We start from the raw sequence: 487587 nt of genomic DNA, 5'->3' as shown, positions 1-487587 counted from the left end.
CTGCCCAGCCCATAATGACTCCTTATCCCTTGCGTGGAAAAGGGAGCTTGCGGTCTAACAGTTAGCTGTGCTGGGTGAACCTCCTCCTAAGTTGAGCAAGTCAGAGTGTCACTCCTAGACATTCCAACCCGGGTCTGAGAGCTGGCCGCAGTCTGGCTGGCCACTTGGGGTGGCTACACAAAGCCAAGCGCACCTCTTAGTTGGGGCCTTAGAGCCCACATTCCATGAAGAAATAAAGAAACAAGGTTACAAAAACGACGGTATATTTTTAATGTTTATATTGAACAAATTAATGCTTTTAACACCGAAAAACACAGTGCCACAAAAATGTTCTGTTCACAAGATAATTACAGGATTTATTAAAAATACTAATTCATGGTGCACTACAGGCAGTGTGCTGCAGAGCCAAGGGGCTGTGCCAACCTCCTCCCCTCCCGCCACAGGCCCCCGAGGCTGGGGCGAGCAGGCTGAGGAAACTTAAGTGCAGCTGACAGCAGCCAAACGTGGGGTGTTGCTGCTTCTGAGGATTCCTGGGGAGTCCATCTTCCAGGGTTTGGTACCCGGTCCTTCTAAGCCGACTGCCCCTGCCCTGCAACATACCTGATATACTTCCAACGAGGTCCCTCCTTCACTAATTCCACTTGACGTGGATTTCTACCATGGCAAGCAAAAGAACTTTGCCTGAAAGAACCTGCAGTCATCCCAGATTCTTTTTTTATGGAGACGAAGTCTTGTTCTGTCGCCCAGGCTGGAATGCAGTGGTGCGATTTCGGCTCACTGAAACCTCCGCCTCCTGAGTTCAAGCGATTCTCCTGCCTCAGCCTCCTGAGTAGCTGGGATTACAGGCATGTGCCACCACGCCTGGCTAAGTTTTGTATTTTTGGTAGAGATGGGGTTTCACCATGTTGGCTAAGCTAGTCCTAACTCCTGACCTCAGGTGATCTGCCCGCCTCGGCCTCCCAAAGTGCTGGGATTACAGGTGTGAGCCACCGCGCCTGGCCCCAGATTCTTATTTTTCAGGGGAGGTCGGTTTTTCCCTTTGTGACCAATTCCCCTCCCAGGGAGAAAGACAATTTTCAGCTTCCGTGGTCCCAGACTGCAGTGAGTTCATGCATATTCTCCCCAGGTGGAGGAGGATTGTTTAAAAGATGCTGAGTGGCAGGGAGAAGAATGTCACCTAAACATCCCTCTGCCACAGAAGGAGAGGTTTGGCTGAGCCTCAAGGACATAGGTTCAGACAAGTGCAGTCCCGGCTGCCTTACCGCGAGATGGAGTCATCTTCCTGGAGCTGGAGGATGTCACGGAGCTTTGGGGTCCTCCTTCATCCTTCAAAGTGTCTCCTAGGGTGGGTTTGTCTTAACACTAGCTTCAGAGGTGAGGGAAAGAAGGTGAGATGAGGAATTTGTCCCCTAAGTGGTTTCTTGGCTGACTCTGCTCCCTGGAAAACTGGAACAGTAGTAGCTGGTTATGCTTATGATCTCATTTCTCTGTGGCTCCCAAGGTGCCTAGAGTGAGCCTTAAATAAAGTAGAATGCTGGCCGGGAGCAGTGGCTCACTCCTGTAATCCCAGCACTTTGGGAGGCCGAGGTGGTCAGATCACGAGGTCGGGAGATTGAGACCAGCCTGGCCAACGTGGTGAAACCCTGTCTCTACTAAAAATACAAAAATTAGCTGGGCGTGGTGGTGCGTGCTTGTAATCTCAGCTACTAAGGAGGCCGAGGCAGGAGAATCGCTTGAAACCAGGAGGTGGAGGTTGCAGTGAGCCAAAATCACGCCACTGCACTCCAGCCTGGAGACAGAGCAAGACTCCATCTCAAAAAATAAAAATAAAATAAATAAAGTAGATGCCCATTAAACCTTTTGTGGTCCCCCTTGCTGCCGGCAAGACAAGGCCTTTGCCTCTTTGCTCAGGCAGCTCCAGAGGATTGCTCTGGGGCCCTCTTATCCTCCCATTCCTGAATTCATTCATTTCGTCAACAAATACTTCCTGAGCACCTATTTTGTGCTAGGCTCAGTGTAGGTGCTGGGACTACAGGGGTGATAAATAAGATGGACATGACCCTTTCTTTCTTGGAACTTATATCTTTCTATCCACTTTTCACCCCTTCCCCCAAAATATATATCAAATAAAAACACAGAAACTTAAGAGAGAATTTCTCCTGCCACATGACAGAATACCAAGCACATCGTTTCAGAGAGAGAGAAAGAGAGAAAAGGAGAGAGAAACTAGAAAGAAAACTCCCAGCTGTATGGGAGTCTCCCAGAACAAGGGTCCCATTTTTGTTACTCCTTGTTCAAAAATCTCATGTCCCCCACTCAGTGCACACACACACATACATATAATACATATGTTACTTGCACCGTTTACATTCATAACATGTACAGCTGGAGAGCAGCGAAGTCTGCCTCCCACATTTTACAGAACGGATTGGCAGCTGGGACTGAAGGCGATAGAAATAAGCTATTGATCAAGGGTTAAGAAAGTACTGCCACTGGGATCCTGTGATGCTTGCAAGCTGAGGGCAGCAGTAAAGTGCTACACAAATGCAATAACATTTATAACCCGAGGGCAAGTGCTTTGTACATGAAAATAAAAAGCTGATCCTCTGTCTAATTCTTTCCCCCTCCTTGGGCTGGGCTGGCCTTTGACAAGTGCATGAACAGGAGCCTAAGCGGGGTCACCTGGATGGGCTGATTTCTGACTCTCTGGGCTAGTGACTGGATCTGTTTTTCCCATGTTGGTGCCTTCTGGTGGTCTGGGGAGTTACCTGCACATTTAAAGCTTCTCTGGGAGAAGCAGGGAAGCAGCCACGTTCCACCACCCTGAGAAACCACTTAATGCCTTGGCCCCATGGGTCTTGCTTGGTTTGCTTTGCGGACGTTGTCTGCTCCTCTTGGGAGCTGAACTTTTCACTTGTATGGATGCTGGAAATCACTCTTTAGAGCTTCCTTCTGTGACATTTGTAAAGAGGAGAAATCCTATTTTTGGGAGAAATAGAAAAGAGAGACAATTCTGGAGGTACAACAAAACAGTAAATGGACCATGATGACTGGACCCGAGTAAGCCAGCTTTTTCCTCCAAAAGTCACCAGATCAGTGCTTCCTGACACGTGCCCCCAGAAACACCGGTCCTGTAAGAGACACCATTAAAATGGGTCAAAATAAATTGAGACTCAAAATAAATTGAGAAAAAGCTTCCTCTTGGAGATTCCTATTGCATCTTTGCAATTTAAAGGCTCTGAGAAGCCCTGCAGTAAAGGAGTTTAACTTTGCTTAATAGTATCTCCCAGATTTACTTGACTGCCAAACTATCCCCGCCCTTAAAACTTCTTTCATCCTTTCTCTTTTTATTACCTAATGCCTATTAACAACATACTTTAGGAAAGCACTTACAGAAGGATTTGATATTTTGCCTGCCATGTACTGTATGCCTTCATGTGCCTTCAAGACACTTTGCACGAATTATTTCTACCCACCAAAATAGCTCTGCCAATATTATTATCCTATTCTCATTTCACATCCTATCCCATCCTATTTCCTAGATAAGACATATGAGGCTAAGAGTGGATAAGTCACCTGTCCAAGGCCCCTCAACTAAGTAGTAACTTAGTGAAGATTCTTTTTTTTTTTTTGAGATGGAGTCTCGCTCTGTTGCCCAGTCTGGAGTGCACTGGCATGATCTTGGCTCATTGCAACCTCCACCTCCCATGTTCAAGCAATTCTCCTGCCTCAGCCTCCCAAGCAGCTGGGATTACAGGCATCCACCACCATGCCCAGCTACTTTTTTTGTATTTTTAGTAGAGTGGGGTTTCACCATGTTGGCCAGGCTGGTCTCAAACTCCTGATCTTAAGTGATCTGCCCGCCTCAGCCTCCCAAAGTGCTGGGATTATAGACATGAGCCACCGAGCCTGATCAAACTTAGTGAAGATTCTAACCCAGGCCTTTCCAACTCCAAAACTCACATTTTCCATCATACCACACATCTTGTTATATAGGATGAAGACTGACTTCTTTTTTTGCCAAAGAGAAAATGAGTTGCTCTTCTTTGGAGACATTTGTCTCAGGATCCATCCATTCTCCTCAAGGCCTTGCCTGGTTCATCTCAACCTAGTGCTACCCCACACTTCCTTCCTTGTGGCTCATGGGAATTCCCATTAGAAAGCAGAAGCTGAATCTAAGTAGCTGTGGGCAGGCATCCCAGTTTTGCCATGTACTATTTATGTGACCTTAGGCAATTTACTTAACCCCTCGGTGCCTCAGTTTTCTTATCTATAAAATTTTAAATATGTACAAAACATCTGGCCCAGAATGCTTAGTAAATGGCAGTTGTTATTTTTACCGTTAATAATTAACAATAAGCCATCATGAGAAAAAAAATTATTAGGAAAATGTTAGGGATTCCTACTTCAAATCAACTATCCTGGTGTGATAAGATACAGATATTTTAAGATGAAAAAATGGAAGCCTGTTAAGTCAGTGACTTTTTCAAGTGCACAAGTAGCTAATAGCAGAACTGGGACCTGGATTCCCAGAGCACGGAAATTTAAGACACCCTGATGTGTCAAAAAGCTAAATGCACCTGAGAAAACAGAGAAACTTAAATTTATAGCTTTGGGAGCTATTTCCATGAAATCCAATCAGCAATGAAGATCCAATTTCCCTGAAATTATATGTTTGGTAAAATAAAAAATAAAAACTTTAATGGAAAATATTAGATCTGAACACAACTTCATTTGTTTTCTTTTTTTTTTTTTTTTTTTGAGACAGAGTTTCGCTCTTATTGCCCAGGCTGGAGTGCAATGGCACAATCTCGGCTCACCGCAACCTCTGCCTCCCAGGTTCAAGCGATTCTCCTGCCTCAGCTTCCCGAGTAGCTGGGACTACAGGCTTGCGCCACTACGCCTGGCTAATTTTGTATTTTTTAGTAGAGACGGGGTTTCTCATGTTGGTCAGGCTGGTCTCGAACTCCCGATCGCAGGTGATCCACCCGCCTCGGCCTCCCAAAGTGCTGGGATTACAGGCATGAGCCACCATGTCCAGCCCACCTTCATTTCAAGAGTTCATTTTTAAAAACTGGAAACAGGGCCCACTTGTATTGGCTACTGTCATATTTTATTTGTTTGATTTTTCTGGTTATTCATAATTACTCAGGACAAAACACGTTTCTTTAAAACAACATTTTCGTAAATTGAATTAGGTTCCAATAACATGTGAACATAAAATTTCTGTGTTAATGTTGTCATACTCTCCGTTGGTTTTGCTCTGTGATCTTTTTGGTTTTGCCTAAGCTGCTGAGGCGAGGACACTCCAGTATGAAATGAGCTGTCTTTAGGCACAGTTAGTCACAAAGCTTAGGTCTGAGCATTTCCACTTGAAATGAATCCGTTCCCATCAACCCACTGACGTTTATCAAAGGAAATATAATATTCATCCAGATTGGAATTGGAATGAGTTTTTCTTTTCTATTAGATGAACAGTGACAACTCAATGTACTTGGAAAAATAATGTTTATACTTATGCTAATTGAGGAACTAGTATTAAAATAAAGTGTTTGTGGCTCTGAAACTCATAATACCTGTACCTTCAGGGAGTCAAAACTCCCCAAGTGGCTATTGGAATATGCTTCTTGTTTTTAAATTCTGACTCTCACTAGGTTAGAACATAATGTTTCAGGTCCCTTCTTCTCTGTGTCATCTCCATATCCACCAATGCAATTCTTAGCCCGAAGCCCCCAACCTACTATTACCTCTAGTTTTGTCCACCAACCCAGATGCTGAGATGGCTGAAGTAGTGTCATTTTAAATTTAATCCATTCCTCTTTCTTTCACTCACAGCACCCATTTTCAGTAAACTTGGTCATCTGCAACTTCCATCTCATCAGTTCTCTGTAAGCAAGGAGAGGGAAATGAACGGTATGGCATGTCCATTTTACAGGCAGGAACAATGTGGACTGTACCCCTCCCATCTCATCAACATTATACTGCTGAAGAAATGTGGGGTTTTTTTTTGCATAATGAAGTGTAAAACACAAATTATCAACCTCTGTTTAGCGCTAGGATACTAAGTCTTTCATCAAAGAAGGATACAGCTACAGAAATGATGCTTTTTGTCTTAAGGTTTTGAATTCCGAGAACCTTGAAGACATTAAAAAAATTTTTTTTATTTTTTTACTTTTTTGAGACAGAGTCGCTCTCTGCCGCCCAGGCTGGAATACAGTGGTGCAATCTCAGCTCACTGCAATGTCCGACTCCTGGGTTCAAGTGATTCTCCTGCCTCAGCCTCCTGTGTAGCTGGGATTACAGGCACATGCCACCATGCCCAGCTAATATTTTGTATTTTTAGTAGAGATGGGGTTTCGCCATGTTGGCCAGGTTGGTCTCGAACTCCTAGTCTCAATTGATCTGCCCACCTCGGCCTTTCAAAGTGTTGGGATTACAGGCGTGACCCACCGCGCCCGGCCCATTTATTATTTAAATTGTTCTCCTAACATTGCTGCTTACGAGGAAATAAAATCCTATTTTAGAGAGAAAGAAAATGGGGCTAAAAAGAAAGTAATTGGCTGGACTTAAAATGAGAGAATAAAATCTAAGCCCTCTGCTTCTCCATTCCCACTGCTTTGGGGTGCGGTTCTCCATGTGTTCTAGCTTGAATGCTCACAGCTGGTTGGCTTAACACAAATGGGTGTCAGGTTCATTCAAAGAGCACGACCTCAGTATGTAAATTATTCAGCAATGAGGTTGATGTGACTATTTATAGGTCATAAATCAGTTATAAACTCAGAAATGTGAGAACAGTTCCCTAAATAGGCAATTGTTACCTATCCAGGGCTTAATTTAAATATGCAGGGCTGAAGCTGGGCATAATTTCCTATCTGACACCCTTTACATTGGGCTTGGGAGAAGTGGATAGGAAAGGTGCATTAATTATAGCAAGACATCAGGGCTGAGTCCAGGTATGCCAAAATAGATTTGTATCTTGGGCAAGCTCCAAACAGTTGCTAATGGCTGCCTGATGCACTGTGTTGAGAAGGAGTCTGAGGTCAAGTTTAGGCCCTGGGAAACCCACAGATTAGCCATCCCCGGTTTGCTTAGTTCCTATCCTTTACCCATCAGCAAGAGAAGTTTCATGAAAGTAAGAACACTGGGTCACATTTTTTCACCATAATTGTCCTCCTGGATTGTGTATGCTGATAGATCTCCTGCAACCAATCAAGGAATGAGAAACTAAATCGCCTCCTTTCAAAGATGAGAAGCCATTTACAGGATTGAGACAGTCAAAAAGAAATAAGAGAGACCCAAAGGTCCAGCTGTAACAAATCAGGTTACTGGCTGGATTTGGGGGAACTCCCTGTTGCCATCATCCAAAGGGGGAGACTCCTCTGTCAGGTCTCGGTTCCGAGACCCAGTCTGCCCCATTCTTTTCCCCTTCGGTACTGTAGTATCTCTTTCTCTCATTCAGTATTCAGGTTGACTCAAATGCGCACTTACATCTTATCGCAGTGTGAGGGAATGCCGGGCCTAAAGATACACATTTGAGGTCATTCATAAGCTATAAGGTGCTCCAGTCACTTGGCCTTGGGTAAAGCCCTAAACGAGTCCTCCTCCTTTAGTGCACAGGCCTTTCAAGACTCTGACCTCTGGGATTATGATTCCTGTGGCTGCAGTTTCTCTCGTTCCTCTCTATAGACCCACATCAAACAAGCAATCACTCTTAGACCTTACTCTGGTCTCTAAAAAAAAAAATCAGGTCATGTCCTGTTTGGATGCTAGGCATACTCCTGTGGCTTTCTGTTCAGAACCGAGCTATCTTCACAGCTTTTTGGTTCATCACCCTGCCTGCTGCCCCCAGATACCCCGCTTTCTCTCATTCTGTAGGCTTTCCCACAGACATACCCTCCTTGCTGGTGTGAGTCCTGGGGCTCTGTGGCAGCATCCCTTAGCTATTCTGATGCAGCTCCCTTGCTGTGCAAAATTTCCTTTTTTTTTTCCCTAAAATAATTCTTGAGATGTCCATAACTTCTTTTCTCTCATCCCTTGGGGCATCATACTATATGGAAAATGATTTACTTCTATTGAGAGCTTATGTGCCAGACTCACCCAAACCTTTACACATGTTATTTTGCTTAATCCAAACAACAATCCTATTATTCTCCCCATTTGACAAATGAGAAGACTGAGGCACTTGAAGTAAATTGTCCAAGATCATATATCAAGTGGCAAATGGTGATATAACTTTTGCATTGGCAATCTGATTCCAATTTATCATTTTGCAATATCTCAATTTGATAATTCAAAATCACATTTGCATATCAAAGGCAATTACTATCTTGTCTGGGAAATCTCCACTGTGTTCTTTCAGATTCATGATGCCCCTTTCTATCCCCATGCCCCAATGATAAAACACGTTTATTACAGAGTTCTCTAAACTTCGAAAACACCTCTGTATAGGTGTGTTAACTTTGGGAAAATTTACGAAAATGTACAACTTGTGATTTGTTCACTTCTCTTTATGAATGTTATACTTCAATTAAAGAGTTTATGTAAAAGATACTGTCAGATCCCTGAGTATCTCACCACCTGCACTCAGTTTTAGGACTGCAATGCAATTTGCCAGTGCTTTGGGGAAAGGTGAATTTTGGGATAACACCTAGTCATATTTAAATGTTTATGACTGGACAAACTGCTAGCTGGGCATGCTACGTCTGACCCCATGTGCTTTATGTAATACAGAGGTTGTAAAAAACTTATTAGAACATTATTTCAATGAGGGGAGAACCTTATGTTATTGTAAGAAACGTGTGCCCTAACTGATTTCACTTGGAAGACAGAAGGTTTTATATACTACAGTTTAAAGCTGCTTTCACTTGGTTGGAATTTGGGATGTAATATATTTCAAACAGGGTTTCACTCATATGGGTATACTAATTAGTTTTTCAGGTTTCCAGGTTTCAATGCTCACAGAAAAGAAATAATAAAAATAAAATACGTAATTTTGCAATGTAATACAAATTACCAATGAACCAAAGTAATATTTATCAAGCACCTATGACACACATTATCTCATTTAACCTCCATAACAACTCTATAAAGTAATATGATTATTTCTGCATTTTGCACATAAGGAAACTGCAGCTTACAATAGCACATCACTTGTCCAAGGTCAACCCGGGACTGTTTGATTCCAGTTTTACTAATTCCTCAAGAATAAGCCCTGCTAACTTCCCGTTAACTGCTTGGACCCTCCAAACAATCCAGTGAGGCTGAGTGCAGTGGCTCACGCCTGTAATCCCAGCACTTTGGGAGGCCGAGGTGGGCAGATCACCTAAGGTCAGGAGTTCCAGACCAGCCTGGCCAACATGGTGAAACACTGTCTCTACTAAAAACACAAAAAATTAGCCAGGCATGGTGGCGGGCGGCTGTAGTCTCAGCTACTAGGGAGTCTGAGGCAGGAGAATCGCTTGAGCCTGGGTGGAAGAGGTTGCAGTGAGCCGAGATTGCGCCATTGTACTCCAACCTGGGCAACAAGAGCGAAACTCCGTGTCAAAAAAACAAAAACAAAACAATCCAGTTGATTAAGTATTATTATTTTCCCCATTTTGGGGGAGGAAATAGGTCCAGAAAGATAAAGTGTTTAGTTGGATATTTGCAGAACCCAGACTCACTCGCAGTTTCTCAGCCTCCAAATCTGGTAACACCTTACACTAGATAACACCATTGCTCAGGCCCACAATGTAATTTATTTATGTTGATAATAGATATCAAAGACTAGACATTGAAGGTGGAAATAACAAGATGATAAAATTCTTTCAAATCCCTGGTCTTGGAAGAATATCCCTGTGATACATTTAGCAGTTCAGCAGCTTTAAGGCAGACATTTCTACAGCTCTAATTGCAGCCATTTTAGTTCCTAACAAACAGGTCCAGCCCAGGCCCCCAATCTGCATCAGTTACTTCTGGAAAAGGAATCAGGATCTGCTTCTTGGAGGGTAGAGTCACACACATACAAATGCACACGTGAATCTCTCCATGGCGTTTAGTCTAGTTCTGTGGTTCTCAACCATCCCCTCCCAACAAACCCAACCCCAGTGCAGTTTTACACTCCTCCCACTGGACTCCACCCTCACCCTGTACACACCGGATATTTGGCAATGCCTGGAGATACTTTTGGTTGTCACAACTGTTGGGGAGCTGCTACTGGCCTCTAGAGGCCAAGGATGCTGCTAAAAGTCCTACAATGCCCCCTACAACAAAAAAAATTATGTGGCCCAAAATGTCAATAGTGCTGAGGTTGAGGAGCCTTGGTCTAGTGAATGCTGTTAAACACACACACAACTGAAATTACTTAGGATTGAATTGACCTTGGAGATTATGGCAAAGTAATGAAATTGAAGGTATTCTCTAGAGTGGACTGTTTATCTACCAATATACATTTACAAATTATATCTGACCCATTTCCAATTATGATTTTGGCCTACCACAAATGCATACACAAGACAGTTACAGTGAAGATTTTTCAAAAAGATCAGAAACCATCGAGACAGTGGGGAGAAAGAAAGTACATTCAACTTCTGCTAGTCACTGGGGATTTTCTGTCATAATTCTTTAAAAATCACATTGATATGTCTTCTCTACTTATTTAAGCACTTTGTTGGTACAAGCCAGGTTTTCATTTATTCCAGCCCAATAAGAATTAGAAAAAGAAGACTTGATGAATTCTAATATTTACCTTCCTGCCTCAGTGAAGAAATAGAACTCCTAGGTTTTCAGACAGAGTTCAAATCTTCTTTGGGCTGACCTTTTAAGAGATAATGAGGTTACTTTTCAGCCTGGAGCAGAAAACAGGACAGTGGTTGAGTGAAGTGGGAAGGGGGGCCGGGTTGGATGAGAAAGCCATCAATTAGTCCTTTCCAGGGGGGGTTTCATTGCTTTATTTGAAATACTGTCAAGTTGCAGAACATCAGAGACAATCATATACATGTACAAAAATACCTTAATATCCACGGGTGTGGTTATGTGCTGTGCTAGTATAAAACTGTAAAATAAGAAAAATTCATTCTCTATTATAGTATATAAGGACTCTTTATAATAATATGTAATGCCTATTATCTTTTTTCTATATTTACAGTGTATCTGCATTAGACTAATAGTGCAAATAGGAAGGAAGCTATTTTACTATTTTGAGTGGCATTTTACATTGTCCCATAGAACCCCAATATTAATATTAATTAAATCCTTTTTTTTTTTTTTTGGAGATGGAGTCTCGCTCTGTTGCCCAGGCTGTAGTGCAGTGGCGCGATCTCAGCTCACTGCAACTTCTGCCTCCTGGGTTCCAGCGATTTTCTTGCCTCAGCCTCCCGAGTAGTTGGGACCACAGGTGCCTGCTGCTACACCCGACTAATTTTTTGTATTTTAGTAGAGATGGGGTTTCACCACGTTGCCCAGGCTGGTCTGGAACTCCCAAGCTCAGGCAATTTGCCCGCCTCAGCCTCCAAGTGCTAGGATTACAGGCGTGAGCCACCGCGCCCGGCCTAATTAAATACTTTTTATTGAACAAAAGTTATTTAGATTCCTACCTCATATCTCGCACCAAAAAAAATTTTAAAGATAAATGTAGCAAAGTAAATGGAAAAAATAGAAACCATAAAAATACAAGAAGAAAATTGTAAGTAGTTTTCTAATCTTGGAGTTTGGATAACTTCTTGAAGCATAGAACAGGAGGCAGGAATATGTAAGAAAATACTAATTTGAGTACTTTTACAAAAATTTAAAACTGCACATTTGATATTTAATAACATTCAAGATTTGAGTTTTAACCTTTGTTCAGCAGTTTTTGTTTCTTCGTTTTGAGACAGGGTCTCGTTCCGTTGTCCAGGCTGGAGTGCAGTGGTCCAATTGTGGCTCACTGCATTAGCCTTTAACACTTTGGTTCAAGTGATCCTTCCACCTCAGCTCCCCACTAGTAGCCTTGGATGGGGTCTTGCTATGTTGCCCAGACTGGTGTTGAATTCCTGACCTCAGGTGATCTTCCTGCCTCTGTCTCCCAAAGTACTAGGATTATAGGCCTGAGCCACTGTGCCTGGACTGCTCAACAGGGTTTTGATGGCAATTAAATGGGTTGGAAGGGTAACTAGGTGGCAGGAGAGCAAATTTTAAGTTATTGTGCACCTGCTATGATTATGTCATTCATGTCTAAAAGTTGAATGTCTCAAAGCAGCTTTTGATAGTAAACTTTCAATTTCTAGCTTATTTCTGGAATTTCCGCTAACATACTAATTGTTATCTTTTTTCCTTTAACACTTAAGCCATTTAGCCCTTACAACAATCTCACAAGGTATTATCTTTATGTTTAAGGAACACCAGGGTTCAGAAAGCCTAGGTATTTTGTATAAGGCCACAGAGCTAGTGTGTGCCCACAGAGTGCCTGTGTCAAGCACACAGAGATGCTGAGAGCTTGAGAAAGACCCACCAAAGCTTATAATGCCAACCTCACAATCTTCAATCAACACGAGAGTCCCTGAATCCCACATGCACATCTGCACCATCAAAATACTGGGATGCCACCTGTTCACCTTCTTGAGTTATGTTAACTAAGAAAATGAATTTAAGGGCACAGTGAAAATGCATTATACAGTTCTATCTGCCAGGACTGTGCTAAGCACGTTACATGAATTATTTTATTCAGTCTTCTCGAGAGCCCTACTTAGTAGGGTTTTTGTTGTTGTTTTTGAGACAGGGCCTCACTCTGTCACCCAGCTGGAGTGCAGTGGAGCAATCTTAGCTTACTGCAGCCTCAACCCCTTGGGCTCAAGTGATCCTCCCACATCAGTCTCCAGAGTAGCAGGGACTACAGGTGCGTGGCACCATGCCCAGCTAATTTTTGCACATTTTGTAGAGATAGGGTTTCACCATGTTGACCAGGCTGGTCTTGAACACCTGAGCTCAAGGGATCCGCCAGCCTCGGTCTCCCGAAGTGCTGGGATTACAGGCATGCAACACCTTGCCCGGGGCTGGAAGTAGGTTTTCTAAGCTGCAATTTACAAGATAGGAAAACTGAGGCTGTTAACAGAGATTAAGCAACCTGCTCCAAAGTGCCTTAGTTGAAGGAGCAATACTTCCAGAGTATTTTTTTTCCATTAAGTTTGGTAGTTACAGGAGTGTTAGACACTCTTATATTCAGCTAAAAATATTTTAATTAAATATCTAGACAATGACTTTGCATAACATTGATTTTTGGTTGCTACCACACATCTTAATAACCAAGCACCCTTTGGTACAAGTTCAGTGGCTAGTCCACCTTAAGTCTTTTTTTATAGCAGGGATTGGTAAATGACAGCCCGTGGGCCCCATTCAGCTCACTGCCTGGTTTTGTGAAGTCCCCAAACTGGGAATGTGGTGCTTTTTAAAAAATTTTTTTTAATGACTGAAAAAAATCAAAAGAATATTTCAAGACATGTTTAAAGTACATTAAATCCAAATGTCAAGGCCTATAAATACAAATTTTATTAGAACATAGCCAGACTCATTCATTTACATGTTGTCGTATAGATGCTTTTGGGTTATAACAGCATAGAGTGGAGAAGTTGTGACAGGGACTGTATGGGGTGCAAAATCTACGATATTTACTATCTGGGCTTTTACAGAAAAAGTTTGCTAACCCCAGTTCTATAGCATGATACAATTTGAGGTTCTGGATTTTTTTCTATGAAATTCCAAAAAAAATTTTACCTTCTTTTTCCAGAAAGAACACCAAAGCAGTCTTCCTATGAAAAAAGGTTGACAGCCTGGGATGATTTGAAATCACACCATTAGGTTATAGTTCCAGTAACTGGCCAGTGGGTCCAGCTTGAAAGACCCCCTCCCTCATTTAAAATACATGACAGTTAGCTCTAGATGGTAAAGCTGGGTCTTACTACCCAACCTGTCCTCCCGTTATTCATCTTGACTGCGTTATGGGTTTAGTTTCACAACATTATGAGTTCATCTAGGCTTCTTGAATCATTTATAGGAATTTTCATTTTCACTCTCAAACTCTTACACTTTCGCTGCTGTGAATTTTTTTTAACATAAAGCTCAGACTACTAAATGGCCTACACATGTACCATAAAGTCCATATTTTATTTTTTAAGAAATCAGAATTTTTAAAAATTGCTTTTTCTTGAGGAACTAAACTTAATTTTGCAGGTCACGAAAGTAAAAAAATACCTTCATATCCAATGATCTCAAAGCACCTCTTCTGAAAATACATAACAAGGTAATAGAAATATTATTTAATGGAAAAGATGTGACTAGTAAAGTCCAAGGCTATTTCTGGTTCTGCGAATGAGTCACTTTGACTTTGGGCAAATCATCTCACCACTGTTGCTCTTTATCTGCAAAAACTGGACTTCATGCCTATGGGAGTTGCATGGCTAATCAATGCCTGGAAAATGCGTAGTGGCAGATGCTACAAAAGTGCTGAGCTTTAAAAACAAACCCCCCCCCCATTTGTATTCAGTTGAGGTTGGGGTTTATTGTTATTTAACATTCGAAGGCCAACACTATGTTAAGTCCAGAGTGCTGCACAGAACAGATAATATCACTGTCCAGTAGGGATTTTTTTTTTAATCTAAGATTTTTTACTTTAAAAAAATTTATTGTGGTTGGGGGTTTAGAATCCGGTAATACATCCATACAAAAACGTTAAGCTTCAAGTTGAAAACTATCGAATCTAAATAAACCCCCTCCAAAAAAAAAAAAAAAAAAAAAAAAAAGGCCCTCCCCCGCCCCGCCAAGAAATCTCTCAAAACAAGAATTCTTCTGATGTTTTTCTCCTCCCTGCAGTTCTCCATGTTACAGTCCTTGGAGGTAGAATAGGCATAAAATACTTTCACTAATAAAATATGACAAACCGCCGGATTATACGTGGCCGATTCCCAGTGATTGCCCTGCTACACAAAGCAGAAAAGTAAATGCCATCATCCCCCTTAGAACAAAAGAACTTAGGAATAAAAAACATGGAGGGGGGGTTGAAAGCAGCAATAAATAAAGGTGAGCGAAGGCCCCCGTCCCCCGCCCCTCCCGGGAGCGAGTGCTGGACTAAGTACTGCTAATAAAGTGGTTCAAGGGTAGTTATTTGGAAAGGGGGCGGGGTGGCGAGGGGAGGGAGCGGGCGAGCGGCGGCCGGGGATTGCATGTTGCATTCGACTTGAGGTTGCATCTTTCTCCTGTTGCCTGGACCACGCTCCCCCATTGCAGTGCTTCCCCATCACTTCTCCTCGCTCCTGCCCCTCACGGCTTCCCCCCCCCCTTCAAACTGCTGTTGCACTGGAGGGAGTTGGGGCCGCTCTGGAGCCCCTTTGCAGCTCCCGCCGGCGGGAGGGGGGAGTTGGGCTCGGGCCGCGGAGTTGGGGGGGCCGCCGCGGGCTCCGGCCTCGCCTCGGCTGCGGCTGCACGGGAGCCGAGCTGCGGCGCTGCACGGGCCCGGGATTGCGGCGGCCCCGGAGTTTGGCTGCCTTCGCCGCCGCTCGGTGCTCGGCCCCATCACCACCACCACCACCACCACCGCCGCCGCCGCCGCCGCCGCCGCCGCCGCCGCCGCTGCACTGGAGTTTGGCTGCCGCTGCCCTACTTCACTCTAGTTTAGTTTCACTCACTTTACATCCGGGTTTTTTCCCTAGGCAATGGGCGCCGTAGCACACCCCGTTCCTTAGGCAAAGTGAAATAAATTCGCCGCACCAACACGTCAAGTAGTCCGCCCGCCCGAGCGCCGCCGCGGGCCCCCGTCGCCCCCCCCCGCCGCCGCCCCACCGCCCCCGGTGGGGGGACCCGAGCGTCCCGGGAGCCGCTGGCCGAGGCGCGGGGGCCCGGGCCGGCCGCCGTACCACTCCGCCCGGCGGCCCCCTCCCTCCCCGCCGCGGCCCGCTCTCCCCCGGCGCCTCCTCTCCCCTCGCCCTCGTCCCCGCTTTCCCAGCCCCAGTCCCTCTCGCCCGGCTCTCGGGAGCGGCGGGGGCGCGCACGGCGGCGGCGGCGGCGGGCCGGCGGGGCCGCGCGGCGGGCTCCCGCGCGGGCGAGTGTGTCTGGGCCTGGGCGGAGGGATCCCCGGGCTGAGGCGGCGGAGGTGCTGCGGCCCGGGGCCGGGTGGTGAATGGGCTGGTGGTGCTCGCTGCTGCTGCTGAGAGGAGGAGGAGGATGAAGAGTTGGGCTTGTTTGTCTCCTACAGTTTCTCTCCTGCTGCTCTGATTCCCCCCTCCCGATTCCGGCCCGGGGCCTGTGTGTGTCCCTCCTGGAGGAGGAGGAGGATCCAGTTCCTCCCCCCAACCCCCTCCTCCCCACCCCCCCTTGCCTGGGGAAGAGGAGGAAAGAAACAGCCCAGAGAGAGAGAGAGAGAGAGAGAGTGAGTGAGAGAGAGGAGAGGAGAGGAGGAGGAGGAGGAGGAGGGAGAAGGGAACAACCTACCATCTTAACACACTAATATCTAAAAAGTGCGAGAGGCCCAGAGCAGCAGCAGAAGCAGCAGCAGCAGCTCCAGCTTCTTCCCTCCCTCCCCATGAAGAAGAGTTCCCTCCTCCTCCTCCTCCTGCTTCTCCTGCTCAGAGTTCCTGCCTCCAGCTGCCAGGGGGGACAGCCAGCCAGCAGCAGGAGGGTGCAGTATCCCAGCTTTTCCATTCTCTCTTCTCCTCACTCTCCTCTCTCTCTTTTTTTCTGGAGTAGCTCTATTTCCCCTCCCTCCCCCTTCCCCCTCTGCCTCTCTCCTCTCTCCCTCTGTCTTGTCGCTGGTGTTTGTCTCTGGGAGGATCAGGGGCTGCCTGCTTGGAGTTTGTTGTGGGGGGAGGTAGGGGGAGGGGAGGGGTGTGTGGGAGGGAGGAGGGAAAGGGGGGTGTTCTCGTCAGGACCCCTCAGTCAACTTGAGATTTGAGCAATAACTTCCCCTTCGGGGCGCCCCCCTGCGTGCCCTTCCCATACCTCCCCCCCCGAAAAAAAAGACAATGGGAAAACCTTGGCTCCCCCCCCTCCCCTCTGCCCTCCACCCCTCCCCAGGATAAATTGGAAGTAAGTTTATGAGCAGCCTCGGAAGCCTGGGCGCAGAGTGCAGGGCCGGAGCGGGTGACAGAGGCGGCGTGCCGGGGGCGGCGGGGAGGGGGCGTCACATTGTCCCGGCGGGGGGCCGGCCGGGGGCTGCGGGCGGGGGCGGGGGGCACGGAGCCTCGCCCGCCCCCCCTCGGCTGTCCCTCGGCCCGGGGAGGGTAGCTGGGGCTCCTCCATCCCCCCCACCCCACCCCGGGATGCTGTCGGGGGGAAGTTTTTATTATGATTATTTATTTAATTAAAAAAAATTTTTTTTGGAAAACCATCTTGTTTGGTGACTGAGGGATCTGGTTTAAAAAAAAAAAAAAGCTGCGGCTGCTGACGCTGCCGGGCCCGAGTGTGTGTGTTTGTGTATGTGTGTGTGTGTGAGTGTGAGTGTGTTGGTGCATTTGTCTTGGGTGGCCGGAGCAGCGTTGGGGAAATTCCGCTTATTCTTCTTCTTCTGCAACTTGTTATTCCGGAGAGTCTGCCTGCACCCCTCACCCCGGGGCCAGCCCTCCCGCATTCGCCCCCGCCGCCGGCGGCCGCGGGGCGCCCCCGGGACCCCGAGCGGGCCGGGGCGGACAGGCAGCTCCGAGAGGGGCCGCGGCCGCCCCTCCCCCGCCCGCGCCCCCGCCGGGGGGGAGGGGCGCGCGGAGTGGGACTCTTTCCGTTTGGTCCAGCCCCGTCGTGCACGCAGTTCCCAACACTTCTCGTCATCCTCTCTTTGGTCTCTTTATTCTGCTGAGCGGTGCTGTTAGGATTTCTTTTTTTTTTTTCTCCTGACCACGTTCGCGATGGTGGGTAGCAGCAAGGTGGCCCTGGTAGGGGAGGGGTTGGTATCGAGATTGGGCACCGCAGGAGAACGCCTTCTTTCAACTTTGTCTGTGGCTTGCACCCCGGGAGAAGGCCACAGGCCGGTTGTCGGGTGCAGATGTGCCGAGAGTGATTTCTAAGTAGTTGAGTTGTTGTGATGAGGGTACGACTGCTAATAGTCGGCAGGTTTTGTTTTCATTGGTGAATCTGGTGTCATCATATTCCGGTCATATGTTGAAATATTCTTTGTTTAGGTCTGGAAGTAGAGGATCTCACTCTGCACGTCCACATTGTGTTGTTTTTAAAATGATGTCTCTGGGAGTATGGATTTCTAGAATTTCAAATCTGAGTGAAGGTCCGGGCATGTGTGGGCCTCATCACCTGGCCTTGACAGTGAACTTTGTGGCTGTGTTTCGGATTTCAAAGATTTGCCCCATAGCTGGGGAAGGAGTTGTGCATTTTTGCTAATAGTCGGTGTCAGGAATGTAGATGCTCGAGCTGGGAAAGTTAGAGAGGGAAGAACATTTATATATAAATAATGGATAGTTGAATATTAGAATCAGATTAATTTGGGCTGATGAAAGTTTTTTTTTTTTTTAAAGCAGTTGTGCACTCTGGGAAGGAAGTCTTTTCACAGGTTCACTTGATAGGGATTCTTTAAGGCGAGGGGCTGGAATTATCTCCTTTTTGAGCGAGTTCTCACCAACATCTGTAGCTTTATTGAGGGCCTGGTAAGGGTACTGAAATTGAGGCTAAACCATGTAAGCATACTTTTCAGTGTTTATGATATTTGTTTACATCTGGTGTTCACTCTAAGCAATAGAAATAAATAGGTCAGCTTTGCTTTTGGTCTTTGAAGACTGGCCCCCTCCTTCCTTTTTTAAGTTTCACAATTTATTTGGTTTACAGCATTGTTGGAAACTGTTACTACATTTTTACTGGAAATACTATTATTCATTTTAATTTTGGTAAGTTCCTTCTTATTCTCTTCTTCTGTCTTTACTTGTTTATGGAATCGGTGTTGTGGGCTTAAAACTAATTTATTTTAGGGGGTCATTAAAAATGTCTGAAAAATACATTTTCAAATCCCAGGACCTATCTTTTCATGGCAAAGAGGAAATTTTGTGTACAGTTATGCTAATGTTTATAAAAAAATTTCTGTACTTAAAACGTTTGTAGATGTACAACTATCCTTAAGTGAAGAGCATAGTAATAGTGCACAAAGTTCTCAAAACACAAACATCTGGCTAACATGTTACGAATATTCCAGGGGCTTTTTTTTTTTTTTTACATCAGACTTTTGCTTTTGGTAACATAATAGTATTTGCAGTTTGACTGACATTGCTTGGCTGCCCATAATAAAGTGTTTTGCTTGGGTGCTATTGAATGCTTTTTAACTTAGTTTTTAGACAATTTTGCAGGCTCTATTTAAGCATGTTGTATTTTGGACTGAGGCAAGTCTTTGTGGAACTGGAGTAGTAATAGATGAAAAAGACACCTACCTGGGCTAAATTGTATTTTTAGAAGGTGTAAGTGATGGATGGGGCCTGTTTCTTATAGCTTTGAAGGGTCCATCCTTTTTCCTATTCAGTCGTCTGGAAGGAGCTGCCTCTGAAATACTCTTCTTCTGCTTACATGAAGATCTCTAAATGCTATCCAGCAGGAGGTGCTACAGCAAGATAAAGGAAATTTTTGAATTTTGAGGGTCTTGCTACTTATTACAGCTCTACTTAGCTTCAGCTAAGCAACAGGATTAACACCTTAAAGTTCCAGAAAGATTTTGAGTAAGTCCATTTAAAAATTCCATTCATAAATAATGTTTGCTACTTGAAAGTGAAGTCTTTGACTATACAAAGTAGATGTGCGATTGCGGATAGTATAAGGATTCTGGCCCTTGGTACAGAGCACTGTTTAGAATTATTTTATTTGGAAGGGGAATTAGTCTTGTGTTGATGAGTGGGATGTTGAGCACGTATTTTAAAAAATTATTTGTAATTGTTATAAACAAAAGTAGTTGGTATGATTTAGGGTTTTAAGCCTTGTTATCATCCCTATAATATTAATACAAATAGGATATAGGGTAGTTGAGATTTTGGAAAGGGGTATAGTGTGTTGAAAAAATTTTAGACTTCTTGTAGTTTTTTCCCCTCGGATTTACAGACTATGATTCTAATATAGATCAATTTTTAGGCACTCAGCTTTATAAATACATATGGTCGACGTACTTAAGTTAGCCTGCAAAGACTGAGATTCTTGAACTGTAAGTCAAGTTGTATCAGTGGTAGGTCATTGTTGATGTAACAGTAACTGCATAAAGATGAATATAGCTACTTTAACAGTTTCATAGCATTTATAGCACATGGTCCTTTGAAACTCTGTTAGTGTTAGGTGAATTGATTATCACTGAAAATATCATGCCACTGTGGTTGCTTGTAAAGTTTTGTGTCAAAGTTTTAAAAATTTGGGGATGCTAGAAAGTTTGATAAATCTGCTTTGAATTTTGTCTATTTTGTAGGCAAAATACTGTTTTCTCAGTAAGACCAAATGAGATAATACATATAAAAGTTCTTCATAAATGGTAAGAAAGCATGCAGATATTAAGTTGTTGAGATAGGTAACTAATTAATACATGGACAGAAGCTTCTGTCTTAAAATGCTAACTTTTTCCATATCAGTTGAGAAAGTAATACATTTAAAGTGCACCCTGGACACTATAGTTTTTTTATTTTTTTATTTTTTGAGACGGAGTCTCGCTCTGTTGCCCAGGCTGGAGTGCAACGGCGTGATCTCGGCTCACTGCAACCTCTGCCTCCCAGGTTCAAGCGATTCTCCTGCCTCTCAGCCTCCTGAGTAGCTGTGATTATAGAGGTGTCCGGCACTACGCCCGGCTAAGTTTTGTATTTTGAGTAGAGACGGGGGATCACCATGTTGGTCAGGCTGGTCTTGAACTCCTGACCTCAGGTGATCCACCTGCCTCGGCCTCCCAAAGTGCTGGGATTATAGGCGTGAGCCACCACGCCCGGCCTAAATTTTTGTTTTTTAAATACTGCTGTGGTTACCAAAAATGTCTTTGTTATAGTTTTGAAGCTGCTTTTGAAAAAATGCTGCCTAGTCAGTTTCTCATAATTAAAAAAAAAAAAATCATTTTCCCTTTTGAAGATCCTGTGAATTGTATGTCCCCTATTACAGTTTTTCTTCATTTCTCCATTGATGTGATGTGATAGTAGTTGATTTTAGTGAGTATGTAAGTTCCCTGATTCTTCTATAGACTCTTATTGACACAGAGTAACAGATGTCATGGTTCAAGTTTTGAATGTTTTGACTGACTCTGCTAACTTTCTGAAAAATTCTTACTGCCTAAAGCTTTCAAGCTTGTTTCACAGTGAAAAAGATGTATATCTGTATGTGTTAGTATTAGGTATATATGGATATATCATTTTTGTTTTTCTATTTTAGAAGGATGCACAAGGAAATGACTACTCAAATCTAGAGGAGTGCACTGAAATATTTTTGTGTAAAAATAACCCAAAAGTTTAAAGCCTTGAGTTTCAGCTTTTTTATAAACTCTGCTCACAAATTTGGAATAGAAACATTTTAAAGTAAAATATAGATAATTAGGAACCCTGTGTTTATGAGCCTATCAAAAGGTATAGTATCTTAAATTTTAGAAGTGACTATTCTTTTGAAATTGCCCCCTTTAGAAAGTAAATATAGAAACTTGCTTCTGTGAACGGTGAGAAAAACACTTAACTGTTTAGATAAAAATGAAACCTCTCAGGGTGTTATTAACTTTTTCATCCTACAGACAGTGAATAGTAAAGCTTTCTGTGAAGACATACTGAAGTTAAGATTATATGAATGTGCTTTTAAATTTTGTATCCTTAGTATTTTATTGCTGAAGGCTTTTGTATTTAATTACTGTTCAAACAGAGAAGGGAAGGAATTAAAGTTTTAGGTCTCTGACCTTTAATGGAATTCTTTTATATCTATATCTAGAACTGATTTCTTGAAACATGTTTGAATTTTCATATTATTTTGTGCTGGGAAATGTTAATGATTTATGTTGACTTCTCAGGAGCTTTTGTACATGGGCTTTTTTTATAGGCCTAAGAATTCTTTAACGTTTTGATCACATTAATTTTCTCAGGTGTATGTTTTTGCTGCTTTGCGATTTTTTTAAAAAGAGATAATATGTTAACATTGCATTGAATTTATTGTAGATAATTATTTCTTAAATAGCTTATGTTTTCTACTTTGTATGTTTGTGTGTATATGTGGCCATACTATTTTGTAGGCTTTCGTATAATTCTTATATGTGTGTTAAATTTTTGAATAGTTATCTTTTGTGAAAATGTTGAAGTAGACTTTTATGAATAACTTTTCTATTACTTGTCCCTCAATTCAGTCTTAAAATTATGGTGAACTCTTCCAGAGCTTTTAGAAATTATATGTGAGGTTCAGCCATCCTTTGGACTCTTCTAAAGCAACTTTCTCACACTAGACTTGTGTGGCAATTTGAATACTCCTCCACTTCTCCCTTTTAGTACCCTGCAAGTCTCTCCCCTCTCCCTGCCTTAAAAAATAAATAAATAAAAAAGACTTTGGTGAAAATATCTCAGTTGAAGGCAACTATTCTTTTCTATACTTTGGAATCAGTTACAGAAATGTTTTCTGCCTTTTCTAAGTAGTCAAGAAAGTGAACCAGTATGGAGGGGATAGGAAGGGGATGAGGCCTAACAGGTTGATGATCTAGGCTTTATTTTGACTCTGTTTGTGGGCCTAGGGGAAAAAATAACTTAAACACAGAAGCCAAAAAGATGGGTTTTGTTTTATTGTTTTGGCTGCATTGAGAATACAAACTGTCAGTACTTGAGGAGAAGGAGCAGCAGAAAGGAATTGATTTTTTTTCTGCTGCAGATCCAAGTATTGTTAACCATGTGCATCTCCAAAGCGACATACTTACAAATCAAACAGTAGTTGATTATTTCACTCAATTAACAGTCAGAACCCTAAATTGTGTGTGTTTTTTTAAAATTTTAAATAAGTACCCAAAACTTTGGGGTAATGACAGTAATTTCCTGATAAAAGTGGGTATAGTAACCATGGCAACTGCTATCTCTGGCCTTATGGACAGTATGTTGTATTGATGAAGCTTCAAATCCTTTATAGTAGCCCGTCACTTTTATGGTGAAATGTAGTAGCATGTGTTGCAGATGATTTTTAGCTGGATTGCGTTAAATTTGTGTGCCAGCTTATCTTTCCTTGTTAGGAATTTCTTGGACTATATTCCAAAACATGTTTGTGAAGGTGCTGTTGCCTGAAAATAACCCACCACCTGTGTTAGGCCTCCTGATGCAGATTGCACTTAGTTCTTTCCCAGCCTCCTTCCACAGACTTGCAGAAAATAGGAGGGTGTGTAGCAACTGTATATATGTAAATTCTAGCTCAAACTTATCAGCTTGTGTTTGGACGTGTTACTGATAGCTTAAAAAATCTTTGGTGTTTTCAGAAGAGGTCAGTGGATGAGAGAAGTGGGCTTGTAGTTGGAATACTGTTTTTCTAAGTGTTCTTTGTAGAAGCGTGTGTGTGTGGGGATGTGTGCATGTGTGTGTGTGTGTAGGGAATTAGAGGTGAGGAATGGAGGGCATAAATATTGAGTAAGGACTTGACAAAAGCAGAACTTCAGTATTTTTTGTTTGTTTTTGTGATGGGGTGTGTGCGTATTACTATAAAAATTATTTCCTGGTGGGCAATATTAGAATATGGGGAATGTTTGCTTCTGAGAATTTTCTTCAAGAAAAATTATTTATAAAATACATCTTGAATAATTGTTAAAAAGCAACCTGTTAAAACAATTAAACTTTTTTTTTTTTTTTTTTTTTTGAGAATGAATCTCACACTGTCACCAGGCTGGAGTGCAGTGGTGCGATATTAGCTCACTGCAGCCTCCACCTCCCAGGTTCAAGCAATTCTCCTGTCTCAGCCTCCTGAGTAGCTGGGACTACAGGCGTGCGCCACCACGCCCAGCTAATTTTTGTATTTTTAGTAGAGACGGTTTCACCATGTTGGCCAGGATGGTCTCGATCTCTTGATCTCGTAATCCACCCGCCTCAGCCTCCTAAAGTGTTGGGATTACAGGCGTGAGCCACCGCGCCCGGCCAAAACAATTAAACTTTTTTGTAGGGGAGGATTAGAGAATGTTGAAATGGATCCATTCAAACTTTAAAAAACTATTTCAAAAATTATATTTTTTATTACATCAAGTTTTTTTGCTTTTTCAGCATTTTTTTCTGTGCTTCTCCTACGTAAGATTTTTCTAATGTGAAAATGTTGGTCTAAATATTGATACTTTTTCCAGTATGTGCTAGAGAAACTGTGTGCCACATCAGAGAACATACAAATTTGATTTAAATTTGATTAGCCTCTGATAATAAGATATAGTCAAATTGTGCTAGATCAGACTTTCTTGAAACTTGCTGTGATAACGTGGTTTACTTACTACAAGTCCCAGTACGCATTGCAGTTTTTGCTTACCTTCAGATTAGAGCACTGCATGCTGGGACCTGTAGTTGATTTGAACAGTACGGAAAACCCTTCCTTCTTGTCTGCTCCATTTTATACACAGCTTCCCAGGCCTCTAAGAACTTTCTGCTAAGTAGTTTGATTACTAATATTATGATTATTATGCTGCTCAAATTCTAAAGTGAGTCTTCAGAAACAACCTAGTGTTTTAGTTTACCTTAGATTAGTTTATTGTATTTTTTATCAGCTACTATAAGGTTTACACACAAAATAATATATTGAAAACTTGACTTAGCAGATGTAAATTATTTTTATGCATGTGGCGATACAGGTCTCTTTATAATTATGGCATCATTGATTGCTAGTGTGGGCATGAGAAGCCTCTTATTATCAAGCCTGATATATATGCTGTTCCTTTTTTTTTTTTAAATGGGGATAGTTGTTCCGTAAGGTTGGATGGAAGGTTTTCTGTGCCAGTATTTAATTTCAGAGTTCTGTGATTCTTCTGTAATAATTGTCAACATCTTGAATATCTGTACGCTTTAACTGGAATTCCTGAAAATAAATATGGTTTTAGTGTAAATTTAATATTTGAAAATGTAGTCTGAGGCAGAGAAAGAGGTGAAATGTCTTTAATAATTTATTTATATTTTTATTTGGAAAGTTTAAATTTTTTTGGTGAGGATTCTACTTTAATTTTATTAACTAATATCAGAGGGTTGTTGCAGGGATTAATTGTTAAAATCTATGACCGTGCCTAGCACAGTGCTTGGCACATAATAAGGGCTCAGTAAACGTTTAGAATTAGCAGCAGCAGCAGTAGTAGTAGTTACTGTTATTTTAAAAAATAGCACGCTTCACATTTTTTTCCTCTCTTTTTACAATATAATTTGATCAGAAGCTCAGGCTGTTCTAAGACCTTGAGATTTTTGGCTTATGGTAATGATGTGACAAATTCCTGAGAATGTTTTTGCTGTGTGTAAAATGTCCTTGCACCTCAGTTTCTTCCTAAGTCATGTATGCCCCCAAAAGGACTATCACACCAGTAACTGAATATTTTGACTAGTATTCAGCTCTGCCTGTCTAGTACTCATTGCATCTATACCACAAGCCTTTGGTTGACTTCAGAAAGTTCAAAAGATAATGAAAATTTATTGTTTACAGTGTTTGCACTGGTAGAATATCCAAACTAGTTGATTAAGGAAAATAAGATGCTGCAAAATGCCCCTTTTGTTACAGTGTATGTAACCTTGGAAAAATTCTGTTGTGTTTAGAAGCATGTACCAATCTATCACTGTAGTTCACAGTGTTACAGGATTGATGTATTGGATGCCAGTAAACAGCCCCAGAAAGAAAGTGTAGTTTCAAAAAATCTTAATTCTTTACATTAATTTTCTCTTTTAGGACACTGACTTCTTTTAGGCTCTTGAACTTGTATTTTTATTTGCATGGCTGGTCCCCTTTGGCTGTTTGAGAAGGGAAAGGGATGCCTGGGGATATTGGAAAATGTAAGCATAAGCTGCAATGTACATGTCTTAGTTTGAATGTATGCAGAAGCAGGGCAGTGCCTTTCTTACTTGCTTAGCCAGTATCTTATTCCAGCTTTTTCTCTTGCGAGGAGTTCTTACAATATTGTTGCTGAGGGCTACCGTGTTTATTTAAGAAAACTCTGCCTTTAGTTTTATTTATTTATTTATTTATTTATTTATTTATTTATTTATTTATTTGAGACAGAGTCTTGCCATGTTGCCCAGGCTGGATATGGAGTGCAGTGGCGCAATATCGGCTCACTGCAACCTCTGCCTCCCAGGATCCAGCAGTTCTCATGCCTCAGCCTCTCGAGCAGCTGGAATTACAGGCATGCACCTCCATGCCTGGCTAATTGTTATATTTTTAGTAGAGATGGGGTTTCACCATGTTGGCCAGGCTGGTCTCTAACTCTTGGCCTCAAGTGATCTGCCCACCTCGGCCTCCCAAAGTGCTGGGATTACAGGCGTGAGCCACCACGCCTGGCCCAAGAAATATTTTTTAAAGTACTTGTTTATATAGCAAACCAATCTGCTGTAATAATACTAGCCTCCCCCCCACATAGTTGTGATTTAAAATTTGTTAATATGGCCAGGCGCGGTGGCTCACGCCTGTAATCCCAGCTCTTTGGTAGGCTGAGGCAGGTGGATCACCTGAGGTCAAGAGTTCGAGACCAGCCTGGCCAACATGGCAAAACCTCATCTCTACTGAAAATAGAAAATTAGCTGGGCGTGGTGGCAGGTGCCTGTAATCCCAGCTACTCGGGAGGCTGAGGCAGGAGAATCGCTTGAACCCAGAAGGCGGAGGTTGCAGTGAGCTGAGGTTGTGCCATTGCACTCCAGCCTGGGAGACAGAGCAAGACTCTGTCTCAAAAAAAAAAAAAAAAAATTGTTAATATGTAGATTAGACATTAAATAGATTCCTTAGATGTGTCCAAAATGTATGGAATCTGGTCTGATATGCTTCTACTTTATAAGCTGTTTTATTTATATGACATCAATTTGTCTTTTCAAGACCGAATATTAAAATGAAATAAATTCAGCAGTTACAAAGGAGTTAATACAAAGGGCTAAATGTAAGGAGAAAAATAGTCCCTGGTGTTAATGGGCCAATATAGAAAATATCAGGTTTGTAGGAATTCTCATTCCATATTTTTATCATTATATGTACCCATGTGATTACTGAAATACTAAAGTTGGAAATCAGGAGAGGAAATAAGGAGAGTAAAACTGGGCAGCCATGTAGATTCAGTGTAGAGACCGTTGACACACCTAAATTATTGAACACAGTTTTCCTTTTTAGTGAAATGCCCCAGGCCAGTATAAAGGAAACAGTTGTGATGATGTCAGAAGACTTGGTCTCAAGTGTACTCCTGTCACGTAGCTGTACACTCTTGGGAAGTTCATCCTTGCTGGGCTTTAGTTTACCCAGTGGTAAAATGGGGATAATAATAAGGGCCTGCTTCACTATGATATTAAAAGGATTAGATAAGATAATACTCATGAATGTACTTTATATTACTAAAGTTGTGTATGTAAATTGAATTTTTAATCAGCAATAAGGGGCTGGGTTTTAAGATATTTATCTGTATCATGTTAATAATATTAATATTATACAATTTTAAATAATGAGTTAGAACCAAAAAATTAGTGATCCACCCTGCTCCCAATAGACCAGTCCTTTTTTTTTTTTTTTTTTGACACGGAGTCTTGCCCTGTTGCCCAGGCTGGAGTGCAGGGGGGCCATCTCAGCTCACTGCAACCACTACCTCCTAGGTTCAAGTGATTCTCCTTCCTCAGCCTTCCCGAGTAGTTGGGACTACAGGCATGTGCCACCACACCCGGCTAATTTTTGTATTTTCAGTAGAGACAGGGTTTCACCATGTTGGGTAGACTGGTCTCTAACTCCTGATCTCAAGTGATCCACCTGCCTCACCTTCCCAAAGTGCTGGGATTACAGGCCTAAACCACCACGCCTGGCCCAATAGACAAATTCTTGACATGTGTTTACGTGTGTGTTTATGGTGTAGTTCTTAACAATATACACATTGGTACATTTGTGTGTATATTATAAATATAAATGTACTGGTGTGTTGTCATGGGAATGAAAAATTTTAATTATGAGCTTTTGTGTTTTAAAAATTTTATTTTACTAACTATACAAATTTTATTTTTATGTGTTAATATACAAACTTACATAAATATATATATTTGTGTTTGGAGAAGTGACATACACACATTTTGGAGAAATGACATAGATTTTAAATGTTTGACAAGTTGTGAACGGTTTTTGTACCTTAGGTTTATCTGTTGTCATCAATAATAAAGAGTGTTTATTATGTATAGTGCTAAGCCTTTTTACACATAGGATCTTATTTAGTTTTAATCCTCACAGCAATATTCTGAGGATTTACTATTATTATCCTACCTCCATTTTACAAATGAGGAAGTAGAGGTTTCCCTCGGATCACATAGGTAACAAATGATACAACCTGGATTCAAGCCCAGGTTTGATTCCTGAGCCCTTGCTCTTAAATGTCCAAAATGCTATACTAAACTATGTAATTCCCATAGATACCTAGAAATGAATTACTAAAGAAGTTTTCAATTTACTGAAATGGCCACAGCTACAGTGTATCATTTTGAGGCTGTTTCATGTTGATTTTGGTTGGGTTAGGTTGAGTAGTTTGAAAATAGTAAACATTGGAATGGGATGGAAATGAAGACATTTGGGACAGTGCCTGCTTTGTTTATCCTTGTATATCCATTGCCAAGCATAGTGTGTAGCATGGGGTGGGGTCTAATAGCTATTTCTTAAAGTTTGGAAGTTGGGCACTTTATAAAGCACAGTGTAAGTTAGTTTAATACTTTTTTTAGTAGGTGCAAATGGTTTACATTCACTATTTCAGTCAGTCCTTATATAACGATCAACGTTTTAGAGTGTTAGATAAGTGTCCTTTCAAGAAATATTACAAAAGCTGTGCATCTAAGTTAGAAAGTCATTCTAGCAATATAGATACGTATAAAGTAGGAAATTAGTCATTCCGTTCCCATCCTACTTTTAAACTTTTCCTATGCATTTACATATGTATTATATATATATATACACACACACACACACACACACACATTTTTAAAGAAGTTTAATTATACCATAATACTCTCAAAGTTTACTTTTTTCCAGGTGACTATTTAAAAAACTTGTTTATTTTTGAAAATAGGGCTCATGTGGGAAGTGGGAGTAAGGTTGGAGGAAGAGAGGTGGGTAAGATTTATACATTAAGATTCCAAACCTAATGCCCTAGATTGATTGTACCTCATGCTTTAGGAAATGGTCACTGTTATTTTTAAAACTTAAAAAAAAATCAGTTTAAAATGACAACATTGTTTTCTGTCCTATATAAGTAATTTAGGAGGCATCATTTCTGAATTAAATGATTCTAGTTTATTCTAGTAGCTACTTATAAAGAGAGTAATTGTGTTTTCAGATAACATTTAAAAAAACTGGTAATCTCTATTCTTGGTTGTTAGGACACATTTATTTCACATTTACAAAGTAAAGTAGGCAAGAATTGGGGCAAACCTGTAAAAAAGAAAAAATTAAAAAAAAGTAGGATTTTAAAACCAAGATAATACATGTAATATTTTAATTAATAGAAACTCAAAGTAGTACTGCTTAATCAGCATAAAGATACCCTGCATAGGAATTAGTCCTGGTCTTCACAACTTCATGTGAGTAGTGTGGGCTGAACTCATCCCCATCACCTATCCCTACTCACTCAACCACTACCAAATGCTATGCTGATAACTCAGTATTTTTTAACGCAGTTAAAAAAAAAAAAGTAAGTTATTTGAGTGCTGTTCATTTTTTCTGGCATTATATTTAGAAAGACATGCTAAAGACCTTATAATCTACATTAAATAGAACTCTTGATTCCAGCTTTGAGAGTTTTAACTTGTTGCTGAGATTATTAGTCATAATTCACTGTTGTAATTTTTAAATTAAAAAATTTTATTACACAGGTAATAAAAAGTCTTCGTTATAGAAGTTTTTAAAAAAGCCTTTCTAATCCTAGAATATACTCCTTGCATCTAAGGTGCTTTATGCTTCTTTAGATCCATGAAGTGCTAAAGCCTTGCCTTAAAATTCTAAGAATTGGACCTGGTAGAATGTAGCAGTTTATTTAAACTATAGAGTAGTCAACGTTTTTTACCAGCCAAGTTTAGTTTTTCTCATTGGTAGCATTCATAAATATGCTTTTCCTTTTGAGTGGCTCAGACCATGTCCTACAGAGTATTTTATTCTTGTTCATTCTAGTCTAATAGTATACAGAGGGCTCAATTAATGTTATGGATGGTGAAACTGAGAGACAAGAATTTGACTAAGTTAGTGGTAGAGCCTAGTTTTCCTTTTTTATTCTAGACTCAGTCATCTTGACCAGTACTCTCTACACTTTTAAAAATTATGGTTACCAGTTAAATGTATGATAGTCTAGTGTTTTATGCATCTTGTCAAACATATAGGAAATTTGAAATTTTTAAAAGGATGAGATTTTAAAATATAAGTTGTAATAATTTCTTCCCAGTGGCTCCCTTCCTCAGGGTACCCACACCCACTTGGAGACGAGTGCTCAAGATAGGCCATTCTTCCTGCAGAAGAGGCAGCCGTGGGGACAGCTGGAGGACAGTTGGTAAAAGGTGTGGGACTTTTAAGTTGGAGTGATCTTTTGCAGCTTTTTAATTTTAAAGAAACAGCCTTTCTTTCTGTGAAAGGCTGAAGGATTGAAAGTATAGGCCTGGAGAAAGGTGAGCTTTAAAAGACAGAAATATAAACCTTACTTGTTTTCCTCAGAGTTGACCAAAAGGGAAAGGGCTGCCTGCCCTGATAGCTTCTACTCCCATTGAGATGGCAGTGCCTTTTTCTGTTGTTAGGCAGTTTATAGAACGCAGGATAGCTTGGTAAGCGTCTTCTCTGTGCCTGATGTGACGTAACATTGTGGAGTATGCAGCATGCATGTTAAGTACAAGTGGTTGTATTTGGCTTGTTGCTGCAGCATTTTTGAAGATGTCTTAAAAAGCAATTATCAGTGGATGGAGTTGGATATGTGCAAATTATTGAAATCATCATATCTCGAAGACCAAACTTTGTAACTTGAATTATTCTATTTAGTATTTGTTTACTTCCCCCAACCCCCAACACCTCAGAGCAGAATTCTTTTTCTGAAAGGAACAGATGCTGTTAACTTATCAGGACTTGATACTAAAAAGCCTACAAAAATCTTTGTGCTGTTTATTTTCTTTATTTAATCTATATGCAAAACATATTGTAATTATTGCTGTTAGAGAGTTTTAAGCTGATGGTTCCCCCCCACCCTTTTGTGCTCAGGGGAGATAGATTAGGAATGCCAAATTGACAACTTGGTATAAAGAAATAATGACCATTGAAATAAAACAGGAGTTCAAATAAAAAGCAAATCAGATACAAATGTAGAATGAAAATATCTTTTAGTAAAATGTTAGCATGCTGTACTTGGAACAGATGCCACATTAATTCAAAAGAGAGCCCAGAAAATGTGGCAACTTTACGATGTCAATGGAGGGAGCTGCAATAGTTCCTGTTTTCATTGTGTCAGGTTCTCAGTACCTTTAGGTCCAGTCCTGTTCCTTGTATTTATTTTCTGTATATTACATGTTAATATACAAATATTAAATCCGTGCCTAATACTTATATTTGTGTAATTAAATACATTGTCATGCTATTAGATATTAGTATAAAAAGCCCAATAACTTATACTGCAATAGTCATGTTTTTTGTTTTAAATACACCTATCAAGATATTCAGAATCTGAAGCAAAAATTCTCTGCATTCTTCAAGGCACATTTATGATAAGAAGGTAGTCTAAGAATTGAGTCTTTCAAAGAGGTCTAGTGCTTTTTAAATGTAAAATTTGGACAAGTTACAAAATTATGAGAATTTTGCTTTTTTCTCATTTAAATTTGTAGTTATCATTGGACATTTGTTATGATTTTTAAGTAGCTTAGACTCATTCATTCCTTTTGTGTTTTTTTTATGGTGTTTGGGAAGAAGAAGGGGTGATGGAAGGGTACTGTACACACTGGGATATTTTCAGAGTGACATTCATTTTATAGAAGATTGCACAGGGACGTCTCTGAATTGCCCATTTCTTGCAGTTCCTGGTTAGTGTGGGTCTGAGTGTGGAGAAAGGTGGGCTGGGGACTCTTAACCAGATTTACAGTGTGCTACTTCCTGAGTCGTGCAGTGATCTAATCATCAGGGGCATGTCCTGTGTGCCTGTAAAGACGTCTGGCACACATGCTTGGAAAGCACTACTAGTTTTCTCTCAGTGAAGCTTACAATTTAGTAATTTGGTAAAAAGGTTAAAAGTTTTGTTTTCATGTAATTCGAGTGAAGGGGAGTTTATAGCATGTCAGTAGAACACAGAGGTTAAGAATGTTAGTGCAGGAGCCACTTTGCATGGGCCCAAATCCTAGCTTTGCCACGTATTAGCTCTGACTGTGGCCAAATGACTTCCTGCTCTGCCTCTGCCTCAGTTTCTTCACCTGTAAAATTTGAATAAAATGAAGTGGTTATGAGGAATAAGTGAGTTAATGTGTAAACTAGTAGAAGTGCCTGACACATAGTAAGTACTAAATAAATGGTACTGAAGCTTAGTTTTCTGCTCCTTTCTTCTCTTCTCAAGGATTGAGACAAGTATTAGTATAAGAGCCTGAGCTTTGGCATCTGACTCCAGTATTTGAATCTCAGTATAACCACTTAAAGTTTAATGTGTGACCTTGGACTAATTATTTAAGCTCACTCCAATAAAGATTTATCACATACATGCTGCATACCACTGTGCTGGTCACTGGGACTTCAGTTTCTTCATCTGTGATACAGAGATGGTAATACCAGCCTCCTAGGGTTCATGTGACAATAAAATGAGGAAATCTTGAGACACTCAATCATGATAGCTGCTCTTATCATTGTTATTGTTATTATTACAGTCCCACTAAAAGTTCATGGGAAAAGAGTAAATTTGGAACAATTTAGCTGGAGAGGTTTTTTTCTCCCTTGAAATGTGTGGTGAGAAAGAGTATAGATGATAAAAGTGTTATCTAATGAGTTCTTATTTGTGAATACCTCTGGGAAAAATAGAAAATACATGGGAATATGTCAGTTTTAACAGAGCCTGCTAAATATTTTAGGGGATTTAATGTTTATTAAAACCCATAGTGATATAAGCTTTTCTTTTTTTTTCTCAACAGCTGGTGAGACCAGCACCAAGATATTGGTGCAGTTTATAGTAGGTCTCTTAGAATCAAGTCAGTAGTAGACTAGGCATTGTAACTCTCAAGTCTTAAATACTCATCAGCTGGTCAGTCCATTGGGTCTGGCAAATTATGTGTATTTAACCCTTGAGAACTCATGCTTGGGTGTAACAACTAGTGGAAGCAATTGTAGAACCCCAGAGATATAAAAGTGGCATACAAATGCTTTCTAATAATGATGGGCACAGTTTATTTGCTTTCTGATTTTGGGCATTTTGCCTTTGTGAAATTTCCTCTCATTTGGTGCCTGATGTTTTCTTATGGTAATTGTTATTTTCTTTCTATATTTAATTGTCATAAGCTACCTATATTGAGCCTAGAAACTGACCCTGAGAACAAGTTGATTATGAGAAAAGGTACAATGATCTCCTCAGATTTGAGGGGTTTTGGGGTAAATAATTGAGTTAATATTATCCATTAGAATGTATATATGTATCTGTCTTACGAATCTCTCTATCTTATAAGTGAAACCAGTAAATGAGTAAGGGGAAAGATCATTAAGTGTAAAATATAATTAACTTTGTTCATTCACTACTGATCAGGATCTGAACGTTTTCGGTCTTTGATCCTTGATACGTTTTTTTCTGTGATTCAACAAATGTATTTGTAATAGCTTACCATAACATTCTGAATATGGTATATGTTACCCTTAGCAAGAATTTAAGTTAAAGTAGCATAATGGCTCCTATTAACTTTTTGTTCTCACTAACCCAGCTGTACCATTTGATAAAGGTCTAGTAGGTGAATAGGTGTGTTTACTATAGGTGAATTGGTGTATATTTTATTTTGTCCCTGTTCCTAAAACATTGTATCTCGTTTCTGAGGAGAAATTCCAATGAGTTTTTTAAAAAATAAAGTGTTGTACTTTGGCTCGACAAATATTTTTAAAACTCAGCAATTTTATAATGGGTTGTATAGTTATCTTTCAATTAAATAATTGTAATCTTACTTTGCAATAGAGTGACCAGTAGGTAAAGCATTATAGTTTTAAAATTAGCATAGCAAATATATAGTATTAAGTTTTCTTTACCTTAGCTCTTTGCAGAATCTGTAAAAGTTGTTTCAGTTGGTTGAATGGAATTGTGGAAACTTTAGAAGTATATTTCATTTTGATAAATATATGTTAGAAAGAGATTCTACAAGCGTTTGGGGGTTGAGTTAAAGAATTATACAATTTTGAAAATCAGTTTGTCCCTGCTTAATTTGTAAAAAGTGGTGCTGTATGTGACGGGGGTGCAGTCCCATTTCAGCTCTGCAGGACCCTGTCCAGCCGGTGGTGCTCCTGTGTAGAGATGCCGCCGGTGATTGCCCAGACTCCCTCTGTTGCCTTTCCTCTCCTGCTTCTCTGCTTACTCTCTTGATGGTCTCTTTCCGTCCCCTGCCTGTTATTCATCCTTCCCTTCAAGCCACCACTGTTTTATTTCTATTTCTCTTAAAAACAAAACACCATTGTAATTATTAGTTTTTAAACAGGGAGATACTGAGCTATTATCAAAACCTTAAGCTTTAACAGTTTGTGGGGATACCCCCTACTTTGGGCCCTCAGCTGGAATTTGGAGAATGGATAGCTTAAAATCACTTGCACAGTAACTGAATATTTGTAAAATACTTTATATCTGGACTAAGGGAGAGAATAGAAAAATACCTTTTTACCTCAGAAATTGCTGTATTTTCTGGTTGGGGTGAGATAGAGGCAAAGTTGAGGAAGAGGCAGGCATGTTACTTAACTAAAATAAGCATTAATTTATTAGACTGCTCTCTAGTCTCATGGACCTAATTGGAAAATTAAAAAATGGAAATTTTGGTGTTGTGAATTGCTAAAATATTTTGATTTATTAATTGAGAAGACTAGGCTTTCTTTCCTTGATTTGTAAATACAGAATACCACTGATGCCTTATTATATATTGATCTTTTACATGTCGTTGGTTGATAGTTGCAAAGTAGCAGACCCTTTCCTTTTTAGGTTTCTCCTAGTGGTTTTAAATTGTTAACATAATTGTTTGGTAAGAAAAATAAAACTTGGAAATTAATTATGGTTACATGTTGAGTTAATGTCTCTGCTGGATTTAAAATCAGTAGCTCCTGGTTAGGTGTAGTGGCTCATGCCTGTAATCCCAGCACTGTGGGAGGCCGAGGCTGGTGTATCACTTGAGCTCAGGAGTTTGAGACCAGCACAGGGACGGGCGTGGTGGCTCGCGCCTGTAATCCCAGCACTTTGGGAGGCCGAGGCGGGTGGATCACAAGGTCAGGAGTTTGAGACCATCCTGGCCAACATCATGAAACCCCGTCTCTACTAAAAATACAAAAATTAGCTGGGCGTGGTGGCACATGCCTGTAATCCCCGCTACTCAGGAGGCTGAGGCAGGAGAATCGCTTGAACACAGGAGTCAGAGGTTGTAGTGAGCCGAGATTGCGCCACTGCTTCCAGCCTGGCGACAGAGCGAGACTCCGTATTTAAAAAAAAAAAAAAAAGAGGGAGACCAGCACGGGCAACATGGCGAAACCCTGTTTCTACAAAAAATACAAAAATTAGCCAAGTGTGGTGGCATGTGCCTGTAGTCCCAGCTATTAGGGAGGCTGAGTTGGGTGGATTGATTGAGCCTGGTAGGTCGAGGCTGTGAGGCTGTGATTGTGCCATGTCACTGCACCCCAGCCTGGGCAACAAAGCGAGACACTGTCTCAATCAGTCAATCAGTGCAGTAGCTTCTAAGATCTATACCAGGCATTTCATCTATTATTTAATTATACATAGAGAAAAACATTTGAGACAAGAGCCTTTATAGGATTTTAAATAACTTCTTCTTATGGAAATTTAAAAACATTTATAAAAATAGAGTGAATAATATAACCCCACGTACCTATTCCCTAACTAACAATTACCAGCATTTTGCCAATCTTTATTTATAGTGTGTAAAACATAACAGGAAAGTAACTTTGTGTTTTCAAAACATGCACTACAGTTAGATACATTGGTATACTCAAAGGAAAAATGTGTATGAGAATGTTCTTTTCATACATTGTTAGTTTAATACTGGTAATCCCTTTTAGGATAATATTTTCATTTGTCTTTTAACTTACTGAAGATGTCTGAGCCACCACTAACTTAATGAAGAACGATGCCTGCTGGACAGATTTTAGCTTTTCTTACTCCTTCTGCTTTTAGAAGTTCTGAGATTATTAGTTTTGAGCTTGTGTTCTTAGGAGTTGCATTTTATTTTATGTACACTTTCCTATCTGTGACGGTTGTATGGACCACCATTTCTTAGCATAAGCAGGACAATATATAAGTCAGCTTAAAGTTGCAGGTCACAAGTCTTGTTCCGCACTTCCTTCTTGTGCATATTCTATTTCTATTTAACCCGAATGTATGTATTGGTTAAGGAATGCTTGTTTCACTTATAAAATGGTTTGTCGAGGAGGGACTTTTGACTACCTGCTATCTTTAGACGTGGTAACAGTGGTTAGAAACTTGTTACGTGCTCCCTTGTTTGCTCTTCTTTGCACTGTAAGTTGTACATATGTCTGCAGTTGTGGGGCGTGTTCATTAGGAGTCACTACAAGGTAATGGTAGCCTTATTTCTGAATTTATTTGGTTGCATTAGTTTAAATTAGACCCACAGGTGTAATTATTCCATCCCAATGCATGGGGAAGCATAGTCAGTGAAAGTTGTGCATGTAAACCCCTGTGCATTGAAAATGTGTCTTTAATGTTATGATGTTATTTGGCATCTATCATTTACTGCAAGGAGTATACTTACTTAACAGGACCTTTAATAAGTTCCCTCTACACCAAAGATATATTTTTAAAAATTATACTTAAGAAGACTTTGTAGTATTCCCCAGAAGAGTTCGCCTATAGCAGCAAAACCTTTCTAAAATAAAACTTATTCTTTTAACCAGTATTCATTTAAGTGGGTTTCTCTCTACTTGGTTTCCATGGAAATAGCAAATAGCTAACGTTATTTATAAGGTGGAAGTAAAATAGGGTGCCTAATGGGACCCCATGCTGCTCTGATGAAGAGACTTAGGAAAAAAATCCATGCTCATGGGATTTTTTTTTTTTTTAAACAAGGTTAATGGAAGCCCTGATTTCAGTCTTCTGTAACATAACATATTTTTGGTCTTAAAGGCTAGCATTAATATCAAGCAAACAACTTCTTTTTGAGGTCTGTATTGCTTTCACTTTCAAGTTTTAGGACTACTTACTTATCAGCGTGATTGAGGCATGTTTCAGACTCCTGTTTCTTTGTGGTTTTTGTTTCAAAAGTTAAAATTCCCAGTGTATTGTAGCTGTTTCCGCTTCTCATTGACATTTCAAAGTACTGATAAAAAGATAAATGTTCATTAAGGATAGTAGTGGTGAGAAAGGATCAATATGTTGGACTACAAAGATTTTTTTAAAAATGTAAATTGTATGGAACCATTTTTAGTTTTTAGGCCTAAAGTCAGGGTTCTTTTTTATTTGTGTTGTGGAGCTAAACCTGTATAGTCAGAGAGAAGAGATTCTAATTTTCTTTCAGGCTGGAAACAGGGAAAATCTTAATTTCTCTTTCCTTTTTAAAAAATGGATTGTTGCCAAAACCTTTTAACTGAAATAAACGTTAATTCTTTTAGTGCTTGAAATGTGGATTTGGAATAAACCTTGGCTTTTTTCTCACTTCTTCGGTAAGGCCTACTCTGAGTTTTCTAGGCCTGCAGCAAAGTCTTGCATTTTTTAAGCCCCTTCAAGTGAAAGAGTATCATTCCCTTTGTGTTTGTGTTTGTGTTTAGGGTGTGTGTGTGTGTGTGTGTGTGTGTGTGTGTGTGTGTCTAATTTTTCTATAGCCTGAAAGGCACCTGCTCATTTTCCAGCCTAGTGAGTACAGCAGTGCTATATTGAGAAGTGAGGCAGGATGGAACACAATAAGGTGCTATAATTTTTATTTAGTTAGTTTTGCTCGTCCTCGGCAGCTTGTGATCACTGTCCATTTATCTGTAAGTACTCTGATTATTCTTGGCTATCAATGCAGCAGGAGTTTTCTTCTGTGTTTAAAGCAAGGACTGTAGTATACTGAGGGCTCCATCAGGGAGGAGTTGAGTTTTGTTTTGTGTGCATGTGTTTCTCTGGATAAGCTTCTGGCTATAGTTGGGTTTACTGTGCTTTAATTTTTTAAAATTTGGTTGTTTTAATCTTGTTGAATTTATTTTTGTGTGAGATATTTTTCTCTAGCAATTCACTAATTTCTTCTGTGTATGTTGATGCTGTTTTATAAAATTTTCTTAATGTGTTAATTGTTCTTTTAGTTTAACTTTTTCTTGTTTATTTTTAAAATCTGGTATCTAGCATTGACCTTTCTTAGTGACTTTTATTTGAATTATCTTGTGCTTTAGAGACATAGGAATTTGGGTCTATTATTCCATTTCTGAGCGAACAACTCCCAGTAGTTACAGTTAGTGCAATAGAAAGGGTTCTCACAGATGCAGTGCTGGGCGTTGATCCTCCTCCTTGGTGCTTATGGTTTACACCCAGAACTCCCATTAGTGTTAATAGGAGGCACTTCCTTAAATCCCTGTACACCAAAATAAGCTCAAACTCTTTTATAATGCCTTATAGATACCTGAGTTGTTTTTTTGTTGTTAATGACAAGAGTTTTAGTCCTGAGGTTAACTGATTATTAAGATAGAGTTTGAGTTGTCTTGGGATAAGGAGTGATTTACTAAGTCTGATCTATAATTAAGAAGTTTTCGTTATGATCATTAGACTCAGAAAACAGCTTTGTGAGAGCTATGGAAGCTTGTGATAAGAATTTTTGTACTTTATAGAGTGAGGAAGCAAGATTTCTTCTTTCTATTTATTTCTGCTATTTCTTCTCAACCATAAAAAATGGTTCTAACAGTTTTTGTTTATATTGTAAGAAGACTTAGAAAAATTGTTTTGTTTTTTATTTTACTTAAAAGCCTTCCTGTAATTACCCTCTGGCCTCAAAGTCTTTTATTAGCTAGTGTGGCTCACATTTTTCAAGCATATAGAAGTTAATATGCACTGTTTTAGAACTTAGACACTACAACCACTGGTCAAGTAATAGATAATCAGTGTTTACTACACCCATCTGTGAATTGTGGATTTTTATTACTTCCATTTATTTATGTACAGTCTAAATCTTTGTTGATTTTAGCTAGTCATCTGGACTTCTTGGACCTCTGTTCCTCCATGAAATGAAGGTATGGATCTGCCCTCTGAGGTGTCCATTCTAGTTTTAGGCTGTTTGAAGGCCTACTTTCCTAGGTACTGAAGGAAAAAGAGTACTGTAAGGCAGGCAGTGGTTTCTAATCCTGGCTCCCTATTAGAATCTTTTGGGGGAACTTAAATACAGATCTATGGGTTCTAAATAAGACATAATATATTCAATATCTTTAAGGGTAGGGCCTGTGAACCTGTATTTTTTGAAGTTTTATGTGTTATCCTGATCTAGGATTGAGAACTACTTGTACAAGTTATTCTATTCTTTTGTGTATGTGTGTGTGTGTGTTCTAGTTAGGGAGATGTCATATAGGTCAGATTAAAATGTGAGGCAGTGTGTGGTTAAACTTGAAAATGAATGAGAAAGAGGATAAACACTTTAGGAGTTTAAACAAAGGAAGAATTGGGAATTAGGATGGTTTGAGCAGATCTCTGTTAATCAGTGAGTCTTTATCTGGACCCTAGTGTGTGGGTGAGATTTGGATAGTTAGAGAGAGGGTAAAAAGGTATCATTCTTGTTATAAGGAAGAGCATAAGTAAAAGTTGGGGAGCGGAACAATTCTGATTATAGTTTTAGTCTTTATTTTAGTATTCTCTTGCTCCTGAAACTGCTGTAGATTTCCTCAATAATGTGAGGGAGTGAGCCATGAAGATATTTGGAGGAAAAGAGTATTCCAGAGCCCCAAGAAGGGAACTTGCCTGGAGGGTCTGAAGTACGGAAAAGAGGCCAGTGTTGCTGGAACGGATTGAGCGATAGGGAGATGGGACGGCTTCGAGTGGCAGAGGCCCAAATCACTCAGTGCCTGTGGGCCGTTGAAAGGAACTTCATCTTTTCTCGGAGTATGATAGGAAGCCACTGGAGGGTTTTGAGCAGAGGAGTAACAAGATCTGTCTTGGATTTTGAAAAGCTTACTCTGGCTTGCGAGAGAATATACCTTAGCGGGGCTAGGGTAGAATTGGGGAGGCCAGTTTGGAGGCTGTTGCAATTATCTAGGTGAAAGGTGAAGGTGACTTGGACCAGGGAGGTGGTAGGAGAGTTGAGACAAGGGGTCATGGTGGATATATTTTGAAGGTAGAGGCACATGGTTGGCTGTCGGAGTAGATGTGGAGTGTGGTAAAAGAAGAGCCTTAAGATGACTTTTAGGATTTTTTCTTCTGAGGGGGTGGAGTTACCATTTACTGAGATGGGAATGACTCTGAGGAGGAAGTTAGGGGAGAGGTAGTCAGGAGTTTAGTTTTGGATGTGTTGAGCTTGAGATACCTATTTGACCAGTGTTGAGTGGGCAGTTGGGTATATGAGTTTGGAATTCAGGGGAAGGATATGTGCTAGAGATAAACATTGGGAATTGCCAGTGTGTAGATCCTTCTATAGCCATGAGACTGTGTGAGATCACCTAAGGGGAAGAGTTCCAAGAACTGAGTCCTGGGACAGTTCCACATTTTAAGGTGTTGGAGGCAAGGAGGAACCAGCAAAAGAAACCAAGGAGAGTAGCCAGAGAGTTGGGAAAGAAAATCAAGAGAGGATGGTCTCCTGGAAGTCAAGAGAAAAAATATTTTGAGGAGGAAGAAATGAGCAGTGGGTCAAAAGATACTGGTCAAGGAAGTGAAGACTATTTTCTGTTGGATTTAACAACTGTTAAATCATTGGTGATCTTCACAAGAATGGAGGGAGGCAAAGGCCCTAATGGGTTGTGTTCAATAGAGAATGGGAGGAGAGGAATTAGAGGGAGTATGGTTACCTCTTTCAGGGAGTTTTGCTATAAATGTGAGCCTAGACGGGGACAATAACTAGAGAAGGATATGGAGTCAAGAGGGTTTTTTTTTTAATTATTATTTTTTAAGATAGAAGGAACAAAATGATCCAGTAATGATGAGGGGAAAATTGGTGCTCCATGAGAATAAAAGGAAAAGAGCTAGAGGAATGTCCAGGAGAGGGTAAGAGAGGTGGGTACAAGAGGGATGGTTATTAAGATGTTGGGGCCCCAAGGACTAAACCTATCAAGCGGGATTCTGCTTTTTCTTCTAACCACTTATCTGCATTTAAATCTATTTCAAACTTACTTGCTTTCTGTTGAAAGTTAGGAAGGGTAGATAAAAAGCAGTAAAGCCAGTGGTGTATAAAACTCAGTTTGGGGGCCTCTATCAGCTTGGTATAGTAAGGGGAAGAGAAGAGATTGAATCTTCTGGGTAAGGTGACATTTTAAAGTGTCTTTGAATGACAGTTATCTGTGCTATTCTAGTCCCTTATCAAAATTTATGATTGAGCACAGGCTATAAACTTAATCATTTGAAATTTGTAGTAGGGTGAATTAAATTTTAGCCTAATTTAAAACATGATCTAGTATTAAACTTTTTCTCTGCAAGTTTTGTTTAATACAGATTCTTCATATCGCAAGGGTTTCAGATATTTTACAAAAGGTATTTAAATAATTATTAATTGCTTTAGATTTACTTATAATATTTAAAATATTATAACCATATTAGAAATCTGGATGATTTGTTTCTTTACCAGCTCTAATTAGAGCAGTTACCTGTGAAGTTCTGGAGAGGTGAACAATCTTCCGTTTGCAAAAAATTGTGTGACATTATATTAGCAAGATAGTATAACACCTCTAAAAGCAAAAATAATTTCATTTACTCTAACTTAGGTGTTTTGGATATATTTTTCAAGAACAAATCTATCTTTTAAAAATTTAAGCAAATATGGTTAAAATTTTGAAGTACCTTAGTTAGAAGTGTGAAATGTATGTGAGAAACAAACTAAGTGGCTTTTAACCAGCTTAACATGAAGAAATCAAACTTCCATTTCAGACTTAAATATGTTTTACATATGGATAGTGTAAAAAGCACAAACGTGTGTATAGATCTTGCTTTTTGCTGCTCAGTTTTCTTAAATTAAAGAAATAAAATATTTGCTTTTTTTTTTTGTCAATTTCCAAATGGTAGTCAATTAATATTCAATCTTCAGAAGAAACACTTTGGGATTTCTGACGTGCACAGTGTTTAAGAATCATTAGTCTAAAAATAATTTCCTCTTTTTGGGTATGTGAACCTCATTGTGAAACCAATTAAAGCCGTGGACCCTCTTCCAAGAAAGGTGTACCTATGCTGATATGTATAGAATTTAGCATATAGTAGGAAGCAGTTGACAGACCCCTCTGAAGCCCATTCATGGGGATCCCTTAGGTTTAAAGGATTTCATGATTTGTCTTTTTTTGGGACGGAGACTCACTCTGTCGCCAGGCTGGAGTGTAGTGGCGCGATCTCAGTTCACTGCAATCTCTGCCTCCCGGGTTCAAGTGATTCTCCTGCCACAGCCTCCCGAGTAGCTGAGATTACAGGTGCACACCACCATACCCAGCTAATTTTTTTTTGTATTTTTAGTAGAGACTTCTACGAAATAATTATTATTCACCATGTTGGCCAGGACGGTCTCGATCTCCTGACCTCGTGATCCACCCACTTTGGCCTCCCAAAGTGCAGGCATGAGCCACTGTGCACGGCCAGGATTTCATGTTTTAAGATGGCTTATGTGATTTTTCTTTAAAACTTTATGTGCAGACTTTTCCAAAAATATTTCGCTAGTGTTTATTGTAGTTGGTTTTTTAGAAGAGTAACTCCTGCAGCGGGTTAAGAGAAAGTGAGGTCTAGTGGAAAATGAGCTCAGCCAAGGAATCTCGGGCCCATAAGCTCTTCTCCAGCTTCACTATCAGCTAGCTGAGTGACCTTTGGGGAAATCACTTAACTTCTCCGGCTTTGATTTTCTATGCGATTTCTGCAGTCCCTACAAATAGTCTTATGAACAGTTTCATGACATCATGATTTCAGGATATCATGGCAAAATTCTTTATCATTTCAGGATTGGCCCTGCTCCTCATTTTTGGAGAAAATGCCTTGGAGATAAGATATATGTACATTGTGCTGCCTTTTGTTGAATATGACTTTTCAGCAGCATTTATTAATACTTTCTCAAATGCTGTATAAGTTAAAATCCCAGTCCCATCCTCATCACTTTGAATTTCAACATATTTTATATATTGTGGGTATAAGCCTGTGTTGATTATACGTAATACGATTATCACCTCCGATTCTGTGGTTTACCTTTTCACTTTCTTAATGGTGTTTTTTTGATGAACAGAAGTTCTTAATTTTAATTTTGTCCAATTTATCAGTCTTTTCCTTTTTACTATATTTTAAAATGGTAATATTTTACTTCCTAATCAACATCTTGGATGAAAACAGTTCCAGAAAGTCATTCATTTAACAAATAATGCTGCTGGAAATCGATGCATAAGAAATTATCCCCAGCCTAAAAGAGCTAACATGAAAGCCCTAATAGGGAAGATAAGCCCTCAACAGACAGCTTAAGTGTCTGTTTAGTCAATTCATTGACTTAACAAACATTTATTGAGCATTTACTATGTGCCTGGTACTGTTTGAGGCAACCTTTTGAGTGGCACAGAGTCCTGTAGATATCAGTAGTGTTAAGAATCCACTTTTTAATAACTGCATTGTTCTACAGATTGTTGCATGATTTCTCTTTTGGTTGAGAGTCATCCTAACCTTGGTGATTAAAATTGTTATTTGCATGGGCCTGAGAACTTTAAAAAGGACAGCTGCTAAAGAAAAGGCAGAATAGAATAGCACATTGACTTTCTTTGGAAATGAGTGCTAACTGCATGAACTGGGGCCCTTTTAAATAATTTTATCGTATGTTTGGTATAACTGTACATGGTTAAACAAAGATTTACGATCTGGGAGACATGAAGCTCTTTTGAAATATTCCCTGAGGCAATGAGACACTATTGGAGTAATATCAGTCAACAAACACCATATTTAAGGCAAAAGGAAGACATGTAGTTTTAGAGCATAGCATAGTGGAGTTTAAATAATTTAATACTAAAATATTAAGGGAAAAGTTTTAATTTTTGTTTCCTAATATTGGATTGGGATCCCAAAACCTAAATTTTCTTTCTGGCTTCATCACTGATTAGATATGTGGCATAGAAACAAATAGCTTTTGTGTATGTGGTTTACAATCTAAAGTGGTAAGATGTGGCCAGGCACAGTGGCTCACACCTGTAATCCCAGCACTTTGGGAGGTTGAGGCAGGGAGGATTGCTTGAGCCCAGGGGTTTGATACCAGCTTGGGCAACACAGTGAGGCCTGACTCTACAAAAAAATAAAGTAATAGCCAGGCATGGTGGCACACTTGAAGTCCTAGCTATTCAGGAGGCTGAGGTGGGAGGATTGCTTGAGCCTGGGAGGTTGAGGCTGCAGTGAGCTGTGATTGTGCCACTGCACTTGAGCCTGGACAACAGAGTAAGACATTGTTTCAAAAAAAAAAAAAAAAAGGTGAGACACATCTAAGAATGTGAAAAAAAGTTTAATTAAAATTCTGACTATACATTATTATAAAATGCTGTGATTTTAAAGCCTTATATAAGGCAAATACATTTCAAGATTAATTGAAAAAAATGCCTTTTATGAGGACCAAACTAAGAACTAGTGATGTTACCTTAATTTGTTAATGTAAAACAACTGACAGTAGAGGTCACTTGTTGGGGATGGAGGAGTAGTTGTATGTTATTTAAATGAGGTGCATTTCATTTCTATGTGTCTCTTAGGAAAGGAAAATTATCAACTACTTACTTTTGCTTGTCTTGAAAAACTATGGAAAAGTAGCAATTTAACTGCTCTTGAGTTCTTTTCTTTGCTGTAAAAATTACCTATTGCTTCTTTTTTTCTTTTGGGTTTTAAAACTTCGGAAACTTTTGTGTGTTTTGTTTTTTCTTCTTAAAATCAGTAATCTTTGAGTCTTCAGCTTTTAACGACATGTCATAAATATGTGTGTGTTGTCTAATTCCATTTTCCCGTTCTTCTGTTATAGGGGGCTAGAGAGCTGAAGGAGAGCCAGTTTCCCCAAAATTGGTAAGTACTTTGACTAGGTAGACATCGTATGCCTGATCCTGATGCTAGCTGGATAGTTATTCAAATATTGTGATTTTTTTTTTTTTTTTTTTTGCAAATAGGCTCTCTCTCAGAAATGGGGCTTTGCTATTTGCACTAAGTGGAAATGAATTGTCTAATTTCACGTAGCTATACTTCAAATGCATTTGTGTTTCTGCTAATACAGCTAGGCCTGCATGTTCCACCATTCGATAACCTGTTAAAATGTAAAAGTCCCGTTTTCCAAAAATGTCCTTAATGCAATGGTTCTGGTTGAGAATTCAAACGTCAAGAAATTCAAAAGTTCAGATTCCCAGCCAGGCCCAGTGGTGTGTGCCTATAGCTCCAGTTACTTAGGAAGCTGAGGCAGGAGGATGGCTTGAGCCAATTCAAGTCGTCCAGCTTGAAGCTGGCAACAAAACGAGACCCTCATCTCTTAAAAAAGATTAAGATTCCTATAGTGTTTTGTGTTACTTAATATGCTGTTCTATTTGATGGCCTTAGTATATGTGCAGAATGGCTTAGGTTAATTTAACTGTGGAAACTTGACTTTGAAATTTGGGACTCGTGTTTATTTACATTCTTAAAATTAATATTGGATTAGTTAGCTTCATGTCTGATAGCACATTTTTAGCATGTGTTGTTTTATATAATTCTTCAAAAGGAAAAAGAGAAAGAGAGAGAGAAATGTAATTGTGGGGCATACAGGCAAACATTTTTTCCTAGTATCTACTTTGAGAGATTTTTTTAATGGCTCTTCATCATTCCTAAACATTTCTTTGAATGCACAGGGCAATCTAGTGACTAGCCATCAAACAAATATTAACTTTATTAGGAGAGTGTGTATTATGAAAAAAATTACACTCAAATAAGATAGCTGGAATAGGGTAGTCGCCTAGTGCAAGACTACTCCTTTTTAAAAAAAATTTTAAATCCTCTCTCAAATAGTAATTAACTTGGTGGGTGGAATAGATATAGTAGATATTTGGCCAAGGTTTCCTTTTGATAGTTTATGGTGCTTGTGGTGTCTCTCTTCCTTTTGGGGACTGGGATTTGAACATGTTTAATGGAGGCACTTGAACTAGTTAATCCTTGCATTTACTACCTTTTTATTCTACTTGCCTTTCTCTCATTAAACCTTTTAAAATAAATAATCAAGATCCTATAGCTCTTTACTTTGACATGGGATAGAATCTTAGAGAAGCGACCTTAACCCATTTATACCAGAGGTTGCAAATTTTTTTTGTGAAAAATCAGACTTTGGCAAAGAACTTGAGCAGTAGGATATAAATAACTCCCACAAACTTAGTGTTCCAATAATGGAACACTAGGTATAAATGGGTTAAGGGCCTTCTCCTCCAGTATTTTACCTTGTGTGGCAGTTTCTTCTAGATCCCTGACAGGTTGTTATTCAGGTACATATTGTGTACCACATTTAAAAAAAATGTAGCTCATTTTCTATAATGTATTCTGAGGAATTCTACTTCCACAAAAAATAAGTATTATTGAGGTGGGGTGGGGGTGGGAAAAGGCTTCTGTGGTCAAGTAATTTGGGAAATGCTGCATTAAACAAAGTTAAACAGGTTTCTTTACTGCAGGACTTCTCAGAACCTTTAATATGCTAATGTGCATTGTGAATCTCCAAGAGGGGGATATGATATGCAGCATTCTTGAATACTTCTAATGACAGGGAGCCCACTACCTCATAAGGTAACCCATTCCTTTTTTGTACGACTCTTATCCTTAGTTCTTCCTTTTCCTTATATTGATCTGAAATCTATCTCCCATAACTTCCACCTCTATTAAGTATTTATTGGTTATGCTGAGACTACCACACCCACTTGCATTATCCTTTGTGTGGTATATATTTGTAAGATTCTGGCCAGGCTTGTCTGGACAGTTTTTTTAAAAATAGTCATTAAATATTAATAACATTCTGGTAAATGTGACAACTAGTTCTAAAACCTTGGCCTCATTGTCACTATGCTCTCATACCTTACTCCCCAACCTCCTCCATTTTCAATTTCTGTGTATTTTAAAATTTACTCAGTTTTCCTTTTGTTGGATGTGGTTGGGATAATTTAGTAGACATGCCTTATTTTTGTAAAGAAAGTTAGGAAATAGAAGAATGTGTGTATTCAGACAGCCTGGACCCCAGGAAGCAGAGGTAGAAACTGTATATTGGGCTGAGCACTGATGATGGTAGGGAGGGGTCCAGGACACTACACAGACTTGTGAAGGAGGGTGCTATGGGGAACCCTGGCCTGGCCCAAGGCACCATAATAGCCTGCACGTTGCAGTGGAGGTATGACCTGCGTAGAGATTCCTTTTTTAAAAAATGAGGACCTGCCCCCCACCCCCTCCAAAACAAATAGAGATTAGAAAGATATTTTATACTCACATACATTCAGACATTTAGATATCATAAATGTAATGATATGTATGCATATTTTTTTATTTAATAGGAAACAACATTATTAAATATAATTTAATAGTATAGAAACATCCAACTAGCTAAGGAGGTCAACAGCTGTCACACCAGAATTTTAACATAGCAACCTTACCAGATTCAGAGGGTTCGCCTCTAAAATCAGGGTTGCCAAGCTCTTTGTGCAGTAGTATTTTCTGTTCACCTGTGGAGTGTCATAAAAGGAACACTGTGATGAAAATAAATCAAGATGTGTTGAAAATTTGCTAAATGATAAGAAAATAGACATTACATTATGTTTTTTAATGTTGTCATTTGTATTGATTCATGTTAATAAATGTTAAAGTTTTTAATAAATAGTATTAAAAGAATTTTATTATTTTTAGCATTCATGGTAATTTTAGCACTACTGCTAATAAAGATATTATTTTATCTACCTACATATTAGATACATAGTAGGAAGTATTTTGTACAAATTGAAACCTGATATTCAAATATTAAGCATGGTACAAGAAGTAAAGATACGTAGATGACTGTCGAGACCTACTTTTTCCTATTTAAAAAAATGAATTAAACCTACTTTAAACATTGTGTCTGAGAATATAGATAAAAAGCAGAGGAGTTTCACACCAAATAAATGCGTGGTATAGAGAACATGGAGTTGTCCTTTTTAGGGACAGTTTGGGGGCACACTGTGTCATGGACTTATCGTTAGTTAAAGAAATGTTGGTTGATGAGTCAAGTTTTGATTGGAAAAAGGTTTCTGTCAACTCAGTAACAGCAAAATATTTCTTAGCAGTAAAATTGGAGTTATAGCTTTCCTACGAGTTATTAGAATCGTAATGAAAGACCTGCAGGTCACATATCGTCAAGCAGAAGTATACCCAGAGAAATAGTTAGAAGAACCTCCATAGAGAATTTGAGAACAGAAAAGCCTACAGTCTTCTAGATATATACTATGTAGAGAAGTTCTATTAAGTCTGTATAGAGAAAAGAATTAAGTGTATTAAAACTATCATAAAACTTTACAGTTTGCAAAGGGCTTTTCATATAATTTTGCCTTATTTAAACCACAACAGTCTTATGAAGTAGGTGATATTGTTTCCATTTTCCTGATTTACAAGCAAACAAACAAATGAACCCTGGGGATGAGAGTAGTCACACAGTGAGTAAGTAGAATTAGCATTTTTTGTTTTTTGGGATGGTGAATGTGCTTTCCAGATACCATGGCTGACCTTTTTAGTGGGATTTTATTATTGTTTTTGTGTGTTTGGTTTGTGTGTTTGGTTTTTATGTTTTGTTGTTGTTGTTGTTATTAGAAAGTTAGAGGCCATTAGATATCAGAATGGTTTGACGTGTACAGTTTGGAAGATTGCAAATGCTAATATTTTGGGCTAGGCAAGTGGCCTTGCTGATAGTGACTTGTAGAGCTGTTGGATGGTGAGAGTCACTCATTATGGTGGAATGCAGTGTGTTACTGTCTTGTGAGTCTGATGGTATTCACTTTGCAGCAACTGATTTGTTATTTATAACTTGTTAGAATTGGTCAAAATATGTTAAATCATCTTTTACAAATGTAGCCAATAATTCTTTTGATGCTATAAACTGCCTCCCAGTGGTATTCAGATGATGACTGCATGAGATGTCCAAGACCTCAAAATATTTTTTCAGCTGGGTGCAGTGGCTCACACCTGTAATCCCACACTTTGGGAGGCTGAAGGTGGATGGGTCACTTTAGCCTAGGAGCTCAAGACCAGCCTAGGCAACATGGCGAAACCCTGTCACTACAAAAAAATACAAAAATTAGCCAGGTATGGTGGGGCACACCTGTAGTCACAGCTACTCAAGAGGCTGAGGCAGGAGAATCACTTGAGCCCAGCAAGTTGAGGCTGCAGTGAGCCGTGATCGCACCACTGCACTTTAGCCTGGGTGACACAGTGAGACCCTGTCTCAGGAAAAAAAATTTTTCAAAATATTCAGCATATATTCGTGACCAGCCTGGGCAACATATGAGACCCCTTCTCTACAAGAAAAAATAAAATTAAAAAAACAAGATTCAACATGTACCTGCCTTGTTTTTGTAAACTATAAATACATGTCTATAATTTGTTTCTTTCTGCACAGACCAGTCTCTTAAAATTACTATCCAGAAAGAGATCTTTCTGAAGAAAAGAAAAAGAATTTCAAATGAATCTTCTAATCCTTCATATGTTTTTCTACAACTAGTCCTAACTTTTTTAACCCTTTCAGTTTTATTTTGAAATAAAATGAGTAATTGGCATTTAGAGTCCTTGCTGAATAAAACTTCATGCCTTTGTGTATCTCTGAGAAGCAGACAACAATCTGTTGGAGAAAGTAAAAGCCATCGGCTCCTCATTAACTTGAGTTGCAGGCTTATTATTGTGCGAGGCACTCTTTGACATTTACAGTCTTCAAGTTAAACCCTGGTTTTAACTTTTTCTTTTCCTGAGCATTTTGTTTGATAGTATAATGTTTTCTGATGCTTTATCTACAAATCCTTGGTTAATGTCTTCTTGTTTAAAAAGATGTGCATATTTTTTATGGAAAATTTTGAAAATATCAATACCCCAAAAAGAAGAAAGTAAATAACTGACAGTGCTACTACCTAGAGATAACCATCAGCAAATTGCGAAGTGGCACCTGACACAAATTCTAGACAGCTCAGAGTATTATTATTTTATAGGTCTTCAGTTTGATAGACAAAGCATATAATCTTAGTTATATTTCTGTGTCTTAAAAGATGGAAGTTTTTCATGTTTGTTGGTCATTCTTATTTCTTCTGTAAATTGTTTTTTCATAGATTTTTGTTATCAATTTTTGAGGGCCCTAAATATATAAACTGTATTAGCCCTTTCTTATGTATAATGTTAAGTTCTTTGTGTTTTAACCTGCCGTTCATTTCCAGAGTTTATGTGAATTGAGTTGAACTATGGTTTTATGTTACTGTCAGTAGAATGAAGTACGAATATTTGAAAAATACACCTTCAACTTCAAAGTGATTCTTGACAAAAATTATAAGGAATCATTTTGGACACATTTTCTGGTAGAGCCTTGTAAAAATTAAAACCAAGTGTTGTTTTCAAGAAGAACTGTAATACATAATCAGGAATTTGAGTAGGGAGATTATTTTGTTATTTAAAATTAAAGTGGCTGTGTAGTTTTAACTTTAGTATTGCAGGTAGAGTAAGCTTACATGATAACAAAAATCTTGGTCTTAGTGACTTAATTATTCTGATATTTATTGATTGATTGGTTATCATTCCAAATATTTTAAAAGATAGTAGCTGGCTGGGTGCGGTGGCTCATGCCTGTAATCCCAGCACTTTGGGAGGCCAAGACGGGCGGATCACGAGGTCAGGAGATCAAGACCATCCTGGCTAACACGGTGAAACCCCGTCTCTACTAAAAATACAAAAAAATTAGCCGGGTGTAGTGGCAGGCGCCTGTAGTCCCAGCTACTCAGGAGGCTGAGGCAGGAGAATGGCATGAACCTGGGAGGCGGAGCTTGCAGTGAGCTGAGATCTTGCCACTGCACTCCAGCCTGGGCGACAGGGCGAGACTCTTTCTCAAAAAAAAAAAAAAAAAAAAAAAAAAAAAGATAGTAGCTAAAACTACCCAGATTTGTTCACCATAGTATGTCTCCCTTTCTAAATTGTTAATAACTCCCTTAAATATACTGCCTTTTAAAATGTTTTAACATTATCATTATACAGTAAACTTTTCCTATCCTTTGCAAATGTGAATTTAAAGGAATTTTGCACTTTTGGAATTTATTCTTTTTTAGGTTTGAGTATTTTGATGTTATATAATCTAGTGTATAAGCCCTGAGAGAGAGATTTCTGCTGATGTTTTATGCCTAATGAGAATAAGCAAATATATTGAAAACTCATTCACAAGAATATATTCCCTAGTTAATGATTCCATTATAACTCTGTTAAACCAGTTTTCAAAGGACTCTTAGAAAACTTAGGTTGAATATAGACTGTACCCATAGGTAAATAATATTTAGAAATATGAAGATCATGAATCTTATTGTATTGGTTTAAGGAGTAGTGGTTTCTCTAACTTTCTGATTGTTCCATTCCCCAATTTATATGAATGCTAAAAAGCTGCTCTAGCTACAAGCTTTATAGGTGCAAAGAAGAAAAGAAATTTGAAGTAAAATTTAAATTTATTCAGGCAAAAACAGACTTTTGCTTTGACAGAGTACCTAAAATCATGTCTAAGGCCACCTTCAAGAAAAGAAAACAACAATAAAGGATAAATTAGCCATCGAAATAATTTAAATTAGAGCAGTAATGATTGAGGGAGATAGGAAGGTCAAGCTGGGTGTCATATTAACAGATTTAGACTTTTGACATTATCTCCACATGCCATTATATGTATAGTCAAAGAGATGACTGGCAAGCTTGAAAGAAGATGATTTTCATTGTAAAGCTGGACATGTGTTCCATTACTAGACCACCTCATATTACACACGATAGATACATTTTAAAATGTCCACATCATAACTTTGTGGATAGTACAGTTATATTGCATTGTATTTGTCTGTTTTGAGTATTAATTTGTTAAATGTAAATGTTTAAGTTATACCAGAATTTCCCCATTTTGAGTTTCTCTGTTTTTTATATAGAGTAAGAACCCATCCAAATAAAACTACCCTGGCATTCGTTAACCTCCGAGAAACCCTGAACTCTCCAGTCCACTCTGTGTGAAGTTTAAAAATGTATGATTTTGGCTCAGCGCAGTGGCTCACGCCTGTAATCCCAGCACTTTGGGAGGCTGAGATGGGCGGATCACGAGGTCAGGAGATCAAGACCATCCTGGCTAACACGGTGAAACCCCGTCTCTATTAAAAATATAAAAAAATGAGCCGGGCGTAGTGGCAGGCGCCTGTAGTCCCAGCTACTCTGGAGGCTGTGGCAGGAGAATGGCGTGAACCTGGGAGGCAGAGCTTGCAGTGAGCTGAGATTGCACCACTGCGCTCCAGCCTGGGCGACAGAGTGAGACTCCGTCTCAAAAAAAAAAAAAAAGTATGATTCTGTTGTTATATGTCTCTTTCTGAGGACAGTGTGTCCTGGATGGTTATAGTCTCATTGAAGGCAGAAGTGGTCTTACTCAGCTCTGTATCCTCAGTATGTAGTGATTAACACAGTGCTGAACATGTAGTGGGTGCTTAGATGTTTCCATGACCAGATTAAACCCTTTTTTTGGTTTTTCATTTCTCAGTTATTTGAAGTGTTCTTTAGAGGAATACTTGAAGAATTGTTTTGAGGGAAAAAAAATCTCTTTGGGAAATTTCTTGCCCTGCGTTAGAGAATCAGATATTCTTTTACTAACATAATTTATTTAACATAAATATTATATTTATTCCAAATGTAATGATCCAAAACATTTTATGATCTTTACAGCTGCAGTGAGAAGAGGAGTTTGTTACTTTAAACAGAGGCTGAAGAAACTATAGAATTAGCAGAGAAAGTGGAGAAGGTAGAGGATGGAGTTGCAGACTCTACAGGAGGCTCTTAAAGTGGAAATTCAGGTTCACCAGGTACGTTGTATTGTTGGCTTCTCCCACATTGTTGTTAAGTAATGGCTAAGATTAGTAAACAAGTCCATCTCTGGTGTTTAGTATAGTTTTTAATAATCTTTAAGACAATTTTGTCCAAGAGTCATGTCGTTTGCCTTTTATCACTACTCGACAAAGTCATAGATACTGCTTTTAAGAACTTAAAGTATTCCTGACTTCCTTTCTAGAGAAAAGAACTGAAAAGATTTTTTTCATATACCAAAGGTGTTAACAAAAAAGAAAGAAATCTTTTTTCTGCTTTTTGGTTCATCTGAAGGACTTTATTCATGTGATTTAACTTGCATGTTTTAAATAACAACATGTCTAACTCAACTACCATATGTACTAAAGTTTTTACAGATCATATGACTCAGCTTTATGCGTTGATTCCAATCTTAAAGAAAATGTGATTATCTTCACAGATGTTTAAATTTCAGATTTCACAATCCTTATATTTTACAAAAAGCTATCTTTATATAATTACATAATTAAAATTTGTTATGTAAACAGAGTACCACTGTTTTATATCTTTCTAGACTTTAGCTGGACATCAGGCCGAAGACACACATACACATGCATGTATCTAATCCTTGGTACTCAAAAGTGATAAAGGATGATGCATTGACTACTTTTGAATTTGTAACAATTGGGGATATGGGAGCGGAGAGAAGGATAAGTAAAACTACTTTCTAAAGATGTTTGTTCTTAGGTATAGTTTCCTTTGTTTATCTGAGTAGTCTGAGGTAACATTAACTTTTGAAATCGTTGGGAGAATATCTTGGGCCTTTGGTAACCACTAGATTTGCACATTGCTCAGAATTAGTGTAGGTGAGAACTTAAAGGAAGCTTCAAAAGCACCTGTTCAGAAATCCCTGCTGCTGCTCCGGATCTCGTTAAACTCTTGTTCCGCTGCAGAGTTGGCCCTATGCACGTGGGCTTCTTTAAGTAGGTAATAAGCTGTGTACTTTTTTTTTTTTTTAACTTTGCTTCTGTTACTAATTGAGGAGAGCAGAAATTTGTTACAAAAACAAGCTCGTCTTTTTCTGAGTGAAATTAGTTTAACATAGAGGTGTGTTGAATACCCAGTTTGGCTGAATGGCAAGTGATAAAAATTAAATTCACATTTTATTCAAAGCTGACATCATCATAGAATGAATTTTGGGAGTACAGTAATCAATCTGAAATTTGTGTGGATCAAGGATAATTTTATGATGTTGTGTGTGATTTTTGGAGTTTTTCCTCCTCTGAAGAAGTATTGAGATGGCAAAGTTAACATTCTGCTTTAGTTCCTCTTCACAAGATATGAGCAAGTCCCAAATAATCCTTTCTTGAAAGGCTCATGACCTAAATTAATTGAAGTTAATTACTAAATATTTTGTTTCATATTCTGAATTCAAGCATACCAATTTTATAAACATCACAATTATGAAAATACTTAATATTTATTATTCTATTTTAAATCTAATTAAAATTTTAAATTTACATTTGTTGACTCAAAAGGGATATAGTTCTTAAAGTTATTCTAAACACTCTCTTACTATTCATATTAACTGTCAGCTTTGAGCATAAAATTAATAGCTTTTATATTCATCCTTTATACAACATTTTGCTTGTGTGATTATAAACATTTATTTACATGTCAATAATATTTTAACAGAGAAAGCATATATTTCACTCCAGTTATATCTGTAATACTTTACTATTTTTGAAAAAATAATTTATATGGTGTCACCTACACGATCGTTGATCATGACAAATTGAGGCATGCCAGAAATGACATCAAGGTAGGGGTGTTGGTTACTAGGCTGAGACCAAAGCCAGAACATACATTTGACGAAATAATGGGACAAAAGCCACCCTTTGTTGCATTTCCAGTTAGGGAATGAGATTAGGGCTGAAATTGAGCTTACTGGATAGAAAATGCGTTCTGAAACTATCTGGTATTGTGGAGTGAAAACATATTTTTGTTCTTTGTGTTTTCTTTATGAATGGTGAGATAGTTATGAAAGTAGCAATGTACACATAGTTGATGTTCAGTAAATATTTAAATAATAATGTCCTGTGATGGACATCTCATCTTTTTGGGGAAATTGCCTTTTTTCCTCCTCCCTTTTTTGATCTTATTTAGATTTGATGGAAGTCACATTTAAATTTTCAGGGTATTTACTCCATATGGAATGGAGAATAGTATAAAGCAGAGGTTAGCAAATTTTTTTGTAAAGGGACACACAGTAAAATATTTCTGGCTTTGTGGGTAATTTATGGTTTCTGTCACAACTACTCTGCTCTGCTGTTGCACAGACAAAACAGCCACGAACAATATATAAATGAATGAGTATGGCTTTTTTCCATAAAACTTTATTTGCAAAAACAGGTGGTGGGCCAGATTTGGCCTATGGGTTGTTTTGCTTACCTTTGGCGTGAAGTATATCCTCAAGAAATATTGCCGCATTCTGGCGGAAAGTAACCTAACTTTGTTAACACAATGTCAGCTTAAAGTTACTAGGGATTTGGATGGTCCAGTAAGTTGGCCAGCTCGTCCTGTCCTACCCCTTGATTGTCTGAAATGCAGTTTAACTGCTTACAGATAGAAAAATTGGCTTATTTATTTCCTCTAGAGGTGAAGACTTCATGTGGTTATCAGTGAATTTTTAAATTCCAGTGTCTGGAAGAAAACCTTTTTCAGCTTCTAAAATGTAACAGCGTAGTAGCCAACCCTCTGGTAACCAAATCAAAAAGGAAAATCAAGAGCTTTTTTCATTGAAGACTGTGGCTAGCATTAATGTAAAAATGTATGTGTATAAAACCTTGTGTTTCAGTCCCCTTAAACTCTTGGAATATGTATTGTTTCTATTTTGTAGGTTAAGACTAGGATATAGAAGAGCTACTACCATTAAATATGAAGTCATATAGTGACACATACCTTGTGTATTTGGAGGTCCCATGGTTGGCAACTTCAGTTATCTAAAATGTGTCTTAGCATCAGGGAGAAAGACTTTCGATCAATTAGAATAAATGTCTGAAGTGATACACCAAAGATTATACATTTTACTAAAGGAGGGTTTCTTAGATTATTACAACCTATTCACTCGTCTTTTTAAAATTAGTCCAGTGAGTGTACCACACAGCAGGTCTGAAACAGCAAATTTGAGCTGGGTTTCAGGGTTGTTAGAATAGTAGCAAGAGCTGCGCATGGTGGCTTACGCCTGTAATCTCAGCTACTCTGGAGGCTGAGATGGGAGGATTGCTTGAGGTCAGGATTTTGAGATCAGCCTGGATAACATAGTGAGACCTCATCTCTTAAAAAAAAAAAATGCTGGATATGGTGGTGTGCACCTGTAGTCCCAACTACTTAGGAGGCTAAGGTGGCAAGATTGCTGAAGCCCAGGAGTTGGAGGCTGCAGTGAGCTATGATTGTGCCACTGCACTCCAGCCTGGGTGACAGAACAAGACCCCATCTTTAAAAAACAAAAAACAAAAAAAGAATAGTAGCAAAATGTGCTGGCTGACTACTTGACGTTAAGGAGTGGGCTGGAAAACTACAATGTGGATTTAAGAACTTTAAAACATAGTAGTTTGGGATCTTTTTTGTAAGGAACCTATTGTTTATAGTTTAGTATATTAATATAATCATTCCTCTAAGTATCAATAAAAGCTTGATTTTTAAATTTTTTTTCTTCTTTTTAAGAAGTTAGGGCGGGTGGCTCACACCTTAATCTCAGCACTTTGGGAGGCTGAGGCGGGAGGATTCCTTGAGCCTAGGAGTTCAAGACCAGCCTGGGCAACATAACAAGACCCTGTCTCTACAAAAAATTAAAAAATTAACCGGGTGTGCTGGTGTGCACCTGGGGTCCTAGCCACTCAGGAGGCTGAGGTGGAAGGATAACTTAAGCCCAGGAGGTTAAGGCTGCAGTGAGCCATGATCACACCACTGTACTCCAGCCTAGGTGACAGAACAAGACCCTGTCTCAAAAAAAAAGTAGTAGTTAGATAAATATATAGTATATTTTATAAAGGTTTTATTTTACAACTAAACAATTTAAAAGTGCCTTGTCACCAAAAGAGAGTGACAAATTTTTCCATTAGATGAAAAATTGACTTGGGTAATAGCTTATTCCCAGATACTTTAGGACTTCTGATGCTCCTTTATCCTTCATATTCTTCTGTCTATGGTTATTGTTAACTTTGGGCAGTGATGTTTTTAGAAGTTGGGTTAGGTCAAAAGACATTCATTTTTCTTCCTTTCCTTTCCTTTCCTTTCCTTTCCTCTTTCCTTTCCTTTCCTATTTCCTTTCCTTTCCCCTTTCCTTTCCTTTCCTTTCCTTTCCTTTCCTTTCCTTTCCTTTCCTTTCCATTTGTTTGGGCTTCTCTTTTCCCTAGTAAAGATCTTTTCCATTCAGTATTGGGTAGCACTCTTTCCCAGAGGAATCGAGTTAGATAGAGTTTTGTATTGTTCCTGCACTTCCTTGTTCTCAAAAACTGAGCATCACTGCCCCACTGAACTTATCCTCCCCTGCACCGAACTCCTTCTTGAGAGAAGACAATGGCAAAGTCACATGGGACACTAAGCTCCTCCTGTGGTAAGAAACAAACCAATAGACCTGCCAAATCTGTACTTTGCTCTGTGTATGAACAGGCCGGTTTTGTGTGGGGCCAGCTTCTTTCCAGGCCTTGTTTGGGACTCTAGACATTGACAACATTTGAAAGGGATGCTTGGCTTTTGGAGCATCCAGCTTGTTTAAATTCCTTTCGGACGCCACTGTCACCCATCTCTGTCCAGATTTAAAAATCAGGCACTTTTTCATTTCAAATATAAAGTGGTGGTTTGATTTTTTTATTAAAGGAAGTGTCTCCTGAGCCTATTACATGGATCACAGAAGGTTTTAGTCTGTTCTGATTGTGGTGTTGCTCTTTTTTTGTGTTAACTTAAAATCCTAGATTTTTTGGTCCAAACCTGATTAGCCATAGGGAGTTAATATGTAAGACTGATGGCTCTTTTTCTCTCTTTATTACCAGAAACTGGTTGCTCAAATGAAGCAGGATCCACAGGTAAAACTACTATTGTTATTCATTTAATTGTTAAATTTAAAAATAATTTAAAATAAAATCACCATAAAATACTTAAATACAGATGGTACTTAACTTTTAAGAATTATTTCATTTCTAATAGCAATTATTTTTAATACATTGATCTTCAGGTTATAAGGGTTTAGAAAAATTCATTCTATTTTAATATAGCTATTATTTCATCTTTGTTACTATTATTTTGGTGTTATATTAATTGGTTTGAGTATTTTGGAGAAAAATATTGAGTTAATACTTGTCATATAGCTTAAATTCATTTCCATGAACCCACTTATTCAAAATCAGAGTTTTTGAGGCTTTCTGTCATCCCAATATGAAAAGAGACCCCAAACCATTTTTATTTACTTGGAGTTTATATTATAGAACATTTGAATAGTACTGAATTTTCTATGTTCAGGGTAAGAATTTTAGAGTATTTTTTAAAAGAAGCATTTTAGAAAATTTTATTTTTGAAAGAACCCTTAAAGGAGGGTTAAAAAGTACCTTATGTTACTTTCTAACAGAAAAGTTAACAGAGAATGTTAACTTTTCTTTAAATTCTCATAGGCATTTTTCACTTAGGCATTTTATTCTCTATTTCTGAAGAGATGTTTTCCTAAAAACTTACCTTGTCTTCTGATAATTATATTTATTATTGGGCATTGTCTCTTTTGTAACCATTAGATACTAGGTCATAAGTATGGAGAGTGTTTATCAAATATCAAATATATCTTTATCTATATCTGTATCTATATCTGGGTTGATAAACAGTACATACAGGCTTCACTGTAAAGTAAAATCAAGTTTTTGATTGAAGAATGGTACTGAGGCACATTGATTTTTGGAAGTAAAAAAATAACACTTATCTCTACAAATTGAGAACTCAGGTCTAACTATTGTGTTTTGACTCTGAGAGCTGGCATTGGTAGCCCATACTTATTCCTGTTGAATGATCCTACTTCCGTGAGAAACTTCTCCTTTTTTTTCTTCTTTTTTTTGGTATATTCACAATTTAAATTGGATTTAGATACAAAAATTAGCCAGGCATGGTGACGGGTGCCTGTAAGGCCAGCTACTCAGGAGGCTGAGGCAGGAGAATCACTTGAACCTGGGAGGCAGAGGTTGCAGTGAGCCAAGATCTTGTCACTGCACTCCAGCCTGGACGACAGAGTGAGACTGCATCTCAAAATAAATAAATAAATAATAAATTGGATTTAGGGAACCAAGAGGTGGTAGACTTTAGATTAACAGGTCCTTTCCTATTTAATGTGGTAAACTACATTATCAGCAACTGTGAAATGTTACTAGAAACTATCATTTCTGTTATAGTTGGTGATCATGTAACAGAATTGTCTTAACCTGAAGAATCTGAGGTGGGCAGGACAGTAACTTGTTGGACAACAGGTGTGGGTGATCTCATTGGAGAAGCCTTATGTCAAATACACTAATAAAAAAGTCCACACGGAGTAAACCAAATTCAATAGACGGGGAAGATGTGTTCCCTAACCCTGACAGAAGACCAAGCAGGGTAAATTGAAAGAATTGTATGTGAGACAAATCAAGTAAAAGCAGTCTCTCATTAGGGTGGTGTTCAGTCTGCTAGTAGGCTGTCCTGCTACATTAAGCATTTGAAAACTTTAATTTTGGAATTTTTTGCCTACTTTAGTAAAAGGCAATCATGCTCTGTGTATCTCATCTAAAATAGTATTCTTTTTTTGATTCCTAGAATTTTAGAACTGAGAAAATGCCCTGGTAGTCAGTGTGTTAATTTGAATGATGTAGTGTTAAGGCAGTTGCAGTACTGACAGCTTTTCAGATCTAGGCTAAAATAACAAATGTACTTTGCTAAATAAGGGAGAGGGCAAGTGGAGAAAACCTCTTATCTTTGTTGATAATGCTGTGAAGCATGTAGTGTGTGCATACTTATAACCTCCATTTTCCTACTTTTGTGTGATTAGTGGAGCTTTGGGTTTTCTGTCAATGGATACTTTCTATAAAGAATAAGAATATTTTAGTGGACAGGTACTCTTACCGTACAAGATGCTCAAATATAAAACTTCGTGTAATTTAAAACAGTTGCAGAGGAGCTGCTCCTGTTTTGGTGCGAGGAGCCTGTATTTAGGATCTGTGCATTAGGTGATGGTATTATGGCCACAGTGTAATGCATGACAGATTTGATTGGCTAAATGCTTCGGGTTGCCTCATCATTTGTAATGCAGTATGCATAGTCTTCCTGCTACTATTCTGTTAACAAATGAAATATCTTTCTCACAGATATTTTTTCTTTCCAATCAGAATGCTGACTTAAAGAAACAGCTTCATGAACTCCAAGCCAAAATCACAGCTTTGAGTGAGAAACAGGTAGGGGAAAAGGGGAGGGGGGCATATTTTTAACGTTGTGTTCTAAAGATATGTCTGCTCGAGGCTTCTAAGAGAACTGCTATTTTTCCTCATGTGTGAAAATAAGTGTGGGCAGCCAGACTTGGTTTTAATTTTGTTTGAGCTCTGTTTATCTATTTTTATTTTTGGTTGAAATCAGTCTCTAGAGTATCCCATGGTTAGATGTTACTGGCAAATACCTAAAAGCAATGTGGCAGGCTGCCGTTAACTGTGTTAATTAAACTCTATAGTTTACCTATAGGGGATGGGGTAAAGGCAGTTAGTGAGAATAGGTGATAGAGAATCTTGTAGGTGCTGCATGTACCTTGTTACCTGTCTTAAAGCCTTGAGCTGACATTAAACTTACTGTGGAGAGAATCTTCTTGTAAGTAGATTGCTCTAAATGTAGGTCTCCCATTCTAAGTATGGTCATGCCTTTATGTTAATCTCTATTAGATATTGACCTACTATTACGTGAAAAAACTTCGGTGAAATCTTATTAGACTTATTCTATATAGGGCAGGAGAAGAACATCTTGCTTTTTTCCAAGGACACCTGGAAAATATTCTTTGGAATTTTTTGTATGATGACCTCCACTTTACCAATTAAGGCAGTGCCTGCCACCAGGTGGAGTGTGGCAATTGATAGAGCTATAAGTAAATGTTTATGGTAATCCCACAAAGCATTTGTTTTCTTGTTTCTTCCCCACCACTCTCCCTCTGGTTAGAAAGAGTGGTTTTCTGTCTTGGAGTAGGTGAATATATTAATCAAAAGAATAAGGTGATTTGCAGTTGATACTTCATTCCAGTGACATTTTATTGAGGATTTTTGACTAAATAGTTCTCAATAACTGATTTTTATGTTGTTATTTAATGTTATTTAGTGAAATAATAACAATGAGAATAATTCATTTCTGGAGATTTTTTATTGTGTTTCTATTGTGTTTTCATTTAACTGAGGGGAGAAATAAACTTTGAGAATTATGTGGAAGAGATATGAATCATTAATGTTTCAGAATAGAATCATCTTCCAAGCTGAGTGAACAACTGCTTTATATTCTTCCCTCCTATTCTTATGCGTCCCCATCTTGTCTTCTCCACAGACAGGAGGTATTTTAGATTAGGGAATTGCCAAACTAAAATTGGGAGGAGGTGGGATGGTGGAGAACAATTTGTAAGAAAAAATATAAACAGAGTCGGTTAGTATGTATTTGGCTCTGAATGTGATTCAGTTCTCTAAAGTCAACATGATGTGTGTTAGTGAAAGTGTTCTAGCTTTAGAATTCTGTTAGCGCTGAGCCTCCTTATAGTTTCAGGGTTAGTTTGACAAGACGCCAATGAATGAGTCACATTTGCTGAAAAATTCACGTGTTCCAGCAGGGGAAGAAGGTGAGAACTGATTAGTGGAGTAGGGGTTGGGGGATGCTGTTGGAAAGTTAAGATAACTTAAGACTACATTTGGGGAAAGTGGGACAATTTTTGGAAATTTACATCTACTCGAAATTTTTGTTTGTGAGAACTAACGTAGATTTGGTTTATTTGTAACTTTTTATTCTTTAATCTTTTTTCTGTTAGGGACCTTATTGAATAGAAAATTGCAACTATCTATGTTAAGACATTTCATCAAGTGGCAAGCTCTAATTGTTCTCTGAACTAAGTTTGCATTTCAGAAACTGGAATTTTAAAAAATGTCTAACATCAGGAAAACTTTAGGTATACAAAGTAAGTAAAACTAGAGTTAGAAACTGAAATCCAGTCCTGCAATTTTTATATTTCCTTAACTGTTAAAACAACCTTCTTGATGGAACAGAAAAATATCATTTTTAGGTAGGCTAATACTTGAAGGAAGCACAGCTGTAAAGTTCAAAAGCTCATCCCTCCTCAGACTTATTTTCAACATGTGATATTACTCTTTAGTTTAGAATAGTTTTATTGGCCAGGCGTGGTGGCTCACGCCTGTAATCCCAGCACTTTGGGAGGCTAAGGTGGGTGGATCACCTGAGGTCAGGGGTTCGAGACTAGCCTGGCCAACGTGGCAAAACCCCGTCTCTACTAAAAATACAAAAATTAACCGGGTGTAGTGGCACATGCCAGTAGTCCCAGCTACTTGGGAGGCTGAGGCAGGAGAATTGCTTGAACCCAGGAGGTGGAGGTTGCAGTGAGCCAAGACCATGCCACTGCACTCCAGCCTGGGCGACAGAGCAAGACTCCATCTCAAAAAAATAAAATAGTTTTATTTTAGAACAGTTTCCTAATGCTATATGCCTTTTTCCCCCCCCCTCAAAAGAGCCACTTATCCTCTGGCAGAACCTAACCAATTTTCCTTCCACTTTAATAACTAAAATCTGAATTACCTTATCCGTATGACTAATATTTTAAGTTAACATTAATTTTTTGTTAGAAAAATTTAAAATACAGAAAAGTTTGAAGAATAATGTCATATTTCACACTTAACCCTTTGTCATATTTGCTTCTGTTCTTTTTCTTTGTGCATTTTTCTGTAATCATTTTTTTAATATTTATTAGAAAACTTTAATTATACAAATAATGGACTCATATATTCTCTTCTTTTGTTTTATTAAAAAAAGTTGCATCTGACAACTTTTTTTTTTTTGCATCTGACAAAACCATTGCAGATAGTCACTATTTCTTGCGGTAGACACTAGTTCTTATTCACTGTTGCCACTTCAATCTTTGATACTTACTCAGTTTCTCCCTTAAAACTATGTAATCGTATGCTCCATTTGGGAAAATACAGCCTTTAGTGAGCATCCTTCATGACTAAAACTCAGTGAATTTCACTGAATTCTTGGTTGGAAGGGTCTAGTGCTTTTAAAGTGTAACTTGAGATTTCTGAAAGAAACTCTGGCAGATTTCAAAGTCAGCTTCTTGACCTGCAGGGCTTCAATTTGTGGCTGACAGTTTTAACTCAGAAAATCCCTGACTTGATTGGCTAAATAAATTATATGTTATATAGCCATTAAGATCATGGTTTTGGAAAGTATTTTAATGATACAGGAATGTGCTCTGAAATAATAAGTGAGAGTATACACAACTTTATGTGCATTACAGTCCCATTTTTATGTTTATTTTGTGTATATATGTATGTGGGCGTGTAAACGTATGCAAAAACAGTGTCAGTATAAAATATTGGAAGGTGGTTAAGTTTACAGGTGGTTTATTTTTTCTGTATACTCTTATGTATATTTTCTAAATGCTCCACAATAAATACGTTTCGCTTTTAGGATCAGAAATAGACAAGAAATATGATTTAAAAAATTTTTTTAACATCAAGCTCTTGTCTGTTTCAGGCATAGTTCACATTTAAAAATCTAATGACATTCTTCTCATGGTATTAAATATATGAACCACTCTAATCAGAGAATCCAACCTTTTTTTTTTTTTTTTTGAGACACGGTCTTGCTTTGTTGCCCAGGCTGGAGTGCAGTGGCGCTGTCTTGGCTCACTGCAAGCTCCGCCTCCCGGGTTCACGCCATTCTCCCACCTCAGCCTCCCAAGTAGCTGGGACTACAGGCGCCCACCACCATGCCTGGCCAATTTTTTGTATTTTTAGTAGAGACTGGGTTTCATCATGTTAGCCAGGATGGTCTAGATCTCCTGACCTTGTGATCCTCCCACCTCGGCCTCCCAAAGTGCTGGGTTTACAGGCGTGATGTAATGCTGAAGTGTGGAAGCAACTATTAATTTCTTTAACAGGATTCACTCTCATTCTCACTCCCCACACCCTGATTTTTTGATGGGCATATGTGGTCTTTTATGGAGATATTCTGATATGGAGCCAAAGCACTTAGTTGCTCTAGTTCTCTGCTTTCATTTTGCTTTCTTGTAGAGGCAATCTTAACATCCCAAAGTTTGTTGCTTGTTACTGTGGTGCTTCAGGGTTAAGCCATCGTGGTTGCAGCTTTGGTTTCCCCAGCCTGAACAGTTTGCTGCCCTATCTCCCTTTACCTGGTGGCCTCCTGGTGAGGTTTCATGTCATAGCTTAAATGTCACTTCCTCAGAGGAGCTATCCCTGACACTCCTTCCACTAGTCAAAATCAACTGTTTCTATTATTATCTCACATTGAACCATACTTTTCCTTCATAGTTATTCCATTTAGACATTCAGTTGTGAATGACTGAAAACCCAAAATGAAAGTGATGTAAACAGGGAAAACTTAATTTCTGTCTTATCTAAAAGTTCTATAGGTCCCCCTAGGGCTAGGGCTGCTGAGAGTGGTTCCACGGTGTCAGGGAACCCAGGTTCCTCCTATTCTGTTGCTCTGCCATTCTCGGCATGCAGCTTTCACATCATAGTCCAAAATAGCTGCTCCATCTGGTAAGAAGGGGGAGAAGCAACAAAGAGCAAGCCCTTTATTTTTTAAGGATGTTTACTAGAAGTTGCATGCACCACTTCCAGTTAGATCCCATGGGCCTGAACTTAGTCATGTGGCCCCTGCTAGGAGCAAGAAGTCTGGAAAATGTAGGTAGTTTATTGCTGGTCGTCATGGCCAGATAAAATTCAAGGACTATTACTGAGTAAGAATTGGGAAATAAATACTGGGAATAATTAGCATTTTCTATTACAGTAGCATATCTGTATCTGTAGGATTACTATTTTTTAAATATCTGTCTTCCTTATTAGATTGTTAGTTTCAGGAAGGCAGGGAATGTGTTTGTTTTATTTGCTTTTTTATTCCTAGTATAATATTTAGTATAATATTTAACATAGAATATTAACACAGAAGAGGCACTTATATTCTTTAAATGAATTATTTTATCCACCCGATCTTTTGCTCTGCTTATATTGTAATTTTTTTATAGAACGGTGTGTCTTGCTTTTTATGCTTTTTAAACCTAACTTACTATGAAAATCTTCTTAGATTTTTGAGTGTTCTTTGAGAACATGATTTTTAACAGCTTTAAATATTAGCGTAATTGGCTATATCATGATTTTTTAAAACTATTCTCTTGATGATAGGGTGTTTCCAGTTTTTTTTTTTGCTATTATCAATATTGCTTTGATAGATATACCCTTCTATATGAATGCGTGTTTCTCTCTGATTGTCTTAGGAGAAATTCCTAGATGTGTGATGACTGGATGTGTTGGTCACCTATTACCCTAACAATTCTGCATCAGAAACTAGTGTTTTATTGAGTGGCTTTCAACACTGCCAGTACTTATACCTAACTGGTCAAAGATTTGATTATCTCTTTAAGAAAAATAAGCTTGATGAAGTAACTTACACTTTAATAATGTGCCATATTATTATAGGGCATTTTACCTAAGTGTTTATTTTCACACTAGGTCTGTAGGTCATCTGGGGTTCTCCTAATCTAGGCTGTACTTGGCCAGGCACCTCTGCTTCAGTTTGTGGGCTGGCTGAACTTGCCTTTCAGGCTGCAGGTTTGGTTAGGTCTACTCTAAATGTGTTTATTCTGAGGCCTTGCATGAAGGGACAGCAGCTACCTGGGGCGTATTCATTTTGTAGTTTACCTAAGAGCACAAGAAGCAGGCCAAACTACTAAAATACATTTTAAGACTCTGCTGGCATCAGGTTTGTTAACATCTCATTAGCCAAAAGAAGCCACATGGCCAAGCCTTGCAAAGTTATATGACAAAGGGTGTGAATGTATAATTTTAAAACAGAGAGGATATGGAAATTGAAAACAATAATTCATCTACCGCACTTAGTCTAAAGGTATAAAAAAAACTTTTGCTACATCAAAAAAAATTTTTAACCATGTATCTCCAAATAACCCCCAGAAAAGGCTATATCACATTAATAGCATATATTGATAATAAGTGATTTTCCCCATGAGATACCCTGTCACAGGGGAAAAAAGCACTCTGCTAATTTGGAAGATGTATTGATATGCATTTGATGCTTATCAGGAAGTATATTTTTCAAAGAATTTGCCATTTGTCCATGGCACAAATCTATTGTAGTATTCCATAGAATTATCTTTTGGTTTTAAATTTTGTTATTCTTTCACACCTTCTTCTATTTCTTTTTACTCCTTTTTAGAGAGATAGACCCTTCTGTAGTCTTTGATCTTTTCTACAAGTTTCCTTCTCTGACTCTGTTTAAAAATTATAGTCACCAGGCTGGGTGCGGTGGCTCACGGCTGTAATCCCAGCATTTTGGTAGGCCAAGGTAGGCAGATCACCTGAGATCAGGAGTTCAAGACCAGCCTGGCCAACATGGCGAAACCCTGTCTCTACTAAAAATACAAAAATTAGCTGGGTGTGGTGGCGGGCACCTGTAGTCCCAGCTGCTCAGGAGGCTGAGGCAGGAGAATTGCTTGAACCCTGGAGGCAGAGGCTGCAGGGAGCCAAGATGGTGCCACTGCACTCCAGCCTGGGCAACAGAGTGAGACTCGTCTCAAAAAAAAAAAAAATTATAGTCACCATTTCTTACAGATCTTTTCAATATAATATTAGATGAAATACTTTTCTGGGTTTAGTAAGTTCATCTTGCTGTTTATGGAATCATTCTCAATTTTAAATTTGAATATATTTTAATACAAGATTCTGAAGCTTTTGGGAAAGAAGTTTCTGTCCCTCCTATAACTAGTTATGTTTCTGATCTATAGGACAACATAATTTAAGCTAATTAGGTAACTGAAACAAAGGACTGGGTACGGATGGGGGAACCAGAAGTTTGATTCTATTCCTGACTCTGTAATAGACTTGTTGATAGATTTTAATTATTGAATAACTTAATAAGTCTTTTTCCATATTCGTGGAATATTTGGATTATGCATTGAGGAGTTAATGCACGTGTATCCATTGAGTGCATGGAGTTCTTTTGTAGGTGAGTTCTGTTTAAAAGGAAATTGTTGGCTGTAGTCATGGTGGTTAACTTCATCTCATATGTAACACTTTCATCTTACGTGTAAAGTACTACTTTTCTAAGAAGCTTAGAACATTTCACATTTAACTCAATCACAGGTGCGTCATTGTGATACATAAACTGAGATGTGGACTTTGTGACTTAACCATTATTGTATAATTTATCAGTATGAGATTCAATACTAGAATCCAGATTGCTGTACTCTTCATTCAGTTTTATTTAGTAACTCTGTAGACCTTTATCTATCAAATATTTTTTGAAATAGGACATTAGGCAAAATAATTACATTGCCTTTAGGCTTCATTACCTTGGAGTCAAATAAGTAAGTTAGATCCTATAGTCCTTGTGTTGGTTACCTGATATATGACTATCTCCAGCCTCTAATACCAGTTACCGTAAAATGTTACCCTCCGTGGTTCACAGCCAAACTAGTGTGATTGGCACATCACATTGGAATTTAAAATTGTTGTCTTAGAAATCTTCTCATTGTGATGGAAACCTGACTTTATCCAGAGCTTAGGAATTTCCTAAGATTAGTCTAGTTCATCCCTCCTGTGTAATATTTATGTAAAGCCATTGGTCCAATTGTTTGTTGAGTTTATTGCCACTTGTGTACATCAGAGGACATCAGCTCCTCGTTTTCATCAAATACAGGAAATGCAATATTTCAAATTTCTCCTGGTGAAATCCTATTGGCTTATATTCAGCCAAGATGAGATGAAGGAAAGGCTCAGAAATAACTGGCTGCAAGTATGAAAGTTCTGAAGATCGAGAGGTTGTATATATGTAGTGTGACTGTGGTTCCCAGTGCTGTATTATCTGCTCTCCTTTTTACCTGTCTTCTTGGAGTGTGATTGTGTCTGTTGCTGCTAGTTGTACCTAAGTGGTCAAAGATTTGACTATCTCTTTGAGAAAGAGATGCTTGATTGAGTAACTTATACTTTAATAACGTGCCACATTATTATAGGGCATTTTACCTAGTATGGCAGAGGAAATCAAGTCAGTTGGTGACTTGTACCAGATGCATCAGTTTGCTGAGTTAAGGCAGAGCAATCCTCTTGTAAGTTTATCCTAATAACGTATTTTTGGTGCTGGCAAATGGAATGACTTTTAAAATTCAAATTGAATTTCTTAGCCCTTGTCATCAGGTGTTATATATGTTGACACTGGGCTACTAGAATCTACTGACTGGAATCTACTGTAATTTTTTTTTTCCACTTTGCTCATCTATTGCTTAGCTGAGAGCAGTTGCTTCAAGCTATGAATATCAAATCAAAGGCCAAGTTTGTGGAATGTTTTTCAAGCCTGTGGTATCTGTCTTTTTTCTTTGCATAGAACATATCTGTATTTCAGAATGTTTAGGGACTCTTCCACTCTTTGGAGAACGTTAATTTTTGAGTGATAGGCAGTGTGAATAACGAATGCTTTTTAGGAGCCAATATAACTGACACCACCTCTCTACTATATCATGTGCTTTCAAATAATGTGCATATATTATATATATGTATGCTTTCAAAAAATCCATTCCCATTTATTCCCTTTTCTCTAGGATCTGTGCTTTTCAGACTTGTTTATCATTCGGAGTCTGATTCATCTGTTTTATTCCACATATATTTATTGAGAGTTTACTCTGGTGAAAGGCATGATACTAGGCCCACGGAGGATGCAGAGAATGAAAATCTTGGCAGTGTTACTTCCATGTGACTGGTTATGACCTACAAGGCATTCAAGCTCATTAGCACTGATACCTTTAACAACTCATTCTCATACATACCCCATAAATTCTCTGCTGTCACCTTTACTCCCTGGGCTCTCTCAAGACTGTGCCTTCTTCACACATCCTCTTCTCTACACCTGGAATTTTCTTACCTTTTTACCTGATTAATTCCTATGTATCCTTTGAAGACTCAGCTTAAGCAAGGTCTTCTATAAGCTTTTCTTGACTTCTTTCTACCTTCCAAGCAGAGTTAGACACTCCTCTTCTGTGTACTCATGGTACTTGGTACTTGTGCCTACTTTATTTGGCGCTCATTGTGGTACTTATTTGCACTCATCAAGTTGTATTGTAATTATTTGTAAGATCCTCACAGGCAAGGACTGTGTCTTGCTCACATTTGTACCCCTCAAGTCTAGAATGGTAGATGAGCAGCAAGTGTTTTTGAATGTTATTAATTCATTATGCCCTCAGAAAGCTGGTAAGGTGACCAAGGATGTCCCTACCAAGGGTTCACCATCAAAAGAAAATTCCCATTTAAATGATTCAATTCAGTTTTTTTTTTTTGTGGGGGGTGGAATATTCTTATTATTATTTCCTACTTCAGTGTTTTAGGAGAGTTCAGTGCCATTATTAACTCTATTCCAATTTAGAGCAGCTTTATCTTAGTTTCAGAAAAGGACAGTTTTTATTAAGTGAAGTTGTATAAACTAGTAAATGAGTCTGGGGCCACCAGTTTGAAAACTTGATACATCTAGAAACAAGTCTCTTCTGCAATGTTGCTACGTCACTTACCTCAGAAAACCCTTCATTTTCTCACTCATGCCCGCCTCCCCATTGAACTCATACATACCTTACCCTCTAGACTTTTCAGATACTTGTTATGCTGTGTCGTTTCTTCAACCTGGGATGTTTTTACCTGTCTTCTTTGCATAGTGCAAACCTAGGGTCACCTTATACCTTTCTTCCGGCAGACCCCCTTACAGGACAACATAGTACAGAAATCCCCACAAAAGAAAATTTGAAAACAAATGTGATTGAATCAAGGTGCATTAGTAAGTAATACATAAGTAAGTAATACATAAGGTGCATTAGTAAAGAATACATTAGCTATATATGCATATTATGGAATAACATGTAGCTGTTAAAAAATAATGAGGTGCTTAACTGAATGGAAAGATGAATAGAAAGTTAAAAAAGCAAATTGTAAAACAGACATACAGTATAATTGAATATTAGTTTAAAATGCAAAATACTAAAAAACTGTGTTTGTATTTATGCATTCATGGTCATTTATACTTGAAAATGCATGGGAAAAAGTCTAGATTATCTAGAATTGTTTACACAGAACCATTCACAGTGATTGCCTCTAAGAAGTGAGGTTCAAGAGAGCTAGCACGTTTAACTTTATATATGCTTTTGTTATTTAAATTTATTTATTTTTATTTTGTTTGTTTATTATTTTTAGAGGCAAGGTCTTGCTCTGTCGCCCAAGCTGGTGTGCGGTGGTACAATCATAGCTCACTGGAGTCTTGAACTCCTGGGCTCAAGTAATCCTACCACCTGAGCCTCCCAAGTGGCTGGGGCTACAGGCATGCACTGTCACGCCTGGCTAATTTATTTTTATTTTTTTAGAAACAGGTTCTCATTTTGTTGCCCAGGCTGGTCTTGAATTCCTGGCAAGTGATCCTTCTGACTCAGCCTTCCAGGTAACTGGGATTATAGGTTCAAACCACAATGGCTGGCTGAATTTATTTTTTATAAGGAACACATATTAATTTTTAAAAACTGTTGAGGTATAACATGCAGATAAATATCTAATATATATTTATATGTATGTACATATGGCTCAAATATATTATTACACACTGAAACCACTAGGTAACTAATACCTATATCAGTAATCAGAATATCACTGTCACAACATAAATCCCTTCGTCCTTCCCCAGTTCACTACCTCCTCTACCAGAGAAACTACCTTTGTTACCTCTAACAGCATAGACTGACGTTGCCTATGTATCAAATAAAATAGAGCCTACTTTTTTCTGTCTGGCTTATTTTGTTCAACATGTTTATGAGACTATATCCCTTTCTTTTGAAGTAGTAAAAAACTTTTTACTTGGAAATAATTACAGATTCACAGGAAGCTGTCTTTTGAAATTTTAAATCACTAAAGAAAAAAAGTTTGTCATCTCTTGGATGTGCCCGCCCTAACATCTCATGGCATAGTCAGGTGGTTTCTCTTCTGTGAGCCGGTAGCTCCTTGCTCTGTGACTTTTGTGTAGCTCTTACCACATATCTTCTAACTATTTGTTTGTGTGTCATTTCTTCCTCTCTAGATTGTGAGCCTCTGTGAACTGTGATCCCTTCACCCTTATACACCCGCTTTATACCCTAGTGCTTCACACACAGTGGCGCTTAAACAACTTTTGTTAAAGAAAAGGAGTAAATTCTAGTCCTGGCTGTGCTAGTCACTGACAGGCTTTGTGTCCATTGAATTTCTCTGAGCTGGTTTCCTCAACTGTAATATAGATGTTATAATTGTATCAGTACAGATGCTGTAGTTTAGTTGTAGTTAGAAAGTCCAACTAAAAGCGGCTAAGATAGTAAGTGAATTTATTGATTCAAATAAGGAGAATTTGCTAGAATTGCTCAGTTCAGCAGCTCAGCAACACTATCAGGACCCATATTCTGGTCATCTTTCAGCACTGCCATGCTCAGCATGTCGGCAACCACTGCTGTTGTCATGGGATGGCTGCTGTGGCGCCAGGCTTTACATCTTCACACGTCAACATCCTGGGGCAAAAAAGGACAATTTCTTATTAAATATCTCTTTTTATGATTATGGAAAACTTTAATTAGAAGCCTTTCAACAGACTTTGCATCTCATTGACCACAGTTCTGTCATATGCCAATGCCTAGTTCCTGGCAAGAAGGAGGAGTCCAAGACTGATTTGTGTCCTGGAGCTGGAGATTTTCTCCTTGAGCATTTGGAAGCTAGATACCTAAACAAAACTGTTTTTTGTTATCAGGGAAGAGAAAGGGTGGAGAAGAATGGATATTCAAGAAAGTTAACAATGTCTGTCTCTATAACACTTTCCTCTACTAAAGTAAATTAAGGATAATGTATATCTAAAGGTATATGCATGCTGAAATACCATGAAGTTATAATACATCATTAGTGCTTGTTACTGGCTCTGTGGATTATTTTAGAAAAGTCTCCCTTTGCCACCCTAGCTAGCAGCCTGCTTTAGGGCTAGGAGTACAAAAATAATTTTACTCTTTGCCAAAGCAATACATTATTAGAAGGGTAAATCTATTACAGAAAATAATGTAATTTATTTCAAATGTGAATTATAAATTATTTTTTAATTTTTTGGTATTTAAAAATTGTCTATAAACTATCATTATCGTTGTTGATATTAATATGGTGTTTCGGATTTCTCCTTTTTAAAATGTTGGATATGTTAAATGACAGGCCAAATCGTATATTCCTTCACTTCTTTTTTTCCCCAACAGATTAGGGTATAAGAACCAGACAGGAAAAAGAAGTTTACTCTTTAACTAGTATCTTTTTATGGTAGCTGGTTAGATGGGAGGCTGTCCTGCAAAATTATGTTTTCAGAAGATATGTTTCCCAAAGTTGATTTACTCCAAGTTTAGGAAGCAAATGTTTGTGTGAATCAGCAGGGTTTGGCTAACCTCTCTCATCCTAGCTCTATCTGAAAAGGAGAGAGGGATTCTTAGTTTCTCTCAGTGAAGCACCAAACATTCCTTTGCTCTGAGAAATGAGGCCCTACAAGTTTTCAACTAATCTGGTCAGTTGTCACCTTTTCTCCTGCTCCCACCTCCATCGCCTTTTAAAAAACCCTCCCACTTTGCCCAAACAAATTGTATCATTTTGACCAAGAAGAATATTAAAGATAGAGATCAGTTCTGAACTTAATTTTCCCTATGAACAGTGAATGATTATTACTCATCTGCTTTTATCTAGTGCTTCTGTCATCTAATATAGGAATTGGGGAAAAAATTAACAACTCATTTCCTGTGGAGTCAAGAAGCACAAATGAACTTACCCTGAAAAGTTCTGTTACCTGAAGGAAAATAATCAAGTGAAATTGGGGGAGGGTGTTAATCGACAGAACTTGAAATTTGTTTTTCTGAGTATGTGATTTTATTTATTAGAGATTCTAGAAGTTTGTCTTGAAGTTGAGACAAATTCACATAAGATTTTGAGTTAATCCACCAGTGCCTTTTAATTATAACATTTATAAACATCTGTCATAAAAACTGATTTCTGCTTATCCTATGATGTGGGTTCATCAGATGAAACAGTATTTGCAGGTTATCAAAAGTGCTGCCCCTAAGCCTCATCAGTTCCTGCTAATAGCTGATAAAATTATATATAACTCTTTAAATTTCTAGTATTCCTTTTTATAGCTTCCCTTCCCCTAGCTCTTATTTGCTTAATTATATACTTTATGGGTAAAGTGGTTTTAGCCATTACTTCAGGGTATCCTTCTGAAGAGAAATTGATTAGTTCTCCAAAAATGGAAAGACTAGTATGATTCTCTAGGGCAGGGATTGGTAAAACTATGGCTTGAACCTGGGCCAAATCTGTCCTGCCACCTGTTTTTGTAAAATTATTAGAACACAATCACACTCTTTACATTTACATATTCTCTATGACTGACTGCTTTTGTGCCACAATGGCAGAGTTAAGTAGTCGTGACAAGTCAGTATGGCCTTACAGTAGTTACTATCTGGTTATTTTTAGAAAGTTTGCCAATCTTACTCTAGAGAAATTTAACCAGAGAGGCACTCAACTCAGAGATACTAGGCATCATGTAACAGCCTTGGGCAGGAGTGAGTGCTACACTGTATATAGACTGTATGTACACTGAAAACAGGGTATATGGTGTATACAGAATAGTAAGAGCTCCTTCTCTTATAAACATGCCAGCCCCCCCGGAGAATTCATTTTAAACACCTCATTTTTTTAGCCACTTTTATTTTTTATTCTCTTCGTCTCTATTCCTCTCCCCACTTCTCTCTTATAGGTTTATTGAGTCATAATTAATGTAAAATAAATGATACACCTTGAAAGAGTCTAATTTTTGATGGTGTGAAACCGTCATCACGATCAAGATGAGCATATGCATCACCTCTGAAGTGTTCTTGGTCATCTCGCTCATCCTTCTGTCAATCCAGTCCCCAGGCAAACACTGGTCTGCTTTTTGTAACCCAGTTTTTAGCTGTTACAAATAACATTAATTTGAACATTCATGTCCAAGTCTTTGTGTGGAGATCTGCTTTCATTTCTCTTCAGTAAATGCCTTAGTATGTCTGGGTTGTATAGTAGGTGTGTTTTTAACTTTTTAAGAAACTGCCAAAATGTTTTCCAAAGTGGTTGTACTATTTTACATTCCTTTCAGTAGTGTATGAGAGTTCTAGCTGCTCCACATTCTTAGTGCTTCAATCTTAAATATGAACATAGCCAAGAATCACTAGATATTTAAGGGAAGCTGCTAATGTGCAAGTCAGAACAGGCCAAGAGAATTGGAAGGGACCATTCAAACTAACTATAAATTTAGATCCCTAGATCAGTAAAAGAAGATATTGCATTAGTGAAACAAGGAGAGGATGCTAGAAATAAAGGAACAATTAGAAAACAGAAACAATTCTTGATTTAAAAAAAAAAGGTTGGAAAACAAAATTGGAGCTGTTTCTCAATAAATAGATGGAAGAGACAAAGGGGGATAGACAGTAGAATAGAGAAAAATTTTAAGAGGGTCACCCAGAAAGTCTCATGCCTGGCTAATAAAAGTTCTGAGACAAGGGAACAGAGAAAATGGAGAAGAGAAAACCAGCCAATAACTAATAAAAGGAAATGTCCCACAACCGAAGGGCATATAATTCCATATTAATAGAATCCACTGAGTGCCTAAAACTGTGAATGAAAAAAACCCCACACCCTCATACCAAGGCACAACGTGGTGAAACTTTAGCAAAACAAGAATAAAAGATCCTAAAAGCTTCCTTAGAGGAAAAAAAACAAACAAAACAAAAAACAGTTGCAAACAGGGATTGGGAATCAGATGTCATCAGACTTCTCAGCAGCAACAAAGAAAGCTAGCAGTCATTGGAATGATGCTTTACAAATTCTGAAAAGCAGTGATTTCCCGTATAGAATTCTATACCCAACCCATCTCTTGATCAAATCCGGGGATAGAATAGAGACATTTTAAGACATGCAAGGTCACAAAACTTACCTCCCATACATCTTTTTTGAGGAAGCTATTGGAGGAGGTTCTCCATCAAACGAGAAAGTGAACCAGTAAAGATGAAGGCATTGGTTCCGAAAACAGGGAATTCAGTATCAAAGAAAATCCCATTTGATGAAGGGAAAAACTTAGATAATTGTTGTACAACAGGTTTAGAAAACAGCCAGTTTAGGTTGGACAGGAGGATGGAGGACTTAGGAGAAACAAAGCTAAGAAAGTGGACCAATATATCATACAATGTGTTTTGAGCCATTATTGAGAGACATTTTATAGTTTCTTTGGAAAGTATGGGAAAGAATTAATTGTAGGAATATAGAAAACCAAGCAAATGACAAAGCAAGTCAATTTTAAGTTCCAGGAATAGCAAAATGTTGTACAAGAAGTATAGTTGTCTCACCAATTGATTAATGTTATTTATATAATAATACAAGCCTTAAATATGGGTTTAATCATTAAAATGGCAATAACATCCAAAGGAATTTACAGATTCAATGCTATTCCTATTAAACGACCATTGAGGTTCTTCACAGAACTAGAGAAAACTATTTTAAGATTCATATGGGATCAAAACAGAGCCTGAATAGCCAAGGCAATTCTAAGCAAAAAGAACAAAGCTGGTGGAGGCATCATGCTAACCGACTTCAAACTATACTACAGGGTCACAGTGACCAAAACAGCATGGTACTGGTACAAAAACAGCAGAGACTAATAGAACAGAATACAGAACCCAGAAATAAGACCACACACCTACAGCTACCTGATCTTCAACAAACCTGACGAAAACAAGCAATGGGGAAGGGATTCCCTATTCAATAAGTGGTGCTGAGATAACTGGCTAGCCATATGCAGAAAATTAAAACTGTAGCCCTTCCTTACACCATATACAAAAATGAACTCTAGTTGGATTAGACTTAAATGTAAAACCCAAAACTATAAAAACCCTGGTAGATAACCTCAGCAATACCATTCAGGACATAAGCATGGGCACAGATTTCACAATGAAGGTGCAAAAGCAATTGAGCAAAAATTGACAAATGGGATCCAAATAAACTAAAGAGCTTCTGCACAGCAAATGAAACTATCAACAGAGTAAACAGACAGCCTACAGAATGGGAGAAAATGTTTGCAAACTGTGCATCTGACAAAGGTCTAATATCCAGCATCTATATGGAACTTAAACAAATTTACAAGAAAAAAACAGTCCCATTACAAAGTGGGCAAAGGACATGAACAGACACTTTTCAAAAGAAGACACACATGTGGCCAACAATCATATGCAAAAAAGCTCAACATCACTGATCTTTAGAGAAATGCACATCAGAACCACAATGAGTGGTTAGAATTTACTTAGAAATAGTCTCTTTTAATATCAATGAATTCTTAAGTAAAAAATATTATTTTATATAGTATAACATAATTTTATATGAGTATGTGCTAAGATTACAACTTGTTTCTTGTGTTTTTTTCTTTCTTAGAGCTGTAGGAGGAGACTAGAATATTGGCATTAGGAGTTGAAGTCCATCATTTCTTTAAACATTTGTTTTTCAAAAGTTTATAAAAGTAATTCATGGTTGGGGTGTAGTGGCTTATGCCTGTAATCTCAGCATTTTGGTAGGCTGAGATGGGAGGATTGCTTGAGGCCAGGAGTTTGAGACCAGCCAGGCCAACGTAGCAAGACCCCATCCATGTTTTGAAAAAGTCATGCATGTTTATTTGGCAAATTCAGCAAAGAGAGAAATCAAATTTAGCTGTGATCCTACTTCCATGTTTTAGATCCTTTGAGTCTTTTTTTCTGTTCCATAAATTTATATTAAAAAATAAAATGGGCTGGGTGCAGTGGCTCACGCCTGTAATCCCAGTGCTTTGGGAGGCCGAGGTGGGTGGATCACCTGAGGTCAGGAGTTTGAGACCAGGCTGGCCAACATCGGCGAAACCCCATCTGTACTAAAAATCCCCCCAAAATAAATAAATAAATAAAATTAGCTGGGCGTGGTGGTGGGTGCCTGTAATCCCAGCTACTTGGGAGGCTGAGGCAGGAGAATTGCTTGAATCTGGGAGGCAGAAGTTGCAGTGAGTCGAGATTGAGCCACTGCACTCCAGCCTGGGCAACAGAGTGAGACTCTGTCTCAAATAAATAAATACTAAAATGGAGGCCAGGTACAATGGCTTATGCCTGTCATCCTAGCACTTTGGGAGGCTGAGGCAGAAGGATCCTTTGAGGCCAGTTTGAGACCAACCTAGGCACCATGGCAACATCCCACCTCTACACAAAATTTAAAAAGTTAGCCAGGTGTGGTGGCATGTGTGTGGTCCCAGCTACTTGGGAAGCTGAGTCAGGAGGATTGCTTGAACCCAGGAATTCGAGGTTACAGTGAGCTATGATCATACCACTGCACTCCCGTCTGGGCGACAGTGGGACCCTGTCTTTTAAAAATAAATAAATAAATAAAATTGAGATTGGTATTGTACTTATTATTTTAGAAATACTTATTTTGTCTATATCTTGAGCATTTCTTTACATTCTTAATTATTCTTCAGGAATAATCGTTTTTAGTGGCTTGATAGTATCCTATCATTTGGGTAGGGTATTATATCATACAGGGTTTATTTAATCAGTTCACTATTTTTAGACGTTTAAATTATTCCCAGTTTTTTACTGTTGTATGCCTAGCTCTGCAGTGTACATCCTTGGACGTAAATATTTGTACGTAATTTTGATTATTTCCTAGAAGTAAAAAAAAATCAGATAAGGAATACATAAATAGATGCTTCTTCATAACTTTGTGAAGACTTCTTTGGTATGTATAGTAGAATCTAACTCCAACTAGCTTAATCATGAAGAGGAATTATTGGAACTGTATTAGGGCATCTTGGGTGACCCTGGGGCAGTTTTAGGGGCTGGAACTGGAGTCTCCGTCTCTTGTGTCTCTTCATCTTTCTTTGCTTCTGCTTCATTTCCGCTGTCTAGAGATTGACTTTCTCAGCTTCTTCTGTACTCGTAGCAGGCAAAAGGCTCTGGTCCCTGCGAAGTTCCCATGTTTGTGTCTTCTCCATTCTAGATACTGTCCCAGACCCACTGGCTTGTTCTCATTCCAGATTTTGTAAAGAGAATGTAATAAGCCTGCTTTGAGCCAGGGGACCATATTACTAGTACAGACATGGCTAGATCAGAGAGCCCCTGTCAGAGAAAAGAGTTCTGAGGTAGGCAGATAGCCTAACAAGTTTCTGAAGCCTTTTATGTTACCTAATTGCTCTCTAGAAAGACTGTCCATGTTTAGGGTCAGTCATTTTATTAAAGGAGAATTATTTAACATGCTAGATGGAATTTTTACCTTGAATCTAATGAAAAGTTTTAAACCTCAATTCATTTGGCAAATAATTATCAGGCACTTCCTATGTGTCAGGTACCTTTCTAGATGCTGAGAATATATCAGTCCTACAAGACTAAGTTCCTGCCTGCCCTTTTTAGTCAGCTGTTAGAAGGTGAGTTTCCTTTGAACTGCCCTTCAAAATATCCTTTCAAAGTCTTAATCAGATTTCGTTTTACCAACAGTATGACACAGTTAAGCCTAGTGTAAAAAGGAAACATCTGTAATGTTTCCTCTGTTGGACACCATTCATTTTTTTCTACGTAAATGATTGGAAGTTGTGAGGTTATAATACTTGACATCTAAGAATATTAGCAGTTTAACCTTTCTCCTCCTCTTACCCCCATGGTAAGGCAGCAGTAGAATGTAGGGAGGTGTTCAGGTTATGACTTTCTAGTTTCCGTTTTCTGCAGGTTTAAGTGAGATCCTTCACATTTAACAAGGCTTTGTTAAAAGTTGAGATGTTAGGGGACTAGAGTTCTCCAGGTTGGAAACTTAACTGATGGAAAAATGTTTGCAAAGTAGGAAAACAGGTATGTTTTGAATTTCCACCAGAAACAAATTAGACTTTTTTTCTTGATTTGTGCCTGTCAAGTTGGTAGTTAAGTCACCCAGTGACAAAGTTGAAAATAGTGTGTGTGAGAGTGGAGTTTTAGAGGAAAATTCCCTTAAGCACCATATTTTTACACTTGGCACCTCTGAGTCGGCTCTCATCTAGAAAATTTATGATGCATTTATGCCAAGGTTAGTGTGGAGTGCCTTCTCATGAGACCCGATCTCAGTTTCACAGGTCCTCCTTCAAGTGAGCTAGGGTAAGTTCTAGAACAGCCTAGTACCTTTTGCACTTGTGAGACCTCTTGTTGCTGGAGTTAGGGTTTTAGGTGATTTTACTTATTTCAGCTTGAGTCATATTATAGATGACATTTTAAAAGAGATACCAACTCTCTTTCTTTTTTCCTCTATTTGAAAAGCAAAACATGGAGAACAGAAAGTACAGTTTTTCCCTTTATAAGTCAAGACATTTCATTCTGTTTTGTAGTTTCTAAACCAGCCTGGGTTCATTGGGAAAATTAAGCCCTAATGCTCTGGGCATCTGTTATATGTATTGAATTAACACTCCTGTGCATCTAGATTGATAATTAAGAAAATAGTCACTGAAATATTTGTGTTTTTTGGTTTAAATGAGGAATCCTGGCTGAGGAAGGCTGATGGGAAACCCTCTCCCATAAAACTTATAGACATGCAAAGATTATAGCTGAGTTGAGTGTACATTGATAGGGCAACTGCTTATGTAGTTCCAAGATGGAAAATAAACAAGTCTTAAGCATTACTAGCCCACTGGACATGACCCAGTAAAAACTGTTCTGCTCTTAGTTTCCTTAGGCACAAAATGAACTTGGGGAAAAAAACCTCTCAATTGTAGTTTTTATATAAACCAAAACAGATTAATGTCAATAATATTTTTTGTGTGCTAACATTTTAATTTTTTCAGCACTTACTATAACCATCTTGACTTTTTTTTTTACTATATTTAAAGCAAATAAAATCAGTTATCTTTAAGCTGAGGTACTTGATTAGTTTTAAAAATAGATAAGCAAAAAGCACCTCAGCCCACTGTTTGTGCTTGTAAATAATGTAATTGTTTTATGGAACTGAGTCCTGGGGAGGAGGACAGCATGAGGATTGTTGACTAGAAGTGTCAGGGTTTTCAGGAAGCACAAGGATTCTATAGCTAATCTTAAAGTTTCCCTCTCTGAGGGTCTTTTAAGCAGCAGCAAATGTGAAATAAATCTACGTTGTATTTCTGCCGCTAAATCCTGATTCATTGATTGGGAGAGCCATTATTGGTGAAGTAAACGTACAGGTGAAACAGTGTTTCATGGGTAATAAAAATGACATTGTCTATCTTGAACGAGTTTAGATTTCTTGATATTAACAGAAGCTGTTAATTTCTTCTGTCTCCATTCTCCCCCTTTTAGAAAGACGTTTACAAGGACCTATTTTTTAAAAGCCCAATTTCTTGTTTTAAAATCTTGACTGTGATACTAGCTTATACTAATTTGAGAACTATCAGGATTTACAGGTTCTTAAAGTAAAAGTTTTCCTTTTGTCATCACCTCCATATTTAACCCAGACATAATTGGAGTTATCTTTGTCATAGAAACTGACCCACACAGCCCAAGCCAGTGAAAATGTAAAGTCTGTTTTACTCTCTGAATCCCCTGCCAGGTGTCCCATGGGGTAAGATTGGAATTATTGACTCTCTTGAGAAAGACTTAATGAAAACAAAATTACTAAATTGCTATCTAACTTAAAAAAATTTAAATAGTTCTGTTTTCTCCTTATAAGATGAAATTCAAAACCGGAGGCATTAAATTACATAAAGGGTATTTTGTTACTTTAAGATAGGAAACAGAGAAGCAATAACTTTATTTAAAAAAAACAGGTTACATGGAAAACTTGTCATTGAGAAAGTATTGCATGAGCTATAAAGAAGCAAAAATATTTTAAATTTCAAGACTTTCAATAAAAGGTACATTAAGGAACCTCCTGGTGGCAGCAGTTCTTTGTCACCAGTGTCCTCATTTGAGACACCTGCCAAATGGGAACTGATTCTGAATTAGCAAAACAAAACTATTCAATTTGCCATATCCTTTTAACTCCAAGTAAAATAATATGTTGAGCGTTTAAAAATTCTGATTTTAGGCTTAGATCGTATTATATTTTCAATGAATCCCCTGCTATGTAACTTATAAATGCCTTAAAGGTAAATCAGGGAGTCTGGATGTAAATTGTTGGGGCATTTATGTGAAGAGATTCCATGACTCCTGCTGCCTCTGTGCCTGACATTCCTTTGATGATGTAATGTATAGACTTGGTAATTTTGTTGGATCTCAGTTCAGATGACCTACTAGTAAAGGGATGAATTGACTGCTCTAGGGAATTGGAAAGGTCAATGGAAAGAAACCTGTGGCTAGCATTTGTATAACCGTAAAAGCTCTGTGGAGAGCAAAGTCTCAACTGACTCACTGGTTTAATTGTCACTCCTCATTCTGAATGCCAGTTCTAGTGGGTTACTGTGTACTCTACACTTTTCCCATCAGTTGTAGAACAGTTATCAAGAGTGAGTTGTGTTTGTTTCCAAACTTGTTTCTGCCATTTGTTCTTGTTACTGTAATTTAATTAACTATTGTTAAACCAATGAGTTTTAAAAAACCAAGTTGTTTTCATGAAATCTATAATTTAATGCTTTGGAAATGATAAAAAAAATTACTAAAAATTTGCTGCTTAGTTATATTTGGGTAAGAGATCTATAACAGAATGGGATAAATTATTAATGTCCAGAAGGATTCTACATTCAGATTGCTTCAAAGTATCTTAAGTTCTCACCATAATTTAAAAGTCCAAAATGGAAATGGTAGAGGATGCATTATAATTATGGTTTATGAAAGAAAGACATTTTGGCGCTCTAACCTGTAGATCCATATAAACAGAAAGCCTGGTCCTGTATTACAAGATTAGCAAATGAAGGTTCATTTAAACTAAAATAAAATGCTTAGGTATGCTTATCAAATTTTCATGATTTCCTGCTTTGTATGACTTTTTTTCCTTATCTGATCAACTGCTGGTCCTAATCGTTACTGGTTAAAAGAGCTTCTACTGTATTGCTTCAAGGTGTAGAGCTGAAAAGGTAATCTTTCAACATTTAATTAATTCAGTCACAAATATTTATGGAGTATCTATTATTTGGAGGCATTCCACTCAGCCTCAGTGATGAACAAGGCTGAAAAAGCTTCTCTTCTTAAGGAACTTACCTTCTAGTGGCATATTAGTGAGAGTATAGTGATTTGAATAGTAATGATTTTTCTCAACAGTTGTAGAGTAATAAGATCTAGTCTTTGATTTGAAGGCCAGTGCCACATCTACGTGTAAACTGCTGGTTCTCAACCCTAGCTGGTACCCTAATAAAATGAAAAGCTTTTGAAAAATCCTGCATACAGGGCTGCACCTTAGACCAGTTGAATCAGAATCTTCGAGAATGGCGCCCAGGCATAAAAAGATGTGTAGGAGTAGGTAAGTGGATTTTAAAGTTGTTTGATATTGCCCAAACTAAATTGGATAACCCCAAGCCAATTTGACATAGCATTTTTATTCCTGAATCATCTGGGGACAAATCTGTATGTTGTTAGTTTGTCAGAGTTAATGATTTGTTTGAATCTTGCTAGAGAAGAAACTTTATGTGATATAATTTTCAAGGGTTACTATCATATTAATACTCTGACTTTCAGCTTTTCCTTTCAGAAAAAAATTTTTTTAAACGAGTTGGTTGAAATTCTTCTCTGACTATAGTTAGAGGAATACAACTTTTACCAGTGTATTTTAGTTTTCAGAAACATTTTGGTGGGTGAGAAGCCTCAAGAAAAGCATCACATATTTTATTTGCTTAAAATGTTAATGTTCAACTTTCTTCCTCCACTGCCACGACGTTGCTTGTGAAAAAGCTTGTGGCGAAGTGGGGGCAAAAGAAGAAAGGTCCAAATGGAATCGTGGATGCTGCCAATTTTTAGCAGGTTCTCCAAAAGAAAGTGAATGGAAAAGCTTGGAATCTCATTGGAGGGGTTGTAATCATCACATGCAGCAGAGCAAGGTCATAGTAACTTTTGAGGTGCCTTTTTCCAAAAGGTTTTTGAAATATATCACAAAAAAATACTTGAAGAAGAATAATTTATGTGATTGATTGTACATAGTTGCTAACAGCAAAGGGAGTTACAAATTATGTTACTGCCAAATTAACCAGGAAGAAGAACGGGAGGAAGATGAGGATTGAAACTCATTTATCTGGAATATTTTGTATGAGTTATTGAATAAGATGAGAAACAAAAAAAAATTAATGTTCAGCCTGTATGAAACACTGATTAAGGTTAGAACCCCACGCTGAGCCATGGGGTTCTTTTTACCAGTCATGGTATACATATAATTATATATATAATGAAGAAAGACTAATTGATGTCAAAGATGTTGATAACATCTTAAAATAAAATATCCTCTTAAGAATGATTTCATTTATACTTAATATTTAGGCCCAGCAACTTTGGAGGTTGAAAGTATAGCACATTTATGATTTTTCTTCCTAGCTCTTGCAAAATATTAGTTGTGCATTTCTTGCTTTTATTTATACACTTATATCAAAAGAGGACTAGAAGTTAGTACTCTTTACTTTTAGGTATTTGTTTCACTAATAATTCTTTCATATTGATATTTTGTAAATCAGTTACATATATTATAAAAAGTGTTTTATTCTGCTATCCATGAGAGATGTGATCTAGTGTTCTGTGAAACCAAACATTTATCAGGACACTAAATCAACTTCTGAAATACACATTACATTTAATTACAAATTTTGAATTGAAAATGTAATCCTAATAGTTCAGTTCTGCCTTTAGAATAATAATGCTTTGGGAGGGGGCACATTACTCGAGGCCCTTAGATTTTCACCTTGTTGTGTAGAGGTAGCTTCTTTTCATCCCTGATTTGCCTTCATGTGAGAATTATTCTTCTACTTCATCTTGTAGCACATGTGTATCTGCATGGGCACTCACACACACACATGCCCCTTGAAGATGGAACTGTTAATTTTCCTTTTCTGTGATGCCTTTGCTTATTCATCATGGTAAGCCTGGTAAGATGGCTTGGTCAGAGATGTCCAAGAAGGTGGAAAAGCCTTGTTAACTGGAAGTAAAAGGGAAAATATTTAAAGACTTACTAGGTGATTAACTGCTTTGATAAAGATTTCAGAGGCTCCACCAGGGCACATGGTGAAAAACTGGTAGAAATAGAATGTTTTCTTATCAGCACTAGCAGCTAGGAGCAATTTAGCTCCATGAATATCTTTCTTCTTCTATCCCTACCTTCTGTTTTAGTTAAAATATTGTTAGCTCCTGTGTAGTACTTAGCAGTTTTCAATTCTGTAAAGTAAACATGGTTTTTTTTTTTTTTCTTCTCAGAGTTCAGAAAACTGATAGGCAGTGAGGTTGAATGGCTAGTGCAGAGGTATTCAGTAGGTATATGAGTGAAGACTCTTCTGCTTTCCAGTGATAGAAACTCAATTCAATGTTGTTGAAGGAAAAGAGATTTATTGGTATATATAAGTAGTAAGTTCAGGGATATAGCTGCTTTCAGGCATGGATGGATTTAGGAGCTTCAGGAAACTTTCTCCCTCTTTTGACTTCATTTGCTTACAGGCTGTCCTGTACGGGCAGAGGTTGCCTCTGGCAGCTCCAGGTTTACAACCTGCCATTTAATCAACTCCATTGAAGAGGGAAAGTTTTTTTTATTTGTTTGTTTTTTCCTGGAAGTACCAGCATAGAGCATGGGCACGATTTTTAGGTCCATTCTCGAATCAGTCATCCTTTTGTGGCCAGGGAACTGGAGTCCCCTCATTAGGCCTGGGTCATATGCTACTCCTGGATCATCTCAACCTTGACTATTGACTATTCCTTTGACTGTTTTCATAGGAGTAAACTTTGGGAGGCTACCTTATATTTGGAATTCTACTAGTAGTTTGAAACACATATGGGGGAAAGAAGCCTTGATAGAAAAGCTATTTTTGGATATTTTAACTGTTCCAACCATTGCAAGAGGCTCCTGGTTTCTGTACAGAAGAATTTTTGTCCCAGTTTACCTTTTCTTCTTCTGCATGTTTCCCCACCCCCATCGCCTTTGTTTCTGCTTCTTAGCTTAAGTCCATTCCTTCATCCAATCCTTTGTCTTCCTCTAATATCTTCCTTCATGGTAGCAGAGACCAGTGTCCTCACCCCCTTGAGTTGAGGCATGATGACCACTCTCTTCCTTCAAGGAAAGTACTACAGAATGGAATTGCACATTGGCATGCTTAAAAACAGCTGGTTAATGAGAACTCAGTTTTCCTTGTGTAGACAAGAAGCTTTGTGTTTCTGAAGACCAAAGTTAGAGTACTCTGTTTCAGGTTTCCTTAGGCAATTTCAACCCATTTATCTCTCGAGGCCCCAGAAGGAGTCTGGACACTGGAAATGAAGGCCGAGTAAACTCTTTTGTGCCCAAGATGGTATGAGAATGGAGGTGGGAGGTAATGCTAAATGCTCTGGTTTTCATTCCGGCTGTCACAAGAATAAAAATGACCTAACTGTATTTTGGGCCCCCAGGCAGCACTGAAATGACATGCCACCTGCTGACCTAATCCATTTCATTTCTGGTACTAGGATAGCCAAAGCAATTTGCCCAATTTGCAATTGACTATTTACTCTTTAAAGCAGCAATGATTAGATCTAGTATAAGAAACCACATACTTTATTTATCAAGAATTAAAACTTGAAAGGTGGAAAGTTATCCTTTTTGGAAGGAGCCATTTAAATGTGGTGTATTTTACCTCAGAGAGACTAACTATGCTTTTAGAAAGCTACTTTTTGCTGCTGTTTCCCAGGAAGGAGTACAATCTGCTGATGAAATTTAAGATAACAGAAGTGTTTCTCAGCAGCAGCTGAATGGGACAGAGAACTCGGAGACTGCTATATTTATCTTTAGGTAAATTTTTGCAATTTACTAGAAAAAAATCTGTGTAGCATACAAGCAGATTAACTCATGTTAATCCAGCAGCTGCCTCTCTGGCAAATAGTAGAGAGGGGTGTATGCCATAGCTGTAGTCCTGCACACATACTCAGTTGCTGGACATACTTCCTTTGTCTCGAACAATGCCAAGAGCCACATAGGCTGATGTGTTCCTGTTTCCTCAATTTTAATTTTTAAAAATCTTATTAATTCCCATTCTTTCTCTTCTCCATCAAATTGAAGTAATTAAAAATTGTAAATTATAGTTTCAGGATCTTGGACTATGCTTTTGAACATTGTGCTTAATAGTTTTATGTATAGTACTGCAATTGATGAATTAAAATTATAGAAGTACCTACTTCATTCCCCTCCCAGAGATGCTTATATCAGTAAGTAACATGCTGGCAGAATTAAGGTGTCTGCTTCCAGTTCAGCCCTCTTTTATTTCTTGTTGCTTTCTGTGATTCGGCAGCTATGGAATTTGCCTCCCTGCATGGGCCTCTCAAAAGCCAGCTCTCCTGCTCTCCCCAACATGCTCACAGTCAGCAGAACAGGGAAATCACACTGATCAGCACACCACTCAGTTGATCAAAGTAAGCCGGCCACTTTTCTTCAACAAGACCCAGTGGTATTAGTCCCTATGCCTTTCTCCTGCCGTGAGCAAGGCCACTGGAATGCTGCTGGCAACATTAGTCTGTGTGTAAAAAAGCTGCTTATGTTCCCTTTACTGTAGCTTTGGCCTAGGCCAAGTTAAGGGGGGAAAAAAGGAGGCAAATGTCCCAACAGCTAGTATCTCTTCTTTCTAAAACTTGGCGTGAAGCATTTCCTTTCAGTGGCAATCCCTAGTGGCAATCGCTAACTCTGCTGGGGAAAGACTTGCTAATTTTCTTTTAATTGCATAAGAGCAGAGCCCTACAGCAAATTGAACATGTGGTGACTACATGAAATATATGATAGAATATGGTCCTACTTTGATTGAGTTAATCACAGGTCTGACAAATATACAAAATTAAAATAAGCCACATTTTTTAGTACTTAATCTCTTGATTCTGTTGCTTTTTACTGTTTGCTGGATAGTCTTACGTTGTTTTTAGGAACCTATGGTTCTCAGTGCTAATTTGTTGGATATAGACAGCAGTTTGCTATTCGTGACTCTAATGGGTGTGTAATTCCCTTTCTTGTATGCAATTGGCATTTCAGTACAGTTTACAATATGGAACGTGGAGGGGACCCCCTGAGTAGGACAGTGGCTGCTCTTTGTCACTTGCAGCTGTGTTTGCAAGGGAGCATGCTGGCAACCAGCAAGGAGAGTGCTGTGACAGGTGGGAAGAGCAAAACCAGAAATATGCTTCTCCTTTCTCCTATCCTCTTTCTATCCCTCCTTCCCCCGCCACACCCTCTTCTACCTGACCTTCTGTTTTTCTTCTCTTCCCCTTTTAGAAGCCATCTGTTTCCCTCTACCAGTTCTATTTGGCTTGCAGATGCCACTGTACAGGAATACACTGTGTTGAAGCTAGCCTATGCTTGACCTACTGAACGTATGTATTTGGGCCGGGTTCAACCTAATGGATCAAAAGGAATGGTGAGGGCATAAGAAATTTCATAACTTTTATACAGCAATTATGGAGACTCAGAAGGACAACATACCTTACTATTAGGATTTGAGAAATGATAGAGGACTTTTTAAAGCCTGGCTCTGACAGTTCTGTATTACTTTCTCTTAGAGATGGGAACAACGTTAGTTTGTGTGTAAAAAGCTGTTTATATTGCCTTGGCCTGGACCAGGCCTAGGCAAGTGGGGAGAAAAGGAGGAAAATGCCCCAACAACGATAATCTCTCCTTTCTAAAACTTGGTGTGAAGCATTGTCATCCCTGTTGTCAGTAACACAAGCTGTCATTCTGCAGAGCTAGTTTAGCTATTCCCTAACAGACAGCTAGTTAATAGTCTCCCTTCTATGGTCTAGCTTCAATTATCTATTCCTCAGACATTGCTGGTGGGAATGTAAAATGGTACAGCCACTTGAAAAACAGTCTGATAGTTTCTCAAAATATTAAACATAGACTTACCATGTGACTGAGCAGTTATTCCTAGGTATATATATTTCCAGGTATAGATCCTAAAGAAATGAAAGCATACGTTCAAACAAAAAAAAAAATTTTTTTTTTTTTTTGAGATGGAGTCTTGCTCTGTCGCCCAAGCTGGAGTGCAGTGGCGCCATCTTGACTCCCTGCAGCCTCTGCCTCCCGGGTTCAAGCAATTCTCCTGCCTCAGCCTCCCGAGTAGCTGGGATTACAGGTGTATGCCACCATGCCTGGCTAATTTTTGTATTTTTAGTAGAGATGGGGTTTCACCATGTTGGCCAGGCTGGTCTCAAACTCCTGACCTCAGGTGACCTGCCTGCCTCGGCCTCCCAAATTGCTGGGATTACAGGTATGAGCCACCACTCCCAGCCCTCAAACAAAAATTTCTACATGGATGTTCATAGCATTATTCATGGTACCTAAAAAGTGGAAACAACCCATAAACTGATGGATAGTTAAATAAAGTGTGGTATATCCATACAGTAGAATATTATTTGACAATAAAAAGGAATGAAGTACTACATATAGAATGATACATGCTACAACATGGATGAATCTTAAAAGCATGCTAAGTAAAAGAAGCCAATGACAAAAGGCCTTATACTGTATGATTCTGTTTATAAAAAATGTTTAGAATATGCACCTCCCTGGAGACAGAAAGTCAATTAATGGTTGCCCAAGGCTGGGGGAATTGTGGATATGTGTGGGTAGTTGGGGAATGGGGAGTGACTACTAATGTCACAGAGTTCCTTTTTGGGGCAGTGGCAATGTTCTGGAATTAATTCTGGAGTTGTGCAACTGTGAATATGTTAAAAGCCATTGAATTCTACACTTCAGATAGATGAATTGTGTGATATATGAATTGTATCTCAATAAATCTGTTTAAAAAAGTATTACATATTTCATTTGGTCTCAGGGCACTGAATTGTCTTTTAATTCAAAGTTGTACTGGCTAGGAGAACCCATATTTTCAATAAGAATACCAGCCTAATAATGGTAATAACTTATTTGCATAGTGTGCCATTGTTTACCCAGAGTTTTCACATGCTTTATGTAATTTGATCCCCACTGGACCTCACCATGCAGATGAAATTGACACAAAGAAAAAGTGACTTCTCTTAAGCTTACACAACCAAGAAATGGTAGAGCAAGTATTTAATCTCAGGCTTTCTGGTTGTTAGTCACTGCCTTCTTGTCAGAACAATGTCAGAACATTGCAAAGAAAAAATAATATCTTTCAGACTCTTAATTATGCTTTAACCCTTTCAGTTCTTGAATGTGACTAGAAAAGTCATTCACCTTCTCTGTCTTGCTTTCCTTACCTGAAAAATGGAGATAATAATGCTTCCTAACTAAAAGTCATTTACCTTTTTGTCTCGGTTTCTTTATCCAGAAGAACAAGCCAGGAATATTTCCTATCTCTTGGGCATATAACAAGGACTAACTAATAAAAAAAAATTATAAAATACCTTACCAGCCTATAAAAATGCTTCATGATAAACCATCAAGGAGTATTGTTTTTCCCTTTCTTTCATGTTTTCAACTCCAGCAGTGTATAATAGTAACCACTTATGTCACTTTTCACTAAGGAGTTCAAAGCACTTTACAGACATTCTCAAATTAATCCTCCCTACACCCCTGTGAGTTACATAGGGAACTGGTATCAAAAGAGCTAGAGCAAAGTAACCTGCCTGAAGCCTTTATCTCAGGCTGGGTCCATACTCTACCAATTGCTCATTAATTTGTCCCTAGTGATATTTATTTGGTCAACTACATTTATTTTCTAAAAGTTTGTTACTTGTTAAACATGAGAAAAATGTTTGAATAGACTTCCTGAATCACTTTAAATTAGCTTAAACTTTATCAGAGGTAAAGCTGTTTATTTTGACCTGCCTATGTCATCCTCAATCTAGACTAGCAAACAAACAGCTCAGACTTCTGAATATACACTTTTGACTCAAACTTTCATCATGGGGAGCAGTGCCAACTGGTGTCTTACTGTGTGGATGGGAGAAATCCTTGATCAGTGTTTGGAAACTACTCTCGTTTGTCCAGACACTCTTCACAGAGTGAAGGCAGGCTTCCTTCTATGTTGTTGGGTTTTATAGTGTGTTTACATGTAGAAAGCTCATTTGCCATCTGCATTACCACCTAGATCTTCACCGCTGCCATCATCATTTAATATTATTTTTGTCTTGTGGCATAATACCATTACCAACCCTTTTGACAGAGAAGATATATGAGGGAAATATATGCACAAAATGATTAGAAAGGCCTCTGTGAGATTGCCTTAGAATGGCTTCTAATAACCATTAAAAAAGCAGAGTGAAGCCTGACCCAAACAATGGAAAACATTAAATCCTGGCTTTTCTCTTGCCCTGTGTGACGAGCTCTGGTTTCTTGTTGAGGCTGTCATGGCAAGGTTTTTTGGTTTGGGTTTGGTTTGTTTTAGTTTTTGGTTTCTCTTTTGCCATATTGATCTCTCATTTTGCTTGATGGGGAAATACTTTTTTTGCCTCCAGAAGTGGGTTTCCCTTGCATATTAGCCTTGTTGGTGTGCTGCCCCATAGGAGGATGGCCCCAGTGCTATTGCCACTGTCCTGTGTACAGTTAATTAAACCTCCTGCTGTGGACCTGGATTTCTGCTGCTGCTGTTCACTGATGTGTGTGAATTGAGTGAAGCACATGTGCATAAGCTCAGGGACACTCATGAAAACAAACCCTGAAAATAGCAAAAGATGGAGTCAGGGCAGAGCCTTCAGCTTTCAAATAAGTTTGGTAATCTGGCTAGCTGAATGCCAGAGCTCACAAAGCTGAGAATTGCATTTCTGAAGATAAGACAGACTCTTTTTGTGTTTTTATCTTTTCTTCCCAAAATGTATTGAGTTTTAATACGGTACTTTATCTCTGTAAGCAAGAAAACGGAGCCAGTTGTGAACTCTTGGGCTATTGAGTACAACCCAGTGAGGAGATTATCCTCATTTTTCTGGTGACCACATCTCAAGGTAAACCATGACTAAGACATCTGCCTGCTGTGGTCTCATAAAGGGGTCTTGGAGCAGAAAGGGGTTAAGAAACTCACAGAAGGCAAGAGTAGGGCTTCCAAAAAGTCTAGTAACCTATGTGTTTTAGAGAACAGATAGTGATTTCCTTTGAAGTTAGGCCCCTTCTCTTTTTCATTTAACTAAATATTCAGAGAGAGAAACTTGATTTCTAACCATTCTTTTTTTGAATACGTTGTAGTGCTTTGAGTCCTTGTGATTCTGTTTACTAGGACATAAAATGCTAATTTTAGAAGCTCTAAATAAATTTTTTCCAATTCCTAGCTTGCTTACTTGGCTAAAATATAGCAAGTAATTAGACTGGAGTAATAGTAGTGTCCTAAAAACATATCAGCCACTGGATCAGACAACCTCTCTGTTCTTTCTCTACCTTTCCCAACTCCCCTCAGCAAGTTTTGACTATGTATTTTTATATGAAATTAATCAGCCAGGAAGTATATTTTCAGCCTCTCCTTTGTGTTAGTACCTGGTATAATAATGTGTGCTAATGCTTATGATCTTTCATAGGGAAAAAGAAATAAACACACATGGTAGACCAGGGCAGTACATAGTGAAGAGTTAGCATGTGGTATAGATAATGAGAAGAGAGAAAGCAAGAACAGCTTGGGAACCCAATTGGGACTTTGCTCCAGAAACAGAAAGAATGGAGGCATTCTAAGTCAGGGGAATCACACAAGCTAAGGCAGGGATATAGGAATGAACACAAAATAAAGATAAGAACTTTGCTGTATGTTTAACACTTTTCATAAAAAGTGTTGGGCCACAATCAAAAATAGGATTAAGTAGTTATGACAGGACCTGGTACTAGAAGGCCTTAAATGACCATACTATCCTTGCCTAGAACTAGACTTGCTTTGAAAGCTTTGATCAGTTCCTATCTTTTGAATGGAATACTTCAGCATTTGAAGGGTAAAATGAATTTATATTGGAGGAAATAAGGTTTCATTGGCCTGTCTCCTTTTTGTATATGTTTGTTTTGCTAAGGCAATATATTCAGAGAATTGAATCAGTTCTTTATCTTGTAGAAGGAAGTCAGGCATATAGTTAAGAAAGCAGATTTTTTTTTCCTTAAAAGGAATTTTATTTCCTAATTGTGAAATTGTGGCCTGTTTGCTTAGAAATGAGAATGTTTATGAGTGAAAGCACAGGTTTAATGTTTAAAAGAGTTTGGATAACCGTTGCAGAAGCAAAATGGATTTCTAACATTGCTTCCTAATCTGGGTTGCCCGAAAGAGTAAGAGAAGTCCTGCATATCCCTGTGTGAAGGTTACACAGGTTGTTACTTGAAATGCTGCTTGTTTGGAAAATAAGATATGAAATCCAAATGGGGGTGGAAAGGGGAGGGGGAAAAAGTAGTACCTGGGTCACTGGAAGTGTAAAGATTGGGAATTTCTGTTGTAAGTTTTCACTATAGATTTGAGTAGGTCAGCTGACCCTCAAATTTCTAATTACTTCTTTTACCTTGCATGAATTTTCTTTTTTTTTTCCTGCTCATTTAAGGTACATTTGGTTTAATAATGTATTCTCAATAAAGCCAAAAGGTACCTCTAGCTGTACTACAGGACAGCTTTTGAATAGTAGTTTCATTTATTTTCCAGTTTGTTTTCCTGTGTCTTGTGTTAATAGTTGCTATTATTTATCTCATTTAAACAGTAGTGCTTAGGTTGAAACTTGATTCTAGTCAGTTTTATTATGATGAGTTTACCATCTTCTCAAATGTAGTACTCCTCTAATGCATTGTTACTCTATGAAGGTAAAAACAAATTTACAGCTGTTAACCACAATCTTAACCTTTCCTCAGTTTGTTTGATTTACTACAAATTAAATTCTACTATGCTTGATATAAATCATTAAGTATATAATTTAAAGCAGTTGCTGCGATCCATCTTTTACTGTTTTCTGCACTCACATCCAAATGTGGAACTTCAAGTCTGAAAAACAGTGAAATGATTAGAAAACTGCCCTTCTGGAGTCCAAAGTGAGCATTCATTTCAATGTGGGTATATGACAGCGGGGTCCTCTCATCTCTGAGTGGGAGATGCAGACATTGCATTCAGGATGGAATGTTTGCTTCTTGACTTGTCTGCCTGATTTAAATATTCATACTTCACCAGAAGGAAAAAGCTGCTGACTTCTAAAAGTGGGTCAGTTTTTTTTTTTTAATGGCCCTTTTGGCACTTTGTAACGTGTTAGTACTGCCTTAGAGATGGAGAACAGTTTGGCAGAGCTCGTCTTTATCACTTCAGGGGCCAAAGCTTCACTAGGCCAGTGGAAGGAGAGGCATTGCAGATATTAATAACTAATAGACTGTGATATGGGCTTTACTTGCCATTCTGTTTGCTTTTCTAGATATAGAAGGTAGTATGTTAACCAGAAAGGATTAATTTGAGGAAAACCTTGTATTGATAAAGGTGATGATGTGGGTAAACAGAAGTAACCTGTGTCTTCAGATGCATGGTGTTTCTGAACAAATTCCACAATTGCATAAATCTGTTTTGTTTTTCTATTTGGACATGATAACTTTCGAAAGAAGTCCTTGGATAGAATAGGATCATTGATAGGTTGTCAGTCTTATTCCCACATCATTTATTTCTGCTTAATTATTATTTAAAGTGTACTTTACATTGATTGAATTTCTTACCTCTAAAGGACCCAAATGGCATTTAAACATGAATGCCATCTTTTTATCCTCACAAAATTAAAATTTCAGGTATCTTTTATGGAAAGGAGGGGTAGGACAGTAGGATGAGAAAGGAAGGAGAGTTAGAGTAATAATAGGAATTCTAGATGGAGAGAGATCTGGAGATCCTGATTACCGCATGTATTAGTTCATTCAGGCTGCTATAACAAAATACCTCAGACTGGATCATTTATAAATAACAGAAATTCATTGCTTACAACTCTGGAGGCTGGGATGTCCACGTTCAAGGCATCAGCAGGTTTTGTGAGGACCTACTGTCTGCTTCATAGATAGCACCTTCTTGCTGTGAGGACATAGCAAGAAGGTGCTATCTATGGCAGAAGGGGAAAAACAAGCTTTCATAGGCCTCTTTTATAAGGACACTAATCTCATTCACGAAGGAGGGCCCTCGTGACCTAATGGCTTCTCAAAGACCTCACCTCGTAATACAGTTGCACTGGGGATTAGATTTCAACATATGTATTTTGAGTGGACACAAACATTCAGATCTAGCACCATGTCCTAGTCATAAGACATAGATGAGATTGAGAGAGTTCAGGTTGCTTGTTTAGGAGACATGCTATACATTTCACCAATCTCTTTCTTCGGTTTTCTAGGATTTATAAAAACCATTCAGTGATTTTAGTCCAGTCTTATAACGTGTCCCTGGCCTGTCCTGTACCTCAGCGTAGACCAGCTCAAGTGGTGATGAACTTTCCGGAGTTGCACTATCACACATACTAATATGGCTGCTTCTAGGATCTTCTGGTTTACCGTCAAATTCTAGCTCCCAGTTTAAAATGGCCAAATACCTGTCCAGCAATCTTAAAGTTTGGTTCAAGTATTCGTAAAAATATGGAGTATGCCTTATTGAGGAATATGTTTTGTCATGTGGCTTTCGCACAGGCCCCAAGATGTGCTTGCTTTTTATAAAAAATATTTATTATATTAAGTTGCCTGGCACCCTAAAAAATAACCAGGATAATATTGAACTAGTGCTTCTAGGGAATTATTTATTCAGCTTCCTATAGACAATGGTTGTGTTCCAGAAAATGTTTTGTGAATCTCAAATCATATTAAGTATAGTAGGAAAATTGCCATTTTTAACACTTAAACAGACATACAGGATTTTAAAAATAGAAGATACGAATCCTGTCCCCAGGATCTCATAGTGTAAAATTTTGAGGAATTCTGGGCTCTGTCTTTACTATAAGACACAAGATCCTTTTGTAATAGAAATGGCTACTAGTGTATTTAAGGGTTAAATGTAATAATGTCATCTGGCGTACTTTCAGATGGTTCATGGGAGAAGAAAGATGTGTGATAGTTCAGGGAGCGTGGAAGGGTATATAGGTATCTGATTTATCAAAGGGATCACTATACTATGAACTTTTATGTATGTTTGAAATTTTACAAAATAAAAAGTCTTAAAAATAAATGTTTTCTTTGTTTTAAATCTGGGTCTTCATGTATGGAGTATGGTTATAAAGCAACAAATTGGGTAGGACCTGTACCTTTGGAATCCTGACATACATACATCACTTAATAAATCACATTACCCCAGAAAGAAGCAGGTTATTTTGGCCTGGCTATAATTGAAACCAAGATGAAGAGACTTCTGACTTTCAGATTACCCCTTAGTTTCCCAATATACATTTGACTCAGATGACTAAAAAATCATCAGTTTTCATTGTCTTTAGTAGTGTGCAACAAAAAATGTTATTGCTCGAAAGAAGTACGCACAGTGCCCAAATCATGGTTGACATAGTAATTTCCTTGAACATCCTAAATATTTATAAGATCTCATTTGTTAATGACTTATCTTTTCCACCCTCCTTACTTTTTATCTTTTCTAGCGACATATTACTATATATTCTAAAAAGCATTTGTGTGTATTGAGAAAATTCAGTTACAAAAAAAGGTGACTATTTCCGCTTCTGTATTTGAAACTGTGGTGGTGGGCTATGGGGAAGGAGAGAATAAGAAGGTGGATTTTTATACATGTTTAAAAAAAGAGAAGTCCATGCATCTAGTGCTTGCCTTATTATATTCACCATGAAAAGTCAGTGAGGGCGACCTATTTACTGTAGAGGCATGTTCAAATCTAGTGCATTGACAAAGGATGGGGCCAACCTGGGAAATTCTTACTGTGGCTAGATCAAGAACCTTAATTGTGCGTGTGTGTGTGTGTGTGTGTGTGTGTGTGTGTGTGTGTGTCTTCCTGTCAGTGTAGTTCTAAGGGTGAAATAGATTTATATTTAACCAAAGAGGAAAGGGGGAGCTATTCCTGGGCTTTTGCTATTTAAATAATCAATTCATGAGAAAGAATCAGTGTTATAACAAAAAATTGCAGTGGTATTTAAATTCGAACATATACAGAATCCTTTGCTCTCCAACATAGTATGCAGTTTCATGTAAGATGCTTCAGGATAGAATTGTGAGCAAGGGTTTGTTACCAGCAGGACCTTTTAATACAGTCCTTCAGCACATACTGTTATTTTTAGTGCACTAGATTGTATTAGTTGCTAAACCCTAATTTTCTAATGTACCGCAGTAATGAGTAATCCACTCTTTTACTCTCAGAGTCATTTTACATTGTACAAGGGCTACAGAGCCCCAAGCCGTCACCCCTCCCCACTTTTTAAATATCACTATTCAGACATTTTCTCTTCTACTTATAATTAGATTGCTAAGTTATTTTGGAATTAAAGAATGCTAAAAAAAAACTTTTATTGTCTCTGCCAAATAGTATTTTTCTTTGTTTATAACTACCAGTAGTGTCATCACTGTAGTGCAGGTATTTCCTTCCAGCACCTCCCCACCCTGCCTCCATCCTTCCTCTCTTTTCCACTGAGGTGGGACCATTATGTTTAATGAAACTCTGTTTCCTATGTGACTTGTATTATGTTCTACCCACTAAAGTATAATAGTAGAGTGAAAAGTCACTTGGGATTACTGCCAGAGGTTGTTCAGAAGAAACCACATCTAGTAACCCTGTTATATCTGGCACAGTTCATACTCAGAAGCCAGCACAAAAAGACTTGGAAGGTTGCATTCTTCTACTGGAACATTTTCAGTTACATGTGCTTTAGGCTTATAAAAGGCCTAATCTCTTTTTCCCAAAAAATGCTGTTTGTATCAAATAAGAATAAACTCATTTGAGGGTTTTTAAAAATAGATGTATTACTTGGAAGTCTTGGGAAGATGCAGAAAGCTAAACAGATTGATAAGTACTCAGTATTTTTCATTCATGCAGATATTTTTAATCTTAGGGAAATTTAAAAATTATTTCCTCTGACTTTAGTCAAGGACTCTAGAAAGCTGCAGATTGTGCAGTTTTGACTGAGATCCTGATAGTGATCTGTAATTTTAGTTTGCTCTTTATAATATTGACCTTTTGTCTTTACTACTGAGAAGGGTGGAGTGCAATATCAAACTTAATTCAGCCTTCATAGATCTAAAATTGAGCCTATGCCTCTCCTGCTGTTTAAGATATTATTGATTCATAGGAGGAATATGACTGTTATGGTATAGAACTCCAGGTTTAAGATAGAATTCTCCATGCTGACACCTGCAAGCTTCCTGAGAATTAATATTATTATAAAGATCATGGTGAGCTACTTCCTTCAAGGTGGGCCCTGTACTTACCTGACTATTCTCAGGCTTCCCCATATATCCACTATGCCTGGGACAAAGACTTGGACTTTTTACAGCCACGCATATATTGATTTAGCTAAACCTTTATTTGTAACTATAAGCAGACAAGAAAAAATTACCAGTTCTATGAAGAGAATCAGCAGATTGAAAGTGGGGAATGAAGCTGAGTAATTGAAACAAATTCTCCACCCTACCTATACTAAAACAGCAAATGCACGAAAACAGGAGATAACTTTTTAAACGTTTCATTAGTATTCTCAGTAAGATTTGAGAGCATATTATTTCATCAGTAAAACAAAAATAGGCTATTTTCATTACCTTCAGAATAAAAGTCAAGTCTTTAGAGTTGTCTGTCAGACCCCACAACCCATCCTTCTTCCCTACTTTTATTCAGCCCACTCACTCTGCTCCAGTAATTTTGGGCTCCTTGCTGTTCTCTGTTCATGTCAAACTTGTGCCCACCTTAGGTCTTTATAACACTGTTTTCTCTGCTTGGAAAGCTCTTTGATAGTGCTGTGGTTTGAATGTGTCCCCCAAGTTTCATGCGTTGGAAACTTAATCCCCAATGTGGCAGCACTGAAAGATGGGGCCTTTAAGAGGTGATTGGATCATAAGGGCTCTCTCCTCAGGAACGGATTAATCAATCCACAGATTCATGGGTTGTCATGGGAGTGGAACTAGTGATTTTATAAGAAAAGGAAGAGAAACCTGAGCAAGTATGCTAGCATGCTTAGCCACCTCGCCATGTGATACCCTGTGCTGCCTTGGGACTTTGCAGAGAGTCCTCATGAGCAAAAAAGCTCTCACCAGATATGGCCCCTCCACCTTGGACTTCTCAGCCTCCATACCTGTAAGAAATAAATTCCTTTTCTTTATAAATTACCTAGTTTCAGGTATTATATCATAAACAACAGTAAACTAATAAAGATAATCACACAACTGACTCCTTTACCTCCTTCAAGAACCTAGAATAGTATGTAGCACATGGAGGTGCTCAATAAATAGTTATTGAAAGAATGAAATGGGCCGGGCGCAGTGGCACACACCTGTAATTCCAGCACTTTGGGAGGCTGAGGCGGGTGGATCACTTGAGGTCAGGAGTTCAAAACCAGCCTGGCCAACATGGTGAAACCCCGTATCTACTAAAAATACAAAAATTAGCCGGGTGTGGTGGCACATGCCTTATAATCTCAGCTACTCAGGAGGCTGAGGCAGGAGAATCGCTTGAAACTGGGAGGCAGAGGTTGCAGTGAGCTGAGATTGTGCCACTGCACTCCAGCCTGAGTGACAAAAAAAAAGCAAAACTCCATTTAAAAAAAAAAGAGAGAGAGAGAAATAGTATACAAGTAAACTCAATACAGGGAGGCAGATAACAAAATGGGCTCTGCAAGAAGGTGAATTAGTAAATTAGAAGAAACTTAAGAAATTCTATAATAAAGCAAGTGTCAAAGAGATGGAAATTTGGTAGAGAAAATAAACATGGAGACTAGATTTAAGATATTTAAAATTTTATAGTAGGAGCTTCAAAAGAAAAGTGATCCTAAAAGGAATTTCAGAAGAAAAAATTTCTGAGCTGAAAAGGCCTCAGATCTTGAGATAAAGCTCTTAGTAAGCATCAAGCAAGAAAATTTGGAGGAAAAAAAAGATTCATACTGTTGCTAAAATTTTCAAGTATTGTTCAAGTTCTCAAGTAAAGAGAAAAATCCCACAAACTTCTCAATAATAAACAGCAACCACCAAAAAAGTTACTTATAAAAGGATAAGAATCAGATAAGCACCCTCTTTTTTTTTGAGATGACGTTTCACTCTTGTCCAGGCTGGAGTGCGCTGGCACGATCTCGGCTCACCGCAACAGAGGCGGCTCCCGGATTCAAGCGATTGTCCTGCCTCAGCCTCCCAAGTAGCTGGGATTACAGGCATGCGCCATCATGCCCGGCTAATTTTTTATTTTTAGTAGAGACGGGGTTTCTCCATGTTGACCAGGCTGGTCTTGAACTCCTGACCTCAGGTGATCTGCCTACCTTGGCCTCCCAAAGTGCTGGGATCACAGGCATGAGCCACCGCGCCAGGCCGAGCACTCCATTTTTTATCAATAGGCCTGAATGCTAGAAGATAATGGAATTTCATAGAATTCTGAGGGTACAGGATTGTGACACTAGAATTTTATACTTAGGAAAGGCAAAGAAAGATATATTTGGACTCACAAAATATACTACAAACATAGCCTTTCTGAAAGTTTTTCGGTAGGGATGTGCACCGAATTAGTCAGAATTAAAGAATCAGTAAAATAAACAAAACCAAAAAATGAGTCTTTGAGAAGATCAACAAAATAAACTGTTAGCTATACTGACCAAGGGAAAAAAGATTATTATTCTGGATATTCTAGCTAGTACAATAACATAGGGCAAGAAAATGAAAAATACTGGCCAGGTGCAGTGGCTTTTGCCTATAATCCCAACACTTTGGGAAGCTGAGGTGAGAGGATTGCCTGAGGCCAGGAGTTCAAGACTAGCCTGGACAACATAACAAGACCCTCATCTCTACAAAAAAAATTTTTTTAAACATAAAAAATGATATTTAAACAACAGATGTATATCATTATTTGCAGATGACCTGATTATCTACCTAGAGAAACCAGGAAAATCAATGACTTATTACAAATAATAATAGTAAGATGTCCATATACCAGGTAAAATCAAAACCAAGAACTTTGCTTTATGTCAGCAGTACTCTGTGAGGAAATAACAGTGGAAAAAATGGTCGAGTCAGAAAAGCAAGAAACCTTTTAAAAGCTAGAAATAAACTTCACAAGAAATGTATACCTGTACCTTTACTTTTACTTAGGGACATAAAAGAGTTTAAATAAATGAAGATCATTCATACCTTCTTTCTAGGTGGGGAGATTGAACGTTTTAAGGAAGACAATTATCCTGAAATCTATAAATTTACTATAATTCTCTTCAAAATTCCAGTGAATATTTTGGGGAATTTGACAGATTGAGTCTAAAGTTCACCCAGATGTAGCCAAGGAAACTTTGAAAAAGAATTAAGGAGAATGTTACATTTCTAGCCCAGCTGCCCACTGAACAACTTCACTTCAGTGTCGTACTGGCATCTTAGACTCAGGATGTCCTGAACTGTACTCATTATTTTCTCTCCGGTGTTTCCAGTTATGTTCCTTATGACTGTAAATTTTATCACAGTCTACCACAATAAAAAAGCCAGAATCTTAAACATCATTGTTGACTCTGAAAGGCTTCCTTGATTCTTCCCTTTCACTCATCTCCGAAATTCAGTCATCATGTTCTGCCAGTCTTCTTCTTAGATATCTTTTTAAATCTATCTTCTTTCCATAAGCACTACTTTAGCCCATGCCATTATTATCTCTTGCCTGGCTTATTTAAAGAGTTTCTTTTTGAATCTTCTTGCTTCCAGCCTTCTTCCCTTCTCTTTACTGTAGCTAGAGTGAATCTTCAAAAATGCAAATTTAAATGGTTGCTTAAAACCTCTCTGTGTCTTCTCTTTGCTCTTAGGACCAAGTCCAAAATCTTAACATGGCTCGCAAATTTGTGTGATACATACCTACTTTCTCCAACCTCTCTTTTCTCTCTCTCTTTCTTCAAACTCTAACTTCTCTCACAACTAAATGGACCCTAGTCTTTCTGCGTCTTTGAACTTACTGGTCTCCCTTCTGAGACACTGTTCTCCTCCCCACCTTGGTGAGCTCATACACATCCTTCAAGTCTCAGTGTAAAACTACTTCTTCCTAGAGGCCTTCTCTGACCTATAGATTAGGTTAGGTCCACCTGTTGGATGTTTACCCTAGTGTACCTTATTCCCTTTATCCTAACACTCATTATATTTTATCATAATGATTTGTCTCTCTTTGCTTCTAGGTTTTAAACTCAATGAGAGTCAGGACTCCACCTGCTTATTCAAGGGAATATTCTCTGGCTAACACAATGTAGTGTACTGAATATGTACATTAAGTGAATGAAGTAACCAACAGAGTCAAAACATACTAGAAGGTTTAGTCAGTGAACGATATGATGCTGGCAAGGAACAAACAGATTAGCAGAGCAAAACAACTTAAAAATAAAACATTCATATGAATTGGAATTTAATATAATAGAGATAATAGTTCAGATCAGTAGAGAAAGATGGATTTTTTTCAGGAAATGGTATAAGAACAATTGGCTGTCCACTTCAGGAAAAAATATCAAGTGAGTCTCCTAGTCCGGACTGTCTTGATTGCAAATTACACATTCAGCTCAAACTAGCTGAAGCCAAAAAGAGAGCGGACATATTGGGAGGATGTTAAGGTATCACAGAAAGGAGGGAATAGGTGAACAGTATTCCCTCAGGAATGCAAGAAGGAGCAAACCTCTTCAGTCCTCATAGACCAGTTACTCTTTCATTTATATCATATGTTCTCCACTTCATTTTTACCTACGGTAGGCTAACTCTGTGTGGCAGAGAATGTAGCCTTTAGCAGCTTCCAGGTTTTGTCACCTTTTGAAGAAAAGTGTTCTCTGGCATGTTGAAAATACTTGAGGAAGTACTTTGATTTGTGTGGCCAGGGTCACATGCCCACTATCCCCTTGTAGGGCTCAGACCAATCACTATATCCCGGGAAACTGGGTCATGTAAGACTTCTTACACATATGACATGTTGGTTTCTGCAGGTGCGTGTGTCTCAGTGTGTGGATTCGGGGAAGGATGAACGTGAAAAGAAAGCCTCCCCAGGAAAGGAGGCGAGTAGCACAGCCATAGATAGCCACTGGGAGACCTGTCATGAGCTGGATAGTCACCGTAATTTTTGTCTGCTGTTATCTCTGTTTTACATCATACTAAAAAACAAATTTAAAGTGGATTAGAGATTTAATATATAACATTATAAAAATACTAAAAGAAAACAGTTTTTTTGTTCTTTTTATCTTGGAGTGTGGAAGACCTTCCTTAGTATGATAAGACCAGAAACCATACAGGAAAGGACCTAATAACATAAGAGGATAAAAGAAAGAAGAGAAACCTTATTTAAGGCAAAGGCAATAAAAACAAAATTGCAAAAACAGCAATAAAAAATTCAAGACAGATATTTTTAACACATGTGTGACAAAGGGTTATTAGTCTTACATATAAAGAGTTCTTATGAATCTCTAAGAAAAGTATGAGCCTCCCAAGGGAAAAGTATGCAATGGGGGGGTGGGGGCACTAATATTAAGGCAACTCACAGAAGAAGTAAAAATACTAGTATATGTTACAGAGAAGGAAGCATCAGTGGACAGTAAATATGTGAAAGATGATTAGTTTTATTAGTAATGAGGAAAATGAGATTTAAAACCACAGTGAGATATCATTTTACTTCTGACAGATTGGCAAAAATTAAAATATCCAACAACAATCATTGGCAAGGATAAAGCAGCAAGAAACCTTATACACTGCTGAATGGAATATAAAATTGTTCAACAACTTTGGAAAACAATTTTTGATTTTCTAGCACATTTGAAGATGTGTATACTTTATGACCCACCAGTTCTCCTCCTAGATATATACTCTAGAGCAGCACTGTCCAATAGAAATAGAACAGAAAACACATATGTAATTAAAAGATTTCTAGCAGCCACCTACAAAAAAGTAAACAGTTGAAATCAATTTTAAGTCTTTGAAATCTGGTGTTTATATTTTACACTTGCAGCACATCTCAGCTTGAGGTAGCCATATTTTAAGTGCTCAATAGCCATATATGGCTAGTGGATAGATAGCATATTGGACAATGCAGCTTTAAAGACACTCTTACAGACATACAGAAGGACTTGCATGAGAATATTTATAGCAGCCTTGTTAATAATAACAGAAAATGGGCTAAGCACGGTGGCTCACGCCTGTAATCCCAACACTTTGGGAGGCTGAGGCCGGTGGATTGCTTGAGCCCAGGAGTTCAAGACCAGCCTGGGCAACATGGCGAAACCTATCTCTACCAAAAATACAAAAATTAGCCAGATGTGGTGGTGCACACCTGTGGTCCCAGCTGTTTGGGAGGCTGAGGTGGAAGGATCTCTCGAGCCTAGGAGGCAGAGGCTGCAGTGAGCCATGATTGCACCACTGCAACTCCAATCTAGGCAACAGAGTGAGACTGTGCCTCAACAACAACAACAATAATACTAACAACAACAGAAAATGGAATCAGTCCAAATATCCTGTGATAGGATAAGAAAATTATGGGACACTCCTATGGTGGAATACCATACTATAGTTTTTAAAAAATGAATGAACTGCAGGTATATGTATCAACATGGAGAATTTCATGAGACTTGGGAAAAAATACAAGTCACAGAATACATAAAAACTAATAAAACATTATATATGGATAATTATATAAGTGGTAAAGTTAGAAAGAAAAAATTCAGAATAGTAACTACCTTTTGGGCAGAAGGAGAGGGATGCAATTAGAGAGAGGCTCTTAGGGATTCAGAGGTACCAAAACTAGCCTGTTTATTAGAGATTATATGTACATGTGTGTATACATACTTATACATTCATATGTACATTCACACATGCACTTATACTCTTGTATGAATCATTAAACATATTAAAATCATTAATGGCCAATAAATATGAAGCGATGCTGAGTTTCATTAATCGGAATTATAAGTTAGAACAATAATGAAATTTTTTCGCTCATGAAACTGATAAATTTTAAGGGTATCAAGTCTGTGTACTTGTAAGAGATAGACAAACAGGCAGTCCTTACTCTATTGATGAAAGTATATATAGCCTTTTCGGACAACAGTTTTGGAATAGGAATCTACATTTTAAATTAGGCTACCCTTTAACCCAGCAGCATGATTTCTAAGAATTTATTCTCAGGAAGGATTCAGATAAGTGAATAAAGATACATTTATAAGGATGTTCATTACAGTTTTTTAAAATAATAGTGGAGAATTGAAAAAAACATTTGGTGTATTTGTGAGTGCACTTGTTAAGAAAAGGAAGTAGATGATACTGATTTTCACATGGAAATGTATTCATGACATATTATTAAATAAACGAAGGACATGGTAGCACACTATGCAGTATATGATCCCAGATTGTTATATAAAATCAGAAAAATATTAGAAACAAATAACGGAGCTTATTTCTGGGGTTGAGAGGGATTACATGATATTTTAATTTCTTGAAAAAAATTAAATGAAATTATATTACATTTATAAATAGGAAAATATAATGGTATTTTTGCTTTTTGTGAGATTAGCATCATTTTGTGTAGCAGGGTGATCCTAACTAAGGACACAGGACATTGCTCTAGGCTATCTAAATCAAACTCTGGTGTGTCTCCTTTTGAGAAATTTGTAGGGATTCAAACAGTTTTCTTTTTAAAGCAGCACTTAAGAGTTGGGCTTTGACTGTGGTTTAAATTATCAGCTAATAAAGCTGTGGTTTTCATGTTAGTGTGGAAGAGAACAAAAAGATGTGCATTGGGGAAAATTGGGTAACTGTGTGACCCAATCCAATCCAGTTCCTTGTACCTGATAATGCTTCTGCTAACTTTAATCAAGCATTTATGTCTCACCCCATTTCCATAGTCTCTTGAGTGAATGTCACCCCTGAGTACTTACAGATTCTTCCAGCTTTTGCGTATAGTGTTAGTAACGTCTCTGGAAAAAAATTATTGCATTCTTTTCCAGACACTATTAGACCTAACAGACAAAGCCAGAGGAAAAAAGAGTCTCAGCCAAACCTTTTTGATTTGACCTGCCTCGGAGTGCCTATTAATCTAAAGAGAAAAGAATCCACTAACTAAACAATGTAAATTACATAACTGCCTAATTATGCATGTTTATTACCAACTTTTAAGAAAAAGAATGAATTCGTACCGGCTGCATGAACTACTAGGTTAAATCCTGCCAGACCCTCACCTCATGGGTCCTGTGTACTATCTTTGGGTTCCTGTTGCCAGGCTCCAGCTCCCATTACCTTCCCTTCCTACTCTGGGCCCCTCCAACAGTAATAGTCTGTGATTCTTTGTTGTTGTTTATCCAAGGAAGTGACATAATCAATCTGAGCTACATTTTCTTGCTATTAATCTGGCAGTGCTATATGGAAAGGAAGAAATGGGGTGTGGGAGTATAGTTAGAATTATATTATTGTGGCTTAAGGCTAAGGAAACAATTTCTGACACTGGTAAGGGACAAAAAGTATGGAAAGAGGTTGGAAGGGACATTATTGCAGAACAATCAACAAGATTAGGCATTATTGGCAACTGGGCCACAAGGTAGAGGAAGAAAGAATGAGAAGTGACTCTGAGGCTTTGAGCTTGGGTGGCTAAAAATGTATAGCACTGGAACACAGCTTTTACTACGTGATCGCTTGTCATACATGAATTTCCTGTAAAAGTTCACTCACTGGTATAGGCTCTAGCTCCTTATGGATGGCTCTGCATTATTTGCATTTTAGGACATTTATTTATTTGTGAGCAAATATTGATAGATGCTACTGTTTTAAAATCAGCAATTTGTCTGGTCAGTCTCCTCCACTTCCCCCAAAAAGTAGAAATTGCTACTGGAAACACACACACACAGAGACGCACGCACACACACACACACACACTATGTGGTTTAGAAGAAATGATCGTCACCTTCTTAAAGTTACAAATTAAAAAAACTGAAGTAAATATAGTTGAATGGGAACATAAAATATTTGAATGCAAATGTGAGATTTAGTGAAAATTGGTTTTATTATGTTTATGATGCAGTTGTTTAAAAGATACAAATATGTGTTTTAGGATTAAAGAATCTTTTTGAATTTTGTGTTCAAGGTGATATGAAAGTTAAATTTTAGTAACATTCAGAGAACAGACTAATGAAAAGTAGCTTATTTATACACTTGAGACTGAAAAAGAATACTTTCCTTGTTGTCTCTTTTTGGATCTTTTTTAAATGCTGGTATTGAAATCTGATATTAGCCCCCATTGGTTCAAAGAATAATCTCTTGATCATAATATTAGAAGACAAATGATGAAAACCTGGGCAAATCATTTGGTAAGAATAAAAGATCGTGCAGGATCGTCTTGTTATGAAAGAAGCATTCTTGATTGGAGCAAGAGAACTTATGGAGAGAAAAAATAATTTTATATTGTCTTGACACCCTTTTAAAGAAATCAGAATAGAAACTAAAAATGTACCTTGGTCTTATTCTCTGGATAAGCTCTTTTCAGAGGCTGGGATTCTAAACCTGCAGTAGCTTTTAATGTGTTAGCAAGATATTCTCCAGATAGAGTCAGCAGTTTGCTCTATTGTTTAGCGTTGATTCTTTGTCCAAAGACTGTAATGAATAACAACCTACTGTATTAGTTGTATATATCAGGGCTCTCTTCTTGTACAGAGCGTAATACACTTAGTTTTGAAAATAAATTTGAGTGAGGAGGATATTTATCAAATCAAGTTATAAAGACTATCCAAATTATGTCTTAAATTTTAAAACACTTTCGTAAGTATAAAAGTATTTTACCTACCAATTAGGGATTCACATTCTTATCTTCTTCTATGCCTTTGTTATTATTTTTACTGTATAACTGCAGGTGGAGTAAAGTTGAAATACTTTTAACTAAAAGCACTCTAACGGACATTTGTTATTTTTAAGCTAGGTGCACTATTGGAAATGACATGAAATTTATTGCTAGGTTTTTAGGTTGTACATATTTAAGGAAATATGGTTTATGAAGACAGTTTTTTTTTTTTTTTTTTTGAGACGGAGGCTGTAGTGCAGTGGCACGATCTTGGCTCACTGCAACCTTTGCCTCCTGGGTTCAAGTGATTCTCCTGCCTCAGCTTCCCAAGTAGCTGGGATTACAGACATGCGCTACCACGCCCAGCTAATTTTTGTATTTTTAGTAGAGACAGGGTTTCACCATGTTGCCCAGGCTGGTCTTGAACTCCTGATCTCAAGTGATCTGCCTGCCTTGGCCTCCCCGCGTATTAGGATTACAGGCGTGAGCCACTGCGCCCAGCCAGTGAAGAATTTTTTAATCCTTAAACTCAAAGGGAATATAGAATAAAAACAAGTCTGTTTTCAGAACAGTTATTTAGCTGGGCCTCTAGAAAAAAATAAAATATTGTTTTGGGAACCTATTATGTGAGGAAAAATTCAACAAGTATTTGTTAGACTTTGTGAAAGTCAGTATCAAGTAGAATTAATCAGTGAAAGAGCATTTCCACAACATTAAATGCAAAAAAATTGACCAAAGATTATGAGACAAGAAGTTATCGTTGACTTCTTGAGTTAAGCCCTTAATTTCCACAAGGTTTAGCTTATCATGACAGATACCACTCTTTTGCAAGCTACATTTTGTTTTGAAAAGGTAATGGTCAGATTAATAAACCATGATTGCGTCAATATTAGACTTGTGGTACAATTTGTAGATCCAATAGAAATGAAAGAGGATCTAACAGTCTGTAGTCAACTTGTTCATATAGTCCTTTGGGGCATAGTAATACACATTGAAGCAAATAAAAAATTAGAAATGCCTTAAAAGGCAAGCTTTTGCTGGGCGTGGTGGCTCACGCCTGTAATCCCAGCACTTTTGGGAGGCCGAGGCGAGTGGACGATGAGGTCAGGAGTTCGAAACTAGCCTGACCAACATGGTGAAACCCCATCTCTACTAAAAATACAGAAATTAGCTGGGTATGGTGGCGGGCGCCTACCCAGCTACTCAGGAGGCTGAGGCAGGAGAATCACTTCAACTTGGGAGGCGGAGGTTGCAGTGAGCCGAGATCATGCCACTGCACTCCAGCCTGGGCGACAGAGCGAGACTCTGTCTCAAAAAAAAAAAAAAAAAAAAAAAAAAAAAAAAAAAAGGCAAGCTTTTAAAGTATAAAGTAATATTTTAGCATGTAAACTTAAAAGTGAGAATTACAACAGAATCAGGAAGTCTTAGAGTTTCAGGAGGGAAAAACTTTTTTTCCTCAAAATGCAGTAGATTGTATAATTATTATTCTAATTATGAAAGTAATATGTTTTGATCATAAAACCTTCAGCCAGTTCAGCAAAGTGAGAATTGCCTGTAAGCTTAACACTCAACTATTAACATTTTGATGTATAGTATTATTATTTTTATAGAAATTAATATGAGATTGTTTCAAAAGAACCATGACTTTAAAAGTTCAGGGACAGTCCTGAGTACATGTACTTGAAAATTGAAATAATTTTGCATCCTGACACCAAACTCTTTGGAATGTTGAAATTTTTGGGATAGGAATACAAATGCAGTTTTTGCACAACTTTTTCAATTCTTTTTTTGTTGTATCCCCTCAAGCCCATCCTTCAAAAAAAAAAATTGTCCCCAGAGATTTCCAACTCAAGAATTTAGAGAATTAGCTACTAGCCTATTAAATTTCAACTGTAGCAAATGTTACCCTGTTTGTATTATTAGGCTGTAGTGAAATGAATTCCTTACTGACAAATAAAATGGTAGGTGCCGGCTGCTTCCCTTTGGCATGAGATAGGCTATGTCATGGATAGGGACTGACAGTTCTGAGATGTTCAAATAAGAATTTTCTATGTACTTACTACAAATAAAGTAAAATATTGGCTTAAGTATTTTTCCAGTGTGAATTATATGCTGAAAACAGGATAAAAAGAAGATATAAATCATTGTTTAACAGGTATCCCCTGAATACTGATTCCTGGGACAGTAGCTTTTCCATATGGGAACAATAGGCGTCTTCTCATAGCTCAGTGTGTTAGTCTTCATGTGATGGAAGGTGAATAAGGAGAATGTCTTTAGCACTTGGGTATTTTAAAGATCTTAAGCAGTGCATTTCGTTGATTGGCTTGCTTCATTCTTGAAAGAGTTGTGTGCATTAAAGACTGAATCAAATTGCATTGTATTTTGTGTGTTTCCTGTGCAGGCATCTGCATTCAGGTGTAGGTAGTACTGTTTTCCCATCCCAGAAAGGGCAGGGTGCTCAGTTGCCTTTATAAAGGCAATTTCTTGGTTGACTGCGATTGAGTGCAGAATTATAATACTGAGGACTTAATTTATAACAGAAAAATGCAGGAGTGCAAACCTGTTAAACCCCTTATACATGTATAAATAAGGTAAACAATGGCAGATTAGCATGGAATATTGTTTGATGTGAATAATCTTAAAAACAAATTTCCTTGGCCTGTTCATGTTGTACCTGTTAGCATGGAGAAAACTTGTAGAAATCAGTGCATCATCTTTGAAATATAATAAAATCAGGGAGAAAAAGCAGAGTGATGTGAGACAGCTGCTGCTTGGATTGGCAGCCTATTTATAATCTGGGAGGCTCGTTGCTAGATTGCTGTGCTGTGTGCTATGCTCTCACACATCAGATAGGAATGATGATTTGCGTGCATGTGTGCGTGTGTGTTCTTGCTCTCAGACTTTTAATTTTTCAGAAAAGGATTCCTTTTCCTACATAAAAATGGAGAATGCTAGCAAAAGCAGATTTTCTGTGTTCCAAACACTCAACAGTCTCTCCAGTGGACCTCTGGGCATTTTTCAATGCTGGGAGAAGACCTTTGGTGGGCCAGGCATTTAAAGATGTAAGGCCTTCTCAGCATTCTTCGTGATGCTGGCTCTGCTGAGTGAGTGAGTCATGTGGGACAGAATGTCGCATTTCAGTACCTTTTGGCTATCTGTGCACGTTAGACAATAACGATTGCCAAGCCAACGTGTCTCAGGTTTTTTAATTACGGATTTAAAAGCCCACAGGAGCTCTGCTCATATGTTAATTCCACTGCTTGACTTTAAAGGATTTTTTTTTTGCATTTTCTAATTCAGATTATAAAAGACAGTCAGCCATTCAATATGGAAACAGTTTACCACATAAACTTGTTTGAGGGGCGAACAGGGTAGAGAAGAGGTAGCTAAAGCTTTCCACAAGAGAAAAAGCCTCAATGCTCTCCCTTAGGTTTATTTTAAAGGGCCAAAAAGAGGTATATTAATAAAAATAACCTTGACACCTGTTTATGCAAAGGATCATGAAGCATTGGAATGATATTCTAAGTCCTATTCATTGTCAGCTTTCATGTACCTTGTGCATGATATCTACATCATGGATTGTCTGCACCTCAATATTCCACCTCGGGCAGTTTCCCCCTAAGGCACATTTTACTACAAAACATATCCCATGCCACTGAGCTGGGGTGGAATTTTAATTTTAAAACTTAGTCAAAACATAATTTTATAGATATATCTATCCCCAAAGGACTGAAAATTTTAAAGCCAAATATAACGAAGTTTTGGATATTTTGGTATTTTGGTTTAACCTTAGCCCAGGTCTCTCACCTAAGTACGAATAGTCAGAAATCCAACTTCCTCTGATGCCAGGATATATTTAGATAACTTGGCATGATCTGAGACTCTCTTTTACTTAAAGGACATTCTTGGGACATTGTCAAAATCTGCATAAAGTCTGGAGATAATAGTATTGTATCAGTGTTGATTTTCTGATTTTTCCCCTCAACATTTTATTTTGAAATGTCTTCGCCTACAATAAAAGTTGAAAACACTTTACAATGGGCTATGAGCAGTCACAGCCCATCACCTATACTTGCTCCATCACATATCTGCCGATGACTCTGTCTTATGAAAAGCCATATTATGCCTATGACTTGCAAATAATTCCAGAGAAAAATTATGTGTTTGTGGAGAGAGAGCAAGAGAGGAGAATAAAAAAAATGTGGTAAAGATAACATTTTTGGGGAATTTGGGTGAAAGGTATATAGGAATTTTCTGTGCCATTACAACTTCTCTGTAACCCTGAAATTGTGTCAAAGTGAAATCTTTTTTAAATGAGATTATAAGAGCATAATCAAATTGGAATTTTCTTAGGATACCAGAGAATCATTTTCTTCTCAGGTAAAGGAATTTTTCTTTTGTAGTCCAGAGCTATACATGATTAAGAAAATGTTCAGACCAGGAAGATGACATCTCTGCTAACCTAATCGATTATCATGGAAGGTCTAGAATTGGTGCTAAAGCAGGAAGAAAGGGGGTATCTACTTCATCAGAAAGTATTTGAATTTGACCTAAAAACCAACTAAAATGTTCACTTTCCTATTGGTCATATTGTGTGAAAGGGACATAGTAAGTTTGAGAAAAGAAGAAATTCAATGGGGATAAGACAGAAGAAGACTCCACCTCTTTGTATCTGTGGTATGAAATCATACTCTGTTGGGAGATGGAGAAAAGTTGTTTTTTTTTTAATCTGTATACATATGCCCCAGAGAAAATTATTTTCCTTCAACATATTCCTGTCACTGTTATCTCTTTCAGAGAAAGCTCCTTGTGGATAGGCAGTGTGTGTTTATTTTCATAAAGTTTCTAGAACACCATTACTCAGCTGGCTAATAGTGTTAATGACAAGATTAAGAAGCAAGGTGGAACAGCATAGCATAATGCTGATCTTGAGTAGCTTCCTGTGAGAAATTATTTATTGGAAGGGATGTTCAATAATAAGGGATGATGGCTTTATAGGCTAGTCTAGAACTAGGAGTCACTATGGTATAGAAAAGGGAAATTAAGGGATCATCAGGATGGCAGGTTTATTCTTAAAGAAGTCCCTAAGTCTTTCTTTCTTTCTTTCTTTCTTTTTGAGATGGAGTCTCACTTGGTCACCCAGGCTGGAGTGCAGTGGCACAATCTTGGCTCACTGCAACCTTCACCTCCTGGGTTCTAGCTATTCTCCTGCCTCAGCCTCCTGAGTACTGGGATTATAGGCATGTGCCACCACACCTGGCTAATTTTTTGTATTTTTAGTAGAGATGGGGTTTCACCATTTTGGTCAGGCTGGTCTTGAACTCCTGACCTCAAGTGATCCACCTGCCTCGGCCTCCCAAAGTCCTGGAATTACAGGCATGAGCCACCATGCCAGGCCCAAAAGTCCCTAAGTCTTAATTAAAGTATAGAGGAAAAAATAGAAGAGAATCTAAACTAGGTGGCTACATCAGAGAGAAGCTTAATATTACATAAAAAGCAATTAAAAGCATTGTTTTAATGGAAGAAAAGTGATGTTGCTTAATAACAAGCAGAAAGCACTTTCATGGGAGAAAGGAGGCTACAAGAAAAAGAGGAGGACAGAAGAAAGAGATATAGGGAGAGAGGGAGGGAAAGTTTTGATAGCCTAGACATGTAAGTGGGAGAAATAGGAAAGTCAGAGAAGATAATAATTTAATGGAAGGTAGATTTATGCCTGGATCAGGTCGTGATGGGAAGGAGGAGAAAGAAAGAGGACCAGCAACTCAGTTAGCCCAGTATATAAAATCATTAAGCTGGGAGATATCCCCAGACACCACCTTGCCCTTTCCTTGCTTTCATAATCAATTGCAACTAATCCAGTATTTCCCAAACTGTGTTCCTTAGAACATCAGTGTTCCCACATGTTACAGGTTGCTACATGCTCTATGCCATTCAGTGATTCTTTTTGTTTGTTTGTTTTTGAGATGGTGTCTTGCCGTGTCGCCCAGGATGGAGTGCAGTGGCACGATCTTGGCTCACTGCAACCTCCGCCTCCCGGGTTCAAGCAATTTTCCTGCCTTAGCCTCCTGAGTAGCTGGGATTATAGGCACCCGCCACCACACCTGGCTAATTTTTGTATTTTTAGTAGAAACAGAGTTTCACCATGTTGGCGAGGCTGGTCTCGAACTCCTGACCTCAGGCAATCCGCCCACCTCTGTCTCCAAAAGTGTTGGGATTACAGGCGTGAGCCACTGCACCTGGCCTCCATTCAGTGATTCTTAACACACATTAGCAACTGAGGATAAAGAATCCTTTAGTAAAAATCTATTTAAGTGTGTTTAACTTGGTATTTGGTAAACTTACTAACCTCTTTTTCAGGAACACACCTTTTCATATCTGAGGGGATACCAGTATTCCATATGACACAATTTAGGAATGCTGACCTAACCCTTTCTAGAAAGAGAGCAGTCTTCTTTCTTAATTTCTTTACCTGGTTTTGGAAATGGGTTTTGGCACTTCCCAAATGGTAGTCTGGTTCCGAAATGTTACCTAAATCCCTTCTGCTCATGACTTCTTACTCTGGGCAAAATAGCCCTGTGCAAGACAGACTCACAAAATGTTCAAAATAGAAGGGGCCTCAGTAATTAGCCATCAGCTGTCTCTCTGCCAGATCCCGGCCTGCCTTATGGAAGGCTAAGAAACCATTGCTTACACTTAAACTGCATCCTTTCATAAGTCCCTGGCTTCTTTCACAGACCAAATAATACAAATTCCTTTAACTTTTCCTCTCTTTTTTTCTAATTGTTTTTGTTCCTTTTCCAGATTGTCCACATATCACTCAAGGTCTGAGACCTTAGCCTAAATATACTATAATAGAAAATAACAAGGCCGGGCGCGGTGGCTCATGCCCATAATCTCAGCGCTTTGGGAGGCCAAGGCAGACAGATCACCTGAGATCAGGAGTTCGAGACCAGCCTGGCCAAGATGGCGAAACCTTATCTCTACTAAAAATACAAAAATTACCCAAGTGTGGTGGTGCACACTTGTAATCCCAGCTACTCAGGAGGTGGAGGTTGCAGTGAGCCAAGATCTCACCACTGCACTCCAGCCTGGGTGATAGACCGAGACTCTGTCTCAAAAAAAAAGAAAGGAAACTAACAGTATGTGAGCCGGGCACAGTGGATCATGCCTGTAATCCCTACTGCTTAACTACTTGGGAGGCTGAGGCAGGAGAATCGCTTCAGCCCAGGGGTTAGAGACCAGCCTGGGTAACATAGTGAGACCTTGTCTCTAAAAAAAAATATTAAACTACACTGGCATGGTGGCATGTGCCTGTAGTCCCAGCTGCTTGGGAGACTGAGGCTGGAGGATTGCTTGAGCCCAGGAGTTTGAGGCTGCAGTTAGCCATGATCATGCCACTGCAACCTAGCCTAGGTGACAAAGGGAGACCCTGTCTTTTTGTTTCTTTTTCTTTTTTTTTTTAAGAGACAGGGTCTCACTTTGTTGCCCAGGCTGGAGTGCAGTGATGGGATCACAGCTCACTGCAGCCTCAATCTCCTGGGCTACAGGTGTGAGCCACCATACCTGGCTAATTTTTAAACTTTTTTGTAGAAATGGGGGTCTTGCTATGTTGCCCACACTGGTCTTGAACTCATGATCTCAAGTGATCCTCCCACCTTGGCCTCCCAAAGTGCTGGAATTACAGGGATGAGCCACCACAACCAGCTCCTGTCTCTTAAATAAAAAAGAAAGAAACAAACAGTACATGGTTTTGTTCTATAATAGAAAAATAACCATATGATTAATTTTTAGTTCTTTTATGTCATTCTCTTGTTCCTCTCCTTACAGCATTTGTGTCTCTTTAAAGAAAATATTGCTTAGTTATCTCTGCTTCACTGGAACACTGCACACACACAGATCTTTTCCTTTCCTACTAGTGCAATGCCTGTATTTTCTGTTCCCATGATGGTTTTTTCCTTTCCAAAATGAATTATTCTGCCCCTCCTCAGGAATTCCTGAAATGTGAATTCAAAGAAGATAAGTGGCCAGGCATGGTGGCTCATGCCTATAATAATCTCAGCACTTTGGGATGCTGAGGTGGAAGGTTTGCTTAAAGCCAGGAGTTCAAGACCAGCCTGGGCAACAAAGTGGGATCTCATCTCTACAAAAAAATAAAATAACATAAAAATTAGCTGGGCATAGTGGTGTGTGCCTATAGTCCCAGAGACTTGAGAGGCTGAGGCAGGAGGATCGCTTGAGCCCAAGAGTTCAAGGCAGTGAGCTATGATCATGCCACTGCACTCCAGACTGGATGACAGGGTGAGACCCTGTCTCTGAACACACACACACACATGCACACACGCATGCACGCACACACATGTGCGATAAGGGTCTCTTTGATTGCTTTCTGTGGCACCCTTGGTGATGCTTGGGCCCAGGATGAATACTGTTTCTAGACTGACAATACTGATGGAGGTATGGTGTATACTTGTTAATAGTTTAAAATGTGGTGAGGTTATTTTAAAAGTCTGTCTAATGGCCAGGCACAGTGGCTTATCCCTGTAATCCCAGCACTTTGGAAGGCCAAGGCAGGAGGATCGCTTGAGACCACGAGTTCAAGACCAGCCTGGGCAACAGAGTGAGACCCCCATCTCTACAAAAAATAATAAAAAATTAGCCAGGCATAGTGGCTTGCACCTGTAGTTCCAGCTTCTCTGGAAGCTGAGGTGGGAAGATCACTTGAGCTCAGAAGGTCAAGGCTGCAGTGAGCTATGATCCTGCCACTGCACTCCCACCTGAGTGGTAGAGTAAGACCTTGTCTCTCTCTTTTTTTTTTTTTAAAGAATCTATCTAATGGTCCCTTCCATATTCAGATACTCCTCAGTGTATGATGGAGTTATGGTCCAATAAACCCATCATACATTGAAACTATCGTAAGTGGAAAATGCACTTTTGACTTAGAATATTTTCAGTTTACAATGGATTTTTCAGATGGAATTATCGGGACATAATGCCATCATAAGTTAATTGAGAAGCTTACTGAATGCATATCGCTTTGGTACCACTGTAAATCAAACTATTGTAAGTTGGGGACTGTCTGTATTTGAAATGCTTAGTTTAAGAATAATGTTTTTCAACCATAACTATCATGGCTTTATAGGACATCAGCATTCAAAACAGGTTGTTTTTGAACTTGGAGTCGGTACAGTTGGTGCAGGCCCCAAAAGATAACTTAAAATATAGAGAACTCTGGGTCATGTTCATATTCGAGAAATTGCATAACTTATAGAGCTAAATAGGACCGAAGAGGATAGTATTTTATATTCTAGATCATCAGATGGTGTTAGACGCAAGGGAAGCAGAAAAAGTGAAAGTGGGAGCTAGTTGTATCCAGGGCCTGCTTTAAAAGATACAGCAGTAATCCGCAAGCCTGGTAAGCACTTCCATCCGCTGCGTATGTACACAGTGCTTCCCTCCTGCTGCTGCGCAAAGACCCATCGAACAGTGTCAGAGCAGGCGCTTCTGGTTCTTGGTGGCAGTTCTAATGAAAAATTGGTTTGCTGCAGGATACTAGCAGCCACTTCAGGGAATTCTAGTGTTGTCCCCAAACATGTCATAGGATCTTACTCTGCAGATGTGTGAATGAAATGCCATGTCTGAGAATGTCAATAGGGAACAAAAGAAGGCATTAGGAAATGACACCACTGATGCCACAAAGTAGGGATCAAATCCAAGAAAAAGTAATCATATTCCCAGCCTGATTACTTTTGAGTGGCAGAGTTGCCCATTTACTGGTGGTCATTAACCAGGATAAATAAAATGGAGTGGTGAGAAACCTGCCTTCACAATAGTATCTTTGTTTTAGTATCATCATTCAGGTCTCTTCATAATGATGGCTAAAAAAAAAAAGAGTCAAAATGAAGAAAATAGCAAAATGCCCTTAAAAGAACACAATTTGAAATGAGATAACATGATGATTAAGATTATTTGGAACCCTGAAAGTTAAGCATATGGGCTTTCCTGCTTCTTATGGTTGTGTGGTCCTTTTCTACCTAGGAGATGTAACTCACAGATGTAATATTTCTTACTTGCTTCTGTGTTGCAATGTTGTGTTATCATTTTTAGAGCAGAGCTACTGTTTAACTGTCAAGCAGAAATATAAAAACAAAGGAACCAGTTAAATCTAACCGGAGACTAATACGACTAAATTTCATTGCTAAGATTGGAATGCCGTCTGATTGCTTAAGTTAATATAAAAGTAAAGCATTTGGATCTTGGAAAAATTGGTCACAGGTGAATAGAGTGCAATTTATAGCATCAGAAAGAACATAGTACTCCATAATATCTACTCCAGAACTTGTTCAGGGGTATGGTAGAGTATGTTTAACTAAATTCCTCTGATCCCTGCTTTTAGCCAGCTTTGCCTGGATTGGCCATATCTTAGGGCTGTGTGGACCTGGTTCATTCCCACTTAGTTTATAAAAGCCCATCTTGTTTTTTGGCATGGTGTACATGCTTACCAATGAAAGTTAGCTTCTGGATTAGTTCTCAAGTGAAAAAAATTAAGATGATTCATTTGCCATGATACTTAATTTTGATGTGACTTTATTTGGAACTCAGATCCCAAGCTAATCAAAACGTACCATTAAAAGCGACATTCTTTTCCCCTATCTTCTAGAAAGCATTAAAAAGCAGTTTCTTCTTTTCCTCTTTAGAGAAGATAAAGCGAAAAACCAATAACTGAGAAATTAACAGCCACAAAAGTTTGCAAATGGAGTCTGTGAGTTTCAAAGGCTCCAAATTAAAAAAAAAAAAATTAGATTAGGCTTCCAGAATGAGAAAGGCTTATTTTCTTCCCCCTTTCTTTTTCTTGCCTTATTTTGACCAAATGAGTTTGTCTTTAAACACAGTTTTAGCTTCTTACATGATGTGTGTGTTCTTGCTGCTTACGGTATGATACATTGATTTTGTCATAAAAAGTCTTGCATTGGATTGCATTACTCTGAGATGTTATTTTAGAAATTGGTGATGTGCATCTGTGAGAGCGTGTCATGGTATGCAGTAAGCAGTGCCATTAAGTGAGTTATCACCATCTGCTCCTACCTACAGTTATTCTTGGTACAGCATCATCATTTTTTCTACAACTATCAAGTGCTGTCTCTGTTTTCTTGACTTTAAAAAAAAAATGTGTTGTCCATATCAGGATTTTGTTCATGTTTACCAAATTATCTTTTGCCAAGTCATGTGACATGTGTACCTGTATGGAATCTCTTCCATATGAAATTGAGTCAAATAGGTTAGTGGGATTTAAAAGGCATTTAAATGGACACATAAATTATGCACAGACGGCTATTTCAGGATAGCTGTTTTCTCTGAATTGATGAGAGATGAAGTCTTTAGACAAATTTCTTTCAGTTTTAAGGAGATTCTTTTGTTTTTCCCCTATAGATTTTTCCCAACTAGCCAAATACACCAGAGGCTAAGTGTTAATACTATACTGTACATTCTCCTGAAAATGGTGCTGAGCTTGAGCCCAGACCTTCATGATGCGCAGCTAACAGATCATTGGGCATTCTGGGGAGGTACATTTTGATGCTTTTATAAGAAAGCTTTTGAAGCATAGGACACATTTTTTAACCCCTACAGCTAGTTAGAGTAATGAATTTAACCAAAATAATAAATTTTCATTTTGTGTTCCAATTGAGATTACAGAGTTGAAAAGGCAAAGTAATAAGAGCAATTTGGGTGGCTATTTACACTGTGCTTTGCTGTTTGATAGCCTTTTCTGTGGAACCTTGGTTTATTTCTAGGGGAAAGATTAGTTTTTCCTATCAATCTACATATTTATCAAGAACAGTTTTTAGGGGCAAAATCATTTGCATTTGATTTATGTAATCTTTGTTAATTTTGTAGAAATTTGGAAGAAAATATTATAGTGAGTAAAGATAATGACTTCTTTTCCAGTTTGGTTTTTTTGAGGAGATGAGGGAGGTGTTTTTTTTTTTTCCCCCTTAAGGGCAAATCCTGAACTGTAACTTATAAATATGGAGCTCTTCCTTGTCAGGAGTTTCAGCTTACAAATAGCTTCCTACCACCACAGGGAGACAGAGTGTTATCAGTCCACACACCCAAAGCAAGAAAAGAACACATCCAAGTAGTATTTGCAAAGAGTAGTTTACAGTCTTGTTAGCTTTCAATATACTTTAATATCTCCTACTTCTTTAGTCGTTCTGAGTGCTAAAAAAACAAATCTGATTTTTTCCTTTGCTAGAACTATGAGAAGATAGCAAATATGCCTGTTAAAAATTAATAGATGTAGGCCGGGCGTGGTGGCTCACGCCTGTAATCCCAGCACTCTGGGAGGCTGAGGCGAGCGGATCACCTGAGGTCGGGAGTTTGAGACCAGACTGACCAATGTGGAGAAACCCCGTCTCTGCTAAAAATACAAAAATTAGCTGGGTGTGGTGGCACATGCCTGTAATCCCAGCAACTCAGGAGGCTGAGGCAGGAGAATCGCTGGAACCTGGGAGGCAGAGGTTTCAGTGAGCCAAAATCATGCCACTGCACTTCAGCCTGGGCGACAGAGTGAGATTCCATCTCAACTAAAAAAAAAAAAATCCAGGTTAAACATTTTTAGTAAGAACACTACCTTGTGACTTCATCACATCAGGGCACATCATGTTGATTTGCCCCAGAATTGCTGATACAAATTTTGATCATTAGTTGAGGTCGTGTCTGTTTAATTTTTAAGTGCTATAGGTCTGCATTCTAGATGATAGAATCATGTAATGATTCAGTTCAGTTTACCAAACATTTCTGAGGGCTGCCAAGCTCCAGGTAGTGGGCTATAAAATCAGCAAGACCTAGTCTCCCCATGTTCTCAAGGTGCTGGCAGTATAGTAGAGGAGAAAAACATAAGCTACAAATTGCAGTGTAAAATAGATTATGTCATGTGCCATTTTAAAGTTGTACACGGGTGCTCTTTGAATATAGAGAAGGGAGATATTAATCCTGAGTAGGGGATTAGGGAAGGGTTTATGTAAGAAAAGGTGTTTGATCTAGGTCTTCTAGAATGGGTAAGGTTTGGACAGGTAGGAAAGGTGTTGCATGAGAGAGGGAATAATTTAAGCAAAGGTACAGAGGCAGGAAAAAGCATTTTGAGTTCTGGAAATAGCAGATAATTCAGAGTGGTTGAAGGAATGGATATAATGGGAGGCGAAGTATAGTTGTTAAGGGCCTTAAATGCCTTACCTAAGAGTTTAGGGAGAAGACTCTGGGAAATTTTAAGTCATGAAATGACATGGTGATATCCCTTTTTGAGAAAGATTGTTCTGCTAGCAAAAGGATCTACAGTCACACAAAGACATTTAGGTCAACAACAGACCACATATATGATGGTGGTCCCATAAGATGATAGTGGAGCTAAAAATTTTCTGTTGCCTAGTAGCTATCATAACTACTTGGTAGCGTAATACATTACTCATGTTTGTGGTGATGCTGGTGTAAACAAACCTACTGTGCTGCCAGTCATATAAAACTATAGCACATACAATTATGTACAGTACATATTTGATAATAATAAATGACTGTGTTATCGGTTTATGTGTTTACTTTTTATCACTACTTTAAAATATACTCCTTCTGCATAGATAGATAGATAGATAGATAGATAGATAGATAGATAGATAGATGACTGTAAAACAGCAATAGCCTCGGGCAGGTCCTTCAGGAGGTATTTCAGAAGAAGGCATTGTTACCATAGAAGATGGCAGCTCCATGGATGTTGTTGTCTGTGAAGACCTTCCAGTGGGATAAGGTATAGAGATAAAAGACAGTAATATTGATGATTGTGACCCTGTGTAGGCCTAGGCTAATGTGTGTGTTTGTGTCTTTGTTTTTAATTAAAATGCTTAAAAAGTTACAAAAAATTTAAATATTTAAAAATAGAAAACTTAAAACATAAGGATAAAAAAGTATTTTTATACAACTGTACAATGTGTTTTAAGCTGTTATTACAAAGAGTCAAAAAGTTAAAAAATTAAACTTTATAAAGCAAAAAAATTACACTAAGCTAAGGTTAATTTATTATTGAAGAAATAAATTTTTAAAATCTCAAACTATAAGAATCCTAGAAGAAAACCTTGGAAATACTTTTCTGGAAATTGGCCTAGGCAAAGAATTTATGGCTAAGTCCTCAAAAGTAATTGTAACAAAAACAAAAATTGACATTTGGGACCTAATTAAACTAAAGAGCTTCTGCATAGCAAAAGAAACTATCAGAGCAAACAGACAACCTACAGAATGGGAGAAAATATTTGCAGTCTATGTAGCCAACAAAAGATTAATATCCAGAATCTGTAAGGAACTTAAATCAACAACAACAACAAAATAAATAACCCCATTAAAAAGTGGGCAAACAACATGAACAGACACTTTTGAAGGGAGACATACAAGCAGTCAACAAACATATGAAAAAATGCTCAACATTGCTAATCATCAAAGAAATGCAAATCAAAAGCACAGTGATACCACTTTACACCAGTCAGAATAACTATTATTAAAAAGTCAAAAATAACAGATGTCGGAGAGGCTATGGAAAAAAGGGAACACATATACTGTTGGTGGGAATGTAAATTAGTTCAGCCTCGGCCATTTGGAGATTTCTGAAAGAATAAAAGTAAAACTACCATTTGACCCAGCAATCCCATTACTGGGTATATACCCAAAGGAAAATACCTCAGTCTACCAAAAAGTACACTTGCACTTGTATGTTCATTGCCACACTATTCACAGTAGCAAAGACATGGAATCAACCTAGGTGTCCATCAACAGTGGATTGGATAAAGAAAATGTGGTGCATATACACTGGAATATTACACAGCCATAAAAAAGAACAACATAATATCCTTTGCAGCAACATGGCTGCAGCTGGAGGCCATTATCCTAAGGGAATTAACGCAGAAACAGAAAACTGAATATTATATGTTCTCATTTATAAGTGGGAGTTAAACATTGGGTACACTTGGACATAAAGATGGGAACAGTAAACACTAGGGACTCCACAAGTGAGTAGGGAAGGATGGGAGCAAGGGTTGAAAAACTTCCTGTTGGGTACTATGTTCACCATGTGGATGACAGGATCAATAGAAGCCCAAACCTCAGCATTATGAAATATGCTGTTATAAGAAACCTGCACATGTACCCCTTGAATCTAAAATAAATAAATATAATTATAATGTTTTTCAAAGAAATTAAAATTAGCGTAGCCTAAGTATACAGTATTATAAAGTCTAGAGTAGTGTATAGTAACGTGTTAGGCTTTCACGTTTACTAACCACTCATTCACTGACTCACCCAGTACAACTACCAGTCCTGCAAGCTGGTTTACCGTTTTTCATCTTTCATAGTGTATTTTTACTGTAGTTTTTCCATTTTTAGATATATTTAGATACACAAATACTTACCATTGTTACCTATGGTATTCAGTACAGTAACCTGCTCCTAGGTTTAGCCCATAAGCAATAGGCTATTACCATATAGCCTAGGTGTGTAGTAGGCTGTACCATCTAAGTTTGTTTAAGTACATTGTATGACGTTCGCACAGCAATGAAATGACCTAAGGATGCATTTCTCAGGACATATCCCTGTTATTAAGCAACACATGACTGTATCTACTTTAGATGGGGAGAGATCAGTTAGGAAGACATTACACAGTACTCCCCCACTTACCTGCAGTTTCCATTTCTGTGGCTTTAGTTACTCACGGTCAGCTGAGGCCCAAAAATATTACATCACTACTCTTTTGCTTTGGGGCCATTATTAAGTAAAATAAGGGTTACTTGAACACAGCACTGTGATACTGCCACAGTTGATCTGATAACCGAGATAGCTACTAAGTGACCAATGGCAGTCTGGGTAGGAAGGGGTGGGACAGGGAGAGATTTCATCAGGCTACTCTAAGCGTGCAGTTTAAAACTTATGGATTATTTTTTCTGGACTTTTCTATTCACAGTGCCTATGCCACTCATCTCACATTATTATAGTATATAATATTGTGTTATTATGAGGTATTGTTAATCTCTTACCCATCAATCCCATTACTGGGTATATACTAATACCCAGTTTAACTGGGTTTAAATAAGTTTAACTTACAGATTAAACTTTATCATAGGTGTGAATATATAGGAAAAAACATAGTATATATAGGGTTCAGTACTGTCTGCGGTTTCAAGCATCCACTGGGGGACTCGGAACATACTCCCCAAGGATAAGGGGGACTGATGGTAAATTTTCCCCTATGAGGACTGAAGTACAGCAGCAGGACAGAAGTACAAGACAGTGCAAAGACTAATTAGATGTAAAGAGTTGGGGGGATGCGATGAAGTAAACATGCTTAGAAATCCCAGCATGAGCTCTTAGGGTATCATTAAGATGAGAAACTGCAAGAGAGGGAAGACAATGAGTTTGGCCTTAAGCAGGCCAGATTTGAGTTGTTGGTGGGATATTAAGATAGAATTAGAAATGTGGGTGTAGGGTTGCAGGAGAGGCCAGCACTAGAGATATAGATTTACTTACCTCTACTATGTTCTAGGCACTGTGCTAGGTACTTTATATTGATATATGTTACCTCATTTAATCTTCACAGCCCTTTGAGGTAGCTACTTTTATCTCCATTTAAGAGGTGAATAAACAGAGACTGTCGTGAGTTAACTTGAGTAAGACCAAATAGCTAGTGATGAGGGCCAGAATTCTGTCCAAGGTGTGTGGTCCTTCACTGTTTGTGAAGGAGATAATTGCTTCATTGAGACTGAATGTTGTTATCCAGGGAATGACTATAGGGAGGAAACAAAGAAGGCCTGGACAGAAACTTGAAAAGCATCTGAATATAGAAGGGTCTAAGAAGGAGCTTTCTGGGCCAAGAGAAAGAGAATTAAGCAGATGGTGACAGGAAAGCAGAGAGGCCCAAGAAGAGCATGGTCAGTAATAGTGCAGCTGCACAAAGAGGTCAGGAAAGACAAAGATTTGAATACTTTCTGAGGGAAATGGATAGATGATCACACATGGATGATTAGAAGGTTAGGGTAAAGATGGCATGAACTTCAGGCAGAGCCTTTGGCCTGGTTGAAGGATTCTTTCCGGTAGTAACGAACAGCTCAGGACTAGGGATTATGAAGGTCAAAAGGAAAAGGGGTCTAGTGTGAGGGAGAACATAGTAGAAGTGGTTTATCATGGGTCCCAGGATGGACAGGAAGTAAAGAAGGTGATAGTCATCTGGAAATCTAGATAGAGTGAAGGACCTAGAGTGTGCAGGTTGCTTCTAATATTTGTGCCTAATGTTTTAAAATTAATGTTACACTAAAGAAGTTTTTGCTCTTTTTGTTTTGTTGTGTTGCATAGACAGAATAAAAAGAAGGTAAGAGTTAAGAGTGATTTTTTTATCTTTGCAATCAAGCAGTAAATAAAAACTCGTAAAATTCCCCTCTGCCAAGCTCATGGACATCCACTATTTTGCTTTAGGGAACTTTTGTTAGCTAAATACATTGCTTGAAAGAACATCTGTATTCTGCAGGAGTCAGAAAAGAGAAAGGACCTAAACCAAAACTGTTTCTTGAATTTAGAAATGAAAAGCAGTGCTTAGTACCACCAAGTGGGACATGTCTTGAAATCCTAGATTTCCAGAGTGAGAAAGTATCTTAGAAATTGCCAATCTTCTTACTTCAACAATTGGTTCATTGAACACTTTTTTTTTTTTTTGAGACTGAATCTTGCACTGTCGCTCAGGCTGGAGTGCAGTGGCACCATCTCCGCTCACTGCTGCAACCTCCGCCTACTGGGCTCAGACGATTCTCCTGCCTCAGCCTCCTAAGTACCTGGGATTACAGGCATGCACCACCACACCCAGCTAATTTTTGTATTTTTAGTAGAGACAGGGTTTTACCATGTTGGGCAGATTGGCCTTGAACTCCTGACCTCAGGTGATCTGCCCTCCTCCGCCTCCCAAAGTGCTGGGGTTACAGGTGTGAGCCACCATGCCCAACCTCATTGAACACTTTTATACACCCTACCACTAGCCAGGCTAAAAAGTGAAGTTACAAATTAAAACGGTTAATTCTTTCCCTCAAGGAGTTCACGATCTAGTGGCAAGATCAAAGAGTCCAGTAACTCCTTTAAGAAGTTTTGTGATAAAGGGGAAAGGGAACTATAATAAAGCAGATGCCTGTTTTCTGTTGATCACTTTTTTGAGAGGGGTGTGTGTGTGTGAGAGAGAGAGAGAAAGAAAGAGAAAGTTTTTTATACAGAGGAGACTTGATCATGCTTATTTATTATAGTAGGAGAGAAAGGAGCTGGTATGATGCTGTTCACTGCCTGGTTACTTTAATTGCCCCCAACAATTCAGACTTATGAATGAACTGATCATTATTATCCTCAGTCCACTGGGTAGGGGTGTAGAGTTAGTCAGGGAGAGACACAGTGAATTTCCAAGATAAGGGGAAAAGAGAGGCACAGAAATACATATATCTTTTTCCTTGTTCTTCTCTAACTTCTGTGGGTCAAGGCTTTGCACGCTGGCTTAGAAAACCTGTTATTTCTTCCACAGCCAAGATTGTTTTGTTTTGTGATTGTTGACTTGCAGTATTATGAATTACCAAAAGATGAGACCCCAAAAAGCATACTCTGATGCCAAATATAATTTAATTTTGAGTTATTCATACCACTATTCCCAAACAATGTTGTAAAGCAGAAAGAAATTCAGGCATTAGAGTCAGGAAACAAAGATTTGGTTTCTGGCTTTGCCACTTAACTGTATAATTTTAGACAAATTACTAAATCTCCTTGAGTTTCATGTTATTCTTCTGTAAAGTATCTTCACAAGATTGTTGCGAGGTATAAGTAACATAATGTATTTAAGAGAAAAGCCTTTGTTAACTGTAATGTCAGTTATATTTACAAAATGCTGACATTTAAAAAATAGTTGTGTATTTTGGACTGTTCCTGGTCCCAGGTGACTTAATCATTGAATTATTAAATCTCCATTATTAATTTTCTTTAGAAATGCCCAGGAGACTGCTTCATGAGTGTATATCAGGAGAGAGCTTTAGTTTTTGTCTTTAAATGATTGTTCTCATTCCTGCAGTGACTCTCAAACTTGGCATATTTTTCTCCCCTTTCTTTTAGTATGATATGGTTAAGCAACTAAATGAATGTTCCTCAGACTTCCCCAAAATTTTTGATTCTGGGATAGAAGCAGGAATAATCTTTTGTTAGAAGCTGAACAAATTAGGATACTTATTTAATGAAAATACTGTAAAGTGACTGACGGCCCCTTTATCTGTTTCAAGGAAACACTTAGCACCTAATTGTGTAAGCCAGAAAAATGCAAGGTGATGGAAGAGTTATACCAGATGAAATGACTGTTATCCTGAGTAACCACACATTCTGGACCAAAAGACAAAGCAGAACACATAAAACAATGAACGAGCAGAATTATATTAATTGTATTGTGCAGTGACTAAGTGGATGGGCTCTGTAGCCAAACTGCCCAAGTTGGAAGTCTGCTCTGGCTCTGCTATTTGCTACTTTTGGAATGTTGGAAAGTTACTTTTCTGTGCTTTAGTTTCTCCATCTGTAAAATAGCATACTATATAGTACATATCTCCTAGGATTGCTTTGAAGATTAAATTATGTAATACATAGTGTGCTTAGAACTGTGCTTGCCTTATAGTAAGTACTATAATAAATGTGTGCAGCTGCTATTATCGTTACATGTTTAGATGTTAAATTGTATGGTTCAGACACTTGGTATAATAGGGTTTCACAGATCATTCTAGGCAGGTAGAGTCAAGAAAAGTTTTATAAAGGAAATGGAATGTGTCAGAACCCTCAAAGGTAGATGGATAAACAGAATTGGGCGAAAGATAAAAGGTACTCCAGGACCAGGGAACATCATCAACAGAAGGTTAGAAATGTGAACTAATGGCCAGGCGAAGTGGCTCACCCCTGTAATCCCAGCACTTTGGGAGACCAAGGCGGGCAGATTACCTGAGGTCGGGAGTTGGAGATCAGCCTGGCTATCATGGTGAAACCCTGTCTCTACTAAATACAGAAAATTAGCTGGGCATGATGATGCACACCTGTAACCCCAGCTACTCAGGAGGCTGAGGCAGGAGAATCGCTTGAACCCAGGGGGCGGAGGTTGCAGTGAGCCGGGATCACGCCACTGCACTCCAGCGTGAGCGACAGTGAGACTCCGTCTCCAAAAAAAAAAAAAAAAAAAAAAAAGTGAAATGTGAACCAATTTGTTGAGTTCACTGAGCAGGGAAGAGTCCAGTCTGATTGAAGGATCTGATTAAGATGGAGGGTGAACACTGGTCAAATAAGTAGTGGAATGGGAGTGGATAGGGTTGACAAGATTATTTTGTAGTTGCATTCACATTTTACAGTTGCAAACATAGCATTTTGCAGTTGAATTTACATTTATTTACTTAAATCTAACACAAATTATATTCAGATTTATTTATATGAGATATGTAAACATATATTATTATTTTCATTTTATTTTATAAATGAATATACTGGAACTCAGAGAGTGTGACTTGTCCAGCAGCACCAGGTTTTCATACACAAAACCGAGTCACATTTCCACCATATCTTGCCATTTCTCTTCCTTTGCTAGATATACAGGTAAATTTGACAGCCAATCAAAGCAGACTCTTTTCTCGTCTTCTACCTTTGACCCATGGAGTAGCTTTCAAGACATTGGCACTTCTCTACTGAAGCAAATCTGGGTCAAGATGAGATGTATGCTGCCCATTTCCTGAGTCCTCCAGGAAAGCAAGAGAGGAATTTTGATTAAGTTTAGCTCATCTTTTCAGAACCCAGGCCATATGTGGTCCATAGTGTCCCGGATATGCTTCACAGTGTGGAACTCTGCTCTGTATTTTCTTTAATAAGGACACACACACAGGAAAATTTCAATTGAAGACCTCACAAATGTTTTGAGATTTTATTGAGTTATCATCTGAACATTATGGATTAGTCTAGGATTTCACATGATGGAGTGTATGGGCGTATGTGAGTAAACAAATACACATTGTAGGGGAAGGTGCTGAAATGTTAAAGTTAACATTCCCAAATAGAAAATGGGATAGTTTGCAGGTTACTTTCTGAACTTCACTTCGTGTTAATTTTCACCTACCAGTTGGTGGGTAGAACAACATTAAACACATTTTACTTTAGTACCCTTCTGTTCTTATCTGGAGCATGGTAATCCCAAGTACAAACAGAAAAAGAAGAAGCAGATATGTGATTAAAAATGAAAATAACATAATAACACGGATTATTGTGATAGATCCTGTACCTTTTTAAAGACTCTGACATTCCACTTAGGAGTAAGATGGAAAAGTCCCTTGTTCTAAAATTTGAAAATGATAAAAATAAGTCATATTAATGGAAATTAAAGGAAGAATATGTCCATTGTTAGGTTATGTAAAGGGTACACATCTCACTTCTTTCACATCGTTTTTTGATTTAAATTAATGTAACTAAATTTTAAAATGACGGATTTAATATTCATGCTAGCAGTTTATTTTTAATGTGAATAAAATTAACAGTAAAACTATCATAAAAGATAGATGGGGCCGGGCACGGTGGCTCACACCTGTAATACCCAGCACTTTGGGAGGCCACAGCAGGCGAATCACCTGAGGTCAGGAGTTCGAGACCAGCCTGGGCAACAGGGTGAAACCCCATCTCTACTAAAAACACAAAAATAAGCTGGACATGGTCGTGGGCACCTGTAAACCCAGCTACTCAGGAGGCTGAGACAGGAGAATCACTTGAACTTGGGAGGTGGAGGTTGCAGTGAGCCAAGATCACACCATTGCACTCCAGCCTGGACAAGAGTGAAACTCCATCTCAAAAAAAAAAAAAAAAAAGAAGAAGAAGAAAAAAGGTAGATGGAAGTATCTTCTGTAAAGTGCCACAGATTCCTGGCTTCAGCGCTACCTGGATTCCTTGAAAAGACAGGGGGCCCTTTTCTCATCTCTTAGAACCTCACTATCACTTTGCATGTTTTTGAACACATGGTAGGTATGCAGTGAGCTAGTGTTGATAGATGTCTCATCACGTTATGGTTGGTTGGAGGGAAGAAAGATCACTTTTTAAGTTAGTCACTCTATATTAAAGTGTTTTTGTAATGGGAAATCACCTGTAAAACGAGCTTGCAGGAACGCTCTAAAGATTAAAACTGTGAAGTGTGTGGCATATGCTAGGCACTTAATAAGTAAATAATAGCTCTTGTTATTGTTATCTTTAAATTTTACTGACTGTTGTTCTGACTTTGACTTTGCATTTTCTGAGATCTTTGAAAATACATATTGTTAGTACCTGTTGATTTGTATTTTGTGCCTTTGAAGGAAAGAATAGAAATATTATTCCAAGGGAGGGTTGTTGGTCTTAAAATATTTTTGTGCAATTTTTATTGTAGGCAAGTATATCACATTCTAATAGGCGTTTAAGACAGTTCAATACTTAATACAAGTGTATCTTTTTAAATAAGACATTTGACCAGCTGAATAGATTGTAGTAACCTGTTGTAAACTAGTTTCAGCTGAAATCTCACTGATCCCACTAGATGGCGTTAATTCATTAAGGCATAACTTCATCCTCTAGCTCAGGCAGACAGCTGCCTGTGTAGATGAACTGATTTTAGTATCTTTAGAGAGTGAATGTGGCAGTAAACTTTTAGACTCCTTGTTATTTATATAGCGTGATTTGTGGAGGTTATTCAGAAAGTTTAGGAAGATAGAACACTGAGGGCAGATTTATTCAAACTAAAGAACTATAACAAGTTGCAATATTTCGTTAGGTGCTTATTAATTCTGGATTTGACTTAGCCTTTGCCCTAATTGTATATACAACCGAAAGATTAAGAATTTACTGATTTCTCATGGTTTTTTGTCCTATTAAAATAATTCTTGTTTGGGCTTCTGGAAGCATTGGAAAACAAATGAAAATTGGGAGCACACATTTTTTAAAGCATGAAGTTTATAACATTTAATTTTAAAATCATTTGGCTCTTATTTATAGGAACTATGTCAACAGTGATCTACTTGTCAGTTAATCTGGTTCTTTAATCGTAAATGTAAAATAACAGTGAACATCCTAATTCTTTAATTCTCTCTTGTCTGAATTTGAATTATTTTTTATCTACAAAGACTGTTTTATATTAGACCAGCCCATTTTCAAAGTTTAAAATTGTGCTTTTCCACAGGCATTTGTAGGCTCCAAATAAACTTTTAAAATTGTATGTTTTATTTTTCTTACTGTTCTTAAGAGTTCTGAAGTTGAAGTTTTTTAAAGAAATGAATACGATTCACATGCAAAAAAAGCATTTCCACATTTCATTAGAAGTGTTTCTTTTTTCTTTATGATCAGATTCATACAGCTAGAGTAAATTGTTTCAGAATTGGTGGGATGATCCGTCTTGAGCTATGGAAGCTTAATTGTGCTACAAATATTATTCTTTTATTCATTGCTCATAGGGAGTAAGTAGTTGGTGCTGATGGTTCCCCTAATGTTTATTTAACTATTCCAGTATAAGGCAGTTCACATTTCTTAGTAAAAGGATCGTTGATAGTTTCATTTACCTAGTATGTAATAAAAAGCTGAGAATAATCAGGGGCATTTGCTAATGGAGTCAAAATAACCTGTTTTATAAGTCAGAACAGGAAGGTCTGAACATTTGGTGCCCATTAATTAAGTTAATATTGCAAATGAGGTTTTTGCTTTTCTTGTTATCTTGAAACCTTCAACCAGAAAAAGCAACTGCCTAAGATTATTTGGTATATACAAGGCGTTAATATGTAGTGCAAATATTCCATAGTCTGAAAAATCTCAAAATCTGAAACACTTCTGGTCCCAAGCATAAATTTGTATAAATTTTATACAATATTTTACATCATTTTGTACATGAAACAAAGTTTTGACTGCATGTTGACTATGATCTATCACTTGAGGTCAGGTGTGAAGTTTTCCAGTTGTGGCATCACGTCAGTGCTCAAAAAGTTTTGGATTTTGGAGCATTTTGGATTTCAGATTTTTCAGATTAAAGATGCTCAACCTGAATTTTTGGACTGCGGTTGCTCTTGGTAACTGAGCCTGCAGAAAGTGAAATTACTGATGTGGGGGACTGCTGTATTAGTTGGGTGTATACATGCATGTGTTAAAATTTAACTGCATAATCTCATTTTCCATATTCAGAGACATTTGCAGTAAGAGACAAATATTATTGTAAAGGGAAAAAGTAAACTTTGTTGTGTAGTGCTTATCTGTTTCCCTGTATTTTTTCTTGAGGGTAGCCATGATAAAGAAGGGGAATAAATTTCGAACACATGTAAGTATGTGTGTAGTGAATGGGAGAGAGGGAGAGATGGTATTTTCAGGAGGCATAAACTGTATTTTACAAAGACATCTTTTAGATGATGAGTCCTTTAGTCTTGAGGAGACAGTTCAATGGAAGGCATTCTAGGCCTGGCAGATACAGCCCTCATCCACAGTAAAATTTAAGTGCTATGAAAAAGTAATAGTCTGTGCTATGCAAACCAATATGAAGAAAAATGAGTTTTTGTTTGATAAGAGGTCAAATGAGCACAGTTCTTTAAAACTTTTATGTTGAAGAAAAGAATAGAGAATATTCTGTCATAGCTGCTGATAAAATATTTCAGTTTATGAAATATTGTCACTTACATGTTTTAAGTAGCTTTTAATATAATCTTAGAACAAGGACTTCCTTCTCTACCCCTTCCCCACTCCCCAGTGTCTCTTATTTCTTATCTATTAAAAGTGAAATCCATTTCCTTTGGTCAAAAGTACAAGTTTTTTACAGTGTCCAAGACATCTCAAATTGATTCACTTTGTTATATAGAAAACACCATCTGTGATGTCAGACAATTTCTTAGAAAATTGACTGTTAAGAGCTCTTTTGCATTGAGTTATTTGGTTTTTGTGAAGATGAACATTGGATGAAATTTCTTACCAGTATGCATAATTCAATGATTTTAAGAATCTATGGAAAATAAATTTAAACATTTTTAAATGAAATGGGATAAGAAAAAGGGGAGACAGGATTTTATTCATTGGTATATCTTTTTAATTTTCTACTTTGTGACTCCATTTAAAAAAACCAACTCTGTAATTTTGAAGCAGAGATTCTGAAATTACCACTTTTCTAAAAATATCACTTACAGCTGAAACTTAATATATTGAAGCATTTTTGTTCTGAGGATGATACATATTTTCATAAAGATGTATTTCCAAATGGAAACAGCACTGAAGCTTCTGAAATAGGGAACCTTTCCAAAATAGGCTGTGGTTGCCTGGGTGAAGAATATTAGGTTGCAACACTCAAAAAGGAAATCCTGGCATAGGAAGCAATTGATGAAGGGCAAATGTCTGCAGAGTGTAATGAAGCTTTTAAAAGCACTTGTGTGGGCCTGCATGCAAGGCCTTGCCAGTACTTTTCAAATTAAAATTCATGTGCTCTGTAGTGTGCTGAGCCATACTCATACTTCCATCTTTACTTCTCTTCTACATAATATATCATTCTTATTTTTAATCTTCTATAAGTACTAGTCATCATCCTAGTGAGAATTGTAGCGTTTTCTCACTCTGCCCTTCGTGAAAATGTCATCATCGTTATGGGCAGCAGGGCAGCTTTATAAAAGTGTTTTAAAAATCAAGTTCATCAGCATTTTTAAGCTATCAATTTCTTGTTTTAGTGTCATTATTAGTACTATGAATATTGAATATTTTATAACTCTTTAGTTTTATAAAATATTTTTTTCTTTTAGCAGTGGGGGAGAGGATAGGTATTATCCTCATTTTGTAACAGTATTAACACCGAAGAGAGTCTGAGTGATGACTAGACACATAGATGGTGTGAAAAGAAAACTTGGCATTTTTTTTTTTTTTGAATGTTAGCCTTTAACCCAAGCTCTTTCCTCCATACAGTATATGCACAAAGTTTTTAGGACTTTTTTTAGTGGCACTCTCATATACAGATTTTCTTTTCAAAGCAAGAAATAATCTGAGCTTTAAAAAGATTCTATTGAGGAAATTATTCTACTCCTGTTTTTATAGTCTCAGAATGTCTCAAGATAATTTTAAATGGGTTTGTGCTATTTGGGGGAGAAGAGAAAGTCACAGAAACTTACCTGATTTTGCAAATCCAAAATAGTTAGAAATCATAGTATTCAATCTTTAGAAAAATTTCTGTAGCAGATATTTATCCAATTAATTCATTTTATTTGAATTCATTTAATTTGAGCTGTGTTTTAAGTAAAAAGGTACCAATGATCTACTTAATGTTAAATACATTGGGTGTTTTTTTGTTTTGCTTTGTTCTAGAGACTTTTTTTTTCATTACAAATTTCGGCCTTGGGGAAGAAGGGACTTTTGAATAAAGATAAAACTAGTTCTGTGGAGGGGTTTGAGGGGGGTGCCTCTAAATTCCCTGAAATGTGTGCAAAATTGTTTTATATGTTTGCACACATAGGACATTTTACGGGGACAGAGTCCAAAGTTCTTCATTATATCCCTTAAAGGTGTATATGACATCCCCTTTGTCTAATGGTAATATCTGTGACGTAAATAAGTTCCCTTATGAAGTTTGAATATACAGCACTTTCTGCCCTTAAATGAAAAAGGCCGTGTGTGAATTCCTTTTTTTTCCCCCCAAATAGTGCTTTCAAAAGCTTAGAAGTATTTGCTGAGGGTGGTTCTCAAATAAATCATCATTTATAAATGGAAAGAGATATGGTAGGTTATTATTGGAAAGTTAATAAATTTTACAAATTGTAGTAAAGTTACAAATTAGTTTATTTCTGAAGCATTAGCCATTCCACAAATATTTTGAGGACTATGCATTCTAGTTATGAAGGCCAAATATAGTAACAAATGGTGAGGATGGAGCAAAAGAAAAAGTTGCCCAAAGGAGCTCAACCCACCATTAAAACTTAGCCCAGTGTGCCAGATTGTAATGATGTAAATCACTAATGAATATCATGTTATTTGTAAGGGAGTGTTTAAAAACATTAAGTGAAGTAGTAATTTTTCAGTAGTCTAAATTTTAATGAAAGCATTTACTTATGTAAATTGGAGCTTTATTTTTATATATTAGTTTTACTGTTTTGTTTTCACTAAAAATAGTCACTCTTTTCTTTATATTTTCTCATGAAATCCTTCCGAACCACTTCTAGAAATGGCATCGTCTTGCCATAAGTATTTTGTTTTCTCCCCATCTAGTTTTTATGAAGTAGTGCTAACTCTGCCTTAATTTGATTTGGCATCCCTGCAATTGAACATTTGTAAGTATCTTGTATTATGGCCCATCTGGGTTGTCATAGAAACCAAAGACCTCCATCCTCTTCCCTCTAGTTAAAAATGGAATGCAAACAGGGCTTCAAAGTGACGTTTTTCTAGTACGAGTGACAGCCCTGTGAAGTGCAGAACAGAAAGGTTTCTTATTGGTTTTATTCTCCCATGGCCTATCATACCAGTTAACTCTGATGCACACAGCCTTTCTCTTGAAAATCTGGCAAGATACTAATGGAATTTTAAAAATGTAAGCATGGGGGAAAAGAATGTAGTTAATCCTTTTCCTGTTCTTTTCTTATACAAAAATGCAGTGTTAGCTAGCAGTGTTTTTGTTTTCCTCCCTATGTTATTAGGTGGTCTGTTGATGCTGTGGTGCATGTGACGGAGACACCAACTGGAGCTTCTATTGTTAGTCTTGTTATTTATTTCCTAGGTTATATCAATGTGGGCTTATCTCATTAGAATCTACAGGTGCATTGGCTAAGTACATGGCAATACTTTATCGGAATAGAAATTTGTTGATACAGTGATATCTAGTGTGCTGTCAATGGACCTGGTGACAGAACATCTTAGAGCCCCATTTCCAGCCCCCCTGGTGGTCACAGAACCTTTGACTTAACCTTGATGGTTTTTCAGTTTCCACATTCCCTTCAGATTCTCTACCAGAACCATACATGGCTTTAAGTTTTTCTTCTTAGACTTCTGTGATGTTTCTGCTTCTGAAGCAGCTATGTTAGTAAGTTCCAGTGAATTATTTCAGTTGTGTTAGCAAAATGTCTGATTTTATGGTTAAGATATGTTGAGCTATTGCTGTAGCATTACTTAGAGTTTAGAGTGTCACATTCTTATTTTAACATAGGTTTTGAATATAGAAGATGACACAGTGACCTCTGAACGTGAAACAATGAAAAACTGACATATAAATTTATTTATTTATTTATTTTTTGAGACGGAGTTTCACTTTTGTTGCCCAGGCTGGAGTGCAATGATGCGATCTTGGCTCACTGCAGCCTCCATCTCCTGGGTTCAAGCGATCCTCCTGCCTCAGCCTCCCAAGTAGCTGGGATTACAGGCACCCACCACCACACCTGGCTAATTTTTGTATTTTTAGTAGAGATGGGGTTTCACCCTATTGGCCAGGCTGGTCTCTAACTCCAAACCTCAGGTGATCTGCCTGCCTCAGCCTCCCAAAGTACTGGGATTACAGACGTGAGACACCATGCCCAGCCATAAATTTATATCTTAATAGGAATGTTTCAGAGGGGTTGGATTAAAATCATTAGACAATTGAATTTGACAGATCATTGGTCAATTTTAAGTGTCTTTACAACTTTTCAAAAGAAAAACATTATAGAGTCTTTAAAGCTGCTTAAAATTATTCACCATTTGACTGTTACCTAGTTTCTGGTAATTGTGTACTTGTCTTTAGTCCCATTATCGCAGCTAATGGTCATTTTCAGCAGTGAATTCAGAAGTGCTATGAGTACTATCATATCTTGATGAGAGAGATCCTGCAACTCTCAGTAGAGTATGAAGAAGTAGTGCTTAGCTTCTGTTACAGCTAGAGGTGAGAGAATATATTTTCTAAATAACACTGTATTCCTTGGCATATAGTGTAGAAGTGAATAATTTGTTTGCATAGCATAGTGAGGGAAATAGTGTAGCAGTTTCTTCGTGCTAAATATGTTGGTTTCTTCTCTATAGTTTGCTGCCTTCACTAACAATTTGACTGGTACTATTGTGTTGTCTTATTTTGCTTACAACTATCAAGCAGTTAAAAGGGCTAATGTACTGTCCTCAGCTCTCTAGTCAATTGAAAAATTAGAATCTCCCCTAGATCATTATTTTTACTAATCAATGTTGTTTAAAAAGACTAGAGATGTTGCTGGTTGTTTAGTAAATGTCATGTTGCAGCCTTGCAGAATATTGCGACTTTCTCTTAGCACAGAGGATAAGACAAGCCTTCCTGTTCACCACTGCTATGCCTCATCCTCTAGAGAAAAGTTACGATGTTTCTATATACTGGAGGCAGTAGGTGCTTGAACAAAATGAAACATGACGAATTTCTCACCCACTGGGATACATAAATTCTCATGTAGGTATCAGTCCCTTATCTCTGTGCTTTGTCATCACTAAATAAGTAACATAATATTTGGTCCTTTCAAATCTGTGTTTTTAGATGTATTTCTGCATGTTATCGACATTGTTCTTCCTCTTCTAACCCACTAATCCATTAAATATTCAGCTCCTCCTAAATTATACATTTTTTGTCCTCTGTAGATATATTTTTAAATTTCCCTCCTCAAAATAAGCTTGCATTTTGAAGTACATTTGTTAGAAACGAGGTAGGTTAATTCTACTTTCTAGTCTCAAGGAACAGTCTTCTAAATGTAAAGAATAGAACCTGGTGGAAATATATACTATGTGCCATTTCACTGGGTACATATTAGTTTATCTGTTTAGAGACCTATAATCAACCACTAGCAGGGAAACTTGCCTTACTCCATTTCTGCAAAGTAATAATTTTTAATTATTATTGATAGACCAAGTTTTATTTTTAATCTCAAAAAAGTTTCCTTGAGTTAGCATTGCACAAAATATATACTCTCCCAGGTTTGATCTTGACCTCTGTTTGTGGTCCTGTTTTCTCTATTTACTGCTCTCTTCTCTGTTTACATAGTTTTTAAATTTTCTAATAATTTTCTTTGTTGATACTCTATAAGAAATGGTGGGTTCTGGCTGGGCACAGTGGCTCACGCCTGTAATCCCAGCACTTTGGGAGGCTGAGGCGGGCAGATCACTTGAGCTCAGGAGTTTGAGACCAGCCTGGCCAACATGGTGAAACCCTGTCTGTGCAAAAAGTATAAAAATTAGCCAGGCGTGGTGGCAGGTGCCTGTAATCCCAGCTATTCGGGAGGGAGGCTGAGGGAGGAGAATTGCTTGAACCCAAGAGGCAGAGGCCGCAGTGAGCTGAGATCACACCACTGCACTCCAGCCTGGGCAACAGAGTGAGACTGTCTCAAGAAAAACAAAAACAAAAACAAAAACAAAAAAAGGCCGGGTGTGGTGGCTCATGCCTGTAATCCCAGCATCCCAGCACTTTGGGAAGCCGAGGTAGGTGGATGACTTGAGGTCCGAAGTTCGAGACCAGCCTGACCAACATGGAGAAACCCCGTCTCTACTAAAAATACAAAATTAGCTGGGCATGGTGGCGCATACCTGTAATCCCAGCTACTCGGGAGGCTGAGGCAGGAGAATCACTTGAACCTGGGAGGTGGAGGTTGCTCCGAGCCAAGATCACGCAATTGCACTCCAGCCTGGGCAACAAGAGCAAAACTCTGTTTAAAAAAAAAAAGAAAAAGAAATGGTAGAGTTATTTTGCATGTACATCTTCTGTTTCCTAAAATAGATGTAGAAACTTCTTAAATAATTTAACTTGTTAATATACTACATCTATTATAATACTATATACTCAGTAGGCATATTCATTTAATATTGTCTTCAAACCTTATACTGCCTACCACTCTATCCATGGCCCTAACATCCTTTCACATCTAAGATGAGAGAGTGATTAGCACAGTGCTTGCAAAGCAGCAGGCAAATTGATATTTGTGGATGACTCAAAGGATGTTCCGAGAACCTTTTCTAAACTGCTTTAAATTTGTGTGCTAATAACACAGATGGAAACCTAGCTGTGAGTAAGTTACCAATCTTTAAAACAAAGACGACTAGAACGGTTTGTATTTGTAGTTCATATTCTTGTCCTCTGGGATTCAGTAATCTTTTTAGCCTCTCTCCACAGTGGTACATGTATATTCCTGGGTAGCAGGCTGATTGCTACTGATGGTACTAAAATGTTTTGATAGGAGCAAAACTGTGCTGCCATCCTCCTTACGAGCCCAGTGTTCAGAGGTGACCTGTTTGTACATGGGCCTGTGGTGTATCACTTTTTTATACAAGAGCAGTAGAATAAGGTCTGACTCGAGTTGATTGAAGTGGTAGTTTTAGGTTCTGATAAGAGGACCTATTGCTGGTGAGGGAGGTTGAAATTGCAGAATGAGTTTGCAGCATGAGGCAGGTCTGCCCAGCAGCAGGTTGATTTGCACCGTGAGACAAGCAGCACACATAAACAGATGGCCCAACAATGAGTCAGAACAACAGATCCTGAACAGGTAGATTGGCTTTTGTCTGATTCTTAACGTGGTTATAGAGAGTGGAATTTTAATTTGTCTGCCACTCTTAAGGCTGCAAAACAAGCATTTAGTGAAAGAAATTGTATTCATTGGGAAATGAAAAATGTTATTAGGCAGAGGAGAAATCTGATTGTCACTGGATCTAGACATTGAGAAACCAACATTTTTGGGAGCTGTTTCACGTAGGCATGGGCTGGCTTCATCTTTTGGCATACAGTTATTCAACATCATTTTGCTGAATCCTCTAGTATGTAACGTGCAGCAAGAAAATAGTAAAATGATGTCCTTTATATTTGGATTTTAAGAAGTATAGTCCTGTTATTTGCAAGTACACATCTGATATTTGGGTTAAGAAAAGCATTTTTAAAAAGGATACACTAGTGATAAGTGTCATAAAAACATACAGCAATGTAAGTTTGTAATGGTATTAAGCAAAGGAAAAACATTCATGGAAAAAAATCCCTCTGTTTCATACATCAAGCATAGGAAAAAGGAAGAGTGTAGTAGAATTCCTAGATCTAATCATCCATCTTCAAAATGTAAATGTAAACAAACATTTCTCTGCCACTTTCAGAAATACTAAGCGTCTTATTAATTTTCAAAACCAAGATTTTGTGATAGTTTTATATCTCTAGAAAAGTGTTTTAAATATGGCATTTGGTGAATAAATTGGTGTACCACTTGAGTTCCTATACTTTAATTTTGTGATTATCACATTCACTGTACCATAGACTAACATTTACAATGGATACATTTGTGCCCAAAGAAAGTAAGTTAGTAGTGAGCAGTATTGTTAGGATAACTATTGACCTTTTTTAGGTTACTGTGGTTAGGGACATACTCAGAAACACAAACTGCTATGATGGAAACTTTATTCTGAGTTGCTGTGAAGGCTGTTATGCCATTAGTTAAGGCAGAGTTATAAATATAGCTACCTTTTGTTTCCCAAATAATTGGGATCCTATTCAAGATGAATTGTGCCAACACCTACTTTCAAAATTGCCTTTCATTTTATCTGCTCAAGCATGTACACCTAGCCTTTGCTCAGGGTAGAAAAAGCACTAATCTACCTTTGTGCGTATGGAAAGTAGCATTCCTGGCACTGCATTAAAAACTCCAGGAGAATGCATTATTAATGGAATACGTTTCTCTCTCTCTCTCTGTCTCTCAAAAAGGGAAATCATTTCTGTGGCCACTGTCAAGGATGATAGGGACAGACTTAGTGCTAGTTCTTAACCAGCGTATTTTTTAAGTGAGTTACTGAGCAATACATAAAGAGAAATGCTTTAGCAAGTAAATACCACATGTAGCTTGTAGACACCAATGTGATCTAATTGTAATATAGATCACTCTATAATGTGTCAACCTGTAAGCTTTAGTACCTTGAGTACTAGATCCTATGTTTTTAATAGGATGCCACATTATCAAAGGTTAGAAAAACAATAATGGCTAGGCATGGTGGCTCACTTTGGAAGGCCGAGCCAGGAGGGTGACTTGAAGCTGGGGGTTTCTGACCAGCCTGGGCAATTCAGTGAGACCTCATCTCTACAGAAAACTTAAAAATTGGCTGGATTTGGTGGTGTATGCCTGTAGCTCTAGCTACTTGGGAGGCTGAGGTGGGAGGATCACTTGAGCCGGGGAGTTTGAGGTTATAATGAGCTATGATCACACCACTGCACTCCAGCCTGGGTGACAGTGGAGACCCTGTGTCTAAATAAATAAATAAAAATTATTTTTTTAAAAAAGCCATACACTGAAAATAATAATGAATTTGGGGTTTGAATATTATGAAGATTACCAGAAGGTTTTTGAATCACTTTTGATTTAAATAAGCTCCCATCATTTGTTTACTGGTTTCCAGCTTTATGTTTTTGGTTTGTTTTTGTCTACACATGTATAATTGAGCTGAATATGTGTGCCAATAAGTAACAGAGCTGCGTTCAGCTTCTGCTTAAGTCTGCAGTATTAAAGTCTTCCTTTTGTTACATGTGCTGGTCTTGCAGACTCTGTAGAGCCTTATCAAATGCAGCCAGTTGGTGCTGCTGGTATGAAAGCACAGGGGAGCTCTCATGTGGAAGGTTAATGGAGTGTAATTATAAAGAAAAATGAACTGCTCAACCACTCTATCTCACTCTACCTGCACCAAGAGTGACAAGTGCTCTGATCTTTTATAAACCCTGGAGTAGAGGTTTAACCATCTAAAATTATGACAGTATAACTGTCACACAAACAAACATGCTGTGAAGTATAGGTATGCACCCCTGTGTAAGAATGATTCCTTCCTGTTAGGGGAGTCTCTGTTAGGACAGGAGCACCTTCAGCCACCAAGAGCAGCTGCTTGTTAAACATTGCACGTTTGTGTCACTTCTTTTCCACTCAATTTGTTCCATTTTCTTTTCCTAAAAGTGCTTTCTCCCCTATGATTAGTGGCAAAAGTGGATAGCCTGCTGATGAGTGGGTTCGTTCCACTGTATCCCATCAGACAACAAATATCCATGCTTTCTCCAAGCAAGCCTATCACACTTGCCTTAGCAGCCAACCTGAAATCAGCTGTATTCTTATAAAGGGGATGGAAATAATTGTCTCTTCTCATTCTCAACATCTAAGCAGAGTAGACTCTAGGACGCTTAGGTACAGTCTGACAATTAGGTCTTTCTCCCAGGTCTGCATATAGCACAGAGATTATACACATTTCTGTGGGCTCAAGATGGAGTTAGATTCTTATGTCCTTTGGTTGAAAATATTATCAGAAATATTTAGTAAGGAAAATGCAGCACAGAGGGACAAGGACAGAGAAATACCAGGGAGACATTCAAAGCGTGTGATGACTAGACAAACTGTTACTAGTGTGTCACGTTGCCAGTGAATATTGCAAAGTCGTCCTACTACTGGAACATCTGAAGGGTAAGCTAAGCGAGCTGGGTTGCAGAGCCGGGTTGATTTAGAGCTTTTGCCAGCTCAGCACAGAGTTGAAATAAGGTGTTGCAGAATGATGCAACAGCAAAACCCCTGACATCTTGTTCTTACAAAGCCTAAAACATAACCACTCTTGGTGAGGCTGTGCTGCCTACTGAGATAAGTAAATTCAGCATCACATACATTAGGCCTGTGGAGACTAAGCAGAAGTGATGGCTGCGTCACTTACACAGCAGTCTTACTGACTGAGCCCTGGTCTTGCCTGATACGTGGAGGAGGGGCAGCCAGGATTCCTAGTAGCAGCTCTGAAAGCAGGGAGGCTGGTTTTAAAACCTCTCTGTGTGGTTTGTAATGGTATTTCCGCAGCCCGTTTGCATATGGGTTTTGATTATCTGAGCTCTATTTCAAAAGACAAATAGCTACATAATTTTTATGGCAGTAAGATAAATCTGTTAGTGAATCAAATTTTTAAATCCAGCTTTAGTGGATGGTAAGTAAAGTTTGCTATGATTTACTTTAAAAACCCACCAGAGCCCAACACTTTACCCAGTCTAAATGTTGCCAGTGTCCATTCCATTTTTAAAATTGAAGTCATTATTCCAGAATTGAAGTTTTTGGCTTGAGGCTGTAAGGTTAGCAACAGAATCTTAAAATTGTCCATCATACTATGTAGACGAGGAAGTATATCATTCTTGTTGGGTTGGCTCCAGCATTTATCCCTGCTCAGCTGCCCTGCCAAAGAGACTGTCTTGGATGACAGAAGTACAGTCTCCCTGGCACTTTGAAGCAAGTTATCTAGCCCTGCCCAGTCCCTTTAGGAACGTTCCCAGCCTTTCCAAGTACTTAGAGCAGTTTCTAGGAAATTCATCTCAGATAGGCACTGTCGGTGTAACAGGCTCCAGAGCTATCTCGCCAGCTGCCCGAGCCTCATCTCTGACCGTCCCGTTTCCCAGCATCACTGCATCCACTGGCTCCTCTCCTGCTTGGCCCTTTCAGTTTATTGTATAGGTTACTCTACTTCCTTGGATCTCAACAGCCTGACTCTGTTTCCTGGCAGTTGACTGTATCTAGAGAATATGACCAGAAAGGGACATCTCTCCCTGTTGGCCCAGCTCCCCATACTAGTGTACTCTGCATTCAGTCAGTCTGCTTGGATGCCACCCAACCTCCTGTCAGCCCCAGAAAAGTTGGCTCAGAAAAATGAGCTCCAGCTTTTTGTTAGTGAACAGAGCTTCATTCAAACTAGTTTTCCAGAGGGTAGGGATTCCATATTCTAGTCCCAGTTTTACTATCACAGAACTGTGTAACTTTTGATTGGTCACCCATCACCATGTGCCTCACTCTCCCCATCTGAATCAATGACAGTTAACATAATTAGCCCTGCACAGTTCTGAGAGTCTTATTTGATAAGAGGGTTTCAAAATTTACAGTCGTAAAGTGCTGTGTAAATATGTGATTACTTACACACACAAGCACACAGAAAAATCACATCATTAGGGAAATATTTGTGGAAAATAGTACCATCATTTTTCATTTAGGGTCTACTCAGAAAGTAAGATTCTTGAAAAATTATTAAATAGTCGTATGTTTATAACATGAATTGTTTTTTCTTAATCATGTAAATTAAATGATTTTGAAAAATCAGAGTACTCAGAAATGAGAACCAGTTAAATGTAAAAGATGTTAGTTTCAGTGTTCTGGTTGGATTCCAAGTGAGATTATTACATTTTGCTTACTGTAATTCCCTAGATAGCTTCAGCAAGGTAGTTTTCAGTTTTCTGACCTCTACTCTACAGCTCTTTAAACAACTGCTTTCTCCACCACTTGAGGTAGCTGCGGTTCAGTGGTAGAGGAACGGATTTCAGTTTATCCTTGTGTCAGTCTTATGTGACAGGGGTTAAATTATATGTAAGGTACTTTAAGCTGTTTTGATAAAGTAGGCACCATTATGAAACATATTACTACCATTTTCATTTCCACTGTTATATTTTGTATATAGTTGTGTGTTTCCCTGTGTCTTCAGATATTTTATCTTACCATATTCTCAGAACTCATTCATAACTTGACTTTTGTCTATGCATTTTCCCACTAAAGTCACATCCCAGCTCTTCCATTATGATAAAATTTTGATTAGTCAGAAGGCCATTTGAATTTTCTGGTTATCTAAAATCATTTTTGGTTCACCTTGTGATGTCAAAAAATTTTCTTTTTTGAGATGGAGTCTCGCTCTGTCACCCAGCGCTCAGGCTGGAGTGCAGTGGCGCGATCTCAGCTCACTGCAAGCTCTGCCTCCTGGGTTCACGCCATTCTCCTGCCTCAGCCTCCCGAGTAGCTGGGACTACAGGCGCCCGCCACCATGCCTGGCTAATTTTTTTTTTTTTTGTATTTTTAGTATAGATGGGGTTTCACCATGTTAGCCAGGATGGTCTTGATCTCCTGACCTCATGATCTGCCCGCCTCGGCCTCCCAAAGTGCTAGGATTACAGGCATGAGCCACCGTGCCGGGCCGAAAAATTTTCTAAGTAATGTCTAATTCCACTTTCCTAGTAGTTACAGTTCAGTGAGTGTAATTACCGTCTGAGAGTTGAAAACTGGTGGCCCATGGGCTTTATCTATCAGCAAAGATACTTTGTTTGACTCACAATATTAAAAGCAGTTCATTGATTAGTGTTATTAGGGCACTGCCTCTCCAGTTGATGTCAGTCCCTATCATGCCTAGTATCTTACACCTGGCCTGCTTCATTCTCTTGTATTAATATTACTTGCCTGGCAATAGGTAATCATCCTATTACATGTTCTTGCAAAATGTAATCATCAGTTTACATGTTCACGTGAGTGAGATTTCAACCCCTGAATGAAACTGTTCCTTAATGATTTAGCTTCTTTGGGTGTGTCAGGATCATCTTTGTGAGCATTTTTCTCTGTGCAGTGCTATAGAGGTAAAGATATACATCAGGAAGTTGTATTCTTGCCATTCAGAGATTCATAAAATTTTAATAGAAGATAATTTAGAGATTGAGTGCAGAAGCTGAGACCAAGATTGGGTAAATAACTGACCAAAGGTCACAAACCTTGTTTAGTGACAGAACCTAGGTTTCTCGACCTAGTGTATTATTTTTACAGCACAATACTGCCTCTCTACTTATTTTTTCTAAAAGCAGAGCGGAGAGGAAAAAGTGCACGCGTGCACGTGTGTGTGTGTGTATATATATATATAATTTTAAGGTTTTAACTATATATTTTTGTGGCTTACTGCAGCTGTATTACAGGTGTGAGGGCTCCAGATCCTTACCAGCAAGCCAGATACTGGTGTTGGGGGTTTGAGGTGGGAATATGGAATTAGTTATCAGGAGTTGGAACTCTTTAAGTCTGACTCTATCCCTGATTTGTGACCTAGGTTTAGTCACTTAATTACTCAGAGCCTCATTGTTCTACCTGGCAAGTAATATCCATCTGATATTATTACTTCGTTTTTATGTAACAGTTATAGAATTCACTAGCTACTACATTAGACCATATGGAAAAAATCAAGGTACTACTGTGATACATTCAGACAATGCAATATTATTGAGAGCTAAAAAGAAATGAACTATCAAACCATGAAAAACATAGAAGAACCTTACATGCTGATTACTGAGTGAAAGAAACCAATTTGGACAGGCTGCATACTGTATGACTCCAACTCTGTGACATTCTGGAAAGGGTAGAACTATGGAGGCAGTAAAAAGAGGAGTGGTTGCCAGAGGGTGAGGGAAGGTTGTGCTGAGTAGACAGGCATAGAGGAATTTCAGGGCAGTGAAACTATTCTGTGTGATAGTATAATGGTGGCTGTATGTCATTATATGTTTGTCTAAATCCATGGAATGTACAGCATCAGGAGTGAACACTAGTTTAAACTGTGGACTTCGACAGTATTGAGGTGTTGGTATAGGTTCGATTGTAACAAATGTTCTGCTATGTGTAGCTTGTTGATAGTGGGGAGATGTGGGGTGGGGAGGCCAGGAGTATGTGGGAACTCTACTTTCTGTTCAGTTTTGTTCTGAACCTAAAACTGCTCTAAAAATAAAGTCTTCTTTAAAAAAAAAAAAAACAAATCAAGGGACTGCCTTTATGTTCATTGTAGTGTCCTCTTTTGACCGTGCATGTCAATACTTTTGCTGTATGTAGAAACTGGAGAACAATATAGTAAAAGCATGAATCACAGCTTCAGTACTTAGGAGTATACTGGAAGAAGATGAAAATGGGCTAGGTGCAGTGGCACACACCTGTAATCCCAGCACTTTGGGAGGCTGAGGCGGGTGGATCGCTTGAGTCCAGGAGTTTGAGACCAGCCTAGGCAACATGGCGAAACCATGTCTCTACTAAAAATACAAAAAATTAGCCGGGCGTGGTGGTGCATTCGTGTAGTCCCAGCTCCTTGGGGAGCTGAGGTGGGAGGATCACTTGAGGCCAGGAAGTCAAGGCTGCAGTGAGCCCAGATCATGCCACTGCACTCCAGCCTGGGCGACAGAGTGAGATCCTGTCTGGGAAAAAAAAAAAAAAAAAAAAAGGAAGATGAAAATGTTATATAAATGATTTTTACTGTGGCCATTACATCCTTTCTAAAATGTGAGAGGGGTGTGTGTATGTTTGTGTTAGTGGGTGCATACATGTGTATGTTCAGGTGTGAAGACTGTAAATATTTGTGTAGAAATTTGTGGATTCGATTTTGTAATTAGATTTTGTAATTTTCATCACCTGTGAAAAATGTTTTTCTTCAGGCTTAAGATTTAAAAAATTCTCTTTCTTTTAATTTTATTTATTTATTTTTTGAGTCAGGGTCTCACTCTGTTGCCCAGGCTGAAGTGCAGTGGCACGATCATGGCTTACTGCAGCCTCAACCTCCTGGGCTCAAGCCAGCCTCAGCCTCCTGAGTAGCTGATACTGCCGGTGTATACCACCATCCCTGGCTAATTTTTGTATTTTTTGTAGAGACAGGGTCTCACTTTGTTGCCCAGGCTGGTCTCGAACTCCTGGGCCCAAGCAGTCCTCCTGCATTGGCCTCCCAAAGTGCTGGAATTATAAGCATGAGCCACTGTGCCCAGCTAAATTTTTTATTTTTTTATTTTTATTTTTATTTATTTATTTATTTATTTATTTATTTATTTATTTATTTTGAGACAGTTTCACTCTGTCACCCAGGCTGGAGTGCAGTGGCATGCTATCGGCTCACTGCAACCTCCACCTCCTGGGTCCAAGAGATGCTCCTGCCTCAGCCTCCCGAGTAGCTGGAACTACAGGTGCGTGACATCAGGCCCAGCTAATTTTTTTTTTTTTTTTTTTTTTAGTAGAGATGGGGTTTCTGAGATTAAAAGGCAACAGGTAGCATTCGCTTTGATATTGTACTTTCTTTTTGGCAGTTGTCATTAAAAAAAAAATAGCCAAACATAGATTGAACTAGCATTAAAATGATTAGATGTTAAAAATCAAGTGATTGAAATATAATTGACATTGGAAATAAAAGTCACATTTAATTAGCTGTTGCTCTGAGTTAAAAATTCATACTAGACAAATTGTGTCATTCATTAGTTACTATCCCTTTTTTTCACATTGCCCCTGACAGTTTCCTAAGCATTCCCCACCATTAATTAATTTGATTCCCAATATTTTTCTGAAGGAAGGAGGGCGGTATAGTTTAGTGCTTCAAAGAAATGTAGAAAACTTGAATGTAAGCCATCTGGACTTTTAGGTCTTTTATCACACATAAATATATTACAACTACCATTCCTAGTATGCATTGTTCGATTGTAGTTTATGTGTTTATACTTTTTTGCCGCAGCATCGTCGTATGTTACATATTAGAATCTGTAATTCTCTAGGGGTCACATCTCTCTTGAGTACAACAGCCACACTCTTTCTTGTTTGACACAAATTAAAGGCAGTCCCAGGTTTTTAGAAGGGTCTCTAAATTTAGGCAAAGTCTGACTATATCAATATTAGTCTTTTATAGTCATACATATCAAGTTAGGGGGAAGATGGGGTTGAGTTTACCTATTAGAGCATGAGTGAATTAAATAAGAAAACTGCATTTCAATCAGGCTAGCAAATAAAAGGTCTAAAGTCTAAATTTTTAGAGAGATGGACTGTAAATCCTAATGATATTAATAAAGGGTCTCATCTCCTATGGAGATGAGATGTAAAATCCATTGATGTAAATACCTCTGTGTGTGTGTGTGTGTGTTTTGAAGGAAGAATAAGCCCCAAAGAATACTTTTTAATTAAAAAAGTAAGCCGAAGTCTAATCAATACCATGATATATGCATTCTTTGCCATCTGTTAAACATCCATGCAGAGAATTTTAAACTTTACTGAAAAAAATCTGTGATAATTACAGTTGCTGCTGTTGTCAATTTGTTTATTTGTACTATATAAATTCCATGACAACTTGAGAACTATAAAATAATTATGTCCCCAAATCTCAAAACCAGGAAAGAGACCTTCTTTTGTAGACATTGTGTCCAGTTCACTGTGTAAGATGAGGTTGTAGATGCTGTTTCTGTCAAACAGGTGGTATTTTAAAAGGATATGTACTTTTTAAAAGAGGTTAAAAAGGGAAATAAACTATTTGTCTAATTCTTTGTGAATCTCAGAGAGTCTGGGGAAAACTTTCTAGTATCTTACAAAATGAAGAAAGTGCAATTATTTTAGCTAAGTATATTTTTATAGCTTCTGCCACCAGTATTCCTCCCTGTCTTCCTCTGTTAGAATTCTATCCTGTGTCTTGCCTGGACTATCCCCTCCAATAACTCCAGTGCAGATTCTCTTATTGAATTTTACTTGCATTAAGGAGGGAGTTTATCTTGAGTTTCTCTTCTGTGTGTTTGTCCATAAAATGGCATTCTGTGTTTTTGTTCATAAAATGGTGAAATCTTCACTTAGTTTCTGTTTCCATTAAACAATACATACATTTTACTCTAGATTGTAATTTTGTCTCTAATGTTACGACAGTAACACATCCCCTCTTCTTTAGAGGATAATTTTGTGGCACATTCTGAAGACTGCCCTGTCTCCTTCCTGCATCCTCAGCGTTGATGAATATTGGTGTGACTTATCAATGCAGTGGCTGAGTTTTAGTTAGACGGTAGAAAGTCTTTTTTTTCCTCTTTGAGTAAGTTCTGATCTCATCAACAAATAAACATTTCTCCAGGTTAGTTTTTCCATACGCGTAAAATTTAGTATCCTTGGTTTCATTTTGAGCAATTGGTGTGTCTGAAGACCCAGAAAGATTTTGAGTAAGATTTGATAACTTTCTGCATTTGTGAAAAGTTACAAGTCTCTATCAGCCTCTGGTATAAAGAGTGAAGGTTGTATTTTTAGATTGCATGTTGATTCATGGAAGGAATAAAAGGATGCATCTTTAAGGCAATACTGTGTAAGAAGATGTCTTGAGTGGGTGTGGCCCTCTAATAATTGATACGCAACAGATACTGCCATGTAGAGCACAAACCAGTGGAGTGACTGAATGTGTGAAAAAGCAGAGACTTGCAGCACTGACATCCAGTTGTGGAGGGCAGAGTCTTGGAGTTTCTTTTGAGAGAAGCTTTCTAAAATTTGTGGGAGCAATTTTTGATAGGAATAAACTGGTGGGTTGATTGGGGGGTGGGGGCAATCCTTCCGTCTCTTCGTCTCCCTTCTCTGTTGACAAAAGCCATGGAACGTGACTTAAACGGTGGAAAAACGAACCTGATTTTCTGTTGTATTAGACCTATAAAATTCCGTATTTTTCTTCAGGATCTGTCTTGCTGTCGTGTGAACACGTTGATAGTATCGCTGAATGTCACAATATTGATCACCGTGACTACCTGTCTTGGAAACTGTGACTTGAAGTGTCAGAGGCTCTGTGAACTCTTCTGCCTGAACAAGCCCTGATGAAACCCAGTGATGCGAATGTCAAGGGAATCTAAGGCTCCGTGTTACATGCTGGGTTTATGGAGCAGTTCTTGACAGATGGATTGAAGGGGGTGGTACTAGCAGTTCTGGAGGCCTGGCATGTTGGCTTATTGTTTATAGAAATATATTAAGAAGAAAAGATGATAAGTTATTAATTTTTTCTCCCTCTCTCCCTTCCGTCTTTGTTCTTTCCAGCTTTCTTTTTTCATTTCCCTGATTTTTTCCCTCTCTTTTAACTCTCATTAACTTATCAGTGAATGATGAATGGCCAGTTTGTGAAATTTAGCCCTTTCTCAAAGCTTCAGGATAATGTTCCAATATAGTTAGCTACATTTAAAGATCTCCATTATATGTGAATACCTTTGAAAATATCAAATCATGTATGCCAGTATAACCTTCGTCAGTGACCAGCAGCAGTCATGACGTCTTCATTTAAAACACATAGTAGTACAAATATAGGCTCATCTCCTGTGGAGATGAGAGGATATCCTTTATATAGGGAGCAGTGAGAACCTTGGATGATACCACACAGCTAGGGTTTTTGAGATATTTTCGCCGTATTCTCTTGCTGCCACCCAGAAGTGGTACTGACCTAAATCCGGGGTCCCTCTGAAGTCATTTGAGTGCTGTGTTTGCCAGAGCTGCAAGACTGAACTAGAACGAGACTGGATTGTGAGACTTAGAAGAGCCAGCTAATATGCACAGCAACTCTCCTTTACTCCCAGTCCTTGGAAGAGCCTGCAGGGCCTCCACACCTAAGGAGCACCTCTGCTGCAGAGCTCACCTGGCTTTCAGTTACTGGTTTCTAAGTGCAGTCATCTATATTTAAGTGACAGAGGGCATCAGTGCTTCCTCAAAATCTTGATTTAAAAAAATTTTTTTTTCACAGATAGCAACAGACATGTATAACCACACACGCAGTATTCTAATCTGGTGAACACAGCAAGGAGTAAGGGACAATTCATTTCTGAGTGGCAGTTTGACATACCAACGCTATCTTTTAAAGAAAGCTTTACCCAGCTCATATGATCTGACCTGTAATGCAGAGCTCTCTTTCTTTTTCCTTTTTTTTTTCCCTCCTCTCAAGGACTGATGTAAGTTTGCAAGTATTTTGATCACGTCCCCCCACCAGCCCCCACCCCAAGCTTCCAAGGCTTTGTTTCAGGTCCTGGGGGAGGAGCAGTTGTGAATGCAGTGTGACTCACTTGACTCCCACGCTCCTGATTCTGGTTCTGATTGGTCGTCACCTTGCTCTAGCCATATGGCTGAAGAGTAGTACTCTAGCCCGCATCCCTTGCTCCTGCTTTCCCTACTGTTCCTTTCTGTTGTACATGACATTGGAAACGGGTTCTGGGCTTTGTTTCTTGCTTCTAGTGTACTTTAGCTAGGCAGTGAGTAGGAGAGCACATTGTGTTTCCTAAGGATGGCTGTAGAGGAGAAAAAAACACCCTTTCCTTTTGTGACTGGTATAGTAATTAGTTTCCTGTGCTGTTTTTGTCCAAAGTTTATTTTTTGGCAGGTGTCATGTTTATGTTGTATTATTTCCTCCTGATTTATCTCCTTCCTCTGATTTGATCTGTTTTGGGTTTTTCGTTGTTGTTTTTGTTTTGTAAGAGCTCTTAGGGTTCCTTTCTCTGGCTGCTGATGCTGCACGTTAGCTAGTTCGTTAATATGTTTGATGTCTGATGGGGAGGAGGACTGAAGCAACTCTAAATAATTACTTAATTTTTAAACGTCTAAATGTTCTAGCAGTCACCAAGCAATAAAATTTACACGAGATTCTCAACATTATCTGCAGCACCACTGCTATTACTTTGCCTTCTCCTAAACTACAGCAGTTTAATTATTCTGCCTTTTATATTGGAGAAATAGAATTTTGAAGACTTGAAAGTTAACTTTATAAGCATTTGATATTTTATTAATTTGCATTTTTATTATTCTGCAGATAGTTTCTGCAAAGACTTTAAACTCTGCATCATTTAAAAAAAAATTTACTCAGAGAGGCAGTGCTAGCAGAATATAATGCATAGCAGAATTTTTCCCCCCAAAATTGGCCTTTATATGATATTTTAGTTGTCTGAAAAGAATCAGTAATAAAAATATTTTTCTAAAAACCTCTCAGCCGGGCGTGGTGGCTTATGCCTATAATCCCAGCACTTTGGGAGGCCAAGGTGGGCAGATTGCATGAGCTCAGGAGTTTGAGACCAGCCTGGGCAACATGGCGAAACCCCATCTCTACAAAAAATAAAAAAATTAGCTGGGCATGGTAGCACGCTCTTGTAGTCCCAGCTACTTGGTAGGTTGAGGTGACAGGATCGCTTGAGCCTGGGGCGTGGAAATGGCAATGAGCCAAGATTGTGCTGCCGCACTCCAGCCTGGGTGACAGAGCCAGACCCTGTTTCAAAAAAACCAAAAAAAAAAAAAAGAAAAACAAAAAGAGAGAAACAAACCAAAAAATAAACATAAACAACTCTCAAGAGAACTTTTTTTTTTTACTTAAAGATTTTAGAAATTCATTTTATACATATTTTAATGTTCAAATATGTTAAATGAGTAATCCACAGATTTGGATTCTTCAGAGAATATGGGGGATGAAGTTGGTTAGAGCCATAAGCAGGCATTTGAGAATTAACCTGGCTCTTATGGTTTCATCTAACTATTTAAAGCTCTTCATTCACTTCTTTTTCTTCATTCATAATCTATATTAGAAAATCACAATCTATTTTTATCAGAAATAGCACACCTCCGCTAATGAACTAACTTGAAAGTGTATGAGATATGAGAGGAATGCTGCTTATACCTTCCTCCTCCTATTAGGGCAGGAGAGTCAGAGCCCAAATATGGCCCCAAATAGTTATTATTTGCTTTATGAGCCATTTGTTGGTCTTTGGTCCCACCACTTTACACATCAGGTAAAGAGAACAAGGACATTTACTGAGCAATATAGTTTTTTTTTTTTTTTTTTTTGAGACAGGGTTTCACTCTGTCACCCAGGCTGGAGTGCAGAGTGCAATGGCATGATCTCGGCTCACTGCAACCTCCATCTCCTAGGTTCAAGCAATTCTCCTGCCTCAGCCTGCTGAGTAGCTGGGATTACAGGTGTGTGCCACCATGCTCGGCTAATTTTTGTATTTTTAGCGGAGATGGGGTTTCACCATGTTGGCCAGGCTGGTCTTGAACTCCTGACCTCAAGTGATCCACCCACCTTGGCCTCCTAAAGTGCTGGGAATACAGGCATGAGCCACCGTGTTGGGCCAGCAATATAGTTATAAGTGCAGAGTATAGTTGTGAACCAAATAAGCCCCTGCACTCATGGGGCTTACATGCTGTTGAAGTGTATTATAATAATGAAGGTATCCAGAAACACATTTCTCTTGGATTTGAGCAAGGCCTAGAAAGTTTGAAGAACTTTGACATTAATTTTTCACTCCACGCAGTTAAATCCCTACTCTGCCTAAACAAACGTGTGTACCTCCACAGAACCTGTCCCAGCAAAGAAGTCCTGCTCATGAGTTACACATTTCAGTAATTTAGAATGTGTTGTTTATATGGCATATTACTGGGATCAAGGTTTCTTTGTTTAACAGCCTGTTTAATGTTTTCAACTGGGACAGATACATGATGTTTGCTTAATAAAAATTACTATGGCTAGTATCTGTGTTATCATATGCAAAAAATAATAAGCTGGGCCCAGTGGTGTGTGCTTGTAGTTCCAGCTACTTGGGATGCTGAAGTGAGAAGATTGCTTGATGCCAGGAGTTCAAGGCTGTAGTGCATGCACTATGACTACACCTGTGAATAGCTACTGTACTCCAACCTGGGCAGTATAGAGAGACACTATCTCTAATAATAATAATAATGATCAACAATGTGCCAATCACAGTTCTTAGTACTTTCCATATAACAAGTCATTTGGTGCTCATAAGAACCTCAAGGGTACTGTTAACCACCTCATTTTAAAGAGCAAGACAGTGAGGCACAGGTAGGTTCATAAACTTACCCAACATCTTAGAGCTGTGAGTAGCAAAACTGAAATTGGAGTTGAAGTAGGATGGCTCCAGAGTCCTGCTTTTTACTGCTACGTTGTATACTGCTCTCAGCATGCTAAGTTAATAATAGGACATCTGAGCTCTGCTGTGTGATCTCCTTCAGATTTTTCATTTGTGTGCCTCAGTTGCCCTTTATATATAAAACATTGCTTACACCATCAGTTTCATATTACCAATAATGTATATTAAATGCTTTAAGCTCTTCATATGTAGAACCTGTGTAAATTTAGATGTAATAAGTTTTAGATGAAGCTATTTATAGAAAAGATGTCAGAGCATATTTCTGTGCAGCTGATAGAGCAGTATTCTAATATCTTTTATTTCTTTTTGTCTTCATTTGGTAGAAAAGAGTAGTTGAACAGCTACGGAAGAACCTGATAGTAAAGCAAGAACAACCGGACAAGTTCCAAATACAGCCATTGCCACAATCTGAAAACAAACTACAAACAGCACAGCAGCAACCACTACAGCAACTACAACAACAGCAGCAGTACCACCACCACCACGCCCAGCAGTCAGCTGCAGCCTCTCCCAACCTGACTGCTTCACAGGTAAACGTGTGGATGGAACACTGCAGGCTGCAGATTGTAGACTGATTTGTTATTGGTCATATAGAACTGGGTCCTGTCTCAGACTATACTAAGCTCAGCTAGAACTAAACAAAACTTATTTTGATTGCTTTTTTACAGTATAACCCAGATAAGTATCACTTGTAATCATTGGCAGAAGGAAATAACATTACTAAGAAGCAAAAATTAAATGATTTCCCACCTGTCTGAAGAAGGGGAGAAAGGTAGTCAATAACAAAAATCAATTATCTGCTTTACAGCAGAATTAAAATCTTATTTTGAATTTTTGGAGGTATTTATTTACACTTGTTCTAAAAGTTTGTGACTTGACCTCTTCTGGAATTCTTAGCAACTAGGCATAGAGCTATTCCAGGATCAGTGCTCTTGGGACCAGATAGAAAGAAGCATTTGGAAGGGTGCTGTGGCTGGGCTCAGTACCTCATGCCTGTAATCCCAGCACTTTGGGAGGCTGAGGTGGGCAGATCACTTGAGGTCAGGAGTTTGAGACCAGCCTGGCCAACATGGTGAAACTTCATTTCTACTAAAAATACAAAAAAATTAGCCAGGCCTGGTAGCAGGCGCCTGCAATCCCAGCTACTCGGCAGGCTGAGGCAGGAGAATCACTTGAACCCAGGAGGCAGAGGCTGCAGTGGGCTGAGATCACACCACTGCACTCCAGCCTGGGCAACAGAGCAAAACTCCGTCTCAAAAAAAAAAAAAAAAAGAAGAGTGCTATATTTGCACTATTCATAGAAACACTCATTTTTAAGCCCATATTTATGAGAAAATGTATTTGTTCTAATACACTGATGGGAATCTGAAATGAAAGCTACAGGTCAAAACTAAAGAAATGGGAGCTTAATAAAATTCTAACTTGGTGTAGCTGTGCAAATGTTTTTACCAAAAAGGGCATTTAAACAAGCATACAATTTAAGAATCGTGAGGCAATCAAGATACACAAAAGGGCGTATTTGGAAATGATATTCCAAATGATACTTGGATCCTTGAAGGTCACAGATCCCTTTATGACTCTGTTGAAAGCTATAGATCCCTCTCCAGAAGAATATACATTCACACTTAATACACTCATTTTTGCACACTTCAAGGACTTTGGGATCCTCTGAAACCTAAGCGTGGATACCTCTTACAACCAACACCAGGTCTTTGCTGTGTCTTTATATAGAGAGAAAAAGAGTATAGTTCAGTTGGCTGTTCACTGTTTATGGACATTGGACTGGTTCATGTGCAACATTTTGCAAGTAAAGAATGAATTTTTTATAAGAACACTAAAGATAAGTTAACATTTAATAGAGGTTACTGTATACTGGCAGTCTCCTAAGTGTTTTACATAATGGACATACTCCTCACCCTAATCCTAAGAGGAAGTTATTATTATTACCATCTCTGTTTTTTTGTTTGTTTGTTTTTTTGTTATTGTTTTTTTGAGACGGAGTCTCACTGTGTCACCCAGGCTGGAGTGCAGTGGCGCAGTCTCGGCTCACTGCAACCTCCGCCGTCTTGGGTTCAAACAATTCTTCTGCCTCAGCCTCCTGAGTAGCTGGGACTACAGGCGCGTGCCACCATGCCCGGCTAATTTTTGTATTTTTAGTAGAGACAAGGTTTTACCATATTGGCCAGGCTGGTCTCGAACTCCTGACCTCATGGTCTGCCTGCCTCGGCCTCCCAAAGTGCTGGGATTACAGGTGTGAGCCACCGCAACCGGCCCACCATCTCTGTTTTTTAGAAGAGAAAACTAAGGCACAGAGAGGTTACATAATTTACCTAAGATCATGGAGGGTGGTATGTGGTGGAGCTAAGATTTGAACCTAGATGTTCTGGCTGAAAAATAGGTCCATTCAACTACTCTTCTGTACTGCCATTCAATACCAAAAAAAAAAAAAAAAAAAAAGAAGAAGAAAAAAAAGAAAAAAGCAATACCAATACTGTATAAAACCAAAGAAGGAAAAAGAAAAATCCCTGTTGTAAATCAGATAGCTAGGACAGCCTACATAAATTTTTACCCTAATCACCACCCCAAGGCTATTTGGAAATTAGGCATTCAAAACTGACTTTAAAAATCTCCTTACCAGCACTTGTATTAGTTCTGAAAGAATGTTTAGAGGATAATTTTTGTTTAAGTTTTAAACAGAATTGGGTTAGGTTGTTCTCTTTCCAAAGTACAGGTTGATCAGAAAATGTTTATCTGAAAGGAGTGTGGTAGAATTCATTGTTTCCTGTTACATAGGAGTTTTCTGTCTTAACCCATGGAAACATCCTGTTCAAGTAACATTTTATGTTATAAAAATCAAAGGAGGCTAGGCACAGTGGCACACGCCTGTAATCCCAACACTTTGGGAGGCCGAGGTGGGTGGATCACTTTAGGTCAGGAGTTTGAGACCAGCCTGGCCAACATGGCAAAACTCCATCTCTACTAAAAATACAAAAATTAGCCATGCGTGGTAACATATACCTGTAATCCCAGCTCCTCAGGAGGCTGAGGCATGAGAATCACTTGAACCCGGGCAACAGAGGTTCCAGTGAGCCGAGATCGTACTGCACTGCATGCTGGGCGACAGAGCAAGACTCTATCTCAAAAAAAAAAAAAAAAAAAAAAAATCAAAGGAAGCATTTCCAAAATATAATAGCTTTTCCTTTCCCTGGTAGTCTGTGTTGCTTTGGGATGGTGAATGGTAAGAGGCCCAGGGCTACCTCCAAAACAGTGTTGTATAGCACCTCTCCATCCAGTAGCCCACCTGACATATTTAATTGATTTTGCCAACCTTTTTTAAATACTGTTTTATTTAATGCAAATGTTTAATGTTAAAAACCAAAAGGATCCTCTGAGTTTTTGGTTTTTGAGTTTACAGGTAAACTACAAATCTGGTTTTTGGTGTTTGTTTGTTTGTTTTTTAGACAGGATCTGGCTCTTTGACCCAGGCTGGAGTGCAGTGGCACAGTCTCAGCTCACTGAAACCCCTGCCCCAAGCCATCCTCCCACCTCAGCCTCCCGGGTAGCTGGGACTACAGGCACAGGCCACCATGCCCAGCTAATTTTTGTATTTTTTGTAGAAACAGGGTTTCACCATGTTTGCCAGGCTGGTCTCAAACTCCGGAGCTCAAGTGATCCACCCATCTCGGTTTCCCACAGTGTTGGGATTACAGACATGAGCCACTGCGCTTGGCACTACTAACCTATTTATTGGTACTACCAATCTATGTGGTAGATTCTGGTATACAAAGAGCAGTGGTCCCTGCCAAAAGTCTGGTATATCATTATTAATAATTTTTATTCATTCTGTAAATATTTGTGGAGTTCCTACTGTGTGCAAGCACTGTTCTAGGTAATGTGGAGACTAAATTCACAAATCAGAGAGTTTCTATTTTCAAGAATTAAAAAAATTTAAGATGTAGAGAAATTTTGAGGACAGAGTAATTTTGACTAGAGGGATCAGAAAGTACTGTCAAGGAGGGTTGCATCTGAGCAGGGCCCTGTCAGATGAATGGGATTTTAGTGATAGAGCAAAGGGGAAAGAGCTTCACAAGTATAGAGAGTAGTATGAACAAAAGGATGGAGTCAAAATAGTAAATGTATGCCCTGGGAATCGTAAGTAGGCTGGTGTGGTTGGAGTGTGTGATCCACAAAACGATGGAGAGGAGATAAGGCCAAGCCCTCCAAAGCATGCCAAAGCTTCTGGGTTTTTTAACAGTCATAGGGAAGTCTAAGGCAAGGACAAATGGGAGGTTATATATGGCATATATTAAATACATATATTTAATGTATGAGGGCAAGGACGAATGGGAGGTTATATATGGCATATATTAAATATACAACTTCAGAAAGAATTAAATATTAAGTAGCAATCAGGGGGCCAGGAGGAGATGCTAAGAGGAGAAAGTTTTTTATTCTAAGTCGGGTGATTGGCATATACCAAGGCGTAGAGAAACAATGAGGAATTCTTTTTGGGAGAGGGAATGGGAACAGTTTGCTTTACTTAGTTAACGTCAACTCATGCTTATAGGTGTATTTTAAAAGTTTTCCAGTCTACAGAAAAAGTGAAAGAATAGAACAGTTAAATACAGGTATACTCTCCAACCTATATTCACAGCCCTCTAATTTTTAATGGCATAATGCAAATGTAAAGAAGAAAGCAGTTAATAAAACCAAATGGAAAACAAACCTTTGGAGACAAAAAAGGGAAAAGTTTCTATTTGTGGTTGTTTGAGTATACATCATGACTGCATTCAAAATTAAACCAGCAAAATAATATAAAATAGATGTGGAGGTTAGATCCCATAGTAATAATCCCTTAAATTCTGATTTGTATATTGGAGTTCATCTGTTTTATTTTATTTTGTTTTGTTTTGTTTTATTTTATTTTATTTTATTTTGTTTTCTGTGAGACAGGGTCTCACTGTATCACCTAGGCTGGAGTGCAATGGTGCAATTACGGTTCACCTCAGCCTTGACCTCCCAGGCTTAGGTGATCCTTCCACCTCAGCCTCTCAAGTAGTTGGGACTACAGGTGTGTGTCACCATGCCCAACTAATTTTTGTATTTTTTGTAGAGGCGGAGTTTCACTATGTTGCCAAGGCTGGTCTCAAACTCCTAGGCTTAAGTGATCCGCCCACCTTAGCCTCCCAAAGTGCTGGGATTATAGGCATAACCCACTGTGTCCAGCCTGAGTCCATCTGTTTTAAATCAATACTTCATATTTGGCAGGCAGACAACAATGACTTAGCAAATAAATAAATAAATAAAAAGGATTTTGCTATTGGCAGTATTTGCCATGCCATGTATTTCTGCATTAACTTCTAGCTCATGCAATTTGGGTTTTGTCAAAATAAAGGACCCCATCATGAAACTATGGAGAAACAGCTACCTTCTCTTAAAGGTGATCATACTTAGACACTGTTAACTAGCTAAAAACAAATCACAGCTTTCATATAAATAAATCTCTTGGTTGGGTGTGGTGGCTCATGCCTGTAATCCCAACACTTTGGGAGGCCGATGTGGGAGGATTACGTGAGAGCAGGAGTTCTAGACCAGCCTGGGCAACATAGCAAGATCACGTCTCTACTAAAAATTAAAAAAATTAGCCAGGTGTGGTAGCACCTGCCTTTAGTCCAAGGTACTCAGGAGAATGAGGTGGGAGGATTACTTGAGCCCAGGAGGTCAAGGCTGCAGTGAGCTGTGATTACGCCACTGCACTCTAGCCTGGGTGACAGAGCAAGACCCTGTCTCAAAAATAAATAAACAGCAACAATAATAATAATAATAATAATAATAATAATAATTTGTCGTTGGACACCTTTCTTCTCTATGTCTCTTCTTCCTCCTTCCAGAACAGTTCAGACATTTTAATTAGACTTGGATTTCAAAGTTCTAAATTCCTTTTGTCATCTAAACCCAGGAGTTTGGTTTGTGTTCCCTAATACTTGGGAAAGAAGAAGCACCAGAGTAGGGGTAAAGATCTAAGCACTACCTGGGTCTTGGTGTCAATAAATAGTAAATATATTCTTCAAAAAGTTTTCACTGAAGCATACAGTACTAGGTCTTGTGCCTGTATACTAGACAAACAGGTATGTAGATGCTAGAAATCATGTAGTGAAATCAGCCATAACCATAGTTGTAAAATAAAAGAAAACTGCTAACCTAAGATGTGAACAAACTTGTTAGGTTTCAGTGTTTTTAAAGTGTTGGGTTAATGGTAAGTATATAATTCAGGTGAGTTTGAGGCTTTAGTCAGTATTTTGTAGAATCATCAGTTTAGAGTTATTCAAAATATTGATGATTTACTTGAAACAAAAGTACATTGACTTCTCTTAAAGCAGTAACAACATGCGTTTCTTTAAAATCCATGTCAGTGAGTTCTGACTAGAGCTTTACTCCCACAATCCACGATAGCACTGGATTGAACGCCATCTGGTGTGACTGGATCACCACTTCAGAAGTTCTTTAAATCGACATGTTTTAAATGGAAAACAAGGGCTAATACACTGTGGTAAAAACACTTACTACAAATTGCTGATAATGCAGTCAGTCCTTGCTGTTACACTACTATTAATATACCATTTCTAATAATAAATAGCATTTGGCTTTTATTTGGTTTTCATCACTGATCGAAGATAGGTGATCCACTGCACCCCAAAATAAATATCAGTGTTCCGCGTTTACTCTCATTTCACATTTAAGGAGGCAATGGCAAAGAGAATAAGCCACTTAGCGAAGAGGAAACAAAGATTTGGATGATGATCTTAAAAGATTAGATAATATGTGTATATGCGCATAAAGCAGAAAAATAGAGATAAGTAATTCCCTAGAAGCAAACAACTTAATACCCCTAAGTAGAAAAGCATAGACACTGAAATAGAAATTCATAAGGGAAGTTGTCCAGATGTGTTTCTGAGAGAATGGAGGTACTTTTCACTGGTATTGCACAGTGATAGAACTTTCTGTGATGTTGGAAATACCGTCTATCTCCACTGTCCAGTTTGGTCACCACTAACCACATGTGACTTTTGACATTTGAAATGTGGCTAGTGCAACTGAGGAGCTGATGTTTTAATTTTGTTTTTGTTTTAATTAATTACATTTAATTAATTTAGTTTTTATTTTTATTTATTTATTTATTTTTTTTGAGACGAAGTCTCACTCTTGTCGCCCAGGCTGGAGTGCAATGGTGTGATCTCGGCTCACTGCAGCCTCTGCCTCACGGGTTCAAGTGATTCCCCTGCCTCAGCCTCCCGAGTAGCTGGGATTACAGGCACCTGCCACCACACCTGGCTAATTTTTTTTTTTTCTTTTTGAGACGGAGACTCGCTCTCTCGCCAGGCTGAGTGCAGTGGCACGATTTCTGCTCACTGCAACCTCCGCCTCCCGGGTTCAAGCAATTCTTTTGCCTCAGCCTCCCGAGTAGCTGGGATTACAGGTGCCTGCCACCAGGCCTGGCTGATTTTTGTATTTTTAGTAGAGATGGGGTTTCACCATGTTGGCCAGGCTGGTCTCGAACTCCTGACCTCAGGCGATCCGCCCGCATCGGCCTCCCAAAGTGCTGGGATTACAGGCACGAGCCACCGCACCTCGTCTACTTTTTATATTCTTAGTAGAGACGGGCTTTCGCCATGTTGACCAGGCTAGTCTCGAACTCCTGACCTCAGATGATCCACCTGCCTCGGTTTCCCAAAGTGCTGGGATTACATGTGTGAGCCACTGCGCCTGGCCAATTAATTTCCTTTTAAATAGCAGCTTGTGGCTAGTGGCTGCCAAATCAGACTGCAAATATACAGTAAAGGTGGAGTAGTATCAAAATCAGAATCAATGAGTTTGACCAGATAAATTTTCATGTTCCTGAAATGTCGATCTATCTCCAGATAGATGTTTAGGCCATATAATGAGTTGGTTTATATTTTTTTGTTTGTTTTGTAACTGATTCCTTTAATTATTCTAGTAAAAAGTCTAGAAAAGTACAGCTTCAAAGCTGCAATAGCACTTAAGGAGCATCAGTCAAGTCCTCTCACCTCAGTTCATCTTCTGATCTCTCAGGCTTTTAAAACTCAGATGTTTGTTTTCACCTTGTCATGTTTCATTGCATCTTTGATCACTTCTGCAGCAGTTCTCCAGAGAAAAGATTATAGGTAGTAACTCATAATATCCCTTTAGTATCAAGAACTGGTATTTACTATATACTCATTGGCTAACATGTTTCATTATCTGGAGCTTTGGGACTCATTGCCTCCAGGGTAACTACCTCAGAGGCGACATGCTAATCCTTATGTGAGTTTCCCTTCCTTCTCTCCAGGGTGACACCATAAAAAAAAAAAAAAAAGAAAGAAAGAAAGAAAGAAAAAGACACTGTCCTTTTACCCCAGCCTTTGTGTCTCAGGAAGCAGATATCCAGAACTGTATGGTAGCTTTCTTCATATTGGTGAGCTTGTAGCAGTTAGGATAGAAATGACATGTACCTCATTGATTTGCAACTAGTACAAAGTTTAAATTAATTGACAGCAAGCAAAGAACTAGAAAAACTAAAAGAATTAAGTATACTCACATTCTGTATCTGTATACCTACCCCATTTGTTGTTGAAAACCCTGTGCCTGAATTAGTCTGCAGTTATTACTATGAACTTACCCATTTACAAGTGACACCAATATGAGAACTCTTGAAAACTAGAGATTGCCTTTCTCTGTAGTAAGGAGTGTGCTGTATGTACACAAAAGAAATGTTGTTCTACAGAGAAACTTGATTATGAGAATTATTGTTTTGTTTTCTTCCAAGGTTAAGCAGCATATTGTTTAGTGGGATTTAGTTTATTATTTAGTTTAGATTTAGTGTCCTAATATCTGTTTTCCCTGTCTCCTAGAAGACTGTAACTACAGCTTCTATGATTACCACAAAGACACTACCTCTCGTCTTGAAAGCAGCAACTGCGACCATGCCTGCCTCTGTGGTGGGCCAGAGACCTACCATTGCTATGGTGACCGCCATCAACAGTCAGAAGGCTGTGCTCAGCACTGATGTGCAGAACACACCAGTCAACCTCCAGACGTCTAGTAAGGTCACTGGGCCTGGGGCAGAGGCTGTCCAAATTGTGGCAAAAAACACAGTCACTCTGGTAAGCCAGCAGCTGCTCCTCATGTGTGATCACATGAGAAGGTTAGGATACGCATTTGTATAGTATATCCCTTCTAGGCTCCTGCTGGATTTCTCAGTTTCCATCATTCTTCTAGCATACCAAATTCCCCTTTGGGGCTGACAAGGGAATATGGCATTTCTGTTATCTGCTCAAATCACTACAGAAGCGTCCTGACACCAAGGACTAAATTCAGTGCATTATCTGAGGTCAAAGTATGACTTGATTTTAGGGGGAAGGTCTCCTTCACAGAGGCATACACACTGTTTCATTTATGTCTCCCTGTCCCTTCACTCTCTCTACAGTGTTTTCCTGTGAAACTTGAGTGCTTAAACTCTCTTGTGCTGTATTACTGCCTTGGTGAAAACTCCCTGATAATTCTTTTAGTTTTAATATCTCTTTAAATTGATTGTACCCAGAAAGAACTGGAGTTAGTTGAGGCACTTTAAAAATATTCAAGAAACTCACAAATTAACCGTGTCAGTGCCCAAGTTTTGTTCAGGAAAAAAAAAAAAAATCCCTTTAAGGAGGAAGTACTTGAACAAGAATTTTCATGAGAGTTCTAGGATCGAGCCATTTAGAAAACTGATATTCTCAGAAGCTTGGGAGAAATATATCTAAATTTTGATGTAAAATTCCCTTAAAATGGCACCTAAGAGCTCTCGGTGGCTTTTGAATACCAGTGGTGAGTGAAACTAGAGAGCAATAAAGTGAAGGTTCACCGCTTACCCAGGAATCCTTAGAGAAGCAACGAGGTCACTCAACCAGATACTGAGAGTTAGAAAATTTTCTATAGGAATAAAGCCATTCACTGTTAGCTTATATCAGGAAAAAGCCTATCTGGCTAAGCAGCAAGTTTGATTTTACTTTGGATCCAGTCTTGACTTTTAAAATACGTTAATGCAAAAGTTCTTGAGTGTCAGAGAAAATTGTCTAAGATTTACTGAGCCTGCTATGTTCTCCATTAGGTGTAGGAGGAAACAGAAGTGTGGTTGGTTCATTTTATAGGGTAAAGCACGCAGGTGGGAGAGTTAAAAAGTTTCCTAATGCAGTGTTAATTCAGATGATTAACTTACGATGAAAGCTTGTAGAAAATATTGTCTGATCCAAAGAATAGTGATGCTAAAAATACTAGCTTTGATATTGAAGAGTAATTGTTCTCTCTGGTTTATTTATCTTCCTCATTTTTTAGCAGGTTCAGGCAACACCTCCTCAGCCCATCAAAGTACCACAGTTTATCCCCCCTCCTAGACTCACTCCACGTCCAAACTTTCTTCCACAGGTGAGTAAACCAATGACAAGCTCAATGATAGGTTAGATGGGACAAAAATCCTCATGGGCTCTTTCTAAGTAGCCTGTAATGGGGCTTGTCAGCCCAGCTGTCTATCCCGCTTAGCTAAACATTCTGACCGTTGATTTCTGTACTATGAAGAAGTTTATTTTGTCATCATGGTTTATTAGCAATGACCAAAGGCAGTAGCAGGGGGAAGTAAAGGAAAGGGAACATTTTCTAAATTTAAAATAATTAAAACCATTATAAACCTTAAACTTACTAGAAGAATTTAGCCAAAGTCTGCCTGGCAGTGGGGAAAGAATGCAATTAACACTTCTTATTTCTTTCCTACATGCCAAAAAGAGTAGGGAAGGAAACAACAGCTAAACCAACTAGTAGAAACTATTCTTCAGTTCTACCCTGGAAAGTGATGGTTTTAAGAATCATGCTTAAAGGCAAAGCCTTTAAGCTAGGAGTCTGTACAGAGGACTTTCTCCCTAGGCCCAAGCAGCTCTGCATGACCATACTCTCCTGAGAGTGTTCTTCCAGCAATTAGGCTAACTTTCACCATTCCCAGTGCAAAATGTCAAGATTTCCCCATTCTGGACCTTGAGGAGTGTTGACTTCCTTGGTAGGAAGGCTGAGAGTTCCTATCTGAGGCCCTAGTTTTCAGACAAAGGGAGAAGAAGAAGGAGTTTTGTGGTCAGTAGTGTAAATGATTTCCAAATAGCCTCTGGGGAGAAGGATGGGCAGTGCTAATATGAGATAAGATGATATCATTTGTTTATCAGATAAATCCCTAATAAATACCTCAGAGGGTAGTCTGAGAGCACATGGGAGGGATACCTGCCTATTTTTTTTTTTTTTTTTTGCAATGGAGTCTCGCTCCCATCGCACAGGCTGGAGTGCAGTGGCACGATCTAGGCTCACTGCAACCTCCACCCACCAGGTTCAAGCGATTCTCCTTCCTCAGCCTTCCAAGTAGTTGGGGATTACATGCATGTGCCACCACGCCCGGCTAATTTTTGTATTTTTAGTAGAGACGGGGTTTTGTCATGTTGGTCAGGAATGTCTCAAACTCCTGACCTCAGGGTGATCCACCTGCCTCGGCCTCCCAAAGTGCTGGGATTACAGGCCTGAGCCACCGCGCCCGGCCTGCCTGCCTATTTTTAAGAGTATTAGAGAAGATTCCTTCAAGCTTTCTTTGATGAGTTGACATTCAGTCTGACCTAAAATCCTAGCTGAGTTAGCCTGATAAAACTTTGAAAGAAGAATAAAAATGTCCCAGGCAGAGGACAGAACATGTATGTAGTTCCAGGGTGGAGAAATGTGTTAAGTTTAAAGAACCAAAGGAGGTTTGCTGTGGCTGAGCACAGAGGGCCATGTGGCTCATGCAGGCTAGAGTTAGTTAGAGTTGAGGTTGGAGAAGTCCACTAGGGCCAGAGCTGGTGGAACCTTGTAGGCTATGCAAGAACCTGGGCCTTATCCTAGGAGCAGCAGGCATTCATTAAAGCATTTTCAAGCAAGCACTTGATGTGGTCAGATTTATGTTTTAGAAAATTCCTTCTTGCCTCTGTGCAGAGAATAAATTGGGGATGGTCAAGACTGTGGGCAGGAAGAACAGTTAAGACATTGTCAATAATGGTAATAACCAATGTTGAGAGAATCTTGCTACATACTAGGTACTATGCTAGGCACTTTACATGGAGTATCCATTTTAATTGTTACAACAACCCTATGCAAATAGGTATTACTCTTTTTAGGGTAAGGAATCTAAGGTTTAGTCCATGTTTTTCAAACAGTGGATCATGACCCACTTGTTGTGAAAGCAGTTTAGTGGATTGTAACCAGAGTGTTTAAATAAAATGAATAGAATAGAATAGAATAGAATATGAACTATTAAGAGTACATAGCACATACTGTGTTCTCTATTTCAGAAAGTTTTTGTTTTAGAGATACATGTCTATAGGCACATGCTGATTACAGAGTAAAATATATTTCTTACTGTTAAGTCAGTAGCACCCACCACAGGGTCGTTTTAAGTTCAGTCAGACATTCATACCGACAAGACTTTCATGGGCCACACTTGGCACCAGTCTACTTGGAATGATACAGGACAGAAACCACAGCTTGTGAGCAAGATAGCATCAGACATTTGTCTTCAATGAGTCCATACAGCAGTCCCTACAGCTGTCCAAGGATAGCTCAGGTGTAAGGAAATAAGCTCCTTATCTAAGACAGTGGGAAAGCCACCTTGGCATAGAAGCCTTATGCCCACAGGAGCCAATGTATCTTATAAAAACTACATAGGCATGGCTTCAAGGTCCCCACAATGGATGTGCCCAAGTTATGAGAGTCACCCCACTTAGGGAAGCCCAAATCATGGGGTCCCCTCAAGCCCATCCAGATTTGATTTAGCAATAAGGGATTTTTTTTTTTTTTTTTTTAAGACAGGGTCTCACTCTATCACCCAGGCTGGAGTGCAGTGGCACTATCTCAGCTCACTGCAACCTCCACGTCCCAGGTTCAAGCAATCCTTATGTCTCAGCCTCTCAAGTAGCTGGGATTACAAGTGTGTGCCACCATGCCTGGCTAATGTTTGTATTTTTAGTAGAGATGGGTTTCACTATGTTGGCCAGGCCGGTCTCAAACTCCTGGCCTCAAGTGATCCACCAGCCTCAGCCTCCCGAAGTGTTGGGATTACAGGTGTGAGCCACTGTGCCCGGCCAGGAAAGGGTCATTTTTATCATAAGCAGTGTTGCCTGGTAATATAGTTGACATTCTTATTTCCAGGAGAGCAGAGCTAAAGAGTTAATTGAAGGTCAAGCTTCATGCATAAGGGGAAAGCGTTTTGCCCACAGGGTCACAGTTTTAAAAGTTTGAAAAATACTGGCTTATGGCTGGGTGCAGTGGCTCACATCTGTAATCCCAGCACTCTGGGAGGCCAAGGTGGGTGGATCCCGAGGTCAGAAGATTGATACCATCCTGGCCAACATGATGAAACCCTGTCTGTACTAAAAATACAAAATTAGCTGGGCGTGCTGGCATGTGCCTGTAGCCCCAGCTACTCAGGAGGCTGGGGCAGGAGAATCACTTGAACCTGGGAGGCGGAGGCTGCTGTGAGCCGAGATCGCGCCACTGCACTCCAGCCTGGCAACAGAGCGAGACTCCATCTCAAACAACAACAACAACAAACAAAAAAACAAAAACTGGCTATTAAAAATCAAGTATGTTACCTCAGGTTACACAGCTAGTGAGTGGTAGAACCAGGATTTGAACCCAAGCAAGGCTGACCTCATGTTTTTAACTGTAACTTTTTTTCACTGTTTTTAGTGAGCCAAACATAAGCTAGGATAGTAGATAGTGGAGTGAGGATAGAAGTAGACAGATTTGAGAAGTATTTAGAGAGTAGAGGGTGGGGTAGGAATCATCAAGAGTGATTCCAAAATTTGTCAAGAAAAGGGCACTTACTGAGGCAATTATCAGAGGAAGAGAAGATTGGAAGAAGAAATTGATGAGTCTTAGACATGTTGATTTTGAACTTTTGAGATATTCAAGTATTGTATAATTCTGAAGTTCAGGAAGTGTCTCAGGTTCTGAGGTAAAAGTGTGAAAGTCTTCAGTACATAGATGGTAATTGAAGCCATGAGATGGGCAAAAGCTCCTAGGAATAATGAGAACATTGGGAAGAAAAGGAGTGCCAGGGAAAAAAATCCTAAGAAATACTCACATTTAGGATGAGGCAGAGGAAGAGTAAGCCCACAAAGGAGACTGAGAGGAGGAGTGGCCAAGAACAGGGAGTTAGAGGGCCAGAAATGGGGGTGCACTGAAGCTGTGGATATGAAGAAATTTCAAATGTGAGTTAAGGCTATTGGCAACATTATGACTATACTGTGCACAAGTTCTGGGTGGGACCAGTCTCTGGATTAGGCCTTTGACCTCAGCTAGAAGAGGTGGCATGGTGTAGAAGAGGGAGCTCAGGGTTTAGAATCAAAAGCTATGTTCTAGGGTGAGGTTTGGGCCTCAAGAGCTGATGAGTCTTGTATAAGATTATATGCTCTGAGGTCTATAGAATTAATATACCAAAATGAACATTAATAAGTGTATTAAACACCATTTCATACATAGAGTGTGGAAGATTTGCTTTTATAGGACTTGAGCAGCTTAAGTAATACAATAATTATTCTCTCTTTCCCCTATAGGTTCGACCCAAGCCTGTGGCCCAGAATAACATTCCTATTGCCCCAGCACCACCTCCCATGCTCGCAGCTCCTCAGCTTATCCAGAGGCCTGTCATGCTGACCAAGTTCACCCCCACAACCCTTCCCACATCCCAGAATTCCATCCACCCCGTCCGTGTCGTCAATGGGCAGACTGCAACCATAGCCAAAACGTTCCCCATGGCCCAGCTCACCAGCATTGTGATAGCTACTCCAGGGACCAGACTCGCTGGACCTCAAACTGTACAGCTTAGCAAGCCAAGTCTTGAAAAACAGGTACAGGCAGAGTATGTACCTGCTCTGGGCAGTAGCTTTGTCGTTGAGGCATATGGCTGCTGGGCTTTCTCTAAATACATTTTCTCAAGGGCTCTTCATCTCACCACCATTGTCAGTAAGCTGTCGCTTATGTGCGATAATTCATCCACGTGCAGAAGGGTCATTCTTACTGAAGAAAGTTGGTTTGCTTTCCCCACCATCCCCTCGTAGATGGGCTGGGATTCCTGTGTGAGTGAGCTCCCCCTGGTGGTTCTGATGTGGAAATTCACAGACAGGCTCTGCTGCCCTCCGTCAGTAAGCACAGATGAGGTAGTAAACAGAAAACGCCATGTTAGTTTCGGCCCAATAAGAATCCAGATGAAGATAGGACTGTGAAAGTCAGGAAGAATAAACAAAACAGGGAAAGGGATTTCATTTCAAAGACTTTTCTTTGATTGTTACAGATAATGGGGAGCCAAACAAAAAAAATTAAAATTTCCAAAAAGCATTCTTTAACTTTAGAGGATGCAGATATTTTAGCTCAAATATTGAAACATTTCATTTATATTTCCTGAAGTCAGATTTTATCTTAAAAAACGAGGCTAGAGACATACAAGTAACCTGCAAAAATACTTGAAGGTTCTGTAGCAGAAAGACCTCTGAAAACAACAAGAAGGATTTATAGGCAGTCACCTTATCCTATTTGAAAAACGACTAGTGATGAGAAAGAAGAATTTGGCAAAGAAAAGCATTCTGTCTCAAGAAAGTTGCTTTAAAAAGTCATCGACCTATTTCTAATTGTTCAGTCTTGACTTCTCATTTATCTGAAAATAGTCTGTGGTGATCCTGAATCTTCTGCTTCTGGATGGACCATGATTCAGAGAGGCTGTTCAGATGCTGCCTGCTGCCTTAGTCTTCTTGAGCAGAGGAACCTATGCATAGGGTACTAGACCTTAAACCCAGGCAGCTCACAAATGCGGCAGACTTTGCACTCAAGAAGCTAGTTATCAAAATCTGTGCTTAGGAAACACAAGAACACATCTCAATTCCTGGGGAACCTATTCAAACCCCAGGAAGTGCTTTGAGAAACATTCAGAAATAAATTATTATTATTATTATTATTATTTTGAGATGGAGTTTCACTCTTGTTGCCCAGGCTGGAGTGCAATGGCACGATCTCGGCTCACTGCAACCTCCGCCTCCCAGGTTCAGGTGATTCTCCCTGCCTCAGCCTCCTGAGTAGCTGGGATTACAGACGTCAGCCACCATGCCTGGCTAATTTTGTATTTTTAGTAGAGACGGGGTTTCTCCATGTTGGTCAGCTGATCTCAAACTCCCAACCTCAAGTGACCTGCCTGCCTCAGCCTCCCAAAGTGGTGGGATTACAGGCATGAGCCACCACGCCTAGCCCAGAAATAAATTATTTACACATATTTTAACACAGAAAATTTCAAACTTATTGACAGCAGAACTTTGGTATTAAACTACTGAGAGTCAGATGCTCAAGCTTAGGAGTTTGGGTGGGGACCTGTTGTTTTGCACTGGCTCTCAAAGAACCTCTGAGGAGCCTCAGTGTTCCACAGAACCTCGTTTCACAACACTATTTTAGGTTATTAAATATTATTTCTCTTTACCTCTTTTTTTGATAAAGATATTTTTAGGAGACAAATTGTTTTGGTTTCATTTTATTTTTACATTTCTTTTCTGATTACAAAGATAGTACAAGTTCATTTTTAAAACAGATTCAAACATTACAAAAATATAAATTGTAGAAAGTGCTTTTCCCCGTAATCTAAAGAGAGAGTAAACTTTTATCATAATTTTACCCCCAGGAGTTAATTACTATAACAGTTTAGATTATATTCTTACAGATTTTTTTTTTCTTTTCTTTTTTTTTTTTTTTTTTTGACACAGAGTTTTACTCTTGTCACCCAGGCTGGAGTGCAATGGTGGGATCTCAGCTCACTGCAACCTCCACCTCCCGGATTCAAACAATTCTCCTGCCTCAGCCTCCCAAGTAGCTGAGATTACAGGTGCCCGCCATCTCACCTGGCTAATTTTTGTATTTTTAGTAGAGACAGAGTTTCACCATGTTGGCCAGGCTGGTCTCAGACTCCTGACCTCAGGCGACCCACCTGCCTTGGCCTCCCAAAGTGGTGGGATTACAGGTGTGAGCCACCACACCCGGCCCCCAGATATTTTCTATGTACGTGTAAAACATTTTTAAAGCAAAAACCAAAATCAAACTTATGTATTTTGTAATTTGGTTTTTTCCCTACTTTAATAGATCTTAAGCATCTTTTCCTGTCGTGGCCTTCACGTTGATAGAGCTTTTTATTTTAATTATAATATTATAAAAAGATATCCTTGAAATCTTAAGAATTAAAATAATTTCTTTTGTAGCAGTAAATTTCATGTTCTCTCTTCTCTTTTTTGAGACAGAGTCTCGCTCTGTCGCCCAGGCTGGAGTGCAGTGGCGCGATCCCGGCTCACTGCAAGCTCCGCCTCCCGGGTTCATGCCATTCTCCTGCCTCAACCTCCCAAGTAGCTGGGACTACATGTGCCTGCCACCATGCCTGGCTAATTTTTTGTATTTTTAGTAGAGATGGGGTTTCACCGTGTTAGCCAGGATGGTCTCGATCTCCTGACCTCGTGATCCTCCTGCCTCGGCCTCCCAAAGTGCTGGGATTACAGGCATGAGCCACCACGCCCGGCCAATGTTCTCTCTTCTTTTTGGTCTAATAAAGGAATTCAGTCATTGTTATTTTAGTTTGCTGGGCAGCCTGGCATAATAGTCTTAGAGGTTACCAAGCCTGATCAGCAGAGACTCTCTTTAGACTAGATTGCATTCTCAGGATTCTCTTACTTCGTATCTTTCAACTATCCTTGTTTTCTATTTATATTTCATTTCCAGTATCACATTTATAGCCAGTAAGAGATCTCATAGATCATAGAGCTAAAGGTAAAACAATGTAATGTATGTAGCCATGGAAGAACCTGTTCACACCTGTTCACAGAGTTACCAAACCCATATCCAACGTTCTCTCTATGACCAGGCTAAATAGGTTCCCTTTTGCTTTCTGCTATTCCCTTTAGATGATAACATCATTCATTTAATAAAAATGTGTTAAGTACCAGTTGCTATGCTGCATGTGATGTCTATATATAAGGTGGATAAACTAAAGCCCGTACCCTCACGGAACTCAGTTTCTAGTGTGTTTGGAGCAGGCATTGAGGCTGTGTCTCCAGGGAAGGAAGCATGGCCTCCCACATTGGCATAGGAATGGGAGAAGGCAATGCCAGTTATAACAGCAGTGGTCTCACGTGTCCTTCCCCTGTCAGACATAACCAACTTCCTTATCTACCCCAAATAAGAGATCTTATCCCTTATTAGAAACCACATTACACTGTGGCTCTGAGAAAACAAGTGATAGGGTTTAAAAATCTTTGAAGCTGAAGACTCGTTTTAGACAGAAAAGTAGATGAAGCCAGAAGACTTACGATATAGCCTTCACATCACCTCCCCTGTCCTTGTCCTCTCCAGCGCTCTAAAATGGGGCTAACACCTGTTGGTGATGAAATGAAGTCAGGTATTTAATGTTTATTAGACTATGCCTGATGGAGTTCTCAGGAATTATGTTTCTTCTCCACCCCACTGCCACCCTGCAACAAAGACTTCTATGTATGTCGTCAATTCAGAGCTACTGAAAAAAATCCCAAGGTTCTGTGGGGAAAAAAATTGCCACGTTACCATAAATATTTTTCATAGGAATCTGCACAGTATCTTCTAAAGAGAAGTACTTACAAGATAATAATATTATCCAATGTATTATCTTCAAATTTCTGTTTTCCCTGTTAGTCAACCAGAGCTGATGCCTCCCCTTACCCCATTTTAATACTGGTGCTATAGTAGAGAAAATAGTTCCAAGTGACCAAACCATGGATTTTGCTTTGCCTTCAATCCCAATCTATTTAACCTTGACTAACGAAATTATTTGGACATTTATTTGCACCTGCCTACCTTTGATTTTTCATGCAGACAAGTATATAAAGTATACTTGATTAACTTCATTCTAGGTTTGTGCAGAGTTTTTGGATTCTTTTATTATACCAAAAAGAACAGGAGTTGCAAATTCCAGCAACCGTGGGTTCGAAGAGGAGATGTAAGTGAGTGAAACAGGCTAGGAGTAAACAACTGGACTTTTTATTTATTTTTCCACTTTCAGTGGGAACATGAGTATAAGAGATACCCCGCTTTTATTCTTAATTCCCCTTTAAAATAATAAGTAAGACAAGCATGATAATAATTGACAATAGAAAATGGAAGAAACTGTGGCAAACTGCACAGTAATATGCTTCATCTCAAGGAAGCAGCTGCTTCTTGGCAATAACAAACTTTTATCACATGGAGACTTCTCCAAGAAAAGCCTGAAATCCAGATGTTTTTAAAAGTTGCCAAGTTGTTAAAATACTGGTAACTGTTTAAACACCATATATGCAGAAAATAACATCTGCAAGACAATTTCAAGTCTGCATGATGGTTTATAATCTCAGATAGAGACCAAACTTTAGATTCATCGAAGGGATATCCATGAATTCTTTTTTGTTTTCTAAATCCAATTTTTTTTTAATTGAGGTGAAATCACAGAAAATTAATCATTTTAAAATAACAGTTCAGTGGCATTTAGTATATTCACAGTATTGTGCAACCATCACTTCTATTAAGTTACACAACATTTTCATTACCCCAAAATAAAACCCAGTATCCATTAAGCAATTATTTAACTTTTGCCCTCTGCCGCTGGCAATCACCAGTCTGCTTTCTGTCTCCATAGATGTACCTGTTCTGGATATTTCATATACATAGAATCATACAATATGTGATCTCTTATGGCTGCTTTCACTTAGCATGTTTTTGAGAGTCATCAATATGGTAATACATATCAGTGCCCCCTTCTATTTTAAATGGCTGAATAATATTCCATGACATGTATATACCACAATGTGTTTATTCATTCATCTCTTGGTAGACCTAGGAAATCATAAGACATTGGTTGGTTCCACTTTTTGGCTATTGTGCATAGTTCTGCTGTGAACATTCATGTGCAAGCATTTGTATGACTACTTGTTTTCAGTTCTTTGGGGTATATACCTAGGAGTAGAAATTGCTGGGTCATACAGTAATTCTGCTCAACTATTTGAAGAACTGCCAAACTGTTTTCCACAGCAGCTGAATCATTTTCCATTCCCAACGGCAGTACATGAGCATTCCATTGTCTCCGCATCCTTACCACACCTATTACTTTCCTTTTTGTTTTATTTATAGCCATTTCAGTGGGTGCAAAGTAGTGTTGATGTGCATTTCCCTAATGACTAATGATGCTGAGCATCTTTTCATGTGCTTGTTGGCCATTTGTACATCCATGGAAAAAGGTCTATTCAAATCCTTTGCCAATTTTTAAATTGGGTTATTTTTCTGTTGTTGAGTTGTAAGAGTTCTTTATATAATCTGGATACTAGACCCTTACCAGTTACATGATTTGCAAATATTTTCTCCTGTTCCAGTTTGCCTTTTTGCTTTCTTAATACAGTCCTTAGATAGACAGCTGATTTTTGTCTTGATCTTGTACCCTACAACTTTGCTGAATTTGTTTATTAGCTCTAGTATTTGTTTTATGGATTCTTTGAGTTTTTTTCTCTGTAAGATCATGTCATCTGCAAATAGAGATTTACATCTTCCTTTCCAATTTGGGTGCCTTTTCTTTTTCTTGCCTAATTGCTCTGGCCTAAACTTCCAGTACAATATCAAATAGCAATGGTGAAAACAAACATTCTTGTCTTGTTGTTGATCTCAAGTGGAAAGCTTTCACCATTGAGTATGATGTTAGCTGTGTTTTCATAAATTTTTTTATAAAGTCTAGGAAATTCCCTTTTATTCCAAGCTTTCTGAGTGTTTTTATGAATAGATAACTGGAATTTTAAAAATAAAAACTGTATATGTATAAGGTATACAATATGATGGTTTGATATACATATACATAGTGAAATGATTACTATAATCAAGCTAATTAATATATCTATCTCCTCACATAGTTAACCTTTTTTGTGTGTGTAGTGGGGTGCTAGATTTTGACAAATGCTTTTTCTACACCAGTTGAGATACCATGTTTTTTTTTCCCCCTTGGTTCTGTTAATGTGGTATATTATATTGATTTTCTTACATTGAACCACCCTTCCACTCTTGGGATAAATCTGGCTTTGTCATAGTGTATCATCCTTTTAATATGCTCTTGGATTCAGTTTGCTGGTATTTTGTTGAGGAATTTTTGTTGTTGTTGAGGGTTTTTGCATCTATATTCATAAGGGATATTGGTCTGTAATTTTCTATTCTTTTGGTTTTTGTTTTTTTGGAGGCAGGGTCTTGCTGTGTTACCCAGACTGGAATGTAGTGGTACAATTGCAGCTCACTGCAGCCTCAACCTCCCAGGCTCAAGTGATCCTCCCATTTCAGCCTCCCAAGTAACTAGGACTATAGGCATGCACCACCATCCCTGGCTAATTTTGTTAAATTTTATGTAGAGATGGGGTCTCACTTTCTTGCCCAGGCTGGTCTCGAACTCATGGACTCAAGTGATCCCCCGACCTTGGCTTCCCAAAGTGTTGGGATTATAGGCATGAGCACCAAGCCTGATCTATAATTTAATTTTTTTCGTTATTTTTTGGAGACAGGGCAGAATCTTGCTCTGTCACCCAGGCTGGAGTACAGTGGCATGATTTCGGCTCAAGTGATCCTGCCGCCTCAGCTTCCCAAGTAGCTGGGACTACAGTTGCGCACCACCATGCCTGGCTAACATATATGTGTGTGTGTGTGTGTATATATATATATATATATATATATAATTTTTTTTTTTTTTTGAGACCAGGTTTTGTCATGTTGCTCAGGCTGGTCTTGAACCCCTGAGCTCAAGCTATCTGCCTGCCTTGGCCTCTCAAAGTGAGCCACCACGCCCAGCCCATTTTCTATTCTTTGGTGTCTTTGGCTTTGGTATCAGAGTAGTGCTGGCCTCATAGAATGATTTAAGAGTGTATTTTCTGGAATTTGAGACAGATTGGTGCTAATTCTTTAAATGTTTGGTAGAATTCACTAATAAAACCATCTGATCCTATACTTTTTCTTTTCGGGGAGAATTTTGATTACTGTTTCAATCACTAGTTGTTACAGGTCTGTTGAGATTTTCTTTATCTTGAGTCAATTTTGGTAATGTGTGTGTTTTTAGGAGTTTTCCATTGCATCTATGTTGTCTAGTTTGTTGGTGTACAGTTTTTCAATATATTCTCCTATAATCCTTTTGAATTCTATGAGATGTAATGTCCTCAGTTTCATTTTTGGTTTTAGTTATTTGTATCTTCTTATTTTCTTAGTCTAAGCCAGAGGTTTGTCAATTTTGTTATTCTTTTCGAAGATTCACCTTTTGGTTTTGTTGAGTCTGTTGTTCTTCTCTATTTCATTTATCTTCATCCTAGACTTTATTTTCTTTTTTCTTTTTTTTTTTTTTTTTGCTTTGAATTTAGTTCTTTTTCTGTTTCTTAAGGTGTAAAGTTAGGTTATTGATTTGAGCTCTTTCTTCTTTTTTAATATAGACTGTTAGCAGCTATAAGTTTCCCTCTGAGTACTGCTTTCACAGCATCGCATAAGTTTTGGTATGTTGTGGCCTTGTTTTCATTTCTCTCAAAGTATTTTCTAATTTCCCTAGTGATTTCTTCTTTTACCCATTGCTTGTTTAAGAATGTGTTGTTTAATTTCCATACACTTGTGAGTTTTCTAGTTTTTCTGCTGTCATTAATTTCTAGTTTTTTTCCATTGTGGCTGGTGAAGAGATTTTATGTGGTTCTAGTCTTTCTAAATTTATTAATATTTGTTTTGTGGCCTAACATATAATCTGTCCTGGAGAATGTTTCATGTACACTTGATAAAAGTATGCATGCTGCTCATGTGGAGTGGAGTATTCTTTGTATGCCTGACAGGTCTAATTGGTGTATAGTGTTGTTCAAGTTCCCTGTGTCCTTTTTAATCTCTGCACAAGTTTTATCCATTACTTAAAGAGGGATATTGAAGTCTCCATTTATTATTGTAGAACTGTTTATTTCTGTCCTCAATCCTTTCAATAGTTTCTTCATATATTTTGGGGCTCTGTTGTCTGGTACATATATGATTATAACTGTTATATCATCTTTTTGAATCGACCCTTTTGTCAGTATGTTATATAATGAGGTTCTTTGTCTCTCGTAACAGTTGTTGACTTTAAGTCACTTTTGTCTAATAGTACTATAGCCATTCATTATAAACATCCTTTCACTTTCAACCTTTTTGTGTCTTTTTCTCTAAAAGGAGTCTCTCTTACAGCATATCATTAGATCATGTGTTTTGTTCATTCTGCCAGTCTGTCTTTTAATTGGTGAGTTTAATCCAGTTACATTTAAGTGATTACTGGTAAGGAAGGACTTATGCCATTTTGCTATTTGTTTTCTGTATATCTTACGTTTTTTGTTCTTCATTTCCTCTAATACTGCCTTTTTTGTTTGATTTTTTTTTCTTAGTGTGTCATTTTCATGCTTTCCTCATTTCTGTTTCTGTATATAATTATTTTCTTAGTGGTTACCTTGGGGATTACAGTAAACATTCATACATTTTTAACAATCTAGTTTGAATTAACCCCAGCTTAGATTTTTAAAACCCCGCTTGTATGGTTTCAGTTGAAGCCCCAATCTCAGCGTCATGCAATATATCCATGTAACAAACCTGCACTGTACCCTCAAATCTAAAATAAAAATAAATAAATAAATAAATAATAAAAGCTTTGCCAGTGACAATGAAGGAAAAAGAAGCTCTGCTCCTATACAGCTCTGCCCCTCCTTTATGTTGTTACTGTCACAAATTATATCTTATACATTGTGTGCCCACTAATATAGATATATAATTACTTTGTGCATTTGTCTTTTAAGTCATATAGGAAACAAAAAGAGAAGTTAAAAATAAAAAAATAATAACACTGGCTTTTATATTTATTCATCTAGTTAAGTTTATTGGAGTTCTTGTTTCTTTATATGGCTTCGAGTTACTGTCTAGTGTCCTTTCATTTCAGCCTGAAGGGACTCCCTTTAACATATCTTTTAGAACTGGTATACTAGCAGTGAATGTCCTCTGGTTTTGTTTATCTGGGAATGTCTTAATTTCTCCATTTTTGAAGAATAGTTTTGCAGGATATAGAATTCTTGGTTGATAGGGGTTTTTTTGCTCAGCACTTTAAATATATTAACCCATTTCCTTCTGGTCTGCAACTTAGTTCTGGCTGATAGTCCTTCACAAGTTTACAGTCAAACTAGTTGGCTAGAGCTGCAGTAATTTTAAGGCTGTGCTACAGCTTAATAATCCACATCTGAGCTCATCACATGGTTGTTGGCAGACCTCACTTCTTCACTGGCTGTTGGCTGGAGGTTCCGTTCCTCACATCTGGGCCTCTCCATAGTGCTGCTCACAACGTGGCAGCTGGCTTCCCCCAGAGCAAGAGATCCACGAAGGAAAGACACCCTCCACCACCACCAATGTTTTGATTGTTTTATTTGTATTTTTGTTTTTGGATCCTTTTGGTATTATTTATATAACACTGAGATAATTGTACTTTTTCTTGCATGAGAGAGAGAAATTTGAACCATGGGTAATTTTTTAGTGGAAAGGAATTGATTTGCCCTTCCTTAAAAGCACTGCTGCTAATTGCTTTACTCAGCCTTAGAAATGGAAGTAAGAGACTCCAAGAGACTTCACACAACCTTGGAATGGAACAGCACACCCTTATAGTTGACCTTCTTTTCTCCCTCCTCCATCATACTTCTCTCCTTCCTATTCAAAGAGACATGAAAATAAGATTTCTGGGCATCCAGGACTTTAAAATGTCACTGTAAACTACTTTCCCACTGGTGTTTTGTTTTATGGAGGAAATGTGTCCTTTTTGATTAAAAAGTGTGTGTGTGTGTGTGTGTGTGAGAGAGAGAGAGAGAGAAAGACTTGAGTGATTCTCGCTTAGATCATACTCTTCACCCAGAAGCCCAATCAACTCTTTACTATACACCCGCTCTGCATGAAGTACCATAATAGGCACAAAGGGATGCAAAAACAAGAGGTGCATAAAACAATTCCCACTCTTACATAGCGTTTAGTATAAAGGGGGAAATATGAGAGAACTCCAGTGGGGGAAAAATACAAAGCCGCATTTGGGCCCCAGAGCACTGGTTGCCACAGTATTGATAAGGCAGATGCTTACGCTTTCTTTATGTAATCATATAAAAGCAGAAGGAAAATATGGAAGTGGCCAGGAAAGAAAATCGAAGATCTGTGTGCTTGTGTTTTTCAGATCTAGTAAAATATTTCCAGCATAATGATTTTTGAGAGCTTTAGATGTCTTGTTTGTAGGACCAAAGTCTCATGTAGCCCCTGCCCATCAATAATCAGTTTTATTCTCACTTATTTAATTGTTGACATATGAAAGGAGCATTACTTCCACATTTTTTCTAATTTTGAAAAAGTAAATTAAGTTTGTGTTTATAGTTTGATATTTTCTGTTTTAAAATTATTTCAGTATTTACGGAGAGCTTCATAAAATGAGTTTGCCATTGGTCATGGTAAGAATAGTGATGCAAGCCCAGTCTACCAGTATGCTAGCTACCTTTTGTGTTTGAAGATGGTAATCAACTGGTGTTTCTTCTGCTTGAGAAGAAGCTTCTGGAAGAAGAGGCTTGGAAAAATTAGGAAGTCAGCCTCTTGCAAGATGGCCCACTCTTAGCAATTGCATCTCTCCTCTGATGGATTATATAGACAGATTTTTAATATTCCATGTAAGGGTGGTTCTGCAGTCTCTCTGAGATTATGACTGGAATTGTTCCGAAATAGGAGACTGTGTATGTGAGATGTTTTTAACATCATTCTGATCTTAAGCAGGTTGTGGGCTGGAGCTTGACCTATAATATAAAAACAGTGAGCTGGGCATGGTGGCTCACGCCTGTAATCCCAGCACTTTGGGAGGCTGAGGTGGGTGGATCACCTGAGGTCAGGAGTTCAAGACCAGCCTGACCAACATGGTGAAACCCCGTCTCTACTACAAATACAAAAATTAGCTGGGTGTGGTAGTGGGTGCCTGTAATCCCAGGTACTAGGGAGGCTGAGGCAGGAGAATTGCTTGAACCCAGGAGGCAGAGGTTGCAGTGAACTGAGATCATGCCATTGCACTCCAGCCTGGGCAACGAGAGCAAAACTCCATCTCAAAACAACAACAACAACAACAACAACAACAACAACAACAAAAAATAGCAGGCTTCCTTCTGGGCAACTATCCCCACATTCTAAAATACATGGAAATCAGAAAGGACAACCTGTACCGTATTTCTATACTTAGGAATTAAACCATACTTTTCTTTTCATATACCTTATTTAGACTCGTATTTATAGATTCATATTTACTCTAGCCATGCAATTTAATAACTTCAACTGGGGCTTTACATTTTAGTTTCCCCTCCCCCAATGAAATCTATAATACTAACCTTTTTATTAATATGTTCCACATTTGAATATGTTGTCTTCTTTCTTCTTGACTACTACTATTAAACTTCTGATTGCTTCATCCTTTTAATAAAAAACGAATTCTGAATTTTTATTTAATTTTTCTCTCCTAGACAGTTAAATCTCACACAGAAACAGATGAGAAACAAACAGAGAGCCGCACCATCACCCCACCTGCTGCACCCAAACCAAAACGGGAGGAGAACCCTCAGGTAGGCCTATGTTTCCAAAGGCAGGTCTCAGTCTATGGTGTATGGTGTATTCTCATGTACCAGGAGGGGCACCTGCTCTCTGAATGATGAAATGAACTCGATGTTCATTTTCTTATGCACTTTTATTATTCAGCAATGTTATTGCCAAGTCAGATTGGTCTAGAGTGGAATTCTTAGACTGTAGTCTTGAGGGTCCATGCACTAGTACATAGGCATTTTGATTGTATCAAAGGAAAAGTTTTTTAAAATGTTATTCTTCATATGCATGTTACAAATTTGAAATGTTAAGATGAGCGATGATTTTCCCAGCTGTCCCATTACATTCCTAATCATTACTGTGTTCTGTTTGTCTCAGCCAACATTTATAAGATATCTAGTTCACTCAGCTAATGTGTATTTATATTATCAATTGCAGTTATTAAGTGTGCGTTTTTGTTACAACCATTGTATTACATTAGAACCCCAAACCCCAAATGAATCAGTAGCTCAGAAGTAATCCATTGAAGCATAAAAGTAGGGATGAAAATAGTAACATCTATACTATAATTTAGGATAGAATTATAAACATAAATAGCAAAGAAGACCCTGATAAAAATGTAGAATGTGAATCTGTATGTCCTTAGACAAGCAAATTTTTTCAGTTTGATGTTTTTGCATAAGCAGCTATAAATGGAAAATGTAGACAGGTAATATGATGATGAATATCTGACAGTTAGATTTCATTTGGCCAGTAATTCTCTTGCCCCTATCCTTAGTGCTTTCTTCATAATGAAACCATGTGAAATAGTGGCATAAAGCCATCAAAGCTTCATGCCATTTTTTTAAAGCAGTGATTTATTGAGCCAGTTCAGGTTTCCTAAAACAAGTAGGAAATGTAATTCTTTCTGATATGAAATGAATGAATTTTTAATTTTATCTTGAAAAAGAGGACCAAAACTTGAGCCAAAAAGAAGTACTAGTCACAAAAATTGCTGAGGAACTTGTGAAATCATCCACAGAATTAATGACAAGTATTATGCTCTGAGAAGGAAAAATTGAGCAAAATTTCCCTATCAAAGGAAACTGAAGGATCCAGCCCGGGCAAACATAGTGAGACCTTGTTTCTGCAAAAAATAAACAAAATTAGCCAGGTGTGGCAGCACATGTCTGTAGTCCCAGCTACCCAGGAGGCTGAGGTGGGAGGATCACTTGAGCCCGGGAGGTCTAGGCTGCAGCGAGCTGAGATGGTGCCACTGCACTCCAGCCTAGGTGATGGAGCTAGACCCAGTGTGGGCAAGCAAGTACCATCATGTGTAGTAGCATATAGTTCACCTTCTAGTTGGACAGAATCACTGCCATAAACAAAGTTAATTGCTCTTGGCATATGTGGGATACATATATGAGGTAAAAGTTTTTGACAGCTTTTTATTCTATCATCAAAAATTTAGGCTGGGCGCGGTGGCTCACGCCTGTAATCCCACCACTTTGGGAGGCTGAGGCGGGCGGATCACCTGAGGTCAGGAGTTTGAGACCAGCCCGGCCAATGGTGAAACTCTGTCTCTACTAAAAATACAAAAATTAGCTGGATGCAGTGGCGCGTGCCTATAGTCCCAGGTACTCGGGAGGCTGAGGCTGGAGAATCGCTTGAACCCAGGAGGCAGAGGTTGCAGTGAGCCAAGATTGTGCCACTGCATTGCAGCCTGGGTGACAGAGTGAGACTCCGTCTCAAAAAAAAAAAAAAAAAAAAAATTATTCCACAAGAGAGGAAATTTTTTTTCACTTAATTATTTTATGAGCTTGATCTAAACTGGCAAAGATGATTTGGGTGTGAGTGGCCAATAAGGGTGCTGTTACTTGCTTAAAAGAGGGTGCATCTGAATATCAGTCCACACACTGCTTCATCAAAAGAACAACAGTTAGGGGAAAGCCTCTTGATCTTGATTATATTTCTAAGGAATAGTGAAAATTAGGAATGTAGTTAGTTGGCAACCACAAAGTGTATGTCATTTCAACATACAGTTTAGAAAACAGGAAAGTCCAAGACTGCTTTTTCTTACCAGACTAATCTGGCTGTCAAGGGGATAGGTGCCCATCTCAGTTTTTGAAATAAGAAATAATATAAAAACATTTCTTCAGGACTCTGAAGTTACCAGTAAATGACATTTCTATGTTCTCAAGTGGCTTGCTGAAGAAGTTTATTTTCAAATAGGCTGAACCTATCACTTCAGGCCAAAGTAGCATAATATCGAGGATAAGATGTCAGGACTTTTAAAGATCAAATTGTGGTATAAATAACTGTACAGGAGTATGTCTTTTACAATTGAAGATGTTCTTTATTCATCAGAGAAATAAATTGATAATGTATTATTTGGCATATTTAGAAACTGCATGCAGTAGTACAACAGAAAATGAAGACACACTTTTCAGACCACATGCAAGCAAAGAAAAGAATAGAAATCAATTTGTTTCCCTCTCTGGCTTGAAGAGTCTTAACGTTCCATCTTCAGGGCCCAGTATTTTGACCAGCTTAGTTTCTGATGGAGCCCTAAGAGTGGTCTTCAGAGAGAAATTGCTCCATAATTTTTAGGTTCATGTGTGATTGAAAAATCATAGTATTCAGCAGAAACACCTGCTGTCATTCCTGAAAATCATTTAGCTGTGAGTTAGCATTGTGGCAGTATAAATGTGAGAAACTGACCTAGTCGTGACAAGTGAAACACTCAGGATTTGGAGCTTGTTAAATGGGAGGCTCTTTAAAACTCTCTGCATGTTTTGTGAGTATGAAATCCTCTTCTTTTTAAGAGGATTTTTCTGTGGGGCGGGTCACTCGGATCACACAAGATACTGATTTCTGTCATTGAGAAAGAAGATGTAGACCCCAGTCCTTCTCTTTTGTCCCTGTTAGACCAGAGAGCCTCTAGAGCAAACTTTCTAACCTGTGGCCCAGGATGGCTTTGAATGCGGCCCCACACAAATTCGTAAACTTCCTTAAAACATCATGAGTTTTTTTTGCGATTTTTTTTTTGAAGCTCATCAGCTATCATTAGTGTTAGTGTATTTTATGTGTGGCTCGAGACAATTCTTCTTCTTCCAATGTGGCCCACATTGAAGGAAGCCAAGAGCTTGGACACCCCTGCTGTAGAGGATCTCCATGGCTGCTTAGAGAATGCCTGCTCTTGTGTATTCATGAGACCCGCCCATTGGGCTGGCTTTCCCTAATGTCCTACTAGGAACTGGCAATTGGCCTTGTGAGAACCCAGACTGAAGCATATTCTTCTTTTGTTTCTCTGGCACAGAAACTTGCCTTCATGGTGTCTCTAGGGTTGGTAACACATGACCATCTAGAAGGTAAGAGAAGATATTCTTGGCACTGCCTTTTTTTCTGGCCCACAGCTTTGTTCCTGAAAATGATGTTTGATTGAATTCCTGGAATAGAAAATTGGAACACAAATAGAGTATGATTCAGCCAGTGTGGACTTTATTTCCTTTAGTGGGAAAATTGCCTTCCCTCTGTCTAATGTTCCTATCATTATCCACACTACTGTCCTGGGAAAACCTCCCCAGTTGCCTAAATTCAGGTGACTTCTGTTCATTTAGGGGAGCTCTTCTTTTTCTGAACAGCACAGCGAAGTGCTCTTCTGATAAGCCTTTATATTTTCTGGTCACTCCAGGTTATCAGAATGTTGACAACAGTTACAAAGCTATACCTGTCCTGATTATTTAATTCAAGAATGATGAACTTTGGTTACTCAGTTTAAGTCTTATGGATAAAGCTCATCCAGACCTATATATACAGCAGTCTAAAAATCAGGACAACTTGTTTACAAGTGTTGTCTATTGTTAAACTCTCAACAGAGAACCACGTGTAGGACAGCGTGGTCTTGCAGGTGAGAGTAGATGGTCCTACATATTTGCTTCCAGTAGTGTGCTTGCCTCTGCTGAGGCTTCAGTGAAACAGAGACTTGTCCCTGATTCTGATTTCTTATGGGAAAACCAATAGATAAAACAATGAAGTTAAGTTTTTTAGGTTCTCCATGCCTCTCTGCTAATCAAAACCTTTTCTTCTCTCAAGAAATCCAAAGCAAGAGGCAAGAGCGAAAAAGAAGAACAACAGCAAATCCGGTCTACAGTGGAGCAGTCTTTGAGCCAGAGGTATTACTGGTCAGCATCTGGCCCTTCCCTCATGTTCCAGTTTTATTTATGAGCTGTTCAGTGCCTCCCCTCTGAAAACCTGCTGAAGAGCAGCACCCTGATTGTACTTGGCCAGTTCTGTGAAGTGGTAGATTTTTTTTGACTTATCATTTTTATTAGTCACTGCTTACCCCTTAGGTTTTTCTCCTAAGTTTCAGCAGATACATGCCTACCTTAAAATTTTAATTCATCCTGACTTCAATACAGCTGTCATCGGCAACAGAGGCAGACTTCTCTGAGAGAGTCTCTGAGAGCCAAGTACATACAATAAAACCCTTGAGCACTGAGACCTTAGGATGATTAGCACTAACTAGTCGGCATGTTGACAGTCATGCCATGCTTGGTCTTTAGCTTGTGCCGGTATTAGTAATAACCACACTACTCAACAGTCACCTTTCCTCCTTCAATCCTCAAAGCGTAAGAAGAGTGCAGTGACATACCTAAACAGCACAATGCACCCTGGGACCCGGAAGAGAGGTGAGGACCTTTTTGTATCTCTCCCTTGCTGCTGTTGCTTTTGCTTTCTGTGTGTGTTTCTTCCCCTTCCCTCCTCCCATCATTATAGGACCTAACTCCTCTATCCTTTGAAAATAGTTTTGTTGTTGTTCTCTGAGAATGGGAGAGAAAAGAGAATGAGATTTCTTATTAGAGTTCTGTATGCTGAATCAAAAGCTGACTTTACTAGGATTCTGGCAAAGCTGACTCAGGGGAATGGCTTAATGTAGCATTTCTGCCCCAAGCCTGCCAGGCCATCCATGAATAGCACAGTGAACAGAACCCCATGTAAAAGGAAGCATTTGAGAGTCATTAAGCAGAACAGAGCACTGCCGTTGCCAAGGTGTTCCTAATAGCGTCTTGGTTGTCCTGCTGCCGGCAAGGCCAGAGTGTGACGCTGAGTTTCTTGGAGCTGCAGACTTTCCAGGAAGGAAAGAGGTAGCCACACTTGAGAACTTAGAATCTTTGAGAAGAGGGCATCTCCAACTAAGGAAGAAAAGGTCACTCTCAAAACAGGCTCCCTAAAGAACAGATTCCTAAAGAGCTCCAATCCCATATTTCAGACCTTCCCATGGACATTCCAGAATCTTACTCTTAGGCAGAGCAGAAAAAACAGCAGTAGCAGCAGCAGTGTCTCTCACCATGCAGGTCTAAATAGGTCTTAACAGCTCAGGGTTTGAGCTCATAAACAAGGTACTGAAATTTTTCTTTGATGTCAGTAATACATCCCAAGGTCCTTTTCTCCACATGGTAATGTGTCCCTGAATTATAGTTGCAGGCTAGAAAGGTTGCAGAGTGAGCGGAGTAGCATACTAATTTTTGCATGTGCACACACAGTCTCAGAGCTACTGGAAGCTCAGGAGGTAATCCTGACCCTTTGTCTGCCTTAGGCAGGACTACACTATTACCATTCCCTCTCCACAAAAGAGATATACCCACCCTTAGTAACCCATTCTAATGTTTCATCAGTCCTGTCCTTCAAGTACTCAAAAATATTTAGATGGGAAACCCTAAGTCATGGCTTTATATTGATTCCTGGGCCACAGTAACCAGTACTCTAAGTTATTTTTGTTTTGTTTTGTTTTGTGCTTGGTGATTTTTTTAGTGACCCCTGATGCCGTTCTCGGAAAGGAGCCCCCCCAGCCAGAAGCCACAATAATTGGCCTGATAGTGGGCAGTATCTGCTAAGAGGACAGGGGTTAAATGAGCCAGAAGGACCTTGGCATCTCTTGCTAAGGTCAGAGGATAAAAGCCTGCATCCACAGTGCCTAGGATATGCCTTTTGTGGGTAAACAAGAGAGCATTCATCTTGTTCTTCCCCTTCCAGCAGCACTGAACTCCCTAGAAAAGATAAACCAGTACGATCTGTCTTTGTACTATAGGCATCACCAATTTAACACAGAGAGGTAATATTTTTGTAACATCTGACAGAATCATGACTCTTGTGCATAATCCTAATATAAATGATAACTGTTGGCAAAGTCATGATCCTACATACCATTTACCAGTGCTTATAGGCAGTTTCGTACCTCTCTGGCCCTTTTTTTTCCTTTGGTGTGTTGGGCATATACTTTTGATCACTCATAGCTTAGAAGCAATGACCTTGCCCCTAGAAGACAAGGGCCCTGACTTAGATATGTGGTAAGGCAAGAGTGGCTGACCTAGACTTTCTGTACCCACAGGGCTCATTTAAGTTCCTTTGTAGCCTTGAAGTTTGAGTCAAAATGCTCTTACACAAATCAGGTCTCTCAGTTAGGAGTGCTGATGGGAGGGCCTTTCCTGAGACTTTTAAACAGCCCCAATTTTTAGAGATGTAGTTTATCAGGATGTTTGTCATGTAAAGTGGGGGAGACAGCTGCCAGTCAACTGGGGAGGGTATCCAGGGACAGAAATACTTAAACATTAATTGCTAAGCCCAGAGCATCTTTTAAGCTCTTAGGTTTCAGCTACTCCCAGAACATGCCTCTCAATAGCTCTAAAAGCAAGGGATAAGAATAGTTAACTTGAATTTTGCCTCCTTGCTTTGCCGGTCTCCACCCTCATAAAATGCAGACAGAATAGAGAAGGAAAAGCAGAAATCCTAAATAAATCAGTTTGTGGGAACTGAGAATCATTAATAGTATTGTGAGAATGCTGATTGCAGAGAAACCTTAGAGAACAGTATGCAAGATATGAAAAAATAATAAATTCGGCCGGGTGCGGTGGCTCACACCTGTAATCCCAGCACTTTGGGAGGCCAAGATGGGCGGATCATGAGGTCAGGAGATCGAGACCATCCTGGCTAACACGATGAAACCCCGTCCCTGCTAAAAATACAAAAAATTAGCTGGGCACACGCCTGTTGTCCCAGCTACGTGGGAGGCTGAGGCAGGAGAATGGCTTGAACCCGGGAGGCGGAGGTTGCAGTGAGCCGAGATCGTGCCACAGCACTCCAGCCTGGGTGACAGAGCGAGATTCCGTCTCAAAAAATAAATAAATAAAATAAACTCATTCCTGGCCCTGGCTCCCACTGGGCTTTGACATCTTGGTTCTTGCACTAGAAATCTCAAATTGCAATAGTCCAGGAACTTCACCACAATCTGCCCAAGGTGAGGTCTTTCTACATAAGCCAGCACCTTCTGTCATTCTCCAGAGCTCTCTTATCCTCCCTTCTCTTGAGAGTCATATAGTTGTTTCTAATGACATTTAAATCTTTGCTTCTCTTCCTTCCTTTGGGACTGTTGAATTAACCTTCTGTCTGCTACCTCACTTCCTTTTCCATGCTAGCCAATGAGGAACACTGGCCAAAGGTATGTAAGATCATTTTCCCCCTCTCTTTCCCTCCCCCTTTTTCCCTTTTGTTCCCTTCTCTTGGTATATAGGTCGTCCTCCAAAATACAATGCAGTGCTGGGGTTTGGAGCCCTTACCCCAACATCCCCCCAATCCAGTCATCCTGACTCCCCTGAAAATGAAAAGACAGAGACCACATTCACTTTCCCTGCACCTGTTCAGCCTGTGTCCCTGCCCAGCCCCACCTCCACAGACGTAAGTAACTTGGGAAAAGCACACTGTCTTTCTGAGAGCTTAAATTGGGAAAAGCGTTATCATATGTTGTCTCCTTATCGACTTGCACCTTCTTGACTAACCCTGGAACAGCAATTAAACACTATAGAATGCTTTTTATGCCATGTAAGGCAGCTTTCTTCTGAGTTTCCAGGCCTTCCATGTCCTTGAGAAACATGTTAAATATAACCTCATGGAACTCAGCCAGCCTTCAGAGTCTGAATTTGATCTACTGTGAATGAGTTCTCAGAAAACAGATGGGGTGGGGAGATCAGCTCATACAGTTGAGAGGTGTGCAGGTTTCTATCATCAGTGTTTTGGGAGTGGGGAAAATGAACAAGACATACAGTCCCCCAGCAGCCCTTGTTTGCTGCTTCAAATACAATTCCAAAAGTGGAAAGTTTTCTTTAGAGCAACTGTTGATCAGAAACTGTTGAGCAGAAACTCTGCTCTTTAGAGCAGAGTTGATCAGAAACAGGTTCCGGAAAAACTGTCAAATACTTAGTAGCCCTTCACCCACAAACTGCAGGAATGTGAACTAGTGCTCTAAATGTTTAAATGAACCTCAACAAAGCTCAGAATTCACTCAGCAGATACTCACTGAGCGCTACTCTGCTGAGCAAGTGCTATTCTTGAGGCTGGGGATACAGCAGGGAACAAAACCAACTCCCTGTCCTCAAGGAGCTCATCTGAAGAGGCAGATAATAAGAAAGTGAATATATAATGTCAGGTAATGATAAGTGCTATGAAGAAAAATGGGGCCGGGCATGGTGGCTTATGCCTGTAATCCCAACACTTTGGGAGGCCGAGGCAGGCAGATCATCTGAGTCAGGAGTTCAAGACCAGCCTGGCCAACATGGCGAAACCTGGTCTCTACAAAAACACAAAAATTAGCTGGGCATGGCGTGCTCCTGTAATCCCAGTTACTCTGGAGGCTGAGGCAGGAGAATCCCTGGAACCCAGGAGGCGGAGGTTGCAGTGAGCAGAGATTGTGCCACTGCACTCCAGCCTGGGTGACAAGAGTGAGACTCCATCTCTAAAAAGAAATCAAAAATGGAATGGATTTAAGGGCATATAGCATACTGGCAGGAGGCTGATGTTTATGAAGAGTGGTGAAGCCTCGGGAGGATCTGGGGGAAGAGCCTGCCAGGCAGAGGGAACAGCAGTGCAAAGCCCTGAGGTGGGAGTGTACATGGCATCTTGAAAGAAAAGCAAGAGGGCCAGGATAGCGGGGGCAGAGCAAGCTGGCCAGGGTGGTGGGAAATGAGGCCTCAGAAGTGGCTGGGCCAGTTGCGCAGGGCTTTGTGGCTTTCGTTCTCAGTAAAATGGGAGACCATTACAGGGTTTTGGGCAGAGGAGTGACATAATTTTTCAGTATTTATTTTGAAAATTTTCAAACCTACAGAAAAGTTACAATAATGGTACAAAGAACCAATGTATATCCTTCACATTGATTCATCAGTTGTTAACATTTTGCCTATGCTTCTCACCTACCATACACACTTATTTTAGGGGAACAAGGTAACAAGAAGTTGCAGACTTCATGAATCTTCACCCTAAAATATTTTGCTATATATCTCATAAGAGCAAAGATACTCTCTTATGTAGGTACAATGCATTTATCAAATTGAGGAAATTTAACACTAATAAAATATTACTATATAAAATATACAGTCCAATTCAGATTGCTCCATTTGTCCCTTACTTACTTTTGTGACACTTTGTTTTTCCTGCTTCAGGGTCCAATTCAAGATTACTCTTGACATTTATTGTCATGATATTGTCTGTTTGGTAATCCTTTATTTTGGAAGAGTTTCTCAGTCTTTGTCTTTCATAACATTGACGTTTTTAAAAAGATAGCCAGTTCTTCTGTAGAATGCCTCTCCATTTGGATTGTCTGATTTTTTTTCTCAGCAGTAGATTCAGGGTATGCATTTTTGCAGGAGCACTAATAAGTGACGATGGGTCATTATCAGGGCATCATAGCAGGGGGCACGTGTTGTCAGTCTCTTCTGTTGTTGGTGATGTTAACTTTCATCTCCTAAGATAGTTTCTATCAGATTTTTCCACCTGTAAATGTGCCTTTTTCCTGTGGTGGAGATAGCTTTGAGTCTGTATGAATATCCAGTTTCCCAACAAACTGTTATCTAATGATAGCATCCTTTAATGATTATTGCTTGCACTTATTATTTTTAAGATGTATGCGAAATCAACTTGGATTTTAAAAAGGATCACTGTGTCTAAAATATGCAGAAGAAAAGGGCCTATAGGGAAAATAGGATGGAAGCAGGAAGACCAGTTAGGAGGCTTTTGCAGTTGTCCAGGCAAGAGATGATGATGGGCAGGCACAGTGGCTCACGCCTGTAAATCCCAACACTTTGGGAGGCTGAGGTGGGCGGATTGCTTGAGCCCAGGAGTTCAAGACCAGCCTGGACAACATGGCAAGACCCCTGTCTCTACAAAACATTAAAAAATTAGCCAGGTGTGATGGCAACATAGTGAAACCCCGTCTCTACTAAATATACAAAAATTAGCCGGGCATACTGGTGTGCCCCTTTAGTCACAGCTGCTTGCAAGGCTGAGGTGGGAGGATCACTTGAGCATGGGAGGCTGAGGCTGCAGTGAGCCATGATTGCGCCACTGCACTCCGGCCTGGGTGACAGAACAAGACCCTGTCTCAAAAAAAAAAAAGGAAAGAAAGATGATGATGATAGCTTGGAAGAAGCAGAGATGGAGAAAAGTGATCACATCTGCATATATTTTGAAGAGCCATCAGGATTGAATATAGGTTATGAGAAAAAGAATGGTCAAGGAGAAAACCAAAGTTTTTGGCCTAAATGACTAGAAAGATGAAGCTTCCATTTACTAAAGATTAAGAGAGGAGCAGATCTGAGGAGGGAAATAAAGAGTTTCATTTCACACATGTTCCAGTTATTTGGTGAATTACAGAGCTTGTCATTGACCATCCTAAGATAAAATGTCCCTTGAACTTGAAGGTTCTCAGAACCTACTAGTGGCACACCCCTCTCCAAGGAGCAGCAGAATACCATATGAATATTCTGAGTTAAAATTCCAGAGGTAACAAAGAAAGTGTTAGCTTTGGAGGACTAGGGTCATAGAAGAATTCTGTTCTCTTGACAGGTTTCCTTGTTTCCTTCCTTAGACGTCGCTGGTGGTTACAGATTCATCATTCTCTAAAGATTCAGCATTTTGTCTCGCTTTCCTGACTTTTGGCATTAATAATTGACACAGGTTTCCTAACTCTCCTGTTAATGAGCAGCAGGGTCTCTCTCAGAAATCTTGTTTGCTAGCGCCAAAGATTATCCCAGCTTTTTCTCAGTTGAAGTATTGCCAAAGGATCACCAGCTCATTGGCCTCTTGGTAGAGCTCTCCCTCTAGGGTGGTACACAAATGCTAGGGGACAGATGATTTTGTGGTTCTGCATGTGAGTCTCTCTCCTAAACAGTGTTGTTTTTGTTGTATTTTTTGGGTCAATTGGGATTATGGTTTTCTTTGAAAGATTGAACCCAAAGGATCCACTCATCAACTCACAAACTAAGAGCTTCTGCCAGGTTTTTTTTTTAAATTGAAACATTCTTTTTCTTTTCAGAAATCTACAGGTAAAAGAAAGCTTTTCTAAAGAACTCCCTAAGTTAAACTCAGCAGAAGGTATTTTTAAGATAATTTTGACTTCTCCTTTTACAGTATCCCAGTAGTGGCAGTGATTAAAATCAACACACAGGTCTCTGTATGTTTGCTGCTGGGTAGCATAAGTTCCAACAACATTAATTAAACAATAACACTTGAGAGGCAGGCATTTCTAGGGATCAATAACCATTTTGAGGGACTTGGTATAATACAAAACCTACCAGACACTAATCCTCTGGATGTACCGTGTTGCCACTATCATCATTTTTATGAGAAGGGAAGATATGTTAACATAATTATAAAAATTGTTTAGCACATGATGAAATTGCAGTTGGTATTGCCAGAGTGCTTCCTAAAAACATACGTCCTCAGCGCCTAGCAAAGCATCATGGGCCAGCTGTTTTTCAACTTACCTACTGTCTGGTTTATAGTAATAATTTGGTCAGTCATCAAAGCCTAAGCATTTTGACCTGGCATGGTGCCTCCGTAGGACTTCCTCTGCTCTTTTTAGGCAAAGAGCTGGTTCTGTATGGGTAAAATGTTTTGGCATTTTATATTCATTTCTATGGGCAGCAGTTCTCAAAGTGTAGTCTGGGAGTCCCCGAGACTCTTTCAGGGAGTCATAAAATCAAAACTATTTTCATAATGATACTAAACCATCATTTGCCATTTTCATTCTCATTCTCTCAAGACCGAACAGTGGGGTTTACCAGATATTGCATGATGTGTGATGATGTCACTCTGGCAGCTAATTGAATGTGTACCTCTGTGTTTTGGAGTTTAAAAATGTTTGAATATGCTTTGTTTGTAATTTTTCATGGTTCTGTAATTCAGAATTGAAAGTTTTTACCAGGCTGGGTAATAAAGGGAGACCCCCATCTCTACAAAAAATAAAAAAATTAGCCGGGCATGGTGGTATGCACTTGTAGTCCCAGCTACTTGGGAGGCTGAGGTGGGAGGATTACCTGAGCCTGGGAGGTCGAGGCTGCAGTAAGCCAAGATCACAGCACTGCACTCCAGCCTGGGTGACAGAGCCAGACCCGGCCTCAAAAAAAATTGTTTTTTAACTGCTATTAACAGTAAATATTAATAGATATAACTCATATAAAAGCTCTCTGGGATCCTCAGTAACTTTAAGAGTGAAAAGGGATCTTAACACCAAAAATTATAGGGTATATACACCAGATAGGAAGTTTCCTTTGGGAACTTAAATAAATTATTTAATTTTTATTTTCTGTCTTTCTGCCTTCTGTTTCTTGATGTGCTCCTTGCTCAGGAGCAAAGGAAAGTGAACGCCTCTTCGTTTATCCCAAGTCCCTCTGAATAAGATGCCCAGTTTGTCTCATTCACTCCATCACTGATAATTTTTTCTGTAGTTCACATAAAACAGTCTCTAAAATCACACATTTTAAATAAACTTTCTAAAGACGCAGACTCACCACTTAGGGATAAGGTTCAAGAAAGGCTGACCCTCTAGAGGAAAAGAGTAGCCCTCAGCCTGATTTTAATAATGAAGGAAGAAAATCATAGTTAATCTAGGGATGAAACCTTACCTCTTTTGGTGCCTAGAAGTTAAACTATTAGGCTACATTCACATGTAATATTTTAGAACATATGTTATCTTTTTTACTGTCCAGTGGTCATATTTTCCTACTAAGAAACATTAAAATCTGCCAGGCGCAGTGGCTCACACCTGTAATCCCAGCACTTTGGGAGGCCGAGGTGGGCAGATCATGAGGTCAGGAGTTCGAGACCAGCCTGACCAACATGGTGAAACCCTGTTTCTACTAAAAATATAAAAGTTAGTCAGGCGTGGTGGTGGACGCCTGTAATCCCAGCTACTCAGGAGTCTGAGGCAGGAGAATCGCTTGAATCCAGGAGGCAGAGGTTGCAGTGAGCCGAGATCACGCCACTGCCCTCCAGCCTGGGCAACAGAGCAAGAGACTCCGTCTAAAAAAAAAAAAAAGAAAAAGATTAAAATCCATCCACACTATGATGTATCTTAAAACTTGTGTAGCCTCTTTTCTGGGCTGCCAGATACCCTAGTGGATTACAGAGCAGGTTTCCCTTGGAGTGAAATTGTAGGTCCATGACGATGTGTTCCTTCACTGGTGGTGGTGGAGGGATTACATCATAGAAAGGAAGGATTCACATTCCTCTCTATTATTGCTTCCTGTGCACAATTTCTGTATTAGACCTTCTGGCAGAATAGCCAGGAAATCCACAGCAGCACATTGGCTTGACTTGCTGGGTCACCTCTAGCACTTCCCTTCAGTCTTCCCTTCCCTGGTGTTCTTATCAGTGGATTTAATCCCATCCAGAGAATGAGCTAGGCATTGACTCTCTGGAAAAGACCTCTTTAATAGCTCTTTTTTTTTTTTTTTTTTTGGGCTATGTTCTCCTCTTCCAATTTTAAGTAGATCTGCTTTATTCTGATGGTGCCTTCTGTTCAGAGGCTCCAGCAGACTTACCTGAGTCCTAACACTATCACGGTGATGGGGGTGGTAGAGAGACAGGACCAGCAGAACAGACTGGGGCTGCTCGTCTTTTTCCAGCTGGTGAAGTTTTTATAGGGATAAAGCCTCCCAGAATAGAATGGCCCATTGAACAGCAAACACAAAATACTGGTTTTAGGAGAACATTGTCAGCTGTTGCTTTGGCTTTTTAAATTCTTCATTTTAGAAAGAACTCGCATATGAATTTAATTTGTTTCTGACTTAATATTTTCCCATTTGAACTTTCACTGTATTTTTTTCTTCTTGAGCAAGCAAATTCAGGAAAACTCCAATATTTGTCTGTCTTCTTTCCCAGTCCTTCTAAACTCCCCCTAGAATTGATAGGTGATGAGAATTGTTTGTATCATGTTGTGAAACACTTTGATGAATGGATTTCCGTACCTGTAAGATTTATGATATGTAGGTTGTCCTCTACCAAAACATAATAAAACTCTTAGGTATCGCCTATAATGTTAATTTTGGCCTAGGCGACTATAGACCTCTCCTGTAAACTTTAAGAATACAGTAGTCCCGGCCGGGTGCAGTGGCTCACGCCTGTAATCCCAGCACTTTGGGAGGCTGAGGCAGGCAGATAGCCAGGTCAGGAGATCGAGACCATCCTGGCTAACACGTGAAACCCCGTCTCTACTAAAAATACAAAAAATTAGTCGGGGGTGGTGGCAGGCGCCTGTGGTCCCAGCTACTCTGGAGGCTGAGGCAGGAGAATGGCGTGAACCTGGGAGGCGGAGCTTGCAGTGAGCCGAGATCGCGCCACTGCACTCCAGCCTGGGTGACAGAGCGAGACTGTGTCTCAAAAAAAAAAAAAAAGAATACACTAGTCTCCCCCTTATCTGAAGTTTCACTTCTTATTGTTTCAGTTACGCATAGTCAACTGCAGTCTGAAAATATTAAGATGTTTTGAGAAAGAAAAAAGAAGATAGACCTCATTCCCATCTTTTATTACAGTATATCGTTATAATTGTTCTGTTTTCTTAGTCACTGTTGTTAATCTCTTATTGTGCCTAATTTATAAATTAAACTTTATTGTGGGTCTGCGTGTATAGAAAAACATATATATAGGGTTCAGTACGGAGGTTTCAGGCATCCACTAGGGGTCTTGGAACATATTCCCCAAGGATAAGGGGGGACTATTGTACTGTCCCCACCCAGGGAGCCTTAGCTATGTGGAGTGAGTAGGGGCATGTGCTATTGGTGATTCCTGCTTCTCTTGAGTACTCCTGGAACGAGGCAGCTGATTGTCCTAAAACATTTATATGCATCTAGAATGTGCATGTTAACATTAAAATTTTACCTTTTTTGTCCTTTTTCTTACCTTTCCTCTCAACTTTATAGGGTGATATTCATGAGGATTTTTGCAGCGTTTGCAGAAAAAGTGGCCAGTTACTGATGTGCGACACATGTTCCCGTGTATATCATTTGGACTGCTTAGACCCCCCTCTGAAAACAATTCCCAAGGGCATGTGGATCTGTCCCAGATGTCAGGACCAGGTACTGTGGGTGGGTCCAACAGGGGAGGGGCCGAGGAGGACAAAGACACGGCCATCAGGAGGAATTCCTTTCCCGGGGAAATGGCAGTCTCTTCTCTCTCCCAGTCCGTCTCCGGGCTGCATCTTCCCTGTTTATGACACAGCACGCAGGCGCATGGCCTTCATTCCCTCAGAAGCCCTCTGCCATATTACTGAGCTGGATAGATGCTTCCTTGTATTTGAAATGACTTGTCTTCTCTTTAAAAGTCAAGACCCTTTAAAGTCCAGTGTGCCTCATTCTCTAGGAATGGTCCAGACCAAGTATATGGTTTTAAAACTCTTCTTTGGGAATAAAATTAAGGGAAATTGCCCAGTTAATTAATTAAAATAACACCCTGGGCCAGGCGTGGTGACTCAGGCCTGTAATCTCAGCACTTTGGGAGGCCAAGGCGGGCAGGTCACCTAAGGTCAGGAGTTCAAGACCAGCCTGGCCAACATGGCGAAACCCCATCTCTACTAAAAATATAAAAATTAGCTGGGCATGGTGGCAGGCACCTGTAATCCCAGCTACTTGGGAAGCTGAGGCAGGAGAATCGCTTGAACCCAGGAGGTGGAGGCTGCAGTGAGCGGAGGTCACACCACTGCACTCCAGCCTGGGTGACAAGAGCAAGACTCTGTCTCAAAAAAATAATACTACTAATAAAACAACACCCATTTCACTTTTAACCTATTTTGTTATATCAGGCTCAGAGAACTAAGTGTAAAGTGCTGTCGATATTTTATAGACTTAAAAGGCAAACATATTAGTAACTGTCCTAGCCTCCCTCCTTCTCTCTTTGGTTTCTGGTTGCCTTTTCTCAACTATGCATGTATATTTATGTCTTTATGATTTTATTATAAGCTGTCTCAAGTCTTTTTTAGAGGTAGGCAAAGTATAAATAATAAATAAGCAAGCCCAATAGCTCAGCAAGTACTGGGATTCTGCTCAGTTCCTTGGAATCCTGCTTTGAACAAATTCTGGTTTTCCCTTGTAATATTGTCCTCATCCTGCAGCCTGTGGTGCAGCGGAACACTTCTCTCACTGTCCTCCTCCTGATGCTGCTTTGTGACCTTCTGACGATTTTTGACATAGGGTCTAGATTATACTTTAGTATTTGGAACTAATATTTAATTTTCTTGGTCAGGCTGTCTTTGAGGGACATCGAAATCTAAAATTGAGACAGGCAGCCCATGTCAGGTCAAGGACGAAACTGCCAGTGGCTGCTGCCGTCATCCTGATGTGCAGCTTTTGTGTTGGTGGTTCTAGCTGTCGGGAGTGGTTGGGCGTCATGTGGCGTGTGTGAAAAGATAGGAGTGCTCAGCCAAGTCCCAGCTCCTTCTAAGCCTGGGCTCAAGTGTCCTGGCTCTTCCTGCCTTGAACTTGATTCTCCTAAGCTGATATTTGGAACTTTTTAGTCCAGAAACTATAGACCAGGGTTTTGCAACACTGCTACCATAAATCCTTCCTGGATTTTATCTGCCAGTAGCCACAGATACCACTGCTAGCTGTTACATAGAGGATGATGTGTGTTTAAACCTCCTTCTCAAGGTAAAATTCTAAAAATCTTTTCAGATGCTGAAGAAGGAAGAAGCAATTCCATGGCCTGGAACTTTAGCAATTGTTCATTCCTATATTGCCTACAAAGCAGGTAAGGAGTTATCCATACCCACTTTTTTGTAAGCTTCCCCTTGTTTGAAAAAAATACTGGCAGTATTTGTTTTATTCTCAAAAGGGAATTTAAATTTAAAAATGAAAACCTTTTGCCCTTAACTATTGGAGGAAACAAAGCAAATGAAAACTTTTTATTGGATAAAGTGGAAAACTTCTGTAGCATTTATTATTATTATTATTCATTTATTTTTTGAGACAAGGTCTCACTGTATCAACCCAGGCTCGGGTGTTGTGGCATGATCACAGCTTCCTCCTCCTGGGCCCAGTCGATCCTCCTACCTCAGCCTCCCAAATAGCTGAGACTATAGGTGTGTACTACCATGACCAGTTAACTTTAGTATTTTTTGGTGGAGACAGGTTTCGCCATGTCACCCAGGCTGGTCTCGAACTCCTGGGCTCAAGTGATTCACCTGCCTTGGCCTCCCAAAGTCCTAGGAGTACAGGCATGAGCCATCATGCCTGGCCTGTAGCACTTCTTGGGGGAAGAAAATGAGATGTGGTATCTCATTTATGTAAAGCCAGACCCAAGCCACCGACAGTTTTAGCATACTGTACACAGAAAAAGGAAAAGTCCAGGTGGGCAGATTCTCTGCACTGGGTTGTAGGACTCATGGGAGCTCTGGGGAAAATACCTTCTTTGGCAGGCATTCTGAGCACAGAGGACATTTCAAAGAATTAATTGTCAAAAACTGTTCCTTTTTTTTTTTTTTTTTAGCAAAAGAAGAGGAGAAACAGAAGTTACTTAAATGGAGTTCAGATTTAAAACAAGAACGAGAACAACTAGAGCAAAAGGTGAAACAGCTCAGCAATTCCATAAGTGTAAGTAAACCTCATGCCTTCAGCAGTCGATACATAGGTGCAGAGACCTAGGCCTTTCCAATATACGTAACAGTACGTGTGGGCCCCAGGCTGTTTCGGGTCCTTCTGTTTATTAACGTGATTAACTTGGGCAAATGCAGTTTGCCATCCAGTTAGAGTTCAGACCTCAGGTACAGGCGGCCAGTTGGTAGGTGGTGCCTTACCCAAGCTCTGTAACATCCTCTTGGCTTTAATCAGAGAGAGGATTTTCAGTCTTCAGGCTGAATAAGTAACAGCTACAACAGTGTAGCCACAGCCCTGCGTATTCCTGACAGTGTGTGGGGGGAGCGTAGCGCCTCACCTGACACTGAGCAGACACAGACCAGGTCCCCTCGTGTGATTCTTCCTAGTCACCTGAGCGAGTGGGCCCATCCATACGGCCCTCCCTCGCTCTTTCTTCCACACCATGCTGATTGCATTTCCCGGTTTTCCTGACCAGTGTGAGGAAGCGGGCTTTCTAGAGACAAGTATTGGAAGTAAGTACTGCCCAGCCCGGCCTGTCCAAGTGGGAAAGAGGGTTGTATTTGCAGCAGGGGGACAGAGGCTTCTCCCAGGCAAGGAGCCAGTCTTCTTTTCCATTGAGTAGGTCACCCTTGTTGGAGTGAAGTGACCTCAGCCCTCATGGATACCAGGTGGTGCCTTGTACTTGGTGGCAGTTGAACTGTCCTGCTTACCTGCTTTCTCCTCCTCACCATACCTACCCATGGCATGCAGATTTAACACCTCTTTCCTCTCTTTCCCTGCCTAAAATAGAAGCCAGCAGGTGTGGGAAGCTGAGGGCAAAAGGGCAAAAGACTCCAAGTCCCCGGCTGAGCAGAAGGTGTACTGGCTGCAGGCCTTTGTCCTTGGGGCTTCGATCCTCCTAAATGCTGCTGGCCTGTCGTCTCACTTCCTGCTGCCCTCAGATGGAATCCAGATAGCACTGCGTGTTTTCCACCCTGGAGAGCTCAGTCCAGTCCTGAAGGCTCCCCAGTTAGCATGACAGAAGCATATCAAAACCTGCCTAAACAGGCTGCAGGACAGCTGTGGGAACTTTTTTTTTTTTTAAACAACCTTTGTTTGGAAGTCTGATGGCGGCTCTGCCGGTTTGTTTTTAAGCGTTAGTACTCCTGTGTGTTGGTGCCCGCATGCTCTTTCTCCCTCTGTTGCCTCTGGGACCTGGGACCCCCCAGCCTACCCACTCCACCCGCCCTGTTCCTTAGGTGGTAGCCGCCCACTCCACTGAGGAACACAGCAAGGCCCAGGGGCTGCCCAGCAGCCAGCAGAGCTTCTTCTCCCTGGGCAGAGAGAAGGCGCTCTGCTCTTAGGGGCTGCCAGGCCTGTTAGAAACCAGGCGGCTCAGTGCCACTGCCCTTGTCATTTGCTGCAGAAATGCATGGAAATGAAGAACACCATCCTGGCCCGGCAGAAGGAGATGCACAGCTCCCTGGAGAAGGTAAAACAGCTGATTCGCCTCATCCACGGCATCGACCTCTCCAAACCTGTAGACTCTGAGGCCACTGTGGGGGCCATCTCCAATGGCCCGGACTGCACCCCCCCTGCCAATGCCGCCACCTCCACGCCGGCCCCTTCCCCCTCCTCCCAGAGCTGCACAGCGAACTGTAACCAGGGGGAAGAGACTAAATAACAGAGCCCCTCTAGGAGAAGCCACGGGATCCCGGCGGCAAGGAGAACAGAACACTGAAGACTCTAGAAAAGCAAAGCCGGATTTCTGGAAAGTGCAGAATTCTTTTGGTTCTTTGGTTCCAGAGAGAGAGAAGATGCTTGTGCCAGGTGGCACCAGAGTTTGCCAATTGATCCTTCTTATTCTGTGTGTACATGCAAAGATTGGACCATGTTACATGAAATAGTGCCAGCTGGAGGTTCTTTGCCAGCACCATGCCAAGTGAAATAATATATTTACTCTCTCTATTATACACCAGTGTGTGCCTGCAGCAGCCTCCACAGCCACGATGGGTTTGTTTCTGTTTTCTTGGGTGGGGAGCAGGGACGGGCGGAGGGAGGAGAGCAGGTTTCAGATCCTTACTTGCCGAGCCGTTTGTTTAGGTAGAGAAGACAAGTCCAAAGAGTGTGTGGGCTTTCCTGTTTCTAAACTTTCGCTACTATAAAACCAAAAAAAGGAATTGAGATTTCACCAACCCCAGTGCCCAGAAGAGGGAAGGGGAGTGGCTGGAGGGAGCAGGGGGTGGGACAGTGTATCAAATAAGCAGTATTTAATCACCTCTGGCGGGGGCCTCGTGCAAGGGGAGACTGACACCAAGAACAGCCAGTAGGTTCTTCTCCCCTGCACTCTGCTCCCTGCGCGGTAACCCCACCACTCCTGAAGGCTGCCCAGTCTCCTTCCTTCCCTGCTTGGTGAATCGCGCATCTCCGTGGTTATCCCGCTGTCTCCTCTCCAAGAACAAGCAGAGCCCGGGCCACTGGCCCTTGCCCAAGGCAGGGAAGAAGGATGTGTGTGTCCAGGAAGGAAAAAAAGGTGGATCAGTGATTTTACTTGAAAACAAGCTCCATCCCTTTTCTATATTTATAAGAAGAGAAGATCTTGAGTGAAGCAGCACGCGACCCAGGTGTGTGTGAATTGAATGGAGACGTTTCTTTTCTCTTTCTTTAATTTTTGTTTTTGTTCTTTTTTTCTTTAAGGAAAGTTTTATTTTACTGTTCATTTTACTTTCTTGGTAACAAAAACTAAAATAAGGAATAGAAAAGCTGTTTTTCAGGCTGACAGTCCAATTAAGGGTAGCCGAGACCTTGCATGGTAGAGTAGGAATCATAGTGTCAGTGAGGTCCCGTGAGTCTTTGTGAGTCCTTGTGTCATCGTTCGGGCACTGTTTTTTTATGCAAGGGCAAAAATCTTTGTATCTGGGGAAAAAAAACTTTTTTTTAAATTAAAAAGGAAAATAAAAGATATTGAGGTCTTCCTAGTGTTACTTAAATTAAGATCAAGGTAAGAAACATTGTAAAAAAAAATTACAAAAGTGCTATTTGTTTCCTAAAAACAGTGATTTCTATTAAAAAGGTGTCAGAACTGGAGAAAATGCCGTGTAGTTATAATTTTTTAGCACAGACCCTGCTGATCACGATGACATTTTGCCGTGTGTGTGTCTCTAGACTGGTGGGCCAGTCTCCTTGAAGGACAGAGGCGGAGCTCCCCACCCTTCTCTCTCCTCAGAAAAGACCGTGCTCTCTTCTTGGTGCAGGGATCTTGTCTCCTGTTGTGAAGCCCAAATGGAAGTGTGGATGGTATCAGGGCCCTACCCGTGGTCTTCTCAGATTCTGCTAGAGCAAAAGGCTGGTGCCTAAATAAGATCCCTTCCTTTGGTGCTGCTTTTGGTCTTTCAGCCACCAGCATTATGAGTGCCTGGGGGACACCTCCGAGGGAACTGGCCAGCGGAGCTCTGTGGTGCGCACGCACCCTGGCCGTGACAGGAGGGTGCGGGAGTACAGGCTGGCTGCATCAGCCCTTGGTGCTTAGAACAGAGGAGGAGTGACATGTTTTGAGGGTACGTCTCTGAGACAGAGCCCCAGCGTAGCCTTCGCTCTGTCTTGCCTTTGGGGAGAGGTCTGAAGCTCCCACTCCTTTCTCTGCCTGTTGGCTCCAGGCACCAGAAATTTACTCCACTCCACCCACCCACAAGCCTCCTGGGTGACCCTGGGCTAGAATTGCTGCGCTTGCCTCGGCTTGGCCGGTTGTGGCCTCTCCTTGAGAAAACCAGGGTTGTGAAAGACTCAGACCATTCTCTCATCTTGCCTTGTCAGAAGTAAATTGTGTCAGATTTGTGCTCTCGCTGGAGACCTTTGCCCCTTGCGTGCCCCTGGCCGATGGGAGGGCGGTGGAGGCTCTGTACCCTGGCCCTGCTGGAGCATCTCCCCCAAGCCCACTCCAGGCCCTGGGAATGGCCAGAGTCTAGGAGAGGTAGAAACGATTCTATCAGCTTCTCTCCCACCCAATTAGGCCCAGAGAGACAAAGACAGATCTGAAAGCAAATGCAACAGAGAAGAGACACTTCTTAGAGTAAAATGTGTCTCATCTCTATCAGCCATCGCCTTTCATCTTCCCAAGGGCCTCAGAAGAAGGAATTAAGTTTGGCTGAACAGGCCTCAGAGTTAGGCCCTGGCTGCTTGATTGGCTGAGGGGGAAAGAGTTCCCTTTTCTCATTCAGAAACCAAGGTGCTGTGTCTAGTCAGGGAGCCTTGGAGATGCCTGGACTAGTTGGAGGAATCGTTGGCAGAGGATCAGAGACCAGCAGCAGGCTGTCTGCCCCGTCTAGAGCTCTTCCCCTCAACTTGTCTGGGCCCATCTGGGGGTTGCTACACAACACCTAACTTACCTTTTCCTGAAAGAAGTTGGGAAACCATCATCACTAGAGGCCGTTGCTCAGAGAGGAGCTGCCTGAGGAGTCTTGGGTCGGAGGACGGGGCTAGGAATTGACCAGGGCTTTGCCTGCCGCCCTCAGCAGTGTCGGGTACATTCTGACCTCGCCTGCAGCTGGGCTGTGGATTCTTCCTGACATTCAGATGTGAGCTGTTTTGGGAGTCAGCTAGTATGGAGTACGAGATGCAACCCAGCCCCCAAACCTACATTCTGCACTCAAATTCCAAAACACTGCTTTACTGTAAAGAAGAGGCCCCTGGCACCCAATCTCCCTGTCCTTCACTGTCCCCTCAGACCTGGGCGGGGAGGCGGGGGGGCCTGTGACCACCTGAGACATACACTCGTGACACTGCCCCACCCCAGCCACCTCCACTTGCTTCCTCCTCCTTCCCTCCGCTGCTCTTTCCCCACGGCCCAGAATTTAGCTGCTCTGACAGCCACTTTTGAGACCAGCTGGCTTTGCAGTCACTTCAGAGAGCTGGAGCGGCTGCCCACTGGGCCCTGACTGGGAGTCCCCTGCCAGCTCCTGATCAGGCGCTGCGCCCTGGTGGCAGTGATGACTGGGAGTCCCCTGCCAGCTCCTGTCCAGGCGCTGCATCCTGGTAACAGTGAGGCCATGTTGCTGTCACTCCACCTCTGCATTCTTGCTGCCTGTGGGTCCTTTTTCTTTCATGGAGCCTGCTGGGTCTTGTCTCACCTGTGCTGAGCTCATCTGGGGTTTTGATTTCTTCCTTCCTTATCAGGCCCTTTGGGGTAAGCCTGCTGGTTGTACCTGACATAGGGAGGCAGTTAGGAGCAGTCCCTGGTGGGGCCGCCCTGGCAGCCTCCAGCTGGCACCATCGTGTGCCTGGTTTCCCTGCAACACCTGCCTCTCTGTCCCTGCTGCTGCTTGGCTCAGGCCCAACAGGCAGCGTGCATGGAGGTGGTTGCACACAGCTGTTTCCGTGAGGGTGACCGTGTCTGCAGCACGCTTCCGTCTCCGCATGCACGGCTGCCTCTCCAGCCACCTCTGATACTTCTCTCTTGGGGCCATCAGAGCCTCCCTTGGGCTGTCACCTCCCAGCTCACACACACTCTTCAGTGGTTTCCTCTCTTCATTCTCTTATAGGGCGTGGTCCTTCTTATTTATCTAAAGGGCTGAATTTAGGAGACTTTTTACCCAGGGGCAAAAGGCTCTTAGGGTAATGAGATGGATGGTGGCCCAGGTGCATTTTCCAGGGCCTGGGTTCTCCAGATCCTGTGGCTTCTGTTGAGTGGAGGCAACTTTGCTCTGTGTGAACCTCGCCCCTGTCCCTCTGCCGGGCACCCCTGGCAGGAAGCAGGACTCCCATCCTCACCCTGACTTAGGCTGTCCTCTGAGTCAGCTCCTCTCCAAGATAGGAGTGGGCAGCCCTGGGCAGTCTTCTGGCCCCTTGCTAAAGTGAGGGGCAGGAAGCTGGGGCTGCCCTCCAGAAAGCCGGGGTAGGAACTCTGAAAAATAGCTCCTCTAAACGGAAGCAGGGCTCTCCAGTTCCACTTGGCGCCCCCTCCCACAAGGCCCTTCCTCCCTGAGGACCCCACCCCCCTACCCCTTCCCCAGCAGCCTTTGGACCCTCACCTCTCTCCGGTGTCCGTGGGTCCTCAGCCCAGGGTGAGCTGCAGTCAGGCGGGATGGGACGGGCAGGCCAGAGGTCAGCCAGCTCCTAGCAGAGAAGAGCCAGCCAGACCCCAACCCTGTCTCTTGTCCATGCCCTTTGTGATTTCAGTCTTGGTAGACTTGTATTTGGAGTTTTGTGCTTCAAAGTTTTTGTTTTTGTTTGTTTGGTTTTTGTTTTGAGGGGGTGGGGGGGATACAGAGCAGCTGATCAATTTGTATTTATTTATTTTAACATTTTACTAAATAAAGCCAAATAAAGCCTCTCAGCCTCATGGTGTTGGGTTTGGGGCAGGGGAGGGTGGGCAGGACACATTCCAGTCCCAGCCTCTGCCCTCCCTGACTGGCTGTCTGGGGGTGGGGGGCGGGGGGGTGCTTGCCCTTAAGGGCCCAGGCCCTCCTGTGACCCCAGCTGGATGTAGCACCTCCCTTGTGCACTGACGCCCTAGCCCCAGAGTGCCCTTGCTCCCCCAAACCAGGAACACAAAAAAGATGTTTTAAAACTTTAATTATGAAAAAGGGATAAACAATTCAAGATGGGGGAACCAGCCCCAAACTGGCTGAGGCAGAGAGAGACCAGTCCCCAGCCATACAATAGCAGCAAGGGGAAGACCCCACCCCACAGATGCTCTGCCCCAGCCCTTCCCAGAGACCTTAAATAATTTAAATAGCAGGGATGGCGGAGGGCAGGTTGCCCTGGTGTCTGCCCAATGCTAAGATGAGGGGCAGCGCCGGCCCAGCCTCAGCCTCGGGCAGGGCTCTGGGGCTGCTGCAGGGCTGGGAGGTATTTGAGGGCAGCAGCCCCATGGTGGCGGGACAAGTCCTGGTGGAATTCGTCCTTGAGGGCCTGGAGGCAGTCACGATAGGTGGGGCTGGAGCGGAAGCGGGAGATGTCCAGGCTTGGAGCGTGGGGCAGATGGATGGTGAAGGCCTCGGGCAGCACCAGGAGCTCATATTCCTGCAGGGTGGGGCAGAGGAGCAGTGGCTGCCTGGCTTGCCTGGCCTGCGGGGAAGGTGCAGCTCCAGAGAACAGGCTTGCCCCGTAGCCCCTGAGAGCTAAAGCAAGGGCCAAAGGGCAGATGATTTTAATTCCACAGACGGGGGACATTTCTAACAGTGTTGCCTAGTGGTGTGGTCCCCCATGCAGGTGTCGTGAGTTCCCTGGACCTGGAGGTGCTCGAATCAAAGGTGGAGGCAGCAAGGTGCCCTCCTCACCTGGGCATCCAGCTCCACAATGTGGGCCACTTTGTTCCAGCCGAAGCCCACAAAGCGAGGATCATAGCGGGGACAGTCTCGTGGCACCACCACGTAGGGTTCATAGTCGGCTGCCCATTGCACACGGTACGGGGCCTGAGCCTCCCGCCAGCGGGCATAGTCTGTGGGTGCGTGGCCCCGGGGCCACTCGTGGTACCTGTGCAGCAGGGTCGGGTGGGAGCCAGGCTGAGGCTAGGTGCTCGTGGGTAGTGGGGGCCAGTGTAGGCAAGTGAGTGGAGTGGGCAGAGAAGTAGCCTCTCCTACCTGAAGGTGTAGAGAGTGCCCGCATCCAGCAAGGCCAACAGCTCCACCTTGGAATGGGGGAAGCTGAAGCGGTAGCGCAGGGTCTCGAATGCCGGCACCACCAGTGCTGCCTTGCGCCAGCTGCCCAGCCCCAGCTGCTCAATGGAGGCCCTGAGGAGGAGCACCCATGAGCAGGGGAGAAGAGCGGGGCATCTAGGACTGGGCCAGTGACACTCATCAGGGCATTAGCCACAGGACTAGACCACCATGGGCCATCTTGCCTGATGCGACGGGTGGGCACAACCACAGGTGGAGCTGCTGTTGAAGCAGGCCCTGGCCTCCCTGTTGACAGCCCAGAGAAACAGCCTAATACAAACCCCACTTGACAGAGGCCACTGAGGCCCAGAAAGGAGCAGGGACATGGAAGCCTGGGGTCCCACGCGTGCCCCGTCCACGTCCACCCCATATATTGTTCCCCTCCCTGCCTGCAGGCCCACCTGAGGTAGTCGTAGAGAGAATAGGCAGGCAGGAAGTCAATGTCACTGAGGAAGACGTAAGGCGTGAGGGCCTGGGCCAAGGCCACGTTGCGAAGCTGGTTGACGGGGTATAGGGGCCCCTCACGGTACACCACATGGTAGGCCACGTCCTGCCGGGCAGCAAGCACTGGTGAGGCCTCGACGAAATGCAGGAACTGCTGAGCTTCTGCGTCTGTCAGGTACAAGGCCAGGCTCATGGGGCCAGGCCAGTGCCTGCACAGGGCTTCCAACATCTGCAGCCTATGGGGAGAGGGAGGTCAGCACAGCTCTGCCCCTCTTGCACAGGAGCTCAGGGAGGCCTGGAAAACCTCCCCAGTTAGCTGCTGCTGCCACCTCCTCAGGTGACTTACTGAGCACCCTTCAAATACTTTTAGAGCCAGTCTGATTGAATCTTCACAACTACCCCCACCAGGCGGGTACTTTCTCATTTGAGAGAGAAAACTAGGGGCCAGAGATATGAAGACTTGCCCATGGTCCCACAGCGACCGAGGGGCAGCTCCGGGCATCTGAATGACTCCAGAGCCCAAGCTCTTTCCACCATATCCAATGTCTCCAACTTCTGGAACTCCCTGAGGGACAGGTAGCTCACTACCACAGCATCAGGCTGCCAGATGGAACCTCCTCTCAGAAGTGTCCAACCCCAGCCCATGCCATACCCCCTGGGCTGCCCTCTGCACCCTCACCGGTCCATGGACAGCTGGGCCACAAGGGTGACATCGTGAGGCCGGGGGGGTGGCGGTTCATGGGGCAGGAAAGTGACATGCACACGGTGCACAGTGAGCTGCTGCTGCCGGAACTCAAAGCAGGGGTCTTCCTCGTCCAGTTGTGCCAGGGCCTGCTGCAACTGAGGGGGCAAGCGGTGAGAAGGACCGGGGATAGGGCAGAACAACACATCCCCCAGACAAGGCTGGGTCCCACCAAAGCAGAGAGGGGCAGGGGAAGGTGACTCCTTCTCACCTGCTCAGCACCAGGTGGGGGCTGGCTGGGGCACACAAAGAGCTCTCTCCGCAGCAAGTTCCCATCGTACTCCAGGAAGGTCAGGTAGAAATTGCGGAAGAATTCCACGTGCTTGTTCTTCACCCGAAGCTTCTTTGGTGAGTTCCAGTGGATCACCTGGGACCCGGGAGGGTGTTGGGGCCATGGGAGCAGGGAGCAGGAGTCCCCATCCATGGCCCCCAACCATCACGCAGCCTCTTGTCCCACTCACCTTGAGGTCAGACGCCTCAGAGTAGCAGCGCTCGGCCAGTGTGTGATCTGACAGCTGCACATTCCAGACACAAGGCAGACGCTGCACTAGCCCCGGGTGCTCCTTGATCACAGCGTTGAAGATGTCCTGAGCAGAGACACCCATCACATCCCAGCCCCCAGCCTGCCACACCCCACCCGGCAAGGCTTCCTCAGACCTGGTCAGCCAGTGAGGTGGCAGGCAGGCTAAGGAGCTCCCGCCTGGCTGTCAGCCTCCACATCTGCTCCCAGCCAGCCTGCCGGAGCCGGTCCAGCCGCAGCAGGATCACACCTGCCAATGAAGAGATGCTGTCATGCCCACCTGGGACGACCAGCTCCTGGGGGACATGGGGGTCATGAAGGTGTCCTTTGTTTTTTGACATTAGTATTTTCTGACTGTTCAGACATGATCATGGACTACTTGTTTTTTGTTGTTGTTTGTTTTGTTTTGTTTTTTAGAGACAGGGTCTTGCTTTGTCACCCAGGCTGGAGTGGTGCAGTGGCACAATCATGGCTCACTGCAGCCTCGACTTCCCAGGCTCAAGCAAACCTCCCACCTCAGCACCCCACCACAACCCCCACTGAGTAGCTGGGACTGCAGGCATGCCACCACACCTATCCTTTTTATTTACTTATTTTTTATTTATTTACTTATTTATGTATGAGATAGAGTCTCACTCTATTGCCAAGGCTGGAGTACAGTGGTGTGAACTCGGCTCACTGCAACCTCTGCTTCCTGGGTTCAAGTGATTCTCCCTCCTCAGCCTCCCAAGTAGCTGGGATTACAGGTACGTGATACCACCCCTGGCTAATTTTTGTATTTTTAGTGTAGACGGGGTTTTACCATGTTGGCCAGGTTGGTCTCGAACTCCTGACCTCAAGTAATCTGCCTGCCTCAGCCTCCCAAAGTGCTGGGATTACAGGTGTGAGCCACTGCGACTGGTCAATTTTTTAATGTTTGTAGAGACAAGGGTCTCACTATGTTGCCAAGGCTGTTCTCGAACTCCTGGGCTCAAGTGATTCTCCCACCTTAGCCTCCCAAAGTGCTGGAATTACAAGCCTGAGCCATTGCACCCAGCTTGCTCGTAGACTACTTTTGTCAATAGTCAATCCTCGGGGGTGAAGAGGCGCTGTCCAGCTTACAGAGCACATCCATGGCCTTCTCACACTTGGTGATCCCAGGGCTGTTAAAATTATCCCCCATTTAATGGATGAGAAAACTGAGGCTCAGAGGGAGCACAAGAGCTGGCCAAAGTCATCCAGCACACACAGGACTGTTGGAACTGCTGTCTGTCTCTTCATCCAGGGTTCTTTTCATAGCAATGTTCTTCCTGGGGGACTTCCTAGCATTCTTTGTCCCACCCAGCCCCAGGGGCCCAAGGACCAGCAGACCACCCGGCCTGCCTCCCCTCACCACTGTCCCCACCTGTGTTAAATCCCCGGCCCAAGGCAGGCCAGGGCCTGTGGTTCTTCCAGAGGTTGCCCAGGTACCAGTCACTCTGGTTCTCCACAAGACCGATCGCCTGCGTGTCTGGGAGGGGAGGGCATAAGGGAGCTGTCTGAAGCTGCCACAGGACCTGGGCTCAGGGCTGGATGCAGGGATCCTGGGCAGGCCAGGCAGGCTCCCAGGCCTCTCACCAGAAAAGTGAGCAAAGAGTGCCCAGAGCTCCGAGATGTCAGAGGCGAAGGTGACATCCGTGTCCAGGACAATGACGCGGGCCAGCTCAGCGGGCAAGGCACTGGGCAGCACCAGCTTCATTAGCCCATAGAGGCCGGAGTAGTGCTTGTTGGGGATCCAGGAGACCTGGGGCTGTGTGGGGCAAAGGCAGGAGATGAGATGGCAGAGAGGGGCCTATGAGCACCAGAACACATGCTTGCAGTGACACAGAGGAGAGGGGGTAAACCCCCAAAAGAGAGGGGTTTGCGCTTCAGTAGGTGGAGGGGGGACTGATGATTCTCTTCTCCAACCCCACCAGGTCTTGGAGAGAGGAGAGCGGTGGACACAGCTGAGGGGAGAGGGGAAGGGCTGGGCCCCTGCCTTGAGCTGGTCGGCATGATAAAAGCTGACACGGACAGCAGGCACCATCCATGTGTGGAAGAGCGTCTCCAGGATGTTTCTGGCCACGGCGTCAGTCACCAAGTGGAGGTGCAGTGGATTTTTCCTTTTGGGTGGGCAGAGAGGAAGCCTGAGAGGCCCCAGCAGGAGCAACATGGGACAGCCCCCACCCCGAGGGGCGCAGAGATGTAAGCGCCATCTGCAAAGAGCTTTTCCACGCCCGGCTCAGGATGTTCTTACAACTGCCCTTCTAAGGGAGGAAGGGGACACTGTCCCCGCGTCACAGATGAGGAAGCTGAAGCTCTGAGACCAGCAGCCTGTCCCGGGCTTTGTCCCTTCCCCACTCCTGACCCTCCTCCACGGACACCTGGCTGTACCTGTAGAAAAGCATGGACTTCACCAGGGTGATGACGTCTCGGCTGGAGTTATGCCCCGCACACACGATGGCCACATGCAAGAGCTGGGGAGGGACGCCCAGGTCGGCAGCAGGCCCCCCTTCTCCGCTAGGCGGTGAGGACCCATGTTGAGCTGCCCCACCCCGCAGCAGAGCCCGGAACAGTGTGCGGAGGGGGCAGCAGGAGCCAACCCTTCATTTCAAATGGGGAAATGAGGTCGGGAGCAGAGGAGCTGCACGTTCGAGGTGCGCCCCAGCCGGCTGGCCAGTGCTGGACAGACGCCAGGTGCTGTGATTCCCGCAGATGTCCAAGAGGCCGGGCTCGAGGGCGGCGCCCCCAGGACTCCCGCCGCCAGGGCCGCGCGCACCTACCTCGCACTTGGGCGGCGGCGGCGGCTGAGGGCCGCAGTCGGAGCGGTTGTGGTCCCCGGGGCCGGCCCCCGGGTCTCCGTCGAGGGCGGCGGCTCTCCGCAGCCTCCCGTCTGGGGGGACACGTGGCATGAGCGGGCCGGGGAAGCATCCCGGGGCCCCCGCTCGCCCGCCAGGCTCGCGGCGCTCACACCCCAGGTCCCCACCGAACAGGAGGAATCCGAGCAGCAGCAGCAGCAGCAACAGCGCGGCGGCCCCCAGCGCCCGGGGGCGCCCTCGGGGCAGCATGGCCGCCGACGGGGGCGCTCAGGGAGGGGCGCGACCCGGGGCTGCAGGCTCCATCGCAGGCCCTGCGGACCGAGGGGCGAGATGGGAGACTCAGCCCTGGGCGGCGGGGCCCGACGGCCGGGTTGTGCGGCTCGCGCCGAGCCGCCTCCCTCACCTGCTCCAGCGGCTCCCGGGCTGGGCCCTGCGCTCGCAGCCGCCGGCCAGGGTGCGGGAACCAGGGGAGAGGCGCGGACCGGTCCCGCCCCCGACCTGGGCTCAGGTTTCACCTCAGCGGGGCTGAGCGCGAAGGGGCGGGGTGACCCGCCCGGGGTCCTGACCCCGCCCCCTGCGCCGGCATCCGACGGTTCCCCAGCCCGCGAGGAGCCCCCGAAGCCCCCTTCTGGGCTGAGTTTCCCACCAGGACGCGGGGAGGGCTGGGGGAGCGGGAGCAGCCACCCGCGAAGGCCCGGGCCCCGCTACCTGCCCTGACCCCCTGCCCTGCCCCCACTCTGGGGCCGCGTCTCCTCCCCTCACTCCCCAAGGGGAGGGGCCAGTGTCCCCGGGCCCGGGATCAAAGACACTGCCGGAGCTCGACACGAGGGAGGAGGAGGGGGCCGGAATGCAGGCCGCAGGGGTCTGGGACACCTGCTCTGGGGACAGGGGCGGAGCCGGCCGACACCTGCCCCAGAGCCGCGGAGCACCTGAAGCCTTCGCCTCACTCCCCCACTCTCAGTCCAGGTGGCCCGGCCGGGCCCTGCCGGCGCCGCCAGGACAAAGCGCCCTTGTGAAGGCCGCCTCCCGCCCGGGAGCTGGCGAGGGGCCCCAGACGCGGGCGGCCTAGGCTGCCTGGGCAGGGACGGGGATCCCCACTCTTGTCCAGATCGTCGTGATTGTGCCCGGGCGCACCGGCCTGGAGCTCGTCTTTCCTCCCTCTCCCCCGCGCACCCCATAGCAGGCCAGGGAATGGGTGGGGGGCGCTCTGGACCCCAAACCAGAACAGCGTGCCAGGCCCTGTGCTAAGGGTTTAATCACCCTCGATTAATCCCATGATGCGGGCTAATTCTCCCCCGGAGAGTTTAAGTGACCTGTTAGACGGGAACACCCTCCGGCCCCTCCCGTCTCAAGCGGCCCCACTCCGTTCCCCAGGCTCTGCGCTGCAGAAGCAGCTTTCTTGCTCCTCCTCCGGAAGGGTCTCCCGCCCCAGGACTTGCCCTTGACGTTCCTTCTGGCAGCGGAGCCTCCCAGGGCTGGCTAGCACTCATGGAAAGTTGAAGTTGTTTGCTTGTTTATTGCAGGTCTCCCTCCCAGAATGTAAGCTGCTCACCGGACTGGAACCTTGTCTGTCCAGTCCCCAGTGCCCAACCAGGGCCTGCACATACCAAGTGCTCAATACCTGTTGAAAGTGGATTGGAATGAGAATCTCCCCTCCCATGACCTGGAAAGGGGGCTCAGGCTGTGTCCTTTGCCCAACTTCTGGCTGCAAAAAGTGAGGCAAACTCAAAAGAAGCTGTGGAAAGCAGCCCAACCTGAGACCCCCTTTCTCTGGGAGATGGGGAAGGTCAGGCTTTGGGTCTCTGGAGGGCAGGGATAATGGTTGCTATGGAGACTGATGGTGGCTCCTTGTACACCCAGAAATTGAGAAGGGCCATGCACTGGCCACTCAGGCGTCTGGAGCTTGAGCCTCCAGCCTCCCTGATCTTCATCTGTAGCCTAAAGCTGGGGTGGGGGAATGTGATTCCCTCTCCAGGACCCTCAACAGAGACGGTTTGTGGGGGTTAAACATGTGAGACCAGGCCAGAACAGTGGCTTATGCCTGTAATCCCAGCACTTTGGAAGGCCAAGGCAGGTGGATTGCTTGAGCCCAGGAATTTGAGACTAGCCTGCTCAATGCGGCCAAACTGTATGTCTGCAAAAAATACAAAAATTGCTGGGCGTGGTGGCATGTGCCTAGTACTTGGGAGGCTGAGGTAGGAGGACTACCTGAACCCAGGAGGTCAAGGCTGCTGTGAGTTGTAATCACACCACTGCACTCCAGCCTGGGTGACAGAGTGAGACCTTGTCTCTAAAAACAAACAAACACCATGTGGGATCCATAGTTGGGTGCTGGCCCAGGATGAGTCTTCAATAAAGGGGCTGGGGGAGTCAGTGCAGGAAGCTGGGTCTGCAGATCTCACTGTGGTCACTCACAATGTTGGCCTTTCTTCTGGCTCAACCTCACCACTCAGGGAAACTGAAGTGCTGAGATACCTGCTAGGCCCCCAAGGGGTTGTTCTGGGGGCGTGGAGGGAGAAAGAGGGACACGTATGGGCATATAAACAGGTGCTGTTCCTCTTGGCCTAAGACCCATTTTGACCCAGCTCTGCCCAGGACTTTGCTGTGTGACCCTATTAGACGAGTGAGGCTCCCTCTCTGGGCCTCTGGTACTCTTGTAGGTAAATGTTGGACTGGTCTACCTCTCTTCCCCTGTGACTTGGGGCAAACTGAAGGAGAGAGGATACAGCTCAATCTGCCCAAAGGTCCTTCCAGCCCAACAAAGACAGCCAAGCCCAGGCAGGGGGCCAGGGAGCAGGGGAGGGGCCTCCTGCACACACCGCAACTCTTTGTCTCTGGGGCCTAATCAGGCCTGGGATCTAGAGAGGAAATTCAGGCAGCCCTGCTGCTGCCAACCTGGCTAGACCCATGCTCCCCTTCCCAGTTCTGCAGGGAGGGAGGAGAAACTGGTTCCAGCCCAAGCCCCTTCCTATTCTGTCCTGGGGAGTCTGCCCCTCTCCCCTCCACACCTTGCTCTCAGAAACAGGACCTCCAGCCCAAGGAGTGCTGAAGAACCTCAAATTCTCTCTCTGCACCCTCTCCACAGCTGCAGAGGGAGGGCTGGAGGAGTGGCCAAACTGGAGGTTTGAGGAACAAGTTCACTAAGGTGTTGGTGCACAGCAGGGCCCTGCAGGGCTCAGTGGCTCACACCTATAATCCCAGCACTTTAGGAGGCTGAAGTAAGCGGATCACCTGAGGTCAGGAGCTCGAGACCAGCCTGGCCAACATGGCGAAACCTCGTCTCTACTAAAAATACAAAAATTAGTCAGGCGTGGTGGCGGGCACCTGTAGGCCCAGCTAATCGGGAGGCTGAGGCAGGAGAATTGCTTGAACCTGGGAGGCAAAGTTTGTAGTGGGCTGAGATTGCACCATTGCACCCAGCCTGGGCGACAGTGAGACTCCGTCTCAAAAACAAACAAACAAACAAACAAACAAAAAACAAGGTGGGGCAGAGGAAGGGAGAAGGAGCCTCACCTTGAGGGCCCTGAGCCTAGGTCCTAATCCCAGTTGCTAACTGGCCTTATGACCAAGGAGCCTCAACATGTCACAGCTTTTGTGGGCTGTGGGCAGTAGGAGAGAGGGCACTGCCACTGGAGACCTGCGCTGTGGCCTCTTTGGCCAGTGCCTTGCTGTGCCATGTGGGACAAATCCTTTCCCCTCCTTATTGGGCCCTAATTTCCCATCTGTGAACAGTTCATAGCAACTTGGGGCTGCTGGGAGGAGGGCAAGCAAGCCTGGAACCCAGAGCGTGGCCAGAAATGATGTCGACGATGCCCATGACCACCTCCTCTGTTCTCCAAGACCTTTGCCTCTCCTCAGGCCCCTGGTCACCTTTCCCTGGGTCTTCGTTCTTTGATGTGAGAAGAGGGCAGCTTTAATCCCCCACCTGATAGAGAAGAAAACTAAGCTGTGGAGTAGGGTGGAGTGAGGGAGTGGAAGGAAGGTTGTGGTTTCCTGGTGAGGTGTGATGCTTAGACCTGGTCTCTAAAAATAAAATTAAAGTTAAGAAAAAACGAATTAAAAAAAACCGCCTAGTCTCTGAGGTCAGAAAAGACCAACACTCCAATTTTGGCTGGGCGTTCTTAAAAGGATGCTTTCTTCTTCTGGAGATATCTGGTGGAGAGGATTAGGTAAAATAATGTATTACTATTCTCAGGGTACCATAAATCCGCTGGCCCGCTCCCTCAGGGCACTGGCCCACGGCTCCACCCATGTCACGCCCCTTTCCCCGCAGCCAATCAGCGCTACCTCCCCAGAGCGCCCGTTCCCTCCACCACTCGCCGCAGATCTCCCGGTGCCACCCGTTCCAGGGAGGCTGCTTGGTTTGGGAAGATACTCCCCAGGGGTCTCCCCTTCCCTTGGGGGCGCAGCTGAGGACTGCGAGGTGCGTCCGAGGGCCAGAAAGCTGAGATCGATTCTGAGTTCAAGGATCAAGTCTGCCCTCAAACCATTTTACAGATCGGGAAATCCGAGACCCAGAGAAGGGATACTCCCGCCCAAGGGCCACCGAGCCGAGAGAAGCCCGGGCCAAGGCTTTCTTCGCGTATGTGGGAATGCAGGCGCGAGCCCCTGGGGGGCACAGTCCAAACGGCAGCTGAGGCCGAAGCCGGAGCACTAACTGTGCTGTCTAGGGGATCGAGACGGCACTAGAGGGCTGGACTCCTTACTGCCTCAGTTTCCCCAGCACTACCTTTGTTGAGGAAACGGAGATGGGGATACTGGCCGAACGCGCGCCTGCTGAGACACAGTCCGACTGTATTTAGACGCCCCGCACCTCCCCAAATCTGATCGAGGCTCCTTTTTTCAAGCACCCGCTATCTCTCAGCCCTTTAAAATCCGGCCCTGCCGTTCGAGTCTCTCGGCGTTCTATTGGAAAGACTCGGGGCTCCAGCTCCCTTCTCTAGAATGAACTGCTCTGACTGCCGCCCGGCTTTACCGGAGCTTTAACTGCGCAGGCGCAAGGGCAGCCAACCCGGTAAACGGAAGAGCTGGGTGCTGACGGCGCTGGGCGGGTCAGGGGCGGAGAGCGTGCTAACCAATGACTTGAGGGAGTGGGGGGCCGGGTTTGGGCCCTCAGTTGCTAAGGGCTACCCGAGTGGGAAGCGGTTCAAGAGATGGGGTGAAGGGTGGTTCACCGGTTCTTCAAGTCCTCAGCCTTCTGGCCCGCGGAAGTTAAGCAACCAAGAGGCGGGCCTAAGACCGGAAGCAGGAAGGAGGGCGCAGGAAGCAGGGCGCCGCAGCCTGTCGTACGGTCCTTCTGTGGGTCTGTCAGTGCCGAGGGCAGGATGGAGAAGCTGCGGCTCCTGGGCCTCCGCTACCAGGAGTACGTGACTCGTCACCCGGCCGCCACGGCCCAGCTGGAGACAGCAGTGCGGGGCTTCAGTTACCTGCTGGCAGGTGCCACCCTGACCTTTGATCAGTTCCTTCTGGGCCCTGACCTATGACCCCAGTGCCCCCCTTCCCTGCGGAGTCAGGGTAGTGATCGCTGTGCTTGAGAAGACCCGTCCAGGTTCCCAAAGGGCGTAGGGAGGGGATTTCCGGGACCCGAAGACGAAATGTGAGGCAGATGCTCACTCACACCTCCTTCTGTACCCTCTCCCCAGGTCGATTCGCCGATTCGCACGAGCTGTCAGAGCTGGGTGAGCCGGGCTCTGGGGGTGGGGGATGGGGGATCGGCTGCCTGGCCCCTGGTGAGTTCCCCAGAGAGGGTGAGCACCCCAGCCCGAGGACCTGGGCTGCCCGTTAGACACCTTGTGCTATGACTGAATTGGCACAAGGTCTGTTGTTCATTGTCCTGGGCCCTCCATGTCCCTAAGTCAAGAGACACTTCTGGGGACCTTATCTGAGTATTCACTACTGGCCAGGTGCTGGACTAAGTGCCTTTCTTACCTTTACTTGTTAATCCTCCCTACAGTCATATTAAGTGGTACTTATTGTCATCACTGTCCATTTAAGGAAGAAGCTCAGTGAGGTTAGAGAACAGTCACTGATGGTCCCAGAACCAAGATTCAAGTCTAGATCTCCCAGATTCCAGGATTCCCAGATTGTAACTACCTCAAGAGTGTTTGCCCAGTGACTGCTGTCACAGTCCTGAAAGAATGCACTGGGTTTTGAAAAGCAGAGGTGAGGCCAGGTGCAGTGGCTCACACTTGTAATCCCAGCACTTTGGGAGGCAGAGGCAGGTGGATCACGTGAGGTCAGGAGTTCGAGACCAGCCTGGCCAACATGGTGAAACCCCATCTCTACTAAAAATACAAAAATTAGCTGGGCATGGTAGCAGGTGCCTGTAGTCCCAGCTACTTGAGAGGCTGAGGCAGGAGAATTGCTTGAACCTGGGAGGCAGAGGTTGCAGTGAGCCGAGATTGTGCCATTGCACTCCAGCCTGGGCAACAAGAGTGAAACTCCGACTCAGAAAAAAGAAAAGTGGAGGTGGAATAGACCCTCAGGAACAGGCTGCCAAGAGAGAAAGGGCCAGGAGGTGGGACCGTGTATCTGTGGCAGTTCAGAGAGCGATGGGCAGTTGTGGGCAGCTGGATGACCAGTGCCATCCAGCAGGGCAGTAACTGGCTTGTCACTGAGATTGACCCATCCTTTCTTGGTCCAGCCACCCTTGTGAGATCATGTTGGGGAGAGGGGAGTGCTGAGGAAGTGGGTGGAGAAGAAGGTTGGTTTCCACATAGTCTGTGGGTGTCTGAGCAGAGCATGTGACAGGTGATCCCTGCAGCTCTGGGGAGAAGGTGAGAGGGATGGAGGCTGCAGAGCCAGCCTCTCAAGGCCACTCTCTACCCCTCAGTGTACTCTGCCTCTAACCTGCTTGTGCTGCTCAATGACGGGATCCTACGGAAGGAGCTTCGGAAAAAGTTGCCTGTGGTGAGAATTCTGCCAAGAACAGGGTGGGAAGCATGGGGACTCAGGAATGAAATAGTAGCAGCTAGCCCATGCGTGCAGCACATGTCTCATGGAGTATGAGACAGGCCTATGTCCATCTGAGCCTCAAACCATCTCATTAGGTGACCTGTAAAGTGTGAGTATTCCCATCTTAGATGAAGAGACTGTCTCAGGTGAAGAGAGGTAGAGTCAGCTGTTTCAGGTCCCCCAGCCTGTTAATGGTGGAGTTGGTGTTTGAACTCACACCTGCACAGTTAGGCTTGGAAAGGGGAAGGTCCACATCTCTTGTCAGAGAAGCTCCCTCCTAGGAGAAGGGCCTGGGACTACAGGGAGTCCCAGGCCCCCTGACTTCTTGGCCTGGGGTTCTTGCAGTCGCTGTCCCAGCAGAAGCTGCTGACATGGCTGAGCGTGCTGGAGTGCGTGGAGGTGTTCATGGAGATGGGAGCTGCCAAGGTGTGGGGTGAAGTGGGCCGCTGGCTTGTCATCGCCCTCATCCAGCTGGCCAAGTAGGTTGGGATTGTGGAGAGGGTCCTGGGTGGGGGTGACGCAGGCCAGCTACACAGATGGTGCTCAGCAGAGCATCCCTGGCCTCCCGCCGGCTAGCCACCTCCCCACAACCCTGACATACTCCCTGACTCAGGGCTGTACTGCGGATGCTCCTGCTGCTCTGGTTCAAGGCTGGCCTCCAGACTTCACCCCCCATCGTTCCACTGGACAGAGAGACCCAGGCACAGCCCCCGGGTGAGCTACTTCCCCAAGCCCTGGAGCGGAATGGGCCATGGGACTAACTTGAGGATTTAGATCCAACCAGCATGAATACAGTAGTATCTGTTTATGGAGCACGCCTGTCCCTATCAACTATGTGTTCTCATTGCCCTGTATTCGACAGAGAAGACAATGATGCGGCTAGGGACAAAATCAGAACATGAACCCAGTACTTGTGATGGCCAGAGTCATTCATTTTTGTAGCCTGCAGGAAGAGGGAACAGATGGGATGCCGCCAACCTCGCCTCTGAGCCTGGTTCTGTGTCCAGAACCATAGCCTCTAGAGGCAGGAGGCAGGGCACGCACCACATCTGTCCCTTCAGGGCTTTGGGCCCATCCCGTCAGCTTCTGGGCCTCACTCTCTGGACATTGAGTTGGGGCCATTCATTGCCTCTCATCATGATTGTTTTGAAGGCAAAGGATTGAGAGGAGACGGCCCCTCTGGTGCTGTGGTCTCCATAGATGTGGTCAGGCTGGGCCTTCCCTGCCTTGCCTGTCCATGGGTTCCGGGAGGCTGGCTCTGGCCACAGCTATGCTGAGCTTTCCCCAGGCCAGGGAGGGCTGCAGAGTGCTTTCCTCTGTGGACGGGTCTTGTGCTGAGCCGCCACCCTGCTTGTAGTTCCCTTGACTCAGCTGTTGCCATAGTACAAGCTCATCTGTTCTCCCCTTAGCTCCTGAGCATTCACTGCACACATGTTCTTTGCAGGCTCCGCTGGAAGCATGTCCCTCTGACTGTATGGCCTTCTGTCTATCCCTGCTAGATGGTGACCACAGCCCTGGCGGCCATGAGCAGTCCTACGTGGGGAAGCGGTCAAACCGGGTGGTGCGAACCCTCCAGAACAGTAAGTGGAGGATGTGGCTGGCCTGGGCACCTAGGTGCTGTCTGGGCTTGAGGGACTGGCTTTGGTCAGCAGCCACCTTCCCCTGCCCCAGCCTGGGCCTGGCTCGCTCATCTGCTGCCCTTGTGTTCTAGCGCCGTCCCTGCACTCCAGGCACTGGGGAGCTCCCCAGCAGCGGGAGGGACGGCAGCAGCAGCATCACGAGGAGCTGAGTGCGACCCCCACCCCCCTGGGGCTGCAGGAGACCATCGCAGAGTTTTTGTACATTGCCCGGCCGCTGCTGCACTGTATCCTTAGCGCGGGGCAGGATAGGGCTGGCACTGTGGGCTGGGGGATTGAGTGGGGAGTGTGCTGAGCAAGGCCCCTGTGCTGGAGACATCCTTGACGCCTTGGCCGTCAGTGCTTAGCCTGGGCCTGTGGGGTCAGAGGTCGTGGAAACCCTGGCTCTTGGCTGGTGTTGTGGACGTGACCAGGTGAGCCTGGGCCTGCCTGGGGCTTCACTCTCCACTGGGCTTTCTGCTATAATCCTGGCCTCACATAGGCGGGGTGGCAGCGGCCCCTGCTCCTCCTGTTGCTGCCCCTCTGGACACCCAGCCCATGGCTCCTCCCCTTCCGTGGGCCTAGATCATGCCCCTGGCCCTGAGCATGTCCTCCCTGCCTCCCAGCCTGAGCCTCCTGAGTGACAGAAAGGGCCTGACCCGGAGGGAGCGGCGGGAGCTGCGGCGCCGGACCATCCTGCTGCTCTACTACCTGCTGCGCTCTCCTTTCTACGACCGCTTCTCCGAGTAAGCACCCAGGACACCCTGAGCCAGGGAGAGGGCTGGCAAGTGGGCACTGGTGCTCCGGTCCCTGCTGGCGCCTTCCCTTCCCCACGCCTTATCCAGGGTTCACCAAGCACTGTGTGTTGTCCGGGTGGCAGTCACCAGATGCCAGCCCAGTCCCGCCCGCAGAGCTCTCTGGGCCATCAGGCCACTTGAGCAGGAACTTAAACATTGGTTGGCAGGAGAGGCACTGAGGGCAGGGCTGAGGGCATTGCCAGGTGGCCCACAGGGATGGCGACAGGGTGGGCGCCCATGGCCTCTAGCTCATTTCCACTTCTTCCTGCCAAATAGTTTGGCTTATCCTCACTTCTCAGAGGAGGACCTGGAGGTTCAAGGAGGTTGGGCAACTTAAAGACACCCAGCTAGCCAGTGGTAGAGCTAGATCCCAAACCCAGGATCTCCCCTGGCCTTCCCTGCCTGGCCCAGCCCCCACTCAGTCACCTGCGAGGGTCCAGAGCTCCCAGCCTCAGAGAGGCCAGCTGGGTTGAGCAGGGGGCAGCTTGGGACCAGTTCTTCCACAGGCCTGCCACTATGACTGCTTGAGGTTAGACCACAGTCTGACAGGGGGAAACCCTGTGCAGTGGCTGGGACTGTGAGGCAGACAAGGCTCCCGGGACCCCCTTTGTCTAGGACCTAATAATAGCTTAAAAACTGGCATAGGCTGGGCAGCAGTGGCTCACACCTATAATCCTAGCACTTTAGGAGGCCAAGGCAGGAGGTTGGCTTGAGGCCAGGAGTTCGAGACCAGCCTGGGCAACCCAATTCTACAAAAAAAAAAAATAATAATAATAATTAGCCAGACATGGGGGTGTGCGCCTGTAAGTCCCAGCTACTCAGGAAGCTGAGGCATGAGGATCAGGCCAGGAGGCTGAGGCTGCAGTGAGTTATGATCACTCCATCCCACTCTAGCCTGGGTGACAGAGTAAGTCCCTGTCTCAAAAAAACAAAACAGAAAAAAAAAAAAACTGGCATAGTTTAGCCAGGCATGATGCCTCACACCTGTAATCCCAACACTTTGGGAGGCCGAGGCGGGCGGATCACAAGGTCGGGAGGTAGAGACCATCCTGGCTAACATGGTGAAACCCTGTCTTTACTAAAAATACAAAAATTAGCCAGATGTGATGGCACACGCCTGTAGTCCCAGCTATTCAGGAGGCTGAGGCAGGAGAATCGCTTGAACCCAGGAGGCAGAGGTTGCAGTGAGTCGAGATCGCGCGACTGCACTCCAGTCTGGGTGACAGAGCGAGACACTGTCTTTTTTTTTTTTTTTTTTTTTTTTTTTTGAGACGGAGTCTGGCTCTGTTGCCTAGGCTGGAGTGTAGTGGTGCAATCTTGGCTCACTGCAAGCTCTGCCTCCCGGGTTCATGCCATTCTCCTGTCTCAACTCCCGAGTAGCTGGGACTATAGGCGCCCATTACCATGCCTGGCTAATTTTCGATTTTTTAGTACAGATGGGGTTTCACCGTGTTAGCCAGGATGGTCTCGATCTCCTGACCTCGTGATCCGCCTGCCTTGGCCTCCCAAAGTTCTGGGATTACAGGCGTGAGCCACCGTGCCTGGCCTGACACCATCTTTTTTTTGAAACAGAAAAAAGAGTAAAGCTGCTCCTTCTGGACCACACCCTGGCACCTCTCTGGACCCTGCTCCCTGTCCTTTAGGGAAACAAAGGCCCGCCTTGGCCTCCTAAAGTGCTGGGATTATAGGTGGAGCTACTGCACCCAGCCAGCCTTCTTCTTTTCTTTTCTTTTGTTTTTTGGGACGGAGTTTCACTCATGTTGCCCAGGCTGGAGTGCAATGGCGTGATCTCGGCTCACCGCAACCTCTGCCTCCCGGGTTCAAGCAATTCTCCTGCCTCAGCTTCCCAAGTAGCTGGGATTACAGGTGCGCGCCACCACGCCCGGCTAATTTTGTATTTTTTAGTAGAGATGGGGTTTCTCCATGTTGGTCAGGCTCGTCTCGAACTCCTGACCACAATTGATCTGCCCGCCTTGGCCTCCCAAAGCGCTGGGATTATAGGCATGAGCCACCGCACCCGGCCCCCAGGCTTCCTCTTTTCTTGCTGCTCAGACAGACATATAAGGAGTCACGCCGCCTTCCAGATGTGTGGCCTTGGGCAAGTTATTTGATGCGCCTGTGCCTCATTTCCTCACCTGTAAGATGGGGATGATGACAGTACCCACTTTGTAGGGGTTCAGTGACTAACGCGTACAGCAGTGCATGGGGTGTAGTAAGCACGTAGCGCTATGTATTGTCATCAGCATCCTCATTTCACCCGAGTTCCCCTGTGGAAAACCCTCCCGTCTTAAAAATCAGGGCCTTGGGCCTTGCCCCTTCCCCTGAACCAAAATGTGCCCTCTTCAGTACTGTGTCCCCTACCAAGGTCCTGACTACTCTCATTGGTGGCTTGTGAGGTTTCCATGCAGCCCAGCACTTCTGCCAGACTGGGGGGCTTCCCGAGGGCAGGGTGGGGTTGTCCTCCCTGGACCCTCCACCATACTGCCAGGGCGCTGCTCCACATGCGACCCTCTAGAGGCCTTCAGTGTTGGATGTCGGTGGAAGGGGAAAGAGGAATGGGAGGAGGTGTTGTGGGTCAGCGGCCACCCCGAAGCTGAGCTGGTGGAGGGTGGAGGCCAGAGCCAACCCCAGAGGTCTTGCCCTTGTGTACTGGGCTTTGTCCTAGCTCCCAAGAAAGTCACCTTTGTTTTCTGGAATGCGCTGCATTCGGCACGGTGGTCAGTGAAGGCCTCTGGGCCTCCTGGTTTGCAGGGACCCACCCCCACCCCACTCAGCTTGCTCCCCATTTATTGCCTCCCCCAGGGCCAGGATCCTCTTCCTGCTCCAGTTGCTGGCCGACCACGTCCCTGGCGTTGGCCTGGTCACAAGTAAGCAGGGATGGGGACGCGATGACTGTAGTGCTGGAAGGCGCATGCGTGCAAGCACCTCCCTGACTCCTCTGTCTCCTTGCAATTTGATTCTTGGCACAGTCAGGAGAGGAAGTCGGGAAGTCAGGATTGGGTGGGACTGCCCCTGGGCATAGGCCAGGGTGGCCTGAGGAGCCAGGGATGGCTGGAAGGAGGGTGTCCAGTGGTGGGGGGACTATTAGACCACATCAGCTGCCAGCTTTTTTCTGGTCACAGTATCCTGGAGCGATATGGGACCATCTCATCTTGGGGGGATTCAATGGCAGAGAAGGGGTCCACCGGGCTGCTGAGATCCTCCCTCAGCAGAGGCCCACTGGGCTTGGGTTGGGTGACTGGACCTGACTCAGGCCCCTCAGTGCCTACCCTGGCTGAGCTTCTCTGGGCCTGAGGGTCTTTGTAAATGGTGCCAGAGTCCCCTGCAGTGCTGCCTCCTAGGGGCAGGGCAAGACAGCCAGCTGGGCTGGCTCCTGGGCCGCAGGGGTGAGGTGCTGTATGTGGCGCCACAGCGCAGATTGGGGTCTGGCCTGCCCTGATGTGTCCCTCTCCCACTGCAGGGCCGCTCATGGATTACTTGCCCACCTGGCAGAAAATCTACTTCTACAGTTGGGGCTGACAGACCTCCCGGAAGGAGGGTGTGGGGAGGGGTGGGGCAGGGAGCCCCTCTTCCCTAATAAAACTGACTCCGGCAGCGTCCCAGCGTGCGGCCTCTCCGTGCCTACCGGCCAGGCCCCACACACAGCCCTGGTCACCACCAGCGTTCCTCCCAGGACCCCCTTGACTGCGCTCTTCTGTGACGATGCCACTGCAGCCCGCACCTTGTCACTGCTGGGCCAAGAAGCCTTCACTAGGAGTGGGATCCAGGCTCCTCTCCCACAGAAAGCGGTGACTTCACCTCATGGAGCCCGGGAAGCTGCTCGCCTCGGCAGCCATAGGAGCGAACACTGCTGCTCTCTCGCTCGCCCCTGGTGAGGACAGGAAGCCTGAACCCGGGTGATGGCTGAACGCTGCCCAGCGTGTCTTCTGGCTGGGGCCCTCCGTCTGCCCCTTCTCCGCAGGGCCCTGTGGCTCTGGCAGCCCCAGGCCATGGCGTTGCCAGCCTCCCTGTGACAGAGCCTGGTGAACAGTGAGCCTGGCTCCCACGCAAGTGGCACTTTAAGCCCTGCATCCTCAGTTGAGAGTAAAAGGCTTTTCTCCCTTAGAAAAAGGACATCAGGCACTGGCCAGCACTGGGGAGGGAGTGGGAGCTGGACAGGCTCGGGGAGGAAGCTGGGGCCAGTTCAGGGGGTATGAGCTCGGGTTTCCCCATGCTTGCCCTGTAGGCTCCAGAGGCCGGGTCCACCTGGAGCCATGCAAGCTGCTATGGGGGAGGGCCTGGACAGGGTGGGCCGCAGGCTGGTCTTCTTCTCCCTGAACTTAGCCTGTCCTCAGCCACTGGCCCTGTGAAGAGCCAGCCTCTCATGCTAGAGTTTCAAACCCACAGAGAGGGCTCCATCTATACCTTGGTCCTCCATGCCTCAGCTCCTCCAAGACACACTGCTTTCCCCAGGGCCCTCTGAGGAGCGCCCCCCAGGTCCTCACCCACAGGCAGGGGAAGGGGCTGCCTGGGCTCCCATGGTCTCCAGCTTAGTGGAACAGGCGTTTCTGGGCACATGCCTGGCCATCAGAAACCAGCAGTGAAGCACAGTCCCCTGCCCTCCGCCTCTCACCAACGGAGGAAACAGCCATGTGGATGCAGGCACCACACTGGGGACTTGGCAGGAGGTGGCATGTCCAGAGCGGGGTCTAGCTTGGGGGTGCCCCCGTAATGGCAACTGCCTACCTGCAGTGGTGACAGAGGTGAAGGGTTTCATTGGGCTCCATTGGCCAAGCCTTGACTCAGGCAGGCTTGAAACCGGTAGAACTGTCCGGTTTTTCGGTAGACAGCCTGCAAGGGGCCGCTGTGTGCCCAGGGTCACAGCTCTGTGGAGCCATGGGAGGTGGGAGCTGGACGCTGGAGGGGAAGGTCAGGGCCAAACTGAACATAGCATCACATATCCAGGGGAGAAACTTGGACCTGGTCTATGGTAGGCGGGGAGGGGTCTGTGTTTGTAAATATTCCAGCAGCCTGGTGGAGGATGCTTTGGTGGGCAGAGGTGGAAGAATGGGGGCCGTGACATTGGAGGCAGTGGTCTGTAGCAGTGGGAGGGGCAATGGCAGTGGCAGCAGACATAGGGAGATTAAGGGTAACCCCAGCTAGTCTTGGGGACTGGCGTGGAGGAAGAGGGTGGTGTCTAGGAGACGAGGAGCAAGAAGGACGAGGGGCTTTGGGGTTAGACAGAGTGGACAGAACTCCAGGTTCCTGGCAGGGCAAGCCTTGGTGGGCACAGGATGCTGAGGCAGGCTCGTGGAGATGTTGTTGTCTCCAGGACTTATAAAGGGAGGTGGCCACTGGGAAGTGAGTGCGGGAACAACATGCAGGGGGTGACGGGTCTGAAGGAACCGCCAGAACTTGTCAGCCTCGGGTACTCAGGACCAGGAGCATGAATGAGGCCACTGGAGGAGCCAGGGTTGGAAACAAGGGACTTCCCTCCCTGGGCCCCTCAGCTGTCAGAGGACAGCGGCTGGGCCAGCCGGCAGGTTGGCCATCTCAAGCAACTGGATTACCAAAGCTCCAGAGCCCTGGGCTCGGCCCTCAGGTTCTGATACTACAGATCTGGGGTGGGGCCAGGGATTTTGTTTTGAAGGCTTGCCATGGTTCTGGTGAGCCAGGTTCGCACTGCAGGTATAAATGGGCTGAGCCTGGCTGCTGAGTGGAGAACCAGGAGCCAGCCAGAGGCCTTCTGGTGGCACCTGCAGCTGAGCCCAGGCCTGCGAGGGGACGGTGTCCAGTGCAGGGCCGAGCTGTACAGGCTCACTGGGCGCCTACCAGGGGTCCAGGGCTGCAGATTCCAGTGAACAAAGCCCTCCCTGCCCTCCTGAAGCCTGCACTTGAGGGGCAGGTCCAGAGCTCTGCCACCATATGTCTGGAAGCCCTCCATCCAGCCTCAGGCCGCTGTAAGCTGCAGGGAGCGGAGAGGGAAAGGCCCTGAGCTGGGGACACAGGGAGCCTGCACACTCCCTCTCACGTAGACCCTGAGACAGGCAGGGCTGAGAGAGCCACTCTGGGCTCCTCAGCTGGCGGGACCTGCTCGGACCTCCTGCCATGCCAGTGGCGGGGGGGGGGGGGGGGTGCTGTAGGAATGGCTGGGGCTCTGGGTGGTGAGGATCCCCTGCCCTCTTCGGAGGGCCTATGTCTGTAGGGTGTGTAATGGACTACATCACAGATGAGGAAACTCCGGCACACAGAGATGAAGTGACTTGTCCGGCTAGTAAGAGGCAAGGTCAGGACCTCAACTGAGATCTGACTCCACAGTGTGTGCTCTTATTCCTTGGGCAGCAACACTAGAACAAGATCGGGTTTGGCACCTATTAGCCAACAGCATCAATAAGAACAAAAACAAGCCTCGGGGAAGATTGCTGGCCCTGCCCCAGGGCAAGTGCTGACGCAGGCTTGGAATGAAGGCCCTTTGTGAGGTGGCCCTGGGAGCCGGCAACGGTTCCGTCCTGCCAGCATAGGGACGACAGGAGCCAGGACCCGTGTAGGAGATGGTTCTCGCCATGCTGGGGGCTCTGCACCCCCGGGCTGGGCTCAGCCTCTTCCTCCACCTCATCCTGGCAGTGGCACTGCTTCGCTCCCAGCCTCTGAGGTGACTCCTGGGGCACAGAGGGCAGGGCACTTGGGCTGGATGGTGGAGGTGCTGCCCCTCCCCTCTCTGGAGTGGGGCTGGCCCTGGTACCCTGGGCGTTCGAGGGCTTGCCAAGTGCCCCCACACTGAGCCATCCCCCCATTCACAAGGAGGTGGCGGTGGCCTTCTGGGCCAGGGCTGAGCACCCCGACATCTCCCACAGGTCTCAGCGGTCTGTTCCTGAGGCATTTTCCGCCCCTCTGGAACTCTCGCAGCCACTTTCCGGCCTGGTGGATGGTAGTATCTCTCTTGTCCCCTTCCCCTACCCATCCCTGACAGTGGAGACACCCCTAAGAGGTGCCCCAAGTCCAGCCTTCAGGGGCTTGTCATCCCAAACCACATCTGTTCAACGGTGACTTCAGTTCCATCAGAGCCAGCTGCCCCCTACCACCCATGCCCTCTTTTCTCTCTTTAGACTATGGCATCCTCCCCAAGCACCCAAGGCCGCAAGGGCCTCGACCCCTCCTGTCTAGGGCCCAGCAGCGCAAGCGGGACGGGCCCGACCTTGCCGAGTATTACTATGATGCACACCTATGACCCAAGGCCCTCATAAAGATACCATGTGTGACAAAGGCTTGGCTTTCCTGGGCTGGGAGCGAGACGGGGACGGGAGGGGTCCACGCAGATACATCCACTGCAGTCCAGACAGGAAATGGCACTTTAATAGTTGGGGCCAGGGTGACAGGACCAAGATGGGGCTGGCCTGTGTCAGTCAGGAAGCCTCCCTCTTCTGCTGGGACAGGGCCTTACGGCAGCTCCTCCTCCCCGCCTGAGGTCCTAGGCCTGCCACAGGCCAGCATGCCGATGAGGTCAGTGGCAGGAGCCACCCAGAAGCCCCGCAGATGACGGAGCTGAGAACAGGGACTTCACCTCCACGTGTTGCCATTTCCTCACTGGAAAGTCCTTGGGAGGTGGCTGGGCTCAGCCTGAGCTCAGGGCTCTTCGGTGGGGGTTGGGGCAGGGGCAGGGCGGGCACTTGCAGGTGGCACAGGCTTCATCAAGGCAGGACACGGGCTTCATGAAGGCAGGAGCCACAGCGCCCGAGCCCTGGCAGGGAAGGTAAGGCCCAGGATGGGGCAGGGCCGTGTGCTCCTGGAACGGACATCCTTCTCTGCCAGAGACCTGCTCCCCAAGCCCTGTCCCTCCCAATCCCCAGGCAGCCCACTCTGCCCTCCATAGATGAATCTAATCCCATATATTACAATAAACTGCATTTGCCTCTCCCCATTGCCCCACCCTCCCCTACCCTGGGCCAGCGGCCCCCACTTCCTTGTCCTCTGGCGGTGGCAGGTGCCCCTCCTCAAGCAGTGCCACATCCTGTCAGCAGCCAGCTGTCCTGGCACTGGCCTGAGGGCTGGGGGACGCAGAGGGCGGGGCTGCACAGCTACTCCAGGTAGATATCTTCTGTGGGGCAGGTGTACTCCACAAACTGCTTGTAGAACTGCTGGAATGCTCTCCTAGAAGCCAGGGGACACACAGATGGCTCAGATCGCCACTGGCAAGGGAGGAACAGGATCCCGACCCAGGGTTTTCCCACTGGAGCCTTGGGGCCCATGTGCAGCTCTGGTTCCTCTGGCTGGGGCCACTTGGCTCTGTTCTGTACAGAATTGCCATCGTGTTTCCCAGTAAGATGTCAGTTGAAGACATGGCCCAACAGCTGCCAAGCTTGGAAGCTGCTCCTCAGGCTCACCCTGCCGCGCCACCCTCCCTCCAGGCCACCTGCACTGGGGTCCGGAGATAGTTCTCCAGAGCTGCGGGGGAAACCGAGGGGCAAAGCTGAGCACCAGGAAGCAGCCCCAGGGCCTGGGATTGGGCGTGCTCCCTCGGGCTGGGTGCTCAGCAGGATGTACACGTACCCCACGGACTCTGCCAGGGCTTTGGTGGAGTCTTCAGACACAAAGACGTGGCAGGCAAACCGGTGGTCGGCAGGGTGCTTGGTGATGAACCCAAAGTACCTGCAGGGACAGGTCTGTCTGTGCTGGGACGGGGGCTCGGCCCACACCCACCCACCTCAAGGCTGCAGACCACCCGTGCCTCCTCCACTGCCATCCCACCCCCACTTACTTGTTGTTCTTTGGATGATATCCGCAGAAAGAGATGTTTTTTAACTGGAAAAAGTGGCTACATTTATTCCCCTACAGGAGGGAGAAAAGAAGCAAGAGGGCGGTCACCTGGCCTGCAGTGAGGGTGACAGGAGATGGCCTCTTCATCGCAAGTCTTGGGGGAGAGCTTGGGGCCATGGAAGGAAGGGGCTGGGTTGGAAGAAGTCACCTTGGCCTCCTGGGAGTCATCGGCCTTCACGCCTATCTTCACACCCCGCACGCTGATCTCCAGGACACAGCTGGAGGGCGGGTTAAAGTGCACGGTGAGCCGGCGGGTGGTGGCAATCTACAGGTGACGAATGGAGCCACGTCAGCTGCTGTCTGTTCCTCTGCTGATCCCTCCTGTCCCAGGGCCTGAGCCCTTTACTGCCTCTAGACACCTGCGTCCCTCTGCCCCAGGGACCCATCCAAGGGAGGAGAAGGGAGAGGGCTCAGGTACCTTTTGCATAGCAGCACAGAGGACGTCATTGCCCTTGTGATAGGGAACCTGGACTGAGCCCAGGAACTTCACCCGGAACTGGTCCACCCAGTCACTGTTTTTGGCCAGGGCTGGAAAGCAAGCGTGAATTGAGGAGGGGCAGAAAGAGCAGGAGGGAGCTGAGCAGCCAAGTGAAGGAGGGCGGGTGAGGCACGGGGAATGGCAGAGCCCACAGAGGCTGCCACAATCCCTGGCTGCCCAACTTGGCCGGGCCTCACTTTGCTTGATCGTGAAAAGGACCTAAAATCACTTCCACTCAGCCCCCCACCTGGCTGGCTGAGATCTGGAGTACACGTTCACCCAGCAGCAAGTTGGGGCAGACAGATGTGGTGGCTGGGGGCACAGGCCAGGGAGGGAACACTACCTGCCATGTGCTCGGGCTCCTTGGTGACCTCGATGGCGTAATAGGCAGGAAAGACACCCCGGGCACCAGTGCGCATGTTGTAGGCCTCGTACCAGTAGTCTTCAGCCTGGAGCTCCACTAGCAGAGGGTCATCCACTTCCAGCTCAAGTTCGTCTTCGTGTCGAGGCACAAACCTGTCCCCAGCAAGGACAGGTGAGAAATTCGGCACCAAGCCCTGTCCAGCCAGGCCTACTCTGGGGTCTGGGAGCCACAGCAGCATCATTATTTCAGTAAACATTTGCAAAAGCATCCTGTGTGCCTGTTGCAGTACTAACCCCAGGGGAGAGCAAGGTCAAGCAGACATGCATCTGCCATTGAGGAAACACAGGCCAAGGGAGGGTGTGGGCAGGGCCCCCTCTAAAATGGAGAGGCTGTGGGAAGCGCAGGCTTTTGTCTAGAGAAGGGTCAGGTGGGGTGTGGGCAGGCATCCTCCTGGTCACCCTCCTGGGTGCCCTGCCCCTGGCCAGACTAGGTGCACAGTTCTGGGATCCCTCACTGTAGCCATCCTCTTTGTCACCATACTCTTGAGTCCCTAGAGAGTGGACACTGTCCTCCCAGGGCTGAGTGGATAAATGAATGCTGATGGCAGGGGTTAGGCTGAGGCCATGTAGGGGTGACAAGTAGAGGGTGGTGTGTGGCCCAAACTGCTGCCTGGCTAGGCCCAGCCAGCCCATGGCTCTCACCTGAATATGGCCCGGTGGGTCTGCTCCTGCTCCTCCCCGTTGATGATGCAGGAGAACAGCCCGAAGGACTCAGCACCTGCAGGTGAGGGGGTGTGGCTGGATGGGGGGTCGCAGCTCTGATCCAGGTTTAGCGGGGCAGGTAGAAGCCTCAGTCCTAACCAGATGGGGCCTGGGGTCGCCTCCCAGAACACTTCGCATTTTGGCTCTGTCCCCGCTAGGGACCCCCCCCACCCCACTGCTTCCCCTTGCTGACTCACTGGAGGAGCGGGAGCGGCCACTCATGAAGACGTTCAGGAATTTCTTGGAGAAATGGACGTCGGGTTCATCAGGCGTGGAGTCCTCGGAGAGGCAGGCAGGGGGCTGGGGCCGGGGGGCCTCCTCATATTCCTCTCCGATGGCCGACTCATAGGGCGAGGAGACGGAGGCACAGTTGTCGTAGACGGTGGCAGAGTCACTCTCGTCACTGTAGTCTCCGAAGCACGGCCGCAGGCTCACCAGCTCCAGCTGTGCATGCTCATCTACCACCAGCGTGTACTTGACAGAGTCGTAGGACAGGGCGCTGGTGTCCGAGCTCAGAGAGGCCCGTGGAGGTGGCGGCGGCTCCCCCAGGCTCCCCCGCCACCCTCCGCCTGGGGGCTCAGCCCGCTCTGGGGACGACAGGCAGTCGAAGCCCTCTTCCTCTTCACTGATGGAGGGGTGCGGCCGCCCTGCCGTGGAGGGGTAGGCGGCAGGGTCTGGATCGGAGCTGACCGACATCCGGCTCTCAGTGGGCGGCAGGAAGGCGGAGGTGGGCTCTGCAGGGTCTGGGGGCCTCTGCACTGGGGTCAGGTAGATCTCCTCAGTGGCCTCTAGTCGCACATCGGCCTGGTAGTGGATTCGGTCTCGATGCGAGTGGCCCCGACCCCCAGGCGGGGCAGCAGGGGGACCACCCGGAGGTGCCATCTGGGTGGCTGTGCTGCGGCGGCAAGGGCTGTCGGTGGAGGTGCCTCGATCTGTGGTGGGGGCGGGGCTGCTCTGGGGGGGCAGCTCATCGCTCAGGCAGATGTGTTCATGCGGTGGTGTCTGCTCCCCTGGAGAGCAGGCAGGTCATGAAGGCAGGGGCTCTCTCCCAACTCCCAGCTACCTGCACCTGCCACTCTCAGCTTGGTGACACAGAAACCAAGACAAAGCCTCCCTGGGCAACAGGCCCTTCGCAGGCTCTGGGGCCAGTCAACTCACTCATGTCACCACTGATCTCAGCCCCTGGATGGGCTCGTGCAGGGATGTGGGTGGGCAGTTCACCTCTACTCAGCCCTTTGGAGACTGTAGGGTTTGCTCTCTGTAGTGGGGACTGAGTCAGGGCAGGTGGAGGTCCAGGTAAGGAAGAGGGTCCTGACTTACCTGTCTTCAGGGGTGAGGATGATCGAGACACCCGATCCTGCCAACTGTGCTTTTTGCCCAGAGAATTATTATTCAGTGTGTCCTGTGCAGGGAACAAAAGGCTCTTGTGATGGAAGTGGTCAACAGTGCCCGGCACAGGGAGGCCCCAGCCCTGCCCCCTCAGGCCATCCCTAGGGCCATTTGCTGTGTCCACCCCGCCTCCACTGTCAAAGGCCTCACTCGTAACTCTCCTCTGGAGCAGGCAGGAAGGGTGGCAAGTCACAGCCAGGCTTGCCGGCTCTGGATGGCCCTCCGCCTTGCTCAGGGAAGCTGGCCAACCCTCAGGGAGATGCTCTTATCAGCCTTAACAAAGGTGGTGATGGCCAATGTGTGTGGTGGCAAGAGGGGGAGGAGGCAGGGGAGAAGAGAAGCAGGAGCTCTCTGGAGACACAGTCAGACCCCCAGTCCCAGGTACTGAGGGTTACTTGGAAAATGCTCAAATCCAGCCCAAGTCAGAGACAGGTGACTCTCTGCTCTGGAGCTTGGGAAGTTATGGCCTAGAAGGGGTGAGGACCTTCTGGTAGAGCCTGGAAAAAGCACAAGGAAGGGTCTCCCTAGCAGCTGGCCTGGGGGACCAGGATGAATCATCCCAGTGACAAATCCATAACAGAGTTTTCCTGCACCCCCCACCACAGTGGCATGAGACTGAGGAGTGACAGATGCAGTTGTCAGCAGCCCTCCTTCCTGGATCTCCTGGGCTGCCCATTCTACATTCTCAGCCCTGGGACCCCTCCCCACAATGCCCACACGGGGCTCCCTCCACTCCACGGAGGCTCCCTCCCCTGGGAGCTCTCTCCCAAGCCCTCACGTTCCTGAGCCGGGCTGCCAAAAGCCATTCACAGGATCCTGGGAAAGGGACCAAGCCTTTCCCCGCAGCCCCAGCCGCCCCACCTCCCAGGAGCTCCTTGCCTGCACCGCTCCCGATGGGCCTGGAAGACAAAGGGCCACAGCCAGCTCCCCCAACCCTATTCAACTCTCCTTGGCATCCAGCCACCCTCCCAGGGGCCCTAGGTCCCCAACTTAGCCAAGCAGCTCCATCTCCCATTTCTCTCCCCTGCCTTCTGGGAATTCGCAGCTGCCCAGATCTTAAACTGGCTGTGGCCCCTGAGCTTCCCATCCCCACCTCGCCACGATCTCCCATGGCCTCCCCCACGATGACCATTTCAGATGCCCTTTTCTCCAGGCCCTGCTCCTGCTCCACTTTCACCAGGAGCCCCATATCCTAAAGGAGAAACCCTGTCACAGCCTGAAGTCCCAGGCTTCAAACCCTTCGAACCCCTCAAAGCCTCATTCTCTTAATTCCCTACTCCTCTCCTAACCCCAGTCCTTCCCTCCTTCAATCCCGCCTCAAGGCTCCAAGCCCGGCCAGCTGGACTCAGCCCCCTCTTCGTAAGGATGGTTCTGCCCGCTCCTCGGATCCCAACACCGGGAGCGAGCCACCGCGGCCCCTATGCAGGCGCTGTCCCCAGGCACTGGACCCGTGGGTGCCCCTTCCCGCTGCAGCCCCTCTGCGCTCCCCCTCACATCTCCGCGGCGGCCCAGGGCGCCGCCCCCCACGTTGGCGCCTCACCTGAGACCGCGGCACCTGCGGAAAGAGGTTGAGCGTGGTGGGCCGCTTGGGCCGGTACGTGTCCCCGCTGCCTGGGCCCTGGCTCTGGCCTTGGCTCTGGCCCTGGCCGCGGGACGCCGGCTCCTGGCCGGACTCGGCCTTGGGCGGCCCCGCTCCCGGTCGCCGGGCCGCGCGCTCCTCGTCGTCGTCCTCCTCGTCGTCCTCGGCCCCGGGAGTGTCCCCCGTCGCGTCGATCAGGTCCATCTGCAGCATCTCGGCCTGCAACCGGCTCCCCGCGCCGCCGCCGCCCGCAGAGAGCAGCCCGGCGCGCGGGGGCTGCACAGCGCACGGAGGGGCGTCAGGGGGCGGGGCCGGGGCGGGGCCGAGGCCGCTTGCACCGCCCCCCGCCCGGGCGAGTCCATTCTGCGGCGCGAAGGGGGCACGAGGGGAGCCGAGCAGGGGCCGCCGGAGACTGGGGCGCTCTCGCCCGTCCGCCGCGAGGAAGGGCGAGGCCGCCGCCTCCCCGATCCAGCCGTGCCTCTGACGGCCAGCACCTCCCCACAGTCCCCACCCCGGACTCCTTGCGCCCTCCCGTTCCCCTGGCAACGGCCGGTGACCTCACCGGGGTTGTAAGCCGAGCCCAGAGTGAAGTCACCGCTGTTGCTATGGGGACTCAGTGGTCGCCAAGGAGTTCGGGGTGGGGTGGGCAAGGGATGGGGGTTGGGGAAATAGTATTTGAAGGGGTCTTGAGGAAAACTGGAAAAACTGAGGCTCAGCGAAGCAAGGAACGGCGGAGACCTGAGAGGGATGGGAAGGAGACGCCGAGGGGGAGGGGCGAGCGGGGGCCGGGAACCAAGGCGGTGGCAGCCGCGCCCTAAGCCAGCCGGCCCGGGGCCCCTCCAGCCCTAGATCGGTCCTCCACGAGCCTGCCTTGAGGATGCAGAGCCCCATCTAACTCCAGTTCTGCCGCCAACTCCCTGGCACCTTGGACAGATCCCCTGATCCTTCAGGCCCCCTCATCAGTTGAGTGGGGATAACACTACTGCCTCCCAGCCTCCGAGAGAGCTGAGTATTCACTGGAACGTGTGTGAAGCCCGCTGGAGCTTGTCTGAGGCCCCTTAGGGGCACACCTCTGGCCAGTAGTGCCTGGGGCCCCTGCCTAGCTCGGAGGCAACCCTCTCCAAGGCTCTGCTCGTGCAGTTGGGGGAGAGGGCAGGGTGAGAGTCCAGAACAGGTGCCTGACCTCTGAGAAGCTAAGTCAGGGCCCTGAGACCATTCCCCAAATCTAGAGGCCTCTGCCTCTTCCTGGCCTGGCCAGAGAGTGGAAGGTTGGGGTACTGGGGACTAGGGGATTATCCTCACCCCTTGGTTTCCTCTTGCAGAGCTTACTGAGTCTCTGGGAGTAGCAGGAGGTCAACACAGAGACAGGCACTCCCTCCCCAAGGCACACCTCACGCTCCTATGGTAACCACTCTCCTGACACCGTATCTGGCTACCCGCCCTCTTGGGGGCTCAGAGGAGCTCTGGGCTCTAAAACCTAGCCCTGTGCTCTGTCCTCCATTTCCTGGCAAGCCGGCCCCTTCTTCCTGTTCTGAAAAGACATAGTTGGGATCCCCATCTGACCCCAGTTACCCAGGTGCTGGGGACCTCCTGGCAGCATTCAGATCTTTAGGGACAGGAGAGAGCCATCTTCCCTATGACAAAGCCAAGGGGCCCAAACCAGCAGCAATGCTGGGCAAACCCCTCAGTGGGGGCCTTTAGGACTATGGGCCAGAGAGGGTCTGGGAGGCCGCGTGGTGCCATCTGTCTGGTGTAATAGCAGCCAGCAGCCACAGGAGCTATTCCAGGGGTGCCTTGGCTGTTTCTTCCTGCCCTAAAGCACTGCAGATTCCACCAGACTCCACCCTGTCTGCCTCAGGCCCTCTGCCAGGGCTGCTCCCAAAAGGATTCAGGGGTAGCCCTGAGTCTCCCTTAAGTCTGGTCCTAATTGTTACTGCCCTAGGTCTCAAGACTTCCTGGCCTCTCCCATCTTGTGGGCAGTTGAAGGAGCTACTTCCTGTCTTAGTCCCCGACAGCAGTAATAATAATAATAATACAAAATAAAATTCTGATTGTACACTCAAGACGTGCCAAGCAGTATACCTATGTTTCTTGCACATCATTTCATTTCATGAGGGTGCCAGCACAGACCTGAAACCCCCTTTGTCACTATGGGGATACCCTTACCCCTGTCCCTAGCCTTCCTGCCACCCCACTCAGGAGCTCCTGGGAGCTTGCCCTTACCCGTAAGGACAGGGTGTCTTTGCACTGTAAGCTGATGCCACACTCATCAGTGATCTCCGAGAGGTCTTCATCCTCAAACTCCTCCAGGCTGATGTCGTGGGTGAGCCTGGTGGGGACAGGAAGCCAAAGTTACAACTCAGGGGCACTGCTGTGCCTGCTCACATCTCCCTGTTACCTCTACCAGGGTGCAGCCTCTTGAAGGCCAAACACAGCCCCCAGAGGACAGGATTTGGGGTTCATCTGTATCAATGCAGGGGGTGGTCAGCAGGCAGGGAAAGAGCGAGGGGCTTGTGCCAAAAGGCAGTCCTCCTAGGGTGGCAGTGGAAGAGGAGGCTCCAGGTCACTCTGGCTCCTCCCTGGGAGCTGTCATTCTGTTGCCAACCAGCAGGCAGTGCTTAGAAGGCCCAACTGGTCAGAGCCTCCTCCCAGGGTCAAGGCAGGTGCCAAGGCCAGTTCACCATGGAGAATGTGGACTTGAGAAGAGCAGCCTGGAGTAGGGGAGCTCCCAGTGCAATCCCTGCAGTAGCAAGACCCGAGGCGCCGGCAGCAGCCTCAGAGGAGTGCCCCACGCCCCAGCTCAGGAAGACTCATATCCCTTGAGCCCAGGGAACAAGCGAAGGAAAATCTGGTGTCAGTGTGGGTAGTTTCAGCCTATTCCAGAAAGGACTCCAGCCTCATGCTGTGCACTTGGTGGTCTCATCTCTTCAACCACAACATCATCTCCTTACCCAGTGTAAGGACCCTGAACAGAAGGCTGCACAGATGGGGTCAGGAGAAGCCCCAGGTGGGACCAGAGGTGTTACAACCTCGGGAGACAGCTCAGAGCACCAGGGCACCAGAATACTAACCAACTCCACTAGAAGACCCCTCTCCCTAGGCCAGCCCTGAGTCCCCACCTCAGAATGCAGGGCTGGGCCAGCCACTGCAAGGCAGCCTGTCTCTTGCTCACCTCTAGTCCTGGGCACTCTGCCTGGCTTGCTGGGGGGGTGGTGGGGGGGTAGAACATTTGGGAAGTTGGGGAGAATGTATGAGCCTTTTCCCAAATAAGTCCAAGAAATTGAGGCACAGAGCAAGGGAAACCCACTAGTTCAAGGTCACCCAGGAGAGATGGTGGCTTAGCCCCCAGGGGAACCTAGGAGGCCCAGACTCCCTGCCACTCGCCTCATTCAGACCAGAGACCCTGAGCTCGATGGAGCTCACCCCAACTCGGTCTCCACTCCCGCCAGCCCCGGTAGCCCCTACCAGCGCTCCCATTGATCCTCCAACCAGCTGTCATTGTCTGGGCTCGAATCCATCTTCAGCACCAGCTGCATGGAGAGCCCTGCCCGGCCGGGGGGCTGCGGGGCCCCAGGGCTGCCCTCTCATGCCCAGAAGGGTGGGGGGGCCAGGGCTCAAGGCAGGGCTGGGGGCCTCTGGCCTCCACCGCTTGGGCCTGTCTTTCTGCGTCCTGCCTGCTGCAGAAGCCTGGGGAGCTCATTAAAAACAGACAGGCCGGGAGAGGAGGCTGCAGCTGCCGACCCGGGTCCCAGCCCCAGCTCTTCCCAGCGCAGCCCTCAGCTGCAGGCACCTTCCTCCCGGCTGGCCTGGCCCTTGCGCTGCTGCTGCTGTGGCCGCCTCCCTCACGGGATCAGGTTACTGCAATCAATGCCACTGGCTCCACCTGCCCTTCCAATGCCCCTGTCGGGGGCTGAGTGGCCCCCCCTCCCTGGCCCAGGCTTGTAAGTAGATGGCAGAAATCTAGGATGTTTCCCCCCAAAAGCCAGCCCTTGGTTGGCTTTAAAGGGCCAGTGCCCCAGTCAGGGTGCCAGGTGGGAGATGAAGGGGGGGCTTCCCCCCAAACACCCCAAGAATGAACACTCGGTTTGCACTGCCATAGGCTCAGCCCCCCGACCTCATCAGAGAGGCTTCTGTGGGCCCAGGCTGCATCCAAACTGGGTTTGATCTGGGCTGCCTCCTTCTGCAGCCAGGGCTTGAGCCTTCAGGACCCAGGAAGGCAGGGCCTATGGAAGCAGGAGGCACCAGAGCCACAGCTAAGGGCAGGCCGGTGTTTGGGCCCTTAGAGCAGAGCTGGAAGGGCTGCTGTGTGGTAATGAGCTTCCTCTCCCTTTGGAGTGACATAAACAGAACCTGGAGGCCCCTGGAGGGCACTGCACAGAGGGGTGGGGAATGGGGGCTGGATGGACAAGGTGCCCTGTAGGGTCACGTCTGACCTGCAGCCCAAGGGTGGTGGTTCCCCAGGCCATGGGGAGGGTGTGGCTGGCCAGCTGGGGTGGAAGTGGGGAGGAGGGCCTGGCCCAGAAGCCAGAGCAGCCCTCCTCCGTCCGGCCAGGGCAGGGTGGCATCTCTGGCTCAGGGACAAGAACCCAGTGGCCAGCATCAAGTAAGTGTTCAATTCACACTGGTTGCCCAGATGGTCACCGAGAAGGCCAGTGGTGCAAAAGGGAGCCCCTGGGACTCAGATGGCATGGGAGAGCTGCAGGACCGCTGACCCAGAGGTGCCCTGAAATGCCCCTGCTCTGCCAGTGACCTCTGCACATATATATATATATATATTTTTTTTTTTTTTTCTTTTTGAGACGGCCTTTCGCTCTGTCACCCAGGCTGGAGAGCAATGACATGATCTTGGCTCACCGCAGCCTCTGTCACCTGGGTTCAAGTGATTCTCCTGCCTCAGCCTCTTGAGTAGCTGGGATTGCAGGTGTGCATCACCACGCCTGGTTAATTTTTGTATTTTTAGTAGAGACAGGGTTTCACCATGTTGGCCAGGCTAGTCTTGAACTCCTGACCTCAGGTGATCTGCTCGCCTCGGCTTCCCAAAGTGCTGGGATTGCAGGCGTGAGCCATGGTGCCCAGCCCCCCTGCACACATCTGTGTCTCCTCACACATGGCTCCGCTTCCTCACTGCCAAGCCCTAGTCCAGCTCCTGCCTCTGCCCTCCCAGATGTCCCCACTGGCCTGTCAGCCTCAGTCTCCCTATGCCTGCACCATCCCACTCCACCTGCCACTATCAGGCAAAACTGCCAGAAATGCCATCATCCCTCCCGCCCCACTTGGAACCCTCAGGGCTCTCCACTAGCAGCAGGTTCCTGTGCCTGCAGGCAAGGCCTCCAGCTCCATGCGTAGTCCGCGTGGGCACTGTGTCTCCCCAGTGCCAAACCCAGTGCTCAGAGGGAGCACGTGGCAGACTCTCAAACCATGCTTGCTGGAAGAGTGCTCAGTTAAGCTCATTCCTCCAGGAAGCCCTCCCAGCCCTTGCATGTGGCTGATGTCACCATCTGCCTGGATGTACAGTAGTGTGTGCAGCAGACAGGGCCAGCCGTCCCTCAGAAACACTCACTTCCCACCCCCTGGCTGCTCCAAAGGTGGATGGGGCCTGTATCCAGCACCCTGATTGATGACCCTATACTGTACCCAGCAGGTGATCAAGACCCCTTCCTCCCCTTGCTCCTGGAGGGCAGAGCTGGCGAGTTCATCCTGCATACACTGAGTCCTCAGCATGAGCCTGCTAGATGTCTGTCACAGGACAGCCTCTGCCTCCACCTGCTCCTCTCGAACTGCAGGGTGGAGCAGGGCCTGCAGGGTCTGGCTTAGACCTGGGTTAGAGGCTTCTCAGTTCACTTCTACACCCTCAACATCACCTGATATTCCCACTTCCTTGGACAATAGGTCTGGGTGGGGCAAGGACAGCAGCATTCTTCCTGTACAGCTGAGGGCACTGGGCTTTAATTGGGCAATGCTAGAAAGAATACTGGGCTGGGGGTCAGAGAGCCTATGCCTGATCCCTGGCTCTACTGGGGTGGGTTAAGGGGGATGCTTTGTCTGACTTTTTAGGTGCCTCTCATAAGTAAGGCAGGATGGAAGAATGATCACCATATCAGGCTTGGAAGCAGGAGGCCTGAAATAAATCCTGACTCTTTCACGTTGAAGCTGCCCCATCCTGGCCCCAACATTTATGCCATGCATCTCTCTGAATCCTCATTGCAACAACCTTGGGAGAGGGTTTGTTCCATTTTTCCCATTTTACAGATGAGGAACACTAAGGCTTAGACATAAAGGTGCCTTATGCTTCAGTTTCCCACATACAGGATGAAGCCACCAATCCCTGCCCACCCACCTCAGAGGGCTGGTGAGGGTTAGCAGAATGGAGTTTGTGTGAGTAGGAGGTCACTACCAAGGATCAAGGGGGACTGATTGGTCAAAGAGTACCCTGTGCAAGTCACCCCCCATCCAAGACTCTGCCCTTTCCTCTTTTCCAGGCACCAGATGTTCTGGCCTCCCAGCTAAAACCCTGGGGGGTCCCTTTATGGAGAGAAGGCTAAACAGACACTTGGTCCCTGAAGGCTCATGGAAGGTCAATGTGGGGAAGGAAGGAGGGAAAGGAGGAGGGAGGAAAAGATGGAGGGGAGAAGGGAGGGGAAGAAGGGGAAAAGAGGGCAGTTCCCTCCTGTCCCGCCTGATCCACCCTGCTCATGGCAGCCTTAGCACCAGGAGGCCTCCAAACTGAATCCTACGGCCCTCCGCAGGCCGGCCTCCCTCACCTCTGGGTCTGGAAGTTTCAGCAGTCTCCTGTAGAAGCAGCCCCTGCCCACCCATCAGACCTGCTTGTCTATCCTGGATGCTGTGATCCTTGAGACGTCATCCATATTAACGTTTGGTGGCTCTGAGCTGTGAGTTTGGTCTCTGGAGACCGCCCTGACCTTTCTACCTGAGGCCCTGTTCCTGCATTCACCTGATCCCTCCTACTCTGCTGCCTCAGTCCTTGCTTTTGGCCCTGCCAGCTCCTCACTGTTCTGGCCATACCAGCTCCTGCTCCCACCCCACCCTGAGCTGCACTTTTCTAAATGGCCCTGAACAAACATGCCTTTTGTGTTCTGATGTTGATTTCAGGCCCTTTTCCCCTGCCTTGCCGGGTCACATTTCCACCAACTGCAGTCCTGCCCTTTCTAACGGACTATTTCAGCTCCGTAGTAGGCTGAGTTAGAAGTGTATGTAAAGCAAAGGTTAAGTGGTAAAGTGCTGAGGCTTTTGCTGAGCAAGGCCGAATCTGAGCCAGGCATTGGCTGTTCGGATGTCATTCTTGGGCCTTTGTGTTCCTGGCTGTGCTGTGGTGAGGAGGTAAGGATGCCAGCTGATTGACCTTGGGTCCTGGCCACAATGCCCCACAAGCCTCTCTTGTGACAGAGGGCACGTGTGGTCCAGGGATCCAGCCTGCCTCTTTGCAGCCCTCTAAGTGCTGAGAACGAAGCTGGCTCCCAGTGAGTTCTCAGGACACCTGTTGACTGGCTGCTCAACCCTAAGTGGGTTCCCCATTTCCCTCTGGTTCCTCTACCAGCCACTCTCCACCAGGTAATGACAGCAAAGCTGACCTCTGAATTACAAATCTGGTCTGGTCACTCTTCCCAGCTCAAAGCCCTTTAATAGCTTCCCCTGGTCCTTAGGGGAAGGGGCCCAAATTCTCATCTGTGGCCTGAAGGCTCTGTAAAGCCTCCTTTCCCTCCAACCAGTATCATTTCCCCTCATTCCCCCCACCTCCCACCTTTATCTCCTCCTTCAATAGCGCAGCTCCCAAAGCAGTAGCATGGTCTCCTCTGCAAGCCTTCTCTGACCTCTGGGACCAAGCCAAACCGCCCTGCTATGGGCTCTCGGAGTCCCTCCTGGCTGTGGTCCCGTATCACTGTAATTTTACCTTTGGGTTATGCGGCCCGCGGTGGCCTCCCCTTGGAGTCAGTTAATCCATATGGGTGGGATCATATCTGTTTTGATCAACATGTGTGGTGCCTAATAGGTACTTAACAAATGCTGAATGAATTAACCACAGGTGTCCCAGGGCTCTCTGGATTTTTGCCTTGGAAATCTCTAAGTTAGTCCACTTTTCCAATCAACTTCCTGTGTCCCCACCTACACCAGAGTCTAGGCTAGGATGTCAGGTCCTCTGGGAAGATGGTGCTGGCTGAAACGGTGGGGTGGGGATGAGCCAGACCCAGCATCCCTCTCAGGCCCTCGCTCTACCCCCACCACCCAGCTCTGGGTGAACATAGGGTTGGGCTGGGTTTGTTCTTTGGGTCAGAATTCCCTTCCTGACCACCTCCATACGGGGGTCATTTCCAACGAAAACTGAATCCAACCAAAGAAATGAGCCCCGAGGGACAACCCCACTTGCGGTTATAACATGTTTGATCTGTTTAAACATCTTCATGCTGATACATTGCAAGAACTCTGGGATCCAGTTGTTCGACTTTTGGGAAACTGCTTCGAGGAAACAATCCCACATTGTTTGGAGAAGAACTGTTACACACAGGATGTTCATTCCTCATCACAGCAAACAACTGAAAACACCTGCGTCACCCAGCACCAGGGGGCTGGTTCCATTGTGGCCATCAGCAGATGAAATGTGATGCAGTCTTTTGGAATCAACATTATAAAGTCTGTGTATTAAGGTGACAACTAATAAAATGAGCAAAAAGACAGCATATATGATCCAGTGGTCTCCCCAGGATGATATCGCACACAGGAAGAAACACTCACGTGGACACAGAGTTGTGAGATGGGGTAGAATCTGGGGCGCTCTTTTCTCCTTTGCTGTCCTTCACAGACTTTCATCTTGGGTCATGCCAGCCTAGCATGGGCTCCCCGTCTGCTGCTGGGCTGCCTGCCCTCCCCAGAGCTGCAAGTTTCCTGAGGGCAGGGTCATCATACTCACCTGGGCACTGACTCCCCACCTTTGCTCCAATCTATGCACAAAGCCCAAAACCCTGCACACCATAGGTGCTAAATCAGTGCCTATTAAAGAGGCACTGCAAGCAACATGACAGCAGGAGCCATGAGCTCTCCACTGGCATCTCCAGTGGCGGAACAAGGCAAAGCACCCAGAGACGCTCCTGCTATTTTGGAATGAATACAAGAGTGGGGCCAGGGAACAAAGATGGCATCATAGAATGATTAAGAACTACGTGTGGATGGTGGCTGTGACCCAATTTGTGGGAACCATGGGGGCCCCAAGCTAGAAGTGTGTTGTGGCCCATTTCCAGCAATCCAGAGACGAACTTTAAAGCTCTGCCATCAGCGAGCTGGGGTTGAAATTCTGCCCTGGCCACTGCCGGGCTGTGTGAGGCAAGTCAACACTCTCTGCCTCCACATCCAAGGTCCATGAGGAGCCAGGCCAAGGCGGTCCTGGGCATGAGGCAGCTCCAGCAGCACCTCCCCACCTCCACCGAAACATGGTTGGCTGAACAGGCCACCGGCCAGCCATCTTCCTGCCCTCTGCTCAGTCTCCCTGGGCAGTGATGTCCTCTCTGAGGCTTCAGTGGCCATCCCTCCAGACTCCCAGGGTCTTTGGCCCCAGCCCTATCCTCTCCTCTGAGCTCCAGACCCAAAACCGACTGACTGTATGAATCCTCCAATTGGGTCCTCCAATGATCCCCAGTCTCAAATTCAGCAGGTCCCCCCACATGATTTTCACACCCTGCCCACCGCCCTCTGATCTCCCACTGGACACCCCACCCACCAAGGAGCCCCAGCATCATCCTAGACTCCTGCCTCCCCACTCCCTATTCTGTAGCCCTCACCAAGCAGGCTAATCTGCCCCCTAACTCTTCCTCACACCCTGAACCTGTCCCTCCTTCTTACCAGCAGGATGGCTAGTCCCCTGGCCGCTCTCTACCCAGCAGCCAGGTGATCCTCCTAGAGCAAGCTTGTCTAACCCATGGCCCATGGGTGCGTGAGCCCCAGGACGGCTCTGAATGTGGCCCAACACAAATTCATAAACTTTTTTGAAACATTATGAGATGTTTTTGTGTTTTAGCTCATCAGCTATCGTTAGTGTTAGTGTATTTTACGTGTGGCCCAAGATAATTTTTCTTCCATGTGGCCCAGGGAAGCCAAAAGATTGGACACCCCTGTCCTAGAGGATCTGTCTGACCCTGTCATTCCTTTCCTAACCCCCTGCCAGCTCCTCTGGCTGTTGGTGAAGAGGTCGGCATCCTCACATGGCCTACAAGTTCCTGCACATCCTGCTCTCCACCCTCCTGCCAGACTGGGCACCAGGCACCCTGCCCACCCGCTCTGGTCTCCGCCCTTCACTCCAGTGACACCCTTGGGTGATATTTTTATGCGTCCACCAGGCCTAAGCTGAAATGTCCCTGCCTCTGGGGGGCCTGTCCAGACCCGCTGAGCCTGGGTCCCTTGACCTGAGCCATCATCACACCGACCAGCCCATCTGTAAAGCCGTCTGTCTGTCTGTCTCCCCTCTACAACAGCAACAGCATGATGGCCAGGCCCACGTCTGGGCCTTTGCAGTGTTTCCCTGGTGACCTAGGCAAAGTGCAAACGTTTGTTGAGTGAATGAAGGAAGAAGCCTCTCGGTGGCCCCATCTCTCATCCCTGAGGCAGGGTGCTGGGGCAGATGGCAACCATCCAGGCAGCCATGGCCTGGCTCTATCCCAGCTTTGCCACTAATTTGCTGTGTGCTCTTGGGGGAGCCACTCGCCCTCTCTTGTTTCCTCATAAGGGGAGGGAGCTGGTTGGATGAGCTGGTCTCTAAGGTCTCTCAGATCCACGATTCCCCTTCTACACACCCCAGACAGGCCGCTCGCTCCCTTCTTGCCCATGAAACCCCCTTTGTCTCTGCTGTTCCTCCCACGTGAACTGTCCTTCTGCCCCTCCTCTTTGTCCCACCTACCCAGCGCCAATGTCTCCACTGTGTAAATTTCTAAATTCTCTTTTCTAGAGTTTTCTTTATAATGAACATGTATCACTTTAATTTTGAATTTTCTTTTATTATTTTGTAAGACACAGAAGTAACCTATACTCATTATAAAATAAGAAGTCAAATACAGGTGAGCAGCCCTAATCCAAAAACCTGAAATCTGAAATGCTCCAAAATCCTAAATGTTTGAGCACCAACATAACAGCACAGGCTGTAAATTCCACACCTGACTCCACATGACAGGTTGTAATCAAAACTTTGTTTCATGCACACAATTATTTAAACTATTGTATAAAATTACCTTTAGGCTATATGTATAAGATATATAAGAAAAAATCAATTTCATTTTTAGACTTGGGTTCCCATCCCCAAGCTATTTCGTTATGCATATGCAAATATTCCAAAATCCAAAAAAATTAGAAATCTGAAACACTTCTGGTCCAAAGCATGTCAGATAAGGCATACTCAACCTGTAATATAAAAGTATGACACTGGGCGTGGTGGCTCGAGCCTGTAATTTCTGCACTTTGGGAGGCTGAGATGGGTGGATCACCTGAGGTCAGGAGTTCAAGACCAGCCTGGCCAACATGTTGAAACCCCGTCTCTACTAAAAATACAAAAATTAGCCGGGCGTGGTGGTGGGCACCTGTAATCCCAGCTACTTGGGAAGCTGAGGCAGGAGAACCGCTTGAACCCAGAATACAGAGGTTGCAGTGAGCTTAGATCATGCCACTGCACTCCAACCTCCAGCCTGGGCGACAGAGTGAGACTCTGTCTCAAAAAAAAAAAGTATGTAAAATAAGAAGTAAAAATCCCTCACCCCATACCATACCCAAAGGTAACCAACCACTATAAACAGCTGGAGCTATAATCAGAACAAAAATTAACACGTATTTAACCTACTACAAACAAACGAATGCTCCCACCCCTTCAGGTCAGGTCCACATGCTCGCCCCCTCCGCACATGCTCTTCCAATACTCTAGGGCTCTTTCTTTTTGGGGTGGCTCTGACATCAGACTGCCTGCCACTTACAAGCTCTGCCACTTACCTAACCTCCCTCTGCCTCAGTTTCTTCATGCAAGTGTGGATAATAACAACGCTCTGTTGATACAGTTATTGGGAGGAGTAAATACTCTTGCACATAGGAAACTCTTAGAATGGTGCCTGGGCGAACTGAGTGCCTTCCAAATGTCAGCGCTTACCACTGTTATTGAGTAACTATCCCGTGCTGAGCAATGGGGATACCAAACTTTGGGTACAGACCCCCTTTATTTTCTGGGAGCTGACAGTGGCACTGGGGGTCAAGGCGCCTGTGTGTGTGTGCACACACACAGCCCTGCCTACAGGCGGCTCTCCTCAGCCCTTGAAACACTCAACACGTGTTATCTCATCTGATTCTTAGGACCATCCTGAGCAGGGGCCAGTGCTGGCATCTCAGAGGCTCAGAGGGCTTAAGTGCCCAGTGTCAGGGCACACAGGTAAGAAGGGCCAGCCAGGATTCAAACCCAGGCCAGTTGGATCTATGACTCCACCAAAGAGCCACAAGAAAGCACTATCTACCCACCCAGGGTTAAGTGGAGCCTGGCCAAGCACAGTGAGAGGCGGGCCAGGAGAAAGGGCAGCGGGGGCTTTGGGAGCAGCGGGGCAGGCCGGCAGGGCCTGAGACACTGACGCTTATTATTCCCACGCACTGGCCTTGTCTCCGCAGCCAGGCCACCATGTTCTGGAGTGCTGGCCCACACCTCAACCTCATGGCCTACTGCCACCCTTGTCCCACATGCTGCAGAGCTGGCCACACATTCACTGGCTGGTGTCTGCTTCCTCAGCAACTCTCATTAAAGCATCTATGACACCTGAGGAAGCAGGTCGAGGAAGAAAAGCTGCCCACTGGGCCAGAGGCAGGGCTGGGACGTAGAGTGGACTGAACACGCACAGACCTGGGTCCCAGTGTAGCCTTAGCCTCTGACTATTTTGTAGTCCCCAGATGAGCCACCCTGCCTTTGTTAATCTCAATCACCTCATCTATAAAATGGGCAGGTCACTACCCTCTCTTGGGGCAGTTATGAGGGTTAAAGGAGGGGCCTTGGGAAGACACTCTGGACAGCAGCAAGCCGTAGTGTTGTCTGCTAGTGTGGGGGCTGACACTTGTTGAACACTGACCTGATGTGCTTTTTCTCCTTTCCAGGCAAGAATCAATATTAATTAGCCCACTTAACAGATGGCACCCAGAGAGGACAAAAACCTGCCTGGGTCATGCAGTTAGAAAGTAGTGGAGCTAAGATTTGAACCCAGGTCTCTCTAAGCCCCATGTGCTTCCACTGCAGAGGCCTCCAGGTGGGGAGGCAGTATTTGCATGGAGGCCTCATGCACCATGCCAGGTGGAGTCTCAGACCTCAGTCTAAGGCATTATCAGAGAGCTGCAGCCCTGGAGCCTTCAGGCCTGGCCTCCTCCATCTGGCCCCCTCTGGTCCTCCCAGCTCAGCTCAGGGCCTCGGGGAAGGTTTCTGAGTTTGATGATGCCATTAGAGATCCCCAGGGGTCTCTGCCCACCTGAGGACCTGGGAGCCAGTGACCCCTTGCTCCCAGGAGGGGCTGGCACCACAGCCCAGCTGGAGCCTGGCTGGGGTGGTGCCCCAGGAGACGGGAAGGCGCCAGTTCTCGAGATGGGGAAACAATGGGGTATGTCTAAGCCTCCCTCTCTAGGCCGGGAGCAGTGACTTCGGCCTCTTCCTCCCCACCAACTAGGGTTCAGAATTATGGGGGAGGTACATCTATTCCTCCTCCACACAACACTCACCCCTCACTTCTCTGAAATGCATCGGGCCTAACACCAGATTGGGGGGTGGGGGTGGTGGAATAGGAGCTCAGGTCAGGGTTCTGGGTATTTACCCCAGCAGGGATCCCCCTCGACACCCCCGCTGGCCCTGGCTACTCCCGAGCCGAGCCGACTTCCCTTCCCGCAGCCGGGCCTAGGATTCCCCTGGTTGAGGCTGAGCCTTCAGCGCCTGCCCTGAGAGACACACCTGCCTAGGTCGGTGCTGCCCAATCCAGAAAGGGGCCCGGCCACGCCAGGCCTGGCAGGTAGGCCCATCTGGCCAGGCAGGGCTCGGGGAGGGGCTCAAACATCCTCCTCCCAGCACCAACAATGTCGTTGCCCCAGGAAACTGCGACCCGCGCCCCTCCAGGCTGTTCCCAGCTCTATTCAGAAATCTTCGGACTGGGCACAGGCTAAGATGCAGCCTGCCTGCCCGCTCCGGGATCGCAACCCCGACCCCAGACCCTGCCGCAGCCCGGAGGTTGGGGAGAAGGAGGCCTCCAAGCCCCCTCCTCCAATTCCAGCGCAGACCTCCCAGCCTAGGACCAGGAATGGCGGAGGGAACAGCCTCGTGAACATGCAACGGCTACCAGTCCGGACTTGAGGCTGGCGGGGCTTCTGAGGGGGGCTCTGTCCCGGGAAGAGACCCCACTCCCACGCAGCCCTTTCGTTCCCGGGTTCCCGAGGTTCTGGGGTGGGGGGCGGGCAGGGCAGCCAATGCGGATCAGTCCCCGCTGAAGGGCGAGGCGCGCGGCGGCCGGGGACTCTCACCTGAAATTGGGAGGCGAAGCGATGTGCAGCCCCAGGAACGGGGAGGCGGCGGGCGGGGACGCGGCCCCCCCGCCCAGGCCGCCGCTTTCTCGCTCCGCCATTCTCGGGCACAGCCCTGGCCATCCGGGCGGAGCGCGGCGCGGAGGAGGCGGCGGCTGCGAAGGAGGCGGAGGCGCGGCGAGAGGGCAGCCGCCGCCGCGGAGTTCGGGCTAGGCGGGCGCACCTGTGTCTGGCAGGGCGCGGCACAGCACCGCGCACGGCCCGCGGGACTGGCGAGAGCGCCCCGCGCGCGCCCCCGGGACCCGGCCGGGGGCTCGCGCGCCCCGCCCAGGCCCCGCCCCCACCCCGCCAGCCCCGCCCCCGGAGATGGCGCTCTCCGCGGTGCTGAAGCCACGGCCCCCGCGGCCCTGGGCTTGGTTCAGCCCCGCCCTAAATCCGACATCGACTCTCCTCCACCCCGTGGCCAGTGTGGGTTTTGTCCCTCCGGTTGGGCTTAGTGCCCGGGTATCAGATGACTAATGGCAGGACACTGGACCCCAAGGTCCAGGTTGGCCCCCCGCAGCAGAGACCAAGAAGGCAGGCGGAAAAGGAGGGTCGTGGAGGAAGGCAGAGAAAGGAGAAGATGTCAGTGGGCTCTTAAAGCGTACAGGTTTGGAGTCAGGTGGTGTGAATTCACTGGCTCCACAAGTGACTGGGCAGTGGGGCCTTGCATTAGTGACTTCAGAGCACTAAGGTTTGGTCTTCTTATCTGTGAAATGGGACAATAGCGGTCCCTCTCATGGTTGTTGTGAGAATGTAACGTAACACAAATGTGTTGCCTGAGACCCAGAAACACTCCGCCTCCTGCGCTGAGATCCAGCCCTCACCCCAGTCCTGTCCCTTTACCTTGAGGGGACCCTCCCAAAGACTCTCCCTAGAGGCTGTCTTCTCTAAAGATTGACCCAAATCTCTCTTCAGCCCCAAACAGCTACTCGTGGTGAATTGAGCCCTCCAGGCTTCTCGGTCTCTCGCCAGGACCTTCCCAGCACTCTCCTTCTTAGCGCCTCAACTGCATTTCCTGCAGAGCACCCCTCTTCTGCACCCACAGACACACATTCTAAGACTTGGCACCTTTCCCTCTGCTCCCACTGTTGACTTTTTGGGATCATTTTGGTTGTTTCTGTTCCCTCTGGCACCTCCATCCCTGCTAGGCTTTGGCCATGGCTTCTTCCTCATTGTCTCTCCCTCGAGAGGGTGTTATTCCTGGGCTTCCAGGCCTTCAAGTCCCTGAGTTTTCCGATTGAGTTATTTCAGAGTACGGACTGCCAAGGCTAGGGCCTTAGCTTTGCTGGGTCGTAGAGCCTCTGGTCAAACCTCATTGGCTTCTCTGGTCTCTCGAGAGAACCCTAGAGACCCTGTCCACAGGGCAGAAAACGTGCAGAGCAAACTGTGCCACAACTCGTGGAGTCCTATTTGCAAATCCGGACTGCCGACCAGTCATGCTGGCCCCTTTCCTTCAGTGCGGCACCTAGCAAGGAGCTGGAGGCACCTTCCGTGCAGAAGGCAACCTCCGACCACCAGCCCTGAGAATATCCCAATACCTAGAGCCAAAGGTCATGGCTGCTTCTCTTTTCCCTGTCCCTGGGGCCCAGAGGGGTGGCCACTACTTTCTCAGCTTTCGTGATCAGGCCCCTTTCACTGGGCCCTCACGGTAATCATCTGCTGCCATGGTGCCTGGCTTTTCCTCTCAGGAAAGCAGTCTTGCCATCATGGCTACTAATCGTTCCTTAGAATGTAGACTTGCCTCAGCTAGGGAACATCCTTAGCAGGTCAGGGGTGGATGTAAAGGACAACTCCCTCTTCCAGAACCTTTTGCTCAAGAGCAAAGGTATCTTAGCTCCAAAGACCAACCCAAAGCCATTATTAGAGAGAAGCCAGAAGGGCAAGAAGGAAAGGCAGGCCCAGGTCTTGGTATGAGGGAGGCCAGCAGGAGCTTCAGAGCAGAGCCAAGAATGAGACAAGTCCCCAAGGCAGGTTCCTCCCCTTTTCTCCTTCTTCACTCTGTGCAGGCCAGACTGTGATATTCTTGGGCCTTGCCTGGGCCCCTTCCCACAAAGTTGGGGTGTGAGCTAATAAAGCTTTCAGTCCAAGGCTAGCATCCCCTAGCATGGAAGCAGGGCACACTGCACAGAGAGGGGCCATTCTCTGGCCAGGAGACAAAGCCAGCATCCAGGTGCCCTAGGCTTGGCTGTGGGCAGATCTCAACCACCTAGTCACAGCCAGAGAGCCTGCATCCCCTCCTCACCACAGGCTGCAGCTTAAGTGGCTGCATTGAATTAAAGGATGGATTGAGGGCGTGGAGCAGGCCCTGCACTGACTGACCCCCAGCCTGGGAGGGGGTTTAAGTGGGCTGCAAGGCTGGGTGGCACTGCAGGATGGCACTTAGGACCCTCACTCTGGGCCAGAGTGCTCTGTACTATTTTGGCCAATTGACCCCCAACTCTTGACCAAGCTCTGGACCAGCTCTTGACCAAGCTGCTCCAGTCTGCTCTGGCTGCTCCCCCTTCCTAAGGAGGAATAGGAGGCTCCTGACTCCCACAGAACCAAGATGGGGTGGCCGACAGCTTCATTCAGGCTCAGGCTTACCAAAACCCTGGTTCCCAGGCCTCCCACAAGATTGACGACAGCACAAACTTACTCAAGACAGGTCAGACATTTATAAAACAAGTGAATATTCACAAACAAATTGTGGGAGAAACACACCTTCCCAGCAATAGAAAATCTCTATAAAGTGCATTTTGCCTGCAACCATCTCTTCCCCATGCTGGCCCTTGGGTCAGGATTTGGGGCACTGTTCCGAGGGAGCCCTCAGGGCCACCTGAGCTGGGAGAAGGGAGGCATGAAGCCACCATGGAGCTCCAGGCTACCAGACATACCCTCTCTACCCTGCCCTTCCCTCTTGGCTCCAGGAGTGCACTGCCTGACTCCACTGGCAGGTTGATCTGGGAACGGGCTGGCATGCTAGGGATGGTGAAGAAGTAGGCGGAGGTGGTCCTGCCAACCTGTACCTTAGGGAAGAGAGCCAGCAGCAGACAGGCAGGAAAAGGAATCATCCTGCTACCCGAAGGCGCTGCTAGTGAATACTAAATCTGGGCCTCGGCCTTTGGCCTTCCCACGGTCTCAGATTTGCCCTTCCAGGTTTGCTTGACTCTCTTTCTGGCAGTGGCCCCTGATTCTCTTTCCTCTCGGCTGGGGCTGAGGGAACAGGGAAGCCCCCAACCCAATGCTCTGAATGCACACCATCCCCTGTGCCCTGCTCCCCTCCCACGATGATGGGACATTTCTAGTGAGGGTGACATACGTACAACAGTTGGACTCTAAAGGCAGCTCTCTGGCTGAGAAAACCTGAGGATATCTCAGGAAGAAGCCTGTCAGTGTGATGGACAGCTACAGGAGATGGGTCTGACCCCAGGGTTCTGGTTCAAGGACAGAGGACAGTGAGGGACAGGGCTGGGGCCAAAAGAATTAACAGATCTGAGGCTAGGAAAGGTCACAGGGGAGGTAGAAAGGAAAAGGCCCAAAGGCCAGCTTAATGATACATGTGAGGACAAAAATCCAAACAGGAATCAGCCTCATAGCCACACACACACACACGTACCACACACACACACACACACACACACACACACACACACACACACTTTGTGGCTCAAGCGCAGGCCACAGGGTGGAAGGAAGACTTGCTTTAGTTGGCCACCGTTGTCCTTTTGCATGACTTCTTTCTCAACACAGGCCTTTGGCAGTGGGAAGGAAGAGGTGGGAGGCACAGGCCACTCCTGGAATGCAAGGCTTGGCTTCTCTGGGTCAAACCTCCCACCTACTGCTCCTGGAAGGAATGGTGTGCTGGGTGTAATCTCTACTTGGACTTTTGCCAACTGCCCCTGGCAGTCCCCATCCCTGAGTCCCTCTGCCTGAGTCCTTGGAGCTCAGCTACTGGGATAGCTGACATGGCAGTCTGGATGCTGACAAGTCCAGGGCAGGCCCTGGAAGCCAACAGAATAAAGACTAGAATGGTTTCCCTGGCTGGGTGTCAGCTGTCCTCACTGGCAGCACTGTGGTGCCTTGGAGTGTGGCCAGAGAAACCAGGGGGCCTTACGCCACTGCAACCTGGTCTCCTCCTGGTAGAGTGAGTCAGTTTGACCCTTGCCCCTTCACAGCTCCTGGGTAGGCTCTGAGGCTGGCTCTTAGCTTCTGGGGAAGGAACAATGACAGCTGGGATTCTCTTTCTAATTTTAGGTTCTAAATCCTGAAAAGGTAGGTGTGCTGTCTTAGGCTCCTATTACAGTACCAGGCATACCCCACACCAGTCAGGTATCTGTGTGTACTTCTGTAGGGTGGTGGAAACTTTTTAGATCTGTCTATGGCCTCATGCTCAGTCCCAGAAGCCCAAGGAAGGGCCTGGGACTGAGCCCAGTAGCAGAGAATTTTAAAATAAGAAACAGAGGCCAGGTGGCTACGTCTGGACAGCATCCATACACTCCGGCCTGCTCAGCCTCCAGGTTAGAAAGCAGGAACTCAGCAGGGCTCTGGCTGCCTCCAGAATCCCATGCTTTGGACAACAGCCAGAACTGCTGTGCTCCTGCTCCACAGCCTGACGTGAGGAGGGAGGGAAGGAGGTCTAGGGAGGCAGATGCCAGAATCCCAGCTAGGGTCCTACCACTACGTTCTGTTCAGACAAGGCAGCTGGCTTGCAGGAACAGGTCTCAGCTGAAAGTCACTGCCATAACCTCGAGCCTTGTGTCTGGAGGCCGGGAAACAGCACTGGCGTGCTACAGGTACTCCCCCAGCCCAGGCAACATTCAGAATCATGAGTGTCAACAGATGCATGCACACACAAACAGGCACACTACTCCCTCCTCTGCACACGCGCACACACACACACATGCTCGCTCTTTCTCTGCCCGGTGATCAGCTTCTCTGCAGGTTGTACTCTGCTGCTGCGGTGGCTGCTTGGGCACCCAGGCTTTGCTCACGGAGCAAGGGCTCTGCAGCTGGAAGAGAAAAACAAGTGCAAAAGGAGCATTCAGGAGGCTGCTCAGTTGCCCAGGGACACAAGCTCCTCTGGCTGCTTCTCTGGGGACATTCAGAGCGAGACCTGAGAAGAGCTGAAAGAGTGAGCTGAAAGGGCCACGGTACCTGGGGACAGGTTGTTGCTGGGATGCCACTGGGATGAGGGAATACTGCCCCTCTGAGGTGCTGATGCAGGACAAGCTCCCCACTGCAGGCCCTCCACCCAGGGCTGCGGACAGCAGAGGAGGAGGAGGACAAGGCTATGTGAGAGTCACGTGAAGCCCTGGGGGATACTTGCTCAGATATGACAAGGGCAGCTTCTGAATCAAGGCACAGCAGCTGCTGCCAGAGATGGAGAATCAGGAAAAAATGGCTGGAAGAGAAGCCCGCTGGGACCAGTAATTTTGAAGAGTAAGGCAATGACTGAGTTTACAATCAGCAGGTGAGCACATTTCCACATATAGATGAAAGCACCCTGGCACAGTGCTGGAAGATTGTGGGGGCAGGAGGGAGAGAGGAGACACAAGGATGACTCATTTTAAAGATTTATGACATCCGGAATCTGGGGCAAAGAGAAGAAACAGCTTCATCCCTGATAATAAAGGAAGGACAGAGTGCGCCTGTCACAATGCTGAGTTGTCTGTTTAAATAGGTTTAGTGTGTCTGAGGGTCTACAGAGACACACAGCGTCCCATTAAAAGTTTGTGCAGTTTAAATGTGGGTGAGGTAGACAATAAGTAGGCTTACTAAGCCTGCCGTGGGTCAGGTACTATACACTTGTGCTGTGGCTGAATTCTGTCCCCCACAAAATTCTTATGTTGAAGTCCTAACCCCCAGTACCCCAGAAGGTGACTGTATTTGGAGACAGGGTCTTTAAAGAGGTAATTAAGTTAAATGAGGTCATCAGTGTGGGCCCTAATCCAATATGACTGGTGTCCTTAAAGGAAGAGGAAATTTAGACCCAGACAGTACAGAGGGAAGACCATGTGAAGACATAGGGAGAAGATGGCTGTTTATAAGCCACAGAGAGGTGCCTCAGAAGAAAAGAAGCCAACCCTGGCAACATTTTGATCTTAGACTTCCAGCCTCCAGAACAGTGAGAGGACACATTTCTCTTCATTAAGCCACCCAGTCTGTGGTACTTTGTCATGGCAGCCTGAGCAGACTAACACAACTTGAGATCCCAGTAACCTTGAAGCTTGCCCTCCATTTTTGTAGATGAGAAAACAGAAACCAGAGAGGAGAAGGAACTTGCCCAGGACAACAGCATTCATAAGTGGCAGAGCCAAAAAAGGAAATCCACATCTGTCTGATTCTCAAATCTGTCTTTTTACTAGCAAGTAATCTCTATACGATAGTATTGCTCATTAAGACTTTTAGAGAAGAAGACTTTTAGAAGAAATTCAACATGGCAGCATGAAGACTAATATCCAACAGACATACATGTGAATTAAGCTGTTATTAGAAAAGGGAAAATGCTCTTAAAGTCAAAGACATTGGAGACAAGGATTCAGTATCATGCGATGCTTTTAAGGCCGCATGGTAAATCTGAAGCAGATTTTATCTGATGATAATTTATCTGGAAGCTGGGCAAAATAAAGAGCAGACATAAGAGTGGGTGCCTGTATAGGTCAGTACTGTGTGTCTTATTCTTTTTTTTTTGAGACAGAGTTTCACTCTTATTGCCCAGGCTGGAGTGCAATGGAGTGATCTTGGCTCACTGCAACCTCTGCCTCCTAGGTTCAAGCGATTCTCCTGCCTCAGCCTCCTGAGTAGCTGGGATTACAGGCATGTGCCACCACACCTGGCTAATTTTGTATTTTTAGTAGAGATGGGGTTTCTCCATGTTGGTCAGGCTGGTCTCTAACTCCTGACCTCAGGTGATCCACCCACTTCGGCCTCCCAAAGTGCTGGGATTACAGGAGTGAGCCACCGAGCCCGACTTTTTTTTTTTTTTTAATAGATGGCGTCTTGTTCTGTTGCCCAGGCTAGAGTGCAGTGGCGCGATCTTGGCTCACTGCAACTTCTGCCTCCTGGGTTCAAGCAATTCTCCTGCCTTGGCCTCCCAAGTGGCTGGGATTACAGACACCTGCCACCACAACTAATTTTTGTACTTTTAGTAGAGATGGGGTTTCACCATGTTGCCCAGGCTGGTCTTGAACTCCTGATCTCAGGTGATCCGCCCCCCTCAGCCTCCCAAAGTACTGGGATTACAGGCGTGAGCCACCGCACCTGGCTGTGTGTTTTATTCTTTAAAATGTGTGTTATTTTCAATAATTTTTCCCTTTAAGCTTGTATTATAATAACCTAGCCATTTTTTTGCTACAAATGTATGTATTATTAAGGTGTACATGTATTTATTGAAATATGCTGATTCTGAGTATATACTCCACACACAGGGCTCTCTCTGGCCCCTGTTGTTAAACTAAAGAGATGGCTATTCTTCTGAAATAGAAAACTTTCAGGATTGCAGGATATACCACAAAAGGTCCTCCTTGCCCAACACCTCCATTTTGTGTGTGTGTGTTTTATCCATTTTCAGGGATGGGGGAAGATAAAGAGTGCATGAAGATTCCTTAGAATAACTGCTGTTAATCTGGGGTTCCTGGGCCTTAAGGAGCCCAAGGATAGGCTTTGGGGCAGTCCATGGAGCCTCTGGAGTGATGTGCACATTCCTCTCTGTGTGTGAACATATGCAGTTTTCTGGGTATGGGTTCCATCCTCCATCGACTTTCCAAAGTGGGGAGTAACCCAAACAGGGTTTAAGAACCAATGCTTAAGCTTAGAAGATAAGAGGGTGAGGTACAGTCAGGTGGATATAATGATAACAATTCAGACATATGTTGACTTCGGCACCAGTTAGTTTTGGGCAGGCTCATGAAGGGAGGGGGCAGTGTCCTGGACTCAGATAAGCCCTAGTCACCCAAGTCCCTCTATGATGGTTTCAAAGCTACCAATGCAGAAAACCAAGGTTTAGAAGAACCAACTTGGCCTCGCCTACAAAGCTAGCCAAAGGCCTGTTCAACTAGTTACTCAAGCTGCTTGATCAGCAGATAACTAGTTGGTGCCATGCTCTTGTCCTCAAGCTAGGGCATGCGTCTGTAGAAAAAGGGGTCTGGGGAAATCAAATGAGGTCTTGCAAAAAAATGATGACAGCAGGACTAAAGGGAAGGGAAGAACAGCCAAGGGGAGGCACCAAGGGAAAATCAACTCATAAAACATTCACTGAAAAATCAATCTCTTAGTTGTCCAACTCTTTCAACCTGTCATTGATACAAGAAACACAGCGGCGGCTAGAACAAAAAGCGTAACGACTGTCTCCCTCTGCAACCCAATGTTAGTTAGCATGGCCTCCTGGGTACCTTTACCCTCACACCCCTTCCCATCCATTAGATGCTATCAAGAACCCAAGTGTATAAGTCTGCCCGTCCCTATGCTCCTCGCCCTGGAGGGGTGGATGCACGTGTGCAGGCATGAGTTTATGCTGGCAGAGGGTCCACAACAGCTGATGGTTTGGAGGAAACTTTGTTTGCAGACTGTCACAGAGTCTCAATGTTTCCCTCTCCCCATCATATTGGGCAAGGCACAGTGCCCAAGAGCTTGAGAAAGGCAGAGGGTTCGCTACCTGCTTCCAAGTGAGGGTCAGGGAAGTACAGCTGGGCCTGGATGGGGGAGACAGCTGAAGCTCTGAGCTCAATCTCATTCCTCAGGTCAACCACACCTTTACCCTTCCCACAGCATGCAGATCATGCAAGAAAGTGGAAGGGACAGCCATCAGTCAATGCCTACTTATGAAGTGCCAGGGAAAGCGCTAGGGGATATGAGTCTAAACTTCTGATTTTAAAGGCAGGAACTGAGAATCCTGCCTCTGATTTTAAAGGCAGGAACAGAGAGGTGAGACTATTTGGGTGGAGTCTCACAAGAGGCAAGTGGCAGGTCTGGGACACAGACACTAGTTTGAGTGTAGTGCTGGCAGGTCTGGGATGCAGACACTAGTCTGAGTATAACGCAGGGCTCTCTGGCCAATGCCACACTGCCTTCACTTCCACTATTTAGCATTTTACCAATTGCTAGTGCCTTTCACCTTACAAGGACAGAGTATACAACTAAACTAGTGTCAAAAAGACATCAAGGAGAATCCAGAAGTCAGGTTTTACTCGATGATCTACCCAGTCAGGCTTACTGCAGAGCTAACAAAAGCCGGCGGGGGAGGGGAAGAGGTGATCCTTGGCCGGGAACCTTTTGTATTCAGTGGGGCTTCTCTCCACAGATCAGTCTGTACCAGCAGAAGGGCAAATGGAACACGTGAGCTGTTCTCCCCATGGCAAAATAATTGGACCAATGAGAGAAATCTGTACACAATTCAAGGCTAATGGAATCCGGAGCAGTCAGCAGCTTTGGGGATTATGGGGAACCATTTGAAACAATAGCTATTTGGGGGCTGGCTTGTTTTTCAGTTTAGTGAATGCTGTAAAATAAAACTTAATGCAGAACAGATAGCTGGTGTGGATCTGAGGTAAGTGTAGAACCTACTGATTGGAGGCCATGCTTTCCTACCAGATCAGTTTAAATTTTAAGTGACTGTCCACCCTGTACACTGCCACAGGCCTGAGGCATTAGAAAAACAGAATCCAGAACTATAGAGCTCAGAGCTAAAGGAGACCTCAAAAGGCCCAGGATGTAGCCTTCTGGCTGATGAAGAATGACTATTCACATCTTACACCTAAAGCATGGCAGAAAGGCTATGGATCCAGCCCAAAGTCACACAATTAAAAATGACAGAGGAAATGGAGGAAAGAGGGACAAGTCTCCCTGCCACTCCCCTCCCCCGACCCAATATAATATGATACCAATTTGGGCTACATAGCCACAGCTCTGTGGTCCATTCAGCTTAGGGTGCTGGCTCTGACTGAAGTAACACCAACATAATCAAAGACACCCAGAGAAGAAAGTGCAAGATGATAATGTGATTCCATTTGCATAGTGCATTTTACATATTCAAAGACTTTTTCGATGGGTAGGGCAGGTGACAAGATGCTATTATCACCATTTTACAGCTGAGGATGCTAAGCATCTTTAGGCCCGGGTGCCTCTGCCAGCACATGGTGAGACATGGTGTACTCTTCTTCTCTCAGGATTTCCAAAGAACACAGCTGTTCCTCCCTAGTCTGTCTTGGAGGGAAGTCTGTACCACCCCAGATCCTCTGACCTCTGCACCCCCAACCTTCACAGTCTAGCCTGGCCTAACTCCCCACTGAGCCACCAGTGGAGGGCAGAGTAAACCTCAAGAATCAGTCCTTAAAATCCCAGTAGGCTGACAATCTTCTGGACTCCAGGGCAAGAGACGGGCACTTACCTCTGCATCCTTGTCATGTCTTCCCTTGGAATCACTGTCAAGCCTCTCAGCTGACTTTCTCTCCCCAACCTGTTCCTCTGCAGGTCCCAGCCCAATGCCTAATTCATCCTCCCAAAATGCCAATTTGATCATTCCTGTTCCAAAATGTTTCTTCACTCCCAAAGAGTACATAGCAGACTCATGTGCCTGCCATTTACAACCCTCCATAATCAGACCCAACTGTAACCTTGTGTCCTCTACAATAATAACAATACCTACAATAATAACTACTGCTTACCAAGCACTCATGACCCACACACTTGAGTAAGTGTCTTGCCTATAAAGCAGTCACCATTAGCTGTCTACCAGCATCCACACTTCCTGGTTAACAGAATCTAAAATGTGTTCAGGAGGCAATGGGCTTCGCCCAGAAAATGGATTATGATTGGTCTAAGTCAGTGATTCTCCAAGTATGGTCCCTGGACCAGCAACCCTTATAATACAGAACTGCAGCCTCTTCTGTGCCCCGACCTTACTTTCTTACTCAACTTTATTTTATTGTTTTCATAGCACTGATGGCCTCCTGAAATTTTTTTTTGTGAGACTGAGTCTAGCTCTGTCACCCAGACTGGAGTGCAGTGGTACGATCTTGGCTCACTGCAACCTCTGCCTCCCGGGTTCAAGTGATTCTCCTGCCTCAGCCTCCGAAGTAGCTGGGACTACAGGCACCTGCCACCACGCCTGGCTAATTTTTGTATTTTTAGTAAAGACAGCATTTCACCATGTTGGCCAGGCTGGTCTCGAACTCCTGACCTCGTGATCCACCTGCCTCAGCCTCCCAAAGTGCTGGGATTACAAGTGTGAGCCACCACGCCCGGCTGGCCTCTTGAAATTTTAAATATTTATTTGTTTACTGTCTGTCTCCTTCCACTAATATGCACCCAAGGGGGAAGTGATATTGCCAGTCTTGTATACAACCATACCCTCAATGCCTGGAATGGTGTCTGGCCAAACATGAGCTCTTGATATGTGTACGGAAGGAGTGCAGCTGCCCTTGCTGTCCCTTCTCTTTCCTCTTTGATCAAGAATTGATGGCTGAAGCTGGGGCTGCCACCCAAGCCCAGACCAGCAACACTATCTCTGGGCCCCTTGTTAGGTAAGAAAAATAAGCCCCTATTTGTTTTAGCCACAGTAATTGAGCTATTATTAATAGACCCCCACATTTCTAGCTGACACATACAGATTTAATCTTTTTTTTTTTTTAGACAGAGTTTTGCTCTTGTCACCCAGGCTGGAGTGCAATGGCACAATCTCGGCTCACTGCAACCTCTGCCTCCCGGGTTCAAGTGATTCTCTTGCCCCAGCCTCCCGAGTAGCTGGAATTACAGGCATACGTCACCATGCCAGCTAATTTTGTATTTTTAGTAGAGACGGGGTTTCTCCAAGCTGATGAGGCTGATCTCGAACCCCCAACCTCAGGTGATCCGCCCACCTCGGCCTCCCAAAGTGCTGGGATTATAGGCATGAGCCACTGCGCCCGGCCCAGATTTAATCATTTACTTCTTGCAACAGCAACCTAATTTATAGGTGAGGAAACTGAGTCCCATAGCAGTTAAGTCATTTGTACAAGATCACATAAACCTTCAGCTGTTTTTCTTGTCCTAAGCGCCCTGCTCACTGCCTGAATCCAATTCACTTTTCAGGCCCCCTAGCGCAAACTTCTGTGATATGTTCCCTGATTGTTCCAGACCACACCAGCTCCCTTCTGCTAAGCTTGTATAGTCTGTACCATTTGTCCAGGAATTCTAGGTTATTGTTCCTTTTTATCTAAGCAGACTGTTCAATCCTTATGGATGGACAGCACATCACGTTTTATATGTTTAATGCTCCCCCTTCTTCACCCACCTGCTGGCAACAATTTCATGTCGAATTGGACACCATTAGCTTACCGAGCAACCTTGACCCAGACATTTAACCTCTCTGTTCTTTGGTCTTCTCATCCGAAAATCAGAGTGTCAGCCTGGCAAGTTCCAAATTTGTAATACAGGATGAACTTTGCTTAGTATCACAGAGCTAAGAGATAACTGAGAGAGTAGTAGGTTGCTGGTACTCCCAGGAACAAGATAGCACACATCTGTCCATCAGCAATGTCTACGTCAAAGAGCCCAGGAAAGGTGAAGGGTGCAGGCATCAAATGCCCATCTCAGTGAGCACACAAATCCAGACACTCAAACCAGATGGCCGCGGCCTGGCCCTGAAGTAAGAGGGATCTGATAGAAAGAACCTATCAGCTCCATGGAGAAAAATCACCCTCCAATCTAATGACGAAGACATGGTGCATAAGGAACAGCTTGAGATGATGACTCAGAGGGGACAGGAATTTACATTTCCCCAAGAGTGGCATAAAAGGCCCTTCCTCCCTTGGGAAAGGAGAAGCCAGTGTTTTGATGACATTCAGGAGGCTTCCAAGATGAGCGCTGCCAGGGAGGTGCAGAGCTGAGGCCACAGGATGGGTGAGAAGGGAGGAGAGGCCGCAAAAGGCAAAGATGATGACAGACTGGGTCTACTGGTCCTCAGGCAGGGCTGGGCCAAGTAAGACACAGCACAGCCCTCTGTCCAGGCTTCGCAAGGTCAGTGCTGCCCTCCACTGGCTGGCCTATAGAACACAGCCTGTCGGAGAGCAGGGGGCCTGGAGCAGCCTCAGACCCTGCAATGGGCCTTTTCCCCGCTGCTTCACACACAGGTCTCAGCTTTCTTTCTCTTGAGTGTGACTCATTTTAATAGGTAGAAAGTGCCACCCCTCAGCCCCCATGCCTCCCTTTTTCCCTTAGCTGGCAAAAAAATAGAAAAGGGCTTGACTTTTAAATCTCTGATAAAAGTCAGAATGGTGGGATTTTTGAGCTGAAATCCTAAAAGTCATGCAGTCCCACCAGATTATTATTATTATTATTATGTTTTTAGAGATGGAGTCTCACTATGTTGGTTTGGCCAGGTTGGTCTTGTACTCCTGGCCTCAAGCGATCCTCCCACCTTGGCCTCCCAAAGTGCTGGGATTACATACATGAGCCACCATAGCCGGCCCAGTGGTAAAGGTCACACAGATATCAACCAGGAAGTACTCATTCCCTAAGCCAGGATGGAACCCGGCTGCCGCTGTAAAATGGTAAAGCTTTAGTGGCTGAGCATTGGGTGGTCCCACCAGATTTTCATCTAGTTTGCTATGTTTCAACCTGCAGCTGGCAGGGCAGTAGGCCCCCCCACTCCCAACTTCCTTCCTGAGGTTGAATCTAGGCTTCTGTCACTCACTCTCAGGCATCCTTGCTCGGCAGCTCTGGGGTTGGCAACTCTGCCACCCGGGCCCGTTTGCTGAGTTCTTCACCAGGTGGTTCCTCGGCTGCTTCCAGCTTGCGTTTGGGGGATGCTGGGCCACTGGGTAGTGGTCTTGGGCCTGTAGGGAAGCATGTCAAAGGGTCACACAGACTGTGCATGCAGCCAAAATGATCCCACACTATGCAGCAGCAGCTCTTTAGGGGACAGGGAGCACACTTATCAATGGAATGCCAGCATGCTGCTCCTCAGACCTGCCCCTCGGCCTTGCTTTCAGCAGTGACTTTGCCTGGAAATGTCCAAGGAGGACATGACCAAGCAGGCCTGCTGGTAGCAGGACCAGCTTTTGGGCCCCAAATGGCATGGGCTGTGGCCAGAGACTGATTTGGCCTGCCTGCTGTCCTGCTTTGAAGGTGAGGCATTCCCTCTGCAACCCTGAATCAGCCTCCCCAAGCAGCAAAGAGCAGGGCCCCTGTGGAGGAGTCATGCTGCCCATGGAGGCAGCCTAGCTGGGCCAACTAGAAAAACCCGTGTTCTTCCCATCTCATGTTACTCATCTTCATCCCCAAGAAGGGAGGAGGCTCCGAATGCAGCGAATCTGTCCAGTCTTTCTCCTTGCGGCCACCACCCTGTCTGTGCTGCCTCCTCTCTGGCCTCCCTGTGCCCGCTCCGGCCTACACTGTCCAATCTCCACCCAGCAGGCCAGGGAGCTTTTTCAGACCTAAGTCCAATCGTGCCCTGCCCTACTGACCATCCTTCAGTGCACTGAAGGCTGAATCCTAGTCCTCGTCTCGGACGTCAGGCCTGCCACATGCTGCTCATGCTGTATCTTGTCCTCATCTCATTCCAGCTCCTCACTGGGACATGCCGCTACACTGACCTCCCTTCGGTTCCTTGAATGGACTAAGCTCGGTACTGTTTGTGAGCTTTTTCTTGCTACTCCCTTTGTCTGGAATGTTATTTTCTCAGTGTGTGGCAGGGCTGGCTCCTGCTCATGACGTGGGTCTCTGCTTACAGAGGTGTTCCCTGACTGCTCCAATCTCAAGTGACACAGAAGAAATCCTTCTTTCCCAGTCCCTCTGTCAAGACACTCAACTTTCTTTTCCTCCAAAGCACTTGTTATCTGAAATGATCCAACTTGGTTTCTTTACTATCTGACTGCCCCAGGTGGAATATAAGCTCCACTGGGCAAGGCCTCCTTCTGGTCTCAGTCCTGAATGACTGAAGTGGTGGCACAGGCCACAGGAGGCCACAGGAGGTTGGCTGCTGCTGCTCACCTGCACTGCTCATGCTGCCAGCCTGGCTCGAGCTGGGCTCTGCCACAGGGTGACTGAGGTCTTCCACACAGGAAGGGACAGATGCCAGTAGACCTGGGAGAGAGGCGAGGAGTAATCAGAGTGCCGTCTCGCAGGATTGCAGAGGGCTACAGGGTAGGATGAAGCAAGTGGGGGTGGGGAGGGTAGGAGCAAGACACTGAGGTTCCATTTCCTCCCACAGCCCCATAACTACTCAGGAAGGCCCAGTTCATCCCAGCCTGCAGTGTCCCATACCCCGGGAAGGTGTCAACCTGAAAGACAGCACTCAGCCTCCCTTTGCAAGTATCTGGACATCCCCATCTGGCCCCCTGAGCCTGTAGGTGCTGTCCTTCCCTTCAGTGAGCTAGGTGTTTGTCTCCTTACAGAGTCCCCGGTAGCGCGAAAGCTGCTGGTAAATCTGCTTCATCCGTTCAATGTTAAGCCGGCTGGTCTCGGCATGGTTGACGATGGGCCGTGGGTAGTCCACACCAATGATGCACTTGGCTGCCTTCTGAATTGACTCTGGGGCATTCCAGGGCTCATAGATGTATCGAGAGGGGAACGCTTTCAATTTGGGCAGGTATCGCCTGAAATAAGATACACCAGATGACCCGTCAGCATACCTAGACCCTCCTTCAAAAGGCCCAGGGTATCCCATCCTAGTAGGAGGCCACAGTGGTCAGAGGCCAGAGAGCCTGGTCTGTATCCTCACCTGATGTAGTCTCCACTGGGGTCCGTGCGACGGCCAAAGCCCACAGGGCAGTAGCAGTGGAAGAACTGCTGGAAGAAAGCACTGCAGGACAGCCACATCCAGCTGCCTGCGTTCACGCTGAAATCTGCATCCAGGAGCAGCTCATCAAATACCTAGATAGGGGAGGGGATGATCAGCCTCCTTGGGGACATGCAGCCATGTTTTTTCCCAAGTCACCACAGTGCCCCCAGGAGCCAAAACCCTTCCACTGAAGGCAAGCCACAGAGGATCTGGAGGGGATCTCCTGGACCCAGAAATCCCACCTCATCCCTCAGCCCAGAAGGGGGCTGCCCTTTGACGGGCCTGACCAGAGGGTACAGGCCAGCTTTTCGTTGAGAGAGCACTCACCCGGACCCCGCTCTCCCAGCTGACCCAGAGGTCCCCGCGGGTCAGGAAGCAGGCCACGGCATGCCGGGCCAGGTGGTGGATCCAGCCCTCCTGCCTCAGTTGGGTCATGATGGCATCAATCCAAGGGAAGCCTGTCTTGCCCTCAGCCCACTTGGCCAGGGCCTCAGGATTGCGGTCCCAGGGGATCTGGATGCAGATGGGGTTCCCCTCCATGCGGTCAAACCTGGGGTTGTTGGTAGCTGCCGTGTAGAAGAACTCTCGCCACAGGAGTTGCCCAAATAGGGAGAGGGGAGGTGTGCTGTTCCGCTTCACCTGAGAGGTAGGGGTGGCACATGGATACAAACACTCGCCCAGCTCTTAGCATGGTGCCTCTCAGGTCTCTTCTACAAAGGAATCTGGGCCCTCCAAAGACCTAGTGGCTCAGCTGCCAGATGTGGAGGGACTATCCCCTAGAAGTGGCACAGCATGCCTGCATGTGAAACACCCAGGCCCTGCCTGCACTGTGCCACTGCTCTGAGCAAGAAGAAAGCTACAGAGGGCCAGGCAGTGGGAAGGGGCCTCACCACAGGACTCTGCACTAGGATTCAAACTTCCCAAGACTGGTCATGTTCCTTGTCCTCAAGAGTTCCCTGTTTGGCTCCACCTTCTAGAAAGTCAAAAGGAATTTTCCTATCAGCACACGTGAAATATGCTCAGTCTAGATTTTGGTTGAATAAATTATACACACAGCCTGGATCTGGGGCCATAAGGTAATTAAGAAGTCAGACCTCCAAGCAAATAATGACTTCCCTAAAGTCACAAGATTACTCACCAAACCGGCAAAGCTATCCCATGCCACAAAATCTCAATAATGGCAAGGATGAGGAGATAACATTTAAAAACCTAGATACAGCCAGGTGTGGTGGCTCGCATCTGTCACTTTGAGAGGCTGAGGTGGGTGGATGGCCTGAGCCCAGGAGTTTGAGATCAGCCTGGGCAACAAGGCAAAACCCAGTTTCTACAAAAAATACAAAAAATTAGCCAGGTGTAGTGGCATGCACCTATAGTCCCAACTGCTGGGGAGGCTGAGATAGGAGGATCACCTGAGCCTGAAAGGTTGTGGCTGCAGTGAGCTGTGATCATACCACTGTACTCCAGCCTGGGTGACAGAATGAGATCCTGTCTCAAAAACAAACAAAAAAACAAACGTAGACACAACGGCTAGGCATGGTGGCTCACGGCTGTAATCCCAGCACTGTGGGAGGCCAAGGCAGGACAATTGCTTGTGCCCAGGAGTTCGAGACCAGCCTGGGCAACATAGCAAGACCCTATCTCTACAAAGAATGTAAAAAATTAGCTCTACTTGAGAGGCTGAGGCAGAGGGATTGCTCGAGCCCAGGAGTCTGAGGTTTCAGTGAGCTGTGATCAGGCCACACTACACTCTAGCCTGGGTAACACAGCTAGACTTTGTCTCTTAAATAAACAACAGAAACAAAAAACATAGGCACAAGATGAGGTGATCCCTCTGAATGCTGACTGTGTTGCCCTCTCTCCTTCTGGGGACAGTTAACACAGGCTTATTTGCTTCTTGTCTGTATAGCACAGCCCTGTGTGCAGCCCCTCCAGACCACTCCCTCCATCACTGATGGGCAACTGCTGTTCCTGGACTCCCCTTTTGAATGCTGTGGACACAGCCCCAGAGCAGGCAGCTATGCTCTTCCACTTCAGACTGGCTCCAGCCTCACCCTCTCCATGCCTCTCACCCTGGGGACCTCGCCCCTGTCCACCAGCTGCCAGAGGATATGCCACCTCTAGGGTCACACCTGAGGCCTGCTTTTCTGCCTGTCCTTCTGCTCTACATGATGGTCTGGGCTTCATTCTGGTGGGCAGTTCACTCTGTGCTTGGCTCTGCCCTCTTGGATACTGAGTCTTCTCTCCTCCTCTGGACTATCTGCACACACTTAGGCCCTTCCAGGGGCCATAGCCCAACCCCCACCCACCAGTGCCTTTTTTAGGGTGACTGACAAGCCCAAAAGGCCTGGCTGCAGGCCTTAGGTGCAATGTGGGCAGGTATGTCCCCCTTACCTTTTTATACAGGTCCCACAGGCGGTAGTAGAAGAGGCGGCAGGAGAGACAACCAAAGCGCAGGTAGGGGCTGAGGCCTGTGGGGCTGGCCAGGAGGGAGTTGGCGTTCATTCGGGGTCTCTCATAGTTGGCAACCCAGGCCTACAGCAGAAAGAGAAGGTGGCAAAAGGAAAGGCTTGGATGTAACAGAGGAAAAAATGGAGGCATTGGGTGGTTAAGGAATCTGCCTACGGTCACAGAACAGCCAGCCATGGAGCCATGGAACACTGTGCTCGTCCAGCCGATTTTGAGACGGAACCACCATCAGACCAAACAACGAGTCTATGTCATTCTCTGACTTGCTCTTTAATTTGTGGGGTGACTGTGAACACATTGTTACTTCCCTCAGCTACGTATCTATTAAATAAGAACAAAATTTCCAATCTTCTGTGGATTAAAATGAGATATGAAAGACTTCTGAAAGCACTGAATGAACTCTCTAATTATATAGCAGGAAACAAGGCTTCTATGTTACAGAAAAGAATATCTCAGTCCCTTCTCTAGTCACTAGCGGCCCTGAGGTTGTATCACAGACACCAGGAACTTCGCATTATTGTTCAACAGCAGCTGGGGAAGGAGGAAACTTCCAATCCATTCCTGGGGACCAATGGAATCATTCATTTCTGGGGCCATGTGTCATATAACATTACTGGTCATGTTTTTATCATCACTGGTTGCTGGCATAGGACTTTACTTTCCTGACTTGCTGTTCCATGCAGTCTCTCACGACTTTTTTTATTTATTTATTTTTCTTTTTTGAGACAGAGTTTTGCTCTTGTCGCCCAGGCTGGAGTGCAGTGGCGTGATCTCGGCTCACCGCAACCTCCACCTCCCGGGTTCAAGGGATTCTCCTGATCGCCCACCTTGGCCTCCCAAAGTGCTGGGATTATAGGTGTGAGCCACTGTGCCCGGCCTATTTTCACTTTCTTAACTCCCAACATCCTCTCCTCTTCTCCATGATACTGTTTCACAACCTTGACTCTCTTCAGCCTCCCGAGTAGCTGGGATTATAGGCACCTGCCACCACACCTGGCTAATTTTTGTATTTTTAGTAGACATGGGGTTTCGCCATGTTGGCCAGGCTGGTCTCTAACTCCAAACCTCAGGTGACCACAAGGCTGGTTCCCACAAGAGTCTCCTGTGACTTCTGTGCCACTGAGTCCAGCAGGCACTTTCTGACCTTGTATTTTGGGATCTCTCAGCAGCGCTATACCTGCCAGCTGTGCTATCTTATCCTCTTGATTCCTTGGCCTCTGTGACTCCACATCTCCTGGTATCTCCCAGCTGCCTGGCGCTCTTGGTCTTTCACCAGCTCCACCTCCTCTGCCTCTCCCTTAAATGTGGGTACCCAGGGCTCAGCTCTAGGTTCTCTACTCAACTGTGTGCCTCAGCAAGCTCATCCAGGCCCATGGCTCCCAGTTCCACCCCTTTGCAGACAACCACCACATCCATAGCTCTAGCCCAGATTGCTCCACCCAGCTGCCTGCTAGAAACCTCTACTTGGCTGCCTCTCAGGCAGCTCAAGGGAGATGTGCCCTTTTCTTTTAACCCACCCTTCCATTGGCCTCCCTACCTCAGATAATACACTGCTAGCTACCTAGCTGCCCAAGGCACAATCCTAGCCATCACCTTTGTCCCCTCACCAAGTCCTGTCAATTCTACTGCCTAAATATTTCCCAAATCTGTCCTTTTCTTTCCATTCCCTGCTGCCACCAACCTGGTTCAGGCTAAGGTCATATCTAGACTGGACAACTGTGGCAGCCTCCTGACTGGCCTCCCTGCGTCCACTCCCATCCCCCGCTAACTCATTCTCCACGCTGGGACCAGAGTGATGTAATGCCTGTTGCTCGGGATAATGTACACAGTGGGCTTCCTGTTGCTCTGAGGACAGAGCCCAAATCTTCATGAAAGCTTCTGTGGCTCCCCAGCACCCAGGCCTTTCCAGCTCTGTCTCTTGCCCCTTTTTTTTGAGACAGGGTCAGGGTGGAGTGCAGTGGTGTGATCTCGGCTCACTGTACCCTCCGCCTCCTGCTGCCCCTCTTCTTTACGCATCTGCTCTCACTGGCCTTTGCCTCTGCACAAGCAGCTGCCTCTGGACCACTGTCTTCCTTTCCCTCACCTTCACCTGGTTAACTGAGACTCTTCCTTCAAGTCGCAACCTCAAGGCTTCCTCCTCTGCAGGTAACCCCTGTGGTATCAGGTTAAGCACTTCTAACAGACACTAGGTATTTTTGCGTGTACACACCCTTGCTAGCCCCCAGCTTTTAAAATATTTTTATTTTAAATGAAACTTGGATACAGAAAATCACACACATGTGTGACTTAATGAATTATTCTAAGGCGAACATCCACGCAATAGCCACCAAGGTTTGGGAAACAGAGCTTTGACAGCCACCCCAAGAGTCTATGTGCTCATCCCAGGAATAGTTCCCTCCTGCCCCCCAGTATATGCAACCCCTACCTCAGCTTTTATAATAAACACGTTCTGCATTTCTGAAATGTTTACATTTTTCTATTTTGGCAAAACGTTTGAAAGGAAGGACTTTATCTTTTCACAGTTATTCTTTGTGTTTAAGTAGCTTTTTTTTTTTTTTACCCAAATGTGCATTCCTAGGTATTACAATTTAGTCTTGACCATTTAAAAAACTTTATTTCTGCCCGGGTGTGGTGGCTCATGCCTGTAATTCCAGCACTTTGGGAGGCTGAGGCAGGAGGATCACTTGCGGTCAGGAGTTTGAGACCAGTCAGGCCAACAGGGTGAAACCCTGTCTCTACTAAAAGGACAACAATTAGCCAGGCATGATTGTGGGAGCCTGTAATCCCAGCTACTCAGTTTTCTTTTTTTTTTGAGACAGAGTCTCATTCTGTCAACCAGGCTGGAGTGCAGTGGCATGATCTCGTCTCACTGCAACCTCCGCCTCCCAGGTTCAAGCGATTCTCGTGCCTCAACCTCCCAAGTAGCTGGGATTACAGGCACTCGCCACCATGCCTAACTAGTTTTTGTATTTTTAGTAGAGATGAGGTTTCACTATGTTGGCCAGGCTGGTCTCGAACTCCTGACTTCAAGTGCTCCACCTGCCTCGGCCTCCCAAAGTGCTGGGATTCTTTTTCTTTTATTTCTGAGACCCCACTCTCTGTCACCCAGGCAGGAGTGCAGTGGCATGACTTCCTGGGCTTAAGTGATTCTCCCACCTCAGCCTCCCAAGTAGTTGGCACTACAGGCACATGCTGCCACACCCGGCTAATTTGTTTTTATTTAGAGATGAAGGCTTGTCATTTTGCCCAGGCTGGTTTTGAACTCCTAGGTTCAAGAGATCCTTGGCCTTGGCCTCCCAAAGTGCTGAGATTACAGGTGTGAGTCACTGTGCCTGGCCTTAAAAAAAACTTTAATATGTTATTTAATTTTCTTTTAATCTGCACATTTTCTGCCATTTTTTTCTTTTCCTTTCCATTGTTCTGGGAAAGAACCCAGGCTATCTGACTTGCCAAGATTCCCACAGTCTGGATTTTGCTGACTGTACACTCATGGTGCAGTTCAACAAGTGCTGTGTCCTGTGTATCACCTGCACATTGGTGGCTGGTACCAGAAACTGGACTGAACTCAGGTTTGATCCCTTTGACAAGACTACAGGGGGCACATAATGCTTGCCTCCTTCTATGGTGTCAGCAGTCACCAATACATAATGCATCATTATTGAGGGTTACAAAATGGTGGTATTCAAATTCCACCATTCCTTTTTAATTTAATAATCAGAATACTTTTATAGAGAGATGCTTGCCCTCATCTACTATTGAGTAACCCAGTGGTAAAGATCATGTAGCTTCCTCTGCTTTTCAGTAACAGCATCTCATATTCCTGTGGAGAATCAGCCTTCCCTGATCCTAGTCCGAGTGGATAAAGCAGAGCTAAACCTACCTTCCAGTTCTGGGAGCGGACTCATGATGCAAGTCTGGCCAGGGAAAGCACCACCTCCTATACCTGGCCACAGTCATTGAGTCAGGGACAGTCACATGACCCAAACCAGGACAATGAAAACATGCCTTGGGACTTTTCCTGGTGCTTTCGGAAAAGAGGCACATACCTTCTTCTATCTAGTATTGCTAAACTGGCATGAGTAGGTGCTCCCTTCAGATTTGGAGAACTGAAGGAAGCTAAAATAAACATCCTGAAATCAGGTTCAACTCCTGTATCTCTAGCACCATTTGTTCTCCCAGATGTGCAGGACACAGTATTTCCTCTGGGCACCACTGAGTCTGAATGTGTCCATGGCGTAAGGGCCCTTGAGAGAAGGGGCCCGCCCGCTGGGGGTATGTGGAAAAGGAGCTCCTGTCGGTGACCTAAGGGACATCCTTCTACAAAATGTTCTCCAGCTGATAAAAACTAACCATAGATGATAGCTCTTTACAGGTTTAAGCCTTATTCTACTCCTGCAATCCCATTTGTCATCTCCACCCTTCTGCCCCTTGGCCCAACCTTTGTCTTTAAACTGGGCCCAAGAATCTCTAGGTGAACCTTTTGATGTGGACAGAGATAGCTAGTCTCATCCTTTAAGTCTGTGGGGCTTGCTTTCGTCCCAGGCTGAAGGAAACAACCAGGTAGAAACATCGAGGCTGTGGGCCTTCACTGTTGACTGGACACCTCCAGGGCTGGAGAACATTCTTCCCAAGTAGATTTGCCTTGGCCTCCTTGTTCTATTATCGTCATCATCTGGCTGCTAGGCAAAATACCTAGCCATCTTAGCAGGCATAGAAAAAGCTGAGATTTTATAAACCAGCTGCAGGGGGCAGGAAACTAGGAGCTGACTGTTCTCGGACATGAGAACTTTCTCTGCTCCTCTAGCTGCAGGGGAGTGAGGACTTTGTGACACTGTGCCTCTGAGGCCTGGGCTTCTTTCCTCCCCAGTTCTCACTGCACTGGGAGGTGGGCCATTTGCTCTGTGTCCAAGCATATGGAAATCAACACGCTGAAAGAGTTCCAGCAAAAAGGTGCGGAGACACATCAACACAAAATAATCTTATAGATTTTACTAACCAGATATCCTCTTAGTAGGGGGAACCTGCCCACAGATCAAAGAAAAGCAATCCGACATAGCTTTAGAATAACATAGAACAAGGTCTTACTGTGTTATAAGGTGAGCATTCCTAATTCAAGAATCTAAAATCTGAAACACTTTTGGTCCCAAGCACTTTGGATAAGGGATACTCAACCTGTAATTACTAACTTTGTGACCTCAGGCAGGTTACTTAACCTCTCTAAGCCTCAATTTTGTAATCTGTAGAATGAACAGCTTAGTACCTACCTTGCAGGGCTGTTGGAAAGATTAAAAGAAATGCCAGCAGGTGCTTAACCCAGAAATGCTGAGCCTAGTGACCAGCACATGGTAAGTACTCTCTAAATGGTAGTTGCTGTTAGTGTTGCTGTTGTTATGGCCATCAGAAGGATAGGAGGATTTTTCATTTTCCAAACAATGTGAGCTAAGAGGGACTAAAGGACATGGACATGACCTGTATCTCCTGCTGTGTGGATATCAGTATCTGCAGCTCTGTGTCTCAGAAACGGCCCATACCTTCCGTTCCAAGTGCTTATCCAGGCGGGCCAGAGCTTCTGTCTCTCCTCCCTGCCAGACAGCTGGACCAAGTCCTTCAGTGGGGAACCCTGAAGAGAAGGAAAGGTCACAAGACAGGAGGTTTGACCATTTCAGTGATAGCCCGGCACGGCTGTTCTGTTATTTGAACTTTATGAGAATTAAACCACAGTGTCTCGGTGCTACTGGGGGTTAGATAATCCTTAAAGTTTTAGCGTTTTCTAGGTCAACTTGGTTCTCTTCCCATAGTCACTATTTTCTCTGCTTTCCCCTGCACCCTTATCGCTCCAGGTAGATGACAACAATCCCGGACCTCCTGCCTTTTCAGATTAGCTGGCAACAACTGTGGTTTTCAGGTGAAAAAGGCTAATAGCTTTGTTCAGATCAAAAGACTGGAGGTGTGGCTCACGTCTGTAATCCCAGCACTTTGGGAGGCCGATGTGGGTGGATCACTTGAGGTCACCAGTTCAAGACCAGCCTGGCCAACATGGTGAAACCCCGTCTCTACTAAAAATACAAATATTGGCTGGGCGTGATGGCAGGCGCCTGTAGTCCCAGCTACTCAGGAGGCTGGGGCAGCAGAAATGCTTGAACCCGGGAGGTGGAGGTTGCAGTGAGCCAAGACTGTGCCACTGCACTCCAGACTGGGCAACAGAGCCAGACTCCGTCTCAAAAAGAAAAAAAAAAGGTAAGAAAGAGGGAGGGGTGAAAGAGTGTAGTTAGTAATCTGAGAGGCTGACAGATTCCCTGCTTTCAACAGAAGCAATACTAGCTATCTTGTTACTGAGAAGCCCATGGACACCAGCACCAGGCAGTGCCTGTATTGTCTGCGAGAGGTTAGTACAAAAATAGAGGCATGATCTAGAACCAGAAACAGAAGATTACATGTATGAGTATGAACAGAACAAATACTAGAAGGACATAGTTTAAAATTAATTGTGGTTACCTCTGGGTGGTGGAGTAATAGTGACTGCCATTTCCATTTTTGTTTTCCTGTGCTTTCTAACCTTTCTATAATGACATGCATTACTTTCACAAAGAATTTCTTTACACAAAAGCAGGCACCAGCACAAGCGGCTCTGGGCAGGAAGTACGCACCCAGCTCCTCCAGGGAGGGCACACCGTAGGTCTCGTCATGGTTCTCCTGGATCTCGGCCCTGCAGCTCTCCATCTGCTGGCTGGTCACCGAGCCCACTGGCTTCTTGGGCAGCTCCATGCGGCTGATGATGGCCTGAAAGCGCTTGTATGTAAGGGGTGGCTTCTGCCCATTCAGCTCAATGATCCTGGGGAGCCCAAAGCACAGCTAGTGTTACCCACATGGCCCTGTGATGTGGGTCCCTGCCCACCCAAAAAAGAACCCAGACTCTGAAGGCTTTGAGGGTGGCTTTCCTCATCCACTCACAGGTCCCATGCCTGAGTGGAAAGGAGGGGGCAAGGGAGGCCGCATCTCCATTTTACCGAGAGGGAAAATAAAGCCCAGAGAGCTGAAGCAGGTGCCTCAGTAATGGAGCAAGGCAGGGCCAGAGCTGGGACTCAATTCCGGGCTCCCTGGTGTTGACGCAGAGCCGCCTAAAGACAGAGACTGACAAAATCTCTAATCACAGAAAAATCCCTACTAGCCTGCTTGGCACTTGGCCTATCTGTCCAAGCTAAGGGAATCCCCATAGGCCTCTACCACCCATGTAAGCCCTGGAGAAAGTTCTTTGAAAAGAGCCGAAGACATGTTTTTTTTTTTTTTTTTTTTTTTTTTTTTTAACTCTAACATCATAAGGAATAGCAGACATGTTCCTTTCTTGGAAAATCATCCCCTTCTTAGCCTCCATTTATTAGAACATTGAACAGAGAGGTGGAAGACAGCTTATCCTCCCAAATTCAGAGACTGGAGCTAGAGTTCATAGCCACAACTGATACTTAAAGAGAGTCTTGTAGTTTACAAAGTATTTTTCATGACCAGGGAAAACATAACTGCACTCATGCAAGAAGGAAGGAGTATCAGAGGGCGAAGAAGAGAACGGAGGCTGTTTATATAAGGATGAATTGGGATGGTATGGAGCCACATTCCCGGGGCTCTTCTTGGCCAAGAAGTAGCTTACGCAAGGCCCATCTGGCTGGGTGAGTTCATTTCTCAGTTTGCTCTCCCCACGTTAGTGGAGATATATGGTCGGCTGCTGCCTCTGCTATGCCTCCCCCTCCTCTGGCACGCAGCAGGAGGAGGATCTCCACACCCAGCCTCTCCTCCTGAGGGCCCGGCTCACGTGCACAGCTATGTGACCTGGCTTCTTGGCAGCCAGCACTGGGTTGGGAAGTGGGGGTGGGGAGCGGCGGCGGCTGCTGGCTTGGCAGCAGCAGCAACAGCAGCAGCAGCAGCAGCAGCAGGAGGGTGACAGCTCTGGCATGGCAGGGAAGGGGAGGAGAGGATTTCCTCCTAGAATCTCTGAAAGCACAGAGGCTGTCACCAGGGGAGGAGGCTCCTCTGTAGTTAGCAGCTCCCTGCAGGGATCTCTTAGAGCCCTCCCCGCCACCAAGCAACATGGCCTGGAAACCCAGATAGTCATAGAACCTGGGAACTCTTTTTTTTTTTTTTTGACACAGGATCTTGCTCTGTCACCCAGGCTGGAGTGACGTGGCATGATCACAGCTCATGGCAGCCTCAAGCCCCTGGGCTCAAGTGATCCTCCAACCTCAGCCTCTTCAGTAACTGGGACTACATGCATGTCCCACCATGCATGGCTAATATATTTATTTTTAGTAGAGACGGGGGTCTCACTATGTTGCCCAGGCTGATCTTGAACTCATGGACTCATGCGATCCTCTCACTTTGGCCTCTCAAAGTGCTGGGATTACAGGCATGAGCCAGCATGCCCAGCCTAGGAACTCATCTTAGGTACAAAAACTGGACCTGTGTGAACAGAGGTCTGTTGGAGGGGTAACAGACAGGGTCCACTGAGGTCAGAGGGCAGCTGTTGAGCAGGATGGAAGTGGGAGTATGAGGCACAGGTGGGACTCGGGCATACTAGGAGCAGATTTGTAAATACCCTGAGTGTGGGTCCTCACTGCTTCCATGCCTTGGGCCTAACAAGCCTCTCTGCCACCTCAATGGGGTAAAGCTCTTTGTGACCTGTTCTACAGGTCCTGACTCTGGCCTATTCTCCTCCAGCTTCTAGAAGATGCCATGCCTCCTGGGTCAGGTGGCCCTAATGCTGAACCTCTCTGAGTTCCGCTCAGCAGGGGCCCAAATTACTAACTCTCACAATTGGTAACCTGATCCCTGGGCCCCATCTCTTACCTGTCCAGGTCATAGAGGGTATGAGAATTCTCCGTCACTACTTCCACACCAGCCTCCTTGGCCATCTTCATGATGGCTGCATCCCGTTCTTTCCCAAAGGGTTCAGAGTCATATTCAAAGGTCAAGCGGGTCACTCCCCATTCCTGTGGGGAGAGGATCTGTTATGCTCAACACTGTGTTTGGGGAGGAGGGGGAAGCTGGACTCTCAGTTCCTTCCTGGGAGAGAACAGAGCTAGTCTAGAGACCTGTCTGATGGGCAGCAGAAAAAACTAGGAACAGGGATTTGATCTGGAAAGCAAACAAGCTGAGGTTCAGAAAGTTTGAGGAGGGCAGGCAGTGTGGCGAAGCCAACAGCACGGCAACAGTGGAGTTGGGAGAGAGGCAGGCAGCCTTGTGCACTTGCTGTGTCCTTGAGGTAGGAGAATGCGGCAGGAGGCCATAAATACAACGCTCCTGGGAAACCCCCAGTCCCAGAGAGTGGCACTGACTCACAGGTGGGACAGGACCACAGCCTTCTGCCTGCTCAGCAAGCTTTTCCCAGAGCTTCTCACAGCCCTGCAGACTTGTGGCCTAGTTTTCTTGGCAGAGTTGTGCTATGTGAAGTGTCTTAATTGTTTCCACAGCAACACTCCTGAGGCCAATAGCAAACAGAGCTAATAGGTTCCAGCCCTGAGAGAGTCAGGAAAGGGGAAGCGATCCTTAGTCTGGAGGTCAGAGGAAACTGACCGGAGGGGCTACATGTTGAAAAGGAGGAAGTTCTTTCCTAAGCCTTTAGTCATTTCTGGTAGGAATTTCTAGATCTCATAGCAAGCTGGCCCAGTGAATGGTTGTACAGTCAACCCACAGAAAGCCCTAGAGCATGCAACTTGCAAGAAGAAAAACACATTCTCCAAAGTCTCTGGTCATAGTCTCTGAAAGCTCTGAACCACAGGGGCAAATGTCCTAGCCATGCACAGGCTGGTCTGGTCCTGACTCAGCCCTGCCCGGGGACTGGGTCCTTAGCAGGGCCAGTTATCATTCATTCGAGGATATCAGCATTAAACATTGATTGAGCCCTTGCTATATGCCAGGTACCATGCTTATAGTTCATATAGGTTACATCACTGAATACTCATTGTAACCTGTGAATGATAACAATATTATTAAATGACATTTTCTCCAAGAAGCCTTCTTGACTTCCTCCTTCAATATAATTCTTCTGCACCTTGTCTTTTCTCCACTGCAGCATGTATTATATGACAATGATACACTTGCCTGTTTCCCCTATTAGTGTGAACTCTCAGAGCAGAAACCATGTTGTCTCACTCATCATCATTACCCTTATACCTAGTATGGGGCCTAGTACCTAGCAGAAGCTCAATAAAAATACATTACATGACTGAATGGATGACCTAGCTATATCTCTGGGATATAAGTGGGTTGGCCTCTGAGTTGCTGGGGGAGAAAAAGGGCAATGTCGAGGGGAGAAGGGAGGCAAACGTATTTATATGGTATGGTGGGTAAGGATACAGCTCTAGAGTCAGAATCCAAGATCGTCACTTATTAACTTCACAACCAATGACTGTTTCCTCTCCTGTAAATCGGGATAGCAGTAGCCACCTCTTAGGCCTGCTGTGAGGAAGAACTCAGTTGATGTAAACAAGCACTGGGAACAGCGCTTGACTCATAGGCAGCGCTCAATGAATGTGGGCAATTACTAGCACTGTGTGATTTGTACATGTATGCACAATTATGTGTGGGGGTACGGGGAGGGGAATTGGAGGATGATGTATTCACTAAGCTGTTTGCCTTGACATGACTTTTCCTTTTGTCTCGGAGTTAGGGTGGGGAGGGGCATGACAATCATTGTGTGCTGCTGAGGGTGATGGCAGTCTATGAGTTCCTGTGCCTCTATGTGGGCCTTAGAATATACTTTTTAAAGGGATTGAGGGAAAAGTGGACTGGCCCCCTGTTACTGCAAACAGAAACCTATGTGGCACCAAAATGAAGATTTCTATCAATCATTTACCCCATGGGAAACAAGAAAGCTTCCTCAGAAAGGCTGACCTTTTTTTTTTTTTTTTTGAGACGGAGTCTTGCTCTGTTGCCCAGGCTGGAGTGCAGTGGCACAATCTCGGCTCACTGCAAGCTCCGCCTCCCGGGTTCACGCCATTCTCCTGCCTCAGCCTCTCGAGTAGCTGGGACTACAGGCACCAGCCAACATGCCCAGCTAATTTTTTGTATTTTTAGTAGAGACGGGGTTTCACCATGTTAGCCAGGATGGCCTGGATCTCCTGACCTCGTGATCCGCCTGCCTCGGCCTCCCAAAGTGCTGGGATTACAGGCGTGAGCCACCTCGCCCGGCAGAAAAGGCTGACTTTTCCCAATAAGCAGAGCAAAGCAAGATGGGAAATGTACCTTGCTAGACATGAAACCCCACCCTCAAAGTCTTGGCCTAGAAGGAACCCTAATAAATCTGGCTGGCTTGAGCCAAGAAAACATTGAAGGAAGCCAGTGGCATCCAGAGTGGAATGACTTACCACATCCTATGTCTAGACTGAGCTGAGAGCTTTCCAACAAGACACTGGTTTCCCAGAATTTTTTTCCTTAACACAGTTTCCATTCCAAGAGCAAGCTAACTGGCTGCCTTTGCTCCCAACTTCTCTAGCAGCAACAGCCAGACCAGCCCTGATGTTTCCATTCCCTCAGTCGGAATATCATATCACTCAGGCTGTGGGGAAACCCTCAGGGACAGAATCTCACTGTCTTCTCTGGGGCTCTGCACGCTTACCTTGAACAGCCTTGGGAACACGTCGGCTGGCTGTCCCCGGACTACAAACAGGCGGGAGTTCAGTTTCCTTAAACTTGTGTCCAAATCTTCCAGAGACTGAAGTAGGAACCTGCGGAGTCCACACAGGCCTTGTTAGTGATAACATCATGAAGAGTGGCTCTCTTTCCTAACAAAGCAGGGAGAAACTGGTTCGCTGTTTATGCCCAACAGGCAGCCTCATGATCACTAGGGCTGGAGAGGCCTGGGTTCCAGCCCAGGAGGGATGTGGTAGTGGATCAGCGCTGCTCTGCTTCAAACCCTGGCCTTGCCACTTACTAGCTGTGTGACTTTAGGCAATAACCTAACCTCTTTGCCTGTTTTCTCGCCGGTAATGTGAAGCTGATGTTAGTACCCATCTCATAAAATTGCTAAGAAAAGAAAATCGAATAATGTGTGAAAAACATTTAGCACTGTGCCTGGCACACAGACATCATGAGATAAATGTGAGCTGTTCCTAGTGTGGTGTTTCTGTGTGATCAGAGGCAAGTCACTTACTCCCTCGCAGTATCTGGGGCTAGATATAAGTATCTGCCCAGCATGAGGTTGTTGTGAGACTCACATGGGAGCCATCTGAAAAGCCAGTGCAATACTGTGCTATGAAGCATTAAGGTCCTCTTAGCAGAGGACCAGACTGCCATAGCTGGGAAAATCCTCCTTACTCTGGTGGAAAAGACTCCTTGACTTTCTGCATGCATGCTCTGGGCCATGCGTATTTCTGCTGCCACAGCCTCACAGCCTGCAATGGGTCCCTAGTTCCCAGAGCTTTGTTTGGCAGGTGGCTCACTCTCCAGGCCTCTCCAGGGCTCTGGTGATCAGGTTCTCATCCCAAGAGGGAGAAGGCCTTAAAAGGTACTTCTCAATAGCTATCTTCACATTTTTGTGGGGGTGGGGGTGGGGAAGACCGCAGCTAGGCAAGAACTTCAGCAGGAGACCTGGATCACCAGGGGAAAGGGAAAGGACATTAACATTTGCTGAGTGCCTTCAGCGTTTTATTTTTAAATTAAATTAACATTATAACCAGATAAACTATTCATGTGGCTCAAAATTCCAGTGACAAAGCGGTACATAGTAAAAAGGGTTTTCCCCTCCCTCACTCCCCAGAGGCAACCAAGGTTATCAATGGGATTTTGGTTCTGTCATACTTTTTAAGTGCATTTCTGCATTTAATTCTCTCAACTATTTTGAAGGAAATAGTACCATCCTTATTTTATAGATGAGGAAACTGAGACACTCAGAGGTGAATTAATTTGCCTAAGACCATAGCTGTTAAGTGACAAAGCTGGGGATTCAGGAACCTAGGGTGGTCACTCTGAAACCCACATTTTCCTCTCTGTGCCCTTTTTTATTTATTTATTTACTTTTTGAGACAGAGTCTCGCTCTGTCGCCCAGGCTGGAGTGCAGTGGCGTGATCTCGGCTCACTGCAACCTCCCCAACCCAGGTTCAAGCGATTCTCCTGCCTCAGCTTTCCGAGTAGCTGGGGTTATAGGTATGTGCACCACACCCAATTAATTTTTTAAACAATATTTTTAGTAGAGATGGGGTTTCACCATGTTGGCCAGGTTGGTCTTGAACTCCTGACCTCAAGTGATCCGCCCTCCTCAGCCATCCAAAGTGCTGGGATTACAGGCGTGAGCCACCGTGAGGACTCTGTGCCCCATTTCTAAAGATTTCTAGTTGCACACCAACTCTGTTCCAGGGGCTGAGATTCTGCAGGCCCTCAGGAGTTTGGAATCCTTTTCTCTAATAGCAATGTGACTACAGGTAATCCACTGGCATTCTTATCTTCTTCTTCAAGAACCCACAGGTCAATCTGCATATGTCACAGATACCTCTGAGGCACCTGCTATCTACCCCTTGGGTCTCCACCCATCCCCAGCATTCTTCTCTGTCAACAATAGGAATGGCACATCACAGTCACATTCCCTGACTACTGGAGGCTTACAGAAGCAGTGACTATTCCCAGGCTGCCAACTAGAACCAGCCCCCACTGCTGCCTCTGACGTACACAACTTGACACACTCCTACGGCCAATGCCACCGACCCACATTCTAGCATGGGCTGAGCCCTGGGCTCGGCTCAAAGCATCATGTTTGCAAAAGAGCATGAGGAAGACTCTCTGAGAGGTTGGGATGGAAGACAAACAGGTTGAATGCTGCTTTATGCAAACCAAAAGCTCCACCTCTGTGAATTTCTGTTTTTGAAAAATTGACACCTCCAGAAAAGGAACAGGGAGCTGCAAGTGCGTCACTTGTGTTGGCCTCCCCCAAGCCTCACCACTCTTCTGGAAGGAAAAGAAGAGAAATCCATGCAAATGGTCTTATGCCATCTGAAACCTGGACCCTGCCAGGTAGAATGCCTAGGGCTAGGAGCAGTGATTTAAATTTCATAACCCCAGGACACAGGGTCCTCCATCTGCAGCTCCCAGGAGTGTCCTTGCCATGCGCCTTGGGGGTCTTTTCCTTCACAGTCCACCAGGCTGCATAGGACTTTGATTTGAAGCTATAAATAAGGTTGGAATGCACATGAAATCTAGGTTCCAGAACATGTAGCAATCTGCCTTCTATAGAACTTTATTTTTAGACCTCATTTACTAAAAGGAGAGATTCCTCGTAGCATCTCTAAAGTACAGCTAATCCTATGAGAGCCCTTTTCTTCTTTCACAAAAGATGCTTATAGCAGGAAGCAGAGATGTGAGGCTGGTAGAAGGCCCAACTCTGAACCCAGCAACTAAATAAAAATAATGATAATAATGGCAATGACTAACATTTAATAAGCATTTACAATGACAGGCACTATTCTACTTGTTTCACATACATTACCTCATTTAATTCTCAAACAGCCCAATCAAGTAGGTAATATTATTATTCCCATTTTATAGATGAGGGAACTGAGGCATAGAGAGATTATGAAACTTGCCCAACATCATATACCTAGTAAGTGGCCAGAATTCAAACCCAGGCAATCTGTCAGGCTTGACATGTTCGTTTTTAGCCAGCCACTGCCTCTCAACAAACAGAGCGCTGAGGCTGTGCTGCCCTGGGCTCAGCCATTAGGGAGCACCACAGGCCAACTCAAAGGCCAGCAACACCTCTGCTGCCAGATCTTTCCTCCTCTGAGTGTGGTCTGACAATCAGCAGCATTGGCTGTGAAACACCCAGGAGTCTGTTGAAATGCAGAATCTCAGGCTCTAACCCAGACCTCCAAAATTAGAATCTGTATTTTAGCAAGATCCCCTGGTGATTCATTTGCATATTAAAGTTTCACAAGCACTACTCTAGAAAACTGAACTTTACTTCTAGTCTCTGTTACAAGTTGCCTTTCTTTGCTTCTAGTTTGTTTGTACTAAACTTTCTCTCTTTAGCATCCATATTTCTGCCTCCCCTTTGGCCTGCTAGAAATGCTCTGCTTCTTCCAACTTCCCTCCCGAGTCAACCCGGGAAGGGAGGGCTCAGGACAGCCACCACACGGAGGCAATAGGCAGAGATGTGAGGAGGGTCCCCAGTATCTCCAGACTCCAGGCAGCCAGAGAATGCAGAGAATGAGAAGCCACCACTAGGGTACTACCTTTGAGGCCTGCCAGGTGACAGCTGTCCCTCACATTTGGAGTAGTGCTGCGACTGGGCAAAGGCTCAGTGGGCAGGTATATGCATTCTTTCACCAGAGAGAACCTTGGGCCTTCTGTGGTCCCTTAGAACCCTCCTCTTTACTCCAATTTCTCTTTACTCCAATGAGGGGACTCTGAAGGAAACTGGCCTGGGCATTGGAGATGGTGGTGTTGGGGGCTGGCACTTCACCCTTGGCAGCTCTTAGCTGAGCTCACATGGCCAAAATTCAGAGCACATGGTCCTGGGAGAGCAAAGCTTACCCTTTGGATTAGACAACATGTGCAACTGAATTACATTATTATGTAAGTGCTCTAGAGCCAGAGGCAGGCAGAACTGGAGAAAACCAGACTGGGATTTCCAAAAATATAGAGAGGACACTATAACTCAGGGACTCTACAAGGCTAGCCTTTTAGAATAAAACAAGCAGATCCTTTGATTAAGTACTCATATTTAGGGAAGGCCTTCTCTAGGAATGGCTGATCCTGTGTTGAGGAATATTTTATTTATTTGTTGTTAATGGGGGGAGGGAGGATAACAGTGAATTCTTTTGGGTCCAGGCTGTCCTTGACCAAGTTCCTCTGCTTCAAGGCAAGGTTATCTAACAACGATGATGATACCATTGGCTGGCACAGATTGGCTACATAGGATATTAATAGAAATTAATTTTTCCTAAGTAATTAAGAGAGCTTAAGCCCCATGGAAAAGGATAACCTAAACTCACAATCTCTGGCAGGGATTTATTTCTAAGTATCTGAGTGATATTTAGAAATACTTAAATATTAAATTCTTATTATTTTAAAAATATATTTATTCTTTCCTAATTTCAAAGAGAAAGATGAAGGTTTTTATCCCCTTTGGGCAAACAGAAACATTTCCTTGGCAGCAGAACGGTAAAGTGCCTCTCTCAGGTACCAATGTGAATAACTCAGAGAAGCTCCTGTTTCCCTGCCAGTAGACTAGAGTTCTCAATCCACTTCCCAACAGTCCAACAGTGTTCAGCTCTCAGCATCTGGGAAGAGAGACACACTTGTTCTCATGGGGCATCCTGGGAAGTTCCCAGTTTACCTCATTTACCAATTCTGAGAGAAATGGGCTGAGAGGGAACATATTTTATTTCTACAAATTCCCTCTGTCCCAGAAGCTCCTGAAAGAGGCGCAGCACAGAGCCAGGGACAAAATGATTTAAATAAAGTGGAAGAGGAACTGTTGCTAACACCTATCCAAGTTGCAGTGGGGAGAGAAAGGTAATGAAAAACCACAGAGGCCATTTTAAAATCTAGGAACTGCTCACATCTTCCTTTAGTTTATCTTCTTGCTGCAGTACCTCCTTCTAGATGTAGCAAATCTGGGGAAGGTGAGGCTGGGGAAAATGCGAAAGGGCTTTGCCAAGTAGCACTTGGAAAAAAAAAAAAAGTCCTGAGGCTCATATAGCTACAATTAGCCCATAAACTTCCCACCATCACCAAGGCAAGAAATATGCTAGGCTTCTTCTTGCTAATCAATATGTGTATTTCTTAGTTGCATTTCTCTGTCCGTTTTTACTCTTAGTGCCATTCATAGTTATTTTAATCTGATTTCCTCTGCAGAAAAACATTGTGTGGGAGTCAGTGTAGAAGGAGCAGGAGGGAAACAGAGTCACAGATTTTGGGTCCTCCCCTCCTTGCAGATGGTCCCTTGCCCTTCCCAGGGAGGCTTCTCAGAGACAACTTAAGCAGTTGCAGAGCTAGGACATCATGCTGCAGCACAATTCTCTTAGACCACTCTTGGAATCCAGAAACAACCACGGGACGATTACACATACTACAGTCATGTCAAGATATGGCTGGCTCCAGCCCTCCCCTCTATCCCCAACTTTGTGCACAAAAGAGAATGCAGCTCTGCCTTCAACTGATCCAGGAAGCAAGCAGAATGGTGGAGGTGGTAGGAGTGTGTCTGTTTCCAGGCCCAGGAGCAGTTATTATATTCAATCTGTTTGTGTTACTTCATCTCTTTCTTCTGAATGCCAACATTAATTAGACTTCCTGCCAATGCACTGCAACATACTTCCTAGGTTGCCCGTCTCAGGACTGAGGTTCTCTAGTCCAGTGCTTCTTAAGCTTTGCTGCAATAAGAGCTTTAAAAACCTTAATGCCCAAGGCCGGGCACAGTGGCTCATACTTGCAATCACAGCACTTTGGGAGGTTGACGCAGGTGATTGCTTAAGCCCATGAGTTCAAGACCAGCCTGGAGAACATGGTGAAACCCCATCTCTACAAAAAATACAAAAATTAGCCAGGCATGGTGGTGCACGCCTGCAGTCCCAGCTACTTGGGAGGCTAAGGCAGGAGGATCGCTGAGCCCAGGAGGTCAAGGCTGCAGTGAGCTATGATCATGCCACTGCATTTCAGCTTGGCTTGTCCCTTGAGCAGGACCCCGTCTCAAAAAAAAAACAAAAAACAAAAAACAAAACAAAACAAAAAAACCCCAAACCTTAATGCCCAGGCCATAACCCAGAACAATTCTAACAGAACTGGGGGAAAGGGGCTGGGCACAGTGGCTCATGCCCTGTAATCCCAGCAGTTTGGGAGACCAAGGCGGGCAGATCACCTGAGGTCAGGAGTTTGAGACCAGCCTAGCCAACATGGTGAAACCCTGTCTGTACTAAAAATACAAAAAAATTAGCCAGGTGTGGCGATGGCCGCCTGTAATCCTGGCTACTTGGGAGACTGAGGCAGGAGAATTGCTTGAACCCGGGAGGCGGAGGTTGCAGTGAGTCCAGACTGCGCCATTGTACTCTAGCCTGGGCAACAAGAACAAAACTCCGTCTCAAAAAAAAAAAAAAAAAAAAATAGAATTGGGGGAAAGGGGCCCAGGTATCTTTTAAAGACCCTTATGGGATTCCAATGCACAGCAGCCAAGATTGAGAACCACTGCTCTAGTCTGTCCCCTTATCTTATGTTTCTCATGGCACTTCGTTTCACTAAATTATGGTTGTTTGTTGGTAAAATGTAGGCTCTAGGAGTTCTGGAGCACAGACACATCTGCTTATTCACTGCTGTATCCCTAGCAATATCTAGAGCAGTACCTGGCAGATATTAGGCACTCATTAAGTGATCAATTAATATCTGCATTCTTACACAGCCTCTGACTTCAGGATTTGACTCAGGTATCTGAGCCACATTCTTTTTCTTCTTCACTAGATTGATAGCACGATCACAAAACGATGACCCACAAAAATCCATAAACACCTGGTTCCTAGCAAACTGGAGTTTAATCAACAGGAATTTTATTGTTGATTTTTAATCTTCCCTATCAAAAAAGAGTAGGCAGTACTATGCAATGTCCCCCAAAACCCAATAAAAGAAGAAACTCTGTGACAATGTAACAAGAAGGTAGTCGGATTCCATTTGCCTGGCTCCGACTGGTGCAGGGCAAAGTCTGAGGCTTGGCTTAATGTGCACACTAGGGATGGTCATTTGATGATGCTTGTCAAACCCAACCTCCTATCTGTAGAAAACTGGAGCAGAGACAGAGCAATAAGGCAGCCTGAAAACTGTGGGCAGGCTCTCCACAGGACTCCTTAGTTGTTCCTTCTGGGCAGGAGGGGACACTGAACAGGCCCACTGCTAGCAGCACTCACTCTCTTAGCAGGGCACACACCTTGGAGAGAAAAGAATGGTGTGCCGAGAGCCACGGTATCCTGGAAATAACCCTGTCCATCGATGCAACAAGGCCACAAGCAAACATTCCCCAGAACAATGCAAACAAACCGAGCGACTGCCACTAGGTGTTCTGAAGAGCGATGGGTACATTATGTCTCAAAACTCTTTAGTTTGAATACTGTTTACAGTGAAAATACACTAACGACCTGTTCATCTTTTTCCATTATCATGTCGACTCCATCTCCTGGGGGGTCATCAGAGGGGCCCTTGATATCATGGCTTTCCTGCTCCCTAACCTTACCACAACAGTTCATAAAAGTCTCATCTCTAATGGCTCTACTGTCCTCTAAAATCATGACAAGAGGATGACGGGGTGACACTTTGGATTCTTTTAAATTTTTCTATCGAGGTCAAAGCTCCAGAGCAGGGCTTAAAACATTCTGGAGAATCCCCTGGATTCTCTGGAGCTTTGAACATAAAGCGACTCCACCTGAAGACGCCTTTGGCTTCTTTATTTATAATATAGGGGAGAAGACCTTATTTAATGCTAAGCCAGGGTCACTTGACACCCCTAGAGGCAGGACGGTCTGGGTGCAGGGTAGCCAGGATGGGTGGTAGGGCGGATTCAAACGAGCCAGAGGCTTCGGAGTGATCTCCCCGAGCCCAGCAACGGGTTCTTGAAGAATGCGAGCAAAAACCCGTCCCGCCCTCACACTACGTTATCTCCCTTCCGCCCCTCCCTGAGTAGACCGTAAGAGCCCTAGACCAGGAGCCCCTGTTCTGCCACTCACTGGCTACAAGTCCTTGGGCAGGTCGACTTTGGGTATCCAGGGCTCAAGGGTCTCATCTGTACAACGGGGATCATGATCTCCGTTCCACAGGCAGTTGTGAGGCTCAAAGGGGTAACAGTGCGAACGCGCTTTGTCAGAGGCTGAACCCTGGCCCACCGGCGCGTTAGGACCATGACGAATTACTTCCCCGGTCTCGGCTTCTCCCCTCTGGCCTTCCAGCCGTGGCGGGGTTGGGGGGATCGTGCTGTTCGCCGGTCACCCCAGGGTCAGGGTCCTGGCTGCGTCCCCGCCACCCAGCCCCGATTCCCCTCACCTCCATCGGTTGATCCCGACTGAGGAGGAGGCCGCGAACCACGGGTCGAGAATGTAAACGCAGCGCACGCAGCGCGCCCCGCGCACGGCCGCCAGCAACGCCGGGTTGTCGTGGAGTCGCAGCCCTTTGCGGAACCAGTGCACTGAAGAGGCGCCGTCCGTGCCGGGCGCTGGCGCCGGGGCCACAGCTGCCGCCGTCGCCACAGTCGCCGCCATGACTGTCCAGACTGCTCCAGCCACCCCCGCTCCGCCCCGGTAGGCGACGTGGACCCCGCCCATAGCCCGCCCAGTGACCTATGACGCCGCAACTCCTCCCTTAGTCCCCGCCCACAGGGCCCCAGAGCCCCTCTGCCATTGGCTGAGAGCCTTCCACCTGGCGATTGGCCCAGAGGCGCCGGAACAGGCCCCGCCCCCTCACGTTCCTACCATGTGTGGGTCCGCCCGGGTGGAGCTGGCATGCCGACAAGTGACGCAGGCTGGGCCTGTCCGCGGAGTGCCGGGAGTAGGCCAAGTCTCGAGGGACAGCGGATCTCTTACCCACGTCCTGTTCAGGGCCTGCTTCTAGAAGAAGCTGCCTGGGCTGGTAGGGGTTGCTGTGACTACAGCCAGTGACTTGCAAGACTGACAGCTGACCTTCCTATTATCACCAACATCGTCACCATCACCATCTACATCATTCTACTACAGCTGCCATTTATTAAGTGCACTTTATATGGCAAGAGACATGATCATCTCCTTACGTAGACGGTCTCATTTACTATTCTCAACTCAGCCCAGTTACATTCATTTAGCGAACCCCAGTGAAAAAGCTGCTGTTGTTTTCGTTTCACAGATGAAGAAAACGGAGGGTGCCGCAGGTTGAGTGACTTATTCAATATCATAAAGCTGCTAAGAGGATTTCACCCAGATTATTCTGATTTCGAAATTTCTGCTTTTATCCACGAAGCTATACTTCTCTTTGTGCGAAGATCCTTGGTAATTCCAAGTGGCAGAGTCTAAGGACGGGGAAGGAGTGCCCTAATATGCAGCAGTAGAGGATTTGGGAGTAAGGACTGGGAATGTGGGGGACTTGAATTGAGATAGTAATTATGCCATCAGATGAATTTATTTTCTTTTAGTCTGTTTAGTAGATCCAGTGTGTGCAAAGCACTGTACTGGATTCCGGGTAGGGTTCAGAGATGTGGAGGACACTGTCCCCATTCTTCTGGGACGCCAGGTGGAACCCTCTTGGGCTAAGCCGGCTTAGTCAAGCTGCAGCTTTGGGGTTATCAGGTGGAAAACAGTCTGTTTCAACTTGACCCTAGGTTGAGCCCATGCTTGGAACCTTTCCTGGACCTGGGACAGAGTGATGAAAGCATTTAGTAATTTAGTCTGCAATTTAGTGGCATTAATTGGCACCACTCTCTAAACCAGTGTCACTGCAATCCTAGGCATTCTCTGTCATTTCCAGGGCTTTTCACGAGCTGTTCCAGCAGTCTAGATCACACTCCCTCTTCCATCTTTGTTTCTAACTCCAGTTTGCTCTGTATCATTGTTCAGTATAGATGTCACCTTCTTGCTGTCTGATCCCAACCTGAATACTGCCCCATCTTATTCTGTGCTTCTTTTTGGTCACTTGTCTTGGCACACGATACTGGAATTTCTTGCTTAAAAGTCTTTCTGCCCCATTAGAGTATAAACTCCTGGAGAGCAGGGGCTGTGGCTTATTTACATACAGTTGTATGTCTGAAGTCTAGCTCAGGGCTTGGCACCTAACGCTCAAGGATTATTTGAGTAAAAATTGAACTAGAGTCTCATATTGGCAGGCTCTTAAAGGTTTATCCTAGTCCCCTTACCTGACCCTTTCCTTATTTTTGAATTTCCTTTCCAAATGCTTGCTGAATAAATCGATGCAATCTTTCATTACTTTTATTTTAAGGTTTTGTGTTCCCCCTCTCCTATCCCCTCTTCTCTCCACAAGGTTGGTGCTTTGCTAGGAATGAAACAGAGTGTAAGGAGGTGGTTCTCCCTTAACCTCAGAGATGGGTCCTCTTCCCTTTTTCTCCTCCAAATTCCCATAATGCTATATCTGTATTCCGTGAGCCCTGTGAGGCAGGGACTGTGCTTGTCTTACTTTTCAGTGTCTTCTCAGCTGGTACTCTGGTACCTAACATATAGTAGGTGCTCAAAAAACATTTGTTGAATGATCAAAAGTCACTTCCCTCCCCTCCCCTCGCTCTCTTATTAAGCTATCATGAGAGGCAGTGTGATGTAATGGTTAAACCTGAGGCTTTGCACATTGGAGTTGCTGAGTTCAAATTCTAGTTCTGCTTTTATTCTCTGTGACCTTGGATAAGCTAGTTAACCTCTCTGTTCCTCACTTTCTTAATCTTTGCAATAGGGTGATAATAGCACTTAGGATATAGTAAGCATTTGTACTGTGTCAGCTACTGTTATTCTGAACAGCAGGACCTGTGTCTGGTTTTGTCTTCCTTGTAATGCTCAGCCCTGGGTCTTACATGTAATGTGGGCTCCATAAGTTGCTGACTACATAAAATATTTTACTCATTTTTTTAAAGTCCTTGAAAATTTGCCAATAATGAAAAAACAAGTAATCAACCTCAGTTCCCAAAACCTAACAAATCGATTATTTCTTATCTTCATGTTGCCTTCTAGACTTTGTCCACAAACATCTAAGTTTTAAAACTTTAATCAAAGCAGAGGTTCAGTGCTCCCTGGGTTGTGGTTTTTTTTTTTTTTTTTTAATTTGAGATGGAGTCTTGCTCTGTCACCCAGGCTGGAGTGCAGTGGCGTGATCTCAGCTCACTGCAACCTCTGCCTCCTGGGCTCAAGCAATTCTTGTGCATCAGCCTCCCAAGTAGCTGGGAGTATAGGTGGCAGCCACCACGCTGGGCTAATTTTTGTATTTTTAGTAGAGTCAGGGTTTCACCATATTGATCAGGCTGGTCTTGAACTCCTGACCTCAGGCAATCCACCTGCCTTGGCCTCTCAAAGTGCTGGGATTACAGGTGTGAGCCACCGACCGTGTCCAGCCTGTTCTTTTTTTTTTTTTTTTGAGACAGGGTCTTGTTCTGTCACCCAAGCTGGAGTGCAGTGCTGTGACCCTAGTTCAATACATTTTCAAATTCCTGGGCTGAAGGGATCCTCCTGCCTCAGCCTCCTGAGTATCTAGGACTACAAGCACACACTACCATGCCCAGCTAATTAAAAAAACATTTTTTTCTTGGTAAAAACAGGGGTCTTGCTATGTTGCCCAGGCTGGTCTTGAAGCAATCAACTCCTAGCCTCAATCGATCCTCCCTCTTTGGGCTCCCAAAGTGCTGGGATTATAGGCATGAGCCATTGCACCCGGCCCAGCTTTTTTAAAACTTAAAATATTAAGCATGTTGTATATTGCTGCATCATTACTTTTGTGTTTTTTTGTGGTTTGTGTTGTCAAGTTGATAAAGATGAACTATTAATACTTCATTGAATAATTGCATATTGCTTCAGTATATTAACAGTGTAACATTCAAGAATCGGGAAGTAGGGTGGGTGCGGTGGCTCACGCCTGTAATCCCAGCACTTTGGGAGGCCGAGGCAGGAGGATCATTTGAGGTCAGGAATTGATTGGCCAACATGGTGAAGCCCCGTCTCTACTAAAAATACAAAAAGTAGCCAGGTGTGGTGGCGCGTGCCTGTAATCCCAGCTACTCAGGAGGCTGAGGCAGCAGAATTACTTGAACCCGGGAGGTGGAGATTACAGTGAACCAAGATCACGCCACCAGACTTCAGTCTGAGTGACGAAGTGAGACTTCGGAAAAAAAAAAAAAAGAATCGGGAAGTAAATCTGACACTAGATAGAATACTAGAGTGCAAAGTCCACTTTGGGTTTTTACACTTTAAAAGGGACACAGAGAAATTGGACAGAGACCAAAGAAACCTGTACATTGCTAAGGAAGTGAAATGTAATGGGGTACTATTGTCTTTTCGAGAGAAATAAAAGCTAATTTTTGATCTCATAATAATGCACTCTAGTGTACACCTTGTAAAAAGTACCTCCAAAGAGTGGTTGTCATGAGGATGCCAAACAACCTAGTTTACACTAGGAAGAGTGAAAGATTGGAGAGACTTCTTAGGATAAGGTGCTTTAAGGATGAGATGAATTAGCCAGGAACTGAGTGGCGTCTTTCTCCCCCGAAGATACTTACGCAGATAGATCAGTCCTGTTTTGTCTCTTTTTGTTAATGTCCTGCATGGAGACTGGATTAGACAACTTTCTACTTTGGCTTTGAACTGCGCTTTGGGTAAATATTTGATGATTGGCTGAAGGTAACCAGGCGCGGCGGGAGGGAAGTCCCCGGCCAGTTTAAGTTATCCGCGCCCTCTAGTGGTAGGACTGGGACAGCGGCGGTTCGGTTTGCGGCTGGGCGGGGAACACCAGGACCAATCCAGGGTGCAGAGGTGGCATGCCTGTTCCCAAGGCTTCACGCAAAGCCTATTTTGATGTAGTGACGTAAAATGTTTGTTCTTGGAACTGTTGAGCTTGAGAAGCAGTAAAGCTTATTGAGAGCACAGACCGTAAAACTAAACTCCCTGGGTTCCATTTCCAGATCTGACATTAACTAGCAAATTACTTAATTGGGCGAGCTAATTAACCTCTCTGTGCCTTAGTTTCCTCATTTGTAAAATGGGGATGATGATACTTATAATAAAAGTACAATATGAAATTAGGGAAAGGTGAATAGACTAATGAGTCAGAATTGAGAATCCAGAAACAGGTCCACATGAATCTGGACATTTTATTCACGACAAAGATGTCTCCGTAAAGAAGTGGGGAAAGTAATGGGTCAATCAGGTATTCCATTGTAAAAAAGTGAAACTTGACTCCATCTCACAACATACAAATCAATTCCAGGTAGATTATATGCTTAATGTGAGGGGTAAAACAATAAAGCTTTAAGAAGATTGTATTGGAGAATATCTTCGCAACCTTGGGGGAAGACAAACATTTCTTGAAAAAGACATGAAAAGCACTAACCATTAAAGAAAATGTTGATGAGTTGGACTGTGTTAAAATTAGGAACTGTTAATCAAAAAACATTATTCGGAGAGTGAAAAGGCAAACCATAGAATGAGAAAAGATACTTACATAATATTTATAATTCTTAAAGAGCTCAAATCCAGAATATGTCAACAGCCCTTAGAAATTATAATAATAAAAAAAGATAGGCAATCCAATTTGAAACTAGGCCAGAGACTTGAATAGGCACTTTCTGTAGAGTCCTAATTAGGCAAAAGGAGTCAGACTGGTGGGATTGAAGGAAAGCAAAAAGAAAAAGCAGATAAACTGTAAGTCTGCCTTTCTTTGTGGCGCAGGACACATAGCCCATCTGTGCAAATAACTCACAATCTTCCTGTGCCCAGCTATCACCAGTCCCTTGGCTGATAGCTGACTGCAACCTTGGCGTTATCAGCACTGCACAAAGCCCTCTTCAGTACACAGCACAAGCACCATCCTATAAAATCCCCAGCAAGCCTTTGTCTCTTTGTAGTCAGCTCCTCTCTTCCTGACCTGCCCATTGTACCCTTGCAATGTCTTTTCATACTTTCTCTAATAAATCTGCCTTTCTTTACCTACAACTGTCCTCGTAAATTCTTTTTACTGCCTGCACAACACTGGCCCCAGATAGTGGCTACCTGCGACACTTTCCACACACCCCTCCCCAAAGGATGGATATTTAAGTGGGCAATGAACACATGAAAAGGTACTCACCTTCATTAGCTCATTAGGGAGCTACAAATTAAAACCACAATGAGGAACCACTATAGGCCCGCAAGAATGAATAAAGTTAAAAGGATTGATAAAACCAAGTGTTTGGGAGGATGTGAGCAATTAAAATACACTGCTGTTGGGAGTGTAAATTGATACAACCACTTTTAAAAAGTGTCTGTTATATATTAAATTCGAAAAGCCAAATACCTTACAAATCATGAACGATATATTCTATGACCCAGCAGTTTCACTCCTAGCATATACTTAACAGAAATCCGTGCACATGTGCACCAAAAGACATGTGCAAGAATGTTCATAGCAGTATTATTAGTAATAATAATAAATCAGGGATAACTCAAATGTCCATTAGACAAAGAATAGCTAAAAAATTGTGCTGTATTCAAACTTAGGAATACCATACAAAAAACCTACAGTTACAGGCAGCAGTAAAATGGGTGATTCTCACAAACTTAATATCAAGTGAAAGAAGTCAGAAACCAAAGAAAATATTTATATAAGTGATATGTTTGGCTCTGTGTCCCCACTCAAATCTCATGTTGAATTATTATCTTCAGTATTGGAGGGACCTGATGGGAGGTGATTGGAACATTGGATCATGGGGGCGGATTTCCCCCTTGCAGTTCTCATGATAGTGAGTTCTCACAAGATCTGGGTTTTTTTTTTTTTTTTAAAATTTTTACGGAGACGGAGTCTGGCTTTGCTGCCCATGCTGGAGTGCAGTGGTGCAATCTCGGCTCACTGCAAGCTCCGCCTCCCGGGTTCACGCACGCCATCCTCCTGCCTCGGGACTACAGGTGACCACCACCACGACCGGCTAATTTTTTGTATTTTTAGTAGAAACGGGGTTTCACCGTGTTAACCAGGATGGTCTCAATCTTCTGACCTCGTGATCCACCCGCCTCAGCCTCCCAAAGTGCTGGGATTACAGGCGTGAGCCGCCGCGCCCGGCCCAAGATGTGGTTGTTTAAAAGTGTGTAGCACTTCCTCCTTCGTTCTCTCTCTCTCCTGCACCCGTGTGAAAATGTACTTGCTTCCCATTCGCCTTTCCGCCATGACTATAAGTCTCCTGAGGCTTCCCCAGCCCTGCCTCCTGCACAGCATGTGGAACTGTGAGTCAATTAAACCTCTTTTCTTTATAAATTACCCACTCCCAGGCAGTTCTTTATAGTGGTGTGAGGACAGAAAAACACAATATGTATATATCCACTACATAAAGTTCGCAATCCGACAAAACTAATGTGTGAATAGCCAAAGAAGTAGAAACAACCCAAATGACTATCTTCTGATGAATGAGTAAATAAAATGTCTCTGTATGCAATGGAATATCATTTGGCAATAAAAAGGGAGTGTTGGCCGAGCGCAGTGGCTCACGCTTGTAATCCCAGCACTTTGGGAGGCCGAGGTGGGCAGATCGCCAGGTCAGAATTTCGAGACCAGCCTGGCCAACATGGCGAAACCCCATCTCTACAAAAAATACAAAACTTAGCCGGGCATGGTGGCGGGCGCCTGTAATCCCAGCTATTCGGGAGGCTGAGTCAGGAGAATCGCTTGAACCCAGGAGGTGGAGATTGCAGTGAGCTGAGATTGTGCCATTGTACTCCAGCCTGGGCGACAAAAGCAAGACCCTATCTCAAAAAAAAAAAAAAAAAAAAAAAAAAGGGATGTTGTGTTGATACACATACCAACATTGATGAACCTTGAAAACATTATGTTAAGTGATAGAAGCCAGTTACAAAATACACACATATTGTATTATAGAATTCCATTTATATGAAATGTCCAGAATAGGCAAATCCATAGAGACAGAAATTGGTTTTCTAGGGCTAGGAGGGCTGGGGGTGAGGAAAATGAGGAGTAAACACTAATGGGATGATGAAAATGTTCTAAAATTGATTGTGATGATGGTTGTACAACTCTGTGAATATACTAAAAACCATTGAAGTGTGCTTACTTTTAATAGGTGAATTGTATGTTATGTGAATTATTTTAACAAAGATTATTAAAAAACTTACAGACTGTTATTAATATAAATAAAAAATAAAATAAGCCTCAGAACCAGAATGGGACTTTTATTATTATTTTTTTAAGACAAGGTCTTAGGCCAGGCACAGTGGCTCACGCCTGTAATCCCAGCGCTTTGGGAGGCTGAGGCGGGTGGATCACCTGAGGTCAGGAGTTCGAGACCAGCCTGGCCAAAATGGTGAAACCCCGTCTCTACAAAAAAACAAAAATTAGCCAGGCATGATGGCTCATGCCTGTAGTTCTAGCTACTCAGGAGGCTGAGGCATGAGAATCACTTGCACCCAAGAGGCAGAGGTTGCAGTAAGCCAAGATCACACCACTGCACTTCAGCCTGGGCAACAAAGTGAGACTTGGTCTCAAAAACAAACAAATAAACAAAAAAAGGCAAAGTCTTACTCTGTCGCCCAGGCTGGAGTATACATGTCATGGCTCACCACAGCCTCAACCTCCCACGCTCAAGCCATCCACCCACCTCAGCCTCGCAAGTAGCTAGGCCTGCAGGCACGTGCCACCACACCCTGCTAGTGTTTGTATTTTTTCATAGAGATGGGGTTTCTCCATATTGTCCAGGCTGTTCTCAAACTCCAGAGCTCAAGTGAAACACCCACTTCGGCCTCCCAAAGTGCTAGGATTACAGGCATGAGCCACCATGCTCAGCCAGGACTTTTAAAAGACAAGTATTCCACTCAGAAATTCTATTTTTTTTTTATTATACTTAAAGTTCTGGGGTACATGTGCAGAACGTGCAGGTTTGTTACATAGGTATACACGTGCCATGGTGGTTTGCCGCACCCATCAACTTGTCATCTACATTAGGTATTTCTCCTAATGGTACCCCTCCCCTAGCCCCCACCCCCTGATAGGCCCCAGTTGTGATGTTTCCCTCCCCGTGTCCACGTGTTCTCATTGTTCAATTCCCACTTATGAGTGAGAACATGTGGTGTTTGGTTTTCTGTTCTTGTGTTAGTTTGCTGAGAATGATGGTTTCCAGCTTCATCCATGTCCCTGCAAAGGACATGAACTCATCCTTTTTTATGGCTGCATTGTATTCCTGGTGTATATGTGCCACATTTTCTTTATCCGGTCTATCTTTGATGGGCGTTTGGGATGGTTCCAAGTCTTTGCTATTGTGAACAATGCCGCAATAAACATATTCGTGCATGTGTCGTTAGAGTAGAATGATTTATAATCCTTTGGGTATATACCCAGTAATGCGATTGCTGGGTCAAATGATATTTCTAGTTCTAGATCCTTGAGGAATCACCGCATTGTCTTCCACAGTGGATGAACTAATTTACACTCCCAACAACAGTGTAAAAGCATTCCTATTTCTCCACATCCTCTCCAGCATCTGTTGCTTACTTTTTAAGGATCACCATTCTAACTGGCGTGAGATGGTATCTCAATGTGGTTTTGATTTCCATTTCTCTAATGACCAGTGATCATGAGCTTTTTTTTCATATGTTTGTTGGCTGCATAAATGTCTTTTTTTTGAGAAGTGTCTGTTCATATCCTTTACCTAATTTTTGATGGGGTTGTTTATTTTTTTTTTTGGAAATTTGTTTAAGTTCTTTGTAGATTCTGGATATTAGCCCTTTGTCAGATAGATAGATTGCAAAAATTTTCTCCCATACTGTAGGTTGCCTGTTCACTCTGATGATAATTTATCTTGCTGTGCAGAAGCTCTTTAGTTTAATTAGATCCCATTTGTCTATTTTGGCTTTTGTTGCCATTGCTTTTGGTGTTTTGGTCATGAAGTCTTTGTCCATGCCTATGTCCTGAATGGTATTGCCTAGATTTTCTTCTAGGGTTTTTTATAGTTTTAGGTCTTACATTTAAGTCTTTAATTCATCTTGAGTTAATTTTTGTATAAGGTATAAGGAAGGGATCCAGTTTCAGCTTTCTGCATATGGCTAGCCAGTTTTCCCAACACCATTTATTAAATAGGGAATTCTTTCCCCATTGCTTGTTTTTGTCAGGTTTGTCAAAGATCAGATGGTTATAGATGTGTGGTGTTATTTCTGAGGCCTCTGTTCTGTTCAGTGGGTCCATATATCTGTTTTGGTACCAGTATCATGCTGTTTTTGTTACTGTAGCCTTGTCGTATAGTTTGAAGTCAGGTAGCGTGATGCCTCCAGCTTTGTTCTTTTTGTTTAGGATTGTCTTGGCTATGCAGGCTCTTTTTTGGTTCCATGTGAAATTTAAAGTAGTTTTTTTCCAATTCTATGAAGAAAGTCGATGGTAGCTTGATGGGGATGGCATTGAATCTATAAATTACTTTGGGCAGTATGGCCATTTTCATAATATTGATTCTTCCTATCCATGAGCATGGAATGTTTTTCCATTTGTTTGTGTCCTCTCTTATTTCCTTGAGCAGTGGTTTGTATTTCTCCTTGAAGAGGTCCTTCACATCCCTTGTAAGTTGTAATCCTAGGTATTTTATTCTCTTTGTAGCAATTGTGAATGGGAGTTCACTCATGACTTGGCTCTCTGTTTGTTATTGGTGTATAGGAATGCTTGTGATTTTTGCACATTGATTTTGTATCCTGAGACTTTGCTGAAGTTGCTTATCAGCTTCAGGAGATTTTGGGCTGAGATGATGGGGTTTTCTAAATATACAATCATGTCATCTGCAAACAGAGACAATTTTACTTCCTCTTTTCCTAATTGAATACCTTTTATTTCTTTCTCTTGCCTGATTGCCCTGGCCAGAACTTCCAATACTATGTTGAATAGGAGTGATGAGAGAGGGCATGCTTGCCTTGTGCCAGTTTTCAAAGGGAATGCTTCCAGTTTTTGCCCATTCAGTATGATGTTGGCTGTGGGTTTTTCATAAACAGCGGTTATTATTTTGAGATACATTCCATCAATACCTAGTTTATTGAGAGTTTTTAGCATGAAGGGCTGTTGAATTTTGTCAAAGGCCTTTTTTGCATCTATTGAGATAATCATGTGGTTTTTGTCATTGGTTCTGTTTATGATGGATTATCTTTATTGATTAGCGTATGTTGAACCAGGCTTGCAACCCAGGGATGAAGCTGACTTGATCATAGTTGATAAGCTTTTTGATGTGCTGCTGGATTCGGTTTGCCAGTATTTTATTGAGGATAAATGTTCGCATCGATGTTCATCAGGGATATTGGCCTGAAATTTTCTTTTTTTTGTTATGTCTCTGCCAGGTTTTGGTATCAGGATGATGCTGGCCTCATAAAATGTCTTAGGGAGGATTCCCTCTTTTTCTATTGTTTGGAATAGTTTCAGAAGGAATGGTACCAGCTCCTCTTTGTACCTCTGGTAGAATTTGGCTATAAATCCATCTGGTCCTGGACTTTTTTTTTGTTGGTAGGCTATTAATTACTGCCTCAATTTCAGAACTTGTCATTGGTCTATTCAGGGATTCGACTTCTTTCTGGTTTAGTCTTGGGAGGGTGTATGTGTCCAGGAATTTATCCATTTCTTCTAGATTTTCTAGTTTATTTGCGTAGAGGTGTTTATAGTATTCTTTAATGGTAGTTTGTATTTCTGTGGGATCAGTGGTGATATCCCCTTTATCATTTTTTACTGAGTCTACTTGATTCTTCTCTCTTTTCTTCTTTATTAGTCTGGCTAGTGGTCTATTTTGTTGATCTTTTCAAAAAACCAGCTCCTGGATTCATTGATTTTTTGAAGGATTTTTTGGGTCTCTATTTCCTTCAGTTCTTCCCTGATCTTAGTTATTTCTTGTCTTCTGATAGCTTTTGAATTTGTTTGCTCTTGCTTCTCTAGTTCTTTTAATTGTGATGTTAGGGTGTCGATTTTATATCTTTCCTGCTTTCTTTTGTGTGCAATGAATTTCCCTCTACACACTGCTTTAAATGTGTCCCAGAGATTCTGGTACGTTGTGGCTTTGCTTTCATTGGTTTCAAAGAACATCTTTGTTTCTTCCTTAATTTCGTTATTTACTCAGTAGTCATTTGGGAGCCAGTTGTTCAGTTTCCATGTAGTTGTATGGTTTTGTCCACTCAGAAATTCTAAAGTCTAAATACATCATTTACATCAACTTTTAATGAAGTTTTTCACTGATGTTATGGGGTCTTTTATTTACCTGAATTATGTACCTTGGTTTAGTGTGTACAATGTTTTAAATAAATTAACCTGGCCAGGTGGGGTGGCTCACGCCTGTAATCTTAGCACTTTGGGAGGCAGAGGCGGGCGGATCACCTGAGGTCAGCAGTTCGAGACCAGCCTGACCAACGTGGCGAAACCCCGTCTCTACTAAAAATACAAAAATTAGCCAGGCATGGTGGTGCACAGCTGTAATCCCAGCTACTCAGGAGGCTGTGGCAGGAGAATCACTTGAAACTGCCAGGGGTGGAGGTTGCAGTGAGCAGAGTCGTGCCACTTCACTCCAGCCTGAGTGAAAGAGCAAAGCTCCGTTTCAAAAAAACAAAAAAAAATTTAGTCTATTGGTGTCCATATTTAAAATATTCTGAGCTCATAAATTAAAAACAACAACAACAACAATCAATAAAAACTAATCTATGGTATTAGACATCGGACATCAGGATAGTGGTTACCATTGAATAGGAAGGATGGGATAGTGTGGGGGCTCCTAGGGGAGATTTTAGGGTGTTGATAATGTTCTGCGTGATGTGTTCATTTTATGGTAACCCATTGAGTTGTATTTTTTTTTTTTTTTTTTTGAGACGGAGTCTTGCTCTGTCGCCCAGGCTGGAGTGCAATGGCGCAATCTCAGCTCACCACAACCTCCACCTCCCGGGTTCAAGCCATTCTCCTGCCTCAGCCTCCCGAGTAGCTGGGATTACAGGCGCCTGCCACCACGCCTGGCTAATTTTTTTTTTTTTTGTATTTTTAGTAGAGACGGGGTTTCACTATTTTGGCCAGGCTGGTCTCAAACTCCTGACCTTGTGATCCACCCGCCTCGGCCTCCCAAAGTGCTGGAATTACAGATGTGAGCCACTGCGCCTGGCCAGGCTGTATTCTTTTATAATTCATTCTTTTGCTTGTATATATGCTACACTTTAATTTAGAAGTTTAAGAAGAAAAGGTGGTGGCTCTGGGTGGGTCTGGCATGGTGAGCTCAGAATCCCCCCATTTGTTTCTGCCCTCTCTGGCTGTGTTAGCTCCAGAGAGTGGCCCCCAAGGGTTTCCCTGTAGTGCCTTGGTTTCTGCACAGAGACATCCCCTGCTACCCAGCTCCTGTGAAGAATAGCGGTTCTCTGGAAGTTGCCCTAGAAGCCTTCTGAGAGTGTTCTGCTGGTTCTAGGAATTGAGGAAGCTGGACCTGTGGGACCTAAGCTCTTAAAGCCACAGGCAGGTTTTCGCTGGAGGCAGGAAGTAGCTAGTAGCATCCTTCTGTTAAGTCTTACTGGGGCTTGCACTATTTGTCCAACAGCACGGGAGGAGGAGACATTGAGTAAAGTTGGGCCTGGCCTCCTGCCTGGCACCCTGACTTGGTAACCTCGAACAAAGGGCCAAATAAATGGGCATGTGAGTGCTTTCTTATCTTCGCCACAGCTGACTGTGAGTAGATGGGATGTTCCTTTCCAGCTGTGGCCATCAGATCATGGAGTCAAGGGATGGTGGAAGGGAACGGGAGGTGTGAAAGAAAAATATCTTGGGCCCCCAAAATCACTAAGCAAAACTCCAGCTGGAAACCTGCCTCCCATTCTATTCAAAGTCACCCTTCTGCTCACTGAGATAAATGCATATCTGATTGCCTCCTTTGGAAAGGCTAATCAGAAACTCAAAAGAATGTAATCATTTGTGTGTCACCTATCTGTGACCTGGAAGCCCCCTCCCCTGCTTCGAGTCTTCCTGTCTTTCCAGACTGAACCAATGTACTTCTTACATATATTGATTGATGTCTCATGTCTCCCTAAAATGTGTAAAACCAAGCTGTGCCCTGCCCACGTTGGGCATCTGTTGTCAAGACTTCCTGAGGCTGTGTCACGGGCGTGTCTGCAATCTTGGCAAAGTAAACTTTCCAAATTAACTGAGACCGGTCTCAGATTTTCTGGGTTCACAGGAGGCTATGCTCAGATCACCTGGGACTGAGCCCTTACTCACTTCCACCACTCAGAAAAGCTGCCCTTAGTTTCTCCTTGAGAGACAAGGTGCTGCCTCCATAGTGGACTCTATATTAATAAAGTACAAACAGGCTGGGTGTGGTGGCTTGTGCCTGTAATCCTAGCACTTTGGGAGGCTAAGGCGGGAGGATCACTTGAGGCCAGGAGTTTGAGGCTGTAACGAGGTATGATGGTGCCACTGCACTCCAACCTGGGTGACAGAACAAGACCCTGCCCAAATAAATAAATAAATAAATAAATAAAGCAAACACAAGAAAGCAAAACCAAGAGGAGGGTCTCCAACCAACAGAACAGGGGCACGTAACCTTGTTTAATTTCAAAACAGAAATTTCACAGGTTGTTGCTCAAGAAAACAGTAACCATTCTTAAAGCTCAAGGGAAGAAAGAGGAGTGTGTGTGTTTGAGGGCCCGTTAGGGGCTTTTAATGGGATTTGGAGTCAGATAGACCTGGATTCAAATTCCAGCTCGGATATTTGCTGTGTGGCCTTGGACAAGTTACTTACCTTCTCTGAGCTGCAGTTTCCTTATCTATAAAATGGAGATAGTAATCTTACCTTCCTCTGAAGGCTGTTGCAAGGATTCTGATTGCTAAATTGTGTAATGCACACCGCACAGTGCCTTGCACATAGAAGGTTCTTGTTGAATGACGGTCAGGATGATCACGTTATTATCGTTACTGGCTCAGGTATGTTTTTCTCAATCTTGTTATTTTGGACCAGACGGTCCTTTGCTGTGGTGGCTGTCCTGAGCACTGTAGGATGTTTAGCAGCATTCCTGGCCCCCACCCACCAGATTCCATAGCAACTCTCCAGCTGTAACAGCCACATGTCTCCAGACAGTGCCAAATCGCCCCTAGTTGAGAACTACGGAGCTGGAGGTAAATGCCTCGGAGATTGAGGGAGCGATCATGTGGGTTGATCCAAAAAATCTGACCCAGACAGGAGGACCTGATGTGGTGGGGGATGGAAATGGAGGAACAGGATGGGCCAAGGGTTAAGGGGCCAAGTCAAACCAGCAGATACCAAATGAGCAGAGAAGGCGGGGGTAGGCTCTGAGCAGAAATGGGCCCAAAAATCCCAAAGAGGGTAGGTCCAACAGTTTCATCTGGGTTTCTGTTTATTTGTGTAATGGAATTTGTTTTTCCAGTTGTAAAAGTAGTGTAAGTTCATTTTAAACAAGTTGGCAAGTCCACAGAAAAGCGAATCAGAAAATAAAAATCTTGGCTGGATGCGGTGGCTCATGCCTGTAATCTCAGCACTTTGGGATGCCGAGGTGGGTGGATCACCTGAGGTCAGGAGTTCCAGACCAGCCTGATCAACATGGTGAAACCCCGTCTCTACTAAAAATACAAAATTAGCTGGATGTGGTGGCACATGCCTGTAATCCCAGCTACTAGGGAGGCTGAGGCAAGAGAATCACTTGAACCCGGGAGGTGGAGGTTGTTGTGAGCTGAGATTGTGCCATTGCCCTCCAGCCTGGGCAACAACAGTGAAACTCCGTCTCAAAATTAAATAATAATAATAATAATAATAATAATAATTTAAAAAGAAAAATCTTAAGTAATCCCAGCACAATTACACGATAGAGTGTGATGTGCTCATTTGCTCTTTTTGTTCTTGTTGTTTAAGAAACAAACATTTCTTAGTGCTCACTGTGTGCAGGCCCTGCTGGGTGCTGGGGTGTCTGTGTGGGTGGGTGGGTAGGACTGTTCACATGCTCTGGACAAGACAGTGTGGGGGACAGCCTTGACTGCAGGTAGGCACAGTAGGGGTGGTGTGGTGGGGAGAGCAGAGCCTGTTCCTAGGGATGCTGCTGGTCATTTTTGTCCTCTTTTACTGGCCTCCTCCTTTGAGGATCCATGCAGTGTCCTGGTCCTGGCTCCCTGGTCTGGATCTTTTTGGAATCTGCCCATTCCTTCCCATCCATGCGGCCCTACATAAGCTGCCTCCATCCACCTTGTTAGTTTCCTCCTCATGCTCCACTTTGCTTTCTGTGTGCACCAGCCACCCTGATGTTCTGTCCCTGCCTCACCTCCATCCTGTTTCATTCTCTTCAGTTTTTAAAAATTGTGGTAAAATACACACATAGCATAAAATTTACCATTTTAATCTTTTTTTTTTTTGACAGGGTCTTGCTCTGTCACACAGGCTGGAGTACAGCAGTGTGATCATGGCTCACTGCAGCCTCGACTTCTTGGGCCCAAGCCATCCTCCTGCCTCAGCCTCCTGTTGTAAAAGTAGTGTAGCTGGGTCCCAGCTGTGTAGCTGGGACCACAAGTGTGTGCCACCATGCCTGGTTAATTTTTGTATTTTTTTTTCCTTTTGGAGAGATGGGGCTTTGCTGTGTTGCTCAGGCTGGTCTCGAACTCCTGGGCTCAAGCAATCCTCTGATCTCAGCATCCCAAAGTGTTGGGATTACAGGTGTGAGCCACCGCACCTGGCCTGACCATTTTTAAGTATACAATGCAGAGGCATTACGTACATTCAGTGTTGTTCAACAATCACCACTATCCATTTCCATAACTTGTACCTTATCCCAAATAGAAACTCTGTACCCATGAAACAATAACTCCCCATTCCCCCTGCCCCAAGATCTCAGTTACCTCTATTCTATTTTTGTCTCTATCAATTTGCTTATTCTGGGAACCTCATATAAGTGGAAACACACAATATTAGTCCTTCTGTGTCTGGCCTCTTTCACTTTAGCCCATGTTTTCAAGGATCATCCATGCTGCAGCATGTATCAGTACTTCATTCTGCTCTATGCTGAATAATATTCCATTGTAGGTCTACATCACGTTTTGTTTATCCATTCATCCATTGACAGATACTTGTTTCCACCTTTTTGCTATCGTGAATAGGGCTGCTATGAACATCGGTGTACTCTTCTTTTTAAACAGCTTTATTGAGATATCATTTACATACCAAAAAAATGCACCCAGTTAAGTGTACAATTCAATGCTTTTTATTCTAGTCACAGAGTTGTGCAACCACCACCACCATCTAATTTTAGAAGATTTTCCCTCACCTCACACCCCCAGCTCTAGGCAGCCAGGGATCTATTTTCTGTCTATAGAGATTTGCCAATTCTGGACATTTCCTATAAATGGAATCAGACAATATGTGGTCTTTTGAACCTGCCTTCTTCATTCAGCATAATGCTTACAAGGTTCATCCATCATCACCTGTTTTGTAAGTGAAATTGTATTAGAACACAGCCCTGCTCATTTGTTTACATCTGATCCACGGCTTTGAGCTTCAAAGACAGAGTTGCGACTTATAAAGTTGCACGGCTCACAGAATCAAAAGCAGCTACTATCTACCCTTTTACAGAAAAAGTTTGCTGACTCCTGGTTTATGCCCTCCAAGTTGAGCTTTCTGGAGTCTAAACTGATAAAGGCACCAAAAGATAAAAAGCGAAAAGAGGCAAAACTGATGCCAAGAACCCCAGGCCTATAAAAGCTACCATTATTGGGCCCCCACCATAGTGTAAAGCATCCCAGCCAGCCAGGCAAAGAAACACAGCAGAGGCAGAGCCCGCCTCACCTGGGAGGAGGAAGGAGACCTGTTCAACACCAAAGACAACTTTTTCTAGCAGGCTCTAATCACTCGGGGCACCTTACAGAAAGTGCATTGGCCTTCCCTGGGAAGAGCAAGTGAAGACGCCATTAGAGGAAGGGGGTCCAGCAGGCTGGATGCATGGCCCATGGTGACTCTGGCAAGCTGGTTCAACATACAGCAAAGCTTGGCAGATCCTGAGGTATCAGAGAATTCCCCAAGGCTCTCACCAAACTGTTGTGGGCCAAAATGGTTAGTACTCATTTTTTTATTTTTTCTTCTTTTTTTTTTTTGAGACAGAGTTTCACTCTTGTCACCCAGGCTGGAGTGCAGTGGCACGATCTCAGATTGCAAGCTCACTGCTCGCCTGCCACCATGCCCGGCTAATTTTTGTATTTTTAGTAGAGATGGGTTTTCATCATGTTGGCCAGGCTGGTCTCGAACTCCTGACCTCAAGTGATCCAGCGGCCTTGGCCTCCCAAAGTGCTGGGATTACAGGCATGAGCCACTGCGTCCAGCCTGTTGTTATTATTATTATTATTGTAACAGAAAACTTGTTATTATAACTATTATTATCAGCAGTAGCAAAAGCAACCGTCACACAACTCCTCTAGTTCTCTGCCGCTTCCCTGCCTTGCTCATTAGCAACAACACAGCAGAGAAGGGCGGTAAAACCTTTCACACACTCAGAGAGCCTGTAAATGTTTTTTATTTACAGGCTGCTGGAAAATGGTAGAAGCAGCCAGACCAATCCCCTGTGGGAAGCTTCTCTTCTGTGGAGGTGGAAAAAGAAGGGCATTTGAACTGGGACAGAAAACAGGGACAATCCCATTAGCTCTGGTTGGTAGAGATGCTGCCACCTTTGCCCTGTGGGTTCTGTGTCCTACTCGACCTCTCACTGATGTGATAAGCTTCCAAAGAATTTATCCTCTAAGAGGCTGTGAAATGATGGCCTGAGGCTGAATTTGGTCCACATATGTGCCACACAGCCCACACACACAGTCTTTTATAAATTTGAATCTTCTTTTAAACTCAGGAAATTGCACATAAACTTTCAGATTTCCGGCTTCTCTTTCAAAATTAGAAATTCCAGCCTTTGAGGCCCACATTCCCAAATGGCAAAAAATGATGAGAGCTGAGGAGTGGCTCCCCCATGCAGAACTGTCTAGTTTACCATCGTCTCCATCCAGCTTGCTTTCCTCCTTTATGTAACTAGTTGTCCCCTTTGGGCTTTTCATTAGGAATTCACTCTTATGATAGCAAGTTTCATCTTCCCTGAGACTGCAGCAGCAGGGAAGGAGTGGAGATCCACTTAGAGGATGAGGGCATCAGAGATGGATGCAGCACTAAGGTCCAGGCATCTCTAGTTCCTGCCAGCACAGCCCTCTCCCACCCAGCAGGCTAGAAGGCTGTCTGGCAGGCGTCAGAGCTGAATCCATGAGCCCACATAGCAGAGGGGAAAAAGCCCTGCCATTCTTTCTACTGGAAGCTTCCATCTAATAATCACACTTGCTCTTTGTGTGCCAATGTGCTAAGCAATGCAGCATGCATTATCTCATCCGATCATTGCACTGCCCTCTAGAATAGAAATTATGATGATCCTCACTCTAAGATGAGGCAACCAAGGCTTAGAGACATCAAGTCATTTGCCTGTGGTCACACAGCTAGGAAGTGGCTGGGAAACTGAGGCTGTAGAGATGTTACCTTGCTCTTGCAAAGTCACATAGCCAACAGATGGCAGAGTGGGGATTCCATTTCAGGGCCAACTGACTCCAAAGCCTAGAAGCTGGAAAACTGGAGGCCAGTGGGGCAAACTAGTTTAGCTGGTAGTATTTTTGAAAATTTGGACTTTTGGCGTTTTGCTGGTCTCACTGGTCCCCACTTTCTCACAGGTCCCACAAATACTGTTGCCTCACACCCTGGCTTCTTTCCCCACACATGTTGCCTGCCTGGCTTCAGGAGGGGTGATGACCTTCACATCCTCTGCACGTTCTCTTACCTACCAGAGTTCAACTCTGATGGGCTTGAGCTCTCAGTTCGAGGACAGAGATGAAGGTCGGTGTTTTTCTCTGTTGATCCGACCCCAGTAGGTTTTGGGAGTTGAGAGCAGAGACAAATGGAATATGGTTTGGTTCATGTTCAGTTCCATGGCTATGATGCCATTCCAGAGCCCAAGATTTAGAGGATTGATAGGGTTGGTTCCAGGACCCACTGATTCACTGGGGTGGTGGTTGAATTGATTGTATTGTTCTAAATCATTTCTCTCCCTTTGAGATTCCATCCAAAGTGAGTATGCTTTAAATCAGGGGTTTTCAAATACATGTTGTTTCAGGTGTGGGTTCTGTGTCTCATTTACTTTTCTGGGAGGAGGTAAGCAGGAAAACCAATGGGCAGGCATTATGGCAGGAGTTTGGGATCAGGCTGAATGGGGCTGAACTGTTTCCCAGATTAACCAGAAAGTCCAAGGAGTGGATGAAAGTCCAGGAGTGGAGCCTAGGTTGGTTCAAGAGGAAGCAGGGAAGTCATAGAACCAATGAAAGGCTGGGAATAGGTTGAGAAGCACAGTACAGAGTAAAAGGAAAAGAAGGGGATTGGTTGGAGGTTGAGAACCCAGGCAGGTGCCCAGGAGCTTGCTCTGACAGGTGCTGTTGGGTGAATAGTTTCAATTCAAGCCCCGCTGGGCTGCATCATCCCATTGTTCTAGTCATGGGTTCTTAAGGCTTAGAACAGGACCGTGTTAACCACACAACAGAAATGTTGAGCTAAGCCATCTAAGACACTTCAGCAGCATGGGAGAGAAAACATATTAAAAGAAGCATAAATGGTGCTTAAGTTAGTTAGTTCCAAAGTTCAGTGATGTCACCGAAGACTCAGGTGTCCTAAAGTGATTGCCCTCATGGTCCCAAATGGCTGCCACAGCTCCAGCCATCATGCTGAGCATCCCTCAAGAGACCAGAGAGGGAATATTCCTGTTTTGTGTCTCTTTTGAAGAGTTAGAAAACCTTTCCAGAAGCCACTAGTAGACTTCTTATACCTCATTGGCCAATCCTGCTTAAACTAATAACTGACAAGGAGGCTGGGATGATCAGAATTCATTCTCATGAATCGAGATTTAGTGCCACCTCTCCCTTCTCCAAGTCTTCTCAGAACAGAAAGGAATAAAACTGTGGCTATGTCAGCGAGGATGAAAGATCAGAGATTGGTCCACAGGGACTTCTACTCACTCCCCTCACTGAAATCCTATGGCCAATGTGTGCAAGGCTCCTCCTACCCCTGTTAGTCTAACTACGTCTAAAGCATATATTCCATGTGCGAAGGGACACATCCAAAGCTGCCCTACTTGAAGCAGGAGTGAAGGCCAGGAGCCCACTTGGCTCCCCCAGCTTCCTGGAGGCACTGGATCTTTTCCAGCATCTTTATTTTATTTATGTTGAGATGGAATCTCACTCTGCCACCCAGGCTGGAGTGCAATGGCTCAATCTTGGCTCACTGCAATCTCAACACGGGAAACCTCACCCAGCCTGGACACGGACAGGATTGACAGATTGATAGCTCTTTCTCAATTCTGTGGGTGGTGGTGCATGGCCATTCTTTGTCTGGTTAATTCCGATAACAAATGAGACTTTGAAATGCTAACTAGTAGAGACGGGGTTTCACCATGCTGGCCAGGGTAGTCTCAAACTTCTGACCTCAAGTGATCCACCCGCCTCAGCCTCCCAACATGCTGGGATTACAGGCGTGAGCCTCCACGCCCAGCCCCTCCCTCTATTTTATAGACATGGAAACAGAGGCATGGGGGAAGTTAAGTGATTTTGGATACACTGCTAAAAACCAGTGTATCTCAAATGCAGCGGAAACATGGCCTTGCCTCACAGGGTTAGGACTAAATGAAGTGAAGGATGTAAAGAGGCTAGCTCAGGCCCAGCACATATTAGGCACTCAAGAAGGGCAGGTCCTCCCTCCTTCTGGCATAGGGGAATGAAAGATGAGGTGAGGCAGGGACCCAAGGTACTGTGACCTGGGGAGGCAGCAGGGCTGGACTCACTGGCTGGCTGGAAAATCAGATAACCCTTCTGTGGCTACAGAGCAAGATGTGTGGGTGCCAGACCCCTGGCCTGGTAGAAATGACAGCTGGCCTTACCCCCAGCCCACAGGCACCCTCCACCTGCCTGAAAATCCTCTGAGAATGAATTCTGTCTTCCTCCCGAGCCAGCCTGTACCTGGACAAAAAGCTGATGGGCAGTGGAGGGTGTAGAAATAAACAATGACCAGGCGGGGCACGGTGGCTCACACCTGTAATTCCAGCACTTTGGGAGACTGAGGTGGGTGGATCACCTGAGGTCAGGAGTTCGAGACCAGCCTGGCCAACATGGTGGAACTCCGTCTTTGCTAAAAATACAAAAAAATTACCTGGGTGTGGTGGTACATACCTGTAATTCCAGCTACTTGGGAGGCTGAAGCAGGAGAATTACTTGAACCTGGGAGGCGGAGGTTACAGTGAGCTGAGATCATACCACTGCACTCCAGCCTGGGTGTCAGAGTGAGATTCCATCTCAAAAAAAAGAAAAAGAAAAAGAAATAAACAATGACCACACAAGTAAGACCACACAGAGGCTTTTTATTCAGAGCCATAGGAAGGGAGTTGGCCACCACTACATATATTTGGCAAAGACTCAAAGTCAGGCAGAGTGAGAAAGATTTGCAGTGAGAAAAAGGGAAGGCTTCAGGTGTGCCCTCACTGGAGGCTGCTGGCATGGGGGTGCTGGAGGCAGCTAACTAGAAGCTGGACATCCTACGTGATTGATTGGTCCTGAGTTGGATGCGGCGGTTGTACTGGTGGGGAGGGTGTCAGGGGGACACAAGGAAACTGGCAGTCACTGGCAATCATTGACCAAGTCCTGATCCTTCTGGGCCAATTGCTGCAGAGGTGGTGGTTTGGTTTCCAGGGCTGATCATGATGGAGGTTGTAGGAAAGAGTTCTATTATCATATACGATTTGGCCATTGTCCGTTTGTATATTCGGTCTCTCGGTGTGCAGAGAGGGAGGCCTTTCTATGTGATTTGGGGCATGTTGCTAACCTCTCTGTGCCATGGTTTCCTTACTTGTGAATGGGATGTTAAGAGTACCTGTTTCAGATGTGAATATATATCAAATTCTTAGAATAGCAGCTGGCATGTGGCGAGTACCCAACACAATATTAGTTATTATTTAAAAAATTATGGCCGTAATTGGTGTGGTTCACACCTGTGTAATCCCAGCACTTTGGGAAGCTGAGATAGAAGGATTGCTTAAGGCCAGGAGTTCGAGACCAGCCTGAGCAACATAGCAAGATCTCATCTCTTCAAAAGATAAAAAAATTAGCTGGGCATAATAGCTGGCACCTGTAGTCCCAGCAACTCAGGAAGCTGAGGCAGGAGGATTGCTTGAGCTCAGGAGTTCAAGGTTATAGTGAGCTGGGATTGTGCCCCTGCACTCTAGCCTGGGTGGCAGAGCAATTTTTTTTTTTTTTTTTTTTTGAGGTGGAGTCTCACACTGTTATCTGGGCTGGAGTGCAGTGGCGTGATCTCGGTTCACTGCAACCTTCACCTCCTGGGTTCAAGTGATTCTCCTGCCTCAGTCTCCTGAGTAGGTGGGATTATAGGCACCCACCATGATGCCCAGCTAATTTTTTTGTATTTTTAGTAGAGATGGGGTTTCACTGTGTTGGCTGGGCTGGTCTCAAACTCCTGACCTTGTGATCTGCCCGCCTCGGCCTCCCAAAGTGCTGGGATTCTAGGCATGAGCCACCGCACCGGGCTGACAGAGCAATTTTTAAAAAGTATTAGTATTATTATACTCAATGGAAAGGGCACTGGCCTGGGAGGAGGGCTCTGGGTAGCTCTGGTCCTGGTTCTGCCCCATCGCACTGTGACCTCAGCCTTCTTGAGGCTCCTCTGAGTCTCAGTCTTGTCAGCAGAGCAGGGGGCTGAGCTCTGACTTCCAAACTGGTTCCCAGCTCTAATGTTATCAATTCCCCACTGGGTGTGTAGTGACAGCCTGCCATCGCCCCTCCCTTCCCCATACCCACACTCCATCTACGCTCCCAGCACACCTGGATGGGCAGCTGCGGCGCAGCAGGCTCTGCTGTCCCCATTTCAGCTGGTTTCAGGTCCTAAATTTAGTCCTTTCACAGAAGCCACGGTGTGTGGGAGGAGGGCTCCCGGTAGGTCTGGTCCTGGTTCTACCCATCACACTGTGGGTGAGGTCTGTATGTGGCGGGGGCAGCTCTTCTACCCATGTGGTGCACTCGGAAGTGAATCAGGCAGGAGGCCAGGAGGGCTGAGCACTGCATTCCATTTTATCATCAATGCACTTGTTGCAGGACAATCAAAGCCTGGAGAGATGGAAAAGAAGATTCAGGAGAGTTTATTAAGGTGATCACCGGCCCAGCCGGACATATGTCCAGAAAGTCTGAGCCCCGAACAAAGGGCTTTTCCTACTTTTAAACATCTTAAGGGGGGAACTACGTGAGGCGGGAAGCGAGTTACAGAAGCAAGAAACAAAGGCAGCATTACAACATTTCTTACATCTTGAGAGAAACATGTCTTTCAACCTAAACTTATCAGTCTTGTGACCCTGCAGCTGTGCAGGAACTCGCTGGGCCTGTAATAAACTTTGAGGAATGTGGAGTTGGGGAGTATAGATAAGGTTCACTGTCCACAGAGAGGAGACAGGCTGTGAACATTCCCTTTTAACTTGAGTGTAAGGGGGAAGGGGTCACACTTTGCAGCAACTTTAAGAGAATTTTAAAATTTCTATTACTACTACTATTAGGTTATAGTTGATTTCATTAATTCCTTCTTCACGCTGGGCGAGTCCTTTGATCCTTTGGGGCCTCAGTTTTTCATCTGGCAACTAATTTTTTTTTTTTTGACAGAGTCTTGCTCTGTCACCCAGGCTGGAGTGCAGTGGTGTGATCTTGGCTCACGGCAACCTCCACCTCCCAGGTTCAAGTGATTCTCCTGCTTCAGCCTCCTGAGTAGCTGGGATTACAGGCGCGCACCACCAGGCACAGCTAATTTTTGTATTTTTTGTAGGGATGGGGTCTTGTCATGTTGCCCAGGCTGGTGTCTAACTCCTGACCTCAAGTGATCTGCCCACCTTGGTCTCCCAAAGTTGGGATTATAGGCGTGAGCCATTGTGTCAGGCCTGGCAATTAAATTTTATATATGTTGACACCTTAAGCCACCATGTTATCTTTTTTTTTTTTTTTTTGAGACGAAGTCTTGTTTTGTTGCCAGGCTGGAGTGCAGTGATGCGATCTCGGCTCACTGCAACCTCTGCCTCCCGGGTTCAAGGGATTCTCCTGCCTCAGCCTCCCGAGTAGCTGGGACTATAGCCATGTGCCACCGTGCCCAGCTAATTTTTGTATTTTTAGTAGAGATGGGGTTTCAGCATGTTGGCCAGGATGGTCTCAATCTCTTGACCTTGTGATCCGCCCACCTCGGCCTCCCAAAGTGCTGGATTACAGGTGTGAGCCACCGTGCCCGGCCTATGTTATCCTTTAAAGTAGAACAACTTTCCTTTCTTTCAGAGGAGGAAAAAAATCAGAGAGAGGTTAAGTGAGTTGGCTAAGCCCACACAGCTAGCACATGGTTTGAGTCTAGATCTTTAGACCCTAAGACCTAGTCTTTTTTTTTACCTTTAGATAATCTCAACTTTACTTCCATTATGGGATTACTATGATGATAACATGAAAATAATAAATTTTATACTAGGGAGGCAACATGGTTTTACAGTTGAGAGCCAGACTGCCTAGGTTTGATTTCTAGTTCTGGTACTTATTAGCTGTGTGACCTCAGACAAATTACTTAACCTCTCTGTGCCTCAGTTCTTATCTGTGAGATGGAAGATAATAATTGTACCCACATAGGGTTGTTATGAGGATTAAGTGAATTAATATTTGCGAAACACTTTCAACCATGCCTGACATCCAGTAAAGTTTATTTAAATGTTTGCTTAATTTAAAAAATAGCTCTCTTGCCAATCAGCATATGACCTTAAGCAGGAAGAAAGTGTCTGTGATTAGGATCAGGAGACTCATGGTCTACTTTAGGCACAGCCACTACTTTGCTTTGTGGCCTCAGAGACTTTAATTTTTTTGTGCCTTAGTTTCCTCAGCTGCAAAGTAAGGAGCTTGGGCAAGTTCAGTGATGAACAGCATTTTATGAACAAAGATCAAGTCAGAAAAAAAATCAAAACTTTTTTTGCCACATTAGTTTTACCCATTAGAGTCGATTGCGAGGAATATTCCAGTGTAGTGGGTGCAGTGTTGACTATTGTCCCAGCATGCTGTGGGGCTCACCCATGGGCCCCCTAGCAATGCTCTGGGTGACCTATGTGTCCTTGCTTGGGGGTGAGGGTGTCTGACCCAATCACACCCTCCTCCCAGGAAGTGGAGAGTCGGATCTGAACGTTAGACTGGGACGCATTAACAGGTGCTCTGGCTGGAGGGCTGTAAACTCCTGCTGCTGATGGCTACAGAATTCTGGTTCCTGCTCTTTTTGACAGTTGGCTTTTCTGATCTTGAAATTCCATAAGAAACCCCAGTTTCCTTCAAACAACCCCCGCCCTATTTATTTAGGCTAATGTATCAGTTATTTATTGCTGTGTAATAAATCATCCCAAAATTTAGAGGATTAAAACAACAATTTACTATTTCTCTAGAATCTGTGGGTGGACTGGGTGATTCTTCTGCAGGTTTGACCTAGGGGCACTTGTGCAGCTGTGTTCATCTGGTGGGGTTGAGAGCAGGGGCTGTTGACTGCGGTGCCTCGATTCTCTTCCATGTGGCCTCTCCATTCGGCTTGCTTGGGCTTCCTGATAGTATGGTGGTCTCAGGATTGCCAGGGGAGAGGCACAAGCTCCCACTCCACTTAAGGCCTGGCCTCCGAAGCCCCAGCACATTACTTTTTCTGTTTTCTTTTTTTTTTTTTGAGACAGAGTCTCACTGTGTCACCCAGGCTGGAGTGCAGTGGCGCGATCTCAGCTCACTGCAAGCTCTGCCTCCCGGGTTCACGACGTTCTCCTGCCTCAGCCTCCCCAGCAGCTGGGACTACAGGCGCATGCAGCCACGCCTGGCTAATTTTTGTATTTTTAGTAAAGACGGGGTTTCACTGTGTTAGCCAGGATGGTCTCAATCTCCTGACCTTGTGATCCACCTGCCTCGGCCTCCCAAAGTGCTGGGATTACAGGGGTGAGCCACCGTGCCCGGCCTACTTTTTCTGTTTTCTACTGGTTAGAGCAAGTTACACGATCAGCCCTGACTTAAAGATTCAACAGAATCCACCTCTTGATGGGAGATGAAGAATGCATGTATGGGGCTGGAAGGAACGGAAAGTGACCAGGTATGCATGGAACTACTGTGACTAATTTCAGTTGATTTCTTATTGCAGGCAAAATAAATTTAATTAGTTTATCCTATGACTTAGGAACTCCCACCTCCCATACTCTGATCTCATCTCTTAGCATCTCTCGGCCACCCTGGCCTTGCCTTTCCTTACTCACGCTGGCCATACTCCCACCCCAGGGCCTTTGCACCTGCTGATCCCTCTTCCTGGCACGTTCTGACCCCAGATCTTCTCCTGACTGCTCCTTTGCCACATTTCAATCTTTACTCACATCTTTACACAGAGAGGTCTCTGATCCTCTGATCTAAAGTCATCCCTCGATACCGTCAGTCCTTAACTAGGCCTTATCTTCTTTGTGGCACTTGCTATGTATTGTTTATATTTTGTCTTTTTGTTGACTGTTCTTCTTCTCTCACTAACCTCCAAGAATGTAGGAACTGTGGTCTGTCTCAATCTCTGAGGTACGCCTGGCATATGGTAAGTACTCAAAAAATATTTACTGAAAGAATGAATTTTAATGCTTTGTAGATATGATAATATTAATATTCAAAAAGTCCTGATTAGAGGCAGCTTAATGGAAGTCATAGATGATTCCATGAAGGGAGGCAGGCTCATATCTAGGCTGGATAATCTCAATGATCCTGATCCTTTCTGATTCTGAGAGTCCATGACTCTAAGTGAGAAAGTGCTGGGAAAATTTAAAGGCACAGTATAAACCTCTAGCTATTACTACTGAGAGGGCACACTGGGAGTTCTGTGAAGAACCGGGCTTAAACTTTCATTATACCTCAGATCTAATGTGGCTCCTGGCTGAGCTACACGAAATAACACAGACACGTCCCATTTGTTTTTCCTACATATCATGAGCTACAGAGGGGCTGCTATCAATGCACAACCATAGAAAGATTATGCTATGGTCTGAATGCTTGTGTTCCCCTAAAATAAATATGTTGAAACCTAAGCCCCAGTGCAATAGCATTGAGAGATGGGAACTTTAGGAGGTGATTAAATCATGAGGGTGGAGCCCCCATGAATAAGATTAGTGCCCTTATAAAAGAGGCCAGAGCCAGCTTGTTTGCCTCTTCTGCCATGTTAGGATGCAGCAACAAGACACTGTCTATGAAGCAGAGAATGAGCCCTACTAGACAATGAATCTGCTGGCATCTTGATCTTGGACTTCCCAGCCTCCAGAAATGTGAGCGATACATTTCTATTGTCTATAAATTAGGCAGTATAAGGTATCTTGTTAGAGCGGCTCAAGTGGACTAAAACAGGCTGTGTGGTGGTCTTAATACATAGCCTCATTATCCTTTGAGCCTCCTCCCATGAGAGGTGGGGTTTCTGTCCTCTATTCTTGATTCTGGGCTGGCTTCTGATTGCTTCAACCAGTAGAGAAGGGCAGAAGTGAAACTATGTGACTCCAAAGTTGGGGCAGAAAAGTGCAGGTAGCTTCTAACTATTCCTCTTGGGACACTCAGTCTGGGGGAAGCCAACAGCTTGTAAGAAGTCTGACCACTCTGAGCCTCCCATACTGAAAAGGCCATATGTCGATGCTCCAGTTAACAGCACCAGCTAAGCTTCTAGCCGACATCCAGTTGCCAGCCATGTGATGCGTGGTCTTGGACGTTTAGCCCAGTTGAGCTTTCAGACAACTGCAGCCCAGGCCAACCTCTGACTGCAACCACATGACTTGAAGCAAGAACTACTCAGCTGTGCCCTTCCCCAAATCATGAGCAAAATGAAATGGCTGTTTTCAGCTGCCAAATTTTGGGGTAATATGTCAGGCATCCATAGTATGTGGAATAGGCCATTTCTTTAGTGCTTTCTCCTTCACAAAGACCTCCATAGTCCTAACATCTCAGAGTAGACTTGACGTCCCCACTGGATCATGTCCCATCCTAGTCTGCGGACATCTCAAACTTAACATGTCCAAAAATAAACTCTTGGTCCCAGGCCTGTCTCTCACTGCTTAGTCTTCCCTGTCCAATAAATGGCACCTCCATTCCCAGTTGTGTAAGGCAGAAGTCTGGGCATTGTCCTTGAATTCTTTCTTCCTGTCAACCCCACAGGCAATCTCTCTGAAAGGTCTCTTGGCTTTACTTCTAAAATGCAGCTCAGGCCGGGTGCAGTGGCTCACGCCTGTAATCCCAGCACTCTGGGAGACCGAGGGGGGCGGATCACCTGAGGTCAGGAGTTCAAGACCAGCCTGGCCAACATCATGAAACCTCATCTCTATTAAAAAAAAAATTAGCTGGGCATGGTGGCACATGCCTGTAATCCCAGCTACTTTGGAGGTTGGAGCTGGAGAATCACTTGAACCCGGGAGGCAGAGGTTGCAGTGAGCCAAGATTGCGCCACTCCAGCTTGGGCAACAAGAGCGAAACTCAGTCTCAAAAAATAAATAAATACATAAATAAAATAATAAAATGCATCTCAAAGCTGTTCTCTTCTATCTCCGCAGCCACCACCCTAGTCTAAGCCACCACTGTTTCTCTCCTGGCCACACTATAACCTCTTGACTGGTCACCCTACTTGTGCCCTTGCCACCCTTGCCTTTGGTGTCAATTCATTTGCCTCACAAGGGCCAGAGAGATCTTCGTAAATTATAAATCAAATCATGGCACTCCCAGTGGCTGCCCATGGCACTGGGAATAAATCTAAACCCCTTGCGTGGTGCTCAATTTGGTACGCCCTGCCTGAGCCGAAGCCTCTAACCTCTCTTTCCACTCTTCCCCATGGTGAGTGGAATCAAAAGGAAACAGCATTTTGAAGGAATGTCAGAAAGCTGCCAAATTTATCTCTACCTCCTTTCCTATTTCTGGGATTTGTCCTCCCCTGTGAGGTTGGACCCCAGTGGAGACAGCCAATCAGCTTCCTCAAGTCTGCTCCTGCCACCCTGGCCTTCTCTCTGGTCCTTGACCACCTTCAACTCTTTTCCTTTTGCAGGGCCTGTGCGTGAGCTGTGACCTCTGCCTGGAATGCCCTTTCTTCACTCTTCCTATGGCTGGCTCCCTCCCACCATTTGGGCCTGAGATTAAATGTTATGCTCAGAGAGGCCTGTGAATATTCCATCTAGAGAAGGTTCCCCCCAATCATCTACACTTTGCCTTTTTGTTTTGCATTTATTTGAGTGTTTATTTGTTTTTAGTGTCTTGTCCACTGCTTCTCCCCTAGTGCTTGGGCATAGTTAGCACTCAATGAAGAGACTGTTTGTTGATGTGCACAGTAACAGTAGCTTGCTATAGTCCCGTACTAGGCTGAGCACTCTATATGCTTCATTCACAATCATTTTATGTGGGAGGATGGGCAAGGATTATCCCCATATCTCAGGTAGGAAAAGTGAGGCCCAGAAAGGTTAGGGGACTTGCCTGAGACCATGTAGCTTCTAAGAAGTGGAAACTAGATCTCCTGACCCCTGATCAGGTGCTCTTCAAAAGCAGAAGTGAAAGGGCGACGCAGGAGAGGCGTGTGGTAGGTCACTGTTCCTAAATTCTCCATGTCTTTCACTGTTTTTTGGTCTCTCTGTCACCCAGGCTGGAGTGCAGTGGTGTGATCTCGGCTCACTGCAACCTCGGCCTCCCGTGCTCAAGCGATTCTCGTGCCTCAGCCTCCCAAGTAGCTAGGATTACAGGTGGGAGCCACCACACCCAGCTAATTTTTTGTAGCGATGGGGGTCTCACTGTTGTTCAGGCTGGTCTCAAACTCCTAGCTCAAGGGATCTGCCTGCATCGGCCTCCCAAAGTGCTGGGATTATAGGTGTGAGCTACTGTACTTGGCCCACTATTTTTTTAAATTGGGCAGCTCAGTATCTACATCCCCGCCTTCTGAAAGGGACAAGAGAAAAGGGGAGACAGTCTGGGCTCAGGCCAGGGGTGGGTGGGGGAAGTATCACTCTTCTTTCTTGCCAGAGAAACATCATTCCTGGAGGTGGTCTTGGCCCCTTTAAATATCACAGAGATGAGCTGCGGGGCGGTGCTGACAGTGGAACCTGGCTGGGATGCTGGCCAGCTGGCTCAGGCTATCCCTGGGCTTCATTTGCATGAGAATTGGGGCCTGTGGCACTGTGTGGATCCAAACCCATCTACCTACACTGTGTGTCTTTGTATGTGTGTGTGTGGAGTCCTGCACAGTGGGTGAGGGCTGTTCAACTGTGTCCTAAGAGTTAGGCCCTCTCTCAACTACTTTAACTCATGAATTTGTTTATATTTGAGAAGCCCGAAGCCATGCATCCTTTTGTCTGCATTTAAGCATTTTTGGTAAAAAGTTGAAATTTAGATCTTTCTCTCTCTTTTTTTTATTTTTAATTTTTTTTAGAGACAGGGTCTGTTCTGTCACCCAGGCTGGGGTGTAGTGATGCAATCAACTGCAGCCTCCACCTCCTCGGCTCAAGTGATCCTCCTGTTTCAGCCTCCCTAGTAGCTGGGACTACAGGCAGACACCACCATGCCCAGCTAATTTTTAAATTTTTTGTAGCAGCAGAGTCCTGCTTTGTTGCCCAGACTGGTGTTGAACTCCTGGGCTCAAGCAATCCTCCTGCCTGGGCATCCCAAAGTGCTGGTATTACAGGCATGAGCCACCATGCCCAGCTTAGATTTCTCTCAAAAAAGTGCAAATAGCATTAAGAAAATAGTCCCAATTTTCTGAGTGTACAAAGGGTGCAGAAATGATCATGTCCATTCTGTTTTAGGGACCTGGCAATGGCGTAGCCATCAATCCGATCATGTTGATTGACCACTGCATTCAAGGCCTTCACCCCACATCCCACCCTGCCTTTCTGGTTTCCTCTCCAGCTCCAACCCCCAAACCTCTCACCACTCCCACTTGTGCTATTTCCTGAGCTTAACCTTCTCCCTGTTCTTCTCCAATTCTTCTCTTGGAGGCCTCTGCTCACTCAGTAAGCCTATTCAACTATCCTGGCCCTTGTGAGGACCTGGCTGACTCGCCACACTTGGTCTGTCCACCTTCTGCTTGCTCATGGCAATATGTTCAGATGTCCAGTGTGGCTTCTGTTATGGGGCTGTCATGCATGTTTATGTGCAATTCCCTGGAAGCAGATCCGGGTCTTCATATTAATACAACTGCTATAGTGTGGATGTTTATTACCAAACCTCATGTTGAAATTTGATCTCAATGTTGGAGGTGGGGGCCTAATGGGAGGGTCATGGGGGCAGACGCCACATGAATAATCTATATTATTCATGAATTAGTAATATATCAATTCTATAATAATTGATACAGTATCAATTCTATAATAATTGATACAGTATCAATTCTATAATAATTGATACTGTATCAATTCTATAATAATTGATACTGTATCAATTCTATAATAATTGATACTGTATCAATTCTATAATAATTGATACTGTATCAATTCTATAATAATTGATACTGTATCAATTCTATAATAATTGATACTGTATAATTCTATAATAATTGATACTGTATCAATTCTATAATAATTGATACTGTATCAATTCTATAATAATTGATACAGTATCAATTCTATAATAATTGATACTGTATCAATTCTATAATAATTGATACTGTATCAATTCTATAATAATTGATACTGTATCAATTCTATATTATCAATATATCAATAATCATATAATCATTAATATAGTATGAATACATTAACTATATGTATTAATATTATTAATATACTAGTATATATTACTAATATATTAACTATTATATATTATTACTACTATATTATCATACAATGTTAATATATTAATTATTAAATATTAATATAGATTAATAATTACTTGTTAATATTCTTTTTTTTTTTTTTTTGAGATGGAGTCTCGCTCTGTTACCCGGGCTGGAGTGCAGTGGCGCGATCTCGGCTCACCGCAAGCTCTGCCTCCCGGGTTCATGCCATTCTCCTGCCTCAGCTTCCTGAGCAGCTGGGACCACAGGCGCCCACCACCACACTCGGCTAATTTTTTGCATTTTTAGTAAAGACGAGGTTTCACCGTGGTAGCCAGGATGGTCTCGATCTCCTGACCGCGTGATCCACCCGCCTCGGCCTCCCAAAGTGCTGGGATTACAGGCGTCAGCCACGCGCCCGGCCTGTTAATATTCTTAATATAAATTTATTATTATTAAGATTATAATATAGATTAATTCTTAATTATTAAGATTATAATATAGATTATTCTTAATCTATAGTAATATCCTCCCTGAGTGGGTGGTGAGTTCTTGCTCTATTAGTCTCATGAGAACTAGTTGTTAAAAAGAGCCTGGCAGCCAGTGTGGTAGCTCACGGCTGAAATCTCAGCACTTTGGGACGCTGAGGTAGGAGGATCGCTGGAGACCAGGAGTTCAAAGCCAGCCTGGGCAACATAAAGAGACTCTGTCTTTACCAAAAATACAAACAAAAAAATCCACCAGGGCATAGTGTGCATGTCTGTAGTCCTGGCTACTTGGAGGCTGAAGTGGGAGGACTGCCGATTGTGCCACTGCACTCCAGCCTGGGTGACAGAGTGAGACCCTGCCTTAAAAAAAAAAAAGAGCTGGGGCATCTCCCCTTTCCTCTGTCTTGCTTCGCCCCCTCAACATATGATCCCTGCACAGCTGGCTCTCCCAGAGTGAAAGCAGCCTGAGGCCTTCACCAGATGCCCAACCTTGAACTTTTCCCGACATCAGAATCATCAGCCAAATAAGCCTTTTTTTTTTTGAGGCTGAGTCTCACTTTGTCACCCAGGCTGGAGTGCAATGGTGTGATCTTGGCTCACTGCAACCTCCGCCTCCCGGGTTCAAGCGATTCTCCTGCCTCAGCCTCCTGAGTAGCTGGGACTACAGGTGCGTGCCACCATGCCTGGCTGATTTTTGTATTTTTCATAGAGACAGGGTTTCACTATGTTGGCCAGGCTGGTCTCGAACTCCTAACCTCGTGATCCTTCTGCCTTGGCCTCCCAAAGTGCTGGGATTAGAGGCTAGAGCCACTGTGCCCGACCAATGAGTCTTTTTTAATTTATAAATTACCCAGCCACAGATATTCCCTTATAGCAACAATAAGTGGACTAAGACAACCTACCACAGTGCCTGGCATATAACAGGTGCTCAGAAAAGTGCTGGGTAGGCCGGGTATGGTGACTCATTCCTGTAATCCCAGCACTTTGGGAGGCCGAGGTGGGTGGATCACCTGAGGTCAGGAGTTTGAGACCAGCCTGGTCCACGTGGCGAAACCCCGTCTCAACTAAAAATGTGAAAAATTAGCCTGGTGTGTTGGCGGGCACCTGTAATCCCAGCTAATTGGGAGAGTGAGACAGGAGAATCGCTTGAACCTGGGAGATGGAGGTTGCAGTGGGCCAAGACCGTGCCATTGCACTCCAGCCTGAGTGACACAGCAAGACTCTGTTAAAAAAAAAAAAAAAAAAAAAGTGCTGGGTATTGGACTCAGAATGCTGGGGTAGAGTTAAGTACCAAGCTCTGAAGGCACAGAACTCTGAATCCTCCTCCTGCCTCTTCCTTCCTGGGGCCCTCTCTGAGCCTCAGTGTCCTCATGTGTAAAAAAACCAGATCAGTGACGGCTCCCACCTAAGGGGCCACGGGGAGTTGTGAAGATGAACTTTACAACTTCTCAACTTCACAAGGGTGGATGTACAACACTCAGCACAGCCTATGGCCCCCAACAAGCATCCAGTAAATGGCAATTACGACTAATAGGAAACTTCAAGTCTGGTCACCTACCTTCCAGGAAGGAGCCTGGTATCCTTAGAAAGAACCAGCTCCTAGAAAGGCTGCCTGCTGGTGGGTGGGCTTGGTGAAGGCAGGGATGAGCCCTCCTTCCTGACAGATCCCCAGCTCCCCTCCACCCCAGGGCCCTGTTCACAAACCTTCTTCGGCCCTGCTGCCTCTGACAGATCCCAAACTCCCCTCCACCCCCAGGCCCTGTTCACAAATCCTCTCCAGCCCTGCTGCCTCTTCCCTCAGGCCACACACACAGGATCTTATGGATTCTTTATTGAATCACAAACAACTCAGGGCATCAGGCTCCAGCAGCTGCATTAGAACCCATCTGGGATTGTGAGGGGACTGGAGAGGGAGGGGGGAGAAGACCCGCTCTCCCTAGCCTTTCACTATATAGAGTAAAAACATCAGAAATCACCCCAAGAGAAAGGACATACCAAATGCCCACCAGAAGGGCCAGGGACTGCAAGCCACCCTGAGCGCAGGAGGGTGCGGTGAAGGGTGGTATGGCCCCGACATTTGTGTGTGTCCCCCACTCCCCCTGCAAATTCACATTGGAATTCTCACCCCCAAGGTGACAGTATTAGGAGGTGGGGCCTTTGGAGCTGATTGGGTCATGGGGGCGGAGCCCTCATGAACGGGGTTGGAGTCCTTATAAAAGAGGCAGGAAGGAGCTTGCTTGTTTGTGCTTCTACCATTGAGGATACAGCGAGAAGGCACCATCTATGGATCGGGAAACAGCCCTCAGCAGAGTCCGAATCTGCTGGCCTCTTGATCTTGGACGTCCCAGCCCCCCAGGACTGTGAGCAATACGTTTCTGTTGTTTGTAAGCCACCCGGCCTACGGCATTTTGATATAGGAGCTCGCTGGACTAACAGTGGGGCTAAGCAGGCTCTGTCAGCCACAACCTCAGGGAAGAATGTAAAGGTTGGTGTCTTACCATCACAAGGCAAGCGGCTCAGAACCAGCTATAACACCTCCCTTGCAGAGATCTAGGGGCGCCAGACACAGCTGGGGTGGAAGGCTCTTAGTCTGGACCCCTGCTCCATCAGCCCCACCTGGGGAGGAAGGCTTCTGGGGAGGTAGAACTGGGAGAAGAGAGAAGCAGCTCCTTGGCTCTGCTTTCAGAAGGCTGTTACCTGGGCCAGGTGCTGGGAGACCAGAGGGACAGGTGCCACTCAGGGCCAGAGGAGCCACACAGGACAATGTGATGTTAGGGACTGGGGGAGGATGTTAATGACCCTGCTTAACCTCTAAGAGAAGCATGGTTCCCTTGTGTTCAAAAGCTGGACATACAGGGTGTATAGATGGTGAGCACTTTCTCACAATCCACCCCATTCCCAGGCCACTGCCCAGCAGCCCCTGGGGATCTGCTGGTGTCAGAGGGAACTCGCTCATTTCCTCCCTCAGTCCAGCCCACACTTTCCTCCAAAGGAAGGCTGGTCTGTGGGCCCAGGGTGAGGCCGCCTGCCCACCGCAGATGGAAGGCTTCCCAACCCTCTCCAGGTGGCTGTGGTAGGGCCATCTCCCCTGAGTACAGTGAAGCCTTTGTGGCTTTGCCATTGCTGTCCCTTCAAGGTTGTTGCCTGTCCCTGTCCTCAGAGTGATGTGGAGGCAGACAGGCCCTGGAGGCAGAAGGAAGGGGTTCAACTCTCACTAGGGTGCTCCCTCGGGAAGGACAAAAACTCAGAAATACGAGAGGATAGAGAAGGGTTTGGCAACTTTCTGATATTACTTGTAAACACTGGTTCCTTCAACTTTCTGATATTACTTGTAAACACTGGTTCCTTCTCAACCACCGTATTCTGATTGGGTCTATAAGTAGCACCCAGTCCACACCACAGCACACTTCTGGGATCCAGGAGACCACCTTCACTACTGTGCTGGCCCCGCCTGTGTACGGGCCCCAGGGCCGGGCCATCCAGGGTGCCTGTGGTGCTCACACCCCCATGGCGCTCTTCTCGCTGTCTTTGGGGCTGGGCTCCTCTGGACTCTTCTTCATCTCCCAGCCCCTGACCCAGGTGTAGGCGGAGGAGCCGCCCAGCACCATCATGTTGCTCGTCCACCAGAGGAAGCTCTTGGTCTCCTCGTAGTAGAGCACGGCCAGCACTGTCTGGGCACAGGCCTTGGCCGTGCCCGACACATTGTGGGTCAGCGGACTGGTGAACTTGATCTGCAGTCCTGTCACGTAGCCGATGGCAAAGCCAAACAGGCCGCCCAGCGTCATCATCCCCCAGAAGTGGGCACTGCCCAGCTGGGCAAAGTCACGCAGGGCCTGAAGCTCCCCGAGCAGCAGGAGCAGGGGCAGGAAGAGGACGCAGGCGTTGACGTTGTTGTAGAAAGTCAGGCGCCAGATGCTGCCGTCCACCGCCGGAAGCACCTTTGTGGTGTAGATGGCGTTGAGCGAGACACAGAGGCTAGCCAGCACGCCGAAGACAGTGCCCAGCCACGACAGGGTGCCTTCTGCCCCCTCCTGGTCCACACCAAGCCAGAAGCCCCCTGCAGTGGGGAGAGGAGGAGTGGGGAAGGGCGAGGAAGAGGGATGAGGACGAGGAGGAAGAAGGACAGAGGATCAGACACCAAATTTCACAGACTGAGTATTGCGGCCCTCCCCGTTCCTCCCCAGGCCTCCCTCCAATAAGCACAGCCAGAGTCTCCACTGCAGGCAAAGCACTCCACATGAACTATGGGAGCCGCCCAGGGCAAGAAAACCTCCTCTGGCAGCTTATCTGCTAGCAGAGGAGAAAGACATTAAAACAAATCTTCCCAGTTACTTCTTTAATTACAATTGTAAGAATTGTAATGAGGTCCATAAAGTAGTACAAGGTGCTGTGAGAGCCTGTAAGTGGGCGACTGTGCTGGCCTGGGGCATCTGAAAATAACATTTGAACTGAGTTCTGAAGAATGAGTGCCACTTAGTGGTTAATGTGATTTAAGGTGACCCTGCGTAAATGACTTCCAGTGTCTAAGCCTTGGCTGCTTCTTGCATGGAATGGGAGCCTATGATGTCATCATGGGGCGCATTAAGTTAGAATCTCTTGTGTCATTTGGGGCAGTGACTCTGAGACTCTCATCTTGTGTCACCTCCTGCTCAAAGAGCTTCCGTGGCTCCCCACTTCTGCCATCAGGACTATACTCCTTGGCGTGGCAGGCGGGGGTGCCTGCACCCTTGCCAGCCCTTCCTCTGTCCTATGGTCGCCCCAGCTTCCCTGCTTGTCTCCCTGCTTCTCACCCTGGGCCTCAGTGTCCTTGTTCATGCCCTGTGCCAGAAACACCCCCCTTCTTTCTGGGGGATTCTATTCATCTGTCAAGGTCAAAGTTGGCTTCTCCTGGGGAATCCTTTCCTGATAATCCCAGAACCTGGACTCTTACTGCCTCGCTTTCCTGCAAAGCCCCTTGCCTGCTCTGGGCTGCTGGGCCCCTGCCCATGGTGACAGTCTGGTCTTTTTAGCCAGATCCCATGCTCCCAGAAGGCAGGGGCTGAACAATGCATGTTATACTTCCTGCCACAGCATCTGGCAACACGGGGCAGTGGGGAAAGTTTTGGGGTCAGAGGGATTTAGCCTCCAATCAGGCTCTGCAATTTAGAAGCTGAGTGGCCTGGGAGAAGTTACTTAACCACTCTGAGCTCTCTGGGTCACCTCCCTGTCCTCCACTCCAGCCAATCTACTCTCCACCTTGCAACCGATATGATCATCCTGAAGTCCAGATCGGTCCAGGCTGTGCCCTGGTGTGAAGCCTCTCTGTGGCTCTCCACTGCCTTCAGGATAAATTCCACTCACTCACCACAGCTCTTAGGACCTGCACCACGTGGAGTCGGCCTGACTGGGCAGCCTTGTGTCTGGTGAGTCTCGCTGTGGCCCAGCCATGAAGAAGTGCACGTGCTCTTCCTTCTGTCTAGAATGTTCTGTCCCTACTTCTTCCTCTAAACCCAGTTTCTAAACTTCCTCCAGAAGGCCTGCTTAGACTGCCCTGTCCCCGGGTCCCCTCCCTTGCCCAGAGCTCCCACAGCCCCTTTTATGCATGCCCCATCACAGCCCTTACTATGCTAGCGTAACTGTCACCACCATGCCCTCCAGGAGTGTAGGAGCTGAGGTTACCTTTTCCAAACTTGTATCCCCAAAGCCTGGCATGGTGCCTGGCATGTGTTTAGCCACCAATTACTAGTCGTGGAATGAATGAATGAAAGTTGTTATGGAGGTGGTTGTATTAAAGGAGACAGGATACTTCCTACATCATAGGCACTCAACACACAGCACTCTTCTCTTTTTCTCTTTGTTTTTTGAGACAGAGTCTCACTGTGTCACCCTGGCTGGAGTACAGTGGTGCGATCTTGGCTCACTGCAACCTTCGCCTCCTGGATTCAAGCAATTCTCGTGCCTCAGCCTCTTGAGTAGCTGGGATTACAGGGATGCGCTACCATGCCTGGCTAATTTTCAGTAGAGAGGGGGCTTCACCATGTTGGCCAAGCTGGTCTTGAACTCTTGACCTCAGGTGATCCGCCCGCCTCGGCCTCCCCAAGTGCTGGGATTACAGGCATGAGCCACCATGCCCAGCCCAACCACAGAGCCCGACCCTCCTCTTTCTTGACAGAACCTTTGCACAAGGGGTACCCACAGACCTGCTGGGGGCAGGGTGAGGGGGGCAGAGGGCTGTACCACCCACTCACCTGCTTGGCTACAGCACCCCCAGCCCTCCTGGTGGTTACCTTCTGAGTCCAGAAGCAACTGCAACATCAATGTTCTAGAGCGACTCTTGCCCAGAAAGAAATTTTTTGAGACTGTGTCTTGCTCTGTCGCCCAGGCTGGAATGCAGTGGCGCGATCTTGGCTCAATGCAACTTCTGCCTCCCGGGTTCAAGCAATTATCCTGCCTCAGCCTCCCGAGTAGCTGGGATTACAGGCACATGCCACCACGCCCGGCTAATTTTTTGTATTTTTAGTAGAGACAGGGTTTCACCATGTTGGCCAGGCTGGTCTCGAACTCCTGATCTCAGGTGATCCACCTGCCTCAGCCTCCCAAAGTGCTGGGATTACAGGCATGAGCCACTGTGCCTGGCCCAGAAGGAGCTTTGAAAGGTACTGTGTGACATGGGGGTCTAGGAGGGGAGGCCTAGAATAGTTGCCTGAGACTCGTCTTCCCCCACAAGGAGGAAGAAAGAGGAAACACTGCAGATAGCGGGCCAGGTCCTGGGCCGGCAGAGAGCGCCCACCTCCCTGGCCCCTGTCCCAGTCAGGCAGGCTGGTGAATGCACCATTCTCAGAACCTCACCACTGGTTACTTGGATTACCTTTGGGATTTGGGCCCAGTTACCCTAGTGTCTTCACCTTCCTGCAAGCAAATTCTCCAACTAGGAGTCTCTACCCCTGAGGCCATTCCTGGCAGGGTCAGCAGGAATGAAGTAGAGAGCCCTGGGGCATCTGAGGAGGACAGGGAGGAGGGGAGGTACACCTGTTCCCTGGAGAGGGAAATGGAAGCAGGCTGGGAGAGTTCTGGCAGGGGGGGTCTTGCAGCTTCCCCTACTCTAACCGTGACCTTCTCCCTTCTCCCCTCTTGGACTTAGACCCAGCAGCCCTAGATCCAGCAGTTGCTCAACAAGGGGAAACATTTTCTAGGACAGGTGGCATGGGATGGGTCCCTTCCCCCACCAACCGGTGCATCTAGCCTGGGACCCTGAGCCATCAGCAAAGAATATGATATGTAGGCCAAATAAGATAAACTTTATAGCACCAGGAAAAACCAGCATAGGTTCAAATGAAGACCCCATTCCTAGATGACGCAGCCCTGGGAAGACTCGGAGGGAATGGGATGCTGGAGGCTCTCTAACGCAGCATGGGGCCCAGTAAAATATGGGCCCATCTAACCTGTGCTGTCCCATACCATAGCCCTCAGCCACATTTGGCTACTGAGCCCTTGAAATGTGGCTAGAAAATCAGGTTGTAACATCCGCAAATGAGGAAGTGAATGTTTAACATTTTGCTTAATTTTAACTAATTTAAATAAGTGGCCAATGGCTACTGCATTGAATACTGCAGTTCTAACCTCCAAGACGAGCAGAGGGGATAGAAGCACAGGCCTGGGAGTCTGGCCAATCTGGGTTTGCATCCCAGCCTGGCTGCTCGCTAGCTGTGTGGCCGTGGGCAAGTAATGTAACATCTCTGAGCCTCAGTTTCCTTGTTTGTATAGAAATGACCGCTGGTAGTGATGCCACAACCCAGGGGATCTCTGGGAGAACAAAGGAGATGCTATATGTGAAATAATTAGCATAATTTCCCCATCAATAATTATTATTTTCTGAGGGTCAAGTCCAGGAAGACAGCTGAGGCCTCTCAAAGCATATTGCTTGCTACTGTCTCAGGCGCTATCCTGAGCTGGCAGAGAGTGATGGTATATTTATTAAAAGACGTATTGTCCTCTACTAAGAGCACTGGCTGGGAAATCAGGACACCTGAGCTCTTGAGAAACAATAAAGTACAGTGGTCGGGCATGTGAACTGCGAAGCCAGATTGCTTGAGTTCAGATCCCAGCTCTGCCACTTATTAGCTGGGTGATCTTGGACAAGTTACTTAACTTCTCTGTGCCTTGGTTTTTCCCTCTGTAAAATGTGGATTATAATCCCATCTTGTTATGAAGATTAGCTGAGTTAATATGGCTAAGATCCATGTGCCTGGCACATTTTAATCACTCAACAAATGTCAGTTGCTTTTGCTGCTGTTGTTACTATTATTATTACTATTGTTCTTGCCCCGGCTGGGCTCCTAACTTGCTGGGTGACCTTTAGTAAGTTACTTGCTCTCTCTGTGCCCCCAGGCTCTTTCTCCTATGACTGCTGCACCAAAGGAGCTGGGACAGATGAAGTCCTAGGATGCCTAGAAGAGTTGTTCTTCACGGCTTCAGTCCCCATGACCACTCTATCCCCCGTGGCCCCAGCTGCCACTCACCGATGATGATGCCGCAGGTGAGCAGGGCATAGAAGGAGGTGGTCTGCTTGAGCAGCAGGTAGGAGAGCAGCACGTTGAAGACGGTGGTGAGCGAGCGGCCCACATTGTAGAAGGCCACACCGACGTACTTGAGGCAGAGGTTATTGAAGGTGATCATGCCGATGAAGACCACCGACAGGGGCAGGACGCTGCGGGCCACCCTGAGGTCCAGGCGCAAGCTGGGGAAGTCCACGGCACCAGGGCAGCAGGCGGCCAGAGCGCTGAGGCCTTTGCACAGCAGCGTGGTCACCAGGCACTGGTAGAAGGTGACGAAGATGGGGGTGTCCAGCCGCAGGGAGGGGCTGTCCAGCAGGTACTTATTAAGGAACACCATGGAGATGGAGGTGACCCAGTAGAGGGAGACCACCAGCGCGATCCGCAATGCCCGCAGCAGAAAGGGCTTCTCCCCGTTGGCCTCTGCCTCTGCAGAGGGGTCTGAGGCCCCGGTCAGCGCCATGTGCAGGATCCTGGACCGCTTCAGAGGGGCCCTATTCATGGTAGCAGAGGAGCTGGGTCACCCCGCGGCCAGAACTCTGATTCCCTGGAGTCCAGGGCAGTGAGCTCACTTGTGCTCTCCGCAAGGAAGCCGCAGCCCTCGATTGTCACATGTGGGCTGGCCTAAAGGCCTCCCCATTGTCCTCATGGATAGAGAAGTTCTGCTTTGGGGTGAGCCCAGTTGTGCTGCTCCACAACCTGCTCCCACCCCGAGGGGGCTCTGAGACAAGACACAGGGCAAGGGAGAGGAAGAGGATAAGGCGGTGAGGCCAGGACAGAGAAGACCTGTGAGGGGAGAAGAGGCTGGGGCCTAACAGGGAGGGGTCGCAGAGAGAAGGGAGGGGAGAGGAATGGCAGGGCGGGGCAGGAGTAGGTACGCGGGGCGAAGGTGCAGGAAAAGGACGCGTGGCAGAGTGGGAAGAGGCGCCGAGAGGGCGGCATGGGCGGCTGTGGGAGGGAGGGGCGGGCAGGGGGAGGGAGGCGTACAGGGAGCTGCCGGAGGCCGGGCGCGGCTGGAGGGAGGGCTGCGGAATCAGAGGGGCTCGGGGCTTGGGGCTGAAGGACGCGGGAGGGGGCTGGGCCGGCGCCCACGTCTCGCTGCCTTCCCGGGATCTGTCGCCGGCTCAGCCCAGGAGCCTCCGGACATCCGAGGCCGACTCCCCGGGAGGCGGGCCCTGGACTCACTTCCTGACACGCCCCCACGTGGCCTTAAAGGGCCCGCACGCCCCGCCTTGCCCTTAAAGCGACAGCCCCAGAGAGGCGGAGTTCGCCAGTCCCCAGCCCCGCCCCTGCGCTCCGCTGCCCGCTGCTGGCGGGGGACCTCGGCAGCCACAGGTTTTTCTGGGTGCTTGAGCCTCGCCCTGCTTCCTGGAAGGGCTCCATCACCCTCGCCTGCCCACCCTCAGCTCTGTCCGCCCCGGAGCCTCCGTCCCCCGACTTGGCTAGGCTTGGCTCGCAGGTCCACTTCCCGGAACCCCGACCCAGGACCCAGGCGGCGATACATCAGCCTGGACCCCTCCACCTCCGGAGACTCGCGTTGCAGCCCTGCGTCCCTCTGCCAATCCGAGCTCACTCTTCCATAACAATGTTGTGGTCCCCTCCTTTCCCCTCATTTTCACCGCCCCCAGGCCCTCTCCCAAGCCCGAGACCCCCGGTAGCGCTCCCCGAGGCCGGAGGCCACGCCGCCTCTCTCGGACTTCAGTTTGTCCTCCCTGTGCTCCTGTCGAGGTCCTCTGGGCAGCCCGGATCCGAGATTCCAAAGGCTCAAGGCAGCATCTCTTACCCCTTCCAGAAAATACTGTTTCCCCGGCCGGTCCAGCCGCATCAGCTCCCGCGCCCCTGCCTGTGTCCCCGGGCCGCGAAGGCGACCTGGCGCTCACCTCCTCCGGTGCACTGGGCGCCCGCCCCGCGACCCCGTGCTGCACCTGCAGCGCCGCACCCTGGGCCGCGCCCGCGGGATCGACTTCCTGCTTTCCGCCCCGGGCCCGGGCACCTTGCCAGCCTCGCCGGCCTGTTCGCGGCATGGGGCCCGGGGGTGCCGGCAGAGAGGCGGCGATCCCGACGGTCGTGGGAGGAGGCCCTCTCCTCTTTCCAAGGCTACTCCTGTCCCTGGTACCCCCGCCTGCCCGGGACCCGGCTTCAGTTACCGCAGCTGGCACGTCCCGGGACTTGGCTGTATCCCTGGCCCGCCGCGCTCCGGGCTTGCACTTCCAGAAGTGCGTGCGGGGACCGCTCGGATTCTTCCAGCCGGCAGTGAGGGGAGGGTTCCCCGCCCCTTCCAGGGCCGGGGCCTGGGAAGTCTAGCCTGTGGTCTGCCACTCACCAGGCAGCCGGGGAGACCAGGAGGATCGACTTCTCTGGTTCGCGCTCTAGCACCTGCGTTGGGCAGGCCACTTTCTCCGACGGCCTGAGTTATCTTCATGGTAAAACTAAGGGGCTAGGCTTGACCTGTGGGTCCCAACCTTCCCCAGAACTCTAGGTGGTATGGTCGAACATAGATGTTTGTAATATTTCAAGCACCATTTAATTAGTGCCATTTAATTAACGGGTAAGATGATGTCATGGCTGGGATTTGTTTTAAAATACTAAGAATACTTACCAAAAATATTTTTTATTTTTATTTATTTATTCTTTTTGGGACGGAGTCTCGCTCCGTCGCCCAGGCTGGAGTGCAGTGGTGCTATTTCAGCTCACTGCAACCTCCGTCTCCCGGGTTCAAGCGATTCTCCTGCCTCAGCCTCCCGAATAGCTGGAATTACAGGCGTCCACCACCACGCCCGGTTATTTTTTGTATTTTTAGTAGAGACCGGGTTTCGCCGTGTTGGCCAGGCTGTTCTCTAACTCCTGACCTCAGGTGATCCGCTGGCCTCGGCCTCCCAAAGTGCTGGGATTACAAGCGTGAGCCACCGTGCCTGACCTCAAAAAGATTTTTTTTAAAAGGTTGATAGATTAAATAAGATAAGCCATTGATAGTTGTTGTAGCTAGGCATAGATACACAAGGATCCATTATAAGAGTTTCCTTACTTTTGTGTACATTTGCAAATTTCCAGAATAAAAAGGTAAAACCTATATAGTACGCTTAAACTCTCAGATCCTAACTGCACAAACCTTCACTGGAGCTGAGCGCAGCCCTGGGTGGGCTGTAGGGAAATGGGAGGGCTGCAGGCTGCAGTGAAGTAAACAGCTGCCCCAGAACGAGCCGGGCCCACACCCTACCCTCTTCCACTAGCCCCGGGTACTAGCACTCCCCTCTTCCTCCTCAAGGAATGAGACTCTGCTTCCTAGTTGTGGGCTGTTCTCCACCTGGAGGATACCATCTGGTTACCTTGTCACTTTTGGAACTAAAATATCCCTTTGGGGAAAGAAAGACTCAAGAGGGACTGAGCTGGTCTCCTGAACCCCACCTGGAGAGTCTACCTCTGGGATTTTCCTTTGAAGGTGTGGGTTTTGGTTCATTAAGAGCAACTCGTATCTGTTCCAGTCTCTCCTCTCTTATGCCCGAGAGTTCACCATGACAAACAATTTAGTGACACACAGGGCAAACTTGTCCCTGAGAGGCCCTGGTGATCTGGAAGGGCCTTCTCCTTAGCACATTAGCAGGAACTTGTCTGATGACTGCTGCCACCTTGAACTGGAGGGAAGAGATATATCTTGTATATAGGCCAGATGCACTTCGCTGAGAGAGGCCCAGGGGCAGTCAGTGCTGCGTGTGTGGGGGACAGTGTGGGCTCTCTATGGAGGCCAAAGTATACCCCTGTCTCCAATCTCTCACATCATACCTGAAATTCTGTCATTAGTGTCACTCCCTTGGATTAAGGTTGTTAACAGGCCAGTGCAGCAAGTTTCCTGGATTCTAATCCTTTTTATCCCTTATGAGGGAAAGGAGGGGTGGGGATGTTTCTTAGGGGGTCTAAGGCCCCCGGGAATTGTGTACCTTGCATAAACGGTTTGCTTTTGAATTCTCTTTAAGGAATGTTAATTGTTTAAACCATCCACAAAGGGTGAAATTTTAGGTCTTGCCAAGAGTGATTATCCAGGGTGTGAATTTGGTGTGAGGTAGAGCATAAGATCTTCAACGTGGCAGCTGAAGGGCTGTAATAGTTCCTTTATGGGTGTAGTCTCATTTTCTTGCCTTGGCTGGGAGCCACTAATAATGTCAGCAGGAAATTATTTCTGCCAGTCACAGTGAACAGAACTAACTTCCCAGGTTCAGGGGTCAGTGGATCTATACCTGTGCGGCTTGAGAACTTCTGGGAACACACAGATGTTGACTGTCTCACTCTGAGTTCAACAAGGACTCATGAGCCTACCCTATGTGATAGACACTCCTAGTTGTCTACCAAAATTCACTCCGCTATTCATCCAAAATAATTGGATTGTAGCTAGTCTTATGGTTGCCCAGCCAAAGACTACATTTCCCAGCTTTCCTTCTAAGTAGATGAACCATGTGACTTAGTGGATGGTGAAGGGAAGTGTCTTGGTGAGTTCAGCCTGCTATAACAAAAATACCATAGATTGAGTGGCTTAAACAGTAAGCATTTATTTCTCACAGTCTGGAGGCTGGGAGGTCCAAGATCAAGGCCCAGGTGGATCTGGTGTCTGGCAAGGGGCTGCTTCCAGCTTGTAGAAGGCTGCTTTCTCCTTCTGTCTTCACCTGGCACATAGATGGGGGTGGAGTGGGGGGAGGATCTCATGTCTTTTCTTATAAGAGCACTAATCCCACCATGAGGGCTCCACTCTCATGACCTAATTACCTTCCAAAGACCCATCCCCAAATACCATCATATTGGGGCTTAGGGGTCCATTGGAGTATATAAATTTTGGAGGGATACCTCCAGTCTATAGCAACACGTGAGATATGCTACTTTATAGGTCTTTAAAACTTTAGGAGTGTGTTCCTCCATGCTTTTTCTTCCTCTTCCCATAACCTGGAAACCAAATGCATCTATAAGCCAGTCTTGACCATGAGGACAAGGACAACGTCTTAGAGGCTGTGGAGGAATGTGATGGGAAAAGCCGAGGTCCCTGATTCTGTGGAGCAGAGATACCTGCCACTGTGGACTGTGGGAAATCAACTTATGTTCCTGCATACCTACACAGTTCTAAAGGGGTCTGTTTGCTACAGCAACAAGGCCTTTACCCACATGCCTACTGGAATGGCATTTCCTCCTCACACACATATTTTCTAGGCAAAATTGAGAAGGCATGAAATTGGTTAGTCTAATTTCTCTGTTCCTGTCTCTCTCTTTTGCTTTCTCTCTCACAGTTTCCCATCCATCCATCCATCCATCCATCCAACTGTTCATCCATCCAACCATCCATCCATCCATCTGTCCATCCTGTCCTTATCCAGGACCTAGCACAATGCCTGCCACAGTAGGTGCCTAGTGCCTCGTTGTGGAATGAATGGAAGTCAGACCATGGGTAGGAATGCCTGGAAATCAGGGCCAATTTAAGAACCGTATTGACCCTAATCCCTGAAGTTTATAAGGCTTCTCATTCATCCCACATATAATTCAAAGTAAAAATTAACACTAAACTACAAAATACATATAAGCAGAGCAAAAATCTTTTTTTCCTCATTATTACTGGAATGCTCTTTTGAAAATAATAAGCTATTTCCAGAAAAAAATTATGTCTTCCTTTTCTAGTACTTGTGGCAGATGCTACCAATCATCTATTTCAGGAGTTGGCAACTTTTTTTTGTAAAAGGCCAGAGAGTAAATGTTTCAGATTCTGTGGGCCATATAGTCTCTGTCGAAAGTACTCAACACTGCTATTGTAGTATTGTAAACAAATGGGTACAGCTGCATTTCAATAAAACTTTATTTATAAAAATGGAGGAATGGAGAGAAGTTGGTTAATGGGTACGAAAATACAGTTTTAGATAGAAGGACTAAGTTCTAGTATTTGATAGTACAGTAGAAGAATTATAGTTAACAATAACTTGTTGTATATTTCAAAATAGTTAGAAGAGAACAACTGTAACGCTCCTAACACAAAAGATAAATGTTTGAGGTAATGGGTATCCCAATTACCCTGATTTAATCATTATACATTATATACATGTATCAAAATATCACATGTACTCAAAAAATACAATTATGATATACCAATAATTTTTTAAACATTAAACAAGTAGTGGGCCAGATTTGGTTCACTGGTTGTAATTTGCAGACCTCTGGTTTACTCTATATTAAATTATTCTTCTTGGCCAGGCATGGTGGCTCACGCCTGTAATCCCAGCACTTTGGGAGGCTGAGGTGGGCGGATCACTTGAGGCCAGGAGTTTGAGACCTGCCTGGCCAACATGGTGAAATCCAGTCTCTATTAAAAATACAAAAATTAGCTCAGCGTGGTGGTGCATGTCTGTAGTCCTAGCTACTCGGGGGGCCGAGATATGAGAATTGCTTGAGCCTAGGAGGCAGAGGTTGTAGTGAGCTGAGATTGTGCCACTGTACTCCAGCTTGGGCAACAGAGTGAGACTCTGTCTCAAAATAAATAAATAAATAAATAAATAAATAAATAAATAAATAAATTCTTCTTTCTTACTAACATTACCCATATTTTGTTTGTAAGTCAACATGTTAACATGTTTCACCTCAAACTGGTTACTTGCAGCTAGAGGTGACCATATGACATAATTTTGACCAATGAGTAGTAAGCTGAGGATTTCTGGGAAAGTTTTTGCTTTTTGCGATAGGTATAGACTTATTTGTTGTTGTTGTTGTTTTTTCCCCTCCTTTGTTCTGCCTATAATGCGGAACTGATGTCTGGAAAGGCGGCAGCCATCTTGTGGCCATGAGGCAAAAGCTACGAAGAGGAAAACTAAGGATGGCAGAACTAAGGATGGCAGGACAGCTGGGAGCTGTCCTGAGTCCTTTAGAGCTTGGCTAAGCTGCCCTCTCAGCTCTGGGCTGCCTAAGCCTTATTGTAGGAGATGAATAACACCTATCAGTTTAAACCACTCCAGGATGGTATTCTGGTTTTGGCTGTGGAGGAAAGTCCTAATGTAAACAGTGCTCTATTGAGCAATTCAGTGTTGCTGGAACTCATGTTGAAGGTTCCAGGAAGGCTCGGGACTGGGTGGTTTCTGGGTCTGGGGCAGCAATATGGAGGATTCACTTGTCAGGGAGTGAACCCATGCTGATGAGCTAAAGGTGGGGTGGAGAATTCCAAAGGCAGGGCCCACTTGCCAGACAAGGATTGGGAGTGGGAGAGTCTGAATAAGGATAAACAAATCCCAAAGCATGAGATGTGTGGCCAGAAACGGGGGAGGGGATTCTTCAGGCAAGAACGGGAAATAGGCAGGGGATTGGCACAGAGCTGGCTCCCCTTTCACAATGACACTTACGAGGCATCACCTTGCATTCCTGGTCTGGCTCCTGGGCAGTGGCTGACTTTGGACGGTGCTGGCCTTTTTGGATCTGTTGAGATGCAGAGTAGTGATGTGGTTTGGCTCTGTGTCCCCACCCAAATCCTGTGTTGAATTGTAATCCCCAGTGTTGGAGGTGGGGCCTGGAGGGAGGTGATCGGATCACAGGGATGGTTTCAGATGGTTTAGCATCATCCCCCTAGTGCTGTCTCATGACAGAGTTCTCCCAAGATCTGGTTGTTTAAAAGTGTGTAGCACCTTCTGCTTTGCTCTCTTCCTCCCTCTCCAGCCATGTGAGACATGACTGATTTCTCTTTACCTTCTGCCATGATTGTAAGTTTCCTGAGGCCTCCCCAGCCATGCTTCCTGCACAGCCTGCAGAGCTGCAAGTCAGTTAAACCTCTTTTTAAAATAAATTACCCAGTCTCAGGTAGTTCTTTGTAGCAGTGTGAGAATGGACTAATACAAGTAGTAAAAAGCATTACTTCACAAAACTCCCGAAATATGCATCTAATTGATCTCTGAGCAGGAGTGATGTTTCCCCAATCCTAATCCACTGGGAGTAATGGTGTCTGCCCCTCTTGGTGGAGGGTGTGTTACCAGCAGCTAACATTTATTGGAGATTGGCTTCATACCAGGTGGTTTATATACAACATGTTAGTCCTCACACCAATGCTGTGAGGTAGAGTCCACCATCATATTCTTATTTTCCAGAGGGAGAAATTGAGACACAGAGATGTTAAGTCTTTGGTTCAAGGCCACCCAGTGAGGAGGTAAGAGCTGATTTGAACCCAGGCTAGTTTGACTTCTGAGCAGAAGTGTATCCTGTTGCATGAGCTCACCTTACTCTCAGAGAGTTTTCCAATTGGTCTTCTAGGTCCTTGGGCCTATGGAGTGACCCTGGCCTTGCTGCTCTCCGTCCTGCTGTTGAAGGGCAGATATGTGCCTAGGGTTGGATTGCACCAGTCCCAGGGTTCTCTCCATGCTGGTACTTGAGAACCCTCTGACTGATCCATTATCTGGTCTTTGTCTGTAGCTTTTCCACCCATTAGTCTTATCTCCCACCTAACTGTAAGCTCCGTGGTAGTAGAGAGGATGTCTAGGGATCATGATAGCTAATAGTTATTGGGCACTTGCTGTGTGTTCTGCCCTGGCCTCAACACTGCATGGATTAATTCCTCTAATCCCCATGATACCTCTGTGAATTAGGCATTCTTATTCCATTTTATAGAAGAGGAAACTGAGGTCTGGAGAGGTTAAGTTAACTTGCCTAAGGTCATAGGGGCTGACAAGTGGCAGAGCTGGGATTTGAACCCCAGGCCGACTGATTTACTCCCTTAACTATTCATGTTATTCTGCCTCTCCTTGTGTATATAGCACTTTGTGGTTTACAAAGCATTTTCGCCCACATTTAAAAAGGCTCTCAGAACATCAGGGCTTCAAAATACCTTAGAAATTGCCCATTCCTCCTCATTTTACAGAGAATGAATAGGTCAAGAGAGGAATGAGTTGCTCAGGGTCACACAGTTTATGAAAGGGTGAGACAGGACTGGAACCCCACTCTCCTAACTGTTCATAGATAGCCCTGCCAGACCCCAGGCTCCTTCCCTGCCCTGTGAGCTCTCTAAGCACTGGGGCTGCATCATAGGCATCCTTAGGCCTCTGGCCCCTAGCACAGTGCCTTGCACACAATAGGTGCTCAGGAAGTGTGCACTGAATGGATATGAGCCCAGGGCTCATGTCATTATTAGACACACCACTCCATTCCAGTACATCTTTGGTATGTCTCATGGCATGGGGCACAATGGCCGGCATATAGTCGGTGTACTGGGTTGAATAGTATCCCTCCCAAATTCATACCCAGAACCCCAGAATATATGAAATATTTGGAAATAGGATTATTGCAGCTGTATTGAGTTAAAATGGGTTCATACTGGATTAAGGTGGGCCCTCAGTCCTATGACTTGTGTCCTTGTAAGGAGAGGGAGATTTGGTGATGCAGAGACGCAGAGTGGGCACACATGGCTGAAAGGCCCCGTTAAGATGGAGGCAGAAGGTAGAAATAGGACTAGTGCAGCGCCAGGCCGAGAATCTCCAAGGATTGTTGGCAAGCTCCTGAAACTTGGAGAGAGGCACAGAACAGATTCCTCCAGGAGGAACCAACACAACTGACACCGGCTGATTTTTGCCTTCTGGCCTCCTGAACTGTGAGAGAATACATTTTTGTTGTTTTCAGCTACAAGTCTGTGGTAATTTGTTACAGCAGGTCTAGGAAACTAATGTAGTAGGTCTGTGAAAAACAAAACCAGAAACTGTTGCTTCACTGATAGATCCCAGGGGGACCACAAAAGCAACAGCTTTTGGCCAGGCGCAGTGGCTCACTCTCTGTCACTTTGGGAGGCCAAGGCAGGCAGATCACCTGAGGTCAAGAGTTTGAGACCAGCCTGGCCAACATGGTGAAACCCCATCTCTACTAAAAATACAAAAATTAGCCGGGCATAGTGGTGGGTGCCTGTAATCCCAGCTACTCGGGAGGCTGATGCAGGAGTATCACTTGAACCTGGGAGGTGGAGGTTGCAGTGAGCCAAGATTGTGCCATTGCACTCCAGCCTGGGCGACGGGCAAAACTCGGTCTCAAAAAAAAAAAAAAAAAAAAAAAGCCACAGCTTTGTCTTAATCTTGGCTGGGGATGAGGGGAGAGAGGGTTCAGTGGCTAAAACACTTCACTCTGCAAGTCCATGGCACAGATCCACCTGGAGAGACATTGAGGCATGGTGGAAACCTCCCTAGACTTTTAGTTCTTGGCCTGGTGGCTACAGTCTTGAGATTTTTAGATAATTTCTCCATCACTCTAGACTTCAGTTTTCCCATCAGTAAGATGGAAGAGGAGCCAGGCTTAATAGCTTCTAAGGTAAAAGACTCCGATTCTCATCCCAGATGGTAAGTGGGTTGTAGGGAAGGGCCTGTTGAAGCCAAATGGAACTTATTGGCCCATGTCACTGGGAAGTCTCAGAGATCTACCAGGTTTAAGTGCAGCTTGACCCAGTTATTACAGATCCTAGTCTAGGCTCTTATCTAAGTAGTGGTTTTGCTCTGAGGCTCCATGGGATAGCAAAATGGCTTCAACTATTCCACACCTTACACCATCTGGTTGAAGTCTGGTGGGGGAGAAAACAATCACTGTTCTTCCACAGTCTTGAGGTACACTCTGATTAGTTGGCTCAGGTCACATGACCACCCTGACCAATCACGGTGGCCAAGCAGATAAGACCAGCGCTCTGGTTTAAGCCTGTGTCACAAGCTCCACTCCCTGGGAACTGGGGGTTCCTAGCCAAAGGTCCAGACAAGGTGGGCTGAGAGTCGGGGAGGGCTCTGCAAGTGAATTTTGGGAGGCGTTATCACAAGGGGATGAATGCTGGATGGCAAGCTACCAGGGTCCACATGAGGAGCCTGCCTTGGAAGTGGGGAAGGCAATCTGGAAGGTTCCCACTTTGTTCAGCGCTCTCCCACACTCATCCCTACACCCGGCTAATGTATATTTCAGGGCTCAGTGCAGATGTCCCTTCCTTGGGGAGGCCTTCCCACTAGATTCGGTCTTCTCGATGGACACTCTGAGCTGCTCCTGTCCATTCCTTTTGTGATGAGACATGAAGGAGGTATGCGCAGGAGGCATCTAGTAAGAGCGTCCTTTTTTTTTTTTTTTCTTTTTTTTTGAGATGGAGTCTCGCTCTGTCACCCAGGCTGGAGTGCATTGGCGTGATCTTGGCTCACTGCAACCTCCGCCTCCCGGGTTCAAGCAATTCTCCTACCTCAGCCTCCCGAGTAGCTGGGATTACAGGCAGATGCCGCCATGCCCTGCTCATTTTATTTTTATTTTTTATTTTCAGTAGAGATGGGATTTCGCCATGTTGGCCAGGCTGGTCTCAAACCCCTGACCTCAAGTGATCTGCCTACCTCGTCCTCCCAAAGTGCTGGGATTACAGATGTGAGCCACTGCGTCTGGGCCCCATTTCTTGTTGGCAGTGTCCCACCTCAGCTGTTTTAGTATTCTGGGGCCATCAACCAAGACACCTGCTCTCCTCTAGGCAAAGGGCATGACCTAGCCAAAGGTACATAACCCAGGCAAGGCTAATAAGCCAATTATGTACTTTTTCTGTCTCTGAAATGGAATCCAGAGCAGATGCAACAACAACAAAGCCTGAAATTGGTTATAGCTGATTCGCAGTTGCAGAAACATCCAGAGAGACCATTCATGGTTTCCTGCAACTGAGATTTCCAGAGCTGCCCTGCTTGTGCTTCCATCCCAGCTTGATTCTTCAGCTTTTTCCTCAGTTCTGTGAGCTTCCCTGGACTCTTTCATTAACCATTTCTTTGCATAACTTGGCTGGAGTCTGTATCCGTTGCTTGCAATCAGAGAACCCTAGATAACATTGTGGGCATTTATCGCTGTCCAAGGTGAGAGGTTAGGGCAGGAACTGGCCAGTGCAAGGGAGTGTGTCTGGACCTCACAGCCCCAACTTCTTCTTAAGTGGTGGGGTTCCAAGAGCAGGGGCAGGGAGAAAGGAAAAGAGCCGGGCAGCAGGAAGTGTAGATCAGGTTGTGTACATACTGGTGTGTTTGCAGAAGGGCTGCCAGCAGGCGGGTGCAGGTTAAGGTTGGCTTCTTTCTCCCTGTCCCTGCTGTAAACCTGGCAGGTGCAATGAGGTGGTGGTGAGGTGGGCTGCTGTGGATATCTGGGAATTTGAACTCAGTTTAATTTAACAAACATCTTCCGAATGCTCTTTCTGTTTTCCCCATCCCTAGGTTTACTGTTCAGTTCAGATGATTTAGGGACATCTCACCCTGGCATGCTGATACCATTTTTAACCTTTCATGGGTTTTGAATGGTCTGAAATGAACATCAAGAACCCAAGTTTAACATGCAGATTATATAAATAAATGAATGAATGACGACATAAGTCAACCGAGTTAAGCAATTTCAATTTTGGAGCCATAGAATCCATAACAAGAGTCCTCTCACTAATTTTTTTTTTTTTTTTTTTTTTTTTTTTTTTTTGCTTTCTTCCCCTCTCTCATGGTACAGCAGAGCAATGGAAACCTTACCTTTTAAAATGACATGGACCTAGGTTCAGGTCTTGGGTTCGCTGCTTTATAAGCTAAGCTGTATCTGTTTGTTTGTTTGTTTGTTTTGAGACAGGGTTTTTGCTGTTACCCAGGCAGTACAGTGATGCGATCATGGCTCACTGCAGCCTCCACCTCCCGGGCTCAAGAGATCCTCTCACCTCAGCCTCCCAAGTACCTGGGACTACAGGTATGTGGCTAATTTAAAAAAAATTTTTTTTTTGTAGAGACGAGGTTTCACTATGTTGCCCAAGCTTCTCTTCAACTCCTGGGTTTAAGGGATCTGCCCACCTGGGCCTCTCAAAGGATTACACGCCTACTGCACCTGGCCTGAAAGCTGTTTTTGTAGGCAGAGTTTCCCTCTGTCACCCAGGCTGGAGTGCAATGGCATGATCTTGGCACACTGCAACCTCTGCCTCCCGGGTTTAAGTGATTCTTGTGCCTCAGCCTCCTTAGTAGGTGGGATTACAGGCATATGCCACCATGCGCTACTAAATTTTGCATTTTCATTAGAGACGGGGTTTTTCCTTCTTGGCCAGGCTGGTCTTGAACTTGAAAGCTGTATGTTCTTTTTTTGTTTTTTGAGAGGGAGTCTTGCTTTTTTGCCCAGGCTGGAGTGCAGTGATGCAATCTCAGCTCACTGCAGCCTCCGCCTCCCGGCTTGAAGCAATTCTCCTGCGTCAGCCTCCTGAGCAGCTGGGATTACAGGTGCCTGCCACCATGTTCGGCTAATTTTTATATTTTTAGTAGAGATGGGGTTTCACCATGTTGTTCAGGCTGGTCTCAAACTCCTCACCTCAGGTTATCTGCCCATCTCAGCCTCCCAAAGTGCTGGGGTTACAGGTGTGAGCCACCGCTCCCAGCCGAATGCTGTATCTTAAAATACAGAATGGTGATAATATATTACTTAGCATAGTGTCTGTCATTTAGTTACCTATTATTATTTTTCCTTGTGTTTTTTTTCCCTGTGCTGGGTTTTCAACTGTTCCTAAGAATCCTCTTGGCACTGGGCACATTCTTTATCATTGCACTAACACTCTGTCAGTTAGCTATTGCTGTGTAACAAGGCTTTTCAAAATTTGGCTCATGAATCTATGGGTGAATTAGGCAGTTCTGCTGATCTTGGCTGAGCTTACATGTTTGGTGGTCAGCTGACTATAGATTGGTTTAGGATCATCTCAGTTGGGATAACTGGGCTCCCCTTCATGGGGTCTCTCATCCTTCAAGAGGCTAGCCTGGGATTGTTCTTTATTATTATTATTTTTTGAGATGGAGTCTCCCTCTGTTGCCCATGCTAGAGTGCAGTGGCGCGATCTTGGCTCACTGCAACCTCCGCCTCCTGGGTTCAAGTGATTCTCCTGTCTCAGCCTCCTGAGTAGCTGGGACTACAGGCACGTGCCACCATGCCTGGCTAATCTATCTATCTATCTATCTATCTATCTATCTATCTATCTATGTATATATTTTTAGTAGAGATGGGGTTTCACCATGTGGGCCAGGCTGGTCTCAAACTCCTGACCTCAGGTGATCTGCCTGCCTTGGCCTCCCAAAGTGCTGGGATTACAGGCATGAGCCACTGCACCCGGCCGGCTTATTCTTATGGTGATCAGAGATCTGAGAGAGACCAACAGTAGCAGGGCCTCTTGAAACTTATGCTCAGAATTGGGACAACATCACTTCTGCCTTATTTATTCTACTGGCCAAAGCACACCCCTAGGCAGAGCAGAGTCAGAGTGTGAGGAGGGTACAAAGTTACAGGACAGCATATCTACCTGTATTGAATACAGGTAGGACAATAGTTGGGACTATTAATGCACTGAAATCTCTCTGATACACTATAGTCTACTAATTGTTTACTTCTGTCTCTCCAACCAGACTCTGTTTTTTTTACTGCTGGATTCTTTGTGCCTAGTACCAAGCTTGGCGCATAGTAGGTGTTCAATGAACATTTGTTGACTGAGTCAATGAAGAGCTGGACTGTGGAGCTGTCCCTGGCTTGGGAGCCAGTTGCCTGATCACTCCTAATCTAGATGAGAACTTTGTGAGTCAGTAGGCATTGAAGTTTGGTTTCAGCCTTCCAACTCAGCCAAATTCTTCTATTTCACCTGGGTTTTGGCCTTTGGAAGGTAAATAGTTGAATGCTTATTTTGGTGTCATTCTGACATCTCTGAAATTTTGCAAATCAATGATCTTGTGATTGAGAAAGGAACATAATATTTAACCAGTGTAATTACATCAGGAATACAAACAAGGCAGGTCATTTGGATTTATCATTAATATCTGGACATTCATTTTCAGACATAGGTAAATATTTTAAAAGTCACTTGAACTGAAAAATCTCCTTTCATGCTTTATATGTTGAAATTATTTCTCTCAGTTGGTGAATACACATATATTATTCCAGGATAAAATAGTACAATAATTAATGATAATTGAAAGATGTGAACTTTATTTGCAAACGTAATTGTTAAGTTTCAAATATTTAAATAAATAGAAAATAAACTGATAGTTCATATTAATAATAAAAGAGTGTGTTAGCTAGATAACTTTAGGAAGAACATTTTATTCTGTAGGAGCCAACAAATGTTTATACAAATTTAAATAAGAATACCTAGGCAGAATAATAGAGATTCAATTATCTTCTATAATTCCAATCTTTATAGAATTATTTGGCAGAATAGCAGTTTAAACATTAAATCAAAGAATTTTTAAGAACTATATTTAACTTGTAGTTATTTAATTTGACTTAGACCATTAATCTCTTAAGAAAATGTCTACTTGAGAATTAGTCATAACTTGTGGGATCAATTAAGAGTAAAATGTCTGTTTTGCTACTTCAAAATTTTATAAGGAAGAAAAATTCTGATATTAAGTGCAAGATCCATGATAGATTAACTTCCATCCAAATTCATTCAAATATGATAAAGAATATTAAAAATATGAAAGAAAAAAGAAAGTGGTTAAAAATAAAGAAGTATCCCCCCCTCCTTTTTTTTTTTTTTTACAAGTACAAAGATCTTGTTTTGGGCCAGGCATGGTGGCTCACGTCTGTAATCCCAGCACTTTGAGAGGCCAGGCGGGCAGATCGCCTGAGATCAGGAGTTCGAGACCACCCTGGCCATCTCTACTAAAACTGCGAAAACTAGCCGGGCGTTGTGGCAGTCCCCTTTAATTCCAGCTACTTGGGAGGCTGAGGCAGGAGAATCGCTTGAACCCAGGAGACGGAGGTTGCAGTGAGCTGAGATCGTGCCACTGCACTCCAGCCTGGGTGACAGAGTGAGACTCTATCTCAAAAAAAAAAAAAAAAATCTTGTTTTTTTTCACTAACTTCAGTTGAAAATGAGAGACTACTTAGTATGACAAATGTGCAGTGTGTGATTTTGAGAGCAATGGAACCTTTTAAGGTACAGAGAAGGTAGCATTCATTTTTTTTGAGACAGAGTCTTGCTCTGTCTCCCAGGCTGGAGTGCAGTGGTGCTATCTCGGCTCACTGCAACCTCCACTTCCTGGGTTCAAGCGATTCTCCTGCCTCAGCCTCCTGAGTAGCTGAGATTACAGGCACACGCCACCACACGCAGCTACTTTTTGTATGTTTAGTAGTGACGGGGTTTCATCATGTTGCCCAGGCTGGTCTCGAATTCCTGATCTCAAGTGATCCTCCTGCTTCAGCCTCCCAAAGTGCTGGGATTACAGTCGTGAGCCACCGTGCCTTGCTGAAAGTAGCATTCCTGCACATAATTTCAAATTTCTTTAAAGTTAGGTTTATTGAGTTATGTGTTACATACAGGAAAATTTATCATTCTTAGGGTGTGCAGTTTTATGAGTTTTAACAAATGTCTATACTTGGGTAATCACCATAAAATCAAGATAAGGAATAGTTCTATCACCCTAAAAAGTTCCCTCTGGTCATCAGGAAACCAATTTCCCTACCTAGTTTTGGCTTTTCCATAATGTCTTACAAATGGAATCATATAGTATATAGCCTTTTGTGTCTGACTTCTTTCACTTAACATGGTGCTTTTAAGGTTCATCCATGTTGTTGCATGTATCAGTCATTGGTTCCTTTTATCATGTACCACAGTATGTTTTCCAGTCACCAGTTGATGGACTGTTATAACAAAATACCACAGACCGGGTGGCTTAAACAACATACATTCATTTCTCAAAGTTCTAGAGGCCGGGAAGTCCAAGATCAAGGTGCCCTTAAAGTAAGTTTCATTCTTTTTTTTTTTTTTGAGATGGAGTCTTGCTCTGTCGCCCAGGCTGTAGTGCAGTGGCGCGATTCTGGCTCACTGCAACCTCTGCCTCCCAGGTTTAAGCGATTCTCTTGCCTCAGCCTCCTGAGTAGCTGGGATTACAGGCACATGCCACCATGCCCCACTGTTTTTTGTATTTTTAGTAGAGACATGTTCACCATGTTGGCCAGGCTGGTCTCGAACTCCTGACCTCAGGTGATCTGCCCGCCTTGGCCTCCCAAAGTGCTAGGATTACAGGCGTGAGCCACTGTGCCCAGTCCAAAGTTGGTTTCATTCTAAGGCTTTTTCTCTTGGCTTGTAGGCAGTTGCCATCTCACTGTGTACTTACACGACCACTTCTTTGTGCATGTGCAGAGAGAGAGAGAAAGACAGAGAGAGAGAGAGATTGCTGCTGGGTTTCTCTTCTTATAAGTACATTGATCCCGCCGGATCAGGGCTCCACCTTTATGACGTCACTTAACCTTAATTACTTCCTTAGAGGTCCTGTCTCCTAATACAGCCATAATAGGTGTTAGGACTTCAACATACAAATCTTGGGAAGAAACAAACATTCAGTTTGTACATCGGTCCTACAATAATTGCTGGAGACTGCAATATCCCACTTTCAATAATGAATAGAGCAACTAGAACAACACTGTGTATAAACTAGACATAACTGACTTATATAGAACACTCCAAGTCCCGGCGTGGTGGCTCGCAGTTGTAATCTCAGCACTTTGGGAGGCTGAGGTGGGCAGATTGCTTGAGGCCAGGAGTTCGAGGCCAGGAGTTCGAGACCAGCCTGGACAGCGTGGCAAAATCCGGTCTCTACTAAAAATACAACAATTAGCCCAGCATGGTGGTGCATGCCTGTAATCCCAGCTATTCGGGAGGCTGAGGCAAGAGAATTGCTTGAACTCAGGAAGTGGAGGTTGCAGTGAGCTGAGATTGTGCTACTGGTCTCCAGCCTGGGCAATGGAACCATACTCTGTCTCAAAAAACAAGCAAACAAACAAAACCAACAAAAAAACCGCCAACACCAAAATGCCCTCCTCCCCCAACAAGAAAACAGTGGCTTTAGATCCCAAATTTGTACTACCCATTGTGATTATTTTCTTTTTAAAAAAATTATGAAGAAAAAGAACATTCCATCCAGCAACCACAGAATACATACTCTACTCAAGTGCACATGGAACATTTTCCAGGATAGACCCTATGTTAGGCCACAAAACAAGTCTCAATAAAATTTAAAAGATTGAAATTGTACAAAGTGTCTTTTCCAATTAACATGAAATAAAACTAGAAAGCAACAACAGAAAAAAACCTGGAAAATTCACAAATATGTGGAAATTAAGCAATATATTCTTCTTCTTTTTTTTTTTTTTGAAATGGAGTCTCACTCTGTTGCCCAGGCTGGAGTGGAGTGGCGTGATCTCAGCTCACAGCAACCTCCACCTCCCAGGTTCAAGCGATTCTCCTGCCTCAGCCTCCTGAGTAGCTGGGATTACAGGAGCATGCCACCATGCCCGGCTAATTTTTGTATTTTTAGTAGAGACAGGGTTTCGCCATGTTGGCCAGGCTGGTCTCGATCTCCTGACCTCGTGATCTGCCCACCTCGGCCTCTCAAAGTGCTAGGATTACAGGCATGAGTCACCGCACCTGGCCTAAGCAATATATTCTTAAATAACCAGTGGGCCAGAGAAGAAATTACAGGTGAAATAAGAAAACACTTTGAGATGAATGAAAATAAAATAACAACATACCACAACTTATAGGATGCAGCAAAAGCAGTGCTCAGAGGGAAAGTCATGGTTATAAATGCCTACTTTAAAAAAGAAGAAAGATCTCAAATAAATAACCTAACTTTACAATGTATGTCAGTGTCCCCAATCCCTGGGCCACAGACTGGTACTGGTCTGTGGCCTGTTAGGAACTGGGCCACACAGCAGGAGGTGAGCAGAGGGTGAAGCTTCATCTGTATTTACAACTGTTCCCCATTGCTTGCATTACCACCTGAGCTCTGCCTCCTGTCACATCAGTGGTGGTATTGGATTCTCATAGGAGCACAAACCCTATTGTGAACTGTGCATTCAAGAAATCTAGGTTGTGTGCTCCTTATGAGACTCTAATGCCTGATGATCTGTTATTGTCTCCTATCACTCCCAGGTGGGGCTGTCTAGTTGCAGGAAAACAAGCTCAGGACTTCCACTGATTCTTTGTTATGGTGAGTTGTATAATTATTTCATTATATATTACAATGTAATAATAATAGGAACAAAGTGCACAATAAATGTATTGTGCTTGAATCATCCTGAAACCATCCTCTCCCCAACGGTCTGTGGAAAAATTGTCTTCCACAAAACTGGTCCCTGGTGCTAAAAGGGTAGGGGACTGCTGCCTTAAGCTACTAGAAAAAGAATACAATCTAAACCCAAAGTTAGCAGAAGGAAGAAAATAATAAAGATTATAGTGGAAAAAGTAGAGAATAGAAAAACAGTAGAGAAAATCAAGGAAACCAAAAGTTGGTTATTGGCCTTAAAAGATCATCAAACTTGGCAAACCATTAGCTAGACTGACAAAGAGAAAAGGGAGAAGATTCAAATTCCTAACATCAGAAATGAAAGTGGGGATATTACAAAAGAGTTTACAGAAAAAAAAAAAAAGAAATTGTAAGAGAATACAATGAACAATTGAAAGTTAACAAATTAGATAGTCTAGATGAAATAGACAAATTCCTAGAAACACAAACGACCAAAACTGACTCAAGAGGAAATAGAAATCTGAACAGCCCATTAGTAAATAAAGAGAATGAATAAGTAATCAAAAACCTCCCAATAAAAACACGCTCACAACCAGATGGCTTCACTGGTGAATTTTACCAAACATCTGACAAAGAATTAACACTGATCTTTATCAAACTCATTCAAAAAATGGAAAGGGAGACCATTTCTTACCCCATTCTAGGAATTCAGCATTACTTTGATATCAAAGACAGATAAAGACATCACAAGAAGAGAAAACCACAGAGAATATCCCTTATGAATGTAGATGCAAAAATCTTCAACAATATACTAGCAAACCAAATCCATCAACATGTTAAGAGGATTATACATCATTACCAAGTAGGAGTCATCCCAGGAATGCAATGTTGGTTCAACATAAAAATTAATCAGTGTAATATACTGCCTTAATGGGATGAAGAAAAATCCCCATAAGAGCATTTCAAATTGATGCAGAAAAAATATTTAACAAAATCCAACACCTTTCAAGATTAAAAGTCTCAGAAACTAGGAATGGAAAAGAACTTCCTCACCATGATAAAGGACATTTACGAAAAACTCATAGCTAACATTATACCCAATGGTGAAAGTGTGAAATCTTTCCCCTAAGATCAGGAATAAGATAAGGATGCCTACTTTTGCTACTGCTATTCAACATTGTACTGGAAGTTCTAGCCAGAGCAATTAAGCAACAAAAAGAAATGAAACATCCAAATTAGAAAGGAAGAAGTAAAATTATATTTATTCACAGATGACATGATTTATATATAAGAAATTGTAACAAATCCTCTATCAGAGCCAACTATCAAATTTAGAAAAATGACAGGATACAAAATCAACACACAAAAACTAGTGGCATTTCTATACAGGAGTAATGAACAACACAGAAAGGAAGTGAAGAAAACAATTCCATTTACAATAGCATCAAAAAGAATAAAACACTTAGGAATAAATTTAACTAAGGAGGTACATGATTTGTACACTGAAAACTACAAAACATTACTGAACAAAATTAAAGAAGACCTAAATACCTTGAAAGAAATCCTGTACAAGAATGGCAGTATACCCCAAAGCAATCTACAGATTCAAGGCAATCCTTGTCAAAATCCCAAAAGCCTTTTTGTGGAAATGAAAAAATTGATTCTAAAGTTCATATGTAACTTCAAGGGACCCAGAATAGCCAAAACAACCTTGAAAAAGAACAAATTTGGAGGACTCACACTTCCCAATTTCAAAACTTCTTATAAGGCTACAGTGACTAAAACAGTATATAAGGATAGACATATAGATCAATAGAATAGAACAGAGAGTCCTGAAAAACATCATCAATGTAGATGTCAGTAGTTATTTGATTTTCAAAAGGAGTGCCAAGACTATTCAATGAGGAAAGAATAGTTTCTTCAACAAATGATGCTTGGACAAATGGATATCTACATTCAAAAGAATGAAGTTGGAACCTTATCTCACACCAACTATAAAAATTAAATCAAAATATATCAAAGACCAAAAAAAAAAAGTGTCAAAGACCTACAAATGAGTTAAAACTGTAAAAATTTGGCTGGGCATGGTGGCTCATGCCTGTAATCCCAGTACTTTGGGAGGCTGAGGCTGGTGGATCACCTGAGGTCAGGAGTTCGAGACCAGCCTGGCCAACATGGTGAAACCCCATGTCTACTAAAAATACAAAATTAGCCATTCATGGTGGTGTGTGCTTGTAATCCCAGCTACTTGGGAGGCTGAGGCAGGAGAATCCCTTAGAACCTGGGAGGCTGAGGTTGCAGTGAGCTGAGATCACGCCACTGCACTCCAGCCTGGGTGACAGAGCAAGACTCTGTCTCAAAAAAAAAAAAAAAAGTATAAACATTTCCAACAAAACCTAAGGTAAACCTTTGATTTGGCAATGGATTTTGGGGTATGACATGAAAGCACAAGCAGTGAAAGAAAAATATATACCTATTTTAGACTTCATTAATTAGAAAAATTTTGTTCATCAAAAGACACTATTAAGAAAGTGAAAGGATAATCTGCAGAATGGGAAAAAAATTGTAAATCATATTCAATAAGGGTCTACTATCCAGAATATATAAAGAACTCTTACAATTCAACAACAAATAAGACCAACAACCCAATTTTATTTTATGTTTATTTTTTTAAATTTTACTTTAAGTTCTGGGATACATGTGCAGAACGTGCAGATTTGTTACATAAGTATACATGCGCCATGGTGGTTTGCTGCACCCATCAACCCGACATCTAGGTTTTAAGCCCTGCATGTATTAGGTGCTTGTCCTAATGCTCTCCCTCCCCTTGCCCCCGACCCCCTGACAGGCCCCAGTGTGTTATGTTCCCTCCCTGTGTCCATGTGTTCTCATTGTTCAACTCCCACTTGTGAGTGAGAACATGTGGTGTTTGGTTTTCTGTTCCTGTGTTAGTTTGCTGAGAATGATGGCTTCCAGCTTCATCTATGTCCCTGCAAAGGTCATGAACTCATTCTTTTTTTTTTTTTTTTGAGATGGAGTTTCGCTCTTGTTGCCCAGGCTGGAGTGCAATGGCATGGTCTCGGCTCACCACAACCTCCGCCTCCCAGGTTCAAGTGATTCTCCTGCCTCAGCCTTCCTGAGTAGCTGAGATTACAGGCATGAGCCACTGTGCCCAGCATGAACGTATTCTTTTTTAATGGCTGCATAGTATTCCATGGTGTATATTTGCCACATTTTCTTTATCCAGTCTATCACTGATGGGCATTTGGGTTGGTTTAAAGTCTTTGCTATTGTAAACAGTGCTGCAGTAAACATATGCGTGCATGTGTCTTCATAGCAGAATGATTTATAATCCTTTGGGTATATACCCAGCAATGGGATTGCTGGGTCAAATGGTATTTCTGGTTCTAGATCCTTGAGGAATCACCACACTATTTTCTACAGTGGTTGAACTAATTTACATTCCCACCAAGAGTGTAAAAACGTTCCTATTTCTCCACAGCCTCGCCAGCATCTATTGTTTCCTGACTTTTTAATAATCGCCATTCTAACTGGCATGATATGGTATCTCATTGTGGTTTTGATTTGCATTTCTCTAATGACCAGTGATGAAGAGTTTTTTTCATATGTTTGTTGGCCACATAAATGTCTTCTTTTGAGAAGTGTCTGTTCATATCCTTTGCCCACTTTTTGATGGGGAATAACACAATTTTAAAATGATCAAATGACTTGAGTAGATATTTCTCCAAAGAAGATATGCAAAATGCCAACAGGCACAGGAAAAGATGCTAGAAATCATTAGTCATTAGGGAAACAAAAATCAAAACCACAATAAGTAGCCCTTACATCCACTAGGGTGGCCATAATAATAAAATAATAAAAATAATAAAAAAACAGACAATAACAAGGTTGGCCAGGACATGGAGGAATTGCAGCTTTCATAAATTGCTGGTGGGAATGTAAAATGATGAAGCTGTTTTAGAAGCAGTCTGGCAGCTCCTCAAAGGAGTAAACACAGAGTTACCATATGACCTAATAATTCTGCTCCTATGTATAAGCCTCAGAGAAATTAAAGCAAATGTCCACCTAAAAACTTGAATGCAGATGTTCATAGCAGCATTCTTCATAATAGCCAAAAGGTATAAACAACCCAAATGTCCATCAGCTGATCAACAGATAAATGAAATGTGATATGTCCATACAATGGAAGGTTATTCATTCATAAAAAGGAATAAAGTACTGATAACATGCTACAACATGGATGAACTTTGAAAATATTACATTAGGCTGGGCGCAGTGGCTCATGCCTGTAATCCCAGCACTTTGGGAGGCTGAGGCGGGTGGATCATGAGGTCAAGAGTTCGAGACCAGCCTGGCCAACATGGTGAAACCCCATCTGTACTAAAGATAGAAAAATTAGCCAGGCGTAGTGGCACGTGCCTGTAATCCCAGCTACTCTGGAGGCTGAGGCAGGAGAATCGCTTGAACCTGGGAGGCAGAGATTGCAGTGAGCTGAGATTGCGGCATTGAACTCCAGCCTGGGCGACAGGGCAGGCTCCATCTCAAAAAAAAAAAAAAAGAAAATATTACATTAAGTAAGTGACACCAGTCACCAAAGACCATATTGTATGAATTCACTTATAAAATCCCAGATAGGTAAATCTATAGAGGCAGAAGCTAGATTAGTGTTTGCGTAGGAGCTAGAGGGCTATGGGAAATGCAAAGTGACTGCAAAAGATAGGAAGGTTTCTTGCTGGAGTGACTAAATTATCCTAAAATGGTTGTGGTGATGCTTATACAACTCTATGAATATAGTAAAAACCATTGACACTTCAAATGGATAAATGGTATGGTATGTGATTTATACCTTAATAAAGTTGTTTTAAAAAGCTATTAGAGGTTAAAAAAAAAAAGCTATTAGAGCTTATAAGTGAGTTAAACAAGGTTGCAGAATACAAGATCAATACACAAAAATCAATTGTATATATAGAAAAATCAATTCTATAGATGGAAATAAACAAGCGAAAATTGAGATTTTTTTTTTAAAAAAAATACCATTTATGGCCAGGCATGGTGGCTCATGTCTGTAATCCCAGCACTTTGGGAGGCCAAGGTGGGGGGATCACTTGAAGTCAGGAGTTCAAGACCAGCCTGGCCAACATGGTGAAACCTCCATCTCTACTAGAAATATAAAAATTAGCCAGGTGTGGTGGCGCATGCCTGTAATCCTAGCTACTCTGGAGGCTGAGGCAGGAGAATCACTTGAATCCGGGAGGTGGAGGTGTCAGTGAGCCGAGATCACACCACTATACTCCAGCCTGAGCAACTCTGTGTCAAAAAAAAGAAAAAAAGGACCATTTACGATATCAAGGAAAACCTGAAATACATGCAAGATTTGTATGCTAAAAACTACCAAACATTGGCCGAGTGTGGTGGCTCAAGCCTGTAATCCCAGCACTTTGGGAGGCTGAGACGGGTGGATCACGAGGTCAGGAGATCGAGACCATCCTGGTTAACACGGTGAAACCCCGTCTCTACTAAAAATACAAAAAATTAGCTGGGTGTGGTGGCGGGCGCCTGTAGTCCCAGCTACTTGGGAGGCTGAGGCAGGGGAATCGCTTGAACCCAGGAGGCAGAGGTTGCAGTGAGCTGAGATCACGCCACCACACTCCAGTCTGGGCAACAGAGCAAGACTCCATCTCAAAAACAAACAAACAAACAAACAAACAAAAAACTACCAAACATTGAAGAAACAGACTTAAATAAATCAAAAGATATGTGATGTTCATGGATCAAAATGGATCAAAAGACTTGAAATTGTTAAGATGTCAATTCTCCCTAAATTGTATTGTATTATAATAATACAATTGACTGTTTTTCCTTAAGTTCTGTTAATTTTACTTCATATATTTTGGGGTTCCGTTGCATGGTGGATATACATTTATAATTGTCATATCTTTACCTCCATAAAGACCCTAACTACAATACAGTTAAAATGGCAGGGGATGTTAGGGCTTCAACATACGAATTTGTTGGCGGAGAGCAGGGACGCAAGTCAGCCCATAGCACTGAATGATATTCCACTGTATGGATATCCTACACTTTATCCATTTACCTATTTTTTTTTTTTTTGAGACGGAGTCTCACTCTATTGCCCAGGCTGGAGTGCAGTGGTACTATCTTAGCTCACTGCAAGCTCCGCCTCCCAAGTTCAAGTGATTCTCTCACCTCAGTCTCCCGAGTAGCTGGGATTACAGGCGTCTACCACCATGCCCAGGTAACTTTTGTATTTTTAGTAGAGATGGGGTTTCATCATTTTGGCCAGGCTGGTCTCAAATTCCCTATCTCAGGTGATCTGCCTGCCTCAGCCTCCCAAAGTGCCGGGATTACAGGCGTGAGCCACCGTGCCTGGCCCTGTTCGCCTTTTGAAGAACATCTTGGTTACTTACTTCCAGGTTTTGTCAGTCACGAATAAAGCTGCTATAAACATTTGTGTGCAAGTTTTCCTGTGGATATGTTTTCAACTCATTTGGGTAAATAACTGAATGCGATTGCTGAATCGTATGGTATGACTGTATTTGGCTTTGGAAGAAGCTGCCAAACTGTCTTCCAAAGTGGCTGTCCCACTTTGCATTGCCACCGGCGTGTATGAGAATTTTTGTTGCTCCACATCCTCGATAGCATTGGTTACTGTTGGTTTTTTGGGTGTAGCCATTCAAATAGGTGTGTAGTGGTTATCTAATTGCTGTTTTAATTGACAGTTCCCTAATGACATGTGATTTTGAGCATCTTTTCATTTGTTTCTTTCCTATCTGTGTATCTTCTTTGGTGGAGTGTCTGTTCAGATGTTTTGCCCACTTTTAGTTCATATATTTTCTTAATAGTGAGTTTTAAGAGTTATTTGTATAGTTTGGATAACAGTCCTTTATCAGACATGTGTTTTGAAAATATTTTCTCCTAGTCTGTGGCTTGCTTTTTTTTTAATTCTCATAACAGTCTCTTTTGCAGAGCAGAAGTTTTTAACTTTTTTTTTTGAGACAAGCGTTCACTCTGTCACCCAGATGGGTGTGCATTGGTCCAGTCCAGGCTCACTGCAGCCTCAACCTCCTGGGCTCAGGTGATCCGCCCACCTCAGCCTCTCTAGTACCTGGGACTCAGGTGCATGCCACCACACCTGGCTAATTTTTGTATTTTTTTTTTTTTTGTAGAGACAGGGTTTTGCCATGTTGTCCAGGCTGCTCTCTAACTCCTGGGCTCAAGTGATGCTCTCGCCTTGGCCTTCCAAAGTGCTGGGATTATAGGCATGAGCCACTGTGCCCAGCTGAAGTTTTTAATTTTAATGAAGTCCAAATTATCAATTTCTTTCGTAGATTATGCTTTTGGTGTTTTGATCTTAGTGGGCTGGATTATTGTCCACATTTGATTGTTGGAAAAGCAGGTCTGAAGTGAACTGCTCAGGGTCAGCCAGTTCCTGTGCAGAGGCCAAAGTTCATCCTCATTGAGGGTGTTCTTCACCACACAAGGAGCGGCAGGAGGGGCCCAGGTGTATGTGTGTGTTTGTGTGTACGCACATAGACACATTTTTGTGCATAAATGCAAATAGGTAGGGCATACACATTTGGTGTTGAGAAGCCAGCAGATTGTTGCATAAAAAGCAACGTGGTTGGCTGGGCGCGGTGGCTCACACCTGTAATCCCAGCACTTTGGGAGGCCAAGGTGGGCAGATCGCGAGGTCAAGAGATCAAGATCATTCTGGCCAACATAGTGAAACCCCGTCTCTACTAAAAATAGAAAAAAATTAGCTGGGCGTGGTGGCGCGTGCCTATAGTCCCAGCTACTCAGAAGGCTGAGGCAGGAGAATCACTTGAACCTGGGAGACGGAGGTTGCGGTGAGCCGAGATTGGGCCACTGCACTCCAGCCTGGGTGACAGAGTGAGACTCTATCTAAAAAAAAAAAGCAACGTGGTTGAACAAAGAGATACAATTTCTTACCTCTTAGAATTAAAGAAGACATTAAAAGCTGTCATTTATTTGTCAGAATGGGGAGCAGCTGGAATCCTCACATACTGCGGGGTGATGGTGAAATGGTAAAGTCACTTTGGAAAACAGCTTGGCAGTTTTTTTGTTTTTTTTTTTTTTTCCTGAGATGGAGTCTCACTCTGTTGCCCAGGCTGGAGTGCAGTGGTGCGATCTCGGCTCACTGCAAGCTCCGCCTCCCAGGTTCAAGCGATTCTCCTACCTCAGCCTCCCGAGTAGCTGGGACTACAGGCGCCTGCCACCACGCCCGGCTAATTTTTGTGTTTTTAGTAGAGACGTGGTTTCACCGTGTTAGCCAGGATAGTCTCGATTTCCTGACCTCGTGATCTGCCTGCCTCGGCTTCCCAAAGTGCTGGGATTACAGGCATGAGCCACTGTGCCCAGCTGGCAGTTTTTTATATAGTGACACATTTTCCATATGACCCTGCACTCTCATTGTTAGGTATTTACTCAAGAGAAATGAAAAGTTATGTTCACCTTAAAACCTATGCAAAAATCTTCATAGCAGTTTTATTCCTAATACCAAAAAAATCGGAGAAAATCCAAACGTCCATCAACAGGTGAATGGATAAACACACTGTGATATTTGCATACAGTGGAACACTACTTGATAAAATGGGTAGAATACTACTCAGGGAAATGAAAGAACTGCTTGATTGTAACAACAAAATGTATGAATCTTGGCTGGGCGCGGTGGCTCACACTTGTAATCCCAGCACTTTGAAAGGCTGAGGTAGGCAGATCACTTGAGGACAGTTCTAGACCAGCCTGGCCAACATGGTGAAAACCCAGTCTCTACAAAAAGTACAAAAATTACCCAGGTGTGGTGGTGTGTACCTGTAGTCCCAGCTACTTGGGAGGCTGAGGCATGAGAATCGCTTGAGCCGGGGATGTAGAGGTTGCAGTGAGCCGAGATGGTGCTACTGCACTCCAGCCTGGGTGACAGAGCGAGACTCTGTCTCAAAATAAATAAATAAATACAATGTATGATCCTCAAAGACATTTTACTGAGTGAAGGAAGACAGACACAAAGGATTACATACTGTATGAATCCATTTATATGAAATTCTAGAACAGACAAATATAAGCCCTGGTTATAGAGCACTGATCATTGGTTGACTGGTGATGGGGTGGACTGATTACAAAGAGGCACAAGAAAAGTTCCTGGGGTGATGGAAATGTTTAATATCTTGTCATTGTCAGTATCAGTCAGGCTAGGTGTGGTGGCTTATGCCTGTAATCCCAGCACTTTGGGAGGCTGAGGTAAGAAGATCGCTTGAGGCCGGGAGTTCAAGACCAGTGTGGGCAACATAGCGAGACCCTCTCTGTACAAGTTAGAAAAATGAGCCCAGCGTGGTGGCACACGCCTGTAGTCCTAGATACTGGGAGGCTGAAGCAGGAGGATCGCTTGATCCCAGGAGTGCAAGGTTACAGTGAGCTATGATCACACCCGTGCACTCCAGCCTGGGCAGCAGAGTGAAACTTTGTCTCTAAAACAAACAAAAGCAGTCAATCAATATCTTGATTATACGGTTGTTATAACGCTACATTTACAAATCTTTGCATTTTATTGTATCTAGTTATGCTTCAATAAAACTGACGCCAAAAAAGTTGGTTGAAACAGTATTTCTGGCCCCTGTTTTATCAAGTATTATTAATTTTTATGTACAATGAGGATAGCTTCTAAAGTGCATTTTAGCTCTATACGCCAACCCCACCTTCAGACTTCTGGGCTTTTAATTGCTAAATAATTTCCCAGCAATTATGCATTCATCTGATGAAGTTATTACAAATTTTAAAGTTTTTCTGGGTTCTAAGTGAATCAACTGAAAGAAATTCGGTTGGAAATGAATGTTTACAGCCATTAGTTCCTGTCTTGATAAGGTCATTGCTCCCTGGGGAGATTTTGCAATTTTTGCATGCATTTTGAAAGCAATTTTGACTTCTTTCTAGGTTGTTTCATTTAAAAAAATTCATTTTCAGTCATCCATGTCCACTTTACCTATTTGGCTATGTTTTCACAAATTGCATGAATATTTCTAGTCTCTTAGAGAGGAAGACAAGATTGACAGTTCACAGAAACATTGCCAAACAAACAGGGCAGGGGTAATGAACTGAAAATAGATGAGGACATGAAATTAAAAAAAAAATGTCAAAGTCTGAAAGAGGACTACAAAAATGGAAAAATATTGTACACAATGGATAAAGAATGATTTTATAAAGTCCCCAAATTCTGTTACCAGCTTGCTACATGGGGCAAGTTTAACCTCTTTATGCCTCATTTCCAGGTCTGAAAGGTAGGGGCTAATGAAGGAACTCCCTTATGGATTACTGTGAGGATTAAATGAAGTCATTCACATCAAAGCCTCAAGCCCAGTACCAGGTGGGCCACTGCACTCCAGTCTGGGTGACAGAGTAAGACTCTGTCTCAAAAAATAAAATAAATAAAATAAAATAAAATAAAATAAAATAAATGTTTGCTGCTATTATTATTATTACCTCCATAGTGCATAATAATTACTAATTACAATTTAAAAAAAACCCAGTGACTGGATGTACTGTCAACCTTTTTGGTCATTTCACCTGGGTCGTATTGGGGGTATGGCTGGCCGGCTGGTGGTTTAGAAGGTGATTTGGTTACTGGACTGGTATAAGGAAAAGGAAGGATAGTTGCAGGGTTAAGGAGGCTAAGAGGCTTAACTCTGAGGGAGCGTTAGATCTTGGAATCCCCAAGTTCTGAATTTATTCATTTAGTCACCCAACAAACATACCAGTTCCTCGGCATCCATGAATAAGTCAGGGATATGGGGAGATGGCACCCAGGCTGGGGAGGGGTTAGCCTAAATGGCCTCTAAGCTCACATCCATCCCTCAGGGAGGAGACCCAGAGGCCGAAAGTGGCTTGACAGATATTTGGGCAAAGTCAGGGCTGGGACCTACTACGTGCCCTCCCTCCCATTGCTGAGCAATTCTCCTAGCACCTGTGATCACAGGCCAGGGTAGGAAGTGCTTGGGTCCTAACAGGGGGGTAGTCAATTTCATCTGGGAAATAATGGCATGCAAGCCTGGCACTGACAGACTCGGGGCATTTGGACACCTATGGAGAAAGGGCTGTCTAGGTGGTGGGCGTGGTACAGGAGAAAAAAAGGTGGATCTGGGAAACATCAGACACTGTTCTTGTATCATAGACTTTCCCTCCCAGTCCAGAAGGGCTTCCTGGACGAGGAAGAATTTCAGGCTGACATTAGGACCTGGGTTTGATGAAACTGAGTATAGCAATTTTTTAGTATTATCAGGCAACATAAATCTCTACTCCCAGCTATCTGTCCTCTCCCCATGCACACTTATTGGCAGTTGGCACCTTTCATGACTCACATGATAAAGATTTTTAGAAATGTAACTCAAGGTAGGAAGGACATAGACACTCTTGTAGTATTATTGGATATGAAAATTATGCAGGTGGGTGATTTCCCCTAGGAGACAATTCTATGTGAGTTTTAGACATCTTGCCGGAAGCTAGGCCATGATAAGGATCCCATCTCCTTTCCCCTGTCCTTATGATCAAAAGTCCCTGCTTCCCCATATTTTTTCTCATTCTAAAGCAGAGTCAGAAAGAGCCAGAAATGACTGAGTCTCTAGGTGGGAGGCTGGAGGCAAGCAGAAGAGGGGCTTGGGGGAGAGGGGAAGGGAGGCAGAGAGGGGAGGGAAGTGTGGGCCTGAGGTAGAGTCCTTTCTTTTATTTTTGTAGACTTAGGTTATTCACTGTGAGAGTCCTTTCTTTTTGCTTTGTTTTTTGAGAGAGATTCTTGCTCTGTCACCCAAGCTGGAGCGCAGTGGCGCGATCTCGGGTCACTGCAACTTACACCTCCCGGGTTCAAGCGATTCTCCTGCCTCAGCCTCCCGAGTAGCTGGGACTACAAGTGCCTGCCACCATGCCCGGCTAATTTTTGTATTTTTAGTAGAGAGGGGGTTTTGCCATGTTGGCCAGGCTGGTCTCGAACTCCTGGCCTCAAGTGATCCACCTACCTTGGCCTCTCAAAGTGTTGGGATTATAGGCCTGAGCCTCTTGCCCAGTGAGAATCCTTTTCTGACTGCATGGTTTGGCCCTGAGTGGACACTTGGAATTCAGGCTACAGGCCGGGAAAACATTACCATCCTTGCACCTGCTGGGTGGGCGCCCATTCTGTCCGACCAGGAAACAGGTCCCAGCACCCAGGTGCTAGGCATACAGCGAGGATAGCCTGGGTGTCTCCTGCCCTCAGGACCACCTTGTCTGGTGGGAGACATGCATATGTAGAAACATGGGAACATGGCAGAAGAGGCAGGAATGGAGCTGGGAGCTTTGGACCTAGGGCAGGCATGGCTGAGCTAGGCCATTTCATTCTCTCCTCCTGAAGAATGGCCCCCTTCCTTCTGCTATTGTTCTGTGGAGTCCTTCTCTGGTGCTTGGGAGCCCAGCCAGCAGTAGCCTCAGTGACCCCAGGGACAGGCCCCCACAGCAGCAGAGGAGAGAGAGAGAGGGACCGGGGTGTTGGCGGCGAGGCTGGTGTGGAGATAGGGAGGAGATGAATGTCTTAGCTGGAGGAGCTGGAGAAGTCCAGGCTGCCCATTTTTCAGAGGGGAAAGCTGAGGTCCTCATAGAGCAAGGGATTGTCCATGGAAAGGAACGTGAGTATCGAGGAAGAAAAACCTGGGGCGCAGGGGCCCAGAAGAGAAGGCAGATCCCTCTCCACCCCACCCCAGGCAGGAAGCCCAGGCTCCAACCACCGCCTTTGGGCCAGGCACCTCTGCTGTCCTCTGAAGGGGTGGGGAGGATGAGTGTGGCTTCTGGCCCACTGGACATGCTTGCAAGGCACATTTGCAGATTTGCTGCTGCAAGGGGAGGGGTGGGCTGGTGGGGAGGTGCCGGCCTGATGGGGCACCTGGAGGGTGGAGAGACCCCTAGACTCCTGTTTACTCCCCCTCAAGTCTCAGAGGCAGCCCAGAGGCAGAAGGAGACTTGATGGACACTTGCACAAAGTCAGGGCTGGACAGGGCAATTCCACATGCAGTTCTTCTGGCTGGTGAATTCTTGAATTAGTGGGAGGGCAGGTTCACTCTCCAAAGTTGGACCATAAATTCTCCGAGGGGCAGGATCGCCTCACCCGATCACTGGCCCTTATACATCCCAGGGTTCCAGTAAATGTACGCCTCATCCAGTCGCTTTTCTAACTGCAACAAGAGCGAAGGAATATTTATTGGGCACTTACTCTGTTCTAGACACTATCACAGCAGGGACTGCTTTTCATTCTGGCACCAGTTCTGGGAAGTAGATGGTATTATTATCCCCATTTGACAGAGGTGGAAACAGGCCCAGAAAGGTGAAGTGCCTTGCATAGAGACTTGCTCAAGGTCACATGCAAATGGAATCAGGACTGGAATCCAAGTGGGTTCAGAGCCTGCCCTGAATGCCCCACTTTTCCTCCTTCCTAGGGCCCCTGGCACTTTTTCTGGGGCCAAGCTCAGGCCAAGCTGAAGGAGCCATTCTGGAAGCAATTCTGGGCAGACGAAGGCCAAGAAGCCAATTCACAGCGGTTGTGCTGACGAGTTTCTTGGCAATGTGGAAAGTCTGACGATCTTACAAATGTGTGAAACTGAGACTCAATTTTCCCTCATCCTACCTCCCCTTTCTACCCACCCTCCAACATGGATCTAAATATGGATCCTATATTGGGGGAGTAGCCCCCCTCTCTAGACTGCAAGAGAAGATGACGTTGGGGAGGAGGTGGGGCCAGCCAAATTGGGCAAGAGCGGCCTCAGATGATGCTGCCTCCAAAAAGGTCCCTGTATAAGTATGAGGTGGGTGGCTGAGATTTCTGAAATCCGTATCTGAGATGACTAGGTGGAGTCATACATTTCCACCCTTCTGGGGTTAAGGACACAGCAAGGAAGACCATTTAGGGTGAAGTCACTGTTTATGAGAGTCTAAACTGTGACTTTGGCAAGGTGCAACATAAAAATCCTAATACGTGTTTATGCACTAAGCTGGAAATAATGCCAAGCCCCTCAGTTAAAAAAAAAAAAAAACTGTCAAGAATTGCAGTTTCCTTGAGTTGGAGGAACTAAGTGAGCTGTTAACTGAGGACTGTAAACTTGCTACATGGCGACGTTGCTTTGGTTATTAAATAGAGATACCTGCTTTCTATATGCATGCACTGTTGTTTACATGCCTCTGAATTTCTAATTTCTGCAGGAGATTCTGGTGACTAGTGTGCCATTTTCTCAATGTTCACAGTTATTATAACTTTAAATATTTTACCCATATCCTGTAACAATGTCATCCAAGTGTTCTTTAAGTGGTGGTGCTGAAAAACGCACCTGAAAATCGATAACATTGGAAAGGAAGTGAGATGTGATAAAACGTTATGAAGAAGGCCAAACCACCGGCAGGAAATGCTGCACTGTTAATTTAGCAGAGAGTGCGTTATGAAATATTAGCGATAATGCCAGGGAAATAAAAAGCAGCATTAAGGCAAAAATATGCCACAATTGGAGTAATGTATGCAACCCATCCTTTCTACTTTGCATTCATTTCTCTGGCAAAATTAGTCAGAAATTATGCACGCTTTGAATTATGCAAGGTGTTCAGGACCACATGCTTTGCATAAAACGCTACTGCCCTGAGGTTCTCAGTGGGTGGAAGAATGAGTGACCATATTCTAGGGTTATCTTAGGCCAGGCCGTTGTACCCTCCTGTCCTAGGTGGGGATGCAGTGACCTCATCTGTAAAATGGGACCGTTGGACTGGCTTGTCTTTCTTTCCTTATTAGACTATGTCGAGACAGGCACCATTATATTTCTGACCCAAAAGTGTCTTTTGCTGGACGGATCCCACAGCTGATACCAAACTTGTCTTTATTAACTGTGAGGCTGGCCATTCAAACACCAGGTGCCAGAGAGGGTCCCTCACTCATCGGAGTCCAGGTGGGATGAATCCTCGGAGGCAAGGTCCCTCCACCTTCACCCTAGAGTCACACAGAGACTTGCCCTGGCAGCTGGTGACAGGTGGGTGGGAGAAGAAAAGGCCCCTGGGGAGCAGGAGAAAGCCAGGTGCCATGGGGACCCAGCGCCGCTGGAGGGCAGCACCAGCACACAGCTGAGGCCGCCTCTCCCGGAGCCCGGAGGGAGCTGGGTTCCGGTCGCCAGCGGTGCCCGGGTGAGCAGTTCACCCTCACGTCCCTGCTCTTACGAAGTTCCCATTCTTCTGGAGAAGACAAAATAAACGTGAACAAATGAACAAGTGTGCATGGTCATGCAGCAAGTGTTGGTACAAACAAGATAGTGGTGGGGGTGGGGACACCGTTAAATAGGGGCCAGGGAGGCCTAACCCGGGAGGGGATAGCTGAGATGCCACTTGAGTGGGGAAAACAGCCCGAGATCTGAAGGTTTCATGGAGAGGGGAAGGGGCCCCTAGAGGAGTCGGGAAAGCCTGGGTCAGGGAAGACGAGAAAACTGAGGAACAGAGAAGCCAGGTAACTTACCCAGGGTCATAGAGCCGGTGAGCTGGGGACAGCGCCTGTCAACGCCCGAGAGCCTTCCACGGCACTGGTTTCTCCGACCTTCCTCTCTAAACAGGACCGTGACAGTGACAGGTTCTGCCCCACTCCCCATTTCTGACCGCAATCTCCATAAGGAAACAGGGCAGGGATCACTGGCTGTGAGCCCAGCAAGTCCCCTCCCGTGGCTTTCTCAGTTATTAAATGGAAGGGTGGGTCCCCCCATAACTCCGAAGCTCCTCTCTCTAAGCGTCCGCGGGCCGGGAACGCCTGAATTCTGGCTCCCGAGCACCTTCTTGTGGACAGTTTTGGAATCACACGCTCAGCGAGAAACGGTCGTGGGAAAATGGTCTGTGCTAATTTCGGAGAGGCCAGTGGATTGGAAGGTATCACTGAGGGTGGGTGCACGTGTGTGTATGTGTGCGCGCGCACGTGCATGCGTGCATGCATCTGTGTGCCTGTGTGTGTTGGTCTGTGTGTGAATGTACCTCTGTGCGTATCTGTGTGTATGGTTGTGTGTGAGCATATACTGCTTGAGCCCGTGTGTGTGTGAGTGTGTGTGTGCACTAATGTTTGTTTATATGGGCACAGGCACACACATGTCCATGTCCATGTGTGTGTACCTGCATCTGTATTTTTTCGTCTGGTGTGTGGGCTTGTTTTTGTGTGCCTGCATGCATGTGCCCATGTGCGTGTGTGTTTTGGGAACTGGGACACAGAGGATGATATGAGAAGTCCCCAGTCTTTCTCACAAAGGCCTAACCACTCTCCCTGAAGCCAGCTTTCTCCCCTACTTGCTTCTGTCTGCACCATCACCTGAGTTCTCTCACCTGAACTTTCCACCGACATTTTTTGATGATTTTTCTGTTTTGTGTCCGTAGAGGCTCATTTGAATGTTACAGATCATAGCTCAAGAAATGATTCTCAGGCCGGGCATGGTGGCTCATGCCTGTAATCCCAGCACTTTGGGAGGCTGAGGCAGGTGGATCATCTGAGGTCAAGAGTTCAAGACCAGCCTGGCTAACATGGTGAAACCCCATTTCTACTAATAATAACAAATTAGCCAGGTGTGGTGGCGTGTGCCTGTAATCCCAGCTACTCGGGAGGCTGAGGCAGGAGAATCACTGGAACCGGTGAGGCAGAGGTTGCAGTGAGCCGAGATCCCTGGGTGACACAGCGAGACTCCGTCTAAAAAAAAAGAAAGAAAGAAAGATGTGATTCTCCTCTAGTCTACTCACCCAAATCATGAGTTTCACTTCTCAGGTAGGCTGATCACCCACTGTCCTGTTGAGACCTGGGGACTTGTACAAAGTCGTACCCTGGAGGGTTGAGCAGAAAACCAGGCACATAGTAACTAAGACAATGGAGCGTTAGCAAAGCACTCCACACATCCCGTTCACATGTGTGTCTTACTTGACTCACAGACTGATCTTTCGCCCTTTTTTTTTTTCCTTTTTGTGGTGAACAGGGTCTTGCTATATTGCCCAGGCAGGTCTCAAACTACCGGCTGATCTTTCAAGCCTAGGCAAGGTGAGGCTAATTATTCCCATTTTACAGATGAAGACACTGAGGCTCAGAGAGGGAAATAATGAAAATAGTACTGCAGGAACCATCTAACCAATATGCAAACTCTCTCATCCAGTTTTCATAACATCATCAATTCCCTTCTTTAAAAGACAAGGAGATGGAGGCTTTAAAAATGTGAGGCGAGTACTTAATGCCATATAGCCAATCAGTAGTTGAGGCAGGATTTGAATCTCGCTCCGGAGGCTAAAGCCCAAGTCCTAAACACAATGGCAGGCGTGAGGGCCCTGGGCACACACTGACTTAAGCTCTTTCAGCCACACACTGTCCCTTTGCCATGCCTCTGGGGTCCTAAGAACATCCTCCTCTGAGCCCACAGGGAGGTCATTCCCCATCCTGGGTGCCCCTGCTCCTCTCCCAGATGTGGGGCAGGTGAATCTTGTAACCTGTGTCACTCTCAGAGGCTGAGATGGGGACTGAGCATTAATTATGCAATAACCTCGCTGTGGTGTGCCTAATTGTCTGATAACCATAATTCAATCTTATGGATTACACCAACATTATTGCAGGGAGCAGCTTAAGGCAGTTAACAGAAGCTGCACTCACTTTGTGATATCTTCCTCCTGTCTCCTTGCTGGCTGGGCTGTGAGTCCTTTCCTGGGGGCTGAGGGAGGCTTCGAGGTGCAGGGGGCAGGCAGGAGGTGAGTGACAGCACAAATGTTGCATCACCTTATCCCCCCGAGGGCACCATCTTCCTGGCTGAGAAAAGTCTGTGTGGCAGGTGGAATTATCATTTTGTAAATGAGAATGTGGCATCAGAAGGCTGAGAGACTCTCCCAATTTCAGTCTTGCTCATTGCTACTAGTCCCTGCTAGCATCATCTGGGACTGTTTAGACGTGCAGCATCTCAGCTGGGCTCGGTGGCTCACACTTGTAATCCCAGCACTTTGGGAGGCCAAGGCGTGTGGATCATGAGATCAGGAGTTTGAGACCAGCCTGACCAACATGGTGAAACCCCGTCTCTAAAAATTAGCTGGGCATGGTGGTGCGTGCCTGTAATCCCAGCTACTCAGGAGGCTGAGGCAGGAGAATTGCTTGAACCCGGGAGGCGGAGGTTGCACTGAGCCGAGATCACGCCACTTACTCCAGCCTGCGTGACAGAGCAAGACTCCGTCTCAAAAAAAAAAAAAAAAAAGAAAAGAAATGCAGCATCTCAGGCCCCACCCTGGACCTACTGAATCAGAAGCTGCATTATTTTTTATTAAATGAATTTTTTTTCTTTAAAGAGATGAGATTTTGCTCTGTCTTCCAGGCTGGAGTGCAGTGGTGCGATTGTGGCTTGCTGCAGCCTCGAACTCCTGGGCTTGAGAGATCCTCCAGCCTCAGCCTCCCTAGTAGCTGGGACTACAGTCGGAGCCACCATGCCTGGCTCTCAGAATCTGCATTGTAATAGCATCTCAGGTGATTTATTTGCACGTTGCCTTTTGCTGAGTGCTGGTTTATATAATTATTTATTCATTGCCTATGTGGGATCCCTTGCCACTTCTTGTGGCAGCAACACCTTGACTTCCATTTGGGAAATAACCCATCTTCCCATATGGGAGACCCCTAGCTGTACCCTTACTCCTACCTCCCTCAGGCATTGACCCCAGGCCAGGCCAATGAGTCAGTTCCAAGATCTTTGAGGCACTGTTGAGGAAGACGTGTTTGATGGAGTTTTGCTGAGGCTTCTTCCTTCCCTCCCTCCCTTGCATGGTTCACTGTGGGTGAGTATTCTTCCTCACACCATCCATGGTGAGCTCAGCCACTGACTTGCTTTGGTCAATGGAATGTCGGTAGAAGTGATGATGCGTGGGTTCCAAGCTAGGCCTTAAAGAAGTATCTTGTGTTTCCGCTTGCCCCTCTAGAGCTCCTGCCCACCATGAGAAAGGAAGGTACACCCAGGTGACCATGGCGCCTTCATCTGGAGTCCAGGATGGAGACTGTGGGGCAAATTGAACCTAACCAGAGACTGGAGTCCAGTCTAACTCTGATATTAACAACCCCCAACTAACCTGCAGACCCATGAGTATGAAAGGAATGGTTGTTATAAGCAACTGAGATTTTCAGAGTGCTTGTTGCATGGCATTGGTGCAGCAGACACCTGACTGGTATAAAAGACATACTTTCTTTCCAGGGGGATTGCTAAGCTGAATTTGGATTTTAGGTGTTATCTTGTCACTAGGAAAGCAGGGCCTGCCTAAGGGCAAAACCAACCCAGAGGGAAATGGAGCTGAGATAGGATGAGAGCCCTGATCATGATGACAGCCTTTGTTTTCATGGATCCAGCCTCACAGGAGTTAGTCAACTCTTTCAGTCTCAAGGAGTAGAGAGCTGAAACTTCGCTGGCTTAAACCCAAGAGGGAATTAGCGGCTCACATAGCTCAGAAGTCTGGAGGTGATGTGGGTTTCAGGTGAGGCTTGAATCAGTAGCCCCTGGACTAGTGTCCTTGTCTCTCCACTCTGCATCCCATTTTGCTGGTTTCATCTGGAGGCTGGCTCCCCTTTGTGATATCGTAAAATACATACTGAGTTGTTGTCCACATTTCCTGGCATGTTACTCCTAAAATCTATGGAATCTCCAAAGTGGTAAGTGTCTTTTTGTGTGCTAATGAGTTGACAGTTGGCTGGCAGCCCCTAGGTAGCTTGAGGATGGGGGCTACTCCAGAAAGATCAAGGCAGGATTAGAGGACTGGGGCTTTCAGCCCCACTCCCATTCTCTCTTAGAGGGGAGAGGGGCTGGAAGTTATGTTGATCACCAATGGCCGATGGCTTAATCAATCACGCCTGTGTAATGAAGCCTCCATTAAAACTCTGAAGGACAGGGTCTGGAGAGCTTCTGGACAGCTGGACACACGGGGCTCCTGGAGGATGGCGCTCTGGTCCCCCATACCTTGCCCTATGCATTGCCCATCTGTGTCCTCTGTGGTATCCTTTATAATAAGTGAGTCAACGTGTTTCCCTGAGTTCTGTGAGCTGCTCTAGCAAATTAATCCAACCAATGAGGGGATTGTGGGAACCTCAATTATAGTCAGTTGGTCAGAAGCACAGCTGAAATACTCTGGGACTTGTGATTGGCATCGGGAGAAGGGGAGCATCTTGGGGACTGAGTCCTTAGCCTGTGGAACCTGACGCTATCTCCAGGTGGGGAAGTGAACTGAATTAGAGGACACCGAACTGGTGTCTGCTGCGTAATTGATTGCTTGCTTACTATGTGGGAACGCCTCCCCAAACACCCATCTGGTGTAAGAAGCCCACTGTGAGTGTATAGTGGGAGAAACAGTCTGCTTATCCATGTATTCTCAGACCCTCATTGGAGCACGATGGCGTCCTCGTTCGGGTCTAAAAGGAGAGAGAGTGTTTGTTCTGGAAGCGAGGAAGCTTCTTTCTCAGGAGATGGCAGCAAATGTCTCAGGTCTCATGGCCTCAGGTCAGGTCACATACTGTCCCTGCACCAATCTCAGAGGCTGGAGACAGAATGTGCTGATGGGCCGAGGCTGGCTGGCTGGGGGGCAGGTTAGCGTCACTGAACAGCACAGAGCCTCAAGAGAAATAGGGCTTGGCCTGAGGAGAGGTGTTGGGGATGCTGGCTGGGAAGACGCAGAAGTTCCCTATTGCTGCTGTAACACAGCATCACAAACGTGGGGGCTTAAAACAACAAACATTTATTCTCTCACTTTTTTTTAGATGAAGTCTTGCTCTGTCACCCAGACTGGAGTGCAGTAGATTGATCTCAGCTCACTGCAACCTCCGCCTCCCGGGTTCAAGTGATTCTCCTGCCTTAGCCTCCTGAGTAGCTGGGATTACAGGCTCCCACCACCATGCCCGGCTAATTTTTGTATTTTCAGTAGAGACAGGGTTTCACCATGTTGGCCAGGCTGGTCTCGAACTCCTGACCTCAAGAGATCTTCCTGCTTCAGCCTCCCAAAATGCTGGGATTACAGGCATGAGCCACTGTGCCCAGCCTATTCTCTCACATTTTTTGAGGCTAGAATTCAGACAAGGTGGGGCAAGGTTGGTTCCTTCTGGAGCTTCTGGGGGAGAATCGGCTCCATACCTCACCCAGCTTACAGTGGTTGCCAGAAGCACTTGGTGTTCCTTGGCTTGTAGCCACATCACTCCAATCTCTCCTTCTGTTGTCACATGGTGTATGACACATGCCAACACGAACAACTCATTTCTTTTTTTTTTGGTATTTTTTGTAGAGATGGGGTTTTGCCATGTTGCCCAGGCTGGTCTTGAACTCCTAGGCTCAAGTGATTGCCTGCCTCGGACTCCCAGAATGCTGGGATTACAGGCGTGAGCCACCATGCCCCACCAAGCCACTGTGGCCAGCCCACGTGCCTTCTTACAAAAATACCTGTCGTTGGATTTAGTGGCCACCCTAATCCAATATGACTCCATCTTAATTTAACTAATGACATCTGCAAAGAACCCATTTCCAAACCAGGTCACATGCTGAAATTCCAGATGAACATTTTGGGGGAACGTGATTCAACCCGGTACTGAAGATAACTAGCTAATGCTCACCAGGTTAAATTAAGATGATAAAATCCATTCTGTTCAAAATGTTTCTTATTTTGGAATAATTTCAGACTTACTAAAAAATTGCAAAAATAGTACGGAGTTCCTTTAATATCCTTCACTTAGCTTTCCCTAATGTTACCGTCTTGCGTAACCATAATACAAGGATCATAACCGAGAAATTGACATTGACACACTACTACTAACTAACCTACAGACTTTCGTTCAGATTTCCCCGGTTTTTCTATTAATAGCTTTGTTTTGGCTCCAGGATGCAGCCCAGGATTCACACTGCATTTAGTTGACAGGCCTCCTTAGTCTCCCACAGGCTGGGACAGCTCCTCAGCCCTTCTCTGTCTCTCATGACCTTGACACTTTGGAAGAGTATTTGTCACTTATTTTGTAGGATAGTCCTCTATTTGGGTTGTCTGTTGCTTTTTCATAATTAGACTGAGATTACGCATTTTAGTTACGAGCAGCCGCAGAAGTAATGTGTCTTTCTCAGGGGTTGCGTGGTGGCCATATGTCTGGTGATGTTACTGGTGATGTTAACCTGGATCACTTGGTTAAGGTGGCATCTTCTGGGTTTCTCCACTGTCAACGGACTCAACTGACTATTCTCTTTGCAATTAATAAGCATCTGGAGATACTTTGGGTGGAGATACTTTGAGGCTATCCAGTTTATTAGTTGGAATTCTTCTGTTTTGAAAAAGTTATCCTTTCTTCCCCATCCATGCTGTTTGCATAACTTTTCTTCCACTTAATACTAACTCTCAGATCCTAGATTTGCCGAGTTGTCCACTGTCTGACTATATCCTGATTATTACTTAATCATTTCTCAGTTGCTGGGTAATATTTATCAATTTCCCCTCAACTACAAACAATGTTGCAATGAATGTACTTGTATTTATTGCTACTTGCTTTTGAGAGTCATTTTGAAGGCTATAGTCCCCCAAATAGAAAGTCCGAGGCAAGAGGTATGAGCATTTTTAGTTTTTCATCAATATTGCCAAATTGCCCCTCTATGAGACTGCACTTGGTAACACTACCACCCTCGGTGTATGGACCTCATTTGTCCATCCATCCGTTCATTCATATGGCTTGCCTTTGGTCAGGCTGTGCAAGGGCAGACTCAGGGGAAGCAAAGTCCCCTGCAACTCTACAGCTGCTTTACAAGCTCAGCACCCTCCTTCTCACTTATTTTATTCCCTGCCTCATCATCTTCTTCTTTTTTTTTTTTTTTTGAGATGGAGTCTCACTCTGTTGCCCAGGCTGGAGTGCAGTGGCGCGATCTCAGCTCACTACAACCTCCACCTCCTGGGTTCAAGCAATTCTCCTGCCTCAGCCTCCTGAGTAGCTGGGACTACAGGCATGCTTCACCATGCCAGGCTAATTTTTGCATTTTTTAGTAGGGATGGGTTTTTGCCATGTTAGCCAGGCTGGTCTCAAACTCCTGACCTCAAGTGATCCACCTGCCTCAGCCTCCTGAAGTGCTGGGATTGCAGGCATGAGCCACTGTGCCTGGCCCCTGCCTCATCTTCTTTAGCACAAATAAATTCCACATGTACAATACTTTAGAACAGTGTATTTTTTCAAGACATAATTCACATAGAATTCACTCTTTTACAGTGTCCTATTCAGTGGCTTTTGGTATATTTACATTGTTGTGTAACTATCACCATTATTTACTGTCAGAACATTTTGATTGCCCCCAAAAGAACCCCCATGCCCGTTAGTAATCACTGCCCATTACCCACTGCCTCTAGCCCAGGCAACCAGTGATCTGTTTTCTGCCTTTATGGATTTGCCTACTCTGGACATTTCACATAAATGGGATCCTGTGATATGTGGCCTTTGGTGACTGGATTCTTTGGTTTAGCATAATGTTTTCAAGGTTCATCCATGTTGTAGTGTGTATCAGCACTTCCTTCCTTTTAATGGCTGAATAATATCACATTGTATGTGTCTCTTAGTTTGTTCCTGCATTACTAAAATAAATAAATATGTGAGACTGGGCAATTTATAAAGAAAAGAGGTTTGTTTGGCTCACGGTTCTGCAGGCTGTACAAGCATGGCATCATCATCTGCTCAGCGTCTGGGGAGGCCTCAGGGAGCTTTCAATCATGACCAAAGGCGAAGCGGGGGCCACTGTATCTCATGGCCAGAGCTGGATGGAGAGAGAAGCGGGAGGTGCCATGCTCTTTAAACAACCAGGTCTCACGTGAACTACCAAAGAGAAAACTCACTTATTGCCACGGGAATGGCACTGGGCCATTTATGAGGGACTCGCCCCCATGATTCAAACACCTCCCACCAGATTTCACCTCCAACATTATATATATATATTTTTGAGATGAAGTCTCGCTCTTGTCACCCAGGCTGGAGTGCAGTTGTGTGATCTTGGATCATTGCCACCTCCGCCTCCCAGTTACAAGTGATTCTCCTGCCTTAGCCTCCTCAGTACCTGGGACTACAGGCACCTGCCACCATGCCTGGCTAATTTTTGTATTTTTAGTAGAGATCGGGTTTCACCATATTGGCTAGGCTGATCTCGAACTCCTGACCTCAGGTGATCCGCCAGCCTTGGCCTCCCAAAGTGCTGGGATTACAGGCGTGAGCCACCACGACCAGCCCACCTCTAACATTGGCGGTCACATTTCAACATGAGATTTGGAGGGGACAGACCTCCAAACCATATCATATGCTAGATCACATTTTGTTTACCCATACATCAGGTGGTGGACATTTGAGTTGTTTACATCTTTTGGCTATTATGAGTAAGGCTGCTGTGAACCTTGGTGTATGAGCTTCTGTATGAAGGTATTTTTTAATGTATCATGAGTAGGTACCTAGGAGTGGGGTGACTGGGTCATGTGGTAACTTTATGTTTCACTTTTGGAAAAATTGACAAAATGGCTGTACCATTTTACGTTCCCACCAGCGATGTATAAGGATTTTGACAAAATCCTTATACAGATCCTCTCAAACACTTGTTATTGTTTGTCTTTTTGATTACAGACAGTCCCCGACTTACAGTGATTTGACTTAACGACTTTGCGATGGTGCAAAAGCAATAGCTATGCAGTAGAAACATACTTCCAGAACCCATGCAATCATTTCGTTTTTCACTTTCAGTATACTAGTCAATAAATTACATGGGCTATTCAACAATTTATTAGAAAATAGGCTTTGCATGAGATGATTTCGCCCAACTGTAGGTTAATGTAAGTGTTCTGAGCACATTTTAGGTAGACTAGGCTAAGCTATGATGTTTGGTGGGTTAGGTGTATTAAATGCATTTTTGACTTATTAAATTATTTTAAAATGTATTAAGCGCATTTTCCACTTATGATGGGTTTATTGGGATGCAACTCTATTGTAAGTTAAGGAGCATCTTTTCTTTTCTTTTTTTAAGAGCCAGGGTCCAGCTCTATTGCCCAGGCCGGAGTGCACTGGTGTAGTCATAGCTTGCTGTAATCTCAAACTCCTGAGCTCAAGTGATCCTCCCGCTTCAGCCTCCTGAGTAGCTGGGACTACAGGCGTGCACCATTATGGCTGGCTAATTTTTATTTTTATTTATTTTTTGTAGAAATGAGGTCTCGATATATTGCCCAGGGTGGTCTCAAACTCCTGGCCTCAAGTGATCCTCCTGCCTCGGCCTTCCAAAGTGTTGGTATTACAGGCATGAGCCACCTTGCTCAGCGGACCTGAGGAGCATCTGTATAGCCAGACTAGTGGGTGTAAAGTGATATCTCATAGTGGTTTTGATTTGCATTTCCCTGGTGACTAATGATGTTGACCATCTCTTCCTGTGCTTGCTGGCCATTTGAATATCTTCTTTGGAGAAATATCTATTTGAGTCTTTTGCCCATTTTTAAATTTGAGGTTTTTTAAAATTTATTTTTTAGATGGAGTCTCGCTCTGTCGCCCAGCCTGGAGTTCAGTGGCGTGATCTTGGCTCGCTGCAACCTCTGCCTCCTGGGTTCAAGCAATTCTCCTGCCTCAGCCTCCTGAGCAGCTGGGATTACAGGCGCACACCACCACACCCAGCTAATTTTTGTATTTTTAGTAGAGATGGGGTTTCACCATATTGGTCAGGCTGGTCTCGGACTCTTGACCTCAGGTGATCCACCCTCCTCGGCCTCCCAAAATGTTGGGATTACAGGCATGAGCCACCATGCCCAGCCTAAAACTGAGTTTTAAAATTGTAGAATTGAAAAAGGTCTTTATATATTCTAAATACTAGGCCTTGGTAAGATATATGACTCGCAAATATGTTCTCCCATTTTGTGGATTGCTCTTTCACTTTTGTGATGTTTGCCTTGAGAATACTCGCCAGTGGCACTTGTTGGCTGCAGGTTTACTCTGAGATAATTTGCCATGAACGATCTTGCTATTATTTATTTATTTATTCATTTTTTTAGAGGGAGTCTTGCTCTGTCACCCAGGTTGGAGTGCAGTGTCGCAATCTCAGCTTACTGCAAGCTCCACCTCCCAGGATCACACCATTCTCCTGTGTCAGCCTCCCGAGTAGCTGGGACTACAGGTGCCCGCCACCACAGCCAGCTAATTTTTTTGTATTTTTAGTAGAGACGGGGTTTCACCGTGTTAGCCAGGATGGTCTCGATCTCCTGACCTTGTGATCCACCCGCCTCAGCCTCCCAAAGTGCTGGAATTACAGGCGTGAGCCACTGCGCCTGGCTACGATCTTGCTTTTATTATTATTTTTGCATTGCTCTAGTATAATTGACATTGGAAACAAAAGACATCATTCTACTTATAGCAGGCCGGTTTTAGCAGTGGTATTTCCATTTATAAATTATAGTCATTCTCAATCGCTGAAAATGTCAAATCCTAGAAAACGTAGCTTTCTTACATGTGATGTTAACCTCATTCTCGGACAGTTGTTGACTGAAGATTCATTTGACGAATCTGATTTTTCTGATATAGACTATTCTGATGATTCAGATGATTCTGATGTTAGTTCTGTTTAGAAATAACTCCAAGAACAGTTTTTACACTTTATTTTCACATTGAAAATCAGTCAGGTTTGCTTCAGCCTCAAAGAGCATGTTTATGTAAATTTAAGTGAGCATTGGCAGTGAGCTGAGCTTTTGTTCTAAAAGGGAAAATGGTTAATAATGTTCTTTGATGCACAAAAGTTTTTAATTTTGGTGAAGTCTAATTGATTATTTTTTCTTTTGTTGCTTTTGCTTGGGTGTAATTTCTAAGAAATCATTGCGTGATCCGAGGTCAGGAAGATTTACACCTATGTTTAGAGCGGTGTACTTTTTTTTTTTTTTTTGATGTAGGGTCTCACTCTATCACCCAGGCTGGAGTGCAGTGGCACAATCTTGGCTCACTGCAACCTCTGCCTCCTGAGTTCAAGTGATTCTCATGCCTCAACCTCCTGAGTAGCTGGGACCACAGTCGAGCGTCACCAGGCCTGGCTAATTTCTTTTTCTTTTTCTTTTTTTTTTTTTTTTGAGATGGAGTTTCACTCTTGTTGCCCAGGCTGGAGTGCAATGGCATGATCTCGGCTCACCGCAACCTCCACCTCCTGGGTTCAAATGATTGTCCTGCCTCAGCCTCCTGAGTAGCTGGGATTTCAGGCATGCCCCACCATGCCTGGTTAATTTTGTATTTTTAGTAGAGATGGGGGTTTCTCCATGTTGGTCAGGCTGGTCTCGAACTCCTGACCTCAGGTGATCTGCCCACCTCAGCCTCCCAAAGTGCTGGGATTACAGGTGTGAGCCACCATGCCCAGCCTAATTTTTGTATTTTTAATAGAGATAGGGTTTCACCATGTTGGCCAGGCTGGTCTTGAACTCCTGACCTCAAGCGATCCACTCACCTCGGTCTCCCAAAGTGCTGGGATTACAGGTGTGAGCCACCGTGCCTGGCCAGCAGTGTATTTTTAAATACAAGTTTTTGATCACTACTCACAGGAAGAAAACATGTGTTGTTACCTAGCATTCCCATACGTGTATAAGTTTCATGAAATAATATATACTCTTCCTGTTTTCTATTCCGTTCTATCTCACTGGAAACAATGCCAGTCAAATCCCACTAAATTGAGCTTGTGACCCATTTATTGGCTGGGAATTGTAGTTTGAAAAATCACTGCTTAAGAGTTTACAAAGTACTCTTGTGTACCTGCCCTCATTTTCTCCTCAAGGCAGGCTTGTGAGGCAGATGATGCTGTGTCTTGTTATTATTTATTTATTTATTAATTATTATTATTATTATTTTTGAGACGGAGTCTCACTCTGTCACCCAGGCTGGAGGGCAGGGGTGCAACCTCGGCTCACTACAAGCTCTGCCTCCTGGGCTCATGCCATTCTCCTGCCTCAGCCTCCTGAGTAGCTGGGACTACAGGCCCCTGTCACCACGCCCGGCTAATTTTTTTGTATTTTTAGTAGAGACGGGGTTTCACTGTGTTAGTCAGGATGGTCTCCATCTCCTGACCTCGTGATCCACCCTCCTCAGCCTCCCAAAGTGCTGGGATTACAGGTGTGAGCCACTGCGCCCGGCCGATGCTGTGTCTGTTTAACAGGTGGGAAAACAGGCTCAGAGTGACTTCCGGTGGTGACATGGCAGAGCTGGCATTCTGACCTATGCCAATGCATTTTTCATCTTTGTCATCAGCTTCCCTGCAATGATTTCCACACATTAGCATGTTTAAGAATGTCCTGGGATGGCTTGTTAAAAATGCAGTTTTCCAACCTTCACTTGCAAAGATTCTGACTCTAGGTCTGAAGTGCGGTGCAGGAAATCACATTTTTAAATTTTTTTTTTTTTTAATTTAGACAGCATTTTGCTCTGTTGCCCAGGCTGGAGTGCAGTGGCTCGATCTCGGCTCGCTGCAACCTCTGCCTCCTGGGCTCAAGCCATCCTTCCACCTCAGCCTCCTAAGTAGCTGGGACTACAGGCACATGCCACCATGCCAGCTAATTTTTGTAGAGACAGGGTTTCACCATGTTGCCCAGGCTGGTCTTGAACTCCTGAGCTCAAGTGATCTACTCGCCTCAGCCTCCTAAAGTGCTGAGATTACAGGTGTAAGCCAGTGTGCCTGGCCTAGGAAACTGCATTTTTAAACAAGCACTTCTTGAAAGCAGTGAGATGAGCTGTGAGTTTGTGGCAGGAGCACTGAACCAGGAGTCAGGAGACCTGGATCTCCACCTGCTGGCTCTGGGAGAGGCTTCCATGGATGTTCCCTGAGACTGAGCACATAGGACGCCAGCCTGGGGAGATGGCAGGAGACAAAGATGCAGCCAGTCCTGGAGCTCAGTGGCTCACACTCCAGTGAGCACATTTGGGAGGTGATGGGATTGCATTTTTTGAGGTTGCTGGTTGTGCCAGTGGGCTGAAGCCAAAAAGCAGTGACATTTTGCTTGCCTGAATAGAGTTTGTTCTTTTATTAAAGCATTGAGCCAACATATACAAATAGGGAGATTTCAAGTCATAATATGATTTCTGGCATCTCTTGAAGAGTCAGAAGATCTGGTGACTCTGAGTCTGTGTTGCTGCATGACCAGGAGAGGCTGGAGTTGGTCTGGGCCTGCCCCTGTTCCGTTCACCACAGTCCTTACCACTCCCTATTGTCTTCCCTGCCACCCACTCACTTACAGGCTGCTTTACCCTGTGGGCGTGTGAGAGTGGGTCCCTGGACTCCATGGTGTCCAGAGGCCTCCGTGCTCTGGCTCTGAGACCGTAGGTTTCCCCCAGCTGCACTTGACCCACGTTTGCACACTCCTCCATCCTCCCTCCATCCTCTTCCCACGCTTTCTCTGTTCCCTTCCCCTGGACTGTGGGCTTTTCTCTGAGACATAATCGTGGTGGTGTGAAAGACCATAGGCTCTGGGTTCCAGTGCCCACCCACCATTCCCTACTGAGTGGCCCTGGGCAAGTTAGGTAAACTCTCTGTTAAGTAACCTCAGCTTTCACCTCTGTAAAGCAGGGGGAGCACTTCCCATCCACTCCTGATATTTCCGTCCTTGTAGAGGGGTCATCTGTTAACAAGGTTGGCCTGGGCCCAGCCCAATATTCCCCAGGGAGGAGGGGGTGACTGGCCTAACTGGTGCGCCTGGGACCAAGTCGCTGCCTGTGCAGCGCAGCCCCTTCCTTCTCTTCTCTTTGGAGCTCTGCCCACCTGCGGAGACAAGCCTCCTCTCCACGCTCTTCTCTACCTCAAGTTTTACAGGGGCCAGCTCTGTCTCTGTGAGGGGAGGCTGGATTCTGGGGGCGAAATCCAGCAGTCTGGGAGTGAGTCGTTTTGTCTTATTCTGGGGTTCAGTATTAGGAAACCGCAGACCTAAGATGTATTCTCCGAAATCACCTTCACCAATAGTCAAGTCTGAAATTCATTTCACTTGGTTCTGAACAGGGGCTGGGAAGACGGGTACTGGGTCCACTCAGACACCCTCAAATAGTAGTTCCTTTGGTGGCTGTTGTGAGGGGCCATGCCTGGCAGATAGTTGCTCAATAAACAGCAATTGTTGTTGTTAAAACTTTTGCTCTTCCTACTTAGTTACACATTGAGAAATAGGAAAGGGGGACCAGTGCAGGGAGGGGTGGAGTAGGGTGGGGACAAGAGGAGGTGGGTGTGTGTGGGGGCTGGGCTCAAAGGAATGTGAAGAAATAGATAAGAAGGAGGGTAAAGTAGCCTGGATAATGCTTCTCTTAAAAGCTGCCTTCCAGGGCCTTAGAACTGTATGCAAATCACATGCAAATCTCACGCATATTTATCAGCAGCCCTCCTTGGGACTTCGGCCTGGATGTGGCCCTGAGGGAAAATTTGGTTGGAGGTCACCGAATTCCTGAGAGTTTGCAGTGAGAACCAGGGAGAACAGTTGCCTCGGAATGGGTGTGGAGGAGGGTGGGAGGAAAGAGTGGTGAGGGCAGACATGGTGGGGGTAGGTGGAGTGGGGCTGGGATCTGGGGTGCGCATGGGGGCGGAGGCCAGTCAGGATGGACACAGGAGCCTATGGAGCGCGGAGACTGTGTGAAGGTGCAGGCGGTCGCCAGCAGCAAGGGGCACTCAGCAGCTCTGCATCCCTGGACCGGCTCCCTCTCCCAGCCAGGCCCACTCCTTGGCCAGTCCGGAAGCTTGGAAAGACAGCGTGGGATCCTGAACCAGCCCTGGCCCTGCCATCAGACAGACCTTGGTCATCCTCCAGCTGGGTGACCGTAAGCCAGTTACCAAGCCTCAGTTTCTTCTTCTGTAATACAGGTTAGTAACAGTCTCCCCCTCATAGAGCTCCTGTGAAGGTGCGGGGAGCGAGGCATGGCCAGGGCCGGGGAGAGAAAGTGCTCGGTGAGTGTGAGTCTGGGGTCTTCAGACTGGTTCCAGCCGCTCCTACCCTTCACAGCCCAGCTGGGAAATCTGTGCTTTACATGCTCTGTTTCATTTAATCCCAATAAGCTCTGGCTGTGTAGCCACTATTATTACTCCCAGTTTACAGATGAGGATGCTGGACTCCCATGAGGTAGAAGAGCCAGGACAGAGCCAGCTTCACACTCAGACTTGGGCTGTTTCTCCCGATGCTCTACAGCCTCCTCCCAAATGTTAGAGCTGGTGGGTCTCAGAGATGGGTAACTATTCATTTAATACATGAAATAAAGCCCAGAGAGGTTGAGGGACTTGCCTAAGGTCACACAGCTAGTTAGGGGCAGAGCTGGAGCTTGACCAAGGGTCCTGACTGGCGGTCTTGCTCTCTTTCCTGCACAGCATACAAGACCTCCCCTCCCAGGCAGCCCAGCCTGACCACTGCGGGGGCTCTGTTTCCCTTCTCTGTCTTGTGGCACTGACTGCCCGGGGTGGCGGCTGGGTGCCTCTGGGACTCCTTGGAGGTCCTCTTCTCTCAGCTGAGAGTCTGGGGGAGTGCTGCCTGCTAAGGGCTTTGGGGGACTTCCTGTCTTCTGCCCACCTCCTCCCCCCACGCTCCCTCCGCCTCTGCCTCTGCCTGGGTCTCTCCCGCCCCTGCTCATCAGCTGTCCCTTCCCCTTTCCCACTCCAAGGCTGTCAGTGTTTGGGGGAGATTATGCAGTGTTGACATTGGAATATGAATTAGGCGAGAGCGGCAGCCAAATATTGGAATTAGGGAAGGCAGGAGCCCAGGCGGGGATCCAAGAGTGGCTGGAACATCTGTGTCTTGGCTGTTCCAGATGCCTGACCCTGCGCCCACCTGAAAACGACGGGTCCCAGAGCCACAGACAAGCTCTGATGCAGCCGAGGCTTGGTCCTTGACTTGCCAGCTGAGACCACAACTAACAGTCCCACAGAACTTGGCCCCATCAGCTCGCTGTATTCCGAAGCCCAGGAAAAGGCAGATGCTTCTGCTGTGAGTTGATAGACGGAGGCAAGATGCTGCCCCAGGATGTATTCTTCATCTGATTGTCTGAAATCCCATCTTCAGTGCTCTGTTTCTACTGCTCAGGTCAGCATTTGCAAAAATGTGTTCCACAAAACCCAAGTTCTGCAGGCTGTTAAGAAGTTGTGTGTAAAAGGTGGTTCCATGGCCATGTACTTGGGAGAGATGTTGAACAGAGCTAAGCAGGACTTCCCAGGCAGGGCCTTGAGTAATTTAATAGGCACAGCAATTCATCAGAAGGGGGAGGGATAGAGTCTGGAGTATTTCGTAAGCTTGTTTGACATGTAACCCTGTTCTCATGGAGTATCTTTTTGGAACAGTGAGAACGGATCTAACTGTATTCTAGCAGCTGCTGGTACCTCTGTCCAGGCGCTGGCGTGAGATGGACACTTAATACATATGGATTGAGTCTGAATCTCTCAGAACCTGCTTCCTGTAAAATGGAATAGCAGCACCTGTCCTGAGTGTTTTTGTTTTAATTTTTGAAAGTCAAATGAGAGGCCTGTGTGTGGGAGTAGTTGCAAGCTGAATAGTTGCACATATTTCGGGAATGATTACGATCAGCCCTGTCTCTTCTTTTAACTAATCTGATAAATGTAGACACGCTGACAGTTTTGTGATAATACTCCCCCCCTGGAGCTTTTCCATTTTCCTCTCCAGGAAGAGGGCCGTGTTTAGCATAGCATTCCTCAGTGTGAGTTCATGCCTTCATGGGCCTTATCGCATGGGAGTGCCTAGTGGCAAGCTCAAGGCCAGCTTGCTGAGTGGCAGGACAGAAAGGCAGTAGATTCCAGGGCTCTTGACTCCTGAGTCCAGCGCTGTGCTTGTCCCAGTGCTGCCGTGGTGCCAGGTGTGGGACAGGACACTGGGGAGGCACGCACGTGACAGAGGCACTTCCTGGACCAGCTCGTGGTGGCACCGTGCCCACCACCAGACACCCCTCCCAGGGCCTGAGCACGGCCCCACGCTCCCTGCAGGCCAGCCATGCTCGAGTCTGGGATCAAGAGTGCTCTCTTTAAGGAGGCTGGGATCTCAGAGTGGGACTCTCAGCATCCAGATACCAAAGGGGGTCGTCCTCTTCCTCCCTCTTTTCTTCCTGCAGGGGTTTCTTGGGCCACAGCCTCACCTTTGCCTATCCCCCTCAGTTGGGAATTGTCTGAATTAAGAGTTAAAAAAGGTCAGATCTTGGAAGGATTGAGCCTGCTCTCCCAGGAAGCCCAGAGAAAACTTCAAGTCATAAACCCATTGTCCTGGAAACCCTCACTTCCCCTAGCTGTGCCTCGGTTTCCCCATCTGTAAGCTGAGGAACCTCATCTAGCTCTAGAAAGTAAGTCTATGGATTGAGAAACATCATAAACTCCTGCCATTTACATATGAAATACTTCTTGTAATTCCCTCTCCCCTCCGTCCACCCTCCTGTGGGGTCCTCCTCGTGTCACCCCTGTGTGATTACAGTAGCTTCCTAAGGTGTCTCCCGGACTCTAGTACTTCTCCTTCACGTCTGCCTGGAGAAATCTTTGTAGGTTCTGCTCTCCTCATGTCCTTTCCCTACTTTCAAACTTGGGATGGCTTCCTGCTGCTCCTGGGTAAGGTCTGTGTCACATCTCTTCACCTCTGCCACAGAGACCACTTGGGATTTTCTAGAGTGCTGGAAGTTTTACTCTTCCTAGCCTTTGCTTTTGCCATTTCTTCAGCTAAAATGCCTTTCCTCCTTCTCCTGATGATGACATTTTCTGCAACCTGCAAGACCTAAGTTCTTCCCACCCATCTTGCTTCTCCTCTTCTCCCTTGATGCTCCTATTGTAAGTGCCTTTGTGCTTTTTTTTTTTTTTTTTTTTTGAGACACAGTCTTGCTCTGTCATCTAGGCTGGAGTACAGTGGCACAATCAAGGCTCACTGCAACCTCCATCTCCTGAGTGTGAGAGATTCTCCTGCCTCAGCCTCCCGAGTAGCTGGGATTACAGGCACTGGCCACCATGCCCAGCTAATTTTTGTATTTTTAGTAGAGACGGGTTTTCACCATGTTGGCCAGGCTGGTCTCGAACTCCTGACCTCAAGTGATTCACCCGCCTTGACCTTCCAAAGTGCCGGGATTACAGGTATGAGCCACCGCGCCTGGCCTGTGCTGTTTTATTTTTTTTTTGCATTGTATCATAACCAGTTAACGTACTTGATTTTCATCACTATAAATCCCATTATATGACCAATCATCCCAAACATTTAGCATTTTCCTTAAGTTATAAAAGTAAACCAGGCGCGGTAGCTCATTCCTGTAATCTCGGCACTTCGGGAGGCCAAGGTGGAGGATCGCTTGAAGCTAGGAGTTCAAGACTAGCCCTGGCAACATAGCGATAATCCGTCTCTACAAAAAATACAAAAACACTTTGGGAGGCCGAGGCGGGTGGATCACCTGAGGTTGGGAGTTCAAGACCAGCCTGGCCAACATGGCGATACCCTGTCTCTACTAAAAAATACAAAAATTAGCCAGGCGTGGTGGCGGGTACCTGTAATCCCAGCTACTCAGGAGGCTGAGGCACAAGAATTGCTTGAACCCGAAAGGCGGGGGTTGCAGTGAGCCGAGATAGTGCCACTGCACCCCAGCTTGGATGACAGAGTAATACTCCATTTCAAAAAAAGAAAAAACCCCCAAAAACAAAAAAACTAAACAAATACAAAAAATTAACTGGGCAGGTGGCACACACCTGTAGTCCCAGCTACTCAGGAGGCTGAACTCAGGAGGCTGAGGGGAGGATTACTTGAGCCTGGAAGGTCAAGGCTGCAGTGAGCCGTGATGTGCCACTGCACTCCAGTTTGGGTGACAAAGCAAGAGCCCGTCTCTCTTGGGGGGTGGGGGGGAAGCGCACTCTTGTAACATCTCCAAATGGTTGAGAAGTAAAGTGAAACGCCCCCCTTCTCTAACCCTATTGGTCAGTCCTGCGACTCCTGGGTAATGGCTGCTAATGGTTCCTTATGTGTTCTTCCGCCCGTACGCCTTTGCATTTTCAACGTGTATGCATGTACCAAAATTGATGTAACTGGCCTCCATTACGGGACATTTAGGTTGTTTTCCATTATCTACTGCTGTAAATAATGCTGCAAAGATCACCTTCAGATTCAAATATTTCTGCAGGCAGCGTCTTAGAAATGGGATTGCTGGGTCACAGAGAACATCCACTTAAAATTTTTAATGAACACTGCCAAACCGTCGTCAGGGAAGACTTCCAGCAAGTCTCGTACTGATGTGGAAATATCTGTTCTCCTCCCTTGAAAGTGGGTCTGGATCTTAATTTGTCGCTGTGGCCCTGGCATGTAGTAGGCTCAGTAAATGCTTGCTGAGTGACCCTACGGGTTATCAAGCCCTGGCTCTCTATTTTCTCAGAAAAAAAGCAGCCCTTCTGCCCCTAAAAAAAGTCTACAAAGTCAACTGTGAGACCAGACCTTGACCTGTTCCGTTTGGCGCTCTGGATTGCGGAGCATACCGAGGAGTCCTGGGTACTTTCTTTGTTAAGTGGGGTGTGTGTTGTTTTTGTTTTCAAAGCTGGCCTGGAGGCTCTGGGTTGCCATGGCAACTCTTGAGCAGGGCCGCCTTTTCCCTTCCCTCCATCTTGGGAGCCCTGGTTGCCATAACAACTGATTGGTCCTCTCCTCTTCCTCCAGCTCTGCCACAGGGCTCCAGCTTCCCTCTGGGGGCACCACTGTTCTTAGGTCTGGGGCAACCCTGATTTCACTTGACCCATGTACCTTGGGACCCTCTTGAGAGGAGATGTAAGCGAGGCCATTACTGGGGAGGGTGGCGGCAGAAAACAGCATGGCCACTGGGAAGGGGAGAGGGCTCAGGTGGAGGAAGAGTGAGGTTCCCTGCTCCAACCTAGCTTGGGAGAATCAGTGTTGCCTGGGGACCAGAGGGGGAAGCAAGTTCCTCTGAGGTTCAGGGGTGGTTTTGGGGATCAGTGAGGTACAGGGACTGTGAGGTCTCAAGCATTCTTCCTCAACATTTCCTGTTGTAGATGGCAGAGCAGATGCAATGGCACCCCTGAGCTGCCCTCAGGGAGTCCTCAGCCTTGGAGGAGGCAGGAGACCTGGGCTATGGAGCCACTCACAGGCCCTACTGAGAACAACTTGGTATCCATCACAGTCCTCTTCAGAATGCCCAGAATATGGGGATAAGACGGTGAAACCGGCGTGTTTATTAACACAATGGAATATTCTGTGGCCAAATCAAAGGAAGACGTTGAGGATACTGGTGACACCTGGAAACGTACTGCTAAGGGAAAAAAGCAGGACCACAATGTTATGTGGATATTGACTGCGACTATATAATGCCAGCGTGGACTTCTCAGAGATGGAATTTGGAGGAATGTAATACAGATGCAAATAGAGTTTTCCCCACACTGCCTTCTCCTGCGGTGTTTCTTCATCTCTGTCAACAGCCTTGCCACCTACTCTGTTGCCCAAACCAGAAACTTGATTCAAACTAGACTTCTCCCTCTGCCCTCATGCCCCATTCCTGTTAGTCACAAGTCCTGCTGGTTCCAGCTCTGAGACAGCTTTCAGAGTACTCCTCCTCCTGTTCCCACATTCACATCCCCTAGGGGACTCTCTCCTCCCAGCGTGTCTGTTCCCCCGCATGCCCCCCACGCTCTGCTCCCCTGGCACCTCTGCCATGCTGCTGCCCCAGGGCAGATGTGGCCAAGGGGCTCCTCTCCTCCCACTCCTCGTTTGCTCCAGGATCAAGGACACACTTCTTGGCCCATTGAAGGCCCTTCCAGATCCACTTCCTTAGCCTAGGCTCTAGCTTCTCCCTACTTGCAGCCATGCAGAACTCCAGGAGGCTCTCTTTATTCCTCTTTGCCTGTGAAGATAGCTGCCTCTGGCAGGAATACCCTTCGCTGCCTGATCTGCCTGGTCAACTCCTATCCCCCATTTCAGATTTTGCCCAAGACTTTCTAAGACAGTAGAAGAAAGGTTTCCACTCCTTTCCCCTCCTGAAAACTGTACAGAAACCACAGGAGAACAGGAATAGAAGCCTGAACTCCGTCTTTGGTGGAACATGGAGACCTCTCTGCTCTTGAATCTCAATACATGGAGGGGGAAGCTGCTGGAGGAGGATAAAGTGCTCAGCAGAGAGGAGAAACATCAAACCTCTGTGCTTACGAGTGGGGAAGGCACTATAGAAATGAGCTGATTTTCTCTACAGAGACCCAGAAAGGGTCCAGGATCAGAGGCACCAGGTATCACAGGAAGTGGGGCAGGACCTGAGAATAGGGGTAGGGGGTAGTTTGAAAGTCTGTGTAAGGAGCAGTAGACTTCCAAGTCCCACTCCATCCTATGCAGCCAGGTGACTGTCCTCCTTACTCCCACGAGAGACCAGAGGTCCTGGTCTCAGAGATGCCAAGTGTGAAGAGAAGGGGTGAGGTGTCCTAATAAAGGCTCCCAGCCTCCTTCCCCACCCACCTCCAGGGTACCAGAATCAGGCTTATGCCTGCACCCTGCACTAACCCCATGCAAAGACTGAAGTGTGTTTTCTCTGGAGGAATTAAACAAGCCCAAAGAAATGACTGACAGATGCTTATGCTCAGGGGTCTGTAGCAGATAAGCTGGTGGGAGCAACTGAGTGTCCAATTAACGTGCCACACTCAGGCACTTCATACCTCCAACCGGCCCTGCAGTGGGGAACCATTAAATACCAACACACACCCAAAGATCACGGACACTTGAGGGACACTTTCTCTCAGTATTCCGAGGAAGATAAGAACCAAGAGGAAATGGAGACTATGCAGGGAGCAGAATATAAGGTTGAAGAAACCATAACTGATATCCTTAGAGAGATACAAGAACATATTGCACCCATTAAAAAATAACAGAGTGAAATAAAGAAATAGAGAAAAAGAAAGAATCCTTAAAAGTAAAAATCCTGATGGTAAAAATTTTAAAAACTATCAAGAGTTGGAAGATAAAGTTGAGGAACTTCCTCTGTACATATAACAAAGAGAGACAAAGACATGAAGCAGAGAAGAGGCAGGAGAGAAAGTGTAAGCAATTAGGGATCATGCTGGGTGTGGTGACTCATGCTTATAATCCCAGTGCTTCAGGAGGCTGAGGTGGGAGGATTGCTTGAGGCCAGGAGTTTGGGACAAGCCTGGGCAACACAGTAGAACCACATTTCTACAGAAAATAAACAAATTAGTTGCATATGGTGCACCTGTAGTCCCAGCCACTAGGGGAGGCTGAGATAGGAGGATCACTTGAGCCCAGGAGGTTTTTTTTCTTCTGTTGTGCTGGGATTACAGGTGTGAGCCACCATGCCCGGCCGAGCCCAGGAGTTTGAGACTGCTGTTGAGCCCTGATTGTACCACTGTACTGCAGTCTGGGTGACAGAGCAAGACCTGTCTCTGAAAAAATTTATATATAATTAAGGAATCAATCTAGGAGGTCCAACATTCAGCTAATAGGGGTCCCAGAAATGGAGAGAGGAAGGAATGAAATTGTCAAGGAAATAATACAAGAAAATTTCCCAGAATTAAAGGACATGTGTCCTAGATGGTAAGATCCACTGAGTATCCAACTCAGTCAGTGAAAAAAATATCCACATCCAGGCTCATCATTACAACCTTCCAGATGCAGAGATCAAGGCAGCTCTGTGAGGTTTCTGGAGACAGCTGGCTGGGACTTAGACGAGACAAGTGAGGCACTTGCCTTGTGGGTGGAATTTAAGGGGGCACAAAAAACTCAGTGATCAAGATAAAAAAATTAATGCACTATTTAAAAAAGAGGCTGGGCGCAGTGGCTCACGCCTGTAATCCCAGCACCTTGGGAGGCTAAGGCAAGCAGATCACTTGAGGTCAGGAGTTCAAGACCAACCCAGCCAACATGGAGAAACCCCATCTCTACTAAAAATACAAAAATTAGCCGGGCATGGTGGTGCACACCTGTAATCCCAGCTACTTAGGAGGCTGAGGCAGGAGAACTGCTTGAACCTGGGAGTTGGAGGTTGCAGTGAGCCAAGATCGCACCACTGCATTCCAGCCTGGGTGACAGAGCAAGACTCTGTCTCAGAAAAAAAAAAAAAAAAAAAAAAAAAAAAAAAAAAAAAAAAGAAAAGAAAATGAAAGCAACCCATGGTAAACAAACAGCAAAATTTTAAGTTAGAGACATGGTCCGACAGGACTGGGATTTGGGCGAGGTGAGTGAGGTCAAGCTGAATAAGCGTAGGTTTGGATCTTGTCTTTATTTGAAATTGACATTTCAATGGGTGAATTTTTTGGCACTCCCTTGCATGTTTGCATCTCAGATGGGTGCTTCACTCACTTCATCCTAGTCCCAGCCCTGCACAGGAAGCCTCTGGAGTGATGGCATCAAGCTGCTCAACAGTGACACTGGAAGTTTGAAGACAAGGAAGCAATGCCTTTCAAAATTCTGACTAAGACTGGCTCATGAGCGGTGGCTTATGCCTGTAATCCCAGCACTTCGGGAGGCTGAGGCGGGTGGATCACTTGAGGTCAGGCATTGGGGACCAGCCTGACCGACATAGTGAAACCCCATCTCTACTAAAAATACAACAATTAGCTGGCTGTGGTGGCACAGGCCTGTAGTCCCAGCTGCTTCGGAGGCTAAGGCAGGAGAATTTCTTGAACCCGGGAGGCCAAGATCACACCACTGCACTCCAGCCTGGGAGACAGAGTGAGACTTTGTCTCAAAATAAGCAAAAAACAGATCTGACTGAAAATGTTTTTCTAACTAGTATTCCACACCAACCCAGACTGTCAGTTAAACATGATGGGAGAAATAAAGAGCTTTCTAGACATACTGTGTCTTCAAATAACTTGCCTCCTATGTACCTTTCTTAGGGAACTGCTGAAGGATGTGTTTAAGTTAAATCAGGGCTCCAAGAAAGAAGTTAGATCCAGAAACAAGGGCTGCAACACAGGAGGGAAGAGAGAAGGGAATTCCTTGGGTCATGGCTCCAGGGACACAAGGAGACAGCTATGCCTTGGACCAGAGAGCAAGCTGCCTAGATCAGCAGAAGTCAGAAGGCTCTAGTGGCTGGGGGAGTTTGTCCTCAGGAAGAAAACTCGGCCTAACAAATGATCTGACAGGTTTGGTGATGTGGAAAATTATATTGAGGCATGGAAAGATTTCATCAATTGTTTTCATCAACAACAACAACAACAACAACAACAAACCGAACTAAGTTGATGAAAAATGAGGTAATTGTTAACAGGAAGAACAAAAAGGAAAGGAAATAAGATCATAGTGTGCTACTTGGCCCAGGAATAAAATAATATTTGTGTATTTATAAAAGTGAAAATGTGGAATGTGGATTTTAAAAGATTGAGATATTATTTTGGGAGCATAAGGGGAGGAAAAGAGGGAATGGAAGAAAAATTTCTCTAAACACACCGAGGCTGAGATGACGAGCCAAGAGATTGAAGAATACACGTATTATTTCGTTTTATATATTTATTTATTTATTTAGAGACGGGGTTTCACTCTGTCACCAGGCTGGGGTGCAGTCGCTTGATCTCAGCTCACTGACACCTCCACCTCCTGGGCTCAAGAAATCCTCCTGCCTTTGCTTCTCCAGTAGCTGAGACTACAGGCATGTGCCACTGCACCTGGCTAATTTTTGTATTTTTAGTAGAGATGGGGTTTCAACATGTTGCCCAGGCTGGTCTTGAACTCCTGGCCTCAAGTGATCTCACCCGCCTTGGCTGCCCAAAGTGCTGGGATTACAGGCATGAGCCACTGCACCTGGCTTAAAGAATACATGTATTTATTAGAAGAGACAGCTTCGGGGAAACAAGGTGAAAAGATAGGAAACAGGAGACTTCCATTTTCAATTGTAAGCCTTTTGGGGCACTATTTGGTTTTTCAGATTTATAGGTAATACTTTGAAGAAAATAAAAACAAATTTAGACAAATAGGTTTGGCTCATATTCTCTCCTCTATGAAGGAAGATGCCCCCCACCACCCTGCTGTCCTGAGCCTTCTCTCTCTGTGACAACTTGAGCACAGGGCTTGTGTCCCCAGCACTGACACATGGCCCTATTCTTCATTTACTCAAAGACTAAGTGAGTGAATTTTTTTTTTAAAATAAAGTTTGTCAAGTTCAGGATAATTTAAAAAACAACAAAACCCAACTTTTGAAGAGGTCAAACTGGGAAAGTTATGCTACACTAACATCAGGGGCACTTGTCTTTTACTGGCTGTTACAGGTGATAATGACACTTATTTATTTATTTATTCATTTTTTTATTTTTGAGGGTCCAGTGTGTTTGGGTGAGGTTCCAGGCCAGATGGGAACACGGTGGGATTAGAGGCAGATATACCTGGGCTCCAAGGTTATCTCTGCCACTTACGAACTGTGGGTTTGAGGCAAGTTACCCTGAACCTGTGTTTCCTTATCTCCACTGTGGGGATAGTAACAGAAAAAATAATTTGTAGTCTTGTTCAGGATGAGAAAAATGTCGGTGAAGTGCCTAGCCCATAGTAGGTGCTGGTTAAATAGGATCTTTTTCTTAAGCTGCAGGATATTCAGTGACAGCAGCTCTTCCCTTGACCCCACTTCCTGAATTCCTGTCCTTATGGAACTTTCTGGGAAGCTCTGGCCTTTGTCTCTGACACCACTGGACCCTGGCCTCTGTGTGGACACACTGCATATTAGCACAGTGGCTCATGGCACCTACACCATTTCAGAGACATCCGAATAATTCCATTTTGGGATTTGTGCTGAGATGGTTTCAGTGGCTTTGCTTGGTTTCTAAACAAAAGTTATTTAGGTGGGAACAGATTCAACTTGAGGTTTTCGTGATTTTCACACGACCTTTAAATACCCCTGATTTGCAGTTTCCTTCTTTCTCTAATGAAAAACTGGATCGTCTTGTTAAAAAGAAACTTAATGTGATGCTGTTGGCCTGCAAATCTCCTAGCCTCCCTCTCTCCATTTCATTGGCTCCCACCCTCTCCTGTCTCCCTTGGCTGCTCCACCCACCCTCTAACCCGGCAGTCCTCAGCTGGCCTCCATCCACTGCTCCCTCCGTGGGAACGGCTCGCTCAGAATTCACCAAGGCCTTCCCGGTAGCCACATCCAGAGATTTTGTGCAACTTCCTTCTTCAGGCTGAATTTAACCCCTCTTTTTGAAATGTTCTCGTTCTCTGGCTTTGGGACACAAAAGAAGCCTACTTACTTGTTCCCTAAAGTTCAGTCCTTGCTTTTTTTTTTTTTACATTATTGCTTTATTCTTTACGCCTTTAATGATCACCTCTATGTGGATTATTTTCTTAGCTCTCTTCCCATTTCATGCCAGTGTCTCCCTGGAGTCTTACTCTTGAGTCCTGATGGACTACTGGCCATTTTCCCTGAGACATCTTGAAGGTACCTCACCTCTAAGACAGATCCAACCATCTGTCCTGGCCCCCTGCCTTTACTCCCTCCCTTAATCCATGGCACTTGAAACCCTGGAGTCCTCTTCCCTTCATTACCACCCTCCCTTCAGCACTTTTTTTTTTTGAGACAGCGTCTCGCTCTGTTGCCCAGGCTGAAGTGCAGTGGCGCAATCTCAGCTCACTGCAAGCTCTGCCTCCCAGGTTCACGTCATTCTCCTGCCTCAGCCTCCCCAGTACTCAGCCTCCCCAGTAGCTGGGACTACAGGCGCCTGCCACCACGCCTGGCTAATTTTTGTATTTTTAGTAGAGACGGGGTTTCACCTTGTTAGCCAGGATGGTCTCGATCTCCTGACCTCGTGATCCACCCACCTTGGCCTCCGAAAGTGCTAGGATTACAGGCGTGAGCCACTGTGCCCGGCCTCCCTTCAGCTTTTACATCATGAACCAGTCCACATCCTCTGATCTAATCAGAGTGGCCTCCGCACTGTCCCCAAACATGCAGTCACTCCTGTGTTATGCCTGGAATATGTGGGAGGGCACACTTTCACAGTCACATTTTTCAAAAAGAGAGCCTTTGTGTTAACCCATGTATATATTTGCTCAGAGACCAAGGATCGTGCAAAACATCCTTTGTCCCATCAGTCTCCCAAAGCCGGGCCACAGACTGTGTGTATGGCCTCATCGCCGTGCAGAGGACTTGTCCTTCTTCTTGGGGTCAACTTGACCAAAGGTGTGTGCAGGGGGAGATGGTACTTCTAGGTTCACAGTTCAGCCCTCTCCTCAGAGTCTTGGCTCCACCCTGCAGAGGAGACGTTAGAGCCTTAAGAATTTAAATTCTCCAGATTCTTAGAGCATGTCTAAAACAAATCAACTATTCTCTTGCTCCTTGATGCATTATTATGCTAATAAAGTCGCTGTCTTTTTACTTAATCTTGCCAAGGAGACTTTCTCCTCAAGGATGGGGAGGGGAGGCACATTCCATCCCGCCATGCATCTCATACTCTTCCCCACCTGTATCTTGGTTTATGCTGTTCTGGTCATCTATTTGGGATGTATACTTCTCTCCCATCGCTGTAATAACAATCTACCTATTCTCCAAGGCAGGGAGATCTTAACCACTTTCGTGCCATGGGCACCATTTAATGGTCTGATAAAGCCTATTAGGCCTGTCTTCCAAAAAATGATTTGAAAGATATAAAATACACAGGATTATAAAAGAAACTGAAAACAGTTACTGAAGTATTCAAAAAACCAAATTTATGATATAAGAATACTGTCCTTTATTAACATAAAAAAAAACGCAATTTCTTTTCTCTTTTCCTTCCTTCCTTCCCTCCTTCCTTCCTTCCTTTTTCCCTTCCTTCCTTCCTTCCTGCCTCCCTCCCTCTCTCTCTCTTTCTCTCTCTCTCTTTCTTTCTTTCTTTCTTTCTTTCTTTCTTTCTTTCTTTCTTTCTTTCCTTCTTTCTTTCTCTCTTTCCTCTTTTATTTTTTTCAGGGTCTCTCTCTGTCACCCAGGCTGGAGTCCAGTGGCACAATCTTGCCTAACTGCAGCCTCGAACTCTTGGGCTCAAGAGATACTCTCACCTCAGCCTCCCGAGTACCTGGGACCACAAGCATATGCCACCATATCTGGCTAAATTTTATATTTTTTGTAGAGATGAGGTCTCGCCCAGGTTGGTCTCAAACTCCTGGGCTCAAGTGATCCACCTGCCTCTGCCTCCCAAAGTGCTGGGATTACAGGCATGAGCCACCATGCCTGGCCAAAAAGCCACTATAATTTCAAAGTACAGTAGTGATGAACATAAATTATATTTTGTTCCTCTCTCCAATATCTGCAACATTACGTGTGATAGCAAAGTATCTGTTACATCTACTTCTGTGGTTTGTAGCCTACATTTATAATGGAAGAAAATGTGAAGTTTCAGAGATCAGCGAATCTGAAGATGTAAAATTTTCCTCATCTAAATTCTTCTGTCCATGAATTCTATGAGTTCTTAATGGGAGGCCCCTGTCGAGGACATTAACTCCTCCTTCCTTAATTCAACCCTTCTTGACTACCACACTTCTGTTGGAGTTTTCCCTCATGCTAAACTCTTACAATAGTTATTTGCCTATTCATTCAACAAACATTGATCAAGATTGCTCATACCTGCGCAAGTCACTGTGCCAGATGTGGGGAGCCCACATCATGCTAAGCAAGAACCAATTTTACCAGTAGTGGCAAGAGACAGACCTATTCCCATCCAGCCATAACCCTAAACATAGCGCAAAAAGCAGATGGGAGAGCTTTAAACAAAGGTCCGAAGTATCCCAGAGAAGCAGAAGTTAACATTTCAACTTGGCAAAGAGATGGAGGAGTGAAAGGTTCCATGAGGAAATTGGCATATGAGCTTGGCCTGGTAGAGGGAATAGGATATAAACAATTTTGACATAGTTTAATTAGATCTCGCTGGTATTTTTCCTTTTTCTGTCTTGCCACAAGTAAATACAAAGTTTCTAGCGGTGGAGATCGCATCTTTTTTTTTTCCTTAGATGGAGTTTCACTCTTGTCACCCAGGCTGGAGTGCAATGGCGTGATCTCGACTCACTGTAACCTCCGCCTCTTGGGTTCCAGCAATTCTCCTACCCCAGCCTCCCAAGTAGCTGGGATTACAGGCGGCCACCACCATGTGCAGCTAATTTTTGTATTTTTAGTAGAGACCGGGTTTTGCCATGTTGGCCAGGCTGGTCTCGAACTCCTGACATCAGGTGATCCACCTGCCTCGGACTCCCAAAGTACTGGGTTTACAGGTGTGAGCCACTGCACCAGGCCGAGATTGCATCTTAATATGCTTGTTGATTAATAGCATTTTTGTAGAATGTAAGTTTCTGTATTAGTTAGTTATTGCTGTGCAACAAGCCACCCCCAAACCCATGGCTTTAAATGATAGCAAGTTCTTTCTCATGGGTCTGCTGACCTGGGCCAGGACTGGCTGTTGTTAATTGGACTCTGTGGTCACTGGCAGCTTGGCAAGAGGCTGGCTGGTCCAGGGTGGCCTTGGCTGGGATGACTTGGCTGTCCTCTTCTTTTTCAAGTTGTGTTTGCATCAAGTTTGCTGCTGTACCATTGGCCAAAGCAAGCCACAGGGCCAAGCACAGAGTCAGTGTCGGAGGACACTGCTCAAGGACAAGGGAAAAGGGAGGCATAAAAAAATGTGGCCATTCATAGAGTCAATCCATTATCATCTTCACAACTTAAATCTTTAGCCTTAAATCCTTCGTGGAATGGGACAGATCTAAATCAATAACAAAACGCATAAGTAAGATAGTTAAAGTACAGGGTGGCAATTTATAAATTCAACTAGTGATGGGTCTTCTCCTGTGGCTATATCCTAAACGTTTGAAGAATGTTATCCACAGAGGTTGACTGGGTCATGCTTTTACTATTATTTTTTAACCGATGCAAACCCATCGAACTGTCTTTTCATGTTTGATGTTCCATCAGTTAAGCATCCCACACGATTTTTCATAGAGATATTTTCTTTCTACCTGAGGACATCTGCAATAGTCCAGAACACACTTTTCCTGGTGCTTGACTCTAAGTTGCTATAAATATCAGACATTCTGTCAGCAGCTCAGGGTCACAGCTCAGGTTTCCTGAGCTAATATCGCTTGCCCCTATGCCTTGAGTTGTGTCAGTTAAAGGCAGTGGCTGGGCAGGCAAAGTGAAGTGCAAAATACAGGTGAGAAAATGTGTTTTCTGAGTAACTGGGCAAAACATATATGTGTGTGTGGGTAGGGGGCAAATTTATCCATAACGGCAGTGTTGAGCTTGGTGTGTGGGGTCACGCAGACCTGAGTGTGAATCCTGGTTCACCTTTTATGGGCCATGTGACCTCTGGCAGGTGGCTTAAATCTCTGAGCTCCAATTTCCCCTTATCTGTGAAATGGAAGGAACCCACATAGATTGACTTCTCAGTTTGTGGCGAGGATTACATGAGCTACTATGCTTATAAGGTAAGTGCTCAATAAGTGTTCAGTGTTATTTCTTACAGAGGGTGAAATTATCTGAACGAAGTTACCAATAGTTGGAATACAGTTCTCTGTTAGTTCAGATAACAGAGCCTAAGAGGCTTGCCTTTTGACCTTTGTCTTGCTGCTAACGAGAGGACTGTATGAGCCTCAGTTCTCATCTATAGAGTAGAGTGATTCACATTGTCCTGCACTGAATTCACAGTCTTGTTTTGGCAATCAAATAGCATATTGCACAGGAAATTCCTCTGCAAAAATAATATAAAATCTCCTTGAACACATACTGCACACATCTCACTAATATGTGGAATATAAAAAAAGTCAGATGCTTAGGAGCAGAGAGTAGAATGGTGGTTGCCAGGGGCTGGAGGATGGGGGATATGGGAACAGGTTGGTCTAAGGGTACAAAGTTCCAGATATGCAGAATAAGTTCTGGAGATCTAATGGTGACTACAATTAGCAATAGTGTATTGTGTATTTGAAATTTGCTGAGAGTAGATCTTAATTGTTCTCACCAAAAAAAAAAAAAAAAAAAAAAATAGACTTTGGGAGGCCCAGGTGGGCAGATCACTTGAACCCAGGAGTTTGAGACCAGCCTGGGCAATACAGCAAAACCCTGCCTCTACTGAAAATACAAAAAATTAGCCAGATGTGGTGGTATGTCCCTGTAGTCCCAGCTACTCGGGAGGCTGAGGCAAGAGGATTCCTTTAGCCCAGGAGGCGGAGGTTGCAGTGAGCTAAGATCACGTCGTTGCATTCCAGCCTGGATGACACAGTGAGACCCTGTCTTGAAGGAAAAAAAAAAAAAAAAAAAAAAGGAACTATGTGAGGTGATGGATATGTTAGATAATCAGCTTGAGTGTGGTGAACATTTTGCAATATATACACATATCAAAAATCACATTGCACGCCTTAAATATATATAATTTTTGTCAATTACATCTCGATAAAGCTGGGGGAGAAAAAGAAGACCCAGAAGTGGGCAACAGCACTCAATCCTGATCAGTCTGCATATCCAAGACCCCAGCATTTCTGGAAATTTTGTTCTTTTGTTTCTGGTTTGATTCTACTTCTTTTGAGTCCCAAGAAACTGCCTGACCAAATCCAGCCTCTGTACACAGTGGGTCTGGCTCACTTCGAGGTCTGTCATCTTTAGCCTGTAAGTCTCTGAACTCTCCAGAAGCCCCTCTTCGAGGCTTGTGATTCTTATTTGGAATATGCTCCACTCTAACACATTTGTCAGTGTTTTTCTTTTTGAGTGCACTTGTTTTTACCTCAAAAACTGAACTCGCTGGCACGGTGGTGAGCACTTGTAATCTCAGCTACTTGGGAGGCTGTGATTGAGGCAGGAGAATCCCTTAAGCCCAGGAGTTCGAGACCAGTCTGAGCAACGCAGCGAGATCCTGTCTGTAAAAAGATAAAAAATAATAAAAAAGACAGATGTGAATTGACATAAGACCTGTGGTTTGAATACTTGTTTTTTGGTTTAAGTATGTTATGATGGTCATATTTTCAGTTACATTTTACCCATAAAAACAATGTTTTAAATCCAGCAAAAATAAAAATAAAAAATAAAATCCCCTTGAATACATTTGAGGTAATGCTGTAGTTCTCAGCTCCTCCCACGAGAGATTTTACAGAGTGCCTAACTGTGCTACCCGGGTGCTGCTCCTGTCGTTAGTGGTGGCACCCAGGAGGAATTAAAATTACAAGAGTGTTTCCTTCCAGATGTTGTTGCTACAGGCTCAAGGTGCTCTTTTAACTGGGACATCAGGCTTTCTTGAAATAGACAAGAATTCTAGAAACATGACATTGTGCCTGATTCATCGCTTCAACTTGCCACTGACTCATTCTCTCCTTGATAGGTTATTCAACAGTAACTTTAATTACATCATTTACTTATTGTTTTCTTCCTTGATTTATTCTCTTTCTACAATTCTTGTTTATCATCTCAGTGATTGGACCATCTCACCTCTGAGACTTGGGTAGAATTCTGTGGACTCTGGAAATAGACATGGAGGTTTTCATGTATCTCTGTTAATGTGTACAAACACCCCCAGGCTTGTACACTTGAAATACATCAGTAGGAAGGGTAGTTCTCAATTTGCTAGTGTTTCACACAGCTTGTCTTATTTAATGATCTCAGCTGCCCTACGAAGTAGATACCATCCTATTAAAAAATGCAGGAGCAGAGGCTCTGAGAGGGGACTGTAACTTACCCAAGATCATGTGGTAGATTGCAAAACTGGTTCCAAATCCCTACCCTTCCCTGTACGCACACCTTTTGCCATTCATCTGCAATGTCCTTTTCTGATTCTGGGCTCAGCAATATAACTTGCTCTGGCCAACAGGATAACAACAGCAAATGTGATGTAAGCAAAAGCTTGAGAAATACTTGTGCAACTAATCATGTTTGCCTTCTCTCTTGTACCTGTGCCATTGCCATGAGAACATGCCTGGGCTAGGATTAGAGACACTTGGAGCAGAGCTGAGTCATCCCAGCTGTCCCAGTTGAGGCCAGCCTAGATCAGTCGATGGCAACCAAGCCCTAAGCATGTTAGTGAGCCCAGCCATGATCAGCACAACCACCTAGCCAACCATCCCAGACCTGTGATCAATAAAGCCTTACTATTCTATACCACCTAGGTTTTGAGATTATTTATTTCACAGAATTATTATGGCAGTATGTAACTGATAGAAGCGGTGTACAGGGAAGAGTATTTGTTAGTCCATTTTCACACTGCTGATAAAGACATACGCGAGACTGAGCAATTTACAAAAGAAAGAGGTTTAATGGACTTACAGTTCCACGTGGCTGGGGAAGCCTCACAATTGTGGTGAAAGGTGAAAGTCACATCTCACATGGCAGCAGACAAGAGAAGAAGAGCTTGTGCAGGGAAACTCCCCTTTTAAAAACCATCAGATCTCATGATACTTATTCACTATCATCAGAATAGCCTGGGAAAGACCTGTCCCCATGATTCAGTTACCTCCCACTGTGTCACTCCCACAACAAGTGGGAATTCAAGATGAGATTTGGGTAGGGACACAGCAAAACCATATTAGAGCAGATCTCTGGAATTGGGCAGGCCAAGGTTTGAATCCCATCTGTTATTTGGAGTGTGTGTTTCTTTTTGAGACTAATCTCCTTACCCTTGAAATGAGGTAATATACTTCCCTCATAGGGTTACTGGGAAGATTAAACACAAGGTGAAGTAAATAAAGCCCCAGGGACATAAGCAAAAAATGATGGCTTCTCACAGCAATGCTCCAGAACAAACAACAAGGGAATACTGGGCCCAGTCCCAGGACTATCCAAGTGTGAAGCCAACACCTTTTCACAGCAACTCCAAGGTAAGGATTAAGAACAGAATGGCCTGGTTCTAATCTTACCATGAAATGCTGCTCCCCTGAATCTTCCATTGCAGTGTAGAGAGCAGGACAGGCCTTTAAAAAATTAATGTTGCTTAAATTTAGGAGCCTGAAAAAAAAGCCAAATCCAAGATTTTCCTTTGGACTTGTGGTTTTGCCAGATAGATGGCAGTGATTTCAGGAAGGAGGGTTGCTTTTGTCCTGGGTATGGGTGTGTTTCAAAGTCCTCTGGGCACAGTTGGGAGCAGGGGCCAGCCTGGCTGCGTTTGCCCTGACTCTGTTGGTTGCCCCTCTGCATGCACATGCATTTTTGATGACAGATCATTCAGGAAATGTGAATGTTTCCCTGGGAGGCTTTGCTTTTTTCACCTGGCCTTCTTTTCTGGGCCTCCTGTGGGGCTGCCCTTTCCCTTCCTTTGAAGCCATTGTCTTCTTGACATGAAAAATGTACTCAGGTACGCTTATGGCTAATTATCTCAAGGGGGAAGAAAAAACAAAATGAACTCAAGGCTGAAATATAGAACCATTAACTCTGTAAACTCTGAAAAGTCATAAGATACTTTTTTAAAATTAAAAAAATACATATACATTTGAAATAGTTTCTTCTTAAACAGAATTAACTTGGGATGTTTCCTACACAATTTAGCTTCCTTCTCTCTCCCTCCACTCCCACCCCAGATAGCTCACTTCCCTTTATCATCTCTGATGCTGATGATGGGTGACAACAGTTAGCTGCACTGTACTCTGCCTCTAACTTATTTTATGACCTTGGATAAGTTACATGGCATTTCTGAGCTTCTGCTTCTCATAAGTAAGATGACATTGCTATTACATTTCTTTAAAACATTTGTTTAGTACTGTAAAACAATAATTTATTACCTCTTACAGTTCCATGGGCTGACTGGACTCCACTGGGAGTTCTTGATGTCTCTCGTGTGGTTGTGTGAGATAGTGGCTGGGACTGGACTCATCTGAAGGCTTGACTGGGCTGGATGCCCAAGATAGCCCACTTTTAGACAGAGGTGGCTGGCAGTTGATGCTGACTGTCAGCTGGGGACTCAGCTGAGAGTGTTAACTGGAGTCCCTAGACGTGGCTTCTCCACATGGCTTGGGCTTCTCATGGAAGGGCACCTGGATTCTGAGAGAGAGCATCCCAAGAGACACAAGTGGAAATGATAAAGCTTCTTATGACGTAGACTGGAGGTACTGAGACTTCACTTTTGCTACATTAGAAGGTTTGATGCTGACATTTTATGATTTCACAACTTGGATCCTCTGTCCTCTGATACTGAATCAGATAGTAGTTTATGGAGCTGAGCAGAGAGCCAGCTGGTCCTGGGCACAGAGGAGGCTGTGTTCCATGCTGAAGACAAGAACATATGGTGGACGTACCATCCTAACTATCTGGGAAGGGAGCTTCGTGGCTACATGGGAGTTATCATCTACCAGTGCCGGCTGCATCCTGGCTGTGCCCACCTCTGGACTCTGAATCTCTGCACCTCAGTACCCCCAACCCCAACACGACTGTGATGTTAGGCATATATTAGGCATGTGAAGATGAGAAAGAGAAGATATAGCTCCCATGTTTATCTCCATGAGAAGATAAGCCATAGGGAGAGAGAAAGACTGCTGTGCACGAGAGGGAGTGTCAAATGCCAAATGGATGTCAACAGTCAGGGTGTGCTAGAGGCACTCAGGGGAAGGAAGGCTGGGCATAGAGAGTCTTGCTGGAGGAGGTGACTCTGGATCTGAATCTTGAAAGGTGAGTAGGAATTACTCAAGGAAGGAATGGGAAGGGCATTTCAGGGGAGAGATCCATGTGAGTGAAATATGAGGACTGGCAGGGAACAGCAACCCACGTGGGTAACCACAGAGTGACAGGAGGTGAGAGGTGGTGGGAGATGGAGCTGGAGATGCAGGCAGGGCCCAGGGTCATGCAGGGCCTGGGAGGACAGGTTACAATATTCCCATTTTCCTAGACTAGGGCCTAGAAGCTGGGGAAGATAAAGGGACTTGACTAAGGTCACATAACTTGTAAGTGACCAGTCAGGCTTCAAACCCAGGACTCTGTGACGCCTCAGTCTCACCCCCTTTGCATCATCGTGTAATGGCAGTTGCTGCTGCTGGTTTTCCCAGCTCCCTCTCCCATTTCTCTGAGGCTCCTGGCAGACAAAGGGTGTTGCTTTTCTGCACCATTTATTGTAGTGACTTCAATTAAACCATCTTGTGCTGGATCAGTGAGCAGCTCTAGGGAATCGATGAGCAGCGCTGGCTACCAGGGAAGCAGAGTCTCCTCCCTTTGTTCCTGCCCATCCTAGGTCTGGGTTCCTGTCCCCAGGTCTAGGGAGGACTCAAGAGAGGAAATGGGGACCAGGGGGGCAGGTAGCAAATCATGAGACAAGGAAGCAAGTGTCTATTACCTTCCTGACGTTGAGGGTGGGTGGCCAGCCCTTGGATGTTCATCTTTCCTGGCCCTGCCCACTGCTGCCCTTGCTCAGCTGCCTTCCTCTGGCTAATTGGGACCTGCAGCTGCAGCTCCAAGACAATGGGGCATCCCACCTGGCTGCCTTCGGTGCAGGCCCAGTGTGCAAGGAGCCTGGGCCCCAAGGAAGAGGAGCTAAGGGCCCTGTCCTAACTTGCTACATGGCCTTTGGCAGATTGCCTCCACTCTCTGAGGCTTCTTCTGGGGAAAAACAACAGGGTGGAAATTGCAGTACATGATGCGGTTGTTCTCCACTTGTCCTCTTCAATTCATTGTCTCTCCTTCTTAGAATTGCTCTGTGCCTCAGAAGGCTGATCCCTGTGGAATGAATCAATGGGTTCCTGTGTCTATTGGCTCCAGTATGATTTGGCCACTGGGAGACACAGGCAGGAGGCTGGAAAGTGGGAGAGTATTTCTTCTCTGCTACCTCTCTGCTTTGATGCAGGGTTGGGCCAGTGCCGTTCTGCCTGGCTATAGCTTCTGCCCAGTGGTCCTTCCCACTGCTCCAGGCCTCAATGGGCTCCAGTAACCTTCTTTAGGCCCATGGGTGGTTTCCAGCATGATATGGTTTGGATCTGTGTCCCTGCCCAAATCTCATGTGGAATTGTAATCCCCATTGTTGGAGGTGGGGCCTGGTGGGAGGTAATTGGATCATGAGGGCAGTTTTAATGCTTAAGCACCATTCCCCTAGTGCTGTTCTCATGATAGGGTTCTCATGAGATCTGGTTGTTTAAAAGTGTGTAGCACCTCCACCCTCTCTCTCTTCCTCCTGCTCTGGCCATGTGAATGCCTGCTCTGGCTTTGCCTTCTGCCATGATTATAAGTTCCCTGAGGTCTCCCCAAAAGCAGATGCTGCCATGCTTCCTGTACAGCCTGTGGAACTGTGAGCCAATGAAACCTCTTTTCTTTTTTTTTGAGACACAGTCTCGCTCTGTGGCCCAGGCTGGAGTGCAGTGGCATGATCTCGGCTCGCTGCAACCTCCACTTCCCGGGTTCAAGTGATTCTCCCACCTCAGCCTCCTGAGGAGCTGGGATTACAGGCACTCCCCACCATGCCTGGCTAATTTTTGTATTTTTAGTAGAGAGAGGGTTTCACCATGTTGGCCAGGCTGGTCTCGAACTCCTGACCTCAAGTGATCTGCCTGCCTCCGCCTCTCAAAGTGCTGGGATTACAGGCATGAGCCACCACACCCAGGGCCTCTTTTCTTTATAAATAACCGAGTCTCAGGTATTTAGAGCAATGCGGCAACACACTAATACACAGCAGTTTGCAGTCTCTGGGTTTCTCAATATTCTTCTTGGTTTCTTTAATCTAGCCTTCTGTAAATAGTACCTCCTCAGTAAGGTCTCTTCAGTTGAACTATTTGAGCAGAGTTCTGTTTCCTTTTGGGACACTGATGTATTCTCTGAAGGCTGTTTCCAACTCTGAAGTCTTACACGTTCGTGAGGGGACGATGCAACGACCTGGCTGACTCTCAGGCACCGGAGCCTGGGTTATCCCGTGACAGTTTACAGGCTGAGTGATCCCAGCTCCTCGGTAGTTCTTTCTTCCCCTCCTTTGGTCCTCAACCTTCACAGCCTTTGCTCAGATTCCCATCATTTATTTCTTGTTTTAATCCGACTTTATTGAGGTATAAATTACAAATAGCAAACTACATCCATGAAAGTATACAGTTAGATGAATACCTATCTGTTAAAGCTTGAATGTTTGTGTCCCTCCAAATTCATGTTGAAACTTAATCCCCATTGTGGTGGTATTAACAGGTGGGGCCTTTTGGGAACTGATTAAGTCATGAGGGTTCTTCCCTTGGGAATGGGATTAATGCTCTTGTAAAAGAGGCTTCAGAGGCTGGGCGTGGTGGCTCACGCCTGTAATCTCAGCACTTTGGGAGGCTGAGGTGGGCGGATCACATGAGGTCAAGAGTTCAAGACCAGCTGGCCAACATGGTGAAACCCCGTCTCTACTCAAAATACAAAAATTAGCTGGGCATGGTGGCAGGCACCTGTAATCCTAGCTACTCAGGAGGTTGAGGCAGGAGAATCACTTGAACCTAGGACGCGGAGGTTGCAGTGAGCCTAGATTGTGCCATTGCACTCCAGCCTCGGCAACACGAGCAAAACTCCGTCTCAAAAAAAGAGGCTTCAGAGAGCTGCCTGGCCCTTCTCATCCTTCTGCCATGTGAAGACATAGCGTGCATCCCCTCTGGAGGGTATAGGAACCAGGTATCATCTTGGAAGGAGAGAGCAAGCCCTCACCAGACACCAAATCTACCGGCACCTTGACCTCCAGAACTGTGAGAAATACTTTTCTATAATTTACAAATTATCTGGTCTGAAGTATTTTGTTTATAGCAGCATTTGTTTATAGCATTGTTTATAGCATTGTTATAGCAGCAGGAATGGACTAAGGCAGCATCCTTTTTATCCAGGACTATTCTAACAACTTTCTTTCTTTCTTTTTTTTTTTTTTTGAGACAGAATCTCGCTTTGTCACCCAGGCTGGAGTGCAGTGGCGCGATCTCAGCTCACTGCGAGCTCCGCCTCCCGGGTTCACGCCATTCTCCTGTCTCAGCCTCCTGGGTAGCTGGGACTACAGGCACCCACCACCATGCCCAGCTAATTTTTTTGTATTTTTAGTAGAGACGGGGTTTCACTGTGTTAGTCAGGATGGTCTTGATCTCCTAACCTCGTGATCCGCCCGCCTTGGCCTCTCAAAGTGCTGGGATTACAGGCTTGAGCCACTGGGCCCAGCCTATTCTAAAAACTTTCTAACTGGGCTCCAGTCTTCATTCTTCTCCCTGCAAACTCATACTCCTCAGATCTGATCATGTTACTCTCTGATCATGTGCTGTCCTGCTCATAAATCCTGGCCAGTACTCCTTTGCCTTGAGGTGAAACCCTGGCCGGTGCTCCTTGACCTTGAGCATGACATAAGAAGCCTTCATGAGCTGGACTTGAGCTTTCCAGGCTCAGCTCTCCCTGATGTCCTATGGATGCTCCAGCTGTCATGAACTACTTGAGTCATACTCTCTCCAAGCTCTGACTTTGTATGAACTGTTCCCAGCCCTAACGTGCTCTGCAACCTCACACCTCTGACCATCAGCTTCCCTGTGTGTCTCACTAATTCCTCTTTGTCCTTGGCCATGACGAGTCTCTCTTCTGTGCTTCCAAAGTACATTGCAGGTGCTTCTCTTGTTACACTTATCCTGAACCATAAACAATGCCTGTTTCTCTTACTAGAGTGTGAGCCACTTGAGGTTAGAGTGTGTGTCTCATATCTGCACCCCTAGCTACTAACACTGTATATGGTGCGTGATTCATTTTTCATCCATCCATTCAACAAATATTTGATTGTCTACTAGAGGCCAAGCACTCTTCCAGCATGGGGCTAAGGAACTGTACAAGACAGGTGTACTAGTCATTCTGCTGTTGTATCTCTGCTCCAAATCCCACCTTTTTTTTTTTTTTTTTTTTTTTTTTTTTGAGATGGAGTCTCACTCTGTTGCCCAGGCTGGAGAGCAGTGGCACAGTCTCAGCTCACTGCAACCTCCACATCCTGGATTCAAGTGATTCTCCTGCCTTAGCCTCCCAAGTAGCTGAGATTGCAGGTGTCCACCACCACGCCCGACTAATTTTTGTGTTTTTAGTAGATTTTTACTACTCTCTTTTTATTGGTTTGTTGTCTATCTTCCCTACCTGGAATTTAAGGTCCACGAGCCCATGAAATTTCATCATGTTGGCCAGGCTGGTCTTGAACTCCTGATCTCAAGTGATCTGCCTGCCTTGGCCTCCCAAAGTGCTGGGATTACATGTGTGAGCCACCGCGCCTGGCTCAAATCCCACCTTTTAATGCTCTCTTTGTGATGCTGGGGCTGGTATATCCTTTGACATGGGACTTCCGGTTTTCATTGGCAGTGATACTAGTTGGACACTGGAAGGCAGGCAGAGGAAGCAGGAAACTGATCTTTCCTTTATGCTTCCTCTATGCTTGCCAGGGTTGCCCCAGCAATGGCCCTTCTTCCTCGTGGCAGAAGCTGGCTCTAGTTTCTAGCTCCTTTCAATGCTCCCAGAACCAGCCTCCCTATGCCACCTTAGAGGTGAGTGGCAGCTGGGTGGTGCCCCCTTGGAGGACTGGCTCCTACCTCTGTGGGTTCTTCCTCACAGCACATAGATTCTTTTTTGCTTGTTTGTTTGTTTTTGAGATGGAGTTTCTGTTGCCCAGGCTGGAGTGCAGTGGCACAATCTTGGCTCACTGCAACCTCTGCCTCTGGGTTAAAGTGAGTCTCCTGCCTCAGCCTCCTGAGTAGCTGGGATTACAGGCACCCACCACCACACTCGGCTAATTTTTGTATTTTTAGTAGAGATGGGTTTTTACCATGTTGGTTAGGCTGGTCTTGAACTCCTGACCTCAAGCAATCCTCCCGCCGCAGCCTCCTAAAGTGCTGGGATTACAGGTGTGAGCCACTGTGCCCGGCCCCAGTACATAGATTCTGACAACACACACTGCTTCTTGTGGTTATTACCTCTGTCTTACTTCAGTGTTCGTGTTTAGATTTTTCCTCTCCCTCTAATATGTTTTATTGAAAGTAACTTCTTTTATTAAATGACACCTCTGAAATATGTAGTGCAGTTCCTGTTCTCCTGGCTGGACCCTGACTGATGCCATGGGGAAAGCCCTCGGGCTCGTGGAACTTAAATTCCAGGTGAGGAAGGTAGACAACAAACCAATAAAAGAAGGGTAGTAAAAAATGTTACAGTGAAAAATTAGACAGGGTAATGGATGGAGCCTGGGCTACTTTAGATTAGTTGGGGAAAGTCTGTCCAAGAAGGTGACATTTAAGCAGAATTGAGTTTCCACCCATGTAAAGAGCTGGGGAAAGATGCCCCAGGGACAGAGACCAGTCAGTGCAAAGGCCTTATGATTTGAATGGGCTTGGATTCAAGGATCAGAAGGAGCGCTGGCATGGGCAGAGTGGGGTGAGGGACGGGAGCTGCAGAGGAGGGTGACTGAAAGGCAGGCAGGGGCTAGATCACATGGGCCTCTTTGCCAAGGATTAGTTTCTCTTTATTGTTTTTTTTTTAGAAATTCTGAATGTGTTGAAAAGGCTTTAGAGGGATTTAAAATATAGGAAATAACAAGGTCTGACTTAAATTTACAAAAGATCTCTCTAGCAGCTGACGGGCAACAGTCTATAGGGAGCAAGAGCAGAAGCTCTATTCTCCTCAGGGCAGACAATAGGCACCTTTCAAGGACGAGGCAAGTAAGGCCCAGAGAGCTGACAAGATCTGTCCTAGCTCACTCCATTTTGTACTTTTGGTTCCCAGACCAGTGGCCCTTTGTGGCTACACATTCTCTAACCGAGGCACAACTGACCAGGCTCCAGGTGAAGCTTCTCAGCCTGGTAAGCAGAGAAGATGAAGCCCTTGGGGCAGCCCAGCACCCACCCTTGACAATACTCCTGCTTCATCACAGGTCCTGTTGTGCCCAACTCATGATTTATCCAGGTCACACCAGTCTGGTCTGACACAGTAAGAGGTGGGTGAGCCTTGAAAGAAAACAAGGCTCCCTGGGGGTTTCTGTAGATGTTGCTGTGAATTCATAAGTCCCAAAATTTGCATTATTCTCCTTTCTTCTTCCCCAACATGTCGTCCATCACCAAATCCTTCTGCCTTTCCAAACATTTGCTGACTCTGGCCCCTTTTCTTCAGGGCCACCAGGAAACACACCTTCAGGAAGCACCTTTTCTGTTCTATCCCAAAGGGCACCATCACATACACTATAATATGAATCATGACCCCCAGAGTTGTGTGGAGTTTCTGCATCTCTCCCTCCCCACTGTGGCTACCCTCATCCAGCAACCATCCTGTCTCTCACTGGTATTACCGCAGCTGAGACCCAGGTCTTAAGGAAGCTGAGACCCAGGCCAGCAGGGGCCTCACAGGTAGAATGAAGGTGATGCTGGTGGGATTTGGGGCTTACCTTGAATAGGCAGTAGGGGCATTCTGAGTAGAAGGGAGGGGTCACTTTGTAAGTAGAGGTAGGAGAAATAGAAGAATCTTTTTATATGATTCAGGCAACAGGTTTTTGCTTTATTGAAATAACCCTTCCTCCTGCAAATTTTGGGGATGGGGGAAATGGCTGGATGGGTCCTGGGAGTGCTGCTGAGGTGATCTCAGGTCAGAAATTTTTCTCCACAGCTTCGAAAAAGAGGAGGGTATAAGACTCTGGATGAAGCTGAGAGATCCTTCCATGCTTGGCAACCTGAGAGACTACACAGACATGAGCTTCAGGAGACTCCAAAGCCTCGGATCCCCTTCTAAACTAGCACTGAATTCTGATTGGCTGTCTTTGCCTGCCTCAGTTTGTTCCTTTTACTGATTGGCTAGGTTCTTCTGCCCATGGCAGAGCCCTGCTCCAGCCACCAGATCCTCCCACCTACCACAGTGTCACCTGGGATTGGCTGGGCTCTGAAAGGCCAGGCTGGCTTGGCTCTTGCCATCATCAGATTCTTCCTCATTAAACAAATGAATCACAATCCTAATTAATTTGAGCAACAGAATTTATATAACTACTCCCAGCAGGATGTCTGCTCTCAGTCAGCAGAGAGATTAATTCCTCTCTCTGGGAAATTCCAGCCTTGCTGGCCAATAAACCTTAATGATGACTGAAATCTCCCATCTGTCTCTGCTCAGGGCAGGTAACCCCTACTAAGCAGACACCCAGTTGGCTCAAGGCAGTACCCCGGGCACCGGCAGGACAAGGACAACGATCTCCCAGCCTAGATGTGTCCTGAGCCACATGGAGCACACAGTAGGTGTTTACTTAAGGACAGGGGCTACCCCTTCCAGGGAAGTTCTGAACCACTTAAAACCCACAGGAAGTGTTCAATGTCTACTTATGGAATAAATGAAAGGGAGGATGTGTCACTCAGATACTTATAAAATGGTCTCAAGATCCTAAACTCCAAGCAAGCTTCTCCAGCTCTTCCCAGCCTTTGCTCCCCCTATTTCCCATGACCATAACCCAATTCTGTCTTTTTCCTATTTTGAACTTTCCAGACTCAGAAATTTGGCTCTTCATGTTCCCTGCCCTTGAACCGTCCCAGCCCTCTCTCCAAAACAGGCTTCATGCTGGCTGCATGGGAGGGAGGGGTAGCAAAGTGGAAAGTGTTCCAGAATTAGCGCTAATTCTGGCTCTGCCACTTACTCATTGTACTTCACCTCTCTGTTCTTAACCTTTCTCTCATACATAAACCACACGGGGTTCTTGGGAAGATTAAATAAGAAAACATGGTGAAAATGTATTGCACAGTACTTGACTCATTTAATTGGTGACAGACAGTGTTTTAGGTAATGGAGATACAGTGGTGCTCAAGGCAGGCAAGATTCCTGCTCCCAAAGAATTTAATTTCCAGGAGACAAGAAGCAAGCTAGCAAATATATAAGATAATCTTAGTTAGGGATCAGTACTCAGCAAAAATAAAAAATGTATGGAGAGGGACTGAGGGGAGTGAGGAACTCTTTGAGGAGGTGCCACTCTGAGACCCAAATGACAAGAAGGAATTAACCACATGACATTCTAGAAAGAGGGAAAAGAATTGCTGTTAAGAAGATGTGGGTGTGTTAAAAAAAAATTGCAAAGTCCCTTAGGTACGACTGAGCTGCTAATGATCAATTTGAGGCTTCTGCTCTGTGTCTTATAGGTAAATGGGGTAAGGTTTGGTAGGACTGAAAAATTCATCCAGCCACCTATCTAGGGGGTGTGAGGGTCAAGATGTGGACCCAGTTCTTCTGCCCTTAAGAGCAGAGTGCTTGTCACTACAGCACAAAGAAGGTGCAAGAGAAAGGAAAAGTGAGTGGGAGGCGGTGAGGGAGGAACAGACTGCCTTGTCCTCTACCAGATCTAAATCTGTCTCCTCCTGATGGTTGGCAGGATTACAGGATCTGACTCCCATTTGGGCCTTCCACCTCCGCTGGCCTAAGCAGTCAAGTGTCAGAGAGCACTGGACCTAACAGCTCCCTCACCAGAGCAGCTGTGATTCCTTCTTCATTTCCAGCAGGGAAGACCCAACAACTTCTATAATATGGGATTTCTTTTATTCTCATGATAATAATGTTCATTGTGGAAAAAAAAAAATGATAAAATAAAAATCAGCCAGAATTCCAACTTCTGGAGATTTTGGTGTCTTTCTGCAAAGTTCCTATGCACATAGATACTTTATAAAATTATGAACATACTGTACATACAGTTTTGGAATATGCCTTTTTCCTTCTGTCATGAAAAAGTCTTCAAATGCCTTTTAACAGCTACACAATAGTTCACTACATGAACCAACTCAAATGTAACTATTTTTGGCCTTTTATTATAAATAACACAAGAACCCTCAGTCTTTGTTACATAATGTCCTAACAGAGTAGGGGAAATGCTCCCCAATCCGGTGCAATGTCCTGTGCCCAGGGAAACCAATTTTTTTAAATTTTTATTTTAAGACGGAGTTTCACTCTTGTCGCCCAGGCTGGAGTGCAGTGGCGCAATCTCAGCTCACTGCAACCTCCGCCTCCTGGGTTCAAGCGAGTCTCCTGCCTCAGCCTCCCGGGTAGCTGGGATGTAATTTGATGCTACATTCTGAAACAATACACATATTTTAGACGCATGAATATTTTTTAACAATATTTTTATTAAATGATAAATTGCCAGGGAGGCAAGGGGGCCAGGATCAAGCCCTGGTCTCAGTATGCCAGAGTCTAAGGTGACTATGTTTGGTTTCTGCAGGGGCCTGCCATGGAGGCAGGCATGGGAGGGAGGAGTCAGTGGTTCTAATCATTGGAGGGTGTTGGGGGTGGAGTCAGGGTAACCCATCTGTAGTAGGCCTGGAGAAAAAAACCGGGCAGCTGGGGCGTGACTGGGAAAGCACTTGAGGACCTGGGTGGGGGCCAACATTCATTTGCACTGCGGCTGGGAGGGTGGTCTGCCTTCTGTGGGTGGTGCTCAGGTTAAAGCTCCTCCTTGGGACCACTACCATCACCATATCTCTAGTTTCCTGCTTGGCCTGGAAAAAAGAAATCAAACCAGAGAGAGAGAAGGGCACAGGAAAAGAGAAAAAGAGGAGAACAGTGTGAAAGTGAGAAAAAGGAGACAGAAGGTAAAAGAAGTCAGGGCAGGGAGGCAGGTGCTTTGACAAGTGGAATCTTTTTGGTGGATATTTAAGCAGCAAGAGACACTTTTGGTCCTGGACAAGCTTATTGCACATCCACAGTTGATGAGCTCTCAAGGGCCAATGACAAGTATTCAGATACCCAGTGGGTCAGGGAAATGGCGTTTGCCAACTCTACTGACTACAGACCCTGACTCTAAACTGATTTGGTGCCCTCTTTCTGCAAATCAGTTTCTCAAACTTTCTGGTAGCTGGTTATTTCTCAGTGGAGCAGACGATGAACTAGTGCTAGGGAACAGGTCTTCTTTCAGGCCCCCGGAAATTCTCAGGAGGGAGGGAAAAGTGGAAAAAATTTCAGTGGCCTGGGCTAGAGTCAGGAGGTGGGAGGAGGGAAGGGCTGGGGAGAAAGAATATGGGGAAAAGGAAAGGAGAGAGGAGGAGGGGTGGGTATGAGTGAAAGAGTTCCGCCCTCCTTACCCATGCTCACCTCTTGCTGCCAAATAATTATACTGTCTTCTTTTCAGGCTGCAGGAAATGGTGTTCTGGTATTCGTTGGAAAAGCCCAACAGTCATTGTCAGCTTCTGAGGCGTATGAATGGGGTACAGGGGGGAGGCCATGGTGTTAGTTGGGAAAACCGAGGGCAGCAAATGCAGGGGCCTCACTCTTACTATGGGAACACATCTCCGTTCAACTTGGTGAGAAGAGAATCAAAGTTTCCAAAGGACCTTTTATCAGGAAACTACAGGAAAGAATCAAAACAACCAGTAAGTGGGGTTAAAGGGCATTCTTCAGTCTCAGTAGCTTTTTCCTCTCCGCCTAACCCTGTGTGAGTGGACAGTGGACCAAAATGCTTCCTCTATTATTATTATTTTTTTAAGACAGGGTCTCACTGTGTCGCCCAGGCTGGAGTGCAGTGGTGCAATCTCGGCCCACTGCAGCTCCACCTCCCAGGTTCAAGTGATTCTCATGCCTCAGCCTCCCAAGTAGCCAAGTAGCTGGGATTACAGGTGCCTGCTATGACGCCTGACTAATTTTTGTATTTTTAGTAGAGATGGGGTCTCGTCATATTGGCCAGGCTGGTCTGGAACTCCTGTCTTCAAGTGATCTGCCCGCCTCGGCCTCCCAAAGTGCTGAAATTACAGGCATGAGCCTCCACGCTCGGCCATCCTCTATCTTTTGAGTTCACACTCAGAGGCCCTTCTGGTAAGCAACCACTTCCCCTCACCCTCCAAGCTCTCCCTTTGGCCGAAGGGCATCTCTCCTCCCTTCCTTTTGAGCATCCTCCTGGCTCTGGATCCTGGAAGTGCTTCTCTACTCTGGTCCTTTCCCTGACGTTCACAATTAACTAGCCTGTGACGCAGGGCGTCTTCCAAAATATCCAAAAGCAAAGGAGTCAACAGATCATGGGGAATCAACCCTCTCCTTATGAAAAGGCAACTGAGCACCAGGATGAGGAAGAGACTCGCCCAGGGTCACAGAGTGAGGGAATGATAGGCATGGGGGCAGAATACAGCCAGTGCAGCCTACCTAACACTACTACTATTAATAGAACCCATTAGTAGCTGCTAAGCCTTTTCCGCTTCCCCGTCCAAGGCTCTAACCTGCGTGTGGGTGTAGGCTGACGCTACCGTCCCCTCCCCATTCCCCCTGCCTGTGATGCCCAGGCCCTGGCGGTGAGACCAGCAGGTGTGGGCATCAGGAACTTCTCCATTGGCTCAAATAGCCGGGAGCGATTGGCCTGTCCTCCAACCTCCGTTTGTGTCAGGGGGTGCTGCTCATTGGCCTAGCAGAAGTGATTGACAGGTCAGTAGCCCAGTGAATGATGAGCCTTGGAAGCGTGATGGCAGTTACCAGTCAATTCTCGCTTTGCGAGATCCTGGGGTAACGGTTTTATTTTTTTCCGAAGTAGATTCAGCCATTTTTCACACTCAAAATCCAGCGTCTTCTCAGTAAAGGGTGTAAAGAAATTTCCAAAGAAGGAATGCGTTTGGGGCTCTAAAAGAACAAACGAACCCTTCAGGAGAAATGAGAGTGTCATATTGAATGAATCATTTTATAAAGGGGGTTTTGCTTTGCTAAACAGTTGGTGGGCAAGTGAGTGGGCAGGAGGGAGGGGAAAGGCGGCCGGGAATGGGGACAGAGGAGTCACGCAGCAGAAGGCTGGAGTCAAAAATGCTTATTGCAGCTTTTGTAACCTGTGTGAAATGCCGTGGCCATTCTTGGGGTCTGGATAGGTTCTGGGACCTGGGGGAAAGGATGGGGTCACTTCTGGGGACTCTTAAGGTCCAGGAATCGGGGGCTAACTGGCAGTGGGGTGATGAGGCAGTGGTTGTGGTAAGAGCTGGCTTGGATGGTGAAAAGGGTAGCCTGGACCATGAGACAATTCCTGAGAGTAGCTAGTGATGGTCTGAGCATAGAGATGGAGTGGCCCATCCTTGAAGGGTCTAGTCACATAAGATGGGGCCTCTGGAAGAATGACAGTGGATCACCCCATAACTGGTTAGAAGATGGAGTTGGAGATAAAGAGAGATGAGACAGGGAGTTGAGAGATGGAAAGTTTGACAAAGGAAAGAGAGAGTGCCACAGGGACTGAGAGCTGGAGTCCCAGAAAAGCTGAGCAAATCATGCTTGGTACATAGTTGTCACTCAGTAAGTGCTAGCTATTATTATTGCTCCCTTTGGAAGGGTAGGGGAGGGGTCGTTCAAGTCTAGTAGTTCAAAGGCAGTTGGAGGAAGTGAGTGGAGAAGTAAAAGAGTGCCAGGAAAATAGTCCATTCTACTTGTCCGCTTCTCTCCCCCCGTGATTATGAGAGCTGCAGAAACCACTCCTCCATTGGGGGAATGAGAGGGAAGAATTGAACTAAAGAGAGAGGGTGCTGGTATGTTCTGCAGCTGGAAACCCAAAGGATGGGAAGTAGGCATGGGGAGAGGCTGCCCTTCCAAGTGTCTTCAATAGAGCCTGTTAGAAGTGAGGTGAAAGAGAGGGGAACAGGTGAGAACTAGAATGGGTTGTGGCATGGTTAGGCCCTGGGTGAACCATGTATGATATACATAACAGTTGTCATGATTGCTGGGGTGGGGTCATGGGGAGGAGCCCCCCTAGTTGTCTCTCCTAAGAAAAGGGAATGGTGGTGAGATTCAAGACTCCATTGGAAATTCCCAACAATCATTGTCACAAATGTCAACCGACTCAGGCACCACAAATTTCTGAGGGAAGAGAGGAAAAGACTCTTCTAAATTTTCTATTTGGCAAGCAGGGTGTGTATCAACTGAGGCTCCTAAATAGAGAGTGCATAGTACAGTGCGTCAAGGTTCTGAACAGAAAAAATGAAACTCCTGATGTCAATACTCCATTTCCCTTGGCCTTCCTACCCTCACTAATGTGTGCTCTCTTTTTAGCAAGTCATTGAATGATTGGCATTTGTTGGGAGGGGTGCAGACTGGGCAGCTCTGAGGTAGCTAAGAGAAGGTGATGTTGAAGGAAGAGCAAAGAGTGCTTTTGAGTCCCCAAATTCCACTTAAATATGTATCTGTAGGGGAACCAACAAGCTCTCTTTGAGCAACAGTTGAAATGCAAAGCCATCTGGACTAGCCTACTACCTAAGGAACTCTCTTCTATAATGTCTGGGGGAAAAGCAAGTAGGGAGAGGGGAAGATAAGGTAGGCCAGAGAGAGGAGAGACACAGAGAAGAAGGCAGAGACAAGATGGAGAGATTAGTGACAGCAGAGGCTGAGGCTGGACTGAGAGGGTTATGAGAGACAGCCCTGGAATGACCTAGTTAACTTACCTGCCAAATCTTCAAAGTCTTTTCTATTTCTATTTCCACTGAATATGGTTCTCCTAATTTACAAAGAAAATTTATATAGTCTTATATGGTTCCAGAAAGCCTTGCATTTACTCACTTCTACCCACTTTATGGAAACTGTTCAGAATTTTGTTAAGGCTCCCAGGAAACTCCTGATGATCTTGCTCATGGTGTTCAGATCTGGGTGGGGCAGATGAGCTAGGCAGTGGGGTGCTTGTGGAAGCCAAAGCTTGGAAGTTGGTTTCTAGAAGGTGCTCTCATTTCTTATCTCCATGGATCAAGGGCTGAACAAGTCATTGGATAGGAGTGGAGTAAGTCTCCTTGTTAGCATGCTGGGATATGGCATGGACAGTGGCATCACAGTTGAGGTGCTAAGGTGGAGATAATTAGCATCATGATAGAGGCTGTTGGCCTTGCAGTGGAGAAAACCTGATGGAGCATGGTAGTGGGGAGTGAGGATAAACTGGCCCTCAATGAGGGCTAGTTTCTGATGATTGTGGATGTTTTACTCATAGTCAATGACTAGAAGTGTTTCTGATAATCTGACTAAGGTTGTAGGCAAGGGGCTGGGAGGAAAGTAAGGCCTGGGTAAGGAGGGCACAGGTACTGAGCAGGGCCCTGAAGCCAATTGTTGCTAGTCTGGAAAGGTACTCTCCCCTCCCACCAGAAGGAAATCAAACAGGCCTGAGAGGGTCATGGGCAGAGTCAGAGATGGAGAAGAGGAAATAAGCAGATGACGGCAAGAGAGGCAAACGAGTGTGATGGAGAATCATGAGAGATGGCAGGCCATTTAGCTGACTCTTCAGGTCATCTAAGGATGTCTCTTTTTGCTCCTACTTCCCCCTGAGATGATTCTAATAAAACACCAAGGGTGATTAAAATGGATCCGGGGTTTGGGGCTTCAGAAAATGGCCTTTGTCATTTATGATACTGACTTCCACTAAACCATCTCCATGCATGGGAAGCTTGTATGCAACAGAACATGGGTTTTCAGCTTGGAAGGGTAGATGACTCTCCTGTGTGGTGGCCTTGTCTTGGTGACTCCAAATATGGGAAATGTCCAAGAGGAGGCAGTAACCGGCACACTGGGAGCTAGTTATCCCCTGATTTCATGGACTTTTTCTCCAAGTTCTTCCCTCTGCCAGTGGGAAGTGGTGACAGGGTCTGATGGTCACCAGGAGGCTTTGAGGAGGTGGGGGAGAAGGCAGGCAGGCAGAGAAACCCAGCCGGTGGCAAGAGGGCAGGTGGGCGCATGAGTCCTCTACCTCCCTCTGCTCCTCCCGGGTAGTGTTCTGTAGCTGGACTTTCTATGAGATTAAACTTCCCGTCCTTCCCAGCCTCCTAGGCCTGTCACTTGTCATATGTCTTGCAGTAAAGTGAGGAGTGTGGGGAGCAGGAGAGTAGGAAAGAAGAAGAGAGACAGGGATGGGGAGAAACTGAACCAAGGTGATATATGCAGAGACAGAAAGACAGATTCACTGAACAGTGATGCCGCCTCTACATCTCTTCTGTTGCTTTTCTTCATAAATGATTATGCTCATTTTCAGGGGATCTTTATGCCCTCCATCAAGGATTTAGAGCCCAACCATCATGCTTTCTGAGCTAAACTTGCCCAACTTGCCTTTGGTGTCCCTACTTGCTAAAAAATAGATCCCTCAGCTTATGAAGAGTTTAAGAGATTCAGAGACAAGGGGTTTGCGCTAATTCCTAGACAATGTGAGGGCACTCCTGAGAGGTAAACACTGCCAGCTGCCCCCTTTCCCTTCCACATGGGCGTATACAGGGAAAGGAGGGGAGGGGAGAAAATGAGGAGTAGAAGGAGGCAGGAAGGAGTTGTGAGTCCTTACTCTCTCCAAATCTGCTGCAGTCGCCTGGTTGAGAGAGGGGAAAAGAGCGTGGATGAAGGTGGACAGGCCTGGATGGAAAAGGTGATGAAAATAAAATGGGAATGCCTGAGGGTGAGGTTGAAGAGGTGTCTCTGTGTCACTTTGCTCCTTGGGTAGTTGTGTTATGTAATGGTTAAGGCTGCCTCTAGGCCCAGAAATGAGATGAGACTCCTGATCCCCATCTGAGTACCCTGAATTATTTCTTCTGCTTGTGGCATATTTGGAACTTGACGCTTTTAAGATTCAGGAGTGAGGTTTCGGGTGAATTGTTTTCCTATTTAGGGATGGGAGGAATACCTTCTAATGTGTTATAAGATTCAAAGGAAGCAGAAACTCCCCATCCTATACTATTGCCCTTCCCTAAGCCCAGCCCTCTGTTTTTCCTCCAAAGCCCCCTCTGATGAGATGCATGTAACAGGCAGGAGGGAAGAGTCTGCAAAGTTGTCTGCCAGCATTATTGCCATGGGAGTGAGCATAGCCCTTTGCACCGCGGCAGCCTAGGACAAGACTGGAATTTTTCAAAATGAACTTTTACAGGGAAACAAAGCTTAAAATAAAATAAAATAAGATGATGTGAAAACATTAGAGCCAACAGGGCTTTTGACTGGCTGGCAACCTGCCGTGATCCTAAACGTTGCTGTTAGCCGTTTGGCTCTATTGGATTCCCCCACCCGTTCTCATCTTGGTCTTGTGGAAATGGATACTTTGCAGAGCCCTGGGGTCGCCTCCTCCACTCTTTGGTCACCATGGGTGGGGCAGAGCTTTCTCCATCTCACCTCCTGTCCCGTTCCTCTGTTTTTGTGGTCCTGCACTCTAGCCCAGATCTCTTCTCTTGGTTGACTAGTTGGGGTGCAAAACCTTGTTATTCTCTAGTTTTAACCTGTGTAGGAGCCATTTTAGGGGTGGCATAAGGAGTTAGGCATAAGGAGTTAGGGGTGCACAGAGATGTCAGGTCATTAGCAAGAGAAATAAAATGCTGTTCGAGGCTCACGTTTCATCTCTGTTCCCGTTTTGAAAACTCCTAAGATGTCCCCTCCCCTGTCTTCCCTGTCCTCCCAATGGTTACGGAATCCAGTCTTTACAGTTTTACAAAATTAATACTAAAAACACATTACTGTTGAAAGGAATTTTTCTCAAAGGAAAATAAGGGTCATTTCTTCACAGAGAAGACAAGGCTGGAGCCTAATAATATAAACTAAACCTCAGAGAAAATGTGAACACATTGAATACTTAATCTAGAAGTATATGTTAGGTATGTTAATATGATATACAAATAAAAGAGTGAATTCATGCAAATGCTAAAATGGTAGGCAGGCCGGTGGGAGGAGAGTGGGCAGGGTGGGGCTGCCTTAGCCAGCTCTGGAGTCTAGTGGTCTCAGCAGGCATCTCCTTGGATGTTGGCAGGCTTATGGACGTATGGCCTTGGCCTCAGGGGGCCTTCCAGGGCAATAGGTGAGGGATGTGGGTGGCAGAGCCTGAAGTCTGAGTGACCCCAGGATGGCTAAGATACTCTGTGATGGGGTGCCTGATGGGGGTCAGTGAGCCTGAGGAAGGCTTCAGGGTGACACTGAGAACTGGGTCTTAGGGGATAGGAGCAAAAGAAGAAGGCTGGGGAATGATGCAGCTCTTGAAGTAAACTGTCTGTGTCTTGGCTGGAGGCCGGAGTCTTGGGGGAACCATGGCCCCCCTAGAAGGCCCCGCTAGAGGTCCCATTATAACAGCCCTGTGGTGCACACCTCAGAGGCCAAGGCAGTTTCTTGTCGGGTCACTTGAGTCGTTGATGGAATCGGAGTCATGGTGGTGGCATGGGGGTAATTTACTAAAGAAATACATTATGTTCCTGGGTATGCGTACCTTTTTAGGGAGGACGAGCGAGGAAGAGGACTCATGTCTGTGTCTGATCCCGTGGGGTGCTGGAGGAAAGGGCACTTTTGCACCACATCCTCTTACTTTCTCTAGTTCTCCAGGGGGCCAAGCTCTTCTCCCCACCAGCTGGCTCCTCTCTGATATTGGGTTAGATGAGGTTAATTGACCAGCAAGGGAAGGCAGTGAGGAAAAAGACTGCTTCACTGAGGAACAATAGAAGAAGAAATCTTCCAGTCTGGAATTGTAAATGGGACCACTGAGGAGAAACAGCAGCTTCAACAGACAAGATAACACATTAAGGAGGCAGGTCAGGGAGTGGGCTGGGTGCAAGGTCACAGGGGCCGGGGCCTTCGGCAGGCTGGACTCTAAGGTGCCTATGTTTGGCTGCTGCAAGAGACCTGATAGGCCTCTTGAGCTTGTCAGGGAAGTATGGGAAGCATCCATGAACTAGGGCCCACAGGGTGATGTGTCTGGTCTTCCTGTGGATGTAGGTAGAGAAGCATGTGGGCAGCTAGAACAATGCAATGGTAGGAAGTACTAGGGACCATCTTCTTTCCACGCCTCCTGTGTGGCTTTATGTGGCTACCTGAGGCTAAGGGGTTGGTAAAATGCTTCTGAATCCCTAATGTCAGTTCCACTTCCTCTGGAGAGCCTGCATTGGGGGAGAAGAGGAGAGCATGTCTGCAGGAAGCAGGGGAGGCATGGAAAAAAGTTCAAGTAGATAAAGGTGGATAGACAGCCTGGAGAAGGGAGGCAACTAAGCCTTTTAAGTTGCTCTTGTATTCCATTGAAAATAGTTCAGCCAATTCACAGAGCATGGTCATAGTGTTTTTAGAACCCTGCAGGCCTCAGGAAAAACTGTTTATTTACACTATGCATTTCACATAAATCCTCTCAGCTGGAAGAGGTGTGCACTTTCACAGAAGCAGGCTGGAACTTGGTTGGTATTCCTTCCTTCCGGTTTCCTGGTTTGCTGGGGGAAGGTGGGAGGGGCAGTGGGCCACAGGAGGGACGGCCCTGCCAGATGTCTTCTTTTCCTCTTTCTTGGGGTGTAACAGAACAAAGAGAATGTCTGCAATTTTTTTTGGGTAATCCAGAAAAGAGAGCTGTGAAAGGCAGCGGGCTAGAGTGTGGGAAGGGGTAGAGTTAGGAGTCAAAAAACGAGAAGAAAGAAAAGGAAGAGTAGGCCTCCCTGAAGGGTCCCTAATCACTCTAGCAGTTGGGGAGTCTGGGACTGGAGGGGAGAAAACAGGGAATGAGAGGTGGGAGTAGGAGAGAGAGTGAGGTTTCTCCTACTCCCTTAAAACTCATTCTTTTTTTTTTTTTTCTTTTTGAGACAGAGTCTCTCTCCGTTGCCTAGGCTGGAGTGCAGTGGTACGATCTTGGCTCACTGCAACCTCTGCCTCCCGGGTTCAAGCAATTCTCCTGCCTCAGCCTCCCAAGTAGCTGGGACTACAGGTGTACGCCACCATGCCTGGCTAATTTTTGTCTTTTTAGTAGAGATGGGGTTTCACCATGTTGGCCAGGCTTGTCTTGAACTCTTGATTTCGGGTGATGGTGCTTTCTTAGCCGCCCAAAGTGTTGGGATTACACAACTCGTGAGCCTCCATGCCCAGCCAAAGTGAAACTTATTCCTTATATGAGGTTTCTCCACTGTGCCTTAATCAGATAGAAATGTCCCAGTGTGGTATCTGGAGCACTGGGTGGCATCATTACAAGAGAGTTGCCTGGGCCAGTGCCCAGGTAGAGGGTGGCTGCCTCTTTTTCATCTCTGAGAGAAGGGAGGCACAGCCATCCCTCCTTTTCTCGCACCTTCCTGATGTCTTTGCCATCCCAGCTCTGTTCTCCTCTCTTTAGCCCTCTCTTCACATGATTGATGTTAGCAGAATGTGGAGTTTAGCAAAACAAATGCAGGGTGGAAGCAAAAGGCTGAGGTGGCTTTTTGTCAAGAGAAAAGAGCTTTTGGGGGAGTGAATCTTCTCATTTGACTTGAGTTTGTAGCCAATAATTTTATCAGTGAACAATAATAAATATGCCAGAGAGTGGCTGGGAGGATGAAGGGCTAATACTTTTCTGTGGCAGGCCAGAATCTAAGGTGAGCTTATCAGAACATGGGAGGCCCTTGGGTTAGTTAAGTGAGATCATGGGTGAGGATACTGTGGCAGATCAGGTGACATAGACAAGCCTGGGTCATCCCTGTAAAGACGGTAAATGGTGGGTTTCTGATAAATGAGGAAAGCCTCTTCTGAAAGACATCGACTCAGAAGCAGGGTCTCCAGATGGAAGTATCACATGGCCAGGGTGATCCTCACTTTGCCTCTGAAGTCTCTTCTTGTGGTTGGCAGGTGGAAGATACCCTCTCCCCCTTTACCTACATCTTTCATAACTTTCCAAGATTCGTTTCCATCTTGAATGGGGGTGGGAGGAGAAGGAGGATAAAGAATCAGATGAGCTGAAGGAGAGACACAGAAAAAGAAAATCAGGTAATCACTGAAAGGCAGAAACCCAGAAAAAGACTACATCAGCCCAGGTGACAAGTCCACCAAGTCACTCCTCCTATACCAGCTGCCCCTCAAAAAGATTCTGCTGATTTCAAAGTTACATTTGCCATGTCTTCAGAGCCTTTCAAAGGTGTAAAAAGAAAAAAAAGGAAACTATACAAAGCCACTTTTGCTAAACTTTCCAAGCTTGCAAGATGTACCTTCTGGGTGAAGATCTATTACTCATCTTGTTAATTACTCATGGGACTTGGGTTTGTGTGGGAAAAGAGAGAAAGTGGAGAGAATTTGAGTCAGAGCCAGGTAGAAGACAGCTTCTTCCCTTGTTTCCTTGAGCTCCCTGAGGGCAGGGAACAGGCTCTTTCATCTCTATGTCCCACGTGTCTAGCATATAGTAAGAGCTCAATAAATCGGCACTTACTGAATTGAACTAAATTATTTGTTGAATTTCCATGTGGGTAAAGACACAAAATCTGTTCCTGTTGTGGAACAAGGGACCATAAAGGTGCAGGGTGGAGTGGGAGAAGTATGAATTTGGAAATCCAAAGGAAAGAAACAGAATCTCTCCCAAATAACCACTACTAGGAGTGGCAGTGCAATGGATGGGGGAAAAAAGAAGAGGGCAAAAGGAGGTGGGAGGGAGAGTAAAAGTGAGGGTCTGTGTTGCCTTCGAACCTGTGCATACTTCTTCCTCAGAAAGTTCTTAAGTCTTTGGTCATCCTTCAAAACCTAGCTCAAGTGCCATGTCCTCTGAAGTCTATCCTGAGAACCCTCCCTATGCCACACCTCAGTGGTTCTTTACATTCCAATTTCTCATTTATATAAAGTATTAGTTGTGTGATCAGTTGCAAATATGAAGACTTCTCTGCTAGACTGGGAGCTCTTTGGGGGCAAGTACTGTTCGTTTTTTTTTATCCTCAGTGCCTGATATATAGTGGGGGCTGAGGGCAGCGAGTTTTGTCAGTTGCCCTAAAATTGATAGGCAGGCCTGGCGTCAGGGCTCCTGGCAGCAGGCATTAGGCAATGATCCAGGCTGACAACTGTTTGATGCCTTGGGGGCTTGACAGCCTTACCCCTTCGGGGTAGTTCCAGAGACCTACCTGTAGAGACTGGGGCTCAGAGAGAGATAAGACTCCAGTTTAAGAAATAGTGAAATAGTGAACAGAATGAAAAGCAAGATATCAGCTTGCTCTTGAGGACCAAAGAACAAAACAGTGGCTTCACCTATTGAAACTGGTGTTTGAGGAAATGACTTGTTCATTGGGAAGAATGCCAAGGGCCCACATGCTAGAGCCCAGGTTCCTGGGTCACCAGAATCCCCAGCCAGGACTTGATCTAGCTGCCCTGAGTGGTTCTTCAAGTTCTGTGAGAAAGCTGGCCGCTTGGTCTCTGAGCTGTGGATGGGGACTGGCCTACTTCCCGGGAAGGAGCAGGTCATAACAGATGGGCTCCACATGTAACTGAGAGCTCTCTACTTCATAGGGTAGTTTATTTTACTGTAGGGTGGTTGTGATTAATTTAAAAAGTTATTTTTATTGATCTGAAATCCGTCTGTCTTATAACTAGCACCCATGGGTTCTAGTTCAGCCTTTAGTTCTGTTAAATTGCAAAATCTCTCCTGTGCATAAATATAAGAAGCAAGCAAGCAAATATCCCCATGAACTATTGTGAGCCTTCTTGGCTACTTCAATCATTTCCCCATCCCCAACCATTCTTCATAAAATATGTTTTCAAGTCCTTTCATAATTTTGCTCACTCTTCTGTGGACTTGCTCTAAGTCATTTTGTCCCCCTGAAATATAGTACCACAGTGGTACTCAGCTAAGCACAGAGGATACTGTTAAATCCTTACCTGGGGACTGTAGTTGAGTTGATGCAGACTGAGGAGGTCATAGTAAGAAAAACCTGAATCCCTGTTATTTTTTCCATTTTTCTTAAAACTCATACTGTTGCTAGATGAGGCTCTTCATTTTATACTTAATGATATTGATTTCTTTTAAGTACAAGATTTACGAACCCTTCTTAGTAAATTTCATTTTTTAAAACAATATCTATCTCTTGAGACAGTTCTGAGTCTTAATTCACTCAGGCAGTACTAGCTATACCTCTCTATTTTGTAGTATTGACACATATTGAGGGACACTACTTTTATGTCTTTGTTTTCATTATTTAAAAAAACATTGAATGGGGTGGAGCCAAGCAGAGTGTGACTCTAGTTGGTCATGCAGTGATGGGTTTACCTAGTCATCCTATCATCCTGTGCACATTTTCTGTCTGGTTGATGTGGACATTATGACACTTTGTCAAGTACTTTACTGGTCAAGGTGTATGATATGCCATTCTTTCCTCCTGTTCTTACTCTTGGTCACCCTATCAAAATAGAAAATTTGCTTAGTGTAGCATGACTTCGTTGTCAGTGACTCTATGATAGGATAGTTCTATCCTGTTAGTTATTCTAGACTAGAGGCAGATAACATCAAGATCTATCTATCTATCTATCTATCTATCTATCTATCTATCTATCTATCTGCCTGCCTTGGTGTTATCCTCCTCTAGTCCTGCCCTTATATATATACAGTATCCTTTGGGTAAGACAATATTTTCTCTTTTCTGATTCTGTGTTTCCCAAGGTCTGTTCTATTCTGGTCTCTGTTGTATGGCCAAGAAGAGCAAGTCCCACATAGATAACTTTGGCTGGCAAATTGATTATTGCAAAGGCATTAAGTAGCAGTTGAGCTTTAAAATCTGTTTCTTGGGAACTTGGTGGGTATGCATCTATTCCTTGGAGTCTGACTGAGGAAGTGATAAAATCAAATGTGCAATACATGTCCTGCAAATCTTGGAATGTAAAGACTCTATCAAAGGGTAACTGTCCAGGGAATTTCAGCCTAAAGCAGCCAACCAGAGTTTAGATGAGAGAGGAATGACTGTCATGTTGTAGGATAGGGATCGGGAAAACTATCTGGAGGGGTGAGAAAAAAAGAGAAATCTATTGTTCACCAGTGTCCTTTATTCCTTTTTCCTCCAAGATTCTCAGGAAGGGATATGAAGGGGTAGGTCCTCCCCTCCCACTTGCTTCTCTCCAGTCCTGGCACAGTTAATTTGCTAGCTTGCTCTACCATAGGCAGACAGTCTATGAAGTCCATGAGGCTTTTAATAAAGGTCAAGGCTGGTTGTAAAACCCAAAACTTTTTCTATTCATGATGCCTCTAACTTGTTGCTTAGGTCATGTGGTAGTAGGCTACGCCAGTGTGTTTACTTTTGAGCTTCAACTTTGGTCACCCTGGCAGCTCCTTACTGCTGCCTGGTTCCAATGTCTTAGTTGGCCAAGGCATTGAGAAGGTTTTTCTAGCTCATCAGCCACAAGTCTGCCTGGATTAGGACCAGTGGCATTTCTTCATTTCATGTTTGGGCAGGAAAGGGAATGAGATCTCTTGTTCCTTTCTTAACTTTTGCCACTTTCCTAGTGTCCTGCCAGAGAGCAGGGCCTGGTACCTATTTGCTTGAGAGGACATTGGCCCTTGTCCCCTTCCTAGACTTGGGAAATCTCCTTTCTCACTTGTCTGCTTCTCGTAGGCACCTTCCTCCTCCCCCTACACAGCTGGAATGATCAACTAAATGGATTTTAGATAGCTTCAGTTTTCTGCCACGACAGTGTCAGAAAGCTGAAGCAAGGATTTAAAAGCCTAAGGTTACCTGGTTGAAATTGGAGGGAGAGAGAGAAATATAAAAAGTCACAACACAAAATTAATATCTAAAAACAAATTCTCCTGGTACAAGTATGTTCCTAATGCAACAGCTTGTCCCTGTACCTTCCCCTCTTCTTCTCTGCACCCTTGACATGCATTTCCTCTGTCCATCTCCTCTTCCCTGGTCCCTGATGGCTTGTGGCTTTGTCCTTCTGGTTAACACATCCAAAATGGCTACAATAGGGAAAATGCCACTTACCAGCCTCCCACCTCCCATGCTTGTTGTTCAAATGATTACCTCACTTCTACCTTGGCGAGATGCTACTTTTAGATTGAGAGAACCTCAGAAAGCTCTAGCTCTAAATGTGTACAGAATCTATTATAAGATTTTAATGTACGCCTCTGCACCAGAGGCAGTGTTTGTGTAGAGAGTTTGGTTGTTTCTTTAGAACGTTAGTCTTCCTCTTGTTGCGATGACTGATGTGGCTTCTGCTATAGCTCAGGGGCAGGGAATTGGGACAGAAAATCTATTGCCCAAACTCCTGCCACCCCATGGCTATTGTTAAGAAAATTTAGTGGTAGTTGCCTCGATCCAATTTCAGTGAACCTCCAGGTATTGCTTCTTTGAGATGACACGTTGTCTTTGGGCTGTTCCTGTCATTATTCTAACAGGATTTAACTCATGCACTTGTGTTGAGGGATAATGGTAAGATCAAGTGTGACTTGCCGTGTGATCCCGTTCTCTCTCTACTCTCACCATTCAGGCTGATTTGCTGGGGACACGAAGTGCCACTGGGTGGCTGATAGTCCCTCTGTTGCAAGGCTTCCTTGCTAGACTTGAAGCCTCTTAGAGGTTGTGAATAGGATACAAGTTCAGCAACCTGTAGGTTGCGACACAGCCTGTGTTTAATACATCTAAAAATCTGCTGATCTATACATAAAGCAGAAGGATTGCAACTATTATCTTGTAGCTTTAACTTTCCTTTTCAATTGGTTCGTGTTTTGTTTTTTTCTGGTGTTGCTGTAGTTGAATCAGAATCTGTACTGCCCAGAAACTCCACTTAAATTTCCCATTTCCTAAGTGTTACCCCTTATTCCTCTAGACTGTGAATTCTTTGAAGGTAAGGGCTGTGCCTTGTTCGTTTCTGTAATCCCAGTGCCTAACCGGGTGCCTTCAGTGTTGATAGTGTGGAGAGTTGGATATTCATTAAATATGTGAGGATGCCTTCCCCTCCTTGGCTTCGTTGACACTACCCTCCTCTGGTTTTCTTTCTGTCTCATGAGTCACTTTTCAGTGGCCTCTGCTGGACTAGGCTAGGTCCTGGGGCAATTGCTTTTCCATACTCCTCTAATCTCAGCCAGATTCCTGATTTTAGATTATATGCTAATGGCTCTCCACTCCCATGAGAGCCAGATTGAGCTTTTAACTGCTTGTGTCCTGTCTAAAACAGAATCCTTGATTTCCTTTTCTAGTTCAACTCCCAAATTGTTTCTGCAGCAGTCTCCCCCACTTTAATAATAGGACCTACATTTGTTCACAGCCCTCAAATTGGGATCACCCTTGATTTATCTACTGTCTTTACATCTCCACATCCAATTTGTCATCAAGTCCTGTTAGTGCTACCTGCAAAATACATTCTAGACTTGTCTATGTGTTCGTTAGCACTACCGTTACTACCCGTAAGCAAGGCCACCATCATCGTGAGCCTAGACATTGGATGCCTCCTAACTGCTTTTGCTCTTGCTCTATACTATAGCAGAGGGGTCTTTTAAAAATGTAAATCGAATTCCATTGGGTTCCTTGCTTAAAAGCCTTCTCTGATTGTCCTTTACACCTAGACTCACGTGTGTCCTTACATGTATCCTACATTCAGAGGCATCTCTCTGCACTCATACATCCCGCCTTTGCACCAATTGGAAAGAACCTAAATCTCCACTACAAATGTTATTTAAATCTTGTTTTGTATGTTCTGCATGAGGAAGGAAGGAAAGCAAGCATTTATCAACTATTCTTTATGTGTTAAGTAATGTTTTCATATAATGTCACATAAAGGATATAGAAGCTTTAGTAAAATAATTATAAAGAAATCTGTTAATTTCATATGTCTGATGGCATCACTGGGCAATAGGCTGTCATGCAAGTAGACAGGTATTGCATTGAAATAATGTTGTCTCTAGTTCTAACTTTAAGAAGTCAAATAGCAGATGAAAAGGGGCTGAACGTTCTAGTCAGTAAAAAAGACTTAATGCCAGAAATCTGATCCTAGTCAAGGGGGATGCAAGATCCTAGGTGATAAGCAGTAATGCAAAAATCACGAACAATCCTAGGAAATCCTAGCCTATAGACAGTATTTGTTAAATATGTATTAACTGAGTGCCCACACATTGGGGATACCTGTGAATAAGACACAAAGGTCCTTGTCCTTATGGGATTTGCTTCCAGGGAAGGGTCCTTCTTAGGGGAATGCTCAGCTTTGAATATGAGAAATCTGCAAAAGATGTAAGCCTTGTCCTTTTAAGATTGATCCTAGAGAGAGAAGCTGAACTTCCTTCAGATTAGACATAGGTCCTGCCCTCAAGGGGCTTACAGTCTGGAAGAAAGGAAAGAAAAGTAACAACTGTACTTACTGCAAGTCAAAAGTGCTAAAAGATTCTGGAAATGGCAAAGTAATTCAGGGGAAGAAGAGGTTCTTCAGATTTGGAGTGGAGGTCTTAGGAGATCCGGGAAAATGTTATGAACAAGGTCATACATCAGGGATAACATTTGGGTGTGGAGATTGACTGGGGGTGGAGAGGCCCTACCTGGCGTAGCGCTGGTTATACAGGCAAAGACTGAGCCAGGAGAGGGATTGTCTCTAGAGAGCCAAACAGAGGCAAACTGGCAGATAAACCCTCATGGCGGGAGGGGTTGGATACAGATGGCTCTGCACCCTTGCTGCTCTGTTTTGCTTTGTGAAGGGAAAGAATGCAGGAGCTCTGAAAATACAGATTTAAAGGCAAATTAAGGCTTTCCTTCTGATTGACTTAAACAGGCCCAGCAGGGGAATCTAAACAGTTGGTGGGAGAAAGACAGAGAGAAAAAGAGAGAGAGAGAGAGAGAGAGAGAGACAGAGAGAGAGAATAATTGCCACTAAGCGAGAAGGAGTTGATGGGTGCCTTAAGCAAGGTTAAGGTCAAGGTCAATTCAATGGCACAAGGCTCTGATGCCAAACCAAAATTCAGGGTGAGCTGATGAAAAGTTTAGGATTCTTGAGAAAGGTCTTGAATTTTGTAACCTAGGCATTTATTCTTTTACAAACATGTGCTTAATGCAGTGTTAAAAATAAGGGTTATGTGACATTTGCGTTTGCATTTAAGTGTTTTAATAAGAGTATGTCTTTTTTACAAACAAGAATCAGAAAGTTCACAGATAAAAGGAAAGGGCTGAAGTAGGAAATCAGAAACTGAAACAACAGGGAAAAACCACCACAATGGATCATGTAGCCATGGAATTTTTTCTTCATCAGGTGTCGGTATCTAAACATCAACATTTTCATTGTTGTTTTGTTTAAAAGTGAATGGAGAATTAAAAAAGAAAAGTTAACAGAGCACGTTACTCAGTGGCCCAAAGTCCCATTGTCTTCATCTCTGAGATGGTGGTAATAATTTACTGCTCTAGCCAGGATGTTTGGAGGATAGCTAGGATAATGTCTATCACCATCCCAGCATGCTGTCCAGCATAAAGCTGGGGCTTAAGAAACACTATTTTCTTCCTTTCCTGTTTGCCTTTCCATACACAAGCAGGAACACATTTTCCCTTCTGTTCTGACACCTGTTGCTTTTCCCTTTTACTATCTCTGTTTTCTCTCTGATGTTCCATCCACTAAAACTGTTCAGTCAGTCTATCCCAGTCCTTCCCCTCTTCCCTTTCTTCTTTACTTCTTTTCATTGTAAAGTTTCACCTGGAGACCCCCTTCCGGAGTGATCTAAAGCTAGTTCTCTGCTGAAGCTATTGCTGTCATTTCCTAGCTGTCCCACTGGGGTGGACCTCCTTCCAGGTCATGGTGACCATTTCTTAGGGATTACCGGGGTCACCCTTCCAAACCTGGAAATCCATGAGTGTGATGCTTCCAGTCTTAGAAATGCCACATCTGAGTTTGTTGAGTGTTTGGCTGGAAAGGAGTGTTCAACAGGCTCATAGAACTTGCCTGCAGGGACACCACCAGGCAGAAGCTACTGGCTTTTGGGACCTGGACAATAGCTTCCCTACTGCCCTTCCTCCCTCTACCTCATTTTCTAACCTGCCAGCCCCATCACCAGCGTGGGAACTCCACAGACATCCTGTCTTTCCTAGTTAGAGCCTCATTAGCATTCAAGTAGACACATACATATTCTTGCTCAATTTCATGCTTAGTGAGCTTATTGAGGGCCCAGTAGCTGCCTATTGTTTAAGGTGGGTTGTGGATTTCTCATCAATAGCCATTCAGTGCTGCCTCCTTACCTTTAGGGATGAGACAGCAGCAAAGGGGAAATTATTGTTATCATCACTATTATAGGAACAACTACCATTTGTGCCAGGCACATGGCATAAATTATTTAACATAATCTTTACAAATTTGCAAAAACCCTATAAGTGAGATATCTTCTTCCCATTTTCCAGATGAGGAAACAGAGGCTCAGGTAAGTCAGTGACATAGCTTGGACTCTAAGTCTTTGTCTTTAGTACTCATATTCTTTCAAGTCCTGCTACCTATTCATCTAGTAGTGAGGGGTGGGCTAGCTCTGTGTGCACATAACCTCACCAATGTCTAAGCATGCAATTTGAAGCCCCATTGCCCCACACTGGCACTTCTGCCTTAAAGCACAGCAAGTACTGTGTGTGTTTTCAGAATGCATACTACCTGGCAGATTGGAGGGACACCACATGGTCTTGCTTGAGCCCTTTTGACTTATATATATAAGTTCCTTTCCTCCTTTCCATTTTCCTCTCCCAATAGCCAAAGCACCTTTGCATCCAAGATCTCACTGGATTTTCAAAATAACCCTCTCCTGTAGGCAGGGCTGAGATTATTATTTTGAGTGTACAGATGAGGAATTTAAGGTTCAGCTAACCTGAATGAGCTGCCCCAATTTCTACTACAGCATATTGGGCGCAGTGCCTCTACTGGGTGGCCAAGCCAAGTTATTCATCATCCAAGGGGCTGATTTGCTTGGGGTTATCAGTTGGGGGCCAGCTCTCTATAGGAGAGGTTGCTTTTTAATCAGCTGGCTCGCCTCCCTCTGGCAATGGGGGCCCTAATGATGGGGACTTGGGGAGACTTCTAGACCAGTTTCCTCTCTTGTCTTCCCTCTTTTGGTGACCCTCTATATTTCTTTTGAGTTTAAAGGTGATGATGTGCATTTCTTATTTCAGTCTGATTCTTGCTATTGGGTGACAGTCTTTCTCTCTATTGCTAGGGTGAGAGTTATGTTGCAAGAGAGAATAGTAGACAGGATCTCTTGTGGGAATTCCAGTGTAAGAGGAGAATCAGGGTTCTGCTGGGGTGTGTTATGTAGCTTGATTGGGGCCTGGAGCAGAAGCTATGGGAGATAAGATGGACTTCCTTTTTTTTTTTTTTTTTTTTGTGGCCAGTTGTACAGTCAGGAGTGGTAGATGACGTGGGATGGGGTGGGCAGGTGGTTCTCAAGATTGGTTGAAGGAACAGGGTAGATTTGAGAAAACAGACTTTCAGGAACCCAGTCAGGGGTGGGAGAAGAAAGAGGAGGTGGGACCTGGGTCTGAAACGAGCTGAACTCTAAAGCTGCACACAGGCAGCTGGGATGGAGGGATCTAAGATCAAACAATGCATATCAAAAGACTAGGACAATGTTTTGATAACGGTAGCTACTAGAGAAAAGCTGATTATCTTTTTGGTGGGGCAAAACCATAGCCAATTCAAAATGGACTTTATAATTTTCACCCGGAATAGAATTTGGGCTACAGTTGCTACTTATACCTAAACTAAGGTAGACAGGACCACTCAAAGACACCCTGTATCTGACCATGGAGTCAGCCAGAGCTGGGTTTGGACACTGAGTGCCACCACGTGACACTGAGCAAAGTCATTTCACTTCTCCGAGCCTGATTCTTCATTTGAAAAATGGAGAGAATGCTTTTCTGTCGAGGTTAGAGCTAGATATCTGTAAGATAAAGCTTTAGACACTCAGTAATGGAGCTATAAGACAGTGAAGCTGCGTTCAAATGTACTGGCCTAAGTTGCTTTTGAAGCTAGAGGAAGACTGATTTATGAGAGGCCATAACCCTGATCCCAAAGACCTGTGTTGAAGGCTGCCTCCCTAGCTAGATATTCTGGGTTGAGAATTCCACGGGGTCTTAGTGTCAAAGGTCCTTATATTCAGGTCTTGTGTGTCCAGTCTTAAAGGGGTGACAGCAGTCATCTGATGGGGTTCTTATTTATCCGGCCCTTCAAGCTGGGAAGAGGCTTTTTGGATCCAGAGAAACTGGTCAGATAGGGCAGGCCTGACCTACTCTGGCTTCCAAAGCATCAGAACCCCGCTGCAAAAACTCCTTGGAGGACAGACATACCCTAGATATTATGTCTCCAGGCCTCGGAGCCATCCATCCTGAAATGCTTAGTCCTTAGGCCTTATTGCTACCTTCCAGATTTCCCACACACTTCCTTGTTCTCAAGACACTCTTCTTCATCTGAGTCCAGTTGCCTGAAGCTAGTCTGCTGGATTACTCCTCTCGTCTTTCTTTAATTTACTGTGATTAGGATTAGAGAATTCCAACTGTGTCTTCCCCAGAAGCCAATTGTCTTGGCCCTTGGGGGATCCCACTCCCCTTTTTATGCTTTCCTGAGACAAAGCAGCAGAGGTGAGGAATCTGGACATTTGGGGGCCCTTTTTGATAGTGTCACGGGGCTTCTCTTCTGGTCCTTTTTCCAGATTCTTTCCCAAATCCATTCCAGGCATCCTCTCCCTACCCAGAGGATCTCTACTTGGGTCTTTGTACCTTTGCCCCACCTGCCTCTAGAAATGTTGCTGTAGCTTCCTTAGACCTCAGCCTCCATCTGCTGCCATGCGTTCTCCACATTGCTGTCAGAAGTTGTTGATTCAAGCAGTTACCTAATCATCAAATGCCCTTTGAGCATAGGCTGCGCTGCCGCCCCTGCTTTCCTGGAGCTTACAGTCTAATTAATTACCCTCCCTATTTCTGACTCAGTGTTTCTTTTTGTTCCCAGCTAAATATCAGCAAGGACTGCTAAACATGGCCAGATGCCTGGAGGGTGCTCCTGAGCCTCTCTTGAAAGGAATGTAGTAGGAGAAACCAGTGCTAGACCCCTTTCCACTTCCAGCCTGAGTCTCTTTGCACGACCAGCTGCACCCCCAAGCTCTTAGACTTTGCTTCGTCTCTCCTGATCCCCAGACATTTGCTTCTGGAACTCACCTCCTGGGCCTGGCCCAGAATCTGATTGGGGCTTCCTTCAGCTCTTTCTTGGCTTCCCAGGCACTGGTGGGCTAACAGCCCCTCCCACTTTGGCCCCATTTCCCTGCCCAGCCTTCTCACTCCTCATTCCCCTTTTTGGATCGTTTGCTCTTCAGTCACTTTCTCTTGTATCTTAGGGCTTCTGCCTGGAATGCCCTTTCCCCTGCTTGCCCACCTGGAAAACTGCTGCCCATCGTTCCAGGCCCAGCTCAAATGCTACCTCCTCTAGAAGCCCTCCTGGGCCCTCTCAGGCAGAGTCAAGTGCTCCTTCTCCTGAGCCGCCACTGCAGTTTCTGTTTACTCCCATCCCTGCCATTAATTACCTGAGAAGCGTGCTTTCCACTAGATTATAAGCTCCCTGAGAATAGGAACTGTGCTGCTCTTTGTCTTTTTAAAGCCCCATTCAGGACCTGGAACATAGGTGCTTGCTACACACGTATGGAATGAAGAAAGTTTTAGCTGCGCTCTTCTTCTCCAGCTCAGACCTGGAAATAGGAGGTGGGGGTGGAGATGTGGGAGGTGAGGTGGGGGAGAGCAGAGCGTAAAATGAAAATAAATAGCTAATTCCTCCTAATAATGCCTGATTTCCTGATTTGATATTCTGCATTAATTATAATTACTTGCTAGGAGATAGGGTATTAATCACTGTGTGTGTGGCACTTCTGCAGAGTTGCGACACAATGCTTGGCTGCCTGGCAGCTGCGATGCTCAGAGACTCCGATGAAGATGAGCAAGGCTTGGTCAGAATTCCTGGGCAGTCACCTTACGCCCCTCTGGGGTGCTAAGTGTCAGTAAATCCAGTCAGGCAGATTGTTCTCTGGATCAAGGGACCCAGAACGTGCTAAGAAAGGCATTGTGCCGAACGCACGGGTGTGGTTAGAGGAAAGTAAGGGTGTTTGGCCCTGTGGGGGACGTGCGATTTCAAGTCAAAACAAGAACTGGTCATAGCCTCCTACTGTGTCTAGTGTCATGGTAGGCTCTGGGAGTAATGAGGTTGGCAAGGAATGGGCTTCTGACCCCAGATAGCTTGCAGTCTCTCCAGGGAGCTGACTTACATATATTTTGAATAATAAGGACTCATCCAGTTAGAAAGCTTTTGACTGGGCTTCAGGAGGACAGATTCATGTTCTGACTTCCCTAATTGGTGTTGTGACTTTTGCAAGCCCTTCTTTGGGGGAGAGTGAGCTAGATCCCAAAAACATGAGGGCTGCAGTGCTCTCTTTGGGATTCTTTCTGTCCCTCTTCTAAGCCTATTAAAATACTACCCATTCTTGAAGGTCAATTTCAACACCTTGGTCTCTATGAGCCTTTCATGATTCTTCCTGATGGGTAGGGGTGCTCCTTCTTATGAGCTAAACCCATCAGTAGTTGGTGTCTGCATCTCTCACTGGGGCTTGCTATCACTGTGGGACTTTGCACTCCCTGTCCCCCCATGGAATGCTTTCCCCCAGATAACCCCACACAGCTGGCTGTTCACTTCTGCAGGTATCCGTAAATGACACCTCTCTGGAGATGCCTTTCCCAACCGTTCTGTGTAAAACAATTATTCTCTCTCCCCATGCTTGCTTTATGTTTTTATAGCATTTATCACTGCTTGGTATTTTGCATATTCTCCCATTTATTGTCTGCATTAAGGATGAGAGCAGGTACCTCATTTTGTCCAGTTACATTCCTATGGCGTGACATATAAGGAAACACTCAATGAACAATTGTTGAATGAATGAATGAATGAGTGAATAAGTGGGCTGTCCTCATATAACCGGTGTGTCCTTCAGGAGACCTTTGTTCCCATTAAAGGGGAGCAGGTGGCTAAATAGCTCTGAGGCCTGAGAAGATCTGATATTTCATGTGATTTAAAGGAGAACTGCCTACTTTGATCCAACATTTGTTACAGGCCAGGAATTGTTTCAGGGCTTTCATTAATCCCATTTAGCTCTTACAAAACACTTTGAGGTATCAGTGACTCCCATTTATAGGTGGCAAAACTCCGAGGCTCAGAGACCTTAAGTAATATGCTCAAGATCACATAGCTCAGAAGCAACGGAATGAGGATTGGAGCCTCAGTCTGTCCTGCTCTACAGCATTTCTAGTTTTCCATTCTGCTGCCTCCCTGGATGAGGAGAGAAGAAGCTGGAACTCTCTGAGCCCTGGGATGGGCTGGATATTCTGCCACCAGATTCGACACCCTGCCTGGCTGCCCTGTCCAGGGAGCTGCCCATCCCTAGCTTCTATCTTGCCAATCTCCCACTTCTTTATCCTCCTAGTTAATTTTCCTTGCCTCTAAGCCTGGAGCTCCTTTAAACTCCTTGTTTTCTAGGATAGACATTTCAAATTCCAGCCAACCCACTGGAGTTCCATAAGCCTGTTCTTCTCAGTCATTAATCTTAAACTCCTGGCTGGCTGGGTGGCCAAGAGGGATGGCAGGACCTGAGTTAAACTTTTATCTCTCAGCAATCCCCAATGCAGTCCCTCCTTGCAGCTGAGACAGCCAGGTGGGAGGGGGTCCCTGGAGAACTTCAACCAGCCTGCCCACTGAGGTGAAGTTTCAGGAAGTTCATGACGTTTGCAGCAGGGAGGAGACTGGCCTCTCCTCTTCCTGTATGGAAACCGAGATTTGAAAAGGCCAGGTGGGAAGCCGTGTAGCAGGGACTCTGTCCTGGTGACAGTCCTTGTTTCCCCCTTTTCTTCCTTTTCACCCAATAAAACCCTGTCTTACTCATCACTCAAATTGTCTGCAAACCTAAATTTTCGTGGCTGTGGGACAAAGAACCCCGTCTTTAGCTGAACTAAGGAAAAGTTCTGCAACAGCCATGTGAAGTCAGATTGGGAAATATGAAAGTGTCTCCTCATTATCCTATTGTTCCGGTTGAACTAAGGAGCAATGACATCCCTCCTCTGGGGCCTAATGAGAATGAAACACAGGGATGGCTGAGAGGAGCCACATGTCCTTATGGGGAGAGAGGAATGGAAGAGGTGGTGGTGGAAAGACACTATGTGTCCTTGTCCCCTCTGGAACATCTCTCATCTCTTGGGACTACTCCTGGGCTGGGACTCTAGGTGGTCTTCTGAGCAAAAGCATGTAAGGGGCAGGCAATATCTTTCTGGCAGTTGTACCATTTGGGTTCTGAATTTGAGGATTTTCTAGGACCCTCAGTGGAGCATGTGTGGTCCAATATCCTGTTCAGCCAGTGAAGAGAGTCTGAGTTAAGCTGTCTTATTCCTTTGGGAAGGATGATGGGCTTCAAAGGGGAGTCATGGGAGAGGAAAAGACCCTCTGGTTGGCCCTGGTGTCTCAGGGATGGGGAGAGGTCCTGGGTTGTGTGTGTGCGGAGGTGTCTTATGGGCTACACTGGCTACTTGAGTCTCATCCTGGGCTCTGGGGCATCTTTGAACTTTCTGTGGCACTCCTTATGACACACCTGTGCAGAGTGATGGTCTCACCCATCTCCCCTGTGCATTTCTGCAGGACCATGGATCGTGTGGAAGCTGGAGGGCATTTGGGAGAAGACCTGGGGTTGCTGTGTTTGATTCTGGATCTTTGGAAGCAGAACTGGGGGCAGGTGCAGGCAAAGGGGGCTGACCTCAATGGCTGTTGAAGTCTCTTCCAGTTCTAACATGTTGTGGTTTTTCTCAGAAGAGGCTGGCGATAAGGGCAATGTCTGCACACTCTAGCTCTTCAGTCCTTACTTTGCAAAGACACACACTGGACTGTGTAATAAGGAGCCAGCCCCATAGGGCCCTAGGAATTGAAAGGGGAGAGTGGTGGAGGCTAGAATGGGCAGCAGTAGCACTGAGAGGCAGATCTACCAGGTGAAGTCTCAGGCATGGCCGGCAGGGACCTGGAGAAGTGAGCTGGAGAAGGTGGGGCACCTGCAAGCCACCCCAGAGGAGCTGGGCAGAGGGTAGAAGCAGAAAGAAGCCAGACCCAAGGCCCTGGGGGTGGCAAGCTGTGGGAAGTGGAGGGAGGGAGAGGTGCAGGTGGGAGCTTTCCGGACTAGGGCAAACTGCCTTAGGTGCCAGGCATCCTTCCCTTTTGCAGCCTGAAGGGGAGGAACTAGAGATGGGGTGACTGGGCTGGGAGATTCACGTGTGTGTGTGCGTGCATGTGTGTCCGTGTGTGTGTGTGCATGAAGAGCCCAGGCTGCTCCTCAGGGACACACGCTGCTAAGCTGTCCTAGCATGTGGCCAAGCGGAGTAGGTGCCAGCACAAAGGCTGTTGAAGTGGGGTGCCAAAGTCTCCTCCCTTTGTCCTCTCTCTTCACTTCTGCTCCAGCCTTTGAATGGAGCCTGGACCACCGTTTCCTTGCCCTGCCATGGTTTGGCACAGACCCTGCTTCCCAGTGGCAGGGTTCTGAGGTGACACCAATCTAGTCCCTCCAGGGCTCAGTGGGACAAAGAAGGTCTCACCCTTCCTCATCGCAGGTACCCTGCCTGCCTCCCTTTTTCTTCTCTGTCTTCTAACAGTCACTCCTCCCTACTTTTCTTCTTTGTTTCCTTTTATATGATCTTAGATTATGAAAGAAATATGAGTTCATTATAGAAAACTTGGAAATGTATACACAGAAATAAATACATAAGAGAAGAATCTCAGAATGTCACTGTGCTTTGATGTGGCCTCCACTATTCTTCCCTTTCAATTTCTAGGGGTCCCCTGGGCCTGCCTTCTTATCACGCTGAGTTTGACCACTGTTTTTTTTTCCTGGTTTGGTGCAGCCTGCATATACTGTAGGTATAGTATTGCAGCAAGTTTTTTCTCTTTATGGCATGTGCATTTCTCTGTGTCATGAAAATTCTTCGAGAAATTTAATATATTAATAAAAATCTATCCCAAGGAGCTGTCCTTATTCATTTGACTGTTCAACTTTTACCAGACATTTTGGTCAGTTTTTTACCATTACAAACTAGACTCAGCCTATTTGTGCATAACACTTTGTCTGTGTTTCAGATGATTACATTTTCCAGTTGTTTGTACATAAGGGGTGGAGCCTAATCCAGAGACCCACCTGCAACGCTAGCTCTGGACAAAACTGCAAAAAGTCCTCACCCTTCATTCTTTTCTGAAGTGTCCAGTGCTTTCCTGTGACCTATCCTTCCTTTCACAAGTAGCCAGGGAGACACTTTTGAGAGATTTTTCTATTCCTTGCCTCCCCGCCCCCCAAAAAACAATGCAACAAAACCAAAGGCCACTCCAGCAAGGAGACCGCCTCTTTGACTTTTGCATGAGGTGCCTTCTCTTGGCCACCTTCTGTTAAACGTGGATTTGTTAATATGCCCTGTGACCCATCCACTTTAGGCCCTGCCTGGGCAAAACCTCTCAGCTCAAGCTGAGAAGATGGATCACAGCCAAGGGCACAATCTTCATACTCCATCCTAGGCTGCCATGGGAGCCTCTTTCCCAGTTCTCCCAAGAAGCAGCTGCTGAGGAAGCAAAGCCTCACACTGGCCTCAAAGCAGACTAAAAATCAGCAGAGGCCAGTTGTCTACTAGGCAGGGAGAGCCACATTTTTAGAAAGAGGTTGAGGTCCAGATCTAAAGGGGAGAGAAGGACACAGCATTGTTGGGAAGATTCTACATGGGCCCAGGAGCCCATGGTGTAGAGAAACACCCCAATCCAGGTTCTTCAGGGAAATCAACCTTTGCTGTTTGCTAACTTTTGTGTTGGACCAGAGCACACCACTGTGTTTATTCTCCTGTTCCATATTGTTTATCAAGCATGGATGGTATGACTACCACATATCCAGGACCCAGGCTGGTGATGAGCAGGTTCAGGAAAAGAGCATGACATGGGGTCTCTTCAAGAAGCACATTGTCTCACTTAGAGGCTGGCGGGCACACAGAATCCTAGGACAGGGGCATGAGAGCTCAGGAAGCAGGCAGTTCACTTCAGCCCGGGGAAATTCTTCACTTGAAAATAGTGTAATTCCAGTGGGGCCTTGAAGGCAGGGCAAGGTTTTGAGTTGAAGAGATATGAGTATCGGCCTTCTGAGCAGCATGGGCAGGGATGGAGAAGTGGTGTCAGAGGGGAGGAGGCCCTGTGGCTTTCTGGATACTTTGTCCCAGGGTGTGGTTTGCAGTTGCTTTGAGGAGGCATTTTGCCTTCCTACAGGGACCTGCAGGTGATCTGGAATCCTAAGGGTGAGGAAGGAAGATGACAGAAATGTGGAAAATGGATGTCAGCCTTAGTGAGAAATTCCCCAGGCAGCTGGCAGTTGGTCCCGGGCCACCTGAGAGCTGCTCATGAAGTGCTTTCCCAGGCTGGGCCCTGTGTGACACATTCAGCTCTGAATCTCCTCGGGGGACGTGGCTTCATCCACAGTGTGAAATGAGGCCATGCTCCCAAGAGCACTGAATCGACTTCTGAACATGGAAGTAATGTGCTGACTTCGGTGCTAGACTCTCTCCCAAGCACTTCCCACGCATCGCCCTGAATCCCCCGGGTAGCCCAGCACAGCCCCATTTCACACGCTGGCAGGCGGGGGCCTGACAGTGTCTGCCACAGTGGCAGTTGAGCTTCGGTGGCTTTCCTAAGCTCAGACACCAGCCACTAGATGATGTTGCTCCTAGGCCCAGACGCCAGCCAGATGTGAGGAAATGGAGACTCAGAGAGGCTGGGAGAATGAATAGGACTCAAACTGAAGTCCAGTTCTTCTCTACACCCAGCACAGAAGGCAGCAGTGGTGGTGGTGGTGGGGTTGTCGTGAAGAGATGAACAGGGTGCCAGGAAGAAAGATGGAGTGAAGAAAGAAGAGGACACCAAAGATCTTTTTTCCCAACCTGGCCATGTTGCCCAGGGCTAGGCCTTAGGTACCCATTCTTGAAATGTACAAATCTATGTGTGGTCTCTTGTCAAATGTAGGCCATTTGACTTGAGACCTCAAAGACTTTATGCTTCTGGTGGTAGCTTACACGAAAATAGTATTGCATGGCTCCGCTCCCCTGTGAGGTAGGCAGGATGGGCTGAAGGACACTGTCAGAGAGGGTATGTCTTCCTTGAGTGACAGGAGAACAGATTGTGGTGGAGAGTGTGGACTCACCGACTTGGCCTGTGTTCGAATTCTGTCTCTGCCACCTGCTAGTTCTGTGGCCTTAGGCAAATTATTTGCCTTTCCTGTGCCTGTTTCCTCATCCTCATTATTAGATGGGCTAATCATCACGCCTTCCTTATGGGATGTGTTGCAGATTAAATGAGTTCAGGTGCTAGACGTTGCCTGCCTCAGAGTCACTGTGATGTGAGCATTTGCTCTGATTGCCTCACTCGGGCCCAGTACTTGCTTCTCCTGGAAAATGCCCCCTGGCTTCTCCCAGGGTAGCATCCGCTAAAATGTGAAGTTGAGTCCTGACCACCACCATCAGGGCAACTTCTCCGGGCTTTGGGGCTCTGTCCTCGTGGCTGGAGCTCTTTCCTTCTGGTCTTCTCACCCTGCAGCCCTTAGTCCTGGAGTAATAACTTAGAGAATTCCAGTACTCTAGCATTAGATCCCTCTTCAAAAGGAAATCCAAATTTTCCCTGGGCTCACCTGGTTCAAATTCTTTCTTCTTCAGAGACTGAGGTGTGGGATATGATGAGGTTTTTTTCTTCAAATAGCCTGATCAATCCTTTAGTCTTTAATTCATAGTACCCCCGACCCCTTTTTCCTTTTTCTCTTTTTTTCTTCCTTTCTGCCTTTGTTACATGCCCAGACACACCACAGTACCAGGCATTATCAGTACCAGCTGACATTCCTTTCCTTATTTGGAAAGAAGACCAGCTCTCTAGCTCATTGCAGACACCCCTTCCCCTTTCCCCTCTCTCCCTTATGTGCCCACCTTATCTAAAAAAAAAAAAAAAAAGCTGAAATGTTTAGCCAACCGGGATTAGTTCAGATTGTGCGACCTGACCCTGGCCAACCGGGAAAGGGTACAAGGGCAGGACTTGCATCAGGATTAAAGGCTCTCGTGCCCCTTTGTTCAGGTGTGCTCTCATGGCGACTGGCCAAGGAGAAGCACCCTCTGCGCAGAAGCAAAATTGCTTCGCTAAGCATCCTTTGTTTGAGTGTTCAATTTCCTTAGGATTTTGAACGTTATTCCCAACAGAGGGGCGCAAGAGTTCCCCAGAGCCACATGGTCCACCTGGAGCTGGTCCTCACCTGGGCACTTGTATTTCCAGTCCTGTGATGGTGCCCAGCACACCACTGACACTTGACTTGAGAGGTCTGTGAGGGCTCTGTGGGTCTGAAGCCCCAGGGGATGGGAGGAAAGTCTGTCTGGACAGCCAGCAGAGGTTTAGTTAGGTGGGATATAAAGTGTAAAGTGTGTGACTGAAAACGCTTCTCACATTGGTTTTAGAAAACACCCTAGCAGGCTGGTGGGCAGTGGAAAGAGTAGGAGGAAAAGAATCCCTTTTTTTCTTTGCCTTGGGGAAGAAGAAGCTGTTTAAATTCAGTGGAAGAAGAGCTATGAGGCCTTAGGTGGAGGGAGAGGCTGACTGAAGATGAGAGTCAGTTCCAGCCCTGTTGGGTTGATGGGAAGAGGAAGGAAGGCAGCAATAAGAGAACTGCTAGCTGCTGGTGATGGGCAGGAAGGTGGTGCCTTTGCTGTCATAACTTAGTTAGAGAAAGGCAAGTATCAGGGACTTGCAATGATGGTTAGCAGATGCAGAATCTCAGTCCTGTCCCCTGCCTCAATCCCCTGCCATCTATACCCTGGGCTGCTTATGGGACATTGTCTATCCCCTTCCTGCAGAAGGGCCTAGCTTTAGAGTCCACTGGAGCTCTGGGCCAGACCTGGGGAGGCTCTTGGAGTCAGCACACCCCAGAGATTCTTATTTCATAGGTGTGGGGTGGAGCTGAGGAACCTGAATCTTTAACAAGCTCACTAGGTATTTCAGCTGCCGGTCATCCATGCAGCACATTTGAGAAGCCTGATTCTGGGATCTGTGGAGTCAACAGACTTTTTTGAGGAGGGAGGCAGGCAGCTGCTTGGGAGGGCTGGCTATTCATTCCACAGGTCGTTGACGACCTAGCACTTGCTGAGTGGGCCCTGCTGAGTGAGCCCTGCTCACGCCCAGTGCAGGGCTCTATAGGTGCTTCAGAGGAGCTCTGCCCGCAAGGAGCTTACACATAAGCTGGGAGGTGGCCTAGCAACGGATCCCTTGTATGTAACTCGGAGTGAAATGAGTGCTGTCAGACACAAATAGGCAAAAACTGTGGCCTTTGAGTAGAGAACAGGCTGGAGCGGATGGTGGTGCTGGCTTGGGGAAGGCCTGGCCAGCCATGCTGAGGAGTTTGGACTTTCTTTTCTAGGAGCCTCAGATAAGCAAACCTTGGGCCCATGAGGTCAAAGACTTGCCCCAAATCACAAAGCTAGTTAGCAGTAAGAGCATACTCCAAACCTGCTCAAGAGAAGTCACTCCAGGCGTGTGGCGTGATCTCAAGTGCCTGGGGACCTTGGTCTTGTGTGAAGATGGATCAGGTGTGAGGGGTGATTTGGGTTTTATATTGTAAAGCATGGACAGTACTGGATGAAGGAAGACTCCTTTAAGTAATGATTGTCAATACCCATGCACTGGGGTGAACAGACAATAGCCAAAACAGGAGATGGGCGGGTTCAGGAGGCATTAGACTTCTCTGCATCTTCTTGGTACTTAGTATAGGATGACTGCCCACCAGACCTTTGCCGAATGACTTTATTCACAGACTCTGTGAGATCGTGGTCCCTCTAGTTTATTGGTGGTGAAGAGAACAGGCAACCCGGGGCAGGCGAGGCCCAGTGATTGCCTGTGCTTCTTAGGAAGAGAGCTGTTCAGGTCTGTCTCTGACCTTTCCACCAACCCCCAATTCATCCTCAGCAGCTTACTGGGAACTCTAGAAAATTCTCAAGTCTACCTAGGGGAAATCCACAGTCTTTGAATGGAATATATGTGAGGGAGGAAGGATGAGAGGCAGTGGTGAGTAGCCTGGGTTGATGACTTCCTCCTTCCTCTGTGAAGTCTAGACAGAGGTACAGGCGCATGGCAGGGGGCGACATAGTTTTGCTTTCTGCTTCTGCCAGTCTTCCAGTCATGCCTCCATCAGTCAATCAGTACCTTATGAGGACAGCAAGGGACAAAAGGTAACAAAGTCCCTGGTTTTAGATCCCTGGAGGCAGCCAGACTCGGCAGGGACAGTTGTGGCAATCCCGGCGGGAGCCTGAGTGTGGGGTACACCCCACAGCAACCAGAGAAATAAGCTCTTCCTCTAATCTGGGTTGGACGCCAAGAAAGAACCCTCACAGTCAGATGATTTGGGTTTGAAGTCTGGTCTTGGCTGCTAACTAGCAGTATAACCTTGGCAAGTCTCGACCTCTGTGCAGCTTAGTTTCTTCGACGGAAAACATTTGAACACATTATAGCAGTCCTAAGGGGGAAGCCTGGGCTCATTTTGTTCTTCCTGAAGAGGATAAGGCCCCATGTGTCATTCTGGAGATGGGTTTTGGGAACTTGGTTGTGAGGTGCTCTGGCTACTGGCTTGGGTAGGGGTAGAAAGGGTGAGGTGAAGTTTCCTCTAGGAATCTTAACTTCTTCTTTTTAAAAAGTTTTATTTATGATTGACATATAATAATTGTACATGCTTATAGGGTACAGTGTGATGTTTCAATGCATGTATACATAGTATAATGATCAAATTGGGTAATTAGCATATCCATCACTGTAAATATTTATAATTTATTTGTGATGAGAATATTCAAAATCCTCTCTTCTAGTTATCGTGAAATATACAATGCATTATCATTAGCTATAGTCACCATACTGTGTAATAGAACACCAGAACTTATTTTTCCTAACTGTAACTTTATACTTTGTTGATCAATCTCTCTTCGTATACCTCTCTCCCACTTCCCCTAAGGGTTACTCTGGTAACCATCATTCTACTCCCCATTTCTATGAAGTCAAGTTTTTTAGATTCCACATAGGAATGAGATCATGCGGTATTTGTCTTTCTGTGCCTTGCTTATATCACTTAGCATAATGACCTCCAGGATCTTCTATGTTACCATAAATGGCAGGATTTCATCCTGTTATATGGCCAAGTGTAAGGAATCTCACCTCCTGATCAGGGGTCTGAAGAAGAAAAAGAAAAGGAAAAATGTACTTGCAGATTTTAGTTCTGAAATACCATCCTTGAGCAAGAACCCACCAACTTCGGCCTGATACCTACCCTCTCTGCCTTCATGAACTGGGTCTAGCTTGGAGCCTTGGTAGGGAAGCAAGCTGAGGAGATAGGAGGACAAGTTGTGGGATGGGGCTGGGTCACAGGTGGAGTGTCTGCAACACCCTCATTAGGATAGAGAAGAATTTTTTCTTACCTGGAACATGGGTTAGGACAATAGAGAGAGAGAGAGAGAGAGAGAGAGAGAGGGATCAAAAAGAGAATTGCGAATATTTGGAGGCTGGTATCTGTGCACCCAACAAGGTGAGGAGAGGCCACATCCTCAAGGGCACGTCTTTGTCCTGAGAAATTAGGTTCTGAAGGCAGTGGAGCTCCTGAGGCTCTTTCAATTAGGTGGCAGGGTGGGGTAGGGTTGGTCAAGGTTCACAGGGTTTAGGTGTCTTAGAGGACCCTGCAGCCATCTAGGCAAGATTTGGTTTGCCTAAAGAGGTTAGGGTTTAGAGGGTTTGAACAGCTGGCAGCTATAGGAAAGGGAGGGGGTAATGGACCTGAATGGCAAAAGTCAATCTGATTTTTAAAAATTGGGCTGTCTTCCTCTATTGAGCTGTTCATCTGCCTCTCTTCATCCAAGTCATAGAAGCACAGAGCCGGAAGAGGACCTAGAGATCATGTGGCCCAAACCCCACTCTCTTACACATTTAGGGAAAACTGAGGCCCAGTGGAGGGACCTGCCTCAGCCTCATGAGGCATAGGATGAATCTAGAGGTTAAATCTATCTGCCTGTGGCCCTGTATCTGAGGGGTACCTCCTTTCCAGTTCCTGAAAAAGAGCAAGGGTCCCATAGGTGGGAGTGAGTCCAAGTTAGGCCTGGGCATGGGAAGTGGGGAGTTTGATGCTGACCTAAGTCACTGACCTTGCAATGCTATGAAGGTGTCCCCTTGATGCTTCTGCTAAGAATGAGATCCAGACTCCATTTTAAAAGGTCACTTTTCTAGAAAGCCCCCATAGCACTTTAGCTCTGTATAAGGAATAGCAATGAAAAATATGAGTTTGAACTTGTAAAATGACCACCTAGAAATGCAAACTGAGATCTGTTAGAAACTTCCTGAAAAGCAATCTAGGAATTGAAACATGATGGCTTCTAACTACCCCAAGCTAGAAAAGCCAAGAATTTCAAAGGGATACCTTAGCACCTGTCATGGCAGACTTAGCTTTGGAAAATAAATTCTGAAAGCTAGGTGACCAATGGCAATTGAAGGTACCTGAAATAGTGCTTGGGATGCAAAAACAAATCCAGGCTAGTGTGTGGTTTGTGATGTTAGAAATACTTGTTTTTCGGTGTTGTAAAGAAATAGTACTTGAAAATACATTTAATTTTTTAGTAAGGACATTTTTATTTTTTGTAGAAATGGTATATTTGTCAGTAGTTTTGTCATGAGAGTTTACTGAACAAAGGAGACAGGGTCATTTATAACCTGATGTGTCCACCTTACTGCTGTGTCTGGTTTTTATTGGCTGGAACAGGACTTTATATTTTATATTTGTTTTGATTGGTTAGTAACTTAGAACTTTTTAAAAGAGGCAAAGACAGAGGAGAACAAAAGAAGGAGGAAGTAACTTGTAGAATGTCCAGAAGGGTAAAAACATCTTTAAATAAGGAAGAGAAACAGGCTATGATCTAATATTTGTTTGGACTAGTATAAGTATGTCAGGGCAAATATTTAGGCTAAACTGTGGGAGCTAAGAACATAAACTATATTGATTTTTTTATTACGGCTAGCAGATATTTAAGAACATTAGCCAGGTCTTTGAATAAATTTTGTTTCTAAAAGAAGTTACTATTTATTTCTAATTAGATGAGGAGGAAAGTCTTTGAAGAGAAACCTCTATTTTACTTTTTATAGTGAGGATTCCAAATAACTCACAAGGTATAAGGCATGTGCAAACATAACTCTTAGAATCCCTGGAGAAGGGCGCTGGCCCACCCAATGGTTTAGTTTCTTGACTACTGTAATTATGTATCCATAATGCATGTTATAGGAAAGGAAAAGAGGTAACCAGGCCCTGGACTATAATACTCTAGATGCGTGTTCAGCATCTGACATGTTTCTTAATAGCAAAGGCCTTGGACACGCTGTAGACTGCTTACTTCTGCTTTAACCTGTTTTACCCCAGGTGTTCCCACCATGCTAGAACATGTCAAAGAGAAGGGAAGCTGGTCCCAATCTAGACCATGCAGATTTCAGAAGCTGTGTTTGAGTTGACATTGGTGGGAAAAAAAAGCAGATAATAGATTTGGGGTTAAAGAACCTGGATTGGACACTCCAGTCATCATCAGCTGGGTTATATTGCTAGTCTTCAGTTTTCTCATTTGTCAAACAAGACATTTTTGAAACAAGAGCTACTTCTGCTTCATGGTCATTTTATAATGAAATGCAAAGGCCCTTCAGTCTGAGATTGGTATGGTGTTTGATAGGGTGAACACGAAGACTCAGAAGAAACGTTAGATAGGGAGGGCTCAGGAAATGAGTCTGGCTAGGGAAGTCCCCGTGTATCCTCCTGTATTTGCCGAATTGTGGTGTTTATCTCTTTGCCAAGAGGGGAGATTTTTGTCTAATTCCTCTGGATATGTTCTTTTGATGCTGTGGAGGGCATTATACTCTCAAGTGTATTAACTATTTTTTTTGTCATCATCATGGGTTTCTTTCTTTTTAAATGGACTCTCCTCTCCGTGCTCCTGCATGGTTTTGGTGGTAACATTTTCCTGCTTAGTGAGTGGGTAGCCCTCCTGCCTCACTCTTAGTCTCCTGCCACCCCTGGGAGTGAGGTGGGGTAGGGGGTTGGAGCATGGGATGGGGGAGTATTTCCCTTCTGGCAGGCTGGCTGCCACAGTCATTTGTAAGGCGTGCCAGCTAGCAGGTACCACCAGGAGACTGGTCAGACCTGCAGGAGGGCAGCAGGCAGTGTTGCTTGGGGTGCCAGCCATCCCCGAGCTCCCAGGCGGAACACATTATTTATCTACCCTCAAGCCCTTCCCCATGGGATCCCAGCCATTGTCTTCTGCACAAACCCCTGCTCGCTGCCCCAGGCACTCTCACTCTGGCGAGTCAACAACATCAGCAGTCTTAATGTCTTTCTCTTTCTCATATTCGGGTCCCTGGTTATCTTGTTGATCAAAATAGTTGTTTTCCTGTCTGGCAAAAAGGCAGAAAACACTTTCCTCCAGCCCTAAACGTGGTCATATCCAGAAATGCTTGCAAGATACCTTTTTCACTTTCAGTGCTAGCCTAATAATTCCTCTCTATATTAATATAATTTCCCACTTGAACAGAGCCACGTCTCATAGCACACTCCGACGTCTGCCTTTTGTCAAGTTGCTTCTGTATCTGTCATTGCATTTAGCCCTCCAGCTAAAGGCCACCAGAAACACACTTGAGCTGAACAAAGTTGGTTTATTGGCCATTGCAACAAAGGGTAAATGCACCTCATGAGGAACATGGAGAGTGTTGGCAAAAGGGTGTTAGAAAGGACCTCTTATAGGATTTGAGTTTGGTTAGGTGATTTTGGGACTCAAGGACTCAAGGAAGCAGGCCTTTGCTGTGAATTGCATGCTGTTGGGAAAAGGGAAGAAATGTGTCTTAATATGTTTTATCCGGAAGGCAGGAGGAATGGAGCGAGGTGAAGGCCATAATTGGTAAAGAAGCTGCAGTCACTTGTATTAGCCAGGATCAGAGGATGTCTGGTCATTTTTGTGACTTGGAGAACACTAAGGACTAACTGAGAGTGCCAAGTCAGTCCCTGGCAGGGGCTGCTTTTCTCTTCCCCAGTGATCCCTTTTGGCCAAGGGCAAAGCCAAGCTGCAAAACATGAATCTGTGATATTCGGGTCTTCACCATTGCCAGCATTTTGCTGATTAGTAGGTTGTTCAGAGACTGCAGTCTGTCGTTGGATGAGTTAGTCTCTCCTGCTCCTTTTGTGGCAGGGTGAGTTTTTTGATCTTCTGATGTGACAAAAGCTGCACAGTAGCATTAAAGACTCTGAATAGAAGACACCAGCCAGCTGCAACACAGGCAGTGACCAGAAACAAAGATTGCTATTGGTTCTTATAATAGGCCCTGAAGATAGGAGCCTGGATTATCAACTCCAGACAATGAAAATGTGTCCCAAATCCAGCTGATCTTTTTCTAGAGATCCAGGTGGCTTTTTCTTTTAGCCTACTTACAGACTGTTCTACTTGAGTCTGTAGTGTCTACATGGCTGCAGCAAGAAATGTTTGCTGTTGTGTAAATTCCCCTCAGCTAACTAAGACCAAATTAAGGACCATATGATCACCCCTGACAACTGTGGCTTATGCATATACATTTAAACTGGTTGGTTTGGCTTCCAGAGCCAGAAGTTGCATAATTGATGTTGTCTTAGTAGGGACAGGGAGAAGTTTTGGACCATCTCTTCTGGCTGAAGGATCCCTACTGTGGGAATTGCAGTTTGTACACTGTGCACAAAGAAAGACTTGGTTGTCCCCTTTGACAGTTCTCAGGTAGCCTCTGCTCCCCTCTTTTTGAAAGTTTCTGGACATTCTTTTCAGGGAACATGATCTACTAGAGGGGTGGTAATTTTAAATATCTGAAAGTCTCTAAAAATTGTCCTGAAAACAGGAAAAGTTAGTATATGGTAGGTGGGTATAAGCCTGATGGCCACAAAAGAAGTAGATTCCCAGTGGGGCACAGACTATATGACTATATTGGGAATGTCATTTATTGCAACATGAGGGATCCAGTTTTTATTATCCCTTCATGGTGGGAAGCTTTCCTGAGTGGAGTTAAACACTTTCGGCGAAGCAGTCAGAAGGGAAGAAATTGACATTACAGCAAGACTATTTCCAATATGAGTTTCCATTTCTGATGGGCTAAGTTTTACTGATAGGGTTGTAAATAACCTAAACAGAAGTATATTCTTGACATGGGGCCAAAGTCCAATTTTTAAAAAAAATTTAAGTTTGGGATTAATTATAGGAGGGAAACAGAGGACTTTTAGAAGGAAAGCTCCCTTCTAAAATATTTAAAAGAACAGTTATTAAATGTTTGCTGTCAGTCAAACACAGAGCAGTGGCTATGGGCTGAGACAAACACACTGGAGAATTATTTTTTCTTCAGGGTCAGAAGACCTCAGGAGGTCAAAAATAACAGGATCAAGATGAGGGAGGTAGGGTAAGAAATCCTCTAGTTAGATGATAGACAGTGTCAAAGTACAACAATAGATAGGATTGGTGGCAAAGAGAAAAAGGGTGCTGAAGCATCAAAATTAATCTCATTGCATAGTTTTGGGTAGAGATTGTCCAATTCCGTAGTTGGCGGCTTGTCTGTTGTCTTAGCTAAGCAGAAGCTGTCCTTGTCTGCAGCCAGCTTTTTTGTTTTGTTGTTGAGAATTTGTAAAAATCGTGTTTGAAGTTTTCCAGTGGAATGGAATGTCTGGTAGTTAGGTGATGTCTGTCTGCAGTGGGAAGCCTGAACCCAAGGCTCAGCACCTTGGTGTTCTTCTGCTGTGTTAGTTGTTGACAGTGCCTGGTAAGGGCTTTTGGGTGTCGAAGGCTGTCTTTGTCTAGATATCAAAACACCAGAACACCCAACCTCCAGGCTTTCAGGTGGCACAGAAGCTGCTTAAGTGGAGCCTAGCAGAGGTGATGACACAATAGTCTCAGATGTCTGTACTGTTACTGAGTCCAGGGTCCCGCTTCCAGGCAGCAAGGGCTTTAGCTGTACCTTGCTAAAACTTCTGTCTCTGTTAACGCCCTGTCCCCTACATGCCTGTAGTGGAACAAAGTTGGGATTGTTGACTCATTGCTATGAAAGAGACACACTTCCTGGGAAATGTGGCGCATCTTGACATGCTTTTTCTTTCTCATAGGTCCTCCTTGACTGCATTGGAAGCTCTGTGGGGGCTGAGCCTATGTCTAGTGCTCCTCGTTGAGTTTAGTGTTGCACCTAATTTAGAGTGGGTGGCAGAGGAACTCAGTGAGTGCCCTTGAAATGATCAGCTGGACAAGGCCTGGAGGGATAGTAACCTTTTAAAGTGGGACTGGTTTCCTAGGAGAGCCAAGGCACATGTCACTCCTTTCTCTAGAGGCCAAAGAGGCCGAAGGAAAAAGGCATAGGAAGACATGAACACAGACTCGTCTATAGGAAAAATGAGGCTGAGGACTCCAGAGAGAGCAAATCCCAAACTAGAACCCTCCTTCCTGTGGTTTTCTAAGAATGGGAAGTTGAACTCCTATACCTGGACTGAGTTGGGGACATGCAACTACATGGGGTGGGAGCTCCTAGAGATGCAGCGAAGGCCCTGAGAAGGAAGGAGAGTCATAGTGCTGCCTTTTCCTGAGCAATTGATGTTATATAAAGAATCATTACAGTTCTCTCACCTGTGTTTCTTGCTCCCCCCTCCCCCCATCTTCCTTTTCTTCCATTAGGGGTGGGCTGGAGACAGGGTGGGAGCAAGGAGGAGAATGGTTAGGCAGGGGAATGAGGCATGGGGCAGGGAGAGGGGTCTCGGGCTAGTGGGAGAGGGCCTCGGCCAATAACCCTGCAAGATCCCTGAACCTGTACTGATCCTCCCTCACCTTCCAAAGATCCAGGCAAGCAGTCCCTTGGCCTGAGAGGACTACATTCCCCCAACCCTGGAAGACACTCACCAGGCCCGCGGGCTCCATTCTCTCCCCAGGCAATAGTCTCTCTCCTCTCCGACTCTCCCTCCAAATCCATCTTCATTATTAACTATAAACGTCAGAATCAGAGCCCTTGGAAGGCTGTGCCTAGATAAATAATGCTTTTCATATTTAATTTACGAGTAGTTCTGCAGCCTCTTTGGGGTGTGCTGGGTTAATTAAGAGCTGAATTAGAAGAAGCCGCTTTTCCCCAAGGAGACTCAATTAAAGTCTTCCTGACAAAAAAAGGAAAAGGAAAAGGTGGTCGAAGAAGGAGGTCCATTGGGGAAAGTGTCCCTTCATTATGACCTTTAACTAGGGCTGGCTGGAGGGGAGCTCAGGGTGCTGTAGTTTAGCTTTTCCGTCCCTTTTTGTTTGGAGCGTCCCCCAGTCTCTGAGTCAGGCAGTTCAAGTTAGTGGGAGGTGCAGGATACTGACTGTGATGAGCCAGGGCAGCTTTTCTGGCTGGCAAGGGGTTAACGCTTTCCGCCTCTCACCCCTGTAGCTTGGAAACTAGTCCGGAGCTGCTGGGAGTGGGATGTGGTTCTGGGGAGATGATGCCAGCCTCAGGCCAGGCTCGTGGCTCTGAAATTCCAACCCCCATTCCAAGTGCTTCTATCCCCAAACTCAGCCCCCTTTGCTGGGGCTGAGCAGGTGAGGGCTTCTTGGCTTGTGTATCCTGAGCATTTCATGGGCAGTCAATGAAATTTACCTTCCCATGGGAGAGATTTTTCTCTTCCTCTGCCCTCCACTGGGAAGGCTGGGGCCCTGCTGCCAGGAGAGGCTGCTGTGGCAAGGGGTAGGGGGAGAAGGCTCTGCCCTGTTGGGGCTGCATCCCCTCCTCTTTTTCTTCCACCCCCCAACCCACACACACTTCAGGAGATCAGACTGCAGAACTTGAACAATGTGGTCTGCCCCTCCTGTTTATAGCTGAGGAGGCCAAGATCCTAAAGGGGGAAAGCAACATGGCCAAGGTCCTAGAGTGAGTTGGTTCAGAGATGGGGCCAGAATTCTAGGCTGCTGCCACCAACACACTCAAATGTGCATGCGTGTACAAACACATACATCTCCAATCCAACAGCCCCCATATGCTCCTGTGGGGAGAGACGCACCCACTGCATCACAAGCTGACTCTCTGTTCCTTGTTCATGCTCACCCATAAGGCAAGAGCTTCTCCACACCCTGGAGACCCTGTTGCATACGTTGTTGTCACACAGAGTCTGTACATTTGCAGAGTGATAGATTCTGTCAGCACCTGCTATGTCCCCAGACAGAATCACTAAGTGCCAGACGATCTCAGGTTGTCTCCTGACCTCATTGCCATATGCTTACCCTCCTCACATAAGCCTAGGGCTGGGAAGCAATATCTCTGCTGAACATGAATGTGCGCATGTATACACACACACACACACACACACACACACACACACACAGCACAAGGCTCAAGTACTCAAGTCCAGACTGCTCTTTTGTTGTACAGAAAGGATACAGCACTCTTTATGACTGTCCCTCAGCATCCCAAGCAGTAATTGTAGACTGCACCAAGTCTACAATGAACTTTCTTACTCTTGTGAAAAATAGCGAAAGTGACATGCATGGTGTCAGAGGGAAGCCCTCAGCGGAAGCAGGTGCAGGATGTCCCTCTAATCCGTGGGACTCTCGAGAGGGGGCTGCTTGCTCCCTCATCCATCAAACTAGACTTTATGACATCCTGTACTTTGAGGACCTGTTTCCCTCAAGGGGATCCTATAGCAACCCAGGCTGAAACCTGGCCTCTCCCTCTTTACCCTTGGTCACCTCTGCATCCTGTAGGAAGGGGCTGAGGCCTAAGTAGATGGGGCAGAAACTCTTGTGGGGAAGGAAGCTTTTCCAATTCTCTTTCTGCATGGACCGTTTCTGATTTTTGGCTCATCTCTAGTTTCATAGCCAAATTCATGCCTGTGGACAGATTTGGCTACTTTGGCTAGCCCCATGGAGCTTCTCCTGGAGCAGTTTTGTCCTTTCCCTTTGACACCTTTCAGATATTCACCTGGACAGATCCCCTGGGGGGATGGGCTGCCCAAAGCAGTGTGGGGGCCTTCAGTTCTGACTTTAGGGCTGGGTGGGCCTTGGGGGTCATCTTGCCCAACCTCCTCATGCACGGAAGAAAAGGAGAGACTTGGCTGATGCCACACAGCAGGTCCAGGGCAGACCAGACTCAGACCCAGGGCCCTAGGCACCATCAGCATCTTCTTTCTGTCACTATGCTCCACACATCATAGGGCTTTCTCTGCCATTGCCTTTGCTTTTTTGCCATTGCTTCATCTTTATCTTTCATAGGTGGATCTTGCTTTATACAATGGATAAGTTCTTTTAAAAGTTATTTGTAAAGAGAGCTTTTGTACATCAAATCATGTTGTGGTATACGTTGTCTTTTCAAGGGGAGGTTGCCTTTTATGCCCCTTGGTTTACAGAGCTGTAGTTTAAAAGGGGTCTACGTATTTGCTTTGATCCTCAAAAGAATCCTGGGAGACGGCAGTTGGGCAGCGCAGGTTTCATTATTGAGATGAGGACATGGAGGCCCAGAGAGACAAAGTGCCTCCTGAGAGAGTAGAAGAGCTAAGTCTTAGCCCCGTCTACCCCACTCGATCACCGAATCCCACATGAGACTAAAAACTCAGTTTGGAATCTGGATCGCCTTGGTCTAGTTCTCTGTTTTCCAAAGCATGTTCCCTAGCACTTTGGTCCTGAGAAATCCACTGTGATGAAAGGGTTCCTTGGTCACATAAGGCTGGGCTGCGCCGCATGCTCTGCCTCCCTCTTGGAGATTCGCCATGCGTATTAGCACATTAAAGGCCCTGGGAAGTCTGCTATGGAAATCTGCTTACCTCTGCTTTTCCCAAACTTATTGGACCACAGAACCCTTTATTCCTGGTGACTTGTTCTGTGGAACACACAGTGGGAAATATTGATCTCAGTGGGAAACATTGATCTCAGTGGGAAACATTGATCTAGTTTGTTTTCTGTGTTAGTCTGGATTTTTGCCCTCTTATGTTGAAGTGGGGGCTACTAACACCCATCTTCCTGCCACCCCCAGGCTTCTCCCCTTCTCTCCCCTGGGCATCCACAGTTTCCCTTATGCCCCAGGGCACAAGAATCTGTAGTTGTTTTATCTGGCTCCTTAAGCAGAAGGGACAAGAGTAGGGAGGGCTCATGGTGAGGTCGGGCAGAGTGACCTGGACAAGCTTAGTAGGCTAAGCAACACAAGACCAAGCGATGCTGGAGCATGGAGGAGGAAGTGGAGCTTGTACATACATGGAGGAGAGGCCCAGGTCAAGTCAACTGGCCCTGGGTGTCGTTTGGGGTCTCTGGTTCCACCCATGGATCCCAGCACCCCCATGGCCCCCTTGCTCCTGCACACCCTCCCAGTGTCTGCCATCATTCTCTTTGGAGCCATTATTCATGTTTCAGGGGATGTCCCCTCATACCACGACCATTCTTCTGACTGCCTGGATTTTTGTCTTTCACTTCTATCTTGAAGGAACCCGGCTGAGGTTCTGTGAGAAGCCAGGCCTTCCCATCACCTCCTTTCCTTTCGAGTATACTGTCTGCACCCTCCACCTGGGGTGGGGCCCATCTATGGTGTTGGGTTCTTCGAGGCTCAGTTCAGGGTTGATGGCGATGGTACCTTACTCAGAGTAGGGCCTTCCAGGCACCTATTGGATGAAGGGGGCAATGCTCACTTTGTGCCCTCTCACAGTGTAGCCCTCAGAAGTGCCCCCAGTACTGACAATGCCATCTGTCCTTAGAGTGGAGGACAGGATGGGTTGCCCATCTTTTTCCACGCACTCTTTTTGTGCCACCTAAAGGCCAAAGAGCCCTCTGCTGTAACCCCTCATTGACCTGTCAGCCCTTAAAGTCAACCAGGGCACCGAAGGCTTCTTAAGGCAACGTCTGCCTGGGCCCTTCCCTGGTGGCCCACAGTTGGCTTTTTGAAGCCAAGGGCAGGAGTTTCCTTTCCGCTGATGACTTATGATGGTCTGTTTCCTCCCAGCCTAGTGCCTTCACAGCCCTGTAGCCTGTCTTCTAAACCCTCGGCCTGGCCATTCATTACAATGTGTAAGGGGGCAGCGAAGTGTTCTAGATGTGAGGTCAGTTTGGCCTTGGGGAAGTCATGTTTTGTCTCTCTGAGCCCCAGTTTATGAATCCTCCAAATAAGGGAGACCAGTGCCTTCCTCATAGGGATCTAGTGAGGGTGAAATGCAGTCATAGATCCAAAAATACTTTATAAACTTTAATAAAATGCATGCAGCTTGTCAATTTCCCCACCTGAGAGTGGAGGAACTCACCTTCCAGGGTGTCAATGCAAATGAAATGATGGCACCTAGCCCATAATAGGTGCTTGGTAAAAGAGAACTTCTTTCCATCGTGGTTACAAAATCTTCCTCCCACTTGATGTCAGTTACTAGAAAACCTGGGTCTCAGGCACATTGGCCTCTGACCTGAGTCAACCTCAAGCTTCTGTGCATCTCTGCTTAAAAGCATAATAAGATTCCCTCCCTGTTTCTGTCCTTCCAAAGCAAGAAATGATTACATTACCTCTAGCATGGTGCCTGCTGCATAATCAGTGATTCGTATGCTTCCCTGCCCCCTTGGACAATGGCCTCCATGGAGGAGGGATTGGGACTCTTTGCTGAGTGCTTCCTGTGTGTTGAGTGAATGAGTGATCCAGCAAAAAAACCAGTGTCTGCTTTGTAAACTAAAAGTAAAATCCTAAGCTCCCCCACTGACTGAATGGACCCCTGCCTTGGCCAAGGGGGTCCCTAGAAAAACCTTACAACTTTGTTCCTCACCATGACAGGACAGGAGGTCAGATACATCTGGTTGTATCCCCCTCCTTTTCAAACTTTAGACACAACAACTGACAAGCATTAATGTGAAAATAGAGATCGTAAGACTGACAGAATCATTTTGGAAATAATATACCAAATTATAAACAGGACCCCAGGCAAGGGTAAGTCACACACTATCTATACTTAAAGAATAAACTATGTTCTAATGGCCACGAGGTTTTTTTCTCTAGCAGCTAAACAAGCACTGGCCTCAAGATAAGCAATATTATGACAATTACAGCTCATCACAGTTCACAGATGTTGACTGCCTGAGCCCCTGTTCCACCAGCCATAGCTACAGCTTTGATTGGACAAGAGGCTGATTTTGGTAGCGTTCTCCTGATAAGTTGGCCACCGACCATGGACCGACTCTGGTCAGTTTACAGAGATTGTGCATTCATGCACCTTTGTGTCCTGAAAAGCCCCTTTGACCTATAGGGCCTAATGGTAATACACTTCCATATTAAATCTCCACCCCAATGCAAACAGAGGTCATTTGTAATACACATGTTTGTTCAATATACATGTGTCAGGGCCACCTTCATGAATACTCACAGCTCTTTCTCTTCCTGTAAACTGATGAATGTTTATGTTCAGCCAACCCTTTCAGCATAAAGCTCCTACCCCAACCTCTCCTTCTTTGAAATACCTGTCTCTGGTCTTGGCTGGAAGCTGTGCTTCTGAGCCCGTGGGATGGCCACCTTGCAGTTGTAATCCTTTACAAGAAATAAAGTCACCTTCTCCTTTTCCAAATTTACAGCTCTTGTTATTATTACATATTTTTATATTATTATTTATTTTTAATTAACAGTTTTCTACCTGGACACCTTCTCAATTTGTCACTCGTGGGACTCTCAGAGCCATACCTGAGGCTCTTCTCAAGGACGCAGTCTGCTGACCTGCAGGCCCAGTGGGGTTTTTCTTGAGCCTTCTTCCTGCCTCACAGCCAAGTCTCACTGTCTGGGCCCTGTCCTCCCTCCCTCCCCGCCGCCTCCTGCTAGAGTCTGTTTCTGTGCAAAGGGTGTGGCTCGAGGTCAGCACAGGGCAGCCAGCCCCCTCTGCAGGCAGCCCTTGGGGGTAAGGGCGAGGCAGTAGACTCACTGTAAGTTGGGGCCTCAGTGGGGTAGGGCCACTCACGTTGGCATTTGGATCTGCACCTTTTCTCTGTCCCTGAAGAGAAGGGGCCGGCGGGCGGCATGGTGAGTAACCAGACAGGCTTTTTTGCAGCCCTGTGTACAAGGTTTTGTCCCTAGGACAGGGAGAGTCTCTCCCCATCCAAGGCTCAGGTTGAGGTCCTCTATACAAAGGACAAAGGCTGGCGTTTGCCTTCCCATCATGCATGGGAGGGTTGGTGGGATGAGGCCAGAGCTCAAGTTCCTGGTGCCCGGCTTCAGGGTCCATTGGAAGAATTCTCTTGCTGGGTCACATTGACCTTGCACTGCATGGTCACCTCTGCGATTCGCTTGGTGGCTGCTTAGTGACCACCTACTATGAGGAGTCCGGCCCTGAACTAGGCCCCGGGCTTAAGAGATGAGTGAACTAGAACTCTGATTTCAAGGAGCTCTCAGTCTAGTGGGAGAGGCAGGTGCGTAAACATATAAAGACACAAAACGGAGGTGGGCGGGGTGTAAAAAGCGAGGGGATGGATTCCACTTTCACTGGAGGCAAAGCTGGAAAGGCATAACTGGAATGAGACGCCAAAGCTGAGTAGCTGCTCAGCAACAGAGGAGCTTGAGATGGGGAGAGCAGGCCTCAGTGGCTCCTCTAAAATGGATGGCAACAGCCCAGACTGTGGTACCTGGGGTGACATCAGGCAGGGTAGCCCAGGCCATCTTGAGAAAAGCGGTGGCCCAACAGCCCCACAGCAGTGACCAAGGGGGAGTCCTGTGGTGGCGTCAGCATTAGCCTAGCAGAAGGACTGGTGCCAGGGCCACCTCTGGAAGCCACAGGCATTGAGTCAGTGTCAAAACGGCAGGTGGAGGGTGGGGCTTACAAAGGGTTTGTGCAGACTCTAGGGCTGCTTAGCATGTTAAATGGCACTTTGCCTGAGTTTGGTCTTCTGGGAAATTGTTGACCCATCAGCAGCCACTGAGGTCACTGTGCTGTCCCAGGGCGTGGGGATGGGGGCAGATCAGAAAGGAGATCACCATGCCCTGCCTCAAAGGCGTGTGCCCCGAGAGCTCCCCCTCCTCCCTGCAGGAAGGGGGCCTAGAGTGAAGGGGCCAGGGGGTTGTTGAGGGAGTGGTGAGAGCTGGCATTAGCTGAAAGGCTCTGGGAAGTTCCCTCCAGCTTGGAGCGGGTCCTGTTCTCTGGCACCATGCGGAGGTGCTGACAATTCCCTCTGCATGCCCTTAACATTTTCCCACTTGTCAGAGTTCACTTATTTTCATTTATTCCTTTTTGTAAGACACATTCGAAACAAGGGCCTGTACTTGTGGGGCTGTAGGATGCTTTTGTGTCCACCCCTGGCTTTAATGAGCCCTCTAATCTCTTTCCAGCCTGTCTGAGCACCACCTCTGTCTGCTCACTCCTGCTGAGGCCAACCCTATCCCTCGTCTGCTGCCTGCAGCTCTCCCTGGGGGCCAAAGTCTCCTCTCTCCGCCATTGTCCTCCACTATCCACGTCTGGCTCCAAAGGCTTTGCACATCTACAAACAAGACCTGGAGTGCCCTTGCAGGAACCCAGGATTTTTCTGTTTTTTTTTTTTTTGCAAGTTTGAGCAGAGGTATCATTGGTTGGCAGAGGGAGTCAATAATTGTGGGAACATGGGCAGGAGCTGGCAGAGGGACCCTTCACAGGTGGTCTTGAAACCATAATAATAAAATAATAGCTAGTGGCCAGGCGAGGTGGCTCACGCCTGTAATCCCAGCACTTTGGGAGGCCGAGATGGGTGGATCATTTGAGGTCAGAAGTTCGAGACCAGCCTGGCCACATGGTGAAACCCTGTCTCTACTAAAAATACAAAAGTTAGCCGGGTGTGGTGGTGCACACCTGTAATCCCAGCTACTCAGGAGGCTGAGGAAGGAGAATCGCTTGAACCTGGGAGGTGGAGGTTGCAGTGAGCCGAGATGGTGCCATTGCACTCCAGCCTGGGCAACAGAGCAAAACTCCGTCTAAAAAAAATTAAAAAAATAAATAAAACATAAATAAAATAAAATAATAGCTAGTGTTTATTTAGTATCTGCCATGTGCGTGTTACTTTGTTAGAGGATTTATTTACACATTTATGTCCCTTGCTCCTGTGAAGTACGTGCTATTACCTCCCCCATACCACCTCATTTAAACCAGGCCCAGAGCGGGGGTGAGAAGAGCCAGTTGCTTCCCACTTCCTTGTTAGGGGCTCTTCTTCCCCAAGGGGAGGGACTCTAAAGGTGAGCTAGGGCGGCCCTCTGCCTCCAACCAGATTGACTTGGAAATCCATGGAGCAGGCCCAGCGGCCTTGGGTAAAAGCTGCTCCTCCTTCAGAAGGCCCTGGGTGCCTTTTTCCAGGTCACAGTCAGAAGGTTGCTCTTGTGGTCTAACTGAAACCCTTCTGTATTAGGGTTCTCTAGAAGGACAGAACTAATAGGACAGATGCAAATATCAAGAGGAGTTTATTAGGAGAGTTGACTCACACAACCACAGGGTGAAGTCCCACAATAGGCCATCTGCAAGCTGAGGAGCAAGGAAGCCAGTCCAAGTCCCAAACCCTCAAAAGTAGGGAAGCCGATGGTGCAGCCTTCAGTCTGTGGTCGAAGGCCTGAGAGGCCCTGGCAAATCACTGGTGTAAGTCCAAGAGTCCAAGAGCTGAAGAGCTTGGAGTCTAATGTTTGAGGGCAGGAAGCATTCAGCACAGGAGAAAGATGGAGGCCGGAAGACTTAGCCAGTCTAGTCTTTCCATGTTGTTCTGTCTGCTTTTATTCTGGACTCGCTGGCAGCTGATTAGATTGTGCCCACCCAGATTGAGGGTGGGTCTGCCTCTCCCAGTGACTCAAATGTTAAAGGGTGTTTGGCAACACCCTCACAGACACACCCAGGAACAATACTTTGCATCCTTCAATCCAATCAAGTTGACACTCAATATTAACCATCACACCTTCCTACCCCCAACATATCCCTGGATTAGAGGGAATGTCAGCCATGCCTGCTCTCCTGAACTTGGGCAGTGGAGGTGGGGGTAGGGGGCAGCATTTTCTCTGTTATTGGATCATTGACTTAGGTCCCCACCTGTTCAGTGGGTTGAAGAAGGTATCTGCAACACAAAGATCTCTCTTATTTAAATACTCTTCCTTTGGGTCTTAGGCCCCTGACATTCTCCCTCTGCCCCGGGAGCTAGACCCCAGGCCAGGGGCTCTCCAACCCTCCCTCCACCCTCACTTGCTGGCCAGCAGTCCCCGCTCTTTGACTGTCCTTACCACTATTGCCAGAGAAGTGGGGCAGGAAGCCAGTGAGGCACCCAGCCACCCTGGAATGTGCCTCTTTGCTGTTTCCACAGCCTGGCCCAGGACTCTTCAGGCTGCGGTTGGAAGGCTTTGCCCTTTAAAAAGATGTCTTTCTGTTAGAGGGTGAAAAAGAGTTTATCATTAATGTGAAGAGACCCCGTAGGACAGATGTGTTCTGGGACCGCTTGGAAAATAGTTGAGTAATAATAGTTGAATGATTTTGGAGATAGGCAGAGATAACTTGCCCCCAGGGAAGACTTTTCTGGAATGCCTAGGAGATGGGCTGGTTGGTGTCCCCAACCTTCCAGAGTCCTCATTTTCTTCTCAGGCTCTGCAGGATGCTTAGGTCCAGTGAGAACCTGGCAGAGGTGGGGCACTCAGTGGTGCTTGTTGGATGGATGAGTCATTACAGGGGCCTTTTGGAGGCAGCATTTCTGGTTCAGATTTGAGTGGGGGCATGGGTAGGGGTGAGGGACAGGGCTATTTTAGGGTATGCGGAGACTGTAGTCATCCCAGAGAAGGGCCTGTTTATAGTTTGCACCTGCCATGGAAGGACCCTGGGTGGTGAAGAGTTTCTTACCTACACAAAAGGAGCTGGGCCTGGCCAGGTGCAGCCAGTGACCTGGAAAGGTGTCCTGTGGGGTGGGGACGTATTAAGTGGCCAAAGGACTGCTGAAGAGCAGCCGGTCCCAGGCATTGGGACTCTGGGCTTCCATTCTAGCTCTGAGCCAGCTGTCTTCTCTGAGCCTCGGTGTGCTCACCTGCAGAACAGAGATGTTACTGTCTATCTCACCTCCCTGCCTCCTCCCTGGCTGCCCTGTGGTTGACAGGAGCAGTTGATGTGACACTCAAAGTGGACCAGTGCCAGGGGACTTGGGGTCTGCAGGGGATTCCCTTTATGAGTAGAACAAATCCCTTCCTCTAGGTCCCAGGGTATTTGATTCTTCCTTGGTTCTGGCATTTGTTGTGTGGCCTGGTTCCTTACTTTCTGGCCTGTCTGCCCCACCCCTGCCCACCCCCACCGCACTGGCCTGGGAGCTCCTTCACCGCAGGGGCAGCTGCTTGTGTATGGTCACCTCTCCCACATCCACCATAAGACCCAGACACAGAGGTGACCCTTCATGTTGGCCGAGTGGGGGCTGCAGAGGGCAATGAGACACCACCCCAGGGAGTGAGGGAGGCAGGTACTGCTGCTACCACCAGCGTCCACAGAAAGTCCACAGAGAGTGCAGGCGTGGATGTCCATGGGATCTGCACAGATACGTCTCAGAGGTTCAGCGATTTGCTCAAAGCAACTCAGTTTCACCCCAGGGAATCTGGTGTGATAAGGAAAGCCAGGTAGGTGATGGTGATATGCTGCACTGAACCCTGGCCCTCCCAAACTCCCATTATTATTATTATTATTATTATTATTATTATTATTTTCATGGTAACTCTTGGATACCTGGAGATGGCCCCTTGGCCCCATGAGCTTTACAGCCTCTCAGCCCTAAGACCCGCAATCAAATTCCCAAATCCTTCAACATCCTGGGCCCCCCTTGGCCTGTCAACACCCTTCTTGACAACCCACAGTCAGGGAGGAGCCCAGGAGGGACCTGGGGCCCCAGCTGGGGCAGGGCCTTCCTCTCGATCACCTCCTTCTGGAAGGCTGCGCCCAAGCAGCACTTTGTAAACTGCTCTAAAGCTCTGCTTAGATCATGGTTCTCAGTGGTGGTGAGTGTTTCTCTTTCAGATTCACCTACTCTGCTACAGGCTCAGGACTTAGGGTCATCAGCATCTCATTCCCTGGCACAATAATCCCAACAGGTGGGTGTCACTGTTTTCATTTTGTAGATGAGAAAATGGAGGCACAATGAGACGAAGTTACTTGTCTGAGGTCTGGTGGCCAGGAAATGGCAGAACTGGGATTTGAACCCAGGACTGTAAACCAAGCTGGCTCTTTTTGAGAAGCCACAGGCTCAGCTGTGGTCAGCTAAAGCCTTGGATTCCTCTAGTAGGCTGCCTCTCGCTGCACTCATTGCCTGACAGTCGACTTTCGGTATGCCTCTGGACCTGGGATCTTCCTCATGACCAGGCCTGGGCTGGGTTTGCCTGCTGACCCATGGAGGGAGCCTGGGAGGCAGTGACAGTAAGGTGGAGACCACTGGGCTGCATGGGGACCTGGGGAGTCACCCTGAGCTGGAAGGTCCCAGTGAGTTGTCAGCCACCCTGTGGCACTCATTGCATTCAGGAGCCAGTGGGGCACTTGGCTCTCGAGGTTAGCAGCTTCTTGAGGGCTCTAGCTCTGGCCCAGCCGCCTGGCTCTCAGACAGCAGTGGGTTCTGGAGGGTCCATGGTGGAGACCAGCCATGAACTTTCCCCAGCTGGACAGCCACAACCAGGTGCAGTTTGGTTGGGTTTGAGGAAGGGAGACGGGCTGGAAAGGAGTGGGAGGAGTGGAGAGGCCATTTGCTTTGGAATTAAGTGCATTGAAGCAATTGATATAATGGCCTTGGAATCAGCAACTCAGGCACTGTTTTATTGTTTGTTTTAATTTCACTTAATTTTTGAATAAGTAATACACTCCCATGGGTTAAGAAAAAGGGTATATCATGGAAAGTCTTCCTCCTGCCTCTGTCTCAGCCACGTGGCTGCTCTTCCAGAGGAAGCATCGTTTCTCCGTGTCTGTCTGGAGATAATCTACATGCACAAGCAGATTTGTATAGACGGTATTTTAAAATATGCGTTTGCAGGGCTGGGCATGGTGGTTCATGCCTGTAATCACAGCATTTTGGGCAGCTGAGGTAGGAGGATTGCTTGAGCTCAAGAGTTTGAGACCAGCCTGGGCAACATGGCGAAACCACATCTCACCAAAAACAAAAAAGAAAAACAAACAAACAAAAAAGCTCAGCTATTCGGGAGGCTGAAATGGGAGGAACGGGAGGAATAACTTGAATAACTTGAGCCCGGGATGTTGAGGCTTCAGTGAGCCATGATCTCATGACTGCATTCCAGCCTGGGTGACAGAGAGAGACCCTGTCTCAAAATAAATAAATAAATAAATAAATAAATAAATAACAAACATAAAATATGTGTTTGCATACTACCTGCAAAACAATGTTTTGCACATTGCTCTTTTTCATTGAATAGTGTATCTTGGAGATGCATATTAGCATACAAAGAGCTTCCTCATTCTTTAATCAGGGCTGGGTAATATTTAATTCAATTGATGCAACATCATTTTTATTTTATTTTTTACTGAAATGCAATTTACAGACAACAAAATGGACAACTCTTCAGTGGACAGCACAATGAATGTTTGCATAAGTATGCACCCATGGGACCACCACCCAAATAAAACTAGAGGATACCACCACCAAGATGTTCCTATTATTCTGACTTCTATGACCCTACCTCAGTTTCCTTAGCTTGAAAATGGGGCTTCTATTGGGACTGACTCACAGGGCTGTTGTGAAGATAATGCAAGTACCCAGTACAGTGCCTGGCACATAGGATAGATACCGGCATAAATATCATGAAATCCCTGGTTGCTACTCTTTCTCCTGCCTCTGTTTGGGCTCTCTAGTTACCTCCAGTTCCCCTCTGTCTCTTTCACACACACACACACACACACTCTCTCTCTCACACTCACTCTCACTCACACACCGTCTAGCCATGGAGATAGACCAAGAGGGTCATTGTGTGAAGCCCAGGCTGAGTGAATGGCCCCATTGTTCCTGGGCTGAGTTCCCAGAGCCACCGGTGTGGCATTGACCAGGGCTGGGCTGTCTAGTGGGAGGTGCCCATGGGCTCCTGACCAAGGGCTGACCACACCTGGTGGGGACACTCACTCCCCCTCCGCCCGCAGAGGGAGGAGGGAAAGAGCACCAGTCAAGGCTGGGGCTGGGCAGGGTGCCTGAGGACACCTCCCATTCTCCAAGCTGTCCACTGGCTCCTGAATGCCAGGGGCTGGGACCGCCTGCAGATGGTGCACTTGGAGCAGAAAGGCTGGGGGCAGATCAGGAATGGGGACTAGGTGAGAGAAAGGAAGTGAAATCAGATTCACTTGTCTCCCCTTCTCTCCCCTCCTGGGATGAATGAGTATGGGCAGCCTGAGGGCCCCGTGGAAGCAGCCTGCAGGGGAACCACCTGGAAGCAGGCCTCCCCTCCCAGGGAACCCAGGCTCCAGAACCACCCCCCAGGAGGCAGGACCTGTGGTGGCCTCTGCAGGCCAGACTCTCCAGATGCGGGAGTTCTGTGTACTGGTATTACACATTATCTGTCCAGCCCACTGAGCTTCTGCAGGATTCCTCAGAGGTGAGGCCTCAGGGACAGCCCTGGCGTCTCTCTCCTGACCTTACCACCTCCGATGTCTGCCTGTGGAGATGTGTACCCACTCTGGCCTGCTCATCCCCACCTGCCAGCAGGGAACACGCCAGAAGGGCCTCCAGCCTTCTTGGCAGTAGCCAGGGCTGCAGAAAGGGCTGCCTTGGGGTCCAGCAGGTGGTGAGCCCGTTTGGGAAGAGGGAGTGAGGACTAGGGGTGACGATGTGTGAGAGGTGAGTGGGCGGGAGGCAGGATAGGGGGAGCCTTGCCTGGAGGCCAGTGGGGGTACTGAAGGACCCTGGTGATGGGAAGGGTTTATCAGACAAGGAGCACGCTTCCTGAGGGTGGAAGCTTTCTTCCTGACTTTTCCTTTCTGCTACCTGGCTGCTCGAGGGCCAGGGCCCTAGTGGCTTCATATTGTTTTAGGACATGTCACGGAGTGGCTCCCTGGGCACAGACACTGTCCCTCCTTTCCTTCCCTGCCAGTTTGGTCACCTGCCCACAGTGTTTGGGAGCAGGGGCTGTCTCCTGGGCCTCTGCCTGCACCTTGCCACATTCTGAGCTGGATCACAGATCTGGCTTGGAACTGCCCGGCCCATGGCTGAGGCTTTTGTGGGCAGGGGCAGAGGAGGGAGCTCAGCCCTGCACGGAGCCTGCCTTCCCTGGGCCAGCCTCCCTTGCCATGGAAACAGCCCCACGGAGGCCCGGGAATTACCCGGGATGGGAATTTTAATTGCAGCCCACGATCCTGTTCTGCAGTCCGCCCCCAACTCCCATCACCTCCCCAACCCCAGGCCCTGTGAGATATTCACTGTGTCATATTTTTAGATCAGATTCAGGGTCGGGGGCCTGTCTTTGGCCTTGTTTGCTTTTGGTCAGTCTGTCTTCTCATGGCCCTGTGGCTGGGTGTCTCAGGATGTAGCCTGGTGCCAGGTGTGTTGGGGTGGGCAGTGGGAGGTGGGGACCTTCCTAAGATGAACATGGGCCTATGGCCAGCACTGCACTTCCACTGCAGGAAGGCTCTAGTGGGGAACCGGGGGAAGCACTGGGTGATGAGAGCACTCACTGTGGCTCTCGGGCCACAGGGGAGAGTATGGCAATGGCCAGCAGAGTAGGTTAAGGAAGGTCAGCGTCTGTGCTGGATCCCTTCCTCAAAGGCTAGCTGGAGCAGGCTCCTTCCTCAGAAGGAAGGGACATCTGGCTTCCTCTGATCTTTTCTTCCTCCCAAGACCTTTGGTCTTGGAAGAGACTCACCTTGGCAAGCTCTGGACTGGACTCATGAGGCCAGAGGAAGGAAGACAAAACTCCCAGAGTGTGGAGCCTCCTTTGATGAGCTGAGGATCAAATCTCCCCCAGCACAGACCACTCCCTGCCTTCCCACCTACCAGTCCCAGGAGGGCCAAGAACCCTGGGGTGGCTGGGGCAGTTTGGGCAGCAGGTGTATTGTGCAGGGGACGGGGTCACAAGATAGGGGTTCAAATCCTGGTGTGGCTACTTCCAAGCCCTTAGTTTCTGTTTTCCCTCGCCAGGATTTGCTGGCATCCTCTAATTTATCTGGGGGATTTGGTCCTGTAACTGGGAAAGGAGGAGCACTTTCTGTGGCTCCAAGAATAAACAGGGAAGGGTGCCCTTCTCCCTGGCCTCTCAGCCTGGATTTGAGGCTGGGGTTAGAAGTTGCAGCCAAAGCCAGATAGGCTGTTTGCAGAGAGGCCTTGGGACACTGTGGCAATGCTTTTGGGGGCCCTGGAGCCCAAGGGCCTCTGTGTTGGGGAAGATGCCATTCTCCCTGCTTCTGGTGGCCTCAGCCTGGAGCTATGGGAGCATCATAATGAGGGAAGCCTGGTGAGGCTAGGATGAGGCACTCCTTCAAGTAGCTGCTTTGCCTCTGGCAGTTTCTTAGAGCAGGAGCGGAGGACATGCTAGAGGTGAATGCAGGTGACAGGTTGGTCTGGGAGTAACTTAATGTCCCTTTGAGGGATTTACAGAAACCCTTCTAGGTGAAGTAGCTTTTCAAGGGGCTTTGGCTGGAGGACCTGGTGGGGCAGGAAAGGGGTTTCAGTGAGATGCAGTGTTCCGAATCCATGAGATGGCAAAGCCTGGCAACCTCGGACCCATTGACCCATGGGGATGGTAAGAGGAGGAAATGGGATCATATGCACAGTGGCTGGCAGAAGTAAGGCCCCCACCTTTTTGTTTTATTTCAACAACAAAGAGGTTGATTCATCCAGAAGAGGAATTCATCCAGAACAGGGCAGAAGTGGGGGATAGGAGGCAAGTAAGAGGGCTTTTCCTGAAAAAGGAGATGCAGTTGGAGGCTCAATTCACTTCTGCATGGCCTTGGGTAAGTCACGCAACTTCTCTGGGCCTCAGTTTGCCCAGCTGTGAGATACTGGAGTTGGTTCAGCTCACCTCTGGGGCCCCTCCGGCTCTATTATGAATGGGTTTCCACATCACCTGCGGGAAAGGTCTGCTGGGCCTGTCTGTTTTTGCCCAGGTTTTTCTGGTTGGAACTTTTTCTGCAGGTGCTGTGGGCTCTTGGGCCTGGAGTCTGGGCACAGCTAAGCCGTCTTCCGTGTGCTTGCTGCCTTGTCACTGTCCCCCATGAGACATGGGAAATTGAGGATTGCCGCGGCAGATCTTAAATCAGAGCCTGGGCCATCCATCTCCCAGAACAGACTGAAATAACAAGGTGGGTGGCACAGATCGCCGCCACATGGACAGTTGAAAGATATTAAAAAGCCAGAATCTTGAGCCCCCAAATCCCTTAACAAATTTCCAAATACCTCAGGGACCTGCATGCGGACGAGAGAAGAGGGAATAGCTCATTTTAGAGTTCCCTAGGAAGGCCAGAGGGCTGCATTTCAGGAAACGCCTCTGTCTGAGGGCTTCTGAAGGCCCTGCCACCTGCCATTGGCCTCCCTAGACTGCCTGACCTCCAGCTCCTCCCTGCAGGTGCCCCCACTAGAGTCAGCCTGGCCAGAGTGGCACAGCAGAGTGCCCAGGTACGTGGAAGCCAGACTGCTGTGGCGCGCTGTTGCTCACCGGCTCTGTAAATTTGGGAAAGTTGCTTAACCTTTTCGGCTCTCAGTTTCCTCATCTGTAAAACGGGAATGACATTGGTTACTTCAAGGGGTTATTTTGAGAGTTAAATAAAATAATTCACACAAAGCCAACAGCACAGTGCCTGGCCCATCTTGAGACCTCAAACATTAGCCACTAATATTAATCTCACTCCTGTCCCATAAATGAGCCCACCCAGCTGCTGTTTCCTTTCACAGGCTCTCCTGCTCTTCTGCCTTTTTACATTCCAACCATCTCTTAAGCCTCAGTTCAACTCTCTCCTCCTCCAGGAAGCCCTCCCTGAATGGCCCTCCAAGGGTCCACCTCCCTCTGACTTCCAAGGCTAAATTTTTTTGTATTTGATTGTATTTGTAGTGACTTTTCTTTGCTGCTTCATTGTGTAGGATCCAAACTCCTTGAGCACAAGCCCTTTGCTTCTGTTTCCCCCTCCCCCTTTTCCCCACGGCACCTGTCACAGTGCAATCCACACCATAGGCGCTCCTAAAACACCCATGTTTGTCAAGTGGGGGATTCCAGGAAACTGGAGACAGAATCCTAGTGTTTCTGAGAGCGGGTCTTTTGTCTATTTTTAGAGTTTAAATGTTCTTCAAAAATTTCCCAAATTCCACTCTGTCTTTACATTACAACCACACCAATCTTTTCATGTCAGCCAGATGTACTTTTCCCTCCTCTCTACCCGAAATACACCAGAATTTGAAAAATGAGGCGCTGGATCTGGTAGTGCAAGATAGAGAAAGCTTTCTCTAAACCCTGACTATTCTCGTCAGCCTGAAAACTTGGGGAGGGATTAGCTCTGGGTGAAAAGGAAGGTTCTGATGGCTCAGCCCAAGGCTATTAGAGCTCGGTTTTTTATAGAGGGACAGTCACGATTTGGAAACATGAAGTCTTAGCTTTTGGAAGGTCAGCACCACTCTTGTTAGGCATCTCAGTATGCTGCCACTCCCTGGGCGGGGGTGGGGAGGGGGAAGGCAGGTGGAGAAACAGACTTGGTAGCCTTGGAGTCAGGACTGAGGACTGACTCTGCCATCCCAGGTGCTGTGGCTACAGGAATGCGCACTGGAAGGTGCTGTTAGCCCCTCCAGCTTGATGGGGGTGGAGATGGGGGAGAGGAGTTTATAGTTATGAGTTTGCAATTGTGACCAAGATAAATGACCATTTGGTCTAGTGGGACCCTTGGGGCAAGGGCCTTCATACCATCTGCTCTGGGTGGAGAGAGGGAGACTTTCTTGATGACCCGAGAGCCCAGTCCTCCAGGGAAGTGCAGCTGTCATGTTCTCCTCTTGGCAAGTGAGTGAATGTTTGTTCCTGGCTACCCTGAACGCAACAATGTGCAATTATTAAGTACTCACCCCCTTGCCAGACACTGCTGAGTGCTCTACACACATTACCATCCAGTGTTCACAGCACCCCTACAGGGTGAGGATCAGTACCTCTGTCTTCTGGATGAGGAAACTGAGCCGCAGAGAGGCTGATCACTCACACAAAGTCACCCAGCAAACACACAGCAGGTTCCTCTGACCCAGGAAACTGCTGTGCTAACCATTCTGCTGTGCTTCACTGTGTGGGATGGAGGCAGCAGCTGCTTGCCCATACATCGGGGACGAGGCTTTCCCAGAATGCCTGGAGTTTTCAAGCCATCCACTGCTCTCTGCGCCCCAGTCCAGGAGTGATGGAGAGCTATAGTCGGGAATCAGAGATTCCGGGTGGAGATGAAGGCTGACTGTTCCTCTGCTTCAGAAATAACCATTTGGTCAGAACTGAGGAGCATCAGAGGTTCAGCCAGACGAAGCACCTTCTTAGTCTCCAGATGAGGAAACAGGCCACTGGGGTGGGCAGCCTCAGTCATGTCAGATGTGGTGGCAGAGCTGGGACTCCTGGCTGTCCTCTCCAGCCCAGGGGCCACTGATCATATGATATTGCTCTGCTCATGCACCCTGCTTCTCCTCCACTCCACTCCACTCTGAGAGGTCCATCAACCAGTCCCTGGTGCCCATGAAGGCCAGGCCTGTGGAAGATGCTCAGTCAATATTTGTGCAGAGGATAAAGGACCAAGGTGCTCGGCTGGCCAGCTCTGTCCCCATCCCTCACCCATAAAAGCAGTGGTGGCTCCAGATTGCCACCTAGAAAGCCAGGGGCAGTCTGGTAGGAAGAAGGTGGGCAGTGTGGAGGAGCGGCCTAGAAGACGGTCAGCCAGCAAACCCACTCTAAGGTCCCATTAAGACACACCCTGACCCTGCCCAAGAGGGACAACTGCAGCGGGGACAAATGATTCATCCCCACACTTGAGAAGCAGAGGGGCGGGGAAGGAGGAAAGGCTAGGGGTGTGTGTCAGGGTATTGCACACAGAGATGGTTGGCTTCATTTCTGGGTTCTGAAGTCCCTCTGTGCCGCTGGCTGGGCAAGAGGTAAAGGACAGCTGGGCCAGGGGCCAGGCTGGGACTCCAGCAGGACTTCCGCGGCGAGGGGCGCTGGGGGGGGCGAAAGGCTTTGGCGGCCCGGCCAGCAGCGCCCTCGGGGGTAAGGGGAAGGGAGGCTACGCGGAGAGGTGCCAGAGACAGCCGGTGCCCTTGCCCGCCGGCCGCCCGAAGTCCGGGTGGTGGGCGTGGCTGCCCCCGGCGGGTGGGTGGGGGCGGGCTCCGGAGCCTGGCTGCGGAGTGGGTGTCCAGGGCTCTCGCGGCTGGGGCGGCGCGGGGGGCGGGAAGGCGCGCGCCGAAGGGGTGGGGAGGAGAAGGGGCGGGCGGCTCGGGGGTGGAGCCGGGACCGCAGCGCCTGCCGCTCGCTCGGCGCTGTAGCCGCCGCTGCCGCCGCTGCTCTTGGCTCGGGGACGCGGGCGGGCGCTCCGAGAGGCTCTGGTGCCTGCGGCTGCTGCTCTCCTCCGGCGCCCGGGGCTGCGGCGCTCCGGGTCCCGGCCCCTGTCCCGGCATCTCTCGGGTCCCTGAGCCCCGGCCCCGGGTCCCGCGTCCGGCCGGAGAGAACGCACTCAGCTGCTCGAGCCGCCCCGGGCTCGCGCCCCCGGGCCATGAAGAGGGGCCCGTGAGGCGCGCGCGGAGTCGGAGGAAGAGGAGGGAGGAGGGAGGCCGAGGAGGAGGGCGCGGGAGGCGGAGGATGCCGCCGCGGCTGCTGCCGCCGCCGCCACCCGCGGGCCCCCGGCGACCCTGACTCCAGACCCGAGGATGGAGCCGGCGCTGGGCGCTGCAGCTGCTCCCGGCGCGCCCCCGACCAGGTATTGGCCGGGCCCCGCGGGCTCCGGGGCGGGCGGGAGCGGACACTCCGCCGCAGCAGCCGGGAGGGGCGCGGGCGCGGTGGGAGACGCCCCTCCGCTCGGGGACAGCAGCCACCGGCGGTGAGCGGAGGGGTGGCGGCGGCGAGGAACGGCGGCGTGTTGGGCGCAGGAAGGGGCTGCCGGGGCTGGTGGCCGGTGAGCGCCGCGATCACCTCAGCCCTCCCTGCCCCCATTCGAGGAGGGCAGCAAACTTGAGACGCGCGGTGGCCCCCGAGGCGCTTGGCTCCCCTCCGCTGCGGAGCGCACTCGGGGGCTGCTCCGGGCTCACCGTCCCACGACCCGCCTGGCTCGGGTCTGCGGAGGCGCCTTGAGACCCTGAGGTCCCCGCGCCCGCACCAACTTTCCAAACCCAGCTGCACCCGGAGGCGGGGGCGCCGCTCCCTGCTTCCTGCTCCCAGCCCTGGCCCGGCCTCCGCACCCAGACCGCTGCGATGAGCTGGGCCCCTGTGGGGCCGGAGCCGCCGGATGGTGCAGAGCCCACCACGGAAAGCCGGAACAACCCTCCCGCTCTTCTCTGGGTAGGACCCGGGGATCAGCCCCTCCCAGGCTCCAGGGACCCAGTGCTGGCTTTCGCGGTAACAGCCCAGAGTAACCCTAGCTGGGATGCTGGGCGTTAAAAGGCCAGGCTGCCTGAGGAAGGTAAGACCCGGGGGTCGTCCTGGAGTGGCACCTTGGCCTGATTTCAGGTGTGCCCCTCCCCCACCCCGGGCCTGCCCTTTCACAGGACTGCCTTCCTCAGCTCTGGGGCCGGCTTCCTCTTGGTGGACTTAAAACTGCTCTTCGGCAGCGGACTCCCTAGGAAGGGCCACTCCTAGGGTCCAGGTGCCCGAAGACGGGCTTGGGCCATTGACAGGGAGCTGGAGGCTGGGGCAGGGGAGGTGGCTGTCCAGTCAAGGACAGAAATTCAGTCCAGCATCTTCTGGAGGGGTGGGAGGAGCTGGGGGCAGGCTTGGGCGCAGGAGTCAGGCACCCTGGCTGGGAGGAAGCTGCTTTGACCAGCACAGGGACGTCAGAGGCAAGCAGGTTGGGACGAGTGGGCCAGGTGTCTACCTCCAGAGGTTCCTCAGCCCCTTGCGGTGGGGCCTGCTGTCTCAGGCAGAGACCTTACCTGGGCAGGCAGTTCCCAGGCTCCTGTCCTCAGCAGTGGGGACACTTCCAGGCATCATGATGACCCTGTTTCTTTTTCAAAGTGCTTTCACCGTCATGACTCACACATCACATTCACCAGGGAGGTATCAGGCTTCCAACCTATTCAATTCCCCTCCCTACCGGGTCTTTAGGGAGCTGCTGGGGAAAGGAATGGGTGGATTTGCCCTTGAGCCTTGAACCCCTGCAGGAGGCCAGGAGCCTGGCATGGCACCTTTGATTTTCCTGTTGCCAGTCCCTCATCCTGGCGGTGAGCAGCCCTAGGCCAGGATGCTTCACAGTGATGGGGTGGGGAGGGGAGGGGCACCAGGGAGAGCAAGTCTCTGCTAATCATCCCCCAAACTCTGCTGGGTCTTCAAAATCATGGCCAGGTGCCACCCCCAGCCCCCTTCACTCAACACCCGGCTTCCCCATCTCAAAGCAGAAACACATTTTCCCTAAAATCCAAATCTCCCTCTTTGCTGAGTAGTTGCAATGCTTTTGGCCAGGGGTTTCCTCCCCAACATCCAAAGTCAAGCTTCCCTCTGTCCTGGCCCCTGAGCCATCTCTGTGAGTCACAGGCCCCTGCTGGGAGAGGGATGTATCCCCCTGACCACTCTTTCCCCAACCCTTGCCGACAGGGCCCTAGCTCCTGGGCAAGGGTGGTGCTGACGGCACTGATAGAGGGGTGTGTGTCAGGCCGCATCGGAGGAGGAGTACCTCTGTGTTCCACTGAGTCTGCAGGAGGGGCTCAAGTGCCAGGCCCTCCCTGGGGGCCAGGTTCATGCCCTACTAGATTCCCCTTGCCTACCCCTCTGTCTCCCTCCCTTGCCCGCTGTGGATCTCTCTTTACTTTCCCAACTCCACTCTGCATTGGTGTGGGGAGGGAGCATTTGATATTCATAATCTGGTTCAGAGAAGGTCCTGAAGCCCTGAGTCACTGTATGGTTTCCATGGAAACAGACTTGTTCAGAGGACTTGGTGTAGCGGCTGTGGTGGGGGAGAAGGGAAACATATAGTAAAACCAGGCTCCACAAGTGTGGCGGGACTTGGACCAACTCCATTCAGTGGGGACTGTGAGGGGTGGGCAAGGCTCTGGCCTCCCTGTCGGAGGGGCTGTCTCTCCCCACCCACTGGGGTCCTGCCATTGGATGCCGCTCAGCTGCTGCTGTGACTCTTGGCAGGCTGCTGCTTCTCCCACGGACCTTCTGACTAGGTGCCCGGGCTCATGGCTACCTCTCCCTGCCTCAGTTTTCCCCTCTGTAAATGGAGAAAATAACACCGACCTGATAGCATTGTTGTGAAGGTCAAATGCAGTAATATATGAGACACACTTAGAATGGTGCCATAGTAAGTGTTCCAAAGCATCATTCCTAGGAATTAAGTCAGGACATTGGAAGAAACTCCCCAAGCATGCTCACCTAGATCCTTACCCTAGGTCCCAGCAGGTGGTCCTGACATCTTGCTGGGCTGGCCTCCTGCTTTGAAACAGCCTCTCCCCAGCGGCCCCGGCACACCCCCCGCTGGGAAGCAGCCAGCCATTTTTTTCTACGGAGCATTTGTTTCAGGTTCCTGAGGGCCTGGCACAGTGCTAGGCAGCCCTGGCTTTTGTTCAGACCCTACCTGTCTAGGAGCCTTGTGGGAGTAAATCCAGATGGACAGGCAGCTTCCTGCCTCAGCCTTCCCGCTAAAGGGAGGGGTCAGCCCTGGAGCCCCTAGGGGTTGAGGCAGATGGAGAGGAGCAGAAGAGGTCCAGGCAGAGATGGTGGCCCTCTGTGACAGAGTGAAGGGGTTGGGGTGGGGCAGGCCACTGTCCCTGATCCTAGAGAGGCTGGTTCATCTGGCTGGAGAAGCATCTATCTCCCTCTTGATCAGCCAGAGAGAGACAGGGAGCTCTTCAGAAAGGTAACAGATCCTGCACACTCTCCTAACCCCAAGTTAGAACCTCTAGCGCTCAATTGTTCCCAGCATGCCCTGAGAGTCTGGACAGGCTTGGGGCTCCAGCCTGAGCAGCTGCTGATCTGTTATTGTCCTGCCTGCTGGGGCAGGGTGAGGGGCTCCCCGCCCCAGTGCCTGCCTCAGCAGCACTGAGGAGTGCAGCTAGGGGAGATTCTGAGTGCCACTGATGCCTTAGCCGGTCTGCCTTACCGGCCCTTCTCTCTCACTGCAGCCCTCCCCTCCATGGCCCTCAGGTTCCCTGCTCCTTGGCAGGGCTCCCTCCTCCCCTCCTGTAAGATGGGCTTCAGCTCCAGGCTCCTTAAAGACATCCCATGCCCATCACAAGCAGCTGTCAGAGCTGCAAAGCCTGCTCTTTAGCTGCCGACCCTTCTATTTCACAGATGGGAAAACAGATTTCTGGGGTTTGCTTGTATGGCCAGAGCCCAAGCTAGTCGTAGCCTCTCTCAGCTACACACCAGCCCTGGGGATGCCCTTCCCTTCTTGCTGGCTCTCCAAGCAGCCCCAGCTGCTGCCGGCACCCCCATGGACACCCCTTGCCAGCTCTCCGGTTCCTGCCAAGGTTCTACCCCTGGCAGATCTCTCTGGACTGTTTTGCTGTCCTCATTGGTGTTCACAACACCTTCCAATTTAATATCCTCTGCAAATTTCATTAACGGACTGTTTACTCCCTCTCTCAGGATCATTAATGAAGATGTTAGATAAGATCTGACCCAATGCTGAGGCTTGGCAGCCCTGCCCCCACTCCCAGACTTGCGGCCCTCCAGCCCCTTCCTCTGGGCTTGCCTTCTCCACCCGGGGCCCTTGGGACCTACCCCCTCCTGCTATTATGCCCCATGACAAGTGCTTAGGGCCAAGTCTGTTTGAATTAATTTTGTAAGATTACTCGAGGAGCTGTATCAAATGCTTTGCTAAAAATCAAGATATATTACCCTGCCTGCGTTTCCTTCATCTACCCGTCTTGTAATTCTATCAAGAAAGCTATCAAGTTTGTCAGGCATGATTTGTTCTTTATAAATCCCCACGGTGCCGCATGGAGGCACAGGGTTCCCGCGTTTTCTAAATGTTTAGAGATTCCCTCTTTGTGTTTGCTCCTTGATTAGAGCTGGAAGGCGGTGGGCTGGGAATTGTCAGGAATGCTGTCTCCTTCTCAGGGATGGGGAAGAAGGCGTGGCTTCTTTTCTCCCAAGTTTCTGCCAGTGTCAGTGAGTTGTTTAGGACTCACTGAGTCCCTGCAGTGTGTGGGGGGCCCCAAGCTGGGCACTTGGGGAGGAGGGATAGGATAGAGCTAGGGGAGGAGATGGAGGGGGGCTGGTGCTGTCCTTCAAGGATTCTGCAGGGCAGGTGAAACAGACAGACAAGCCTGCTGCAGACATTCTGAAGGTACCACTGATTGAGAGATTACTGTGTGCCAGTCACTATGCTAACAGCTTTATATGCCAGATGCCATTTAAGCCCCTCTCCTGCCCTGGGAGAGGAGTGTGACCTCCCTTCACCTGAGTACCTGAGAATCAGAAAGTGTTAAGGCTGCCCAGGACTCAAGGTCTGGGTTTCACCCTCTGTTTATGCTGTTATGCTGCTCCTAGCCATTTAAGACACACAAAAAGGGTCAACAAAGCTGAATGGAGTAATTTGGACATTTTAGGAGGTCAGAGTGGGGATGGAAGGGAAGCCTGTAGGGAAAGCTTTGGAGAGGTGAGGACCTCACTCGCATATGAACCTCACATACAAACCCCACAGCCTGAAATCCGTTCGTTCTCTTCCTGCCACTTCTGAGTTGCATGAACAAATCTCTTAACCTCTCTGAGCCTCAGTCCCTCACCTGTGAAATTGATTCAGCTGTAGTTCTTACCCCTAGGCATGTGGAGAGGATTCAATGAGGTGAGGCGTGAAAGGGTCATACCATGGTGCTAGGCCGCCACTGTATATGAGCAGCCGCCATTGTGTTCTACAATGGAGGTCCCTGTTGATGGCAGGCAGAGACACTCATCTGGTTGGCCATATGCCCGGTGGATGGAGCTGTGGCCCCTCCTAATGCTCTTCACCCAGCAGAAGAGGGGTGACAGGGTGAGTCTCACTGGCATCCTGGCCCAGGGGCATCCTTGGGACCAGCTGTGGGCTGGTGATAAGCTTTGGGCTTAGAGCAGGGAAGCCTCAACTGGGCAGAGAGCCCAAACCCGATGCCCCATTCCAGACTGTTTCAGGCCAGATGGTAATAAAGACATTCTTTAGTGTCTTTTTGGTGGCATAGGATTTGGGCATTCCTGGGCTCCCTGGTCATAAAACCACTCAAAGTTCTCACTGCTTGGCTAGCCCAGACCCGGAGTCACTGCGTGGGGAGCACAGTGTGTTTGGACTTCTGCCCATCAGGTGCAGCAGTCCCATGTCCACACCCACTTGGGATCATTTTCATTCTTGTCATTCAGCTGGGGAGGGAAAACCCTCTGGGAAGCGGTGAGATGGCACACACCTATTGGTATGCCAGGGGAACCAACCAGGAAGGGCAGCATTGGCAGCCCTCAAGCCCCACCAGTGGATGCCCTAGGGACCTGACCCTGGGGGATGGCCAGTAGGTATCAGATGCACCAATATCTGGGTCGGGGGTGAATGCTGTGATCGAGATCGGCACCAATGTGTCCTGGGACCCCGGTGGCAACCTTGGCCCCGGTGCTCCCTCTCCCTCCCTCTAGCTGGGTGATGCTCTTGGGTGTGGCCTGGGGGTTCCAGCTCTGTGATTAGGGCCAGGGCTTGGGATTCTTTAGAGCCGAGTCTGAATCCTAGCGCCACCACAGACTAGCTGTGCGTGCTTGAACAAGTTCCCACACTTGCTGAGCCTCGCTGCTCCTTGTCTGTGAAAGGTGGCAGTAGCCCCTGGCCTGTGGGATGCATCCCCTGACAGAAGCCAGGTCTGTGATCATCTCTGAGTGTCCACGTCGGCAGCCTCCTCCATCCCATGTGACAGTCTCAAGGCTCTGGGTCCTATTCATTCTCCACCCGCAGTCCTCGTCCCCACGGGGCCAGCCAGGCTTAATGTGCAGGTGGCCCAGGCTGGAGACTCCTGGATCCAGAGACAGGCGGGCCCCTCTCCCAGCCTGGCCGGCAGCAGCTGCCTGAGTTCCAGCTCCTGTTGATGTTTCCCATCCTTGAAGCTGGGAGGATGGGCCGGAGCCCCGGTGTCCAGGGGGTGGGGCCTCGGTACTATTCCAACTCTGGCTGTGGCTTCTCGGTGGGGCGGGGGACAGGAAACCGGGGCTTTTCCGCCCAGTGTCGGGGCTGTAGAGTCCCGCCTACCGCAGGCCAGGCTGTACCAGGACTGGCCTGAGACAGGGAACCGGGACCTTCTGACTCATCCCTCCCCAAGAGGAGCTGGGCACACTGGGGCCTTGTGTTGTGGCCAGGAGGTCAGTCACTCTCCCCAGTGCTGGGGAAAACTTTCCCCTCAGGTCGGGCCTGGGACCACCCCCCTCCTACTCCCACCCTCCACGGCAGGATGTGAGGTGCCTTCCTTACCCCAGACAAGGTCTCTGCAGCCACAACAGTCAGGGTCTCCAACCACGCAGGCTGCTGGCGCTTCAGTGGAGCAGGCTATGGCATGTGTTTTAACTTTTAAAAACATTTCCAGGCCAATGGTGCCCCTTTGTGCATTTAGTAGTCCATAAAAATCATGGTCATGGCTCTTAATAAGCATTTGCTCTGTGCCTAGCACTGTGTTAAGCTGTGGGCATCCATCGGCCTTCTGTCTCACTGCCCAAATATTAGAAAGATTCTGTGATTGTTTCTCCCATTTCCTACATAAGGACAAGTGAGGCCTATAGAGGTGAAGAGCCTCACGCAAGGCCTCATAGCTATAAGGCAACAGCAGTTGGATTCAAATCCAGGCCTCTGTGGCCCCACAGCTGGGGTGCCTAACTACTCCTCCGACTGCCTCCCTGAATGCTTGTGGGTACCTTCTCCAGGAGGCTTGAGACATCCATGGGTATCATGTGGACATTGGAGTGCTCTGCCCTGGAGACACCAGAGCTCATAAGAGGCAGCTGGGCAGCCCTGCTGATGGTGAAAAATCGGTAGACCAATTGCTCTCCAGGTGCTTGTCTTGGAAACCATGACTGTGAGAGCTTGTCCCTACTGGAGGTGCTCAGAAAATGTAGTGGTTCTGCCTGTGGGGCCCAGGGATTCTAGGGATTGTTCGCAAGTACCATGTTTGTGGTGGTCCAGGTTCTGGAGAGAGGGTCCATAGACCTCACAGTGTTTCAAGTTGAGGTGGGCATGACCCCAAAGAGAAGGGGTCCCCTGGGCTGACCTAGACCACAGAGGCCGAGTCTGGACCCCAGCAGCTCACCCCCCTGGAAGGTTGCACTGGTTGGATTGTGTGTTGGCATACTGCCCACATGGAAAGATGCTCTAGGACACTGTCCCATGAAACTCCTCTTTGGATTTCTTAGGTACAAAGTCTTGAGGACGAGTTCATGGTGACACACGCACGGAGCTCTGTAAGAGCTCCCTTGGGAGAAATCTTGCACTGGATTCAGTGTCAGGAATAGCTGGACATCTCTTGAGTGGATGCTTTAATCTTTATCTCAGGGGTCCTGTGAAACAAGTAAATGAAATATTTCCCTTTTCCTATTGGCTAGCTCAGTAGCCCACACATGGTGTGACTCTTGTACACTGACTTGGCCTCTGGTTGTTTCAGACTCTTAAACCCTTGTTTTCCCCTTGCCTCGCCTCATTTTCATCACCTCATTTTCCTTAGGAAGAAAAACACCTTGCTGTTTTATGCATTTTAGACTTAACTAAACAAACATTCATGGGGGATTAGTGCTGGCTACGTCAGAGCCAGGGAGTAAGCATTTCCCCTCTGCAGTCTCCATCCTAGAGGCCTGTTTGCCAGCTACTCCCTCCCTGTCCCATTCCCTTGTCCCTTGCTCCAGTTCTTGGGACCCCAGAGCCTTGGGACCCCATTCATCATGGCTCCTGAGTTTATCCGGAAAGACGATGTTCAGGTTCTTGCCCTGCCCTCACTGTGCTGCTTCTTCATCCCCCAGGGCTTCACAGTAGTTTTTTAGGGAGAAATGTCTGGGAGAAGAGTCATTTCCCCATCCCAGGGCTCAGCTGCTCCCATAGCCACAGGCCCCCTCTGAAATCCAGCTTTATTTCAGCTCCGTCCCTGTATCTCAGCAGTCCCCAGCTGCCTACTGTCCTTAGTGGCCCACCTGAGCAGACAAAGCCCATTTCTGGCGGAAAAGTAGTGCCTTTGACCCTGGTGCCTTGGAAATGGGGGTGGGGAGAGCTGGCTGGCAGTGCCTGGGGGGGAGGGTGGGAGGCACAGTGAGATGCCAGGGCTGATTTTCAGTACCGCACCCTGTCATCAATCACCCCTCTACTTCCTACATGGAGTGGCTTCACTGTGTCCCCCAAAATTAATAAACTCAAACTGAATCAAAAAGCTCAGTGTAAACGGTGTCTCCTCCCACCCTAGTCTCCTCGAGGCCCCCTCCCTCTGGGACATCTCCCGTTACTAGCTCAGAGCAAGCTCTTTCAGTGATTGTTTATGCATATATACAAATATACATGTCCACCTCCTTAAATCTGAAAAGGTGGTGTACTATTACACACATGTTTTCTGGCTCTAGCTTTTGAAACTTATATATGCTGGGTGACTGTTTCTATCAGTATGTTCATGTCTGAGGAGGCTTCTCTGATATAGTCGGTTGGAAAGACAATTCCCTGGACATGTTAATAATGAAGGGGTTAAGCTTCTAGGAAAGGGTGGGGTGCCCAAGCGTGGGCTTTCAGAGGTTCGGGAAACTTCTCAATTGTGTGTGTAAAATTGTGGGCACTAATGGCATTTCTAAGGGGAGGGATTGTGGTTCGAAGGGTCTGTGGCCCAGAAAAGGTGAAACAAGGCCTCAGCCCTGGGTTTCATGGGATTTCTGTACAGCAAGAGGTGGGGGCTAACTTGGCAGAAGGCAGCACCGCTAGGTTCTAGGGCCGCCACCCCCTGGCGCTGCCACAGATCAGGCCGAGGTGGGGGACAGAAATGCCCAGCCCTAGAATCCTCCTGGAAGATGACTGGGTTTTTCCCACTCCCAATGGAGGGTCCCCCTGTCTGCTGTGTGGGTGGCCCCAACTGTCCCTGAGAATGAAGTCTGGGGCCTTCCTGGGATTATAGAGAACACCAGGGTTAGAACTGGGAGGCCCTTCAGTCATCACTGGATCTATGGTGTAACCGAGGCACAGAGAGGCCAGGGGGTGAGTCCAAGGTCACCCATCCAGAGGCCATGTGGGCCAGTCCTGCCTGTGACATTCAGGTCTGTGCTCCTTCCCTGCCAGAGCACCATGAGATGAGCGGGAGAGGCCCTGGGAGAAGGCGAGGCTGCCTGTTGCCGCTGGGCTCTCCTGGTGCGGCTAGGGTGGGGGCACACGGAGCAGAGGCCGCAGCCCGGGTGGGCGTGCCATCCTCACACCTCACTGCATCTTGCAACATCACCTCCCGCTGGCTGCATCCTCACATCAGGTTGTAGCCAACAGCCCCAGAATTCTGAATACAGCAGCGACGACGGGACTACGAGGCTGCACCGCAGGATGTGGTCACTAGAGGGCAGCAGGAAAGCCACTGCGGTGGCTCAGCAGGAAGAAGTTCCCAGGCCGGGAGAGGAGCTGCAGGAAGAAGGGGCGGTGGGCAGAGCCAGACCCCGTGGGCTGCAGGATGATTTGTTCTAGGCCCTTTCCTGAGACAAAAAGCAAACCAGACATTTAGTGATGATGATATTAATTGACATTTAGTGAGTGCTTACGCTGCGCCAGGCACTGTACTCACTAATTAGTCCTCACAACAGCCTTGTTATAATTATCCCCATTTTTGCATGTGCGAACATAGAGGTCCAGAGAGGTGAAGAAAGCTAGCCAAGATCTCTCAGCCAGTAAGTGGCTGAGCTGGGATCAGCAGGGCTGGTGTCAGAGGCTGGGTTGGGTCTATATGCCTGGCATTGACTAAATGCTTTAAGACCTTCAATTCTTACCAGCACTACTGTAGCTATGCCCACTTTATGGATGGGGAAACTGAGGCTCAGGGACAGCTGGTGAATCACCCACACCCACACACCTGCTGAGTGACAGATCCAGGTAGGCATGGTTCAGGGGGTGAGCTCTTACTGTGAATTACAGTTTTCCAATATAGAGCTGTTCACTGCTCCCAGTCTGTGCCCTCATCTCAAGTTCACTGATAATGAAATCTGAGCTTTCTCCTGGGAGTGAAAGCTCACCAACTTGCCTGCTTTCTAACAGAAATGATAGATCGTGGTCTCCTGTGTCCAAGGTTTGCTTGGATTTTTACTAAGCAGAGGTAGAGGGAGGCCAGGCCAGAGGTTGCTAGAAGCCTAGGGATGGGCTCTGGGGGCCACAGTCTGGCTTGGAGGATGAGGGCATTGAGGAGTCTTTTGTAGTGGCTAAGGCTTCCTTGGGAACAACAGGACCTGGCCCCAGGGCCTCTGGTTTCCAGGGCAGATGCCTTTAGCATACCAAGGACACTTGGCCAGCCCCAGGCCCAGCTCTGCCAGGCTGGGAGAGCGGGGGAATTTCCAGGAGGGCTGGACTTCCCCCCATCTTCCCGTTCCCATTCCCTGGCTTTGCCCTCCCCGGGGGTACAAGGGAATGGCCTGTGGCTGGGCCTTCAAACACATGCCCCTCCTCGGTGTCCAGGCCGCACCTTGTGAGGCCGAGTCTCGCCGTCTTAGGGATTTATAACATCCAGCTGCTTCAGTGACTTCTGATATATTAGCAAAGCAGCAGCTTCCAGTCCTGGCCTTAAGTTTCTCTGGGTGGATGAAGAGTTGGGGGAAGAAACTTAAACGGCCCCCTCCCCAGCAAGATGGCAAGATGTTCCTCTTTAAATAAAACCCTAGGGTGAGTTCTGCTTTTGGAATTGGAACCCCAGAATTAAGTGAAGACTCCTTAAGGATTCTGTTTCCTGTCTTGATGAGGACCAAGGAGGGTGTAATATGAGTGGAATTAGGGAAAAGGATTTGAACGTGGACTTCCTAGCACGTTGCCTGGGCTGGAATCCTGGCTCCTTATTATGGGTGTGAGCTTGGGGAAGTTATCTAACCTTGAAGGGCCTCAGCTTCCTTATCTGTAAAACGGGGTTGTGACAGTATCAACTTCATAGAGCTGGCATGAGGGTGCGATGAGCTGATGGCTGTGAAAGAAGCATGTGCCTGGGAGGAACATTGTGAATGCCCAGCAAGTGCTTGCCTTCCTTGGTATTATTTGACCCATAGCATCTAGAACAGTGCCTGGCACATACAGGAGTTCTGATAGATGTCTGTGAATAAATACAAAGGAAGCGTATCCAAATGAAATGATGCTGCAGCCAAAGAACAGACTCCTAAATGACTTAAAAATATGACCTGGCACTATTATTGATGACATTCCCTGTCTGTTTCTTGAAAGCCATTCACATTCACCATGGGGCACTGGGGCAGAGCAGGCCTGCACTTGCAGGGGAGTCAGGTTTAAAGTAGAGGGGCCTTTCTCCCTGGATACCTGGCCCAGCCCCATGATGGAGGCCAGCATCCTCTGCCACTATGGGATGAGGTCGGGGTGGGATGCAGTGTGGTCGGGATTGTGGTTTTTCTCTGATCACGTTGAGAAGTTCCTAAGACTCTAAACTGCCCCTTTCCCTCTTGACTGCTACTTGGTGATCTGGTACTGATTCCTAAAGAAGTGAAATTTCATATTTAAAACACGACTTGATTTCTCCATCTGAACAGTGGGAGTGAGGACCCTGACCTCCGAGAGTGCTTATAGGGAATAACACAGTGCTAGAAGTTGGGTGAGCTGAGCCAGGCAGAACTGCAGGTTTGGGAAAAGAGGACCCACTCACCCGCTCCCAAAGGAGTCATGTCAAATAGTGGGGTGTGGGAAGAATCTTCACAAAGCACGTGAGTTCACCCTATCAGCTGTGAACCAACAGATCCACAGGACCAGACAGCAAAGGGGAGGAACATGCTCTAAGTCTCAGAAGCATCTGCCTGCCCAGTCCCCGTCATGCTGATTCACAAATGGGCTGGGGCCAGTAATGGCATGCATGTTTGCAGGCCAAATATGTTTAAGCTGGAGGAACAGGAAGCCAAATCTCCTTAGAGGGAAAGAGCTGGACTCTGGGGAACCTACCAGATGGGGGTTAAAGCAGGCCTGTGAGCTCAGGCCGGTTCCTCTACCTCTGTGCCTTGGCTTTCTCGCCTGTGAAGTGGGCAGATATTGGCTTCCACATCTGGTTCTTGCTAGAAGGACACGAGCTGATGCAGGGAAGGGGCTTGGCGCAAAAATGTTAACTGAGATAATGTGGCGATCTTGGTGTTTTAATTCAGACTCTATGAGGTGCATCAAGGTCAGGAATGCTCCCTGGTCCACTTTCGCTTTGAGTTTCAGGTAGCTGGTGTCACTTCGGTGTGGTTGGAAGAAGACTTTCTCCCCAGCTGCATTCCCGGAGGCGCCCTTTCGACCTGGAGGCCGGGGTAAGCCCCCCTGCCCTTGCTGACTTCTGCTAACCCACTTCCTGGGGAATCGCTGCACAAGTTGAATTTTAAAGGGTTAGGATTATTTCATGGATTTAAATTGCAGAACCCTGCCAGTCTCCCTGCCTGCTGGGTTCTGGTGTGAGCAGAGGGACTGCGGTTTATTAGAAGAATGTGGTGGGGTGGGCGAGGAAGGTGACAGGAGTGGGATACAGTCCAGGACTCAGAGGGCCACACTCAGGGGATCAGAGATGGCACTGGGTTGGTTGGGGCGCTGAGTCAGGGATGGATCTGGAGAGCAGGCAGAGCCCTTATTGCCTGGCCCTCGGGGCAGACTGTGAGGCACAGGACACAGAAGGGAAGGAGTGGGGAGGGGGCACTGAGACCCCAGCTCCACCTTCTGAGCCCTTCCCCTCCCTGTCTCTTGCAGTCTGCTGGCCACAGGGCTGCCGCACTGGCTGGGACTGCCAGCTGGGCCTGGAGACGCTGGTGGCTGTGGACTCCCCAGCTTGGAGCAGTCCCTCTTTGGTAAGTGGTTCAGCCCTCCTGTGTTCTCCCCAGGAGCAGCCCCAGCCCCCACTCAGGTCTGGTAGCTGAGCCAGCCTCCAGAGAGGGTGCCTACAGGATGCTCAGGTGGGCTCCTGGCCCCGGACTCTCAGAAGCCCCATTCGCTCTTTCTGCTTCTCCATGGTCCCTCCCCAGTCCCCCGTCTGTGGGCAGAGGGGACACAGGAGGTAAGAGTGGAGGCCCCTGACTCCCTAAGATCTTCTTTGCAGGCCAGTTCACTCTGTGTCAGTGGGGATTATGTCACCTCCATGGCCTGGACCCTTGTCCCTAGAGACCAGGAACAGACCCTGGGTGCTGGGAAGGGTTGCCTCTCAGCAGACCCTGGACATCTGTCTCTGCTCCAGAGACTCTTAGAGACTCCACGAGCCCCAGAAGTCTACATCTGGAGTAAGTGGTCACCTGCATCCATGAGTTGGAAGGGGCTTGACACAGTGGTCCACCTTGCCTGGCCGTGCTGGCAGCTCACCGACCATGGTCTGCAGGGGTCCTTCGTGCTCAGGGGATTGGGGTCAGATGGAGGCATCTGATAGGGACTCTTCTTTCCCCTAGGGATGGGCAGAGGACAGAGGAAAGAGGACCACCTGGAGAACTGGGCGCCAGTTCGTGGGGGTGGGAGACGCTGGCAGTGAGGAGGGGCAGTGTTTGAGGCAGGCCCTCGTCATTTCCTCAGTGCGGGAGTAGGGGGAGTCAGGCTCTTGCCCCGTGAGGCCCCTCTAAGGAACTCAGAGCTCAGGATAAGAGGCTTCCGCAGCTGTCCGCAGGTTAAATCCTGGGGTGCAAGGAATGTTTGTTCAGCTCCCCAAAGCTCCCAGGAGTCCCCCAGAGAACGGTAGTCTAGTGTAGAAGCTGCTTAGGTCTTCAGGGTGTGTGGTGAGCACTGGACAGGAGCCGGGCCTTTCCCTGGGCCTCCTGGAGACCGGCTCTTCCAAGGGACAAGCCAGTGCCCCCGCCGTGGAGGCACCTGACCGCTGGCCGCCTTTGCCCACAGACCTCACCCCGTGGAGAAGCAGCCCCATGAAGGTGCCCAGCCATGCAATGTTCCTGGAAGGCCGTCCTCCTCCTTGCCCTGGCCTCCATTGCCATCCAGTACACGGCCATCCGCACCTTCACCGCCAAGTCCTTTCACACCTGCCCCGGGCTGGCAGAGGCCGGGCTGGCCGAGCGACTGTGCGAGGAGAGCCCCACCTTCGCCTACAACCTCTCCCGCAAGACCCACATCCTCATCCTGGCCACCACGCGCAGCGGCTCCTCCTTCGTGGGCCAGCTCTTCAACCAGCACCTGGACGTCTTCTACCTGTTTGAGCCCCTCTACCACGTCCAGAACACGCTCATCCCCCGCTTCACCCAGGGCAAGAGCCCGGCCGACCGGCGGGTCATGCTGGGCGCCAGCCGCGACCTCCTGCGGAGCCTCTACGACTGCGACCTCTACTTCCTGGAGAACTACATCAAGCCGCCGCCGGTCAACCACACCACCGACAGGATCTTCCGCCGCGGGGCCAGCCGGGTCCTCTGCTCCCGGCCTGTGTGCGACCCTCCGGGGCCAGCCGACCTGGTCCTGGAGGAGGGGGACTGTGTGCGCAAGTGCGGGCTACTCAACCTGACCGTGGCGGCCGAGGCGTGCCGCGAGCGCAGCCACGTGGCCATCAAGACGGTGCGCGTGCCCGAGGTGAACGACCTGCGCGCCCTGGTGGAAGACCCGCGATTAAACCTCAAGGTCATCCAGCTGGTCCGAGACCCCCGCGGCATTCTGGCTTCTCGCAGCGAGACCTTCCGCGACACGTACCGGCTCTGGCGGCTCTGGTACGGCACAGGGAGGAAACCCTACAACCTGGACGTGACGCAGCTGACCACGGTGTGCGAGGACTTCTCCAACTCCGTGTCCACCGGCCTCATGCGGCCCCCGTGGCTCAAGGGCAAGTACATGTTGGTGCGCTACGAGGACCTGGCTCGGAACCCTATGAAGAAGACCGAGGAGATCTACGGGTTCCTGGGCATCCCGCTGGACAGCCACGTGGCCCGCTGGATCCAGAACAACACGCGGGGCGACCCCACCCTGGGCAAGCACAAATACGGCACCGTGCGAAACTCGGCAGCCACGGCCGAGAAGTGGCGCTTCCGCCTCTCCTACGACATCGTGGCCTTTGCCCAGAACGCCTGCCAGCAGGTGCTGGCCCAGCTGGGCTACAAGATCGCCGCCTCGGAGGAGGAGCTGAAGAACCCCTCGGTCAGCCTGGTGGAGGAGCGGGACTTCCGCCCCTTCTCGTGACCCGGGCGGTGCGGGTGGGGGCGGGAGGCGCACGGTGTCGGTTTTGATAAAATGGACCGTTTTTAACTGTTGCCTTATTAACCCCTCCCTCTCCCACCTCATCTTCGTGTCCTTCCTGCCCCCAGCTCACCCCACTCCCTTCTGCCCCTTTTTTGTCTCTGAAATTTGCACTACGTCTTGGACGGGAATCACTGGGGCAGAGGGCGCGTGAAGTGGGGTCCCGCCCCCCCCCACCCCATTCAGACACATGGATGTTGGGTCTCTGTGCAGACGGTGACAATGTTTACAAGCACCACAGTTACACATCCACACACGCACACGGGCACTCGCGAGGCGACTTCTCAAGCTTTTGAATGGGTGAGTGGTCGGCTATCTAGTTTTTGCACTGTCTTACTATTCAAGGTAAGAGGATACAAACAAGAGGACCACTTGTCTCTAATTTATGAATGGTGTCCATCCTTTCCCCATCCCTGCCTCCTGCCCCTGACGCCCATTTCCCCCCTTAGAGCAGCGAAACTGCCCCCTCCTGCCCGCCCTTGCCTGTCGGTGAGGCAGGTTTTTACTGTGAGGTGAACGTGGACCTGTTTCTGTTTCCAGTCTGTGGTGATGCTGTCTGTCTGTCTGAGTCTCGTGGCCGCCCCTGGACCAGTGATGACTGATGAATCTTATGAGCTTCTGATTGATCTCGGGGTCCATCTGTGATATTTCTTTGTGCCAAAAAGAAAAAAAAAGAGTGGATCAGTTTGCTAAATGAACATTGAAATTGAAATGCTTTATCTGTGTTTTCTGTAAATAAAAGAGTGCAATAATCTCTGTGTGTGATTGCAGGACATTCTGAATGGGTACGAGAGGGCCTCAGCAGGGTCTGGGTGTTCCTAGCTTTGGGGAGGACAGCGAGAGAGAGGTGAAGGTGGGAATTAAATGACAAGTCTGCCTTTCAGAACTCTTGTCACCCTCAACGCTGAGTTTAGTTTAGGTTTTTGTTTTGTTTTGTTTTCAGACAGAGTCTCGCTCTGTCACCCAGGCTGAAGTGCAATGGCTCCATCTCGGCTCACTGCAACCTCTGCCTCCCAGGTTCAAGCAGTTCTCCTGCCTCAGCCTCCCGAGTGGCTGGGACTACAGGTGCACACTGCCACACCTGGCTAATTTTTTTTTTTTTGTATTTTAGTAGAGATGGGGTTTCACCGTGTTGTCCAGGCTGGTCGTGAACTCCTGAGCTCAGGCATTCCTCCTGCCTCAGCCTCCCAAAGTGCTGGGATTGCAGACTTGAGCCACCTCACCCAGCCGTTTTTTTTTTTCCTTCAGTCAGTTGAGACCGGGTAACTTATAGCCAGGGATAATGTTCAAAGTCTTTCACAAGTGGTATGGCTTGCTGAATCAGAGTAGCTGGAGGTAAGAATGACATCCTGGAATCCCTTCTTGTGCTAAATGTTACCCATTTAGTTGGTGGGTCTGGGTCTAGGATAGCCAGGGAGGGGGAAACTTCAAGGGGTGGGGTGCCTCAGGGCAGTGGCTGCTGACCCACAGACCTGGAAGTATTTGACTATTTGAATAACTGGTACAGGTTTACTGGTGTCTACACTGGCAGAGAATCTGCTGTGCTTCCTCCCCTTCCCTTCGTGGCAATCTAGCAGGTTGCTCCAGGCAGCTTCCCCAGCTCTTATTCCAAGAAAACCTGCCCCTGGGGTGGCTGCAGGTCACAGCTTTGTTGCCCTGGGACAATGGAATGTCTGGTGATTAGGCAGCCCCAGGGGTCCTAGCCAACTGGAAGAAGGGCTTCCTGAGGAAACTCAGTCCTGGGCTATTTTATATGTGTCAGGAGGATGTAGACAGTTCAACAGCTCTAGCAAATGCCTTAACTAATAGTGGCTTAATCAAGATAGGTGATTTTCTTTTGTAAAAAATTTTATTGGGGTAAAATAACAGAATATAAAGTTTACCATCTTAACCTTTTTAAGGTGTGCCATTCATTAAATACATTCACAACGTGTGCCACCATCCAGCTCTGTAATTTTGTTCATTTTGTAAAACTGAAACTCTGTACCATTAAACAAAAACTCCCCACCTACCCACCCACTTCCAGTGCCTGGAAACCACCATTCTGCTTTCTGTCTCTAGGAATTTGACTACTCTAGTACCTCATGTAAGTGGAACCATACAGTATTTGTCCTTGTATGACTGGCTCATCTCACTTAGCGTGATGTCCTCAAGGTTCATCCATGTTGCAGCATATGTCAAAATCTCCTTTCTTCTTAAGGCTGAGTAATATTCTACTGTATGGACATACCATATTTTGCTTATCCGTTCATCCCTAGATGAACACTTGGGTTGCTTCCATGTCTTAGCTACTGTCAGTAATGCTGCTGTGAACATGGGTGTACAGCTATCTCTTGAGACCCTTCTTTCCATTCTTTGGGCATATCCCCAGAAATTGAATTGCTGGATCATGTGGCAGTTTTATTTTTAATCATTTGAGGAACTGCCTTACTATTTTCCACAGTAGGTGAACCATTGTACATTCCCACCAACACGGCTCAAGGGTTTCAATTTTTCCACAACCTCACCAATTCTTGCTATTTTCTTTCTTTTTTTGGAAGTTAGCCATCCTAATGGGTGTGAGGTGGTCAGATAGTTTATTTTCCTTCACTCTCATTTAAAAGGCATAAGCTGTTCAGGTCTGGTATGGTGGCTCCCAGGTCATGTGCCCAGATTTCAGGGTCCTGCCTCTTTCTATGTTGTTGCTCCATCTTTCTAAGGTGTTGCCCATGGCTATGTGGTCCTAGATGGCTTGCTAGGCAGCAGGAAGGAGAAAAACAGGAAAGGATGGTACACCTCTGCCATGTATGAGCACAACCTTAAAATTACAGACATTACTTTCACTCATGTCTAATTGGCTACAGCCTGGCCACATGGCCATTCTTAGCTGCAATGGAGGCTGAGAAATGTAGTCTTTTATCTGGGTGGCCATAACTGTTAATGTGGCTGATGAGTCCAAAGCTGATCTCCCTGAGATTCAGTTTCTCTTCTGCACAAGACAGGCAGGCTAATTTACACTGTCATTCTTTAAGACCAGGAAGCTGACTTGGAAAAGCCTCTGTCAGGACTGGTGGGCAGGTCCTGGGGCTCTTCTCAGCCTGTGATCCATAGGAGCTGCTTCTCCAGGGTGCGATGAGGAAGTTGACTCATCAGTTGGCTTCATGGCATCAGTGTCCAGGTAGGCCTCACTCAGTGTCCCTGGCTGGCTGTTCCAATACCCAGGGAAAGCCTGCTCCAATGGCCACAGCTGGCTGACCCTTCCCCTCTTATAGTAAGTGATGCTGGGACAATTGTCTTCATCTCTGACTGCCCTGTGGTGGATTGTCCCTGAGCCAGAGACTTCTTTCCTCTGGGTAGGTAGCTTCAGGTTGGAAGTGGGAGACACTGGAGATCTTGGCCTCGCTGGAGAGAAACTCTCCTCTCAACTGCTGTAACAGAAGACTTTAATAAGGCTGGCTGGAGCTTTCAGAGGAAAGCCCTGTTTAGTGATGGATTCATTCATTCATTCATTCATTCATTCGTTCATTCATTCATTCAAGTATGTGCAGGCACTGGAATTATGGGCATTCCTTCAAGAAACACAGTCTAGTGGAAAGCAAACAGGCAAAAAGATGGGGAGAGCCTGGGTGAAGTGTTCTGCCCACAAGGGCAGGGCTGGGCCCCATACCAACTTGGTCCTGGAAAACACAAGGCCACTGTAATGAGACACATGTTGGTTTGCTAGGCCTCATGGTCTCATTCTACCTGTCTTCCAGCCTAGAGAAATCAGGGAAGTCTTCCCTAAGGAGGTGGTGCCTGAATTGATTGCTGGGGATGTAGGAGCTGGCCCTATGGAGAAGCTGAGGGAGAAGTGGTGAAAAGGCACAGAGTGGGGAAGGCCTGGGGCATTGATAGCTGCACAGGCTTCAGGCAGGGGTGTGTGGGGCCAGACAGTGTACCAGATCCCGCCCTCCGCTCCTCAAGCCTGGAAAGCTTGCCAGTTCACCAAGGGCAGTTCAGCCTTCAAGGGATTTAGTTTTTATGACCACACCCACAGGACAAATTCAGGAACCAGAGAGCTTGCCTGCTTTCAGGATAATGACCAGACTCTCCCAGCACTGTTTGAAGCCTGCACATTCTAGCCCCTGTACCACGGTTCATCCAGTACCACGGTTCCCTCCACTCTTCACTCTCCAGCCTTCCTGCTTTCTGGTGATTTCATGAACACACAGTGGTAGACTGTTGCAGTTACAGCCTCCAGTTTGTTCATGCCTCCCTGTACCCTCACTGTTTAGTAGTGTCTTCCCACGTGGACTCTGGGCTCCGCCACATGCCTTGCTCTGGTCAGTGGAACAGTAGCAAGTGCAGAGATGTGAAAATACTTGAGCTTTGGAGTGTGCTCTTTCTTGCTGCCTCTTGGAAGCCTTCAACTGCCATGTGCAGGAAGCCCAGGTTAGCTTGCTGAAGAAGAAAAGCCCACCCAGAGGAGCCCCAGCCATTGATCAGCCAGTTCCTCACTGACTTGGCAACTGTTGAAGATGCATGAGTGAGCCCCAGCTGAGATCAGCCACAACCTAACCCAGAGGATTGGAGCCATCTGGCTGAGCCCAGCCAAATTTCTGACCTACAACATTGCCTGGATGAGGCCAGGCATGGTGGCTTATGCCTGCAATCCCAACACTTTGGGAGGTCGAGAAGGGTGGATCACCTGAGGTCAGGAGTTTGAGACCAGCCTGACCAACATGGTGAAACCCTGTCTCTACTAAAAATATAAAAATTAGCTGGGTGTGCTGGTGCACACCTGTA

The 487587-nt window shown here is 45.3% G+C and overlaps 9 protein-coding genes and 7 long non-coding RNA genes across 87 annotated transcripts; 6 read left to right on the top strand and 10 right to left on the bottom strand.

Moving 5' to 3' along the window:
* Positions 1-341: 341 nt before the first annotated feature.
* On the bottom strand, positions 342-15718 carry LOC104008478 (uncharacterized). Its single transcript, XR_001707272.3, has 4 exons — positions 15633-15718; positions 5748-5886; positions 2769-3131; positions 342-1446 (listed from the first exon to the last, which is right to left on the bottom strand). It is a non-coding gene; the product is annotated as an uncharacterized LOC104008478 (long non-coding RNA).
* A 333-nt stretch (positions 15719-16051) lies between these two features.
* PHF21A (PHD finger protein 21A) lies at positions 16052-201834 on the top strand. Of its 50 annotated transcripts, XR_010147175.1 has the most exons (22): positions 17684-17843; positions 18769-18827; positions 19420-19643; positions 45369-45409; positions 47026-47137; positions 53288-53424; positions 58459-58491; positions 60802-60867; positions 154466-154672; positions 163052-163303; positions 164514-164603; positions 168797-169090; positions 180794-180892; positions 184168-184219; positions 184944-185023; positions 185479-185539; positions 188419-188582; positions 196097-196252; positions 197843-197918; positions 198657-198760; positions 199150-199275; positions 200169-201834. XR_010147175.1 is itself a non-coding variant. In XM_054662263.2 (21 exons), the coding sequence occupies exons 6-21, from the start codon at positions 53371-53373 to the stop codon at positions 200424-200426; spliced, it is 1902 nt and encodes a 633-aa protein (XP_054518238.1). In that variant the 5' UTR covers positions 17684-17843; positions 18769-18827; positions 19451-19643; positions 45369-45409; positions 47026-47137; positions 53288-53370; the 3' UTR covers positions 200427-201834. The 50 variants fall into 50 exon arrangements, 34 of the variants coding, with proteins under 34 accessions (XP_016776240.1, XP_016776228.1, XP_054518236.1 ...); XR_010147176.1 differs by lacking the exon at positions 47026-47137 and having other exon boundaries at positions 19451-19643; XM_054662263.2 differs by lacking the exons at positions 188419-188582; positions 199150-199275 and adding an exon at positions 188324-188346 and having other exon boundaries at positions 19451-19643; positions 163055-163303.
* Positions 201835-205295: 3461 nt separating this feature from the next.
* On the bottom strand, positions 205296-211618 carry LARGE2 (LARGE xylosyl- and glucuronyltransferase 2). 9 transcript variants are annotated; one of them, XM_016920732.3, is made up of 15 exons: positions 211323-211404; positions 211087-211230; positions 210884-210993; positions 210495-210577; positions 210100-210223; positions 209700-209871; positions 209488-209592; positions 208241-208353; positions 208045-208170; positions 207795-207950; positions 207521-207681; positions 206799-207077; positions 206323-206472; positions 206020-206244; positions 205296-205762 (listed from the first exon to the last, which is right to left on the bottom strand). In XM_016920732.3, the coding sequence occupies exons 2-15, from the start codon at positions 211166-211168 to the stop codon at positions 205468-205470; spliced, it is 2181 nt and encodes a 726-aa protein (XP_016776221.1). In that variant the 5' UTR covers positions 211169-211230; positions 211323-211404; the 3' UTR covers positions 205296-205467. The 9 variants fall into 9 exon arrangements, with proteins under 9 accessions (XP_016776221.1, XP_016776225.1, XP_016776219.1 ...); XM_016920736.3 differs by having other exon boundaries at positions 206020-206215; XM_016920730.3 differs by having other exon boundaries at positions 210884-211230; positions 211323-211440.
* Positions 211619-215190: 3572 nt separating this feature from the next.
* PEX16 (peroxisomal biogenesis factor 16) lies at positions 215191-224396 on the top strand. Of its 9 annotated transcripts, none has more exons than XR_010147185.1 (12): positions 215199-216355; positions 216562-216597; positions 217752-217828; positions 218219-218352; positions 218487-218587; positions 219373-219453; positions 219585-219737; positions 219851-219923; positions 220116-220235; positions 221859-222152; positions 223089-223153; positions 223747-223883. XR_010147185.1 is itself a non-coding variant. In XM_063782905.1 (12 exons), the coding sequence occupies exons 1-12, from the start codon at positions 216244-216246 to the stop codon at positions 223803-223805; spliced, it is 1128 nt and encodes a 375-aa protein (XP_063638975.1). In that variant the 5' UTR covers positions 215199-216243; the 3' UTR covers positions 223806-223883. The 9 variants fall into 9 exon arrangements, 8 of the variants coding, with proteins under 8 accessions (XP_508392.1, XP_063638975.1, XP_024202828.1 ...); XM_063782905.1 differs by having other exon boundaries at positions 222036-222152; XM_063782906.1 differs by lacking the exon at positions 221859-222152 and adding an exon at positions 216914-217081 and having other exon boundaries at positions 215234-216355.
* Positions 224397-226689: 2293 nt separating this feature from the next.
* Positions 226690-227528, top strand: FREY1 (Frey regulator of sperm-oocyte fusion 1). Its single transcript, XM_508391.8, has 3 exons — positions 226690-226917; positions 227120-227193; positions 227372-227528. Exons 1-3 carry the CDS (start codon positions 226817-226819, stop codon positions 227491-227493), a joined length of 297 nt encoding a protein of 98 aa, XP_508391.1. The 5' UTR covers positions 226690-226816; the 3' UTR covers positions 227494-227528.
* Positions 227529-227600: 72 nt separating this feature from the next.
* On the bottom strand, positions 227601-248435 carry MAPK8IP1 (mitogen-activated protein kinase 8 interacting protein 1). 2 transcript variants are annotated; one of them, XM_001160866.8, is made up of 12 exons: positions 248165-248435; positions 235874-235979; positions 233612-233926; positions 232003-232084; positions 230880-231692; positions 230623-230698; positions 229901-230073; positions 229498-229607; positions 229228-229344; positions 229021-229091; positions 228813-228911; positions 227601-228413 (listed from the first exon to the last, which is right to left on the bottom strand). In XM_001160866.8, the coding sequence occupies exons 1-12, from the start codon at positions 248263-248265 to the stop codon at positions 228341-228343; spliced, it is 2136 nt and encodes a 711-aa protein (XP_001160866.1). In that variant the 5' UTR covers positions 248266-248435; the 3' UTR covers positions 227601-228340. The 2 variants fall into 2 exon arrangements, with proteins under 2 accessions (XP_001160866.1, XP_016776214.1); XM_016920725.4 differs by lacking the exon at positions 248165-248435 and adding an exon at positions 237116-237226.
* Positions 248436-250837: 2402 nt separating this feature from the next.
* CRY2 (cryptochrome circadian regulator 2) lies at positions 250838-286785 on the bottom strand. The gene is made up of 12 exons (XM_016920726.3): positions 286405-286785; positions 278014-278122; positions 275244-275386; positions 273056-273240; positions 271940-272028; positions 266334-266474; positions 264270-264581; positions 263883-264034; positions 263555-263757; positions 263153-263245; positions 261855-261996; positions 250838-253194 (listed from the first exon to the last, which is right to left on the bottom strand). Exons 1-11 carry the CDS (start codon positions 286680-286682, stop codon positions 261857-261859), a joined length of 1845 nt encoding a protein of 614 aa, XP_016776215.1. The 5' UTR covers positions 286683-286785; the 3' UTR covers positions 250838-253194; positions 261855-261856.
* Positions 286786-308277: 21492 nt separating this feature from the next.
* Positions 308278-321168, bottom strand: LOC134807251 (uncharacterized). The gene is made up of 3 exons (XR_010147168.1): positions 320939-321168; positions 309940-310221; positions 308278-308399 (listed from the first exon to the last, which is right to left on the bottom strand). It is a non-coding gene; the product is annotated as an uncharacterized LOC134807251 (long non-coding RNA).
* Positions 321169-321196: 28 nt separating this feature from the next.
* On the bottom strand, positions 321197-329883 carry SLC35C1 (solute carrier family 35 member C1). Of its 2 annotated transcripts, XM_001160507.7 has the most exons (3): positions 329695-329883; positions 327879-328405; positions 321197-323437 (listed from the first exon to the last, which is right to left on the bottom strand). In XM_001160507.7, exons 2-3 carry the CDS (start codon positions 328372-328374, stop codon positions 322878-322880), a joined length of 1056 nt encoding a protein of 351 aa, XP_001160507.1. In that variant the 5' UTR covers positions 328375-328405; positions 329695-329883; the 3' UTR covers positions 321197-322877. The 2 variants fall into 2 exon arrangements, with proteins under 2 accessions (XP_001160507.1, XP_009458567.1); XM_009460292.4 differs by lacking the exon at positions 329695-329883 and having other exon boundaries at positions 327879-329094.
* Positions 329884-361816: 31933 nt separating this feature from the next.
* LOC100614109 (uncharacterized) lies at positions 361817-362689 on the bottom strand. The gene is made up of 2 exons (XM_003313000.5): positions 362460-362689; positions 361817-362182 (listed from the first exon to the last, which is right to left on the bottom strand). The coding sequence occupies exons 1-2, from the start codon at positions 362587-362589 to the stop codon at positions 361950-361952; spliced, it is 363 nt and encodes a 120-aa protein (XP_003313048.1). The 5' UTR covers positions 362590-362689; the 3' UTR covers positions 361817-361949.
* Positions 362690-382237: 19548 nt separating this feature from the next.
* On the top strand, positions 382238-383328 carry LOC107967330 (uncharacterized). Its single transcript, XR_001707675.3, has 2 exons — positions 382238-382699; positions 382942-383328. It is a non-coding gene; the product is annotated as an uncharacterized LOC107967330 (long non-coding RNA).
* Positions 383329-389893: 6565 nt separating this feature from the next.
* On the bottom strand, positions 389894-401634 carry LOC129136421 (uncharacterized). Its single transcript, XR_008538027.1, has 3 exons — positions 397583-401634; positions 394606-394738; positions 389894-390119 (listed from the first exon to the last, which is right to left on the bottom strand). It is a non-coding gene; the product is annotated as an uncharacterized LOC129136421 (long non-coding RNA).
* LOC104008477 (uncharacterized) lies at positions 393004-407336 on the top strand. Of its 3 annotated transcripts, none has more exons than XR_001707269.3 (7): positions 393004-393042; positions 393205-393316; positions 403811-403888; positions 404511-404587; positions 404947-405127; positions 405384-405996; positions 407119-407336. It is a non-coding gene; the product is annotated as an uncharacterized LOC104008477 (long non-coding RNA). The 3 variants fall into 3 exon arrangements; XR_010147540.1 differs by having other exon boundaries at positions 404511-404721; XR_683076.4 differs by having other exon boundaries at positions 404511-405127.
* Positions 407337-407843: 507 nt separating this feature from the next.
* On the bottom strand, positions 407844-410139 carry LOC100614043 (uncharacterized). The gene is made up of 3 exons (XR_170121.3): positions 409943-410139; positions 408828-409080; positions 407844-408235 (listed from the first exon to the last, which is right to left on the bottom strand). It is a non-coding gene; the product is annotated as an uncharacterized LOC100614043 (long non-coding RNA).
* Positions 410140-463147: 53008 nt separating this feature from the next.
* Positions 463148-465583, bottom strand: LOC134807298 (uncharacterized). The gene is made up of 2 exons (XR_010147389.1): positions 465249-465583; positions 463148-464070 (listed from the first exon to the last, which is right to left on the bottom strand). It is a non-coding gene; the product is annotated as an uncharacterized LOC134807298 (long non-coding RNA).
* A 1229-nt stretch (positions 465584-466812) lies between these two features.
* Positions 466813-483577, top strand: CHST1 (carbohydrate sulfotransferase 1). 3 transcript variants are annotated; one of them, XM_016920722.4, is made up of 4 exons: positions 466813-467277; positions 479848-479933; positions 480364-480461; positions 481489-483577. In XM_016920722.4, the coding sequence occupies exon 4, from the start codon at positions 481531-481533 to the stop codon at positions 482764-482766; it is 1236 nt and encodes a 411-aa protein (XP_016776211.1). In that variant the 5' UTR covers positions 466813-467277; positions 479848-479933; positions 480364-480461; positions 481489-481530; the 3' UTR covers positions 482767-483577. The 3 variants fall into 3 exon arrangements, with proteins under 3 accessions (XP_016776211.1, XP_016776212.1, XP_054518213.1); XM_016920723.4 differs by having other exon boundaries at positions 479787-479933; XM_054662238.2 differs by lacking the exon at positions 466813-467277 and having other exon boundaries at positions 467448-479933.
* The last annotated feature ends 4010 nt before the right edge of the window (positions 483578-487587 follow it).

The sequence above is a fragment of the Pan troglodytes genome, chromosome 9 (assembly GCF_028858775.2).
Source record: "Pan troglodytes isolate AG18354 chromosome 9, NHGRI_mPanTro3-v2.0_pri, whole genome shotgun sequence".
Taxonomy (NCBI): Eukaryota; Metazoa; Chordata; class Mammalia; order Primates; family Hominidae; genus Pan; species Pan troglodytes.
This window is presented reverse-complemented; position numbering and strand designations above follow the sequence as displayed.

Coding starts and splice junctions, on each gene's coding strand:
- MAPK8IP1 (XM_001160866.8), bottom strand. CDS start 248,265: ATGGCGGAGCGAGAAAGCGGCGGCCTGGGCGGGGGGGCCGCGTCCCCG. Junction 230,074..230,622: donor ACCCACCGGGCCATATTCAG/GTGAGAGCCATG, acceptor TGCTGGGGACAG/GTTTGTGCCTCGACACGAAG. Junction 229,345..229,497: donor TCTGTGCTGCTATGCAAAAG/GTACCTGAGCCC, acceptor CGTCACCTGTAG/ATTGCCACCACCCGCCGGCT.
- PHF21A (XM_024347061.3), top strand. CDS start 53,371: ATGGAGTTGCAGACTCTACAGGAGGCTCTTAAAGTGGAAATTCAGGTT. Junction 154,673..163,051: donor CCAACCTGACTGCTTCACAG/GTAAACGTGTGG, acceptor CCTGTCTCCTAG/AAGACTGTAACTACAGCTTC. Junction 198,761..200,168: donor AGCTCAGCAATTCCATAAGT/GTAAGTAAACCT, acceptor CATTTGCTGCAG/AAATGCATGGAAATGAAGAA.
- PEX16 (XM_016920727.4), top strand. CDS start 216,244: ATGGAGAAGCTGCGGCTCCTGGGCCTCCGCTACCAGGAGTACGTGACT. Junction 219,738..219,850: donor TGCCCGGCCGCTGCTGCACT/GTATCCTTAGCG, acceptor CTTGGCCGTCAG/TGCTTAGCCTGGGCCTGTGG. Junction 220,236..223,746: donor TTCTACGACCGCTTCTCCGA/GTAAGCACCCAG, acceptor CTCCCACTGCAG/GGCCGCTCATGGATTACTTG.
- CHST1 (XM_016920722.4), top strand. CDS start 481,531: ATGCAATGTTCCTGGAAGGCCGTCCTCCTCCTTGCCCTGGCCTCCATT.
- LARGE2 (XM_016920730.3), bottom strand. CDS start 211,168: ATGCTGCCCCGAGGGCGCCCCCGGGCGCTGGGGGCCGCCGCGCTGTTG. Junction 207,078..207,520: donor GCCCAGCTGTCCATGGACCG/GTGAGGGTGCAG, acceptor CTCTCCCCATAG/GCTGCAGATGTTGGAAGCCC. Junction 206,473..206,798: donor TCTCTCTACGACTACCTCAG/GTGGGCCTGCAG, acceptor GCTCCTCCTCAG/GGCCTCCATTGAGCAGCTGG.
- SLC35C1 (XM_009460292.4), bottom strand. CDS start 328,413: ATGAATAGGGCCCCTCTGAAGCGGTCCAGGATCCTGCACATGGCGCTG. Junction 323,438..327,878: donor CACCTGCGGCATCATCATCG/GTGAGTGGCAGC, acceptor TCCCCACTGCAG/GGGGCTTCTGGCTTGGTGTG.
- CRY2 (XM_016920726.3), bottom strand. CDS start 286,682: ATGGGCGGGGTCCACGTCGCCTACCGGGGCGGAGCGGGGGTGGCTGGA. Junction 263,758..263,882: donor CCCAGTGGAGACTACATCAG/GTGAGGATACAG, acceptor ATCTTATTTCAG/GCGATACCTGCCCAAATTGA. Junction 261,997..263,152: donor TGGCAGCATGAGCAGTGCAG/GTGAGCAGCAGC, acceptor GCTTCCCTACAG/GCCCAAGACCACTACCCAGT.
- LOC100614109 (XM_003313000.5), bottom strand. CDS start 362,589: ATGGGGAGTGGGGCAGAACCTGTCACTGTCACGGTCCTGTTTAGAGAG. Junction 362,183..362,459: donor CACCGGCTCTATGACCCTGG/GTAAGTTACCTG, acceptor TGTCTTCTCCAG/AAGAATGGGAACTTCGTAAG.
- FREY1 (XM_508391.8), top strand. CDS start 226,817: ATGGTTCTCGCCATGCTGGGGGCTCTGCACCCCCGGGCTGGGCTCAGC. Junction 226,918..227,119: donor CTTCGCTCCCAGCCTCTGAG/GTGACTCCTGGG, acceptor CATCTCCCACAG/GTCTCAGCGGTCTGTTCCTG. Junction 227,194..227,371: donor ACTTTCCGGCCTGGTGGATG/GTAGTATCTCTC, acceptor TTCTCTCTTTAG/ACTATGGCATCCTCCCCAAG.